A 576,716-nucleotide genomic window follows, 5' to 3' on the forward strand; every position below is an offset into this window, starting at 1 on the left:
TTGTTGCATGCGGCTAGTTGGGAACGCAGGGCGTTTGTGCAACAGTGTGTGTTGTGGGGCAGGCAAGAGATCGCGCGCATACCACGTGCCAATTGCTGAGACGCGTCGGCAGCCGAGACCTGCTGAGTGTCGATTGCAACTGTTGCTGATGGGCACACACACACACATACAAACACACTCAAATGAATTGTTGTCATGTGTATTTGTAGGGACACACACTGCTTATTTGTTATTGTTGTCTGCTAGTGCTGCAAGTGCGTGTTGTTTCTGTTATTGTTGGCTAAAACGCACCTTGCCGCAATCTGCAACTGCAAACTCAAAACAGCATCAAAAATAAAAAATGCGCTGCCTTCAAAGCCACGCATGCGCGCAGAGGCTTAGCTTGGCAAGGGTCCGTCGAGAGTTGACCACAATTTACCGCAACTTATTTTAGCTGCAGCGACATTTTTGATTTTCGTTTTGCACTTATTTTTACTAAATTTGTTTTTTTGGTACTTGACTTAGCCACGCCGCAAAGTAGTTTTTCTTCGCTCAAAGGACTTTTGATGTGCTTCTATTTAAACGCTCATATTATGTAATTAAAATAGTTAATAGCTTCATTTGGCTGCAGCGCGCTTGTGGCGTGTATATTTTTATTTAGAAATTCTGCAGCAACAATAAATTCTAGTTCAATTGATCGAATGCCTGCCGCAGCATTTGGTTGCAAAGTGCCGCAAAGGGATTGAGCTCCACGAGCTGGAAAGGTTTTGCTTTAATAAAAGTGCGAAAACAACAACAAGTGCATGTGAGACATGTGTACCTGTGTTTTGGCGAAGCTGCTGCCCAAATGCGCCGCGTCCTCGAAATCCTTGCGCGCCGCATCCACATTGTTCTGCTTCCTGTAGAGCACGCCGCGTTGGCAGAGAGCGGTGCATTTCGTGCGCGGTTGTTCGGTGCAAAGTGCAAGCGCTTTTGAGAGATCGGCAAGGGCCTCTGGTGGAAAAATATGAAATCAGTTACAGATGTTCTAAGCTCATTTTTAGAAGATGTGAAGAAAGATACAGACTTAGCAGATATATTATTTGATATATGCACCTCTACCTACCTCTTATTCTTAATAACACTATTGAGCTGTACCTTAGAGTCTATAAGAGAGAAAAGAAAGTTGATGCACCCACCTTAGGCTGATGAGCTCGCCGGCTCCGCAGCATCCACTAACATGATAGGACCCGAACCTTTCAACGCGGTGGCTCTTTATGCCATAAATGAGCTGCTTCGCAAGAAAGAACGAGTAGACAGCGAGAGGTATTTGCAACAACTCCAAGGCATGCGCCATGCTATGTTGGGGGTTACAACCACAGCAAGTTTAAATAAGTAAACAACCTCCCTACTCAATTACTCAACTCAGGCTACTTGCCGCATTCCACAATGGCCACTGCAAGCTGAAGAAGCACTTAAATAAGATAGCCCCAGCTTGTTGTTCGAATTGCCGGTTCTGCGACAGGGAGCCTGAAACTCCGGAACACCTGCTAATTGGCTGCATAGTAGTCTACAGACGCAGGATAATGACACTGAGATCTATTTTTTCAAATAGGGATCACATCGCCTCACTATCACCTTGTAGTTTATTGGAATTTATCTGACAGTCTGAATCAAGAGTTGATTGAGAACTCCCAACAGAAGACTCCTCCTCCGACCACCTTGAGCTTCGATATATCCTTGAAAAGGTCACTATGCCTCTTCTCCTCCCCACCATCATATCACTAGCAGGTATGCCGCTAGGAGTAGGTTCCGCAGGACATTTTTCTAAGATTAAGATATCGTCATGAAATTTCCATGTTCTATGGTCAAATCAGGAGGACTGTGTTGTAGATCGGTGTAATCGGACTGTTTCCACGCCCACAAAATCCCATTATGCGAAAAACCGATAAAGTACCATAACTAAACTCCAAATTAAGAAGAGGAACTTGGTACCGGGTGTCCTAGAAGTAAAGAGCCAAAGACATGGTCCCGCCCTCATAAGAGTAGCCTTCTTGTGTCTAAAAAGTGTCAAAATCGGTCCAAAACTCTTCAAGCTCCCAAATATCGGCTACGTGGACTTCTGTGCTCATTGCAAACTTTTGTTCGAAAAGTCTGAGATATACTGATGGAATTCGGAGAGTATACTTTAACGATGATGGTATGTCTGTATGTCAAAAGTGGGTTCGATCGAGACAATCTGTCTTAAAAATTATGTGGCTTAGACTTTGGCGCAAGCCTCATATCCCTAATAATATGAATTCCTTTGGTTACATCCGCACTTGGACTACCTTACTTGTTAAAGTTTCTTTGCTAACCTTAACGTCACAATTTACCCTAAATATAATGTGCTTTTCTCGCCGCTAGATGTCGCCGCGTACGGTTATTGTCTTAACTCTGCGCATAGAAAGCAAAATTTACACACTACCTCCTAAACTGTGAAACAGTTTGTGAACCAACGTTTGAAATATTGTGTTGGCAAATCAGTCCGAGTTCGCTAAAAACGTTTATCATATTTTCTGAAAACAAAAAAAATTATTTATTCCATCAAATACTCACCATCATCCCTGCCGACAAGCCGCAGCGCCTGAGCACGGTTATTGTAAACAGAGGCGCGTGTCGGCGCCACTTCGATCGCTTGCTCAAAGTACTGCAACGCTTCCACCAACTTGCCTTCCTCCGCCAACTTGATGGCGCGCACCTCCAGCGCCTTGGATTGCTGCACTGCTGTACTGTCCGGCTCGACATCCACTAGGTTGGCGTGCGCATCGGGTCCAATTGCTTGCGCCACACTCGAAGTGAGTTCCAGCGGATTGAATATGGAATCCAGCACTTGCTGATCGTGGGCACTAAGGCACCCGCGTGTTAAGTTTTGTGGCATCGCAATGGAATTTGGTTGTTATCACAGCTCGCGTTTGTGTCAAACTAAAATCGCTGCCGTGTCGGTGACAATAAATACAATAACAAGTAAATTGGTAAACAAATGAGTTAGGCGCCTCAGCTGCCAAGCCGGTAATGCTAATCAGGCGACGGAACTGGTTCGAACGGTTGCGCGGCTCTAATGAAAGCAAGTGCTTTGATTTGGAACCACACACAGCAAAGGTTTCTACACTGCAAGAAATAGTATATATATTAGGGTGGGTAAAAAAATTAGTTGAAAATTTTCATATCTCACTTCCAACGTTTGGAAAAAATATTATTCTTTTATTAAAATATTTGAAATTTTTTTTTTATTTTTTTTGTCCATAGATTTTTGACATGGAGAGTCGATTTGGCGAAGTTCGCAGCAAGTTGGATTGACGTACCTAACGAATGCCTTGGCGCATTTTACGTCGAGCTCTTAAATTGAAAGCGTTCCAAATACAGCTTGGGCAAGAACTGAAGTCGATCGAACTTCCGAAGAGACATCGCTTCGCTCCATGAGTTCTTGATAAGTTCCAAGAATAGCCGATGTTTTTGAGCCAAATTTTGTTCAGTGATGATACTAAATTTTGGCTCAAGGGGTAAGTAAACAAGCAAAATTGCCATATTTGGGACAAAGAGCTGCACGAAGAGATTCAAGAGCTGCAATTGCCATTCAGAAAAAACAATGTGTGGTGTGGTGTGTTTGTCAGTTCATATTTCTACCGTCATGGCACGATAGATAACCGGCTATTAGATTCCTGAAATTGAAGCTCGTTATCTCGGCCACATTTGGTTTCAACAAAACGGCGCTCCTTCCCACATACCGCATCAATCAATCGATTTATTGAGAGAACACTCTGGTGAGCACGTTTTCACGTTTTTGGCCGGTCGATTGGTCACCAAGATCATGTGGTATCACACCGTTAGACTTTTTTCTGTGGGAATATGTAAAGTCTTAAGTCCATGCGATCAATCCCGCTTTGATTCAGGCCTTGGAGCAAAACGTCACGAGTGTCATTCGCCAGTTACCAGTCGAAATGCTGGAAGGAGTCATCGAAAATTGGACTCAAAGGATGGACCATCTGAAACGTCGTCGCGGCCAAAATTAAAAGCCAAAGAATGTTCCTTCGAATCACATTAAACATTCCCCATTAAAATTGATGTTCCTGTGCTTTTTCTTTAAAAAGTAGGGAACCTCGAAATGGATCACCTCATATACATATATCGCATTCATTGCTTATCTGCTTCCAAGCCGCCCGCTATGTGCGTTCAAGAAATTGTTGAAAAAATGTTAATTTTTATTTTTTAAAAACAATTTATTAATTTTTCCTTTTTTAATTTGTTAAGAATAATATCTTTGCTTTCTTTTTTCTTACGCTTTCTGGTTTTTCTTCTTTATATTTAGCGGTGTTTGCTTTTATATTTTTGTTCTTCTGTTTTTTTCTTCTTGCTGTTGGGTTATGTTTGTAAATACCAAGGACAATGTTGTTGTTAATAATAATTTTGTTGTTGCTTGCTTGCATTATACAGGATTTTTGCGTTTTTCTTCTATCCTTTTTTGATGAAATATTAAATCAAATAAATGTAATATCAATTATGTTTAGTAATTATCATTATAATATAATTCGGTAATAGTAAATCAGCGCTTTATATTTATATATTTATATATGTATATATATATTTATACTATTTTTTAATAAGTTTTAATTTATATATATTTGTATATATATATTTAATTTTTTATATTTACTTCATTGCTATGTGAATGCTTTACTTTTTGCTAATTTATTTATATTTTTTTCTTACGAATATAATTTTTTCTTTATTTTATTATTTATTATATATTTAGTAAATATAATCAGCAATAATTTAATTTAATTTCAATATTAACTTTAAAATACAGTTTTAATGAAATTAATTAGCTTTATTTAATGTTTAACTTTTTGAATTCTAAATATTTAGCCATTTCTAGTATTACTGCTCATTTCATAGCTTACATATGATGCACTTATATAGCGATTTTAGATATATTTATTTATATATATATGTTTATGTGTGTATATTTATATTAAGCTATATATACGTGTAATTAAATTCTTGTAATTTACAGAACTGCCAAATATTTTTACAGATTTTTATATTTTTAATTTTTTTAAATACATTTTCATTGATTTAATTATTAATTTTTAATATTCATGCAAATATTGGGGTTAAATAAAATGTTTAGTGTGTAAAATTTAATAAAAGGGAAGCAAGAAAATTAGAAAAAATGATAAAAAAAGACACAAAAGCAAAAGTTAACACAAAAACAAAAATATAAATAAAAAATAAAACAAAATTTTAATTGAAATAAAAAATAACGAAAGAAAACTCAAAAGAAAAAGCAGAACTAAAATAAAAAAATTAAATTAAATTTTAAATAAAATACAAAAAAAACTCATAATTAAAAAACAAAAAAATTAATTAAATTTTAATTGAAATGAAAGTAAAAATAACTGAAACAATTTTTTTTAATAAAAATCAACACAAAAGCAAAACCAAGTATAAAAAACAGAAAAAAATATTACTAAATTTTATTTGAAATAAAAATAACAAAAATAAGAACAAACAAACAACCAAAAAAAATTAAATAAAATAAAAACAAAAACAAACATGGAAAGCAGAAAAAATTTTAAATAATTTTTTATTGATATAATATAAAAACAAAGGCAAAAAATAAAAAAGTATAAATTAAAAACAAACAAAATATTAAAACGAAAACAAGCATAGAAAAAACATGAAATGAAATTAAAAATAACAAAAATAAATTTTAATTGAAATAAAAAAAAACAAAAACAAACAGAAAAAGTTAAAATAAATTTTAATTAAAATAAAAATTAAAAAGCGAACAACTAAAATAAAAAAACTAAATTAAATTTTAATTGAAATGAAAATAAAAATAAAATCAAAAGCAAAAAACAAAAAAAAAAATAAAATAAAAGCAGAACAAAAATAATAAAAAAAATTTTGTTTAATTTTAATTGAAAAAAAAATAAAAAAGCAGAAAAAGAAACAAACAATAAGGCACAAAAAAAAAGTTTGATTGTAATAAAAATAACAAAAAAAAATTAAAAAAAAAAAATAAGAAAATTTAAAACGGAATTTTATTTTGAAGATTGTGTTTTACTAGCAGTTGTAAACTAAATTGCTTTTGTTATAAATTTTTTTTGTTTAAATATCGGTCTTTTTGTTGCTATTTTGTACACATACATATCTAGCGCATCAAAAGGGCTAATCATAAATATTATTTGCTAAATTAAATGTAGCTTTGCCTTACAACTGCTATTTATATTACATTATATATACATATATATATATATAATATAGAGTTTTATATGATACATACATATATTAAATTAATGTAATATATTAAATTTGCTATTGCTCTCAGGCTTGCTCATTTGCTGTTACTATGACCGCTGCAAGCATTGTTGCTGCATCATAGCAACTATGTACATTCATATGTATGTATGTAAGTGATGCTATGCGCTTAGTTTTCAGTCGCTATATGCTACATAAGCTTATATACTTATGATTATAGGCTTGCATTTACGCGTCTATTTAACTAAATGTGTTAATATTAGAGCGTGTCGATTTTCAGGGAGTCAAAAAAAAACAAATAAAAAATAAACGGAAAAGTCGAGTATGCGGAAAATATTCTACGGAGCATTCTGAATAATAGTGCATAAGAGACTAAACGTGTGAAATCGGTTTTGAACAAGTTATTTTAACATTTATATTTTAAGGCGAAGCTTTTTAGGGATCATAAAAATTTGTTCGTCAGTTTTTGAGATATGCGAATGAACTGTTATTTCTATTCTTATTATTTTGTATTTTGATGTTCTATTGAACATTTGACGGAATTGATACGATTTGGCCAATTACTATAGCATATACATATGCATCTCCAATTAGGGGCAGATCCAAAGTAGAGTTTTGGGGAGAACTATATAATTTTGTACTTGATTTGAGAATGTGTAACTGTGAACATTTTTTATAGCATAAAGTCAATATGGTCCCGCAGTTACCAACCACCAACCACCATCTACCCGCGGTTCCGCCCCTTTCTCCAATACAATCGATTATTCAGATTTTTTAAACTTCGCCTTAAAATCGCTTACACGAAACCGGTTTTAGACCCATAGTCGCATAGGTTTTTTGTTTAGTTTGAGCCGTAGAACATTTTCCGCATAGGAAAATTTTTAGAAAAAAAATCGACCCGCTTTAATGTATATGTATGTACATATATGCAAGATTATATTGTTGGTGCATGATTTTTTATTGTTTGTTTTTTTTTCTCTTCTGGTTTTTATTTTTATTTTTGTTGTTTTTGTTTTTATTATGTTTGTTGCTGTTTTTATTTTTGTTTTAACTTTTCTTATTTTTGTTGTTTTTTTGTTTTTATTTTTATTTTTGCTTTTGTTATTTTTGTTGTTGTTTTTTGGTTTTGCTTTCATTTATGTTTTTTGTTTTTATTTTTATTTGTTTGCTTTTGCTATGTCAATAAATGCATTTGCCCATTTAAATATGTATGCGTTTTTTTATTATTAATTGTTGCAATGTGTTTTTTTGTTGCTTTTTATTTGCATTGAGAATTGTTGGGAAATTGCTTATCTTTCTTTTATTAATTTATAATGTATGTCATAAATTGTCTAAATGTAGCGATTGCATGTCATTTTACATATGTAATTATGTGACTATATGATAGTAAGTATATGCATATATATATATGTATAGACATAGTATTTATATATTTAGCACAGAATTAGAGTATTTTACATATTCATACAGTTCAGTTTAATATTTAGTTGTATTACTAGGTTGCCACGTGATATTACTTATACAAGTTGTGTTTTTTTGTTATTGTTGCTTAATTTAGTTTAGCTTTTCTTAGTGCTTGATTCTAACGGTTGGCCATACGTGCATTTCCGGCTGCCACTTTGCACACCTTACACACTATATGTCTTATATCGGTAAATATATTAAAAGTTATATAACTAAGTATGTATATTACAAATGCATAGTGCATACTACATATATGTATATATAAGTATATATAAGTATTTATATACAACACCTGTTTTGTTTGTATGCTAAAATTAACCTCTCATGCATGCGAAAATTCAAGCAGTGCTCCGCTCACGTGCTAATATAAGCGTCTTCATAATTTTTCAATAAATTGCTTGTACGAGATTTTATTTAGAATTCTCTTCTTTTTGCTGCTCTAAGCGCTCTTCAGAATTTTGCTACATTTCCTTGCATTTTTTCTTTTCGACTTATTTTCTGCTTTTCTCCTTTCAGCTCTTTTTTCTTTACATTTCCTTTCCTTTTTTGGATTTTTTCTTACATTCGCCTTCAAGCTCTCATCTTCATTCTTCCATATTTTTTTGTACGCGATTTTTGTTAAATTTTTTTGCTTTTCTTTTCGCTAAGCACACTCCATAACTCTTTTACATTGTCTTTTACGATATTTTTAAGACTTCTTTCCTTCTTGAAGCTCTCTTCATATTTCCTCTACATATTATTGAATGTTTTTTAGACTTCTTTTATCTTTTAAGCTCTCTTCATAATTCTGCTACATTTTCTTGCACTTTTGATTTTAGACTTCTTTTCTTTTTTTCCTTTAAGCTTTTTTTATATTTCTTCTACACTTTCTTGAACTCTTTTAGACTTGTTTGCTTTTTTTCTCCTTCCAAGTCTCATTTTCATTCTTCCACATTTTCTACTTTACGATTGTTTTAGAACTCTCATCAGTTTTCTGTGCTAAGCTCTCTTCACACCTCATCTACATTTTCTTGCAATTTTTTTAGACTTATTTTCTTCCTGAAGCTCTCTCCATATTTAATTAATTTTCTTGATTTTTTTTAGACTTATTTTCTTCTTTTCTCCTTTAAGCTCGCATTTTAATTCTTCTAAATTTTCTTGTTCGAGCTTTTTTTCATAATTTTCCTCTCTTTTCCGCGCTAAGCTCTCTTCGCAACTCATTTGCATTTTCCTCTAATTTCTATTTTTTAGACTTCTTTGCTTTTTTTCTATTTTAAGCTAACCTAACTTCTGTTGTTTGCAACAATTTTTCAATTTCAATTCTTTTCAAATATTTCTCCCAAAACCACTACAAGCACAATTTACTCACATTCACATGCAATGCTCATTTGTTGGCAAACGTTTCTACATACACACACATTTGCTGCTTTTAATTATAATTAATTTTTAACGTTATGCCAATAGTAAATGATTATAATTTAACTTGCCGTATCAATAGTTAACAAAATTTTATATTTAATTTTAATTCAATTTTTTAATTTTAAATTTAATTTTAATTTAAATTTCGTAACATTTTCTTCTAATTACATATATTTAATTAATGCTTTCTTTGGTAAAACAATCTTTAAGTTATTAAGTTTAGAATTTTTTCCTTGTAAAATTGCAACTATCAAATGATGTTTCATGATTTTTCAAAATTTTGAAAAGTCCTAAATATATTTGAATAAGACTGCTATTTGGAGCACTAAAATTTTATTTAAAATTTATTTGGTTTTTTTTAATTGCTTTACAAAAAAAATTAGAAAAAATCAGTTTTTAAAGAAATATTACTGAAGCTGGAGTTAACATTTCATTGACAAAAACAACGAGACGAGAGGTTGAGTGCATGCAGGACTTTATGCGTATAAGAGAGCGTGACAATAACAATAGGAAAGAGAAATAATAACTGAGAAAGACAGGCAACTAATAATAGAGACCCATGAGACAAAGTAATGGTTAAGAGAGAGAGACGAAAACCTGAATGGGTTTCTGTAATTGGTTAATACTGCGTAAGAGGGAGAAGGAGCGACAGTAACTGAAACAAAGACGGGCTACTGAGAGATTGCTAACCGCCTCCAAAGAATAATACAGAGCGAGCAATGAGACAAAGTAATGATTAAGATATATGCAGAAACTACGATGGATTTCTGTGAGAGTGAAGGTTGTTAATACTGCATAAGGGGGAGAGATAGTGACAATAACTGAAATATCGATTGGTTCCCAGGCGCTTTCCATCCGTGAATTTGACTTTTATCGGTCGTATTGTATAGCGGTTATATGCTATATTAGACCGATCTGAACAATTTGCCTTTGATAAAAGTCTGTGCCAAATTATGTTAAAATATCTCGATAACTGAAAAAGTTTTCCCTATAAGAACTTTATTGTGAACGGTCCGAGCAATTTCTTGCCAAACTTTGTGAAGATTTAAGGTCAAATAATAATTTTCCATAGAAATACTTAACTCCGGACATATATACATATTTATATTAATCAAAATAATTAATAATCATAATTGTTTCATGAAGAGAAGCATGATTTCCTGCACGCAGTGTGCCTCGGTCTGCTGAAGATTATTTCTAATATATTATAAAAGCCGAAAGTATTTACAGCAGAAAATAAACGTACAGCAAAAGTTTCAAGATTAGTTAGTTAGTTGTAGTTAATGTAAGAGAAGTGTTGGCAGGGTGGTTTCTTTAAACTTTTTTTTGATATAAACGCGTGCTTTGCTGTCTGCGAATGATTACGCGGCATAGCATTGTAGTTTTCGCACGCTACATATGCGCAGAAGGTTGCGTGCATTGCTTTGAGAAGCGCATAAAATTTAAAAAAATTTCAATATTTTGTTGCTGTTGCAGTTTCAATATTTTTTTTGAAAAAAAAGAAAATTAAAAAATATTGAAAATCCGAATTTGAAATTTTTTTTTAAATTTTTTTAATTTTTTAAATTTTTTTTTGAAAAAAATTTTAAGTTTTTTAATTTCTTGTTTTGTTTTTTTGAAAAAATTTTAATTTTTTGGTTTTTGTACATTTGGCAAAAAGTTGCCAATTTTTTACTACCTTACTTCTGCGCCTAATTCCTTATTCAAATATATTTTCTTTGCACTAGTTTCACCTAATAATGTTTTTTTGTTTCAAGTCCGAATTTACTCGTTTGCTGTTTTTTGCATTTATTTCGCCACTAATTTGTCTAGTTTAGCAAAGCGTTGCTATTGTACAGTTGCGGTGTTGCAACTGATCGTGCTGTTCCAACTAAGCTTGGCGTTGCAACTAATCTACACGTTGCAATTAATCTATCATTCTTGATGTTGCAACTAATCTTGCTGTTCCAACTAAGCTTGGCGTTGCAACTAATCTACACGTTGCAATTAAATGTACTGTTGCAACTAATCTAGGCGTTCTAAATGTTGCAATCAGTCTTGCTGTTGCAAAAAACCTTGCTATTGCAATTAATCTTGCTTTTGCACTAAATGCAGTTGCAGCAAGTCTTGATGTTGCAACTAATCTTGCTGTTGACAGTAATTTGGTGTTGTAATTAATCTTGCAATTATTCTCGCTGTTGCAACTAGTTTTGCCATAGCAATTAAACTCGATGTTGCAACTAGTTTTGCCGTAGCAATTAATTTCGACATTACAATTAATCTTTCCCTTGCAATTAATCGGGCTGTTGCTAATAGTCTTTCTGCTGTTATCAATTTGGTGTTGTTGGTGCAGCTAATCTTGTTGTTGCAATCAATATCGCAGTTGCAACTAAACTTGCCATGGCAATAAATCTTGCTTTTGTTATTAATGTGCCTGCTGCACTTGATCACGCTTTTGCTCCTAAACTAGCTGTGACAATAAAGCTTGCTCTTGCAATTAATCTTGCTGTTGTTTTTAGTATTGTTGCTGCTGCTGCGCCTGCTTTTCGCGCCCTGTCGGCTATTTATTTTGCATTACTCTAATTTAACGATTGTTGTTGTTTTAACTTTGTTTTACCTTTATCTCTAATGCCAATCAACCTCATTTGTTGCATGTTGCATGTGTTTGCTACATTTGTTCATTTGATTTGCGATTACGTTAAGCTTCGCGTTGCTCCTCTGCTGTCTGCCTCTTCTACTGCTTTGATGCGTTGCATGCGTTTTTGTTTAAGATGTATGTACGTACGATAGTTTTTTTGTTTTTTTTTCTTGTTGATAAATGTATTTTAGCGGTTTTTTGGTTAATGTTTATAACTCGTTTACCATGTGAGAGAGATACCTTGCAATTACATATTAATTATATAATATTTGCTTATAGCTTTTGGCTAAATTGCGTTTATCTTTGGTTACTTTGGCGATTTGCTTAAAAGATTTGCGTTTTGCGAAATTTGCTTGTTGTTGCTTTTTGGTTTTTACTTTTGGTTGTTGTTTTTTTTTTGTTTTTGAAAGTGCAGTGCGTAGTTGTACTAAAATTTGTATGTGACTTTAATTTAAGGTATTTACGTTATGTTCTAATAGCGGTTTCTAATTGTAACACCATTGACTACGGTCTACGGTTATTCACATGAAATTCTGCTTTTGCTAAACCTTGCCTATAGTTCGTTCGTTCGCTCATTGCTAATTGTTTACGTTTATTATTAACTATTTTGTAGACTATGTGCTATTATTTGCCTCACATACTAATCGGGGGTACAAGTTGTTGGTGCTTTCTAAGGAATATTCAATTAATATTTTTTTGTGATTTTTCTTATGCTGCTGCTCCTCCTTTTGTGTGTGTGGGTGTGTGTGCCTGTGTTTGTCTGCTCCTAAACGTTTAATTATTTATTTACTTAATTTTGAGGTTAGGTTGTGTTGGTGTGTTTGCTTTTGGTTGCTATAGTACATACATATTATCGATATTGTTTTCTTCTGCTACTGCCATCTCAGTGTTGCACTTAATTATTGGCTTTAGGTGGGCTTCTTTCTATAAATATATTTTTTTTAAATTTTTTCTGTTGCATATTTTGCGTTTGGTGTTGCAACTCAGTTGCAGCATTTTCTAATAGGTATAACTGTTCATTTGCGTTTCTTCAACCTTTTACATTGTTGCTGCAATTTTTTAGTTACATACAAACACACAAAAATCGCGCAAAGCATGCTAAACACATGCATATGTACTATACATATAAAGCTGCCTGCATTTACAACGTATATGTATGTATGTGTGTGTCAAGTGTGGTGTCGTTGTGTGTTTGGGTGTGGGTGTAACTGTTTATAACTGTAAAAGTTTGTAGTTTTACAAATTAGTTGCTTACACACAAATAAACTGAGCACAGCATTCATTTCCTGGCGCCTGTTGGTATCCTACACTTAGTGAGCGCGCTTTCTAACGCTGTTCGAGGCGCACAAAAGTATGCTGCGTTACACTTATTAGAAAGTAGTAAGTCAAAAAAATATATTTACACACATACATAGTATACATGTTTATGTATGTGTGTCGCAAAAAGTACAGAATTTTGGCCTTGAGTGTGCAATTTGTGGCACACAAAATTACAATTTAACATACAAACTACAGTTAACTGATATATACATGACATACGTACAAATACAATTAATTACACAATACAATGCAGTTTTACAAATACATAAGTAAGAGTGAATTTAATATAGACTACATACATACATAAATAGAGATAGTAGAGACTAGTGTTGCAACTATGTATATGCGTGCCTTTGTATATTACTGCTTAAAACATACATATATATTTTAAATTAAATTATGGTTAATTAATAGGCTATGTGTTGTATTAGTATAGGTGTTACAGTTTTGTGGATTGGTTTGAACTGCAGTGTTGTTGTTGTGTTGGTTTGGTACTTGCTATGGGTTGTTTTGGTATTTCGGTGTATTTTTATTTTTATTTTTATTTTTTTAAATATTTTTTAAAATATTTTTAAATATTTTTTTTGAATATTATTAAATATTTTTTGAAAATATTTCATTTTTATTTTTTATATTTTTTTTTTAATTTTTTTATTTTAGTTTTTGTTTGAAATATTTTTTTTTAATGTTTTTATATATATTTTTTTTAATTTTTATTTTTTTTTCTTTTTTTTTTACATTTTTTTATAAAAAGTGTTGGGGTTTTACCATTTTTTGTTGTTTGGATTTTAGTTTATTGTTGTTTTTGTTCAGTTTTCTGGTTTGTTTGTGTTGCTTTCGAGATACTCATTCGTGTAAAAGTGTTTACAGTGTTTGTTGTTGTGGCAGTGTTTTATTGATACGAATAAATTTGGAAGTTTAAATATGCAATAAAGCAAAGTGCTCAACAGCGCAGGTGTAAAGCAAGAGTTTCCAATGCTGCATGAGGTTTCGGTGAAAGCTTTAGTTAGCCCATTTCATCGAGTTTATGCGTCATACTGGTGTTTAGCCTCAACATGGAGTTTAGCGTACAAATGATGATCATTAAGTACACTTACACGGCACTTTTAGGTGCTTTTTATAGAGTTCATGTTGGGGCGCTAACTCGAGTTTATGCCTTATATTGGTGTTTAACATAAACACGGAGTTTAAAGTATAAAATTTATCACCTAAATCGTATTGAACAGCACTTTTAGGTGTCTTCTTAGAGATTCAACTTGTTTTTAAACTTGAGTTTAACTTTCAGACTGATGTTTAGCATAAACACTGGGTTTATTGTATAAATCGTAATACCTAAATCGCATTTAACAACACTTTTTGAGATCTTCATAGAAATTAAACTTTTTTTAACAAAAAGCGAAACACTTTTAAACAAGTTGGCAACGCTGTCGCCTATTTCCACAATTGACAAACCTTCCTTACAACATTTAACCCTAAAGAACTCAGTCTAAACTAAAATTTTCTTAAATTTCCTGTTGAAAATACAAAACAAGTGCTGTTAGCACTCAACCTAACATAAGCTCGGCAACCTTAACATGGCGCGTTGGACGCCTCCTCATACTTGCTGCTGCTGCGAACGTGATTTTAAGCGTTTGAAGCATTTAAAGCTGACCATAAAACACTAAGCACAAACATCTAAAAAACATAGACGAGGCGGAAGCAAAAATAAGCTGTTAAATGTCTCTACAACTTGGCTGAGTATCTCGTGTGTGTGTGTGGTGAAAATTGCAAATAATACAATTTAGCGTGTTGGTGTACAAAAGCTAAAAATTATAACCGTTTAAGCACACAAAACATTTTTTTTTTTAATTTTTTTAATATTTTTTTCTATGATCGGAGAGAGAGAGATAGAGAGGAGAAAAATTTTAAGCGATACTATGAGAGCGCGGGGTACTAAGATGGAACGCGTAGGCGGGGGTATTGTAGTGAAACGAACGGCGGCGCTATGCAGATAGTTAATTGTAAGTTGTTGCTAGAATTGGACTATTGCGTACAGGAATTGCTAAGTGTTTCTTTTAACGCGTGGAAGTTACACAGTTTGCACAATTCAAAATTATAGACTTTATTGTTGTTCCATGCATGGTTACTATTGTTGTTGTTGTGTAGAGTTGTTGTTTCAATTTTGTTGTTCATGTTGTTTGTACCATGTTGCTATTGCTGTTATTGTTGTTGTTACTGCGTTAAGTAATTAATTTTACAAGCATACGTTTCTTTGTTGTTGGTGGTTAATTTCGTTAGCAATTTCTCAAATTCGTTTGGTTTTGTTTGTTTGTTTGTTGGTTTTCCTTTTGTTCTTTTTTTACTGGTAAACGGAATTATAATTCGTTTTATTGTAATGTGTTTGTTGTTGGTGATGATGGGCTTGTTGTTGTGTTGTGTGTGCTGATGACGGTGGTGGGGCGTGTTCACGTTCGGAGTCGCGCTCTCGCTCATACTCACGTTCGCGCGCGTAATCACGCTCACGATCACGCTCATACTCGCTATGGCGTGCATCACGTGGCAGCTCGCGCTCATACTCAGCGTGACGCGCATCACGTGACAACTCACGCTCATATTCACGCTCACGTGCGGCATACTCACGTTCACGCGCATACTCCCGATCGTGTTGGTAATCACGTGCACGTTCGTGCGCATAATCACGCTGCCGTTCACGCTCGTGCTCCAACTCACGGCCACGTGCGCGTCCGTGCTCGCGTTCGTGCTCGCGCTCATGCTCACGCTCGCGCGCATCAGCATGTGCACGCTGGCGCTCATGTTCACGCTCTTTCGCGCGATCGCGTTCGCGCTGTGAGTCTTTGCGTTCGAGGTCGCGCCTCTGTTCGTGTTGATGTTGTTGTTGTGATTTTTGTTGATTCACCGATGTTTGGCGCTGTAAGGATGACTGATTGTGTTGCTGATGTTGTTGTTGTTGTGAATGTGATTGTGTGGTGCGCGTGGGTGTGTGCTCACGTGACGTTGGCGCTGATGCTGTTGGTGTTGCTGTTGTTCTTGTAGTGGCCGCGGCGCGCGTGCGCTCGCCTGGGGTCAGTCTTTGATGTTGCTGCTGTTGTTGTTGTGTACTTTTTGTCGGTGTTGTTGTAGCTGTAGTGGGTGTTGTACGTTGTTGGTAGTGTTGTTGTTGCTGTTGTTGTGTTGGACTTCTCGTGTATTTGGCGCTCGTCGTCTGCGCTGACATCCCCGTGCTCGCTTGTGTAGTTTGTGGCGTATGCGTTCGCGTCGTTATGTTGGTTGTTGTTGGTGTCGTTGTTGCGTTGGCAACATGTTGCTGCGTCGTTGGCTGCTGATGATGATGCGGCGCCAGCGTTGTGTGTGTGTGTGCGTGTGTCGCCGTTGTTGGCTGATGTGATGGATGGTTGATGGATTTAATGTTGAGTGGCAGTGGCGGTGGATTTTTAGCTTTTGTTAATGGTATTGGTGTTGGCATTGGTTTTGGCGTTGTCGTTAAATCGATACCCCATTCGAATAGGAACTCGAGCTTTTGTCGTTCCAGTGGGTCCTCATTAGCCGGCAGGGCAAGCAAATGTTAGGCTTCTAAAAATATAAGCGCTGTTGGTTTTGGTTCCAGATTCGATTTTTTCGCTTCGACAACTAAGAAGGTTATGTCGGCCTTTTCGCGATTCGAAAAGCATTCGGCTATCAGGCGGGCAACCTCCTGAAGAAAACATGAGTTTATATATGAAATTCATTATATTTGCACCCAGAATTTACCTGGTGATGTAGACCCTCGACTTTGTTGCCGTCCACCTCCAGTATAAGTTGCCCGACTTCGAGGCCGCCCGCTTCGTATGCTGCACCGTTTTCCTAAACCACGAAACGCATTGCAAATAACAGTAAGTTTTTACAGTTCAGAGAGTTGAGATACAATGGTTACTCACATGGATATTGATTATCCTTGGAAGCGGATGTTTTGTGTTAGCACCACCTTCGATAGCAATACCTAAAATTGGTTTAGTTTTCTTAACAGTAATGTGTAAGTTGCCTCTATGATCAGGTACGACGTTTGGATTGTGTTCATGTGTTTGTTCAGTCGTTGAACCATTTTGCTCGGCCGAAAGGCGTTGCATGGACTGTAAAGGTTAGCAGAAAAAGCAAACAACCAATTTTGATAAATATATTTTAGACTTCTTAAGGTAGGCATATATATATATATATGTATATATACATACAGTAAACATATATATATATATATATACAGTAAATTATACACATTTAAAGGTTGCCGCAATCAACAGTTAGTTACTTGGTCGTTGGCGTTTAAAACGTCAAAAAGTAGAGTTAAATTTAAAGCACATGGACTTATATATTCTAAACCACGAGGAAGACAGACAAAGGATTTTCACATTGAAAAGTTAAACCATATTTACAAATTGTACAATTTCAAATATATTTTCTAGTATATTGAAGGGTAGGTAAGGTTAGATTGGCAGTTTATACATGAAAGGTTTGTATTTGATTGTAAATCCGGTGATTGAACTCTAAAACAGCTAAGCAGCTCATCTAGTGCTGGGGGAGTGGCTCAAAAATGTTACAGTTATCTGAACTATAGATAAACGAGGATTGCACCGCGGCCTTGGGTCTATTGTGCCCTGAAATATAAGCTAAGCCAATCTATATTTTCTTGAAAAAGGTGCTCTTGAGCGGCTGTAAAATTGTATGAAACTTGGAAGTTAAATAGTTTAGGTTAGATTAGGTTAAGTTAAATGGTCGAACCTAAAAAGGGGTCCTCATTTGGTTAGCTTATAACGCCGGTCCTTTATGGAACTAACTAAAACTAGAACTCCTCTATACATTTTTATAAGTAATGCCTTACCAAAACTATTATTTTGAGTCTTCGGAATTTTTTTCTTGAGTATTTCATATATAATGAGATTTGTTTAAGCAATTTTTTTTAATTTTAAAGCAGTTTGGATTCGACGCTTACTAAAATATCACATCTATACTTCTCAAATGGGTCCAACTGCATTCTCACGATGTTGCTTTTGTCACTCATAATTAATTTTCATACTGATTCAGCGTTTTCTAAAATATTTCTATTACTTTCCTTTACTTCTTTAGCACTATAATGTTAAAAAAATTTATGCGCTTAACTATATCCATGTCGCCGCAGAGCTCATACAATTCGTGGTTCCAGTCTCTTTGATATTCTTCGCTCTCCCAAGCGGGTCTAAAGATCTTGCAGAGAATAGTTGTCTCGAAAAATTAGGTGATTTCTTATCTCAGTTCGTCAGCGTCATCTTCTATACGAAAGACATGACCTAGCCAGCGCATTGTTAGATGTAGTTAACTAAATTCATTTCTCTACGCCGACTCTCATGCAGTTCGTGGTTCCATCTTCTTCGACATTCCTTGCTAACGCGAACGGCTCCAAAGATAAAGTATAATTCTTCTTACATTGACGAAGGGGCACGGGAGGAAATCACCCTGTCCTAAATCGGGTCTGGTATCAAACGGCTCGTGGAGATATTTCTCGATTTTAAAGGAGCTGATTATTGTGCTCAGCCTAATATTGCATCACTGCATGAGTTTCGTTGGGATACCAAATTAAGACATGGCGTTGAATAGACAACTTCTCTCAGTGCTTGAATCAAGCGTCTTCTATAAGATTTGTTGTATTGTGAAAATCTGGTTTATGGTGCAGTTGGCAGGACCAAAGCTACAAAGATAAAGTTCAACCAGTTTTTTGTAATGTCCCTCAGCTCCTCCACACAATGCGATCAAAAGAACATTATATGCTGTGTTAAGAAAGCTGGGCAAGCAATAATTGGCGCTGACTGGGGATCTCTCTTCATATGTATGTATATATTCATACTTATCACCTGCAAGATGCGCCTTTCCAGCTCTGCTGTTGTCTCGTTAGATTGTGGGTGCGGGTTCTGCTTCTTTCGACGCAGCACCGAGCATAAGCGACACGGTCCCTTCGTATTTCCTCCAAATTCCCACAACTAAATCAAAGACAAATGTGTCCTCGTGTGGACACAGCCTCCAAAGGCTTCTAAACTCATAATATTTTGAGATATTGAAGTAATTTTAAGAAAAGAGCAAATCTGCCTTTTGATTCGTCTCCAACTCGCTACAGTCTCTAACGGCTTCTAAACTGTAATATTGTAAGAATTTGAAGTAATTTCAAGCAAAGAGCAGATCTGCCTTTTGATTGGTTACAGTCTGACTTTTACGCTCACTATATGAAAACATGCTCTCTATACGAATACCCGCTCCCTAAAGAGCACTCATTTGTGAGCAAAAACACCGTGTGAGTATCGCATAAGCAGTTTTCTTTAGAGGAAAAAGTTCAGTGACTATTGTGCTGTTATGTTGCGAGAGATTGAGATCGCTTACTAACTTTCATTTTCTCTTCTCCTGTTAATTCCTAACTCAGGGTTATGCAACAAATAGAAAAAATGCATTACAAGTATTTGGTAGCTTATAGTTAATAATTTCGTATGTGTTTCGGGTGTGGTATTCATTGTATGTAAATAAGTAAAATAAGTATATTGACAAAATAATGGAACTAGTTAGTAAAACTGAGTTACTAGTTAACTAATATAGGTGAGAATTTGGCTAAGTTAGTTAGTTAGCAGGCAGCAAAATCAGTAAACAAGGAGCATAAGTATTTATATTACGTTTCGATAGAGTAAATAAGTTATAGCAATTGGGTGTACTGCAAGGCTAACGTATAAAAATCCAAAAAATTAAAAAAAAAAATTAAAAAAATAAATAAATAATTAAATTAAGGTTGCAGTGAAATTTTTGGAATTTCAGTTGAAAATATAGGGATGCAAACTGAGTGAGCTGTGTAGAAAAGAGAGAGAGAGGGCGTTGAGAGCGAGAGCGCACGAGAATTGTAGACTGCAAATGAGTTTTGGCTGAGAATGAGAGTGAACAAATGAGACGCGTTGTTGAGAAACTTATTGAGAATCGTATAAATATATTATTGAGTTATGCTTGTTTTCGTTTGTGCGCTGAGTTGTGAGTGTGTTGAGCGTTTGTATGTATTTTGCAAATGTTACTATGGCTTTGCATTTTTTTTATTTCAAATTTACTATAGCGTCAATTTGTTTAAAAAAAATATGTTTTCTAATTGAAATTGCACGCGCTAAATTGCCTTGTTTTCGAGCGAGTAGCTTTGCATATTTTTTATATATATATATTTTAATTTGCTATAAATGCAACAAATGAATATTCGAAATGAGCATAGAAAAAATAATCAACACTTAACGTTCTTACCACCATTTTGGCTTGCGCGCACTCACCTGATGTCTGCGTACACCTTTGTCGCCCAACAGTGTGCCTCCCTCCTCCTTCATATCGAAACTTCTCGAGAGTTTTGTGGCCAACTCCTAGTTTTTATTATTGGTTGTCAATTTCGGAAAATTATTTGTGTACGAGTTGCGTATTCAAAGCCAATCGGTTATTTAGTTCAATTTTGCATTTGTGTGAAAAATTGTTTGTTTTGATTTTGTTTGTTTTTTTGGTTTTTGATTTTTGTTTTAAGGCAAATTGCAGAGTGGGCAAACATTTGAAGATAAAAAGGTAATAAAGAAATAGTTTTGCATAAGAATCGGTGTCTTGAACAAAAATAGTTTTTTTTCAATAATAATGCATTGCTTGAGTAAAAGTTTGTAAATTGAATGCGTTTTACTCGTCTTCTTTGATTGAACTTTTTGTAAAAATTTGCAGTGGTTTCGAGACTGAAAACTTGTTCTTCGGTGTTTGTTGCAACATATAGGTATGTAAGTATGTATGCTTGCATGGCTAAGTGTAAGAAGAGGTTTGCGCAAATGTTTTACGAAATGCGTCGGACCAAAAGCGCGAAGACTGAGGAAAAATATACATATAAGCTACATATAAAGAAATATATTTTTTCGAGTAGAAAAAACAGTTCGAATAAACAAAAAAATATTTTTTTTCAAATAATAAAAATAAAAAATATTTTTTTCGATTAAATTTATTTCAAATAAAAATAAATATATTTTATTTAAAAATATTTTTTTTTTTCAAATAATAAAAATAAAAAAATTTTTTTTCGATGAAATTTATTTCAAATAAAAATAAATATATTTTATTTAAAAATATTAAAATTTTTTCAATATTAATTTTCCAAATTTTCCAAATTTCTTAATTATGTAATAATTATTAAGTATCTATGTATATTGCTAAAATCTTTCCTAAATTAAATTAATTTGAAAAATTGAGCTAAAGCTTTAAAATTGAATGAACTAAATAAATTTAAATTTCCGAAATTACATTCAAATTGAAAATTTAATAATGAAAATTGGAAATATTAATAAAAAATATTATTTCAAGTAAAAAAATTAAATTAAAATTATTAACTTTTAATTAAGAAAATTATCTAAATCGATTACTATATCTGAAATTAGAAATTCCAAAAAATTTAATTTTTGTTCTATAAATTATTTAATAATTAATAATTATTTTAATCACCATAATTTTCCGAACATGTTTTTTTGAAGTTTTTTACAAATCTGCCCTATTAAGTTAAATTAATTAAATTTGGGAAATTAAATTCAAGTTAAAAATTGTACAATGAAATTTAAAAAAATTAAAAATATAAAATATAAAAATTAAAATATAACAATATAAAACTAATATTTATTTTGCCTAGAAATTTAATTTGGAAAATTATGTAATTATTAAAAATTTCGAAGATTAAATTTAAAAATAATTTTAAGTTTTAAAAATTAAAGTCATGCTTGGAAAATGAGTAAAAGAAGTTAAAAGTAAAGCAAAATAAAAATTTTATGAAAAAATTAAAAAATAATAATTAAAAATATTTTTTTTTTATTGTCAATCAATTATTAATTTACAATGTGTTTTTTTTATATTAAATTTTACAGTAAAATAATTTTGTGCAAAAAATTAAAAGTATATAAAAAAATTAAATTAATATTAATTTAAAATATTTATTTTAAAAATATTATTTTTTAAGGAAAAAATTATGTACTAAAAATTAAAAATTAATTTATGAAATTAAAAAAATTTCAACTTTTAAAGTAAAATAAGTCTTACTAAAAATTAAAAAAATAGTTTAAGATTTCAAATTAAAAAATATATAAAAAAAATTTTTTTAAAAAATCTTAATTTTTTAGCAACAAAAATTATGTATTAAATGTTAAAAATTAATTTAAAAAAGAAATTAATATTAATTCAAAATATTTATTTCGAAAACATCAATTGTTAAAGTAAAAAAAAAAATTATGAGCTAAATGTCAAAAATTAACTAAAAAATAATAAAATTTTAAGTAAAAAATTAATTTAAAAAAATTAATAATAATATATATTACTTCAAAATATTTTTTTCAAAAATATACATTTTAAAGTAAAAAAATTATATGCTAAATATAAAAAAAAATAATTAAAAAAATATATTTATATTTATTTTAAAAATATGATTTTTTTAAATTAAACAAATTATATACTACATTTTTTAGAAATAATTACGGCTTCCATTTTTCGTAAGCTCAAACATATGTATATCTGTGTATATAGTATGTACATTTACACAAAATATGCGCCTGTACGTATGCCTCAAATATATATTTTTCCTCTTAATCGTCGGCGATGAGTTTTGTACGAGTAAATGAAGACAGGAAGTGGCATAGTAGGTATGCATGTATGTAGGTATGTAACTATGTATGCAGTGGTGCTGAATGGTATTGTTTTTAACTATTTGTGATTCTAAGACATTTACTAAACTAAAAGCACTAACTAAAATATCAGCTACTACGTTTTGTTATTGTAATAAAACACTACAACTACAGCTAACAAATTAGGTATTCACAACTCAAACTATATATTGTATATATATGTATATATTTATATAATGTGTGGCATGTGTCGGATGCTAAAAAGGGCGCGTCTAACGAAAAGGGCACATAACCATTGGTGATTAATTGGAATGTAGAGCAACTAAATCTATGCTAAATTTAAATAGACAGTTCATTATGTTCACTTTAAATAAATTATTACTAAAATTACACAGAAAAAAAATTATAAGAAAAATGTAATAATAGTAATAATATAAAAATGCAATGATATAATGGTGATACTTTTATTATATAGTAGATTTGTATATACTCGAATTTTGTGTCATTTTTGTTTTTACGTTTTTGGGAGCATAATTAATTTCTGCAGAATCTTGATGACTTAAAATAACTTGATTTTGATGGGACAGTTTGTATGGGATCTATATGCTATAGTGATGCGATCAGAAAAGTTTCGCATCTTCAATTCAATCTTCGTGAAGATAATTTTTTAAATGAAACATTTTCCCATATAAGGACTTAATTTCAATCCTTCAGTTTTATGGCAGCTATATGGGGTTTGTACAAATGAGCGGATTGTTGACGCGAAAAGGACGTGAACAAAAGTTCAGATTGAAAGCTCAAAAACTGAGGGACTGGATCGTGTATATACAGGCAGGCGGACAGATAGACGGACTCAGCTCAGCTGTAATTAAGGATATTCGCAAATTCCAATCGCTACACACTAATATGAATTTTCGAAATCATTTAGAATTGAACTTAAATTCAATACTCAGTATTATCTTCCCCTCCTGAGCAGTATAGCAAATGAGTGAGGTGAACAGGGATACAGGAGTGATTATCTATACTATTGCAACCAAACTAGATAATCGATTGGAAATTGGTGTCTTTCCAACAAAAGTATATACCAGAATCGCCTTTTGACTACCAAACCACTGCAGTGCCTTCCAATGACTCCTCCGAGGCTTTTTGTTTCTTTTCGTAGGGGGCCTTTTTTACGTGGCGGGTTCCAAACCTACTTCACAACTCTGTGGAGGGAATATTTTGCCTTTTCACTTTAGCTCGCCTTCAAACGGATGTTTTTTGGCTACCCAGCGGACACTTGGTTACCGGAAGTCGTGAGCATCTTGAGCCATATGTAAAAGAAACGCTTTTGGCCACTCCCAAGTGAATCGCAATCAGAGAACGTTCCTCACTTGCGTGAACTTCTACACATGACTCCATCCTCTTGAATTCTTGTAGATATTTAATCGACAATCATGTTCCCGAATGACTGAGTATCAGTGTAGTTAGTGCCTCACTTTTTCCAGGTAAAACTGTGTCCTACAACAGTGTAGTCAGTACCTAATTTGCTCAACAAGCAGGCAACCGTGGCATGAGTAGAATCTTACTGCAACAATAATGGTATCGAAAAGTTGGAGTCGCTGTTTTCAATGTATCACCTTTGAAGGGAACTGTAATGAATAATACGAACGAATTTTGCCTAAAAAAGATGTCATGCCATAGACAGCCACCCAGTATATCTAAACTAACCTAACATAACTTCATCAAAAGCACAGGGTGGTTGAGGGGGAGCATAATATAGTGAGGACCTTTTAATCCCGATGGTTTCAATTCGTGAAAATACTAGAGTTAAGCAGTGCTACTGACGAAATTTATAGCTTTAGGGAGAACTTTCACAAACATTAAAATAAAGGATTAACGAAACTAAGAGCCGAACAGCATCACCTGCCTACAGAAACACTTGTGTGCGTCTCAGGTGCCCACCGTTGTTTCATAGTGCATTTCTTTAAAAGAAACTCAGTGTTTTTTTATAGAAAATACAGTGTTTGTCCACATATCAGAAACACTGCTGCATAACTAACCGCTAATTTAAGAATTTGTTTACCAATTTCTTAAATTTATTGGCGCAGTGTAGCACCATGATTCAGGCAGAAACTAATTATGTTTCCAAATATGAAGCGTGAATGCGTTTGCTTCACTTGCTTCACTCGCTGACTTCTTCAAAACTAATGTCGCTTTAGGAATTCTGGTAATTTTTTTTTGGGTGACTCATGCTGAATTGTGCAATTATATTTTTCAAGCTGTTAAGTGTTTAACATATTCATTACAACATGATTACGTATGCAACGTGTTTTGCTTAATTTACTGTTATTACGTACGAAAATTGTTTAAATTTCGTCGCAGTTTTGCATAAGATTACAACTTTTCCATACTTACATTCGCTTTTATGCATATTTTGGGTTGTTTGTTTTTAGTTGTTGTTGTTGTTTGAACTTTAAAGAGTTGAACAAATGGGAAATGGAATGGCATGGAATGGAATGGAGTGGATTGGAACACCACAAAAAAGTTAAAAAAAAAACCAAAAACAAAATAAATTAAAGTTGAAACGTAAATAAGGCATTAAACACGTGACAGTTACAGCAGTGTAAGTTGACTCAGAGTAAGCGGATTGTTGGATTGTGCGTGTGTGTGTGTGTGGGTGATTGCATGTATATAAGGTAGATATGTAGGCATGCAGTGCTTTTAGTGTTTGCCAGTAGTTATTTGTGTAGATGTTTATTTTCTTGGTATGCGTGAAGGCAACTGTAACAAGCAGCGAACGTATGCGAACAAAAGACTTAAGAAACAAACTTGCGGTGGGCGGCGTGTTATATGCATGAGGACATTGAGGATGGTTGTTGTTGTAGGCAGCACGCAGTTAACAAACTCAATTACAAATAAGCCTACGATAGTCTTTTCATGACAACAGTGCAAAGTTGGTTAATTAACAATTGTTTTTGTTTTTTTTTTTGGTTTATTGTAAACTATTTTTTAGGAAAATGCAGTGCAACACTTGAATGCAACAATAAAGTTAAGTTAGTTTTTATCACTGTAATGCAATTTATTAGTTTAAATTGAGGTTAGATTTAATTGAACATTCAGGTTAGTTAATTAGTTAAGTTAAGTTGTGTTAAGTTAAGTTATGTGGAAGTACGCTGTTGTGTGTTAAGCTAAGTAAAGTAAGTTCAGTAAAGTTAAGTTAAATTAAATTAATTTAAGTTACGTTAAGTGTGAGTTAAGTTACGTTACGTTAAGTTGACTAAGTAAAGTTAAGTTGTGTTAAGTTTAGTTAAGTTAAATAAAGTTAAGTTAAATTAAATTCGCATGAGTTAAGTTAAGCAATGTTAAGTTAAATTAAATTCAGTATGAGTTAAGTAAAGTTACGTTAAGCTGCGTTAAGTTAAATTTATTTAAGTTTGAGTTAAGTTAAAGTACGTTAAGTTTAGTTGGGTTAAGTTAAATTACGTTAATTTGCGTGGTGATAAGTTATGATTGAATTAAGTTAAGTTTGAGTTAAGTATCTGTTAATTGTAGTTATTGCAGGCGTAAAAGTACTGTAAGGTTCTGTTTTAAAAGTAAAGTTAAGTTAAGTTATGTTAAGATAAATAAAGTTAAGTTAAGTAAAATTGAGTAAAGTTGTGTTAAGTTAAATTAAATTAAGTTTGAGTTACGTTAAGTTAAAAGTAAAATTAACTTGTGTTAAGTTAAGTTAAGCTATGTAAGCTTAAGTTGCGTTGTGTTAAGTTAAATAAAGTCAAGTTTTCATTAAGTTAAGTTAAGTTTAAGTTAAGTATGTGTTAATTGTAGTTATTGCAGGCGTAAAAGTGCTGTAAGTTTCTGTTTTTAAATTTCTTTTGTATTTTATTATTGTTTATTTGTGGCTGTTGTTGCTGGTTGCAAAAAGAAGAAATGGGAAAATGAAAAATACAATTGCACTTACAAGAGGCCGTCCCCAATACCATGATTTGACACGTTGTGTTAAACCACCCAAATGTGAACGTAGTCCATCTAAGTAGCCACCCTGAAAATGCACAATGAACAAACGAGAAAAAAAAGAAAAAAACAAACACACATAGTTTTTTTTTTTTGGTTGGTTGATTGAATTGATTTCAATTGATTTCGTTTGGTTTTTTGATTGTTTTAAGCGTTTTCAATTTTTTTACAGTTGATTTCAGTTCAAATTAGAGTTGCGAATTTTTTTAAATTTTCAATTTTTTTCGAATTTTTTTGTTACGAAAAATTTCATTTCGTGCGAATTGGTAGTGGGAAAACAAAAGTTAAGTTATGAAAGAGGAAAGAAAGAAAATGCATAAGAATTAAAAAAACGAAATACAACAAATTGAGAGATTAAGGAATTCTAGAAGATTTTCTCTATTTTTTTTTCTAATTTTAATTTTGATAATTTAATTTTTTTTATATTAAATTAAATTTAATTGTTTTAAAATTTTTTTTTTTAATTTTAGTTTTTTTAATTAATTTTTTTTATTTTTTTTTAATTTTCCGTATTAAATTTTTTTAAATAATTTTTTTTTTAATTCTCTTAAATTAAAATAATTTTTCTAATTTTTTTTTTAATTTTTCAAAATTTCTTTACTAAACTTTTTTCTTAATTTTTATTTTCTAATTTCATATCTAATTTTTATTTTGAAATATGGTTTCTATTCATAAACTAACATAAGTTTTTGCCATTACTTCATACCAATAATAACATACTACAGACTACAGACTAAGTAGTTTATAGTGTCTAAACAAGTAGGTTAATAGTAGTATAGACAATAGTTAGAGCAGTAGTAAGAGTCATAGTTTTATTTATGATTCATAGTTATTTATAAGTTCATATATATGTATAGTGAATATATAGTAAATAGCGGGTACAGAGTTATAGAGTAGTCATAGACACGAAACTACTTGGAAAGTTTGTGAACGAGTTGATGTAGGCTTACAGTGAGCTGAGTAACAACATCTATCAAAAGAAACGACCTAAATTGGTAACTGGTAAATCGGTAACAACAACCTGATTAACACTAGTCATTTTCATTATACTTTTAACGACTATATGTATGTATGTATGTAAGTACTGTACATTGGCAACTAGCCTTGTATATATATGGTTGGGGTTATATATATGCGTGATTGTGTATATATATACGATTGTGTGTATATATGTACGATTGTACTACATGTGTGTGTGTATAGATTTATAAACTAGCACACTTATAAGTTATAGATCGTCAGCTAAAATGCAAAATATTGTATCACCAAAAAAGTCAAAAAACGCTGTCAGATATAATAACCAATATATACTCGTAATCGTTTTATAACAAAAACTGAAATTTCGCTTCAATATGAGTGTCTGATAAGCAATATATGTATAACCAAAACTCAAATTTGGTTTCAATTTGAGTGTTTTCTATTATATCGTTTTTCCTTCGCCTGTAAACTTATGAAAAATGATGTTACGTTATTTTGTATTTTAGCTGACGAAATACTCATTTAAAACAACAACAGCTGCTAACTAAATATATTTTTATCAACTTTTATGCATATGTATGTACATTTCTAACTATTAGTGATAAGTCGCTGAACTAGTTATGCGCGCTAACCGTTATAATACGGTTAAGTCTATTTTCACTATGCCCAATAACCGTTATAATATTGGTAAGACTACATTTAATATGCCCACTAACTATTATAATACGATTAAAACTACTTCGTAAATTCATAAAAGTAAAAAATAAATCGGAAAATATTAATCGAAATACAACACTGAGTGTCTAAAGCCCAGTTACCGCGTTCTAACTGTACTGCACTACCACTGTTAATGCTTAATTTTTGTACCTCTAAACTAAAACTTTCGTAGCTCGACACGCTTTACTAAAACATATGACTTGATAGTGTGTTCTTTGTTTGATAAATGGTTCAGGTGCGTTCTTGTGTGTTCTTTGTTTCAGTTATGGCACTTTTTCACTCACTGAGCAAACATTTGACTATAATATAATGCATTTGCATTGATCCCTCTTTTGCCTGTGAAAACACCAATTTTTTCAAAAAGTCCAGCAGCCTATGCATACATGTTTTTGTTGTTTATTTTATGTGTTTCAAAGCCTTTTCGTTAGTATTATTTGGTTGTTTTAGTTGAGTTAAAATAGGCATAGAACTTATAGCGTGGGAAACGGGATGGACTAAGCTATGTGGACAAACTTACCTGTTCCTGTGTGAGGCAACGTATTGGTGAGCGTGTACAGCCGCAATTAGCAGTTTATTTGAAAAAAGAGAAAAGAGCAAAATTAAGTTATTGATTACCTACTTTTCAGTTATATTTTAGGTTGCACTTGTGGTATAAAGTAAAATGCTGATATATTAGGTTTTATGAATAACTTTTATTCAATATATAAATACATATGTATATATATATGTTAAAACATCTAATATAAAAATATAGGTATATTTCATAATGAATTAACCTAAAAATTATGCTCCAGTACAGACATGCAACTTTATGTATACGTTGCTCTATTAAGTTTTCACGACACATAAAAAAGGAAAATAAAATATATATGTACATACATATAAAAAAATTTAAGGCTTAAAAAAAGTTAACTTCGGCAGCACCGAAGCTAAAATACCCTTCACCGGTATTTTTTTATGCCATAAAACAGTATAATAAAATTTGTATCTTAATTTTGAGCGTCCAGTTTGTATGACAGCTATGTGATATAGTAGACCGATTGTACAATTTCTTCGCATATTGCAGCGAAATCTTACGTAATAATCCAAGATACATGTGCAAGCGATGGCAACTCTGTTGCCCATCAAGTGTCAAATAAAATAAAGCAAGTGGCAGCAACCAAAGACACAGTCAACGAGCAACCGTCAGCGAGTGAGCAACATAAACGAAATATTTGAGAACACCCAGTAAAGTTGAATAAGTGTAACATTTTTTCTTATATTCACAATAAAGTTTTGTATTATTATATATAAGTGTTTGACTGTGCACACGAGTTCGGTGTTTCTCTACACATGTCAAATGAAAAAACATTTCATACAAACACATAATTTTGTTTAATCAGTTTTGAACTCAGAATAAGTAGAGAGATACTCGGAAATCCTCCTACACTTCATTTCAACACCCTCACTTGGGAGAAAGAATGATCTTGACAATTTTCTCTTCAAAAACCGGCGATTTGGAACACATTTTTATTTTTCTAAATTTCTGTGTGAATCCAAATTTATTTTTTCTTTAATAAAAATATGCGCCATGCGATTCTGCAAATTTCTACATTTTTATTTTTTCTCTACGACTAGTAGTTTAGAAGTTATAAGCATTTTTGTATTCGGTGAATTCGGCGGCTGCTTGCTGCATGCTCCTGGTCGCCTAGTAGAAATCTGAGATTTTGGCACCAAATTGAATGCAATTTTTCTGCAGCGGCGGCGGCTGCACTGCAAATTTGCGTGGTGTGTTGCATACGCAAAGGAGCGAAATTGCGAACACGGATGCGGGTATATGCAATGCATACGCAAAGGCGCGAAATTGGGAAAACGGATGCGGGCATATGCAATGGCCGGAAGCGGGACCTTGACCGGACGTAGAGTACCGTTATTTCACTTCCGGTCTGGACCCCAACCGGAAGTGACCAACCGGAAACGGAACTGGGCGACCGGAAGTAGAGTACCGTTATTCCACTTCCGGTCTGGACCCCAACCGGAAGTGGTGTACCGGAAGCGGAAGTGTGCGACCCACTTCCGGTTCCGGTTTGTCACTTCCGGTTGGGTCCAGACCGGAAGTGAAATAACGGTACTTCACTTCCGGCCCGCTACTTCCGGTTTGGGTCCAGACCGGAAGTGGTGTACCGTTACTCCACTTCCGGCCATCCAGTTCCGTTTCCGGTTGGTCACTTCCGGTTGGGGTCCGGACCGGAAGTGGGGTACCGTTACTCCACTTCCGCTCAAGGTCCCGCTTCCGGCCATTGCATATGCCCGCATCCGTTTTCCCAATTTCGCGCCTTTGCGTATGCAACACACCACGCAAATTTGCAGTGCAGCCGCCGCCGCTGCAGAAAAATTGCATTCAATTTGGTGCCAAAATCTCAGATTTCTACTAGGCGACCAGGAGCATGCAGCAAGCAGCCGCCGAATTCACCGAATACAAAAATGCTTATAACTTCTAAACTACTAGTCGTAGAGAAAAAATAAAAATGTAGAAATTTGCAGAATCGCATGGCGCATATTTTTATTAAAGAAAAAATAAATTTGGATTCACACAGAAATTTATAAAAATAAAAATGTGTTCCAAATCGCCACCTTTCGAGGAATAAATCGTCAAAATCATTCTTTCTCTCAAGTGAGGGTGTGGAAATGAGGTGTGGGAGGATTTCCGAGTATCCCTATATTTATTCCGGGTCCAAAACTTTTGAATTCGAACATTTGGTCTATAAACGATTAGTTTTTGATGATAATATCCAAATGTTTGTTTGATAATTCTTTTTGACAATTAGACTGTCCAGATCTGAGGTGTTTAGATGCCTTAAATATTTACATATGTCTAAACTTTCAATTTTCTCTTCAACTTGCTCTTCGGCCTCATTAATGCCCATCTGCTGCTTCTTCAAAACAAAATGGCCCTCTCTCTTTCTTTCTTATTGGTTAGTACCTTAGTTTGAGATGGATTTCCAGATCCAGAGAGATGTACACTATGCATAAACGATAAGAAAATATGACTTACAGAGTTTATTTCGAAATCGTTGATATGAATTAGGCCAATGCTATAAAAATTGATGTATCAGGAAGATTTAGCCGTGAGTATTTAGGATAGAAGTTTGTCGACAAATTCATTAAAGGGAAAGTCTTAATTAGATCATCTTCGGATTATGAAAAATTCGAGTTAAGTAATCAAGCAGGCAAAAGAGCTGAAACATTCCAAAGCGTGTTAGACTGAGCGTTGAGAGAAATGGCGGTGGCACAGCCAAAAACCCATAATTAAAACACATGAAGAAATGTACGAGGCACTAAAAAAGGAGTATGTGATCCAGAACCTGGAGAAAACAAGCGTAAAAAGTATGAGAAAAAAAATCTCGCGAAATTTTCAATGAAATTTTTTTTGTAAACATGTCTGCCAAAAATCCAATTTTTAGTTTTTCCCTTCGTCCAAGTTCCGAGTTAAGGTTTTAACTAAAACCCGTATTTTTTCTAAATTCTAAAAGAACATATTATTTTTTAGATGAGAAAAAAATTGTTGATAAAAGGCTATTTTTTTATCCGGATGAAGCTATGTAACCCCTTAACACAACTTGATTTTATTACCTCTTTAAACAGAGATTGTTAAAAAAACACTAAATAATTTTCTTCCTGTTATTATTTATAAATTGTATATTTTTTAACAGTCTCTGCCGTAAACCTGCATTAAAAACCTCACCCTGTACCAAATCTTCACACCAGTCGCCTAAAAGTAAGCTACCTTCATACAACGCGCCTAAAAGTATGCATATACAAATAGCCATGAGTTTAAGTTGTATTCGCGCTTTGAAACGGCGCGCACTTGCGCTCCAACAGCGCCATGAACTTGAACTCCGCAGCGAAGTGGGGCGCCTTCAAAATGTGCGAGTAATGTTCGTCGAAGTTGTAGAAACCTTCAAGCATGTAACAAATAAATTCTAATTATCGATTAGTACTAAGCTCTGCAAGCCATTATACTTGGCAACCAACAGACGCGCTGCCACAACTTTGAACACGCGAGACATTACTCATGTGCCGTCGAGGGTTAAGGCTGCAAGCGCAACGAAGCAGCAATCAAAACAAAAACCGCTGAATGCAAAGGCAAGCCAAGCAGTCAGACACTTAACAGAACAATAAAGTGGCAAGTTTGCTTGGTAAAGGGAAGCAGCGGCGGCGGCAATTACAAAAAAAGCGCGCAGCAACGGCGAATGGCGAAAGTAAAGCAGGCGGCAAGCAGTCGACGAGGCAGACAGCCAGACGGGCAATGAAAAGGCCAAGTAAGCAGTCAAACCGGCGGCCAAGCGCCAACTACGCAGACAGCCAGACAGGCGGACAGGCGGACAGGCAGTCAAGCAGTCAGTTAGTCTGTTAGTAAGGCAGACAGTTAACGACTAAAGGTAAAGCGAGTGTAAATGAGGTAAATCGCAATGCCGCCGGCGCAAGGCAAAGAAGGATATGGATAAGCTGTTGTTGTTATTGTTATAGCCACATATGTATATGCGGATATGTGAGTGTGCACGCACGCAATGCATATTTTCAGCAGCACACACAGCACAGGGCATACAGACATATGAGGCTCTGAAGCTGCGCAAATCTGCTGCTTGCTAAATCTCGCATACAAAGAGGCATGTGTGGCTGTGTGTCAGTGTGTGGCGTGTTTGGAGATTGCGTAAAACGATGCGTCGTGTAGTCACTTATGCTTTACGAGCACTGTTATGCTGCAGCGGTTGTTGTTTTTGTTGGTGTTATTGCCTTTTTAATGTGCTTGCTGCCGCTAAAAAAGTTCTGAATGCTTGCTGCCGATGAGAGATCGACCGAGCAGACCATATTGCGACAGCCGTTGGCACTACAAATCCACACAAGCACAAATGCACACATACATATACATATACATATGTATATATACAAGTATACGAACGCAAATATGTGGCACATAGCTGCAGCGGCGCAGCGCGCAAGAGTTGGCACGGTTGGGCTCAGCACCTGGGCGGTGGGTTTTTTTGCTGCCGCTGCCACCATCACATTGTAGCAGCTGCTGCTTTGCCGCCAATTTTTTCCCAGGCTCATCAGTTTGGACCACTTTTTATTGCCGCAACGCGCAGCGGCGTAACGTTACGGATGCTGCGGCTGCTTTATTTTGGCCAAACGGGCGTAAAGCGTAAATGAAGCTACAAATAAAATAAAAAAATTAAAAAAAAAAATTAGAAAAAAATAATAAATAAAAATAAAAAATATAAAAAAATATAAAAAACAACCAAAAGCAAAAACAAATTAAGAGAACGAAAAGAACGCTGCTTTTGTTATTATGTTGGAATTTTTTTGTTTTGGCTTGCCATTAATCCTTCGGGGCGTTTTAGAAATTTCGCGCATGCAGTTTCGCCACGCTGTTGTTTTGTTCTGTTGTTGGTATATTTTGTTTTTTTATAGCTCTACGATAGTCTTGGTGTTGTTGCAGTGCCACCGCGGCTGCAAAGCCCAGGCACATCCGGTTGTGTCCAAGCAGCTGGATTAACGACTACGGCTACGGCGTCCATTATTTATGCAACCAGTTGTTATGCAGTAGGATTAAATTACTCAGACTATACTGCATTTGTTGTTGTTGCTTTAGATAATAAGTAAACGCCACTCAATTTTTAGCTGTTACAGCTTACAGCGCGTTGTAAGTGAGCTAAGTGTGGAGAAAAGGAAAGCATAAGTGTATAGATTTGCATTCCAGTTCCTTCAGCGTAGAGTCTAGCCAAAATACTGCGCTAATTAGTCAGCTAAAGCTTGATGTTATGCCATAAAATTGTGTAGGCGGACGCTTCCGCTGGGTTTTAGGTTAGATTAAGTTATACATGCCAGCAGCCACGTCATACACTACTGATTGCTATAATTGTAGTTGTTGTTTTGCAGAAGACATCAATGTTCTAATTTGGAGGTATGCTGCCGAGTTAACAGATCTTGGTCGTATAAAAAATCTGGGTGTTTTCCGGTTACATGGACCCGACTGTCGTGGGAACGGAGACCTACTGTTCCTAAGTAACGCCAGTCTATTGATTCAGTTTAATGTGAGTTGAAGTATGCGTCATACTGAACTCTCAATGCTTTTTGCGGCGAATCATAAGAGCAATTTGATATCCAGTTTTGATACTTCGTCTCTGTTTTCGCCTTCGCCTTAGTCTTCATCTTAATCTTCGTCTAGCCTCCTGAGCTGCGAACCTTTTAAATATGTAAGACGAGCTATACATAAGACTGGACAGAAGCATATAAGGTACCTCATGTCTACCTTCCTGAGGCCAGTAAGTTATGAGCTGCCATAAGATCAACAATCCCCTGGTATCCCATCAAGATCGTGAGAGCTAAAATCATGTTGTTCTTCGGAGCTCTGGCCCTATATTCTTGGTTTATCGGTTTGCACTTTCGAACCTGTCGTTAGGTCAATGACCGTCCTTCATGTTGTTCTTCGGGTCTCCGGCTCATGATCTTGACGTTCCCACATATCCTTGGCTTATTGGATATCACTTTTGAACCTATCATTAGGTTAGTGGCCGTTCTTCATGTTATTCTTCGGGGTTCTGGCACATGATCTTGATGATCTCACCAAATCTTTGCTTATTGGATGGCACTTTTGAAGCTGTCCTGCGTTCCTTTCGAGACCGTATAAGTAAAAAGCATACTTTTTTTTCTTTTTTGAACTAGGCGATACTGCATGTGCTTAAGAACTTCCATCTCAACCTGATTATGTATCGTGTTTAGCGATTTACGTACTTCCTATACCGGTTCGGTAGCCAGATAGATGACACTTTTAACAATCTTAACATCTATTTCGTTTCCCGGAATTCCTTTCTGGCCGAAGGCCTAGTATATAAGCAGCCGGATGCCAGCTGTCTGGTCTGGAACCATGTATATATGCAGTCGCTTTCCAGCAGCCAGAACATCTACAGCCTACCTGCTTCCAACGATATTCTCTAATGTAGTACGATGTGAGATTATTGCTTGAATTATCATATTACCTGGATATCGACATATATGTATATTGATATTCTTTATGTTATCTCTAGCGTTGTGAGCTATCTCAGCCACTTTCCTGACCACAAATACCTACTCATCGAAGGTACTGCAGTATACCCACAGTTTGAAGGGTTGCCCGAGCTCCAGCTCGGATCAAAAGAACAAAGGATTTCGGCTCCCACACACTTAGCGTTTTTAGATATCTTAACCGCTTTCCTTGCCCTAAAGACTTCTGTCTAGAAGACACTGCAGTGTTGCCTGAGGTAAAGCTCCAAACAATAGATTCCGGCGCCCACTCCATTATCAATTTTTGATTCGGCTGCGTATATGCTATAACTTCCGCTGGCGAGTCGCATGCTCCTATGCCATTCACCCTCTGTTACCTTAAAACTTTCGATTCTAAATTAAGTACGAGGGTATGTGGTCCATTTTAACCACCAATCTCCTGCTTAGTGAACTGTTCTCGAAGTTCTTTGTAGAGAATTCAACTAATGCCGCAGAATATATCAGCTGGTTTTGCTGCAGAGCTTTCCGCTACAATATCGCTTACTCTAATTCAGCCGTTGGAATAGCTCTTAGTGCTCCAGTTATGCAGAGAACAATGAGCCGCTGTATCGGTTTCAACGTTTTTCTGTATGAAATTTTTCTGACAGCGGTCCACCTTATTAAGGCAATGTAAAGGCGGATTGGCTTGATTAACGTCGCGAACCATCAAAACATGAGGCTAGATGTTAGGTGCCATGAGGGCTCCACTAAGTTTGTTTCTCTCTCTACTCACATGCTCTCTACTCACCGCAGGCAAGGTCCAACTACTTTTTCGTTTTTCGAGCTTTTACGACGACTAAAATGGTCAATATTAAACTCGCGAAAGTGTAACATTTTTTCTCATAACTGCTTGAATTTTTAGCCGTCCCTTATCAGTTGTTATCAATCATTTTGCTTGTCGTGCAGTACTTAACTTATCAATTGCCGTCTTATCAGCTTTTAGCAAATTGTTATAGACACAGTGGTGATATCATTCATGCCAAATGCTATTTGCTGATAAATATTTGCAGTTGTTATTTTTAATTGCGTTTGTCTTAACAAGATAAAGTTAATATATTTGTGTATCTTGTGTTGATACTCTGAACGGGGTATATGGTATATATTAAGTTTGCCAGCCGATTTAGCCATGTTCTTCTGTGCAACGGTATATTAATTCCTCAGTTTAGGAGATATCGTTCTGAAATTTTGCACACATCTTTTTCTGACCAAGAAGCTACTCATTTGTTAGAACCATTGCTATTGGATTACTATAACATAGTGCTGTCATAGAAACTGAACGATCGGAATCAAGTGCTTGTATGGAAAGCTTCTTCATTTGACAAAGTATTTTCACGAAATTTCATGTGAGTGTAGCTACTATAGCACATAGCCAATACAAACTGAATGAGCAACATCAAGTTCTTGTATGAAGAGCTTTTGTATTTGACTAGTATTTTCACGAAATTTGGTATATAATATTGCCTGAGACAGCGCTACTATATCTGAGGAAATTTTACAGATCGGATCACTATGGTATATAGCTGCCATACAAACTGACCGTTCAAACTCAAGTCCTTGTATGAAAAACTTTTTCATTTGAAAAGATATCGTCACAAAATTTTGCGTAATTTGTTATTCAAGACAACTCTAAAATTCATGCAAAAAATTTTAAGATCAGAGCACTATAGCATATAGCTGCCATACAAACTGATCGTTCAAAATCAAGTTGTTATAAGAAAAACTTTTTCATTAGAGGAGATATCTTTACAAAATTTGGCAGAAAATATTATCCAAGGCAATTCAAAAATTTCTGAAGAAATTTTTCAGATCGGACCACTATAGCTCATAGCTGCCATACAAACTGACCGTTAAAACTCAAGGCCTTGTATGGGCAACTTTTTCATTTGACAAGATATCATCACGAAATTTCATATGAATTATTAGTCAAAGCAATTCTATAATTCCCTAAGAAATTTTTCAGATCGAACTACTACAGCATATAACTGTCATACAAACTGATCGTTCAAAACCCAGTCCTCATAAGAAAAATTTTTCATTTGAGAAGATATCCTTACAAAATTTGGTAAAAATTATTATCCAAGGTAATTGTAAAATCCCTGCAGAAATTGTTCAGATCGGACCACTATAGCATATGGCTGCTCTCGAAACTGGCACATACATCAGTATTCATATGAATGTTTGTATGTTTGCATGCTATATAATAATAGAACTCGCAATGTTATCTTTTGGCATTATTTATGTCATAACTCTCCATATTAGTATGCGCATGTATGTGTGTTTATGTTTGTATAAAAATGCCACACCTTCGATTCGCCAACGCTTGGCTTAAGGTAAACACCTCTAAAGAGCTAATATTGAGTTCTAAAACCGTTAGACGGTATTCTTTGCTTGTCACTTCGTTAATTTACACATGACACATATCTTTGTACCATATGTACACACATACATATGTATTAGTCTCTGCAATTTTGTTTACATCTGCCGCCGCTTACGGTAATTTCCATGCCATCACCAACTGCGTGCAGTCCACGACCATTTTCACTGCGCCGACTGACCAGCAGACAATCTCGTTATACCCGTTTAAGCTATTTACTCCATTTACTGGTGGCTACCTTTTTGTCGAGCGACAATGCAGTGAAGATCAAAGGTTTATTTGCTCTTTGTTGTATTATCCCGATTTGTCCATTACTCTTTGCCATTTTCCGAATTGTAGACACAAATCGACTTTCGCAAAGGCGAAATGTTCTTATGAAAGCAGCTGCTTTCTTTGCAATCAATACTTGTTGTTGTTGTTGTTGTTGCAGATGCCGCTTTGCTTAGTTGTTGTTAAAATAGCACAAAAGCTGGAGCTTTTACGTGCAATTTCCTGAGTGCCCTTTGCCTTACTCTGTGCCCTGCCGACGTTGGTTGTTGTTATTTGCTTCTGCTGTTGTTGTTGCTAACGCTTGGCTTCTGCAGTGCTTGGCATTGTTCGAGAACAAAGCAAATACTCTACAGCGACAGCAAAGTCCACGGTCAACGTTGCGGCCAACTGCAGTCAACAGCAGCTGTTGTTGAGCATCCAAGGCGGCTATGAAAAGCCGGAAATGAGCTCTACTCAATGGCTAGCTAAGCATTTATTAAACGCGTTTGTGCATTATATGCTGCAAAGTGAGTAAAATCAATTTCTGTTTACAATTTTGAATATTAGTTTCATCACGGCTGCTTCTTATAGATTTGGATATCAAGCCTTTTTTTAATTTGAGCGAAATCTTATAGATCCCTGGAGTCAGTGGAGCTCTTAACTCGTTTCCATAACTCAGCTTGAAAGATGTGTCTATTTAACGAGGTAGATATTATGAAATAGGGATTGAGACTCAACTCATTCTAAGCTATTCATAGTCTCTACTATAGTCTCGGGTATTGAAGTCAGAGCAGTTCTTAGCTAACTAGTTTTTATATCTAAACCAGAAGATGCGACGTCTTAAGGAGGTAGGTCCATATTTTATGGATTGGGACTCAATTAGTGACCTCCTATAGCCTCGAATATGAAGCCGTTTATTAAATTGTGCGGAATCTTGTCGAAACCTGGACTGAGTGGAGTTCTAACTCGTTTGAATACCGAAACTTTGAAGATGCGACGCTTACGACGTTGTAACGAGTTATATATTATTAAATAAGGATTGGGCTCTACTCAGTTAACCTCTCCTATAATATTAGATATGAAGTTTTTTTTTAATTAAGCGGAATTTAGTCGATCTTCGGAATCAGAGAAGCCTCTAACTCGTTTGTATAATCGAACATTGAGGATATGACGTTGGGGCTCAACTCAGTTAACCTCTTCATTGAATCCTATAGTCTTGGATTTGAAGTCATTTATTAAATCAAGCGGAATCTTGTCGATCCCATGATTCAGAGGAGCCCCAAACTCGTTAATATACCCGAGCAATGAGGATGGGATGTTTTAACGAGTTAGGTATGATAAAATAGTGATTAAGGTTCAACTCATCTAACCTGCTCATTGCTTCCTAAAGTCTGGATACGAAGACTCATATGGAATTGAACGAAATCTTGACGATCTCTGGAGTCAGTGGAGCCCTTGATGATGGGACGTTTTAACGAGGTAGTTCTGATAAAAAAGATTGGGCCTTTTGTTGAATGGAGTGGCATCTTGCCGATCTTTGAAGTCGGTGAAATCCTTAACTCGTTTGTATACCTAAGACTTGAGGATGTGACGTGTCAATGAGGTAGATATGATAAAATAAAATAGGGATTGGCGCTCAACTCAGCTAACCTTAATGTAATAAGTTCGTATGCCCCTTAAGACTTTCCTGAAATTTCTCATTTTCAGCTCTCTCTTTTTCTGCTTACAGCAGCGTACAAAACGCGTAACAGATACTGAATAACAGATACTGATACCAGAGAGAGCGCAGAACTGTAGCGCTGATGTCAACAAAGCCAATAAATGCACAGCCGAGCTTGCTCCATAGCGCCAATCTATGTATAACATGGATCACACGAAAGCGCACAAAAGTAGTGCAGACAGCGCAGCGCCTACTTTGGACTTCGCTCTCTCAGATCTGCCAAGTCGCTGCGCGCCATGCTTTACAGCTGTGTGACACTGCCTGACTGCCGCCTTGCCCGCTGGCGCGTCTGCACAGCTGTGCCTGCGACCTGCGCTCCGTTTATGGATGTGAAAGATACATGAAACCTATTTTTTTGTTAAAGCTTCAACTTTGGCGCTGATTTCGGTGTTTGGTTGCTTGGTTTTTGGCTAGCATTACGAACGTTGCTGCTGTTGTTGCCACCACACACACACACAATCAATCCGCGATTTGATTTTTACTTATTTATTGTCCCACTGTGACCGAAGCGAATGCGAAACCACATGTGAAAATCAAAGCAAAAACAATAACAAAAGCATAGGCAATTACAACAACAGCGTTGGAGAGCACATACGTTGGTGCCAAGCAGTGGCGGCCGCACTGGTTGTGGCGGCTCTTTGGCGCTGCTCGCCTTTGTCGCCGCAGCAGCTGTGCGCTTCGCGTCGCACTGTTGGGCTATGCTTGGCTTTGTGCTTTCAAGGCAGCCACACAGCCGACTGGCCATCAGTCGTTCGGTGTTGATTACCGTGTGCGGTACGTTGTCTACTCCAACCTACCAACCAGTTGGCGAATCGTGTTTTGGCTTTCGAAGCGCAACGAATGCTGTTGACTTGTGACTCCGAGGCAAATTAACGTATTAAAAATCGAAATAAAAGTTTAGAAAGAAGTGATTCCGTTTGGAAATTGGAAATCGCTGTTGCTGCCACAACAACGTCGTTGTGGAATTGATAACAGTGCAATAGAAATCGCAGAAACACATAAATCGCCAACCATTAACGCATACGACGTCAACGCGCGTCATTGTTTTTTGTTGTTGCTGGCGTCTACGTCGCGTTAAATCAATCAACAGGTGGGTTGCTATTGCAAAATACAGACGTACTCACATATAACGTTGCACGTATGTGCATAAGGTGGCCTGCGCGCTGTACGTGCTAGTGCTGTTTAGCTGTTGTTGTTGTTGTTTTGGCATATTGCGTGCAATTTACGTGGGAAACGAAAACTTTGGCGAAACTTCCGGCTAAGGCAATCGATGGCGTTTGCTTTGTTAGCTGGCTTATCGCTTTTATTTCGACCACTAACGTGCCATACGTGTTGATTTATGAGGCGAGCGCTTTTCAGCGCTTTTGTTGCTGGTTCGCGTATCGCTCGTTTGCACTTTGGCACTGCCTTTGTTGGCCAGACCAAACGTATGTGCAACGTCTCGGCTACCTTTTTTGGCTACGAAACTAAAACACTCAGCCATACCGCAATAGAGGAGGCGAAATGTATGTGGCAACGCTGGAGCAACAAGCGCGGCAGCGGAAGCCAACACACAACAAACAATAAACCACAAATTTTGTGCGCTGACTGCTTAAAGCCAGCCGTGTTTTGGTTTTATTTTAGTTTTGTTTTGTTTGCTGCAGCTTTTACACATGTTAGCGTTTTCAAATAATTTCGTATCATTTCTGAGAAAATAATTGCTCCAGACATCAACTACAACTTTCAAGCAGTCATTGGCTTCAAAAAGTAACCTAGCAGTTAATTATAAAGACGAGTGTTTTTATAAGTATGTTATATGTGTGTTTAGAGTGGCTACCGCACAGTGTGTAGAAATGCAAATTGAAACTACTATACAAAACCCTTCACAAGTACAAATAATTCTATACAAACATTTGATTTGGCTCGTACAGTTTGTATGACAGCTATATGCTAGAGTAGACCAAACTGAACGATTTCTTCACAGGTTATTTTATTGCTTAGAGTAAAAGCCTATGTAAAATTTTGAGAATATATTTTGACAAATAAAAAAGTTTTTCATACATGGACTTAATTTTGATCGTTCAGTTCGTATGGCAGCTATATGCTATAGTAGACCAATCTGAACAATTTCTTTCGAGATTATTTAGTTTCTTGTGACAACAATTTGTGTGAAATTGCGAGAACATTAAAAAAGTTTTCTTAAGAGAACTTGAATTTTATCGTTCGGTTTGTATGGCAGCTATATGCAATAGTAGACCGATCCCAACAATTTCTTCAGATATTATAGAGTTGCTTTTGGCAATAATCTGTGGTAAATTTCGTGAAGGTATGTCGTCAAATAAAACTCATTTCCATACAAGTACTCGATTTTATCAATCAGTTTATATGACAGTTATACTGTGGGCAAAAAGTAGTAAGACTTTTTAATTTGAATTTCACTCGAAAATCCATTTGTTGGAATATTTTTTTCTAGGGTGGTATGACTGTCAGTGATATCTGTGTCAAATGTCACATCAAAATAATCATTAGTGCTTAGTGTACGCCTGTCTTTCTGAACTACATAAAATCTAATCGGCGATTTTTACGATGAGTGATATTGTTCAACAAAGTAGTTCCATTAAATTTAGTGTGTGGAATCAAATTTCTGGTGCCGAAACGTTCATAATTTTGGAAAAAACCATCAGTGATAATTGTTTATCGCGAGCAGGTGTTTTTGATTAGTACAAATTATTCAAAGAGGGTCGAGAAAGCATTGACGATGAACTACGTACAGGCCGCCTATCAACATCAACTAATGATGAACACGTCAATAATATAAAGGAATTGGTACTTGATATACGACAATTAACAGTCAGAGAGCCCACTGGTATCGTTGGAATATCGAAGGAATCAGTGAAAACCATTTTAAAGGATCATTTGGGCCTAAGAAAAGTAAAAGCACGATTACTTCCAAAATAACTCAATTTTTTCGAAAAAGAGTGACGAGTTTAACGTCTTTGTAGTAATCTTTTCCGATTACAAGCATGTCATGAAACGTATTATTACTGACGATGAGTTTGGATCTATGCTTACGACCCGAAAACGGACGATAAATCGGCCGAATATCGTGACAAAAGTGAGCCAAAGCCTAAAACGTCACGGTAAGGCAAAAATCAAGGTTATGTAGGCAGTTTTCCTCGATTATGGTGGTGTGGTGTACTCCAATATTCCTTTCCATCAGCCAAACTGTCAACGAGGAAACCGTTTTGAGTCAATTGAAGCCATTAAACGTGAATCGCTAAGCGCGTTGGAGGCTCCTCCGGACATTGACTTCAACAACTGTTTCACGGTTAAGAAAAAAGTTGACACAAGTGTATTGGTGTCAAGGGGTACTACTTGGATGGATATTACATTAACAGCGGTTACTTTGAAGGGGATTATTTTGGGGAGGATTACTTTAAATTAAGAGTTTTAAAATTATCAACAAATTCGTACTACTTTTTGCTCATAGTAGTATGCTTTGGTGGTCCGATATCAACAGTTCCGATAAATGAGTAGCTCCTGGGTGAGAAAAGAACTTGTGCAAACTTTCAGATCGATATCTCAAAAACTGAAGAACTAGTGCACGTATATACAGACAGACGTGAGGGTGTCCGACTGTTTTGGGTCCTGGTACCATACACATTATTCAAAGGGTGTTCGGAAGTATGAAGGTGTTTGCTTAAGCCCTTAATTATAACATGAGGAAGCTTGTAGAGGCATGCATACATTTCTCATCGAGTAAACATATGAACGATAGATCTTGTTTATAAAATAACTGTCGTTTGTCTGATGTATAGCTGAATACCCTACCTACTTACTCTACTAGTATCCCTAGCTTTTGAAAAACATATTTATTTGCGGAAATTTTCGCTTTGAAGTTGAACGATTTGTTAACGTTGTGCAGGTTTCAGTCTTTCCATGATGAAATGCCAAACAACACTAAATAAAAGTAACATAACAAATTGACACAACTCACGTGGGATCTGTAAAAAGGCTATTAGGGGATTACATGGGCTTACGGGATTCAAAAATCGAACTTTTTTAAGTCTTATTAAATTCTATAACACTTCCTAAATATTGTTCTTAATTTTCAAGTTGATCCGAATAATAGTTTCGGGGATACAGAAAAGAAGAACTTGTGCGTTTGAGGCTAGCTAGGCTAAGTACGCCGTCTTTAAAGGCGTTTTTCTCGAAACTGTGTTTTTTGAAGTCAGTTGGCTAGACTTTTTGAGAACTACTCAACCGATCTTCATGAAATTTTACAGAGGTTTTTGAGATACAATTGTTAAAGGCTTGGACGAAGGATTTTTTTTCGATCACAACTATTTGAAAATAAAAATGTCAGGAAATTTTCAGTTTTTTGTAAAAATGTCTGCCAAAATCTAATTTTCAGTTTTTTTCCTTCGTCCAAGTTCTAAGTTAAGCATTTTTTTACTTTAGATGATCATGTAAGGAGTGTTTTCGAGGGGTCACCGGAAATAGCATTGCAATGGCCGAGTTTAAAATACTTTTTTTTCTAAAAAATTCACAATTTCTTTGTTAATAGTATATGTTTATAACAATCAAAAATTCTAATAAAAAATTTCATTTTTTATATGAAAAAAAAATTTGAAAAAAGGCTGGTTACCCGAGGAAACCCGTGTAACCCCTCAAAAAAGTACCTTTACTTGGATCACTCGTTAGTAAGACAAGTGCAGCATTAAGTAACCATTGCTTTATAATTTGAAACGATTTTTGTTTTAATAATTAAAAGTAATCGCAAATATTGCTACAAACTTCCGCTTCAGACCCACTGTGCTTGCGGCCGCCTGCTGATGGTTGACTGCCACCCAAGCCACTAATATTTCTCAGTTTTAGTTTTCCTTTTAAATATATTATATGTGCTGACTAATAAGTTTTCTAAGCTGGCTATGCTATGATTTTTAGCGCTGTTGTTGTGCTTGTAGTTGTTAACCGGTTGCTTACAACGCTCTGTTTCGCCGCTAGATTTGCTCAAATATTACAAGCAGTTAACATTTCTATAAAAGTTTTATTGTTGGGGTAAATGTTGTTGGTAGTTGTATTTACATTTGTTGTTGTTGTGATTATAGTTGATGTTGTTGTGGTTTTATTTGTTGTTGTTGCATTGTTATCTCCATTTGCCGCTGTTTTATACGCAACGCTGCACCAACAAAACATACCAGCTGCGCCAACGCCAACGCAACATGGGTGACTGCGCGCAACGACTGCCATACGAGGCTCGCCGAAGTGCGGAATCAATAATAAGCGACTTGGTGTGTCTTCGAGACACACTTAGTGTGGAGCGATGCGTGCCGCGGCTGCATTGCGACCGTTTAAATTGGTGATATAACGAGACAGTCGAGCGTCGGCGCTAGCAAACGGCTCCCATTTGGTAATCGAAAGCGTGTGCGCTCACGTGTTTAACGTTTTATTTTGGCGATATTTCGTTAACTGTTTGTGTGAGCTATGTATGTATGTGTGTATTACTTTCGACATGGTTGATGCGCATGCGCGCATGTCATTTCTTAAGTTTTCGCTTTTGTTTCATAATCGCTTGTGGTAACGCCGGTGTTCCGCTTAAGAAATTGACAATTAAAAATGTTTATTTTCACAAACCGCTCGTTTATTGAGACATATAACTGTGTGTGTGTGTATGTTTGTTGACATATAAGAGATATGCGCTACTTGCAGCGTCGTAAGTTAAGCCATGCAGTTGGCCAATGGCGGAGTCAACAAAAAGCTGCGCACAAATACGTACAACCAAAAAAATATACATACAGACAGTATCATACACACACAGCCTATTGAATTTGCATTTGTTGCGTTAATTAAATTTCGCAGTGTGCAGTGCGTCACAAAGCCATGGCGAGGCACCAACGGCGTATCATCATCCGGCACTTAGCTGGTTAACGAGATATTTAGACTATGAAACTGCAGCCAAACAGTTCGCTCATGATATGTATGGGTACAGGTGTGTGATATGCATGCCCGCATGTACATATGTATGTGTGCGTGCGCGTATGTGTGTGAATGCCGCTCATTCATTATCAAAAACACCATCTGCGCGAAATGATAGCCGTGGAAAAGTGCATACAACGGCGATAAAACGCCAGGCGCAATGCCAAAGCGGCCGAGAAAAAATCACAAAACAGCGCTGGTAACAGCTTCATTAGCCGTTGACTGCAGCGCGCAGTAAAAATTGCTAAAATAAAAATAACTCTCGAAATCAACCAAAGCAACTTGAAAACCTGCGAGCATATTAAGTGCGAAACATGCTGCTTGTAGGAGCAGATAACGCAGCGTTGGCAACGTGTGAGATAATAACAAGAAGAAATGTTAGCTTCGACTGCAACGATGCTATAATACCCTACACGGTGCATTTATTATAGCAAAGAAGGGTATAAAAGATTTTTTCTTGATTTTAATCGTTCAGTTTGTATGGCAGCTATATACTATAGTGAACCGATCTGAATTATTTCTTTGGAGATTATAGATTTATCTGGGAAAAAAATATGTGCCAAATTTCGTGAAGATATCTCTTGAAATAAAACAGTTTTTCTTACAACAGCTTGATTTGGATCGTTCAGTTTGTATGGCAGCTATATGCTATAGTGGTTCGATGTTGACGATTCCTTCAGCAATATAGCCTATAGTTGAGAAAATGACATTTGCAGAAAATCAGGTCGATATCTCGAAAACTGAGGAACTAGTTCGCATATGTTCAGACAGACGTAAGGAGAGACAGACAGGACATGGTTAAATCGACTCAGCTCCTTGCGCTGATCATTTATATATATATTATGGTCTCCAGTGTGTCTTTCTGGGTGTTATAAACTTGGTGGCAAACTTCATATAATATGTATAGGGCATAAAAACACGCGCAACATGAGAACAACAACAAGCCATAGACGTAGCAGCTCATCACATTGCCAAAATAAGATCAAAAGCGTCTAAAGTTTGTATATAAATATATATATGTATATATTTATAGTAGTATATCATGCCTCTAAAAATTAGTCCAGTTTGTTTTCATATCATCACCCTGCTTCCTTTGCTCGTGGTTGCCGTTGTTGCTGTTGCACTGCTGCTTGCATTCACGGCGCTTGCTTTGGCGCTTTGGCACTTTCCGGCTTTTGTTTGCATTTAATTAACCTCAAACTGCATGACACAAACGCCAGACGCGAATTCGGCACAACCGCGCCGTCGCCGAAATAAATTATGCATTTGAGTGTGGAAAAAAGACTAACGAGCAAAAGGCAACGGCACAGCGCTTAATTGAATTCAGCGCGATTTGATACAACTCAAGCAGCGGCTAACAGTCTAAGCAATCCGCAAGCTGCGCAGTCGGACACAGCGCTGACGAAAATCTCACAGTAATTGCAGATGAGAGAAGAACACGAATAAACAGCCATGCACAGTGGAAATACATAGAGACAAAGCGCGCATGCGCTAGCTTCTGAGTTAATGGCGTTCATAGCAAGGATTCAAGTGAATTACTTAACTCAGCTGCAGCGTCTCATATATTAAACTAACTAACTTTGCCAGAATTATAATTTTATGTCTTCTGCGTGTGTACGTGTGTGTGTGCCATTCAGTGCAGTGTTGGCGCAATCAATGACTTGATTAACTAACAAACGAAATTTTCATGGTCCATAAAGCGATTGAGCAAAAAAACACAACAACAAAGGCAACAAAGGCAACAATAACAACAGCAAAAATACAACAACAAATTCAACAATAACAATAAACGCTGCGAATTTCGTGACAAAAATATATAATAAGTCTGTCTGTAAGAATTGCTTAATATGAACTTGAGCTCTTTTAGCGCACAAGTTTCGCTTCAATAACTTTTGAATTAATATTTTCGTAATAGTTTTTGTTGTTCGATATTTTTGCATTCAAACTGGTGTAATTAGTGTTTTGAAGTTCATTACACTGCTGTGTTGGACCGTAGAAGGCATGCAAGCCCACAAAGCAATAAAAGAAATTGCATGTCTTGTAAGCGTTATTGGTAATGAAAGTCATTAAAATTGCTTGCGTGCATGTCATGTGGGTGTTTCGTCAGCGATGCGGCAAAAAAAAACAAGAAAAATAAAAAATAAAAAGAAATAGAAAAAATAATATAAAAAAAAATTAATAAAAGCAGTGAAATGCTGTTTGGCTCCTAATTTGCTGTTAATTGAGACATTTTGGTAACGAAAAATTGTTTTACGAAACCTGTAACCGGTACTGTAGCTTTTGGTTAATGAAAGCATTAATGGTGATTGAGCTATTTACTGTATTTGTATACTGAACAGGATATATTACTATATTTGCTATATACAAGTATGTAGTCTAACAGCCAGTAGAAAATATTGGAGCATATACGAGTATAAAATAAATATATATATATATAATGATCAGCGTAATGAGCTGTGTGATATAGCCTTTTTTGTTTGCCTGTCCTTTTGGACACTCAGTTTTTAAGTTATCGTTCCAAAATTTTGTGCATGCGCTTTTCTCATCAAGGAGTTGCTTATTTGTCCGAACTGTCGATACCGGACAACTATAGCATATAGCTGCCATACAAACTGCACAATCAAAAGAAAGTCTATATAAGTAAAACTTTTTTATTTGATGGGATATCTTCATGAAATTAAACATGAAGTATTACCCAACAGAGTGCAATAATAAGTGAAGGAATTTTTCCTATCGGACCATTATAACATGTAGCTGCCATAAAAACTAAACGCTAAAAATTAAGTACTTATAGGAAAAAAATTTACATTTTGCAAGATATTTTCATGAAATTTCGCAAGCATTATAGTGCAAAACTATACTATAAAATCTGAAGAAATTTTTCTGATCGGATTACTATAGCACATAGCTGCCATACAAACTGAACGCTCTAAATTAAGTTTTTGTATGAAAAAATTTATTTATTTTTGATTTTCCAAGAGCTATCTTCAAGGAAACGATCGGATCACTTTTAGCATACAAACTGATTATTTTCTTTTATGCTATAAGAAATGCAACTGTGAAGGGTATAAAGTCTCAGTGCAATATGTTTTGTTATTTTTGCTTTTTTTAGCAATATATTTTCTAATCTTAAATGACTAAAATATAGAAAATCATGCACACAACACACTGTAATGCTATAAGATCATGCATATATAATACATATATTTAGTATTTATATAAAATTTGTTTTAAAACGTATAGTTTTTTTTGCTATAAGTAAAAATGCAACTGTTGAATATAAAAAAAGGGTATAAAGTCTCAGTGATTTATTCATTCATAACAAAATATGAAATACAAAACAAAAACCATATATAAAAGAGAACAAAATAGAAAATTATTTTTGCGTTGAATTGTTTTAGCAATATATTTTCTAATCTTAAATGACTAAAATATAGAAAATCATGCACACAACACACTTTTGTTGTATGCTCGTATATGCATTTGTGGAGAAAAACACGATCATTTTTAATTATGTATATATTAAACTTACAAATATGCATATATAATACATATATTTAGGGTGTGTATTTATATAACATATTCAATCGCGTTAAAGTGAAAAATTCGCGTAAAAAAAGGAATTTGCGCTGCAAAAATAACCGCGTTAAAGTGAAATAGCGTAAAAAGAGATCGCGTAAAAAAAGAACTGAGTGTAAACTTATTATACCATATTTAATTGCATTTAGTATCAACACAGGAACCGCTTGAAATTGCGTTTAATGAAAACTTCCGTTTCCAAAGTAAATGCAGTGGAAAGTTTACTTGCGCATTAATTGCAAATATAAATATTAAAATAAAGGAAGTAAAAACAAAAAATAATAGCTACAATTTGCTTATTTTACTAATTGACTTTTTATTATAACAAACAATGGCTGATAAGTGCGATTATGCAGCTTGGATTTATGCGCGTTAGTTTTTGTTGTAAAAATAATGATACTGAAAAGGATGTTACAAATCAAAAAATCATAATACGTATGCAGCAAAGACAGTGGTGAATATATTTGGGGGTTTTGGAAGCCAACTTAAAAAAAATTTGTTTGAAGTAGGATCAATATTAAAAATATGTTGAAGGGAAAAATCACCCAGAGATTCCAGGTCCGCTTCCAAGTACCACAAATTGTAAATTTCGTAACCTTCTAGGTCCACTTCTGATAAAAGTTAGTGACTTTCTGTGGTCCAAGTACCCCAAATGTAACCTTCCGGATCCGCTGCTGATAAAATATTCTGACTTTTTGTGGTCCAAGTACCCCAAATTGTAAATTTCATAATCTCTATAGTGATACTAAATGATTACTGTTCCTAACTGGATTTATTTCATACTAATTAAGTGTGAAAAAAGCATAATTTTCGGCATTATTGTCTTTAGCTTTAGCTATAGCTTTTGATAAGCCTTCGACTAGTGCAGTGACTGTAAGTGACACGAATATGCGAATTTTTACACACAAAAATTTAATTTTTTTCACTTTTAAGCTAACCACTTCCTTACATGCATACATAAATACACACATAAGTTTGATTAGTAACTTCATTTCGCAAATTTATGGTTGAAATATAATTTGCAGCCGCATTCAATGGCAGTACACACACGTACACATACATACATATTTATGCATTATCACGCTTGTTCTACTTTACGCTGTTAGATTATATGACTTTTAAGGCATAATTAAAGCAGCGCTGTCGCTTGTGAAATCCTTAATTAAATAGCAACAACAAAGCTTACAAACGTGTGCGTGCAGCTACAAAAGTAGAGCTGATGACACCGTTGATATCCACGGATTACTTAAGCAATCGCACAAAGTCACATTCATACATACGCATCATGTTAATAAATGCATACATACATACGAAAGCCTAAACATAAATATACATACATACACACATACATATATTTATATTCATATATCTATTATACCAATTGTCTGAGAACTGAAATAATGACCCAGCAAAGTTTGACTGAAAGAAAAAAAGTGTACGCGTATCAACGGAGCTGCGCACAAAAAACGCCGTCAAAGTCAATTAAAGCGGACAAAAGCCCGAACATCGAGCACCGCAAAGTGAAGTAACATTCAGAAAAGGCAAAAAGTGGCAGAACACACAAGCGGGCAATGGTTTATATATGTATACAATGTACGTTAGTGTTAGTACCGGAAATCGGGTTTCATGATTTTCGGAATTTTCAAGTTCGGGATTTTAGATTTACACTTTTTTTTAATATGATTTTCATATTGAGCTAGAATTTTTCGAAGTACCGAATTTTTTATTTTCGTGATTTTAGAATTCGGAATTTTGAAATTTCGGGATTTTGGATTTCGGGTATTATACTTGGGGATCTTGGATTTTGGGATTAACATACTGGACAATGTGCGTTAGCATTTGTTAGTACCGAAGATCGGGTTTTTCCGGGCTTCTAAATTCGGGTTTTTAGATTTCGGGCTTACATTTTTTATAATATTTTTAAGTTGAGATAGAAGTATTTCAAAATATGGAAAAACGGAATTTTCGATTTTCGGGATTTCAGATTTCAAAATTAGAAAAATTTCTGGATTTAAAATATTGGGATTTGAAATCTCAGGATTTTGTGATTTCGGGAATAAATTTTATTTTACAAATTTTCAAATTGACCTAAATTTTTCAGGTTTATAGACTTTGGGATTAGAATTATGTTTCATAATACTTTCAAATTAAGCTAGAATTTTGGTTTTCGAGATTTTTAAATTCGGGATTTTGGATTTCAGGTTTAAATTTTTTTAATAATATTTTCAAACTAAGCAAGAATTTTTTTGAAATACTGAAAAACGGTTTTCTTAATTTTCGGCATTTTAAAAATTTCAAAATCTAAACTTCGGGATTTAAGTTTTCTGGAATTATATTTCAGGATTTTGGATTTCGGAATGTTAGATATCGGGATTTGTGCTTTCGGGATTGTACCGTGGTTTTAATAGAAAATACTAGCATCAACGGGATTAACCTAAACTTTCGGGGCTTACTGCACATACGCATATATACATAAGTACATATTTATGTATGTATGTACATATATGTATGTATATGTATACTTGTATATATGTATAATATGAATGTATGTATGTGGCAACATTCAATTGCTGGTTGCAACCATTAACGCTGTCAGGATTGACGCGATAGCACGCAGCTTCGCACAGCAGCAGCTAAAAGCAGACACACATATATATGTATGTATGACAGCCTACTGTTGCTGGCACATAAATCACCGGCATGAAAAATATGTAATCTGTTTTTTCCACGGCACACAATTTCAATTTCGGCATAGGAAGCGTTCGACTGACTGGCATTGCTGAGAAATCATAAGAATCGTTTGGCTCAACGCTGACAGCGAGATTTAATTACAACAAAAATGATAGCAACGCAATGAAAGAGTCTGCGCCGTCAAATGCTTGCAATAAAAACGAAAGAAATATTTGTAACTGTTTGGTGTGGCATGAAGCGCACAGCGGAGGGCAGAGGAGGAATGACAGACAAAAGCGCAGAAATTGCACAAAAGCCTTGCGAAGAGTCACGGCCACTTAGACACTTGAGTAGCTGAGTATATTTTACTAGTTGATGTATATAAACACACAAACACACAAATATATGTATATATAAGATATCTGTGTATACATATGTATATACTATATGGTATATATAACTGTGCATTTGTCAGCGTGACCGCGTGATCAACGAGCGTCGCTGCTGCTGCATCATGACACGGCGGCCGCACAACAATTGCCCAACGGTCATTGCGGCACTTGTCCGCCACTTTTTATCGGTGGGGTCAAGTGTGCGGCGCACTCGAAGCGCTTAACTGGCCGCTGACAATTTCAGCCAAAGAATTGTGCTGAAAAGAATTTCGTATGTCCCAGAAATGCAAGCGTTGCCAGGCAGTGCAAGTGCCGATTAATGTCGGCTGATATATTGGTTGTCGAAAAAGTCTTTTCGTATTTATATTTCATTTAAATTTTCAGTGGAAATTTTTGCGCTTTTCAGTAATTTTGAAACAGTTTCAGTGTGATGTTGACGCTTAAAGCCCGTTAGTGCGGCACAAGGTCACATAGGCAATGTAGGAAGTCATTTAATTGTAATTAAGACACCGGATCGCTGCCAACTTGCGTTAGAAACCAATTAAATAGAGTGTGTCTAATGGCTAAATGAAGTGTTGTCATGAATAAAATTAAATAATATGCTGCTGATTTTCTAAATTATCTATGCTTGGATTCGTCAAAGTTTAGAGAGTGGCGAAACGATCAAACATATGAGAAAATATACGCCAAATTCTATCTGTTTTAAATATATCGCTCCGAAATTTCGCGCGCATTCTTTTCACATTATGCAGCTGCTTATTTAAGAGAATCGTATCACTATAGCGTAAAGCTGTCATACAAACTGAACGATCAAAACTTAGTTCTTGTATGAAAAACTTTTTTGTTTGACGAAACATCTTCACAAAATTTAGAAAAGATTTTTTTCTAATCTAAAGCTACCATATCTTAAGAAATTTTTTAGATCGAACTACTATAGCATATAGCTGCCATATAAACTGACTGATCAAACTCAAGTCCTTGTATGGAAAGCTTCTTTATTTGACGAGATACGAAATTTCAGTCCACTTATAGGCAAAGCTATTATATGTGAAAAATTTTTTAGATCGAACCACTATAGCATATAGCTGCCATGCAAACTGCACAATCAAAATCTAGTTCGTGTATGGAAAATTTTTTTATTTGATAAGTTATTTTCATGAAATTCGTCGTGGATTATTTTCTAAGGTAAAATTAGCAATATCCATGAAATTATTCCGATTTTGATGACTATTCATACAAACTGAACTATCAAAATCAAGTACTGGTATCGAAATATCTTTATTTGTGAAGGTTATTCCAGCCTCAGCGCAACCAAAGTTAACGGTTTTTTGTTTTGAAAATATTAAAAATAATTATATTTTTTCACCACTTAAAATAGTATTATGCACCACTGTTGCGCTTCAAGTAGTCGCTAAATAAATAAAAAACTTTTTTCTATTATATTTTTTTAGCATTAAACTTGACTGGAGTTGACTGCAAATTCGTTTGTTGGCTTTTGGTTTTAAGATCTGTTTGCGCTCAACTCAAAAAGTGACATTGAAGTTAAAATGTTTTATTTTTTTTAATTTTTTTTATTTTTGTTTCATTACTAAAAAAGTCATAAAACTCCAACCAGTTAAGTGGATTTACGGCTTTGCGCTTTTTGCAAAGTGTAATCACACATTTATAGCTAAACCAGCAACTCTATTTTAATTATTTGCCTAAAATTGGTCATTTCGACTTGAAGACAGCAAATACTAATAATTTGCGAGCGTTTAAAGGTTGGCAAATATTTAAGCGCATAAATTGGGCAAAATAAATATGCGATTCGCTTTCAATTAGCGCGTGAATACAACAATAATGCGCGGAGCTTGGTGTTTATGTGAGACCAGATGTGTTTGACAGGAAAAATGCATAACTTTAGTTTGTCAAAAAATATTTTTTCTTTGATGGGAGGCTGAAATTTTGGAGCAAATTATTATAATAGCCTTCACAGGTGCGTTTCTTATAGCATAAAAGGGTATGAAAAGATCTTTAATTTGAGTTTAAATGGCCAGTTTGTATGGCAGCTATATGCTATAGTGATCCGATCTAAACAATTTTTTCGGAGATTGTATAATCAAATAAAAAAGTTTGCCATAAGGGACAGCATTTTGATGTTTCATTTTGTATGACAGCTATATGCTATAGTGATTCCATCTGAACAATTTTTTCGGATAATACAGAGATGTTTTGATCAATCTGCACAAAATTTCGTGAAGATATTTCTTCAAACAAAAAAGTTTTCTATACAAGGACTTGATTTTTATTGATCAGTTTGTATGGCAGCTATATGCTATAGTTGTCCGATTTCGGTGATTTCGACAAATAAATAGCTTCTTGATAAGAAAAGCATGCTTGCCAAATTTCAGGTTGATATCTCAAAATCTGAGGGACCTTGTTCAGGGTATAAAAAGAGATTAGGCTCGAAAAAGCTATAAGTTTCACTTTATGAAGCATTCAGTAATTTGAGTACTAAAAAGCTAAGCATAACATCGACGTTCAAGTGTAATACAATATGCGTACATATGATATATTTTCATCTCTATATGTGTGTGCAAATCGAATTCAATTTGTAATCGCACAATATTCGCGGCATTGAAATTAATCGGATTAAAGACAATTGCGAACTAACAGCGACATTTGTTTTGTGGGTTTTCGCCAAGAAAATAAATTGTAACTGAACGCTTACACGTACATTTGTTGTGGCTGTTTCAGACAGCTGACAAAAAAGCGACCGTATACAGCCTAACACGAAGCTTCATTTAAGAAAAGACAAAAAAAAAACAAAAAAAATCTAAAAAAAATAAAAAAATAAATACAAAAAAAATGAAACAAAAAGTAAAAAAGTAAAAAAATAAAAACGAAAAAAACACTACAAAAAAATTTAAAAATAAAAAAATGCAAAAAAAATAAAAACCAAAAAAAGTTGTAAAACTGAAAAAACATAGATTTCGTGTCTGACAGTTAAACGCGGTTGATGTCATACGAGCGCTGCTGCGGCAGGCGATCGCGCGTCGCTTTGTCGGGCCAAACGATAATCATTCCCAATATTGATGGCGTTCGGCGTTGGCAATCGTCAAAGGGACTTTAAATCATGTAAAAAAAAACAATTAAGCAACGCAACAGTTGTGCAGTTATAAGCTGCTTATGCGCTTATGTGACTTGTTGTTGCTGTTTTGTAGAAAACTTTATAGCCGCACAGCTTTTATGATCGGAGCTGACAGCCACATTTGAAATATAACAACTGAATCATGTTTATAAATAATCAAAATTGAGTTCTTGTATGAAAAACTTTTTCTTATGAGAAAATATCTTCACGAAATTTCGCACGGATTATTGCCATAAACCCAACTATAATATTCGAAGAAGCTGCCATACAAACTATGCGTTAAAAATTTTAGTTATTCTATGAAGAACTTTTTTATTTGATGAGATATCTTCACAAAATTAGGCACAGACTTTTAGATAAACTGGAACTAAAATACCTGAAAAAATTTTCCAGATTGCTCTACTATAGCATATAGCTGCCATATAAATAGAACGATCAAAAATAAATTATTGTAAGGAAAACTTTTTTAATTGACGAGATATCCTATTTTGACAAGAAGGATTTTCTAAGGCAACACATGCCTGAAGAAATTGCTCAAGTCAGACTACTAAATAATATAGCTGTCATACAAACTGAACATCAAAAATGTTCTCTTATGGAAGCTTTTTTATTTGTGAAGAGTATTACAGTTTCGGTGCAGCCGAAGTTAAAAAATTTTTCTTGTTTTTGTTTTATTTGTTTGATATAAAAAATATATTTCAACAGTTACTTTAAGTTTGTCCACAACAATTGTTCAATTTTGTCTAATACCAGCAAGAATAAGTAAACATAATGAATTTATTGAAACTTAGTACCAGTCAATACTAATAATTGAATAAAATAAAAAATCTTTAACATAGGATATGTTTATATAAGTAGCACCACACAACAAAAAAAATTATAAATGCCTATAAAAACGACATAAATATAATAGCTTCACAAAACCAACAAAAAAAGCAGGCAAGACCAAATTACACCCACAGCTAAAAATAGCTAAACCGAATGCTACAAATTACATGAAAAAATAAATACAAATAAACTTAATGAATAATAAAACATTGAACTGTAAAAAGATACCATTCAATAAGCCATTGACCCTAATCGCCACAGAAATGATACACAAACAAAATGTGAGCAAAGAAATCAGCACCATGTGTCAAGGGCATGGGTGAGCCAAAGAGCTTTTGTACCTTTTTATATACGCATTGAACTAATATGAGCATAACACAAGCTCAATATGTAGGTGTATGTTTGTCAGTGTTTAAGAAAAATATAAAATAAGCAAAAATTAATACCAGAAATTGTGTTAATAAAAAATTGTCTAAAATTTCTCGAGAGAAAAATTAGCAATAAACACAATAACAACAATAAAAAATAAATAAAAATAATAGAAATGATAGTCGTGTAAATTAATATAAAGAAATTTGCATTTGAAAGCGCGCAAACCGCCAAAGCAATAATGTGCGAACAGCACGCGGAAGCCATTCACAGACACACACACACACACACATTCAGATATTTTCTCATTTACATGCATTAACGTAGTTTATAGGCCAATGAATGGAAATTGAAAGGAGAAAATTTGTGTTGTGTGGCGAAAAGTGAAATCTTGATATATACAGCCATGTCACAATCACAACGCCGAGTCGCCACAATGATAATAATGGTGATTCTACCGCTAAGTTGCACATTGTCACCATAAAATGATAATAATAACATTTTATTTCTTTGTGCATATGCAAAGGTCAGCCGTTAGGTAGCCGTGTTAGTCAAGTTCATGAAGGGAAAATTCTGGGTCAATGGAGCAATAAAAGTGAAAAGATACAGTTGATGTTTACTAATGAGAAGAAAACAACAAAGAAGACAATAAAATAAAGAAAAACAAAAAAAAACTTTAACTTCGGTTGCAACGCAGCAAACATACACTTCACAAATAAAGAAGTTTCCATACAAAAACTTGCTTCTGAGCGTTTAGTTTCTATGGCAGCTATATGCTATAGTGGTCCGATCTGGAAAATTTCTTGGATATTGTTTACTTTACCTTTGCAAATAATCCATGTTAAATTTTGTGAAGATGTCTCGTTAAATAAAATTTTTTTCCTTAAATTCACTTGTATGTTTTTTTGTAATTTTTTATAGTTAATTGGCTTGCTTGGCGATGAGTGGGAGGTGCTTTAGGCGATAGAAAAAAGAAGAAGCGGGCAGCTGACGACTTCGACTTCGATTCAGCGCCTCTTCATATAATGTGTCAATGCTGAATATGCCAAAATAAGTCGACTAAATGTGAATACAAGAAAAAGCAAACAAAAAAAAAAACTAATCACTTGCTGCATACACATCATACTTCAAACGAAGTGGCCGGAATAATACTTGCAAAGTTTGTTGCTTGAGTCTTTCGTTTTGCCACTGCGTCAGCATGCAGCTGTGCGCTTTATTACAACAACAACAGCAAACATGTGTGTTTTCAGCTGTGCGGCAGTGTTAGCTGCGCATTCGCTCGAAAATTAACCCAACGTTTGCACTTTCTTTTGTACTTTTTGCGCTTCCACTGAACTGTCGCGCTCCCACACGCAATGTGATCGTTTGAGATTTGGCTGGCGTGCACGCGCACTCTGCGCTCGCTACCGGGTTGACTGAGCAGCCACTTATGGCCATTTGTGCTTACTAATGACCCAGTTTTTTCCCTGTTTTCTTGTTGTTTTTGTGGTTTCTGTATTCATGTGTCTTTCTTCCCACTGCCAAGTAAATTTACGCTGTCAAATTTGTTGGTTTTTTCTACAAAAAAACGCACACTTACAAAAGTCAGTTGCGGTGACGCAGCCTTACAACACCAGCGCCACCACACGTCTGCGCCGCGCCAGCACCGAGAGTTGACCAAACTGGTCTTGGAAACTGTGTCAATAATGGGACGCGCGTTGGGCGTGCACGGGCCGGAGAGTCGCCGCGAGCGCGTCCAGCGAAAAGACGCGAAACGGCGGGTGGCGTGAACCAAAAACGAAAGAGTAAACATACGGTTCGCTCGGCGCTCGGTGGTGGGCACAAGAAATGGGTCGCCACTGCCGCGCCGCCAGCGTAAGCGCAGCTGCTGTAGCCGCGCTCACATTAAATGCCTGCAACCCGGAACTCTTTGTGGCAAGCACTGTCAGCCGTGCTTTACATGCACATAAATAAACGCAAGTGAATGGCGCGGTATGGCGCGGCGCGTCGCTGTGGTCAACGCAATAGTTGGCTGGCCGTCGCAATAAATAATGTTACAGACGCTGTTGCGTGTGTGTGCATGTAATGGCGGCGCGCATGCAAATGGGCTTGGCCGATTTTTACCAAATTCATTAGAAAAAGTGTGTGATGTTGTGAAATGACTGCGACAGTTTGATTTGATGGATTGCGGAGATAAACGATTGACAGGCGATATTTTTCTTTTGAAATGCGCTAAATAGCGCTTAAACGAGTGTGTGTGTGTGTGTAAGCGTTTATGTGTTTACCTTTCATATTTTCACTTTAAGAATTTACTGTGCATAGCTTTTAGATTGTATATACATACGTACGTGGTAATTGACATCTGAGCTCAGCAGTTAGTTGGTCGCATGCGCTTGACTTGCACTGCCTGGAAAAGCTGCTTGTCTTTGAATATAAGTGTGGCACTCACGATATGGATTGGGTGATGATTATGACAATGTTGGCTTTAAGTACTTAGAGGTTACTCTTTGGCTCAAAACAAATTTCATAGAAATTTTATATTCAAAACATGAAAGCCTCAGAAAATATTAAAATAGCCTCTCCATAAGTTGATCAAATTTGACTCGGACTGACCTAATTATACTGTACTACGAATCGATAAAAGGCATTTTTTTCTATATTGTTCGACCTTTTTTCTGTACCTGTGAAATTCGATAATCATACGTTCAAAATATAATTTTAAATTAATTATAATTTTTTAATTTCCAGTTTGGGGTTAAGAATTGTAAATTGAATTAAATTGAGACTAAAAAAATTCTATTTGAATTTTAAATAATATGCTTAGGATTCTTTTTCAAATTTGGGATTCATGTTTTTTAGCATGATAGTTAACTAAAATCAAAATGGTAATCAATCACGAAAAAAGCTTTACAAATCAATTTGTGACAAGAGAAAGAAGCACAGCAGCAGAAGAATTAAGAAAAGTGCATTCCTCGTCTTTGTATTGTTAAGCAACATAAAAGAAAAAGAACTTCATCATCTAAAAAAAAAAGTCCGTCAGTAGTAACAACCTGTGCCGAAACGCTTGAAAATGATTAGTGATGGACAAGCGCTTGCCCACATGACCACATAATTGCATACAGTCACAAATATACACACATACACATATGTGTATTTTTCTAAAAACTTTGTATGTATGTGTCGTGAAACTTTCATTTATAGGAATTTTTTAATTCCCTTCGAATGCTGGAAGTATTTTACAGCTCAATGTGGCTACTGGCACATTCATCGCTGCTGAGCAAGAGCTGAGCTCCAGCATGCCACAACTACAGTATGGCTTCTTAATCTTGAAACTTTTAAGTGCACAGTAATTGAGGTCACCTGTCAATATGCTTGGTATTTTTTCAAATTACAATAAGAAAAAGTTAACACGGTGTTAGCATACCCTTCTCAATTATAGATACTTTTCATTCAAGAAGTTGATATTGACCGTTCAGTTTGTATGGCAGCTATGTGCTATAGTGATCCGATCTAGAAAATTCATTCAGATATTGTAACGTTACCTTAGGCCATACTCTATGTCAGATTTCTATTAAAATAAAAGAGTTTTTCATACCAGCACTTAATTTTAAACGTTCAGTTTGTATGAGAGCTATATGCTATACTGATCCGATCTAATTAAAATTTTCAAGAATTGTAACTTTGTCTTGGATAATAATCCATGCAAGATTTCGTTAAGATATCTTCTCAAATAAACAAGTTTTTCATACAAGAACTTCTTTTCGAACGTTCAGCTTGTATGGCAGCGATATGCTATAGTTACACGATCTTAAAAATTTTTACGGAGGTGATGACGTTTTTTTAAAAAATATGCTATGCCAAATTTTGTAAAGATATATTTTCAAACAAAAAAGTTTTTCGTACAAGAACTTGTTTTCGAACGTTCAGTTCGTATGACAGGTATAGTCTATAGTTTTCCGTTCTGAACAATTTCTTCAGATATTGTAGTATTGCTTTGAGAAATACTGTATGTCAAATTTTATAACGTTACCTTGTCAAATAAAAAAGTTTTTCATACAAGTAGAGAAATACTCTCGTCGTTGAGTTCTTGTGCCAACTGTCGGAACATAAATATAAATGTAATGCTTGCAACAAATAAGCCCTTCTAACATACGTGTATATGCTTTCAGCTAAGAGTTGAGTAACATGCGAGTATTAATATATATATTTACGTTACGATGACCCACAAATCGACCATATCTGCTGTCAAGTACCCCATGCTGTCCGCCAAACAGTTCGTCAAATGAAAAGTAAACAAATCAAACAAAAAAGGTTGTAATGGCCGCCAGACACATTTAATTCAATTTGTTTGTGATTTCTGCTGCATAATGATGATGATGACGATGATGAACTTTGTAGCACGAAGGCGACCGAAAAAGGCATTGCATTGAACTTGACGCGCGCGCGCGCCAGTCAATGTTAGACGCGCAAAAGCCGGACGCCCAAACATGTTGTAAGCTTATTGTGTACGTTGGCCAACAACAGTAAGAGCAACAAGCATAACAGCGGCGCGATGTAGTGACAGCTGGAAAAAAGCGCTATACAACGAAACAAAATGAAATGGAATGGCATGGACTGGAATGGTGTGGCGCAACAAGCAGCTGTGGGCAGGCGAACCGCGAAAAAAACCCAAACCGGAAAATCGCTGCAATGCATTTTCCGCAGCGCCGCCGAAAAGTGGCAGCCACCAACAAAAGGGAGCGAAGATGGCGCACACACGCACACTAAAAAAACAAAAACAGCTGGACACACACACAGACACATAGGCAGCCACATGTACGGTCGCGCATATACAAGCACGAGCTGCGTTGCCATAAATTGCCAATATATGCAAACAGCGCGCTTTGATGTTGTTATTTTTGTTAGCGCGTTGGCATGTTGCATGCAGTGTTGGCGCACCGCGTTGCTGCGTCACTGCGTGGCACGCCAACGCGGTGGCGGAAATTAATGTAATTGCACAGCCAGTGAGTCAAAAGTGCAATACGCGCGCGCGTCGCTTTGAGAATTGCCGGTAGTTGCAGTTATTATTATATTATTGCTTTTGTTGTTGTTGTACTTATGATTGCTGCTTGTTTGCTTAAACGGTTTGGCGCGCTGCTATGGCACGTTTGTGTATTGTCTGTGTGTGTGCTCACAGGCGTGCCGTTGCCTGGTGTCCCGAACTTTGCGCTGCCGCAGCGCATAACGGTCGCTTTGTTTGCTGCGGCAAGCGTGCAATCGGAAAAGCCACCCAGCCAGTTAGTTAGTCAGTCCAGTTTGGCTGCCGGCTGCTTTTGGGCTGATGTCTTGTTGACAGTTTGACTGCCCACAATTTCGGGCAACAATTTGTTGTTGTTGTGCTGGTTGTAACTATGCAATCGTTGAAAAGCGTAACTATTGTTTGCAGCAAATGTGTTGTTGTTGGTTGTTTTTGGGTATAAGTTGTCGGCAGTTGTTTTAATTGTTATTGTTGCTGTTGTTACTGTTGCTGTTGTAATGTTGTTCGTAATATTTAGGGGTTTCTACTTATCTGAAGTTTTACTTGTTGTCGAAATTATCATTATTATTGTTGTTGTTATAATTGTTGTTGATATTTTTGTTGTTGTTGTTTGCAGCAAATGATTCTACTTGGCTGTAGTTGTTATACTTCCTGTTGTGTTTGTTGTTTTATTATTATTATTATTGTTGTTGTTGTTGCCAACTGTTTTGTTTTCTGCTTGCGTACAGTTGTAGTTGTTGAAGTAATTGTTGTTGTTATTATTTTTGCCGTTTTTATTATTTTGCGGGTTTTTATTTTTGTTGTTTTGTTATTATTGCTGTTGTTTTTATTATTATTGCTGCCGTTTTTTATTATTGTTGTTGTTGTTGCGTTTCTCCAGCGCATGCTTGTCGGTTTTCCATGCATTTCTATTTTTATATTCGGTTTCTGGTTGCCTACTTTTGTTGTTGTTGTTGTGCTTGTTGCAGTGGCTGTTGTCGCTAACCGCCGTTTTACTTTCACTTTTCATTCGTTGCATTTAACACATTTTAAACAGCACATTAACAGAGGAGTTGCCACGGTTTCCAGTTGGGTGGTGCGCACAAGCACACGCTTCAGGCCACTCCGCACCCACACAACTACACACACATAAATGTTGTATTTTCGTGTGCATGTACACACGTAGTCGCTGTCAACACACGCTTTTCCATCTGCATTGCGACTTTTGTATGTGCGTCCGCGCTTTGATTTATAATTGCTTGCCTGACAGCTATTTTTGCAGCGATTTTAATGAAAGAAACGAATAACTGCATTTTTATACCCTGTACAAGATATATTGAGTTTGGCATGAACCAGTCGCTGAGTTTTTGAGATATCGTTCTGAAATTTTGCACATGTCATTTTCTCTCCAAAACCTGCTCAGATGTCAGAACCAACGATATCAGACCACTATAGCATATAACTGCCATACAAACTGAACGATCAAAATCATACCCTTGTGCTGAAAACTTTTTTATTTGACGAGGTATCTTCACGAAATTTGGCATGCTGCACTAACTAAGACTTCGCAACAATATCTTAAGAAATTTTCTAGATCCGACTACTATAGCATATAGCTGCCATACAAAGTCAATGACAAAAATCATACCTTTGTATGGAATCTTATTTATTTGTGCAGATATTAACACGAAATTTGGCACGGATTAATTTTCAAGACAACGTTTTATACTCCGAAGAAATTGTTCAGATCAGACCACTATAGCATATAGCTGCCATACAAGCCGAACGATCAAAGTACAACCTTGTATGGAAAACTTCTTCATTTTCCGAGATATCCACATGAAATTTGGCGTGAATTAGTTTGCAAGATAGTGGTATAATTTCTGACAAATATGTTTAGATCGGACCACTATAACATATAGCTGCCATAAACATCTTTCCATAACCTTCTATGCTATAAGAAATTCTCTTGTAGTATTATAACTTCGGTGTTGCCAATCAGTTGGTTTTCATATTCAAACACATATTATATTTCCTGACGATAAAGTTATATCTCCAGTGTCCAATTAGTTGGCTACAAAATCTACAGAATCCAATTATTTGCCTACCAATTCAGTGATATTGGTGAAAACAATTAACGCGCTGCATTTCTTTTCATCATAGAATGCAATTATGAATCAATCGTCTTGGTGAAAGTAGTCCAAGGAGGTTTTCGAAACTTCTGTTTCGTTATAAACACTCGCTTAAAGATAAAGAAGTTTTAGTAATAAGGCCTGTTGGATATTCAAGTGATTATTGAACCCGAAAAACTTGCAAGGCAGGTTACAAAAAAATCAGCTTTCTTAATAAAAAAAATCGAGCAGAAGAGAGCACATGTTGAGACAGATCGGCTAGTTTCCATATATTGCCAAGCTATCATAAGAGATATTTGACACATTTGCTCTTGGTTTTGAAGATCCGACGTTTTCGAGCCAAATTTTGTTTAGCGATGAGGCTCATTTCTGGCTCAATGGGTATGTAAACAAACGAAATTGCCGCATTTGGGACGAAAATCAGCCTGAAGAGATTCAAGAGCTGCAATTTCAACCAACGATTTGATCTGATTTGAGGGCTGGTGAAATCATCGGTCCATATTTCTTGAAAATGTTGCCGGTCAATGATGACCGCTATCGCTCCATGGTAACCGACTATTTGATGCCTGAAATTAAAGCTCGTGATCCCGATGACATTTGGTTTCAACAATACGGCGCCACTTTCCGCACATCGCATCAATTAATGTATTTATAGAGAGAACACTTCGTTGGGCAGTTTTCACATTTTGGGCCGGTCGATTGGCCACCAAGATCGTGTTATATCACACCGTTAGATGTTTTCCTGGAAGGATATGAAAAGTCTGAAGACTATGCGAATGATCGCGATTCGATTCAGGCCCTTTAGCAAAACATCACGAGTGTCATTCGCCAGTTACCAGTTTAAATGCTCGGACGAGTCATCGAAAATTGGACTCAACGGATGGACCATCTGAGGCATAGCGGCGGCCAACATTTGAAAGAGATAATCTTCATAAAATGAATGCCAAAAATGTTCTATCGAATGATAATATACATTCCTCAATAAATTTGAAGTTTCTGTATTTTTTCTTAAAAAAAAAAGGTAGGGAGCCTCGAAATGGTGCTCTTTGTGAGAAAAACTTGACAATTTCTTCCACTTTATTCTTCTTCTTCTTCATGATAGCTAACAGCTACTAGCACTACAGTAACAAACCTAATAAATCTTAAAAAATTGTCTGTGAAAAAGTTTTGAAAATCACAACCAATATATAATAATCACTGCTCCAGGATCCCAAAAAGCCAATATCAGCAAAAAGCAGACCGCCAACTTCAAAATCGCCAAATCATTTGATCTCAATTTAATTGAACTCTAATTAAATTTGGCATCAAATGCTATTTTTTCAAGCAATTAGTCTTATCACACTTGACTTTATTAAATCTTGCAATAAACTGACTTCTACTTCTACTTCCAATTGCAGCGCTTCACATTACTTTTAAACACACACAGAGAGTGAGACACCTGTGGAGCTACGATATGGACTCTTACTTAACAGAAATCAAACAATTGCGGATACCGCGCCCGAAATTTGAACCCAACGGCAGTCCGCCAAACAACTGGCACCGCCTGGTGCGGCCGTATACGCCGCCACGCGACTATCACTTGCCAACCAATGAGATAATCACCACCGCAAGCGCGTTGCATCCGAATCGGAGTTACCAGGGTGGCGCGGAGGAGTTCCGACCAACGTTGCACGAGAAAATGTAAGCAGCTTTGCACAGCACACCGCACCAGCGCCGCTAACCGCGACCACTACAATCATACACAACCTTAGCGCCACAATCTTGATGCTTTCCATTGGTGTAATTAATGAAATCCACTTGGTGAATGGCAAGGGTGTCAAGTGTCGGTGTAGAAAAGAAAGAAAATATTGAAGTAAACGTAGTAGGTAAGCGGCAGCAGCGCAGGTCATGTGCGGCTGAGTGCAGTGAGCGATTCAAAGTGATGAGGATAATGAGCAGAATTAATTTTACGCACGCTATTATTAAACTATATACATATATACATATCTATATACGAAATACATATGTACATATATGTTAGCTTACATATGTACATGCTTATATTCAAACGACTAGGACCATATGTCTTTAATGTAGTTTAAGAAGTTATGTGAATTTAAGGGTTTCACCAACATCTGGTGAAAATAATATTTTTTATTTGTATATTTACGGTAATTTGTGAATATTGACCCAATAAAATTATTGATTTTATTTGTAAAGAAGAATGGTGTGGTTTATTTAATAAAATTGAAAGCAAAATGAGGTAAGAATCCTAACCAAATTTCGTGAAAATATCTCGTCAAACGAAAAAGTTTTCCATACAAAGACTTTAGTTCGATCGGTCAGTTCGTATGGCAGCTATATGCTATAGTCTTGCAATCTGCACAATTTATTCGGAGATTATGGAGTTGCATTAGAAAATAATTTTTGCCAAATTTTGTTAAGATACCTTTTTAAAGTTCTCTGAGGCCCATTCACAGAGGATGGAGTAAGGAAAGTTCTCTGAGCGCCATTCACTTGTCTGTGACCGAAAACGATTATTTCACATATTGCTCAAGCAGCTCACTATTTACGGTTCAAGTATCCTCTGGGTAGCCAAAAAACCTCCGTTTCAAGGCAAGCTAAGATCAAAAGGCGAATCATCCCTTTTTTGATGTAAATTTGCTGTGGGATCCGTGGATGAAGATCTAGCTACAATGCGCATCAAAGCTAAGTTCTTCAACATGTTGATGATTTGCGCACATGCCCCGACTGAAGAGAAGGATGATATGACCAAAGATATCTACTATGAGAGTTGCCCCCGCCAAGATGTAAAAATCGTGCGTGGCGACTTTAACATCAGGGTGGACAATGAAGGTATCTTTGGCCCAACGGTCGGTACATTCAGCCTCCATGATACAACATCCGGGAATGTGTGGAGGCTGATCGACTTCGCCGGGGCTCGAAGTATGGATATCTCTAGTATTATATTGCAGAATAGAAAAATTGATCAAGCTGCCTGACTCTCTCCGGATAGAAAAGCCACCAACCAGTTGTGTTGTGATAGACGGAAGACACGTCTCCCGTGTTTTAGCGGTGCGTACGCTCCGAGGTTCTAACACTATCTTGTTGCAGCCAAGATGCGCACTCGCCTCTGTGCAGCAAAAAACGCACGTCAACAAACACAAGGACTGCAATCACACAGACAGCGCAATGATTTTCTACTCAGCTTGCACTCCTTCTCTCTTACTCAGCAACTCGATATAAGGGAACTGTGGGACGGCTGCTAAAAAGAACAGCTGGTACGATGAGGAGTGTCGTGTCGCACTGGAGAACAGATTGGCTACCTCGCAACGTTACAATCGACCACAATACGTGCGGGATGAGATAGATACCGAGAGATGAAGAGGGAAGCGACACGCAATTGTAGACAAAAAAGAGAGAGGCCGAAATGTGTGAGTACGAAGAGCTTGACAAGCTGGCCGACAGGGGTAATGCTTGAAACTTCTACGAAAAGATGTGGCGACTAACAAAAGGTGGCTACAATAGTGTGGCTTTAGACCTGGAAAAACTACAATCGACCTGAGATTTACCATGTGCTAAATCAAGTCAAAAAAGAGGATCGACACGCACCACCTCTTCGTCGACTTCATAGCTGCTTTGACAGCACGAAAAGGAGCTGCCTTTATGCCGCTATGTCTGAATTCGGTATCCACTTTAAACTATGTAATACGGCTGTGTAAACTGATGTTGAGCATTACCATAAGCTCCGTCATGATTGGTAAGAACCTCTCCGAGCCACTCGATACCAAACGAGGTTTCAGACAAGACGGCTCTCTATCATGCGACTGCTTCAATCTACTACTGAAGATCGAGCTGCAGAGCTGAATAGAGAGGGTGTAATCTTCTTCAAGAGCGTACAATTGCTGACGTATAATTATAATAATCTGACAGATTCTAATTAGAACTAAAATGTGCTTTTAAGCGATCATCAAAATATAAACAAGATATTTACGAGAAAAAACTAAAAAAAGGTTAGTTGATTGATTAAAAATATGTGTAGAATTAACATCCACCAAATGGGCACATAAAGTCATAATTATACATATATATATATACATATATGTATGTATATATTTGGTATTTCGAACCAAATTCTTCAAGAATAACCACAAATCTTCTCAGGCGTTTAGATCATAAAATTATACTGAAAAAAGTTAGTTTTCATAAGGCTGTGTTTCATCATATTTCTCATAAACTAACAATTGTCAAAGCTGTATGAAAACTCGCCAAACTTTCTAGCACGCCCATATTATATTATAACCACCCTAATGTGTATATAATATGCTTCCCTTTAATACAGTGCTAAATGCTGCTAAAAGTTGTTGCGTATATGTGTGTATAAGTATTTTTTTCATTGTGTGTTCTGTATGCACTTCGCTACTCACCGCATCTTGTTCGTATTCCGAGTGTGGTATTTGAGTTTCACTGCCTCTACGGGACCTATGGTCATCACAGCCGTATTCCTAGAGACACAAAAATAAGTAGATGATTGACAACGAAAAATATGTGTAATGCGTCTTTGAACAAAGGAGAAATCATATTATTTTTTATGATAACGAACAGTATTCGTGTTTGCAAACTAAAACAATAACAACAACACATACATACACACCACTGATTAGGCAACTGCTGGCGCTGTGAACATTTTTTGATGAATACATTTTAGGTATTCATAAGAAGTTCTCAGCACCAGACGTATTTAAGTTACAAATATACATACATACATACATTTAAAATAATAAAATTTTCGCAAAACCAAAGAATACATCCAATACAGTAAAAATATAATGGATTTATTTAGTAACTAATGTCATATTATTAATAACTTGAATCATTTTTGCTAGTTTGAAATAGTTCAAATACAGACATTCAGAAAATATGAAGAAAATAATCGACTCTAACACACACACAAGTAAAAAGTAACGAAAAATGTATTTATATACAAATGCGCTACGTTTAAGAGCAGGAACGCTTGCAGAGTTCGTGGAGTAACATGAAAAAGCAGTTGAATATAATTTATAAAAAAATGAGATTCTGCTGTTTTAAGGGCAAAATTGTTACGTTTTCTTGCAATTATAAATAACAACTAATTAACTTCGGTTACAACGGCGCTAATAATACCTAAATATTGCTGACATGAATCTGATTTTGTTCGTTCCGTTCGTATGGCAGCTACATGCTATAGTGGTTCGATCTGAGCAATTTCTTCGGAGATTACAGCGATGTCTGAGATCGTGATCTGACATCTGATCAACAATAAGGGCCTACGTGCCTCACAGGGCGTGCAACAACCGAATTATTCCAAGAAAAGTTTGGAGATTCGATTATTTCAAGAAATTGTGAGATTGAATGGCCTCCGAGAAGTTGTGATTTAACACCTTTAGACTACTGTTTGTGGGGTTATTTGAAGTCATTGGTCTTTAGCAGTAAACCAGACTGTCGTCAAGCTTTAGAAGTCAGTATTGAACTTTCTATAGCAATCATGGCACACGATTTGATTCAGTGGAAAGAGTACTCGAAAATAAGGTTCAACGAATTCGTGCCTGCAAACGAAGTCGTGGCGGCCATTTGAATTTTGTTTTATTCCGAACTTAACTGTATAGATTGTACTTCACACTAAGGTAAATATATTTGAATTTCCTTAACTTAACGAACTTTTTTTAAGATTACTTCACTTGATTTAATTTTATTAATTTTTATTAATTTTCTGCATTTTTTCTGCTCACAAACGTAGCGTCTAACTGTAAATCAAATCAAATTAAAATATAAGACGAAAGATATGAATGGTCTCCATAGTAGACATAACCTAGGCAAAGGAAACTTGTTTTCCATATGTGAGACAGTTTGGCCTGCCATCGAATGTCAATTTTATCAAGTTTGGTTTAAACGTAGCTTAATACAAATGTAAGTTAATTTATCCTAATGAAAATCTCTAAACAATTCCATTCCGATAAATTTTTGCACGGGTGTGTTTTAAAAAAGTGACAGAGACGAAAATATATTTAGAGTGACTGAGAATATACGCTTAAAACAAAAGCTGCAAACTTGTGAAAAGGTAAAAAGTCCATGAGATAGAGAGAGATAGTGAGTGTATGCACGCTAGGAAAGCGCGAATGTTAAGGCTATGCGCATAGTGACTCTTATGCACCGTGCGAAATATTTGTAAAGGCAACTAGATTTTCTTTAATAAGGAAAATATAGTGACATATTTACGTTATAAATTATTTAGTAATTTACTCTTTATATTTATTCGTTTCTTCATTGGGTTCTCTAATTGGTGTTTAACCAGAATAATGGTTTAATACTGTGTATATTTAAAAAGTTTCCCTACTTTTTACACTTTTGCCAAGTCTATTTTACGCCAAGACTTCGAAAATGTTACTTTTTCAGATGAGCAAAAATTTAATTTTGATGGTCTGGACAGAAACGACAAATACTGATCTAAAAACTTTCCCAAGGTCTCTCAAGGTTTGATTCCAATATGTTTTGTTTCTACCAAATGGACTCAGAGTATTATAAGCCGCTTTTGAATGAAGTTTTGGTGACCACAGCAGAAGATTTTGCTGATATTTAGTTAATTTTTTAGCATCATAACACAGTGATTGAACGGTCGAAGAAGACTAAAGAGTTTTTTTGGAAACCAAAGTTATTTCCAAACTAGAATGTCAGCTCTGAGCTCAGATTAACTGTCACTTGGTACTCAAATGTTCAGCTCTGAGCTCAGATCTTAATCCACTGCCACTCGATACTTGACTGGCCAACTCTGAACTCAGGTGAAAATCTAGTAGAAAACCTTTGGTCCAGCCGTAGTTGATAGTGGAGAGCCGATTCGGCGCCATTCGTGGCAATGTTCGGTCAATATTTCTTCAAAAATTATACCGGTGAGAAGGTAACCGTCAATGGCAAGACGGCGCTACTTCCCACAGCAAATAATTTCATGTTTTGGGCCGGTCGATTGGCCACCAAGACCGTGTGATATCACACCGCTATACTATTTCTGATTCCTGTGGGGATATGTAATTACTAGAGTTAAAAAAAAAGAACTATTTCGCACGGTCTATCATAAAGAAGCAGGCAGTTGAATTCAGACAGTCACTGCCTCGCTATCAGCGCCACTATGCACTTAGCCTAAGCGTGTTGTTTGATAGTTTTGAAAGCGTTTTAGTGTTGGCAATGCTTTGCGCTTTGCAGTGCGTTAAAAAGAGACAGCAGTTAGTGTTTTGCGTTTTCAAATATTTTTCTTTAACTTTTGCTTTACTACTTTGTTTTGAAAATTTCTTGTTAATTTCTTTTGCTTTGTTTTTGTTAATGGTTGATTTCAAATTTATGCTTCACCTGATGCTGATTGTCAGTTTTGTTGTTATCAACGCCCGTGGTATATATTTTACAGATTGATTGATTATTTGTTGCCAACGACGATGATGATGATGTGGTTGCATGCTGTGAATGTTGCTGTTTCTGTAGCTGGTGCTGTTGCTGTTGCGCGCCGCTCGTCTTTATATTGGCCGCAGCGGCGGCGGCCAAGCAACGTGCCTCCCGTTCTCTTTCGCGCTGCAACGCGGCAGCCGTGCCGCCCAGATGACGCAACGATGAGTGATGATGTGGTGGTGGATGCGGATGTGGATATGACGCTGGATGATGGTAATTGTGGGATGAGCGATGCAAGACGGGACCGGCAGACATGGGGCGATAGGGCAATTGTTGCGCTGGCCTATTGGTACGCACGGCCGTACATATGCATGTATGTAGGTCAACAGATGGCAGTATATGCAAGGCGCGCGGCCAGCATACATGCGGTTGGCGCAAACACAAAAAAATACAAAAGACGTGCAATTTTCAAGGTATACGCAAGCCAAAAGGATATGGTGGAGAAAGAAATAGAGAGAATGGAATAGAAGTAAAGAAAAGATTGCGTTTTTGAAAAATATTTTTTTTTGTAATTTTTTTTTTAGTTTTTTGCGTTTTTTTTTTGCTTTATTTGCTGTACCGATTCTTCATGTCCGACACTGTCATGCCCAGCCCGGAGTCTGACGATGGACTGCGTCCGGTGGCCGCGCTTACTTCCAAGTCAACATCGGTTACCTGCAGATATGTAAGGCAATTCAAGTAGTGTATGTACAAAAAGCATATACGAAGTCGACCTTATTGCCCGCATACATAGTATGTATGTATGTAAACTGTATATATAAATACGTTTGTTTGTATGTACGTAGGTTTAGAATTTGCTTTAAAATTTACAAAATTTTCTGTTAAATTTAATTTGTGGCATAGTTTGCAGCAATAAATTGCTCCAGAAAGTAGGCGTGGGTGCAGAAGAAAGAGGACAGTACAGAGAGCGTGTGAGTATGCTTGTATGTATTACGTTGGTTTTTTATGGTGATGGCACTAAATACATTTCGATTATTACAGCAAGCATTATGTGGCCGGTGCATTTGATTGGCGGGGGACGGGTACTCAAGGTTTGGTGAAGTTGTTGTAGGCATAAATTGCGTATACTGGAATTATGATTTTCAGGTGAATGGTTGGTGAATAGCTGTTGGTGCAGTTGGGTATGGATTTTTATTTGCCAATTTGCAGATATTTTCTTTGGTGACATAAATTTTCCATTGGTGTGTGCATAAACTATGAGTACTTGTGGTGGCATTATTTTACATGAGTGATGCTAAAGTTATAATATGAGTTTGTTGTTATAATTTTTAATAAACGGTTAACGTATTTTACCAAGTTTTAATTAAACATATAAACGTCTGATATTTTTTATACTCTCGCAAGTTGTTTAAATGGAGTATATTTGTTTAACTAACGGTTGTTTGCATTACCTAAAACAAATTGAGACAGATGTAGCGTTAAAGCTCTACATGATACAAGTAGACGTACTTTTTTCAATTGCCCATTTTTGACAGATCACACGTGAGTCGTGTCAAATTGCTCAATACGAACCCCGTGGAAATGCGATTCGTCGCCGTTCGCTGCAACTCGGACTGACATATGTAACGACTTGGTGCAGTTTACGTCGAGGTCTTAAATTGAAAGCATAGAAAATACCTACTGCTTTTGTAAGAACTGGAACGCTCAACTTTCCCACGCGACATCGCTTCGCTTTATGGGCTTTTGAAAAGTTTCAAGAAGATCCGACGTTTTCGAGCCAGATTTTGTTCAGCGATGAGACCGATTTCTGGCTAAATGTGTATGTAAACAAGCTCAAATGCCGCATTTGGGACCAAGAGAAACTTGAAGAGATTCAGGGGGAAACATAAGTAAAAACCAACGGCTTGGCTTTTGGTGGAACTTTCCTGTAATTTATCACTAAGGCAAGGTTAAGTTGAACAAACATCGGCCCAAATGTATGTATGTTCACAAAAGGGTTAAGCCAATGGTCTCCTGGCACCGTATACACTGTCTCATTGTGGTAAAACCCTGTCGTGCATAAACTTGTAAGTGCATTTTGCTCCAGCTTTCTTAAAAAGTGGGTGAGTCTCAAATGGTGAAAAATTTCCTGCATTAGGAGTAGTAGGGTGATATTGCGTTTGAGTTATAAATAGAAAAAATATGAAATGTTTTAAAAAGTGCTTTGAAAATACCTGCGGTTTTTACGCTTTTGAAATTTTTCTCTTAAATTTGAATTTTAGTAAATCCTTAGAAAATACCAAATTCTCTAATTTCTTATGCCATTTAAGCTAAAAATCCAAAATTGACATTCGAATATTGAAATATGCCATGATCGTGATGCAAGTAGCGCTAAACATTTTCGAAATTTTCAATAACTTTTGAATCAACTTAATATTAATGCGGAAGCTGAAATAACGCGTGCTTCTTAGACGTGTGGTTTTCGATGAAGTAACATTTTAGCAAGAAAATTTTTTTCAGCGTGAAGTATTCTCAATATTCTCATCATTCTTCTCAATAACATCCTCAAAGAGTCACTGTTTCGTGCGCTCTATGGGCAGAGAGAATCATTCTGCCAAAATTAAAGCCGCTTATGACAGGTATAGCTAAGATTAATGACCTTTTCGTGCTTGACTTAGAGTACGGTGATATGAACGTTTTGTACCAAAAGGACGGAGCTACAAGCCATACAGCCAACGAAACTTCAAGATCGTGAGATTCAACATTGACGGTTGACGCCTTGGAAGCGAATATTTGGCGAGTTATAGGTAGCAAAACTTTCGGATCGAATTTTTTTAAATCTGCGCGGCGTTCACTTGACTGAAATCATTTTGAAAACATAATAGTAGGTAAGTTGATAAGTAGAGTGGCTGTCTGAGAATGTATCTAAGCCTTTCGTAGGCCCATTGTGCAGCTACCGGACTGACGTATGGAACGACTTGGCGCATTTTGCGTCGAGATCTTAAATTGAAAACGTACAAAATACACCTTTTGCAAGCACTGAAGCCGCTGGATCTTCCCAGGCGACATCGCTATGGGCTCTTGTAAAGTTCCAAAGAAGATCCGACGTTTTCGAGCGAAATTTGGTTCAGCGATGAGACTCAGTTTTGGCTCAATGGGAATGTAAACAAGCAAAATTACGTAAAAGCAACCTGAAGAGTTTAAAGAGCTGCCATTTCATTCAGAGAAAATAACAGTTTGGTGTGGTTTGTGGACTGATGGAATCATTAGTCCATATTTCTACAAAAAGAATGCCGCTAAGAATGTAGCCGTCATAAGCGACCGTTACCGCGCCATGAAGCTCGTGATCTCGGCGACATTTGGTTTCAACAAGACGGCGCCACTTCACACATATCGCATCAATGAATGGATTTTTCGAGAGAACACTTCGGTGAGCAGATAATTTCATGTTTTGGGCTGGTCGATTGGCCACCTATTTCATATGATATCACACGTTTAAAGTTTTTCCTGTCAGGATATTTAAAGTCTAAAGTCTATGCGGACAATCCCATTTCGATACACGTGTGTCATTCGCCAGTTACCAGCCGATATGCTTGAACGAGTCTTCGAAAATCGACCTCAAGCTGAGTCGTAGCAGCGGCCAACATTTAAAAGAGATAATCTGCAGAAAATAAATGTGAAAGATTTTTCTTTTGAATTAAATTTGAAGTTTCTGCGTTTTTTCTTTAAAGAAAAGTAGGGAACCTCGAAGTGGATCACTCTTTAAAATAGTCGTTATAGGTCATTCCTTGTCCCCTGGCATGTCCGTCAGTTAGACAGTGACCTATTAGCACTCCTACTATTGTCCTTATGTCAATCTTTTTAAATTTTTAGAGTTGCTTTTATGCCAGGTTTGACTGTTTGTTGAGCAAGTAAGTTAAGGATTAACTCCAGCTGGACTCAGCGCTATTTATAATCGTTATTGTAATGGCGAACACTTATTTTAAAGCTTAGTACTCGACCATAACATTGAATTATATGCGTCTGCTTGAAAACCACATGTCTAAAAAGAAAGCACACGTATTCCACATCTCAAGTTAACATATGCTTAGCGTTTAAAAAGACGTCCGCAAAAATGTCGCTATTGTGACGTCAGCAAATGTCAGTCGCTAATGTGAAACTCATGATGAGCAAATTGACGCTACAGTAATGGATAAAATTGTTCAAGCTAGCGTACTTAAATGAGTGATAATATTTCTTATGAACGAGAGTTCAAATTTCTTAATGAGCAAGAAATTAAATTTGTTATATGAGCGGGAATTTATATAATTTTTCCATGAGCGAGAGTTTATAGTATAATTTGATATGTTAATATATATACGAGTATTCTTCAATGACTGTTCAAACTCTTTGTTGGCGTCTTTAAATTTGCATAGCTTTATTGAATATTTCTTCTTTGCTTGTAGTATTTTCGTATAGTTATAACGTTTGTTAACTGCTTGGGTATCCATAACCATAATTTTTTATAATTATTATTGCATTAATTTTTTTTTATATGCAAGCCTAATGCAGCTGGGCTTGCGGCCGCGCTTAATTAGTGCTTTGACAATGAACGCTTTGCACGCTGGCTGAGCGCTTAAGGCATATTTAGGTTAGTACATTTGCTACAGTTTAAGAGTTATTGTATTTTTTTTTTAATATTTTTTTAAGAATTATGAACAAAAGTTTGTGAAAAATTAAACACTTGGCAAGTGTGTTTGTTTTTTGTTGTAGTAATAAGTGTATAAAGTGTACATTATAATAAAAGTAAGGACATATTTTTGGTTTCTTTATGTATGTGTATGTATTATTTTTGTTTTTGTTTTTTAGTTTTGCTTGTCTGCTTTTATGATTTGTCTGCATTATTGTCTTATGTGTGTTCTTCCGCAGAGCATCCGAAAGACTTTTTAAGGCTGTGTGTTCTAGTGTTTCAATATTGAGTTTGTGAAAACTAATAGAAAAAGCTATAACAAATTTAGCGTTTGGCTGCATTTCTGCTTGTTAAACAACAACAATAAAATTTGTTTTAAATTATGCATATAAATAGTGTATTTTGGCAGATTCGTTACAGTGTCAGGAAATCATATTTAAAAATTAACAATTTCAAAGTAGAAATATTTTATATATTATAACTGTTACACATACATTTACAGCATATAGTTATTAGTTTTGGTTAATACAGCAATTACATTACAACAACAAGTATAGTTAACATGCCTTTTAGTAAATTACACAGTTAGTTAATTAGTTAGTGTTAGTTTAGCTGCCTTCGATGCGTTACTCTCCAGCGTATCTCCAGCGTATCGAACAAGCCATACCAGTTGCTCAAACAAACGGGCAGCGCTTGTGGTGCAACCTTACGCCTACATATCTGCTGACGCATGCGCAATAGTGTTATGATTCTTGCATAGTGGAGAAATTATCTTTTTTTTTTGCGTTAAAAAAGTTATTTTAAGCTTATATGTTGGTATTCAACGGGTGATCCAAGTAGAGTTACTTTTTTCAAAAGTCTTTCCTTTGACAACTTTTCTTGACAACATCTCGAAAATTGCGCATATACAATTTTTTGTATTCATCAGATTTTGTATAGGAAAAACATGGCTCCTATCGATTGAGTGTTTCTTGACGACGTCTTGAAATACAGATAAAACTTTTGGTATAGATGAACTTGAACAGAAACACGAGTGGTTCAGTGAAAATAGAATAAAGTTTAAAGGAAATTTTAGTCCTGGTAGCTTCACCATGGGCCTACTAAAAGCTTAAGTGCGTCGCAGACAGCCAATCTATCTACCTAATTCCGCAGTCTCTCTACCTACATAGCTACATCGCCATTATGTTTTAAAAATGATTTCGGGCAAGTGTTGTTTCGCATTTCATCACGTAAAGACTTACGCCCGAATAACGCTTACAAATCCTTCAACCTTATAACACAAATTCACGTTCCGTAAATAATGTATTCTACGCGTTTCTCTTAACTTATGGTCAACAGAATCGGCCCACTGAGCATACTATGCGAAACACCAACACTCACCTAGATACCCAGCATTCATTATTAGACAATATTCGAACGAATAGACCAAGACTAGCACAAAGTGAAGAAAATATAGCATCCGCAGCTGAGAGTGAGAGACCGTGGAGAGTCGATTCGGCGCTGCTTGCAGCACTTCCTACTGCCGTATGGAACGACTTGACGCATTTTACGTCGAGATCTTAAATTAAAAGCGTACAAAATACAGCTTGTGTAAGAACTGAAGCAGTTCGATCTTCCTAAGCGATATCGCTTCGCTTTATTGACGAAAGCTCCAAGAAGATCCGACGTTTTCGACTCGAATTTCGTTCAGCCAGAAAAAACAACTGTTGGGTGGAATCATCTGTTCATATTTAATCAAAAATGATGCCGGTGAGAACGTAACCGTCAACGGCGACCACTATCGCGCCATGAAAAGCGACTACTTGATGCCTGAAATTGAAACTCGTGCTCTCGACGACATTTGGTTTCTCCCTTAGACTTTTTCCTGTGGGAATATGAAAATTATGAGGTATATGCGGGCAATCCTGCTTCGATTCCGGCCTTGAAGCAAAACATAAGGCGTGTCATCCGCATGTCACCAGTCTAAATACTGGAACGAGTCATCGAAAATTGGATTCAATGGCTGGTCCATCTGATTCTGAGCCACGGCAAACATTTGAAAGAGATGAATTTCAAAAAATAAATGGCAAAGAATTTTCTTTCGAATGAAAATAAACATTCCCCATTAGATTTGAAGTTTCTGTGTTTTTTTCTTTAAAACAGCAGTGAATCTCAAAGTGGATCACTTTTATAATTAATTAGTTAAATTATCAAAATTTATTTTAAGTTTTAAGTTAATAAAAATATAAGAAAAAAACATATTTTAATTTCATTTGTCCTTTGACCCATTCACAACTGGTAGTAAAAGTGATCTAAAATATTAAAAACAAAAAAATTGGCAACACTGAAGATACCGTTTATACCACTTAAGAATGTAGGCGGATAACTCTCTTTCAAGAATTTAGCTTGATAACTTTGTTCTTGCTTGTATATGCAAGTTTTCTGATATGAGAGTCGTAACAAGCAGAGAGAGCAATGACGAATCGAAGGCAGCTTATATTATGTAATAAGTAAACAGTAAGCATTGACATACGTATAAGTATGTGTGTGTATTTGTGTTAATTTTTGTATGGATATAGAGTACTTTTGTATTAGTATACGGGCTAATAGTATATTTGCTAATAATAATAATAGTAATAATAATAATAATAATAATAACGTTCAGAGTATAAAGTTAATTTCTTTACGATTTCATAAATTTCTTCGTATATTCAGCGGAAAACAGTTATGGACCTTTAGGTATCTAATAGTAAATAGTGTCTGTATCGTAGAATAAATCTTCTAAAAAGCTTACCGGTAAATCACGTGCGGTTTCTCCTTTACGCTATAGAATTGAAGAGAGTGGTAGAGAGAGAAAAATAACAATATACTATATATTCAGTTTGGACTAGAGGGGGTTGAGGGTAGGCGGAATTAAAATAAAAAAGCGACAGTTTTTGCTTAGAGTATAATATCGTAGAAATATTCTCGGTAACTATTAAGTAAATACGATATATATGTACTATACATATATTAGGAGTGGTCAGAATTTTCAAAAATAAAAAAGTTTTTGTATTTTTTAAATTATTATCAGTATCATAGAAATATTAACCGAAGATTAGAATTAAATACGACAAAAGAGTTTGAGTTATATGATATAGATATATTAATAAAAAAAACATTTATTAAAAAAAATAAATTAAAAAAGAATTAAGTTTATTGCATTGTTTTTTTTTTTTTAATTTTATATCCTAGAAATATGCTCTGGAAACTTGAATTCAATTCGACAGATATCCTTCGAGTTATTCGATATATGTATATTAGGGGTGGTCGGAATTTACAAACAAAAAAATATATTTATTTTGCATTATTATTAAGTATTTTATACCCGTAGGAAGTCGAGTCATGTGTAGAAGTTCACGCAAGTGAGGAAAGTTCTCTGATTGCCATTAATTTGGGAGTGGCCAGAAATAATTCCTTTACATGTGGCTCGAACAGTTCACGATTTCGGGTCTAAGATCAAGTATCCTCTGGATAGACAAAGAACATCTTGGAAGCGAGCTAAAGTGAGAAGACGAACCATTTCGACGAAAAATAAACAACAGCCTCGAAAGAGGCAGAGATAAAACGCACGTTACAATCGATCACAGCACGTACGGGATGGGATAGATATCGAGAAATATCGCCGAAATACGTGAGTATTGAGAGCTTGACAAGCTGCCGACAGGGCTAAAGCTCAAAAATTCTATGAAAAGATGCGGCGACTAACAGAAGGTTTCAAGACCCAAGTATACTTCTGTATAACCCCCAGAGGTGATCTATGTAGTGACTGATGCCCAGATCATATTAAAATTATGAAGGGAACACTTCTCCAACCTACTGAATGGCAGTGAAAGCATAATACTAGGAAAAAACAAACCCGATTCTCCAATCAATAAAATCTGCCGCTAACGCGGTGTCTACGCCAATATAGAAGAAGTTTATCGTTGGAATTTGCAAAAGTATGAACTGTTTGGTTATTGGCGATCATACCTGCTTTTTTTCAAAAATCTATCGAGTCATACCGAAACCTCCTTTAATATAATGTAAACATGTAGTTTTTTCTTGTTTCTGACTACACCTAACCCCATAACATTATATCGCCTTAACAAAGTTTTTGTTACATGGTTTGACTTAAAGGTAACGAAAAGCCAATATATTAGTAGTAGAGAAATGTGAACTCACCCTGTGCCTTTCCACGCTATACGGATCACGTTCTCTACGATAAACAAGCTCATCGTATCGCGTACGATCCTCTGGATATATAAGTTCGCGTAGTTCCGTCACTAACGTATGCTAAATATTTGAAAAGAGATTGCGATTAGTGAGCTCGAAAAGTAGAGGGAGCAGACGATTTCAAAAAAAAAATTAAATACTTATAAATAAATTCCCAAAAAACACACACTTACTTTCTCATATGTGTCTAACATTTCTAATAAGACGGCAACAAAGGCATCTATGGTCATCGCTCTCGCAGCATATTCAGCAATATAATACGAGAGACTTGCGAATTGATGGCGTGGCAGGAGCGAGCGTGCTTTCTCCTCCACCATAGCGGTTATTTGACCTTTTCGACGAGCTCTGCAACCAAAATTTTAAATTTAATTTAAGTGTTATATTTATTTTTGTATTTTAACGCTAACACTCACCTCGTCCCCGTCGGACTATACGCGTCCCAAGGCTCCATCTCTATGGATGTACAGGAATGTGGCACTTTACCAACATCACGTATGACAAGCGACATACGTTTATGGTATTTCAGCTGACTGACCGCCTCGTCATGGGTCACGTCGAGAAATGACTGACCATTGACCTCGAGTATCTCGTCGCCGACCATGAGGCCAGCACGATCTGCGACACTGTCCTTATCGACGCCGGTGACGAAGATGCCGAGGCCGTACTCAACGCCGCCGCGTATCATTAGACCCAGCGACTGACCCGGTTCAATGAGCAGCTCTACGCGTCGAATTCTAAGTAAGTGTGACAGTAAAAAGTTAGTGATTAAATGACATACATATATAAAAGTATAGCATACGGTACAACGAACTCACTCACCTCTCACGACGATCCGTATGCCGTCCACCATACTCCATGGGTGGCGAAGCGGGACGACCATGTCGGTCCATCCAGGAACATGTCTGACGAAATGGTAGACCACCGCCGCCAATCATCGTCGCTCCGGGCGGTAAACCGGCCGCCGATTGTGGCAGTAGTGGCGCCATCGATGCGTACATGGGATCCCGCGACGAGGGTGGACCGAAGCCATGTAGTGGCGCGTGGGAGTTGAGCGTCGGTGGTGAGCGCACCGTCATACTGATTTGACGTGATGATTTCAATATCTGCACACATCTCTGCGTTAAGAAAAAATTTGGCAATAGAAGAGACAAAAGAGAAAAGAGAAGGAGGAGCACAGACCGAATAAACGAAGGAAATAAAAGTGAAAATAAAAGCAAAACGAAATCGAACACAATCAAATTATTAAGTGGAATTAAATATAACGGAAATGAAAATGAAATGAGGAGTCACACAAAAGCAAAATTTACGGGGAAAACTATGTCAAATCAAGCGGCTAAAAGGAAGCGGAAACTGAATGTTGGAAGTAAGTGAACAACTGAATACTGTAACTGTAAAATAGCTTAAGTGCTGTGCCTGTGGTTTGAATATGTGCGGTGCAGTCTGTCTATTCCTTCATATGTTAGTTTGTATTGGTGTTGGTGTTTGTGTGGAAATACAACGCTGTGCAGTGCGAAAGTGCGAGCGGGTAATCGGGAGGAGAACGGGGGTTTTCAACAAATGAACGGCTTCCTACGCAATAAATTATGCATTTCCTTTACCAGGTTATGTTTTATTGAATAGCGTGCATTTTTTTGGGACGACTTACGAGGGTTACCTTTTATATTTCGGGATTAGAAAACTAAAACAAATACTACTAAACGTCGAATATCGCTTATTGTTTTTCAAAATGCATTTGAACCATTTGTCGAAGCATTTTTTTCACTCAGATTGAGGTATCTCCAAAACAAGCATTCTGAACGCAACAACCACCTCTTCAGGTGTCGAAAACCGTTAATCTCTTAGTTTATTTTTTACGTAAGGGGATGAAAAGAAGTCCTTCGGCGCCTCGTCAGCGCGTTATAGGGTGGATGGCTCATCAAATCGATGTTTTGAATGCTCAAAAATGCCGTTGTTTCAGTGGATGTGTGAGAACTAGAAGCTGAAGAGCTTGAGCTAAAGAGTTCACTGATTTATTGAAAGACAACCGGTAAAAAATTAATGCGTACTACTCTGAATTTATTGTTCTGCGTTTGTTGTTGTTGTTGCAATGGCTATCTGGTCCTCGTTAGAGTGGTAAGGTTCAGATAAGTTGTCACCGAAGTCATCCAACGTGTTATTTTGACGGGGTCCGACCATACGGAGAGTGGTGTCAGTTGTGTAAGGTTAGCTGGGCATGCAAAGGGGTGGTTCGAGTCAGGCGAGACGTTGCATGCTGCACATATATTTGATATGTCGGGGTCGAATGTAGATGGTATTTAATCTGTTTTATTACCCAGAACGGGGCTGCGCAAGGGTTTACACGATACGTACCGAATTGATTTTATTCGACCAAGGGCAGTTCGGAGATCTAAAGTCGTTTGAGTCGGTAAGTTTAAGATTAAGCTCTGCGTTGGTTCAGTGGTATGGTTGTGATATCTTCAGATTTCCAAAAAAAAAAAACACAAAACAATATGCTCTGAAGTGCTTCGCTCGTGAACAACTTTCGTAACATTTCTCTCGATCAATAGATACGAGGCTTTGTTCAAGCAATATTGAAAGTACAGGATTTGTCCGAAAAGTAATATGACTGAATTTCTTCCGCCGAGCTAAGGAGCGAGTGATTGTCTCTGAGCACCTGGAGAGCCAGGACAAACATTTTCGCGCGACGTGTTTCTGTGGTGTGTATTGGTGGCACCAGGCCTTTTTGGATGGCCGGGAAGAGGCCGCTGATGAAGATCGTGCTGGGAGGCTTGCGACCTCAACAAACACCGACAATGCGACTCGTGTGCGCAAAATTTTGAACTCAGACCGTCGACTTAGTATTCGTTTAATTGCCCAGATGTTAAATTTATCAAAATCTGTGATTGAAGGGTCAATCGGGTCCGACAAAACATCGCAGCCGACTGGAAGTTGCACCACAACAATGTCCCGGCTCACACCGCCTTTCTTGAGAATAGCTACCTAACCAAGGCAGGCATCACAACGCTACCGCAGCCGCCCTATAGCCCAGATGTGGCCCCCCCGAACCTGAAAATGCCGATGAAAGGCAAGTATTTTTAGATGACAGAGGGAATCCAAGCAGAATGGCCGGAGAATTCTTTCCGTGACGCCTTTAATGCTTGGAAGGAGCCCATTTTGAAAGTTTTTAAAGAATTGTAACTCTTGGTTCAATCAATTTTTTTAAATAGACTCAGTCCTATTACTTTCCGGACAAACCGTGTATAGTTTGTTTTTTCTACTAATACCTATGCTAGTAACACTAGTCCGTTATTAAGCTTCATCGGCAAAACAAGAATTAAGTTCATGTAAAAAATAAACCTACAAAAATGTTACGGGTTTAATTATTTTTTTTTTCCGAGATGAATATTTTAAGTTACTATAAGCAACAGAAAAAACGCTCTTACATCAAAATGTGCTGTGTATGTATCACAATAAAGATGTCAAATTTCGCGACAAAGTTGTGAGTTGCCAGATTGAAACAGTAGGGTTGTCGAATTCCGAAATATAAAAGGGAACCTACTTATTTTTAGCGACGCTTTTATGATTTAAAATACAAAAAACATACAGAAAAAATTCCGTTTTCCTTTAATTTGTATAAAAATATAATATGGCAACATTTTAATGTAAATAATTTTTTAATTGAACAATTTCTGTAGAGGAAGTAGTTTTGAGGAAAGCGGCCTTCGTTTGTATATCGCCATATGGCTTGTTAGGCGCTGAAAAGGGCTCTACTACTTAATAGAACAATTCATTAAATTTATTACTGAAAAGAGTCTTAATAGAGCAATTCAGCAAATGTTGAAAAAGGTTGCCACTTGTCAATATTCTTAAAGAATATGTTTTAGTAATGCTCAAAAATAAAAGTAGCTTTTTATACATTTTTTATTTTATGTGCATTAGAAACATTGGAAATCAGTTATAAACCCTCACCTACGTACTGCCATGGGGAAAATAGTGCTTTTCTTTGTGCAAATCTTTTATAATGTAGCATCACTGACGCTGTACGTTTACTAATATGTGTGTACTGTATTGGAACCATGTGCCATAAAAATTGGTCAGTGTGTGTTGAATAACAGAAACGTACTTAAGTCTATTAAATTGAAATAAGTTGTCTTAGAAAAATTAGAAAAATAAAAATGTTAAAGAAAATCATTAAACCAAAACAAAAAGACATTACAAAAACATTGAAAACAAAAACAAAAAATAATAATAATGGTAACGAAAACTTATCTATTGCCAATTTTTTCTCATTGTGTATTAAAAGTGTCAAAGGGAATTGTGTCACATGGCCAATCGTTTTACTCAATCAAAATGCAACTCATTTCAATCAAAAAAATTGCCAATTTTGAATTTTCGCAGGGAAATTGTTTGGTTTTGTTATTTGAATATTTATTATTAATAACAGTACTTTAAGTAATACCATATATATAGAAATAATGTGAGCAATGAGATGTACGTTTACTTTTGTGCATGAATGTAATGAAGGCGATGAGCATGATGGCAAGTGTAACAACTATTTCTACACTAATTTGCTGTGCATTGGTGAGTAAAAATGTGGACACAATTTACGAAGTGCGCTCTAGAAGGTTGAGCCAGTCCATTAAATAAACTTTAGACCAATATTCCCTATTAAAAAATTCGACCTCATAGCCCGACATTTTATAATACCTTCTCATATGCTCTTCTGGCAAACAAGCTTATGCCTGCCAACTGCCACAAATTGCTCTTCAATAATCAGCACATTAATGTCGCCTATCATTGGCACTTTATTGACGAAGTAGCCGCATTTTCCAATGACCAACATTTTGCATGAAAATCGGCGCGCTGCTGTCAACTTTTTTGTTTTCAACAGTTGACCTAATTTCGGTGTGAAATCATCAGCAATTGCCTTGTGTGTGTGTGCAGTTATGTATGTGTGTGTAAATGCGCGCTAAGTTAACTCCATGTTGATAAATTTGTGTGCGAAATTTCGCAGGTTTATGCATACATATTGACGCTGCATATGTTTGATTTCAGCAACCCAGTAGTAAATACCAGTAAACGAGCTGCTGCGGAGGCTGTACCACTGCGGTATGATGTTGGTATGGGTAAGAGCACATATGTATGTAAGTGAGAGACTAGCGGTTAACATACGAATACATACATATTTGTTTTCCAAACTGCAGCCTAAATTTATGCTAAACTGAAATATCTTTCACACATAAAAAGGTTGTTCTTATAAGCACTTGATTTCGATCGATCAGCTTGTATGGCAGCTATGTGTTATAGTGGTCCGATCTGAATAATTTTTAAGTGGTACCAAGGTAATGGTATAAGGGCAATAATATGTGCTGAATTTCGTCAGGATATCTTGTTAAATATAAAAATTTTTCATACAACAACTTGATTTTGATCCATCGGCTTATATGATAGCTATATGCTAAAACGGTCCGCTCTCAATAATTTCCAAGGAGATTATACCACTTTTTTAGGCAATAATATGTGCAAAGTTTCGTCAGGATGTCTCAGTAAATAAAAAAGTTTTTCATACAAGCACTTGATTTTAATCTATCAGCCTGTACGACAGCTATATCCTATAGAGGCTCGATCTAAATGATTTCTTCGGAGATTGTACCGTTGCTTTGTGCAATAATGTATGCCAAATTTCGTCACGATATCTCGCTAAATAAAAAAGTTTTCCATACAAAAACTTGATTTTGACGGTACAGTTTGTACGATAGCTATATGCTATAGTGGTCCGATATTGGCGGTTCGGACATAAAAGCAGTCTTTTGAAGCGAAAAAGACTTATGCAAAATTTCAGCTCGATATCAGCAGCCCTTCAGTGCATCTCAACCAGCGTACCACAAATTTATCATTTGTTTACCGCCGGCCACTTGTTGTTGCACTTTTCCGTATTTAAATGCAAATTTTTGCAAAATTTCGGAAAATTTGTGAACTGTGCGAAATAGTGTAGCTGCTGCGAGCATAACTTTGCATTTCCGTTCGCTAAAGGTGGAAATTAAATTTTTGGCGTAAATGCTTTTGTGTTCATATTCAAAATAGTTTTTTTTTTCACATTTTCCAAATATTTGCGCGCATCTTTTTGAAGGCCAATTAATGTAAATGCGACGCCCTGCCACCCAATCAGAATTTGTGTGGAGAAATCTAGACACACTGTGGTACACACATACATAGACACATGCATATACTATACAAATAACATTGAAGCGACTGGTGGCTGTTAGCTGGTGGCGTGTGGAGTGTTCGTGTGATATTGTACGTGAGAATGTGGCAACTGCCACGGCTAGTACTTGTCTGTATATATACGTATTTATGCAAATATAAGTAAGTTTCTAATTTTTTTTTGGTGTATGGCTTTGAGTTGCACTACCATGACTGCAAGCGGCGCATCAAATTCACATGTTTTCGTCTTTTGGTTAGCTGCTGCAATTGAAATTTGTGTGGCTTGAATGGCGTCTGGCACCGGTGCTTTATTATTACCTCATTCTATGCAGATTTGAGTTGTACGAGTGCACTTCGCAAATAGCTGTATTTTAATAACAAACGATTTGCTTAGGTGGAGGCATTCAATCATTTACGAAACTGCTATCATGTCTATGTATGTACATATGTATGTGTATGTATGAAAGCGCTTGATGTATATTATAAGTGAAAAGGTGCTCATACTGCGGCTAGTATGGGTCGAAATGAGACGCAAAGCATTTTAAGGTTACTGAGCAGACAGTTTTTTTTACTTTTTGGTAGCTTGACATGCCACATGTTTTTTCTAAAATAGTACTATAATAGTTATAAGGCGCTTGGCGGTGGCTTCTACCTTTTTCATGCAACATAGTCCAAGGGACTGAACTTATATTGAAAACCTTCAGAGTTTCTCAGGAAACATATTTCAAGCCAAGCTGTCTGGCCCATAAAAGTAAGAATTCTCTTTTCTATGCGCCGTTATCAACTGCTCAGTACTGTAACAGCAAACCGCAGACTTACAGCTTTTACATATATTCGACAGCAGTACCGACTATTTAGGAAAACAAAATAACTAATCAGGCTTTGTGATGCAAAAAGATGACAAAACAAGACGAGTTATTATAATTAAATTAGATTAAAAAAAATTATAAAAATCGACCAAAATCTTGCTTCAATACTTTTTCAGAAGCACTGCAGTTTTGAAGATTCTTCTTAAGAATGTAAAATATGTCGTTTAATAAACTGCTGGGTCATATCCCTACGAAAAGTACACTACAAGAATGACTTATGCCTTTCAAAAGTTATGGAAAACACGAAAATATTATTTATTTTGATTGCAACGAAGCTATAAAACCCGTCACTACTTTTCAATCAATGAAATAGTTACGCATGCGCCTAAAAGTAGATTACAAAAATTACCTATAGCATTCAAAATTTATGAAAAAAAAGAAAATATTATTTATTTTGGTTGCAACGAAGCTAAAATACTCTTCACAGGCGCATATTTTTATAGAACAAAGTAATTTAGCTTGAATTTGATCGGCCAGTTTGTATGGCAGCTATGTGCTATAGTGGTCCGATATGAAAAATTTCTTGGGATATTGTAACGCTGCTTTATGCAAAAATCCATGCCAAATTTTGTGAAGATATCTCGTCGCATAAAAAAGATTTCCATACGAACACTTGATATTGATTGTTCAGTTTGCATGACAGCTATATGCTATAGTGGTCTGATCTGAACAATTTCTGCGTGGATTGTAGCGTTGTAGAGCCGATATGAACAATTTCTTGTGATATTGTAGAATTACTTTGGATAATAATCATTGCCGAATGTCGTGACGATATCTTCACAAATAAAAAAGTTTTCCGTACAGGGACTTGAGTTAGTTTGATAGCAGCTTAGTCTCTCTCTCTCTCTATGATAAATTCCACCGTTCAAACATATACGAATACCAGGTAGTATCATTGTCACCAACAATAATGCCACACATTCATACAAACAATTTGAAAACGCCAAGTAAGCCAGAGCAGCCGTAGTGGCAACTACAAGAGCAACTACTATATGGCATACCGTTGACAGTTAGATATGCAACTCATAAATCGATTCAATTAAGTTTCGCAGATGAGTTGCTTACACACATACAAACTACATGAGAGTGTGTGTGTATGTGCTAAAGGAGTGAATAGCGGATTTGAATATAAATCGTTTTGTGAGCTAAATTGGTGCACATATGAGTGTGTGTGTAGGCGTGTGTGAGGATATGTAAATGGTTGTTGGGGCATGCAAGTTGATCGACGACAATTGACATAACTGCTGATGAATACAGGGTGTCACAACTCAGGCTGCTCAACGCCGGCAACAGTAACATCTCACAGGCTTGTGCTTGTATATATTTGTGTGTGTGTGTGTGCTCTCGTTTTGGTATGCAAAGGAAATTACATTAAAAATCAATAAAGTGTACAACAACATTAAAGGCATTTACAATGCTGCTCACAACAGTTAACTTCATTGTTAGTATAATTTAATGGCATCGCTAAAGTCTGCATGGCAATGAGCTATGAATTTGTGTGACTGTGTGTTTGTGTGTCGATATGTAAAATGCGCTGAATTTATGATAAATGCCTTTATATGTGTTTGTATGTAAGAGTGCTGGCACTAGGCGCTCGTGATGTATGTACATATATTAGAGCGGGTCGATTTTTTTTATAAAAACTCGTTTTTGAGAAATATTCTACGGATCATGCTGAACAATTTTTACTAACAGAATATGACTCTAAAAAAGGTGAAGAGTCAGCGACATGTTTAGGTGAAGCTTAATTTTTCGGATTAAGAAAATTTGTTCGTCAGTTTTTGAGATAGTCGAATGAATGAATTTGGTTCATCAGTTTTTGAAATATCCGAATGAAATTTAATACTCAGGTGCATTTTACTATTCTATTGAGCATTTACCGAAATCGGCGAGATAGTGCAACTATATCACATTTCTGCGATACAATCGGTTATACTGATTTATAAGACATCGATTTAAAAATCGCTGGCTCGAAATCGGTTTAGACCCACCGTATCTTTGGTAAAGCTCCTCAAAATTATCCGCAAAAGATTTCCCGAAGCCTAAATTTTATTTTAAAAAAATCGACCAGCTCTAATGTTCACACACACATGCAACTTTAAAAAAGTTATTCAAAATGATCCGTAGAACGTTTCCCGCATCCGAACTTTCATAAAAAAAAAATCGACGCGCTCTAATGCTAAAGCACACACATGCGTTTTTGGAAAAGTTATTCAAAATGAACCGAAATTTAAAAAAAAAATCGACCCGCTCTAATACTCACATATGTATGTATTTACATATATACAAGCATATTTGAAAAAGTTAATCAGAATAACCCGCAGAGCATTTCCCGGCAATCAAAATTTTATTTAAAAAAATCGACCCTCTCTAATGCTCACTCACATACATGCATCTTTGAAAAAGCTAATCAGAATGATCTATAGAATATTTCACGCATCCGAAATTTTATTTTAAAAAAATCGACCCGCTCTAATACTCACACGTAAACTCGCATCTTTGGAAAAGTGACACAAAGAACATTTTCCACAACCGAGATTTTATAAAAAAAAGGCTTTTATACAAAAAAAATTTATTTAAAAAAATCGACCCGCTTTAATGTTCATACATGCATATATTACATCTTTATGAGCACGTGTTCTTCTGAATGAAGACTGCATTCTGACAATAATTTACAAACATATTCGTGCATGTATGTATGGATGTATAACAGGATATACATATGTGTGAGTGTATTACAGCATGTATGTGTAAGTGTTTGGCATTAAATTCACAAAGTATGGCGAAAACTATTGTCATTACGCTAACGAGCTGGCCATTTTCACACATGTAAAACGTCTATATATGTATGTGTATGTGCATGCTTGATGCTGTTAATGATCCGTTAATGGAATGAGCAAAATTTTTAATGGCAAACACACTCGTTTATGTGTATGTGTGCATGCACCTTGGCTACAAATCTACTTTAATACAGATTGTATGCTGAGAATGGGTTAAGCTCAAGGTGAGGTGTATGTATTAGTGTACGCAAGCAAGTCTTTGTCAAACTATGCTTAATGATCAATCGATTGTTCGATGGCATGATTTTACGTTTGATTGATTGCCCGTTTATACGATTATATAACGCAAAGTTTAGTTGTTGGGTGTTATGCTAGTTATATATATACTGATATATACTGAATATGCGTTTGGTGATAATGTGCGCTAGCCAATAGTATCATACTCACTTTTAACGCCTCCTCGTGATTTATTGAAGTGAACGGCGTGCCATTCACCTCTAGGATTGTATCACCGGGGCGCAGGCCGGCGCGCTCAGCCACTGAATTCTCTTCGATGCGTGAGATATAGACGCCTAATCCTGCGTTGTTGCGCCCATAGTTGCCATTATTCACATTCATTCGTATATTAATCGTGTCGTTATTAAATCGTTGAATTGCGTGTTCGTTGAGGTGATTAGTTGCACAATTGGTTTGGTGTTGTAATTGAAATTGTTGTTGTGCGGCAGCAGTAAATGAAAGATAAGAGGGGAAGATTAATACTCAGTGCAAAGTAGGTGCTTAAAAAATAGGTTATGGATTAGCTGTATATGAAAAGAAATATTTGAGGTTAGAAAAATAATTGTAAGAAAATGTGAAATATCAAAGAATATGAAGCAAATTATTGTTAGTAAAATATTAACAATAATTTGTGCTGAATTTCTTGAAGATATTTTGTCAAATAAAAAAGTTTCGCATACACGGATTTGATTTTGATCAGTCAGTTTGTATGACAGCTATATGCTATAGTGGTTCGTTAACGACGGTTCCGACAAATAAGCAGTGTCTTAGGAGAAAAAAGGCCGAGTGTAAAATTTTAGATCAATATCTCGAAAACTGAAGTATAAGTTCGGGTATAATATGGATGTGATCGTCTTAGGAGGATGAAGCCATGTGCCAAATGACGGAAGTTCTCTGAGCGGCATTCACTTGGGAGTGGTCAGAAACAAATTTTGTACATGCGGGTCAAGCAGCTCACGACTTCCGGCCATAGACCAAGTATTCTCTGGGTAACCAAAAAACATCCTACAGCGGTCATATAAAGGAGCGTGAATTCGATGTAGGATTCGTAGGTAGCATTGGCAAATTCATCAAGCTAACTGACTGTCTTCGGTTTGAAATACCACCAACCAGGTCGATCATGTTGTGATAGACGGAAGACACGTCTCCAGTATTTTAGAAGTGCGCACGCTCCGCGGTCATAGCATTGACTCGGACCACTTTCTTGTTGCTGTGAAGATACGCACCCGCCTCTGATTGTCAGCCGAGCTATTCAAATACGGCGGCGAAGAACTGATAAGGAGGATGCACCAGCTTCTTTGTAGAATATGGTTGGACGAAAGCATGCTCGGCAATTGGAATTTATGTATGTGTGCTCTCCCAATCCACAAAAAGGGATACATCACAATCTGAGCCAAAAACCATGGGATAAGCCTTCCAAACATCTCAGGTAAGGTTTTATCTAGCGTACTGTGTGAAACATTAAGGCCCACCGTCAACAAACTGATTGGACCTTATCAGTGTGGATTTAGCCAAAGAAGTAAACTCCTTTCTCGCCGAGCAAAGACCAAATTCTGCAAGTCACTCATCATCCCCGTCCGACAGCATCTGATGAGTCGGCGTTACGAATTTTCAAGAGAAAGGTTTTGCGGAAGTTTTATGGTCCTTTGCGCATTGGCAACAGCGAATACCACAGTAGATAAAACAATGAGCTGTACGAGATTTGCGACATTGAGGGTATTCGACGTAGTATCCGCTGAGAGAAGCAGAGGAAGAGAAAGACCTCCATTCAGTTGGAAAAACTAGGTGGAGCAAGACCTGGCTACACTTGGAAATCGGCGCCCAACAATGAAAAATCAGAACGCGCTGTTTTAAACTCGGCTATAACCGCGTAGGCGGTGGCTGTCTCAATAAAGGTGAATATGTTTTTTTCTAGGTATTTAGGATAAAAAAATTTAATGACGAAAGTAATATATTTGATTTGCGCAAAGTATAACTGAAGAGCCCATATTCTGAGGGATTAAATATAACATTGGAACGGTAAAATAAATTGTAGGGTTTCCGCAAGATACTCTTGGAAGTCGTTCCCACGACAGTCGGGTCTAAGTAACCGGAACGGACCCGGATTTTCAACCGGCTCGGTACCATTTCTCTAATTTACTTCAGGAATGTTTTCTGTCGTCACAAATGCACCACCTCAAATCCTCGCTTAATTAAAACCAGCTGCTGACAACAACAACATAAACTCAGTAGCAAATATACAGCGGAATAAACAAGTAAGTCCACTTTAAATCGCATCAACTCGAAAAAGAAGGATTTTTCAATTACTTTTTCATTATGCGTCCGGGCAACTCGTAAACACATTAACTAACTGCTAGCGGATCAGCGCAGCGCCACCAACAGGTTGAATTTGCGATTTTTATCAAATTGTAGTAATTAAAATTGTTGCAGGCAGTCGTGTGTACAACGTGCAACCCGCAGGCGACAGCACTTGCCACACGCTGCAAACGTAAAGTGCACGCGAAAGTGTAGCGGACGCTTGGTACCTCGCCTAGCTGGCATGCTTGGTCAGTGGCGCGGGGTGCATGCGAGTGACTGACTGGCCAGTTAAACGACATGCCGCCCTAAGCCTATTTCGCAGCTCAATGCGCACTTGTGACAGTTGCAAGCCGGCAGCGCAGCTCGGTTGAATGGTTGGCATGTGTGTGTGGCTGAGTGGGTGGCTGTGTGGGTGCGTAAGTGACTGCGTGTGGAACTGCGTCAGTGCTGCGTGCTTGCCTGCGTACGTGCGTGTTTTGCGTGGGTCATGCCAGCTAACTGTAACGATGTCAACTGTTTACGTGCCACCCATTACGGCTGATATGAGTCTTAGCAGCACTGCAATTCTCGCCATAAGTACAATACGCGCGGCGTGAACTTATCTACATAGCCACAACTGTGCATGCAAACGTGCTCAAGAAGTGTATATGTATGAATGGGGGAGCGCTTTACTCTGACAGCGACGTCGCCGCACGAGGCTATAATAGAATTTATTGATTTAAAAATTACAACAAAGCGGTTACGTTATAAATATCACTGGCATTAAGCGTTAAGTATGGCACACTGCACCGACACAGGCACAGACACAGAGATATGCACATAAATACAAGCAAGTTCACACTCACACATACAATGTATAAGTAATAGTTGACGTAACGCTGTATGTGTCGCTATTTATGTGTCTTACGTGCGCTGCGCTCGCCCAGCTGCCATGTGCCGCCTGCGCTATGCTTTGCGTTGCAATTGTGTCGCGCTGCTGCTGGCTTCTGCTTGTTCGCCATGCAGCACATAAGTATTTTCCGATATCACTGCAACTCTACAGTATTTGTCTTCTTCGTTTTTTTGTTTTGTGTGCGCGCGCGCTGGTGTGGGTGTTTCAACAATAACCGAAGGACAACGAAAGTGGGTAGCAAGCTCAGACACACACACTCATATATGTATATATATACGGACATAAAGAAATAAGTAAATAAAAGCAATAACTCGACTGCGGCATTGCCGGTTGCTGCCATTGACGTATGTAAGCGCGCTTGTTTTTGTTGCTTTTATTATTTTTGTTGCTGCTGCCACTTTTGTGGTTAATAGTTTTGTTGTTTTACCACAATTATTTTCCCCTTTCAACCCTCTCTCATACAACCATGCTAGTAATGCCGCAGTGTGCCCGTGTACGAAAATGTTCGTTTTGTCTGCTGGCTGCTTGACTGCCAAGCAAGGAGAAACGTCAAAGCGCAAAAGGAAAACAAAGAATGTCAAATTACATTCAAATGTGTCACATGCACAGGCACACGCTCTGACACATACACTCATGTACATGCGAGTTGAAGAATGCAGCATTTTTGAAGGGTTCTAGGAAGCGTGTTGTAGGGCCTGTGCTAGCCTGAGTAAGGCAGTGAAAAGCAATCTTTGTCGATCAAGGTCAGCGCGCAGCTGAAGGCGTTCGAAGCAGATAGAACGGCAAGTCTTTAATAAATTTTGTTTCTAAATTGTTAAGCAATATTTAAAGCTGGCTGAATTTTTAGAATATTTCGATTGGTTTCGAGAGTTATAGCTTTTGCAGCTGGCGTCCAGTAAGATTCCCAACCTTTCAGCTTAGACTAAGGGAAAAGAGCTTATTGTATTGCATTACCTCCCAAGTGTTGAAGGCTTAATTTTACAAAAACGGGACAATTAAGAAGGAAGTGCTGAGATGGTCCCGCCTCGTCTTCCCCCATACAGCTTCTGCAGCTGGTGTCCGGTAAGATTCTCAATCTTTCAGCTTGGACTTCGGTAGAAAAAGGCCCTGGAATCAAGCTTAAGCCCCAAGGATCTTGCGACAGCGCATGAACCGATTGTACTCATTGACACAATAAGCAAAATGACGTTAAATACTAAGGATGGAGTTACTTTAGAATACGAGACGTGTTGATGAGCGGCACCAATTGGACGCTCTTAAGCTTCATGCCAGTGTGGTCTCTACTTGAACCTTTCACCATACAAAGACACCATAGAACATAATGGCTATGACTTTGACTATGGTGGCGCAGAGCTAGAACTTTCGGTTCTTTGCTCTCACTTCGATACTAAGCTTCCATGAAAATTTTCTATATAGGACGAGCCTTAAATAATTTATGCTTCCCATCGGCAATGGTCCCTCCAGGATCTTTAATCAGCTAGTACATAAAACCGTTTCAGTTTTATTCGGTTTAACGGTGAGGCCATTTCCGGCCGCCCATTTGTTCCAAGATTAGTATACTCAAAAGTTTTCCCATAAATACTACATCGTCTGCATAGCAAATCCCCCGTTATAGTTTTAGCGGCAAAAATCGTGCCCGAAGTAATTTTCGAATAAGCTCCAGGGTCGGATAAAAATCTGGGTCTGTTCGTGTTACGTAGACGCGACTGTAGTGGGAACGAATTTACTACTTTTCATGTCTTCTTTTTTAAGTAGTCCGAAATACTTGGCAGCAACGAACTCTATTAGTTCCCTAAATTTGGACTCGAAATTCGGTCTCAGTTTCGAGATCTCACATTTTTGTTCTAAACGAGTTCAGCTATTGAGTGTTTGTTGTAGTTTTATATATGATAAGTGCAATACTTGTTACTCGAAATTACCTGAGTCTTTTCCTCCTTTAACACAAATACCAAAACCATGATCGATCTGCTGATCGCGTGACATGTTTATGGTACGTGTGGTTAATTCATGTATATTCGTTATGCTACGATCTCGATCTCGCTCACGATACATCTACAAGCAGAAGACCGAAATACAAAATCGATTCCATAAAAATCTAATGATTTCTCGGCACTCACCTGATGCGTGGTCGAGGGCGGACTACTCGCCGGGCTGCGGCGTCCAGTACGATCTCTTGTGCCGTTGCTATAGTGATAGCTGCTTGTAGGAACTGAAGAAGATTGCGTCGCACCAAACATGCGCAGCACTTGCTCCGGCGAGATGGGACGCTTTTTATTGCCATTCGCCATGCCCATACTGCTGTGTGCACGCCCACCCATCGTCGCCGTTGAGTTGGGTAGCGTACCACCACCACCTGTGGCCGCCATATGGCTGGTGGGCGATGCTGTTGACGATAGATATGACGAACCGCGTCCCGGCAATGAGCCACCCTTCGTTGGTGCACCGGCCGTATTGTAATAGTAATGCGGCGAATGTGGTCGTTCCACAATTGTGTATGACGTACCGGGCGGTGAGTAATAAAGACCCGAACGGCCGCCACGTAACGAACTCGTACTATTGCCAATACGCGAACCGATGCCGTACGTACCGCTAAGACCAACCGACGACGGACCGATCACACCCGGCGGTGGACTAATCATGCCAAAGGAAACGTCTTCCGCCTCGTAACTGCTCGGTGTGCGCAACGGATGCGCACTGAGACCGGCCGAACTGCCCGTCGGTACGCTGGATGAGGATTGCGGTTGTTGTAGGCCGGTCGCGGCACTAGGATGTAATGCGGTCGCATGTGCGGGTGGTGCATAATAATAGCCACGCGAACTCCATCGTGAGGGTCCAAGATCGCATAATTCTGCATAATCATTGCCAGCTGCGCTCATTGTCGGGGGGTCGCCGTCGTATGGTAAGCCGCCCCCAAGGCGCATTACAGGACGCACTGCATGAATATAAGGAAAATGAAAGTTATTAGTGAACTATTGGAAAACTTTTTTAAGGAAAACAAAAGATAATATTAGATGAGATTATAGGTAAGTTTTTAAGGTTGAACTTCTCGAAAACGCTAATAAATGCAGTTTTTTGTGAAATCATTCATACTAAGTTAAGAAAAATTTAAAAGAGGCTCCATAAAGGTGATGGCATCTCCCCGTTAATGTTGGACTTGTATATTTCAAAACTAACTCAATCATCAGTGAGAATTCCCACCACCTCTTACGCAGATGATTGTCGATATTAACGTAGTTCAAAAATAGCTAAACCATCGATCTTTCTCGCTTCTTATCTGCAGGGACCTTCACACTCTGCCTTACTAAAGCTAAAACTGCGCCGTGTTCCTTTACTCCTCATACAACCGCGATTACTGCCAAGAGTCTCAACAAAATCCTCAAATCCATAGGGGTCTAGGCATGAGGAAAGGGCAAATAACCTATATGGTGGTCTGGAGGTAGTGAAACGCAGACGAAGAAGCTTCAGACGTGACAAATACTGTGTTACGAACGATTACAGAATGCCTCTTGATGTTTCTGGTTGAACATTTACATAGTGAAGCACGCATGTATCCGATCAAGGAACAAAATGAACTTCTTTCCTTGCAGTATCTGCTTGGATGTTATTTGCTTGAAGCGGAGCCGCCTCCTAAGAACATAAAGAGGTCTTTTCTTGATAACTTCGATGACATCGAACAGTACGCCGACCAGACTTCGAAAGGGACAAACTTTAGATTGTTGTGGTTGTTGTCGTAGCGGTAGAACTCTACGAAGTTGACAGTGCTTGGCCGGAAAAAATCCTGGTTCGTTCCGGTTACATAGACCAGACAGTCCCCTACTTCATGCATGCCCTGAGTACCACAGTCATCTAACACCCCTCTCCATATGGTCCGACCGCGTCGAAACCGCACGTTTCCTTGGCCAACATTTAAATAATTTCGATGACAGCTAACCTGAACCTTAGAACCTAAGCCAAAAAACATATGTATTTTTATACCTTCCAGTCTCGAAACAACTTATTCCAAGTCCTTCTGAGAAAGGATGAATTAAAAGACTAATCGTATTATTGTGCTGAAAACTATATACTTCGGTTTCAGGTACTACATGTTCGCCGAACTTTATACATGATGTCTAAATGAAGCAGTTTTCCCGAAAGTTTGGTATCTGCTAAGGACAACTAGCAGCTGTTTGTCTGACAGACTACTACTGTACAATACCGAGGCAGATCCAAAAAGCCACCTTGGCGTTATGATCGATATGAGGCTCCCATTCAAGGCATACATTGGAAAAGCCTTTGGTAAGGCGGCTACAGTGGCTGCGGTCCTGTCGAGAATCATGGCAAACATTAGTGTCACAAGCCAAATTAGGAGAGCTCTTTTAATGCCAATGAACGCATCTTCGATATGGGAGACAGTCCTGCGTCAAAAACATCTGTTAATAAGGCAAAGGTTGAGTCCAGGCTATGCGCCCTTAGAGTTGCCTGTGTGTTTAGAACGGTGTCGCACGAACCGATTGCTATCATATCTGATCTTATGCCAACGGATATAATGGCCTCTGAGTTAATTTGAGTCTATTGTAAAACAAAAGCTTGAATAGGTCCTTGACGGCCGACGAGCGCAAAAAGGAGAGAAAGACAAGTCTTGACGAGTGGCAAAAGCAATGGGATGCCTCAGACAAAGGAAGATGGAAATATAGGCTAATTAAGAATGTACCACCCTGAATTGACAGACAACACGGGAGGCAGACTTATATTTAACGCAGTTATTATCAGGCCATTTCAATGAATATCTGCACAAATTTGGCCACGATTATGAAATACAATGTTCCTTCTGCGGAAATACCGCACAAAACGCAGAGCACATCTTTTTCTCCTGCTTAAGGTGTAAGTGGAGAGAACCACCGTAGAAGAACGAACAAACGAAAGGATGACGTCCGAAAACATAGTGAGTCACATGCAATGATCAGAGCTGGCGTTTGCTAAAATGAAAGGGTGGACGCAACCGCGCTCTAAGAACTAAGGCCACATGAACTACCCTGGAGGGACGTCATTTATCCCTCAACTTAGTCCTGGGAAGTAATGCTTAACGCCGGTCCCTCAAGCCCAAATACAAGCTACAGCATTCGGAGTTAAGGGTTTCGCACGTATCTCGAAAGAAGTGTACTTCAGCGGACAATATGAATCATGAGAATACCTTTCAGAAACAAAAAACAAAGAAACACTACATGCTCAGCTATATTCAAAACACCAGATAAAAGATTTTCATTCCATTTTTCTCATTTCAGCCAAGTTTTAGAAAGCCAACATGCTGTCTTATTCAATTTATTCACTTTTAACCTACTTTATGTCACTTAGGACCAACAATAGTCGAGCGCATATGCCACCATTTGTTGCATAAATAAAGCCGCACTATTTACCAACTATTAATCCCCACGCGCACATATGCACACAACCATACAATGACATTACATGTAAAGTATAGTAAATTATATGCGTGGAAGCGTACACTTCTCTAATGCTTAGAGTGTTGGCAGCCTGACATTCTAACCCAGCGTTTAGCGTTCCCCAGCGGACCAAGCAGAGCTTAATCAATCTGTTGGAACATTAAAAGCACTGAATAATTTCTTCGTTATGAGCGAGCGCGCGAACAGTCAACCGAAGTGCAAACACGCAGCTAACTGTGAAAATAACAGAAATCAAACAGAAGTCGCGACCCGCAAAGCGAAGCGTGCAAGGAGAGCTGAAGCGCACTCGAAGGATTTATTGTCTGCGCTCGACTGAACTTTTGCTGCGCCGAGATACAAGCGTTTACAAGGCATGACAAGCGCACGTGTGTAAGTGCGCGCGCAGTCTCGGTCGTGTGTCGCGCGCGGCCGTGTGTGTGAGCTTATACCAATATCAATGCAGTTAGATGGCTGCTCGGCCAAATGCGTGCGTTTTGCATTTGCACTACAAAGCGTTTGGACTTGGCATGCGGAGAGCGCTTGCAGCACGTCACATATACACTGCCGCAAACACGCACGCACACACATAAGCAAAGCGCGCACACATATATTCGTACAGCGTGGAGGCAATAACTAACCGTACGACATAAAACACCGTCAGGACATGCAACACAACCGCATAGCGTGCCACATGGCGTTGAAAGCCGCAGCCACATTAACCTGCCCTGCGCGCAGCCAACAAACAGAACAAGTACAGGCATTGGTGCGTTGGACGCTGGCTACAGAACTTGTAGTTACAGCGCATTTTTGTGATTTACGCATTGCACTCGCGCGCGCGTTTAAAGCGCTGCGAATTGCCAAAGGACAAGCGCCGCTGGCGGTGTTGGCCACGTCGGTGTGCGCCAGACGAGTTATTACTCATACGCCTCAGTGCGCAGCCATTCGAGCGACAACGTGGCAGTTGGACGCCTCGCGGTTGCCGCTGCGGCGCTGTAGCTCGGCACGCCGTCGTTGCTAAGTTGAAATAATGCAAATGTAAATACATTATGTGGTCTAATAAAATTTAAATTACCTTCGCTAGTCCAGTCCAGCCCCACAGCAGTACACAGCAGCCCTCAATCAGGCTGTTTAAATACGCAGTGCGCTGCTGGCGCTCGCTACGGTTTAGCGCGGTAAAGTGCGAACGTGGCATTTGAAATGCGATATTTCGCAGTGAGTTGGCTTAAGCGCGCGACTTTTTGGCTTGCAAACACACGGTGGTGTACTTGTTGCACACACGGACAAAGAGAAATTGTCGGTCAGGCTGCCAAGTCACGCGACAAGCAAGTGCAACTGCGAGTTAAATGCTCAATGAGCACAGCTATTTGTGCTTAACAATTAAAATCCTGTGAATTAAAATAAATAAAAATTTACTTAACCTATGCAGCCAAGTACGAAACGCCAGGAAGGCGAGTTTTTATCAGGAAACTGCGAAAGAATTAAAGCAACCATATTTATCACCCCTGCAATAATATGGTCCCGCGCATATTTAAAAAGAAAGTGACGGCGAAAAAAGAACTCTGAGCTGGCAAGCTTAAACTTATTTTGAAATTTCAAAGCATCATCAACGAGCTGGTCAGCAAATGGTCGAGTGAGATAATTTCGTATAAATTTGCATAATCTAAGCTCCCGCAACGCCTGCTGTCTAAGGGGATACAGTAATATATTTTTTTATTAGATAACACGAAACGTGTGCGTTTGCGAATGTCGAGGAATGGAAGACTTAAAAAATTAACGAAGTTTATATATTGGAAATAATACTTTGAAATATTATGCCAAATGTAGGCAGATCCTTCTCCATCTGATCTTTCCAACGGAGTGAAGGTTTTCCTCTATCTCTGCTTTCCCCGGCGGATACTGCGACGAATACTCTCAAAGCTAAAGTGTTTTCATTTATTCGAACGACATGACCTAGCCAGCTTAGCCGCTGTCTTTTAATTCGCTGACCTATGCCAATGATGCCTTATTTCTCGTACAGCTCATCGTTCCATCGACTACGTTATATGCCGTTACCACTACACAAACAAATCTTCCGCATAACTTTTCTCTCGGAAACTCGTAACGCCGACTCATCAGATATTGTTATCGTCCATGCCTCTGCATCATATAGCAGGCGCAAGAGGTGCATGGATCTTCTTCATGGAAGGATCGACGTTAAGAAGGAAAGTCGCTAGAGTCTTATGTCGGAAGGTCTCTAATAACTGTATTTTCAAGCTTCCAGACCACTGTAGCGACCTTCAAGCGGAGGTGGCTGCCATCAATGTAGCCGTAGATATACTGCCCCGAAGTACAGCTTTCTTTAGAGTGGTGTACCATTCATTCACTCCGATAGCTACGCAGCTATACTAACTTTGAGATCGCTGACAGTGAGCTCAAAACTAGTTAAGGAATGAATTAGCAATAGCGTCAAGCTACTGCCACATTAGATTTGCATGGATGCCCCATCACAGCTGTATCGCAGGAAACTGGAAAGATGATGAACTTGCTAGGAAGAATACTCTTTTCCCAATTTCATCTAATTGGAAGCGAGTCGTGTTTCCGATGTCTTCTTGTGTTCTAAAGTTGAACGTTTGGACGCCGGTCAACAACCAGAACTTGTCCGCCTGTGAGATCCCTCTGGCCTAGAGTGAACCGTAAAACGTTTTCGGAACTACTTGCACTTAGTAAAGTCAATCTCGCCGCAATTGTACTTGTTCTGACCGTCCACTGTCCAATAAGCGTTGTGGCTGAATATTTTGTTCTCAAAACACTTCGTAAATCTATGAGGATCTAGTGGTCCACTTTCAAGTACAAGTACAAGTAACACAAAGGACGAATGTCTGTCCAAGTGAGATTCATCGATTTTGGATCAACAGTGCGACCTAACCTGTACCTGCATAGTTACTTGCTTTATAGTTTAAAAGCTCCTCGTTTTCTTTGAACCCCATCGAGAACAATTTTATAGCATACAATCTGATGATATAACGATTGTTACTTCAGCAATTTAGAATAGTCGCAATCCACCCGCAGTTTTTTACACCTTATAATACGATTTGTGAAAAGCTAGCGCGTAAAAATACCTTGTCAAACAAAAGTCAAGTTTACACTTCAAAATCAAACATTTATCATGGCCTTGCAGACTCTACACGCTCTCGACTATGAAACAGCTAAAGATATGGAACTAAAAATTGCAAATTTCATTCTTCTGGGACGAATAAAAGAACCGTAATGGACAGTATATGGTAAAGAAGCAGACAAACGAGCAGATATAATCGAAGGTAAATCATTTCTTCTATTTCACTAGCAGTTACTGAAAGACTAGGTAGTAACAGTTAGTTTGAGCGGGAGACTCTTCCCAAAACTCGATTCCAAAAGACCGTACTCTAAAAATATGAGAGTTACAAACGAACAGATACAATGAGATTGAGCGAGGAGTGCTCACACTTGAACCATCCAAACCTCAACTTCGTGAAACTAAACTCTGAAAATATGACTATGAAAGTTGCAAGCTAGAATTACGGTCTCACAAATATTCAGAAACACTTTAAATTTCTTGTGGTTTTAGGACATTGTACCACATTTTTCTCGCTTTTGAAAAGCAATTCTGTAACCTACTTTAAAATTAGAAATTAATAATGAACAAAAACGCCTCAGCGGCAAAGAGCGGCATTCAACCACATTCAAGTATCAGACTAAAAGCATTGCCGCTCCACATTTTCGGTATTGAATTAAGAATTTATGAAAACAGAGCGCTGAGTGGAGCTGCACAGGCAGACGCTAGCATATTGGCCATGTGTTTCGAAGTAATAAATTTCAACGGCACGAGAAATGAGGCGGAGCACAGCTGATATGGCAGTCAACCATTTATAAAAATGATAGCAAAAGCCAAAAAAAATATATATAAATATAAAATAGAAAGAAAAACCCCAACAGCTTAAGCAAATTGCCTAGAAAAATCCAAAGGCTTCGCGGCAAGTGGACTGGAAGTGGAGAGCATAAAACTTCAAAGCGGCAAAGCACGGAGTTGCAAACGAAGGAGACGAAGCCAACCAACCACACACACACAAACGCACAGCAAATAACATACAAAATGAGCATTTGTTAGGCAACGAAAGACGTTCCAAATACTTTGTCTCATTTTATTTATTTCCTTTTTGCGTTGTGCCAACATGAAAGAACCCAGAAAAATGGCAAAAATGTGTGACTTACATGACATACATATCGATTTTTTTTTAATTAAATATTAATGAGGCACAAAGAGGCAAAAGATGTGACGGCAAGAAGAAGAAGTGCCAGCAAAATATATTACGAGCAATGTGACAAAAAGAAAGCGACAGCTCAGAGAAACAGACATTTGCGCATTTAAAAGCAAATGTATAGTGTGCTGGCACACGCAGGGATGCATTGAAGCACGAAGACGAGCATGCAAATAGCAGTGGTAGTAAAGACACAGCAAGCGTGTATGCCCATATAGCATGTGGACGTGCGGGCGTGCGGGCGTGGCAGGCAGTCAAATTACGAGTAAAATGTTTTGAACGACTGTGAACTCAAAAACGAAAAATGAACTCGCACGCTGAGGTCAAAATGTAGGCGCCAACTGTCGCCAAGCGAGCAGCAAGACGGCAGGGCATTGGCTGCGGCGCGTTTCTAGGGTGTGCCCCATGCTAGTCAGATCAAGCATGCACATATACATAAACATTACGGTGTGTATTATTTGCTAACTAGTTTCTCTGTGTGCAAAAGTGCCTTAGAATTTCAGATTTCGATATGAAGGGTTTGTATGGAGAACTTTTTAATTTATCCAGATATCTTTACAAAATTTGGCACAAATTACTAACTAAATTGTTGCTGTATTTTGCGAAGAAATTGTTTAGTTCGAGCAACTATAGCATAGAGCTGCCATACAAAATGACCAATCGAGCTCAATTCATGAGAATTCATACAAGTGCTTTATATCTTTAGTGTTCCTCATACGTAGTGGTGAACTCGATGCATAACTTTAACTGCGTAGAACTGTTAAAGGAATGTTTTTATAACAAAACTATTAAGATCTTACAAAAATTCTATTAGATCTTCACCTTTCTAAAGAAACCTCAGCCGATAACCAATTTGGTAAATAACGCACACCCTAATAATCATACAAAACTATAACAAAAGCGCCTATACAGTTGCAAAACATTGCATGTGTATGTATGTGTTTGCAATATGTTTGTATTTGCTTCACTCTAAATCCCGCATTGAGCCCTTGCGGTTGCCGAGCACTGCCGTGCGTGGCCTAGCTGAGACAGCTGGTTGGGCGTAAGGAAACAGAAGACAGTCAAGAAATTAAAAGAAATAACAACAAGAAAATCAATTCCATGCGCCGCGCCCTGAATACAAATCCCAATACAACACAACTTTTGACATGAGCGGGGGGCTTGCGGCGACCAAAGCAAACAAAATGGTTATGACAACATTTTTCTGATTATTATTTGTACGGCATCGTATTGTTGTTATTGTTTTACTACAACTTTTGTTGCAGTGCCTTACGCAAACACTGAGTATAAGTGGGTTACATTGATTTTATTTGAATGGATAATACAATTACATCAATAACGGTAATAGACTCGTATCAGCTGCAAAATTTAGTTTAAAAAATGTAGAACTAAGGAAGCAGCAGGTTTTTTTTTTAGGTAAAGTAAGTATGAGGTATGAGATATCTATGAGGTCCCCTTTAGTTTTGGAGATATCCACATGAAATTGTGCATACATCGTTTCCTACTCGAGAAGCTACTCATTTGTTAGAACTGCTATTATCTGACCACTACAGCATATAGCTGCCATACAAACTGATCGGTCAAAAGCATGTCCTTGAATGGAAAACTATTTTATTTAACAAGGTATCGTTACGAAATTCGGTGCAGATAATTACCAAAGACATCGCCACAATATCCAAAGAATTTTTTTAGATCGGCCTACTATAGCATATAGCTGCCATACAAATTGACCGATCAAACTCAAGTCCTTATATGGAAGACTTGTTTATTCGTAGAATTATCTTCACACAATTTGCTGTGGATAATTACTCAAGATAGTAGTATAATACACAAAGAAATTATTCAGATCGAACTACTATAGCATATAGTGGCCATACAAACTGAACAATCAAAAACAAGTTCTTGTATGGAAAACTTTTTGATTTGACGAGATATCGTGACAAAATTCAGTACGAATTATTGCCTAAGATCCATCGTTACAATCTCCAAAGAAATTATTCAGATCGCACTACCATAGCATATAGCTGGCATACATTATGATCCTTTAAAATCGAGATAAAGTTTTTTTTATACCCTTTTGTGCTATAAATAATTCACCAGTGTAGGGTATTAAGTTTTGGTGGAGCTGTAGTTAACGTTTCTGTTTTCTTGCCTAAAATAACTTTTGGAAAAGTTAGTACTCCGATCCATAGAAACGAAATTATACGCTCCCTTACAGGAGTTAAGAAGTTAAACACAGATCAAACTAATATTTCAAATACAATTTTATTTCATATCGTAGAAACCTATTTGAAATCTGTTAACATTAAAGTATTTTAATCCAAACATTATCTTTTCTTAGTCTTTCTTCACTTGCTAACCTACCTATTGTCTTTGAAGCTATGTGGTACTTACTCCAAAAGAAATACTCAAATATTAACAAATTGTACTATTACTAAGCTTTGTTGAACACGCTTTTGCGTAAAGTTGCTCCTGCTACGTGGTCAAATCCGCCCTATATTTATATATACAATGATTGTGTGAGTTTATAAATATTGGACCAATTTAAAGTTGAGTTTCTTTTAATATTATTCCTACAAATTTACGTGTGCGGCAATGCCAGCGACACGTCACTGGGCACAGGACGACACCGCACCGACGGAAACGGATATGTGGAGAGCGGATACGCGGATATGACGGCGGAAATGAGTACCCGTGTTTACGTAACGATGCGAAATAACTATGCCTTAACAGCTACACAAACATACAAACATGCATGTGTATGTTTATGCTTTTCATACCACAAAATTACAAGCCAAATTTTGCGTAGTAAACTAATTTATACGCCGATATTTCATTATAGCTCAACAACAGTGCGTTGTTTAAATTTGCAGTGAGCACAAGCAAATCTAATTAGTTAGAATAAACTATAAAGGAAATTCTCCAACTCAAAGAAGCATGCCACATATGTATCGTGTGTCGTTGTGTGTTCAGCTGGGGACGAGCGCCACAAAAGTGGTTGCAAAAATGTAACAAATATTTCGGCAAGAAGCAAATATTTTGGCTACAAAGGCACAGGAATGTGTGAACAAATTCAACATGCATATAACTATAGATGTGTTGTATATTTGTGTGAATGTATGTATTTGTGTATGGATCAAAAAGAAATTTTTCGACAGGAAGCAAGGGAATGTCTGCCTAGCTGCCTTTTGTTAGGCACGAAGGCACAAACTTTTCAACTTTTAAATGGTTTCTGTTTGTGTTGCTTTTTTTGATTTTGATTTTGATTTTGATTTTGGCAGAAAAGTACTTCAAAACATACAACAACAAGAAAAACCGTTAGTAATTATAATTGTGATACCATTCACGGGAACATTCCAATTAAATAAGAGGTTATAAAAAGAACTTTATCTTGTTATTGACCGATCACTTTGCATGACAGCTGATATAGTGGTCTGACATCGTCGGTTCTGAGAAAAATTTCAGATATATATCTTATACTAATATCCATAATAAGGAGTCATTAAGCTCGATTATTCAGTCAAAACAGTTGCGTTTACAGCTTTAAAAGAAACTTGAAAGAACTATTTATATTATTTTTGGTTAGCTTAACGCTGTTTTTGTCAAATTAATGGTCTTAAAAGTCTGAAGATACCTCCAAATGACGGATGGCTTTCATAAGAAAATTTTTCGTATCGAAAACCTGCGTTGACCTTTTGCTATATTTAAACCAATATTATAGGTGTTTTGGCAAAATAATCGGACATTTCCATCCAAACTCAAAACAATTTACGAAGTAACAACTTACACTTTTGGGTAGCATAACTAAAATATATCAGTTATCTTGTTATACCTACATACATAAAATTATTTTACCTTTGATAATCTTAGTCCTAACGCCGTCTTCTGCATATATATATATATCGCTCAATATCTAACAGCTCAATAACTTAATTCAAGTCAGCAAAGTTCACAACAAATTCTGCGCAAAAAGCGCTGATGTAATCGACTTTGATAGAATTGTCGCTTCGTATTTGTAGAAGCGCAAAGCAAAGCGTCCTGTCATATTTCTGTCTATGTTAGAGGCTTAGAAAATATGAAAATCAAGCAATAACGGTCTTTTGACGAAACTGGAAGAGACATTCGCGCGCTACCTTGCCTACGCGCTGTGCTGCTCAATCAATATGCCGCGCCTCGGCCGCCGCAACGTGCCTGCCAACGCCGCACAGAGTCAGCCATCAATCTACGTATTCTTCCAGGCGCGTGCACAATTCAAAACTCAAATAACGGTTGTCTCTATTGGCAGCCGAATAACAGCGCCAGCTATGCACTGTCACAAGTGGCGCGGCGCGTAGCAGCAAAAAGCGCCATGACATGCTTGATATGTATGTGATGCAAACGCCGCGTCGCTCGGTAGCGCCGCCGCAGCGCAGAAGGATGGCGCTTTGCTAGCGGCAGCGAGGCACCGCGAAAGCGCTACACGTGGCATGATACAAGTGGTGTGTAGCGTGGCGCGGCATAATTTGGAGCGGCATAGCGTGGCGGTGCGGCAGTGCGGCAACGTGGCGTGATGTTGTAGCGTGAAGGTAAATGGAGCAGCACAAAAGCGGCAAAAACTTGGCTGCCGTTATTACAGTTGTCAATTCTATGCGCACGAAATGAGTGTGTACAAGCACATCGCATATTCAGAGCGCCATGTTTCATTGCCTGCGCGCGCGTGTTTGTTAGGGTATATTTGCCCCACAATGCTAGATGTCACGAAAGTTATTACTTTTTTACGTCGCATCCGCCGCGCGCGCACACTCTGCCATGCCACCAGCAACACCTGCTCCGTCCCTATTTGCTCTATGCATTTTTTCCTCCTGTTTGCGCCCCAGTTGTTGATTTGGTTCATTTGGCGTCTGTTTGCGCGCAAAGTGAGGTTAGACGCGCCTCCACTTGACAATCTCACCGACTCAGTTGAAGCCATTCATTTCAATATTTCTATTTCATACACACAAACAACATATGTAGGTGATTTCAATTCGCGCTTTAAGTCTATTTTTACTTTTCAGCATTTGTGGGTTTCAAGACTCACCACTTATATGTATTTTTTTTTTGTTTCGCAAAGGTTACTCAGCAGCTCTGCGCGGCGGTATATGTTACCCAGGTGTGAAGTAAATTAAAAGTTATGAATCTAAAGGTTTTAAACGCGGCATGTTAGAACACAAATCGACATAACGATAATTTTTGGGACAGTTGCCAAACTTTACGGCAAAGTTTAGATTAAGTTTAGATTTTTTTCCAAAGTATTTTGAAGTTCTACAACTTTTGTTTATTATTTGTATTTAAAACTAAGTTTTTCTGCATTTATTGCTTTTATGCTATTTGTGACGCTTATTTAGATGTGGTCTTTAGGCGCAAAAAATAGGTTAGCAAATATTTTCGGCCAATTAACGGCGTGTGCGGTGGCAGGTAAGCTTTGTTCAACCAAAATGACAAAGTTTTTGAATGGTAAAAACTTTTTTTGCTATGAAAGTCCATAATGATATGTATATATCATTACAGTGTATCATAGCTGAGAGTGACAGAATGTGAGAGATGCCTGCTGTTAAAGCGTTATAGGCTGGATAACGAACAAATAACCATACGAAGCGAGCCACATGTGAACATATTCAAGACATGAGGCTTTCCTTAATAAGTTTAGAAAAAAGTTCTACAACTTTTGTTTATTATTTGTATTTAAAACACTTTTTAGTGTTTTAGCAAAAAACATATAAAAAGTATATATACATAGATTTCTGGCAGCGTTTCTGGGAACAAATAACCAACTATAATTTTAGAAAAAAAGAACACTTTGGTTCGATCTAAACAATTTCTACGCAGATTATACCGTTCCCTCAGCGAATTATATGATCCAAATTTTGAGCAGATAGCTTGTCAAATGAAAAAGTTTTCCATACAAGGGCTTGAGTTTGTTCGTTCAGTTTGTATGGCAGCTATATGATATAGTAATCCGATCTATAAAAAATGAGTAAAATATTGCAGCTATATCTTGGACAATAATCCATGTCAAACTTTATGAAGATAGCTTCGCTAATGCAATAGTTTTTCATATTAGAACTTAATTTCGAACGTTAAGTTTGTATGACAGCTAGAAGATATAGTAGTCCGATCTAAAAAATTTCTACAGATATTATTGCGTTGTTTAAGGCAATAATCTTTTTCAAATTTCCTGCAGATATCTCTTCATATAAAAAAGTTTTCCATATAAGAACTTAATTTCCAAGATTCAGTTTGTATGACAGCTATATGATTTAGTGGTCTGAGCTTGAAAATTTACAGAGAAATTATAGTGTTGTCTTGGATAATAACCCACGTCTAATTTTCCGAAGATATCTCGTCACACAAAAAACTTCATTTCGACCGTTCAGTTTATATGCCACCTATAGGCTAAAGTGGTTCGATATCGGCGGTTCCGACAAATAAGCAGCTGCTTGGGCAGAAAAGGAGGTGTGCTAAATTTCAGAGCTATATCTCAAAAACTGACGGACTAGTTCCCATATATACATATAACAGGTCAGCCAAACAGATGGGCATGGTTCAAACGACTCAGCTCGTCATGCTGATCATCTATATATTTTATAGCATCACCGACATTTTCTAATGCGTTTTACAAACTTCATGGCAAACTCATTACGAGTACCCTGTTAAAGACTCTTCAAGGTATAAAAATCGCTCATACGTCATGGTGGCCCACACGACTATTACTTAATAGGGTGGTCTTTATTGCCAAAACAGAGAAGCGTGTGTATTTAGGAAAATAAATAAAATATTACACGAATACAATACGGAACCATTTCTGCCAGCAGCACAGTGTTATGTTATTAAGACGGCGGGTCACATGCGACCCTAAATTGCTAACACGTACATATACCAATGTGTAGACGTGTGTGTGAATAGCAGCCGCGTTAACGCAAATAGCCTAATTCTACTTCAAAAATGGCTTATACGCTCATGTACAGATATATACGATATCCTGCACTGATACCCAAATGCACATACACACTCACGCATAATATTCCACAGTTCAACTGAACCATTTCACACTCCACCTGCACATCTGCTCTTACAATATTTCCTATTTTATTCCACTTTCTTTCATATTTGCTGCGTCTTAAGAGATTTTCATGACGCGGCGTCCAAACAGACGCTGGGGTAGTGCCAGTATGGGTCAAAGCGGCGCTGCTGTTGAAGTCCCTATACCTATTTCTATCGGCATATGTGTGTGTATATGCTACTGGGTTTGCCTGTATAGGGCTGCGAGCCTGCTGCCGCTTGTTAGTCATACCAATGTAAGTGTATCTGTTTGTGCATGGCGACGTCGCACACATAAATTTGCGGCAACGACTGTGGTTGTGATGGCTGCAATGTCGATGAAGGCGCAACCGCGTCCGCAGCCGGTGCTGAGCCTGTGCCAGTGCATAAATAAAAAAGGATTATTTTCAATGTGCGAGAAAGTTGATTTTGCTTACTTTCGCTAAGCTTTAATGGGGTTGTTAAGATGCTGCCTATTCGTGCAGTTACCACTTTCTTTTGGACTGTGCTGCTAACTTGGCTTTCTTGTTGTTACTCGGCTTACTTAAGGGTTGCGTTCACTGTTTTTGTTCGCATAATTTTCCTTTTTCATTTACAAATCTCGTTGTCGCAAACAGGTGCGCGCACTTGTACAAATGTATGTATATATGTGTGTATGTATGTTGATAGATATTTGGTGTATATGACCGTTAGCCGCCCCATACCGCTATGCGCGGCCGTTGATAAGGAATGCGCGGAAATAAGACATTAAAATTGCAGATTTTCTGCGCTGCTCTGTGATGATATTGGAAAATGCGATTATCTGCGGCTAAAGATTTTGTTGGTATATGTGTGTGTAGACTCAATGGTGTGCCCACAACTATGCGAAGGACTTTTAATTTTTGGTTCGACGACAAATTTTAAGGGGAAAATAAGCTCTTCAGACTTTAGCTGCTTAAAAAAAGTATAAATTGTGCAATTTTATTTCATTATACCCTCTACAATGTATAATTTATAAAATTTGCCACTGAGTCTAGTCTTTCAGCTTATTATACGAGTATGCCGCTCTAAGATTTTGCACATGTTCTTTTCTATAGAAGATGCTATTTATTTGTCAGAACCGCTGGTAGCGAACAACTATAGCATATAGCTGCCATACCAACTGTACGATCGACATTTAGACCTTATATGGAAAACTTTTTTTATTTGACGAGATATCTTCGCAGCGTTTACCAGGGACTATTTCCCTCAACATTGCTACAATATATGTACAAATTGTCTAGATCGGACTACTGTATCATATTAGCTATTATACTACAAACTGTGCTATTCCAATTAATAGAAATTTATTTAACACCACTTCAAAATTCTAATTATCGCTTTATATTCTACACCACTCTGTGCGCAACCTAAGACACGTGGCGGCACATAATCGCTTTTACGACCACAAACACTTCATCTAGTTTATGAGAGCGGTTTACGAACTTTTTAGTATATACTTGTCGCACGACAGCTAATCCAACGTTGTGCTAACCACAAATTGATTTTTATAGACAAGTAATATTCATTTTGAACCACTTTTCTAGTGGAAACCCCAAAAGTACGAAGCAGCAGTGTACGCTTGCACGCATATGCTGCCTTAATGTGCCACACTACAAATTTCTTTGCTGAAATATGCCACACACTTTGAAAAGACCGTATTATTACACACCTTAAGCAACGTCATAAAATGTGAAATATGCCACTTAAGTGGCTTACTACAACGCCGCTTTCACCTTTGCCACACAAGAAAAGAGTTTCGCACAATGCGGTTACCGCCCGGCGCGCGAACGAGCGAGCATATCCACTGCCAAACAACTGGACGCAGCATAAGTGCTTAGTATGTGCGTTGCATGCGCCAGAGCTTATTCGATGTTATTGAAAAAGTTCGCGCTCAGTGCACAAATTAATTCAGCAAAGAAAAGAAAGTTGGTAGCGGTAAGTGAGGGAAGCGGTAAGTGTAAGCGTAGCAGTGCAATTCTTGTAAAGAATCTTTGTACTCACTCAGTTGACTGCTGTTAGCTTTCACATTACTTCTTCGCTTGTTCGCTGTGACTTTTAAACAGCGACTTTTGTGCTCCCTTTCAATACTTGGCGTACATAAAATCTCAAATAAATTGCTTAAGAACAAGAAAAGTGAAATCGAAAAAATTAAATCGAAAAGAATTAGTGAAACCTAGATGCGCACATGACAGATAACACAAATATACAGGTACATATAGGTAAATATATACATTAGGGTGGATATTATTTCCAAAATCATTTATTATTTGCAAACGCCACCTGAACTTTCAGTTTTTGCCCCAAAAAATCTAGTACAAATCTCTCATATTGAAACAAAACTTGAGTTTTGGTTATAAAATGGTTATATATTGGTATGTATTGGTTATGTATTGGTTATATATTGGTTATATCTGACAGCGAGAGGTCAAAATTTTATGATACATACATATAAGTTTACAGGCAAAGAAAAAACGATATAATATAAACCACTTGTACTGAAAAAAAATTTGAGTTTTGGTTATAAAAAGGTTATACATAAATTGGTTATATATTTCTTATATATTGGTTATATCTGACTGCGGAAGCTTAAAATTTTATGCTACATATATATAATATGATTTAGTGGATAGCAATACAAAACTCAATTTCGATTTTTTTTTGGTGATACGTTGTTTTGCATTTTAGTTGACGATATATTTTATATGGAATTTTTTGACATTTTCTAATAAATTTTTTAATTCCAAAGCAAATAAATCTACAACTTTCAAAAGCATAATTTTAATAAAAAAAAAGCTTTGCACTGCAAAAAAGTTCGGAATAATTTTTTTCATAAACACATGCCTTTAAAAGTTATACGCAGTTAAAGTTATACATAAAATTTCTGTATTCATATAGTACACCACGACGTATGAGCAACATAAAATGTGTAAATCACTAGTATGAATGTTCAGAAGAAATATGATCTAGGCACCGTTTAAACTGAAAATAAAGCACTTGTTTAAGTCGTAGCCTTATTTTAAGACAATCAACCTGAAACTTCAGAGAAATAACGGCCACCCTTATATACACACACAAATCATTGTAGCGTAAGCAAGGAGGCATGGAAATGAAATTAATACTTGAAGGTTATTATTACGTGTTTGACTCGCGACTGTCGTTGTTCGTCTAACAAGAACTATTGATTGGGTAGGCAGAATACACACAATTACAGAAACAACAACAAATACAGCGCACATTGCGCTATATAGCTAATCATACAACGAGCTACACGAGAATGACAAGCAAAATTGTAGCAAATAACGGCATTAAGAGCGTTGGCAATGCTTTGCCAAGTGTGTCACACAAACACATACACAGACGTGAGAACTTTTTTTGTGTGAAAATGTGCAGCGAATAACTTGGTAGATCCAAGCACTTTGCAACAAACAACTAGTGAAGAGATGTGTAAGAAATGTCTAAAAAACAAGAAATACCGTTAACTTAAGTTGCAAGGAAGTCATAATACGCTTCACAAGTGCACTTCTTATAGCGTAAAACGGAGCAAAAGCAGCTTTCTCTTGAATTTGATCAATCAGTTTGTATGGCAGCTATATGTTATAGTGAACTGATCAGGACAATTTCTTCGGAGATTGCACCGTTATGTCTGGCAATAAGCAGTGCTGAATTTTGTGAAGATAGCTCTAGAAATAAAAAAGTTTTCCATACAAAAATTTCTTTTTGAACGTTCAGTTTGTATGGCAGCTATATGCTATAGTGGTCCGATATCGACAGTTCCAACAAATATGCAGCTTTTCGATGAGAAAAGAACGTGTACAAAATTTTAAAACGATATCTCAAAAACAGGACTAGTACGCGTATATAACCTCTTCAGTGTATAAAAATGTTGGTCGGCAGCAGTATTTTAAAATATTTCCTACGTCACGTCAAATGTAAGCATATAGTACATTATGTCACAAATATTTGCACAAACACTGCGAGGTAGTACATAGCAAGTAACTGCCACAGTGCCTAGTCATGTGCCTTTGAGTCCGTCTCCACACAAATCATAAACTCAGGCTCAAGCAGAAAGCAGCACAACTCGCCCAAATATTTACACACCTTCACTAACAAGCGCATTCATTTGTTTCCACAAATCTGCACACTGGCCAGCGCACTCACTAACACACTAACACGGACACGGGCGCTCCACACACTGCTGTGACGTGCAAGAGGAAATGCTTGACATTAAAGTTGGTGACACAATAAAAACATACAAATGACCCGCTTACACGCAGCACAACAATTGTTACGGGCATCGCTGCCGCTAACTAACACAACCAGTCCCCTGTGCAAGCCTGCTCACCAAACTACAGTCGCTTCATTTTGTTGGTCGTCTAAGTCTTCATTGTACTTTTATGTCTTCTCGCTCTCACTACTTTTGCCAAACTTTTCCCGACGTTGCTGCTAGCCACACTGCTGTTCTGTATCGTGTCTACGCAAACAAAAAGTGGATTACACTCCTTTATTGGCCACACGCAAGCGGTGCGTGCGGCGGTAGCTGGTTGTAAGAACACTTAATGCTCCATTTAAAAGCCGCACTGCCGCACTGCCGCTGCTGACCATTTGCCTACTGCATGTGTATAATAATAAAAGTTGTATATGTGTTGGTATTTTGTTGTTGTACAGTACATTTTATTTGCCTTGTTCTTGTTATGCTTCATTTTGTGGCCGTGGCAAGTTCAATGCGATTTTATGTATTAATCGCCATTAAGAAATTCAAAGCAAAGTCGTTCTGTGGCAGCCACAATACTCTTTTCTCTCTTCAGAATTTATATGCAAACTTCTGTGTGTAAACGAAAATGGGGTTAGGCACTATGGGTGTGGGGCTCATGCATGTATGTATGTATGTATATATAAATATGTGATTTGGAAATTAAACAAGACAATTTGTTTGCTCGTCGGCATGAAATTGAAATTTAGACTTTGGTATTTATTTTTAGGCAAGAGGATTGAGAATTTTATATTATATGAAGAGCAATTTGGACTTGGAGTTTGGTTTAAGTTGGAATTTTATTTTAATTTTTGATGTGTATATAGATCCTTGCTACACTTGGCGTCAAACAAGGAAAAATCGTCTAAAATAAAAAAGTTTCACATGCAAGAATTCGTTGTTAAACGTTCAATTTGTATGGCAGCTATTTGCCATTGTAATCCGATCTGAACAATTTCTTTGGAGCTTGTACCATTAGTTTGAAATAAAATAATTTCGTGAAGATACCTTGTCAAATAAAACAGTTTTCCATACAATAACTGGATTTTGACCGATTAGTTTGTATGACAGCTGTATGCTATAGTGTTCCAATCTGAAAAATTTTCTACGGATATTTTAGAGTTGCCCTAGGCAATAATCTATACCAAATTTTGTAAAGATAGTTTGTCAAATGAAAAAGTTTTCCATATAGGAACTTGACTTTGATCGGTCAGTTCGTATGGCAGCAATGTGTTATAGTAGTCCGATCTGAACAGTTTCTACGGAGATTGCATCTTAGCCATGGACAGTAACCCGTACCCAATTGAATAAAAATATATTGTCAATTGAAAAAGTTTTCCATACAGGAACTGGATTTTGACCGATTAGTTTGTATGGCAGCTCTACGCTATAGTAGTCCGATTTGAACAATTTCTTTGACAATTATGCTGCAACTTTAAACAATAGCGTGTGCTGAATTTCGTAAAGATACCTCGCCAAATACAAAAGTTTTCCTTACAAGGGCATGATTTTGATCGTTCAGTTTGTAGGGCAGCTTTACGCTATAGTGGTTCGATACCGGCGCTTCGCAGAAATGAGCAACTTCTTGAAGAAAAATGGGCACTAGACAGTGCCAATCATACATTACGCCACACTGAGATGGTCGCCTGGATGTAGAAAGACGCAGACTATTCGTATGCTTCAGACGTGTGAGAACATTAAACTCCGCACTATCTTAGGATGACTGAGGGCACAATAGACCTAAGATCACTGTGTATTTCTCGTTTTTTTAATCATAGGATGTCTTTTTCTGTCGCCAGTTGAATACAGACAGGCCCATATGCTTCCGGTTAAGGAACATAACGAGCTCCTCTGCAAGCAGTTTCTGCTGGAAATGTCAGCAGAATTTAAAGTCACTCTTGCCCAACTTCGTTCTGAATACTGGAGCAGATTAAACAACTACCAGAACCAGAATCGACCCCAACATACCATTGCGTCACCGCATGATACTAACCACCTCTTTGCATTGCCAACGAACCGCACTCATCTAACATCAGTTTTCAACAACAACAACGTCATTTTAAGAGCTCTTGGGAGCATGTTTGTCATTTCGTCAGTGTGTTGGTAAGGATTGGCAATCATCTTTTCATATGATGCCCTATTTCTGCCTTAATGTCATCGTCAACAAACAAAATTGTCACTATTAGGCTGAGTTAAGTCCACGTGTGGTTCAGGAAACGTAATTGCATTTCCAAAAATTAATTCTATTTCCCACAAGACGGTGCACCGCCATATGGTTCGCCTCTAAAAATGGACACATTGCGTGAAAAGTGTGGCGACTCATTAATTTCGAGAAATGGTCCTGTCAAACGGCAGCGAAGATTTTGAAATTTAAGGTCTCTTGGTTATTTTCTCTCGAGGTATGTCAAATCAAAGGTTTACGGTAATCAACCAGCAGCGGCATAGGAGCTCAAGGACAAGATTCAGCGCACTATCGCCGAAATTCCAGCCACAGAACCGGAAGTTAATTACAAGCATATATCGCCTAGTCATACTAGGTGCGTGGCAATCGCCCAAAAACCTCTTTGCAGTGTAAACGTGTCACTCTTTGGCGGCCATAAGTGCCCAAACAGGTAACTTGGATCACGTTGCCTATCCAATTCAAGTAGCTACAGAGCAGCAAGTTAATTACAGGTAGCGGGTCATCGTAAACGGAGCCACGGTGGCCATTTGGCGACATTTTGTTCAAATTATTAATTTTAACATTCCGTCGTTCCTTTTCGTAGACCCTTGAGACGAGTTACATAGTCGAACTTTTTTATGTGGCTTTTTTGATTATTGCCGTAATTACCTATGATTCTCATTGCTCTCGGAAAACTTGGAAGCTTTTTTATACAATTATTCAAAATGTTTGATATAACAGCCTCAACTTGCCTCAAGTTATTTGTTTACTCATGACGCTTCAAAAAATTAATGAGGGAAATTGTCTCCAAGTCAAATATGGAAAGAAACAACACAAATTCGTTGCTAAATCAGCAAAATCTTGCAGAAGAAAGTCAAGCTTGATTATCAGAGTCTACTGTTTGCTGTCTGTACTGCGCTCTCTTCCAATTTAATTGCGCTTTTACGACAGATTTAATGAGTACTTTTACGACAGAACTTTGTTAAGTGAATTGCGTGCAGATAAAGAAGGAAGCTTTACGAGCTTTTAGCTTTAAGGTTATGTTCGCTGAAGTGTGAAATTATTTTTGTAAACTTAATAATTAGCTTCAATTGTCTAAATAATACGAAAATTAAAGACTGCAACTTTGTTATATTGGACTGGTTTATAAGTAAAAGAAGTCCGCAGAGACTTGCTGTCATTTGCGAAGCTAATTGTGCACGCTTGCATTTCATTTTAACTTTCGATTTTGGTTTTCCAATGAACTTCACAGACATAGAGCGCTACAAGAAATTATGGAGCCAAAATAAATGACCTTGACTGTCGCCGCATTGTCCCAAAAGCGTGCGCGTCGACACGAATTGAAGGAAAACCGAAAACGCAGCGAACGAAATTAAGGAATTTCAGACATTTGGTAGTTTACACACACGCAAATGTATGTGCGTCTCTTTCTCTTTCACTCTCTATGTATATATGTATACAACGGGTGTTCCAAGTGGCGTTACTTTTTCATTAGTCTTTACTTGATAGTTCACGCATGAGTCGTGTCAAGCTGTGAGGTTATTTTTGTTCAGTATTGTTTGGCATTTCATCATGGAAAGACTTAAGCCTGAACAAAAGAATGTGTTACGGTCAATAGTATAGCGGACTATTCGCATTATCATCACCAATCTTAAGACCCAGTCTTCATTATTGGATAATATTCGAATACACCACTTCCATCACGCAGTGAAGAAAATATAGCAGTCGTAGCTAAGAGTATACACGAAGGCCGTGGAGAATCAATTCGGCGACGTTCGCAGCTACTCGGACTGATGTATGGAAGGACTTCGCATATATTACTTCGAGATCTTAAATTAAAAGAGTACAAAACACAGCTTGTACAAGAACTGAAGCCGCTCAAACTTCCTAGATCCGACGTTTTTGACCCAAATTTCGTTAAGCGATGAGGCCCATTTCTGGCTCAATATGTATGTAAACAAGCGAAACCACATTTGGGACGGAGAACAACGTGGCAACCATTATCGCGCCATGATAACCGATTATTTGATACCTGAAATTGAAGCACGGTGACCTCGACGACATTTGGTTTCAAACAGACGGCGCCACTTTTCACAGATCGCATCAATCAATGGATTTATTGAGAGAACACTTCGGTGAGCAGATAATTTCACGTTTTGGGTCGGTCGATTGGTCATCAAGATTTGGAATATCACATCGTTAGATTTTTTTCTGTGAATATATTTAAAGTCTATAGTCTATGCGGAGAACCCCGATTCAGTCCTTGAAGCAAAACATCACGCGTATCATTTGACAGTTACCAGTCGAAATGTTCGGACGAGTTAACGAAAATTGGACTCGATGGATGGAGCAACTGAGACATAACTACGGCCAACATTTTCAAAAAATTAATTTCAAAGAATGTTCTTTCGAATAATAACAAATATTCCCTATAAAATTTGAAATTTTTGTGTTTGCCCTTTAAAAAAGTAGGAAACCTCGAAATGGAGCACCCTTTATATAGGTATGTATACGTGTGTCTAGTAGTTATTAACAAGTAAGCAGTCAGTTGCTAGTGGCGCTTCCATGGATTTATAACGCTGAAAACACAGCAAGACTGTAACTAATATGAATTTCTTCAGTAGAAACTCGAGTTTATCAACGGAATACAAGCCCACAACGAATTGCCGAAATGAGGTCGTTTAACGTGGAAAAAGTTAAGTACAATGCAGTGTAATGTTTGGATAATTAATTTTATTGTCTAAGTTTAGGGTTTTTTTGGTAGAAGTAGGCGCGCACTGAAGGAAACGCCACTGCAACAACAATTAAACCTAAAAACAGCAACAAACACACACGCACCGAAGAAAGAATAATTAAGTCACAGCGCAACAACGAACGCGAAGGACATTCATGCCAAAATAAACAAGAATAAATAAAAACAAGTAAGGACGGGCAAAGTTCGGCTGTAATTGAACACTTTGTACTCACGCAGCTCACAAACATCTAGTAAATGTTTTAGATTCAATAAACCAGTTGTTAAATTACTGAACATCAAATTCCGCAGTTAATAAGTGTTATTCAGCACACATTCATCAACTTCTTTACATTCTTACTGCTTCATAAAATATAGGAAAAAGTAATTCAGCGCAAATTCAGCTGTTCCGTTTATCACTGAATATATCTGTAAGCCGGGGAAATACCTTCAGATGAGACAAAATTTAATATTAGAGAAGTTTGAAATCTGTTCCGCAAAATTTAATACTAGACCTGACGGATTGACCGATATGTGTCGTACATATTCAGTCACATGTACTGCGGTCCACATATTTGTTCCCCTGGGTTCTTAAAACCTTTAAATCTTAAAACTTTAAAGTCCGATTTCGAGAATTTTCGGGTGTAAGATAAATACCTCGAGGGCACTATATGTAAAGTGAAGTTAAGGGGTGTAATGGGGCATGGTGCTTCTGGGTAAGTAGTTACAGTTGTAGGGCTATAGCCAATTCCTACTCTTGCGTCCTCGCCGCGCATCCTGGAGATGTGAATAACCCTTGTGTAAGACCTACCTAAGTAAGTGCTACTTTGGACTGAATAGATAGTTGAAAAGTAAAGTCCTCAATGACTATCTGATGAATGGGCCTTAAGATCTTCGAGAGAAGGCTTTACGCAATATTTATGGTCCTTGTCGATGGAACGGTGAGCTATACGAGATTTACGGCTGCACTGACATAGTTCGACGAATCAAGAAACAGCAGCTGCGCTGCCTAGGTCTTGTTGTCCCGATGGAAGAGAACACTATAGCTTTGAAGGTTTTCAATACAGTAACAACCGGTAGAAGAAGAGGAAGAGGAAGACTTCCACTCAGCGGGAGAGATTGGCTGGCGCGCTGTTTTTAACTCGGTTATAAACGCGTAAGTGGTGTCTACGCCAGTAAAGAAGATGTGCGCTGGGTTTGGGACCCGCCACGTAAAAAAAACACTCCAGTGAAAAAGCAACAACAGCCTCGGATGATCGCATTCGATGGAACGATGAGCTGTACGAGATATACGACGACATCGATATAGTTCAGCGAATTAAAAGACAGCGGCTACGCTAGCTAGGTCATGTTGTCCGGATGGACGAAGCTCTGCTCTGAAAGTATTCGACGCAGTACCCGCCGTGGGAAGCAGAGGAAGAGGAAGACCTCCATTCCGTTGGAAGGACCAAGTGGAGAAGGACGTGGCTCCGCTTGGAATATCCAATTGGCGCCACGTAGCGACGACTGGCGCGCTGTTGTTAACTCGGCTATAATCGCGTAAGCGGTGTCTACGCCAATTAAGAAGAAGAAGGACAAGAAAAAATCGTACGGTACCAAGTTTGCTGAATATGGTGGTTGATCATTTTGAAAAGAATTCAGTTTTATTGGGTCGATTCGAGCAAGGACGCGTTTCATATCCAAAATATTCACCGAAACCATTCAAACGGAATCGCGAAAGATGTCGAGCTCTCTTATTATCCCTCTAACACTTGGCTGACGATTTTCAGGCACCATAACCTCCACTGTTTTAAAACTTTCATCAGTCGAAGAAGTCGAAAGTCGTTCAAACAAGGAATTTTTTTCAATTTCTGGATGTTTTTTTGCCATAATATAAATATGTATATCTCCATATCTATTTCGATTAGTTTTAGGTGATACAAATAACCGTAACAAAAAAATTATACTCTTTAGAAACATGTTGCGAGAGTACGACAATTGCCTCATATACATATGTGTATGTGTGCAAAGTGCTGGAGTTAGTTAGCTACACGCCGCATAAATAGCACAAGCACGTTGAAGTTCCAAACAAATGTTACTCGTTTCATTGTTTTAACGTTGCTGCCCCCCGCACCCCCTTCACCCACCTCATTTATTGTGCAACTAGAATGGACACTCTGCATGAATGCGCTATTACGCCGGCTGTCGGCAAATGCCGCAGTAGCGAAATGACACTCAGCCAAGCGAGCGTTTGCAATGAATGCGACGTGTCTGCCGACTTCACACAAACACACACTCACAAATACCTGGAAATGACTGCTGTACCGATTTGCTTGTGTGTTGGCAAACATTTGCAAATGTTAATATTTTCGCTGTAAGTGTGTGTGTGTGCTGTCTATGCATTATTCGTTTGCTTTTATGTCCATTTGTCTTTGCATTCTCATTTCATCTATTATGCCAACTAATAACAACGGTAAGTCGGTTTTGTCAACACATCTACATAAACACGTTCACATGTATGTATGTACATATGTGTGTTTGTGTGAATTGTCAGACGTATGCCACATGTCGCTTGACTAGAAATATTTAACTGTGTAAACGTGCAACACACGTACTTGGCATAGCGCTGCACTACTAACCAATACATATACAAACATGCATAGCTACACACATACATGTATACATATATGTACGTCCATATGCGCAAATAATAGAATATTCATTATGTATAGCCTTTGTTCGGCGGTCACATATTTCACCGGTCGGTGTGTGCCTTCTGTTTATTTCCTTCAGCTGTCACATAAATAAAGTAAATGTGTAAATGCTCATCTATAAACACGTTTACACGGTGGAGTCTGGAGGCTGGTGTTAAATTTATACAACTGGAAAGCAAGTTGTAGCTGGTATGTAATAAATCAATTTTCGCAAAACTTGCTTCGATAAAGTTTAAGTTTTATATGAATGTGTGAGTGAAGTGTTGAGGTTAGACGCGTACAGCGGAAGAAATCAGACGGAAAATGGACCCACCCACGTTTGTCGATGAAAGGACTATGATTATTTATGATTATGTTTGTTAAAAGACTTAACGCCTAAACCAAACTTATGTCATCAAATGTAGTTGCAGTATGGTTGGTATGGCTATAATTTCCAATCTTAATAAATTCTTCAGAGACTTTACCTTTGACTAATAATAATGCATGACAAATTTGGTAACGGTATCTCGTCAAATGAAAATATTTAGCATACAAGGATATTAATCTGATGTTTCTGTTTGTTTGGCAGCTATATGCTATAGTAGTCTGATCTGAACAATTTTGCCAGAGATTGTTCCGTCACCTCGAATAATAATTCGTACCAATTTTTGTGATGATAGCTCTTCAAATAAAAAAGTTTTATATTCGGCTCTCCATCAACTCTAGTTTAATGCTATCATACTACTTTTGCGTCCTTCAAGCGGAGGTGGCTGCCATCAAAGTAGCGGTATATATGTATGTTCTGCTACGACGTGCGGTGTTGTTCAGGGATTTGTGTCTTCAAGCGATAGCCGAGCAGCTCTACTGGCTTTGAGCGCGCTGACTATGTGTTGAAAACTAGTCAGGGAGTGTATGACCTCCATAGCAAGCCTTTTCCATATAAGATTTGTAAGAAAAACACCGGAAACTGCAAAGCCGTTGAGCTTGCTAGGGAGGGCAAACTTCGCCCCATTTCATTTTATCAGATTGGAAGCGAGTCGGTTTTTCAGTTTCCGATGACTAGCGCTGCATCTATGGACCTTCAGTGAGCTCAGCAAGAACTGTGCGACTGCGAGAGCGATAGCGAAGTCAATAAAAGCCGCAATTGTAGATATTCGAACTGAATACTGCTCCCGCTCTTTGCCAAAGCTACATAGAAGAAGACGAGGTGGTATCGTCCGGTCACTTTCTTCTCCATTGCCCCGATTTTGACAGACTGAGATTGAAATATCTCAGCTGGCACACATTCTGCGAGCGTGGTGAAGTGGCTTGGATTGATATTAACCGCCTTTGTGATAAGCGCAAAACGGTTCATTGTTATTGTTGTTGTAGCGGCAGATCGGACTGTTGCGGGAACGGCTAAAACGTTTCGTCGATCTATGCGGTGAAAAAGTTTTGGATAACGCGACATAAGAAATATCTTCTGAAATGATATCCAACGATTTTTTTGGATCAACCCGTCCTAACCTAACCGCTTTGTATTAAAGTTTAACACTTTCAGACTGGAAAGCAACCAACATAGCAAACTCGACTTTAGTGATTTTTGTCATCACCACTTCTTTGTGAATGTTGTCCTTTAGGGACGTTTTCTGATTCTCGAATACCAGGCAGGATTTTTATTCTGAGGGCCAAAAGGTAATCCGGCGTAAAGATCAAAGCGTGAAAATGAAATGAAATGAACTTTTGTCGGGACGTCTGTTTTCCAAGAGGTCCAAAAGGGTAATCCAGCGTGTAGATCAAAGAACAAAAAAAAAATCCGTATTGAAAACAATGTATATTGTTGTTGTTGTAAGGCCCAATTATGGTATATTAAATTTTTCTTGTCTTAACCATATTTCTCCACCACAAAGTGAATACCGCTAAAATCTGCTTTCGGAGATAATGCAGCGCTCTGCTTGTCAATTTCCGCCGCCATTTTCAGTTTGACGCTTTGGTTCGGATGCCGCGAGTGCACAATTCGGTGAAAATGTATAAATTCTCTTAAAATACTTGTAAAAATGTAGTCGTCTGCGCATTAAGTGTTTGTTTAGTGTCTGCATTTACAGGAAATTGCGAAATATGAGTCCGGACATAGTGTTGTAATAGAAAATCAGTGTAATGAGTGCTTGTCGAAGGGAATTCAACTGAAAGCTAAGAAATGATGATAGTTTCATGTGCAGCAGTGATTAGCGAAGCGGGTGAGTATCAAAATTTATTTTGAGCTTGAAAACATTAAGGTAAGCCCAAAATAATGAAATTTTACTAAAATGCAGATATTGTATATAAAAATGTCTTTCAATATTTCTTCATTTGCTGTCGCTTTTGCTTAACAACCACACAACTTGCTGCCTGTATTGGTGGTCAAGGCCATAGCACCTGTCGGACGAGAACGAAGTTGGGTTAATATTGATAAGTAAGCTATCATTCACAGTAGAAGTACAATATACAAAGAACGTGAAAATATATCGTAGAAACTCTTGCATAGAAAACTTTTGTATTTGACGAGATATCTTCACGAAATTTATTCCGAAAGATTTTCAAAGATAATGATATAATATCCGAAGAAATTATTCAGATCGCACAACTATAGCATATACATAGCTGCCATACAAACTGAACGCTCAAAACGAGGTAAATTATGGAAAACTTTTTTATTTGTCAACAAATCAACATCTATAAATCAACATGTATAAATCAACATCTGCAGTATACAGTATACAATTTCATGATTTAACTAAACTTAACGTCGTTAGAATACACATAATAACGCATAATCTCAATTTTTTCAAAAAAATTGGAAACTAAATTTTTTTCTTTCACTTTTCCATAAAAATAAAAATCAAAACTATTTTTTTTAAATGAAGGAAAAAAAAATTAATTTTGAAGTTATTTTATTTACTTTAACTTTGTTTTTTCTTTTTAATTAACCGTTTTCATGAAAAAAAACTTAAATTTTTTTCAAAACAATTTTACGAAATTTAAATTTGTTTTTTTTTTCAAATTTATTTTTTTAGTTTTTTTTTTCAAATTTAAATTTTTTCGTTCACTTTTCGAAAAAAACTTTCAAAATAAAGTTTTTTTTCTCAAAATTAATTTTTTTTAATTCACTTTACGAACACAAATTTCAATTTATTTCTCAAAATAAAAGTTATTACTTTTTTACTAATCTTAACGTCGTTAGAATGTAATGGCGTTTGAATTTAATAACCCGTAATCTCAATTTTCTCAAAAAAACTTCAAAATGAAAAAATTTCAATTTCTGAATTAAATTTTATTGTTTCACTTTACGAAAAAAAATTCAAAATAATTTTTTTTAAGTAATTTTTTTTTATTCAATATAATTTTTTTTACTAATCTTAACGTCGCAATAGAATATAATAACCCATAATCTCCATCTTCTTAATTTTTTTACGAACTTTACGAAAAAGTATTTCTAAATTTTTTGTGTCTGTCACTTTACGAAAAAAAAACCAAATTACTATTTTTTTTCAAAATTAAATTGTTTCCTTTAACTTTAGCAAAAGAAAAGTTTATATAATTTTTTTTTAATTAAATTATTTTGTTTTACGATCACTCACCTTATTTTTTCTATCAAAACGTGACTTGACTTCTGTGATTTGCTATTTTCCGTGTGTTCTATTTATATATTTATTACACTTTCAATTTATAATATCCCGTTTTAATTTTTTTGTATTTATTAGCAAAGCATTAGTAATTGCAAAAATAATTTTCACACAATACTTTTTTTAGTTTCATTAATTTTTATACATTTTTGTTGCTGTTGCATTGTTTTTGTAACTTTTTCATATTTACATTTTTCACAACTACCGCTATAACAGCACACTTTGCCACAAATTCAGCAGAAATCTCTGCTGTATTCATGCTTAAAGGTTGTTGTTGTTGTTATTATTATTATTACTACTTCCAACTGAAACTTCTCCAACTTGTGACGGCGACACTTGGCTGCTGAAAGTTTTCATTTGGCGTTTAACTTTCGAAAGTAGTTTCTTTTTCGCTTTTTCGCCCTTTGTGTGCGAAATTTGTTGCATGCACGCTTAGCGCGCTACACTGTCGTCATAAAACTAGCAGCGCTGGCGCTTACTTGCAGCATTTAATTATTGCAAGCGTTGTTATTGCAGTTCACACACAAGCACATTGCAATAACAACCACTGTTCAGGTTTGTCTTACTTGTTGTTGTTGCTTTTGTTGTATTTTTTATTTGCAGCAGCGCTTACCTTCGCATGACTCACAAGTGTGCAGTTGCGCTTGTTGTTTGTTTGTTTGTTTTTCTTTTTGTTGCTCAGTTTACAGTTATTTGCAGTTATTTTTGCAAACGTCGTCTTTTTGCTGCACTCTCAGTGTTTTTGTCGTTGTTGTTGTGCATGAAGTTGTCCTGCCATGTATTACCTGCCTTTGCTATGCAAAGTGTTACTTTCCTGCCTTATTTCCTTCCGACTTCACTTCCTCCTGCCACCGTGCGCTGGCATAACGGACGTGTCGTACAACGATACAGCGTCAACTGTCACCGCTCGGCGTCCAGCCAATGCAACAATGTTTAACGAACTGTCGCGCTCAACGAGCAGCTGAACAACGGTATGCACTGCCCGTTGACTGGCACGTTTCCTGATTTTGTAAATTTAATATTTACCACACAACTCGGCGACAACCAACTACAAGACGTTGGCTAACGTTTGCTAACTGCGGCCGTAGGCCGTTGCCGTGTCTAGCTGCTGTTGTTTGTACTTTCTTTGCGGCCGTACAAGCACTTGCAGGATTAGCGAAAAGTTGGCGTTGCGAAATAAGCGAAAAGCTTGTGTGGTTTATGGTTTTTGGTTCTTGATTCTTTTTGAAATTTTCTGCAAGTTCTTGTGCTAACTGCGAAATCCAATGCCAATTTTGACGGTTTTCACTCTCTTTGCTTTATTCGAGCAGTGTTTGTTGCCCATACATTTTTTCAAAAATATTTTTCAAAATTTGTTTGTTGAATTTTTAACGCTTTTCACTCTCTTTGCGCTATGTTTGAGGGCCAACAATTTTTCAAAAATATTTTTCAAAATTTTTTCAAATGCTTGCCGCAGCTTTTTGTTGAGTTTGGCGTATATTTTTGTAAATATTATTGGATATAATAGTTATTTTTGGCCGACGCTCAGTGTTTCACCTGGTTGCTGCTTGTTCTTGCTGGTTTTTCGATGTGTTCATTATAGTTTAATTTGCTTTCTTTGGTATGGACAGCGGTTTAAATAGTTAGGTTAAGAGTAGCAGTAGCAGCAGTTGCGCCAATTGCCGTGTGTTGTAAGAAAAATCGCTGTTTTTGTTCAAATTTATGCCGTGTTGTTTATTATTTTTTTATAATATACTTTAGATTTTTTTTTTTTATTTTCTTTCAAACAAGCTGTGCACTGCTCAGACTTGGCAAGCAATTATTGTGATGCCAAGTGTTGCTTAGTATTCTTGTATTTATTTTAAATTTTTATTATATTTTTTTAATATTTTTCAGCTAGTTTTCACTGCTTACACTTGGCCGTCAATTATTGTCTCACCAAGTTTTTTTGCTTATAATTTTTATATATATTTATTTTTTTGTTAACAAGTTTAATTTTTTTTATATATTTTTTATATTTATTCTCGACGTTCACTTCACTTCTTAACATAAAATTTGCAACTTGCTGCACTATATGCTTGCAATTTATATTCCATTTTAGTATTTTTGAATATATTTACTATTTATTTTCATTTATTTACTAACTTTTCACTTTTTTACCACATATTTGCATTTATTTACTAATTTTTCACATTTCACCATTTTTTTCAATTTTTCCATTTTTTTTCGCACATTCACCACACTATTGTATTTCTTGATATCTCTTTCACCTGCACAATACTGTGCTTTGGCCATAATTTTCATTTTATTTTCATTTATTTTCACGTTTTCACGTTTTACGTCAACTTTTTTGCTTTCTTTAATTTGCATATGCTTACTTTATTGCTTCTTATGTTGTTATTGTTGCTATTCAGCTTTTTGCTTTCGCCCATTCGCACTCTCTCTCATCTCTCAACACGTTTTTTCAGCTGCCTCTCATTGCACATGCACATTGCTGTTGTTTGTGTTGTTGTTGTTTTTGTTTCATATAACTGTAATTGTCACTGCTTTTATCTTTCGCCACTTTTGACACTTGCAAATTCACCACACACACTACCAGCACGACAGCTGCTCTATTCGACTGCAAAGAGCGACATCCTGCAAGCATTGCGTGCGCACACGCTGCTCTCGCACTCGCACTCGTCGCATTTGCTCCGATTAGCATGCACATAACCAACAGCGCGTTGAAGCTTTCGGAAGCAATGTGCTCACACACACGCACGCACTCGTCAAACGTAGAGACGGCAAGCAACACAAACTCATTGAGCAGCACTCGCTGCTCGCTAAAAGCCTTGCTGCCTGCTTTTGTCGTGTCGTTTCCAGCGCATACAAGTTGCTGTTGCTGTTGTGTATTGTTTCGAGGCTGTCCGCAGTCCTTGTGGAGCGTTGTTGCTGTTGTTGTTGTTACACCTTCACTTATGCCACTTGGCGCTTGCAAAATCTTCAGCTGCTTGCTGGCTACTTCAAAGTCACGTCTTCTGCTTGCGCACTCAGCATTCGCACTGCAACCGCGGCGGTCGTACGCTGTGACGCTGTGGCGCTTGGTATAGCAACTGGCAGCGTATATGCGCGCACGCAACGAGTTAACCTTCTGCAGCAGACTGTTGCTGCTGGTATGCGTCATCGGTGTGAGTTGCTTGTACGCTGGCAAATTGCTGCTTGTTGCTGTTTAGTGTGTGGCAAGCTGCTGCAACGGACGCGTAGCATGTGGCAATCGCCTTCTGAAGCTTGTTGGCCATGTGGCATGCACCATAACTTGTATTGTTTGCTGGTTTCGAAATTTTTATTTTATTACAACAATTTTAAATACGCCGTTCCACGCCCTGCTGACACGCTGACCCGCCAAAAGGCCCACGGCGTGCGCTCCCACACTGCACATTCAAGGTTACACAGCGTGTAAGCTATTACTACTAACGTCTGTGTGTGTATGCTTATTATCGTGGCAGTTACGTTTCCATGCGTTTTGTTGCTTTTGTTTTTATGTATGTCAGTAGTAATAATTTGATATTTTATTGCTGCTACAATTGGCGTTTTCGTTATTTTCGCCCCTAAAAGTATGCCTCGTTTGCACGAAAAGCTCACTGCCGCCCGATACACTCACATGTTATACGCAGGCCAACGCTTTAACTGTATTTTTAAGACTTTTTCCCGCAACTCAGGCTACGTAATTTTCATGCTGACATTTTCATGGCTTTCCGTACATACCAAATATCCCGCGCCTGCACGCTTACTCCCGTCTTTTTCTGCAAATTTGCATTTGCCTATTAATTTCCTTCATTTTTGGCTCATTACCTTGCGCTGCCCATTTTACGTTAGCATTACAAGCGTGTCTTCGCTGTAGGGTTTGCACGGTGTAGAGACGTTGTGTCGCCTCGAAGCAGGCACTGCGCCTCCGTAGCTTTGTTTCAGCTGTTGTATGCCTCCGCCAGCGCGCAGCTCCACATACTATATACTACCTCTCGCTGCCGCCGCTCGCGTGCGCGCTCGTTCACGTACTCGTTCTTGCGTTGCCTTTGCCCGCACCTCCGCCCGCCTATAGTTTTCACACTGCTTACAGCACACTTTTTACAAGCTCACTTCTGCTTCTTCTTCTTGTTCTTCTTTTCGCTTTCGTTGGACGTGTTGTCTACCTATAGCTTGCTGCTAGAACTTTGTATCTATTCCTCTTTAACTGCTGTCACAATTTTTTTTATTGCCTGCGTTGCGTCCTCGCGCTCGTGCATGTCCTTTTTCAGACGTTTGTTCGCCCGTCGTCACTCGTTTCCTCGTTTTTTAATGCTAGCCATTGCACACTTTTCGTGTGTTTTAACATTGATTTATTGCATTTTTTTATTGCTTCACTTTTTAATTTGCACTTTTCATTCTTCGGCTGGCACTTGGGCACCGATTTGCATCTTAATTTTCACTATTTTTCAAACACATATTTTTTCTGCATCAAAAATTTGTTTGTTCGCCGTGTTTCGCGTGCGTGTCTTAACGGTTAGGCTCCTCCACTCCAACTACTTTGGCCATAGCGTGTTTCGAGCTCTGGCCGAGCAAAAGCTCTACGCATTCGTCACTTCGGCTTGTGTGAGCAGCAGTCGTTGTCTCTTCGTGATTTCTTGTGTGGCGCTCAATGGAGGCCCCTCGCCGTCTGCATGCCTGTCTGCCCGTTTGTCTGCCAGTCGCTTGTACGACTTGCTACTATTTCGGATTTGTTCAAATGCTGCTTGTATGTGGAGTCCTCATTCTCTTTGAATTGTGTTGAGTCGCATGAATACACGGTCAAAAATCAAAATTGCGGATGCTATTAAGTTTATGACTTTTTACGGAGTAGTTTTTAATTTTTACCGTCGTTTCTACTTTCCGCTATTTAGCTGCAAATCGAGATACCCAGTGCAGCCAAGTCTTTCTCCACCTGATCTGCCCAAGTGGAGGTCTTTCTTTTCCTTAGCTTCTACCGGCGGGTACAGAATCGAAAACCTTCAAAATTGGAGTGCTCTCTTCCATTCGTACAGTATGACCTAGCCCTCCCGCTATCTCTTGAGTCGCAGCTCACCGTTGAATCGACCGCAAATGAACAAAAATCTTCCACAAAACTTTTCTCTCCTTATTGTTAATGCCTCCGCATAATATAGCAGAACAAGAATGATGAGGGACTTGTAGAGGACGGTCTTTGTTCCCGATCCTGACGAAGTGTTTGGTGTTGTTTGCAGGGATACCGAGTTCAGATATAATAGCATAGAGGTGGATCCTCTTCACGCTGTCGTAGACGACTTTAAAATCGACGAAGAGGTGGAATGTATTGGTCTTCCCTACACGGTCTTTTCCAAGATTTGACGCATGGTGAAACTCTGGTGGATAATATATTTTTCAAGTCTAAAACCATACTGATAAGGTCCAATCGGTTTTTTGTGGACTTCGGTCTTTCACACACTACTCTCGGTAAGACCTTAGACTTATCTCACGGTGAATGGCTCAGATTGTTGGGTTTGTGAATTGGGCTGAGCACACTTAAGTTCCAGTCATGGGGCATGCTTTCATCCGACCATATGTTGCAAAGAAGCTGATGGTTGTCATATCTTCGTCGCCGTATTTGAATAGTTTGGCCACTAATTCATCGGTTGGTAAATTAAAAAAAAAAAAAAATTGTACCTGTCTTGAAGCCCTTAGCTCATTTTGCCTAAATCGTTCTGGTTCTTATTGAACCTTGTCCAAGATACCTAAAGTATTTTACAACATATAGTCGAAGACATACAAGAGAGCCACGTTAACCTTGCCGCAAAAACAACCATATTAACCAAATAAGTGTTTAATTCAATTTAAAAATATCCAACTGTGATTTGAAGCGACAGCCTCCCACACCCACTCAATCGTCATTTCAAAACACTTGCTTTAGTTCAAAACTCTGAATTCATAGCGAGCGTCTCCACCCACTGGGAACGCACAGGTGAAAGAGAGCACCAGCGACTAATTATGAAAGGAGAGAGCATATCAATAAAACGCAGAGAGCTCCAACGAACACGCCAGGAGCAAGTGGTGAAAAGCTTTGCCGCAGCAACGAGTAGCAAAAGCAGCGAGTAAGGAAAATGGAAATGTGTAGCCCGGTATAAAATATGCAATAATTGATAATGAATATCAAATGGGCGATTGGCACGAAACAGTTGTATTGGACTAAGTGGACGCGCCTGCCAATAACGCGATATATTGACATTTTATGCTGCGTTGTATGAAAAATTCGTTAATTTTGACATTTTTTATTTAATTTTTTTAGACAAAAAAAATCAAGTTTAAGTTGACTGCAGTTAGAAGCAGACAATCCACATGTAAAGTCACAAACTTTGTGGTGGCAATGTGTTGCACATTGCTGCACGTTGCAGCTGGCAACATGTGCTTTGCGGACGACAGCTGCCAGCGGCCACAGATGCTGCTGCTTTGTTTCACTACTATAGGTTTTGTTGTGTGTTTTTGTTATTCATTTTGCAAGTCATTTGGGACACGGTAAAAAATATTGAACTCGCCTGCAGCGGAATGTCAAAACAGCAACAGCAATGTCCTCAGCAATGCAATTAAACGCAAACAAAAGCAAAGTCATCAATGACGAACGAACGTACGAAAATGGAGAGTGTGGTAGAGGGTCGTTTGCGGGGTTTGAGTGAGCGAGTGGTGTTGGTTTTAGTCAAAGGTAGAAAATTTGGCGGAAGTGGCGGAAGCAGAAAGGTCATTTAGTGACGGTGATGCAACGCGTAGCCATGTAAGCTGGTTGGTTTGTTGGTGGTGAACGTTCAAGAATTGACTTTCCTTACAGCTGCTACCGAAAACGAAAATTCTACACTCTATTAATTGTTATTTGTAGCATCTGATGTTGAAAAGAAGAAGATTTGAAACGTTTGGTGGGATCGTCTCTTGCATTTTTTAAAAAACTCGCCATATATAAATGTGTATATTTTGGATACCATCAGAAAGTACATATATATTTCAACGTATACAAAATCTACTAAAGTTCTATTTGACGTGAGAATTTTTGATTGAAAAAAATTTTTTTTTCGATTTTAGGAAATTCGTAGAAATGAGGTTTCCTCCTTAATATTTTAAATTAAAAAAATACATTACGTTTGGGAGTTTAGCAGGTAAATTTAAGTACAATTTTATTAAATTATAAAAACAAAATTTACACAAAATTAAAAAAAAAATTAAAAACGTTTAAGAAAATTATTTTTTTTATAAAAGTTAAAAATAAAAAAACTCGAAAACTTGACTAACTTAATGTTTCACATATATTTTGGGGTAATGTGAAAAAAGTATTTGTACAAAAGTTTTAGATCCTTCCATAATCTACAATTTTGCTCTACAACTTTTTCCTAGAAGACTCGTAGTTTTGCCAGAAATCGATGTAAATTATATTTATCTTAATTTTCGTTATAAAGGGAGTACCTCTACTTCCGTCAACTGTTGTTAACTATCGTTTCCAATCAAAAAGAATCTACCCATGTTTAAACTGAAAAAGTTTCAGCTTTTCAAGTGTTTCAAGAGTTCAGTTTCAATACAATATAGTGATTTTTGTCAACATACAGTTCACCTTAACTAACTGAGAAGCTCCACTCATTGTAGTGCTCTCAGATAATCGTGGTGATAACATAAATTCTTGTAAGAATTTTAATTTCTTGTAGAAAATTACTAACTGGTTGCATACTAGTCATAAACTAATTCGTTTTTTTTACTAGTTGACGTTTAAAAAATCGTGGTGATGACGTAAGTTGTTGAAAAACATATATTTTATTTAAAAAAATACTAACTGGTTACAAACTAGTTGTGAACTAGTTCGTCTTTTACCTAGTTGACGGTTAGAATTTCATGGTGTTTACAAAAATTGTTGAAAAATATAGTATATTTATTTAAAAAAATTAATAACTAGTTGCACACTAGTTTACAACTAGTTAATTTTTTACTAGATGACGCTTAGAATTTCAAAAATTGTTGAAAAATATATAGTTCTTTAAAAAAATTAATAACTAGTTACACACTAGTTGTGAACCAGTTAGTTTTTTTGTAGTTAACGCTAGAAAATCGTGGTAATAAAATATATAGTCTCAAAAAATATATATTGTTTTTTAGAAATTTACTAACCGGTTATATACTAGTTATGAATCAGTTAGTTTTGTACCAGTAGACGCTTTACAATTAATATTTTAAGCTTATAATCTCCAATTTATTATAACACGTTATAAATTTTAAATTTTCTTTGATTTTTCTTTAATTTTCTTTTCAAATTTTATATTTCTTAATTTTAAATTCAAGAAATTTAATAAAATTTAATTTTCCCATATTATCTCTTAACTTTTCTATTTATCCCCTTAGCATCTAAATTTAAGCTAATTACCAACTTTGATTTCTAATGTCACCTTTAAGTTCAAACCACACACATACACACGTGCATATGTAACGATTGGCATACCTAAAAACCAAACCATTTCGGTTTGTTGCCCGCGTTTGTTGTTGTATTGTTATTTTTACCACTATGATGCGCTTGCTTCATTATACGACTAAGTAACTATTTTTCGACAGCGTCATATTGTCTGTGGTTTTATTGATTTTTGTTTCTTTTTTTATTGCTTTTGACGATGTTTGCTGTAAGCGCTCGAAATGGTGTTGATATTGGTGCTTTGGTGCGTTTTATGTTGCGCTCGCATGCTTGACTCGCCATGTGATACGCCATGTGCACACACATAAATGTGTGTTTATGCGACCGCGTGTGTGTGTGTGGTCATTACAGTGGTGCCAGCATGTCTGCGCATAATTATGTGCGAGTTGTTGTTCAAACTGGCTTATAGAGCTACGTAAACAAGAGTACGAGTATTTACAAACGTATATGTAAATGTGTGTGTAGTTGTTGTTGTTGCATGCGACGAAATAGTTTTTGGGGCAAATTTAAATGGGACACCCCCTAGGCCAAATAAACAGAAACGTCAACACCAACACACATAGCGATACTCATACTGATACTCATATTAATACACACACCGATACCCACACCAGCAGCAACTATTTTATGTTCACTCACACTAACCTCTGTCACCCCGTGACTACTTGCTAAAGGCGCTTGAGTGGGCAAACAAGTGCATGAGCTCATAATGACGTCACTGTTAACCCTCTTTCACTTGCTCACATACACACCCATACATATTCATATACATGCATGTGCTTACAACTACAGCATACTGTTGCAATCAGCAAGAACAACACAAACAAACTTCTAAAGCAGTGAATCACAGCAACATCGCGCTGTCAGTCACTCATACGCCCCGCACACCCACATACCCACCAAGCGCCAGCCGCCTCTGCGTTCGCTAGTAGTTCACTGAAGTTGTCTTCTCTCTCTTGTCTGTCAAATATTGCACTCGCAATCGCAATCGCGGGCGTCGAGTATGTCATTGAGGGCTCACTTGCGTATTTCCAAAGTTTAATTGAAGTGCGGCCGAGTGCCACACGAGTGGGCAGGAGTGACACAGCGCCGGCATGGGTAAAATGAATGCCGCCTCATAACTCCTGGTGCCAAATGCAACGCCTATGCATGAGTGTTTATGTGACTGTGTGTGTGTTTCAGTATGTGTCAGTGTTAACACTGGCTTGAGCGCTTGCGGCGCAACGTTTGTACGTGCCGCGCGGCTTGTGCTCGCGTTATGTTGCCGTCGTATTGGAAAAGGTCAAAGAAAATTGTTTTTCCTTGTTTTACTGCATTTTTTTTATTCCTATATTCTTATTTTTTTATTGTTTTTGCAATTCATAGCAATCGGTTTTGTGTTTGTGCATGTTTGCAGCTCAGCGGTATTGGTGCGCGATTGAAATTTCTTGCAATTTGTATGCACATCTCTGAAAGGATTTGCTTGTCTACACGACACAGGATATGCTGGAACATATAGCTCATGTATATGAGCTTAGCGTACGTATAGAGAAATTGGGAGCATATGCCATTAGTTTAATAAGTAGTTGCAAGGAAGAAAACTGCGCAGCATTGGCCTATAACGACGTGCATGCAAATGATATTGAATAAATGTAAGGGAATAACTATACTCGTATATAACCATCCACATATACATATATATAAATGTATTTGTAGAATTTAAATGCGCTGGCAGCAGAAGTAAGCATCCTTGAGGCAAGCAGCAGTTGCAGCCATGCAAATGATTTCTTTTACTCAGCAAGTAAGAAAGGATTTGAGTTCAAGTGGAAAAGAATTGTATATACTCAAGCAACTCACAAGAGGGAGCATTGCGCACAGATTTTGCATATTCGGAATTCCAAAAATATAAAGTGTGATTGGGTCATGAAGTAGCATGAAAATGTAAGCAAAGAGCATGCCAGCGGATTGTCTAAAAATTCATATTTTTAAGTACAACAATGTTCCTAGCTGGTGAAGAGAATTTTTTTAAAAGGTCAGTGGCGACCAATATAAATATAAGACGATGCTAGAGTCTACATGCAGCCTATCAGCTGGCCTTGTGCAGTGGTGCTACACAGCAGTAGTCGAGGCATTTTTGCTTCACGGTGCTGTGGTGTGCTGGTTGACTGTCAACAAAAGCTCATAAAAAAGCCATTGGTTCCGAGACAGCGGCTTACTATTCTCTGAAATACGGAAACGCTAAGCATTACTACAACGGTTGCACTAAAAAATTAGGTTAGGTTAGGTAAATAGCAATCGCGAAGCTACGAATAATACCACTTAGACTGCTATAGACGATTGTCCGTTGTATTTTGACGAAATGTGAAATTTATTGAGGCGGCTAATATCAATTCCAGCCGGGTTCATAAAAAGTAAGGCGAGATGTTTCAACCCTCGTCTGACGAAAGGTGGACAGTGAAAGAGAAAATGTTTAAATGTCACCAGAATTTCAAGTTTTCTCGCCACCCTCATCATTTACATACCTAGATCTATCTCGCTTAGTTTACGGTGATACGTACAACCGTTAGATGAACAAAACTATTATACTCCGCAGCAACAGGTTGCAAGAGTATAGAAATGCATATTTTTTATTTATGTTCAGCTGAAAATAATAAATATTCAAATGTATACTATAAGTTATCTATTACCGCATACCCATTGAGTAAACATTTTAAGGTTTTTTATCTTTTTTTAATTTTTCAATTTTAATTTTTTAAATTTTAATTTTTTTAATTTTAATTTTTTTAATTTAACTTATTGTTAATTTTTTTTCTAATATCATGTTCACTACTGCTTTGTTCTGAAAGCAAGTAGTCTCATTGCCAGAACTGTTAACGGACGATGCTAAGCCAGATAACATAACATTTATACGTAACAAACATAAGAATCTTATTAACATTTTCTGTTAGATCGTTCTTAACATAACATAACATTCATACATAACAAACATAAAAGGTTATGTTCTCTGTCTAAGAACGATAGTCTAACAGAAAATGTTAATAACAGAAATAATGTGACTGCGCAGCCTTAAAAATTACAAACGCTGTTAGCAAAAGTTATGAGAGAATATACTGCGTGCTCTGCTAACGCTCTCTTCACCTACGCTTACGCTTAGCTGAAAGGAACTACTATAAACAATGGCGGCTGATATAGGAGGAGGCAACAGGTGATATTCGCTAATGAGAACAACGACATCTATTGGCAGTTAGAAGAATCTCAGTGTGATGCAGTGGCAAGTGAACTTTTTTTGTTAATTCTATACATGCATATGTGTGTATATACATACATATGTATGTATACAGAGTGGAGAGCAACAGAATAATGTGGCTGCGCAACTATTAAACTTTTGCAAGCGCATGTAGTTACACACATACATATGTAGCTATGCAATTACATACATATGTACATATATACACATTCATACACAGATCACACAACTGCGTGAGCAGGGCCTACGTCTTATTTTTATATAATTTGATCAATTGCAATTTTAGTATTTTTTAAAAGGACTTACCTCTTTTATTGCTCTAAAGCGCACTCTGCTCCCCATATAGGTGCCTCTACCTGTATCTGAAACACATTTTATATACACCATCTGTCTGTCTGCCGCTTGCTCCTACTGCCACGAATCATTATAGACACATATCATATACAACTAATAACGCCCGATCACACTTTTCACTGTTAATCGATTAAAATCCCGAACTACCCTAGCTAATACCCAATTTTACTGAAAAAATTATATAAATTAAAAGCTGTAATAACTAAAATAATTCCACTTTTCACCGAGCTGCTGCAAATTCGACCGACGCAAGCGAACAACTAGGAAATGTATGCACATTTGAAATGGCGTCGGAAGCTAAGAACGACCAATGACAATCGAGCTTTTAAAAAGGCAGCGACATCTGCAGAAACTAAAGCACTTCAGTAACTAGCACAGGGTAGCATAAGTTTTAAAAAAAATTCTAAAAACATGGATATGTTTAATAAATATAATTTGAAGTGGTTTTCGTGCGTTTGGCATGCTATTTAGATTTGAAGCTAATAGTAATTTTTGTAACAAATTATTCTCTTCTTTCTAATAGCTAGATACTCTCCTATACACAGACTGCTGTCAGCAGGTGGCAACACTTCGAATAGCACCCTCTGTTGGCAGACTGATTGAAGAAGGATCACTACAAACCAATTATCCGTTAAATTACCGGTTAGTTACGCATCAACGCTTCCAGATAATACTGTTAATGTTTTGATGTGTTCCTGAAGAAGAAATTTCCATTTCCAAGCGAAACTCTTGGGATGTGATTATTTCTTAGTTATGATTTTTCCAGCCTGTTAGCTAATATACTCTCCAATAGAAACGATGTTGTCAACAGATGACACTACACTATAGAAAATACTATCCTCTGTTGATAGTCCATTTGAAGAAGGATCACCACAAGCCAGCTATGGTTAAGTCACCTGTTAACTGACCAATAGTGCTACCAAACATTTCTTTTTATGTTAACCAAATAAAAGTTTATTAATTTAAAATTATTGTTAGATAATTAAAAATCATTTTTGTCAGTGAAAAATTAGCCAACTAAAAGCTAATCAAAGCAAAAACATACAAACCCTTAATAAACAAATATAATAAGATCTCTGCATTAGATAATTTTAAATTATAATTTGAGCGCCATCTGTTGGTCACATTTATGATCACCCTGTAGTTTTTAGTTGCATGCGATCTCCGACAGTCTCTACAAATGTCATTTCAACTTAGAAGCTCGAATGTGATTGGTCGTTCTTAATTTCCGCCGCCATTTCGAATAGTCGTTTCCTTATATCGCGTTCGCGTAAGTCGCATTTGCAGCAGCTCGCAGGAAAGTGAAATTAGTTTAGGAATTAAAGCTGCAAAAAAGAAGTTTTTAGTAGAATTAGGTTAAAGTTCGTGCATTTAAACGTTTTAAAGTAAAAAAAGTGATCGGGCGTTGTTATTTGTGTGGAAAAAGTGCAAGTGAAAATAAGTGCCAGCAGAAACTGAGCGCTGAGCGTCGGCGCAAGCAGAGCACTCTCCGTGTTGAAGCAGAGCTCTGCCAGTGGTTGTGCATAAAATGTTATGTTAATGTTAATAATGTTATTTTAATGTATTATTAAGCGTTAGCAGTAGGAAAGAGTTTAGAGTAGGGAAGTGTAACAATTTATTGCAAAAAATGCGAAACGAAGTGAAATAAAGTGCGGTAAGTGCTTATAAAATATTAAAATAATTATTTTATGGTATATTTATGTAGAAATATGCTTTTTAATGGCAAGATATTGCACATTTATTATAAATTAAAGCTGCATATATGTATGTATGTATGTACATATGTACATATGTATGTATAACTTGAATATGCATGCATGTTTACATATGTACATATGTATATGTGCATACGTAAGCTTTCCAAAGCAAGTATAAAATTTAAAAAGATTGGCTGTCACTGTACTAATCAAGATCCTTCTAGTTGCCAACAGATGTCGTAGTAATATTTAGCAGTGAATATCTTTGAATGCCTCTTCTAGTTTCCGTCTTCATTTCGTCTAGTTCCTCTGTACTTTTGTGCACAGCTGAGCGTAAATGTAATGTGTATATATGTATATATATGTATATATATATATGCCAGAGAATATAAAACGTAAGAGAACATTGTTCTACATTACTACTGTTGCTCTTTGTTGTTAACCAACATTCACTTTATTCTGTAATTAACATGGAGTTTTTACATTCGCTGTTCTAGAGAACTTGTATGCATTACATTATAAATAAACAGAAATTTATTTAATATACCGTAATTTATAAATTTTCTAGTTTCGGATAAATAAAGATAAAATAAAAAATAATTTAAAAAAATTAAAAACTTAAAAACAAAATTTCGTTTCTTGTGTAAATAAAGATAAATTAAATATTTTTATTAAATAAAAATGTTAAAATAATAAAAAAAATATTTATGAATTACCTTTATGTATATGTACATACATTGACTGGTAGCGTAATTTTTAGCAAATCTGTGCTCTGTTAAGCAATCAAAGTTTAACATACTTTATTTAGCTTTCGGTAGTTGAGTAGTACTTGTTTAGCCGAACCTTCCATTTACCATGACGTCTCTACTACCAACGGTTTTTTTATTTTTCATTTATTTATTATTTTTATTTATTTTTTGTTATTTCCTCACAATTCCTTCCTTTCAAAGGCTAATAAGTAGATGGGTGTGCTTTCGCTTATTACCGATATATGGCAGTCGAAATTAGAAGCTTCCGTTTTTTTCTGTGTGGTCCTTCGATGTTCGCCATCAGTCTGTTAAGCTCTTGTTTAGCCGAACCTTCCATTTACCATGACGTCTCTACTACCAACGGTTTTTTTTTATTTTTCATTTATTTATTATTTTTATTTATTTATTTTATTTCCTCACATTTCCTTCCTTTCCAAGGCTAATAAGTAGATGGGTGTGCTTTCGCTTATTACCGATATATGGCAGTCGATATTAGAAGCTTCCGTTTTTCCTGTGTGGGTCCTTCGATGTTCGCCATCAGTCTGTTAAGCTGGAACGTTATTTTAGACGTATTTTCCATAGCGGGTTGGATTTGTATAAATAAAACTCGTAGCTGACGTTCCAGGTTGATTCCTGTAAAATTAGGTGATTACGTTCATGCCGCCGAAGAATGTATGGGATGATCGTTCACAAGGTTAACCTAGAGTATTTCATTTTACATATAATTATTTATTATCATTTTTCCAACTATTAATCTGTAATATATCATCTTCAAAATGTTTTTCCATAAATCGAGTCTAGGCTAGTTTTCCATACCATACTGAAAATTAGGTCTTCCAATAAGTATATTACCTCACTCTTATCCCCGGTATTACACTCTAAACTTGAAAATTCTACACAATTCAATTACAACTAAATTCATTACCCAAATTCCTTTATTGAAGACATTCGCAATGTGTGCTGCTATTCTGGCAGGAATCTGCATAAATACCGAAGCCAATTTGGCTATCGAAGTGTGTTAGTGGAGTGTACGCAAACTTGCACTTGACGCCAATAGCCCTGAGTGCATCACCTTAACCTTCGTAACACCGATACAAAAGCCTTAAATGCGAGTGGTATTGGTAACGAAGTGTGTTGCTTACATATTTACATATAAGCATACATTAATACAACAACAATTTCAAATTCCTGCAGTTAGTACATAGTTGGCCAACATTATTTGGTAACTTAGATCCTTAAGAATATTTGTAAACAAATTTCACTGCTAATTTCGTAAAGTGAACCTTGAATTTACATATGAAGACTGCAGAGGGTGTTTTGTTTCCAGAGGGAGTCTTGTTATGGGGCGATAAGTATTTGAGCAATTAAATAAGTGGATTAAATTTTGAGAAGTACATTTTTGATTGGAATAACTGGGCTGTTTTGTTGTTGGCTCCCGAAGTTGTAAATATATTCAAGAAGTACTTCAGCTGTTGATCGTGGAGTTTGTGAAATTTACCCTATTTTTCAGATCGGATTGCTTGATTTATTGAATCTTAAGGCTTATAAAAATAAAATTATAAACGATAAGACAAAACTTTAATTAAACTAAAAAAGATTACATTCAAGAACTTGATTTTGACTGTTCAGTTTGTATGGCTACTATAGGCTATAGTAGTCTGATCTGAACAACTCCTTCGGAGATTATACCGTTTTCTTGGAAAAGAATCCATATGAAATTTCGTACAGATATCTTATTAAATAAAAAGCTTTTCCATATAAGGACTGGATTTTTATCGTTCACTTTGTATGGCAGCTATACGCTATAGTGGTCCGATATCGGCGATTCCGACAAATGAGCAGCTTCTTGTTGGTGAAAGAACGTGTCCAAAATTTGGGTGTAATATCTCAAAAACTGAGGACGAATTCACTTTTATTCAGACGGATATGGCTAATCATACTGGCCTTTCATATATATGTACTTGCTGGGTATTACAAACTTCGTGGCAAGCTTCATTTACTGTCAGATTTCTAATAATGAATTACCTATACTTTCGCTTTCTGGGTATTCCTTCTGAAATGAAATTGAAATAGTTGCGCCTTAAGGTAGGCAACACTTCTTAATCCACCAATGTCACTCAGTAAGTCATATGGCTATTTTTCTAAAGCATTCCATAACTTGCTTCTCATATAATTTCAAACACAACTTTGGCAAATATCGCTATAAATTATTTATTTCAACAATTTTCTAATTATATTGGAAATAGATAAAGAAATATTGAAAAAAAAAATACAAATGCACAGTATATTTGTTGTTTTTTAAAAGCTCAATATTTCATAACTGTAATACATAATCTTTATTACACAACTTATTTGATGTAATTATTATTTTAGCATTTCACTTTTTATTTCAACCTAGTTGCCACACACAAGCGGTGTGGTCAGCTCCAGCAGATTTTTTTTTTTTTAAGAAAATTGCACGCACACACACATATGTATGTATACTTTATTGCTCGCTCTCAAAACGCCCAGTTAATGATCGTAATAAATAAATAAGAATGCATGTACTTGCAATTTGTGGCCAACTGTTGTGTTGCCAGCATTGCCAGTGGCCAATCAGTGGCGCAAATAAAAATCAACTATAAAATGTGTGCGCGTGGTAACGTTTTTGGCAAAATGCCCAAATTGCTGCTCTCAATAAATGATGGAGCGCGGACGCGTTAAACGAAATTTTTTGGCTGCTCTAACTTCATGTATATTTGTGCAGGATATACATACATACATACAGTTATGTATATGTATATATCTATAGAAATACATCTTTCTAAGTTTGCGAGAGTATAAAAGATTTTTATGACAAAATGCTTAAATAGCTGGGATTAACTTGTTAAGATTCATACTTGAAGGTTGTGACGATCTCCCGGTTATAGTGTTCGCATAACTCTTCCAGCTGAATGATTTGGTATAAGAAACTAATTCTTCTAATGTAGCCAAGTTGACAGATCCTTTGAGAAACCAAATTTGCTTGTCGACTCTACTAACTAGGCACAATAAGCCTAAGGTCGCCATCCTGGTCTATCTATCTAACTCTCTTACAAATGCTTGAGTACATATAATAGCAAATTTACGAAAAATTTTACACCGACAGCTAGATCGCCAACTTATATTAATGATCAGTAGTTACCACTGAAAGTGCCTTAGTGTAAGTTTTAAAAAAATTTGCGAGAGATGCTACGTACAGAGAGAATCCCGTATGGCATGAATGTTCTGATAATATAATACCTTGATCAGGTTTGTATAAGGAACGTTTATCACCACGTTTGTAACACGTCTGTCTGTATATAGGCGAAATAGTCATTTAGTTTTTGAGTTATCGAACAGAAACCTTGAATGTTACTTCCTCAAAAAGCTAATCAGAATATTGGATAATCAGCGGCGGATTAAGGAAGAGAAATTGTGGAAATCAATCGTTCTGGCAGAGGCGTCAAATATGATATATATGTATGTACGCTGCTTATAACGTTCCTAAATCGAAGACAAAAAGCTGAGGAACATTTTCGATCCAGTTGTTCAGATACGAAAAATTGGCGGCAGAACCAAGAACCTGCGGCCGAGAAACAAAATATTTGCGTGAAAACTTGCGCAGAATACTACAGGGTCTCAGTTTACATTCCTCTGTTGGATACAATCGGCAAAGTTTTGAAGACTCGCTTTTCTAGAGAAGTATTGGATTGACTTCAACTAAGTTTGCTGCTTCCAGAAAAAGTATGTGCTTTGAAAACCAAAGAAATGGAATTTTTTTTTTTGACTGTTTGATAGATAGATTCCAAGGCGGTTTGAATAATGACAACGTCATGCGACATTTGAAACTCAAAGGTGAATTTGATCACTGGCAGTGCCATTAGGGGTAGAAGCAAAAGTCAAGAGGCAACAAGTTACCGACTACTGCTTTAGAAACGTTGAAAAACTGTGATTTAGAACTTTAACCCATAATTCATAGTTTTCTTCGCATATTCTGCACACTTCCTGTGACGAATGCGAGCTCTGAATGCTCTTTTTCGACACTTCCCGCATGAAAACGTGGCTGAGGACGATCAAAAGTCAGTCCTTGTATGGAAAACTTTTTCATTTTAAATGATATTTTCTGGAAATCTTGCAAACATTATTGCCTGAGATAACGCCATTATATCTGAAGAAATTGTTCAGATCGGGCTAGCATAGCACGTAGCTGTCATACAAACTGGACGATCAAAATCAAGTTCTTGTACGAACAACTTTTTTATTTGACGAGGTATCTTCGGAAAACTTTGCACGAATTGTTATCCAAGACATTGCTACATTCTTCGAATAAATTGTTCAGATCAGACAACTATATCATATAGCTGCCATACAAACTGATTGTTCAAAATCAAGTTTTTGTATGGACAACTCTTTTATTTGACAAGATATCTGCACGAATTTCGGCATGGATTATTTTCTAAGGTATCGGTATGGTCTTCGAAGAAATTGTTTAGATCGGACTACTATAGCATATAGCTGTCATACAAAGTTACCACTCAAAATCAACCTAAATATCTTTTTATGCCATTTTTTGCTATCAGAACCGTATTGGTGAAGGGTATTTTAGCTCCGGTGCAGTTGTAGTTAAGTATTTTCTTATTTTGCATTTACTTTGTAAAACAAAGTCTCGAAAATTCTGTTTCAAATATTGATTTTTCCAAGCGTCAGCAGTAAGTTTCTTTCATATATATATTTTTTTTTCAAATTCCCTTTCACCAATTTTTTAGCATCCTACTTTAGCTCAAAATGTCTTATTTGCCACCAACATTTGTTTTTAAATAAAATGTTAAAATTTTTGTTTATAAAAAATTTATTTTAACCCCTTTAAGCTATCTTTAAATAAAACATAGCTTCAGAGAGTTCCATAAAACCGCGTCCTTCATGCCGAACTCACTTTAAATAAACGTTTTACATTTAAGTCTTAATTAAATACACTTATTGTTTTATACGCTCATTTATCTTCACATTTTTTCCTTACACATACTTTTTAGTTGTTTGTTTTTTTCTTTTTAAAGCATTATTAAAGCAACAAAACTTATGCAATGAACATACGAAATAAATAAACATTTAAGCTCTTCACAAATGTATAAAAATATATATAAGCCAAATTTCGATTATTACAAAAAAAAAATACATATATAAAAATTAATTAAACTAATTAAATTAATTATAAACTTACACATATATACATACATAGTATAATATGTTTACAAAAAATACATACATACATATATTTAAAAATTAAGCTAAAATACAACAATTATGTACACTAATTATTTGTCCATCATTTGAGATTACATAAATTATAAAACGCTTCCAAAATGGATAATTATCTTTGTGAGTATGAAATATATGTATTTTTTTACACGTAAATGTAGTTACAAATCCTTTGTTGTAGTTGTAGTTCTGTAGCATAAGTTACCACGCGTCCACGCCGCTTGCCTAAAGCACCTAAAGCAGCACGAGCAACGAACGGAACTCCGACTGCACCGTTGAGGACCCTATGCACTAGCTACCGTTGCTGGCGCCGTCTTTCTTCTTCGGCCGCAGGATGAAATTCAAATTGTAGGTCGTATTGACCGCGTAGTAAACGTTCGCGTTCCTTGGCATCACCAACTCTTTGTCGGGCAGCACCTGCGCGAGCGTATAGTCGTCGGGATCAGCCTCTAGGCCGAGCTTCATCATCGCATTCCGTATGACGTGCGGTGTGCGCTCGTTATTGCCCAACATTATGCTCTTGTACAGCACAATGCCGTCCAACTCGACATTCTCCGTTTCGTACGTAACGCGTATAATGTAAAAATCGGGCGCATTATTGGTCTTCGTGCCCGGCGTTTGCACCAGCTGCGCATTGATGATGGGCGAGCCGACATTCAGCTGTGTGCTGTTGTGTCCACTACCAGCGCTGCCACGCACACCGTTTGTCGAGTGTGAGTGCGTCATTTTCGTATTGGATTTTTGGCCGCCCGAGTTGCTCGAGTCCATGGATAGATTAGAGACGCTGCTGGAGGCCGACAAGATCGATGCGTTAGGCGCCTGTGCGTCACGATCGAGCGAGTTATGACGCGAACTGTAGTGCGAGCTATAGCTGTTATTCAGTTCACAATAGAATTGCGAACCGGCACCGCTGCTGGAGTTCGACGCTATCGAATCGGTCTTGCGATGTCCATTGCCGCCCATGGAATTCGTGGAGATCGTCGTATTCGTTAGCGAGGTGTTCGTGGATGCAGTCGATTTGCGTGGCGCCGGCGGTGGCGACTCGAGTTGGCAGGAGAGTGCATGCGCCTCACGCTCATCCAGCACCAGCACCGACGCAAACCAACGATCGAAGTTGGCGTCTTCGCGCAGGTTGTACGTATTGGCGGCACCCTGTAGCAATTTGATTTGCGCCAGCACTTCGAACTCTTTGCGTTTCTTGTCGAAATTGATGAGCTGGTGTTCACCTAACGTGTCCGGTATGGCGGCGTGTATCATGGTCAAGTCGGTGAGGAAGGTACCCAGGTACGGTATGGTGCCATGCGACGTCTGCGTGCTCTGTGACATGGAACGAAATAAGAGTTAATTAGCGGTGTGTGCCAATGCATAGTTAAATGGGGGTGTGTCGGTTGTTTGCAGTGTGGGTCAGTTGCGCTGTTTGGGTCGTTACTGTTTTGCAATGTACACTACTCACTTGTTTCTGTATGATCTTCTGCAGATGGCGATCGTGCTCACCCACCGTATCGGCGAATTTCGCAGTGCCCTCACGCATGAGTACTTCGCGCTGCGCCCAAGCATTGTTGTCCTCCGAAAATATTCTGGCAAGTTCATTGAAAATTTCCATCTGAAAAAGACATTTAGAGTGATTCAAGAGGCGCTATGGATTTCGTAAGCTAGGCCTACCTTTTCTTTGGGTAGCACGGCCCATATTTTTGAAAGTCTATAAATGGGATTCGATTGCAGTCCGGAAATGATCGCCTTCAGCGAGGAGAAATTCTTCAGCAGACGCAACTCCTGCGCAATATCAATCCAGGTTGCTATATTTAAAGCACGCTCCTGTAATGAAAGCGAAATTCAATGAAATATGGAAAATATTATTATTATCATAGCCACCCACCTGCGGTTTGAGTCTGGGCTCAATCAGTATGCTAGAAATAACCCTAAAGAGCACAGCATTAAATTGATTTATGGTCGCCACCACCGTTTCAGAGCCACTTTTGTCGCGTCGCGCCCACGTTGCACCCAGGCACTGATGCGGTATTAGGCGTTTAAACAGCTCCGAGTCCATGCGCGTCAGCTGTTCGGCGAAATGACGCACCGGCACATGCGGGAACCGGAATGCCTGCAGAAAATGCGTGGTGCCACGTAGCGCCGGCGCCAAACACAGTCCCGCAAATTGTTCACTGAACTCAGCGCTGTACTGTTGCGGCAGCAAACCCACACTCATGCTCATATTCAGGCCAGCACCGTTGGCATTTGAACCCACGCCACTCGCCAGCCATGGCGGCACACTACTCTCGCCATACACCTGCTGACGCAGTATGCGCTCCAATCGATGCAGCACCTTCAAATGCAACTCGGAGCGCGGCAAGCGCTTGGATGCAAACGTCAATATCTGACGCAGGCTCTCCTCATGCCAGTCCTCCGGAAAGCCATCCAACCACACATGCAACGCTGAGACTAGTGTTTTTTTATGTTGTTCATGTATGGATGCTGTCGGATCGTAATTGACATCCTCCAGTTGTTGGTGCTCTTCGATCTCTTGCAGATGCTTGTCATTGAGTGTGTCGTAGCGTCGTATGAGCAATTGGAGCACCTCTTTGGGTGTGGAGAAAGTGCGGTAAGTGGAGAGGAACACATTGATGAAAGTCGACTCCAATTCACCATCGTCTGTGGCTAACGCCTCGACTAGGCGCGCCAATGTGGCCGCCTTCACGAAGCGCACACGCACCGTCTCCCATTCGAGATGACTAATTTCATCGTCCGAATCCTATGTCGTCGTACCAAAATGTGTGTTTGTGTGTGTATGTGTATGTAAATAAGGAAAATTGATTAATGCATTTTCATTTGAGTTAGTCAAGGTGAAATTGCCTTTTGGGCAAACAAACTTAATTACAAAAGCTTCGTAGCTTTCACTGGCTGTCGGGTAGGCGGCCTGCCACAACAGCCCGTCACTTGGCGTACACTCGTACTTACATTATTCGCCGATGGTGTTGGTCGATGGTAGCGCACCTTCTTAAGGTAGACTGTGAAAATGGCATTCTTTTCGTGCTCCTCGCCCCAGAGACGCCACGTGGGCTGCAATGACACATAAATCAAAATGGAAAATTAAATTTTATTAGAACATTCAATTATCGCTGGTCTGTTAGTGTTTGAAAGGAGCTAACCTTTGACGAGGCGCACACAATCGATAGTACATATATACTATATGTACGTAGTACATGCATACAAAAGTAAATGCTCATATATATATATATATATATATATGTGTGTGTGTATGTGTATGGATCTAAGAGTTGTTTGTTTTCGACATGCTCCGAATAAATCGATTTTTTGTCGGTGGAATGTTTTTCGAGTAAATGGAAAAGGTGAACGGATAGAAAAGGCGCTACGTGCCTAGTTTGAAAGCAAATATGACACAAAATATATTTTCCAATTAGCTTGCTTGTCTGGTTAATTGCCAAAAGTTGCTATGATATGTCCGCGATTAGTTCTTGCCAAAACTGTATAATTGCATACCCCTGTTATGTAAGAGGATTCAGTTGAAAAAACAAGTTGTTAAGTGCACCTTAATTTGTGGTTCTTTGCAGGGAATTGGGCACTTGAAGGGCGCTTGCGTTGCTAAACATATTTTAATGCTTAAAACACTCAAGTATATGAGATTCATTACAAAATAATTAGGCAAGGCGAGACTACTTTGAGGAAAATTTTCTTGTGACGTCACTTTAGCGATATTCTAAGAGAGCTATTCAAATAACCCATGAGCTTTCAGGAATCAAGTGCTTGTATGGAAAATTTTTTAATTTGTTAAGGTATCTTCACGAAATTTGACTCGAGTTATTATCAATAGAAATGGTATAATCGCTGAAGAAATTGTTTAGATCGGATAACTCTAACATATAGCTGTCATACAATATGAACGATGAAAATTCAGTTCTTGTATGGAAAACTTTTTTTATTTGACGAGCTATCTTCACGAAATTTGACTCGAGTTATTATCCATAGAAATAGTATAATCTCTGACGAAATTGTTCAGATCGGCTAACTATAGCATATAGCTGCCATACAAAGTGAATGAACAAAATCAGGCTTTTCTATGAAGAACTTTTTTATACATACTCGTACATACATATGTATGTGCATATTAAAACAAATATTAATTTTATGCCCATACAAAATCTTAAATTAGTTTATTAATTCAGTCAATGCGATATGGTAAACCAAGTGGCACTCACCGCCACGCATATCAGTCGATATTAATTGCAATAATTGATAGCATAAAAACTTACTTTCTCATTTAATCAAAACTTTCACACTTAATTAAAAGTTTTCAATAAATTGTTGTTAATTATCAGATTTTATTTTAATTGCAAAACGAAGCAATACGCAATTTCGCCACTTTCGTTGTTAATTAAAATAAATAAATATATATGAATTTACAAAGTACATGGCAATTGCCACCATAAACAGGCCACTGGTGGAATTCATGGGAAATGTGGAAATGTACTTCCACTGTAAACAAATGCGAGCGCAGCCGGAATTATCTGGCAGACATATGGACGCACTCATATTTTGAAAACTGTTTTTGCATATTAACAAATTGTTTATTAAAAAGTGAGTGGTGCGAAATTATGAATTGCAAACATCCGCTGAATGAATTGAAATTACAAGGAAAGACTCATAGCAGTTACACATGAAAGCTTATTTTTATATGTATATAGAGATATGTATATTAGTAGGCGTATATGTAAATTTTGAAATCACTAATGCCCACACACACCAATATTTGCACAGAGTGAACATTTGTAAAAATTTAAATGCGCTGAAACATTAATTGAAAGGCACGTACAACAATGGCAATGGACCGGAGAAATGCCTCCGTGATACATACATATATGTATGTATATACATATACATATTAGGGTGGGTCAGAAAATTATTTTTTGCACTAGCATCTTAGACATATACATATATTAGGCTGGGTCAGAAAATTATTTTTTTCACTAGGCTCTTAGAAAGCTCTTTGAAAATTGTCCAAAATATAAGCTCTCAATTGTAAAGGAAAGCTGCTTCACCATAAATTTTTTTTTCTTATTGTCAGTTTGAAAAATTCAGATTTCGCTTTCAACTGCGTAAAAAAATATCTCGTTTCGCAGATTTTGTGTGAAAATATATGCTCTACAAAACGGTGTTTAAAACTTTCTGAATAAGTTGAGCCTTTACGTGATATCCAACGCCAAAATCAATGCAAACAAAATTTGAACAATTAAAAAAAAATATTTGAAATATGAAAAAAAAAATATTTTAAAAGATTAGAAAAAAATTAAAAAAATTAAAAAAAAAATATATTAAAAAAACATTTTCGTAGAGTTATCTAAGAGCCTATTTTTTCGAGTACCAAAAAAAAAGATTCCTTTGTTTTTTACCCACCCTAATATATACATATGCATATAAATGTGTGTCTAACCGCCTATCTGCGCTGCCAATATGTGCAAACGCTCGACATGGCAAATTGAATTTAAAAACACAGCATTTTCCACATAATTACATGCATTACATATGCAACACAGGCGTTTTATGCCCCTCACAAACACATACACTCACACTCACACAACCGTACACACACTCACTTAAGCGTACATACACACACTCATGACTTCACATGTATGCATATATGGCTCTTTTACGTAGAGCCGCAGCAGCCGCCCACCCCTGTGGGTCATTAGCTGGTAGCGCCGTACGCCTGGTACGCGACTCGCGCTTTAATTGAAACTAAATTGGACGCTTTCACTGACTGCCGTTGCAGTGTTGGTCATGAATTCAATTATGTAGCAGCGCAACAACAATAAAGCGACCGTCTAAAATAGTTTATAATGCGCGTAACAAAGCAAGTTCATTCAATTACGGCTTGCATAATAGTGCGGCGCGCGTGTGCGTATCAATGATGGCCCGAGGGCGGCTCATATTCGCAACCCTGTATGCCAGTACCGTGGTTGCGGGTTGACCAGGGCATGAAGTTTTATAAACAGTGTTATATTACCTTCTATGTTCGTTAGTTGTTTTTGTAGATGTATATGTATATATTGATCCGAACATGTTCGCCTGTCCAGGCAGACGGACCTGTCTGTATATACGCCAACGATTCTCTCGGTTTTTGAGATACCGATCTGACATTCTGCATGCGTTCTTTACTCTTCAAAGAGCTGGCGATTTGTTGGAAATGCCCAAATCAAACCACCATAACACATACATTCATACATACATAGCTCCCATACAAACTGCACGGTCAAAAACAAGTTCTTATAGGGAAAACTTTGTTATTTGATGAGATGTCTTCACAAAATCAGTTGTAGATTATTATTCAAGTCCATCCAACAATTTCGAAAGAACTTTTTCAGATCGGATCAGTATAGCATATGGCTGCCATACAAACTGTACGATCAAAATTAAGTTCTTGTACGGAAAACTTTAATAATTTACAAGATATATTCACCAGACTTTACGTGAGGCATTGAAAAACCAAACGCTACAATCTCCGAAAAAAATTTTCAGATCGGACCACTATAGCATATGGCTGTCATACAAACCGGACGGTCAAAAACAAGTTCTTGTATGGGAAACTTTTTTATTTGACGAAATATCTTCACAAAATCTGCCATATATTATTTTCTAAGACATCGCTACAATATCTGGAGAAAATGTTCAAATCGGACCGCTATAGCATATGGCTGCCATACAAATTGAACGATCGAAATCAAGTCCTTGTATCGAAAACTTTTTTACTTGACAAGATATCTTCACCAAATTTAGCTCGAATTATGGTTTATGATAATGGTATAATATGTGAAGAAATTGTTCAGATCGGACCACTATAGAATATAGGTGCCATACAAACTGCACGATCAAAATCCAGATCTTGCATGAAAATATGATTATATTGAAAGTCGAGCAGTTCTACATATCAAAATAGTACCCCCAGCATATTATACATAACTACAGTGGCTTTAAAATCACACGCGGCATTTCCGCTTTTCACGACAGCGGGCGCATATTTGGCACACGCTTTGTTTCCATTGCAGCCACCGCCCAACAAGCAGTTTCCCATTCTTTTGCTAATTCTACTTCTACGGCTTTGGTTTTTGTAAATAGACTTTTATTTTTGTAAATAGGCTTTTGCCCACATATGTTACTTATTATGATAATGAACGCTCGAGCAGCTATTAATTTTTGCCGCTGCCACAAGCAACCGCTGATCGCTGCGGCACATACGCTGGCAGTTTGTTTACGAATTTGCCGGTTTTCCACATGCAATTTTCGCAATTCCACAAAAATCTGCTGGTTTGCTCAACTGCCGATGGCTTGCGAGAGCGCACACGGCAATCAGCAAAGAATTGAGTATTTTCTTATTTCCCTAAAGACGTGTTGTCGGCTGTTGCTATTTTGTTTTTACGAAATTTTTTAGTAATAATATATTTTACGGCTTGTTTGCACTCAAATACTTATTTATTACACGTGTGCGCAGGTATGTGTGTGTATCTGTACATATGTACATACATATGTCTGTAATTGCCAAATGTTTGGCACGCTCTTTGAAAGATCTGCCACTAATTGAGCACTTAAAAATTCGTATTCAAGATTAAGTGCCGTTAAATGTGTTGCAATATCCACAAACATCCTTGTAAAACGCATTAAAAAACGATAACAACAAAAACATAAGATATCTTGCTTTGTATTCGAAGGCATATTTTCGTTTTTTATTTATTTATTTTGGTTATCTGGCTAAAAAAAAACACAGAAAATATTTTTTTTTTGCCTTTTCTTAATTTTTTAAGGCAAAAGCTTTGAAATGCTTCAATTCAAGCAGTGTTTCGGGCACGTTTACCCTGAACTTTTTTATACATTTATTTGTGTTTTTGAGTATTTGTGCTATTAGCACAATTATTCGGTAATTTATTGGTAGCTTAGCTAAATTATATCAAGAAAATTCCTCTAACATTGGAGTGTTGTACGTCAAAAATATGTATAATTCTGGTGGAAGTATTTCTTTGAACTTTCCCAAAACTCATATGTATATCAAGTCTATGCACAGTAAATGTTAATTAATGCTTCCTGCGGTTAAAAATCATGCGGTTGCAGCTACTTACTTACTGAGTCATATACGCATTAGGGTGTGTTTGATTACCGATTTTATACCCTGAACTCCGATTGCCTGTATGTAAGCGAAATAGTTCGTCAGTTGAATTGGAGTTTTGCACGCACCCTTTTTTCGCCAAGAAGCTGTTCATTTGTCGGAACCGGCGATATCGAAAGACTGTAGCATATACATAGCTACCATACAAATTGATCGATTAAATACCTTGTATAGAAGAATTTTGTACTTTAGGAGATATCTTCACGAAATTTGGCCCGGACTATTAACCAAAGCAGCTTTATAATACCCGAAGAAATTTTTCATATCTGAACACTATAGCATATAGCTGCCATACAAATTGATTGATCAAAAATATTTTCTTGTATGGAAAACTTTTGCATTTTACGAGATATCTTCCGGAAATTTGGCAAAAATTATTTCCCAAAGCAGCGGCACAATCTCCTTGGAAATGGTTTAGATCGGACACCTATGGCATATAGCTGCCATATAAAGTGACCGATAAAATTCAAGTTCTTGTATGAAGAACTTCTTTATTTGTCAAGATATCTTCATGAAATTTTGAGCGCTTTATTATTTAAGACAACGGTACAATCTCAGTGGAAATTATTCAAATCGGACTACGATAGCATATAGCTGTCATACAAACTGAACGATCAAAATCAAGATAAAGGTATTTTTATACCATTCCAAGCTATAAGAAATGCACGATGAAGGGTATTATAGCTTTGGTGAAATACAAATAATTTTTTTTTAATTTTTTAGTGTTTTGCCAGACTTTGCTTCGTATGCTCAAATGTTTCTAAACCTTCGAAATCCGACTTAACCCATTGCATACGCAATAAAATTATTGTTTGATTTGTCTTAAAAATGTACCTACCCTATTGTAATCTCATTTGTTTAATTGTTACTTTCAGCACCATTATTTAATTTTACATTTCTGAATGAAAGCTCAAACTCACCAAATGCATAGCAACACATTTTGCTGGCTTATCGCGCGCGTTATCAATCATGATGATTACCCGCGTATACATATGTACATATGTACATACCAACAAACAAATAGAACTGCTTAAAATACTATCACATTATAAGATAAGCAACTTTGCAAATAAAACATAAACAAACGCCGCGCTTGCGGCACATCCCCGCTCTCACACCCACGCTTGACTACTTCTGCCACTACTATATAGCTTTGACAATATGACATTTCGCTTGTGCGCCGCAGCGGATGTTTATAAAAATAGCGAGAGCAAGCAGCGTCTATAAAAAATTAGCAGAAAAACACCAAAATCATTTTCAATGTTACCCTAAAAATAAGGATGAACAATAGGAATCGATATAAATAAATAACAAGTAAAAGAAAATATGCAAATCATATAAAGTCTGCGCGTCGATTTGTCTAATGTCCTAAACGTTGCTAAAATATATGTACATATGTACATGTATAAATATATGTATTTATATGTATATGTTATTAGGATGGATCTTAAAAAAATATTTTTCCCTTTGTTGCTCCTAATAATAAGTTCTTAGACACCTATAAGCAAGTCTCACCAAGGATGGATGGTCCTCCGGCCTGACGGGCCGCTCGGCCAAATAGTTCTATCTCCTACACGTTTATTGCGATTGCCTTGACACTTAGGGAAATATTCTAGACATATCATAGCATTTATAAAACTGCGATTTTTTGAAATGTCAAAACTCACATAACACCTTCAAGCTAATTTTTTGTTGTTGTAGAATTAAGGTTTATATACCATATTCTGTGAATTGTACGCTATTTAAGTTTATAATGTGATATTTTTTTTTCTACTTAATAAAGAATTTGAATTTGAATAATTTTTTGTACTAGACAACTGTAAGACGGCGGAAAACTAATTCGGGTGTGTAAACTCACATTGAGCAATACCAAAAGCTCCGTCAGGATCGGGAAGAACCGCTCCAAGCCGTTCGATATCAAAAGAGGTTTCAGACAAGGCGGCTGCCTATCGTGCCACTTCTTCAATTTACTGCTGCAGATAATAATTCGAGCTGCAGAGCTTAATTGAGCGGGTACAATTTTCTATAAGAGTGTAAAACTACTGGCGTCCTCTTACAATTCATATCGAAAGACTTTCATCGATGTGTCTAAGAACCAATTTTTCAGAGTACCAAGCGAAAAACAAAATTCGTTTTTTACCCACCCTAGTGTACACATATGTATGTGTGTTCACATGTATTTTGGTCATTTGACATTTACAAAAAATGCCTTCTTAGCAGAATTTTACGACTTCAATAGTGTGTACATAAATGTTGTAAAATATTTTATTGCAAAATAGTTTTTGTTTTTTTGTCAGCAAGTTTTCACGGTCAGAAGCAGGAAGGTGAAGGAAAAGTCTATTCTCAAATTTTTATCGCTTTGACTTCGCTGCAAAGCGATTAATGACAGCTGACGAACATATTCTAGCTTTTCATAGATAATTCTGAGTTTGTTGAGCACTCACTCTCGTCTGTACCCAGCTTCGTTTGAATCAGCTCGTTTATAAATATACTTATGTATGTATGTAAATTTCAAGTTTATAACAAAGAGCGGAATTTCCTCAACGACTTAATGGCACTCGCTTGGAACAAAGGGCAGTATGTTACTACGATAAACCGGTTTAGAACGGCACATTGCGTACAAATTGCCGCTTTGCATATTGTGGAACCGAGAGCAACCGACAAATCTTGGCTTTTGCGAATGTTGTAAATAAAACTGTCGATAATTTGAACAAAAGTAAACAATTTGCAAATTAATGCCGCAAATTTATCTGAGGAATGCTAAAATACGAGAGTACGAACGCATTAAAGCTCATTTGCCGGATTATTTTATGGAAATAAAATACACTTAATGAATTCCTCATTATAAATTATGCCCAAACATACAACATATTTATTTGATGGGGCTTCAGCTATTTTTGAAGGTTTTCTGATTCATTATACCCTGAATGGGATTTGTAACACACCGAAAGAAACGTCAGAGACTCCAGAAGGTTCATATATAAATGATCAGCATGAACTGAGTCGATTTAGCGATATCATACATAAATTTGGCACATATAGTACATATACATACATATGTATATGTATGTATACTTTTCTGCCAAAGAAGCTGCCAATTTGGAATCGCCGATACTGAACCATTATAGATATACTTACATAGCTGCCATACAAACTGAATGATCAGCATCATATCCTTGTATGGGAATCTTTTTTATTTGTCGAAATGTCCTCGAATCATAAGGCAATGCTACAAACCTCGAACGTTTCTTTTAGAGCGTACCACTATAGCCGAAGGCCAGCAAGAGATCAAATGTGTCGACCAAGGATTTCAGATCCATCAATTTCCACTCCTCCTTATTGAAAACATTAGAAGATTGATTGATCTGCACTTAAGGGGTAATAAGAAATCGACTTTCCAGGGCACAAAGGTAGGTCAGTGGACACTGCCTTATATACTCGCGAGGGCCAAAAGAAGTTTGCAGTGGGGACCTCCCTTGAGACCGAGGGGCATAAAACAACTAGATGCCGAAGGCGGTCATTAGAACTTTAAATACATTCAGGCTTTACTGGAGCCTTAAGCAACTCATCTTCAAATTTCTCTGTGATAGAACAATGGTAGCGGAATAGAGTAAGTGAATCTTGGTTGCCAATTATCAAAGCTTGAAGAATTCGGCTGCCGGGTGATTGCCTACGCGGACGATGCAGCTCTAAATATTGAGAGAAATTTTTTGAATACTACGCTTGAGCCAAATCCGGGGTATATTAGTATTGTACGCAAACCTGAACTAAGTAAGGCATAGCTGCCATACAAACTGACCGATCAAAATCCAGTTTTTGTATGGAAAATTTTGTATATGTGGGTATTCTAACTTTGCCGCAAAAGGTTGAGGTTTTTTGGAAAGCTCTCAGTAATATTAAGAAAGAAAGTGACGTATCAAAGGAACTACAAATTTACGGAAATTAAAATAAAAGCTGCAAAAAAGAAAGGTTTTCAGCAAGCACAGCTTCGCAATTGCTTCTTCATTATTAATACAAATATGCTTCGTTAATTTACCTTCGTGTAACAGTAATTTTTCGCATGCAAATCTTTTGTTTTCTTCGAGAGATTGCGCAAGGTGGCGCCCGTGCAGGCGCACAAATATTTCAAACTGGACACCACTTTCTTTTCGGCGCTTGTGGCGTCGAGATCATCGTACGAATGATATGAGCTATTGCGGCGTGACTTCGAGAGTGGCGTGGTACATGTTGAATTCGTGGGCGATTTGAAGAAGAGATCAAATGTGGGCGCCGACTTGTGATGATGAAAATGATGGAATTGTAATGTGTGGGTTTTCACAGTATTTGACTTGACGCCGGGAGATTCGTGCGGGACGGGGGATGGTTGTGGCGATTTCGGGGTACGTGGGGATGCTGGTGGTTTGGGCGATTTTGCCGGTTGATATTTTGTGTCATTGGAATGTAATGCTTGTTGTTGTTGTATTTGTTGCTGTTGCTGCTGATCTAACGCAGTTAGCGGCGGTTGTTTTAACACATGTTTGAGCTGTTGTTGCAGCTGCTTTTGCAATTGTTGCTGCAATAGTTGTCGTTTTTGCAAAAATTGTTGTTTTTCCAACAGCTGTTGCTGCTGCTGTTGTTTTTGTTGCTGCTGCTGTTGTGGTTTGCTGTGTAATAAAGTTTTCGGTTTTGGCGGCAGCGGTGGCGGCACACCGTAATCCAGCGAAGGCATTAAACTACCGCTATCAATTTGTACGACTTGCTGTTGTTGTTGTTGCAGCAGCTGCTGTTGTGTAGTAAGTTCAGTCTGGGTTTGTGTTTGTTGCGGCAGATGTTGCTGCTGGTGGTGGCTATAATGACTATGCTTATGAAGATGTTGATGATGATGATGCTGATGCTTGATTTGTTGATTCTGTTGTTGTTGCTGCTGTTGTAGCAGCGCGTGATTTATTTCGCTGACTTCGTGCTGCTTGCAAGTCGCTGGCTTGTGTAGCAAATGTTGCAACTGATGCTCGCTGCTATGGCACCTTGTCAGCTTTAGCGGCTTGGGTGGTTTGGGGGGTGGCGGTGAGGTACGTGTGGGTCGTGGTAGACGCGCTTGCTGACGCCGCAATGACTCTTGACTGCCGTTGCTCCTGCCAAAGTCAATTTGGCTGTCGTCAGTGTCGTCGTCGTTGTTGCTGTTTGCTCGCTCTATTGTTGTTGCTGGTGTTTTGGTATTCACTGCTGACTGGCTGCCACTTTCAATTATGAAACTCTATATGAAAAGAATGTGCAATGAAATTGAATGCGTTCAACGAACATGACGCGGCGAATTTGGAAAACGATAGAAGCACAAAACGAATTGAAACTGAACAACGAAATGGCGGCAAATGGCACTGATTGCAATTGATTGTGGAAAAATGTGGAAAGCGTAGCTTTCTTTAAACGAAATGCGAAATTATAAAATTTCACTACAAAACATATTGATTTATTTCTTCTAAATCATTTCAATTTATACCCTAAACAGAGTCCGCCTGTCCGTATATACGCAAACAAGTCCCTCAGTTTTTGCGCTATTGTTCTAAAAGTTTGCACACTTCTTTTTTTCTCCAAGAAGCTGCTTATATGTGGAAATCGTCGATATCGGAAAACTATATCATATAGCTGCCATGCAAACTGAACGATATAAATCAGTATCTTACATGAAAAACTATTTTATTTGAAGAGATATCTTCCCAAAATTTGACATGATTTATTTTCCAAGGCAACAGTATAATCTCAGAAGAAATTGTGGGGATCGGGCCATTATAGCATATAGCTGTCATACAAACAGACCGATAAAAATCATGTTCTTGTATGAAAAACTTTTTATTTGACAATATTTCTTCACAAGCTTTGGCAAGAAATATTGTCTAAAAAAATGCTATAATATACGAAAAAATTTTTTGGATCCGTTTACTAAAGCATATATAAATCCAGTCCTTGTATGGAAAACTTTCTTAATTAACGAGATATCTTCACGAAATTTGGTCGAGATTATTACTATAAACAAAGATACAAACTGCGAAGAAATTTTTCGTATTGGATCACTATAACATAGTATAGCTGCCATACAAACGGAACCATAAAAATTAGGTTCTTGTATGATGAACTCTTTTATTTGACGAGATATTTTCACGAAATTTGACACAGATCATTGCCTAAAGCAACGATATAATATCCGAAGAAATTTTTTAGATCGGATCACTATAGGATATAGCTGCCATACAAACGGAACGATTAAAAACGATATTTTATATGAAAAACTTTTTTATTTGAAGAAATATCTTCTCGAAATATGGCATGTATTATTTTCTAAACGAATTCTACAATATGCATAGAAATGGTTTAGATCGAGAAGGTATAGCATATAGCTGCCATACAAACTGATCCATCAAAATTATATCCTCTCAAGGAAAATTTTTTTATTAGACAAATTATCTTATGAAACTTAGTAATTTATCAAAATAACAGTGATTTGATTAAATGAGAGCTTATTTAACCGCTCTCACTCTCTCTAAATCCAAACCAGTCTACTAACAATAACCGTCATTAAACATTGCAAATCAACCACAATATACGCTAATCAAATAAAATCAGCAACCAAAGTCATTTCAATGCATGTTTTTCTTAATTTTTATTGCACAAATTGCGCGCACAGCTTGCGGCATATTGCGTGTGAGTTCAATATCCATAGCGCCATAGTAGATGTCTTTCAAATTGTAAATACAATTAACAATTATCGCCGCAGGCAATTAACAATTGAGGCAGCATGCAGCTGCCAAGCAAGCGCACACATACACATATATACTAGCACATACATATGTACATACGCATATAAACCAGCACACAAGTCACACACAAAGTTGCAAAGCCAGCGCCCACAATTGGCAAACGCGCCGCGTGTTGCGTATACGCCCGTGACCTTGACTACGCAGTTTGGGGTTACTGGCGACAATTGAGTAGCCAAATGAAGCGCAAGTTGACCGCGGCACTTGCTCACATTTGCACTTGTCACTGCGCGTAGACGTCTCGGCATGGCTTGCGGGTCTGCACGTTCGACGAACCCTGGCGCTGCTTAAGTGGCGGCACTATTATTTGTGGATGCTTCGTCAGCAGCGACGCCGTCATCAATCGCCGCGCAATGTCACAAGATTTAAAGTGCTATTCATTGTTTACCAATACATATGTATGCGTGTGTGTGTTTGTGGTTTATATTTGGCATTTCTCGCGATATTTAGACAATTAGACATTCGAACAATTAGACGTTTGCCAAAATCGCGACGAGTGGGGCTGGCGATTCAGCCGACAAGCTCGAGCACACTTCAAAGTTTTGCTTGCTCGCGTTGAGCTGAGATTACTACATTCGCGCATTTGCGTGTATTTCTCATTACTCATTACTGTGCTTATAAAACTTGCTTGTTTTGTTGTTGCAAAATTATGATAATTATTATTAGTGCCGCTGCAGCCATTAACAATGTTGCTTTCGCATTCATAAATTCACTTAGCAATACGCTGAACTGCGATTGTGTGGCGGCAGCCGACTTCATGTCTCAAGTGACCCAATGTCAATCTGAGAAGACTTTCAGTTGTCTACGCAGCAAGTTTCATTGAGTTTATATATGTATGTATCGCCGTAAATGTACATGTAATAGAAGATTTATCAGTAGTTTGTCTAGATTTGGCATGCTAAGCCGACTGATTTTACTTTGTTTGGGTACATCATGGGAACTCCAATTTTACATAGAACCTTCAAGTCAGAGTTCAAGCAGTCTGTAGACAAATCAACTGCAACTGAACTGAAGTCAACGTTCGATTGGCACTTTTAACTGGACATTGAACATCTTACCAGATGACTGGAAGAAGATGAGATAGAATCTTTTTCATAATCAAGGTAAAAAGATCTCAGATCTCATATTTTTTGCAACCCCAGTAATATAGAGAAAAAGAAATAAAAGCCCTAAGCAGATTTATGACAAGTTCAGGACGTTTTGCGGATAGCTGGCATCTCTGTTAATAAAATTCTAAGTGTAATACCCCCGCCCTGCTGATGAATCAGCCAACTAACCTAACCCAAGTCAACGCTGTCTTCTATGACTTTCAAATAAATTCTAGCCTTATGTTATGTTAGGTCAGGTTAGATGGCTGATCAAAAATCGCAAGTGGACTATATATCAAGTCCTTTGTGAAGCCATAGAAGAGATAAACTCCTGTGTTCGAACTTATAAATTAATTAATTATGTAATTAATAGCCAAAACAAAATTGCAAAGGCTTTTAATTTCCATTCACGCCAGCTTGGTGCGATGCCTAGAGGTATGCGCTCTCAAGTGTTCAAGTATTGTCCTACCAAACGCAGTACAGTCTAGAAGGAAGTGTGGAGTTGTTTCCAACACATCTCATTTCATCTCATGATAGTACTCCCAGCCTTACTACGTGATCGTCAATAGCGCAATGGCCTGTTAAAAGCTCCACAACTAGGGAGAGGCTATCCTCACCCTCGTGCAAAGAGATCACTACATCTTGAGACAAAAGGCTTTTGCGACTGCGCATGTACCTATGGTGGCACAGCACTGGCCAAGCTTCAGCGAAGCCCTGCTATTTAGTAGTAGAACACAAGAGGATACGGAAGCAGCGACCCGATCCCATTCTATCATGTTCTAGGGTGCCTTTTCTTGCTAGCTCATCGCTTTACAGTTTCCTGCGATCCCGCTGTGGCTTGGCACTCATACCAGTCATATCACAAAGACACTCGATGCTATTGATATCAAGGTTAGGCACTCTTTGACCAGCCCTGAACGCACTATTAATGAGTTCAAGGCTAGTATCGCCGCTCTGCTATCTGAGTGGAAGTTCACTCTCTGAAGGAGGCTGCACTCTGGGGGAGTGAGTTTACTGCTACCTTAATGGCTGCAATCTCGACCTGGAAGTCACTGCAATAGTCAGAAAGTCTGAAGTTGGAGTCGATTGAGAGCTCCTGATAATAAACCCCTCCACCAATTTTCACCCTACCACACCGACTGCGCGCGCGATGAAATTGCTGCTCTGGAAAGCTTTAATTAAATCATTATCTTTATTTAGTAATTATTATATATTTTTATAGCATATAATTGCTATTTTGTTAAATAGACTAGCCCTTGAACTATGCATGTTTGTATGTATCATAAATATTGCAAAGCTGTTTTAGAAAAAACTCACAACATTTACATACAATTAAGCTGGCAACCTTGTGTTACTACTTTTTCGTATTGAAAACATTTATCGCCGCTGGAATGCAGCTGCTTTATCGTTTTCACATAATCGCTTAGACATACATACATACATGCTTATATATGTATGTACTTATGTATGTATATTTCATACTTCAAATGCCGCTTAGCTGGCTATAGACTTTGCATTTTGCAATTATTAATCACCTCACCACCACTGCGCTTAATCGAAGCAGTAAGTACATAAGTAGTATATACGCCAACGAGTCATTTAGTTTTTTAGGTATCGCTCTAAAATTTCGCGTATGTTCTTTTCTCCCCAAGAACATGCTTATTTATCGTAACTGCCGATATCGGACAACTATAGCATATAGCTGCCATAATTTGGCATATATTGTTTTCTAAAATGCAGACCTTCTATGAAAAAGTTTTTATTTGAAAAGGTATCTTCCCAAAATTTAGCCAGAACTTTTATTTAATGTAACGGTATAATCTGTGAAGAAATTGTTCAGATCGGATAACTATAGCATATAGCTGCCATACAAACTGATCAATCAAAATCATGTCCTTGTATGAAAAACTTTTTTATTTGACAAGATATCTTCCTGAAATTCAACATGGCTTATTGCCCAAGACTATGCTACGTTAATTGCAAAAATTTTTCAGATCGGACCACCATAGCATATAGCTGCGATACAAACTGATCAATCAAAATCATGTCCTTGTATGAAAAACTTTTTTGTTTGCAAAGATATCTTCACGAAATTTAGCGTGGATTATTGTCCAATACAAGGCTACAATATTCAAAGAAATTGTTCAGATCGGATCACTATAGCATATAGCTGTCATATAAACTAATCGATAAAAATCATATCCTTGTATGAAAAACTTTTCCATTTGACCGGATATCATCATGAAATTTGGCACTGCTTATTGTCTATATATTATATATGTATTTTTTCCCAGGAAGTCATTGAAAATGTGGCAGAGCACTTGCAATTATTTACAAGCGTGGAGGTCAACAGTCAACATTAAATGCCATAAATGATGCGTTGAATGTATGTACATTTGTATTTATGTATGGTTTGCTATGCATTTGATACAAAACTTTGTTTATTTTCAAACTAATTTTGGAAAATATTTTCATTCACAAAGTTTTGTTTATTTTACTTGAACCGCAAGCTGTGTGATCAAAGTGCTAGGCATAAACACTCAAGCATACAGATGTACATATGTATGTATATGCGCACGTTCGGGGCATTGCCTTCGAATTGTCAATACAACGCTAACGGTGTATTAGCAGCGCGTATGCGTCGTGCCATATTTGTTATTTGTGCGCGCAGTCGCCACCTTTCGGCGCCGCATAAACACTTCCTAATGACCTGGCTGTCAAATGAGGTGAGCTGCAGCCCACATCCTCGCCACACTCGGCGCACACGCGAACTCACTCATATTTGGTGTGTAGTGAGCAGAAAGTAAATATGCACAACAGCAGGAACAAACTTTAGTCGGGAATGCGCGCATTAGAGGAGTGAAGGAACGCAGTTTCTTGATTTTTGAACATTTAACCTTAACACACACACGAACACTTAGATATACAGTACTGCCTTGCGGAAGTGTGAAAAATTGTAGTTGTAAACATATTAGGCCTGAGCAAGTGCCAGACACATTCTTCGCAGCTTGGAAACGCACAGATGTTGTATATATAAGTAAGTATGTGTCTGTCTGTGTAGTGTATATATTTATATATGTACATACATATATACAGAGATGCACAAGTTTCGATTTTAATAGCGTTGAAATACTCAATTAAGCGGCCTGCTATTAATTGTTGAGAGTTCCTGGTAGTAACTTCAAAAAATGCTGCAAACGCTGTGTTTTGTTTACACTTATTAAGCGAGACCTTCGTTTCCAGTGAAATTACTTTTGTTTAAAAATTTAATTTTTATGAAAAAAATATTCTTCATCCATTTCCATATTTCTATTAATTTTATTTCTATGAATGACTAGAGCTTGATTGGTTAGTTTGTATGATAGCTACATGTGTATATGCTATAGTGGTTCGATCCAAACAATTTCTACGGAGTGTGTATCGTTAGTTTTAGCAATAAATCGGGCTAAATTTGGTGAATATATCTTATCAACTAAAAAAGTTTTTCATACAAAGACTTGAGTTTATTCGTTCAGTTTGTATGGCAGCTATACGCTATAGTGGTCCGATCTGAACCATTTCTTCAGATATTAAAGGGTTTTCTTTAGTGGTAGTATTGCCCAAATTTCTTGTAGATACTTCCACAAATGAAAAAGTTTTCCGTACAAGCATTTGATTCCGATCGTTCAGTTTGTATGGCAGTTATATGCTACAGTACTCTAATATAAGCGATTCCGACAACTAAGTAGCTTCTTGGAGAGGAAAGTACGTATCTAAAATTTCAGATCGATATGTCAAAAATTGAGACACTAGTTCGCGAAAATACAGTCGGACAGACAGATGAACGTGACTACTTCGACGGCTTCGGCTCGTCACAGTGATTTCTTATATACAGAAATAGTGTATCCTACGGTTCCTTCTGGATGTTCGAGACTTCATGCCAAATTCAATATATCCTGTTCAGGGTATAAAAATAACTTATTTTGATTTATTTAAAATTTTTTCCCTGTTTTACTTTTGTATTATTTAAAAACTTCATTTTCTTATGTTATTTAATATTTTTTTTTTCAAAAAATATTATTTTATTTCTTAAATTTTTTTTTAAAGTTGCCTTGTTTTTCTTTTGTTTTATTTTTTTTTTAACATATATTTTTTTGTAAATTTCACTTTCTTCCATTATTTAATTTTTTTGCCAGAAAAATTTATTTTATTTGTTTAAATTTTTTTGTAAAAATAAATTTTTTTATTGTTAATTTTTTTTTTGTAATATTTAAAAATTTCATTTTCTTATATTATTTAATACTTTTTTCTTTCAGAAAATTTTATTTTATCTATTTAAATTTTTTTGTAGAAATAATTTTTTTCCCTGTTGTCCTTTTGTTTTTTTTCCAATATTTAAAAATTAAATTTTCTTTTATTATTTAATATTTTTTCAGCAAATATTATTTTATTTATTTAATTTTTTTTTTAAAAATAAATTTTTCACTCTTTTTTTGTTGGTTTCTTTTTTGTAATATTTAAAAACTTCATTTTCTGATATTATTTCATATTTTTTTATTTTCAGAAAAAACATCGAAATACGGCCTTTTTATGGGTAAGTGACAAATCTCATTCCACCAATATTTAATAAAACCTTAAAAATGTTATGATTCTTTAAACAAATTTTAATTTCTGCAATCTTTTCACAAATTCATAAATATGTATGTACATATGTATGTACATATATACATACATATTTATGCATGTCAATAGTTACATAGCACGCACACTTCCCGCTGAAATCAATTACTCAATTTAATGCGAAATCAGCTACGCTCCAAAAAGCTCGAAAACCAGCAGATAATTGCAATTAAAAGTGCGTTCACAGCGCAAAATGCTCTAATTTTCGTCTTAATTCGCCAGCAAGCACGAGATAAATACACATGCACATATGTACATACATATACATATATACATACATATGTATATATTCGACTACCGATAACCTTTCCTTCCTGCGCGGCTTAAGCTTAGATGCCGTCTACGTGTTCGGCGCTTATCTCACGCCATGTCACTCCAGACCAAAGCCACTAAAATTCACGAACACTTTCGAAATTCGAAATTTATTCGAAAAACAAAAAAACAGTTAGCTAATTTTTATGCGCAATGCCAAGTTAAAAGCATTTCCTAAGCAAAAACTGTGAATTTGTAGCAGACACGCTCATAAACAAGCGCTGAGTGGTGAGAGGCGAGAGCATACCGAATTTGTCAACAATTTCTTTGCACCACAGGAAGTGTTAATGATGTAATCAACAGCAACTATTTCATGTATTTCATAACTTTTTATGTAAAGCACTTACAATTTGCTTTCAAAAACATATACATATGTATGTAGGTATATGTGCTAAGTGTGTTTGTATGTATGAGTGTCTATACATTTTTGTCGTTGTACAAAACAAAGCGTGAACAGCTGTTGCTCCATCGGGACAAAATTCCTAAGCAGCATATATAAAAATACTACATATACATATGTATATATACATATGTATACATGTATGTGTGTGTGTGCACAAGTGCGCCTCGTATGCGCTTAGTTTCTTATGCTTATAGTAATAAAAGCAAGTGTTATGCGGGTGTATCGTCCATTAAGCACGAAGCTAATTGCCTTTAACACTACGGAAGCAACAACAACAAAAAACCAACAACAGCGGCAATTTCAAGCGAAAAGGGAGCAAAAACTGAAACAAAGGAGTTGCTTCTGTTTTCAAGTGCAGCGCCATGACTCAAGCTTAGTACAGACACACAAATATTATACATACATACATACATATCTACATAGTATTGTTTTCGGTGATTAGCTTAATTTGAGAGAAATGGCGAAATGAATACTAAGTTGGGATTTCAAATGAGTTGTGCTTGTAGCTATCGCTACATACATACATACATATGTACATATGTTGCGAAAAATGTTAAATATAACTTAAGTGTGACTTCATCTTACTCAGATTATATTATAGAACGCTATACTAAGCAAAATAGTAGAAGTAATCAAGCATCAAGTAATCAAGAAAGAAGAATCAAGTATCGCATAGTGATAAAAGCCACTGTGATGAGCAAGTTTGTTTGTGACTTGTTTGTTCGTTTCACCACTTTTTAAGTTAGCGATTTTGAGACAAGAACTAGGTAGGTAGATAGGTAGGTAGGATGTCTGTCTGACGATGCACAAAAGCTTTTAGGAGGCCCATTATGATGAGACAATTACTAAAACCAATAAAGTTATCAACGCTCAATGATAACCGAATACTTTTGCCCCGAATTGGATGATATGAACTTATACTGAAGACGAGTTCTTTTTCTCAGAAAAAAGGATCTGGAATAGTCCGAAAAACGATAATTGACGACAACCTCATCCAACGGTCTTGTCCGCAAGAACGCTTTAAATCCTCCTCAGATGCTATATTAAAAAGGACTTGGTAATAAAGACAGGATTGACAGTGCATGCAACAACTATTCATCGGAGGCTCAGAGAGGCAAGACACAAATACCGATCACCTACAAAAAAAAAGCTTTTTTGAGCCAACGAGTGCAGAATCAGCGAAATAGCATGGAAATCGGTCGGTGGATCAGTGGCAGACGGTTATTTTACCGGATGAATCCAAGTTTAATATCTGTGGATGGTATCCATCATGTATGCAGAAGGTCAGGCGTACAGTTTGGTGTAGAATGCATACAAACAACAGTGCGAGTGGACAGGATGATCAAGCGTGTCTACTTAGCCGCGTACGTCTGTCAAACCGTCCAGCTGTCTGCACATACACGAATTAGTATGAGAATTAGTATTAGAGATATGGCCAGAAAATTTTGGACGCGTCCTCCCCCTAAAACCCTGTTCATTTGTTAGAACCGCTGATATCGAAGCAACATAGCTAATAGCTGTCATACAAACGGGACGATCGAAATTAAGTCCTTGTATGGAAAACTTTTTTAATTGACGTGATATCGGTCACGGTTATTATTATAAGCAAAGATATAATATCTGAAGAAATTGTTCAGATTGGATCACTATAGCATAAAGCTGCCATATAAACTGCACAATCAAAATAGAGTCCTTGTATGGAAAACTTTTTTAACTGAGGAGATATCTTCATGAAATGGGGTTGAGATTATTACTACCGAGAAGAATACAATCTCCGAAGAAATTGTTCAGATCAGCCTACTATAGCATATAGGCGCCATACAAGCTGAACGATCAAAACCAGTATAAATGCCTTTTTATACCCTTTTATGCTATAAAGTGTGCACCTGTGAAGGGAATTATAGCTTCCGCGTAGCCGAAGTTTACGTTTTTTTTTTTTTTTTTGGTTTTTGCTGACAGACTTGGCAACCCTATCAATTATTGCTAACTCACACATTTATCAGGCCGAAAGCTCAACTTCACAGTAGCGATGAATATTAATAATTACCTCCCAGCATACTTATATTGCTGGGAAATATGTTTTTGTACAACAAAATAATAGACACGTCATGAGCAAACATAGTGCTGTGATTTGACAATTACGGAAAAGCAAAACGCTTATAAGATTAGCACAACAAATGGGATTGCAACAAAAAAGCAAGTTTATTTTGCAAATAACGCTAGCCAAGACTTTGAAAATGCTCAAATATGCTAGACTTATACACATATGTATGACTGTAAGTCTGTATGTATGTTTGTATGTATGTGTGCTTTATTGAGCCATAAAAATTTATGTTAGGGTGTATAGGTGTATATTACAACTGCCTGCTCATTTATCATTTCTTCTCCCGTCCGTTTCGCAGATGATTTTTTAAAAACTTTTGAAGTCATTTTGCACTTTTCGTTGCCTACAATTTGTTGTTGGCTGGCTAGTTTGTAGTTTTCCAACTCCAGTCGTTGATTTTACTCACATGGTAGGGTTATTTGAAGACCTGTGCCGTTAATGGTGTTTTCGAAGCTGTCAGTGCTATGCCAAACCGCTGCCTGGTTCCCTATCTGGTTCCCTGCCTGGTTGTCTGCCTGATTGCCTGCCACTGCACATTCAGCCACATCGCCAACATCCGTTTTATGTTGCTACTGCCACTGCACGCGCACAGCCATATACTTTTATGACAGCAGCTTGTTGGCGACGATTAGCTGCGCTAAGTGTTGTTCACACACACACACATGCATACGCACATTCTTTCACAGAGACGGTGATAAAAGCGCTGTCTGCCGCTAGCAACACATTTGTTTGTATGTCAGTGCGTGCAAGACTCGCTCGCAGTGGGAGCGCGTGTTTACATTCATGTGTGGCATATCAGCGCTAGGGCCCCCCAACACACATGTGCAATAATTCTAGATTCTAGAGGTGTGTTTTGTGTACCTAAATTGTTGTGTGTACATGTGTGTGTACAATACTGATATGTAAATACGCTTTTGAATATTATTCACTTTTGTTTTCATGTATACACTTACTATATCATTAAGCTTATGCCTGCTATTGTAGTCATTTGACGCTGTCAGCTGCTCAGCGTGCTTCCCCGCTTGTTAGAGCGTCGCGTTTAATGTCTCAGTTACGCCTTTTGCATGAATCACAAAGCCTCAAAAGTACTATATACATATAACTATCTGTACATAAATTTCCATATATACTGATATATACATATATATTTGTATATAGATATGTATACACTATGCGAAAAGAAATACAAGTGCACGTTTGTACTACATAAATAGCGCTGAGCTGACTGTGCGCAAACTATATTTGTAAAATTCATTTAATGAGGGTTCGCTTTTAAAGCGGGGGTGGTGACTGACAACCGCCCATATTACATTTATTACATTTTATGTCAGAGTCCATTTTGGTTCTGTCACATTTGATGCGCATATCTGGTTGTATGTAGGTCGTGAGTGACATGCCTGTCGGAAAAAAGAGCTTTAAGCATGTCTTTCCTTAAGGAAATCTTAAAGTTTGTTAGACGGAGGGTTGTAAAGCTGAGAAAGCAAAATGTTGGATTATTGAAACCACTTTGTCCAACTATGATAGATGAGGTTACTGATTGTAAAAGTGGAATAACAGTTTGAGTACAGCTTAAAGCTTAATATAAGAATACTGACGAATGTGGCTGGTGCTTTGGGAATACAATTTCGCAGCTCACAGTTTAAACATTTTATTTAAAGTTTTTCTAAGGATTTTTCAAGTAGTTATAAAATCTGCACACAGCTTAAAGCTCGCTTAAGCTTTATGTGAAAATACTTAGGGAGAAAATCTGGCGCTTTAGTGATATAATTTCGAGGCTCACAGTTTCAAAATTTAGTTTTAAGTTTTTCTAACAGTTCATTATAAAGTTTAAACACAGCTTAAAGCTCCCTAAAGCTTTCTACGCAATTATTTAGTGAGAAAATCTGGCGCTTTAGTAATATAATTTCGCAGCTCAGAGTTTCAAAATGTAGTTAAAAACTTTACATGCCATTCCAAAGTTTGAACACAGCTTTAAGTATGCTAAAGCTTTATATGATAAATCTGAGGAAGAAAATCTGGCTCTTTGAAAATATAATTTAGCAGCTCACAGTTTCAAAATGCAGTTAAAAACTTTACAAGTTATTCAAAAGTTTGAACGCGGCTTAAAGCTTGCTAAAGCTTTATGTAAGAATACTGAGGGAGAAAATCTGGCGATTTAGGAATATAATTCGCAGAGGTTGAAAAACGTATTTGAATTAATTTTAATTGAATAAGGCTTTATAGCTTTATGTAAGAATTGACGAAGAGTGTCTGGCCCTTTAAAAATATTATTTTGGCGCTCAGTTTCAAAATGTAGTTAAAAACTTTACAAGTCATTCCAAAGTTTGAACAAAGCTTTAAGCTTGCTTAAGCTTTATGTGAGAATACTGAGGGAGAAAATGTAGCGCTTTATAAATATACATAATTTCGCAGCTCACAGCTGTAAAATGCTTTCAAAACCATGAGAAGTCATTCCATAGCTTTAAGCTTGCTAAAACTTCATATGAGAATACTGAAAGGAAAAGTCTCGCACTTTAGGAATATAATTTCGGCGTTCACAATTTCAAAATGTATTTCAAAGCTTTTAATTTTAAATTTTTTATGTTACTTCGTGTTGCAATCTCATTTCTTCTTGCAGTCTCGATATCTCTCATACTGAAAATCCATAATTTATCAAACTGAACTATCGAAATCCAATACTTCTATGAAAAACTTTTTTATTTAACGAGAAATCCTCACGAAATTTAATATGGCTTATTGTATAAGGTAATGCTACAATATCTGCCTATATGGTTGAAATCGGGCGATTATAGCATACAGCTGCCATACAAACTGATCGACCAAACTCAAGTTCTTATAAGGAAACTTTTTTATATGGCGATGTTTCTTAACGAAATTCTATAGGGATTATTTTTTAAGGCAGCGCTGTATGCTCCGAAGAAATTGTTCAGATCGGATCACTATAGCATACAGTTGCCATACAATTTGAACGACCATAACCAAGTTCTTGTACAGAAGACATTTTTATTTTACGAAAAAGTTTCACAAAATTTTACACGGATTATTTTCAATACCATTTATTATTATTATATTATTAAAAGATTATTTTTTATATTTTTCCCTGCTGAATGCACCTCAGTTGCCAATTTCCTGCAGGTACACCTGCCGTCGTACATTTCTTTCTTGCAGTCAACTAATTTCCACTTTTTCCACACAAACAATTGCAATCAATGACACAATGCATCGACAATAACAAAATACCCTAGCTGAACAAACAAGAAGAAAATGAAAAGAAATTTTTCTTACAAACTTAATTAAAGAAAATCTAATCAACGCTACAAGACTACAGACGTAACACTCCCATAGCCATACCATTTGTCGTTTGATGAGTGCAGTACGATTTATAAGCTATTTGTTGTTGCTTTGCTGCACTATTACCGCGCCGTTGAGTACTCAATTAAATTGCTGAGCTAAATTTATACACAACTTGGGGGTTGAGCTGGGGTGACCACTACCCCGTCTCAGCCGTTAATGCGCGCACAAAAGGTCAACGCGTTAAACGGCGCATTCACCTTTTTCGATTATATTTTTGTAGATTTTTTTATATATATTTTATTGGAAATTGCTTTCGTTACACTTAGTTCGAGTATTTTGCTGTGGCAAAAACTTTTCTGTATTTGTGGGCTGCGTTGATTGTAGGCGCGTTGTTGCGCTTTTTTGTTGTTGTGTGGAAAATCGATTTTCATTTGCCGATGCAAGCAAAAAACAATGTAGCCAATTCAAAACTCTACGCTGATCATTAATTTTGGTATTATTGTCATTGGCTTGTAAATATATATGTGAGTGCGTATGTGTGTGTGTATTTAAGGCTTTTCACCAACACTGAGTATTTTTACAGTTTTTTTTTTGTTACTTGTGCTAGTATATTTGTATATTTGTTTGTGTGAAGGCACAGTATGCGTGGGTAGGTTCGGGTTTCGGTTTACGACGTCTGCAACTATTTTAACGCTTCCACCAGCAGCAAAACTTCCGCTTCCGTTTTATGTTGTCTACTGTGCTGATGTGCTGAAGGATCTAAGCTTTTATTAACACATACAGCTACACACACGCGCGCAGACATTTGCATTGAAGCGGGGTCGTTGCACTATTTTATAGCTGCACGCAGACGATTTTTGCTATGGCGGCACTATAAATACAAGTGAGTCGTAGTTAAGGCTCAGCGCGTCCTTCGCACTGCAGTGGCGTTTAACTGGGTGTTTATGCAGTCTGTTTTTATGCCAACAGCGCTGTACTAAACTTAACACGCCCTAAGCGCTGCCGTGCCGTGTTTACTTCGAAGTCTCGTCTTGATTTGCCTGCGTCTGAGCGCACGGCCAAGCAATGTCTTTCAAAATTATTCACTTCGATTCACTTAAGTCAACTTAAATTAGAATCAAATTGTGACGACGTTGTGTAAATGTGTTTTTTATTGCGCTCGTTGTTTATAAACGCGTCGTGATTTTGAGTTTGTATGTATGTAGCTATGCTTGTGTTAATATAAAGCGCGCCGCCTGTGACGCTACCGAAAAGTTGCTTGTTGTGTTTGGCTGTGCGCTCAAGTTGATAAACAACCATGCGACTTAGCATACTCCTGCGCGCAACAACAATGCCGAAATATGTATATGTTTGTGTATATGTATGTATACCCAAAACACTGTAGCTATTGAATAACTTGTAAAACTTCGTTATTATTTGCACGTTTTTCTCAAGCGTGTACTTTTTCGCGTCACGCGTGTGTAACGCGTCCGTTCGCCCGTACTCGCGCACTCGCTTTAAAATACAATTAAATATATATATAAATATATATACATATATATGTATATATCAACAATATATTTTATTTTTGCATAAAAAAACGCTCAACACTTTTGCGGCGCACGAACAACACGCACGAAAGTTACAGCGCGTAACCGTCTCCAACAAACGCCGAAACCGCACTCAGCGTTCTAAGTGGTGCGCATTCATGACAAACCCGCCGATTCTGTTTCCCATTGAGCGACGTTGAACGTGTATGACCATATGCTCTCGCCTGTGCCGAGGGATGACGAAGGCGTTTATGGCGACGTCATCAACTGGTCACACAACAGGCAGGCGGCGGGCGGCGCGCAGCAACCTCGCGCAACCACCACCCCTGCTGCCCTCACCGGCGCGCGTTTGGCAGGCATACTCACGCGCCACCCCTGTTGCCACCACCCAAGCGAGTGAGAAGCGGCGCGCACAGTGGTTTGTATAAGTTTTTTGTTAAATTTTGCAATGCGCGGTTGAGTGCATTTCACTGCGTTATAAAAAAAATATGCGCTACTCGTTGAACAGTGGCCTGAATGCGTCGAGCGCTACTCTCCAATGAATCGAACAAACTCGCATAGAGTTGTTGAAACAACCAGACAGCACTCCTCCGACAGTCAGCTTGTCCTTTGACGTAGGCGACGATTATTTTTTAGTTTAAAATTATTTTTTCCGTCTTATTTTATCGTCTTATTTTATGCTATAACATCTCTAGAGTATTATCTTAAATACTCATGTTGAACCGAGTTATAATTTTAGACCTGGTAAAGCCTTGTAAAAACTGTAAACGCGTTTTTGTCGAAACTGTGTTTTCAAAGTCGGTTGTCGAGATTTCTCTTGACCGATCTTAATGAAATTTTACACAGGTCTTCGAGATATAATTTACATGGTCTTGAACGAAATGATGTTTTTTGTAATTACGATTATTTAAATTTTCACTATTCTTCCTTCGTCCATAACTTAGTTTAAGGTCTTACTTAAAACATGTAATTTCCGTTCACTTCAGATGCTCATGTAAGAAGTTCTGCTGTCAACGCGGGGGCATCTTTTTCAAAGAGGCTGTCGGCAATGACGTCGTCATTTTAAAATTTCACAAAATTTTCCTAAAACTTGAATCTTTGGAATAATTAAAAGTTTGAATAAAAAAATATTTGATGTGTTTTTTGTCACATGGGCAGCAGTACCAGCAATAAAATGCGGAGTGGTGAAAAAGTAATCTATAAATTTTGTCTATACAAAATCCATAGTCAATAAAGAAAATTGTTTATTATTTGCCCCATCTTACTGCACTGTGCCGCACAGCCCCTGCTTTTGTGCTGTTACCTGCTCCATTAAACATATGCTTTGGCCGCTCTCTAGTGTTCTCTCTATTTTTTATTGTTTTCTATGTGTTCTTCCCGCGCGTTTATGTTCTCTGTTTATTTATTCTTTCGCTCATTTCAGTTCTTTTTATCTTGCTAGTTTATTATTGTTCGCTATAATTCTTATTGGCTGTCATTAGAGCGCAAAAACGTATGAACTCTGCTGTCAAGTTAGCTGTCAGATCTACTACATTACTTAGTTGATGGCAACTCGCAAACTAGTTGGTATTTAAGCGAAACGCAAAGTTGTTATAATTTGAGCTGTTACATTTCGTTTGTTTACTTTTAGGTTTATTTTGGTGTCGGTTTTATTATTTTTTAATTTTAGTTTTAATATTTTTTAGTTTTATTATTTATTTTTCAAGTTTATGATTTATTTTTATGCATGAATGAAAGTTATGGCTACCGCGCCAGCAAAAAAGTCGTAAAATAAATAAGCAAATATTTTAAAGCATTTAAAAGTGTGCGTAAAGGCTTTCTTTGTTTAGCCAACGCTGCTTTCACTATTAACTTCGATTTACCGCACTTTATTAAAAGTTATGTAAGATCTCATCACGAGGTATCGTAATGTCTAGAGATGGACGGAAATGCATTAAAGTGTTGTTGCTTACAAAATATTGCAAAGTTAATGAGTCCACACTCACGCATGATGAATTTTTATGCATGATTTTTGCAAAAGGCCGCAAACATCAATTAAAATCCACAAACAAGGCACGTGCCGTTTGCCTTTTAACTAAAACTTACCTACTACTTTACCTGTTTGTTTGCGTAAAATATTAAATATTTGCGATTTGCTTTGGCCAACCAATTCGTAACTTAATAAAACTTGTTCGAATGTATGGCATGCCTAGCAGTTAAGCAGGGAAGTAAATATTACAAGAGAAAATTGCTAACTAAATTGCTATTGAAATGAAAGCGCTTATATTTTTATACATGCGCTTACGGGCTGAGTTCATATTAATAGCGGCGCTAGGTTGCTGAGTGAGTTATTGGAAAGTGAGGTTATTTTTTGAGTAAACTTAAGCAAGTAGAGCAATCGATGTTAAAGGGTTTTTTACTAGAGATTAAGATCGCGACTTACTCTAGAGTGAATATGGTCGAAGTTTCGACTTTCGAATTTTGTCGAAAATTTTAGTATTTTGAGAAAATTTTATTGTCAAAATATGTATCTTTGGAATAAATTTTAGTCTTATTAAAGATGGATCAGTTCTTCGGCCTCTGCTTCCTCCTTCTTTTGTTAGATAAGTATATTGAAGCGCGTAAAAAAACGTAGGAGAAATTTGGGGGCATTGAATAGTCATAATATTGTACACTCTATCAGAGGTTTCTATGACATTTAGTCTTATTAAAAATGGATGAGTTCTTCGGCTCCTCTGTCCTCCTGCTTTTTTCGATAAATGCATTGAAAAGCGTGAAGAAAGCGTTGCCTACATTTAGGCGCATTGAATAATTATAATGTTCGATATTTCGAATTTCGTCGAAAATTTTAATGTTTTTAAGCTATTTTACTGTCGAAAATTTAAATAGGAATTAAAAAAATAGTTAAAATATTTTTTTTTGTTCTAAATTTCAGTAATCTTAAGCAAGTAGAAGAGCAATTGTTACTAATCTTGAGGAGTTTTTAGTAGTGACTAAGCTCATATCTTGCTCCAGAGCGAATATGGTCGAAGTTTCGATTTTCGAATTTTGTAAAAAAAAGATTTGTATTTTCAAGCAATTTTAATGTCATAAATTCAAAAAATACTTAAAAACCATTAAAATAGTGTTTGTTGTTAATCATTTGAGCAACTCGTAGGCAGTTTTGTGTCCGAGGTCTCTAATTTACATTTGAAAGCACTGAATATTTGTACACTTCGAGTTATTTGGAACACAATCTTGGCAAAAACGTGCCTTTTTAAACAAAATAAAGATTTTTAACACATAAATAATAGATTCAGAGGCGCATTGAGACTTTGAACAAAGCCTAATGATTTGAAATATAAAAGAAAAAAATAAGAAAACTGATTCTAAAAGAAAGAAAAAAAGAATGGTGATTTGTAAGAAGAAAAAAAAGTAAGATAAAATGTGAGGCGTTTATGCAAATAATGGAGAAGTTCACTAAAGTCATTGATAAAAGTAAAACATAAATATTTTTATTGTTTTCACCATTTTATTATTATTATGGTTATTTGTATATTTAATTGTTTATTTAAACTATTTTTAGTTAATAGAGCAAATAAATACATTAGAGTGGGTCAGAAACGATTCTTTTAGCAAGTACTGTGAAATTTCCTACAAAACTAAGTTTTTTTCGGTTTATAATAATTTTTTTTCATAGAGCTTTAAAATTCATAAGAAAAAAAATTCCTTAAAATAATGAAATTTTAATTTTAATATATTTTAGACAGTAAGGTTTAAGAAAAAACCTTTAGAACCTTTCTTTACAGCATTAAATTTCCAACAAAATATATGAAACTTGATATATTCAAAGTAATTAGTTTTAATTTTTTCTTTCATAATAAAAAAAATAGAAAACTCTAATGCGGGCAAGGTGGCTATGAACTTATTTTTCAGAGTACTGCAAAATATGTGTATGAGTATGAAAAATATACATATATGTATATATATTATTATTTTTGACCCACCCTAATATAAATATTTAAATGTAAATATAAAAAAATATAAAATATGCTTTTATTTTTTATTATGATTATACATTGCTTGTTTTATTTTGAATTATTAAAAATTTTATTAACTTCTATTGAATTAACTCAATAATTATAGCCTGAGCAGGGCTCATGCGTACATGTCCTTGTATGGAAAACCTTTTTATTTGACAAGATATCGTCACGAAATTTGTCCGAATTAAATCTCGAAGCAACACTACAATCTCAGTAGAAATGGTTCAGATCGAACAGCTATAGCGTATAGCTGTGATACAAATTGAACGATCAAGGTTCATTTCTTGTGTGCAAAACTCTTTTATTTGACGATATATATGCACAAAAATCGGTACAGATAGTTTTCTAAGACAACTCCAGAATATATGAAAAAATTATTCAGATCGAACTACTATAGCATATAGCTGCCATACAAACTCAATCGATCCAAATCAACCGAAATTGATTTTTTTCTTATTTTTCTTATTTTTTTTGCTTTCTAAACTCTTTATTATATAAATTATAAGCTTTATGCAACTTAATAAATAAATTAATCTTATTAAAGTAATAAACTCCCAATTGCTAACCAATTTCTTTAATTACAAATCTCTTTGCACTCTCTATTAATGCAATTAATAGATATTTAATATGAGTTGTTGCAGCTAATGCAATCGATAGCAACAAGCGATCGTCATGCATTTGTGCGACTAATTCACTAATAATTGCACTACAACAAGAAAAATGGAAATAAATTGATTATGACATCGTCTATGAGAAAGTGTCGGAGCGAAAGTGTCGTCGAGATAGCACTCTCGTAAGCTAGTAAAATAATTAAACTATTAGCAATAAAAATAGGCACTTTGCTGTTGCTACAGCTTGATTGGCGCTAAGAGGAAACAATTTATTTATAATAAAAATTGAAAGTATAAAATGAGAAAAATTGCAGCGCGACAATTTTAGCTATTTAAAAATATGAAAGAAAATTTTTAGTTGATTTTAATAATTTATATGAATTTTTCTTGCATTAAAATTTTAATATATCCAACGAATTTCTATTTTTGGCGCTTTTCATGCTTTGAAATCGGTCTCGCGTCATTTAATAAACACACTCATTTGTAATGCCACATTTTTTAACACATTTATTGTATGCGTGTGGTTGTGTGTGTGCCTAATCAATTTGGATGCCCGCCCTACAATGAGAAACTCATCAGCGTTTCGTGTTTAGAGAAAAGAGAAATCTACCTAATTTTCGTCTAATCCCAAAGCGTTTGAATACCAAATGCCTAGAAGGCGTTTGATTTGGGCAGCAAGAGCTAGGCTTTAGCCAAACGCTTGAATAAAATTGCCATAAATGTGCTAAACAACGGCGAATTAGATAAGTGATGCTAAAAATGTTTGCAGAAGCATTTAGAAAAAGGTAAGAACTGAAGAGACCCACAAAGATATAATAAAACCCAAATCAAGCGCGAATCAATAAATAAATAGAAAATGAGAACAATTGGTTGGGGGGAGGGGCGCAGTTTTTATAATTATGCATGTGTTTATATGGAAAACTTTTTTATTTGACGAGATATCTTTACGAAATTTGGCATACATAATTTTCCAAGGCAACGCTAAAATCTCTAAATAAATTTTTTAAATCGGACTAATATAGCATATAGCTGCCATACAATTACTACTAATTATGTCCTTGTATGGAAAATTTTTTTATTTGATGAGATATCTGCACGAAATTTGGCACGCAGTATTATCCAAGACATTGGTACAATCTCCGTGGAAATTGTTTAGATCGGACTACTATAGCATATAGCTGTCATACAAACTGAACGATCAAAAACAGGTTTTTGTAGGAAAAACTTTTTTACTTCACGAGATATCTGCACGAAATTTGGCACGAAGTATCATCCAAGACAACGGTACAATCCCCGTGAAAATAGTTCAGATCAAGCTATTATAGCATATAGCTGTCATACAAAGTGAACGATCAAATACATGTTCTTGTAGGAAAAACTTTTTTACTTCACGAGATATCTGCACGAAATTTCGCACAAATAATTATCCAAGTCAACGTACAATCTCCATAGAAATTGTTCAAATCGAATCACTATAGCATATAGCTTCCATACAAAGTCATCTAACAAAGTGAAATTTAGGATTATTTTACACCCTTTAATTCCATTTCTCATATAAGAAATGTACCTGTAAAGGGTATTATAGTTTCAGTAAAGCCGTAGCTAACAGTTTTTTCTTATTTTATAATATTTTTTTCCATTTTCTTTTCAGTATGTGTGTGTTTATATGTTTGTGTTAGTGTTATTTGTCAAATACTAATTTTAAATATTTTTGTTTTTTTTTTACTCACCAAACTATCGGCAACATTTTGACTCATTATTTCTGTGCCAGTTGTGGCCAAGTACACGCAGTATATTTATTTTGCTTGCTGTTGTTGTGTTTGTGCGCAAACGCAGCAGCTGAGATTTTCGTTTCCGGAACAACTTGCAACAAACCGAGGAGCTGCTGCCGTCGTCGCGGCCACATTTTGAAAAGCTGCCGCTACCGTTGACCACAAGAAACACGAATGCAATTAAAAACTGTGTATTTGCAATTATATATGTATGTCTGTGGCTATGTATTGGTGTATTTAGTACGCGTAGCGTGCGCTGGGTTGAGGTTTTTGTTGTTGTTGCTGCTGCTGGCTACTATGTAATGGACTTTCTACGCGCTTGTGGCTTCAGCTACAGATTTGGAACACTGCTTTTTGCTTTGCTGTTGTTGTTGTTGCATAAAATAACATAATCACGTGCGAAAAGCTCGTTTATCGAAATATTTGCACTTATTTCCTTTTTAGATATTTTTTTATATTTTTTTTGTATTTTTTTATTTTATTTTTTCTTGTATTTGCTTCTGTTTTTATTATTTTCATTCACACACTTTCCACGAAATTTCGCATTCGTTTAGCTATTTTTGTTCGTTTCATTTTCTTCAACACTTTTACAAAACAATCACCATTAGCCGCCACGCTTGTCTATTGCTGTGCACGTTGTTGAAATGTTAAAATGGCTGGCTGCCGCATTGCCTGCTGTTGCCTGGCGAAAATATAATCGTAAATTAGTATGGAATGTTCGCACAATCAGCTAATCGGCAAACTTTTTGATTACAACGTTGATGGCCAATTTGTATGCGCGCATGCGCCACTCACAGTCGCTGTAAATACAACACGATTCAAGCGGTTTTTTCCGTTAGCTATTTCAAGAGCTCACACTCACACATTTACGCATATGGTACACACAATTTTTGTCAAACACTACTTTCTTACCTTTCTATGATTTTGGATCAAGATCTGCATTTAAAAGATTTTTTATCATTTTGGATTAAGATCCGCAGCTAAAAGTGCGATTTTAGTCACATAATTAACGCCTTTAAAAATATTTTCCCATATTCCAATTTTTCAAAAATTATTTTACTCATATTAAATTAAGCACGATTGCGAATATTTGCAGCCGTCAACTTCCATGTGCCGCTAACGCAGACTCGCTGCTATTTACCAGCGCAATGTGGCCAACAGCCGAAATGGTCAAAGCTGAAATTCAACAGTGAACGCTTTCCGCATTCTTCGCTTCGCATTGATCGCTTGACGTATTGCGGCAGTCGGCAAACATTGCTATATAAACATCCACATACATATATATATCGTTATACATTTTATATTGCTCTAGCTAACCGACCATCGCACCGCCATTCACTGCATAAACGACTTGTCTGCTTTTTCTTCATGGCAATCTCTTTTTTCTTGCAAATTGGCTAACATTTCTCTCATTTTCTTGTCCAAACACTCAAGTAATGACTAAAATTAAAAATTATAGAAAAAGTGCTTAACGACTAACGGTAGTTGCAAAACCAATATTCATGTTTGTTATGATTTTACCATAATTGTTACGCTCGAAACTCGAATGCGTACATTAGGATGGTACGTCTTTTACGGAAAAGTGAAAAATATAGCATAACTGAAATTTACACAGCAACTTGTATTTTGTGATTTTATAGGAAAAATTATATTTATGCTATATAAAATTAACGGAAATAGCAAGAAGAAACGTTAACTACGGTTGCACCGAAGCTAGTATACTCTTAAATAAAGCAGTTTTCTTACAAAACTTGATTTTTATGGGTCTGTTTGTGTGGTGATATATGATATAGTGGTCCGATCTGTGCAATAACTTCGGAGATTATATCATGGTGTCAAATTTCGTCAGATATATGTCAAATAAAAAAGTTTTCCGTACAAGCATTTGACTTTGATCGTTCAGTTTGCATGACAGCTATATCCTAAAATGGTACGATATCGGCGTTTCCGACAAATAAGAAGCTTGACAATATCTCTTGAACTGAGCGACTATTTAGCGTATATTCAGATGGACGATAATCAGCTGATTATTTATACATCTGTATATATGATAATATATTTTACAGCGTTAAGCGTTATATAGTTAAGTTTTGATCTTAAAATACTTATTTTGAGCAATGACGGTTAATTATTCTAAAACTTTTCGTTCAAAGAGCGTATATTGAAATAACCGAAATCGGACCAGCTTTATAAGTGTCGGGTCAAGTGTTGTTGTAAAGATAATCGCAAATAGTTGTATTTCTAAAGATAATGTGAATCGTCGTAATATATGTTTTAAATAATATTTCGCGAATTAAACGAAAATCTGTCATTTAGTTGAAAATCTCATTTCGAACCACCCTAATAAACTACGGTATGTGCAAGTAAATTGTGAACCACCTTAATACACAGTTTAAATAACTAATATACAACTCTTACTTAAACTGGTGAGACTTTTTTTCGAACCACCCTAATAATTTATAAATATATTGTGAACCGTCTTAATATACAGTTTAAATAATATTTAGCGAATTAAACGAAAGTATGTCACTTAGTTGCAAAACTCATTCTGAACCACCCTAATAAACTACGTTATGTTCATGCATGATACATTGAGAACCACCTTAATACATAGTTTTAATAACTAATTTACAATAAAACGCGTGTCAATATTACTGGTGTATTTTTTTTTCTTTTCGTACCACCCTAGTAAATTACTTTATGCGCATGTACCAACTTATCTGTCTGTCCAGCTGTAGCAGCATGCACAATATTTGTTAACGAAATTGTAAAAGCATGAAAATCAGATTTTGGGCCACAAATCGAACACTTTCAATTATTTTTTTTTTAATAAAAATTAGTTGTAATTACACTAACTTAAGAGAAAGTTTGATTTCGTGGAAAATTTATAATTTACAAGCTTGTAGCAGAGTTTTGAAAGACTGTCAGATATTTATATTTTTTTTTTGGTCTACTTGGATGTGCAAACACATTTTTAATTATACCGTTATACGCATTTATGCTATAAAACACATATACATATCGTCACCTGAAATGCAAAACTAATCATCAAAAAAATCGAAATTTAGTTTTTTATTCCTTAACATAAAATTCTAACCTCCCATTGTCAGATATAACCAATTTATAACCGTTTCCTAACCGACACTCAAATTTTGGTTCAATATCGTTTTTCCTTCGCTTGTAGACTTTAGGCTACGATATAGTTTTTTTTGCCTTGAAACACAACTACTTTCGGAGCACAACTTTTCCAATTGGCAACAACACTCACATACACAACTTAAAACAATGAAATCCGTAAGCTCGGCTTGGGCATAAAAAATCGCAAATGGCACGACAATCAATGGAATTCGTCAACAGTTAATCGGCGCACAGTTGTGGCGGCTACCAACGTTGGTGACAATGCCAAAAGACACTGAAAGCTATGCGGCTTTGCAGCAGTCATTGAGAAACGTTGAACTGCTGGCTGATGAGCAGCTGACTAGCAGCAGCGCCGGCCAAAGACGCGCGTAGGAAAAGTCGTTCATAACCATTTTCGGTATATTTCGTGTGAGAATAGATAAAAATAGCTACAAGCTGTCATAGGCTGGCGCAAAATCTTGAAACAAAATCAAATATTTGTGCGGAAGCAGCAGGTGGAGCCGCAGAAGAGCTGAAAGACAGGGCAGCGCAAACACTACACACGCATTCGTCACGCTGATATGTCTTATATGTACATATATGCCATATATTTGTATGTATGTACATACAATGTGTATGTGTGTGTGTGTCGCGTCAACTACCTGTTGAGTTTGTTTATTTTCCTATGCCAGCGGACAACGCTCGAAGAAGTAAACGAAAATGGCTATGAAATGATTTGGCGAGCGCGTTGTGACTTATGGTGCTTGTGAAAAAGCGCAGCTCTGGCTCTACACAGAGCGCAGACGAAAGGCATGTCAAACATACAGAAAATGTCTGGGAAAATTAAATATGAAAGTGAAGTAAATTAAAGAGCCGGACTAGCCGATTGAACAAAAAAGTGCGCCAGCAAACTATTTGGCGTGCACTGAGCAAATTGGAGCCCTATACTAACAATATACATACATACATATCAGCATAGTACTTGTATACCTAAATATCAACTGACAGTGTGTACGCGTTGGTATGTTACATGCATAGTCATTGTGTAGATTGCTTAGAGCGCCGTAAACATAACGTTATGCCATTACTTTTACGATATTACGTTTCACCAGCGCCAACACGAGTGCAACGGAGAGTTCCGGCAGCACGGTTCATTGACGAGCCGCCTGCAAACACACAGCCATACAGACGCTTGCTCTTTTAGTTAAAGCGGAGCGCGTTCAGCAGCGGTTAGGAGAGCGGCAGCGTGAGTAAGAGTTCGCAGAGATGTTGTGCTCCATTGGCAGCGGTGTGTTTGCGCTAAGATCTTTTTTACGTTAGAGCAACTATTAAGCCAATAACTTGAAACAACACAGAACAGCTGAGGCTGCTTTTTTGATCTTTTTAAGGCTGCGGCTGAATGCCCTTCACATGTTTTTTTTTACTGAAAAAATGGTATAAAATGTATTTTCACTTAATTTTGATCGTTCAGTTTGTATGGCAGCTACATATATGCTATAGAGGTCCGATAGCGGTAAATCCGCCAAATAAATAGCTTCCTGGCGAGGAAAGAACGTATGCAAAATTTCAGATTCATATCTCTAAAACTGAGGGACTAGTTCGCGTAGTTACAGACAGACGGAGTCGAGCTCATCATGCTGGACATTTATGGTGTACATTCTAATAAAAGTGTACCCGAAATTTGTAATTAAAATTCCGCGCGTAAATGATATTTCAAAAATGTATACTTTGGTAAGTTGGTAGGACTGTCCTTAATTACTATGAAAAACATGAGAGCGATCGTTCACCCAGTTTGTTTACAGCAGCTGCTAAAGTCGGTACACCTCAGCAGTACGCTGCGATTTCACATTCTGGACGATCTTCGATCTCTTCGACTGAAGAAAATATTAAAAAGTAAAGAAAGGGTGCCTGAAATCGTCAGGATTCTGCTAGAGAGATGGCAAGTGAGCACAACAACTCTCGCGAGTCCGTTCGAATGATTTTGGTGAATATTTTGAGTATGAAGCGCGTTCTTGCTCGTACTGATCTCGATAAAGATATATTTTTTTTTCAAAAAGACATGCTTTCGTGCGAATTTCGATCCCACATTCATGGAGAGCATTATAAATGCCGACGAAACGTGGATTTATGACTTTGACATGCAAATAAGTCAACAATCATCGGAATAGTTGGGAAAAAACGAGCTGAAACCAAAAAAAAACTACGCCACAGCTGCTCAAAAATCAGTGTGATGCTCAATGTTTTTTCGATATTCGTGGTGTGTTGTTTCATGAATTTGTTCCGAAGGAACAGATGGTTAAGAAGGAGTTCTATTTGGGCGTATTGAAGCGTGAGAACATGCATGTAAAACAGCCGGAATTGTGGAAGAACAATTCATGGATTTAGTACGTCCGTGCTTTTTTTTTTTCTTGTTTTCCCAAACTGAAATTGCCGCTCTGTCGATCGAAGAGTTAAAACAATGTTCGCTGAAGATGTTTCGAGAACTGAAAACTGAGTGATCAAGGTCAAGTTCTTTGACATGATATCTTCACGAAATTCGAGATGGATTAATATCTAATTCAACGCCATAATATTTGAAGAAATTTTTTAGATCGGACTACTATAGCATATACATGTAGTTGTCATACAAACTGTTCGTCCAAAAACTAGTTCTTGTACAGAAAATTTTTTTATTTGATAAGATATCTTTATCGAAATTTGGTATGAGTTATTAACTAAAGCAAAGCCATAATATTTGAAGAAATTTTCTAGAACGGACTACTATAGCATATAGCGGCCATACAAACTGTTCGTTCAAAAACCAGTTTTTGTATAGAAAAATTTTTATTTGACAAGATATCTTCACGAAATTTGGCTCGAGCTATTGTTCACGCAAACTCTATATCCTCTGCAGAAATGGTTCAGATCGGACCACTATAGCATATAGCCGCCATACAAACTGTCTCACAAAAATCTTGTATGACATATTTTGTGTTTGATAAAGGTATTATAGTTACGCTGCAATCGAAGTTAACGTTTTTTCTTGTTAGTACTCTGTACGCTAAAAAGAGTAAGTGGCTTGCTAGCAGAAGCAAAAGCATGATCTCACTAGAACTCTAGCGCTACGAAGTATTAAACTTAAATAAACTTTTTGTGTTGTTGTTGTTGTTGCTGAGTCTTCTTATTATTACTATTTTGTGTTGTTGTTGCTGCTGCTGAGTATTCTTATTATTACTATTTTGTGTTGTTGTTGCTGCTGCTGTGTATTCTTACTCTTTTTGTGTTTTTGTTGCTCCTGCCGAGTATTCTTACTATTCTAACTCTTTTTGTTTGTGTTGTTGTTGTTGTTGTTGTTAGCGTGTTAAGTGAAGCATTATTGTTATTATATGTATGTATTAAGTAGGTGTCTATTTTTTATTATTTTATTATTTATTATACTAGCGACTTTCTTGAGCCAGCTCATTGGGGCTCTTCTTGCCGCTTATCGCTGGCGATCGCCTTTTTTATTGCCATTTATGCTTCTGATTTATTTATGCTGTCTTTTTAAAACACACTAGATATACAGGTACTAACACATTATTCTTACACTTTTATTGTTTTAAACTTGACAGTAACTCAGTAGTTTCACACACACGCGCGCTTTTGCATTTAAATAAGTTTTTTTTCCGACTTGGCTTCGTCATGAAAGTTCTCGCGTCGACTGGAGTTCGTTTACAAATTTTATGCACCACTAATTTGCTGTCGATTTTATTATTGGTATTTGTTGTTTTTGGCATTTCATTACGCTAATATTGTTGTAATTTCACTTCCCTTTGCGTTTTTGATCATACGAGAATCTCGCGGGATTGTGGCGGCCTGCTCTTGGCTCTCTTGCGGGGGCGTGCAGCCCCTTGTATCTCAACGACCAGCCAGCAGCTGTTCGACAACTGCAAGCACTGGCTGCCAACAACAAAAAATAACTATAAAACAACAATAATTTTGAATTCTTTGCACTTCATATTCGCACCGCCAAGTTGGCAAAACGACATCACTCGTCACTGCTGCTGGCAGTTGCCGCATATGGCGTGCCTAGCGAGCGTTTTTAACAAACTACAGTGCTTCACACCGCTCGCCACACACCATTCGCACTTTTCCACCGACCAACTGGCAGTTGGCAAATTTTAGACTTCAATTTTAGACTGGAATTTTTGACTAAAAATGTAGACTTAAAATTTTGACTTCAATTTTAGATTCAATTTTTAGACTTTAATTTTTGACTTTTATAATTTGAATTTCGTGCTAAACGTAAGCTCTTGAGCTCGTCTTCGGCGTTGCAACTTCAAAAAAAAATGGTTATATGAAAATACTATTATTTTGCTGCCTAACAGTAAAACACATATTTTGTATTCCAAAAAAAAAAAAAAAAAAAAAAAAAAATTTCCTAAAATCGTAAACTACAACAAAGCAATAATGAGTGCGCGACCTGTTACTGGCGTTGCGGCGCTCCGTTTGCCTTTGCGCTCGCGTCCGCTGCGTCGCCGTCAACTGGCAACTGGTTTTATCGCACGATCGCACGATTTTCTCCATTTGCCTACACGCTCAGCACGGTTTATGCACTTTTTTATTGTTTTTGTTGTACTATTTTTGTTTTTTGCTTTTCAACTGTGCACTGTATACATTTTCACTTTTAACGTAAGCATTTTTGCAACAAGCCACCAGCCACCTTGCATTCATAGAAAAATCAGAAAAATTTAATTAGCTAATCGCTAGCTGGCCGACACCTGGCTCCACACACACTTTACCTTTACACAGAAAGCGATATTCTTTGGTGATTTTGTGATATTACTTTTTCTGCAGCGCAAATTCAAAGCTTGGTTGAGCCAACCAATTCTTTGACTCCAAATGGTATGCTGCGCCCTGTGTCACACCACTCTTTCACACAAAAAAAAAAATATTATTACTATTTCGTTTTGTTTCTCTACACTTTGCACACAAATCGGAGTGCCACGGTACACTGCGCGTCGCGTCGTCTTCGCCACCTTTTCACCGTCGCGTCACCCGTCGTTTCGCTGCCGTCCAACATGCGCCAGTTCGTCTGTGAAACCGAACCGCTCGTGGATACCCGTAAAATACAACTGAATTCGGCGCTCAAGCTGGCCTACCAACTAAGCTGTCTAGTTAACTGGGTCCAATTGGTCTGCAAAGGTGGTTGCTTGCAAGAGAGCGAATCGCAGAGAGTTGGCTGACTGAAGAGCTGGGCAAACTAAGCCGTGATCAAGTGAAGTGATCGTATACAAGCTACTGTGTTCGTTTTTTGGTAATGTCCGTATGTAGGCATGTGTGTATATATGGGTATAAGTATGAAGTTAGTAGCCACGGCGACAAACTGCGCTTAGTGTTTGCAAGTTACTGAGGCACTGAGACTGAGTTATATGAGACTTGGTTAACTTTTGTGCAATTTGCTCTACCGATGATCGGAATACTAACTGGTCACTGTGTTCTGGCGACACAGGCCCGCAGAATGGAGTTGACAGATCGAGAAGACTTGAAAAAATGTATAGAGCAAGACACCAGGGAAATAGTGAAACATCTCTTGCGCACTTGTCACGCATTGGCAAGACTCCGTTGTAAGCATCTGGGATCCCCACGGTAATGATACACTGGAGGAGGTATCGATAGTGAGGCCGCAGAGTCTGTTAAAATTCGAGTCAAGCGCAGGCATCCTAAAGGATGACTGCTCCTCAAAGACATACTAACAGACTCCATTGAGAATCGCAGAGGACCAAAACTGGTCAAAGCGTGGCTCATTGGCCTAACAGATCACCCTAACCTAATCTAACCTTTGTACAATTTGTTGGTCCTTTGTGTGTTTATGGTAGGGATAGGTAGGTAGGGTTTTGATGGAGATTTTTTTTAGCGGTGCTTTGTGCTCTGCAATCAAAATTCAGAAATGATGACACCGTCTGCTCGTCGGTTGCTGTCGAATTTTAGTTGGACACGAAACACGGAACCGTCCCATATAGATAGATAGACAGATAGAAATAGGTAGAATATCAAATATGGTCACAAAGGTCCAGCAATCTGAACCATTCTAGGAGCTTACGGGGCGCGATGGAGGTGATGTGATCCCTGTCCACGAAGATGGAGGTGATGTAATCTCTGTCCACGTATATGCATCCAAAGGCCTTGAGCCTGCTTTTACAAATTGCTGGGGAATCTAAATTGGGGTATTAATGTTCCATATCCTCAGTATGTCGTTCAGCGACCAAGACGCGGCGTGTCACATTACCTACCAAACTATATATTTTTTTACATAAAATTTCTTTCACATAGAACAGAAGGCGCAGCTTGTACAAATAGAATGTTGGTCGGGATAGCCAAAGTTTGGTTTACTTTAACGGTTTTGACTCCGTCTTATATAGAACTGCATGCACCTACCACTCATTGCTTTATTCCAAGAAGAACAAACGTCCTTACCTCCCTAATAAGCTACTCATTTGGCGGAACCGCAGATATCCGACCACCATGTTGTTGTTGTTGTAACGAGTATCTAATCCCCGTTAGGATGGCAAGGATTAGGTAATTGTTGTCGACATCATCCGACGTAAGGACCAAGAAACGTGCTGTTCGTCCGGGTTGGACCAAAGGGAGAGGGTGTCAGATGAGTGGGGTTGGTGGGGCATGCAAAGATGTGGCCAGTGTCATGCGGAGACTCATTGCACGCAGAACATATATTGGATATATCGGGTTCTATTCTGTATAAGTAGGAGTTTAACTTGTTACAGTATCCAGAACGAAGCTGCGCAAGAGTCACAACTCGAGCTCTTCGTCTGCAAAGGGTGGTGGTTTGACTCCAAGTACGCCATTCACTGGAAAGGAGTCGGTGAAGGTATTGATGGGTCCACTGTGTGTGGCGGTCAGTGCTCGCCGGGAGTTAGTTGCGTCCGAAGTCTGGTCGGCGTATTGTCTGATGTCGTCGATGTAGTTGTGGAATGACCTCTTGATGTTTCTGGGGGGCGGTTCCGGTCCAATCAGGTGAATGTAATGATGATTTCTGCGAAAGCTTCTTAACTAGGAGCATACGGGCCTCACTATGCAGGTGCTCGATAGGAGACAACAAGAGGGATTCTTTCGTAGTCCGGAGTGCAGTATTCTGACAAGTCTGGAGCTTCCTCGTCTGCGTTTCACTGCATCATACTGTTATACAGCTGTCATACAAACTGAACGATCAAGGTCAAGTTCTTGTATGTGAAACTTAACCTCTGTATTCCAAGACTTTAATACTTTATAATCTTAATAATCTCTTCCTGTACTAATTTCAATAGTTTAGTTTATTTTAAATAGATAATTTAACGCATTGGAAATTTTTTTTATATGTAAATACATATATATGTATACAACTAGCAATAGATATCAATTATAAACATACTACTTATCCTTCTTTTTCTTAGACTTCTTCGGTCGTTTCTCTTTAGATTTTTTCTTCGATTTCTTATGACTTTTACTCTTTTTGCTTTTCTTTTTACGCGCATTGCGTTCGCTTTTATAGCTTGCATCATCCTCATCGCTGCTGCTGCTGCTGCTTGAACTGCGTGTTGTGGTTTTCAAAATCTTGCGCACCTTCTTCTCCACCCAGCCTTCGTTATCAAGTTGTCTGCTATTCTTGGCGCGCTGTACCAGGAACCGGATCATCTTTTCCTCAACCACTTTGTTCATTTGGTCCACAGCGTTGTCAGACGCTTGAGGACGTACGTGTTGTGGCAATTGTGGGCCATAGGCATCTGTCACCACACCCGATGAAGTGCTCGGTAGTTCGAAAGTTACAGCTGTAGCTCCTAAAGCATTGCCCGAACCTTGCAGACGCACGCTTTTCGACTTGCCTTCAGGTGACATTAATGTTGTGCTATTATTTTCTCCTTTTGAAGACTGGATCGTTGTTGATTCCTCGTTTGATGATAATTTTGTTGACACCGTTGAGGCAGAATTCACTGACGTCTTCGAAGATATGCTTGTAGGTCGTTTAAATTCAATTCTGTTGTTATTAACCGGTTTCGCAGCGGCAGGTATCAGACCCATACCAGAAACCATAACGGTGGGTGACGATTTCTCTTCCATGTCAATGGATTCCATAGAGTTGCAATCTGTCTTTTCCGGTGTTTTCTCGCGTCCTTTCTTAGAAAGCAACGCACTAAAGATTCCACGTGGCGGCGATGTGTTACGCAGTAAGTTTACTTGTTCGGCTTTCTTTACCGCGCAAGCGTCTGTATTGTCACCTTCTCTGCTGATCACAGTCACTTCGTATTGTTCAACGCCTTCTTCGTCGCTGCTATCATCAAAAATTGCTTTGTAGAGCTCCAACTTCTCATAGGATGGTTTCGAAATTGATTCTGCCGAAAGTTTTTCCAAATCGGTCTTGGCTGTATGGCGACCCACCTTCGGACCGTCATCTTTAGAGCGTTTTGAGCCCGCATGCGCACTTTTTAATTGATCTACAACAACTATAGACGTGTCGGAAAGCGAAGAGCTTGGACTGCACGAGGTCATAGTCGAAACAGTGCAAGTCGTAACCGAAGTTGCAGATTTTGTGTTATTTGTTTCTTCCTTATCCGTTCCGCACTTTGTGTGCTTTAGGATTGGTTTTATCTCGGGTATTTTCATAGGCACGATGACTGGCGTTTTGAAATCCGACTTTTTATGCAAGCAATCTTCTAGATAATCGAAAACGGACATCTTTGAAGAACTGGTAGGACGCTTCTCTTCCTCCATGTGTCCACCGAAGGGTTCAGCAATATTATACCGTTTGCATAGTAAAGAGTGTGGTTTCCACATTGATCGTGAACGCTCAACGGTAATTTTCTTCGGACTGCTAAGAATGATTTCAGAAGTTGCGGATGACTTTTGCTCTACTTGAAGACTAGATTCCGAGACAAAACTGCAATACAAAAAAATTAATAAATGAAAGGAAATTCGCTCATATTTCTATAGTGAGAGTTATAATATTATTAAAATGTACTAACCGTTGTGACATCAGCCCATCTAGCGGTCTAAAGATTTTGCTAGCCTGCATAAACTCCTTCTTTTCCATTTCTCGATCCCAGTCGTTCAAATGCACCGGCTGTATTTTGTTCAAGAAACACGTAATCTCCTCCTCTGTTTTCACTTCGGCCAAAAGAAACTCCTCATAACGCCGCTGTTTTTGTTCATCATGCACAAAGGGCTTGAACATGCTTGTCAAGGAATCATCTTTTGATTTGCTGTACGCTTCCTTAACCATGCCTGCGAATTCACTGCTATTCACGGAAGAGATCTCTCTATCGATGTCACTAGCGCGTGTGAAGCGATCATTTTGTTCCAAAGACCCCCAAATGGACTTTGCTTTGTCAGTCATTTTGTCGTAGCCACCTGCCACACGGGTAGATTTTGTATCTTGCAGAGCAGGTTGTAAGTCAGGATTAGCCTTGCTTTGTCTTTGGTTGTTTGCTTGCTCTGCTCGCGAGTGTGTGCTAGTAGTTGGCTGTTCCTCTATTTGACGCTCCTCACCCAGTAGTTCAGCGCGTTCATCGGGATTTAATCTATTTTTAGCATGTTCCACTTTTTTGAAATATGATTCCAGCTCTTCAGCCCTTTTTGCGTCTATGGGCTGGAAACGACTTTTTCGTTCGGCCCAATTGCGTGGCGTAAAGTTAGCTGGAACCACTATATTTTCGGGATTTTTTGAACGTAACGGATTCTTACATGCCGAAAATCCATCAACAACAAGTTGATCCTGTTCTATTATGACTTTCTTTTTTTGCGGCTTTCGGTCCTCTAAGGAGAAATCGTAACGAGACATATCATCCCTCGCATATATGTCCTCATCTTCGTCCTCTAATGCACCGACGCCAAATGCTTGTCCTTTAAATGATATTTTCTTATTGTTTTTACCTACTGCTTCCAAAGCAGGTTCAAACAAATTTATGTGTCTATCGCTTGCTACTACGCCTTGAGCGTTAGAAAGTACGGGATCTCGACTCAAGCTACCGCGGTAGCCCAAACCAAAGCGATCTTTTTTTGCTAAACACACATAGGGTTCGTAATCGTCAGGTGCAAATGTAATTTTATCAGTTTCTTCATCTGAACTTTCAGTCTCGCCACCAGCATCATCGGAATGCTCTGGAGACTTTGTTGCGCTTGCATTCGGTTGGTATCCATACTGCTGCATTACGTACATTTCACGTTGGTTTCTACTACGTGCTGATTTCTTTTCTTTACGTGTTTGCCGTGGTCCAATACCTTGGCCTGGACGCCAACCCATGCTTTTTAAAATGCGCTCACTAATTTTGACATTATTTGGCACAATCAGTTGTTCTAGTACGGGCTTTCCTGGTATCGGTCCACTATGTGTTGTCATCAATTTACGCTTACGATTTAACTCTGGTTCAAATGACGTATATTCCGCTCGTGTTTGCAGACGTTGTGGCGCAATACCGAATTCCCCACGATCTTCATCGTCCATAAAATCATCAGGGCGTTGCTGTTGACGTTGTGCAGCTTTTTCGCTGCGTGAGCTTTTAAATGTTGCCGGCGTCCAACCTTCCTGTGAGCCCACAGTATTCCAGTAGCCAGCGCTAAACCCGCCGGTAAAAGCACCATGGAAACGGCGTTTGCCATTCTCGTCAGTCACAATTTGATCTTCCACACGAATTGGTTTCTTCGAGGGTACGGAATCTTAAATGAAGTAAAAACGTTTAAAAACATAAAGTACTATGCGCTGACTGCGGGATTACCTTCATCAAGTGCTGGCAAAGTCGTGCCAAAGCGGTGAAGACCAGCCTCGTCATACATTTTCCTTTTTTGGCCGATATAAGTTTACAGCGAATTCAATGAAAGTCATCCGATTTCACATCACTTTGAATACACTGATCCTAAAATTATTTTATTCAATTCATCGGATATCATAAAAACCACTAACAAATCGTTCGCTAATAAATACGATCAAATGTGGACAGCTGTTAACACTGCTTCTTACTAATGCAAGTTCACGTTCACAGTGGTGTAGTGGCGATTGTTTATTATAATTAATTTTTTTTTTATATTGTACGGTCAATTTTAAATTTGGATAATTGAAATTTTTACGCTTTTCTTGAAATTTTTTATTTATTTTGTAAATTATGCCTGACATGTGGAAGGGGGGGTAATTAGCCAAACCAGAAACAGCCGTTATATATTTTTTATTGAAATACCAAAATAGTTGGAATTAATGATACACAATTTCTAAATGTTCAATTGTCAGTAAGTCTATTTATTTATTTACTGACAGGCACACTATTGTGAACTAGTGCATTTAAATAACGAATACTTTATCCGGATTCAGTGCAATTCCCATTCAAATTTTTCAAAACCAAAAATTGTATGAAGGAAAAGGATTTTTAAAAAAAATATTACTATATTGCTTTAATTTTATTTTTCATACAAATGTTTAAAGTGTGTTATGCATACATATCTATCTAGTATGTAAGTATATTTAAAAGTTTATAAAATGTCAAAAGTACAACCAATACTAATTTTTGTTTGGTTCTATATCAATTTCATTTCCTTTTCCTTCAATTTCTGTATCACCGTTATTTTCGTTGCTTGTTGTCTCTTTGCTTTCCCCTTCATCAACTGATTGGGACGCGCGTTCAAATAACATTACTAGTTCGGTGTGTGTAGTATGTGGGAACATATCTACTGCAATGGCGGTTTTGGGAAAGAAGGGATCCCCCTTATATTGTTTTGACTCAGGTCGGCCCAGTTCAATCCAATTACGCTGTGCATGCGCTGGATTACAAGATATGTACACCAAACGTTTTATTGCCGTAGCGGCACGTATTGCAGCAATGGATCTATTATCTAGAAAATATGTAATGTTATTTGTTAGTTTGTAAATTGTTATACAAACACTTACGTAGTCCAGCTCTCGGTGGATCCACCACAGCAATCAGATCCAGCGGCGCTCCAGGTGCATTACCGTAAACAACTTCTCGCACCATCGATTGTATGTAATCATCAGCGTTACCAGCAAAAAACTTACAATTTTCAATTGAGTTAGCCGCAGCATTGAATTCGGCATCCTTAATTGCATCTGGTACAATTTCTACACCAAGTACGTGTTTGCAATGTTTGGCGAAGGCTAACGCTATCGTGCCAGTACCACAACAAATGTCTAACACCGTGGAATGTGGTTGAGGTGCGGCCAATTCGATAGCTTTATCATAGAGTACTTCGGCACCCTGCGTATTTATTTGAAAGAAAGCCAGCGGGCTTATTTTAAAAGATAGATTGTGTATTGTATCAGTGTTGTGAGTGCTACCAGAAATATGTTCTATAGGTGAGACCACTTGACCGGCTTCACGATGCTTCACATCTTGATAATACAACGATGTACATTTGAAACCTTTTACTGCATCGGTACATATTTCATAATATTCCCTTAAATTCTGTTTCAAATCTTCTAATTCAGTATCCTTCAAATTGGAAGAATAAACACCGACAACCAGCATTATCTCTCCCGTATGAGCAGATGTACGTACCATCAACTGTCGGATATGACCCGAATTATCCTCTGGATTAAAAGGCAAAAAGTTTGAATCTCTTATAAACTGTTGAAAACTTTCTGCTGCCCATTTAGCCGAGTCGGGTATATGTGGTAAGTCTTGAATTTCTGAAACCTCTACGGACCCGTCAGCATAACTGCCCAAACGGAAGCCGACTACAACTTCACCCAAGGCATTTTTGCCAACAGTAAACTCATTTTTGTTGCGGTATCCATCGATTTGTGGAGACGCCTTAACACCAGCGAATTTGAACTCGTTCAGTTGTTTCTTGGCAGCATGGTTCGTGTTGCGTAATTTGTTTGTGAATTTTTTCAAAAGCTCCTCCATTTCACTACTCTTTTTTTGTAGCTGTTCGTCATACGGAAAGGCAGCGTAGGGGCATATCGCATCAGCAGCAGTACGTTGTCGTTTTGGTTTGCTCTCTTTCTCCTCCCGCTGTGCGTCTTCGTTTCGGCGCTTCTGTAATGGATCTGCAGACGCTTTTGCAGCCTATTAAAAAATTGCATACGTATTTAAAAATGCATCAGTTTATCATAATTTCAAACTTACAGCAGCTTGCAATACTTTTCCTTTCCATTTATAACCATTAAGCGTTTCAATCGCTCGTTGTTGGTCCTCTTCACTACGAAAACACACAAATGCGAACTCTTTACGAAGCGGCGATTTAATTTTAGTCATATTGAGATTTAGTTTGGACTTTAAAAGCTTCTTAAACTCCTAAGTACGACAGAAATTATGTTACTTTTACTTAAAAAAATATTACCAGACGCTCTTACCCCAATGCCGAAATAACCCAAATTCCGTACTTCAATCTTGTAAATCTCGGATGTAAATTCATTTCGTTTTAAGTAATTAAACTCGTCATTTGTAACATTAGCTGACTTCTCATCATTCGGAGTTTCATCAACAATTGCTTCATCCACAATTTTTTCACCCGTACCCTCTTTCTCATTCTCATCTTTTGCGTCGGGAATTTGTTCGCAATTTTCGTTAGTCACTTCGCTCATGGTATTTATATTGAATTTCGAGCTCAAGCGTTTAAATTTATTAGAATTTATTTATTATCAATTACCGGCTGATGTTTATTCTTTGAACATGTGGTAAATGTTACACCTTCTTTTCAAAAGTAGCCAGTCACAATAATGTTTCCAACAAAATAATATCTTATGCGACTGCAATGGAATTTAATTCTAATAAAAAAATTATAAATAATATAGTTTGTTTAAACGAGTACCTCTTAGGTACATACAAAGGCAATTTAAAAAGCAGATCTATTGAATTATTATGCTCTTCGACTTCTTGACAAGAATTGGTTGGGTTCATGATAATTAAACAATTTGCTGGATATGGCAAGCTGTTTTAAAACTGAGCAAGCAAAATTATTGTCAAAACCGGCTGTGTGGAAGCGATTTGCGAAATTCAGGCAGTAAAGGAGTTAAATATCTTAGATTTCCACTGTTTATAGAGGCGTAAATAAGTTATTAACTGATTTATACCAAAAAAATATGTCGCTGATGCCGGGACCATTAGGACAGGGACCTTTGCTACAGGTGAGTTGCGTTGAATACATCAAGCGAATAGTCGATTAACTGGACGTCAATGTTTCTTTGTCGTACACCACCCTTTGTCCGTTGTTTTCGCTCACCCACAAAAGAATGCTATCGAGCCGATGCAAGTAGACGCGCCCATAGAGGACAATGATAATAACGAGGAGCACCAGCTTATTGTTGAGAACCCATCTCTTGATCTCGAAGTATATGCTAATTCTTTCACGGGCTTGGCAACTTTATATCGCTTAAAATTTGTTGCTGATGTGTGCCCAACATTGCGTTTGGAAGCCCTGAAAATGGCTATAAAACATGTAATGACAACTTATAACGTTAACATGTATCAATCACTGCACAAAAAGCTCTTAGAGTTAAATGCCGGTGCAGCTAGTAGTGGTTCGGGACAGGCTGGTGCTGCCGGCCTACCCGATGTAGCCGCCCAATCTGGTACGTCTGCCGGTGGCGGAGCTGGCGCAGATGCACTGGACTTGCCAGCTTACGACAGCAATTGGGTCGAAACGAAGGGTAAACAAGCTGCATTCAATTTGGAGAAATTAGACTCGGATTTAAAGAATTATAAATCAAATTCTATCAAAGAAAGTATACGACGTGGTCATGATGATTTGGGCGATCACTACTTAAGCTGTGGCGATCTGACCAACGCTTTGAAATGTTATTCACGCGCACGCGACTATTGCACTAGCGGCAAACATGTTATCAATATGTGTCTGAATGTTATCAAGGTGTCGTTGTACTTACAAAACTGGGCACATGTGCTTAGTTATGTAAATAAAGCAGAGAGCACTCCTGATTTTATGGAAGGTTCTAAAGAAGCCAATTTGGTATGTAAATAATGTGTTTTATATCTAAGTATATACAATATTCAATAATCGTGATTCACAGTCGGTTGCCACACGTCTCAAATGCGCAGCGGGACTCGCTGAACTACAAACTAAAAAATATAAATCAGCGGCTAAAAAATTTTTGCAAGCCAGCTTCGATCACTGCGAATTCCCTGAGATGCTGTCACAAAACAATGTTGCTATGTATGGTGGACTTTGTGCACTAGCCACCTTCGATCGTCAAGAATTGCAGAAAAATGTAATATCGTCAAGCTCGTTTAAGCTGTTTTTGGAATTGGAACCACAGCTACGCGACATAATATTCAAATTCTACGAATCCAAATACGCATCCTGCCTAAAGTTACTTGATGAGATTCGCGACAATTTGTTGCTAGACATGTACATAGCTCCGCATGTGAACACGCTCTACACAAAGATACGGAATCGTGCGCTAATACAATATTTTAGTCCTTATCTATCGGCTGATATGCGGAAAATGGCAACTGCCTTCAATCGCAGTGTACCAGCTTTGGAGAACGAAGTTATGCAATTGATACTGGATGGTCAAATTCAAGCGCGTATCGATTCACAAAACAAAATACTATGCGCCAAGGAGGCAGATCAGCGTAACAACACATTTGAGCGTGCTATAAGTATGGGTAGAGAATATCAAAGACGTCTGCGTATGTCCATTTTGCGTGCCGCAATGCTCAAAAGTCACATTCAAGTCAAGGTAACTACTACACAACGTTTACGGTTTTTGTAAATATTTCATATATTCTTGTTTAGAATGTACCACGTGACTCTGGAAATCACGGCACCGACTTTTGTGTCTCCGCTGGTTCGAGCACTACCGCCGCCGTCAGGAACTGAATTTATTACTAGGATTCAGATAATTATATTTGGACACAACTGACATATTAATAAATTTAGCATTTCATTCATTAAAACATGTACAAAATATTTGCAAAAAATTGTCACACTATTTTTCGGCATACATATTTCGGTCCATAAATGCATAAACATAATTCCCTAAAACAAACGCAACTTTAAATTTAGTAGTTACTGGTTTTTGAAAGTTTTATTATTACTCTTCACATATGTATATTTATGTCCACAAAAGTTGATATTACACATTTTGAAATGCATACGTATTATTATTATCCTGGTTATTAACTGTGTTAACGTCTCCTATCCCTCGATCTGCTACGGTTCCGTCGGTCATTCTTTGAACGTTGACTATCTCTGTCTTTAGAACGACTACGATATCGGTGATCTCTGGATTGACGTCGTTCTCTGTGACTCTTTTTAGGCTCTCTGGAGCGACTCTGCTCCCTACGTATATGTACGTTACGGCTAGACTGAATGTCTTCATTGTACGGATATGCCTTTTCTCTGTCTTTTTCCAAAGATGATTTGAAGTCTTTCCTTCGTTCATCGCGTGATTGACTGCGTCGTCCTTTCCGTAAGTCTTTCGAGCCTTCATCAGTTTCCGAATCAGAACTGGATGAACTACTGGAAGACTGCGAATCATCAGTTGACTGACTATGCCTGCTTTTTTTCTTATCCATTTTTGGCTTCTTCTTTTCTTTTTCTTTTTTAACTTCGTCCTCACTTTCATCTGTATAATTCCCACTGCTGCTGCTCGACTTCTTTGAATGCTTTTTCTTTGTTTTCTTTTCCTTTTTACTTTTATGAGACTTTTCTTTTTTTAACTTTCGCTTTTCACTTTTCTTCTTTAATTTTTCAATCTTTTCCAGCTTTTTTAATAACACCAGTTTCTGTTCCTTGCTCAACGACTTTAGAAACGCTAATTCAGTGTTCCCTTTGTCCATACCCGTTTTCATTTCACTCTCCTCGTCATCACTTGGCACCAATCTGTGTTGTTGATGAACTTGTTTGATATTCTGCAGTTCCAATGCGGATTTTTTCATTACCAAACCATCTTCTTTCATCTGCTCTTCCAGCACATTTTTGGCCATCATCTCACTGGCTTCCGCTTCAGAATGAAGTTTACGCGCTTCGCTCATAGAAATGCTATACATACTACACTCTTTATCGGTATTGATGTGACCCCATTTGTGACACTTTATGCAACGTACATTGCGCACTTGTATGCCAAATGGCTGATCGCGAATTTCCGTGTCACCTTTGCAATATGATTCGCGTGGCGCATTAAACTTGCGCTGCCACTCAAACTTGTACTCCGGTTCAGTGGCGTCCTTTTCGCGTTCTTTGCGCACACCAGGCGGCGGCTCGTACATGAAATTCACGCTTAGCTTATCTTTGCTGTCCTTGCTTAGCATAGCTTTGTTTTCATGTAAATTTTGCTCCTTCTCATACTGTGTACGGAGTTCCTCCTGTTTCTTCTTGTAAGCCTCCGCTTGCTGTTCGGCCATCCATACCTATAAAACAATATTATATATATTATAGTTTACAAATTAATATAAAATTAAAAATTAGTTAATATAAAAAATATAAAAATGCAAAGCAGTATTGTTTAGAAATTGGCGTATGTCTTACCCGTTTTAGATTGTCTCTAGAAGCTGGGTGAAAGAACTTCTTGCACATGTAATTGTTAAAACCTTTTCCCATTTTACTGCTACCGAATGCTTTTCACCACTTTTAACGCAAATAAAAATATATTTAGTTATGTTTTGTGCTGAAAATTAATTGATATCTGCTAAAGTTAATGCGTTTATATAGTACACAAAAGCCATGACACCAGCTGTTTACAGCTGTCAGAACAGCAATGCTGCCAAAGCAGTGTAGAGAATGGCAACACCAAAATAAAGCCAAACTGTGTTGGGCAATGTGCTGTTTTATAACGGATGTTAATTAAAATTACAAAAAAAGCGTTTACCTTTTCTAATATTTCACAATTTATCTTATGAAATCTTATCAAAATCAAGTTCGGTTTAAATGCAAGTAAAAATATTTACATATGCGTACATATATACATACATACCTACATTGTATTTCCACATATAAATTTACAATTTTTAAATTACATTTTATAAAAATATATATAACATAAACAACAACAAATTAATTTTATTGCACAACGAATTTAAACTGTTGAGGCACAGAGCGGCATCTGACGGCAACGACGACAATGTCTTTCTTCGCTTGATTCAAAGCTCTAACACAGTTCTGACTGTGGCACAAATCTTATTGTTAACATATAATCCATTAACCGATTTTTTAATAGAAATAAAAAATGCCGCTGCGACTTATATTTTTCATTATTCCATATTATTTGAATTTGTCAAAATGCATCCTGTAAAAATTGAGATGTGAGAATACTTAAAAGCACCAACACAATAGACAAATTAACAGATTTTTATAGTAAATTTGTATCGGTAAAGTCAGCGTTGTTTGCGGTATGTGCATAGGTGTGTGTGCTGTTGTGTGAGTTTTGTTTAAATGTTTGGTAGCGCTGCCTGTTGGTACTATGGCGTGTGTGATGCGTCGTGGTTGGCGCTTGCCCCTTAGCTGATCGGTACCTTGCATCGTTTGTAGCTCTTCGGTGGATACAACAATAGGCACAGCATTTGCCACTTGCGTTGCACTATGAGGCGCGGTCGGCTTTTGTAGCGCATATTTTTGCATTTCCAAATATTTCTGCCAGATCTGCGTGATGTGGTCACCTTCTTGGTTAAAGTCTTGAAATTGCAATTTTACATTGCCCTCATTCACATATACCTGACGTGTCCGCTGAAAGTGATTATCTTGAATGATTACATTCCGAAAGCAGAAAAGACCACCAGCTGCAGCAAAGCCGTCGGGCACATTGTTGGCCATTTCCCCGTCCATATCAGTATTAACAGCTTCCGTATGATTGCAAGTAACAGCTACGCCACCTACGGCATTACCAACTGCGTTGCTGTTCAAAGTATGCAGCACGCCATTCGTGGCTGTTTTGTGGCACTCCTGCGGCATTTGGTTGTTGTCAACGTTGGCCAGCAGGCGCATGGCACTAGTTGGTGCGGTATTGCTTCTGTACTTATGCGCGCCCAATATAAAGTTCGTCTGTTCCAGTTGCTTCACTTGTTGTGCCAATTTGGCGTTCTCCTTCTCCAAGAAGTCGATTTGCAGTGTGAGTTGCATATGCTGTGTATGCAGTTCCTCCATGTTAGTTGGCTCCAGAGGTCTACTGCTCGGCAGCTTCATTAGTTTGAAGCGCGCATTCACCTGTTGGGCGACGTAATTTTCGGCGTATGTTGTCACTTTGGCCAGCGCGTAAATGCATGCGAAAATGGCCAGAAAATTCAAATAAATATCATAATTCTCAAAACAGGCTTTCCCACGCAGCGTGTCTTCGTAGGCGTTATCTGAAAGCGTATTAGACAAAAGTAAAATCTGGCTATAAACTGGCTGGGTGCTTACTCATGTGGACCTCAATGGTCATTGGGTCCTCGCGTTGCTGTTCGATTTGTTTGAAATAGCAGAGTATGATCCACGTGGTGACCGCCAGCGATATCAGAAATAGAAAATTAATTGAGGAAAACATTTTGACGTCTTTGGAATTTTGATCAGAAATAAAAAGTTTTCAGCAATACAAATATAAATTTGTTTGAGTTTAAACGTTTTTACACAAATTTTTCCAGCGTTTAATTTGTAACTGACAGCATGTGTCAAAACCTGACGTCAAAACTTTTGACAACAAAAACGAAGAAAACCGCTAGAAGCCGACAAGTGCCGACTAGCGGCAAGTGGACGCATCATTCTTTTAAAATTTTAAAATAGGTATTTTATTTATTTAAGAAGTCAACAATTATTTACTAATAATTTGCTATGTGACTGTCTAACAGAAGAGCCCGAAGCGACTCGAGCGATATTTGTAACGGATTAAAATAGAGTTTCCGCTTCTCCGGCGCGTAAATAATTGAATATTTGTCACTTGTCATCCGTCACTCGTCTTGCCGAAAGTGCGCGATGTCATCATAACCGCGATAACCCAGTTTGTAACCAGCCACTGCGTGTCCAAAGCGCACCGCCGCTTGCAAACTTTTTTGGAGCACTTGCAATGCATATATAACAGCAGCGCAGAAGGTATCACCAGCGCCAAGCGAGTCCACAATTTCGCCGACCGGCTTCGATGGTATGAATGCATAATTGCCCAGCGCATCTACGCAACCGGCGCCCTCTGCACCCCACGGACATATAATAGCCGGCTTCGTGTCACCCAACTCTTGTTGTGGCTCGAGCCTGTCATATAAACCCATTACAGCGGCCGCCGGTTCCCGCCAACCCAAGTGTAGTGCCAAATCTTTGCCCAGAAACACAAAATCAGCCGCCTCGCCCAGCTCAAGTATATCATCTTTCATTTTCTCCAAATCGACGGATATGCGTATGCGTTCTTTTGGCTTGCGCAACTCTCTATTATGGTTACGTATGTCACGTATAAACTGCAGCACCGACGCATTATTGCGACCTTCGAAATGTACCCAGCCATAGCTGTTTAAGTCAAGCCGCGTGCCATGTTCATACTCCAGCGTTGGAAATCCGGGGTTTGAGTGTATGATTGTGCGCGAACCGGTCGCTTTGTTGAGTATGACCGAAGAGAATGGCGGATCCAAATCGGTGCTTGGACAATTCTCGATAATAATGTTACGCTTGCGGCAGTCTTCGTACAGGAAAGCAAAGGCAGGCGAAGCGCTCAACATGCCAAGAAACTCAACCTGTGGCGCGCCTAGTTGCCGCAGCACAGTGCAATTATTGGAAGCATTGCCGCCGCGTTGCCAATAGCCGGCTAGACAGCGCTTGTCGGTGTCCTCTACGGGATATTGCTCCACCAAATGTATGACGTCCAGTACACACATGCCCACACAGAGTATGCGCCGCTGTTGCGATGACGTTGCTGTTGTGTTGCTCATGATCTCAGCTACTGCTTCAAGCGCCACTTGACTTTTGACTGCAAGCTTTTCTTTTTACAAACTTCACGTCTCACTGCGTCTTGTTCACTAGCGCCGGGCTCGGCTTTTGTCTTTTCTCACTGTAATATTTGCAAACTTCAAATTTCTATGCACGCAATCGTAATCTTATTTTTGTTTTCTATTGAATTGAAATCTTATCAAAAATTTGTTTGCGTTGTGGTCTCTCGAACAGCTGTTTTCTACTGGCTTCTCAAATTTCAACTAATCGCTCACCTAATGCTTGCTGTTCTTTATTACGTGCACGACAATCGTAACGCTCTCTTTGTTAGACTCCAGCGGATCGTCCATAGTCAGAGCTTCTTGGAGATGAATGTGCGCTCAATCAGCGCATGGAGAACGTACGTCGAGAGAGCACTTTAACAAAATCTATTGATTAATTAATTAGTTTGCTGTTTGTAGTTGCCATAAGTAACGGAATTGACTACTCTCATTTGCAACAAATTTCAATTGCTTGTGGTCGATCAGTTTGTACGGTAGTACGGTACATATATGCTATAGTAGTGCGATCTGAACAGTTTTTTCGAAGATTGTGCTATTGCTTTGGATAATAGTCGGTGCTGAGTTTCGGGAAGATATCTCTTCAAATAAAAAAGTTTTCCATACAAGGACTTGCTTCCTATCGTTCAATTTGTATGACAGCTATATGCTATGGTGGTCCGATCTGAACAGTTTCTTTTCATATTATACTGTTGGTTTGGATAATAGTTCATACTAAATTTCGGGAAGATATCTTGTCAAATAAAAAAGTTTTCCATACAACGACTTAACTCCTATCGTTCAGTTTGTATGACAGCTATATGCTATAGTGGTGCGATAACGGCGTTTCCAACAAACAAGCAGTAGCTCGATGAGGAACGGCCGTTTGCAAAATTTCAGAGCGATAACTCAAAAACTGAGCGACTAATTCACGTATATACAGACGGATATGCTTAATTTAATTTCTTTGGGTCTCTGCCGCATACTGCTGTGTATTATAAACTTCGCGGCAAATTTTCTATATCCTGTTCAGGGTATAAAAAAATGCTACTGCCTCACATTTCCGTTTCCTTTTCAAATTTGTTTCACGGTCTGCTGGTCACCCTCTGCGGCAGCCACTTTTCACCACACTTGGTAGGTGTCACAATGCTACATGCTAACCGGTTACTCGCACGTCGTGGTGGCGCGTTCTCGTGTGTGCGTCCGCCCACTCCCAACAGGGTGTGCCAATACGTACATTTGATGCATGCGCCGGTTCTCCAACAGCTATTTGCGCACAACCCGAGTTGACTAGTCGGCTGGCAAGCTAGGTGTCAGCTCGTTTATTTACTACGTTTGTTGTGCTGTTGTTTTTGTGGTTGCAGCCACGACGGTTAGTGATGAACGCTTGCTTTCGCTCAAGCAGTCAGTTGCTGTCAACGATGCCATGCTGAAGTGACAATTACCGTAACGTGCGGACGCCAAGTGGCCCCTTCTTAAATAAACGTAGTGTCAACAACACGAAAAATAAAAGTACGAAACACACAGCAAGCGCGTGAGCAAAGACAAGTATGCTGCTGCTGCTGTTGCTGCTTGCTGGTGGAAGAGTCTGTGCTCACAGCCAGCGCAGTGGACAGTTGTAAAGAGACTCGCGCGACGATGTGACGTGTATTTTCCGTTTGTCGTGCTTGTTGCGTTCCGTATGTGATCCGTGATAAATTAATTTTCATTTCCGTACGTGTGTTGCACTTGCAACTTTTTATACAATTAACGATTTCTTTTTTTTATGTTTTGCATTTTTCGCATTTTTACTTGTTTGTAAACACTTTGCGCGCCTACAGAAATTTCAAATTGTAGTAGCTATTGTGACTTGGCGTGTTTAAAAAAATAAATAAATATGCCAATCTGTCAACTCTTTGCAATAACTGACATTTCGACCATTCTTTTTAAATTTGCTTTGTTTGTTTTTTATTTATGCTTTGGCTTTAAAAATTTTAGTGTTTCTTTTTTAAATTCTGCTAACAAAGCAAAGTGAGCAGCGTTGTAGAAATTGTGGTGAGTGCGATATTTGGTGTATAGTGGAATTGATATTTACATAAACACATATAAATTGATATGTATGTATGTATGTTTGTAAAAACGCCCAAAGCGGCAAGAGCAGCTAATGCTGTTTCTAAATAATTTACGCTTAGCGTGAAATCAAAAATCGTACTAAAAACTGACAAATCAGTTATAGTTAGTGAGTAGTTAGCATACTTTTTAAGTTTTTAACATTTTAGGGACTTAGTGCATGGTGAGTACGCCCGTCTTAGTGGAAGAGCGCTTGCTTGTGCCTACAAATGCGCTCTTCGTGCGGCAGATCTTACAAAAGGTTTCCGCCGCGGCGCTCATTCCGCGTATTGTGGTGAAAGAGAGTGGTCGCCTGCCGTTGCCGTTGTCGTTGTCGTCGTGGTGGCACCGTGCCATTTTCATACACAAATACATACGAGTATTTACATGTGTTCGTGCTTGCAAGTGGTCGCGATCTGCTTTGCTACAAGATTTCGTCGTTGATAAAAGCAAAGTTGAAAATATTTACGTATAGTATTTGTGTTTTGGTTTTGATTTGTGAATTTGTTAATTTGTTTTATTTATATTTTATTAATTTACACGCCGTGTTGTTGTGCGTCGCTTTGCTGCTTTTTACAGAATCAATACAAATCAACAAGTGCAGTTTACATGCCAACAACAGTGTGTAACAAAATATGACAACCATGCAGTGCATGTTTGAGCATGTGTGTGCATGTTGTAAAGTTGTTGAAAAGTGAAAAATAATAAGTGAGAATAAATACAACACACACGAGTGCAAACATAGTTATATATTTGGATGTGAGTATGTGCATATACAGTCAGCATATAGTCGTGCATATTATTTACCATAATGCAATAAATAAACAAGTGAAAGAAAGTGGAAAACACATGCATAGCTACATACATATATGTATATGCATACAAGTATTTGTGTACGGAATTTGACTGCGGCAAATATGCACGTGTTTCGTTTTCGAGCGGCTGCTGAAAGTAAAAAATTCGTTAACATCCTCGGAGTAGTGTGAGTACATGTTTCGTAAATTTAAATACATACATATGTATGATTTTTTTTGTAATATTTTCCTATGTATGTACCTGTACATATTTATGTGCAAACACACGATCATTTTCATTCATTTACAAAACTGCCTATATACTTTCCTTTATATGCACACATTTAAACATTATAAATAAATATATACATATGTAGGCACACATTTAACTTAGTATATTTATTGCTAGGTAGAGCGTAATCCGTGATAATAATCTTTTTCTAGTTGCTGTGTGCATCTCTCGCCTTCTTCTTGTATAGGCGTACTCTGTGGAATTTCGTGCTTTGTTTGCAACTCCGCTCATTTGAGTGCGTACGACAATCAGCGTTCGTTGATAAGCTGTGCCTTTATCTTGGCCAGAGTTGCCCTCCCCTGTGGTTTTTAAGCTGTTCTAGGCATTATTTTTTAATTATAGCAAAACTATCTCGACCAATAAAAATTAGATTACAGGCAAAATGTTTAGTCATTTTTGGAAAAAAAAATTAAAACCTTGTATTTGGCGTTCGAAAATTCGAGCACTTCGCCTTTTGTGTTGTTAAAGGTATTTGACTTTGAAATTTGTTGACGCTGAGGTTGATTTTCTTTTATCTCGGACTAAGGTGACAGTCATAACTTCGAAGTCGTATATAATTTCATCTGTCTTGGAACCAGCATTAATACCAACAACAATATCAGCCTCGAAATCCAACGCAAAATAATTCTTGCCAACAGGTACTACTACGGTCTGAGTAGGGAATTGTAAAGAAAGGTCCTCTCGAGGCGAACAAAGACCAAACACTATAAATCACTCATTATCCCCGTCTTGCTATAAGGTGCAGAGGCATGGACGATGACAACATCTGATGAGTCCTCTCATTGACAACGGCGAATAACACATTCGATGGAACGATGAGCTGTAAGAGTTATACGACGACATTGACATAGTTCAGTTACATTAAGAAACAGCTGATACGCTGGCTAGGTCATGTCGTCGGAATGGATGAAAACGCTTCAGCTCTAAAAGTATTCGACGCATTACCTGCCGGCGGAAGCAGAGGAAGACCTCCACTCCGTTGGAAAGAGAAAGATCTGGCTGCACTAGGAACCTCCAATTGGTTTAAGATGTGTTTACAACGAAGTGAGAGAAAATCGGTACCCGTAGATGTTTGTAAGGAATTGTTGGAGAAAAATTCTGCAAACTATTGCGGCAGAGCACCTTATAGTAGGGCACTCCGGGCTCGGGTGTAATTGTACCCGAACTTCTCCCTCTTTTTTTTCATGGAGTGTTCCTTCATAGAGTGTTTTATTAGTAAAGTTTGATTAAAATTTCGGATGTTATGGTCGGATTTAAGTTCCTTTGACTTTCATACCGTTCTTTTAAAAACTTAAACTAAACTTTTCTCTTCTTCAACCCTGGCGGCAGTGGTATTGTTATTCCCACTATACTATATGTACGTATGTAATCTAATTTGACTACCTATAACAAGTCAATACATATGTATATTTGAAATGTATAGATAATAATATGCATCCATACATACATATGCACATGTTACATACAGTGCATTTTATTCTGATTTCTGCTGTTATTCCACTTGTTTACTACATTTCTCGTTTTGCTTTTGTAACATCTCTAGCATACGATCGTACATCATTCGTGCTCTCAGCGAGCGTCGTTGTTTAGCGTCAACGGAGGAAACTCGCGCTCTTCAGCGTCTCCATCTGCTCTCTGGACTTGTCGTTGACTGGTCCACAGAAAAATATGCGCTCTTCTTTTGCCTTTGTACAAGGGGCGTGCTCTCCTACACACATACGCGCACACACGAGTGTACATTTTTGTAATACGCCAGCGACGACTGATAAAGGTTGTTATTTATAAATCTTTGCCATTTTTTCGTGCCTGTTTTTACATATTCCTATATACATATGTATGTATGTATGTATTTGCTCCAGCGCGCAGTCTTTTTGCTCGTTTATCGCTGGTGAATGCGGCGGCGGTGGTGTCTTTTCCCAACCTTTTGTGTAACACAATGCGCGTCAATTCTTCTACTATACTCTACTTTAATCTACGCTAGTACTTCCAACACCCTTTTGCGTTGTTATAAAAAATTATACATCTGTAGGTACTTATGTTTGTATGTATGCCTTGCAGATTTGTATGAAAATCTGCTTTACAACTGGAAGTCTTTCTTATCTTCTGCCGGCAAAAGATTTTTGCAAATTGAAATGTCTTCTACAAATTGCTGATACCTCTGCAGTCCTGCTTAATACGGTTATAATTTGAACACGATGTTGTTACTTGCCGTTTCGGCCCTCGATCTTTGCTCTACACTTGCCGATGATGATTCAACAAGTTGCTGTTATTTCCTGCTCGCTGGGCCTCTTATGATTTTGTAATGTGTTTTTGGGCGTCTCTCAGTTTATCAGATATTCAACTGAAATTTGCATACGTCCGTTTCAGTTCAACAAGCTCGGAGTTGTTGATATCAGGGCACTAAAGCATAGAGCTGCCATACAAACTGAATGACCTAGGGAAACTTTCTTATTATGCCTAGCTCTATGTTAGCTGCAAACTGATCGATGAAAATCCAGTCATTCTATGGAAAACTTTATTGTTGCCCGAAATATCTATACGAAAATTCGAATGCGCCAAATAGTCTCTTCCAAGACGTCAATGGTATCGGGCTTATCTGCGAGACCAAGCCACTTCACAAAAACCCACTAAAAGTAATCTACCTGGAACGCATCCATTCTTAGGGGGATACGACACAAGCCCTCGACGCAAGATAATGCGCTCACCAAAAGTTTCCTTCAATAAACTGATTGTTTCGTTGGCTCTATGTCATGTGGCGTCGAATTGTTGGAACTAAAGCTCGTCTAAGACAACACGAATAATGGCTCTATGGCGTATATCATTGGCTGGAACATTATGCCCAAATGTGATGCGCATTATCCGCTAGAGTAAATGTGGTACGAAACCGATACACGCTTGCTCGAGTTATCGACACCGCGGGGCGATTACGTCAACCGACTTAGCGCGCGATGCGTCGCATGCATTAACACAACTTTGCAATACGAAACTGGGTATAAATCTAATAACAGCTGTCAAAAAGACCAACTCCGAGAAAAGTATTGCCTCATTGAAAACCACAGTCAAAGAAAATACCCATTACAAAGACTATGTAATGATATTTCAAAACCGCTCAGATTTATTATTTCAAGAATGGAAATGTTAACAGGGAGCTTGAGTTTCTAAGTTGGTACTGCTGTATATTCGATTCGATTCTTTTACGTGGACCCGACTGCCTACAGGTAGTGCCTATCGCCTGCATTTAACGTACTTGGGGTTCTTTGTTAAAGTATTAATTTAGATTATATGTAGGGATGGACTAAAATATGACTGAATTTAATTTGGGTGCAAAATGGGTTATGTTGCCGGGGTTACGTATGTAGTTGATCTCAAGTCCAAGGGTATCTATTACATCAGTTCGTGGATGTTAAGAATTTAATTTGAGTTGAGTTAATCTCAAAGTCAAAGGTATCCATTCCAGCGTTTTATTACTAATTTTGTACAATGTTGCAGTTCAACATGGATTTTGGGTTGTTAAGGCTTGTGAGACTTGCAATACCTTGGTGTTTGGTTAGTTCGTAAGAGTCTCAATATTTTTGTTTTTCAAGAACTGCTGGATATTTATCGCATTCTTTATTTAAGTTTGGATGGTTTTGTTCAAGTTGTTCAAAACTCTTTGAGATCTAACTCAACTCTAAAACTCTTTGAGGTCGCTTCCACTCTTAGTTGTCCAAAATCTTTGTGGTCTACTGCAAAGCCGCGCTTGTGGTCAACACTAGTAATCATCGCTATCTTTCTGAGTAGTCCCAAAATTCTTTGAGTTTTACTGCAAAGGCGGACTTGTGGTCAACATTGGTAATCAATGCTTCCTCTCTGAGTATTTTACATCCATACTCCTAATGTTGACCGCAAAATTTCATCTCAAAATTTTTAGTCTTAAGCTCGTGCTTTTATACTAACGAACTTTACGAAGAAAATCCAATAAAGTTCAAATTCCTCGCATATTTAATTAAATAACGCACTAAGCGGCGATATGTGCGCCATTTATGTACCCCCACCACACACACTCGCATACAAAAATGTTCGCATATCGTCCGGGGTTTGCAATAAAAGCAAAACATGATTTCTGTGCGCAACTAACATATTTATCATTTCCCTTCGATCCAATGCCGGAATAACAAGTAGTGCAAATGAAATCGCAAAACAAATACTAACGCGCACATAGAAATACGCGCATATACATACTTAGTCTATCAAGAATATAAGGCCGTCTAATAGAGGAGCGACCCACTCATATCTGACTTGTGAATGCCGGCGGCTGCAGGCTGTATTCGCGCGGTATCGCCAGCCGCTGGACGAGTAATATTTCACGATTTGAACTAATATAGCGAACGGTGTATGTATGTATGTAAGCATGTGGCGAATACGCGTTAAATGAGCGAGGGAGCGCGTAATAAAGATTAGACCGCACTGCGACATCTTATCAGTAGCTGAAGCGATTTCATGTTTATTTTCATGTCGAGCACAAAGTAAACTTTTGCTTTTTGTGTCAACACTCGGCCAGCCGTAATCCGCACCGGCAGCGCTAAACGCCACTGTGCATTGTCGCGGAAGCGCTTGGGGAGTTGGCATTCTGCGCGGCACGACGCGACGCTTGTTCGTTTTGCTTTTCTTATAAAGTAGGCGTAAGGCAAACGCTTCACAAGTAGCGACTAACCAATTTGCATTCGCGGTAAACGAAAATCATTAAGAGCAGTGTCAAACGCCGCTCGTCGAGTGCTGAGCGGCGATTATTTTCAAGCAACTGAGAAGAAGTGATGCTGAGACGAGACTGCAGATTTGTAAGTATTGTTAGGAAAGGGGGTGGGCGAAATCAGCAGCAAACAATGAAAGCATGAAGACTCGAAAATATGTAGCCGCATAGGTAAATATACGTGTGTGTTGGTATAGATGAGTAAAGCAAATATGCTTGTGTAAAGTTATTTGTAGTATGCGACGAGCGCAAATCTCAAGATCGCCGCGATCCAACACGTTGGCGTGTAATGCGCGAGGGAGCAGAGAGCGCGAGTGTGTTTGTAGGAAGTGAAGTGAACGACAGTAAACAAAGTAGGCAACACAATTCTTGGTACGTTCTGTACGGAGTGATTTGAGGAAATGAAAAATGACTGTGGAGTTCGCGCGAAAAGGCCCATAAAACGATGTAGGAAATGTATAGTAATACTTTAGGGAAAGACTATAAATTTAATGAAATGAATGCTAGCTGGAAACAAAACTTGCGCAAAAAATCATGCAAAGCCAGCGCTGTTTCGCCGTTTTCGGGGGTTGCTCCCGCCAAGTCGAGATCACCTGCTCTCTAATCTTGGTGGGCTGGGCCTCACTAAGCCAGTGCGCTAAAACGAAACGGCAATCTAACACGGCTGCAGTAAACAGTATGAGTGCCCGCTCTAGAGAGCGTATTACATAAAGCGCGACAGCATAGCGTGGAGAGCGCAATCGTGCGAATTAATGTATGGCTAGCTTTGTAAATTCTCTGTGATTTTAATGAATGAAAAATTTTGCACTTAACTTGCTGTAATTGAAGCTATTAAGGATTTATCATTCATTAATTATAGTTTACACTTTTGAAAGCAAGTGTTGATAGACGCGACACTTGAGTACGGTAGGAATTATTGGCGCAAGCACATAATCTTATCTGTCAATTATTTATTAGAGCAGTTCTATTATTTTCATATTAGTAGCCTTTTAACCAGTGATTGACGTCACAAATTTATGATAATAGTATTGGCATGTTTGCGCTAAGTGTCAATCCATAACGCATGGCATGGAGCTCGGCGTTCGACAATAATTAGATTATCGAAATAAATTTTCTTAGATTGCTTGGGGGTTTTAGCTATACAAGTATGGAGCTATGTATATTTGTATAGTTATTTACGAAGATGTGATAATGGAGAAGTAAAGTCCTCTCTCGAAGAGCAAAGACCAAACTCTACAAGTCACTCATCATACCCGCCCGGCTATGTGGTTCAGAGGCATAGACGATGACTACAGCTGATGAGTCGGCGTTACGAGTTTTCGAGAGAAAGGTTTTGTAGAAGATTTATTGTCCATTGGCAACGGCGAATACCGCAGTCGATTGTGATATACGACGACATTGACATAGTTCAGCGAATTAAGAGGCAGCGGCTATGCTGGCAAAAGTCATTGTTAGGTGTCCTTTATTGGCAAGGGGACCCGTTGGTCCATATTTCTTCAAAAATGAGGCCGGTCATAATGTTGCACCCAATGGGGAATATAGTCATGTGTAATGCCTTTTTCGTAGCGGAATTGGCGGATGTTGGTATGGACGACCTTTGGTTCTAATAAGATGGCGTTACATGCCACAGAGCCCCAACGAAAAAATTAATTTATTCAAGAAAACTGTTGTTGAGCGCCTTATCTCGCATCGTGGACCTGTGCCGTGCCGATTTAACGCCACTGGATTATTATTTGTGGGAATATTCGAAGTTGCTTGTATAAACAGATAAGCCCAAAAGGTTTGACGCTGTGGAAAAGAATGTTCGAGGCGTTATTTTCTGACATACGGTCCCAATTGCTGTAAAAAGTGGTCGCAAATTGAGCCTCTGTATTATATTAAAGCTAAATTCGTCTTCTTCTTGGTCGCTTAAACCATGGGTTGGTTTGGGGTGAGAACAAAAAGCTCCACCAGTGGCCTCTATCTATTGCGAGGTCAAGCCAAGCGTCTACAACCCGAGGTAGAAGGTTCACTATGCTCTTGGTCATCCAGTGGATGTGTGTGCACCCTTGCTTCCGTTGTCCACCCAAGGGCCTTGAGTCGAAGAAGCTATTCGCTGGAGCTTCATCTTCCATGCCGACGACATGACCTAACCAGCGTATTCGTTGGATTTTTATGCGCTAAAATATATCCATGTCGTCGTAGAGCTCATACACTTCGTGTTTTCATAATTTTCGATATTAATTTCTCAGGTGTACGGCTACAAAGACCTTGCGGAGAACAGTTCTCTCGAGTGCTTTTATCTCCGTTCTTCATCGTCGTATTTCAGCGCAGTATAAAAGGTTAGGAATAATGATAAACTCATAGAGCGTAGTTTTTGTTCGTCGCGAGAGGGATCTGCTTCTCAATTGCCTACTGATACCCAAGTAGTAGCTGTTGTTGAGAATTATTATGCACTTGATCTCCAGACTTAGATTATTACAAAACAAATATTTTTCACTACAGACTTTCTATTTTTACATCTTAAAGGGGCATCCCAAACATAAACCCTGATAGTACCAAATTATCTGCGGGGTTCTGAATCCATTATTATCCATAAATTTCTACAAGTTCAAAGGTTTATCTGCCTTGTCGGCATGTTGATCGAAGTTTTACCCATCTATGGTATATGTAGATATATTGTATACTTGTAGTACTAAATGTATGTGCTGCCCACTGTTCGCCCGCGTTCTTGGTAGTGCTGTCCGTCTGTCCTTACATTCGTTAAGATTTCGTCTGTCCGTCCAGCCATTCCTCCTGTTGTTGTTTGTTTGCTATAGACACTCGTCTTTACACACGGGCATGGCGTGTAGATAATATTAATTCGATATGTTGTTGCTATTATTGTTGTGTTGTTGCCATTGCCGTTGTCGTTGGCGTTGAATCGTACTTATTATTATTATTACTTTTTTTTGTTAGCACACCACGCTGATAAAATAAAGAACAATATTAATATGAGTTTAAAAATAGATTTGCTCTTGTTGTTGTATGTTTTTGCTGCAATTTACGTTGTTGTGTGATATACGTATTGTGTGTTTTACTAGTGACTTGTTTGTAGAACGCGCTCGCGACGTTAAACTGCGAGAAACGCACACAGTATTGGACACAAAGAGCGTTCGAGGAGTGTGTGTGTGAGAGAGTAGAAAGAGAGTGAGAGAATGTGTGATCTTGACGTTGTCGCTTTGTATCGCAACAAAAAAAGAAAAATAGCAAGAGAAAAGAACAGAGATGAGTTGCCGAAGAGTGAAATCCTTAATTTCGTGGTGAATTTGACACATTCTCAATCAAACACAAACTGCGGAATCTTTACTTGCTTACCGCTGACAGGATATGCGAGAAATGCGTTTTTGATGAGCGCAAAGTTTATAAGATTATTTTAGGAGAAACTAAGTCAGTAGCTGCAGTATTATTATTCACTAACAGCTAATATTTCTTGACTACTATCTCTGAAAAAGGGCCTTCAAAAATCGCTTCATAGGTATATATTGCATTACTCAATGCGACGACACACACTTACCCAAACTTGTGTCTCAACCCTTTACGCTCAACTATGTCGCTCGCCTGCGCCAATTGCTAGCCACACTCACTGCTCTCTGCCTCTCACTCTCTTTGAACACATTGGTTGGGGAGTTAAAGCTGGGCGCTTGGCGACTAGCGTTTACGGTTTCGGGAGTTGTGGAGCTGCGCATTTTGCAATTGAGCAACAGCTGAGTGCTAGCCGTTGGCTCGGCGCACTCACACGAATGTTTAGCACATTATCGGCGACTATGTGCTCAGCTCGTAGCGTTGCGTTGTGAACTGGCTGAGCGCTGTGTGCATTCAGTATTATTCTATTCGTCTGCGATAAAAGTTGCGAGTAAATGTTGGGTCTACGTCTCTAGTTAGATAGATTCTTTTTTTTTGTTTTTGTTTCAATACCGTGGTCTCCTAGTGCAAGCTGGAAGTTTTTCAGCTCGTTTACTGCGGTCGCTGTGTGGTTTATATGTCGGTACGTCAGTTAAACGTCGGTGGTCGTTGCAGTCAGCTTTAACGTACTGGAAAGGCGTGGAAAAACTCTGTTATGATACCGGAATCGCTGCAGAAAAAGGCAGAGTAGCGTAAAAGATATAAAAACAAAAACCAAATAATAATTTCATCAACACTAAAAAATAAATAAATATGATATGCATTTGAGTGAAAATTTCTGCTGCGGAATGATACAAAAATGCGGTAAAATATAATATATAAAAAGTAACTGTGTCAAGAAATATTTTAAATTTATATTTTTTTAAATCCGCAAATTAAACAAAAATATGTAAAATTAAATTTTGCCACTTTTTTGTCGCTGTTCAACATTTAGCATTTATTTTATTTTTATATTTTGTTATTTATCTATTGCTTCTAAGTGGGGGGCAAACACCGCAAAAAATGACGCAGTTGTAAATGCGGAAGAAGTGCCAGCGTGCAATGCTGCCAAAGCACAAAAGCACACAAACTGTTCTTTGTGCATATAAATGCGTTTATTTTCGTGTAAGTCGAACTGTCAGCAAAATAAATATAACTTACGAATAATTAAAAAAAAAAATTAAATAAAAAAAACATTTAATGTCTCTTGCGGCTAGAAAATTCATAATTTCAATTTGAAAGCATAAACAAAAAATTAAATGAAAATTTGTTTAAGTTCAAGTGATAATTGCTTGGTTAATGCGCATTTCGTTCCTATTCAGCAGAAATGTTTATTAAATATATACACAATTATATATTTTTATATAAAAGTAAAAACTGCAAGTATTGTGGAAAGATTTGCAAGCGCTAAGTAAGCAATTAAAAAAAAAAATAAAAACAGTAAAAATAAAAAAATATGATGAAAAAATATTGGAAAATACTTAAAATTAAATATAAAAAAAATTAAAATTAATATAATTTAAATTAAAATGTAAATTAAATTAAATTTAAAGTAAAAAATTTATTTAAAATAAATAAATAAAAATTAAAATTGAAAATAAATTAAAATAAAATAAAAAAATAAATAATAAAAAATAAAAGTTTATATAAAAAAAATTAAAAAATTAATAAAAAAACAAATATTAAAAATTAAAAAAATTAAAATTAAAAATGAAATAAAAACAAAAATGCAAAAAAAAAAATTAAATTAAAAAAAATTATAAAAATTTAAATAACAAAAATTCAACAAAAAAATTTAAATAAAAAAAATTAAACAAAAATTATAAGTTAAATAAAATAATTTATAATTAAAAGAAATTAAAAATTGCATACGTCGTAAAGCCTAAAACCGAAAGGAAATCTAAACGAAGCGATGTTGGCGATATCCGCCGGCTCAGCTTTTATCAGCTGATCGAGTGTGGAAGCCAGTGTAAAATTACAAACTTAAATAATTAAAATATTAAAAATAAAATATAAAATTAATAGAAAAATAAAAATTAAAGTAATTATAAATAATAAATCAATAGTTAATTAAAAATAAATAAACATTAATCTAAAATAAATTTATAAATTTCTAAAAAATATATAAAAAAATTAAATTAGAAACAAAAAATAAATTAAAAATTAAAAGATTTATTAAAAATAAATAAAATTAAAACTAAAATAAAATTTCAAATTAAAAAAAAATATATAAAATAAAAATTAAAATAAATAAATTTATTAAATAAATATAAAAATTAATTAAAGTTAAAATTAAAAATAATTAAAACAAAAAATTAAAAATAAAATTAAGTTAAAATTAAAAAAAAAATATGTAAATATCAAAAAATTGCATAAGCCGCAAAGCCTAAAAACGAAAGAAAATCCAAACGAAGCGCAATCAGCATTGGCGATAACCGTCGGCTCAGCTTTTATCAGCTGACCGAGTGTAGAAGCAAGTGCGCTTTTGTTTGCTAGGCATTTCGCACACTTTGCACACAGATTAAATGTGAGAAAAACAAGTAAAAATGGCGGCGAAGTGGCAACGAGACATATGATTTATGAAAAACATTTATAATTTAATAACACTTTGGGAGAAGTTTGAAGTATATGGAATAATTCGATGTGTAAAAGAAATTGCAAAATGAGAATAATTATAGAATAAGTTTATAAAAAAAATGATATTGAAGAAAAATAATAGAAAATAATATATACATATACAGAAAAAAATATAATATATACGTACATACAGATATAGTTATATATTTAAAAAAATACATAAACTATAAATGCACCATATTATTTTGAAATTATTCGAATATAAAAAATATATTGAAATTATTAAAAAAAAAATTGATTTGAAAGTTAAAAAAATCTCAATTATTCAGTAACTTACTGAAAATGCACTAAAATTATTTTTAAATTAAAAAAAATTTTGAAATTATTTAAAACAAAATTTTTTGAAATTATTTAAAAAAATTTCAATTAATTAGTAACTTTTTAATATTAAAAAATATATATATTATAAATAAACTAAAATTTTTTTTCTGTGTTCAGTACCGTTCATCTTGGGCATTAACCCCCCACAGGGTTCAACTAAAGTTTAACGTAGCTGTTGTGTGTGTTTTAAAAATTATTCAAACAAAATAACTGCGTTGGCTGCAAATTTTCGAAATTTTTTACTAAAGTGTTACTAAATTGGTGATTATAAATAATAAATATGCGCATATTTATGTATGTGTGACGTTTTCCTACGCTCAAAGCCATATTAGCAAGTTTTCAACAAAAATTCTGCCAACAACAGAAGTGCATACATTTTCGCTGCAGCTGTGCGCACATAATGTAAGTAAATGCAACATATTTTTCTAATAGTTTAGCGCCGATAAAGTTATTAATTGTTTTCTGAATTCGCTTTAAAGCTTTAATACGCTTTCCAATAAAGAAGTTTCCATACAAAAGCTTAATTTTGTTCGTTCAATTTGTATGGCAGCTATATGCTAAAGTGATGCGATCTGAATAATTTCTTGTGAGATTATAGCGATAATATGGGCAGTAAGCCATGATAAATTTCGTGAATATATCTTCTCAAATAAAAATATATTTCATACAAGCACTTGATGCCGATCGTTCAGTTTGTATGGCAGCTGTTAGTAATAATAGTCCGATATCGGTAATTTCGACAAATGAAGCGCTCTTTGAAGAAAAAAGAATGTGGGTATACTTCGCAAGTCTAAATTGACTCAGCTCGTCACACTGATCATCTATTTGTTGTATATTTTATATAGAATCTCCGGCGTTTCCTCCTACCAACTTCGTGGCATACTTTATTCAGGCAAAAAAAAATTCTCAATCGCTTGTTTTTCGTATTTTCTTTTGTTTTTATGCTCGAACATAGAATTTTAATTTTTTCACCTCCAATTCTATATGAGTTCGGCATGCGCTTTCACTCTTCGTAAGTTAGATACTCGTTGTGAAAACGTAAAATATCTTGTGGAGTGCTGTGTTATCCACGCTGTTCTGTTCATTTTATCTTATCTTATCATATCCACACTAATAATGTGTGTAACATAACTTTCAGATCAGCCATCTTACGCGCTCGCTGGTATTTCGAGAGTTATCAGCGCACACGCGGTTGATTAGTTAGCAAATTATTTCTACAAATGAGCACAGTAATTGTGGGGAGTTAGAAAATAGTTTATGTGGTTGATGTTGCTCAGAACTGAGTAGCAAAAGTAAAGGCTGCCAATCAGTTTAGGAATTCGTCAGTCGAATTTCGGTATTGTATAGCAGTGTTATTTATTTATCTTTGTTTTTGTAACATTTCTAGCTCAGTATAACATACATATTTATATGGCAGCCGATTTTCGTTATTGTTCAGCAGTATGTTTTTTGAGGGGTTACATGGGTTTCCTCGGGTAAAAAACAGCCTTTTCAACAATTTTTTTCTCACATAAAAAAAATTGAATTTTTATTGTTACAAACATATAATATTAACAAAGAAATTCTGAAATTTTTGGAAATTGCTGTTTTTCTCAACATTAATAAACATTTAAGGATAATGAATTTCACTGCAACTCCGCACCAGCGCCATCTCTCGGGTACTTGATTTTGGAAAATTAAACGGAATTAAAAAAAAAAAAAACATAGATTCGTTAGTTTCTCGCGTAAGCTCTTAAATTGCCGATCATTTGCCAAATTGAAATATGTAATCTCCAGCGCCATTTAGCGGATTTTTAATTTTTGACAAAAAAAAAAGTATAAGCCCCTCAGAGCCCAAAACAAAGGGACATTAGCAAAAAAATTCTACCGCGACTAATGTGATTTTCCTAGAAATTCTATTTGTGGGGCGCAGTCTGTGTAGAACTGCCAAGTTCTGGGAAACGACTCTCTGCTCCACTAGTGCCTTTCAACTTTTGCATTTGTGCCGTTTTACATTTACAGTTAGCGCTCTTTTGTTTTAACATTCAATTTTAATTTTATTAAAACCAAAAACAAGAAAACTTTAGGCGTTTTCGCACTACTAATTGAAGTGGAAATACCCAGCATGCCAGTGCTGCTGCGCCGGAGCCGAGCTATTGATTTAAGTGCGCTCCGCTATTATTTGCTCTCGCTGACAGCATAATAAGGTATCGCTTGGCAGTTGATAAAACCGTTAAAGAGGAAGGACAAATAGCATTTATAAGCGCAAATGTGTTTCAATATTTTGTGTGTTCAGTTGGTGGCAAGTTGTGTCCATACAGCAGTACACTTGTAGAGCGTTTTTTTGTGTATTTTGTTCCTCTCGATTTGTTGGCTGCGGTTGAACAGCTGTAGTCCACAATAAAATTACGTATTGTCATTCCAACGGCATCTTAGTGCGCTAACACGTTTTCTAATCATTCATTTAAGCTAATCTAATTTAATGTCTGTAACTCGTTCGGTTTTCTTATACCCTGAACAAGGTATATTTGGTTTGTCATGCTACGAAGTATGGGAACTAGTCGCTCAGTTTTTGAGTTATCAAGCTGAAATTTCGCATACGTCATTTTCTTCAGAAGAAGCTGCTCACTGGTCGGAACTACCGATATCGGATCACTATAGCATATAGCTGCCATACAACTGACTGATCAAACTCAAGTTCTTGTATGAAAAAGTTTTTTATTTGACGAGATATCTTCACGAAATTTCGCACAGTTTATTGTTAAAGACAACGCTACCACACTTAAAGAAATTTAAAGATCGGACCTCTGTTACATATACATAGCTGCCATACAAACTATACGATGAAACTCGGGTACTTGTATGAAAAGCTTTTTTATTTGACGAGATATATTCAAGAAATTGGTGTGGTTTACTACTCAAGACAACGCTATAATCTTAGAGAAAATTATTCAGATCGGAACAATATAGCATATAGCTGCCATACAAAACGAACGATCAAAATCAAGTTCTTGTATCGAAACATGTTTTTGTGTAGGGCATACTAGTTTATTTAACATGTTTTCTTGTTTCCATCCTGCTTTTCTTCTTCTGCTTTCCTTAAATCACCTAAAATTGCAAAATTTTTACTCGCACGCCAACGCCAACACCACCAGCAATGCCAAAGCCATAGGCGCCATTTCGTATGCACGTCGCGCGAAAATTGGCATTTGCTAAATACATTTCACACACACAAACATATTTGTGTACAAAACAAAATATTCTTATTAGTTGCACGAAGTAAATTTAGTACACCAATACCCACATAAACACCTAGCCGCATACGTGTGCCTTGAATTAGCTTAAGTTAAGCAAGAATGTAAGTGATATAAACAAAAATAAACAAAAACAATAATAACTCAAAAACAATCGACGTTGCGAATTGTCATTCTCTGCATGTGTACGCTGGGTGCAAATTAGAATTTCATTTCGGGCAGTCGCGTCGCTGGCTTGGCGCATGTAAGCCATCGCCTCAAAATGTGTAACAATATGCGCATTTTTACGTAGATTTTCGTTTGTTGTTGTTGGTATTTTTCAGAAAGTGAAGCGGCATATTTTCCAATTAATGAGTGTAATGCATACAATGCCGACGCCTACTAAAAGCACATACCTAAATGTGTTTGATTTGCTAACATTCGGCTGGCAGCGTCGCTCCACTGCTGCTTCACAACAAGCCAACAAGCTGGGTGAAAATTTATTACGAAAATTAAAAATAAGCGCATATACAATAAATTTCAGTTAAAATGGCAGCGGGCGAAAAAAAAATTGCATTTAAATAAGATGACTAAGAAAAAGTTGGCAACTGGGTTGAAAATCGGCATTTGCAAAAAATAAATGCAAAATACGCTGGGTTGATGAGCTAGTAAACAAGACAACAAGTGGTTTGATTGGCAATTATAAAACGGATATTATAGCGTGGCATTGATAAAAAGTTATGCAAAATTTCGTAAAGAACTAAAAAACTAAAATGTTTTCTAAACAAGAGTTTGATTTTGGGTGGACGGTTTGTATGGCAGCTATATGCTATAGTGCTCAGATCTGGAAAATATCTTCAGATATTGTAGCGGTGCCTTCAATAATGATACATGCCAAATTTTGTGCAAATATATTTTCAATTAAAAAATGTTTTCTATACAAGAACTTGATTTTGGGAGGTCAGTTGATATGGTAGCTATATGCTATAGTGCTGCGATCTAGACAATTTCTGCAAATATTGTAACACTCTTTTAGACTATCATTCGTGCTTAATTGTGTGAATATAGCTTCTCAAATAAAAAGTTTCCCATACAAGAACTTGATTTTGTTTGTGCACTTTGTATGACAGCTATATGCTATAATGTTCCGATGTGAACTATTTCTTCATACATTATAGCATTACACCAAGTCATAATTCATGCCAAATTTCCTGACGATATCTTTTAAAATAAAAAAGTTGTCTATACAGACCTTTAATTTGTTTGTGCAGTTTGTATGGCAGCTGTATGCTTTCGTGGTTCGATTTGAACATTTTGTTCGGAGATTGTTGCGTTATCTTGAAAAATAATCTATGCAAAATTTAGACAAGACATCTTCTCAAATGAAAAATTTTTCCATACAAGCACTCGATTTTTATTGTTCAGTTTATATGACAGCTATATGTTATATTAGTGCGATATCAGCAGTTTCGACGGAGGAGTAGGTATTTGGAGAGAAAAGTATGTGTGCCAAATTTTAGAACGATATTTCAGAAACTGAGGCACTAGTGCGCGTATATACGCAGACTCAGAGCCAAAAACCTGTTGGTGATCATAAAAAGCGTGGTCTTTGATAAATTCATAAAAAGCAGTGCGTAAATTAGATTAAATAAAATAATATTAAAAAAAATAGTTTTGCTTTTTTCACAAAGTCATTATATACACACCTCAATGGTTGCTCCTAAAAAATTTTCATCGAAAACTTTTGACAATTAAATCAGGCGTTGCATTGCAGTTTTTTGCAGTTATCGCAAAGCTTCCGACAAAAACTTGCGTCAAAAGCATGAGCCTAATTGTGTATTGCAGTTGCTGCTTTCATGCCGCTTTATGAAATTGTTTTTGTTTATACCTGCCAATGCGCACATAAGCATGTATGTATGTGTTAGTGCTGCAAAAATATCGAATTGGCTCATCCGTTGTATACCATTTGTAAAAATTAAATATTTCACATTTATAAACAAAAGGCGGAAAACTACACAAAGGTGCCACTAAGCGATTTGCCGCCCGCTACCACCCCGCCGCTTGAAATTTTGCTAAAAATAACCGCTGCAATTTGTTTCAAGTCAAATAAAATATTTATTTATTTTCTTTTGCACCTAATGATCTTTTATTTCTAACATTTTTAATATGTTTACAAAGCTCCTTGTATGTGTGTGTGTGTTCTTCCTTTTTCCGCTTGCGTTTTGGTCGGTTGCCAAATTGTGTCAGTTTGTTTTTATTATTCATTTAGTTTATTTGGTTTGTTTTTGCTTGAGTTTTGCACTAGCTGTAACAACAAATAGTCACTTTGTTGTTATACAATATTTTATAAATATTTGTTTATATTATTTTTGTAAAGTGTGAATTATTATTATTATATTATTTGTGTTTAAAGTGGCGAAAACAACTTTTGACGGCACAACACCCAGGAAGAAACGCCGCAGACTATAAAAATGTATATAAATGAACAGCGTGATGAGCTCAGTCAATTTGGCCATGTCCGCCTGTCAGTCTGTATATATGCGCGCTAGTCTCTTCGTTTTTGAGATATCGCTATGAAATTTTCCACACATGCTTCTCTGTAAAAATAGCTGAATAAAAATATTATAATACCTGAAAAAAAATGTTTAGATCGGACGATTATTGCATATTACTCTCATATTAAGTGACCGAGCAAATGTATGAAAACCCTTTTTCTTGGAGAAGATATTTTCAAAAAATTTCGCACAGATTAATATCTGCAAGCAGTACTATAATGTCTGAATAAATCTGACCACTATGGCATATAGCTGCCATAAAAACCGACCGCTTTTCTTGTATGGGAACTTTTTTATTTGTGAAGGATATTTTAGCTCGGTTCGGCGTTAATTCTCGATAAGAGGGCTTTTAAAAGCTTCATTTCTACTATTTTCCACCATGACATTTGTCCCAGCGGGTTACTGCGGTCTATGAGCGCGACGGTCAAATGCCGTTTAGCAATCTCATTAGCTGCCGCCGCTGCCTTGAACGTTGTCGGTTTGTCCGCGTGCTTAACGTCTAGCTTCTCGTCTACGTCTTTGCACCTCCTCTTTTTCGAGGACGCTATTTCTTTCCATAGATATGCCCCTCAATGCGATTAACATTGCTGGATCCGAGGCATCACACCAATTTTGAGTGACGAAATGTGCCCGGTCGTTCTTCACCTTCTCTCTAGCCCAAACCAGCTGTTTGACCTATTCTTCCAACAGGCTAGACTTGCCCTCGAGACGATCGCATATTCTTACCGTCACCTTGTACCTAGCTTTTGCCGCTCCTTGCTTTGTTTCTTACTTGAGTTCTTCCAACCAAAGTATAAATAAAATATAAAGGATTCCTAAAGTATTTTTCATTAACTAGTTGAGAATTAAAAACAAAAAGTGGTGAGTGAAAGAAATGTGTGGCTAAAAATTATTTTATTGGCATTTTTCTTAGCAAATATTTTTGGAACTATAATAAAATATAATTCAAAAATAATAAAAAAATAAAAGTAAAAAACAAAACAAAAAAAAAATTAAATAAAAATAAAATTAAATAAATAAAAAATAAGAAAATAATAAAAAAATGTGTATCAAAAAATATATGAAAATGATTTTTTTATTAACTTGTTGAGAATTACAGACAAAAAGTGGTGCATTTTCCTTAGCAAATATATTTTAAATTTTAATAAAAATAATTTTACAAATTTGTGTACCGAAAAATATATGCAAGTCATGCCAGTTAAAGCAAAAATAGCTACGTAAACAGCCCACAAACATATGATCGCAAACGCTGCTCACACGCTGCAGAGGAAAATCACCGCAAACACGACTAACTGTATAATTAACAGAGTCACACAGCAGCGTCTAATGCAAATTATGAATTTTAATATAATATTTTTAACAATACTTTTTTTTATTATTTTGACACCAGTGTGTCAGACTTTGCGCACAAGCACATCCCGCCAGCGGCGTCTGGCAGTGGACGTGCTATGCATAATAATCTCAGCACATGAGGCACACGTTGTTTAGAGAAGTCTATTGCTGATGGCTGTAAAATTTCCAAAATTTATTTTCACAGTTATGCAGATTTCTACTACTATAACAAGTGCTGCCGCTTTATGTAAATTTTGCTCTGCGCTAGTGGCCATTGCTAAACAAACAAATCAAATAAATGTTGAAAATTTGTTGAAATTCAAATAAACACGCTTAGTTAGCTATTTTATCATTGTACGGCAATATGGTTGAGTTGGAGTTCGCGCAGAGTTGCATGTGTTTATGGAAGTGTAGCATATATTCAGGCGAATGCTAAGGTTGGTTGAGCTAGTTGTGTCGTAATATTTTGAGGCTAGACTTGACTCTGATCAGGTTTTGGCTGAGTTTATAAGAGAAAAAGGTTGAAGACGGTTACAGGAGATAGGAGTATTGTGAGGATAAGTTCGAAGAGGTAATATTTTGAGGTTAGATTTGACTCTGATCAGATTCTGTATCAGTTTGTATGTAAAAAAGGATGATGACTGTTAGCGTAGATGGCAATATTGTGAGGATAAGCTCGAAGAGGCTGTCGTAAAAGAAACGTACAGGCTGTAATCTCGGTGTAACAGAGCTGACAATGCAGTTATCAGCCTTTATCAGCCAGATGGAGACCATACTACTTCACAATCACCTTGACACGTGGTTCGCTTAAATGGTAGTAAGTCTAACGTGCTTCACACCTACTGTTTTTTAGTATCACTGAATATCATTTTGCGTGTTTATAGTCATCAGTGTCTCTTTTAATAAATATATATTTTCCTTTTATCCTAAATGACCTTTGACTTCAAGTAATTTCAATCAACTTCCATCGATTGAATGTTTTGACTTATTCACACACATACATACACATCTACCAAGCGCTTTTGAAAAATATTTCACTCTTTCGCTGAATTTCATTTCATTAAAGTCAGTTCGCTATGAATTCCAATTATTTTATATTTTGTTTTGGTGTGAATCACTGCTGCCAATTAAAGCATTGAATTATGCACGCTTAACTAGCTTTGATGCCGTCAGACATTTTTTTGGCTGGTTTTTCAGATTTTTTTGTTAGCACATTTTGCTGTTTACCATAATTTCACTAGAATTGCGTTGACACTTTCAATAAATAAGCAGCGGAAAACGCAGGCGCAAACATAACGGTAATTATAAGCGTTGGCAATGTGAGACAATGAAAAGCGAATGCTTCTAAATTGAATTTATATAAAATATCTTTGAATGATAGTTGTGAATTTTTGTTTTTTTCGAGTATTTTATGCCTCTAAGCCAACTTAGCCCGACAGTCTATCGTTATGTATGTGTGTGTTTACGCACTTAGTTCCTCAGATATCGCTCTGAAATTTTGCACACACGCTTTTTTCCGCAAGAGGCTGCTTATTTGTCGGAATCGCTGTTATCGGGCCACTATAGCATATAGCTGCCATACAAACTGAACGATCAAGGTTAAACTCTTGTATGGAAAACTTTTCTATTTGAGGAAATATTTTTAAAAAAATTTGCAAAAATTATTATCCAAAGCAACCTTACTTAGTTTGAAGGAATATTTTAGATCGGACCACTAAAGCATATAGCTATCATACAGCTGTTCGTTCAAAAGCCAGTTTTTGTATAGAAAACTTTTTTATTTGAGGTCCCAGCTAACTCAAGACATCTTCGTGTGAGATATGTGAAACCAACGTTGAATTTTCCAAAAATAGTATATAAATGGGTAGTTGAAAAAGTCTTTTCGTATTTCTAAATTCAACTTATGTATATATGGCTCATTTAAAATTTCCGCACGGCCATTATGTACTCACACGAGTGCGCAGTGAACTGTTACCAAAAAGTTCAACCGAAAAACTCTTATCTTCTAACTGGCAATTTCGTCGTAAACAAATAAATATGTTTCTCAAATTTATGTATGCACTTAAAGTTCTTTTGACGCTATCACACTAATCCCAACCGTTATTCACTCACTAGAGACGCAAATTAGTACCGCTGGGACTGTGAGTTATTTGTTGTGTGTGTGTTTGCAAAGGCGATTATGAATAAGCCGTAACGTATACGCACCGTTGCACCACTTAAATCACAACAGCCACAATGGCGACAAACGCATACGGGCGTGTTGGTATGCGCTGGCGTATACGTAACTAAAATTAACTATACCCGATTATGAGCTAAATTTTTATGAATTTCATGCGCGTGTGCGAGTGGCTTAATGCTGACACTCGAGCGACACGCTTAATCATTGCACAAACTACCATAATGCGGTGCTAAACAAAAGCCATTTTGCTAAATAATTAAGTGCCAATGCATGAAAATGTGTGTATGCATGTGTTAGTGAGCACATTGTTTGGCAACTAATCGGTTAGCTGGGCAGTTGTGCGTCTAATAATAGGCTTTGTTGTATACACATTACTAAAACTTCAACAAAAGCGTTACTCAGCTGCTTTAATACGCACACGTACACATATGCATTGACATATCGATATACTTATAAGAGTTTTAGTTAGCATATGTCCATGCATTAACTTCCATATAAAATAGTTATAATATTTAATGCCGTTGTTCCTCCAACTATTGGTTACAGGTGACAAACACTCTTGGCAGGCTCCAGTCTGCATTCTCAATCCTCAGGCCGAAACTTAGGTCACGTGTTAAACACAGTCATAAATGTAAATGTCAATCACATGTATTGGATTGCACATACAAACATATGTACATATACAAAATTGCAGACACACTTCGTTTGATAGCACACAAACACACGACGAGATTGCCGTTAATACGCTCTTAATACAAATTCACCAGCAGAATTCAATTTGCAACATCGTTGTGCTGTCTGTAATCAAGCACACTTTGGCTGCCGCACTTGCACAACAACAACAACTTCAAGCCGTTGCTCTCGGCCACATTCAAGCTGAAGGCTAAGCTATTGTTTTGCATACGCTTATTGAATTACACTGCTCTGTTAACTTCGGGGCAGCTAAAGTGTCGATTATTTGCCATGACAGCACATTCGTAAGGATGATAATGTCACTCCATTGTTTATTTGTATTATTAGCCATGACATTCTGCTGATGAAAGGACATTTTCCAACGCCATCTACATGTGCGTGAGTGTAGACTCTGGTCTATTGCCAGACGTATTGCCGCTTGAGCGCCTAAGTGGAGCAAGTGAACTTGCACAAATTTTGCAAATGACATATTCGTATATGTGCAGTTATATTACAGAGTACGTGTAAGGAGTACTTTGAGGCGGACGTGTGAGTAGCTGGTAGTCGAAAGTTATTCACTGGAAGTGATTGATTAACGCAAAATGCGAGCTGACACTTCATATTAAACCAATTAAATTGAATATGCTCGCTATAACTGCGCGTTCGCATGCGTTTGCATATTCACTGAATATGGTAATTTGGAAAGTAAGGCCGTTAATGCAAGCTTAAAGCCATGTGTGTGTGTGAAACACTAACTTAGTTGGTTGGTGAATTTATACTTCCTTTTGCATTTAAAGACAAGAAGCTTGTGCAAAAGTAAACGGCTGTTTGTTGATTTGACAAGCTAAGCCGAGTTTTTGGTGCGTAAATGACAAATGTGGGTTCATTGCTCTAGATGCAGAAGTTTTCACTTCTTGTAAGAAAATGCCGTATCTTGCAAATGCTGAGGGAGAGTTGCCATATTTAAAAAAAATCAAATTTTTTCCAAAAACTGTTAAGGCTTTTTAAAATTGATGCTAGTTGTTTCCTTGATTAAAAAAAATACAAAAGGTGACGGAGAATTGCCATATTTTAAAAAATGTTTTAAATTTTTCCACAAAATATTTAGGCTTTATAAAATTGATATTAGTTGCTTCCTCCAAATTAAAAAAAATGTGACGGAGAGTTGCCATTTTTTTTTTAATTTTTAACATTTTTCCTAAAAAGTTTTTTCCAAAAATTGAAAAACTTTTTAAATTCGATACTAGCTGTTTCCTTGAAATTAAAAAAAAAAAAACAAAATGTGACGGAGAGTTGCCATATTTAAAAAAAAGTTTTTTTTTCAAAAACTGCTTGGGATTTTTAAAATTGAACCAAGAGAATACTTGCCATATATTAAAACAAGTTTAAAATTTTTTAAAATTGTTACTTTTACTACTAATTACTAGTTGTTTCCTTGAAATTAAAAAAAAAATAAAAGATGACGGAGAGTTGCCATATTTTGAAAAAAGTTTCTCATTTTTCCAAAAATTGCTTAGGCTTTTTAAAATTTATACCTTGAATTCAAAAAAACGTAGATAAATAGCAAATTAATTGAGAAGTCTCCGGCTTGCCATAGTACCCGGCTTGTCACCTTTTTTGGCAACAAACTAGTTGCCTTCAAGAGCGATAAACTGGTTATAGCAATACTCCAACTTTGTAGTACGATTTGTAGTTTGCTTCAAAATAGACCCCAGTTTCAGTGATCACCTCTTCATGCACCAAAAATTTCTACACAGCGAGCATTTTTTGAGCACTGAGAACAGCAAATAGTCGCTGGGACCGAGAGTTGGAAAATATGGTAGACGCGGAAGCAAGTTGAAATCCAATTAATGGATTTTTTCTATCCTTCTCACTAAAGATTTGTTAGGATCTTATGATCTATTATATAGGAGCCTTAGCTACCGAAACGGACCAGCGTTCTAAGCTGTCGAAGTGAGATCCCTGTTAGGATCGACCTCTTAACCAAATCTAACCTCGACTGTATGGCATGTAGAGCCATTTTGTTAGAACCAAAGGTCGTCAACATCAATATCCTCCAACTCAGGCACGAAAAGGTCATTAACCCGGCTCTGTTGCGTTTTCCTTTGACTGGCATCTCAACAATGGCATGTGGATTATCATCATTTTACGTACCTTTTCAACCAAAAGTGAGCTTCATCGCTGAACACCATTTTCTTTTGCATATCTAGATCGATTCCCATTTCGTTTTTGACCAAATCCTTCATAAATCCAATACTGAATGTATGCTGGTCACAATAATGTCACATGACTGTCTTGCAATATCAGTTTGCCCACTGCATCAATTGTTTCCGTAGCAAGAACAGAATTGGGGCGACCTTCACGAAATTCGACCTTGATTGAATTCACTTCATCTTCGATAAACACTAGTCCTTGATGAAGCTTCATTGCCAAAAATTGGATCATCGATGCACCGTATCTGAGTTAATTCACGTCGAAAGTTCTAAAAATAAATAGCGCCAAATTGTTTATGATTTAAGTCCATTTTTTGGCCGAAATGGATATTTGAAGTTACTGTAAACAACAGAAGAAGTGGCTGACTTAATTCACGTCAAAAGTTGTAAAAATAAATAGCGTGAAAACGTTCGCGATTTAATTGAATTTTTGGCGGAGTTGAATATTTTAAGTTACTGTAAACAACACAAGTAGCGGTTGACTTAATCCACGTCGAAAGTTCTTAAAATATATATGCGAAAATTTACGCCATTTAAATAAGTTTTTGCCCGAGTTGAATATTTTAAGTTACTGTAAACAACAAAAATAATATAAACAAATTTATATAATTTACTAATTTATATAATATATACATATGTATATACAAAGTTCAAGCATGTACATATGCCTATGTAATCAAGCATACTTTAACACACAGCCGCGCTCTCGTTTTTATCAGCACTCGATAGTCGATAATTCAAATTATTGTGCTTGTTGTTGTCCAGCTTCATTCGGCATGTTCGAACCTCGGCAATGCTCGGCGACAGCACCGCTCTTCCCAACGCCGTCACACGGTTTTATTTTTAAATTGATTTCCATAATTTAACGCCCGTCATGTCGCCCACCGCCCGCCGCTGCTGCCTGCGGCGGCATCTGTTAATTTAATAACCAAGGCAAGTAAGTAAATTTAATTAGCGTAGCGCTAAGTGATCACACGGTTTTAACTAGTTAGCATAATTGTACTAAACATTTTCTTACACATTTTCGAGTTCGCGTTCGAATTCGAATTCGTTGATACGCTTAATGCCAGCGGACACGGTTTGTCTTGACTTCGCGATTTTTGCAAAACCCTTACCCACCGCTCACCGGCGCTTAACGCCCACATTTTGTCAGCTGTGTGTGTGTGTGCGGGCGTAAAAAATCGGCAGCCAAATCTAGAGTCTTGTTCTGTGCTTGAAACGCTTATTGTAGCATAAATTGCGTGGGTATGCGGTAACAACAAAAGCAAATCGCAAATTTTATAGCAATTTATGGCAAAAGCAAATTCTTGCAATATCTGTGCTTCGCTGCTTTTATTTACATTTTTATAGCAACTATTTTCGTTTTTCTTTTTTGCTTAGACAAATTCATAATAATTTTCTGGTCACGTTTCGAATTTACGTTGCTAAAGTCTCGAATTTCAGCAATAAAAATTAGCGTGAAATATTCAAAGACCGGAGCTCGTTGAAAGTAAACAAAGAAACCGTACAGACTTATTTTGAATTATATAATATGGCTATACCGTTTGCAGTTGCACGGGGTATTCTGAGGCAGTCGCTGGAATTTGAAAATGTCTGTATTCAGTTTTTGCAAAAATATTTATAAAATTTGCTCTAATTCCAGCCAATATATGCACTATTTTTGATTTATATAAAAAATCATATCAAGCCATAAGGTAGAGCACTATTTATGAATGTTTCCGAAGACTTAAAGCAGCCTATTTTTCTACTTTGGAGTTAAAAAAATATATTATTACACGACTTTCTAGGTTATTTGCAACTTAGTTCTTAGGTTGATGTGAATCTTTGGCTAAACTTTTGACTTAGTACTATATTCTTTCATAGAAGCTTAGCGAACGTGGTCCATAAAAGATATATTAAAGAAGCCGGCTTAAGTCCTTGTTTACCATCGCCGATCAAAGCAAGAAATCATGTCCTTTTACAGATAACGTTATAGAATACCGCGACAGAGATCACAAATATCACAATGAGAGAGCTGAAACACTCCTTCTTTTATGTAGGGGAAGCATCAAAAGCCGGAGTGCGGAACTTTAATCCGCCAAAACTAACCTACTCTCAGCTCCAGACTATCCTAAGGAACCACCTGATTAAGTATTACTTCGTGGGAGCGATAAGACATTTAAGTCTTCTCTATGGTACGGACTGACGGACGCCTACTCCGCTATATATGTCTCAGTTTTGTCATGATTGAGGCTGCCGTTCACCGATGGACAATTCGGACTAATGTCATGCTCATCACCTATGTCCACTTAGGATTTGGGTTAGGTGGAAATCCAAGTCGATCGACGAATAGAAGTCCGGTATTAGTCTGTAGGTCCAACGTCTGGTACTCGCTGGTATTCGGCACCCTGGATGTCAATGGGCATCATACTGGTTATTATTGGTGTCACTTGATATTGTTCGGAAAGCACTGACAACTCTTAGTGCCGACAGCCTGTGCACTGTGCTTATTTGTCTGACATATGCTTTGACGCCTAGCGCCTGGATCCATATTGGAGCCGCATATAACACAACCGATCTCAATACCTTTGCGAGTAAAAAACGACGGCTGGAACGCACGCAGCCATCATTCTTGATAAGGCGTTCAGAATTTGATTCGCTTTACCTACAGTGTATCCTAGGTCACCCTTAAATTTGAGTCTTGAGGCTATTATCACTCCCAGATATTTAGTTGTGACTGTGAATGATCACGCACTTCCCTATGGTGAGAGATATACTTTCCCCCACTTTTCTTGTACTTATGAGCATGACTTCTGTCTTTTGCTCAACTACTTCTAAACTCATTGAGGAGAAAGATTGACGTAGACCATTTATGCACTCATTGCGTTTGCTCTGGAGGTAGTCTAGGTGTTTAGCCTTACTACCACTATATGGACGTTTGCGTAAGCAATTAATTTAACGCTTTTCCGTTGGTGTCTCCATAGCACCCCATCATACATTAGGTTCCATAGAAGGGGGCCTAGTACAAAGCCTTGCCGAGCTCCACTCGAAATAGATTCCTTCATCAGTATCGAAAAATAGTCGCCTGTTTTCAAAATAATTCTGAATAATTTTCATATTATATTGAGGAGCGCGTATGTCATACAGAGCCTTAATTATGTTTGTTCACTTTGTTGAGACACTTTTCACATCCAGGGTTAATCAGCGTGATATATTTTTTTTGTTCCGCCCTTCCATCGCTTGCCACTTACTGCGCATTTTGCAGTGTCAACAACGTACGTCAATGATAGACCTATTTTTTTATAAAGCCGTATTGTCTTTCTGATAATCCGCCAGCTTGGATTGCTTACTCCAAGCGGTTTTTTACTATTCTGCCGTACACTTTGCCAATTGTGTCAAGCAATCACAGAGGTTCATGAGGGATTTTTTGTTTTAGGCAGTAGAACCAATCGCTTGAGTTTCCATGGGTCGATAAATATTCCTTCTTTAGCTGAAACACCGCTGCCTTGCTATGTATGTACTAAAAGGCTCTCCTGTATCGTCGAAACACTTTGATTCTATCGCATACTCGTGGATTCTAGCCCCTTTATGGCTCTTCTGGTTTATTCTGAGTTTTATTTTGATGTTGTAGCAGCCTTGGACAATAATATTTGCTAAATCTATCTGGATATTTCGTCAAATAAAAATGTTTTGAAACAAAATCTTGATTTTGATCGTTCAGTTTATACGATACTTATATGATACAGTGGTTGTATCTGGATTTTTTTTTTCATATATTATAGCATTACCTTTGATATTAATCTCCTTCGAATTTGGCCAAGATTCTTGTCAAATAAAGAAGTTTTTAATACAAGAACGTGATTTTGGTCGTTCAGTTTGTATGACCGTTATTTGATAAGGTAGTCTGATCTGGAAAATTTCTTCAGATATTGCAGATATCTCGTAAACCAAAAGAGATTTTCATACAAGGACTTAATTTTGATCGCTCAGTATGTATGACAGCTATATGCTGTGGTCATATGAATAATTTCTTCGGATATTGTAGCGATCCTTTGACTAATAAATCATGCCGAATATTATGAAGATACCTTGCCAAATAAAAAAAGTTGTTCATATAGTGACTTGAGTTTGATCGGTCAGTTTGTATGTTAGCTATTAGCACTAAAGAACCAATATCGACGATTTCAACAAATAAGCAGATTCGTTAGGAGAAAACAGCATGTGCAAAATTTCGGATTGAGATCGTCAAAACTGAAGGACTAGTTGGTATATATACGAGTAGACGGACAGAAATACGTACATGGCTTTAGTCGACTCAGCCCGTCAACCTAATCATTTATATGCTTATATATTTTATATGATTTTCGTTTTAATATACCTTTATTAGTGTTTAAAAACAAGAGTTCTTGCGCTAACTGGTGTTAATTGCTTTTAGCTAGTTCTAAGCGGACACTTTTGGTAAAATGCAAAAACAGAAATTAGTTTTTTGCATTGTTCCAACATCTGCTGTTTGTTTTTGTTGCTTTCAATTAACATGTTGTAAAAAATAATTGAGTTAATTAGTTCATGTATTAATTTTTTGGAAGCTTCTACACAAGAGCGACTCTTCCGCCATGCGTCACGGAAGCGACGACAATAAACCTTGCAGACTTACGTATATATATATCCACACGTTTTTATATAAATAGAGCAAAGCCTACAACAGATTTGTCTATTTAAAAATATTTATTTATGTAAATTTTATGCCACTGTGTGAATAATGCGCACAAGTTGACGGAAAGAGGGCAGCGAACGGCCTAGAGGCCTAAAAACAAATAGCCGCCGGCGTGCGATTTCGCCGAAAAACTGGCGCGTTTAGATTGAAGACAGAGCGGCGCAATACGAATATAAGAATTACACACTCAAAAAAAAAAAATGTTCGAAAAGTCACGAAACTGGCGCACTTCAGACAAGGAAATTTGCAAAAAAATGAATAAAGTAATGAAAACGAAGCAGACTCGCTTCGCAAATACAAAGAAAACAACGCCAAGACAAATAAATATGCATAAAGCAACAATAAAACAATTATTATAGGCTTCAGTGAATACTAAATTTTTATGCGTGAAATGTACAAAATCTTACACGAAAGACATAATAAAGGGGGAATTACTTAAAAGCAGTAACAACATTGTATAAAAAGGTCGTGTTATTATAAAGAAACGACGAGAGAAAGAAACCAAATATTATTATTATAAAAAACCGACGAGAGAAAAAAATCAATAACAAAACCAAAAAAAAAGAAACAAAAAAAAACGTTAACTAGTTGGCATACCCCTCACAAATAAAGAAGTTTCCATACAAGAATCTGATTTTGAACGTTTAATTTGCATGACAACTATAAGATATAGTGTTCCGATTTGGAAAATTTCTCGAGATCTTGTACGAATGTAAGTTTAGAGCATTATTTGTGGTAAATTTCGTGAGGATATATCGTCAAATAAAAAAGTTTTCATATAAAAACTTAATTTTGATCGATCAGTTTGTATAACAGCTATATGCTATAGTGCTCCAATATAAACAATTCCTTCGAATATTATAGTCTTACCATGAGTAATAGTCCATGCTGAATTTCGTGAAGATATCTCGTCAAATCCTTACAAGAACTCATTTCAAGGGTTCGATTTGAAACATTTTTTAAGATCTTGTAAGATTAGTTTAGAAATTAGCCAAATTTCGTGAAGATATCTCGTTAAATAAAAAAGTTTTCCTTACAAGTGGTTCGATTTGAACAATTTCTGAGTAGATTGTACCGTTGCTTTGGGTAATACGTTTTGCTGAATTTCGTCATGATATCTCGTCAAACAAAAAACTTTTCCATACAAGGACAGATATTTGACCGATCTGTTTGTATGGCAGCTATATGCTATAGCGATCCGATATCGGCGGTTTCGACAAATGAGCAGCCTCTTGAGCAAAAAACGAAGTGGCTAAAATTCCAGAACGATATCTCAGAAACTGAGCGACTAGTGTACGTATATACAGACAGCCCGACTTCGCTAAATAAACTCAACTCATCACGCGGATCATTACGATATATGTACATGTTATAGAATCTCCGGCTTTTCCTTATCTGGAAAGGCACTTCGTGACTGACTTAAATAATCAGTTTGGTTTATATAAAACAAACTTTTGTGGAAGTATTTACGGAAACACGTGTGTGCGACCTCGCAGGAAAATTTGAAGACAACAAATTTGGAAGCTACTTTATATAAATATTACTTTATAAGTGGCTGTAAAATTCTTTTTGTCTTTTCATCGTATCCCCTTGTAAAGCTTGCATTATGGACAGTTTCTTGACTGACTTGACCGAAAGACGAACAGAAAATTCTATCAAAGCGCATTTGAGCAGCGGCTTTCTTACAAGGCATGTCAAATCTACTAGCTTCGTGTGCTAGTTATTAAACCGTTTTCTGTCTGGCAGAATCAACTCAGCTGGAGGTCGATGACTGTTTCAAAGGTCTTTTGGTATTTTCGATGTGTCTGAAGTTCAAGCGCTTGTAAAGCGCTGAGTCACGTTGAGTGAAACAGAGAGTGATAAAGTCTGCTGTGAAACGCTCTCATGAACTCGCGATTTTATGCTGGAAATGTGCTTAATAATGTGCCATTAAAATACTTCGAAGAAGTAAGTTAAGAATGGTTATCGAGTGGTAAAGATAGCGTTTCAAATGTTTCGCTTGATTTCTCTTGGTTATCAAGAAGCAATATTAATTTATAAGTCTAAAAAAAGTAAGGAGAAGTCTTTAGCGGTTATGGATGGCTAGAAGCGCTGTTGAAAATAATCGACAGCAATCACCTTCAGTTTTCATAGCTAGAGCTCAAGATCAAGATTCATGAGATAAAGATTTGAGATCTCTTATAAGATTGCTTAATTTAATATATGGCGAAGTTCTTAGCGGGAATAGATGGCTCTAGAAGCGCTGTTGAAGAGAATCAACAGCAACCGTCTTCATTTCTCATATCTAGAGTTCATGATCAAGATCGCTATCAAGATTCATGGGATCTCTTAGAAGCTTGCCTGATAATTATAAATGGCTTCGAGTCCCCTATAAAGATATTGAACATTTCTGATCTGAGTTGAGGCCCAGCGTCCATTTATGGATGCTACAGTCAGAGCTAGTCGTGAGAAGAGGCCAGCGGATGTTTTTGAAGAAAAATAAGTTTATAATACCGACTTTTTCCTTAAGTTAATTTAGGTTAGATGAGGTTAGGTTAGGTTAAAAATTCGATTCTAACAGGGATGTCACTTTTACTGCTTAGAACGCTGGCTCATTGTAATACCTAAAACTCCTGATGGACAATGGGTTATAGGTTCGCAAGAGTCTAAAGGCCATGTAGATTTTTGAAGTAAAATAAGTTTACAATACCGATTTCTCTGTTAAGTTAGATTATGTTAGGTCCGCTTAAGTTGGGTTAGAATAAGTTAAGAAGCCGATTGTAACAGCGATCTCAATTGGACAACTTAGATCGCTGGTACATTGTGGTATCTGATCAAACTCCTGATGAGCAATTTGTTAAAATTTCCGTAGGACTATAAAAATCCTGAAGGCCTCAGGCTATTTAGCGGTACCCAGTATGTATGTAGGCGAATCTGCTCTACATCCCAATCCGTTAGTTAACCCAAAGTCTAAGCCGTTAGGCTGAAACGGTTTCTCTTTAATCAAACCTCACTGTTCGTTTTATCCTCCTCTTTTTGGCAGTTTCGCCAATGTTACACAGCATCCATTTGGCCTCTAAATGCAGCCAAGCCGCTCTGGGGCCCTACAGCACCCCTATAAAAGCATTTCAGCCGGCAGCGGTCAGGCAAGTACATCTCGTTAGCTTCGAAAATTGCAGAAAAGCAAGCTTCTGTGCAGCCACAACACATTCGGCTTTGGCAATGTAACCCACACGAATCACTTAACGGAACGAATGGAGTTGAACGCGCGTTCAACAAGCGCAGAACAAACACAAATCCATGCGTGATCATTGTTTTGTGGGTGTTGGCGCGAAACCACAGCGAAGCGCCAACGAACGTTTGCGTTCCGTGTTGTCCATGTGTGTGTGGACAAGGGTAAATAGCGCATGTGTGTGTGTGTGCGGCAACTTGCAACTAGTTGGAAACTAACTCATTACGGTGGTTGCGGTTGGCAGCAGCGCGCTCCGAGCGCTACAGTTTGCTTGTGCTTGCAACTGCGCCAAATTGTGCAGCGTCGAGGGCGAAAACAAAGATTTACTTTTAAACGAATTAATAAAAGTCTGAACTTTAGACTCTAAAGCATGAACTTGCACAGCTTTGGCGCAAAATTGTTTCATAGACTGTGAAGTGCAGTAATTTTGGCATAGAAATACAATTTGAAGCGACTTTCAAGCGTTCAGCTGCCAGGCGGCGCATTTTTTGTGGCGAAGTTTGCGAACGTCTAATTTAATTAGCTAATGCTTGCTAAGTATGTCGCAGCAGAATTTAACAAAAGTGTGCAAAATAGATTTTAGCTACGATAATTTCAGCGCTATGATATTTTTTGTAAAATTTTTTTTTTTTAAAGAATTTCAGTTATCATAATTATAATTATACCGCAACGCAACGCGATTGCACTCGCAAGCCGTCGCTTTTAACTACAGGGATGAGTAGATGTGTTCGGAGTAAATGGCGAAGTGGCGAATGAGCGAAGGTGACAGCTCGGTATAGAAGGAAACGGCGGAGACTCACAAATATTTGAAAAAAATAAAAATTTAATATATATAGATGATCAGCATGATTTAGCCATGTGCGTCTGTCTGTCGAACTATTCGCCTGATTCTCCATCTATCGGTATATATGCGTACTAGTCTCTCTCAGTCAGAGATAACGAACTGAAAATTTGCACAAGTGCTTTTATACGTAAAAGGCTGCTTATTTGTCGGAACTACTGATATTGGACCACTATGGCATATAGCTGTCATATAAACTGATCGCTCAAAATTGAGTTTTTGTACGGAAAACTTTTTATTTGACGAGATATCTTCATGAAATTCCGTATGGATTATTAACCAAAGCAACGGTAAAATCTTTGAAGAAATTGTTCACATCGGACCACTTTAGCATATAGCTGCTATACAAACTGATTGATCAAAATCCAGTTCTTATATCGAAAACTTTTGTAATTAACGAAATATCATCATGAAATTTGATGTGGATTATTGTTCAAAGTCATTCTAAAATATGTGAAGAAATTTTCCAGATCGGTTCACTATAGCTGCCATACAAAGTGAAGGACCAAAAGTCAGTTCTAGTATAGAAAACTTGTTTAATTAACGAGATATCATCATGAAATTTGATGTGGATTATTGCTCAAAGTCGTTCTAAAATATGTGAAGAAATTTTACAGATCGGTTCACTATAGCCTATAGCTGCCATACAAACTGATTGATCAAAATCCAGTTCTTGTATGGAAAACTTTTTTATTTCTTTATGAAATTCGGCACGGATTATTCTCTAAAGTAACGGAATAATCTTCGAAAAAATTGTTCAGATTAGACTGATATAGCATATAGCTGCCATACAAGCTGATTGTTCAAAATAAACACAAAGATCTTTATATACCCTTTAATGCTATAAGAAATGCACATATGAAGGATATTATAGCTTCTTATATAGTTAGCGCTTACTTTTTTTTTTGGGAAATTATAAAAACTTTAGAGTTTGAGGGTTCTAAAAAATCAGAATTATGAAATGGGTGTGACATTGCTGGCTCAAATGCAAAAAACTCGCTTAAAAGTTATTGCTTTGACTTAAAAGTACTTAAGTGACAAGTAAATAACGGTATCGAATTGTCAAAACCGCTCTCAGCAAACTCAACGACAGCCACAACGCCGGCCTTATAGGCAAGTTAAAACTGTCAAAGAAGTTAATAAAACGACAAAAATTGCGAATTCCACGGAAAGTAAGTGGGGTGGCCCAGAGTTGGTGTTACCGCGCGGAGAATGAGCTGAGCAAATGACACTTACATACAAACGAACGCACACACGCGCACGAAACACTTGTCGCTTCAAGGCATATTTTTAGCCTTACATTTGGGCTTGCACGCCATTTGTTGGTCTAAAATATTGCTATGACATTGTAAATGAAATGCAAACAAATTGACTTGAAAGCGAAACATGCACGAAAAATGAAGGAAAATAATTAAACGAGTGCATAGAAACAGAAAATTAATACAAAACGTGGTTGACAGCCGTAAAATGGCAACCAAACACAAAGCAAGGCAAGGCAAGGCAAAGCAAGTGGGAGTGGTGACTTGCGCAGCAAAAAAATTTCACAAAAAAAGGTCGATAAACTGATTTAAAGTGTCAAATTTTAATATACACACCCCTTTCTACTTTTTTTATTATTAAATATTGCAAAGCAAGAAATGCTTGCAGTGAATCAAACGTCAGCGCAATGGTCGCCCCCTCGCAACAAGTGCTCTGCGTAGAAACGAAAATGTGGGAGGAGAGCAACGTTAAATTCGACACGTAATTGTTTTCACAAAAACTTCGCTGTGGAAAATTACCAGTTATTATTTGCGTTATAAATTAATAAATGAGATGTAGTGAAATACTGAAGCAACAAGCATTGAAGACACTTATGTATGTAGCCAAGTGAAAAGACATGACATTCGTGTGGTAGGAGTTTGCTTTGGCATACATTTTTTATTTGCTTTTAAACAAAATATATACCGTTAACTGAAACAAACAGTTATTAAATTATGTTTTGAAGTGCTAGGCAAGGCAGCGAGCAGCGGGTGGCTGCTTGTGCTACCCTAAAACCCTTTCAATAACGACTTTCATTTTCAGTTTATTAAAGAACTCGCAAAAGAAAGTTTGGAAGAGGGCTGCTAATTAGCAAAAATGATCTTTTTGGTATTTGAAGTTGTTGGGATTTATGACAGAAATAAAGGATTGTAAAAGAAATCAAATTCTGTTTTTTTAGAAAGCTACAAAGCCACAACGCTAATTGGAGGGTTTATGAAAGTTTAACTCTCTGTTTTTAGAAGCAATTAACAAACTTTTGTTGCAAAAAAAGAGTTACAACTGCATGAACAAACATTGATTGGTACTGTAAGCTCAACGTTTATAGTTAGTGTTTAATGGTAAACACCAAATGGCTCAATAAACTCGAGTTTATGTTATAAGATGAGTTGAAAAAAAATTTTTGGTAGTGCACTCAGTGTTTATGGGTAGTGTTTAATGATAAACACCAAATGGCGCAACGAACTTTAGTTAGTCTGAGTTGAAAAGTTGTTTTGTACAGTCAATTTAGTGCTCAAAGCTAAGTCCAAATGGCTAAACAAACTCGAGTTTATGACATATGTGGCATAATATGAATTGAACAATTGTTTGGTACAATAAACTAATTGTTTATGGGTAGTATTTAATGATAAACACCAAACAGCACAATAAACTCGAGTTTATGGCATAAGTTGAGTTGAAAAATTGTGTGACACAATAAACTCTGTTTTCAAAGGTAACATCATATTTCTCAATAAATTCGAGTATATGACATAAGATGAGTTGCCAAATTTTTTGGTACAGTAAACTCAGTGTTTATGGACAGTGTTTAACGATAAACACCAAATGGCTTAATAAACTCGAGTTTATGACATGAAATTAGTTGAAAAATTGTGTGTTATAGTAAACTCAGAGTTTAATGATAAACACCAAATGGTCATTAAACTCGAGTTTGTAACATAAGATGAGTTGAAAAATTGTTTGGTACAGTAAACTCAGTGTTTATAGGTTATGATTAATGACAAAAACCAAATGACTCAATTAACTCGAACTTGTGATGTAATATGAATTGAGAATCTAGTTTTGTACAGTAAACTCAATGTTCAAAGCTTAAATCAAATGGTCGATAAACTCGAGTTAATGAGTGTTTAATGTTACACACCAAATGACTGTATAAACATGAGTTTATGGCACAATATCAGTTGAAAAGATTGTTTGGAACAGTAAACTCAGTGTTCAAAGCTAACACCAATCGGCCAATAAACTCGAATTTATAACATAAGACTCTATAAGCACGAGTTTATGATACAAAATCAGTTGAAAAAATTATTGGTACAATAAACTCAGTGTGCAATGATAAACTCCAAATGCTCGATAAACTCGAGTTTATGCCGTATCCTAATCCTACCATTACCCGTACTATGTCCACTATTTTTGCGCATATTAAAATGTTATACGCGACATTTCATTTGTAAACCGAATTAGTAACTCATTTGCTGCCATTCACTATAAATGCTGTTCTTAACGCTGCGTGGTTGTAACAGTTTTGTACTCCGTCAAAAAGCATGATGAAAAACGTCCGCGTTAGCGTGAGTAATGACTGTGAATAGCAGAGAGCATTTGTCATTTTCCCTTTCACTGCACCGCACACAATTTCATTGCAAATTTCTTCTTTTAATTTTTTCCACATCGTTAAGTTGAATTCTCCCGTACTTTCCGCATTGCCACTTCCGTGTGCACTTGCGTGGCAGCAACTTTTGCATAAATACAGCATGCTCACAAATTTAAATAGCTTTTGTCCGTGTGCACTTGCTAAACGATTTTAATATCAGCTTTAAATTCTGCTAAGCAAGTGAAAGAATTTTTTTGTGTGTGATACATGTAGAAAAGAAAAACCTTGACTTTTTAGAATCGCATTATTGCTGAGGCAACATTATTAGTTATTTATGCATGCTCCATTTCGCTCCTCTATGAGCTTGGCTGGAATAAAATTATTCATCTCGCGAGTTTGAATTTCATAATCTTCGTTTATTATTTCATATTTCTTTATAGAAACATTTATAATTGCTTTGAATTTCGTGGAAAAAAGATACCACAATATTAGTCATTCAGCATGAGTAGAGCATATTTGAAATGATACACATTTATATTTTTTATAGATGATTGTTCAGTTCAACATAAAGTCTTAGGCGATTGGTTGCAAGCAGTTTGAACCTTATAAGTAAATAATGCGAATATTAAATATTCTAGTCAAATTATTAAATATACTAGTATAAATAATATACTACTATAAATACAAATTATTGATGAATTTGGTCTCAAATATTTTATATAAAACCTTTGCCTATATTTTTCGCCCGCGTTCAAATCAAATGAGCAGCTTTGCGCGGCAACCTTGGCCAATGCACCATAAAACTTAATTATTTTGTCTAAAAATTTTTATTTACAACAAGTTGGCTCCATTCAAGTTTTAATAAGTTTCACAGCTGCATTTCTTATAGCATATAAGTGTATACAGATACATATATTTAACTTGATTTTTCCAGTTTGTATGACAGCTATAGGTTAAAGAGGTCCGATCAAAACCATTTCTGCAGAGATTGTACCGTTGCTTTAAATAGTAATCCACGCTAAATTTCGTGAAGATATCTCTCGAAATAAAAAAATTTTCTATATGAGAACTGAATTTTTAACCATCAGTTCCTATGACAGCTATTCTCTATAGTGACCCGATTTGAACCATTTCTTCCAAAGTTGTACCATTGCTATAAATAGTAATCCATAATTAATTTCGTAAAGTTATCTCATCAATCAAAAAAGTTTTCTATACGAGAACTGGATTTTTAACGATCAGCTTGTATGGTAGCTATATGCTATAGTTACCCGATCTGTACCATTTTTTCAGAGATTGTGCCGTTGCTTAAAATAAAGATTCATGCCAAATTTCTTGTAGATATCTCGTAAAATAAGAAAGTTTTCCATACAAGGTCCTCGCTTTAACCGGTCGGTTTATATGGAAGCTATAAGCTATGATGGTCCGATTTGAACAATTTCTTCGGAGGTTAATCCATTGCCTTGGGTAATAATTCACGCAAAATTTCGGGAGATATCTCATCTCAAAATATCCACTGGCCTTTTCAGATTATAATGATCCTCTGAATTTTATAAGTGTAAATATGAACAATTTTTAGGAAATTTTCAATTTATTTATAATTTAAAAATTTTCAATTTCAGGCATAAGTTTAAAATTTTTTAAAAATAAATATACCGAAAATAACCCGTTGTCGCCATATGACTTTATAGCAGTTGGATAGCTGCAATATTTTCATTGCTTACACATGCGCGGCAACGAAAGTTCTTAGCCATATAACCTTAGATCCCTACACTGTAAAGTGAACCACATTTTGCGCTGCACTTAGCAGAAGTGACGTCGAAGCTGAGTTAATTAAATACAAAAATAGCAGAGCATAAGCCACAGCTTGTCTGGCATTTGGTTAGATGGTACATAAGGTAGACGCACTTGGCAAACAGGGCAACAGGAAGGGGAAAAACCGAATACGTTGTGCCATTAGTAACACATGTAAGCAAATTGCTTTATATCGGGAGCAACATAATAACTGCAACGAATTTACGCATAAATAGAATTTTATACAATTATTCGCCATAATAAAGGGAATTCTTTTCAACATTAGGTCAAGCGCATAGTAAATTTTCAAGTACAGTTGAAGACGAAACAATTGAAGTCTAATATATTTTATATTCAGAAATCACTTCCAAGTCCTTTACTTTTTAGGATAACGATCTGTAATTTCGCAAAAATTCTTCTCACATCAAGAAACCGGCGATATTGGACCACTATAGCATGTGCCTGCCATGCAAACTGAACAATCAAAATCATGCCATTGCATGGCAATAATTTTTATTTGATGAGATATCTTTATGAAATTTGGCACAGATGTTTCTTCTAATACAGCGACACAACCATAGCGTATAGCTGGCATACAAACTGAACGATCAAAAACCAGTACTTGTATAGAGAACCTTTTTATTTGAAGAGCTATGTTCACAAAACTTTGGTCAAATTATTAAATATGGCAACGGTGTAATCTCTGAAGAAATGGTTCAGATCGGATAACTATAGCATACAGCTGCCATATAAACTGATCGTTAAGAAACAAGCTTTTGTATAGAAATATGTTTTATTTGATGAGATATATTCACGAAATTTGACACGGATTACTATTTTGACTAGCTGTATAATCTCTGAAGGAATGGTCTAGATCGGGCCAATATATATAAAGCTGTCATACAAACTGAACGATCAAAGTCAATTACTTGTATGGAAAACTTTTTTATTTGAAGAGTTATGGTCACACAATTTTGGTCAAATTATTATGTGTGGCAACGCTACAACCTCCGTAGAATTTGTTTAAATCGGACCACTATAGCTTATAGCTGTCATACAAGTTTATAGTTAAAAATCCAGTTCTCGTACAGAAAACTTTTTTATTTGGAGAGATATCTTCACGAAATTTCACGCAGATTGTTATTTCTAGCAGCGGTACAAGCTCTGAAGAAATGGTTGAGATCGGCTCTCTATAGCATATAGCTGCCATAGAAAAATTATTGTATGAAATCTTTTGTATATTTAAAGTTTACTATAGCGTCGTTGCAATTGACGTTTCTCCTATAATTTCGAAAAATATTTGTAATAATTTCCTCCCCTTCGAGATCCTCCGAGGATTCTCTTTAGATAAACATTTAAACTAAAACACATTTTCTTACTAATTTTAGCAGCTACTGTCTTATCAAAGTAGCATAATGTCTCAGCGTCATGAGTCAACAGTTTTATGCTGACAACAGCATTTTGGCTTCTGTGCAACAAAAAAGCCATTTGTCATCGCTACACGCTTGGGTGCATAGATAAAGACTTCCAAAGTGATATTATTTCTATGAAAATATTTTGTTATGCAAATGCACGAGAGCGCTTAAACTTATTACTCACAAAAATTACTTTTCCGCCAACTTCATATAATCATGCACACAAACAACAACACCTAACATGAATTCTACAAATGAGCAACAAGTGAGAAACTTGAAAACAAATTCGAATGCAATGAAATCGTAACCAGTGAAACGGACGACATTAGACACGAGAATGGGTGCGTATTACCGTTGAAATGCTCATCAGCGCCACAGCGGGAGCATTTGAAGGAAACTTTGATTAAATTTGTTTGCACCTTTTTTCACTCGTCACTGCGTTTGGCGCACTCGCCTGTGGCGGCAGACAACAGGCAACCGGCAACAGGCGAGCTGTTGAGCATATCACATTCCACTCACTTTCCGCTCCTTCACAAAGGCGGGTTGCAAGGGCAAAGCGCACGCTTTTATCACACACGCAGACGGCAAACGAACGAAGTGTGGGCACGTGGGCAGGTGGTGTGGAAATCATGGACGGGCGCATGTTTGTGTGTGCGTGTGGATTAACAAATTTGCTACAACATGCCGCTTGTCTGCTTGGCGCACCGACCCACTTGCGTGTGGGTGTATGTCTGCCTGCTTTCCTGTCAGCAAAAAGACTGCAGTGGTATGCCGACCATGAAAGCGTAATAAATTCATAGCCTCATCATCGTGTCAAATTGGCGAAATGTGTGTGTGTGTGTGAGCTGGGACAGCGGCAACGTTTAGAAATTCGCCAGCTGACGGGATTACGCAGCTGCAGCGCACAGGCTGTCATTGCACGCGCCCTGCTGTGTGTATATGTGCGCTGTATGCCTGTGTGTTTGCGTGTATTTAATGGAATTACATAAATATGGTAAGATTCCAAATGGAACAAACATTTAAAGTTAAGAATATACATATGTATGTTCGTTTGCACTGCGGCAGCTTCAAAGGGTTCATTAACTATGGAAAACGATGCTTGAAGGCGAGAAAATTGGAAAAAAGGTCTGAAAACTTTATTGATTTGCATAAATACTCCTTTGGCGTATATGGTATGGAAAATTGTGAATATTTTTGAAAAATATTAAAATTGTTGAAAAAGAGATGAAAAACCAAAAAATTGCAGGAGTCTGTCCTTGTATGAAAAAGTTTCTTATTTGACGAGATAACTCTACAAAATTTAGCACAGATTATTATTGGAAGCTAAGCTAAAATATATGTAGAAATTCTTCAGATCTGACTACTACAATATATAGCTACAATACAAACTGAACAATCAAAATCTAGTGCTTGTATGGAAAACTTTTTAATTTGACGATATATCTTTTCACACTTTGCATATATTATTATTGATAGCAAAGCTAAAATATGTGTAGAAAGTTTTTAAATCCGACTACTATAGCATATAGCTCCCATACAAACTGAACCATCAAATTCAAGTCCTTGTATGGAAAACTTTTTCATTTGAGCAAATATCTTGACGAAATTTTGCATGGAATATTGCTCAATGTAACGTTAAGATAGCTGAAAAAATATTTTAAATCGGAACGATATAGCATATAGCTGCCATACAAACTGAAACATCAAACTCAAGTCCTTATATGGAAAACTTTTTTATTTGAGATCGTATTTTTACGAAATTTGGCACACATTATTGTTGAAGGTAGGGATAAAATATATAACGAAATTTTCTAAATCGGATCACTATAACTAATAGCTACCATACAAATTGTACTTTCAAAAACTAGTTCTTGTATGGAAAACTTTTTCATTAGTCGAGATATCGCCACGATATTTGGTATAGCTTATTATATGAGGTGGTTATCTATTATCCCTAATAAGTTTTCAAATCGGCTTACTATAGCATATAGCTGTCATACAAACTGTCCACCATGCGCTTAGAGTTAGCTGCACAACATTATTTCAATCACTTTGTTGCCAACTAACTATAATTTATGATAAGATTACTATTTCTTTAATTAGCGAGCTTTCTCTGTATAGTTAAAATTTTACAAAAACAAAAAAAAAAAACATTTTAAATATATTTTTTGCTTCTTTCAATAAGTAAATATAATATACTTGTATTGTAAAAAAATTCTCTGGATATGCATGCGCTATCTACAGCTATCTACATGCTCACATACTACATATATATATGTACATCCCAAACATTTAGCTACCAAAAACGTTATATGTATATACTCCGCTCATATCCACTTTTCTATGTTTGCCTTAACGCATAACGCTGCTGCTGAAACGTGTTTGTAATTGTAGCAGATACGCAATCTAGTACGAGTTAGTAAACTCGCTTTTTTCCAGCATTTTTGCCAACAGCAGGCGCATTCATATGTACCACATACTTGTGTACATAGCATATATGCTGATTATATTTAAATTGCTACAATTTTATATGTGTGTAAATTTTGCTGTGTAAATTTGCTAATTTCTCCTCTATTAACTATGTATTTTATTCATGTCTGCTTTGTGTGCTGATGTTCCCACATATTTGCTTACCAGCCGCCATTCTTATCACATTCATATTTTGCTCCTCAGCCAGCGAGTAATGGCTGGTGTTGGTTGCTTATCAGAAAATATAAAATTAATTCACATACATATGTACTATGTATATACATATGTGCGAGTACAAGCGATAAGAATCGTGCTTATCTTCCCTTCGACTGTGTATTTTTAGCAAATTTGCTCTGTATACGCTGTCCGTTTTGTACTCTATTAAAAGCGCACACACACACACACATGCAAATATTTGTTTATATAACTTCTATTTTTATGTTGTATATTGGCTGATTGGCATGCATTTTATTGTAAAATAAATTTCATGAAATCTTGCGGTTTTGTTTTTACTTATTTTTGAGGCTGCAATCAAATAATTTTTTTTTACATATTTACTTTTGAAATTTCTTATAAAATTATGCAGACACTAAATGTGAGTATTTCATATTTAATGTTTGTGCTTGTGAGTACCATAAAAGCACTAATTCACTAATTGAATATCATTACTCTCCCTCCTTTATGCGCATAAGGCCACCTGTGCGTATACGTAACGTCCACTCCACCGCAAATGCACATACCGTGTTAAGTGTGTGTGTGTCGCATTTTTAATTTTAATTTTATTTTTTCATGCGTCTAATTAAGCGCAAAAGCAGGCTTAATTAGTGATTTAATTTTTTCTTCGCTCCAGCCACACTTGGCTTCATTAAGCAGCAGACGTGTCACATCTAATGGCACGCGCTTTGAATTTTCCATTTTTCTGCATACACTTTTTATTTATTTGTATGTGGCATATGTGCATAATATATTCAAATTTCATTTGCTAATTGAGTGCTGATAGAGTGAATTCTTTGTCTAATTGAATGCGCTCAGCGAAAAGTTGAAAGAAAGCGCGCAATTCCACTATTGTGGTGTTGCTTGAGTTGCAGTGGTGGGCTGCACATACATGAGTAGATGTATATATATTTATATATGTATGGACTTGTGCGCTTGTACTTGCACATACTTCTGCCAAGTGCAAGTGTTCAAGTGATTTATTTGATTGCACTCGTTTGCTATTTAATGAATTGTCTTCATTGCCTGTAGTCGCAGTTGACAATGGCTGCTCACCTCAAGCAGCATACAGAAAAGGTGCGCTAAGGACACACAAATACATACAAGTATGCTGAAATACACGGGTGTATTTAATAAAGTGGAAATGAGTGGAGTTTCAAATTGAAATTCTGCCGCGATCTGCTTCTAGTTGGTTCGGAAGCCTTTGCTACTTAATTAGTTGTGTTACCGGAGAAATTTTAATATAATATTAAAATTTAATTAATTCTTAAATTGAATTAAGCGCTCGAATCGAAGTAGTACCAAAACCATATTTCCATTAAGTTTCAAATTCTTTTCTGCTTAAATGGAGCGCTTAAACTCAAGTCCTTGTATGGAAAAGTTTTTCATATGACAAGATATCTTCATGAAGTTCGGCATCGATTGTTATCTCGGACATCGCTAAAAGCTCCGAAGAAATTACTCAAATCGGTTTACTATAAAATATAGTTGGCATACAAATGACCGATGCAACTCAAGTCCTTGTATGGAAAACTTTTTTATTTGTCGAGATATCTTTACAAAATTTAGCATGGATTATTGCTCAATATAACGTTAAAATATCTGAAGAAATGTTGTAAATCGGACCGCTATAGCATATAGCTGCCATACAAACTGAACTATGAAACTCAAGTGCTAGTATGGAAAACTTTTTCATTTGCGAAGATATTTTCATGAAATTTGGTACAGATTATAATCTCTGATATCGTTACAATCTTCAAAGAAATTGTCCAGATCGGACAACCATAGCATATAGGTGCCATACAAACCGACTGATCAAAATCAAGTGCTTTTTAAACCATTTTGTGATAAGAAAAATTGCACTTTTGAGGGATATCAAAGCTTCGGTGGTGCCAAAGTTAACATTACTTCTTTTTTTCTTTACATAAAACTTTAAAATATTTGTTTATACTCACAGGTTCAAAATTGACACGGACTGTTCCATATAAACTGCGTGATACAAGCTTTTGTATATTAGTGTGAAGTTTGAAGATTTCAAATAAAATTATAGAAAATTAATATTTCGTCACCTACAATGCAAAATAACGTAACATCATTTTTCATAAGTTTACAGGCGAAGGGAAAACGATATAATAGAAACCACTCATATTGAACCAAAATTTGAGTTTAGGTTATAAAATGATTATACATTGGTTATATCTGACAGCGGCAGCTGAAAATTTTACATATGCTACATACATGTTTGTACGTAATAATAAAACACTCAATTTCGATCTTTTTGATGATACGTTGTTTTGCATTTTTGGTGACGATACATATATAAATCTCCTTTCATTTTATTTTTTTGATTCTAAAATCCTGAAAATTATCCAATTGCAATAATTGCTCTTCTCAACCATAAATGGTTTGTCTGCATTTCCTAACTACAAGTATATTCGTTGGAATGGAATATTCATTAAAATAGACAAAAAGCCGGCTTAAATATTCTTATTCAATCAATGCCACTTGTTTGTAAATACATGGCAAACTATTGGCTTCAGAGATTTCAGTATCTGTGCACTTTCTCTTGTTTTCTACTGCAACCTCGACCTCCATATCCGCCTTTACCTCCTCTTCTACTTATACCTCTATCTTTACTTCTATTTCTACCTTTACCTCTACCTCTGCCACTACCACTACCACTACCACTACCTCTACCTCTACCTCCTCCTCTCTATCTCTGCTTCGCTCTATATCTGATTTTAACTATTGTAAACTACCTTACTTATGTTATACATATACATAGGTATACGCAAGCACCAGTTGCATAAGTATTGGTTTTCACTCATTCATTGCCAAGTTAACTTTCTTTCGGCTCATTTTCTACTCGTAAATTTTCCAGGCCCATTCAAGTGCACTTATGCCAAGTTTTCATTCAATCGTACAGTATGCCATATGCCAGCAGTGGTGGCGGTCCAACCACTGCACCACTGCCGAGTGCTGAGGACAGCTCTTTACACAGTACTGCTGGCATTTGTGTGCAAACAAATACAACTATTTTAGCGAAATGCGATCAAAGCGTAATGCGAGTAAGCGTGGGGGAGGAGTAGTAGAAAAATATTTTATTCAATGCCGATTAAATTACATGTCAACTAATATGGCTGTCAGCATCAGTTGGCTGTCATTTAACACACACGCACATATATACAAGGGCCTGCCTGTTGGCCATATGAGCTGACGTTACGTTGGCTATACTCACTTATATATATATATACTTGTGTGTGTTTACATCGTCAATTCTGGCATTATTTACAAATATACATTTGGTTTTTTATACTCTGAACAGTGTATATTAAGTTTGACACGAAGATGCAGTTTGATTTACTCATGTCCTTCTGACTGTATATACGCAAACTAGTTCCTCCTACGATCGGAATTTAGTCATTGTATGGAAAACTTTTTTATTTGGTGAGATATATTCACGAAACTTGACATGGTTTATTTTCTAAGACACGGCTACAATATCTGGAAAAATTTTCTAGATCGAACGAATATAGCATATAGCTGTCATACAAACTGAATAATAAAAATTAAGTTCTTGTGAAATGAAAAAGTTTTCCATTTGAGAAGATATCTTCATGAAATTTAGTATGCGTTATTGCCAAAGACAACGTTAAATTATCTGAAGAAATTTTCCAGATCGGACCAATATATCATATAGCTACCACACAAACTGTGAGATCAAATTCAAGAAAAATATCATTTTGTACCCTTTTAGGCAATAAAAAGTGCAACTGTTCATTGTATTCTAACTTCCGTCAACGTGTTTAATTTTTTCTTGTTACAAATAAAATGTTGCTTCAGTTAAAAGACTGGAAGCACTCATATGTAAGTTTATCTGCTCATATCCTTAGTAACATCACTATATGCAACTCGCCATTGTGTTGTGTTGAGCAAATTTATTGAAGGTATTTGCGAACATTATTGCTGTTAATACCGTTATATAATTTGATGTTACTTAAAATCTTGCATTTCAGCCAAGTGGTTAGCATTATATTGAACGATTATGCTAAAATTACGTGAATCTTCATGAGAAAAGCTCCACTAAAGTGTCACTCTAACTGAGTGCTGCGCCCTAAGGACAGCACGAAGTATAAAATAATACAAAAAAGTCGTTTCGTATTTCTAATCAAACTCCAACTTATCTTTTTTATTACTCAGAAATTTCATTGGTGGCTTGTGTGGCATTCTTTCCTTTTTTATACAAAAACTTCAAACTATAGCGAATTTCTTCATTATTTTCAGTCATTTTTGAACAGCTGTAACTGTCCCGTATTTAACTTTTTTTTGATTAAATTAAGTTTAAAATCTCACCTTTCCAACACTGTATGATATGACAAAATACGAAAATACTTTTATACTACCCAATATATTGGTTAGCATATTTTCATATTGAAACAAATTTAGAGATTTCGTTATATATTGGTTATTATATCTGACAACGATTTTGAATTTTTTTATGATACGTTGTTGTTGTGTCGATATGGTGCTAACAACTTTTTAGTGTTTAGATGTACATATGTGGGCTGTATGTCAAGTAAGAGAGATTTTCTTCTTCATACAAGTGCTTTTCTAGTTCAACGAGCACAGCCTCTACGCTTCTCTTTTCTACCTAAACCGAAAATAGCACCAATGTGGAAACACACTATCATAAATCGGCTGAGAATTACAGACTGTTTTTATTGTTTTAAGTAAAAATAATAATTTTTCCGCACTACCTAGTAGAAAAGTATAGCGTGGCAGTTAATTTTTTTTATGTAAACGTAGCACACTTTGTGCTAATTTTGTAATATCTTCCCGTTTGAATTTCACTAGCGAACTTCCGTAACCACCAATTTCCGCGACGTATTGAAGACATTTTAGGTATTAAAGGCATTTGGTACTTACGTTGGCTTATTTAGCGGTGTCATGGGTTGAAGCACATGAGAAATGGCAGCATGTATATATTGCAGCTGCCACTTGGGTGAACGCTGTCATGCAGCAAAGTGCGGATTGTGCTCTTTGGCAGTGATTAGTCAATTGTATGGCGCTTAAATGACACTACAAACACCACAAGCTCATCCACATACACATACACACAAATGCGCTGAAAACGTTATTGACAAGCAGCCTTCATGCAAGTTCACGTGCGCATGTGTGAATGTGTGGCTGTTTGTTACTGTGTATTTGAACTTACGTGCGCCAGCGACAATGATGCTCTAACTCTTTTATGCTTTTGTGGCGAATGTTATTTGATAGCGTGCAGCGTAGCAGCGTTGTGGCGCAGCAGCTTTGTGGCACAATATTTTATAGCATTTGACACAGTTATGACAGGATATCAGTGAATGGCATAATCAATATGATATTTTAGCACCATTGATGGTGTGCTTGTGTGTGTGCAGCGTTAAGAGCACTCTATAATTTCACGCAATGTAATTTACTAGTTCAATATATTGCACAATTTCATCACATCATCACATCCTGCCGCAGCGCCACGGCGATTTTGTTTGAAATAAGCCGTCGGCGCCGTTTGGTATAATGTGCAGCTCATTTCCGCTCAAATAAGCGCTTTATATTTTTCACTTCGTTTGTGTATATGTTTGTGAAAATTGAAGTTTTGTATTTTCTCCCTGATTTCACACAAAAATTGGCGTCGAAATCGAAAATCAAATAATCGAAGCAATTTAGAATTTTTCGCTTACGAATTAGTTTCCTTAAAGCTTCCGCTCTGACTTTTAGGATTTCTTCTGTGAAATGAAAATTTAATTACAGCGAGTGATGAAAAGCTAAAGCAATAAATGAAGAAATCAAAGGAAAATTGATTTTATAGCCAATGAAACTCCATAAGTGCGACAATAAGACTTAGTACGTCTCACACAGAAATTTCGACGTAATATGCAAATTTTATTTCACATTATTTATTTCTTATTTCTGCCACTTCCTAAATTTCCTAAAAATTAGGTTGTTGAGTTAATAACACTACTAAACATATCTGAAGGAAATATTTGCGATCGATGTGCTAAGAGCCCTGTGGGGTACTTGAGGTGTGTTTAATACGAATTTTAGTTTAAAAATGCTCCATTATGTACAGCTATTTTTGTCAATGGTGGTGGTTTGAACTCGGCACCCCTTCACTACAACAAAAAAAATCCTACGTCTGTTTTACCAACCCGAAATAAGCAATAAGGTTAGAGGGTGTAACCTGACAGACGCATAATGACTATAAACTAGTTAATGTATGTACAATGGAACGTCATCTAAATCTTTTTGTGCGTGGCTTTGAAATAAATGATTTATTAAAATGTTTAAGGAGCTGGCAAACCCCATTTAAAAAAACAAAATTTTAACTTCAGATTTGAAAAATAAGTACTCCGAAAATTAGGAGTTGACTCCGAAAATTTATAGTTTACTCAGAAAACACATATGTATTTCGTTTAGCGCTTACTTTGCAAACCATAATAAAAAAAAAATTCAAAATTCAATCCTCAGATGCATGCATAATGTCTGTAAACTAGTACAACTGAATGCCGGCTAAATCTTTTTGTGCGTGGCTTTGAACTCAATTATTTAAATAGCTGGCAACCCTAATTGAAAAAAACTTCAGGTTTAAAGAAATATTTACTCCTAAAATTAGGAGTTTTCTCCGAAAATTAGGAGTTGTCACCGAAAATTAGGAGTTTTCTCCGGAAATTGGGAGTTTTCTCTGAAAATTGGGAGTTCATTAAAAAATGTTTTCTCCGAAAACACTGGTTTTTCTACCGATATTTTTCAAACCAAAATCAAACAAAACCATTTAAAATGCATAATGCGTTGTTGAAAACACCATCGTTTTCCAAAACCTATTTTTATATATACGTCCTGTAGGTTAGTTTAGGTTAGTTCGGTAGGCTCATGAGCCACGCTTATTATGGAGACCAGTCTCTTTGGATCTGCCCTTTGCATTTGCGTGTTGTGCTTTGGACAGGCTGCCAGAAGGCTTTGCGAACCTGATATGCATGACCAAGATTTTCTCCAATGTTTTCAACAGCAAGAAACTTTTTGGAGTAGGTTGGGTTTTTTTCTACCGCATTTGGGTCACACAACATCCCACTAGCCTACGGCACTTACAAACTCTCATGATGCCAAAAAATTCGAAATTAAGCTCGCTTGTTCATTTCCACACACCCCTTGTGCTCGCATTAATTTCAATTTGTTATTTTTTCGAACAAATTTTTATGGAAATATTTTAACGTGCTTCGTATTAGAAATAAAGTGTGTGAGTGTGTGCATTTTCATGTAAAAATATGCTTTCACTTGCAGGTCTAGTAATACAAGGACATATGGAACACAGTCAACCAAAACGATAAACAACTTTTTCATTATAGCAAAATTGCCGTGTTGATTAGGGGAGAATGCCTTGCTTGGTAGCTGCTTTGATTTGCTATTTAAGTGCTGTATATGCAAACTTTGGGCTATGTACCCCTCTTTCTCGCTACCTTCCACCGCTTTTATTAATTGTTTTTCTTTCGCTGGGGGCTATGTAGAGCATATTGTCAACCAAAGAGTTAATTAGCATTAATATTGTCTCAGCCACAGCCGCCTGCGAAAGGAAATTAAATTCGAGCGTTATTTCTCTCGGGGAAACACGGCGCTCAGGCACTCATTTGTGGTTGAAGCACGCGGAAATTATTTTTTTGTTAATAAGAGCTTGCGGTGCTCAAAACTGAATGAAGTGTGGTTTAAGAGTTTATTTTCATATACATTAAAAAATTGTGTTTTTTAGAGCGGTAGAATGTTAATTTTAAACAAAAGAGTGAGAAATAAATGAAATTTTCAATATCTGTTCTCATTTGTTCGCATCTTTTATGGGATTTCGGACATTTGGAAACTAGGAGGTCTAACGTTATGGTTCAAGTTTAAATCACCTATTTTATTATAGCTGAATTTGGGTTTAAAAAGGTGGGTCTTTCAACCGCGGCTGTTTTTATTGTTAGTGTTTTTTACGTGGCTGGTTCTAAACTCTGGGGAGGGTTGTTTCGCCTTCTCCCTTTAGCTCGCCTTCAAACGGAAGTTTTTTGGCTACCGAGAGGATACTTGGTCTAAGACCGGAAGTCGCGCGCTGCTTGAACTATAGGTAAAAGAAACGTTTCTGACCACTCTCAAGTGAATGGCACTAAGAGAACTTGCATGAACTTTTACACATTAACAATTAAAGTGTTTTAGTAAAGCTCCTAGGTGAATGACTGTAATGTGTTCTCTAATCGGATTTAATTGCCCCATTACCTGACTCCTTCTTCTTGTTATTGCGCGGAAGTCCAAGAAGTCGTGCTCTGGAGTCTATGCTAAGCTCGTAAAAGCGAAACTGATCTTTGGAACTGTGCACTAATCTGTGCAGATAACACCGCAGCCTGCAGTGACTAGTATAAAATCACACACACTGTCTCAAATTGTTTCTTGTAAGATCATTTAGTTTCTTGAACAGTTTTGTATCTTACTATTCCAGAAACATGCTCGACTGTCGATGTCAAGTCGCGTTTTATACTGAACCTTTCTCTTTTTTCTTTCTGTAGCGCCGCTCGTAAAGTGTGGGGGCTGCGTACAACGGTTACGGTCCTATCGCACTAGTTACTGCAAGCTTCTTTCGTCAGGATATCGGTTAGCTCGTTTCTTTCGACTCCTCTATGTCCAGATATTTTGTATGAAAGCTTTTTTATTTGGCGCGATATCTTCATGAAATTTTTCATATATTATTGACCAATATAACGGTAAAATCTCCGAAGGTATTGTTCTAACCGGACGACTATAGCATATAGCTGCCATACAAACTGAACAATGACTTGTATGGCAAGGTTTTCCATTTGTTGAGATGTCTTAAAAAAATTTGGTGTGGATTATTTTCCAAGTCAACGGTGCAATCTTTGAAGAAATTGTTGAGATCGGAAAACTATATGCTATAGCCGCCATACAAACTGAACGATCCAAATCAAGTTATAAAAAGGAAATGCGCAGTTGTGAAGGGTATTTTGGCTTCGTTGCAACTTGTTAGTACTACTGAAGTCAAAATTATCCGTGTCTCATCAATTTCCCTGCCAGCATCGCAACAATTATTTAATATCTTTAGCGAAATTTCTTGCACATAACTTCCTCTAAACGCATCCTCAATGAAAGTATTAAAATGATTTAACATATTTGTCTACAACAACAACAACAACACAAGCAACTAAAATGATGATTACAGCAATGCTGGTTGTCGCCAGCGAGCAGCGATATCGAAGCGGCAGCTGCTGCCGCTGCGTTATAATACCGTTTGTTGGCGACAACAAAGCAGGAAAAACAGTAGATGAGTCAAGCAATAAAGCGCAACAATTTCCGCTTAGCAATAGAGCGCGCAGCGTAGAGAAGTAAAATAAAACTAAGCGGCAATATATATCTACTTATGGGTAAATGTAATGTACATGTGTTTGTTGTTGTATAAGTGCCGCAATTGTCGACGCAGACAAAGCGCGAATCTGTTGCAAAGTACAGAATTGAATGAAAACACTGAAGTCCGCAAGGAACTATTAACAGAGCGGTGGCAAAAATAGCTACAAAAACAAGAATAATAAAAAAGCACGGGAAACTAAGTTTGGAGACGACTAAAGTATTCAACAGTTTATACCGACGTACGTTGCTGCAAAGGGTAGACTTGTGTTTTTTATTGGAAGTTGGCAATAAATGTTGCGGGGAATGTATTTAAAGCTGTTATTTCCTAAGTATTCTAGTATTAGCTGTGATGTCCGACTGATAACATGGCGGGTGTGTACTTAAATGATCTTGGTAACTCTCTCTTTATCCGTCTACTAAACTCAGCCACTATCTACCAAGAGGAGGTACTAGGTATAGAGTAGACCTGTGGAGTTATATTGAATAACTCCAACTTGGGAGGATACAGCGATTAATTCCAGCATAGTTAAAAATTGCTTGAAAGCTTTAAGCTCTCTGGCATGTCAACTCCACTGGTCCATAACTTAGGTTCTCGGTCACAGTAACATTTATGGTAAGAAAAAAGCAAATGATTTGATCAAGCGAAGATCCTCTTTTGACTAATCCGAAGCGGAGTTAATGGCATACCCACTGGGAACGATTAAGAAAGAGCTTTATACCCATTTTGAACAAATATAAAGCTCAGAACAGTTGGAAATTAATAACCAACTGCAAGATAACGAAGCAGATATGGCCGTAGTATGACAATACTGAAACTAAGGACTTATTAAATAGATCTTGGACAAGTTTATAGCTGCTACAACGGAGCACTGGTTTTTTGGAGAACATGTGCTAAAAATGGGTGTACCGCAGCTGCCAACAGTGGCTTAAAAGGGCGCATGCAGCGCTGGTTGAGACTGTGTGGCTGTAGTCTTACCTACCAGCTGTTCTTTTAAATAGACAGTCTAGCTTTGGGATATCATCTGTATTATAAATCTCTTTGTTAAACTGCCTATATATACTTATATAAGTGCCATTTAAAAGGTAGTCAGGTCTCAGGTACCGGAGCGGACGCCAAACTCCATGCGACCAAGCATTTCGTTTCCCATTTGGAATTCCGTATACTTATAAGTTCCATTCGCACAATAGTCAAGTTTAAGGAACCGGAACGGACTAGAATTTCTATGGAGACAAGGACTGCCCACAGTGTCGACGTCGTTTCCTATTGAACATTCCGTATATAAGTTCCATTCGCACAACAGTCAAGTTTAAGGAACCGGTACGGACTAGAATTTCTATGAGGTCAAGGACTGTTCACTGACCGGAATTTGTGAAAATTATTTGTGAAATATAACAATCACTAAAGCACCATATGCATCTCGTTTCCCATTTGGAATTCCGCACATAAGTTCCGTTCGCACGACAGGTAGTTCTAAGGCACCGGCACGGAATCGAATGCTCTGCTGCAATCTGCTGCACTTGGTATAAAAGAAGGTGCCAAGCAAAAATATATGTACAAAAGAACGTCTTTATCGCTATGCGTCAGCTAGACGGCCAGAGTCCAATGCGTTGGCTTTTGCAACGAAACGGATGGAGACTGGCTGCCCACTGCCACTGGCGCTGTCGCAGCTTGCTTTCAACACAACGACACACCGCTACTATGCTTCTAAGTATTTGCGTACAACGGCTGGCGGACTTGTGGACGTGCGCAACCTACTACCTTCCTGCCACAATTCCACTGCGCTTTTCCTGCTTCTATGCAAATTGCCAACTGCCACATGGACGACGAGTGTGTGTGTGTGTAAGAATGCCAACTGCTGCATACATGACTCGATATCACGAGCTTCGTCTAACACTGCACACGCTGCGCACAGTTGTGTTATCTTCCTGTGGGCTTCGGGCTGTTGTGCAAGCGTGCTAGAACCATAATACTTCCGGTCTTTATGTATGCAAATACTTTATTGACAAAAAGCGGAGATTGCGCTTGGCAAGCACAATAAAATATAAACGAGTTTTCAGCATTTTCAACAAAACGTCGTTTACTTGCAACATTAGCCACACACATATCGTTTGTCAATGTCATGTGTGGTGCCATGTGTTGCAACATAGTTGCCGGCCGCTTGCCCTTTATCACTTTTTCCAATACCTAAATTAACACAAATACAACAAAACATACAACAACAACAGTAGCTGCCGCCACGCTGTGTGCAATTGAGCTTGCATGGTTTTTGTGCAATCACTTGCACTTTGGCATTCTTCGAGAGACTCACATTCGCATTGCAGTGACCACAAAAAAGCGCTGCGGCATTCAGCTGATGAACATTTTCATTACCTAAATGGGTTAAGTACTTGCATGAAGTATTTTCTGCTGCAATTTTCATTTTCTTCAGCGCAATGAAGTGCACAAAAACAGCCAGAGTTTGTCTTGCACTTTTACTCCGCAATTGTTCGCAGTTTTTGCCATGTTGCAACATTAACGTGCAACAGGAAATGATGTGGTTGGCAATGATTCATTGAACTTTTATATCGATTAGGCTTGATTTGCCGAATGCCATGAGAAATGTTTGGTGCTGGCCAACTTTCGCAACCGCCTCTTGAGCGTCTTTGAAATGAGCAATGTTGCTGTGATTGATGATTGGTAATTTGGCATGCATTTACTTTCTTTTGGCGGACCTTGAAACGAATACAGTGTCTGCTGCTGCAGAACCTAATTACCGTATATGTTGGACGAAATTTTCTTGAAAACAGCGACTTTTTCTATATTGACGTAGACACCGCTTATGCGGTTATAAACCGAGGCTGTTGTTTCCTTTTAATTTTTTACGTGGCGGGTCCAAAACCCTGCGTACAGCCATGGGAAGGGTTGGTTCGCCTTCTCACTTTAGCTCGCGGCCTTCTTACGGCCTTCTTACGATCTAAGGCCGGAAGTCGTGATTTGCTTGAGTCAAATGTAAAAGAATCGTTTCTGGCCACTCCCAAGTGAATGACGCTCAGAGAATTTTCCTCAATTGCGTGAACTTCTATGTACATATGACTCCATACTCCAAAACGGCGGTTCAGGTAATTGAAGATATAAACTTCAGCGTGTGCGAGCAGATATCTTTACTATTCACTTTTACTAATTCACTAAAATTACTATATATGCTATGTCACGCTTTGTAATGCTATACTATACTCTGCTAAATTTATTAACTTCTCCCTTATTCCGAGGCTCACGCCCTTAGTCTGCAGATAAGGTGATGCAGCTAGAGCTCTTGCTTGATAGAAAACTTTCATGATGGTCAAACTTGGAGGAGAGAGTAATATTGCTGTAGAGGTTTTACAGGGAAAAGGTGGGGACTGTCCTCAATGGTGGTGTTTTGGTTATACCGTAGTGCAGCAGTCTATTACGCACTAGCGTTGAGTTCGTAACTGTGCGCTAAAAGCTAGTCAAGCAGTGTCTTTCTCACTAGAAATAGCATCAAGCTACTTTCTTTTTAAGAGTGGCTTGGGTGCCCGGTCATAGTGGGAAGTGCTGGAACCGCCAAGTCAACAAACTAGACGGTGGGACCACCCTTCCTCCGCTGACATTGGATTGGGTAGAAGTTGGCTCATAATTGGTATCTTGCCTTCTAGCACTGTACGAATGGATCTCGCGTGCGCTTTGCAGGAAACCCCGTCCTGTGCGACTGCGAGATTCCTTTGTCCTAGAGTAAAACGAAGTACCCAACGGGGAAGCAGAGCAAGAGGAAAACCTCCGCTCCGTTGAAAAGATTAGGGGGAGAAGGACCTGGCTATAGTTGGAATCTCCAATTGGCGCCATTCAGCGAAAAGGAAGAATGACTAGCGCGGTTGTAAGACGAAGAAAACGCAGGAGACCTTCTGAATACAAATTGAATCCTCAAAAGTAAGGTCATGTGTGAAAAACTTTTTTTTGTGGAGATATCTTTACGAAACTCGGCATGGGTTATTGCCCAAAATAACACTATAATATTTGAAGAAATTGTGCAGATAGGACAACTATAGCATATAGCTGCCATACAAAGTTATTGATCAAAATCAAGATTAAGATCCTTTTATACTCTTTTATGCTATAAGAAATGCTCGTGTAAAGGGTATTATAGCTTCTTCTTGTCTTTAATAAGTTATTCCAAAAATTATATTTAAATATATTTTAATTTCATGAATGTTGCATATTTGTGTAAAATATCTCCTCTGCATTATCTCTGCTCGTCACTATTTGGCCGCAAAAGTTTGCTTATCTTGTTACAGAACTTCTTGCATTTGAGTGAAAGCATGCACTTTGATAAAATATTCAAAACAATTTCCGCAGTTAATTAAGATTCATTACTGTTGCTGCAACTATTTGTTTCCACGAAATGAACAAAATGTGCGCCAACTGCAAGAAGTGAGCTGAGCTGAGCAACTAGCTAGGGCAGTAAATAATACGTTTAATACACGCCGGTGCCATATTTTGTGGCAAGCTCAATGACAAGTTGCCGTTGCTATTGCAATCTGTCTAATCTACAAGCTGGCGTACAAAAAGGATACTTTCGATTGCTTTTTTGCTAACGCTGATAACTCGGTGTCGCCAGCGGCTGCTGCAGCTATGGTGGCATAAAGTTAAACGTTACGCGTCGTCAAGCAAAACACTTAAGGGCCATTAAGTAGGTCGCGTTGGCAATCCGTTAGGGCAGTTATATGCTGTGCATAAAAAGCGTTGTGCTTATGCAAGCTACAGCCCGACTTAGTATATTATATTCTGACAAAAAAGTACCCGGAAATTGTAAATTAAATTCACCGGGTAAAATATATTTCGAACATCTGTACGTTGGTAGAACTGTCCTTAAGTACTACATATGCCAAATATGAGCAAGATCTGTCCACCAGTTTGCTTACCACAGCTGCATAAGCCGGTACACCTCAGTAGTGCGTTGCGATTTTTTCCATGGATGAAAATCTCGAATACACAATTTGTCTAAAATTTTGGATTTCCGGCGGAATCGTTGCGAATGTTGAAAAAGGCCTTCGTTCTAGACGACCTTCCAACTCTTCAACTTATAAAAAAATATGGTGCTTGAAAATCGGCAGGCAAGTGTTAGAGAGTTTGCATGAAAACTCGACATCTCTCACGAGTCCGTTCGAATGATTTTGGTGGATATTTTGGGTATGAAACGCATTCTTGCTCGACTCGTCTAGATGAAGATGAATTTTTTTCAAAAAGGCTCAGTTGTTGTTGTAGAGGCAGAAGTCTACCGAGTTGACATTCCTTAGCTAGATAAAAATCGGGGTCGGTTCCGCTTACGTAGAACGGATTGCCGTAGGAACCCGTAAAGAGGTCTCTTTGGACATGGTTGATCGTGCGAAGTCTGATCCTACATTCACGGAGAACTCTATAACTGCCGATGAGACATGGGTTTAGTAGTTAGATATGCAAACAAGTCAACAATCATCAGAATGACGGGAAAAAACGAACCGAAGCCAAGAAAACTACGTCAAAGCAGTTCAAAAATCAAGGGTATGCTCATTGATTTTTCGATATTCGTGGTTTGATGCATCATGACTTCGGTCCGGAGAGGCAGACCGTCAATAAAGAGTTCCTTTTGGCCGTATTGAGGCGTTTGCTTCTGAACATCGGTCGAAAACGGCCGGAGATGTGGAAGAACTACTATTTTCAAGAGGATAATGCACCATCGTATCGAGCTACGATTGTGACTGAATTTAAAAGCCAAAAACGCAATGAATACCATCGGTGAACAACCGTACTTACCAGATTTGGCTCTGTGTGATTTTTTCTTGATCCCCAAACTGAAATTTCCGCTCGGTGGAACCTGTTTTCAGTCGATCGAAGATATAAAGCAAAATTCGCTGAAGGACAGCCCAAAAAGTGCTTATGAAAGTGTTTCGAGGACTGGCAAAATCGTTGGCATAAGTGTATTACAGTTGGTGAGGATTACTTAGAAGGCGACAAAATAAATATTCCTGAATAATGAAATATTATACTTAAAATTTTTATTTAAATTTCTTCTTCTGTCTTCAAGTGTAACCAGTTCCTTTTCCACCTGGCTTTTCCAAAGGAAGGGAGTTCTTATTCTTCCTCTGCTTTCCCCAGCGGGTGCTGCTCAAATATTTTCAGAGCTGGTTACTTTTTTGCCACAAAGTGGGGAAATGAGTGTGCAAGTTGGCGTGTGGGAGTGGAGCATTAAAGCGCGTTATAAATTTCACACGATTTGTAGTTAAGCATTTAACTACTGCTTTGTGTGCATGCGTGTGTTGCACGCAGCATTGTTGCGGCAAAACTGTGTGGAATGTAAACTTTTTGCAAGGAAATTGCTGTGTAAATACCCACTACGGCGGGGCAGGTGGCGGAAAATGCTGTGCGGTCGAGCGTTGTAAAGCGGAATGCGTAATTTATGGCCTACAATAAGCAGCCGCCGCCAGCAAGCCAAGCAAACAAGCGGCAAATACACGACGATTAAGCGGAAAATGTCGTGTGGCTTACTTGTGTAGCATCATAGCGCGTTGCTTGCTTGCCCGCCGCGCGCTTGTCTCTCCGGTATTGTCCTTTAAGGACCCAAGCAGCCGGTATGCATGTGGGTAGGTGCTGAGAAATGAAAGGTTAAAGCGTGATTGCTGGCTTGTTTTCGACGATTAGGGCGAATAAACATTTACTTGCGCGTTAGCAGTTATCCTTTGGCTGCGCAAATACGCACACAAACACGCCCACAAAACGCGCTAAGTGTTTTTAAGCGTTTGAGGGCGTTTCAGTGACAGCCAATACTAAAAGTGCATACCCTTGACTATCTGACGTGGCTACTGTTTGCCCGCGCTCAAACAAAAGCTTGTTAAGGTTATGTAGCTGTGTGTGTGTCGTAATTTTACATGTGTACGTGTGTGTGTGTTGTAGACATTGCAACGCTATTATTTTATTTAGTATTGACACTGTGTTGTTTGCTTTGCCAGCCAGACGATTTGGTGCGCCTTATGGCATCGTTTAGTTATAGCCAATGACAGTATTTACCTCAATTAAACACACTCGATTGAGTAGACTAGCCCCGAAGTCAAATAATTGAACTTTGGGGCACGCTTTAAGTAGCCATAAATTTCAGACAGTTAATAGCGTACGTTAAATATTAAAGAAAATATTTAAATTATGGTTTAATAACCGAGAATAACTTAAGGATAAACGAATAAAATATTAAATTTTGAACTTATTAGGTTAACAATTGCCGAAAATCGCATTCAGCAGGTATTCAGTACAAATTCAGCAGCTTATTTATATTCTTGCTGCTTCACAGAGTGTAAGAAAATGTGATTCAGCGCAAATTCAGCGTTTTCATTTATCAAGTAAGCTATCTCTAAGCGGGGGAATTAACATCAGTTGTTGCAAAACTTAATATTAAACAAGTAAAGTGTATAACCGAACATTTTATACTCACAAGGATATAATAAATGTTTTAGATTCTATAAAGAAGAAGCCAAATTACTGAAAATCAAATTCACCAGTTAATAAGTGTTTTTCAGCACACATTTAGCAGCTTATTTACATGCTTACTGCTTCACAGAGTATAGGAAAAGTAAATCAGCGCAAATTCAGTGCTTCCGTTTATCACTGAATCTATCTGTAAGCAAGGGAAATGCATTTGGCTGTTGTAAAACTGAGTATTAAGCAAGTAAGAGAGCGCTAAGTTCTGGTATAACCGAACATTTCATACCCTTGCAACTCACAAGCATTTAATAAATGTTTAAGATTCAATAAATCAGTTAAAAAATTACTGAATATCAAATTCAGCAGTTTAAAAGTGTTATTCAGCTCACATTCAGCAGCTTCTTTACATGCTTACTATCTTAAAAAGATTGGAAAAAGCGATTCAGCTCAAACTCAGCTCTTCCATTTATCACTGAATCTATCTGTAAGCCGAAGCGTGCATGAATTTGTAAGGTTTTAAAACGGTTTATCTCGATTTAGTCATATAGAAACAAGAAAAAACGTTAACTTCGGCTGCACCGAAGCTAATATACCCTTCACAGGTGTATTTCTTTTAGTAACTATGTGTCCAGGTGTATGGAAGCTATATGCTATAGTAATCCGATCTCAACAGTTTTTGTGGAGATTATATTGTTACCTTAAGCAGTAATCCATGCCAAATTTCGTGAAGATGCCATGTCAAATGCAAAAGTTTTCCATATAAGAACTTGATTCCGATCGATCAGTTTGTATGGCAGCTATATGTTATTGTGGTCCGATATCGGCCGTTCCGACAAATGAGCAGCTTCTTGAAGAGAAAATAACGTTTACAAAATTTCAAAACGCTATCTTAAAAACTGAGGGACTAGTTCGTATATATACAGACAGACGGACGGACGAATGGACGGACGGACAGACAGACAGACGGACATGGCTAAATCGACTCAGCTCAACATACTGATCATTTATATATACATACTTAATAGGGTCTCCGACGCTTCCTTCTGGGGGTTACAAACTTCGTGACAAACTTAATATACCCTGTTCAGGGTATAAAAATAGTATAGAAATGTAGAAGTTTATTGAAAGTTCTATAACTTTTGCATATGCACCTTTTTCACATAAACTCAAAATTCATGTGAAAAATTCAAATAAGCAAGTTTTTGGGTTTTTTATTTTTATCTCGCTCAAAAATTCGTTTTCTTACACGAAATTTGGTTTCAACTTGCCTTCTCATTTTCCAAAAACACTATATTTTTTGGCTTATTATGTATCATAAGCGTGACTGCCATTATTTTTTGCGATATTAGTTGAATAATGCAATCGCCAAAGCAAAATAGCAACTCATACTTGATTGATACTGATAATAAACACATACATATGTTTGTACATACAAAACTACGAAATACATATGTATGTACATACAAAAATATAAATACACGTGCAGCAGCATTTCGCAGTGTTGCACAATTCATCGAAAATACAAAGAAAAATTTCGCAGTATCACTCATACGCCATGGTGCATCACTAAAGTGCGCTGCGTTATGCGATGCTTGCCAATGCAAACGGATTAGCCAGGTCTGATGTGAATTTTCGTCCATACAATCATTTTGGCATTGCACGAATATTAAACGGTATTTCCATGAAATCGCTCATTCACACACAGACGCACAAGCATTTAAAAACGCTGGCGAATAAAGTCAGCTACACAAATACATGCGGCGATCAATGGAATTACCTTTGGAATAAAACGCGTATATAAGCGCTTGCAACCAACCGAGTGCAAAACCACTAAGCTCTGCACATGGCAGGATATGGCAGGAGGAAGAGCGGCGTATCTGTGATATCGACAGTTGTTAGGTTACGGTATAGCAGCACGTATTGGTATTTTTGCTTTGCTATATCTGTCAATAGGCTAACATCACTGAAAATGCTATTAAAAGATAGGGTTTTTTTCTATTTTTAAATGAAAGTATTGGAATTTTTAAGCTTAGAGCCAAACTTTCAAAAAATATGTTATTTACTTTACGGTAGTGCTACTATAAAGTACTGCAAAATGAAGCTAAAATGCATCATTGCACAGGTTCCCGTAGCTTTATCGATCTGAAATCAAACCGACGTTCTTTAGTCTACAAGAAGACGCTCCTTTGTCGGAACTGTTGTTATCGGATCACTAAAGCATATAGCTATCCTACAAACTGATCCATCAAAATTCAATCTTTGTATGGAAAACTTTTTTATTTGGCGAGATATTTGTACCAAATTTGGTATGGATTATTTCCTAAAATAGTGCTATAATTCCCGAAGAAATTGTTAGGCCACAACACTTTAGCATATAGCTGTCATAGAAACTGATCGTTCAAAATACTGTTTTGGTATGGGAAACTTTTTTAGTTGACAAGATATCTTCACAATATTTGGCTTATAATATTTTAAAAGACAGCGCTACAACCTCAGAAGAAATTGTTCTGATCGGGCCATTATAGCGTATAGCTACCATACAAACCGATCCATAAAAAACCAGTCCTTGTATAGCAAACTTTTACATTTGATGAGATATCTTTACGAAACTTGGTATAGTTTACTTTCCAAAACAATGCTAAAATCTCCGAGTAAATTGTTTAAATTGGTTCACTATAGCATATACATAGCTGCCATGCAAACTGATCAATCGAAATCCAATCTTAGTATGGGAAACTTTTTTAGTTGATGAGATAGTATGTTCATGAAATTTCGTATGCAGTAATTTAAAAGAAAACGCTACAATCTCCGAAGAAATTGTGCAGATCGGACAACTATAGCATATAGCTGCCATGCACACTGACCAACCAAAATCAAGTCCTTGAATGGAAAACTTTTTTATTTGTTAAAGTTATGCTGATTTGTTTTTAAATAAAGCCGTTATATATACCCACAAACGTCTCCTTCCCCCACACCTTGTTTTTGCAAACTTATTTTTGCAGTTTTCTGGCAACGCTGTCAAAATTTTGTTATTTCTATTTATATATATTTATTTTGGGACAACGTTCCAAACGACATACCTCTGTTGATTTGCTGGCAAAGTCTACGCGTCGTTTCTACGAATTTTAGTCAGAAGTGGGTTCCTGCGTGCTTCCCTGCCGTAAAGTCCAGATTCGACGAAATACCGGGCAATTGTTCTCTTGGATATATGGACATTGTATTCACCTTGAATTCTATGTAGAATGTCAGTGGAACTCTTTTGGTATAAATTCTGCGGCATATTTCCGTTGCAGTTTTTCGGGTTTTTTCTTTGCGTGCAATAATGCAAATAGTTTTAAAACTCTGTATATGCTTAAGAAAATTCAAAAGAAATTTTTTGAGCATTTGACCTTATTCGAAATTTTTTTGCACATCTTTCCAGACCGACAAAGGTCAAAAATGTAGCTGCGAGTGGTAGGTGTACAGCTGTAGCTTTTCCTCATTAAAAAACTTGATTAATACATTTTAAACCACAACTTTGAAACACATCCTTACCAGAAATCAAAAATATTAATAATAAAAATTAACACCTTGAGGAATTTTAATTCTTTACAAAACTGTTTCCATTTAGCTGTCGCACTTAATTCACCTTCTATATCGTAACGCAATTACTATTTGGGAAAAAATTAATAGAACTTTAACTTCACAACTACAAAAAGAGTGAATTTAGTAGTAAATAGAGTAACGCAAACAATACAAGACTTTTAAGAATATAAATAACGGTATATCAAACATTTTTATAATTATACTTATCAGCCACCTACAAGAAAAGGAACGTTTCTAATTAGCTGTCAACAGCTAACAGTTGGTGGAACGACCCATATTATTAATGTATTAAATAATATTAAGTAATGTTCCATACCGCCTCTTTTCAGCTTTTAAGAAAGCAAAAATTCTGATACTTATCATAATTTCTTTACCGCTATGAAGCAACTGACGGCTTGCTCAATACGCTCAAAGAAGCAATCAGAAAAGCCAAATATGAAAAGGCTTGGTGCGCAACAGTACTCAAATTATCTTCAACAATTTCCTTTTTGACAGCTGTCAAAAAAAGTTGTATTTTGTTTATGAAATCTCCGATGCCAAAAACTCAAAGCAGAAATATTGAACTCTTCGAGTTAAAACTATCGAATTTTGACAGCAATTTCGACAGCATTTGTGCTAAGAATGCGAAAAAAGCAAGACTAATTTATTAACTATACAAACAAAAAAAAACATGAAGTCAGCAGCTTTTACAGCTTCCAACACAACAAAAATCAAAGGTCCTTGTATGAAGTATGAGTAGGCAACATTTTTATTGTTAGGGGTCTTTGAAAATAAGAAAAAACGAAAAAAATTCATAGTAGGTTGAAACCCAGTGACAAAGGAAGATAATATAACAAAAATATAAAAGGAAAAATATTTTAGTTGAGAATTGAGGCCAGTAAGCGGAAGCGTGTGATTGAATATTTAAGGGTTAAAAGCGGTTTAACTCGTTTGCTGGCAAAACTAAGAATCCTGTAGGAAAAACTTATTTGGCAAAGTTGTTTTTTTTTTTAATTTGTATCTATATTATAAAAATTATTAAAATTTTTTTTTATTTTTTTTTTTTTATTTTGTTTTCTATTATATACAAAAATTATTTCTAATTGCTTTAAAGGAATGTTTTCTCAATTATATAAATACTATTTAAAAATTTTTTTTTTTATTTTTTTGAATTTTTCTCTAATATATATAAATTATTTTTTATAGAGATTATTTCTGATTTCTATTGATTCTCTAATATCATCTCGTATTTTCCTTAAACAGCGTTTTTCAACTGAACAAATTTACAGGGTTGCATGAAAAATTATACATTAATTTATTGCTAATTACATATTAATTAGGTAATTAGCTAATTGCTCCATTGTTACCATTCAATTGAGAATGTTAGAAGTAATCTATTTGTACTTCATAAAAATCTATAAGAAAGCTGTGAGACTACAGACATTTAATATCTTACACTATTGTTCAAAATAAAATAATTTTGTTTGCCGATTTCACAATTTTATTATTCAATTTGTATTGACCTTTTTATTACTGGTGCCGTCGCCGATTTTAGTACTTTGCAGCATTATCACAGCTTAGTATGATGCAACATTTATCAGTATTGGCGCATTCGTGAAACAATATACATACATACATATATTGTATGTATTTATATAAGTATTTGGAAATATGTAAAAAATCAATTTGTAGTGCCAAAATCGATAGTACAATTGGAAATTTAATTGTTTATACCAAAATCATAATTAAAAATAAACAAAATATTTTTTAGTGTGAAAATTGGTGTCGGTAATAATATTAACATTTTTTCAAAGTAAAGGCTTTATTTTTACAATGACAATCAATTTAATGTTTTAAGACATTTCGTATCAAATTTAATCAATTACTTGCATTAAATTTGCTTTAACTAGTATTTTTGGCATTCTTAAGTTGTAACATTAGTTTTCACTCTGGTATTAAGAATGAAAATTTTAATTTTTTACCGATTTTTTTTTGCATCAAATTTTTTTTAACTTTTCTGTATTGGAGATTACAAGTTCGCAAATTCTTCTTCCCACTCCAGTTTTTAATTTGGAATAGTTTTTTTTGCTCTTCCGAAAATTATTTTTAATTTACAAAATAATAAAAAAAGAAGTTTTTTCTTTGGTATTTTAGTTTAAAATTTTAATTATTAATCCGTTTCTTATTAATTTTTTTTCAACTGGTACCTCGTATTAGAATTTCTAAAGTAATTTTTTAATTAAATTTTCGCGTTTGCTAAATTAAGTAAAATTGCTTCATTATAGAATTTTGGTTTAAAATTTTAATTTTTCTGTCCGGTATTTTGGATTAGCAATTCAAAAATCACTTTTCGAGATTACAAGATTGAAAAGTATTTTTAAATAAAATTTTTGAGATTTCACTCCAATTTTTAATTTTAAATATGAATCTTTGGTTGTTTTTGAAAAATTTTGAAACTTTGGTTCAGAAATTCGAAAATTGTTTTTAAATTTTTTTTCCGAGATTTCAAATTAAAAAAGAACGCTCTTTTCACTGCAATATTTAGCATAAAAACTTTAATTTTAATTTTGAAAACTATTTTTTTGGATAAAATTTTGATATCTCTACCTGATATTATTTTTAAATTTGATTTTCGGGATGGCAAAAAAAAAAAAAATTATTTGTTTCACTTCAGAATTGAGGATACAAATTTTAATTTTCTATTTTTAATAACTACGATTTTTTTTTAATTTTTCCAACCGCTATCTTGGATTCGAATTTCGAAAATTATTTTTAAATTCGATTTTCAGTATTGCAAAATTAAAAATTGTATTTTTGTACCCCAGTTTTAAGGTTTAAAAAATTCATTTTTTAATTTATGATCCGATTTTTTGGATTAATTTTTTTTTTTATTTTTTAACCGCTATTTTGAATTAATTAATTTTTTTAATTTTTTAACTGCTATTTTTTAGATTAGAACTTCGAAAATTATTTTCTCTATTTTTTATTTTTAATATGAATTTTTCTATTACACTTTTTTAAATTTTTGTTTCGAACTTTTAATATTGTTTTAAATTCGATTTTTGTCATTGCATAATTAAAAAGTGCAATATTTACTCCAGTATTGAAGAATAAATTTTATTTTTAAATTTTTAATACGATTTTCTGGATTAATTTTTTCAAACGCTTTCTTAGATTTCAGTTTCGAAATTTTTCGAAAAACTTTTTATTATTATTTATTTTTAAAGTTTTAATTTTTAATACTATTTTCTGTATTAAATTTACTTAATTACGCCAACTGCTATTTTGAATTAGATTTTCGAAAATCATTTTTAAATAAAATTTTCGGGATTTCAAAAATAAAAAAAATCAAATTAAAATTTTTAATTTTTAACACGATGTTTTGGATGTAAATTTAATTTAAGTTTTTCAATCCGATATTTTGGATTAGAAACTCGAAAGTTAATTTTAAATAATATTTTTCAATATAAAAAATAATACAAAGTAAAACATATTAAACTTATTTTCTTATTATTTAGTTTTAAAATTTTAATTTGTAATAATTTTTTGAACAGCTTTTTTTAATTTTTCCAGCCGCTATTTTCGATTAGAAATTATTAAAACTTCGAAAAATATTTTTAAGCTGGATTTATTGTTTATTTGTTGTTTCAACTTGTTTACAAGACAAAAATTTATAATTAAATTATGAAATAAATTAAATTATATTTCAACATTTGTACACCTTTAAATAATGCTCATCTTTCTTCTCATTGCAGTTATGGATAACAGTATAAAACAGCTCGCCAAAGTGAGTTTGTTGCATTTATATAACATAGTGATCGGTTGTCGGTTGTGCACAACGAAAGCGTAAAATAGCAGCACACAATTCCACAGAAGAGCGAAAATAAAATAATACGGTATAGCGATTGTTGCTTACAACAATAGTGTTAATCAAAAATTGCCAGAGCAAAGTTGTAGCAACAAACGGTGTGTTCTAAATAAAAAAACATCGCCAAAACAAGCACGTGCACTGCAACAATAACAACAATATCGCGTAAGTAATTTCATAACCGTTATATTATATAAATGTGTATGTGTGTGTGTGTATATGTGCCTTTGAATTGGCGAGCAAAAATGTTTATAGTGTCAATATTTTTTGTGAATAGTATTTTTATTGTTGTTTTTTTGCTCCTGGAATTCCAAAGCTTCATTGCCAATTAACTGCGTGAAATTTTTCCGCTTGCTGTTTGTTTGTTCAGCAAGATTTTGGTATAATACTCAACACACACAGAGAATAACGCTGGACCGTGTGGGTTTTGGTCAAATAGAGGCATTGGCAGGTCAAACGCGGTACTGTTGGCCCTATATTTGTATGCTTATGTTGTTTGCTGTAGCAGTGCGGAAAATCAAAAACAAAGTAAAAATATTTCAGTTTGCTTTCTGTTAACAATGATACCAAATACGTGGTGGAACGTTGCTATTTTCGTGGGATTTTTGTATTACTAGCCAAATTGAAAGATTACTAGCGTATTGCGTGTCTCTCTGTCTTCAGGGGAAGGAATAGTCGACCAATTTGGTGTTAATGAAAATGAAAAAAAAATTTCATTATTTTTTCATTCAAATAAATTTGATGTTTTTTTTCATTTTTATTATTTTTTCGTTTTTTCCTTTTCATAAACACCAAATTTAGTTGACTACTCCTTCCCCTGAAGCCAAAGTATGCAGATTAATTTCATGTTCAACCTTTGAGGTCGCGTTTAATATCTCCAACCAATTGTTTCTAATTTAATATATTGCCGTACATAATATACTGTACACCTGCGATATTGTGTTACTCCTTCGCAGCGTCTGTCAGTATTTTATGTCGCAGATTAATTTCATAAGCTTTTTTGCTTAAACTGATATATGACAAGCACAACGCTCAGCTAATTGAGCGGCTTCACTGCGTTGCTTGGGGGAACCACCATGAACTCCCCGCACACTGTAGCCCAGCTCACCACCATCACCAGCAACGCCACCACACTGCCACTGCTTACCCGTATGTCAATTAAACTGTCAAATACACGTGTTCACTTTATGCCATTGTATTCCGCGTAATCTTAACGAAAAGCGCGAGAAGAAATTCTTTACGGTTATTTGTGTATTTTCAAATGCTATAACAGTCAAGCATTAATGGCGGTTAGTGCATATGTATGCATCTATATACATATGTATGTGTGTATGTGTTTGTGATGGCACGCCGCTGTTTACATTCTCTGCTATTAACTGATAAATTAGTTAAGCTTAAAGGCCTAATCAAGGCACAATAATTAATAAAGCAATTTGTTGCATTACAACAACAACAATAACACATATTACATTTTCACTATTTACTTAAGTTCCCGTTACTGTTTTTATGCCAGCATTTGTAAATAAAATGGAAAGTTAGTGCAATAATATGGTTGTTGTAATAACTATAATGTTTGCGCTCGCATGGGCCCGAGGTAAGCTTATCAATGAGTAAATATTAAATAGCCCTAATTATTAATGTGGCAAACACAAAATTTCGTGATATTTTAGTTACTATTTTTGCGCTCTCTGAATCTGATAGCAATTTTCGCAGCCATCCATTCACCTTCCGCCGATGTCTACGGGGACTATGTGCAAGATGGCGTTAAGTGCAATAGTTGGAGTGGACCTTAGTGCACCACACATACTGATAAGCGCCGTCCGTTGAACGTTCTCGAGTTTCTTTGCAAGTGTGGTCTTTTGTAGGGCCAATTTTGGTGAGAGACCCCACCTTTTGCCAATGGCTCCTCCATAACAGTAGAGGCAATCGATGCCTTTTTTGCTCCATCTTCGATATTCGGCTTCCATGAAAGCTTGTGAAAACAGAAATATGGGGTTTGAGAAGAAGGACAAAAATTATACAATTCGATATCCCTGTAGAACTGGTACGCTCTGGAGCTCTGTCAAAAAACTTGGAGTGGTCCTACATTAAAAACTAAGCTGAAGAAAATTGAGAGCAGATCCTCCAAAACTCTTTGTAACTGGAACTCCTCCAAGAAAGCTTTGTGACCTCGCATGCTCTATAGTATTATCGAAAAGTTTGAAACAGGTGCAACGGGCCTGCATGCAGGGAATTACGTTCGCATTGAAAACTACACAAACTAAGGCTCTGGAGGTTATCCTTGACCTCCGGCCAATACATATACAAATGAAGTATGAGGGAATGCTTACGGCCAGCCAGCTCATGATTTTAGGCCATTGGAGTCGGACGAAGCGTCACCACTCGAATGATATCATACTCGTGGTAGTTAATAAACTCGGACTAATCTGGCAACGCGACCGAGCAAAGAAGACACATGAGGTGTTAAACATATAATTTTCATTTCCCAAAAGAGAAAAATGTACCAATGGTGCTGTGATCGATAGTTCTAACAGTAAAATATATTCACCGACAGATCAAAGAGTGAAATAGGAAAAAGAGCGGGCTTCTTCTATAGTAATCCATGCAAAGAAGGCAGCTTCATACAGACCGAAATTGTTGGTATAACAGCAGGTGGTCTTTCATGGCTTTGACATTGGTCAGCAGGGATGAAAAAAATTGAGTATTTTACCAAATATACTAAGTTGCTGAATAAGGCTTAATTTTGTTACGACCCGGGAGCACAATGGGCCTAATCTTGCCTTTCGACCAACCAACCATGGTAAATGTTCTAGAATGCTATCTAGGGTTACTATATTCTTGACATAAATTGCTCTCCATTCACTATTATTGTCTAATACGAGCCGAAACAAACACACACAGCCAGCAAAAATGTTTTATGTGGCGAATAATAACACAATGAATTACGTGGCAACACCCACGTTGTTGTCGGCTGGCGCATTGATTTCAAAAACCGCGTTCATATAGAATATACACATATCAAAATATATATATGTATATATGGGTTGTACGTTTGCCATGAGCTTTAAATAATTATACACTTTACAACAACAACTACAATAAGCCATTGAATTTCCAATATTATTATTTTATTTTAATGTTCCTGTGTTTGTTGTGTGTGTGATTGTTGTTGTTTGTTTACTTTGTAATGCGTTTCATAGTAGCTTTGTTTGTTGTTGTTGTTGTTATTTGAAATTAAATGTAAATAAATAAGTGCTCATTTTGTAATTAAGTCAATAGCAGCACGAGCTAAACAACACAGGCAACAACAATGTTTGAAAAAATTCAAACAAAAAATGCAAAGCAAATAAAAAACTATTACAAAAACAATGGGGGAAAAAAGTGAACAATAACAACAACAATTGAGCGTGAAGTAATTACGCATAAGTCCGAAATGAGTTGGCCGCATGAAGTGGCTTAAACGTGTGAAGCTTAAGCTATGCAAGCGGATACATACATATATTTAATTGTATGTATGTACATATGCATAAATATGAATATGTGTGTGTGCGTTTGTGCGCATATGTGCCAATTGTGCATGTGTATCGTGTTTGAAACATATAAAAACAACAGCAAAACAAACAGCGGCACCTGTCAACGAGCGTGTGAAAAAAGTTATTAATAATTTTTTGTGTTCAAATTATTGCCATTTGTTCGACTTTTTGCCGTGGCGTGTATATTTTCGAATGTGTTTAAATAATTGATTAATTGCTGCGTGTATAAGCAATAATAATTTGTAGTTATTTAAGCATTAGCGCCTAATTTATTAATGACCATACTTAATGCTATATTTCGTTAGCAAATATGAGGATGGTTTTGAGCTATAGTACTCTGCTTATTTTTGGTATTTGCTTTTGATATACGCCTTTTTGTTCGTCTATCGGACCAGTATAGGTATAGTTGCCCTACAAAGGGGCGTCTCAAATCCAATTTTGTATGGAAAACTTTTTTATTTGACAAGATATCGGCATGAAAATTTGCATGAATTATTATTTCAAGCAAGGCTACAATCTCTGAACATATGATTCAGATCGGATTACTATAGCATGTAGCTGCCATATAAATTGCACGATCAAAATCAAGTCGTTGTATGAAAAACTTTTATATTTGAAGAGATATATACATGAAAATTAGTACACATTATAACTGAAGATAGCGCTACGATCCTCGAACAAATTTATCAGATCGGACTACTATAACATATAGTTGCCCTACAAACGGGCGTCTCAAATCCAATTTTGTATGGAAAACTTTTTTATTTGACAAGATATCGGCATGAAAATTTGCATGAATTATTATTTCAAGCAAGGCTACAATCTCTGAACATATGATTCAGATCGGATTACTATAGCATGTAGCTGCCATATAAATTGCACGATCAAAATCAAGTCGTTGTATGAAAAACTTTTATATTTGAAGAGATATATACATGAAAATTAGTACACATTATAACTGAAGATAGCGCTACGATCCTCGAACAAATTTATCAGATCGGACTACTATAACATATAGTTGCCCTACAAACGGGCGTCTCAAATCCAATTTTGTATGGAAAACTTTTTTATTTGACAAGATATCAGCATGAAAGTTTGCAGGAATTATTATTTGAAGCAAGGCTACAATCCCCAGCTAAATCGTTCAGGTCGGACCACTATAGTATGTAGCTGCCATACAAAGTGCACAATAAAAATCAATTTTAAGAACTTATTATACCCTTTTATACTACAAGAAATAAACCTGTGCAGGGTATTATAGCTGTCATGCAAACAAAGTTAAAGTTGTTCTTTTTTTTGCTCTCTTAATATCAACTAGTACCGCATTAGTCCGTTTGGACCTGGTCTTGAGGCAACAGTGTAGTTCTTAGCTTATAAAATTGCCTTCATAACGGTAATTCAAGTAAAGATAAGCGTGTATGCAGCACAAATGCTCAAACATTATCAATTAAATATTTGGATTACTTTAATTCCACCAACAACTTAAGCTAAACGCCAGCTGGCAGTAACACCTCATGCACTGCAGCCCAAAAGATAGCGCTGTAATCGTAGTTAGGCAGCTAAAAATAGCGCTTGTTTGTTAGTTTTTTATCTTTGACGAAATAATAACAAAATTCGAGTAATAACTGCGGCGCCATAGCTGCGCAACAACAACACGCCGGGCGGCCGTAAGCCTAATTAACGCGTAGTGCGCCGGAAGTGGCTGTCAAAAATACACACATACAAACATACATACATATATGTACATTTGTAATTTGCCTTTTAATAAGCATCGCAATAAAATTAGTGCAATAAATAGAAGAGTACAATAATAGAAAAATACAATACAAATAAATAAAGACGCAGCAGCGACGATCAGCTCTCGTGCGATGCGTATGTGCCATGGTCAAGGTTGCTGTTAGCATTGTGGTTGTCAACGCTATTGCCACCGACAGCAACAGCCGCCACCAGCAGACACGCACCCACATACATTATATATGTATGTACCGATTTAAGTGAGCATGCATGTGTCCGTGTGTGTCTGCGCCAAATACCAAGAGTCCGTGTCACTTGACGCGGCAAGCCGCCGACTCGTCGATGCGGCCAAGATTTAATGAAATGAACACAACGAAAGTGTCCCATAAATAAACGAATTGTATAGCGAAGTGCGCGCTGATACAGCTACACTAGTATGTGTGTGTGTGTGTGTGAGTGTACGCTGAGAGTCAAATGAAATTGATTAACATTAATTAAAGGTTTACAAGTAACTCTTGCTATGCGCTTCACATTTTTCAGCTTGTTGTTGTTACATATGTCTACATGTATGCAAGTTTTGTTGTGTTGGATATGCGAAATGCGCCAGAAATTCTCAAAGAGGACTTGCGCATGTGTATGTGTGTGTACGCCAGCTTACTGACAGCTAACAGGCGCCTAACGTACTACTGGTCACACATACACATATACATACATATGTATGTTTGCATGAATGTGTAATACTTGTACGCGCCTTACTAAAAATGTATGTATTAAGGTGGGTTAAGAAAAAATAATATATATTTGTTCGATTGATACTCTGGAAAATAAGTTCTGAGACACCACCAAGTTAATCTCTCGTAAGTGTGCGCTCTTAAATGTAACGACAAGTTCTCAATCTTACAGTTTTCTATGTTTCTACTTATTATCAGTTAAAAAATTTCATAACTCGCTTCGCACTACTTGTAGAAATATATGGTTTCATAAGTTTTGTAAGAAATTGCATAATATACAAAATATTATTGTACGACCTAACCGTTTAAAAGTTATTAACGAAAAAAAAAATTTTTGATTTTTTTTGACCTACCCTAATATGTATGTAAATTAAAAACTCCTACTTGCATAAATTTTCGTAGAAGTGTCTAAGCACATATTTTTCAGAGTGGTAAACGAAAAAAAAATATTGAACTTTTTTACCCACCCTAATATGTAAATTAAAACCTCTTACTTGCATACATTTTCGCAGAAGTGTCTAAGCACTTATTTGTCAGAGTAGAAATGAAAAAAAAGATTCAATTTTTTTGACCCACCCTAATATGTAAATTAAAAGCTCATAATTGGTTAGATTTTCGTAGAAGTGTCTAAAAACTTTTTTTGTAGGGTTGGTCAACGAAAAAGAAATATTCGTTTCTTTGATTTTGAAAAAAAAAATAATTTTTGACCCACCCTAACATTTGAATTGGAAGCTCTTAATTGCATAGATTTTGATAGAAGTGTCTAAGCACCTATTTTTCAGAAGAGTAGTAAACGAAAAAAAATATTCGTTTTTTTTACCCACCCTAATATGTATGCACTATATATTCATATAGACACATGTTTTTGTGTGTACGTTACCGGCTATTGGGTTATTTATAGGCCCCACAATTAGCCAAAGTCTCTGTGACAAGTCAATTAAAGAGAGATCGTGCCGCGTGTCGCTTTGTCGCCGTTGATTGAATAATGCGGCGAATATGAAATTAAATAATTGACAGCGGCTAAGTAATTGGCGACTGGGTTAACAATGTGCGATTCGCCGAAGCATTGATTGGTTCGCCATATACGCATATACGCACAGACGCAAAGATTATTAACTTTATATATTTATAGATATACATATGTATATATATTATATAGCAATACGCATCGGCTCGTAAAATTTTGTGTGGCACATTCTACTAATCAGCACTTGTGTAAATTTTGTTGTGTGGCATTGGCTAGTTATCAATGGCAATATTACTAACTCGCCACTCGGCGGGGCACACTTCACTCGGTTGAGTAATTTTCTTACTAATTAAGTCAGCTTTTGCCTTGGTTAAAATGTTGGCTTAGGCATGTCCGGGTCTTCATAAAAAAAGTTCATCATGCAGGTTCAGTTCCACAGCTTTCCACTGTTCCTGCGTAATCTGCTCTAGGAGGTCGCTGCGGTCAATGAGCGTCACGATTAAATGCCTCTTGGCTATCTCTCTAGCTGTTGTTGTCACACTGGAGGTGAAGGGTTTTTCTTGGTCGACTCTGACATTTAGCTTTGGAGCTAAGTTTTTTCACTTCATTCTTTCACAGTCCTCGCTGTTTCGAATTCAACGGACAGCTGCCTTTTAGCCGCAATCCCAACTGTGGGCCCTACGGCGTGAATTGTGGTCGCGATCCGCAGTACGCTCGGCCTTCCTGCATCCTTTCCTTCTCTTCCTTCATGAACTTGGACTTGCAGCTAAGTCTTTCATGAACTTTGGTTACCATTTTATTAGTAGCTTTCGTTTTCAACACATTCATGCTGGTTTTAGCCCTGGACTTAGTCTTTATTACCGTACCAGCATCTTTGGGTTCCCCCGTAGATTGTTCTTAAGCTTCCTCTTGGATTGTGTTTAAGTTTTCAACACTTACGCGGTCTGATTCTTCAAAGACCGTGACACCTCTGCGTTATAAAACGTTATGAACTGAAATCGTCAGGAAGTCTGAAACTGAAGTTGATAGACAGTTTCTGGCAATATATAAAAATCCGATCTAACCACTATATCGTTTAGCTGCCAGTCAAACTGACTGATCAAAATCAAGATTTTGTATACCCATTTATGCTGAAGTTTCGACATGAAAACAATATCTAATCGGCTATCAGCTGCCTTAAAACCAAAATTATCTGATATCATAACGGCGGATCGCCCGTGTAGAAGGAGAAACCTGGTCAACTATAAGAAAAGTTGAAAGAGCTGATTATGTGCATACATTCATAACCTTAAATATCATTCAGTTCTTCCAGACGAAATTAGTATTCAGATACCAATAATTTCTACAAAACATTAAATTTTTCCTGCTGTCCGCCAAAACTGCTCTAAGTAATGATTAATTAATATGAAATATTTATATATTGTTAACATACTAAAATTACTTCAAGCACACGCTGGGCTTTCACGGTTGCTTTAATCAACAGACCGTTTTAATAAAATTAGATGAAACCACACATAACCAAGTATAATCAATTATATGCGTTAGACCGCCTAATGGGTTAATGATGAAGACAATATGCCGAGGCAATAGCTGTCGCTACGGCAAAAACAAAACTGGGATTAAGACAGCAGAGGTGCTGTTTTGAACCAGTAGACACAAGTAAAAGCAACGCTTGTTTATATACGTAATGATCTAACCTTTTCTCAATTGTTTTAAGCGTGCTACCAAATGTTTTGATATGCCGCGCGTCAAACACTTGTTTATTAACGTCAGATGATGACAAGCAAAATGCTCCAAATAATGCGAAAAACAAAGTATTTTTTGTCTTTTTCAAAGTATTTTTTTTTAATTTTCGGTCTTTGTGTATCCATGATGAAAAACCCCAAATATGTCCTCCCACTGCACCCTGCTCACCACCGTTCAGTCTAACACCAAAAATGATCTTCTCTACGTTCAACATATCACGCACTCAATTGTGCTTGAACAAATACACATTTCTTATCGTCATTGTGTGCTTCGTACATAACAGTACAGTATTATGACACAAATCTTTAGACGAATAAATAAGCGCTTAATAATTTCAATTTGTTGCCAATTTATAGTGACTTCTCGGCAGTTAATGGCTCGTAGTTGGCTTACGCGCTTGTCTACTACTACTTATTTTTCTTGTGGATTGTTGTTGTTGACTACTTCTTTTTCTTTTGCATTGTTGTTGCTGACCTGTTGCTGCCTTAATGAAGTGGTAACCACTTAAGCCTGATAAACCCAGCAGGTAATCAAGCAATGATTCAACAGCAATTATAGTCTGAAACATAGAGTGCACACTTGAGTTTATTTAGCAAGAACAACAGTCAACTTAAACAGGTGTTGCGAGCCACTTTATAGTGGAAAATTTTAGGCTAACAGTCAACAATTAGTTAGACGGGTATATCAACGGTAATCCATTTCAAGATTCCCTTTTTTTTAAGAAAAAACGCAGAAACTTCAAATTTAGTGGAGAATGTTCATTATAATTCGAAAGAATATTTTTTTGGCATTTATTTTTTGAAGATTATTTCTTCTAATGTTGGCCGCGGTCTAAGTTGGTCCATCCATTGAGTCCAATTTTAATATGACTCGTTCGAGCATTTCGACAGGTAACTTATGAATGACCCTCGTGATTACTTTAGACTTTTCATATCCCCACAGGAAAAAATCTCACCGTGTGATATCACATGATCTTGGTGGCCAATCGACGCTTCCAAAACGTGAAATTATCTGGTCACCGAAATGTTCTCTTAATAAATTCATTGATTTATGCGATGTGTGGGAAGTGGCGCCATCTTGTTGAAACCAAATGCCGCCGAGATCGCGAGCTTCAATTTCGGGCATCAAATAGTCGGTTATCATGACAAGATAGCAGTTGCCGTGGACGGTTATGTTCTTACCGGCATCATTTTTGAAGAAATATGGACCGATAATTCCACCGGCCCACAAAACACATCAAACCGTTGTTTTTCCCTGAATAAAATGGCGGGTTTTGCATCTATTCGGGCTTCTTTTCGTCCCAAACGCGGAAAACTCTAGTACGGCTGTTTCCACGACACCCTCTTCCATACAAATTTGACTTTGCAGTTTCCAGCAATTCCAGCTTTTTTTTACTGAGAACAACCACTTCTGCCTGAAAAATACTACAGGAGAAAGATAGCCAAGAGCTAAGCTCGATGAAAAGCTTCTTTCCGCTGACTCACCTCTCCAATCTTCCCTCCTATCTTCGACCCATCCATGAAAAAGCTCTTTTGGCCTCTTATCCATATGCTTCTCCCCGGTTCACATATCCCTCATCGTTGCCTATATAACTACGCCCGACTTACAATGGCGCTGACCTATAAATAACTTAGTCACAGCGAGTTGCGGCAAACGAGTTCCACGAATTCAATTTATCTCACTGTCTTTTCAATTTTAACCATAACAACAACAAGCGCGCACCTCGACAGTAATAGAAATGAAACTAACCGCAACTGCAACCGCACTCGTCGTCGCTATCACACTCCGACTCAGCAACATTCATTCACCGCGCACACTAGCCGCTCGCCACTCTCGCATACATATCATGGTAAATATTGTAGGATTTTTAATAATTCTATTTTTAGTTTGCAAATGAAAACTTTACCGGGTGTGTCACCGTCGTCGCGTCTGTCTAGCCAGTAGGCAGTGCGGTTGTTGCCAATCATTTATGATATACTCGCTGCTGTTGCGCCGGCGCTTTTGCGCTGTCACTGCAATGTCGCCGCGCCCGTCCATTGGCTGCGATGGCGGGAGTGCCGGCGTAAAAAGTGAATAAAATTGAATTCCGAAAAATATAGACTAACTATTTTAAGCGCCAGACGATAACAAACCAGATTTTTAAAGCGAAAATAACCAGCGTTTGTGGCAAAGCGTTGTTTTTGAAAAAAATTTTAGAAAATAAATAAATATTTTTGAAATTGTTTTGAGCCAAATTACTAGCCGAAAAAGTTGTAATTAACAAAAGCAGCGAGCACAAAGCGGCTTATAACTGTAACTCCATAGAATGCTCGGTTCGCTTTGTCAGCCGTGTAATCACTTCGCTTACAAATAGTATATAGTATAGCTCAAGTGGGCCATGTAAACATTTATGAGGCATTTTATGTGCATTTACTGTTTGATAACTGCACTCAGCTATTAAAGTGACAAAAATGTAAGCCAATGTGATCATAAAAGTTACCTAAAAGCAATAAAATTTAGTAGGCGTTGTGAAGAAGACGGTGAAAAGAACATATAGTACAAACATACATATTTAGTCACTTTGTGGTGGAGTGCGTTGGCGCGACTTTTTTATAATGTAAGTAATAAACGCTTAAATCTATTTACCAAATAAAGCACGATACACGCGTGTACCCTATCAATTTGTGAAGTTAGTTTTCTACAGGCTTTTAAGCTTTGGTATCGATCACTAGACTGGGAGCATGGAAGAAAGAGATGTGTGCTAAATGTCAGAGCGTTTTTTCTCGGAAGTTAGTTGGCCTATTGGGCTTTCTCCTATATCACATATGGTCACAAAGGTGCAGCATTCTGAACAATTCCAGGAGCGACTGAGATTATGACCCTGTCCGCGTAGATGGAACCTACGGTCTTGAACCTGCTTCTACAATCTAGAATGGGGTGTTGTGGAGTTTCCTGTTCCTTGTCGCCATACCACCAGTTTGCGGAAAAGACTATATGTCCATGTTGGACATGTGTTTCCTGAGCCTGCAGTACCTTGTATAGAGCGCGACAAGGAGGTTAAATATGTTTTGGGGGATGTTGATCATTTCTTTAAACCTTTACAAGGTTGTAGCCTCCCAATAGTAGCTTGGCGCGGCGCAGTCCTTCCAGTGCTGTTCTCTCCCTACTCTCTTTACCGTGCAGGGCAACTTCTTTATAGTAAGGGACGTCACCGCAATGCATGGTTCTGGCCCCACACTGGAGGAAGGACCAGTGGTGTGTCTTCCCATAGGGCCACTTCCAACTCCCTGTCACCGAGTGTTAGAGGCCTCAAGCCCGGAAGAGATCTTCGCTTTGTAAAGAGACAACGGTTCATATTTAACCCTACCGTATTTCATTTTCCCCTTACTTGACTCAAGCCCCTTTAAACTATGTCGCAGAGAGTGTTCTTAAATTTACCTCGCGCTATTATGACAATATCATCGGAAGAATCACATTGTTAGTGAGCAACTCAAGGAGCTCATCTACTAAAAGGCTCCATAGCCTCCCTGTGGGCAGCTCCTCGTGGTACCAAGCCGTATCTTAGTCTCCCCCACAATGGTTTCAGCTAAAGGCGCATATCGGTTTTGAGATTTCAAAAATTGTTTTTTTTTTATTTATGTAATACACATACATCAATTTTTGATTGTGTTTGTTTCGAAACAACGTTTTCCAAGTCGGTGTTCACGTCTGGTCTAAAACTATTGAAGCGATTTTACTGAAATTTTTCACAGTTTTTCTACATAAGATGACCTCGTGATTGATCGAGGGATTATTTTTCCATTTGAACTAGTTTTTTCAAGGCGATTTGTGATCAAAATTAGACCGAAAATTATTTTGTTTTGTTTTCAACTTTGTCAAAAAATATTTTGTTTCTCAAAACCTTCGATAAATTACCATCTGTACTCATCCACTAAGCGATGAAATTTGATTGTAGAATAATCCTACGCCTGTCACATATACTGACCACCCGAGGAGATCTGAGAAAACCAGCCGCCAATGGCAGAATTTTCAAAACAAAAAAAAAATTATGAAAAAATTAAAAAAAAATATTATTCAAATGCTGCTATTTGGTATGCTCTAAAGTTGTAATAAATTAATTCAGTTATTACATAAAGAAAAAAATTGGTGAAATTAGACATTTATTCGGCTGTTTAAACCCATTTAACCTTTTAATATACCCTGTTTTTATACCCTGATTAAAATATAATATAATTATGCTTATAATAGCAGTTCAGTTAACAGGTTTTGGCGTGTTGTCAGCTGCATTAAGTTCATCATTTATTTTCTGCGAAAACCAACGAAAAATTCACAAAGCTAAGATCTCTAATATTTTCTCTCACTGTCATGCCCTCAAAAAAAAATTACTGTTTATCTTATCATTGCGATATTTTTATGCGAATTTCTGGCAAATTTTGATGTTCTATACACATATGAGACAGACCTGATATATGTATATGTATATATATATACATATGTTTATTTTGATAATTTGACATTTGATTTGTGTTATCTTTGGCAAACATTTCACATGCTTACTAATTTATGCGCCATTTATAGATATTTATAGTTTTTTCTAGTCGCGAACGAAAGTTTCCAAGTTGAATATTTAATTTTGTTGTTGCTGCAAGGCAGACGCTTTTGACGGCTCGAGAAAACTAGCCGGCCATAAGCATATATTAAGCATAAATATAGAAGTGCTAAATCTTTAAGTACTATATATGGCACATACATATATACAATTTCTATATATGTATATACATAAGTACATTTATATCTCATATAAGCGAACGAATTTCTGCTTTCCAAGAAAAAACTAATTTTGAGTGTACAACAAACATGTTGTGTTTAGAACCTGTCATAATTATGTAAATGATCATATTTGTAATATCATGCTATTTTTAGACTATGCTAAATGGCGTGAAAACGAGCAAAGCTACGCGAGCTGCTAATTAGACTCTATATGTTTACAGACTTATACAAAGTTTAGTTTGAGCCGCTGCGTTATTGTTTGTTTGCGGTATGGCTACAAGTCTAGTGATATGTTTAGGCTAAGCACATAGTGTCGCAGTCAGCAAGGCGTTGACGCAGTTAGTAACAGCGAGATTAACTTTCGTTCCATAATTTTAACAATAAGTTCCTTGATAGATCACTTTCATGGAGGCCAAATATTGTGAAGAGAGTAAGCAAGAGTAGCTTTAGACTAAAGGTGGGGACTGTTACAAAAGAAGAGTGCTTTGGTTTTACAAAAGTCAAGCCAAATTGCTCTATGTTTTCGTCTAATGAAGGCCGCTCGAAAAGGCTACATTTGCTAAAACGCTTGAAAGTGTCCACAAAGCGGCTTCCATAGGCATCATAGGTGCACTGCGTATTATACCGACAAAAGCACTAAACATCATTTTACTCACATCACTCACGCAGATTGAAGGCTGTGTGTTGCAGCGAAGTACGCTCTAAGACTCAGTGATGCTGCCGTTTCCACAGCAGACGGGTCTGTCTAACCTGAATGGACCCAGACTTTTAATCCGTCCGACAACTTGGGAGAATTCTGGCGCTACAACAACAAACTCAATGAAACTGGGTATATAAGAGAGTCCGTACAAGAACACGCCGAAACTCACTCCTCCCTTAACTGCATGCCTGAAAACTTGGATCAAAAGGAGTTTTCTACATGAGGCTCTAACCAAGTTTAGCTTTAGGCTACCGGATTAGAGTAGCACTGGATGTAGTGCGCCGAACTGCAGCTTTTTTCACCAAAGTGAGCATTCACTTCCGACAGCATGGCGAAAGACTTACGCTGAGCTAAAAGTTAGTTAAAGAGTGTCTATGCGAACTAGAAATACCATCAAGCTACTCTATTATCAGAATGGTTTGGGTGCCCAAACAGAGCGGAATCGCTGGAAACTGCTAAGCCAATGAGTTTATAAGAGGGTGCACTCTTACACCGTTTGCAACTGAGTGCGAACGAGTTGGATCTCCGTTGTCATTTTGCGTTCTAGCACTGGACCTATGAATCTCGCATATGCTTAGCAATCGTTGATCGACTATAACGCTTAGAGATTTTCTGGCCTAGAGTAGAACGTAGTAGATCTAGTAAACTTGCCTTGCCCTTAACAAAGTTCAACTTGCCGTAATCGTGGGAGTTATTACTGGACATTGTCCAAAAGGCTTAGTAAAACTAAAAATCCAGTCGGACGCAAATTTTCAAAATTGCGTAGGCCTATAGGCACTCATGGCTATAATTTAAACATCATGTCGGACGTAAGATGTCAAAGTGGAAAGGCGGAGGGTAAGGTATGTAGAAGCAGCCAGACACTTTTTTCACCATTGTCCAGCTTTTATAAGACTGCGGGCTGCGGACAATCCAACAGTCTTACCTTCGGCGAACCAGGAGACAAAGTCGGTGCTCCCATTAGTCATCTCAACAAATTTGTGATCGGCTCAGAGCGCTATATCGATTTGTAAGGGTTTTATGATATATTATATAGGAGTTTAGGTACCACATTAGAACGGCGTTCTAGCTGTCCAAGTGTCTCTTTTAGATTCAACCTTCCAATATATACGGAGTGTTTCTTATTCACCATCGCGCGATTGGATCATTTGCTTGATCGCTGAACAAATTGTTTGAAAATTATACGCGCGCTCGTCTACATACGCACTTTTTTATGCGCATTTCCATTTTTGTGGTCGCTTTTGGTTTAAGTCTATACCAGACAATTTGGGTTTCCAAACTTTTTTGCATATCTCAATTTTTTTATTGCTTAAACTCGTATTTACATGCCCATAAAAAGTATTAGCGCGGCATGGCTGGCATTAAAATAATAACACCGCGACGCAGCATAAATGAAAACATTTGCGGTGTAAAACCAAATACAAAATAAAACGCGCGCAGCACATTGACTTGCTAACTATGGCGGCGTACGCACAACTGTATGGTTGTGGTTTGCGCTTGTGCTGCTGCCTAGTTGAGCGCGCCTCGCTTGTGGCCACACGCCTGCTTGAACACGCAGCCAGAGCCCCGCCGCCGTCGACGCTTTGTTTGCATTTCGCTTGTCAGTCGGCACGCCAGCGTTGCGTTAAGCGCCCTCCACCCCACGGAGCGCCTCGGCATGCAAATTTTGCGGCAAACACAAGCACGCACATGCATACACACTCCCAAGCATTTACATTCATAATGGTGTTTTCTCAGTGCCGCGACTATTTGCGCGCGCCGCTGTTGTGCGCTTTAGTAGCGCTGTGTTTATTTTTAGTAGCGCGTATTTTTAAATGGCCTTGAGGCTTGTACAAGACAATAAGCGGGTAAGCGCGCCAACCAGCGAGTGAGTGAGTAAGTAAGTAAGCGAGCGGCGTATTGCGCGCGAAGACATTCACAAGCAGGCGCATACATGTATGTGCGGTCTTTGTGCAGGCAGCCATTGTGTGTTGCTCATATTGTAGGAAGCCGCGCTGTGCGCCGCTGATCATAACGCAGCACACACACCTGCGCTTATGTTTTCACAATTATACACCTAGCTGGACGCTTACACTTACAGTGAGTGTTTTATCTTTCGGAAGCGTTTGTGAAGCATTTTTGGCATAACTAGAGCTGCATCTGAGTTTTTATATATTTATGCCCTTAATAAGGTAAATAAAGTTTGCCACGAAGTTTGGAGTATCCAGAAGGAAACGTCAGAGATCATATAACCCTGTCTGTTTATACATATATACGCGAATTAGTGCATCAGTTTGTGAGATATCGACCTGCAATTTTGCATTTTTGCAAATTTTTATACCCTTTAATGCTATATAAAATGCACCTGCGAAGGGGATTATATTATATTATAGCTTTGGTGCAGCCGTAGTTAACGTGTTGCTTGTTTTCTCTTAAAGATAATTATGCTTGCCTACTTTAAGGCGCATTCGCATGAATTGATGCTTTCAAGAGCAGTTGGTAAGCGCTTCAAGCCTAATTAACTCACTACATTTTTGTGGTTAATTAACTCCAATTGCGGTTGCCAGTGAATGGTTGCACGCATCTGTGAGGCATCGCTGCTGAATGCAGCACAAGCATACGCGCTGCTCAGTTGGTCGCTTAGTTATATGAAATTAGGAAGAATGTGCGTGTGTTTCGCACTAATGCATAAGGTAAATAAATAATGATCGAATTGTGCGCCACAATATATTTGTGCTCAGCTGAAAACCAACAAAAAGAATATTATAATTCGGTCATTTTTAACGTTATCTACTTAAAATTAACATATTTTACACAGATTAAAATGTCCAATGGCTGCACGCAGAATTTTCATTGGATTACACACAGCTTGTTGCATTTGCTGTGTGGACTTATGCAAATCGGCGTGAAAAATAACAAGCGGCTTTTGGCGCATTACAAAATAACAAAATCCTAGCACAGCTTTAGGCGTTGCGGCACGTATTTGCGGTCAATTATGCAAATATTGCAACAAAACAAGTGCGCGATTAAAATATTTCGCTGGACATTATTTCATTTGAAGCAACAAAGTTACATATGTCTGAGTTACATGCAGCAGTTCGGTTTGCTAGCGGCAGTTTTGGATTGGTGAATACGTTGTTGAGTGAAAGTGTATTTGAGAAATTGTTGAATTTTCCTTGTATATTATTTTTATACATTATAATATGATATCAGTAATATCATGTATAAACGAAGTTTTGAAAATTTTTGCATTATGTAAATAACTGTATTATGTGGAACTTAATCAAAATGTTTCCATGTGTAGGATTTTAGTTTTAATACAATATCTGTGATATGCATTATTCAAAATCATGAAGGGTTTTGCATTATGTTAGTAACTGTATGATGTGGAACTTATTCAAGACAGTACCACATGTTTTTTTCATTTTAGTACGATATAAGTGACATGCATTGAACGCAGTTTTTAAAATTATTGTATTGTTAATGACCGTGTAATGTGGAACTTAATCAAAACCGATGCCACCATTATTATTTTTTATATTTTAATACGATATTAGTGCACTTAGTTTTTTACATTGTGTTGGCAACTGTATCAAGTGGAACTTAATCAAAATATTTCTAAGTGATATTTTTCACTTTAATCGTATCAGTGCTATCCATTGTACGCAATCATGAAAAATCCGTATTATGTTAATAACTGCGTAATGTGTCGGAATCGTTCCACATGTTTTTGTTTCATTTTAGTACGATTAGAAGTGGAACTTAATCAGAATCGTTCCACATGTGTTTTTTTTATTTCAATATAATATCAGTGACATCCATTATATGAAATCATGAGGAATTTTTCATGATGTTAGTAACTGTTTATTGTGGAACTTAATCAAAATAGTTCCAAATTTTTTTTTTCTACTTTAATACGATATCAGTTATAGTCAATGTACGACGTTTTGAAAAAGTTTGCATTGCGTAAATAACTGTATAATGCGGAACTTAATCGGAATCGTTCCACATGTGTGTTTTTTAATTCAATACGATATCAGTCCCATCCGTTGTATGAAATCATAAAGAATTTTACATAATATTATTAACTGTATAATGTGGAACTTAATCAAATCCGATCCACATATTATTTTTTTGTTTTAGTACAATATCAGTGATAAGCATTGTACAAAATTTTGATAAATTTTACAATATGTTTATAACTGTATCAAGTGGAACTTATTCACAAGATTTCCACATGTGTTTTTTCCAAATGTTTTTAACAAAATTCTATTAAAAGTACAAAAATTTGAAATTTGTCGTATCAACATCATCATTTTGTGGCTAAAAATCTACTAATATTGCCAGCTGCCATAGCAATTTGCAACTTGCAGCAACCAGCTCTGCGCATAACTCGTTATGTTTTGTATAATACAAATACTTAGTTGTATTTGAAGGCAATTCGCAAGTTTGCATGCTTGTGTGTGTTTCTTCATATCTGAGACTTTTCGCCGCTATCACCAGCAGCAATCTCGCGCTCAATCGATCCATTCAAGCAACGAGCGTACGACTCGATGATCCATCTTCCAAAATGCCAGCAACGTCTCTATGTAACAATTTACCTGTATGTATGTGTGTATGCGTGTGTGTGTGTCACTTCCAGTTTGCCTATTAATTGCCTTTATCAGTGTGGCCAATATAGAGTGCCGAGCGTCTCGTTGTTTGTGTAATATTTTCAGCTATCGCTTGCTATTCGTGCAGTTTTGACAGTTTCCTTTGCTTTTGTTGTTGTCATTCATTTTGTTGTTGTTTAATCGGCGCATCTATTGATGTGGATGTTGTTTAATTTGCACACGGGTGACAGCATGGCTGACTAGTTAAATAGGCTGGCGGTAGCAAAATGAAAAAAAAATACCAAAAAACAACAAAAACAAAAACAATAATAACAAAAAAACAGCACTTGACCAGCAGGTAATGGCCAGCGGTTAACAGCTGCCTCACCAACTTGTTATGCTTGTCACTATTGTTGTTGTAATTGTTGTTGCTGTTGTAATTATTATTGTTGTTGTGATTTGACTGTTGGCTGCCTGACTTGCTTGGCGGGCTGGGTAGCTGCTTTGATAGCAACTGCAGCTTGTTGTATGCCAATTTTCTATGCAATTTCTGCCTCTTGCTGTTGTTATGGTCCGTGTTGTTGTTGCTGTTATTATTGCCGCTTTAATTTGCCCATTTAACAGGTTGCATTTAGCGCTAGTTAAAGTTGCTGCTGCTGCCGCATAGTCTGTTGCCATCGTTTCATCATAAACCTGCGCGCTCAACAACAACAATAACACACATAGCACTGTATCACACAAGCATACACTTACATATGCACGTTATTGTATACAGTGGTGTTGCGTTTTAAACTGGTTGCTGGCTATTTTACCGATTTTAGCTGGCTCTGGCGTTAAATGTAAGTTTATTTATAATCTGCGGCATGCTTCCAATACTTTTTGTCGCAAATGCCGCTTTTGCTTTTGTTTTGGTACATACATATTTCATTGTTTTTTATTAGTGTATGTGTGTGTGTGTTCGCATGCCTTTTGCTTTAGCGCGAGTTTATTGTTTACAGTTGCTTTATTGATATTTTTTTATGTATTTGTGGTTATTGTTGTTGTTGCTGCGTTTACTGTCATGCCAATTTATTTATTAGTTGGCGCTGTTATCAATGCGCCACTACTGCCGCGCGTTTTATTCGATTTCGTTGGATTTTTACACCCTGAACAGGGTATATTAAGTTTGCCATCAAGTTTGTAATACACAGAAGAAAGCCTATAATATTTATGTATCTGATCAATATCGGATCACTATAGCTTATAATTGTCTTACAAACTGCACGATCAGAATCAAGTTCTTCTAAGAAAAACTTTTTCGTTTGACAATATATCATCACCAAATTTGAGAGGGACTATTGTTTGAGGCAAAACTATAATCGCTATAGAAATTGTTCAGATAGGAGCACTATAGCATATAGCTGCCATACAAATTGCACGTTCAAAATCGAGTTCTTGTAAGCAAAACTTTTTCATCTGGTAATATAACTTTACGAAAGTTGGCACCGATAATTTCCTTAAAAAGCTCTACAATCTCCCGTGAAATTGTTCAGATCGGAGCACTATAGCTTATAGCTGCCATACAAAATTCACTACAAAAATAAAGTTCTTCTATGGAAAACTTTTTCAATTGAAAAGATATCTATACAAAAATTAGCAGAGATACTTGCCTCAGAGAAGTCCACAACCTTCGCAGAATTTGTTCAGATCGGCCGACTATAGCATATAGCTGCCATACAAACTGCACGTCCAAAATCAAGTTGTTGTATGAAAAATGCTTTCTATTTGTAAAGGGTATTATAACCATAACGTTTTAGTGTTGTGGTTGTAAATTAATTACTTGTGCCATAAAAAAATTGCAGCTTGAAAGTGCAGTTTACGCCGTTTTGATATTCAAATTAATGTGTGTTGAAAAAATATGCAAACTAAATTAAATAAAATATTTTCTTCCTTTGACGTTTAATTGCATTATTTACGAAAAAAATTTAATTGGTATCGAAAAGGCAATTTAAAAGTAAATCAAGACAGCGCCTTTGGCATAAACGATTGCCGTGAACTAACGGTAAATTGGTTTACTTTGAAATATGAGATTATGAAAATTTTAAATTATAAAAAAGTGTTACTTTGAAAGTGCTCATTTCTGACTTCTGCCATTATGCCATTATGTTGGCAAATTTATTGAAAGTTTTTCCCCCCATAGCTGACTTTCAATTTGGTTTTTGGTTTGACAGAAAGATTTAAGATTAAGCTATAGGTAGGTTGCATTTTACATTTCGGGATAGGAAAACATAAACAAACATTAATCAGCGAAAACCGTTTTTTTTAAATATCCTCCATTAAGACCTATACTCTTTTACATGCGTTTGAACCAATTGTTGAAGCACTTTTTCCACACTGAGTGAGGTTTTTTATTTTGTTTTTAAATGGGACGAAGCCTCGATAGCCTGATAGGATTCCTTATTGACCTAACCTGATTTAACGTTTGACCACCTTTCCAAGAGAAATATGTGAAAATTACGCTTCCTCTGATTGATTTCGGACTCACTTTGTGTTATTCGAAATAAGTTTCCTCCTTATGGTTAATTAAAGAATGAACTCCTTTGTATAGAGTTGAAATTCTTGTCAGATGATATACAGCTATTGTACGGACTGACTGACGCCTAATCAGTTGTAAATGTCTTAATCTTATCATAATTAAAGCTGCCGCTTCGCTGACAGCTTTCCATTTTATAGACGATGGATAGTCAATACTAGTATGAGGGGGATAAGTCATGAAATCGATGTTTTGAGATCTCAAAAATGCAATTGCTCAAACGATGTTTGTGAGCTAGCATTGGCGTGGTGAAGAGTGATCCGTCTTCGGCGATTGCTTTTTTTGATTACCTGAACGACAACTGGCAAACAAATGATATTGTACCACTCAGAAGTTGGTGTTCTGCATTGTTCTAGTGGTAGACATATCATAATGTCCAGTTTTTCAAAAAAACAACAGGCAACCATGACGTTCTGGCAATATTGGCTTACGCACAGCATCGATAAATTCAAAGTTCATCGATTCACTGTTCTTGAGTTAACCCACGTCGAAAGTTGTAAAAAATAATCGCTTGAAAATGTTCGCGATTTAATTATGTCTTTTGGTCCAGAAGAATATTTTAAGTTACTCTAAACAACAAAACTAGCGCTCGTATATCAAAACGTTCTGTGCTAAATGTCACAACAAAATAATCTTTAGAGCTCAGTATACGCTTGTCTTTCTGAAATACATAAAGTGCATTCGGCCATTTTTAGGTTGAGTGAAATCGAGATTCCAAGCTTAGCCAGGTCCTTCTCCGCCTGGTCTTTCCAACTGAGTGGAGGTCTTTCTCTTTCTCTGCTTCTCCCGGCGGGTACTGCCACGAATATTCTCATAGCTGAAGTGTTTTCATCCATTCGGACGACATGACCTAGCCAGTGTAGCCGCTGTCTCTTAATTCGCTGAATTACGTCAATCTCGTCGTATATTTCATACAGCTCATCGTTCCATTGACTGCAATATTCGCCGTTGCCAATGCGCAAAGAACCAAAAATCTTCCGCAGAAACGATTATTTTCCATATGGTTCAAGCAGCTCATGACTTCCGGTCATGGGTCTGTGTAGCTCTGTGGGCTCTGTGTAGCCAAGAAACATCCGCTTGAAAGCAAGCTAAATAGAGAAGGCGAAACATCCCTCCCGAGGGCTGTGCGCTGGGTTTCGGACCCGCCTCCTAAAAAACGCCCCCAATGAAAAGAAGAGAACAGTTTTGGATGAAAAAATGCAGCCTACCTACGAAAATATAACAGCAAATAAGCTCTTACCGATTGACTTAGGATTTATTATAGATATAGTTTTCTAAATAAGTTTGCTCGAAGCGAGCTTAAAGTCGTCATTGGAGCGGATTATATAGGGTTAAGTTAAGCAAATGAAAAATTCCGCTAGCTGGGAAAATTACAACGGCTATACTATTTGCAGAATAATACATGTTAATGCAACTGATATGATGAATAAAGAGCGAGTGACTATAAATAGAAAGAGGTGAAGGCGGAGTGAAGGAGTTCAAATGCAGATAAGCAAGAAATAAGTAGCATAACAAAGATCTACAGAGGTGGTAATAAAAAAAGAAAGGAAGAGAGGAAAAAGAGCGAAAAGAGGGGATACAAATTATAAAAAGTTAGTGAGTGAGTGGGAGTGGAAGAAACACTAGAACTCTATTTTAGCAAATATAAACTTTCTTTCTGCGCTGTAAGCGAGAGAGATCTTCAAACGATATCCTTACATGAACAACAACAAAAACATAATTGATTACACTGCTTATATGTGCTCATTGGCATGCGTGCAACTAACCTTTGCTTTCTAGACATTGTTGCACCGCGCTCTCACGTTTGAAGACACTTTTACCTTTATTTTGTTGCGCTCAATTTATAATTCTGCTGAGTCTCCTGCTTGAGTCTCTTGGTGTCGCCTGATTGAAGAGCACTGTAGATCCCAGTAAGAGCGTGGTCCACCAAACATTGACAACAACCACAATAGCAATTTTGTTTGTGCCACAACGTTTAGCCATTAGAGCCACGCGCGCCTGTGTGTGCGGTTGCGCTGTGTCAATTGGACTAGAATATGGACCAGATGCTCGAGCGAATGTACAAGGCCAAACGCGAGAAGTAATGCAAACTTAAAAGTCAAGTCGTTGCGGTTAACACATATGTACATATATTTGCGTATGCGTGCGTGTAAACTTGAAGCTCGCAAGAGATATGAAGGCAGACGGATGGTCAAGAGAGCACATTGACAGATCGTATAAAGGACAGATAAGCAGTTGGAGAGACATAGAGGCAGCTGAGAAGAGCAAGAGCAGCAACAACAACAATAATAACAACAATGACAACAACAACAATAATGACAACCACCACAAAGCCAACAACAACAGCAATACTAATAACAACATCAATAATTACAACAACAACAACAGTAAACACAAAAACAACAACAAGATTACAATAAGAAGAACAACAACAACAGCAAAGCGCAACAAATTCCGTCAGAAGCGTTCGCATGGCCAACGCTAAGCTGACAACTACGCCTTTTCATTTGCGCTCGCTTTGCTTTTTTGTGCTTTTGCTTGGCGCTGTGTGTGTGTATGTGGCTTTGTATGTAAAATTACACATATACACACACGCGTAGCATGCAAGTTGCACACGAGTGCTAAAGGATGTGTGCCTTGAACTGGCGAGCTGGTTGTCGCCTGCTCCGCTTGTCGGTCGCTCGCCTCGCTGATAAGTTGCCGCCTGCTGCTGGCTGGTAGGCTTGCTGGTTGGTGGCACATTCAAGTATTTCCCCACGGTCTATTTTTAGAAAATCCAGTTTTGGCAGCAACTGCACACACCAATAACAAGGAAGAAAAAGAGAAAATACTGCAATTGGAAAAAAAGCGAAAGAGCAAAACAAAAGCCGAACAAAAATAAAAGCAAACCCAAGCACACAACAAAACAAAAACAACAATAGCAATAACAACGACAATAGCAACAAAAATCAACAACAACTCGCTGGTGTTCACACACTGAAATGCGCTACAAATTTGTTGTTGTTGCTGCTCTGTGTGACGTTTTGTTGTTTTGCTTTATAACTTACTCTTTTTGTTTTTGACTACTTGTTATTGCGCTCATATCTGGACGTTCAGCCGGTTGTTGTTACTATAGTATTTATGTTTATAGCTCGTTTGCGCCAACGACTCAAAAAAAATAAAACAAAACAATAACAACAACAATAAACATGCGCCATGCCACCTTCGCGAACAGCTGCACTTGGCAACAACAACAAGAGTGGCTTGCACGCGAATTGCAGTTACAAATTTGTGTACTATTTCGTTGCTGTTGCTATTGTTGTTGTTATCACCGCGCTGGGTGGCGCTGGCTGGCCTAGCTTTGCTAGCTTTTAGAAGTGTGCAGCCATGCGCTTTCTTTCTCGTGCGCTGAAATTTATTGTTTATCTCTTGTTTTATACTGATTACCATTTAATATTCATTTTTATTGATTTGCGCTCTTCACCAATGACCTTTGCGATATCTTCGCACATCTTTTCTACTCAGAGCTATACAAACTGGCCGATCAAACTCAAGTTCTTGTATGGAAAACTTTTTTACTTGGTTAGGTGTCTTTACAAAATTTAAAATATAATATCACCGGTGGCATAGCTATAATCTCAAAAAAAAAAATTTTCTGATCAGACCAAACTGACCGATCAAATTCAAGTTCTTGTATGGAAAGTTTTTTCATTTGTCAAGATATCTTTACAAAATTAAACAAGAATTATTATTCGTAGCAACGCTACAATCTCCGAAGAAAATGTTCAGATCTGACCACTATAGCATATAGCTGTCATACAAACTGATCGATCAAACTGAAGTTCTTGTATGGAAAACTCCCTTATTTGTCAATGGATCTTTATAAAATTTGGGTTGGATTATCATATCAAGCAAGGCTCCAATCTCTGAACAAATTGTTCAGTTCGGACCACTTTTGCTTATAGTTGCCATACCAACTGGTCTTTTAAACTCAAGTCCTTATATAGAAAACTCTTTTATTTGTGAAAGTATCTTTGCAAAATTAGGCCAAACTTTGTTATTATAAACCTCACCATAATATCCGAAAAAAATGTGCAGATCGGATTACTATAACATATAGCTGCCATACAAAATGACGGTTCGAAATCAAGAAAAGTTTTTTTATACCCTTTTATGCTGTAAAAATACACCTGTGAATGGTATTATAGCTGCGGTGTAGTTGTGTGCTTGATAAGATTTTCGTTTTCTTCGTATTTTTATTTTTTGTTGTAGCTATTAACTGCATATATTAAAGCTAGCCAACTTTATTGAAGTTGACCTTCGGGACTACTCAGGCTACCGCACACATATGTACATATGTAGATACAAGCACACTTGTATGTATTTGTATGAATGACAATTAGTCCACTGCTGCAGTGTTTATGCCTCATCAGCCTTTATACTGGCTTGAATCATCATGAAAGTAATGGAAGTTTCTTTTCAAAATTTTCGGCATTCATAAAATTTTTTTCGAAATTGCCCGGAAATCGATGCTCGTTAAAGGATGTTCATATAGATATAGCTGCCGAGCAACCAGATAAATAGATAAGCTCGCCTTGCAAATTGCCGAGCTTCTATAGACCTGACGAGTCCTTCCAACTTAATAACTGACACCTGCACAGCAAGTGCGTACTGTAACCTCAGTGCCACGCAATCGATGTCACACATTCCGAAACTGTTGTTATTAATTTAATTTACTGGCTTTTCACACACAACAAGTTCAATTGTTGTTATTGTTGTCCTCGCATTGTATTTCGGAATGTCGCTGCTTGCCCTTCACTTTCACGCATCACGTGTTTACAGCAGCGCTACATAAACTACTTGTTTGCACTTGCTGTAGTTGTTGTTGTCGTTGCCTTATAAAAGTTACCTGCAGCAGCTGTTGCAAGACTTTTACTCCACTTTTGTGACCATTCAACTGGCATTGTGTTGCAGGCGCGCCGCTTCCACAGCTCTTGAGTGTCTGCTGTTGTTATTGTTATAGCTGGCGTTTACTAAAAATGGCAAAACTCCCCAGTGCAAGCTGTAAACGCCATTTTCGGAAAGGCTGTGACTCGCTGGCGTGGCGCTTTTGGCGCTTGCCTGCTGGCTTCTTGCCGCATTTATTTTTGCCACCGTTCGCATTGTTGTTGCAATGCTCGCCAAATGTCTGGTTGAAAGTGAAATTGCATTGCAGGAGATGGCCAGGCAGGCGTCTGCTGCCCGCTGTTGTGGCATAGTTTACTGTCAATGATTTGCCGTACACCAAGAATATGTTTGTGTGTGTGTGTATGCATGCCGTAACTCGTTGACAGCCAATGCAGCAGTTCGTCAAGCTGTCAGGTATATGGTATGTACATGTGTGTGTTTCTCGATAGGCTGATAGTTAAGAGCTCACTCAAAATGGCGGCAAATTAAATCAAATGCCTTTTATTAAATTTAATTGCTTATTAATGTCATTTTAGTTAATAAGACGGCAACTTTACTAAAGTCCTTGTATGGAAAATTTGACAATATAGCAGCACGGATCATTTGACAATATAACAGCATGAAAATTAGCATAAGCTACTATGTCAGCCATCGCTGCGATCTCCAAACTTATTATTCAGATGAGACCCCTATAGCATATACATAACTATCATACGAATTGACCGATTAAACTGAAATCAGTGAATGAAAAACTTTGTAATTTTCCAAGCTTTCTTCACCAAAATTTTGAACAGGTTATTATCCGAGACAAGCTTACATTATCCGAACATATTGTTGGGATCGGACCACTATATAATATAGCATACAAGCTGACCGAACAACATCAAGAATAAGATCTTTTTATAATTGTGTAAAAACTCATATTTTTCGGTATTTAGAGTACGGGAACTTTATACTATAACTAAAAACCTGTTACCAAAACCTAGTAAAATAAAAATTAGAATTAAAATTATAAATAAAATAAAAATTAAAATTACAAATAATTTAAAATTGAAAATGAATTTAAAATTAATTATAAAATTAAAGTTTAAATTTTAATTTTAATTAAAATTAAATTTGTAATTAACAATAAAATTAAAACTAAAACTAAAATAATAATTCATAACAAAATAACAAAAATAAAAATAAAATTAAAATGAAATTAAGTATCAAATTAACATCTAAAATTATAATTACAATTAAAATCAATTGTATTCAAAAAATTCAGATACTTAGCAATATTACAGAAAAACCCTTTTGTTATAAAAATGTAATATTTCTTTTGCAAAAGTGTTTTAATTAGAATTAAAACTTAAATTAAAATTAAAACTAAGGTTAGAATTAAGATTAAAATTGAAATTAAAGTCATAATTAATATAATATTACAACTAAAATTAAAATTAAATTTGGAAATAAAATAAATTTATTCAAAAATCAAAATCTCATTCAAAATTAATTAAAGAATTAACAGTGAAATTGAAATAAATATTATTTAAGAAATTTCAGATACGCAGCAATGCTTCGGAAAACACTTTGTGTTTTTTTACAAAAAGTAATCATAATTATAATGATAAATAAATTTAAAATTACAAAAAACTAAAATTAAAATTAATATTATAATGAAATTAAATTAAACTAAATTAAAATAAATTAAATTGAATTAAAATCAAAATAAAATTAACATTACAATTTTACAAGAATAAAACTAAAACTAAAATGAAATTTAAAATAAAATTAAAATGAAAAGTAAAATCAAATTTATATTTAAATTAAAAATTAAAATTGAAATCGAATTAAAAATTAAATTAGAAAAACCTTTGTGTTATAAAGATTTAAACTTTCTTTTGCAAAAAATATGTTAATTAAAATTGAAATTCAAACTGAAAATATAAGTAAATGTAAGACTTAAAAGCAAATTAAAAAGTAAAATTAAAATTATAATAAATTTTATAAAAGAATTTTACAAAACTAAATTTATAATTGATATTTAAATTAAAACTAAAGTTTAAATTTACTTGGAAATTAAAATAAAATCAAAATTTACTTGGAAATTGAAATAAAGTTAAAATTTACTTGGAAATTAAAATATTAAAATCGAATTAAAAATTAGTTTTAAAATTAATTTTAAGTTAGAAACTAAAGTAATTAAAAAATTAAATTAAAATCGAGTATTTTTAAAATTAATTTTCATTTAGATTAAATTAATTATTACTAGAAACTAAATTAATTTTATTTAACAAATTTCAGATATACATATAGCAATTTAAGAAAAAAATCTCTTTATGTTATAAAAATTTAAAGGTTCATATATAAAAAAAATGAATTTAAATAAAAAAATTAAAATTTAATTAAAAAAAATTTAATTAAAAATTGAAAATAAAATTTAAATTAAAATAATATTAAAAATTAGAATTGAGACTGAAGTTCAAATTAAAATTAAGTTTAAAATAAACGAAAATAAAAATTAAATTAATTTTTATGTAAAAAATACTTAGCAAAATTACAAAAATATGCCTTAATTTAATAGACTTTGTGTTATAAGAAGTACAGTTGCTTTTCCAACAAAATAATTTTGTGGCCTTGAACTTGTTGTTGCTTTTCTTGCCTCAGCATCTATGCGATAAATTAATCTTTTGCGCATATTTAATGCCAAAAGTAATTAAAATTACGGCAGTTACGCTTAAATACTAGCATAGACACCAATGCAAGTGCGTGTATGTAAGTGTGTGTAATAGCTAAAGTGAATTACAAATGAAAGCATTTCAGAGTGTGTTAAAATCTGCCCATTGAATGGCGTAAAAGCAGACTTCGAAGAAAATATTTTGACTTGCCTTTCAATGCACTTAGGTACGTGCTTACATATATGCTAAATATCACTACACATACATTTACAGTCTACATATGTATATACTACATTTACTTATAAACCCACAAGTATGCGCCTGCCAACCGGCTTCCTATTGCTGAAGTTTTTTTTGGCGCCTTATAACTGCATGCTAGCGCTCCCACCTGCAGTAGCGCCTGCACATATTCATGCACACACACACATTTGCCATTTCGCTTAGGCACCCACCTAAAGCACACACACATGCTGTTGCGCTGCTATGCTTGTGCGAGCATGCGTTTTCCACAAAGAGAATATAAATTTTGCAAACTTTGAAATTTAAGTGAATTGTCGGCAAAACTTTGCATACAGTTAGGCGCACAAACTGAAATTTAAATTTGCATGCAAACATTTTGCTGCGCAGTTAACAAGTTGACTTGCAAGCAAACTAAACTCGTTTGGGCTAAACGCTTTAAAAAGTGCTTAGCAATATTTTCGATTGCACAATTTTCACAAATTGTGCTTTCCTATTAAAATACTTTGCATACTTCAGTTGATATGAATATTACCATATTTTTCAAGCGTGATTATTATTTTATATTTCATAAGCTATGAATGAATATGTGTTAAATTTATATTATACGTGCTTGTTATTGTATTTGTGTATGGTCTATTTCATATGCATTAGAAACCGTATTTATCTCAGCTCTTTGCCGCAGAGTCAAGTATTACAGAAGCATTTCGCATGAACTTTTGATTTCTATTTAAATACAAGTTTATTAATGGCTTCACTGCCAACATCAACGTGTGTCCGCATTGCGGTTTCAAATGTAAAGTAGATTGCTTCCTTACCCACACGACGGCACCTTATAGCTTGTTAGCATTTAGTGAGCTTCAACATATTGTTATATTGCCACTTCTTCCACACAATTATTTCGTATGGCATTTGTGGTTTCATTGTGTTGGAAAACGCTTCCTTCTGCTTTATTTACATTCGCATTGTTGTTGCTGCCTGTAAGCTGGAAAGCAGCAGTTTCCATAGAAATGTTTATATGCGTTGCAAGTAAAGATGAGCTATTGCTTTTCTCTTGCTTGAAATTACGTTCAAATAGCTTGAATGCGTGAAATATTTCAAAGAATCACTCAGGTGATCGAATAACAAGAAAAAAATTAATTTCGTTTTCGTTCGAAGCTATAATCATAACCCACACACAGATTTATGCAAACACTTTATTGGAATTGTTCAGTTTGTATGGCAGCTATATGCTATAGTGATTCGATCTGAGCTAATTCTTCAAGGATTATACCGTTGTCTTGTGCAAGAATATACACCAAAGTGAAGATATCTTGTCACATAAAAAAGTTTTTCATACAGTACATGATTTTAAACGTTCAGTTTGTATGACAGCTATATGTTGTTGTAGTTCGATTTGAACAATTTCTTCGGAGATTGTAGCAATGCTTTGATTAATATAATCTGCAGATAATTTTGTGATGATACTTTTTCAAACAAAAAAGTTTTCCCTACAAGGACTTGAGTTTGATCGGTCAGTTTGTATGACAGGTATATGAATCCGATATGAGAAATTTCTTCAGATAATAAACCGCTGCCTTGAACAATAAATTTTGCTAAAATTGTGTGAAGATATCTTGTCAAATAAAAGAGTTGTTCATATAAGACAGGATTTTAGTCGCTCAGTTTGTATGGCAGCTATATGCTATAGTTGTATGATATCATCGGTTCGGCCAAATATACAGTTTCTGGGTGGGAAAAGGGCGTGTGCCAAATTTTAAATCGATATCTCTTAAACTGAGGTATTATTATTTCGCGTATATACGGACAGATGGACAGATGAACATGGCTGAATCAACTTAGCTTATCACACTGATTATACCATATCTAAAAAGTATATATAGTATATATGTATATATGTATTGTATATACATATATTATACGCTCTCCGACGTTTCCTTCTGGGTGTTATAAACTTCGTGGCAAACTTAATATACCAAGTTAAGTTATCAAAATTACGAATTTTTGTATCGAAGCGCTTTGGGCTTTCATTTTTCAAATGCTCCTCCAGATGTTGAAATTAAGCTTGAGTAACTTATTTGGTGAAAGCGTTGCAGCCTGATGATTGAATGCTTTTATGTTCTAAGATCTTTGGAGCTTGCATCTGTACTTCAAAAACTCTTACGGATGTTGAGTAATTAACCCAACGAAACCATTGTCAGTCTAAAGATTACTTGGTTATTTTATACAGACAGAGGGAAATGCCTACATCAACTCAGCTCATCATGCTGATCATTTACATACTATACTATATATGGTACTTTGAAGGATCTTCAACGTTTTCTTCTGGGTGTTATAGCGGTCGTGGCAAACTTAATATACTAGTTTAAGTTATAAAAACTACTTTTGCATTGATGTTTGTTAGAGAGCTTTCGAGCCTTCATTTAAATTTCGAAATCTCCCACAGAGACTGAAATGAAGCTTGAGTAATTATTCCAGTGAAAAGATTGTAAGTGTGATGATCGATTGCATGTATGTTCTTAGAGCTTTTGAGCTTTCATTTGTAGCTCAAAAGCTCTTACAGGTATTAGAATGAAGTTTGAGTAATTATTCCAGCGAAATCATTGTTAGTCTGATGATTGATTGCTTGCATGTTCTGAGAGCTTTTGAGTTTTCATTTGTGGTTCAAAAGCTCCTACAGGGATTAGAATGAAGTTTGAGTAATTATTCCAGTGAAATTATTGTTCGTCTGATGATTGATTGCTTGTATGTTCTGAGAGCTTTTAAACTTTCATTTGTAGTTCAACAGCTCCTACAGGGATTAGAATGAAATTTGAGTAATTATTCCAGTGAAATCATTGTCAGTTTGATAATTATTATGTTATTTTATACAGATAGAGGTGCATGCCTAAATCAACTTTTGAGCTTTCATTTGTAGTTCGAAAGCTCCAACAGATATTGAAATGAAGCTTGAGTAACTAATTCAGTGAAACAATTGTCAGTCTGGTGGTTAATAGATTGTATGTTTTGAGAGCTTTTTAGCTTTCGTTTGGGTTTCAAAAGCTCTAAGAGATATTGAAGTGAAGCTTGAGTAGTTTGTCCAGCAAAACCGTTGTCAGATATACATATGTCAGATTTGATGATTGATTGCTCGTATGTGTTGAGAGCTTTTGAACTTTCATTTGTTGTTCAAAAGCTTCTACTGAAGTTGAAATGAAGCCTCAGTATTAATCCAATAAAATCATTGTCAGTTTGATGATTACTGGACTGTTTTATCTGCAGATTATTTTCGTTTTGCGAGTCTAGAAAATTGCCTTCCGGTCTGCAACGGTTCAGCAGAGCTGGAAGTGCTTATATATACGTACATATATGTACATTAGGGTGATTCAAAAAAATTTTTTTTTTTTTTTTCAATTGGTACTCGCAAAAATAGGTTCCTAATTTTTTTTCATTGAGTTATAAAATTAATAAGAAATAAAGAATTTTTCCAAAAATAGTCAAATTTCAACCCTTAATATCTTTTAAACGGTTGGGTTTACGAAAAAATCATAAGAGACCATATTTTAGAGCATTCAATTTCCTACAAAACCTAATTAACAAGATACTTTTTCAAGTAGTTGGAAGCGAGATATAAATTTTTCTATCTGATAATAAGAAAAAATAGAAAACCGTTAGGCGGAGGACCTTCCCGTTACAATTAAAAACTCATATTTGGAGAGGCTTTCTTAGAGGTGTCTAGGAACCTATTTTTGCGAGTACCAATTAAAAAAAAAAAAAAAAAAAAAAAAATTTTTGAATCACCCTAATGTACATACATATATATCAGCGTCATTGTATGGTTTGTCTTAGGCGGCTAGAGTCTGGATATCTTCAGCACATCCTTAGTAAATGAGACTATCCTTTTTTTATTCCCTGAAATGCGAATTTTGAATTCTAGCAGTGATACTAATACGTCCATTAGATTTAATATCCGCCTTATCTCAACGAAGCCTAATATAAGGCATGTATGTGCGAACGAACAACTCTCCTTTCTCTTCTGGCGGGCCGCCACCTCACTCAATTCCAATGGAGCCCCTGCCTTTGCAAGTAATAAATAGCCAAAAAAGCCTAAACATATGACAAAAATAGCTGCCATTCCGCACCTGCGTTCATTGCTTAGGTTAAAACCAGCCTAAAAAGCTCCCACAACTAATGATATCACGCTATAAGCGTACAATTCAAGCCTACGACCGCCATATGATAGACATGTGAATGTCAGCGGCACCAGCAACGGCCTGAGCATCGGACGAGGCGCAACCAAACAGTTATCACTTGCGGGGCGGCGAAAATTATCAGATTCATGCTATGTATATATTTTTTTCATATGTAGTATATTTGCGTGTATGTGTGTAGCAAACGATGAACACGCGCTACCCATTAGAATACGAGTGCGGCCGCTGGCGTTGTCAGACGTTGGTGCGTCACAAGCGCCAGCGCCCAGTTGTATGTGACACATGTATGCGTGCGCTTTCCATACACCCACACACATACAGCCATATAGTCATCACTCACAAAAAATCATTACTCATACATACGCACAGAGCTACAGACACTTATACAAGAGCAAAAATCGTGTGATCCACACACCCGCTAAGTGAGGAGGTATCGCGGCGCTGCTAAAAATATTATGCAAATCAGCTTAAGGGTAGTGGTGTTAACGATGTACATACAATATGTATAGCTGCTGGCGGAAAAACGAAAAATGACAAATATCAATGCGAAACAGTCGCATAAATCACACAGCCCAACGCAAATATAATTCAATTGAAACAAAGCGAAATATTGTAACTGTTGGGCGATCGGTGAACGGCTGTTGGGCGCAGAGGCGCGAACTGACTTTGATTTGAAGTATGCCTATGATAATGATTGGTTTACCAAAAAATCATGTCTTTGACGACGAAAACTGCGCAAAGCTGCGAAAAACAGCAAAAATATTCATTAATAATAAAAAAAAATCGAAAAAATAACAAACACCAACACTATAAAAAGAAATCAGCTCGCTAAGTGTCAAAGCACGATCAGCTATAATTTACATTTATATATATATATTGATCACACAGTCTGCGACATATTTGCTGTCGTCTGGCCGCAACAACACCTTAACGGCATGCGCTGCGGCGCGACGCGCGGGTGGCGATAATATGCCGATAACCATTACTATGACAGCGCAAATATTTACTCAATACACCAGTAGCGTTTGTCGAGTAGTAAATAAATAATTAAGAAAATAAAAAGCAGTACTCATGAGAACAAATGAAATGCTTTGAAAATGTTTTACATACCCCTACATAGCTATTAATATTTGTATATAAGCGTAAATACATGTGTGTGTGTTAATAGCAATAACAATGACAATAAAAAAAACAAGAAAAGTTAGCTTCGTTTGCAACTAAGCTATAATACCCTACACTAAATAAAAGAACTTGATGGGTCAGTTTGTATGGCAGCTATATGCTATAGTAGTCCGATCTGTAAACTTGGTTCAAATATTATAGCGTGGTCTTGGATATTAATACATGTCAAGTTTCATTAAAATATCTCTTAAAATAAACGAGTTTTTCATACAAGGACTGGATTTTGTTCGATCAATTTGTATGGCAGCTATAAGCTATAGTGTTCCGATCTGAACGATTTCTTCGGATATTATATTGTTCTTCTGCGCAATAATTTGTGCCAAATTTCATGGAGATATCTTATAAAATAAAAGAGATTTTCTTGCAAGCACTGGATTTGGATTGATCCGTTTGTATGGCAGCTATATGCTAAAGTGATCCGATCTAAGCGATTTCTTAGTAGGTTGTAACATTGCCTTAGGCAATAATTTTTGAAAAATTTCGTGAAGATATCTCATGAAATAGAAAAGTTTTCTATACAAGGACTAGGCTTTGGTCGATCAGTTTGCATGAAAGCTATGTGCTTAAGCAATCCAATCTGAACAATTTATTCGGAGGTTGTGGCGTTGCCTTAAATATTAATTCGTGCCAAATTTCATGAAGATATCTCGTCAAATAAAATCTTTTTCCATACAAGAAATTGATACCGATCGTTCAATTTGTATGTTAGCTATACGCTATAGTGGTCCAATCTGAACAATTTATGCGGAGATTATATAGTTTCTTCAAACAATGACGCGTGCCAGATTTCGTGAATATATCTCGTAAAAAAAATTTTTTTCCATATAAACACTTGATTTCGATCGTTCAGTTTGTATGACAGCTATACGCTATAGTGCGTCAATATCGGCAGCTGCGACATATTAGCAGCTTCTGCGAGAGAAAAGCTCGCCTACAAAATTTCATGTCGATATCTCATAAACAGTAATCCTTTAGTTCGCGTATATGCAGACAGACAGGCGGGCAGGCAGACTCATATGTCTAAATCGACTCAGCTCATCACACTGATCATTTGCATACATATATACTTTATAAGATCTCCAAAGTTATAAACTTCGCGGCAAACTGAAAATACCATGTTCAGGGTATATATAACAAGCGAGTCGGGTAGTGGAAATATAATATGACATTAATAGTTGGTAGCGGGGTGGCCAGTTAGAGTGCTGGTAATAAAAGTAAATATCGCGTTTAATGTTTGGGGCTAAAAATAGCACAACAATGCACTCAAGTCGCTCAGTAAACGAGTGTAGACATACAGCTAGTTGTATATACAAACATACATACATGGGTACATACATATATTTGTATATGTGTCCGTTGCTGCTTTTCAATTTGCTTGCTCAGGCAATCGCTTTCAAGTGTAAACAGAGTCGTAAAGATATGACTTAGCATTTGTATATTCAACTAGCGATGTGCGATAATCATTATCGATAATCTGTTTGTACTTTTATTACACTTATTTATGCGCACATACATACATATGTAAATATATTGTAAAGTAAGTGATCGAAATTAGTAGAAAAGAGTTTACTGGCAGCTTGTTTGTCAAAATAAATTATTAAAAAATGTGTCAGCTTGATTTCTTAGCCAAACAGAGTTGCAAAAAGTTGTATGAAATTGTTTGTCGTTTCATTTTATAATCCGATTTCCACTATTCTGTCCTCGAGTTTTTGAGATATCAGTCTGAAATTCTGTACACCTGCTTTTCTTCTCAAGGAGCTACTCATTTGTTGGACTCGTCGTTATCGGACTACTACAATATATAGCTGCCATACAAATTTAACGATAGGAATCAATTCCTTGTATGGAAAACTTTTTTATTTGACAAGTTATCTTACTGAAATTTCGCACGGATTAGTATTTAAGACCACGCTATAATCTCCAAAGAAATCGTTCAGAACGAACCACTATAGCATATAGCTATCATACCTTACAACGCGCGGAGCCCATCACAATTCAGCAATGATTATATGCTTAGATTATATTCAAATCGAAGTAGTTATTTCAAATACTATTCACAACTTCAGTCATGTGTGGGTGGGCGTAAGCTAGAGCGATTTGTTATTTGCATAAAAAAATATTAATTTTGTTTCGTAAAGCATTCTTGAAAGCCTTAAGTGCTTAGAAACTTTGCAGCTGCATTTGGTAATTATCGCTATGCTAAAAATAAGCACGATCGTGCGCAGTTGTTGTTGCGCCAAGCAATAAATAAATACTAAAAATAAACTAAATATGTGTGTGTATGTAAATATATAATATATATAAAAATATGTGTATGTAAATATATAATATATATAAGGAATATAAGTATATGTACTTGCTTGCCTAGTGATTGTAAATTACGTCGAATCGCGTGCTAAATATAGCATTTAACATGAATAAATCGAGCGCGAGTGCTAATAGCGATAACTGGTTTGCAATTTTAAACATTCTTCTACTCAAAATTAATAAAACTAACAAAGAACCCGAAATGGGTAATGCATGTGTAAGCATTATTTAAATTTTATTTAATTTTCGTGATGGATCATGCGCCTGCAAAGCGTTTTTTGTTGTAACAACACCAGCAACAACTCACGAAGGGTTGTAATGGAAATATGAAAAGAAACAAAATTGTTAGCTACAGTTGAAAATAAGTATTTTCTACATGTTGGTCTCTCCAGTTGTAATAAAATATTTTCATTACCGACTTTATCGGTGTACATTTTATATAAATTACGTATTCAGCGCATATTCAACAGCAAAAGTTCTAAATTTTACTGTATAAAATATTTTAGATTCAATCAGTAAGTTGGTGAAATTACTGAATATCAAATTCAGCTGTTAATAAGTCGAATTCAGCTCACATTCTGCGGTGGCTTTTCTTTTTACTGCCTTACAAAATCATATTCAGCTTTTTCCTAACTGTATTCAGCGCAAAATCAGCTTAAATTCAGAGCCAAAGCTTCCGTTTATATAGTTAACTGAAAAGCTAAAATTCCAAATTCAACTGGATATTTTAGATGCAATCAGTTAGTGAAATTACTAAATATCAAATTCAGCTGTTAATAAGTGGTATTTAGCACACATTCAGCAGCTTCTTTGAGCTCTTACTGCTTCCTGAAGCATATCAAGACGTTATGCAGGTTTTTAACTACTTATAAATATTTTAGATTCAATAAACGTGATGAGAAATTACGAAAAATCAAATTCAGCTGTTAATAAGTGTTACTCAACGCACATTCAACAGCCTCTTTGAGCTCTTACTGATCCACAAAGCAACCAAATACCTTATTTAGCCCTTTAAATGATGAATTCAGCCCAAGTCTTCGTCTTATACAGCTGATATGCAGCTAATATTACAAATTTAACTGTATTTGAATATCTACAATTCAATCAACGAGTTTTAAAATTGCTGAACATTAAATTTAGCTGTTAATTAGTGGTATTCAGCTCGCATTCAGCAGTCACTTTGAGCTTTTATGGCTCCATTAAGCAATCAAACACATTTTTTGGCTTTCCAGAAGCTGAATTTAGCACGAATTCAGCGTTTCCTTTTTTACAACGGATATTCAGCTAACTATAATGAATAAATTTTAAATTTAATTGAATATAAATAGTAAAGAGTCAATCAACGAGTGGTGAAATTACTGATAATCAAATTCAGCCATTAATAACTAGTATTCAGTGCACATTCAGCAGCTGTTTTGGCGTTTGGCGTTGCTTGGCGTTTTTGCTGAATTCAGCGCATATTTAACGCTTTCTACTATCACCGTCTGTAACTGTAATAAATATTAATAAATTCAGCGTTGAAATGTGTGACTAAGGCCAGCGGTTATTGGGTTGTTCACAAATTACAAAAACAACCTTGTCTTCCGGAAAATGTCAGTTTAACTGTTCACATTTCGCATGTTCCAACGAAAATCTGCTATTTAGCTTGACTATGGTCTGTTTCCAAAATTTGCATACCTGCACGGATCAAAATATGCAAAAATTTTAATATCAGCTTCTGAATTTTTAGATTTCATGTACGGAGAATTAATATTGCCTGCTTTTAGGCGCATACCACACTTTCAAAATGGAACAAATTCCAAGCCTGCATGTATGTGTATTTGCAGAAACGCTCAGGGACAACATAGCATGTGTTGTATGTGTGGATATTTTGTGTGTTTTGTTTATTGCCTCGGATCTTTTCGCCACAATCGTTCAATCGTTCTGCAGGCACCCACCTTGTTACCTTGTTGTTTGTGCGGTCTACGCTTTTTCACTCATTTTTTCCAAAATGTGAACTTTCAAAAGCAAATGTAAATTTTCAATCAAATTCAACTGACAAATATTTTCTTTCTCATTCATTAAAATTTTCTCTTTATGTGACATGAAATTTCGGTAAAAAAATACACACAAATTCGCTAATTTCCAAATTCAAAAAAAAAATTGCGGGTAGGGTGTACAAAAGTAACGGCGAGCGGCAAGCAGAATCTCTACTTGTGCCAGTGTAATATGTAAAAGTTGTTTACTTGTTTCCGCACGGCAAGAAATTCACGCCCACACTACCGAGTCCTGTTGGTTAGCTGTCATGGCGGTCCTCGAGCGCAATGGCAACTTGAATATCTGGTGGTTCCCCAAGGAGTTCAGTCAGTCGCGCTACGGTGAATACCATCACAGCGGCACCAATTCGTGTACTCTAATCACGCTCATCCTGGCCGATATGGTCGCGAAAGAGGGGCGTGGATTCTATTGCCAACGTATGCAGGATTTACCGCCGCGTGCTGTAGAAATCTTTGCCGAAGGTATCAACAAGGGCAACAGCGCCTACGCACATCTGATCACCGCCAATGCGGGGGTGCCGGAGAGCGGCGGCGTTGCCCAACAAATGACGGCCAATCAAAATCTCAACATACCGGATGCGCTGAATGTGCTCAAGCGCCAGCCGCACTTTCGCTTGAAGGAGTGGTTCTTCACACACATGCAAGCCGATCCGGAACGTGAGTCGTGCCGCACCATTGCGCTGCGTCTGCTGCAGGCGGTCAATACCGGTTTGCAGCAGTTTCGGCAGGCGGGCAAGGCCAATGAGCATTTCCTCTTCGCTGCAATGATTTCCGACAATCGCACCGTTCTATTTGTTATCGAATTTCCGGCGAACCTGATCACCTTCTTCGATTCGCATCAGCATGGACGTGACGCGGGTGCTGTGGTGGCGCAGTGCAACATCCGCGACATGTACGACATGATGAATTGGTTCGTGAATATGAATCACGATGTCTACTCCAGTCAACCGCACATTTATGAGGTCTCTTTTCTATTACCCGATCCAACGGGTTTGCCAACGCCTTCAAAGGTCGAGAAATGCGAGGTAACACAATTAAAGAATAATATGTCGCTGGCGAAGAAAATGCAGAAGAAATGAAACGTGCGCAATGTAGCCGTATGCTGTGCGGTGCGGACCTCTGGAGCTAAATATTCACTGTGCATATTGTGTTGGCCGTACGTTACACCAGCCTGCTGCAAAAATTGTCAAGTGCAAATGTTTATTGAAAGTCGAAAATGAAAATCGCAAAAATGCAAATGTCTTGTAAACTCGGTCTTTATTATACTAATTTCTCGAACTCACAGCTATTTCGATACAAATAAACAAACTATCCATCACCGCAGTGCGTTAGTGTTTTCGTTTTTGTATGTGGATGGGGTGTTAAGTCGAAAGGATTTTTTATTTGCATATAATTTGTATTAGCTTTCACTTTATGCTTTTCAGCAGCTTCTTTAGACGCTTACTGCTTCACAAAGTGTATGAAAACAGTATACAAATTTTTGCTGACATTCAACGAGGACTGAAATTATAGAAGATCAAATTCAGCTGTTTATAAATGGTATTCAGCACACATTCAGCAGCTCTTTGCATTCTTATTACTGCAGAAAGCATATGAAAACTTTGCTCAGCTTTTTACTAACTGAATTCAGCGCTTCCTTTTAGACAGCAGATATATATATTTGATTTTTAACTGCATATAAATATTCTAGGTCCAATCAGTGTATTGCGAAATTACTAAAAATCAAATTCAGCTATTAACAAGTAGTATTCAGCGCACATCCGCAGTTGCTTTGCACTCTTACTGCATCTGAAAGCATACTAAAATCTTATTCAGCTTTGTAAAAACCCAATTCAGCGCAAATTCAGAGTTTCTTTTTATATAGTAGAGCCTAAATTTCAAACTTAATTGCATTTGAATATCTTTGATTCTATCAACAAATATGTAAAATTACTGAAAAAAAATTCAGCTGTTAACAAGTGGTATTCAGCACACATTCTGCAGTTGTTTTGAAGTCTTTCTACGTCATAAAGCATAAGAAAATTGTGTGAAATTAATATTCAGCCGTTAATAAGTGATATTCAGAACTCATTCACCAGCTTGAGCACATGAGTTTAGCGCAAATTTAATACAATTTTTTCACCTTAGTTTCAAGTTTGTCATAAAGCTATGAAAGTGAAGTTGAGAGCTCTTGCAAGCTTTGTCCGATGAAATATGTATTAGCGGCACACGATCGGGGCATTATTAGTGCTTGAAGAAGTGTGATAATGCCGAAAGTGGTTGCTTTAAGGTTGTAAATGTGCTTCTAGTGCTATTAAGAGCTTAGCTAGCCGTATGTATGTATGTATTAACCTCACACACGTGCCTGCCATACTTCAAGAATAATATTACATTACGACATTTACACTTTTGCTCTTAGAAGCCTTTGCAAATTAATTTTGATGATTATAGGATTAAATACATATCAGTTCAGAGGGCGTTTACACACATATGAAACGTGTAATTATGTAACTGCGCCAAAAACGATACATAATGAATATTAATTACTAATGTTTCCCATCACATGTATCAAAAGCATTTAATTAATATGCGCAAGTATTTTGCAGATTACATAAATCCATTATTTTGTACACACACATATGTATAAACACATTTTAGACAGTACTTGGCGCTAAAAGAAACACATATACACACATACTTCTATGTTTACATTGATACACATGTAATTTTAGTTGTGTGAAAACCTAAATTTACATTCCGCTTAATTAAATTACATAATAAAAGTATCCGTAGGCATTACACATACATAACTACACCTAACTAGTATGTGTATATGAATTTAATTGACGAAAATTGAAGAAGCCGTTACAAGTTAATAGAAGCACCACTTTCGACAATCAAATCAAATCAATTACAATTATTTAGATTACGACAAATTTAATTAAAAGTCATTCGAATTGATTTGTTATTATTAGTGGTTTCTTATATTTTCTTCTCACCAACTAATTTAGTTATATAACAAGTATGGAAGGGTTGGAATGGTTACTTTACATTGAAATTTGACTCTGCGACCTGTGGTCGTATTGGTATTGTGCCGTCTCCTGTTATCACAATACGTTTAACCCAGTCAAATCAAAGAGGCTTAGTAAAGTCCCTGGGTTATTGGTTGTAATGTGTGTTCTATCATCGTATTTATTTCTCCGCTAGCCTGACTCCTTCTTTTTGCGATTGCCGGGCAATATTAGAATATTATTATATGCTCTTATGTTTTTGCAATTTGATCACAAAGGGAACACAGATCCTTGGAGCAGTACCCTAATCTGTGCGGATGACACCACAGCCTTCAGTGACCTGTATCAAAACCTACAAGCTGCCTTGATTTGTTTCTGAGAAGAGTGATTAGTTTCTTGAATCATTTTGTATCAAACTATCCCTGAAAAAGCTTGCCTGTTCAATCCCAGGCACTAGTTGTCAGTAGCCTTTGCTACTGGCCCTTTCCTTTTTCCGCATCTTTTTTTTTTAGAGTGTGGGATCCCACAGCTTCTTCCTCTATGGGCAGAGATCCACTTTAGGGATCCGTGTAAGTAAGATATCGTTTTTAGTGGCAACCCTGCTAAGTATTTTTATGCACTTCAGTAACATTTTTGATTTGATTTTAACGTACCAGATTGGCTGAAGTGTCGATTGGTTACCACTGAGCATGACAATTTTCTCCTCGTGACAGTTTTTTTCCAAATTATTCTTCACATATCTCTTAATAGAGCTCAGCTTGACAAATAATTGGAAACCTGTCCATGTCCACTGATAATTTGGTACGTAGAATGCCTGATTTGCAGCTCTATGTTCTACCAGCTAGGCGTTGTCACAACATTAATGCTTTGGTGGCTTTCGAAATCATGGAGTTCACGTGCTTCTTCCACTTCCACCTCATTGAGCGTCTGAGTTCTCAGGGATGGAAGAGTTATCCATCTTGAGAAAATAATTATGACCGTTTTTGATGGGTTTTTGTTAATCCCAACTTTCACGCACCCGTTTTTAGCTAGATGTCACGCAAAGTTCTCTCAAAATCATGTAATGACAATATTATTCACGGCAGCGGATGCCCTTTGAAGTTAGCAAATTCAGTAGCTCATTTACAACTAAAGCAACAGTCTAAAGCAAAGGTGACAGCACTTTTCCCTGGGGGCATCCCTTTGTCGTTCCAAGTTAGATGCTGATTGATTTAGTGATTCTCGTTCTGCGAACCGCTTGCGTCCACCAAGCTTCAAAATTAGTACCATTTCTCCGTTCACAAAAGCATCCTCAAAGATGGTTCAAAGCAGTGTCCGTACCTACCCGCTCAGTATGGGTTCTGGTCGGATGGAGGGCAGTTGTTCTGATGTGTTTATCAACTAGCTCTTCCTACTCTGTAGGAAGGCTAATCGGCCTGTATGACCTCAATTGTCCAGCTGTTTACAATACACCTTAGAACTAACCATGGTATTGTCGGGCATCAGCTCAAAATAAACGATTCCTTTGAAATGCCACCAAACGGAAAGCATAACCTTTTTTAGTGACTATCGGGCTTTGAAGTTGTTTGAGCTGCTTCATCCTTTTTAGACAATATTCTCTAGCGCTTTACATTCCTGTAAAAATCACACTATTCCTAGCCGGTAACAAAAATGCATCACTTCTTTGACGTTTGATAAGCAAATAAAAGTCTGTAATGCGACGAAGCTAATTTCGTTCCGTAAGAAAATGAGGGATTCATAGGTGAAGTGAAGCTTCGAAATTAATCCTAGACGTCTAATGTGCTTCTGAACTGTCGCATTAAAGAAATTTAATCTTTCAGCAATCTCTCGTGTTAGTATTCGACCATTTGCATTGATCACCAACTTTATTTTATTCACATCGGCTTCAAGAGGTCTTCCAAGACGGGATGCATCCTCAAGTTCGAAATTGGCGGAACGAAATTTTGCAAACCAGTTTCGGCATTGGTGTTCGGTTATTGTACGAAGAAGATGTCATACATATCACATAGTTTTCGCCATGCTTGAACCGAAGTTCGTTGAATGAGTCAAGTCTGTAATTTACCTCGAAAAAATATCAACATAAAGTCAACTGTTTTCATCAAACAAAATCACTTAGTGAGCGACCCAATATAATACTAGAGCTACCTGTTGCGTGAGTATAAAAATAGCAATTTAGTTCACAAAATCGGGAAGATGTATACGCTTAATGTTTGTAAACGAAATGCGCCTCAAAAGTTAACTATGAATCATGAAAGTGCACGAAATTAGTTTTTTTGTCACCGTTTTTTTGTTTCGCATTTGAAATTAATTACTGATTGTTGAATCAAACACTAATTACCGTAAACACACGTCCTCTAAGTACCGCAAGTATATTATGTGCAACGTCACTAATTACTGCAGACTCGCTTTGACTTCGTATGGCTGGAGCCACACGCACATGGCTTCCGGTTTATTGGATGCGGAGCGGTGCTGTGCTTTTTTGTTGCTAATTATGCATACGAACCCGGCTTGGCAACAGGCGCTTAGCTGACTCATAGCTTCTGACAGGTCATGTGATTTGAAAAAAATATATTTGTTTATGTTTGTGTGCGTACATAGGCAACAAAAGAACTAGTTCCATTAAAATTTTCTTTGGAGCTGTGCTTTGACGTTAGTTCATCATACAGGTATCCACAGGGAAGTTGACTGCTCCTGTGACACTTATGAAAAGGAGCACCCTTAAGACTTTCTTTTTGAACATTTTTCAATATTTTTTATTTTTAGTCTTCAATTATCTAACCATTTGTATATTTATATCATCAAATAATTTTCTTATAATTTTTCTTTTAATTTCAGAGCAAAAAATTCTTCCTCATAGGTGTCGCGCTGATCGGCCCCGGCCTAAGGGGCCATGACGCGTTGGCCCTTTCATTATTTATTATTGCTCTCGGTGGCAGTATTCTGTGTACCGGGTGTCATAGCGTTGCGCGACGAACAAAATAGGACCATACTCAATGTTGGCTATCTAACAGCCATTACCGGTGAGCTAATGGACAAGCAGGGTCTGGCCATTTCAGGTGCACTGACAATGGCTTTAGATGAGGTATTAGCCAATACATTACAACCCATTGCCTCAAAATACATACAATTAATAACTACTTAAACGTTTTGCAGATCAACGACGATGCCAACTTGCTGCCGAATGTCAAGTTGCAGCTGCGCTGGAATGACACCAAAGGTGACACAGTGACTGCTACCAAAGCCATAACCGAGATGATATGCGATGGCATTGTGACGATATTCGGTCCGGAGGGTCATTGCTATGTGGAGGCTATTGTATCGCAAAGTCGTAACATTCCAATGATATCATACGTAAGTCTATCTAACATTTTTATTCTCTGAACTGCATATATGCAGCTACCATAAAAACTGAGATCAAAATCAATAAAAAGATCTTTTTTATACCATTTTAAGCATAAAAAATACAGCATGTGTAGGGAATTTTAGTTTCTGTGCAGCCAAAGTTAACGTTTGCTTACTCTTTTTTCATTTGATTTCTGTTATCTTCAGCCTTATATAGGGTATTTATTGATATTTTACAAAAGAAATAATATGTAATTCATAAAAAGTTGCGCTGAATTGCATTAAACGTTTGTATAAATTTCTTCACTTCTGTTATTATAACGGTGCTGTATTAATTTGGCAGAGAATATTATCTCCAAGGAAATTGTTATGATCAGAAATCTAAATTCCTTGTTTGGGTACAATCTACAAAAAAAACTCTCAATCTGCTAATGTTTTAAATACGTTAGCTTTGCGTCTGTGCTTGCTGCATGTGATTTCTTGCTCAGCGCCAGCTAACAAGTATCCATGTTTTAGCATGTGACATGTCCTTGCCTTTGCGCTAGGTGCCTGATTCACGCACGATATATGACTATCTGCATATACATATGTAAGGGTATGTGCAAGTATGTATGTATATATGCGCTTGTGGTGGTATCTTTTTCAATTATGCAAATGTCACCGGCTCTGCGTAGACGTTGTACGCTGAAGGCACACCGGAAGGCACATAAATGTAAAGTTTCCTTGTTTCCGCCCAACACAGTGTCGAGACTCGTCGTGGGCGTGCGACGTGTGTGTGTGTTGGTTGGCGCTGTGACATACTTGATAGCAGGTGTGCCTGACAGTATGTAGACAAATTTACATTAAATTATCCCTGAAAATGCATGTAAATGTGGAAAAGAGTTTACAAAATGAAGACAAGTGCGGTCTAATAGAAATTGTGAGAGGCAAAAAGTGTGGAAAGTGTGGAAAGTGTGTAACGAGCGCAACATGTTGGAGACTTGAGTATGAATTATTTTTAGATTATGTGCAGTTAGCAATTGAATTTGCAAAATTTACATGCTTGCTAGTGTAGTCTTTGCTTTTGTAATGAGGTAAATGGGTTTAAAATTTGTATTTGCCGGTCGTTTATTATTGGATGCTATTTTTCAGTAACCTTGACGTTTTGTGACTGTGTCTACGGCAATAAAGAAGAAGCTTTTTGTATTAACATGTGTGATTGAGTAAAAATATGTAATATTCAATGCAGCGGTCCGCCCGTTATTTAACAGTCAATTTAGCATAAAAATCGTGGACACCAAACCGTCTAAATGGTTCGTATCATTTGCGGATTCCTTTGTAGTTGACTTGTATGTAAATAGTGTTGAGATAATGTGCTAGAAAAATAGAAAAAAATAGCTCATCATATTTCATAGCAGGACGACACGAGGATATATGTATACATGCATATATACAACTTTACATATACATATATGTAAATTGGACAAGTGTAATAGAAAGTCACTTGAACTGATTTCAGTTTTCTGATGTTTTTTCCTTTTTGACTTTCCTTTCAGCTTCTTTTAAGTTAGAGTTTTTGGCCTTTTAATCAAATTAAAAGCAAAACCAAATTATCGCCCTTATTACATTAAGATGGTTTGCTTTTGTACTTTAGCCAAACCGGAATGGATGATTTTGGTATTCACTTCTCTCAAGTACATATATGATAAAAAGAACACTGAAAAGTGTTTGTATGCAAAAAAAATGTAATCAAAGTACAATTTTCGGTCAAAGAGAAAGAGTTCACACTTACACTCAAGCACAGCTATGACCTCAAATAGCAGAAAGTACAGGGTAGCGCATAAATCCTGCTACAAACACAGACAGTAATAGCTTTTTTTAATCAAGACAAGCCATTTTTTTATCATATACTCTTCTTTTTTATTGGCGTAGACACCGCTTATACGGTTTTGGCCGAGTTTACAACCGCATGCCAGTCGGTCTTCCTTTTCGCTGTTTGGCGCCAATTGGAGAGTGGAAGTGTAGCCAAGTCCTTATCCACCTGGTATTTCCAATGGAATAGAGGTCTTCCTCTTCCTCTGCTTTCCTCGGCGGGTACTGCGTCGAATACTCTCACAGCTGGAGTGTTTTCATCCATCCGAACAACATGACCTTGACAGCCGCTGCCTCTTAATTCGCTTAACTATGTCAATGACTGCGATACTCGCCGTTGTCAATGCGCAATGGACCATAAATCTCCCTCAAAACTTTTCTCTCGAACACTCTTAGGGCCGAATCATCAGTTGACGTCTTTGTCCATACCTCTGCACCATATAGCAGAACGGAGATGATGAGTGACTTGTAGAATTTTGTTTTTGTTTTTCGAGAATGGACTTTACTTCTCAATTGCCTACTCAGCCCAAAGTAGCACATGTTGGCAAGAGTTATTCTGCTGGTTCCAGAATAGACGAAATTATCTACTTCTTCGAAGTAATGACCGTCAACAGTGACTTGGGTGCCAAGTCACGAGTGCGATGACTAGTTGTTTGTTTGACAGGAGATACTTCGTCTTGTCTACCTTATTCAGTCTGGAGAAAGCGGAACTAACGATGCGATAGTTAAGGCCAATGATATCAATATCATCGGCGTATGATGCGGATTGTGGCTACACATTCATTCATCGGGGCATCTCACACCGCATTTACGCTCCTTTATATGCAGTAATTACCACAAGGACCTAATCATCTCATTCTTTTTCCGCCCATTGCACTTCTTGCACGGCTGTGATGTCAGCCTTTACTCTTAAGAAGACATCAACCAGCTGGGCATCGGCATCTTCCCAATTAAGGGACCGGACATTCCAAGTGTAGGCCCTTAAATCGTAATCCTTTATGCGTTTGCAGTGGTCATCATCGAAAGGGATGTATCTCACCCGAGGCTGCTTTCTTCTTTTCATTGGGGATGTTTTTTGTGTGGCGGATACCAAACCCAGTACACAAATTTGGGGAGTGATTTTTCGCCTTCTCAGTTCAACTCGCTTTCAAACGGATGTTCCTTGACTACCCAGAGGATACTTGGTCTAAGACCAGGGAATCGTGAACTGGTTTACCTGTAGGTAAAAGAATCGTTTCTGGTCACTCCAAAGTAAATGGCGATCAAAGAACTTTCCTTGCGTGAACTTTTCACATAGCTCCATCTTCTACGTATGGGATATAAGAAGATTAATTTATACCAAATTTTGTGAAAGAAACTTTTTTGTTCGAGATAAATATAAAAAGAACCAAAAACTTGGATATTTGTATTTTTCACATAAATTTTGAGGTTATGTGAAAATGTGTACACACAAAAGTTGTAGATATTTTCATATAACTTTTTTCTATAGGACTGGTAGTTTTGCCGGAAATCGAGCTAAGCCTTTTTAACCCTAAACTTTTCACGATTTCCCTATCCTCTTCCCGCTCTAAGTCGCCCGTAAATTATTTTTTCTTTCTGTTTAGTTATTTTTACTTTCATTTCCAGTGGATTTCAGCCTACTGTGGATTTTTTTTAGCTTGTACAATTTTCAAAAGCTGCTGCTGCATTGGTCTAGATATGTAAATGCGTTATAAAAAATTCTAAGCTCGCACTTATCCTGATTTGTTTTCCCGCTTTAGCAAATTTGTTTTCTTTTTTCGTTATTATTCGCTACAAATATATTTAATGTTATTTTATTCGCATTAAGCACTAATAATTATGCATAGCTCATTTGAATAAATATGTTCTCTTTTTCCTTGCAGAAATGTGCTGAATACAGAGCATCCGCCATACCGACATTCGCGCGCACAGAGCCGCCAGACACGCAGGTAAGCCGTTCTAACAGCCATCAGGGCGCAAAATAGGAAAGCTTCCATCTAACCCGCCGCAGACTGCGCGTCAACGCTAATCGAGATTAGCGCGTGAACGCAGCCAACAACGAAAACTAGTTAACTGCCATCGCACGTGTCGCTCAAACATGCGGCTTTTAGGCGCAAGAGCCAGTTTAAAAAAAATAATACGCTTAAAAATACATAACTTTGCGTTATTGCGCCAGTCATTCGCTATTTTCCGCTGCTGGTCGTCAGGCGTCCAGCTGTTGAACGCAGTTGCTTAGCAAGCAGCCGTGCAAGCACTTGTGGCATGCTACGTGTCCTACACAATATTCCGCCAAGCTTATCGGCACAAAATAGAGGTAGGTGTTGGCTCAGCCTTCGAGTGCATAGCCGTACATTTATAGCTGTGAGGCTGTGCACTTTCTGCGACTGTCTTGATGAGAAATTCATAATTGCTGCTCAAGCAATGCAAAGCGCGTCTGGCAATTCGTCACCTGCCTGTCAACGCAACGTGAAGCTTTTAGCTGTTGTTTTTTTGTTGACGACAAACATTCGCACTTATATATAGTTTTTCTAATCTGTTTATTTTAAAATTGCTTAAATTTAGTGACATTAAGCCAGATTCCAGCAGCTCAATTAGTAAAACAGCCTTCAGAAATGAAGTGGTTTCCATTCAAGAAATTAATGTTGATTGCTCTTGTATAACAGCTATATGCTATGGTGGTCCGATTTGAAAAATTTCTTCAGATATAGCAGCACTGTTTTAGACAGTAAACCATACAAAGACAAAATTTCGGGAAGATATCTCGTCAACCAAAAAAGTTTTCTTTACAAAGTCTTGATTTCGAACGGTCATATTGTATGGTAGCTATGTGTTATAGGACTCCGATCTGGAAAATTGCTACATATATTGCTGCGCTGCCTTAGGCAGTAAGCAATGTCAAATTTCAGGTAGATATCTCGTCAACAAAAGAATGTTTCCATACAAAGACTTGAGTTTGATCAGTCAGTTTGTATGGTTCAGCTATATGCTATAGTAGTCTGATCTGAAAAATTCTTCAGATATGGCAGAGCTGCCTTAAGCAGTAAACCATGCCAAAATTTCTGGAAGACATCTCGTCAATGAAAAATATTTTCCATCCAAACGCTTGATTTTGATCGTTCAGTTTTTATGGCAGCTATATGCTGAAGTTGTCCAAAATCAACAGCTCCAACAAATGAGCACCTTCTTTAGGTTAAATGGACATGTGGAAAATTTCAGAGCGTTAACTCAAAAACTGAGGTACCAGTTTGCGTAGAAATATAATACTTAATACATCCTGTTCAAGGCATTAAAATCGCGAACAGACTGCTTTAAATACCAAAGTTACATACATATAATATAAATAATTTGTTGTATAAGTAAAATATCTTATATATCCATGCATCCAACTCCATCACTTAATTTATAGTTGTAAAATTTCTGCTCTTTATTAATGCTCGTTTTCTTTGCGCATTCCGCTATCTTTGTAACGCAGGTAATTAAGTCAGTGATTTCGCTATTGCGTTACTATGGCTGGAAGAAATTCTCCATTCTGCATGACGAACTGTGGACGACCGTCGCCGATTTGCTCAAAGAACAGGCCACCAAGAGGAATATGACAATAAACCATAAGGAGTCGTTTCTTACGAATATGCCAAAATGTTGTGCATTAGGGTTGCCCTGCTGTCGTACGAGTTTTTGGTATCAGGTGAGTGTTGAATAGTATTTGCGCAAATAAAAATAGTGAAGTATATATACTAAGTGGGGTTATCTTATATATTAAAAAAAATGAAGCATACTTTTAGGCGCATTGGCTTTATATGCTAATTTTATGCAAATTTAAAATTTTAAAGTAAAAAGTGGACCGAAAATATGTGTTTTATAGGAGGGGTTATTTTATATATTAAGAAATTAATCAATTAAGCATACTTTTAGGCGCATTTGCTTTAAATGCAGTTTTCTGCACTTGTGCACATATTAAACGAGCAAAATTAAAGTTTCTAAGTAAAAAGTGACAATATAATATATGAAAATATGTTTCTTATAATTGGTTATCTTATATATTTAAAAACTGAAGCATTCTTTTAGGCGCATTTGCTTAATATGTTTAATTTATGCAGTGCGCCTCACTTTTAAACCTTTAAAATGAACAAATATAAACTTTTTATGTAAGAAATTCGAGGTAAGCCTCACGAATTTTTTACATTCTTTTCGCTTGTTATAAAAAGGAACGAGAAATAGTACGGTAATATAAAAATATAGTAATATTTGGTGCGCTTTGAAGCACTTGCGCATTATGGCAACTTCTTTCATGAAAAATAATTACTTGCCAAGATTTCTCTTTCAAGTTCGAGTTCATTGAAAGCAGTAGTAAATGGTCAAAACCCTCCACCATTTGCTTGTGAGCACCGGCTTTAATTAATTAACTTGATTGCGTACATTTAAACTTTTGCCATTAAAACTAAGTCGTACTAATGCACAGTTTGTTATTGTATTTGTAAAATTGTATTATCGTTACCGTGCTTATGATTTCATTTGATTTGTTGTAGACTGTGCAAAATACAATGAATCGCACCCGCATCTATGTATTCCTCGGTTCGGCGAGCTCACTGGTCGACTTTATGCTCTCCATGGAAACGGCCAATTTATTCCTCAAAGGTGAATACATGGTCATCTTTGTCGATATGATGCCCTACACACCAAAGTAAGTAGCAACACACAAACAAACACACAGCAAATATCTCTAGCTAATACACCAACAAGTAAGTCTGCTTTGCCATACAACTCCCACACACACTCACATAGAAACTGTAATAAAAACCATTTCCTTCCTTTGTTTTACCTTCTCCTCCCCGCAAATGGGTGTAAAATTACTTTTTATTGTGTAATTCTCGGTGCTTGCGCCTTTATTTGTTTATTGGTTAGTTTTTCTCTTAGTATTTTGTTTTTAATTTTTTCTTAGTTTTTTGCTCCGTTTTTATATTACAATTTTTCTTAGTTTTTATTATTACTTTTTTCTTAAAAGACTCCACTTTAAATTGCAAAAATAATCGAAATTGCACTAATTCTTTTTAGAGAAGCCGAAAAGTATTTACGCAAACCGGACCATGTTGAGGCGATGAAGGTCTGCCACGAAACAGAGAGCTTCAAGCAGTTGGCGCGCAGTTTGCTAGTCGTGGCCTCCACGCCACCCACGGACAGTTATGAAGATTTCACGGCCAAAGTGCGTGGGTACAACGCGAAGAAGCCGTTTGATTTTCTTGTGCCATCGTTATTTTACCATAATAAATATCTTAAGGTGAGTGCAAACACACACACAAACATATTTAAGTTATAAACATACATAAAGGGTAGTTTTCAAGTAGGTAAAAAACGCATATAATTTAATGTTAAGACGAAGAATTCAGCTTAATTATAAAGGCAAGGGTTTGTCATTATACCTCAAAAATGTTTTCCGGGGGAGTGACAGCCGCGGCTGGCTTGAATAAAGAGTAGGCAACCGACTAAAACGAAAAACCAAAGATCACCCATGTTAACATCCGCCAATTCAGGCACTAAAAGTCATAAATCCATGGCTCATGATAGTAACATAATGGCCGGCTTTATTTTTGAAGAAATATGTATCAATGGGTTCCTCTGTCAAAAGAGGACACTTAGCAGTAACATTTTGCGGATCTTCCGCCGTCTAAGCGACGAGCGCCGACACATTTTGAGAGCCGATTCGGCAACTAAAATCAGATAAACATAAGCAAATCAGACTATATTCACCCGAGGTTAAATTTCAATAGTCACCTTAGAGAAGAGATTTGGTAGGGAATGAGGATACGTGAACACCTAGCAGAGACTTTTTGAGGATCTAACGGCGTCTCAACAATGACGGAAGCTGACTCGTTTTGGTAGCCGGAAAGATTATGGACATATCGCAATAGAGAAGGCCTGTAAAGTTCTATTGAAAAATTGCGGGAGAACGCAGAAACAACCATATACATAGACGGCCAGGCGACATTGCTGGTCTTGCCAACACCACATATTAATTTCAACGGAGCCAAAAGCTGAAAGAAGACTTTATGCGCACTGGCAGGATAACTCTAGTTGGCAAAGCTAGGGGCGGTTTTAGACGAATCCGAAGCAGAGTCGATACAATGACGGCTAGGGGCGATTGAAATAGAGCTTTATTTGAATTATGAAAAAATAGTTCAGATGTGACGGAACTCAATATCAAGCGATATGACCCCACTATTTAGGTTTAGCAGACAGTAATAGATATAAGTAGTTCATAAAGAGAGGTGCGGAGGCGTGGACGATAAAAGTTCTGTGGAAGATTTATTGCGCATGAGTAATGGTGAATACCGCAGTCGATGGAACGATGAGCTGTACAAAATATACGACGACTTTGACATAGTTTAGCTACGCTGAATAGGTCATGTCGTCCTAATGTATTAAACTCCATTTCCACTCCGTTGGAGAAGAGACCTGGCCGCACTTGGAATATCTACTTGGCGCCAATCAGCGAAAAGGAAAAGAGACTGGCACGCTGTTGTAAACTCGGCTATAACCCCGTAAGCGGCGTCTACGTCAATAAACAAGAAATAGTTCATCGAGAACCCCAAATAGTTTGAGCGCAGTGATGAAACGGAATAGTAAGATTATAAGGTCCTACGATAGTGTATCAAAATGGCGCATCCAACACTAATTGAGCCCATGTTGACAGCTTTCTTACATACCTACCTACCGGGACCAGAAAAAAACCACACGTCTGAGAAAACACCCGCTACAAACGTATACATATACAAAAGCCTGAATTGATACTCAAATACAGTTTGAAGCATAAAACGCCAAAGTAACATGTGGAAAATTAGTTGCGAATGAAAGTAGAGTTCACCTAGCTGACCCATAGCGGGTAACGGAAGTAACGGTAAATTGAAATGCATGAACGATTCACGCTTTCAAGTTATTAGAATACCTTTGCTTTTGAAGTAGCCAGTCAATTAACTCAGCAATGAATATGGTATTTGAAAAACCCGAGCTTGGGGAAAAAATATGTCCGCTATGCTAATTTGCCAATTTTGCGAATTTCCCGCTAAAGTGCTGGGCATACGCCTTCATCAAACAGATAAATTGTGAATGCCAAAAGTCAAGACAAATTATTTAAGGTGCGCCATTGGCCAAGCGGCCTGGCTCGTTGGTTGATATTTCGACGATGAGTTGGAGTTTGTTGATTTTGCCGGCGCCTACAAGTATGCTAACAAGTCGTAAAATGCTTCGCTTTGTCGACGCAAGTGCGTGAGTGTGAGATAGGGTGATATATAGTGATTTAGAATGAGAGAGCGTGTATTTAATTCAATACAAAATCTTACCGTTACCTCTGCCACACTTTGATGTGGCTCACGCGCCGCGATAGCTTTTGCGTATTTATGCACTTCAAAATTGTTATTGTCATGCTTGTTTACAGTTATTATTTTCTTTTTTTCACTTCAAAATTGTTATTGTCAATTTTGCTTACAGTTATTTTCTTCTTTGTTTCACAGTTTGTTTCTATATATGCCGCTTACCTCTATGATTCCGTTAAGCTCTATGCCTGGGCGTTGGATAAATTGCTGCGCCAGGAGGAGCGCATACTAACGGATGATGTGATATACGATGTAGCTAGTAATGGAACTAGAATAATTGAGACTATTATCAAAAATCGTACTTATAGAAGTGAGTAATCAATGCAAATTAAATATTTGTTATATATTTTGGTTCTTTATTACAATAGTTTATATTGTAAGTTTTTATACCCAGAACAATGTATAATAAGTCTCCCATGATGTTTGTAACACCAGACAAAAAACGTCAGCGACACTATGAAGTATACATATAAATGATCAGGGGGACGAGCTGAGTCTCTTTAGACTGATGATCTGATGTCTGTCTGTCTGTCGGTATATACGCCAAATAGCCCCTCAATTTTTGAGATATCGATCTGAAATATTGCAAGCGTCTTTTTCTTACAAAAAACCTATTTTTATGTCAGAACCGCTGATATCGGTAAACTATATCATATAGCTGCAATGCAAACTGACCGATCAAACTCAAGTCCTTGTATGGAAAACTTTTTTATTTGGAACGAAATTTAACATGGATTATTATCAAGAGCATTGCTATAATCTCTGAAGAAATTATTAAGATAGTGCAACTATAGCATATAGTTGCCTTACAAACTGACCTATCAAACTCAAATCCTTGTAAGGACAACTTTATTAAATGACAAGGTATCGACACGAAATTTGGCAGAAATTATTAAAAAAAAAACAGATCTACAATCTCCAAAAAAATTGTTCAGTTTGGACGACTATAGCACACAGCTGCCATACAAACTGACCTTTCAAACTCAAGTCCTTGTATGGACAACTTTTTTATTTGGCAAAATATTCGCACGAAATTTGGTACAAATTGTTATCCAAAGCATCGCTATAATCTCTGAAGAAATTATTAAGATCGTGCAACTACAGCATATAGTTGCCTTACGAACTGACCTATCAAACTCAAATCCTTGTAAGGACAACTTTATTAGTTGACAAGGTATCGACACTAAATTTTGTACAGACTGTTATCTTAGGCATCGCCGTAGTCCCAGAATATATTGTCCAGATCAGGCCACTATAGCATATAGCTGTCATGCAAACTGACCGATCTAAATCAAGAAAAAGATCTTTTCATATAGGTACCTTTAACTTCAACTGTGAGTGGTATCATCCTTTATTTTTATAACTTTTTTTTAATAAAAACTTTATTTCGAATATATTTTATATTTATTTTATAATTTTAAAAATAATAATAATTATAATATAATGTCTTCTCTGCAGGTATCACTGGTGCAACCATAAAAATAGACCAGAATGGTGATTCTGAGGGAAATTTCTCCGTGCTGGCCTACAAACCACACAAACACTATTTCAGCGACAATGTGTCCTGCAATTCGCATATGGTGCCCGTGGCCTATTTCCAACAAGGAGAAGATATTCCAGTGAGTGAGTCGTCATTTTTTTTTAGTTCCTTTGCTTATGACTTTAGTTGCACCATATTTTCAATTTATATTACTACATACATACATATAATTGCATCTTATTTATTTATTTACTACTTGAAAACGTTCACCTGTCGCTTAAAATCGTTTTTGTTTTCTACTTCCCATTTCGTTTTCGTTTTATCTGCGCACTCTTTAGGAATACAAACTCATCAATGGCTCAATGCGCGTTGATTGGCCCTCGGGCGGCGATCGTCCCTTCGACGAGCCGATGTGTGGTTTCGCCAATGAGCTGTGCAAAAAGGATGATCGACATATAACGTCTGTGGTGGCGGCGGGGGTACTTGGTTTGCTGCTATTCTGTGCGGGTGTCATCACAATGAGCATTTATCGAAAGTGGAAAATCGAGTTGGAAATCGAGGGTCTCTTATGGAAAATTGACATATCGGAAATAAAGGGTTACTCGGGCAATGATATTGTCGCATCGCCAAGTAAGGTGAGTTTATGTTATAGAAGTGTAAAAATGTGGCATATTGTATGCTTTGCAACAAATATGCATTGTGGATACCACGGCGTATGAGTAACCACATTTTGCAATGAGCAATTCAATAAGATTTTGCTTTTATGGTATAAAAGTCAACGCGTTGCGGTTAAATATGTCAAATATTCTGATTATCTACGAGAACCGTGTGTGATAACCAATATGGTTTGAACTAGGGATATTTTCAGCCCACTGCGGTCTTCAAATATACTATATGTATGTGAAATATTTGGATTATCTGCAAGCATCGATTTATTCTAAGCAATATAGATTGCACTAGGTGTAGTGAATCGAAAATTAAACAGTAAATTTAATGTGAAACATAAAAACCCGTAACTTCGGCTGAGCCAAGGCTATAATATCCTTCACAAATAGAAAAGATGCCTCACAAAATCTCCAATCGTTCAGTTTGTATGGCAGCTATATGCTATAGTGATCCGATCTGAATAATTTCTTCGCAGATTTTATTATTGCCTCAGGTATCTATACCAAATTTGGTGAAGATATCTCTTCAAATGAAAAAGTTCTCCATACAAGCACTTGGATGCGATCGTTCAGTTTGTCCTGCAGCTATATGTTATAGTGCTGCGATCTAAAAAAGTTATTCGTATATTCTATTATTGCCTCAGATAATAATCCACACCAAATCTGGTTAAGATATCTGGTCAAATGAAGAAGGTTTCCATACAAGCATTAGCATCCAAGCGTTCAGTTTGTATGGCAGCTGTATGCTAAACTTGTCCGATATCGACGGTACCGACAAATAAGCAGATGCTTTAAGAGAAAATAACGTGTTTTCAGACCGATATCTCAACAGTTGAGGGACTATTTCGGGTATATACAGACAGCCGCTGTTCAGGGTATAAAAAGAATGTGACATATACCTACACAAACACATACTTCCAACCATTCATGCTGGGGCTTTACTTCATGTAATTTTTAATTAATCCGTTACGACAACAGTTCTTCGATTGTCTTTGCGTTCTTTCCCACCTTACAGCTTACGGCTTACAGCTATTACTTTAACCAATACAAACGCAGCAGCGTGAATATCAATGACAACAATGAGCCTACATTTTCATATCTTCTACGTGGCATGCTCCTCATGTTGCATCGTTTACTTTGCACACGTCCTGTGGCAATTTGCTGCGTAACGGTCATTCCAGGAACGTGACAATTCCGTCACACCAGCGCCACAGCCACTCAAGCAACTTCCGATGCGCATATTTGTTTACCCATCAATGCACACACACGTGCGTATTTACTTTAATCGAAGACTCGACTGCAGCATAAAAGATTCGTGCATATTGCCTTTGCAAAGCCGACTGTTTACTTGTTTACCGTTTGGAAGCACAAATGCCAAAAGAAAACACTCGCGAGGCATTGGTACTTGGAAAATATCACGGTGCATTCGACAAAGTCGTTAGCATTACGTTTCGCCGCTCATCTTTAATGTATGCGTATGCTAAAGCTCGTTATGGCCTCAAGGCATATGGCGGTCTCGCGTGGCATACTGATGCGTGTCACTCTATTAAATAAACATGTGCTCGAATCTGCATTTCGTTTTCTCGCCCGAATTTAAAGGCTCTTGCTGGCTTTGAGTTTTTTGTGATTTTAAATTATTAATGTCAGGATGGATTTTAAACCCTGGAGAAATTGAACAATGTCTATTAAGTTTGCCGCGAAGATTGTTATACTCAGAAGGAAACATGGGAGACTTTATATAGTCTGTATATATGCGAACTAGTCTCTCAGTTTTTGATATACACTCATGCACACATCCTTTTCTCCTAAATTGATAATTGATTGCCTGTCATGTAGTTTTTGCCAGTACCTTTCTCTGCCTTCTCCTTCTCCTTTGCGGAGCAACTCCTTTATGGTATGGGGACCCACCCTAGTGAAGGGTTCAGGTCCAGCCATGTTGGCGGATGCTGCGGAACGGGTGAACTCATCAGTTAGATCGCTCCCGGCTATACCTTTGTGATCGGGCATTCAGATGAGGTGCACTTGGTTACGTTCCGCTAGGCTATTCAGCCGTTCTCTACACTCCTGCACCAGTAGCAATTTGATCTCTTAGACAGAGATTGCTTTAAGTTCCGCATAGCTATCGCTAAGTATGGTTCATTGCGATAAATGCGTTGGAATTTTATCTCTATGCACCGACTTATGGCAAAGACTTCTGCTTGAAAAATGCTCGGAAAACTTCCCTTAGGTATGGAGAGTTTGTTGCGTGGTCCTGCGACTCGTGTACAGATTCCCTCCGACGATTTCAAGCCACCGCCTCATACGTGGTTATCAGGCGCACGATCGGACCACTATAGCATATAGTTGCCATACAAATTGATCGGTCAACATGAAGTCCTTGTGTAGACAATAAATTGTCGTTAACAAATCCACGCCTACGTTCACATACGACTGTCAGGTGTACGTTACCAGTTAAGTCATATGGTTGATTTCAAAAAGTCGATCGATCTCACTTGGCCAGATATTTGTTCTTTGTGTTACCCAAAAACTGCTTAAAGTAAACCAACTCATAGATTGTGATGTCCAAAGGTGTGTCTACAAACATACATATTTCAATCTCAGTCTGACGAAAACCTGAGAATAGAGGAGAAAATGACAAGATGATTCCTTTTGGCCCTCCTTCATACAGATTTGGTAAAGCCGTCCGTCAAGATATTTAGTCGCATCGCGTGTGTACCTATTAGACTGTGTCCAGTCAGAACACCTACAATAGCAGCGAGGTTAACTTTGCTAAATGTAAGAACCTGTCATAATACACTTTAGGTCAAAAGGACCAGCGTTTCTCTGGAGTTCCATAGGTCTGGCACTAGAACGCAAGAAGACAACGGAAACCCGATTCGTTTCCACTCGAACGAAATGGAAGTAGCGGTGCCTAGCAAACTCAACGGCTCTCCAGTTTTCTGGGATTCCGCAGTGACCGGGCACCCGTACAAGTCTAATCAGGAAAAATCTTTAAGTAACCCAGCAAGTCCATCAGCTTTGCAGTTTCCGGGGATTCCGCTGTGACCGGGCACATATACAAGTCTGATATGGAAAAATTTTAAAGCTATTTCTAATGAGGTCGTGTTTAATACAGACCTCTCTGAAGGAGGCTGTACTGCGGAGCAGTATATCTACTACTACTGTGAAAAAGTTTACTGTACCTCTTCTTCGACGGCTTCGACCCGACACAAATGAACGGAATGAACACCGATTTTTGTCATGCCAAGGACTGTGAAGTCGGCGGCATTCTTTGACGCTTTTACTTTCCTCTACAAATTTTCAATACCATAGAAACAAGGTCATCCACGCTAATTTGCTACCATTTCTCTCACAGCCTTCTGTTCAAATATAAAGACTTTCTATTTCGGTGATTCCAGTTTTCCAACTCAACCAACGAATGGATTCTGCATGTCATCAAGCCAAGTATTTTCTAAAACTTGACAGTCCTCCTTGCTTTTCGTTTCTAATTGAAGTCACGCCATTAGCAACCACTTCGTGTAGAACTCACTAACGCCTCACTAATTTCTTTCTATTTTTCTTTATGCTTTCGTTCACATCTTGTCGCTGCCGTTGCTGCTGTGAACCAATCAACTAACCAACGCGTCGTATGGCAATCCATACCGAATTTCCAACGAATCAACACATTCACACCAACAACCACGTGATATTGTCGCCGCAAATGTCTATGCTAACGGTAACCGCAATGCTGTCAACCGCTCCATCAACAATGTTGGCTCATTTCCCTAACGACATATGCTCCGTTAACTTTGTCACGACGTCCTTCCGTCGTTTACATCTATCTACAAATGGCATGTATTGTTCGTTCTCAATGGCGCTGACTACAACAACATGTCCAACAGTTGAGTTTAGTGAGTGCCCAATCGTTTGGTTCGCGTTGCTCAAATCAAGTATTCACCTCGACGGCACGCTTACGTGGCGCGGTCGTGCGCATCAAGGAGCTGAAGTTCCCCCGCAAGCGGGACATTTCGCGCGAGATAATGAAGGAGATGCGTTTGTTGCGCGAACTACGTCATGATAATATAAATAGCTTTATTGGGGCTTGTGTCGAGCCGACCCGTATACTACTAGTCACCGATTACTGTGCCAAGGGCAGTCTCTATGATATAATCGAGAATGAGGACATCAAGTTGGACGACCTATTTATCGCTTCGCTCATACACGATCTGATTAAGGTACGCCCGTCCATATTGGTTGCTTCGCAATGCTTAACGGTACTAATGAAATGCTTTTATTTCAGGGCATGATTTACATACACAATTCGCAGCTGATGTACCACGGCAATCTGAAATCGTCCAACTGTGTGGTGACCTCGCGTTGGATGCTGCAAGTGGCCGACTTTGGTTTACACGAACTGAGAAACTGTGCGGAAAGTGAGTCCATTGGAGAGCACCAGCACTACAGAAGTAAGTGAAACCTGCTTAGATTTATATGAATTTTTTCCCAACATAAGCAGGCTCTTGTCACCTTGGGATTCTGGCTTGCCTCTGCATTCTAGTTTCTAGAGTGAGTTTCAGCACCTAGATTTTACTAAGACCAATCATCGATATTTATTTCAAGAATGACTTACTGTATAGCAAAATTTAGATGAACCCCCTCTTTCCCCGATTCGGTTAAGAAAGGGTTTGAGTGTGTCTTTGTTGCGGAATGATTGGATTTTGTATGACGATGTGCAAGGGGAGGGATATTTAGGAAGCAACAGGCTTCTAGATGATAGGATTAGGGGTAGGTAACAAGACCGTTAGTACAATAGCCATAACGGTCGGGTAACTTACGAGTATATCCGAAGCGTTTCATTTGTTGGGTGTAATCCAGACTTCAGATTCTGTCTGAGGCTAGTCGCAATGGCGAATATTTAGTGCCGTTTGGTATGTTTCCGCATGAGTTGCTTAAGCGGCGAAGGCGTTGAACTGAGATTTAAGGGTTTTTTTTGTGTGAATGAGTTCAACCCCTGGCCACCAGGCGGTATGGAAACCCAACTGATATCAGCTTCGGATATGAGGTCTGACCGGAGACTTAATTTTTGTATTACGGGGACTAGGAAGGAGTAACGTGGTGGCCTTTTTACCAACGGAATGCGGGAAGAACTGATCTTTGATCAGTTCGATGTGGAGTTGCATTCATCCCGGAATCGGCCTCAAAGTACGGAAAAGGTTTTAGATGGGACTCGAATCCTACCGAGCTGGTTAGTGCTTTTGAGCGGCGTGGGGTACGGCTGTCGTAAGCAAGTACCTATGTAAAACACACCGGACCTTATATCGAACAAGTTCTGGAGTTCTAATATTTGCTCATCTATAGACAAGGGCAGAATTCATCGTTGAGCAAGATAAAGCACTGTTATTGATCGATATCATACAGAGCATAACCATCCTTGAAAGGCCACACCTCCTCCTAACACACTACTCTCTCTATTTTTAGACCAATTTTGGAAAGCACCTGAGCTGCTGCGCAATCCACACTTGTATGGCACCCAAAAAGGCGATGTTTATGCTTTTGCCATAATAATGTACGAAATAGTCAGCCGGAAGGGTCCATTCGGGCAGGTAGCCTACGAACCAAAGGAGATCGTAGATCGGGTGAAGGAGCTGCCACTGGCAGGTAGCATACCGTTTCGACCCGAACTGGAATGCATAAGGGAACACGAGTTGTGTCCCGACTATGTGCTTGATTGTATTAAGGATTGCTGGAGCGAAGATCCTGAGATAAGACCTGATTTTCCAACTATACGGTAAATATGCAACAGAAACCTCATTAAGAATTCCTAATAAGGTTAAAATTCCTAAACCTTTTTTGACTGCGACTTGTTTAGGAATCGCTTAAAGAAAATGCGTGGTGGCAAGACGAAGAATATCATGGATCAGATGATGGAAATGATGGAAAAGTATGCCAACAACTTGGAGGAAATTGTTACCGACCGCACGCGTATGTTGTGCGAGGAGAAGCGTAAAACCGAAGACTTGCTCCACCGCATGCTGCCGCGAACTGTAGCGGAGAAGCTAACAATGGGTCAAGGGGTCGAACCGGTGTCATACGATCTGGTAAGATAGTGCATCAGTTGATAGGTACATTGAATTCATACTTATTGTTTTTTTTTCTTTTGTTTTAGGTCACTATTTACTTTAGCGACATTGTGGGCTTTACCGCTATGTCAGCGGAGAGTACACCATTGCAAGTGGTGAATTTCTTAAACGATCTCTACACGGTATTCGATCGCATCATACGTGGCTACGACGTGTACAAAGTAGAAACGATAGGCGACGCCTATATGGTGGTCTCTGGCTTGCCAATCAAGAATGGCGATCGGCACGCAGGCGAAATTGCTTCGATGGCGCTGGATCTGCTGCATGCGGTCAAGCAGCATCGCATAGCACATCGACCCAACGAAACACTCAAATTGCGCATCGGCATACACACTGGTCCCGTGGTGGCCGGTGTAGTGGGTCTGACAATGCCACGCTATTGTCTGTTCGGCGATACCGTGAACACTGCGTCGCGTATGGAGTCCAATGGCGAGGCATTAAAAATACACATATCAGGTAAATGTAAGGCGGCGCTTGACAAGCTTGGTGGCTACGTGACTGAGAAGCGCGGTCTGGTGTCGATGAAGGGTAAGGGTGACGTAGTCACGTACTGGCTGACAGACGCCACAGAAAAGGCTATACAAAGGAAAGAGGTCGATATGACCGATATGCCACCGCCGCTGTTCTGTCGACCGCGCAAAAGTCCTAAGTTGAACAGCGATTCGCGCCAGCCGAGCATCGTGGGAATGCATTTCTATGGTGGTGGCTCGCGGCGCACTTCAATGGTGCCACGCACCGATATCGAGTCTAATTATAGCCTACAAGGTTCCACATATCACGTGGCACGCGATTCGCCACACTTGTCATCGCGTCGTCACGATCGGCCGTCCCTGAATGGCATTGGCGGCAACAGCATACCGGAGCGCATGAGTTACTATGGCGGCTATGGTGGCGCGGGGACTGGTGGCGACAGAAGTGGGAGTGTCGGTGAGACTTGTACGCTGCTGGAGTCAGCGCATGCATCGCACAACACGCTGGAGCATTCCGAAAACGAAACGAACTGTGATAAAGAGTGCGTGAATGGTTACGGTAATGGTGATAGTAGTGCAATCGAGAGTAGCGTAGTTGCTGGCGTTGGCGGTATTGGCATAACAAGCGTTGTGGGTAGTGCGCTGCTGGTAGGTGCATATCGCTCACCACATTCCGTTGCAAGCTCACCCAGCCACAAGCCGCTTGCCTTGGTGCGTCCACATCGTCGCATCATTAGCGAAAAGCTGCCCTCCTCCGTCTCGATACAGGAGTTTGGTGATATCAGCAGACATCCCACCGTCGCTCAAACAATTTTACTGCGCGAGACGCGCTCACTTGATCCCATGCCTATGCAGCTCCGTAAACGTCATGAACCCGTCAAACTACCACCGTCCAAATTGTCGAAAAACAACTCACGGTCCTTGGACGCTGTTGCAGCGCTCGGTTTAAGAGAAAGCAAACCTACCAAATACGAAAACGCCAATATGAATGGCATCGCAGGCGATGAACTGGTCCATATGAGTCACACGGAGCTCGATCATGTCAACGTGGATACAGCACCAAATAATTTGGATGAGGAAGACTACGACGACGATGTTGGCTTGCTAATGCGCGATAATGGCGACTACCGCTACGCTCATAGTGGTGGTCCACAGCCAAGCATCGTGCCCGTGGCATCCACTTTGCTGAACCGCAGACGCAGTGGCAGCCATGTAAACACCGCGAACGTTGGCAGTAGTACCATAAACGCCGGCACTGGCGCCACTGTCTTGTTACCGTATAAGCATCTCAACAACAATTGCAACGGTGGCATGACCATCGAAGAGGATGCGCCGCTACTACAACGTCAGACGTCGCTCACTAGTCCACCCGACGAAATATTGGCGCTCACAAAACGTTGGCGTTCACTCGAAGCACTCGAGCACACCAACATCGAAGCGCTCACCACACCAGCGTGCGCCAACAGTGGTCGTAGCGCTGGTGGCATGACACATACTGGTCATAATAGCGTTAGCTACGCGCCGGATATCGACGGCAGTGGCGCCTCGGGCTCCGCGGTAGCGGGTAGCGCACCTGCGACCCGCAACGGCAGCACATTCACAACATGGCTGTGGCGCATCATACAGGGCAACAGCAAGCGTACCAGCGAGTCGTCGCTGCGGCGCGTAGTGCCGAGCGGCGTGCATGCGCCGCATGTCTTCAGCGACCTGCCGACGTCAGCGGCGTTAACGCGTGATCGTGAGAGTATCGTGTAGTGCGCGACGTATGCGGAAAGTGTGCAACAAGCTAACGATTTTGGGTATTGTGTAATATTGCAACTGTTTGTGTGCATAAAGCCGACGAGCTGACGCGCCGCCACGCCGCGTTGCTTTCCTCTTTTTGAAAATTACTTACTTATTAATTTATTCATTTGCTACATAAATTTTCGCAACATTTTCAAGCAAAATTGTTGGCAAAATCGGTTGTAAAAATTCTAACGGTTTAAGTGTCGTCCATAGCGGGACGCGCTTGTGGACTTCGACGCGAAAACAAGCACGACGCGTACGGCGTGAGGCGCGCGGCCCGCCTGGCAATGAAGGTGTGTACCACTATGAAGTTGCAAAAAAAAATGTACAGTTACTCTCAGGAAAATACCGTTTTTCAAACCAATAACTTTTTTTTGAAACTGTGTGTTATTTGTCTTGTAGATTTATGCAAAGTTACGCTGTCATTCAACAACAAAAAACTCTTTTATTTTGCTTGTTAAGAGTAGCTATGGAACTCAATATTAAATTACCGTTATTTTTACTTGTGGAATTGTTGCATGGCAAATTGCACTTTCTCAAAATTGCAACAAAAAAAATGTGCAAATCAAGCGCTTATGTAAAAAATGTTGTGAAGTTGCGTTTATTTTGATTCTTTTTTTTACGCAAAACGTTGCCGCAGATGCATTAGGGTGTATCAAACAATTTTTTTGTTTCGCTTTGTACCTTATATTTGGAGAGATTTTTGTGGCGGTGTCTAAGCAAGTATTTTGCAAAGTATCAAGTAAAAAAATAAATATTCAATTTTTTTCGAACCACCCTGATGGCCTAATACTTGCAGAAAATTTCATAGCGTTGTCTAAGCACCTATTTTTTAAAGTACCAAGTGAAAAACATATTCGATTTTTTTTGAGCAACCCTAATTTATGTACATATTTCTATTTAATGTTGTCGGCACTACCGACGTTAAACGATGTGGAAAATATTTTCGTTTTGCATTGTCACTTCCATAACCATTATGTAATTACCAAATAAATGCACAGCAAGCAATTTGGAGAATTTCAAAAAATGCTTAAATGTAGTGTTTGATCTCAAACAGCATGCGTAGCACACTACACGCACACACGCGCACATCATCATCAAAGCACATGTGTGTGTGTTTGTATACAATATATATATTAACAAATGAAAAATTAAATGCAAACATAAATATTAAATATTCAAAACTACAGCTTTACCAACTGTATTTCACAAAAGCACACACACGTTTATATATATGTATGTACGTATGTGTAAGTGAGAATATATAAAACATGTCTATTTGCTTCATTATTTGCGCTTAAGCTCGCTTATTAGCTTCTACAACAGAGTTTACGTTTTACCGATGTCACATAACGGTGCTTTTAAGCAAAACGGTTGGCAAAGCGTAATTTTATTAGAGATAATTTCAATGTACATATCTAGTCAGCCGACACCAGACTAGTTTTGGTAAAAATTATTGGGAAACTAAAGTGAAACTTAAATTAAAATATATTAATTTTGGAAAAAAGAAAAAAAAACAACAACAAAAATGCATTGCAGCGCCATATATGCAACAAAACATAAAATAATTGCATTAAAATAGGTAATAATTAAATAAAAATATATTTAAAAAAATTATGCAGAAAAAAATATTATTCGTGAAAAAATAAAAATTTTATAAAAGAAAATTGTTTATCAAAAAAAAATTATTAGTAAAAATAATTATTCAGAAAAAAACTTAATTTTATAAAAAAAATTGTTCATCACAAAAATTAAAAAAATATTGTTCAAAAAAAGATTATTCGTGAAAAAAAAATTAATACTAAAGATTTTTTTGCGAAAGAAAATAATTTATAAAAAAAAGTTGTTCATTAAAAACCAAGAAAACACAATTACAATAAAAATAATTTCTTCATAAAATTAATTTTATAAAAACAATTGTTTAAAAAACTTATTCGTGAAAAAAATATTTATAAAAAAATTATTCTAGAAAAAAAATAATTTTATAAAAAATACTTCATCAAAAAAACAACAAAAACAAATATGTTTTTATAAAATTATTTTTTTGTTCTGAATATTTTTAAAACAAATTTTCATTTAAAAATTTGTGCACAAACTCTGCTTTGTATGTATTTGTGCACACGCATATATTTAGTATACATATGTACATTTTTTGTGTCTGTAAAGCAACTTGCTTATTGAAAATGTGTGTGTGTTAAAAAATTGTCGACGGCATGCTAGCACTTTGTGTCAGCAAGCAATGAGTTGCCTATTTGTTGTAAGCTGCAAAATTTATAAGACTTCTGCACCAAACAAAATACACTTTAATTAAAAAAAAATTACATTTTAAGTGAAGTGCTGTTAAATTACATATAAAATTATTTTAAAAAATATTGAAAATGCAAAATATAAGATTTATTTATAAATGAAAATGTGTACTAAATTAAGTTTGCATGTGTATGTGTGTGTGTTTGGCTTTAATGTTTATAGTTATATATATATATATAATGTAAAAACAACAAGTGAGGAGATGTTCAGGCTGAGTTTTGCGCGAGTGAGTGTGTTTGTAGGCATAACTATATATTGTTAAACTTAATTTACTTGTGTAAATATATATAAAAAAATATTTAGTTAATAATATATGTATATATATATAAATGCAACTGCTAATTTAATAGCTGAACAAATTTATTGCAATATAATAAAAAAAGATAATATTAAAAAATTTTTATAATATTAATTTTTAATAATATTAATATTTTTTTTTTATAATATGCAAAAAATAATAATACAAAAACAATAATATAAAAGAAAGTAATATAGAAATTAATATTAAATTATAATATAAAAAATAACATTAAAGGAATATAAAATTATTAGATAAAAGAAATTAAATAATATTACTTTTTAATAATATAACAAAATATAATATGAAAAAAGTAGTATAAAAAAATAATAAAAATATTTAATGTAAAAATTAATATAAAAAAACAATATTAAAGTATAAAATAACAAAATTTAAAGATTATTAATTTATAAATATTTTTTTAAATAATTTTAAATTGAATAATTAACCAAAAAAAATTAAAAAAAAATTTAATATAAAAAATTATAAAAGAATGTTAATATTAATAAAAAATAATATTATTAAATTTTTTTAAGTGAAGATAATTACAAAAATATTGTAATAAAAACCTGTTGTATTTAATTATTAATATGTATATGTATGTGTAAATAGTAAATAGTAACTGTTATATTTTAATTAAGTTGCAAAGCAACCCATATAAAAAAGCATGTAAAAAAGTAGTTAAGTTTTTTTGTAACAATTTGAAAATTACAATTTTCGTGCGTACTGCAAGCAAGCGACATAACTGTTTGCGGAAATGCGCAGCGCAGCGTAGCGTAAGACCCTGCCACGAAACGCTGCGCGGCGCAATTCACGCAGTACCACCGCTTTGCGTCGCTATAAAGCGCATGCGCAAGTGACGCTGTGCATGTTAGGGGACAAATTTTGCAGCGAATGTTATTAGCAAATCACAGCAAAGTGTTTAATATGCGCTTAAGCACAAAGGAAAATGCTTTCAAACGCTACTTTTTTTAATTGAGCTGCACTCTGAGTTGCGCATGCGCAGTTAATTTGTTGGCATGTGGCGAAATATTTAAGGGGTTATAAAAAATAATATTAAAAAATGCAATATAAAAATAAAAATTAAAATAATATGAAAAATGTTTTTAAGTTTTTAAATATTTTTATGTCAATAATAATAATTTTATCATTAAATAATTTTTTTTTATAATAAATACGAAAATAACAACTGTTTATAAAAAATCCAAATTAAAGAAATAAATTCAGAAGTTTTTTTTACAGGTTTTCGCTAAAAACAAACAGTTAATTGTGTATAAAAATACTTAATTGAAGAAAAATTAAATTAAAAAGGAAAATAAATAATAAATATACATTAAAAATACCAGCAGTTTATTGTTTATAAAAAAAGTCATATTAAACAAATTAATAAAAATTTTTTGCAGACTTTCGGGCAAAAAAATTAACATTTAATTGTGTATAAAAATATTGAATTAAAAATTAAATAAATTAAGTAATTGAATAATTAACCAAACAAATTAAAAATTTTTGGAAAAAAATATAGTTAATTGATTTGAACCAAATTTTTCTAAGTTTTCCAAAAAACAAACAATTAATTGCCTTGAAAAAATCGAAATTGAAAAATTAAATTAACAAAAAAAATTCATATTTTCGGGGAAGGACAACAAAAGGGTTAAGTGTGTGTAAAATTGAAAAATTTTATAAACAAAACGAAAAATTGAAAAATAAATAATTAATTAATTAACCAAAAAATTCAGATTTTCGGAAAAATACGAACAGTTAATTGTTTTTCAAAGAGCGGAAATGAAAACTTAAATTAACAGTATCAAAATTTTCTAGGCTTTCGAGAAAAAAATTAATTACTTAAAATAAATCAAATTAAAAAAATTAAATTAGCACAAAAATTATCACATTTTCTGGAAAGAAACGCACAGTTAACTGTTTATGGAAAATTGAAATTAAAAAAATTAAGATTTTCAGAGAAACACCAAGAGTAAAATTTTTATAAAAAATATAAATTAACAAAAAAATTCCAGATTTTAGGGAAAAAAGCAACAGTAAATTTTTTGTAAAAAATCTAAATAAAAAAAATTCTTTCCTTCAGGTACTAGTAAGTTTTCTACGAATAATACTCACTATTTCAAGGTCCGTTGGCGGTTACTGCTAAAATATTACATTTGAAACAATTTTTTTAATAAAATCATAATTAAATAAAACTGAATATTATAAAAACAATATTTTTTTTTAAATTTAAATAAAACTAAATATTATCAAAAAATATCTTTTTAATGAAACAAAAGTAAAATAAAACCGAATATTTTTACAAAAAATAATAAAACAAATATTAAATAAAACTGAATATATTATAACTTTTTTTGAAAGAAAACTGAATATTATAATTTTTTTTTTTTATAAAACTAAAGTTAAATAAAAGTAAATATTATAAAAAAATAAAAATTTAATTAAACTAAAAACTGAAATAAAACTGAATAATATAAAAAAATATTTTTTAATAAAAGAAAAGTCAAATTAAAGTGAATATTGTAAAAAAAATAATCAAACGAAAATTTAAAGAAAACTAAATATATTAAAAATTAAAACTGAAAATTATACAAATTATTATTATTGTTATTTTTTTTTTGAAAATTTAACCAAAGTTATATAAAACTGAATATTATAAAAAATGTTTCTCTTTCGTTGAAAATTCTGGCTACCTCTAACCCCTTAACTAGCCCACAGGCCTTCGATATCACAATTTCCGCGTAGTCACCAACACTCTTTCATCGCCTTTATAGCTTAGTAGCTAATTTGCTCTTTAAGTGTCCACGCATTAGTCACTTTGCGCACAATGTAAATGTTGTAAATTTAATTTTTGTATTTCTAAAATATGTATGTTAGAGAAAATAAAGATGATATAGTGACAAATATAAATATTTAGCATATTTTGTATGTATGAAAATGTATATTATTGTTTTCTAGTTTTAGTAAATGCTACAAAGAAAATTGCTTAAACCAAACAAGCGAAACACGAAACAAACGCAAAAAAAAATACAAATAAATAAAAAAATTAAAAATAAAAAAATAAATGATGAAAAAAATAAATTAATAAATAATTAAATAAAAAAAATAAAGAAATAAAAATAGAAGCGCCAATTATGGCAAGAAATCTGCAGAAACATTTTCTCAAGCGTGCGTTAACTTTAAGCAACCATTAACCGTTAATGTTTCATTAACATTCTAGCAAATGCAAAGCAAATCTATACATGTATTGTAGTTGTTGTTGTAGTTATTAAGTGTTTATGTACACAACTGTGTTTAATTTAATGAATTGCCAAACTTCAGCTTCCTAAAACACATAATCAAAATCAAGCGATGTAATAGCTATACAAAAACAAAAGCAAAAGCAAAAATTTGTTTAGCAAAACATACAAACGAAACTACCTTAAAAATATTTAAATATTTAGTAATGTAAATTAACAATAGCGCAAGGAAAACTCTATTATATAACGCATATGTATATGTGTATGTGAAGCGCACAGCAGCAAACGAAGTGAGTTACTAGTAAATAATTTAAAAATTATATATACCATATATGTATATAAATTCATGTTGAAGCAGCAAAAAATATAAAAATAAAACATTGATTGCCATATTAAAAATAATTAATTTAAACTTCAATAAAGAAAAAAAACAAAAAAATAAATAAATATAAAAATGATATGAATAGAAGTGTAGTAATTTCGCTGAGGCTGTTTTGATCCTTTTATTTTAATGGCGCCCAGAGAGCTTTCCTTACTTGAGTAAACTTCCACACATGGCTCCATCCTCCATGAATTTTGCTGAGAGCTTGCATTGAGTATTGTTGGGTTTATTTTGTCAAATAACAAAATTTTAGTTACAAAGCTTTAACATCATGCTTTAACTAAATAATGTTATCAAAATGCTATGGATTATGCCAAATTTCTTAAAAAATCGGCAATTTGAGACACAATTTTATTTTTCTAAATTTCTGGGTGAATGCAAATTTATTTTTTCCTCAATAGAAATATGCCCCAGGCGATTCTGCAAATTTCTGCATTTTTATATTTTCTCTACGACCAGTAGTTTAGAAGTTATAAGCATTTTTGTATTCGCTTGAATTCGGCGGCTGCTTGCTGCATGCTCCTGGTCGCCTAGTAGAAATCCGAGATTTTGGCACCAAATTGAATGCAATTTTTCTGCAGCGGCGGCGGCTGCACTGCAAATTTGCGTGGTGTGTTGCATACGCAAAGGGGCGAAATTGGGAAAACGGATGCGGGCATGCCCGGAAGCGGGACCTCGACCGGAAGTGAAGTAACGGTACCACACTTCCGGTCCGAACTCCAACCAAACCGGAATGAAACCGGAAAGTAGAAACCGTTATTTCACTTCCGGTCGGAACCCTAACCGGAAGTGACAAACCGGAACCGGAAACGGAAACGGTACCCCAACCGGAAGTGATAAACCGGAAAAAGTGACCGGGGTGGATAACCGGAAACGGAAGCCGGGCCACGAGACACATGTTTCCGGTTCCCCACTTCCGGGCGGCGTTCCGAACCGGAAATGTAAAGCCGTTACAACATATCCGGACCACAACTTCCGCTTCCGGCCGCCTATTTCCGGTTTGGTGTTCCACTTCCGGTTGGGCGTTTCCGGTTTGTCACTTCCGGTTGGAGTTCGGACCGGAAGTGTGGTACCGTTACTCCACTTCCGGTCGAGGTCCCGCTTCCGGGCATGCCGCATCCGTTTTCCAATTTCGCCCCTTTGCGTTTTGCAACACACCACGCAAATTTGCAGTGCAGCCGCCGCCGCTGCAGAAAAATTGCATTCAATTTGGTGCCAAAATCTCAGATTTCTACTAGGCGACCAGGAGCATGCAGCAAGCAGCCGCCGAATTCAAGCGAATACAAAAATGCTTATAACTTCTAAACTACTGGTCGTAGAGAAAATATAAAAATGCAGAAATTTGCAGAATCGCATGGGGCATATTTCTATTGAGGAAAAAATAAATTTGCATTCACCCAGAAATTTAGAAAATTAAAATTGTGTCTCAAATCGCCGGTTTTTGAGGAGGAAATCGTCAAAATGATGCTTTTTCTCATGTGAAGGTGTTGAAATGAGGTGTGGGAAGATTTCCGATTATCTCTCTACTTATTCTGAGTCCAAAACTTTCAAATTCGAACATTTTGTCCAGAAACGATCAGTTTTTGATGACAATATCCAACTTTTTCTTTGATAATGCTTTTAGACAATTAGGCAGTCCAGATCTGAGTCGTTTAGATGCCTTAAATATTTATATCTAAATTTTCAAGAGATGCTCTCCTCAGCTCGCTCTGTAGCTGACATACAAAATCAATCAACACTAAAAAATTTGTATTTTAATGTACAACGTATCTTTATTAGCTATGTACAAATATGTATGTATGTATGTTTGTATAAAGTTCGCTCTGCATAACATGTGAATACTTAAAACTAGTGCTTTACACACGTTTACGACTCGTGGACAGATTTTCGTTTATTTCATAACCAAAAAACATTCGTCATCAGACGCGCGTCTCATAAACACAACTGTAAATTGGAAAGAAAGAAAAACGAAAAAGAGAGGAAAATAAAGAAAATGTGAGAGAAAATATATATAATTTAATTATTACTTTTTATAATTTAATTTGTTTTGTAATTATCAATATTTTTTAAATTTAAATTTTTTTTTAATTATTAATATATTTTTTTAATTATCTATTATTTTCCTTTATTATTAAAACTTAATTTTTTTATTGAAATTTTTTTTTTTAATTATTAAAATGTTTTTTCTTAATTATTAACATATTTTTATATTAATTATTTTTTTTAATAATTGTTTTTTTTTCTTAATTTTTAATATTTTTTTATTGTTATTTTTTTTTAATTATTAATAATTCTTTTTTTTTTAAATTATTAAAGTGTTTTTTTTAATTATTAACATACTTTTATATTATTAATTTTTTGAATTATTTTTATTTTTTAATTATTGATAATTTTTTTATATTATTAAAAATTGTTTAAATTATACATTTTTTTTTAATTACTATTCTTTTTTATTATTTATTTATTTATTATTAAATATGTTTATTAATTAAATTTTTATTAATAATTAAAAAAAGTTCAGCATTGCATTTAACTACAACATTTTATTTGTGTAACGGTGTTTTTACAATAAATACATAGTTTATGCAGTTGCAGAAGCTTTATGCTCGAGCAACCAAACGAACAAAGTACTAGAATATGCGCTTATATGTATGTATGTATGTATGTATGTATAGTACATATGTAATAATTTAGTTAACTTTCGTAGCTAAATGTACGAACTAGCATTTAGCATGAATTTCTAGATGACATAACTTTGCAAAACTTTGTGATGGCGCTCAGATATTGCGCCGGTGAATGCAGGTAAATATGTATGTATGTATGTATTATTGTTTTTTTTATTAGTTTAGAGAAATTTAGAGGAATTTGAGTTTAGTTAAGTGCCGCTGCAGTTGGCGAAAAAATGTTAACGGTACATACAGTAAAAAAGAGCAAATGCTTCAGCAATGGAATGGGTAGCAATGAAATGGTAAAGTTAAATGTTCATTCTAGGTATGAGAAATGCGCCAAACCTTAAGGAGAGGTTTGCTGTTTTTGGAAAATATCACGTAATACCAAATAAATTTGCAAATTTCTGTACCTAACGGAAACAAATTTAATATTTTTTTAATTAATTAAAAAAATAATATTTTTATTAATTTTTATCAGCATATGATTTTTATGTTTGCTAAAAGCCTGCTGCAGCCTGCCATATCAGCTGCTAATAGTCAAAATTTCTGCTTTATCAAAAATATTGTGTCTATATCAACCCTTCAACCATGTGCTTTATTAACAAATTTAGGTTAGGTTACCTTGCAACCTTTCGCTTTAATATCAAATTTACACGCGTGCAGCTTAGTCTGTGTTACAATTATTGTCAGCGTTTTTCATACCGTCAGTTTTACTCGCACGAAATATAGGTTTATGCATACTTTTAGGAATTTTTATTTTGAATTGGGAATTTAATTTAATTATATTATTATTTTATTTATTTATAATTTATTAATATTATTACATTTATTTTTATTATTATTTTAATTATTATTATTATTTTTATTTTTTATTTTTTTTGTTGCCAACTTTTTCAGTAAAAAGACTGTAAAATTATTTTGTTTTTAAATTTTGTGTTTAATTTATGTTACGATTATTATAATATCTTTTATAAAAATTATTATTATTATTTTTTATTATTATTATTTTATTATTTTTATTATTTATTTTTTATTATTTTTATTATTTATTTTTTATTATAATTATTATTATTTTTATTATAATTATTTCTTTTTTTTTAATATTTTTATTTTAATTAATTTTTTTTGTTGCCAACACGTGTACATAAATAATATTTTCTTTGGTTTTAAAAATTTACATGTAACTTTTTCAGTAAAAAGAGACTTTTATTTTCAAGCACTAAAACTTTTTTGTTTTTTTTTTTTTGTTTTAATATACAAGACAGCAAAAAATACTGCCTCCGAGCTTTAAGACGCCGGCAATTGCTTGAAGAAAGTTAAATGTTGTTTATTGTATTATTATGCTTACTATTCCTACAATTAAGACGCTTAACATGTGCCTAAGTTGGCATTACTTTAGTCCCTGATGCTATACTTATATAAATCTATATGCTAAAATAACCACAAACCACTTTCTAACCTCAAAATATTCTGCAAAATTTTTTTCTACTTCTTACTGTGTCACTTAAGAAAGTGCTGCTGGTTTAAATGACATGCCACAGTTGTTAGAAATGCTAATTTGCGAAATCTATGCAAATGTAATGAGTATGAGTCGCATACTTATATGGCAACACGGCTGTAAATGCAGCAACGATTAACGGTGTAACTTTCGTTTAAGCAAAATTGGACTTTCAACTAAACGTTATTAACAAAATAAGAAAATAACAAACAAGAAAAAACATTAAATTCGGTGGCACCGAATGCAACAAAATTTGCATTACAAGGATTTGACTTTGTTCGAACAGTTTATATGGCAGCTATATGCTATAGTGGTCCGATATGGAAAATTTCTGTATATATTTTGACGTTGATTTAGAAAATAATATATGCCGATTTTCGTGAAGATATCTCGTGAAACGCAAAAGTTTTCCATACAAGCACTTTATTTCGATCGTGCAGTTTGTATGGCAGCTATATGCTATAGTGGTACGATATCGGCCATTCTGACAAATGAGGACCTACTTGGTGAGAAAAGAACGGGTGTGAAACTTCAGATCGATATCTCAAAAACTGAAGGACTAATTCGCGTGCATATATACAGACAGACGTACAGAAAAACGAACAGACAGACGAACGAACGGACAGACATACGAATGAACGGATAGACAGACAGACATGGCTAAATCGTTTCAGCACGTCATACCGAACATTTAAATATATACTTTATAGGGTCTCTCACATTGCCTTTTGGTTGTAACAATCGTCGTGTACCCTGTGCAGGGTATAAAATTAAACTACATAACTAAAATATCAATATAAAAATAATAATAATACACAATTAGAACAATGCATGCGTTCAAAAATGCCTGCTTCTACAGCAGCACAGCTTAGCAGCGTTGGCGTTAGCAGCACATGCCAAGCGTCAGCGTTCGTTTACAGTTCGTTTGGTCGCATTCGTCCGTACAGTATCAATACAGTGTACAATCAGCAATAACGTTAATGCAATCACTTGATAATACTCGTTAGACTGGTGTACCCAGAGGGGCCGTTGCTGCCACCAGCACTACCGCTACCCACACGACAACGACCGCAACAACAAACTTGGCGCAGCACATCCAGCACACCGTTACCATCAAAGTCATCCATGTTGCTCATGAATACACCTGATGTTAGGTCCTCGTCGGTGCGCGTGCCCACAAATGCCTTCAGATCCGAAATCGGAAAACCATCACGATAATAACACTTGATCGTATCGTAGGCGTCCATGATGACCGAGATGAATAGCGACAGCACAACGTATATGTACAAAGAGATGAAGGAGTACAGATAGATTTGACAGAACCACCACAGCCAATCGGCTTTGGATGAGAGCGTTGCGAAGGTGGCAAACATATCGTCACCGTTAATTAATGAGAACAGACACTCCGACGTTGTGGCGAGCGAACGGAACTTCATGTGATACGGACCGAGTATAAGCCAGCCACAAAAGGTGAAGCCGGCATATATGAGCAGCGCGGCGAGCAGAAAACGTAGTATTTTGGGTGCGGCACGTTTTAATGTCAGTATGACGACGTTGTATGTCTTGAAAAAGCCCAGATAGCGCAAAACGCCGAACCACACAAGCAGATTGCCAACGCCCAGAAAGAGTGAACAGGTGTCCCATTGATCCACGACAAGGAATTTGCGTTCGATTTGCTCTTTCAGTGACGAACCGATTATGAGCAGCAGATCATTGATGATGATCATCACATACCTAGCAGATAAACAAATACAAATTATTATATAAGCTTGCTTATTTTTCACGGCTTGGACTCACCAAAAGTTCACAAACTCCATGCGTCCCTCGAAGCTCAGCTCTTTGTGGAATTGCATGCGGAAGAAGTTCACCGTCTGGCAGCGCAGCAAATAGGCACGATAGAGGGCGCGCGAGCACAGCGCGAAGGACAGCAGGCACACCAACAACACCAGTATATTCAGCATGCTACGCAAAGCCTCATCAAACTCCGCATTCGAAATGAATTCGATATCACCACGGCAACGCAAGCGTTGAGCGTCCGCGTCGAGCGACAGCAGCATTTGGCCGTCGTGATCGCGATTATCGAAGAAAATCGTCACATCGAACTTGTAGCAATCGGGCGCGGATAGCGGACCACCATATGACTTGAAATTCACCGTTTTAATGGCGAACACCAATGTTGCTTTCACCAGCGACGAGAAACTCACCTCGACACCATTCTGCTTGAGGTACGCCTGCACGCCGAGCGTTGTCACATTTGGCGGCAAGTACAAACAGAACTCGGTGATGTCGGGATTGAAGATGTACGACTCATTGAAGCCGAATATCGTGCCCTCGCGATAGTTGTAGAGACAGAGATGCAGCGGCGCCATTTCATTGTTTTCGGTGGGATAATCGTAGGGTCCAATGGAGCGACTTACATTGGCGTAACCGCGCACCGCATAGTCAATGGTGTCATAGAAATCGGATTTTTCATACAAGGCGAAAGGACCCACGGACGGTGGATAGGATTCCACTTCGCGTGACGAGTCCCAACCGCGCAGAAACAGATGCGAAAACGCGATGCGATTATCCCAGGTGTAGTTGATGTGATTGTAGCGTGAATGCGCGAAGAGGCACAGTTGCATGGTCACCAAGATGATCTTCACCACCTGCAAGGAGTGAAAAGAATTTGTTTTTGTGAATTATATTGCATATTTAAAAGACAGTGATGTATCGAGGTGGACTGACGTCACTCAAATTTATTTTCTAACAAATCTTTTTCTCATCATTCATAATAAAAGCATTCATGATTTTTATATAGATATACATATGTATGTGTATAATATGGGAGCGAACGGATTTCCAGCTCATTTAATAGATTTCTGAAAGCTTTTCATGCAATTAAATAGTTTAATTACCCCATTTCTCAAAAAAAGTATATATATACAAATGTGAATGTATTGGTGCATCACTATGCATATAATACATATAGTACTACATAAATGTATGTGACGCCTACGACTTTCTGAATGAATAATTCTCTAATACACGATTGCATGATATTTTGATGGATCTATCATCACACATGCTAGATAATGAATACATATTTACACATAACCTAAACAGACTAAATTATAAAATGAATGAAAGTCGGAAAAAATATAAAATATATTTATGAATGGTCAGTGGTACGAACTGCGTCGATTGTAAATGCGAACTAGGCCCCCAGTTTTCGAGATTTTGCGCTGAAATTTCGCACATGTTATTTTCTGTACAAGAAGTTTTTTTTTTGGCAAAACCGTCGATAACGGACCACTGCTGCAAATAGCTGTCATACAAACTGAACGATCAAAATCAAATTCTTGTTTGGAAAGCTTTTTTATTTGACGAAATATCTTCACGAAATTTGGCATAGATTGTCAACCAAAGCATCGCTAATATCTCCGAAGAATTTGTTGAGATCGGATCACTATAGCATATAGCTACCATTCAAATTGAACGATCAAAATCAAGTTTTTGTACAAAAACTTATTTATTTGCGCAGAGCGGCCATATCGGGGCAGTCAAAATTTACCGTTTTTCTTGTTCCATTACAAAATTTAAATACAATTAAGTATTCGGAATAAAAACATAATATTAAAATTTGTAAATTTAATCGAGTCAACTCATGAAGAGTTTTTATATATACATATAATTCAATAAATAAATAAAATTATTTCAATTTCGGAGAAATTTATCATAATTACAATGATTTACACGTCACTCGCCATTAGTTATATCAATTACGACAACTTTTTCTATCAATCTGGCTATTCATTAAGAGAGCTTTAGACAAACTGACAGCGATGACGAATATATAATACATCCATATAAATTATGTATATTGGTCACATCGAGGAAAAAAATATATAAATACATCAATGAGTTATAAATAAACAAAAATTGATGTATTTACAAACAAATATACCTATTAATATTTATATTTAAAGATGTGCTGTGGTGAATATGGTCAGATTGAAGAAAGATTTATTTCAGCGTTAAGAGAAACAGCTAGTTGATTTATTATTGGCATAAATTTTAATTATATATATTATAGTAATAAAAGGGAGAGGAGATGCAGAGATAGACTGCACCCTCTACCACCAACAGGTCGTCCGGATGGTCATGATGACCCTCGTAGGAGAGGAATGAGTGGTGCCAGTCTAAAATGGTACCTAAGACACATCCAGGAGGAAAGAACTCCTGAGGAAGCCGAGAGAACAGTGCTTCCCCTGCCTCGAAGGTGCGTAAGGGCGTAAATACTGCACCCGTAGCAAACGGAGTAGCGGAGCTCGGAGTCGCGGGCCAGTCAAAGCAAATCCAACCAGTAGGACCGGTTTTGCAGTTACTTAGTTTACTAACCTATAAGCTTTTTTACTAAAAATCTTATTTTGCTATCAAAAGGGCTAGGAAATGTATATTTTAACTTTGTATTTCTTGTTTATATGTATGTATTTCTATATTTATATACAGAACAGGTACAAATGACATAATTTAGATTAAAATAAATTATTATCGTGTCGAAGTGCTGAACATACTACATTATCTATTTTAATTTAAGATATTTAAAACATTGGAAAATTACTTGCAAACAATTGAAACTAGCGCTAACACGTTTTTGAGGAAAATTACTTTAAGTATAGTGAAGATAACAGTAAATAACTGATTATTAGAAGCAAATTAATTACAATATTTTTATATATACACTTTTTTAAAAAAAAACGCATAAAATTTGCAAAATCTCATCGGTTCTTTATTTGAAACGTTATGTACATATATTTTTTTGTTGAAAATCGTGATTCATAAGCGAGCACAAACATACAAGTCTTCCGAGCATATTAGTAAGTTAGTGAAGCCCCACAAAAAATAGTCTAAAGGCGTTAAATCGCTAAAAATAATGAATTGTTCTCATCGATGAAATAAGTTCTTTCCCTCAAAATGGCCATAGAATCGCGAGCTGTGTGGCATGTAGCGCCATCTTGTTGAAACCACATGAGTCAACATTTAAATGAAATTTTACCCGATATATACATATACATATTATATATTTTTTCTGAAAATCGTGATTCATAAGCGTACAAGTTTATATTTAACCAATTATTTAACTTATTATTTACCCAAAACCCAAGGGCTTTTATCTAACCGTAAATGAGCGCTGTCGAACAAAGCTAAATGGTGTACTTGTTAGTTGGCAATAGATAAATAACACAGAGAGATAACGAAAATGCGCATGTAGCTGTAAAATTATGTACTTAAACCGAGCCTTGAGCATTTTTGAAAATTATTTTTTTAATACCAGGCATTATTTTTGTAGAAAATTAGCACTGACCAGCGAAAGCAGGAAAATTTTTACACAAACTCATACATTCACCAAATATAAGGGCAAAATATGACATACATACAATATATAGTATATACATACATACATATATATACATATGTATGTACATGCGTCCCGGTTGTGTCTGTTCGCCTTGCAGTGGCATATAGCGCCTAGTCGCATTTGACTCAGCAAGATAATGAGGCACAAACTGTACATTTAGTTCACGTTTGCGAACGTCTTTACTTGCGCCGCCAACAAAGAAGTATTTTAGATTAGAAATGATATAAATATTTGCACATATTCAGAGATTACATATTTACAGTTTGATAAGACTTAATACATAGTTAAATGTGGTCTGCATATATGCATCACATCGCATTAAGCTATGAAAACTTGTATATGTAGATGGTTGAAAGTGTTTTGAGATAACATGGAGTTTGATTTACTGGAAAACTTGGTACAAAATATGGGTTTTTCCAATAAGATTGATACGATTTCTTTAAAAAACACACACACACACACTACTTAATAGAGTTAAGTGCTGAATTTAACATTCTTCAAATGGCCTCCACGACTTCTTTCGACTTCGATGAACTCAATTTTCGAGTAGTTTTTCCACTAAATCTCGTCGTATGTGATGAACAGCATGTTCAATATTGACTTCTAAAGCTGGACGAGAGTTGTTGGTGTTGTAGCGGCAGAAAAAATTCCTGGTTCTGGGTTGACATTTCTTGGCCGAAAAAAAATCCGGGTGCGTTTCGGTTACTTAGACCCGACTGACCTGGGAACATGAGTTGAAGAGAGTCTTAGTCTATTACTAAAGACCAATGACTTCAAATAGTCTCACAAGTAGTAATCTAATGGTGTTAAATCACAACTTCTTGGAGACCATTCAATGTCACGGTTTCCTCAAACAATCGAATCTTCAAACTTGTCTCGCAATAAGCCGGTTGTTGCACGTGCTGTGGTGGTACAATGGCTTCAGTTCTTGAGTCAGAACAATTTTATACAGATGCAAGCCCAAATCCTTCTTCAAAATCCGCCAGGTTGTGGTTTGAGACAGTCCCAATTCCAGAAAAGGTCTTGGGACCGAAAAATTGCGGTGTTGTTGTAGTCGTTGTAACGGGTATTTAATCCCCGTTAGGATGGTAAGAGTTAGAAAGTTGTGGTCGACGTCATCCAACGGTAGGCCAAAGAAACGTGCTGTTTTGAAGGGGTCGGAGCAAAGCGAGAGGGGTGTCAGATAAGAATGGCTAGTGGAGCATGCAAAGAGATGACTAGTGCAATGCGGGGACTCAGGCTCTATTCTGGATAACTAGGAGTTTAACCTGCTATAGTATACAGAACGAAGCTGCGCAAGGGACACCCTCGGTTCTCGCGGCAACTCGAGCTCTTCGTCTGCAGTGGGTGGTGGTTGACTCTAAGTGAAGATGTTGATGGCTCCACAGGGAATAACTGTCAGTGCTTGTCGGAAGTTAGTTGCGTCCGAAGTCCGGTCGGCGTAGTTCAGGTGACTGCAGGGATGATTTCTGCGAAAGTATTATGCTCCTTAACTGAGAGCCGGTGTTCGATAGGAGCACCAAGAGGCAGCCTGTCGTAGTGCGGAGAGCAATGTTCTGACAAGTTTGCAGCTTCTTCGTCTGCGTTTCACTGCATCCAGTCGACCAGTTAAGGACCGGCCGGCCGATTGCCTTGTATGTTTCTTTGCCCTTTCTTTATCTGCTGCCGACTAGCGACTTGAGGATTTTGTTGTGGCTCTGTACTTTGGCGACAATCGTGGTCGTTAAAATTTTTGGGACTGCCTGTACTCCTTCATCCAGTTTGTGAATATGATCACTAGGAATTTAGTGGGGGATAGTTTTAAGTTCCATGCAGCGAGGAAGCGAGAAAAGTTAGAGATATAACCGTTTATATTTGTTACGTTGCGTTTCCCTCAGGTGGTTGCGGTAGTTTCGAAATGTAGAAGTTACAAAATAACGGGGAGAGGACACCACCCTGCGAAACCCATAGTTTACGGATGATTGACGACCGCACAGGTAGTCCATAGTCCACCTCTTCAGTCCTGGAGGGGGCGTAGATTTTTCGATATATTCAAGTAGCGTGTTGTGTGATTGACTTTGTCAAAGGCTTTTGACTACCCTACGGGAATCGTCCTCTCACAGAGTGGTTTTCGTTAAAGGCCAGGAATTATTTAGGCATTTATGACGCTACGTTCTGTAGTGGTACTGTACACTTTTCGGTAGGTATACAGGTGGTTTTCTGGGCTCAGGTGGTGTGTGAAAGTCGGTAGTACCTTCAGTGCAACCGTAGTTAACTATTTTCTTGTTTATTCAATATACTATACTATATGTATGTATATATTATACCGCTGACTGAGTCACAGGTGCGAATTATTTAGTTCAAGTTTACAGAGACATGGATTATTTGTTAGCATTATTTAGTATTTACTCAAATGATTAGCGTATTTGAATATGTTGGACATACAACAGCTGACAAATTTATTTAGCACATAGCCGCACGGTGCTACGATAGACAAAATAGCGAGCGAAATGTTTGAAAGTTCAAAAAATTATACAGAAATTACATATAATATTTAGATTTTTGCATGAAGTTATATGAAGTATTGCAAAAATTGTAGGCGTATCTTGCAAACTGATAATTTTAATACGTTTAAAATATACTGCTGCTACTGCTCCTTATCAATTACCTTCACGCAGCAAACAGCAAGCGTTTTACAAACTAATTTGCAATCCAAAGCGCAGAGGTTGGTTCCAGTTGCATTGAACTATTTGTTTTTACAATGAATATACAATACGCTTGTACATATTTGTGTGTAAATTTGTACACCTTGCGTTCGTAAATAATTTTTTATGTCATCATTTACATTCAGCGCACATATTGACGTGCTTATATGAAATTGCGGACAATTGTACGTATATATGTACATATGTATATAGGTGTGCAGGTTTATGTAATCATTTGTAAATTTGTTTTTGATATACAGCTTGAGACAAAAGTGATGCTTTAAACACCAGTTGTATTATCGTACTTGCTGCTACATACATACATAATATATATTTGCATGCCTACAAACACCAGTGCATGACGACAATTGAACAATGTGTTTGCATTTAAGGAAAAGTTCCACTTGGTAAGGTGGGCGGAATGTATGAAGTCACACTCAAGCCAGACTTATTTATACAAAGCCAATTAATGAGCGCACTGTAAATATACAAATATACATAAATGTATATGCACTCACATGCCGTGTCAATAAACCGCAAGCGCAAAATATTTTCGTATGCACATTTAAATATTAAAATGGAGCTGTAAGCATTTTGTTAAAAATATCCACTTATATATATGTATATACATATACATATGTATGTGTGTCGGAGTGTTAATACATACATATATAATCGCGATATAAAAAATTGAAATTTGGTTGTAAATGTCACCTGGGCAGTGCTATACGATATGAGGAAAAACCGCTAAACAATAGATTGCAAGTGAATGTGAATTTTTTTTTATATAGCAGTTTTTGTTTTTATACAAATACATATGTATATGCATAGTTTGTATGTATTCCATATTTAAATGGAACACTAATTTGGAGTTTAATAGGCTTTATGGCATACACTGCTGTCTTTTAAAGTTCCAGCAATGAAATGCTTAACATTTACTTATATTTATTTGAACGTGAATTAACACACAGCACAAATATTCGATAAGCACTTCCTGCATGCAAGCATGTTTTGGGATAATTGCATACACCAAATTAAAAGCGAACACAAGCGTCATAAACTTCATTAAGAGACTCTGCGGTTTCATTGAATACATCTTTTAATTAAGTATTAATTTACTACATAAATATAATATAAAAGTATTAGGGGATATTTGTTTAAAACATTGTCAGCTATCATTTATGGTGGTGCCTTTTATAATTCCTTTGTAAATAACAATTTCCGTGATTATGCTACAGAATTTCGTTTCCGTTGTCAGTGTCAAAATACACAAATGTCTTAAACAGTTTCACATTCATGACTGTTACTCATTACGCGACAGTTACATATTTTTAATTTAATTAACACCTAGAGCTTATTTACAATTAAATTGCATAAAGCAAAATTACTTACCTGCACCACGAATTTGTATGGGAACTTGCGACGCGCATGCCACTTCTCGATCGGATTCATGAAGAAGAATTGCAATTTTCGTCGCATCCGCTCTTCATTGTAAGAGGACATAGGCGAAGCACCTTCCATGTTAGTGGAGCCTGAAGGCTGTTCATTGCCACTCTGCTCTGCACCATATTGTGTCGCGGAAGGCGCGAAAACATTTGGTTGTTCGTTTTCGATATTTATGCTGCCACCAACTGTCGCACTTGACCTTGGCTGATTTCTGTGGTATTCATCATCGCTTTCGCAACGCGAATTTTCACCACTGCTTTCATGCCTGCTACTTTCACCCCTATTCACTCCGCCAACAGCACCTGTGCCAAGGTTTACCTGCTGATCTACGTTGCTGTTACGCAGCGTTGCGTCATAGAGATTTGTTTGGGGCTGTTCTTGTACTGGTAGTTGTTGGGGAGCAGCTGACGCTGTTGCTCCACCATAACTCTGCATCTCAATGCACTGCAAGAGTGTTTACTTTGAGGTGGGGTTTGGGGATTTTTTCTTTTGCACTCACTCGTAGCAAAAGAAAAATCACCAAAGTGTTTTGTGCTTATGTTTACAATCGTCACTTTGTTCGCAGTGTAATTGCTTTTTCACTTCCGTACGCGTTCGTATAACTTTATCAACTAAATTGCGAAATCAATGAAAATTTAGAGGCAGCACTTCGTTTAATTTTTTTTTTTTTGTATTTTGTTTTTGGAGAAGCAGCAGTAATCAGCCTTTTACGTATCTTATATTTTTCTGCCTTTGTGTTTTGATATGAAAGATAGAATAATTAACAGATCTGTGGGGAAGAGGAATATACGCGAAAATATGACATTTGTTGACAGACTTCGAAAAAAGTGACATTTCGTACGAAAATATCGAAGAAGCAAAAATGCATTGCTTCCATGCAGGGTGTTTCACGGTATTTATTTCGGAATTTATTCGTAAAAATTTATTTATATGGCTCTGTTAAGCTTTGTTAACTTTTTAATTATATAAACGTGTTAATTTTTATACCATGTTCAGACCGAAAATTTAAAAGATTAGATTATATTTAAGCATTTCATAACCCAACAGTGTTCCCACTGCCGTTAGAAAGATCAAAAAACAGCTGTTATTGTCATTCAAGAGTTCACATCGCTTAATATTAATCAAAAGAAAAGACTGTCATATAGTATTTTGAAATACAAAGACGGTTTTTTTTAATATTTTCCATATAATAGAAATAATGGATGCATTTTTTCATTTGTTAAGTCGGTTTTCAGATGAAATTAGATTCATTGCTTTAAAAAAAATTTGTTTGTTTACATTTTTTTCCCTTTGTAGTGTCCAAATCTGCTGTGATAATGTAACAGATTTCCAGTGCTGACAAGTAGATTGCGCAAAATCAGAGTCGCACAGAGAGATTTAGCGTGGATCAGTTTGAAATCATTTCAATGAAGTGATTTGGAACTGTAATTTTTGTATGGCGAAATCTTGATAAATTTTTAAGATTAGTGGGATAATCCATTCAACATCCGAAATCGTGTGATTAAGTGTCGGTCTGAACATGTTATTAGAATTTAAGACAATTATGTGTACTTTGCCAATCTTTAAGTTGTTTTTCTTGCTAATGCACAATAGATGTCGCTGTTTACAGTAGTTATTTTAGTTTTAATCAACGGCAACACGGAAGCGTCTTGAGATTTTTGCAAATCATTCTTCCGCCAAGTATTTCTTTTATTAAGTGCGGGTAATTTGGTAATTTTTAAGAAATTTTTGCTAGTGTCCATCAATACTTATTAGTGATACATTCAAATTAGTGTTATTCAAAGTGTAAAGTGTAAAGTGTAAACGAATTAATGCTGTGCTGTCATTAGCATGGCCCCGGCTTTCCGGGTCAATTGACCGCAGAAAAGTGCAGACGAATTCTCAAAATATAAATAGTGTTCAATCAGAACATCCGGACCAGAATGTAAGTGTAAACTTTGCTAACCTCGTTTGTTATTTTATCAAATATCGCTGCTAAAAATCTCTTTTCTAGTGATTCCACCTCGTTTTGAAGGAGTTACTCCGCCAAGCATTTGGCCGGAGGTCACTCCTCACTTTTAAATATGCAACTTAAGTCATGTAAACATTAGCGGTAAGTGCCATTTTGAAATATCTTATTAACAACAACATTAAGCGGCGTTAAAGCTGCTTTTACAATATTAAATATTTTGTATTAAGTCCACTTAAGGTTATGTACAAATGCTTATACATACTTACACTTCATGTCAAACGATATCTAAACTTCACAAGTATTTAAGGAACATATTAACGGGTGATAAATAGCACTCCAAATTCTTTTCACCTCTCATTCGTTGGTGGTGGTGACGCAAAACTTGCTTATTTAGCCAGAGGCTGAAATCGCATATGTTATTTGTGTAGGGCAACAGTAAATTCCTGTCAAATTAAAACCTGTAGACAAACAATCATTAATCGTTTCAATATATTAAGGTAGTAAGCCAACAATTTGCATATTTTTGCAACACTTTCCTCTTCACGCACTTTTGCTATACACACAGACACTTATCTCAGTGGGATGTGTGCAAATACATGAAAAATTATATTAACACATATGTATGCAGGAATATATTCTGTTGTAAAGTAATGTAATTTGGCTCATGACAACTGTTTTGCCTTACAATCATTCAAAATGTACATATGTTGCTGGAGCGATGAATGGCAAATTTGCCTGACTCCGTATGTGTGAATTTTATCAAATTTTATTATAATTTATAGTAAATACTTTAATCGAGAATTTTTTTTGTAAATTTTTTTTTTAATTTATGTTTAACAGAGATTCTTCTCGCTAATGTAATCTTTTTCTAAATCTTTTGTAATTTTTCATATTCGTTTCACTTTAGGAAAACAATAAAACACGCTTGACATTCAAATTTTTTGTTTTTGCATTGTTAAGCGATTGGCTAAAAAAGATTAAAGCTTTGATAGCACTTGTCATTCTTTGCCTGTTCTGGCAAGTTTTTTTTAATAGTTTCAAGCCACGGTCTTTTTCTGTTTGTGGCTTTGCTGTGCCCAGCTCTCTTTGTGTTGAGCTTGCTCGGTAATCATGTTTTCAGTAGAACTATTCGCTGAAGCTGTTAATGGTTATAAATTAGAATGAGGTGGTATATTTTTTGTTGTTATTTATTTGTGTTAAATGCTTTCTTTTCATTTTTGATAATAAAAAAAATATTTTATCTAATAGTAAAATGAAGCAGGCATCACTGGAGGTGGTAGAAAGGGGATTAATGTGATTAAAGCCAGATTTATTTAAAGAATATATTTGAAAAAAAATTTAAGTAAGAAAACCTAATAAAAAGATAATAATTTGTTTTAAGAAATAAAACATATTTTGTAGAAATCCTAGTTGCTGGGAGGAAGACGAGGTGGAAATATCTGGCTTTTGCCAGACTAAAGTTGAAGCAACTCGGTAGCCATACTTTTCACGAACACCGCAAATTGTCCGGAATTGATATTAGTCAGTTCAATAAATTTGTCGCCGTCGAAATAACTCGCTTCTTAGGCCTACCGTTAAGAGATTGTAATGACAGTTAATTTATTGCAGTCTTTAGATAACAACAGAAACATCATTATCTTGATTTTGACTGTTTAGTTTTCATGGCAACTACATACATATGTAAATGCTATAATGGTCTCATCTTCTTCCGTACAACTTCTGCAGATGGCGTCTGGTAGGATTCCCAGTAGAAATAGAGCAATGGATCATTAAAAGCCCAAAACTAGGGAGAGCTTAGCTTTTCAGAGTGCAAAGACATCACTAGATCTGTTGTGAGTGATCTTGGGCTAAAAGGCTTTTGCGACAGCTCATGTACCGATGGTGGCCCAGCTCTGACCAAGCTTCCGCGAAGTACAGCTAACTCCCTCGCCAGTATATGGGTAGAGAAGAAGCCGCCAGAGTTCGGTTTGGTGACTTCATGATACAAGTGATCCGGTATGAAGTCTAACTGAGCGAGTGCGAAGTGTGCAGACCCGTGTTGTTTTGGGAACCTAGACTCTCTGAGTCTGATGGTAACTTTTGTAGCTATACAATATGTGTAGATGGCGATTAGTGCCGTGGTCGGAAGATCCCAACAGCGAATTCCATAAGCCTAATGACCTGATAGTATGCAGGGCAGTGTCTACTGACTTGCCTTTACAATAAGCATGTTTCGCTTATTAAGACAACAACATATAATTTTTCACACCTCTTTAAATTATCTTTACATGTCATTCTTTAATATCCAATCCCTTTGTATTCACGGACATCCTGCGGATATACCTATAAGCACACACCCTTGGCTTTTTATTGAATTTGAAAAATTATTTTCCAATGCTTTTCCACAAACCCACAAATCTACAGCACTCGAAATGTGGACAAAACAATGAGCTGATAATTGAAAGTGCGCACGGTTCAACGGCTCCTTCGAAACCCTCAATGATTCGTCACATTCCATGAATGCATTCACAATTATTTAGAACACCTCACCGCACACACACTTGCAGTTTCCATGTTTGCGCACAATGAATAGGTGCTTAAGCAAAAGCCTCGCACAAAAAAAGGTTGTTGTTGTTGTTGTGACAGGCGTGTAATTTCATTTATTGCATTTTTTCAATAAACACGTTTCCCAACGTTTGAGAATTCATACAATACATAAACTCAACTAATGCTGGGTTCCATCCCAACACCGCTAACCGCAGGAAAATCACGCACGGCACAACGAAAAAAGAGCAAAAAACAAAAAAAAACAACAACAACACAAGAGGCTGGCATAGAAAAGATGAATTTATTGAGGATTGCTGCGCAGCCGAGGAAGACAGCTTGCGGCAGAGGCGACTATAAAACGATAAAAGAACAGTTGGTTGGCGATGACGTTGACGACCTTTCTACCTTCAGCGACACCGCACCAACGTCAGGCACTAGCTGTAGCCGCACAATGCGCGAACAGCGACCTTAGACAGTTGCTGTTGTTGTTCTTTTTGGCCGGTACTGAGTTACCAAAACCGCATTTTACAAAAAAGAAAAGAATAGAAAATAACAAATGACTCCAAATCAATCAAGTCGTGCGCATTGTTCGCTGCCTGCCTTTGCCAACGCATAGTTGAAATGTTTCGGGTCGGTTGGTGAGGGCAGCGAGGATTTCCATAATAAAGGCAATAGAAAAAAGAAGCGAAAAAGAAATATAATAAAAACAAAACAAAAAACAAATCACCACAACAGTAAATTTGGAGTGCATGTTGTGTTAGGGTTGAGGAAGCAATCAGATAACCATCAATTTGGTTTGCTCAGCCACAACCTCAATGCAGTCACCACTCCATCAAATGCAACTTCAGTCGGTGTGTCTGTCTTATGGCCATGCATTGCGGCTTTATTAGGCACAATAATGTGATTATTGTTGTTTTTGTTATTTTCTTATAATATTTTGTTATCTAATTTTCTGCCGAAATTCCAAACTGTCACACGCTTGACAACTGCCAGCACATCGAGAACTCAACAATTTGTGACAAATGAAGCCTACATTTTTGGAATTCTCCAACGATGAGTCGTTCCATACGCGCGTTAAACGCTGACCCATCGATATAAACTCTGACTCGCGCTGCATTGTCTGGTTACCGCGAAAGGTACTTGATACTGGGCGCGTCCAACAAGTGTCTAGCCGCCCATTACGTGTTGGTGGTTTCATTAATGGCGATTTAATTTAATTGCTTCCTGAAAATGCTGTTAAAGATCGAGTGTCTTTTGTGGCACACAATGACGTGATGAGCGCTTATGTGGGCAGTTAGAAGACACAGTCGTAGTTTAAGTGCTCGTAAAAATGAGTAATTCCGACTAAGCTGTAAACTATTAGCATTAATACATAATAAAGATGTGTTTGATGAGCATATGTGTATGTATGTATGTGTTTAGTATTAAAAGTAATATTGATATTTCTGATTACTGTATTTGGCCCTTGTCGTTGCTACTGATTTGTCATGCAAATATAGTACTCTCCTTGTCCCATCCATCGCATTTCTTGGAACCGGACATTCCAGGTGCATGTCTCTCATTCTGAGTTGGCGATCAGAGAACTTTACTCACTTGCGTGAACTTCTACACACAGATCCATTGTGATTCACGTTTAATTTCTTCATTTGACTCAAAACGCTTTCCCCTGAACGATCGTTTGAGTTTGCTGAATAGACAGAAGTCACACGGAGTTGCGGTACGATTTTGATTAAAAATTTGGTGAAAGACTCACAAAGAATCTGTGCAGTATGCGACGATACCTTATCGTGGTCTAAAAAGTCTATAAAACCAAGAGCAAACGACGCTTAACACTCACCTACTATTCCTTGTTGACAGTTTGGTCGGTCAGAAGGAATTCGAAGTACACCAAACTTCGATAATCGAAAAAAACTGTCCCCATAGCCTAGATTTTTGACCGATTTGATTTGAAGTAGTTTTTTGGGCTTTGGCACAACTTTCACGATATTCGGCCGATTCATCGTCTATTTCCGGGTTATAAGCTTAGATCCAGCGCCATATGTTTCATGTTCACTGGCGGAGCGGGTTTTCGAAAAAAATTTAGTGATTTTGGAACCGATCATGCTTCATCATTCTTAGGCTCAAATTATCTTTCAAAATAGCTTTCACTGATCCTTCCGATATTCCACCGATGCCAGTAGGATCTCTGACTGTTAGTCATCGATTCGATGTTAGTCATCGAAGCACCAATTCCTTTATTTATTGACAAGTTGGTTATCAGTTAATGTTGATGGCCGTCTTGGACGTGGTTCGACGTAATGCTTTCTAGGTAGGAAGTAATCTCATTCAAAGTCTATAATATCAGTTCAAGCTGAGTATTATAGTTCTATTTCTAACAAGACTATATGAAATCTCGAGGTAAGCCAAATAAACGAAACAGCGCTTATTGGATTTTAGCCGCTTCTTACGACAGGCATATCTTACTGCGGGCAAATTATATCCCTACCCGCTGGGAGAGCCCGAAATTTAATGAAAGTCTTACTATTTTTTGCCCACATACCAACTTGGTCGATAAAATTAAGTTAATTACCTTCTTATACCCTTTTATGTTCTTAGAAATGTACCTGTGCAGGGTATTTAACTTCAATGCAGTAGACGTTTACTTTTTTTCTCGTTATTGTTGTAATAAATATGCAGCACTTTGCTTCGCCTTATGATACTCCCTGCAAGAACCTCGAGGCAGTTTAGAATATTTTCATACTACAGCACTGTCCGAGCTCATACCGATTCCGTAATGTTGTGCTATTTTCAACATAAGCACCCATGTGTTTATAACGTGTACATTCCATGTATTTATGTCTTCGGTCATAGGCATCGGCAAAGCTCAAGTACGTGAAAAAGGTCGGTGCCACCGCCGCAACGGCATTGATTGCGAATATCTGACGCACGAAATGAAGAGCAAAACAGCAGAAATCACAAAACAACAAACTATGTACAAAGTAGAAAGAAGGCAGGCTGCTGTAATGGCACAGCATTTGCGCATGCGCACGCGCACATTCCAGTCCAACACTTGCAAAAATTCCTGCCAGTACTAAAATTAAAAACAAAAACTCAAAAATGCGCAAAAACAATGCAGAAAAAACGCAACAACGCTGTTGTTGTTGTTGTAGTTGTTGCTGTTGATACTGCCGCCGTCGCTGCTGCTGTATACTTATCAATTTTTTTAATAACAATTGCCAGCGACAGCACAGCTACAACAAGGAAAACAGTGAAAAGGCAACAACAAAAACAAAAACAGAAAATAGAGAGAGCTGCGAAGTTAAGGAAATAAACAAGCGAAGAACGGTGGCAGCCAAGATTCGAAAGCAAAAGCAATGTAATTTTACAGCCGCACAACAACAACAACACCAGCACAGCAACAAATGCCTGCAAGTGCATACATACAAACATTTTTGTTTTTGCTGCTGCAGCAACGCCGTCAAGTTAAGCGAATCAACATAGTTGTATGTTTTATTGTAGTTGTTGGTTTTTATTGTAGTTGTTTTTGTTGTAGTCAACTTAGTCACATAGCGCGCTTTGAAAGCTGAGACGACAGTTCAATGGCCAAAATGCCAACAACAACAACAGCAACATCACACAGCATCTCAGCAACAAGGTGCAACAGCGCTCACACTCGCAGCCTTTGCGAGCTGGCTGACTGCACTATTGCTCGCCGCGTGTGCGCTCGTATTTTGCCCGCAACAAAGTGTAGCCTTCGCCTTCCTGGCGATTCATTCGTGTTGCTTTCATTCGATGCCTCGATTTCGCTGCTCCTGCGCACAAAAGGCCAAAATGCAGTTGCAACGCAGCAGTCACCAAGCCGACTCACAACAACTATCAACCACCAGCAGCAGCAACAACAACAGCTAGCGATAGGTGCAGCTGTACCTAGCAACAAAAACTGGCCTGCAATTCATTTCAGCGCATTTTATGCCACTCAACGCAGCAATGCAGCATTTCACCCTGGAGCCATGAGATGTGCGCGCCAGGCGCTCGCAATCTTGTGCGCTCTGCAATGGAGGTGCTGCAGATATTTTGCTGACGATGTGTAAGCGTTGTCGTAATTGTTTTTGTTGTAGCGGTTAATTAGTCCATGCTTGGATGGTAAGGTTCGGGTTGGTTGTCAACGAAATCATCTAACGGTAGGTCCAGGAAACGTGCTGTTTCGATGATGTTAGGCCATAGGAAGCGAGGTGTTGGATGTGTGGGGTTCGCTGGGCACACAAAAATGTGGTTAGGGTCATACGTAGTCTTATCGCATGCTGGACAAATATTTGGCCGGGGTCGAGGCCATGGTCGATGCTGAATAAATAGGAGTTTAGATAAATGGATGAGGATTGCACCGCGACCTAAGGTGTATTGTGGGCTGACAAATAGGAGTTTAGCTTGCTACAGTATCCAGTACGAAGGGCAAGGGTCCTTCCTCATTCTCTTGGCAACTCGAGCTCCAAGTACGCCATTCACTGGAAGGGAGTCGGTGAAGGTGGTGATGCTTCAATTGTAAATGACCGGCAGTACGTAACAGAAACTGCACTCTTTTGTGGCATTTACTGTTACTTCTGGTATTCCAATTTGCTTTGGTTGGCTCACGTCTGGAAAGCTACTTCAGAATATTCGCTTACGCGTGCCGACCTTGCAGTTTGCCAACGAATTTCTTAGCTTAGTTCTTTCGGCAAAGCCCTTCTATTATGAAGATCCAACAGCCCGGCTTCATCCTAACCTAATGTTATGTATATTTTAGATACTTATACCCGGAGCAAGGTATATTTAAGGTTGCTACGATGTTTGTAAGACCCAAAAAGAAACGTCGGAGGCTCTTTAATATATATGTATATATACTATATATATATATACATATATTATCTGCATGATCAGCTCAGTCGGTTTAGACATGGCTGTGTGTCCGCCCGTCCATCTGTATGTACGTTAACTACGCTCTCAGTTTTTCTTTCCTCTTTTATAAGCTATTCATTTGTTGGAACCGCTGATGTCCGACCAATACAGCATATAGCTATCATACAAACTGAACGATCCAGGTCAAATTCTTGCATGGAAAACTCTTTTATTTGACGAGATATCTTCAGGAAATTTGGCAAGCAGTATAACTTAATGAAACGGTACCATCTCCGAAGAGATGGTTTAGATCGGACGATCTTTGCTTACAGCTGCCATACAAACTGAACAATCGGAATCAATTCCTTATATGGAAAACCTTTTTATTTGACAAAATATCTTCACGAAATTTGGCACTCATTATTACTCAAAGCAACGCCTAATATTCGAAAAATTTTACTGGATCAGACCACTATATCATATAGCTGTTATACAAACTGAACGTTCAAAATCAAGTTCTTGTATGGAAACTTCTTTATTCATGAAGCAAATTCTAGCTTCAACTGCCACTAAACTAAACATTTTGTCTTGTTTCATAAAAGTTTGTGCCACCGCTGCAACCACTGCTGCTACATCGCCTCCAGCCGCCATAAAGACATTACATTCTTCTGCTGCTTACTCTAACATGCGCCCAACCACGTTGACTGCTGCCTCTTCGGGCGTACATTTTCAGTGTCTACGCTGCATTTTATATCCAAAACAAGTCGAGAATTTGCGCGCCTGCCAAGGAATCTCCAGGGACAGCAGGAGAGGCGGCACGCCGTTTGTCGTTCGCCGTCTGGCGGCTGCCAGCAACTGCTGCTCGCTCCAGCGCCACCAACGGAGGAGCCCGCGACATCATACATACACATACACATTCAAACACGCTGCGACCATTTCAGTTTGCTTGCACATTTTTTAATGCCAATAATTACATGCAATTATTGTTATTATTACAATATTATTTTTATATGTCCATCAGCTTATTGTTATTTTTTAATTTTGCTCGTTTGAATTTTATGTTTTTGCATAGTTTGAAGGAATTTCGTTGCCACAAATGGCCCACACCTAAGCCGCCGGTGCCTTACGTGCATTTGCAGACATTCTCAATAGAACTTTCATTGCCACTGTTTCCCCTGTTTGTATGCGTGTGTGCGTATGTGTGTATATTCGGAACATTAAACCACTTTCGTGTGGGCGAGGCGTGCTTTGGTGGGGTGTTTAGGACCTCTTAGACAACAAACAGCGTGAAAATATTTTCTCGAATTTCAAGCGAAGCATGCTATTGGCTTTTCTATTAGGCCACAAATAGCTTGTGTTGGTAAGCTGTGGCAAATAGCCGTATGCAGCATTCAAATAAAGTCGATCTAAATGATTTCATTGAAGGGCTTTTGTGGAACACCCAAAACAACTTAAAGAATTGGAAGCAGCAGCTTGAAGCTTAATGCCCGCCATTTGTAAATTTAATTAATCCTTGTGTATGAGAATTAAAGTATAATGATTTATAAATTTAATACAAAATAAAGCACTTGTGCAGTGATAGTAATGTTTATACCCTCCATAGTGTATAATAAGTTTGCTATAGAGCTCGTTAGACCTAAAAGGAAACATCGGAGACCATATAAAGTATACTTACACATATAAATAGTCAGCGTCACGAGCAAAAACAGCAATGTCATGCATTTTATCCTTTAGTTTGTATGGCAGCTATATGCTATAGAAGTCCGATCTGACAATTTTGTTTCGGATATTATATCGTTACTTCGTAGTTTAATTCCTAGCAAATTTGGTTAAGATATTTTGTCAAATAAAAAAGTTTTCCATACAAGGACCTGCATTTGAACTTTTATTTTGTATGACGGCTATATGCTATAGTACTCCGATCTGAATAATTTCTTCGGAGATTGAAGCAATGCATTAAATAATAATTCATACCAAATTTAGGGCAGATATCTTTTGAAACAAAATAGTTTTACTTACAAGGACTTCAGTGTGATCGTTCTGTTTGTATGGCAGCAATATCCTATAGTGGTCCAATCTGAACAATTTCTTGAGGTGTTATAGCGTTATCTTAGGCAATAATTCATAGCAAATTTAATGAAGATATCTTGTAAAATCAAAAAGCTTTTCATACAACGACTTCAAATTGATCGTTCAGTTTGTATGACAACTATATAATAAAGTAGTTCGATCTGACAAAATTTCTCGAAGATTATAGCTTTACTTTGGAAAATAGTACATGCCAAATTTCGAGAAGATATCTTGACAAATAAAAAAGTTTTCCATACAAGGACTTCAGTTTGATCGTTTTTATGGCAGCTATATAATATAGTAGTTCGTTTTAAAATATTTTTTGCCGAGATTATGCCTTTGCTTTGGAAAATTATCCGTGTCAAATTTTGTAAAGATATCTTGGAAAAAAAAAGTTTTCCATACCAAGACTTGATTCCATTCGTTCACTTTGTATGGCAGCTATATGTTATAGTTGTCCGATACCAACAGTTCGACCAAAAAAGCAGCTTCTTATTCAGAAAATTATGTTTTCAAAATTTCCGTTCGATATCTCAAAAACTGAGCGGCAAAAACACAAACACAATTCTGGCGTTGCTTAAACCAAGTTTCTAACAGTTCTATTCATATTAATCACCTTCTGCATACCAAGTTGTATATGAAAACAATCCATGTGCATCTGGCAACACCAACAAAACACCAACCAATCACCAAAGTATAATAAAGGGCTCACAAATTTACACTTATCTGTTCGAGCGCTTGCTGCCAATGCTCATTAGCGTTGTCATAAATATCAAGCAAATAAATGTATATGCAAAAACAAAAAAATAATAATTTTTTAACTTTTATTTTCGCTGCACTCTCACCATTTCATAACTTCAGCGCGTTGGCGGCGCAATTAAAGGTCACAATCGTGGCGTTGTCCATCAATTTGTCTCGTTAAAAGTTGAAAACGCACGTTAAATGGCAGTGATACACTAATAAACACATACACACACACACAAATAACGATTTACATTTATTGTTTATTAAACGCCTGTAATTTGAGGAGCTTAAATGCGCGTCATAAATCGCAACGCAGCAGCGGTAAGCCACGCAGCGTCGACACCAAGCAGCAAAACGCGCGTGGATGTGTTGGAAAATATGTAAATGAATAATAAAAGAGGGAAAGGCGACTGTGAAGCTTGGCATAAATATAAAATCCAATGAATACGCGCTTATTTAGTGATAAAAATATATTTGAGGCAACGCTTAAGTTCATAATATTTAGAAAGGGATTGCTGATGAAAGATATTGCGATAGCTACAACAACAAAAAACAATAACAATAATAGCAAAAAAACGAATACCGGTAAGGATGTAAAGGAATGCCAATAAAAAATCAAAGCAGCGGCTGCAGTGCGCTGAGTGAGAGAGCAAAGCGTAAAAATTCTTGTGATAAAGCGCCGTTGTAGTTGTTGCTGGGAAAATAATGCAAAGCAAAGCAGCGGCTGAGCGCGAAAATTTACAGGAGCATAAAATTGCATGTGTCGAAGCAATGGTGGGCCATAAAAACTAGGCAATGCAACAGAAAGCACAAAGGCGTTGAATAAAGGTGGATAGCAGAGCATGCAAAACACAAGAGAGGCGTGGATAGAAGACTGCAGATCAAGGTGACTGAATTGTTTGAAGATTTGCTAAAAGAGCGCATTAAATACGAAACGCTTTTCCAATAACATTCTAATTGCAGTTTAAAGCATTACAGTATTAAATCACTGCAACAACAACAGGCAACTACAACCACTATGTAGATGACATATTGTAGCGACGTGACGCGTGCGCCCAACCCGCAACATTTCAACAACGCTTTGCTGCTTTTTCGACTTTAGCGTGTTGGCTTAAGCCGGAGCAGCTAAGCCACCGTGCAGCGCTGGGGTTTTGTAGAGAAAAAAGTTTCCAACGATATCTTTAAAAAATTCGCTGCAAAAATGTGAAAAATGCCGAAATGGTCCATTATGTGGCAGCAACATTTCAAAGCAAAAATAGCGCTGAGCAGAGAGTGCTGCTAAAGAGAGAAAGAGAGAATGAGATTATATCCACTTGTAGACACACCAATTTGTGCCATGAGTAGAAGAGAGGCAGAAAGAGCTAGAGATAGTGAGCAACTTGAGCGTATTAACAATGAAATTGAGTGCTTAATTTTAGCTCAGTACTATAAAAGTAGACAATTAAATGTTGTATTATAGATTGGTTTATGCTCGCAAGCTTTAGCTTTATGAATACTATTTTTAATTTATGACTACGAGTAGTTTTCTTAAATAAAGCATTTAAATAATAATATCGACTTCTTCTTCAATTGGAACGTCTGCTCCATTGTTACCAATTGGGGAATCGGGTTCACCATCTCGTGGTATTATGTTTTCACTTCCATTCAGCAGGCTAGAGAAGTGTTCCCTCTATAATTCGAGTATGCTCTAGGCATCAATCACTAGATCACTTCTTGGGGTCATCCAGTGGCGGTGGCTATTATCAGTTCCAGCCACTTCGCCGGGTTCGTAAAAAGTATGCCAACTGAGATGCTTCAACCTCGTTCTTCTTCTCTACTGGCCTAGACACCACTTACGCGGTTATAGCCGAGTATACAACAGCACTCCAGTCGTTCTTCCTTTTCGCTGTTTGGCACCAATTGGAGATTCTTCACCTGGTCTTTCCAAAGGAGTGGAGGTCTTCTTCTTCCTCTGCTTCCCCCGGCGGATATTGAATCGAATACTTGCAGAGACATGACCTAGCCAGCGTAGACATGACCTGTCTCTTAATTCGCCGAACTATGTTAATTTTGCCGTATATCTTGTGCAGATTATCGATCCATAGACTCTACACCATAAAGCAGGCCGGGAATGATGAGACACTTGTAAAGTTTGGCCTTTGTTCGTCGATAGAGGACTTTACATCACAATTGCCTACTCAGTCCGTAGTAGCACCTGTTGTTGGTGTTGACGCTGGTTGCAAAATAAACGAAGTTATGTACGACTTCGAAGTTGTGACTGTCAACGTGCGAGCCAAACCGCGCATGCAATGAATGTTTGTTTGATGACAAGAGATATTTCGTCTTGACTTCGTTCACAATCACCACAACTCCTAGACTAACCGGTTCGGATTGATTCAGCGAAAAATTTCCTTTAATAAACTGATTGTTTCGTTAGCAATAAGGCATGTAGTTCTGTCTTGCCGAAACTGCAAAATTATGGTCCTTCTCTCTAAATCAGTCTGCCTATAGAGAACACCAACCAGTGAATTTTTGAGGATGTGACAGCTCAACGTTCCAAATGCGACAATTTTTTTTATTAACTTATCTAATCAACCAAAACTGAGCTCCATCGCTGAATCTTCTTTTTTATTTCTTTGGTAATAAATTTGCTTGATTTCCACACTTTGGTTTAGAGTAAAGAAAGGTGTAAATAGAACGCAAAATACACTTATGTCAACGATTTTTTCAGTCCTCGAAACACTTTTCGGCAGCACTTTTTGGGATGGTCTTCAACGAATTTTGTTTTATTTCATCGATCGATTGAAAACGGGTTCCGTGCCGATGATTGTTTACTTGTTTGCATGTCAAACTCAAAAAATCACACGTTATTGTGCAGCCTTCCTCATTTCCGCTAAGAAAATCACTCACTCAATCTGGCAGCGCATTTCCAGCCAAGCAATGGAAAAGTCTATAAGTAACAACAATAACAACTACTGCTTGTTTCAACTTGAGCTTTTGTTTAGTATTTGCCGCTCATTCACTGCTGCTTCAGCTGATATTTACAACAAACTTGTAAGCCACTTGCTCTCTATGCGCTGTTATTGTTGCTGCAGCAAAGGTTTTGAGCACGAGTAACAAACGAGTACATTGCTGAGTCTGCGACAGGTCAAGCAACAGTTGCGTGTCGGCTTTCGTGAGCAACAGAACAGAATTCGGCGGATTGTAGCGCTTAACGCGTTCTTCTTTAACGGGTCTAGTGAACCGGTGTGGAAAGTAAAACAAAAGTGACATGAATGAGGAAATTGTAAAAAATCGCACATAGAAACATACACCGAATTTCTAGTTTGTTTTTATGGCTTTTGGCTTGGTGTTTAACTTGAAGAAGAAGACGCGCAGCGCTCACTGAGAGCAAAGAGTGCGCCGCCACCGAAAAAGCGCACAGAAACTATGCGAAAAATTTGCAAATTAAGGAAGAAGAAGTTTTGCGTATAAGCAGTCAATAGAAATATGCAAACTAAGCCACAGAACGAGTAGTCTGTAAGCTACAACAACAACAAATACAAATACAACTGTTTGTGTGAAGATTTCTTTGGCTTGTGCTGGCGCTGTGGCATAACTGTGTTGTATTTGTCAAAAAGTGTGTTCCACAAATGTAAAAAAAAAATAATTTATTAAAAAAAAAACAATAACAAAATACTTTTGTGTTATAAATAAGTAGTATAATGCTTACAGTTTGCTACAGCAACGCCGCTTTGACACTTTGTTGCCGCTAAAAGAGAAAGTATCGGAAAATTGCCGCATATGTACTTCAGTGCTTACATATTTACATTATTTTTTGTGTTGTTAACTGTGTCCCAAGCAATTTAAGCGCCTTTGAAAGTGTGCAAAATCAACTTACATTAAATAGGCATTAAAGTCTTTCAGCTAAAAATTTATTGATAAAATAAAAGTGGCGCAAAGCAAAATGAGAAATAGTGTTGCCATATAAAGCAAAATTTACTGTGCGCCAGTTTACCGCGCTTATGCCATTACATCACCCAACTAAAGCATACATTCACCAGCGCATTGCATTGCATTGCTTTGCTTAAAGTGCATAAATCAAAAGTTATTAATACCTGCCTGTGTCGATCCATATAAGCGTTTTGAAATTGCAAAACTTTTGATTTCTATTTCTATAAAAAGTGTTTCGAATTATCGTCCATTAAATTGTATTTACTATAGTGAGTGGAGTAAAGCGCAAAGTGATTGCAGCTGTGGGGAGCAGTTAACGGAGTTTTTTACATGGATTATTGCATTTGAAGGTAGTTGAGTTATGAATATGAAATATACCTACATATATGCTTTTACACCCAAGAGACCGCGTTCACTCTGATACCAGGAGGAGGTTTTATTATAAGTGTATGTAGACGTAATGAAATGAATGATAAAATACTTAAATCATAAACTTTTTGAGAATAGAAAATTTAAGACACGAATCGAAAGACTTAAGATCCGAACACTTTTGTGAATAAAAGACTTAAAACACAAACTTTTTTGCAATAAAAAGACTTAAGTCACGAACTTTTTTGGAAATAAAAGTCTTAAGACACGAGCTTTTTGGGAATTAAAAGTTTTAAAGCACGCACTTGGTTTTAAATAGCAGGCTTGAGTCACAGAATTCTTTGATTCTGAAAGATTTAAGGTCGAAATTCTATAGCAAAGCAGAAGTCCTGAGTTTGAAATTGCTTTCATCATCAAAACTATGATCTTTTGATTAGAGCTTTTTTGCATGGATTATTGATTTCAAAGGTAGTTAAATCATAAATATTGAATTATATATATATATTTAGACCAATTTATAACGTTATACTGACGTGAATATGCAATCAAGAGACTTAATTTGAAATAATAGAATTAAGGCACGAACTTTTTTGGGAATAAAAGACTTAAGTCGCGAACTTTTTTGGTAGTAAACCACATAAGGCGCGCTCCTTCTTAAATTAAAAGACTTAAGGCAATCACGAGACTTCGTTTGAAATAATAGACTTAAGACACAACTTTTTTGGAATCAAAAGACAAAAAACATGAACTTTTTTTGCAAATAGAAGACTTAAGGCACGTACTATGGTTGATATAGAAGACTTAAGACACAAACTACTTTGGATTTGGAAGCAGAAATAAAATATAAAAATACAATAAAAAATAAAAATATATTCTTTTAGTTTGAGTTTAACGGTGTTTTTTACATCAATTATTGTATTCGAAAGTAGTTGAGTCAATAATATTGAATTATTTAAAATTCTACGCCTATATACAATGGTAAATAGGCGTAAATGTACAATCACGAAATTTCATTTATATTAAAAGACCAAAAAATAAACTTTTATGGACCCCAAAGACTTAAAACATAAACATTTTTAGTATCAAAAGACGTCGTGTTAACTTTGGTAAGAATATCTCGTTAAATAAAAAAGTTGTCCGTACAACGACAGGGTTTTAATCACTTAGTTTATATGAGAGTTATATGCTATAGTTGTCCGACGTATTTAAACCATTTCTTCGGAGTTTACGCCATTGTTTCGCATAATCATCCCTGTTAAATTTTGTGAAGATATCTCCTAAAATACAGGAGTTTTCCATACAACGGCTGGAGTTTGATCGATCAGTTTATATGAGAGCTATATGCTATAGTAGTCCGATCTGAACCGTTTCTTCGAAATTTGTATCGCTAATTTGGAAAATAGTTTGTGCTGAATTTCGCATCAAATAAAAAAGTTTTCCATACAAGCACTTGCTTTCAATAGTTCAGTTTGTATGATAGCTATATGCTATAGTTGTCCGATATCAGCAATTCCAACAAATGATCAGCTTATAGAAAAGAAAAGCACATGTGCAAAATTTCAGATCAATAACTCAAAAATTGAGCTACTTTTTCACGTATAAGTATACAGAAAGTCTTCCCTCTGTCTTTCTAATATTTTTCAAAGACCAAGAACCTGTTGTCGTAAATATCCTTAAGAATTTTAGAACCCACAACTGCTAAATTTATTTTGACAACGCATTCCAGCCTGTATAAGTTAGCAAAAATCGCCACACTTTCCGTTTTGACTAACAATAGGAATTGTTCATGGCATAGCCCAGCCTCGCTGATTCTGGTTTTCTTACATTTCTAAAATTATACGCACAATGTGAATGTAATTAAGCGTCTTATAAATATTTTACCACTTCAAAGGAAACAAAAGACTTCGTTTTCTTTTTGTAGCGCAAACATACATACCTACAGGCAATTGTCACACTTATCGAAATACCAACACACTTGCGGCGCTATTAAGACGATCACTGCTCACCTTACACATACACATACGGTACTTATCCGTGCATGTGTATGAGGCAGATAAATCAAATCTAAAAAGTTGAATATATTTTCAAATTATTCTTTGCTATAAAAATTTGTTTTCACTACGCTGACACTATTCTAATACAAATTAAAGCGCTTGGCCAGCCAGCGGACAGACAACGGCAGTCTGATTCGGAAATTTGTTCACTTTCGAATGTGACTTTCTTCAATGCGTGAAATAAAAGAGATTAAACAAAAACAAAAAGCAGCAAAAGCAATGCAAAACAGAGAATAAGCAGAAACAAGTGGCCGCCTGGAATTCTATTGCCGCCAAAGATAACAAAAAGCAATTTACAAAGAGTAGCTTTATTTCCAAGAGATTTCGGATTCGCTTAGCCGCTTATTGTTCGCGGCTGCAGCGGGGTTTTGTTTTGACTAACTGGCTGTGGCTTTGTGAAAAGCACGCTTTCGAATGGCACAATTCACTGATTGCAAGAATTTAGGTTAGCCCAGCCCACAGCAGCCAAAGCAATCAAACATAATTGAATATTCAATTCATTTCAATGTGGAGCAAAAAACAAAAACAAAAACGAAAAAAATATTACGGTAAAGTGGCTTAGGGAGACTGCAATGGCGCCGTTTGCCGTTATCAACCGGTATTGTGGAGTTATAGGCTTTAAGGGAATTTAAGGTCTTATTGCTGTTAATTGCACAAATCAATAATGCTTGTGTGTATGTGTGTGTGTGTAGGAAGTTACTTCGCTTCACATATTTCTTAGCTTTTCTGCCAATTAAAATTCCATTTCTTTTGTTATTATTGCCATTTGTTTTGCGTGCGCGCTGTCAGTCCACATAATTGATCTGCCAGCTGATTATTCTGCCGATAACTTCATTTGATTGATAATTAGTCACGTGCACAGTAGCAGTTTTGTTGTATTTGACCGCAGTCAATTAGTAAAAAATGTAACAATATAAAATGTTTTGTCTGTGCAAGCTCCGAAACGTCGTTAAGAAGCCTTTGAGCAATAGTTGCGATTCTTTTCCTTTAAAGAGCCGAGATGTCGCATAGAAGATGTTTTATAGTCTCAAATTGCTCTACCTTTCAATCCGCTTGGAAGATTTTTTTTAGTCTGCCCTTCTTCTGCCTTCTGACAGCTTCCACAATAGTCATTATATGGTGTTTCCAGCCTGCTGGCATGTCTGTCAATATCACTTCTACTATAGTTCTTTTTAATTTTCATAGTTAGCAGGTGTGGTCGATAACCATTCATGCTACATTTAAGTCTACAAGTAGTCGGAGGCATATAAATTTCCTCTACATTGGAGTTTAACAGTGAGCTGGTGGCTGCTCTGGCTAGTTTGTCTGCTTCACAATTACTAGGTATATCAATATGTCCTGGTATCCATTGTAGGTTTATCATGAAAGAGCGTGTTAGATCCACTAAAAGATCAAGGCATTATTTCACTTTCACCTTAAGGTACTTTAGTGGTTTCAAAGCTGCTTCGCTATCTGTATATATGTATAAATATATTTATATAAAAAGGTTCTTAGAACTCACCTTATTATAGACAACTAATAAGCCATGACCGCGTAAACAATAAAGAAGTAGAAGTGAGAGTCCCAATTATCTCTTATTATTAGAGCTTCTTTATTGACGTAGACATCGCTTATGAGGTTATAACCCAGTTTACAACAGCGATTGATAGACTGGTGCCATTTAATAATCGAAGCATAAGTTTTAATGAGTGTTAAGCAATTAAAATTTACAACATTCTCCATATTTCTAAGTCAACTTTTACTCCAATGTTTAACTCAATTACCTGAATTACTTGTGGAAGCCTGCCGAATGTTTCACTGAGTTAAGTTAAGTTGATTAGTGAGAATGAGTGAAAAATGCCTGTAGGTTTCCACTTCGCCATCTTTGATATAACTTCGACAATTTCTGTTCGACTAGATTTTGAGCCTTATAGCATGAATAATTATTGAACAATATCTAATAAGAACTCCTACGGTTGCGGCAAGATGGACTTTGCTAGGACAAGTAGTTCAGAAAATCTCCCTTATTCTACTCCAGGCGAGAAGAATGTCACCGTCGCGCAGAAATGGAGCGTCTACCAACGCCAATGGCCATCCAACTAGTTCCTCTTTCAACATTAGCAGGGGTCCGGGAGTTCGAGGTAAAATGAACATTTCATCTTAGTGAGCAATATATTCTCGCACTATATACCCCTAAATTAAGTCAAGTAAGGTCTTTCTTCATATCTTGCACGAGACAATTATGGAAATCTAACGCTTAGCTACTTTATTGATTTCCAGCCTCAATAATTGACATAGAATGCAATATAATATCACTATAACTTAGTTTAACCTACCAGTCGCTCGAAAGTTACAAATTATATTTGCCAAGCAGCCAATAATTGCAGCATGTGTGAACCTCTCCATCATATCGGCTTAAGATGCACACACTTTAATTAAATAAATGGCAGTAAACTTCGCACACGCAACAGACTTTGCTTTATAAACACACACATACATATGTATATGTATGTATATATTTTCTTGTGACTTTATATATGTAGCGGCAACGAACACTTCCTCTGCAATGCATTGAGAGACCCTTAATAACTGCTCTGTATGACGCGCACTTTGCACATTAATTGCTGCACAAAAGCGCCATTTCCGTTTGCAATTTGTTGCTGTTGTTGCTATGCAAAAAAGCGTGCTAAAACGTTTATATAATGCTGCTGCAGCTTTTTATAAACTAAAATTGCTGGGTATAGCGCGCATCCTTGTATTTGTCTGTATGTCTGGTTGGCAATTTCATAGCGAGTTCGTGTCTAAAGTCTTTTGTTGGTGAACTCGCAAGTTTTTATGACGAGTAATCAACTTCCGTTGCATTGGTTTCGCTTTTGTTTTAACACTGTTGGTTTATACAATTTGAAAATGCGGTAAGAAGGATATATATATTAATTTTTTTTGGCTTGGAATTAAACACCAAGTGAATGCAGCGATGACGTGGCACTGCGTGTGGAGGGTTTAAGGGATTTGTTTTTATTTTATTTCTCACAAATTCCCTGCAATATCAGGAATTGTTTTCTGTAACTCAAATCGTTTATTAGCAGTCAACCTATACATAAATATATTTATATACAAACCCACTGCTCCAGTTTCACTTATAAAGCAGAAAGCATGCAGACCTGTCTACAAAATATTGCATCACAGCTGAAAAATGTAATCAATTTTAATTTTATTTGAATGGAAAAAGCACTTGACATCTCACAAGCCAAATATTTATACAACAATTTAACTGCGGTTACAACAAAGCTTTAATACCCTTCACAGATACAAAAGTTTCCTTACAAGCATTTGATTTTGATTGCCCAGTTTGTATGACAGCTATATGCTATAGTGGTCCAATCTTAATAATTTCTTCAGAAATTATACGGTTGTTTCGAACAATAATTTGTGCCAAATTTCGTGCAGATATCTCGTTAAATAGAAAAAATTTCGTTCAGTTTGTATGGCAGCTACATATATGCTATAGTGGTCCGATCTCAACATTTTTCTAGAGCAATAATTCGTGCCAAATTTCGTGTGGTTATTTCGCTAAATAAAAAAGGTTTCCATACAAAAACTAGAATTTGATCGTTCGGTTCAACGTTTCCTGCTGGCTCGTGGCAAACTACATGTACTCTGTTTAGGGTATAAAGTGTAATGAAATGTAAATGCCGCACTTTTGCTTTACCTGTGCCCGTTGTTTTTTTTTTTGGTATGCATATGTGTGAGTGTGTGTGAACGCTCCAACATGTGTAACCACTTGACATACGAGACTGAAAGCGCCCAAACAGAATGGCTTGAACACGAAAATTACTTGCAAATTACGACCATTCAACGCTCATAACTTTTAATACAACACACAACAACAAAAACACGAAAAAATATTGTTGAAACCACAGCAGGCAGGCAAGCAGCTGAACAAAAGTAATTGCAAGTAATTGTGAGGGGGTTTAGCCGACAATGACGTTGGTGAGACGCTGAGCCGCCAAGTGCCAAGTCATTTCAGCGCGCGTCGCCACCGCGCACCCGAACAGCGCTGCAAATATTTAGCGAATTGTAAGAAAATCAGCGCGCTAACGAGAAATTCCGCCACTTCAACGTAACGCGGAAAATTGGGCACACGTGTTGCTGGCAAAGCGCAAACGATTACAATTGCAAAGTACTTCAACCACAAAAAAAAACAAAAACAACAAATAATAATAATTTTCAATCAAAACAAAGGACACTTAAAATTTTACACATATTGAAATGCCAATTGCACGGCGTGCATGTGCCAAGTGCTGCCTGCTGCCGCTCTAACTTTATTTTATTGTGGCGTTTATGACAGTTGGTTGTAGGTAATTTCGTTATGAAATGGCTATTGCGCCACGACATGCCACACCGAGACACGCCATACCACGCGGCGCGCTCGACAGTTGCGCTGGGCTTCATGTGTCCACTCGTGGCCACACACATACACTCATGTGCACATGTGTAGGAAATATAAAATAGTTCATTCAAATAAATATTGAACTGTAGGCATGCGCCTGGCAGTCGCATTAGCGCTGATGGAGGACTGTTTTTGTGTTCAATAAGCGCACTTCAGCGGCGCAAAAGCGAAGCAATTCATATATTGACACAGCTTGCTATTGTCTAGCTGCTTGCGCTTAAGCTGCAGCCGCTTTGTTTTGGCTTCGCAGCCAATTGTGCACGTATACCACGTTTATTGCATTCCTAAGTAACAGAAATCAAATTTATCGAACTCAGTGACACTTGTTTGGAACGAACTGTCTGAAGAGTCAGCGCTTTATAGATCACTTGAATGAAAATAGCTGCTTATATGCAGACTGTGATTAGTAATTGTCTACAATAGAGATCTCTTTGTCAAGGATTAGGTTCGTACTCGCTAATTTTCGTGCGAATGAGTATGCTCTAGGGGTTGGGGAACAAAAAATGTTGGCTGGAGTCAGTTCCGCAGCTGGAGCAATTCGAAGTTCGATTAATTAATAAAATGAAAATTGTTTACATGAACTGTCGAATTCTTCTTCTTCAAATAAACCCGTTTTCTAGCGTGCTCGTCTTTCAGAGGTTTGAATTAATAACTCAATACTAGCTCTGATATTCACGATTTTATATTCTGAGCAATCAAAATTATGTTCTTCTATGGAAAACTTTCTTATTTGAAAAGATATCTTTACAAAATTTTTGAAAAATTATTTTCCTAGGCAATTCTTAAATCTCCACAGAAATTGTTAAGATCGGAGCCTTATAGCATATAGCTGCCATACATACAAACTGAACTATCAATTAGATTGAAGGGCTACAACATATAACTGCAATACAAACTGACAGAACCAAATCAAGTTCTTATATGGAAAACTCGTTTATATGAGGAGACATCTTCACGAAATTTTACTGAAATTATTACCCAGGTCAACTATATAATCCTTAAAGAAAGTGTTCAGATCGGAGCACTATAGCATATAGCTGCCATACAAACCGAACAATCAAAATCAAGCCTTTGTATGGCAAACTTGTTTATATGTGAAGATATCTTCATGAAATTTTACATGATTTATTATCCAGAGCATCTATACAATCTTTGAAGAAATTGTTCAAATCAGAGCAGTATAGCATATAGCTGTCATACAAAGTGATCCATCAAAATCAGTCTCATCTTTGCTCACATTTCCAGCTGGCTGGCTTATATATTATACCTGCTTAGATATTTCCTATATAATCAATATTTATGAAATTAATATCCTCAACTTTTTGTGTGTATATAAACGACAGCACATTCGCCGCCAGCCGAAAGACCTTGATAGCAGATCACTTGCCAATCAATGCAGCGTTTTTTTAAGTGCTCGGCATAACATCATGAATTAAGTGTTAAGTGAGAAGTGTAAATAAATCATCAAACTGTTTATATATCTAATAAACGCTTATGTTGTTTGTTTATACGCCAGCTATGGCAAGCGGGCAATTGAGCGTAACGAAAGACTTAAGCAAGAAACGCGCAGCGAGTGTACTTAGCGCACACCCAGTTTTCGAGACACACGCGCAAGCGTATATACATATATATATTTTTATTATTTTATAGAGTGTCTATGTGCATGTGGCGCTATAGTAGTGCACTATAAGCTATGACATTTAAGCGTCTGTTGCAGCTTAAGCTGCGCCACAGCGCTCCAACTGTTAACCTTCATGTCTTATGCAATCTGGAGAAACACAAAGCGAGCGCAGATAATGAAAATCGACTGCAAGCAAAACAAAAGCAACGCTTCAAGTGTCAAGTGTCAATAAGTAACTCAATAATAATAAGTAACAAAAACAAAGCGCTACATATTTGTGGCAAGGGGATGCTTTTATTGGGGGCGGTAGTTGACAGCTTACAGCTGAACAAAAGATTAATGCTTTGCTAGCTTGAATATGGCTGCCTGCGCGTTTCGAAATCGCATTATCGCTTGATTTTTGCAATAATCGATGAAGAATGCAATAAGCTGCAAAGGGAAATCGACAGCTGACAGCTGCAGAAGAAATGTGAAAAGAAATTCCGAGACCCCAAAATTCATAACGCCTGAGTTGGCTTGAAGCGCGTGTTGTGTTTAAGGCAACAAATATGCATGGATCGGTATTTTCGAGTCGCATATCTCACAAATGTCAGCTGCCGCCTGCGCGCTTACAAATTAAGGTCTTAAACTGTGGCATAACGGTCAATATAAACAACAAGAACTGCGCGCGCCCAACGCGCCGCTCCCCACTGGTGTTGGCTGTTGTGCGCGTTTTGTACAACTGTCTGACTTTTGAACTATTGTGTTGGCGAACCGTTATCTTGGGCTATCAGTGAATAATTATTCAAATGTCACACTGTGGCTGGTCAAACAATCAAAGCAGTTTATGATTATAAGTAAGAAAAAAGTAAATTAATTAAAGTAGAAATGCTTGCTGTAGCATAGCAAACCTAAAAATTTATGCGTGTGTGTGAGCGCATGGCAAGAGGCCACAAAGGCATTCCCCAAATGACAGCGCTGACCCAATTTTTGGCGCCGCGATTCTACGCGCTTTTAACATGCAAACTGAAATGAAGCAAACACACACATATACTTATGTACATATATACAAAAAAATATATATATATACATATGTATGGCATATTTATGCTCGCGTGCTAGTTTGCGCTTGTATGTGTCTCACACACTGACATTGGAATGCTGTGCGGCAAAGCGACCAAAAGCAGACCCTCAAAAGGCATAAATAAGCAACGAAAATGTGAAAAGAAGCGCTTCTAAAGTCGAAACCACAGTTGAAATGCGTTTTTGTAGCTGTTGTTGTTGTACAATGTGGCAGCAGCATATGTTTGAGGCAATTTTTGTATTGCAACGCTGCGCAGAACAGTCCAAGTGACGACGAAACAAATTGGCGCACAACAAAAAAACATAAAAAGCGTGCACGCATACGCACAGTGCAGAGTCGTGCACGCATGCGCAGTCGTGTGTGTTTATGTCTCGTGCATGTCTGTTTGTCTGCTGGCATTAAACACTTTCTCCGGCCCTCAAAGTTTGTAAAGCAATTAAGCATCGCATGAGCTGTGCACATTAAAAGCTTAATACTGTACTCGGGCAAGATAAGTTCGGTAGCAGGATGTGAGCATGCCTCGACGCACCGTTAAAATATGACATCAGTAAAGCAAAAACAAACAAAAATTAAAAAACCAAAAAGGCACATTAAGAAGGGGTTGTGCGCATGAAGGTTAAGAAAAACTGCACAGATGAGCAAAACTGCAAATATTTGGCAGCAATTATAGGGAGTGGAAAAAGCGCTGAGTTGCCATATTTTGTGAATTTTATACACTAAAGAGGGTATTTTCAGCTTGTAGCCATGTTTGTAAGCTCCAAAAAGAGGAATATATATATATTTTTCGATACATATATAATTATACTTTATAGGTTTATCGACGCCTATATGTAAAATGATCAGTATGACGAGCTGAGTCGATTTAGTCTTGTTCGCCTGTATGTATATACGAGAACTCGTTTTTCAGTTTTTGAGATACCGGTTTAAAATTTTGCACACGTTCCTTTTTTATCCATAAGCCGCTGATTTGCTGGAATTGTCGACTTTGGAACACTATAGCATATAGATGCCATACAAACTGACCGATCAAAATCAGGTTTTGTATGGAAAACTTTTTTATTTCAAGAGATATCTTCACGAAATTTAACGAGGAATATTACCATAGGAAAGGCTATAATATTCAAAGAAATTATTTAAATCGAATCACTATAGCTTATAGCTGCCATACAAACTGAACGATCAAATACGTGACCTTGTAAGAAAAACTATTTTATTTGATAAGCTATCTTCACAAAATTTGGATGGAATTATTTTCTAAGATAAGGGTACAATATATAAAAAAAAATTTCAGATCGGATCACTATAGCATGTAGCTGCCATACAAATTGAACGCTCGAACTCAAGTTTTTATATGGAAAAGTTTTTTATTTAAGCAGCTAACTTAAAAAAATTTAGCAAAAATTAATTTCTAAGATAACGGTACAATCTTCCGAAAACAATATGTAGATCAGATTACTATAGTAAACAGCTGTCATACAAACTGAACGACCAAAATAAATTTAAAGATATTTTATAGCCATTTATGGTATAAAAAATGGACTTGTGAAGGGTATTATAGCTTGAATGCAACCAAAGTTAACGTGTTTTCTTATTTTTGTTTCATTTTTGGCAATTTGTCTGAAAGCAGTGCCCGCATATCCAACTTATTAAAAGAATAGTGCTCGAGCTGATGCAATTAAAGATGAGCTAACTGCTGAAATTTTTTACATAAAATTAAAAATTAATTTAATTTTTTTTAATTTTTTTGTGTTTCGGGATTTTACTTCTAACCTTACATTTTGTTTTATATTTTACAAAAACGCCACTCAAAACTTGACAGCTGATGAAAAGATTTTACTGATGAACATATTTAACTGATGATTATATTTTTTGATGAGTTCACTATAATGTCCGATCTACTGACAACAACCTCGCTTTGTAACGGTAAACACAGCTTCTGTGCTCTACAACTACAACAACATAGTATAAAACGAGAACTCAAGTAGGTGGGTCATACGTCGTTTCCTTTCTTTTTTGAAATTTCCACACTTTGTTGTTGTTGCAATTGTTGTTGTTTACGTTTCAACTTTATCGTATTTGTTTTTGGCAGCTTATTTTGACTTGTCAATTTCATCACTTTTGCATGCAAACCAGCAAACCTTGCAATGTTATTATATATGGAAGTAGTAGCAACCGTGCAACCGATTAACCGGTGGATCAAGCAGTCTAACAGTCAACCGGTGAGACATGCAGCCACTCACTCGCTCATGCGCTCACTTCGCTAGACGCTTCGTTAGCAGCGTCCGTTTGCGCGTCAACCGTTTGGCATTGATGTTGCAGCGTGCGCCTGTGCGCGCGCTTGCCACAATATGTGGCATCAACAAGCAAATTAAAATGCAAAATGAAAAGCGCGAAACTGCAAGCTAAGCGCAGGCAAATGCAAAATAAAATAGGCACGTTTGTGCTTTTGTTATTGTTTTTGTTTATAAAAACAAGCATAACAACAATAATAAGTACAACAGCATAAAAACAAAAACGTGACCGCATTTTGTAAGCAATGAGCTGAGCTCTTAAAGGCACTGCTGCTGGTTGCTGCTGGAAACATGCAGCTAGCCTTGCCACATTGTTTGCTTTTTCATTATTTTTTTCCATTTTTTTGTTTTGTTTTTTTTTTGCTGAAAACAACATCTCACTTGGTGCATGCTGCAGTTTATTTGCGCTTGTTGCATAAATTTGCTTATTTTGCTGCTGCGCCCGCATACATGCCTCACGCTTGTTCTGCGCAGTCGCAACAGCGCGCCTTAAAAAACGGTTTGTTGCTGTTTCAATTTTGTTTTTATTTCTGTTTACTTGCCTCTACTTTTTCATTTTGTTGCGCCAAAATGCCAACGAATTTGCAATGGAAATCTAATAAAATATAAATTGCAGCAACGGGAGCGGGTATACGCTTGCTGCACAACTGCAATAACAGCAACAAAAGCACATAGCAATAATGTAGCATAAAAATCGTTGGAAAATTTTGTGTAAGCACGAGCGCTCTGACAAGCCAACAAACAGTTGCCACGTTTTTTGGTTTTTTGCCCGACTCATTCAACTAATCAGGCAATAAGCAGCCTAGTGCCGGCAGTCAAATGGACAAGGTGCCATTCAATGACACGAATGCATCGCCTGCCAATTGCCGACTGCTAACTAGTAACCTGCTCGCTGCTCGTTACTCGCTTAGTGTTGCCAATTGTTGCTGTTGACCGCAGCGTTGATTTATTTCGTGTTTATTTAATTTTTGGCATTTCACACCAAATTCGCGCGTTTGGCGTCCGTCTCAGTGTGGCGAATAATTTTTAATTTTGGTTAATACGAAGTTGCTTATTATACCCTGAACAGGGTCTGTATATACCACCGAACTTCTTCCTCAACAATATCCGAAGAAATTATTCAGATCGAATGAACAAAGCAGATAACAAAGCTTTCGTTGAACTGACAGGCCAAATTCAAGTCCTTGTATAGAAAACTTTTTTATTTGAAAAGGCATCTTCATAAAATTTTGCATGGATTATTTATTCGAGGTAGCGCCTCAACCTATAGAGAAATTGTACAAATTGGGATACTTTAGCATATAGCTTCCATACGAACTGAACGATCAAATCCCAGTCTTCGTATGGAAAACTTTTTTATTTGACAAGATATCGTAATGAAATTTTGCATGAGATATTATGCCAGACAGCGCAATAATCTCCGAGAAAATTGTGCTGATAGGAACACTATAGCATATAGCTGCCATACAAAATGTTCACTCAAAATCTAAATAAAGAAATTTTTTAAGTCTTATACTGTAAGAAATGCACCTGTGTGGGGTATTATAGTTTCGATGCAGTCGAAGTTAATGTTTTCTGTTGTTTTTGTTTCGATTTTCGCGATAACTGCCAGTAGCCAATTAGGTTAAGTTAATCTGGTAATCCAAGAGTAACCAATTAACTCACTGGTTGTGATTATTCTTTGGACTGCCGTGCGGTCTGTAAATACATATGCAATGAGAAAGAAAATTTGTTTATTTTTTTTAAGTGAAGAATTTTCTGACATAATCGTGATTAATTGCTTAATTTTACTTAAAATTAACTAAAAGAAATCGCTCTATAATAAGCAGAATGGAAGCAAAATAGTTAGCTATTAAGCTCATCAAAGATTATTGTAAATGTTCAAGATTACTATTTAGGCTGTTATAAACTATAAGTTTCAGGGATAATATAAGTTTTTTATTTTATGGTGCTCGATGCGATGGTGCATTATCATCGTGTTAAAAATCCCGGAATTTTTCTCTCACCGCCCGTTTTCTACGGATGTTCTCACGGAAGCGAACTCAATATGACCGTCTGTCCCTCCGTAACCAATTGATGATGCACCAAACCTCGAATTACGAAAAATCATTGGGCATCGCTCTGATTTTTGAGCCGCTTTGATTTCGGCTCACTTTGTCCCCGCCTTCCGATGATGGTTGACTTGTTTGCGTGTCAAACTCGTAAACCCATGTCTCATTGGCAGTCATAATGCTCTCCATGAATGTGGGATTAGAATTCGCTTTATCAAGTATGTCAAAAGAGACCTTTATCGGAACGATTTAAGCAAGAACGCGTTGCATACCCAAAATTTCCACCAAAATCATTCGAACAGACTCGCGAGAGATGTTGAGCTCTCTTACCATCTTTTTAATACTTGCCTGACTATTTAAAAGCATATACTTTACTTTTTAATGTTTTCATGAGTTGCCAGAAACATTTTGAATTTTGAAAAATCCTTTCGGCGAAACAGTTTTGAATATCAGTGAGCTCTAGATGGATTGGTCAAAGCTTGGGTGAATGGTTGGTGTAGGGTTTACTGTCAGGAGCTCTCTATCAGCTCCAGTTTCAGACTTCCTGACTCTTGCTGTGTCTTCCAAAACGAGGTTGTAGCTTTTAAGGTAGTAGTAGATTAACTGATCCGGACTGCTGCCTTCTTGAGAGAAGTGACCATCCACTCAGATAGCAGAGCGGCGACACTAGTCTTGAACTCTATAACAGTGCGTTCAGGGTTGGTCTAGAAGTGCTTAACCTCACTATCAATAACACAGAGTGTCTTTGTGATAAGACTGGTATGGATGTCAGGCCACAGCGGAATCGCAAGAAATTATAAAGCTGATTAGCTAGTAGCCGGTGTTCCCGTATATTTTTGTATTGTACTACTAGATAGCTGGGCTTCGCGGAAGTTTGCCAGCGCTGGACCATTTCCTAGACTACATTAGCTCCAAAAATGCTGGAAACAAAACTATGAAAGGAATATTAAGCTTGTCGGGTAGTGAATTGGCATCCTTGAAGCTTCAAATTATAACCTTTTTTAATATTTTTAATTTCGTTGAAAAATAATGCTCTGAAGTCTCTAGCTGCTAGAAAGTGTAAGTTGACTCAACACAAATTCCTGTAAATGCAGCGAAGCTTAATGACAAAACATGCATTCTCAGTGCCAAGCAGCAAATAAATGACAGCGGCGGTAGGAAGCGATAAGATAATAATAAGAAATATAAAAAAATATAAAAGAATAAATATGTAAAACCCAGAAATGGCATGCTGTTACGACAATGTTGCATGCAGCTCAGCTGTACGTGTGTAAAAATGTTTCACGCGGTCTGGCGTGCAAAATCATTTGTGGTAAGATTAAACAATTTGGTCGGAGGCGACAGTGGAGCCGGACACTTAATGGGTTAATCGCTGCAAAATGACTTTGCAGTTTATTAAAATTAAATACCCAACCGACAGACACACCAGCACAATTGGCAGCATCTATAGTATGTGTGAATGTGGTGTTGCACACGTGCTGTTGCTTTGCATGCGCAACATTTGCTATTTTCGAGGAGAAAGTTCTTGCATTCGGAAATGCCAATGCGTTGAGCGAGTCGCCACAGCTGCAAGCAAAAAGTGCCAATTTATACACAACAACAATAACAACAAACACGCAACATAAGCGCTTATTTTTGTGTACGTGTTGGTGTATGCGTGTTAATGTATACATAAATACATGCGGTGGCAGCGCAACAATGTTTAGCGTGTGCATTCCCTTTAATGTTGCATAAACTGTTTGGCTGGCAACTGCGCTGTGGGCAAAAGACTTGCCATAAAAGTAATAAAGATGAAGCCGCAGATAAGTTTCAACAAGCTGTCAGGGAAACATTTTAAGTAGATGTTACTAGCTGCTAGCGGCTTTCGCGCTGGTGGCAAGCATATTAATGTGTGTCTTTAATGGCATGCCTGTGCGGGTTTGCATGCGCGTTGCTGGCCTTTTGGATTAGTGAATCGCTGCCATTATAAGTTGATAAGTGTGTATTGAAATCTTGCAGGAATTGTGATTCACTCATTAGAAAAGCGATTAAAAAATAAAACCAAGCAAAAATGTTAACTTCTGTAGCGCTGAAGTTTTAATAATCTCCATAAATATCAAAGTTTCAATACAAGAATTTGTTTGAAATGATAGTTTGTATGGTAGCTATATGCCATAGTAATCTGATCAGAACGATTTCTTCGGAGTTTGTACCGCTGCTTTAGGTAATAATTCGGGACAAATTTCGTGAGGATATCTGATCAAATGAAAAGTTTTCCATATAAACACTTGTTTTGGATAGTTCAGTTTGTATGGCAGCTATAGGCTATAGTGATCCGATCGGATTGATTTCTTTGAAGGTTATACCGTTGATTCAGATAACAATCCACGCCAAATTTGGTGAAGATTTCTCATCCAATAAAAAGGTTTTCCCTACAAGCACTTGCTTCTGACCGTTTAATTTGTATGGCAGCTAAGTATATGCTATATTAGTCCGATCGGAACAATTTCTTCGGAGATTGTAATGTTGTCTTAAACAATAATCTATGCCGAATCTTGTGCAGATATCTCATCAAATAAAAAAGTTTTCCCCACAAGGACTTGCTTTTGATCGTTCAGTTTGTATGGCAGCTATAGGCTATAGTGGTCCGATATCGGGGTCTCCAACAAATGAGCAGCTTCCTGGTGCGGAAATAATTTATGTAAAGTTTAGATCGATATCTCCAAAACTGAGGTACTAGTTGGCGTATATACCGACAGAGGGAGAAGCAGCCAGACATAACTAAATGGACTCAGCTCTTTCCACTGATCATAAACATATGTATGTATTTTTTATAGGGTCTTCAACTCTTTTTGAGTGTTACAAAGTTCGTGGTAAACCCTGTTAAGGGTATACTAACCTGAAAGGCCATGCGTCGCTCTTCCTTGTGGCCTGTGTGGCTTAGCTTCGACGCCAGCGCTGGCGTGCGCCTTTAATTACCATAAATGCGCTTTAATTTAATTTAATTGCGTAAACATTTCGTCTGCATTAAAGTGCCGTTTTGCTAAGCGCATGCGTGTGCGTAATCAGTTGGTGAACTAGAATTTTGACACTGTCATTGCGTTTGTTTATTTTTCCTATTTTCACCATTATTTATGAAGTGTTTTCGCTTGTTCGCTGTTCGTCGAAACACAGAAATTATGTATTTACGCGCGTCATGTGGGCTGCAACGGCAGCCTTCGTGTATAATGAACACACACTTACAAAGAAGCGCCTCTGACCGCACAGCAAGTTCGTTTCTTGAGTCTTTTGAGTCTTTCACGCTCGACTCGCTGCTCAACCGTTTTTGCATATAAATGAAATGTTAATTTCTTTTACAAATTTATTTATCTATGATTTTGATAATTTTTTCCATTTCTATTATACTTCTTCTTTAGCATTTCTTTGGTTTAATTTTTGTATTTTTGGTTCACAGTGAGGTGTCTCATTAAAATTTTTCGCTCGGTGTCAGTTAACGCTGTTCGAGACTGTCAGTATCACGCCGCCTATCTAAGAAATTATAAAATTATACACACGCTCGTCTATTTTCGTGTGCTGATGCCATGCATAGAAATGTATATATTATTGTATGTCTGTATGGAATTGTAGATTTTGTAAATATTGCTGAGATTTTAACACATTCTGCTGTTAGCAAAGATGCTTGTAGATATGCGTGAGCATTTACATATACAAGTATGATTGCGGAATGACTTTAAAAGAAAATATTTATTTTATTAGCAGAATTTTCTTTAAGTAGAAAATTATGTTTTTTGCAAATAAATATTATCTGGGAATATCTATAATATATTTAAACTTATATAAAATAAATGGAAGTCAAATTAGTTGTTTATATTATTGCTTGCCTGTTCAGCCATTGCTACTTAGAATTAGATATGTATATTTCGAAATTTTATTCATAAGTTCAACCAACTGATCTTGATCTTGAGTACAGTTATAAGAATAGTTGTTGCGCATTTAGGGCAATACAAGTAAAACCTTCGCTTGCGCCGTAGTAGTTGCATTTCTTATAGCATAACAGGGATAAAGAGATCTTTATGCTGGTTTTGATCGTGCAGTTTGTATGACAGCTATATGCCAAAGTTATCCGAACTCAATAATTTGTGTGGATATTGTAGCAATATCTTGAGTAATTTTCTGTGCCAAATTTCGGGCAGATAGCTCGTCAAATAAAAAAGTTTTTCGTACAAGGACATGTATTTGATTGTTCAGTTTGTATGGCAGCTATATACTAAAGCAGTCCGATCTGAATAAATTTTTGAAAGATTGTAGCAGTGCCTTCGGAAATAATATGTGCTAAATTTCAGGAAGATATCTCGTCAACTAAAAAAATTATCCATACAAGGACTGAATTTTGTTCGACCAGTTTATACCACAGCTATATGTTATAATAGTCCAATTTAAACAATTTCTTCACAGATTATGTAGTTGGGCTTGGCAATAATCCACGACAAATTTCGGGAAGATATCTCGGCAACTTAAAAAGTTTTCGTTACAAGAACTGAATTTTGTTCGATCAGTTTATATGACAGCTATATGTTATAGGGGTTTAATCGGAACACTTTCTTTAGAGATTGTATTGTTACCTTTGGCATAAATATAATCCATGACAAATTGCGGCAAGATATCTCGTCAACTAAAAGAGTTTTCCATATAAAGAATGAATTTTGTTTGGTCAGTTGAGTAAAGTATTATAAAGTACTATTTCACTTTATTTTTGATAAAAGGTGGGGTCTAAAGCTCTACCAGCTGCCACTTGCAATATTTATTGCGGCAATGTTTTTCATGAAACACAAAAAGTTCAATAATTTGCTTATAAATTACTCAAACTCAGTGATCCCAGTGTCCAGTGATTTTTTGAAAAAGTTATGTAACGCGTCTTCCACCATTTATAAAGCAGCTAAGTGGCTCATGCCTTTAACTCACTTATAGCAAAATATATTTAGCTTGCTAGTGGAAGCACTGAACCATAATAATATGTCTAAAGCACTGCCACAGAACCAAAATTTGATTATCTGCGTATAACTAATTAAAATTTACGGTCATTACAATTCAACAAAGCATTGTGCGTTATATTATTGCTGTTGTTGCTGCAGACAACTATTCATTTTTTGAGAGGGTGTGAAATTTTATATGCCGCATTGATGAAGAAATAAAAAACACATAAATATTTATGGCTACTCACCAATTGGAGACGCATAAATATTCATGCATACATATATGTGTATGAGTGTGTGTGTTTTTGTGTTTGTGTATATGTTATGTGTATAAAATAGGTCTACGTTAGTCACCTCACAAACTGGTTTAGTTTAGTTAATGGAAATTCAGCCAAAAATAAATAAAATTATAATAATTTTAAGAGGCCGCGATCCAAATGATTGGCTTGATTGATGTCCAATTTAAAATATTTCTAGTAATTTTAGCCTAAACTTAAAAAACTATGTGAAAAAACAATGATTTGTGTAGTATGAGCACTTGTCTTAATAAACATTTCGCTTAGCCTTAAGGCGCTGAAACGCCGTGCACATGCCGCTTCGTACATTGGCTATTTCCTGAAACGCTATCATTTCGATTACTATAATGCAGAGTCTAAACTGTGTCCATCTTAATTTATTTTCAATTTTCTCACTTCGTTGTTGTTTTGGCTCGAAATCCCATCAAGCTTTGCCATTTCACCTTGACGGCACAATTTGCACCGCATGAGTGCTGGCAACTGGTCTTCCTTCAGCGCACGGCAAATTACGTTGGAATGCGTGGTATGCCTGTGCCGCTGACCGAAATCAACGAAATCAACGCTATACATCGACAATGTCAGCGACAGCACGCCTACCGCGCTACGTCGTCGTCGTTGCAGTGCCGGTTGAGTAATGGAACCCGACAGGCGCACTGCTGGCTTTGGAATTTTCATGCGATATGGGGCGCTGACGCGCTGCTTGTCTCGAGCTTGGCGGGGGGACACATACCTGCGCGTTCATAATTTTTGTAGTTTACTACCCATATACGAAAATATGTGTATATATGTATGTATGTGTGCGTTTGCAATTTATTTGCGTCGCCAATGTGTGCGTTATTGCTTCCAGCTGGCGTTGTTGCAGCTACTGTGTCAGCCAACTGTCGCGCACCGTTAAAAGTTGCGTTAATCTGCGAAATTGCTTATTTTGATTTACGATTTTCAGGTTTCGTGTTTATTTGTCGAGCGCAACAGCGGAATTTCGTGATAATTATTATGTGTAAGCGAGTGTTGTTGCTGTTGGCGAGGTATTGCGGTCTTAGATTTCGGAAAGTATGCGACAAGTATTATTTTCTTTGCTGTTAAAGAATTTATTTAAAACAAATTTCATTTGCTGCTTTTTGAGATGCTTGATTGCTTAAAATTCCAAGCCTAAGTCAGGCTGAGCATATTCAAGTCTTGTTTTCCGCTCTGTCTTTAAATACGCAAACTAGTCAATCAGTTTTTAATATATAATCCCCAAATTTTGCGCACATGCTATTCTCCTCAAAAAGTTGCTTATTTGTCTGTATTGCCGATTTTGGCATCCTTAAGCATATAGCTGCCATACAAACTGAACGATCAAAATCAAGTGCTTGTATGGAAAACTTTTTTATTTGACGTTATATCTTCACGAATTCATGCACACAATATAACCTTAAATAATGCCACAACCTCCTAAGAAATTTTCCAGATCGCATCACTATAACATATAGCTGCCATACAAACTGAACGATCAAAATGTAGCTCTTGCATGGACACTTTATTTGTGAATAGTATTAGAGCTACGTTGCAACCGCAGTTAACTTTTTCCGTTACTATCTGTGGTAGAATTTATTCTTATTTCTATAATCTCTAATTTTATGGCACTAGGCCTAACAGAACAGGTCTTACAGCATGCCGCAGAGCTATGAACTCTAAAATTTTTTCTAAGTTAAAAGTTTACCAAAGCGTAGAAATTGAAATTTATAGCACACACGCGCCTGCATGAATGCACAACACTCAATTTCGAGCATTACATGCATGATATTAAGTGCCAGTGAGCTTAAGAAGCTACAAATTTTTATTATAAAATCATGTTGAGTTAATTATTGTGCCTTCCGCTTTAATTTAAATAACAAACAGCACATTAAATGCAGCTTAACACAAATAACAAGCGATCTGAACTACTTTTTATTACTTGAAGCTCAGTGGTTTCGTGATTTCGTGGTTTCGAAAATAATTCGTTCTATTTTATAGACGACAAAACGACGTTTACCTTTTCAGCCACCAAATCGGTCATCTTCAGCTTCTTTTACGTAGGTTGCTACATTTGAAAATATTTGTTTACAGTTTTACTGGCGCATGTGAAGCGTGCAAAGGCTGCTACTAATAAATTATGTTAAGCTTGCATATATAATTGGCATTAAATACAACAAAAGCGTAGTTGTTGTTAAGCGCTATTTTTTTCTATTGTCTAAAAAAGCGCTATAGTGCTATCAAAAGTCACTATACGTCTAATTAACTGGCACAGATGCTGCCTACGTGGGCGTTGTACTGCTTAACGCTGTCACTCTTGAACGCGCTGGCGTGTGCCTTTTGTGATATCTGGTAACACTGGCTTATTAACCACATTTACAAGTGTGTTAATTAAGCCAATAAAGCAAGTAAAAAATACAAAAATAACAAGAATGTCATTTTAATATAATAAAAAATTATATTTAATACTGTTTAGGCCCTACAGACAGCTTGCCTGAGCCGCAGTAGCAGTTTCGGCTCAAATTACGCGCGATTTATTACAGCGTTACAAGCAATAAAAGTCAAAAAGTCAAAGCAGAAATCAAAAGATTTACAGCAGAATTTAATATTTTTTCACCGCAGCAAAATATAAATTTGAGGAACTCGTTATTGATTTGACATGGCAAGATTGGCGCGCCGCGCCGCGAGCAATTAGCCACACAGACCAACGCACAGGCGGGACTGATTAGCCAATGGTCAGCGAAAAGCTAAGCGCTTATGCTGTAACAGCACAAAACCAACAGCAACAGCACAAAAAACCAAGAGCAACAACTCAAAAACCAAACAACAACAACACAAAAAACAAAAAACAAACAACAGCAACAACAAGTTAACAAAAAGTCAGCAACAATAACATGCGTTTACGCAGCGTGCCTCAAGCGCGCACATTAGCGCTGCTGACAGCTTGGCAACGACTGCCCTTACATGCCTACAACAAAATATCGATTTCGTTTACTTTGGATTATGCTTTTCAAAGCGTTACAGTAAAGCTGTGTATATGCGTGTGTGTATGTGTACATTCTTGACTACCACAACACAAAAGGTTATTGAAAAATCTTTAAGCGCAGATTAATGTATCGCTCGCTATGAACTCAACGCAACCGTAATGGTGATTAATCTTCATTAAAATAGCCAAATATTGTAAACTTTTATGGCAGAAGTGTCGTGGCTCATTTATGGCCTAACGATGGTCGAAGTATCGAAAAGGCAACACAACACACCGCTGAACATTCCTGTGGAATCAAAACTGCTAAAATCAGTAAATCAGCGTTTAGTTGTGTACTGGTTTACCTTGAACATAATGCTTAAATGCCTTAAATCGTTGTTTGTGTTGTTGTTGCTTGCTCTTATCCTTTTCAAAAATCAAGCAAGAAAAAAATAAGAGAACACCCTACACATATAAAGAAGTTTTCATACAAGTGCTTGCTTATGAGCGTTCATTTTGTATGGTAGCTATATGCTATAGTCGTACGATCTGGAAAATTTCTTAAGATGTTGTAGCGTTGCTTTGAATAATAGTTCATGCCAAATTTCGTGAGAATATCTTGTCAAATAAAAAAGTTTTCAATACAATGACTTGATTTTGAACGTTCAGTTTTTATGGCAGCTATATGCTATAATTGTTCGATCTGAACTATTTCTTCGCAGATTATAGTAGTGCCTATAGAATTATTCTGTGTAAAATTTCTTTAAGATATCTTCTCAAATAAAAAAGTTTTCCGTACAAATAATTGATTTTGATAGTTCAGTTTGTATGGCAGCTATATGCTATAATGGTTTGATATCGGCGATTCCGACAAATGAGCAGCTTCTTAAGGAGAAACATTCTTATGCAAAATTTCAACGTAGCTGATCATTTATATACGTACAAGTATAGTATTTTATAGTAGCCCCGATGTTTCCTGTTGTGTGGTACAAACTTCTTGACAAACTTAATATCATTGCCTTGTTCAGGGTATAAAAAGCGCTTAAGAAATTATTTCTAAACTAAATTAATTAATTGGCTTCATGTTAGCAACTGTTCAAGCTGTGATGGTTAAACAGCGCTTAGACATGTAATTAAGCCTTCAAGAGCAATTATTTATAATTATTAGCGCCAAAGAGATGTAGGAATTTAAAAAATAATTTACATTTTAGTGCGCTACTATAGCAGAATTTCATTCATGTTGCAGTAAGCTGCTGAATGAAATTCTAACTGTTGAATCAATGTGATGGAAACTCCAAAAAGTAGTGTGATTTCATATTATGAAAAAAATATCGATTAATAACGAGCCTCATGTATAAATATCGAGTAATGGGGAGTCCTATATGAGCTCATCTGGCTACCTACAGCTAATTTGGTTTATAAGATTAGTTAACTTCATACTTTAATCCATCTTTTTAATTCCACTTAATCACAAGTCAGAGTAAGGTCTGAGTTATCTTCATAATCAACATGTCCAAAAACAATAAATTTGAATCATTAATTTTCTCGATAAAATTATCTAATCAAGAAGCCTCAGCTCTTCCCAAAAGCTAACAAAGATGCTGGGAGGTATCTGTTTAGTTCATAACTTATTGCTACCATTCAAAAATTTAGTGGATGGTTAAGTAACAGAACGCTTCAGCAGTCCTGTCGCAGTTAACTCGTTGGCTAAGATAGAAAACATATTGTTTTTTTGTTGTTAAAATTTGATTTTATTGTTCAATATAGTCACTTACCTTTGAGAGCAATACATTGATTTAGTGGTAATGCAATTTCTATAAAACAATTTGTCTTTAGCCTCAAAGTTCTCACAGCTGTCTGTCGATTGGACTCTGATGTTGAAACTATGTTCATTTAATAGTCATACATTGACGCAAAACCGTTTTTTTACGATTGAATATCTCCAAACACTCCTCCGAAGCATCAACTCCTCGTTGGTTTTGATCAAAAATTAGCTTACACAGAACCCACTGTTCACAGAGCTCTCTCATACCCAAATATACATTCGCAATATATCCAACACGAGCCTTTGATGTCTTTAGAGCCTTAGCTATCTCAAACAACTTCACTCTACGATCATCGAAAATTGTTTTGTGGACTTTTTTGATGCTTTCGTCGGTAACAATCTGTTTTGGGCGTCTTCGGTGCTCATTTCACCACCTCTAAACTTAGCGCATCAATCCTTGATAGTTGATTTTCCTGGATCAGTCTCCCAAAACTCATCATCAAGTCACGTTTTTGCTTCAACTCTATTTTTTCTCCTTCAAAATATTTTTCACGCGAAATACCTTTTTATTAATTTTTTTCACAATAACATAAGTTGCTGCACTCAAAATGATATAATTCACAAACTAAAGATGCGTCAGTTGTCAAATTTATACACGCGACTTTTAAATAGGGCTAAATCATATGGATTTATTACTAGACGGGTCATCTACGTGTCAACGTGGCGACTTTTCAATAGACCTGTGAGCAGTATTTCTTTCACTCAAAATGCTATATCTTATGAAATATTAGTTTGACAGCTGTCAAGCTTATAGATTATGGATTTAATACCAGCAGTGCCATCTTGTGTCAACACACGAAATTTTTAGCCCACCTGTTAGATGCTACATGCAGTCTGTGAACAAAAAATAGTAAAACTTTTTAATTTAAATTTCGCGCAAAAATCCATTCGTCGAAATATTTTTTTCCAGGTTAATATTACAGTGACATCGGTGCCAAATGTCTGATCAAAACTTCGGTGATAATCATTTGTCGCGAAAAATTGCTACAAATTATTCAAAGAAGGTCGAGAACGCCTTGACGAAGAACCAGGTTCAGGACTGCCATCAACATGAACTGATAATCAACACGGCAATGTAGATGGGTTGGGATTTTCTTAATTATATTCAAAGCCTTAGCGCCTCAAAGTGAACTTTGCTGCTCTATCGTCTGAAATATTGTCATTGCTTATATTACGAAATATTAGAAAAATGAAGTAAATTAATAATCGGCGGAAAGCCATAACAAACACACAAAAAACACCTGCGGCTGCCAGCGCGCAGCAAAGGTGCAGACACCCAGCGGCGCGCCATCAACGAAAACACATAATATAATTTCAAATACAACAACAGTAAAGGCAAAGACAAAACGGTCAAAAATTGCTGAAAACAAAGAACTCGACAACAAAACAAACAGCGCCACGTCGGCACCACAGCAAAATCAAAAACAAAAAAAACAGCAATAAAAATGGTTAATGCGGAAGTCGATGAAAAAATATTTGAAAAAATTCTAAATAAATTTCACACTGCGAAATGCCTTTTGTTGAGCAGCAGTTGACAGACAAAAGTCATAGCCGCGCGGCAGCACTGAAGAAATGCGCTTACAAGCGCGCTAACAAATATTCAGCAAACCAACAACAAAAACAACAGACAACAGCAACAAGTTGTGGCAAGAATAACTGCACAAACCAAACGTATTGAATGAAAGAAGCGGGCGCAGCAAAGCGCAACAACACTGCAGAGGCATGTGGAATGACAAAGTTGGCGGCCGAAAAAACTGCGAGCAGAGCCGAAAAATGCGCGACGATTTTCACGACTCCAGCCAGTTGGCGTTGCGCTGACGCCGCAAAGACGGGCGTGCGTGTGCAGCTGAGGCCAGCTGAGGCGCGGCGTGTGACGTTGGTGGTGAAGTTGTGAATCGGTGTGGCGCAGAGTTGGCGCGTTGCAAGTTGCGTGGCACATACTACAGAAGATGTGCGCTGACTCGTTTGTGTGTTTTGCACGTTTTTCGTTGAAGTGCCGGACATTGTTGTTTTTGTTGCTGTTGCTTTTGCTTTCAGCGTTCTTGTTATTGTCGCTTGTTATTCTTGTTGTTGTTGGCAGGCGAACTTTCAAGTTCAAGAACCAGTTGTGTGCGTTGCCGCGTCCTCAACCGCCAGTCGGTGCAGCCTGCAATGACCGGCTGTGGCAAGCAGCCGTGCTTCTTTGACTCACACACATACACACACACATGCGCACAAGGAGCCACACTGTTATGCAGTCGGCCAATAAACAACAAATGTTTGCCTCCTAAAACGGCTCTTGTGCTGCATACGCGCGCATTGCTTGCATGCAACTCGCTGGGCTGCATATTTGTACTTTCAACATTTTGTGGCAACAGCCATAGCTTTGTGCACGCCACTTTTCCTGCCTCCTTTTTTGCAGGCTGCGTTCGATGCTCTTCTTGCCGGCTGCTGTGTTGTTGTTTAACATGGTTTGTTGTTGTTGTTTTGCTCTTTGTAGCCTGTGGCGTTGGCTTTATTTCGCCACATTCTTTGGCACAAGTTTTCGTTGGCTTTGTTACTGCTGCCAACGTTGCGCGCAAGATTTTTCCAACTCGCCGGTTTTTTATTTCTTGTTTTCGTTGTTGTTTTTACCTTTACGCTGGTCTTCGTGTGTATCGCAACGTTTACTGCTGCGTGTGTTTGTTGCACATATATTTTTTTGCAATTCTATTTTATTTTGTTTGCATTATTGGCATTGTTGTTGTCTTGCCACATATACATTACCGAATTGCGCAGCATTTAAGTACATGCAACATAAGCGCTCAGTCTGCTACAATATTTTTGCTTCTTTCTGAAATATATGTGTATGTGTAATATTTGAGTATGTGTGTATGTGTATAGTTAGCCGCAGATGTTTCTGTGTTATGTGCAGATACTTAATTAGTTGCTTACATATATACTTGTGTTTGCGTATGTGTTTTCAGTTGTGCAACTTCTTGCGGTTTTTGCCAATAAAGTTTTCATTTTCGTATTTCACTTTGTTGTTTTGCTTATCAAGTCATCATGCCGCTTGAGCAGATGTGCTGTGCACTTTTGAAACATCTTTCAACTATTAGACCAGTGCAGCAGCCTGCTAAAATGGTGAAAAGGGATGTTAGGCTCATAAGTAGGCAAGTTTATAACAAATTTGTTGAAAAAAACTATTTTTGTGTATAAAAAAATTAAATTAAATACATTATATACATATATACATTCAATGAATGTGTATTCAGCGTCGTTTTCTGTCGCGTCGTTGTATATTTATGACGGCTCTTCGACATTTCCCATTCTATGGATGTACTTTTTGAAGTATCTGTAACCGTATAACAGCTGAGATGTGTAAAAATCTACTTCTCCGAATTTACGGCTTGTCCATGAGTTTAGATCTTTTATTAGCCTGGCCGTCCATCTGCTACGACTTTCAGTCTTCCATCTTTGTTGCGAGGTTGAGAGGTGATCTTCGCTGCCTTTCCTGCGACGTACCGGATTTGTATCCAGAAGGTTAGTCTGGGGTCCAGTCTTATGCCTAGGTAGTTTACTGCTTTTTGTGTCCTAAGAATATCCGTAGTCGTGTGCATGCTTATCTCGAGGCATTTGTGCTTCATCTGATGGCGAGTGTGGGTCTCTTTTTCCCTTACTGGTTAGCACCAACGGTTGCTTTTTCCATGGTCTACCAGATTAACCTAACCTAACCAATTATAATAATTCCGAGTTAAAATCCTCAACCGTCAGGTAGGCAGCAAAATTGTCACAACTTATTTCCAAATAACATCCAGAACAGAGACAATAGACTTAAGCAACGAACTTGTTACGCCGAAACCATTACCAACGAATCAATTACATAGCTAAATAGAAACAAAAGCAAATAAGTGACAAAATTGTAGAGATGATGTACTGCAATGTTGGTATATTTACTCAATACTCAATGAAATAATGAAAAAATGTTTCAGATCAGATCACCATAATATATAGCTGTCATACAAACTGAACGATAAAAATCATGTCCTTGTATGAAAAACATTTTTGTTTGACAAAATATCTTCTCGAAAATTGGTGAAGATTCTTGCCTAAGACAATATTATAATCTCTGAAGAAATTATTCAGATCGTATCACTATAACATATAGTTACCATACAAACCGAACGATTAAAAGCAAGTCTTTATACGAAAACTTATTTATTTGTGAACAGTATTCTAGGTGCAGTGCCACCGAAGCTAACGTTTTTTCTTGTTTTTGTTGTTTCTGTTTATAGCCACTAAGCTATTTTGTTAAGGAAGTATTTTTGACAACAGTCGCTCTGCGTTCAGCTGGAGCCAATGATGGATGACCGGTAAAATGATGCATCTAACAGACAAGTCTGCTGCAGCAAGTACGAACAAATGTAGCCCGATATAGATACATACATACATAAATATACATATAATATAAATTTATATATATATATATATATATATATATATTGACATATTAGCTTTGTTGTTATTTTACTGCCCAATTTGCGTCCAGCGTCCGTATATTTGTTGTACCTGTTATTTACGCTACAAAGAGTAATGTTGATGTCGTCAGGGGCGTGTGTCGACGCTGTTATGCAGTACCGAAATGCCAGCAAGGTCTGCATGAACACTGAAAAATCTGTTTTAGCCCTCGTTTCCTGTATGCGCTCCACGCACTGTCGCCGCATTTTACAGCCATATGCTGCTCTGGTTGAGTTTACACATAAACACGCACTCACTGGCTTGCAGTTGCTTTTGTGTGCGTGCGCATAATTGCCCCATTGTATTAAGGGCATTTTACTTGTTCGCTTTCCGAATTACTTCTTGTTTAACACTTTGCTTTATTTTCCTGAAATTTGTTGTTGTTGTTCTGCTGTCATTATAAACATTTTGTTATCGTTAATGGTCGCTTGCAGAGTGTTTAACAAAAATTTTAATTCAAGCAAATTATCGTGTCTCTCCTACTGAAAAACGAGCAAGGAGCAGTTTAAGTGTTCACTTTGAAATTTGTTTCGTCATCTGAGATTATATTACGGTACATCGCTAAAGAGGGCATTTAATAATTTGTATGTACTTTATTTTTCTAATTATTTTTCTTTCTGAAATGAGTATATGTATGAAAATTCGACCATTGAGTTGTATGGGAAAGCTATATTGCGAGAGAGAACAAAGACAGAAATACATTTATAACTTGGAATCTTCTTCTTCTGAGAATGTTTTCTTCTTTTCATTGGGAACGTTTTCTACTTGGCGGGTCCAAAACTCATCGTTCGTCCTGGGAAGGGATGTTTCACTTTCTCTCTTTAGCTTGCCTTTAAATGGATATTTTTTGGCTATCCAGAGGATACTTGATCTAAGACCGGAAGTCGTGAACTGCATGAGCCAGAATCGTTTCTGGCCACTCCCAAGTAAATATACACATCCTCCATCCTACTCGAAATCGAACTTTCAAATATTTTATGACTGCTCTACTACGACGATTGTCTTCATATTCCGCGAACTTTGGCATTGGTCAGAATATGCACCCTAAACGTGATCTATCTCGTTTCCTTAAATATTAATCATCGAGCTTCGCTTACTGATTTTAAAGGTATACGCCATTAAGATTTATCCCCTTTGGATGCGTTGAAACCAATTATCGAAGCACTTTTGCCACTTTGATTAAGTTATCTCTAAAACATGCGTTCTGAACACATCAACCGTCTATGCAATTGTAGAAAAACTCTGACCCTTAGTGTATTTTTTACCAAGGAGAACAAAGAGAGGTCATTCGGTGCCAAGTCAGGACGATGCGGTGAATTACTCGTGAAATCGATGTATTGAGGAATCAAAAAAGCAGTTATGTGTGAGAGCTCGCATTGCCGTGGTTAAGAGTGATACGTCTACAGCTGTTGGTTTTCCTGATTTCTTGAAAGACAACTGACCAATAAATGGTTGCACGCCACTCAAAATTTACTATTCTGCAATGTTCCAGTGGTATGGTTGCGATATGTTCAGTTGTTCCTAAAAAACAGGCAACCCTTTACTTAAAAGTGCTTCGTGCACGAATAGCTTTTATTATATGCGGCTTATTTTGAAACACCCATACAAACGACCGCTTTCTACTTTTGGTCTTATATGCATAATTCCAGGATTCATCACCAGCGCTTTCGTATATTTTTAACTTTTCTGTCAACCAATCGACACGAGCGAATTGAATATTTAAAGTTACTGTAAAAAACACAAATAGCACTCATATGCTAAAATGTTCTGAATAAAAAACCACCGAAAGTTGTATGTAGGAAATAATTGAATATTTTAAGTTACTGTAAATAACATAAATACCGCCCGTATGTCAAAACATTCTGAGTGAGTGTAACCGCAAAAATGTCAAACTTTACCATAAAGTTATGTGTGAGTTGAAAAATTGGAACACTAGGGTTGCCATATCCCGAAATATAAAAAGAAATCTACGTATCTGCGGCTCTGAATGATTTTTTTCTCTAACTTCTGTAAGCATTAAGAACCTTAACTCTTTGTGATTTACTTGTACCTTGCATTTCCCAAATAAAAAAACTTAAAAACCACCACATAAAGCTTCAAAACTTCATAATTAAATTAAATTTCACTTTACTTTAGTGCGAATTTGTATCCTAAGATTAGTCCAAAAGTAATATATACGGTTACATTAGTACTTTCTAAACTGCAAAAAAGTCTCAGCAGACCTCCGCAGATCCCTTTCAATGCATCAATGAAACTATATATATATTTTTTTTCTTTTAGTGTGCCAACCTTAAGTTAGTAATAATTAAAATTGCTTTAATGCTACTTTTACGAAACTCAACTTCGTAAGCGTTTTTTCTCGTGTCGCCGCGACAGCAGTTGTTTCAGTTGTAATTTAGTGCATTTATGGCACTTTTTGCGCATTCACTTGCGGTTGCAACACCAGCACCTCATAATCATCCTCATCATCATTAAATGCAAACCGCTTGAATGCTGACTTTTTGCTGCTCGAAAGCCTTCGTAGTTGTTGCTATCGTCGTTTGCTATTGCGAAAAAATTACTGTTATTTTATGACACCACTTTTATCGGTGTTGCATGCGCTTGTTGTTGTTGTTTAAGTTGTTGTTGTTTATGTTGTTGTTTTATATCTGCCTACCACTCGCCTATTTTTAAGTTCCTATTGCAATAGCAGCAGCAATAACAACATCAAAAACCACTGGTATTTTACTCGCTTATATCTAAATTGTTCTAGCAGCAACCACAACAACTGGTTATCTAAAATAACTGTTAACAGCGATCTACCCTACAATCGCGCGAGCAGCGCTCCTACGCTGCGGAGGCGGACTTACGATTTGGCAACAAGTTTCGCGGCCATTCAAATTAGCATTACGCCCGCACGAGTTGAGTAGTTGGCGAAATATTTTTATTACATTAAGCAATTCAACACAATTTTCAAGATTTTTTAGTATTGTTTTTAATATTTTTTCTTTTTTTTTAATTTTTTTTGTTATTTTTTATTTTTTTTTTAATTTTTTGTATATTTTTTTAAAATTTTCTTAATTTTTCTTTGCGTTCAATATATATTTCTCTCCTATAGTTGTTGTTGCCTATTTACTGCTAGTGTCTTTATCAGCATCGCCATAGCCAGCGCCTGTGCCCACAATTATTCTAAGCCAACTTGTTGCTTGATAATGACCCCACGGTTCTCTGTCGAAAGTATGCCTGCTGCTCCTCCTCTTCCGACTCACTTAACCTCACTGCCAGGCTGTGTGTTGCGCCTCCGCATTGGCTTCACGCCTGCATTTCGTCTTTTCAGTTTCTTTTGTTGTTGTCTCGCGCGATTTTATCGCTTCGTACGCCTGGCAGTTATTGTATTTTGACTTTGGCTTTAACTGTGCATTTCGTTTTGACTCTGAATATGACTCTGACTCCAGGTCTAACACCGGCTGTGACTGTGTGTCTGTGGCGTTGTGGCTGTTGTGGCATATCAAAACGTTTATTAATTTATTTAAATTCAAGTCCTGCGGCCATTCCACACTGTTTGGCACCGCGTTCGCTCCTCGTTCAGCCCACTTTTTATTGATTGCACACAAATTTATGAGGTGCAATGCGAGCGCTCGCTCCACTCGTTTGTGGGTGTTTACTATTTGTGGCATGCAACAGCAATTCTTCATTATGACAGCATTGCATATATCACAGTGCGCAAATAGAAATTATTCCTGCCGAATTCAGTTTGAGGTCAAACGGTGGGTTAAGTGCACACTGGCATGGCCCAGAAGATGAGAGAAAGATAAGAGAGTGTGATATGATTTTACTACAGAATGAGTTATGGGTTTTTCTTACTTGAGAACAGATTATTGTTTCATTTATTTAAGATTTCAGAAACAATTTAAACCTATTTATATCTGTATTGCATAATTATAAAATAAAATGCCAATAATTACTTCTTCTCTTTTGGTTTCAGATCAAAAATACTTCAATATTGAAGGTAAGTACCCCTCACTGGATTATGAGTTCCCTCTAAACTTTTAAGACAGAGTAGATAACCGAACCGATTAAGTTCAAACGTCATTTTCTCTTCAAGAAGCTACTCAGTTGTCGGTACCGTCGATATCGGAGCACTATAGCTTATAGCTGTCATACAACCTGAACAATCAAAATGAAGTCTTTGTATGGAAAAATTTTTCATTTGACAAGATATCTTAAAGAAATTTAACACAGTATATTGCTACAGATATTGCTTTAATCTGCAAAGGAATAGTTCAGATCAGATCACTATAGCATATAGCTGTCATACAAACTGAACAATCAAAATGAAGTCTTTGTAGGGAAAACTTTTTTATTGAGCAAGATATCTTCACGAAATTTACCTTGGATTCTTTTCCAAGAAAACTCTACAATATTTGTAGAAATTGTTCAGATCGAGCCACTATAGCATATAGCTGCCATACAAACTGAATGATCAAAATTAAGTCTTTGTATGAAAAACTTTTTCATTTGAGAAGATATCTACACAAAATTTGGCTCGTATTATTTTCTAAGACAACTCTACAATATCTGTAAAAATTATTCAAATCGGAAAACTATAGCATATAGCTGCCATACAAACTAAACGTTCAAAATCAAGTTATTGTGAGGATTTTTTTTTATTTCTGATTTCTTATGCTATTTCTTTACCCACATTTGTATACCTATTAGAAAATTCCCATGAATAACAGTCATAACTTTCCAATATGTTATTATATCTTTATGATTTGTGGGATCGCGTTTACTGTTGTTGTTATTGCAACATCCGCAGCTTCCTGTATGAATAAAGTAATTGCTGGCTGGCCTGTTCTCAAGCAAAAGCTAATATAATTAATTACCAACAGTAATAATTTGCCCATAACATAACAACAACAACAAAATATTACCGTAACAGCACAAAAACAAACATTATTGAAAAAATAATTGCGTTGAAGCAAAGGAAGCTTGAAGAAAACAAAGCAGACGAGTGATTAGAAGGTTGCCACATTAACGAAAAAACGAAATATGCTACACAGCAGCAACAACTTGAGCATTACAAGCACATTTAAGTACTTCGTGCGCAAATTATTATAAATTACAAAATGAGGTGCGAGTCTGCACTCGCCTTTAAAGTGGTTTGGCTGCTGAGTTATTGGGCAACCAAGAAAGCCTTTTGCAGAAAAATTATGTGAGGCACTTATGCGTGCATATTTGTGTGCCAAAACAGGTGTGCGTGTGTTGACTAAATTGTGCGCAACAAATGCTGATTGCAAATTATTCATTAACCGGTTGAGGAAGTGCCCTGCTGCCTGTGCCTCACGGACCCTTATTAAACACAATGGGTGATAAATTTGGCCAAGTTCGGTAGCCGAAATCGAAGTTATTTGACAAACACTAATAAAGAAGCACGAGCAGGACGTTCAGCACACATATACATTCATATATGTATATAAATACCTGAGCAGGCGCATTAAAAGCCGCCTCCAGGGCCTCAGAGGAGGGCACAAAAGTAATTGGCAGTGCTTCTGGTGTTAAGCACAGCGAAGGTTTTGGCCAGCTCATTGCGCAAGTGTAGCACGTTTGCTCTTTTAATTAAAACTCAGCAGCAAATTCGGTTAGCGGTCATAAAAAGACATAGATGAAGAGCCAAAAGACGTTGAGAGCAGCATGGATTCGCTGAAATTATTGGGCAGCATACCGATAAACAAAAAAGAAAAAAAAAACTGTTAACCGAAGCTAGCATACCCTACATAAATGCTTTTTTATAGCATAAAAGGTGTTTTAAGGCATTTATTTTGATTTTTTTGGGTCAGTTTGTATGGCAGCTATATGATATAGTAAACCGATCTAGATGATTTCATTAGACACTGTAGAGTTTTTTCCGAAAATAATTCCAGCCGAATTTCAAAAATATATTGTTCCAAATAAAAAGGTTTTCCTTACAAGATCTTGACCTTGATCGGTCGGTTTGTATGGCAGCCAGATGCTATAGTGATCCGATACCGGTCGATCTGACAAATTATCAACTTTTTGAGAGAGGAAAGAAGGTGTGCAAAATTTCAGGTCGATATCTCCAAAAGTAGCCTGTATTTCAAAGCTCCTTTTGTTAGAGTTCCCTGACTACCTACGCTCCACGCCATCTTTCCGATCCGTTCCTATGGTATATCCTCGGCAGAATTGTTTATTTTGAGGATGTAGTTTTAGCTACCATCCTCTAAACGGAGTTGGTGACCGCAACTACGATCCACTATTTCCAAAATGGTCCCCGCCCACAGATCTTGCTTCCTTTATCCATAACAGTTAGGGTTCGTCCACACATTTTATGATCTTGACTCCATTGACATAATCCGCACTAACGAAAGTTGGTGTTGAAGTGGCCGCGTCTCCATCTAGTCTTGCGAAGAGCGCATCCACTTTCCATTTCCCCAATGAAATTTTCGCCACGCGGTTTCTTTGCTCAATAAGTGCCACGTTTAAATGTCTCTTGGTTATATGGCTGGCCGTCGCTGCCTCCCTGGACGTTGAGGGTTTCTCCTGCACGAGCCTAATATTTGGCCTTACATCGTCGTGCTCTTTCATCGGTCGTGCTGTTGTTGTAACGGTTACCTAATCCCCGTTAGATTAGAAAGGATTAGATACGTTGTCATCGAGGTCAGCCGGTAGGCCCAGGAAACGTGTTATTACAACTGGGTCAGACCATAGGAAGAGGGGTGTCAGATGTGTGGGGTTAGCAGCGCAAGCAAAGAGGTGGTTAGTATCATGCGGAGACTCGTTGCACTCGGCGGTATCGCTCTCAGCGGATCGCTGCCGCTTGGCTGCAATTCCTTTCTCGATCTGGTTTGGAATCTCGGATCAGAGTATATAAGCTGCGGATGCGATGGTTAGCACATTATGCACGGCCTTATTCCATTTTTGTGGTAGACGAAGCCTCTCCTTCCTTCGTCAGGTTGGACTTTCAGCTACACTTTTCGTGGACTTTTACCACTGTGCTCTTACTTTGAAAAAATATATTTTTATGCATTTACGACACTTTTTAAAAAACTTTTTAAAAATATTTAAAAGTAGCTCTAGCTATTGTAAAACGGCAATTTGCGACTCTCATTCCTCAACCAGCTCCCCGCCGGTAATCTTCCATTTTCTGTGTCAAATTTTCAATCTCCAACAAGTTTTCGCCATTTCCAGTACACAGTGCTCCCGGCTGCGGTGTAATGCACGTAAAACTGGTAGCCGCCGCATTTCGTGCCTCCGTGGACATCAACTCACACGCACACACACACACACATGCTTAATTTCTTTATGAATTTCGAATGCCACAAATCATATGCACAGCATGATATGCTGATTGGAAGCAGGCAAACATGGGCAATAAATGGTGCCTGCAAATGAGCCAAAGCAGAGAGCCAACAACAAGGGACTCAGACGTATGTGCTACGCACACATGCAGCTATATATGTATATATGTATGTAAGCTGCAAAGAAATTTCTTTAAATAGTAGTAGTTTGCCTTTGGGCTATGTAATTAAGGAGCACATGCTTAATTGTAGCTTTGTACAAATTATAGAAACAACAACAAAAAGAATAACAGACCGCAAACAGGTAAGCAGGCAGTCTCAAATTTGGTAGCAACATAAATTATGCGCCGCCAATCAATGAGTGGACTCATTAAAGTTACATATTTACAAAGCAACAGAATTAATAATGATTGCCGCTAAATACCAAAATGGAGAAAAATATGATTAATTCGTATTAGAACGACCGAAAAGGGCAGCAGCTGTAGCAAGCTTACAAATCATGGGGCGTAACTAAAACTTCAACGCGACTAGAGAGCAAAAAAGGGTTTTTCTCATTTACTTTTTGTACCCTGAGCAAAATTTTGTGGTAATATTGAAAAGAAATTTGGCTTTCATTTGGTTTTGATTGGTCAGTTTTTATGGCAGCTATATGCTATGGTGCGCCGATCTAAACAATTTAATGGAAGATTGCAGCACTGCTTTCAATAAAAATCCTCGCCAAATTTCGAGAAGATATACCATCAAATAAAAAAGTTTTCCATACTAGGACTTGAGTTTGATGCCTCGGTTTGAATGGCAGCTAAATGCTATGGTTGTCCGATCTGAACGATTTCTTCGGAAATTTTAGCGATGATTTGAAAAATAATCTGTGCCAAATTTCGTGAAGATATCTCGTCAAAGAAAAAAGTTTTTCATGCAAAAACTTGAATTTGATCGCTCGGTTTGGCAGCAATAATACATAGTGATCCGATCTGAGCAATTTCTTCGATTATTATAGTAATGGTTTGATTAATAATATCTGCGAAATTTCATGAAGTTATTTAGTCAAATAAAAATGTTTTCCATACAAGGTCTTGAGTTTTATCGGTCAGTTTGTATGGCAGCTATACGCTATAGTAGTTCGATTTTAATAATTTCTGCGAAGATTGTAGCGATGCCCTAAATAAGGATATGTGTCAAATTTTATGAAGATATCTCGTCAAATTAGCATGTTTTTCATACCAGATTTTGAGTTTTATTGCTCAGTTTGTATGCCAGCTATATGCTATAGTTGTCCGATCTGAACAATTTCTTCGGAGATCGTAACGATGCTTTAGATTATAATATGTGTTAATTTTCATAAATGTTCCTTGCTAAATTAAAAAGTTTTCCATATGAGGACTTGGGTTTGATCGCTCAGTTTGTGTGTCAGATATATGCTTTAGTAGCTCGATCTGAACAATTTTTTCAAAGATTATAGCGATGCCTTAGATAATGATATATGTCAAATTCCATAAAGATACCTCGTCAAATAAAAAAGTTTTCCATTCAAAGACTTAGGTTTGATCGCTCCGTTTGTATGGGAGGTATTTTATGAAATGAACAGTACTATATTTCTCTCTGCTTCCGCGCTTTTTACACACAACTTGTTGCTTCGAAACTTTCAATGTCGCGCCCACTGTTTCTAATGACTTATCGACTTGCGCCTCCGCACAGTTCCATCTTTTCAGGCACAGTCTCTGCCCTTCAGACACATTCCCTTCCCTTCAGGCTTTTACACGGTTCTTAGTTCTTCTATTTCCTTTTGTGTTTTTTTACACCGCCTCACCCTGCCATTTAGTGCGCTGCTTATTATAATAATTTGAAATTCTTCTTGGCTGCGCATGCGCGGACGTAAAGCGCTTTTGATGCGCGCCACAAAACAAAAAAAAAAAGAAATTCCAATTGCCTTGCGTTCGTACGCTTGATGGCTGCATGACATTTAACTAACATTTCCCTATGTTTACTGTAGATTATTATTATTGTTGTTGTTTTTGTTGTTATGTAAGTTGTTTGCAGCACGGCAGGTATCATTTGGGGATTAAATTATGAGGCGTAAAAAGGTATTTGCCATTAATTGTCTGCAACTACGTGCTCCTGTGTATGTGATATGTATGTATGTGTGCGCGCATGCGCCTCAAAATGAATGAATAAATATTTATTAGTAAACGAGGCACTTTGGCATGTGTTAGTACATGTGTAAGCAAGCATTATGCTGTCTCTGTGCAGACATGAATATGTAATAAATCCCAACTTCGTGCATGAGGAGCCACAAGTGGGCAATAGTTTAGTATAAACCGCCAGGGCGAACACTTGGCATGCATGCGTGCAATGTTAGTAAGCTAGCCACTTATGCCGCCCGCTCGTGGACATGTCCACAGCGCAGCTAACTGCCGAGCGAGCGCTTTGCTGCTATTTACTGCTAACTACAAAGTTACGAAAATCCCACAATAATTCATTGTCTTCTATTTATATTTATTATTCGTAAATACGGAGTTTTCAATATTTATGGTGGGAATTGGAAAATCTACGAAAATTGCATACTAAAACGTTGCATTTACACTTTGTAGTCTTCCTGCCGGGTGCCATTTCAACACATAACATATGAGCTAAGGCACCGAAAATATTTAAATTTTTTACGTTTTATTTTTATTCTCGCGTTTTTTTGTCGCGTCACTGTGTCTCCAATCTAAGCCGTTCTTGTAGTTTGTCGCTTACTTTGTACTTTTATTTGCTATGTCTTCATTTCTTAAACACTTAGCGCTCAAAGCAGACTCATAATTGAATATAATATAACTTTATGAGCAACTTAATCACATGCGAGGCATTTAAATGTGCTTAAATATAATTTATTGAATTCCTTGGCTAATTAAATGGTTTATTTAACTCAGAGACCAAACAGTCTTAACAGCGGTATCAACTAAAGGATGATCTATTTCGAGGTTCCCTACTTTTTGAAAGAAAAAACACAGAAACTTTAAATTTAATGGGGAGTGCTTACTATCAAAAGAATATTATCTCTTTCAAATGTTGGCCACAGCTACGTCTCAGATGGTTTATCCGTTGAGTCTAACTTTCGACCATTTTGACTGGTAACTGGCGAACGACACGCGTGCTGTTTGGCTCCAAGGCCTAAATGGAAACGCGATTGTCCGCATAGATTTTAGACTTTACATATCCTCATACAGGAAAAAGTCTAACGATGTGAATTTACACGATCTTGGTGGCCAATCGACTGACCAAAAACGTGAAATTGTCTGCTCACCGAAGTGTTCTCTCCAGAAATACATTGATTGATGCGTTATGTGGGAAGTGGCGTCGTCTTATTGACTGCACATTATTGAAACAATGACGTGACAAAGTCTGTGATTAAAAATACCATATTTCGAAAGTCTTTCACAGCTGTCAAACTATATCTTTATATCCACTCCCAGTCAATCAGTTTTAAAGCGAAACAGCATTCTGAACTAAATATTTTAAGTGTATGCTATTAACCCCCGAAAATTCTCTAGATGCTAGACAACAAGTCTAATATCAGAAAGCTATTTTTATAGCGTCTGAGACATGAATCTGAATACGTTACAAAATCGATATAACATATATCCAATGCCCGCAATTTCCAGCTCAAAATGCCACAAAGCGTTGCCTGCGCCATTATCTGTCCATCAGGCGAACTGTCTGATCCATCAGCCGCAATGCAATGTGCCATTAACCTAAATTTCTTACAAGCAGCAATCAGCGCATTTCTCAGCCTCTTCATGTCAGCTGCACTACAACTTTTTCAATTTATTTTTATAGACATTTTTCTTTCTTATTTTTTTTTTTTTGTTATTTAAACGCTCCATGCTTTAGCAACGCGCGGCGCACTGACAGCTTGCTCAGTCCAGTATTTGTTTATTAGCCCACTTCCTGTGCCACACTGCGCGTGCGGCGGCGCATTTCTATTATTAGCCGCGTAATTATGCGCAAGCTAAGCGGCGGCGTCGCTCTAACGCAACGAAACGCGCGTCCAGCGAGCGCCTGGCGGATGGCTGCATGAGCTGGCCACTTGTGTTGCACAGCGCTGAGAACTAGAGCTTTCATGTTATGAAAAGTGTGTGCAACAAAAGCAAAAAATACGTGAAAATACTTAAGCGATGCTTGTAAATTGAATTTGAACAGGTTGGGTAGCAAATTTTTCACTTATGTAATAACTATTGGCGTGCTTTGGAACAGTCGTTTAGTCTAGACTCTGCGCGCTGCAGCAGCAATTTGGCGGAAATGGGCTGAGCAAATTGAATTCTAATCGGTATGTGTTTAACGCTCATCAGATGAGGGTTTGGCTCGTTAAATGAGTGTAATGTAAAATGTAAATTTTGTTTAAAGGAAAAACTTTCTGCTTGCTTAGCGCTTAAATCTCTTGAAATCTGCTTTTATTAAATGCTTAATGATGAAGCTAAATGAACTTAAGTGAATCGGCTTTTAATAGTAAATGGTTGATTGAAATAACTACAGGAAGATTTTTATTAGATTATAGCGTTTCCGAAATGCTTTGGTTGCTGAGCGCTTTCCACTCTCCATTTTCTACTCTCAAATGGTTCATGTCTTTTTCTTTCTTACTTTTCTTACTTCATAAAAATGTGCTGATGAGTTGATGATTACTTGAAGCATGTGGCTTTCCCCCGCAATGGAATGGTTTCAACTATAGAAATGATCGAAGTAAAAAAAATTGTTATGAAGAACTTTTTGAAGGAACAAACGAAGTCCCTTGGAAAACAGCATACAAAATCTGTATGTCTAAATTCCATATTAAGGCACAAAAACCCCAATGTGTATCTATTATGAGGAATGTCGTGGAAAGCCAAGCGTTTGGTACTACTTCCTATACCAAAAAAGGCTCCGGGAAAACCTTCATCAAATCGACCTCTGTGCCTGATTGACACAATTAGCAAGGTGTACGAAAGCATAGTGGAAATTATTATGAGTTATTTTGAAAACGGGCGACTATTGTACGAAACTGATGAAGGCACTAGGAGCTACAATTCAACACTGCACTCAAAAGCAGCACTGCAAGGCACTGGCTTAGGGCCCCATCTATGGAACATAATGTATGATGGGTTGTTAAGGAGACACCAAAAAAAACACAAACGATCTTATGTGGTAGCAGTGATTAAAAACATAGATGACCTACGGAGCAAATGCAATGAGTTTATAAATGGTCTGCGCCAATGGTTCTCATCAATGAGTTTAGAACTGGCTGAGCAAAAGATAAGTATTTCTCACAAGTACAAGAAAAGTGGCGACGAAGACGAGCGTGTATACAAGTTATCAGAACCGCCAAAAGAGAAGAAAAAGCCAAAAGCTTAAGCAAACTGGTGGAAATAAGTCAAACGCTTGCTTTGTTAGCGCGCACGCCGATAAACTGGCAGCGAATAAATATAAATACAAAGAAGGAAGTATATTGTCAAAGCTATGATACCTTTTACAGGTGCAATTTATAGCATAAAAAGGTATAAAAACATATTTTTATTGATTTTTATCCGTTAGTTGATATTGCAGCTATGGGTTATAGTGGTTCAATTTGAACAATTCGCTTGAACAGTCTTTTGATGACTTGGATAATAATCTATGTAAAATTTCGTGGAGATATATTGTCAAATAAAAGAGTTTTTCATACAAGGACTTTAGTTTGATATCGGTTTTGACAATTGCAGGTCCATATCTCTAAAACTGAGGCCCTGTTGCGCATATATGCAGACGAACAGACAATCGGGCATTGCTAAATCGAGTCAGCTCGTCACGCTAATACAGGGTCTACAAGGCTTCCGTATGGGTTTATAAACTTCGTAGCGAATTTAATATACCCAGTTATTGGTATACAAAGGAATTACATACATATACTGTCAAACTAACTCCATACAAAAACCAATTCAACTGACAGCAAGGCAGCCAGCAATAAAAACAACAAAGACTGCAAATTTTAAGAAATAAAAATGCAAAAGCAGAAAAATACTTGAAAGGTGTGAAGTATGCGCAGAATGAACCCACGTTTGTGTTTTTGCTGCAATTGTTGCTGTAGCTGTTTTTGTAGCGTCTAAGAATTTCGAGACAGGCAGGCGGCAGTCAAGCTGTCAAAGTTGTAGCAAACCGCATATTGTATGTGTATTTATATATATATGTATATGAGTATATATATGTAGCTGAGTACGCTGCCGTTAAGGCAAGTAGCTCTCTGACATATAAGTTGTTGCAAATTGCATTTTTTCTTGTTGTTGCTTATAAAGCGCGCATTTTTGTGGGCTTATATTTCTAATTTCATACTTTCTTATTTAAATACTCATTCACCTCACTTGAATTTGACTGCAAGCACTGTTACGCCTCCACATCTAACGTGCAACATGCAACACAATGCAATCAGCCCGCAATTGTGTGTCTGTCTGCCAACGCCTGATCTGCATACATTTTTTTGAGATATATTTTTTGGTCAAAGCATGTTTTTTGTGTGTGCGTTTTCATTCATGCCACATGCGTAGGTGGGCATCAAAAGCCAACGTTGAAGCAATAGGCACATTCCTGAGATAACTGTGATTCAACGCGATGCCATATAAGTAACATATATAAGGTGTTGTAGCGAAGTGTCTTCAACAGAGGTTGCATAAATAGTTTTTATGAATAATTTCCAAAAATATTTTAAAAATAATAATTTTTTTTTATTTTTGCGCTCATTTAAGCAGATTAATTTTTTTGAAGCGACTAAGGAACCTTGCCCTACTTAGCCACTTTTCACATTCGATTTTATGCCAAAGTGTTGCTTCCAAGAAGCTGCCACATGCCGCTGCCGCATTTAAATATGTATATTAGAGCGGGTTGGCGTTTATATATGCACATTAGAGTGGCTCGTTTTACAAGGAGCTAGCAATAAAAAGAAGAAAACATTGCGTATAGGCGAAGTATTCTACGATCATTCTGACTAACTTTGCCTAAGAGCATATAGGTCTAAAACCGATTTCGAGCCAGCGAGTTTTTAGTTGAGGTTTAAATTTTCGGGATTATAACAATCTCTTTGTCAGTTTTGAAGATATCGGCATGAAATTTAATACATACGTGCATTTTGAGGTTCTATTGTTCATTTGTGCATACAATCGATTATTCAGTTGTTTTATTTTCCGCATGCCTCTCTCCAATTAAAAAGCCAAGACTACTAATTTTGCAGAACTGAACTCCTGTACATATGTACATTGTAAAAATAACAGTTAAAATAAAGAAAATCGCTAAACTATATTGTCACCTAAAATAAAAAACAACGAATCATCAAAAAAATCGAAATTCAGTTTTTTATTGCTTACGATTCAGCATATCATACTACATATAAGTATGTAGCATAAAATTGTCAGCTTCTGTTGTCAGATATAACCAATACATAACCAGTACATAACCAAATACATACAGTTTATAACCAAAACTCAAATTTTGTTTCAATATGAGTGTATGATAACCAATGTATAACCAATTTATAATCAAAACTCAAATTTTTTTCACTGTGTCTGTATTATAACCAATAAATAACCATTTTATAACATGTGTGATAACCAATATAAAACCATTTTATATATATTTCTATTATATCGTTTTTCCCTCGCCTGTAAACCTATGAAAAGTGATTTTAAGTTATTTTGCATTTAAGGTGACGATATATAACATATATATTTTCATGCAAAAAAAAATCGACCCACTCTAATACTATTTGCAAAGCATTCACATTCACTTGCTCTTGGCAACGACACTGTGCAGCATTATGGCATGTGTGGCACGTTAGCTTATGGCAGTTGCTCAACAACAACAAAAACATGCAAAAAACCCAACAACAAAAACATACAAAATAAAACAACAACTCTAATTTCATGTCATCATGACAACTGCCTGTTATTGTTGTTATTGTCTATGGCCTCGAGTGTTATGGTCTATCGTGCAGCGAAATGTTGTCGCCATGCATATGTGCTTGTGTGTGTGTGTTACTTTGCAAATTTTTTGTTGTGCGCACACTTGAGTAGCCGCTGGCGAGTCGAACTGTTTATGTCGTGCTGTGATGTTTGATATTTTGTCAATTATGTGCTTTTATTGTTGTAATTCTTTAGCGCAAATATGTGTCGCACGTTGCACACGCGCTATGCCAACAATGCGCACAACTCTCTGCTTTTGCTTTTTTACGAAAAACTAATTAAGCTTGCGTGCGCCGCAAGCAACGAGAGCGGGTGTTTTTTCTGTATTTTTTAGTAAACAAAACAAGCTAATTGTGTGCAGAATTGTACAAAGAGCAAGTGAAAGGATGGTTGAAGTTATTCAAATTTGTTCAAGAGCAATAAAAATTAGATTAAATATTTTTTTATGCAAAGTAATAACAATAATAATAATAGTAATAATAACAATAATAATAATAATAATAATAATGATAATAAAAATAGTAATTTAACTCTAAATCAATTATATTACTGGTTTTTAAGCCAATTTCATATAATTTGTTAAGTTCAATATATTTTTAAATATTTGTTTTTGTATATAATCTAACCCTCAAACTTGTTAGACTTAACACATAAAAAGCAAAACTCAATCAAAACGCCATTTTGTCAGCTATAAACGCACTAATTACTTCGCAATTCAAAAGACTTAAGCAACAAACCCGAGTCGTTTGAGTGGCGAGCCCATAAAACCAACGCCTATGCACTCGATTTTAATTAAGCAAATAAATTTAAACTAGGAAAAACGTTAGCTACAGTTGCATCGAAGGTTTATACCCTACACAGCTGCAATTATATGTATAAAAGGGTATGAAAAAATCTTAAAAAAAAGTTTTTCATACAAAATCTTGTAGTTTGCCTTCAGTTTGTATGGCAGCTATATGCTATAGTGGTCCGATCTGGAATTTTTTTTCGGAGGTTATAGCCTTGCCTCCCATAACAATTTGTGTCGAATTTCATGAAGAAATCTTGTCATTTATAAAAGTTTTTCATACAAGAGCTTGCTTTTGATCGTTCTGTTTGTATGACAGCTATATGCTATAGTGGTCCGATCCGAACAATTGCTGCAGATGTTGGAATAATGTCTTCGGTAAAAATCTATGCTAAGTTCCATTAAGATAATTCGGCAAATAAAAAAGTTCCCCATATAAGGACTTGAGTTTAATCGCTTAGTTTGTATGACAGCTATACGCTATACCGGTCCGATTTGAACAATTTCTTCGGAGATTTTACCGTTGTCGTGAATAAAAATGCTCCAACGTTTCCTTCTGGATGTGAGAAACTTCGCAACAGTCATTATAAGTATTCTCTGTTCAGGCTATAAAAATATCAATTCGAAGCATACCACACTCCTTTACAAGTCAAAAAGTGACCAAAAATTGATTTAAATACATTTAGTAGACACATATTTTTATTTAGTGCCAATTGCCGTCTAATGGCCAACGCAGATCATTAAAATGTAATTCGAGACTCGAACGCAATGACTTTTATGCGCCAATTTCAGCGCTTTATTTTGCATTAAATTGCATTGAGTGAAACATGTTTTTGCATTTTACGACAAATGAAAACGCCAATACAGCAATATATTATAAACTGGCTCTAATATGACATACAAAAAAAGAAAGAAATGAATTATGGCAAATATTTTCAAAAATGTGTATTGCCCCCCACACCCTGCACATTATTAGAATGCAATAAATCTCTATGAAATATGTCATAAACAGCGACAAGCGGGCTGCTGGTGGCAAACCAAATAAGCATTCGACAATAGACACTCACACATACGAGTACAAATATAGCTGTGAATATGAGCAAAAGTAGCTATAACAATGTGCATGTGGTTTTTTGTTGCTATTTTCTAATGCTGCGCAACTCTGCCGACGACGTCAATAATTCAAACGCTGATGACAGAAACTACCCTAACAACAACTACCAGCTCATGCCAACAGTAACGTGTGTGCGCATGCGCAGACTGACGACTGACAGACGACAAAATAAACAGACTCGCTGTTGTGTCAAGTTGGCCAGGTGCTGACAAACAGACAATAGCAATTAGCGCAGCACTTAATTGCAATTAAAATGACAAATCAAATCACGTCAAACTAAAGCGACAGCAGCGAGCAAAGGAAACAAAACATAAAAAGATGCAGAATTATAAAAATATAACAAATGAAATGAGCAAAAATACAAAGAAACAAGAAGAAACGTTAAATCGTCTATATATACCCTTAACAGGTGTATTATATATACATATATAGCAAAAAAGTGTATAAAAGTATTTTTAATTTGAATTTAATTACTCAGTTTGTATGACAGCTATATGCTATATTGATGCGATCTGAACAATTTCTTTGGAGATTACAGCCGTGTCTTAAACAATAATTTCTGCCAAATTTCGTGGAGATATATACACAAATAAAAGAGTTTTCCATATAAGGACTTGATTTTGAGCGTTCATTTTTATGACAGCTATATGCTATAGTGGTTCGATGTGAAATTTTTTTTCAGTTATAGTAGCATTGCCTTATAAAATAATTCTTGCCAAATTTCGTCAAATAAGTATATCTCGTCAAATTGAAAAGTTTTTCATATAAAGACATGTTTCCGATTTGTCACTTTGCATGGCAGCTATATGCTACAACCAACCGATCCAGCTAATTTCTTCAGATATAGTATAGTTGTCTTGGTTAATAATTCATACAAAATCTCATGAGGATATCTCGTCAAATAAAAAAATTTCCCATACAAGCACTTGTTTCCGCTCATTCAGTTTGTATGGCAGCTATATGCTATAATGGTCCGATATCGACAGTTCCGACAAATGAGCAGCTACTTGGAGAGCAAAGAACGCGTGCAAAATGTTATATCGTATAAAAGTATTCATTTAAAAATTGCGAAATCTCGATTATTTCACGCTTCGAGTGACAGGCAGGCCGGAAATAGCTGATATTTGGCACGCAAAGCGCTTGATTGCCTTCTTTGATTTTATGCGCACACACACTTTAACAAACATATTAAAACACTTGCTCAATCCATATTTGCGCCTTCATAGTACATTTCAACGTCGCTGCTTCACTTCTAACGGCGAAAAAGGTGAAAATATCAAATGCGCTGCAGAGAAATGTGAAATTAGTAAACCTCTGCCATCTGCTGCCTGCTGCACCGTAGTTAATGCTGTTAGTTGCTGCATGCCACAGCCGCATACGTTGCCGTTTAGCAAGTTAGTTAGCCAACTGGCTGCTTACTCTTATTCTACGTTTGCTGCAAATTACTGGCTAATTAAAGTTTATTGGCTTTCCTGCTGCTCACTGCTGCCCGGCCTTGCGACTTGTTGTTTTTGCCATTGCTTTTTCTCTATTCCTAATATGTACTTGAAATTAGTAGCTAATAAAAAAAGAAATGTGTGGCATGTGTTGATAGCATTTTTATGTTTAGTATTTAGTTGTTGTTATTTAAGTTGGCCAATTAAATGCGAGAGGTATGTCTAAGTAGCTCATGGTAATAGCAGCAGCCGCTGCAATGATTTGCAGATGAGCAGTTATGGTTTTCTCAAATGATAATTTATGGGTGATCTTAAGTTTACCGCTATAAATAAATAAATTATATAAGGTTTTGATTGGAAAATGAAGAAATGCTACAATAAAAAATACAGTCGATCGAGGCTGCAGCCTGCAAGAGTCTTCTTTTCCGCATACTCTATTCATGGCTCATGAGGATGGAGTCAAGTGTATCCATGTCTCCACACTACAGCCAGTAGTAATCGCTGCAAAACTATCTAGACTAGATGAAAATGTCTGAAAATCTTTAAAATGTATAAATAAATAATCAGTATCAGAAGTTACGGCGTTTGACCAATTATCCACCTCTCTGTCTCTCTGTATACACATAAAATGGCCCCTTAGGTTTTGAGTTATCGACCTGAAATTTTGCACACATACTTTCCACCCAAAGAAGTTGCTCAGTTTCTGGAGCGGCCGTTATGTGACCACTATCGCATATAGCTGCCATTTAAACTGAACGATTAGAATTTAGGCCGTATATGGAAAACTTTTTTATTTGACGAGATATATTCACGAAATTTCGCACATATTATTGGCTCTGGCAATGCTAAGATATTTTAAGAAATTTTTTAGTTCGAGCTACTATAGCATATAGCTGTCATACAAACTGAACGATCAGAATCAAGGCCCTGTAAGGAAAACATTTTTTATTTGACGAGATATCTTCATGAAATTTTTCCAAGATTAATTCATAAATTCCTAAAATATGTAGAGAATTTTTTTTAAATCAGATCACTATAACATATAGCTATCATACAAACTGAACGTTCAAAATCTTGACCTTGTATGAAAAACTTTTTTGTTTACCGAGATATCTTCACGAAATTTGGTGCGTAATGTTGTCCATGGCAACGCTAAAATATGTTAAGAAATTTTCTAAATCGGAATACTGCAACATATAGCTGCCATATAAACTGACTGATCCAAATCAAGCTCTTGTATGAAAAACTTTTTTATTTGATGAGATATCTTCACGAAATTTGGCAGGGATTAATTTTTTAAACAAAGCTAAAATATCTGCAGAAATTTCTTAAATCGGACTGCTATAACATATAGCTATCATACAAACTGAACGCTCAAAATCTACTGCTTATATGGAAAGTTCCTTATTTATGAAGAATATTCATAAATTACAATAACGGTATTCATAATATGAAGGCTATTCAGGCTTTGGCGCAACCGAAATTAATGTTTTGGCCTGTTTTCGTTTGGTTTTTGTGTTTTTCTTAAATAAAATCGGGAAAAAACATACACATACAGCACTTAAAACTTTGTTGCATAACTACTCTCTTCCAGCCACTGTAAGCTTAGCAGCGAAATATTTTCATCTAAAAAATTGATCTGATATAAAATGCAGAACTTTACAACAGCCGATTGCTTCCGAATAAGTGTAAAATATGTACGCATTTATTCCACACGCGTGCGCATAATTTCTTCGCGAGCAATCGGCGAAGGCGCTGATGGGCCGTAAATATGTTTGGACACATAAATGTATGCTGCTACACGGCAAGGGGCACCATAAAGCGCTGCAACAGACATGTGGCATGCACATTGTGACATAAAAATGCCGATATTGTTGTTGCTGTTGTTGTTTTGTGCGGTTACCAACTAGTAATTCTCACCATAATTTACGCTTTACCACAAAATCAGCCATATAGAAGGCAGACACTACCTGCTCGCACCCTAACACACATTCCGCCACTGCCAGCAACCACGCAGTAATATTTATATAGTATGTACGTAAGTATATATATACATACATATAGCGTTATTGTAATGCGCTTGGCCGGCGCATAAGTTGATATTGGCTTTGTCATGCCAACACGCCACCACAGCGTCAACGCCAACGGCAAAATACCGAGCTGCCACATCATTACTTGCCGCTACTCCTCTGCTTGACGGTCACCAACAACAACAGCAGTAACAAAAAACACGTGAGCCACACATCACTGACGTCCCTCATGGCCGACTGTCGTAGTCGCATTTAAGCTGTGGCTGTGACTGTCGGCTTCTTATTGACCACAACACATAACAACAGCCGACCGGTGGCGCGTTGCTTGCCGCGGTGAATGGTGTCTCGTAAATTTCTTATAAAATATGAAACATGAAATTAGTTGACTATTGACGACGCGGCCGATTATCGCTGTTGCCCACAAAGCGGCTCAATAAGTCGCCGCGTGCAGCACATACCAGCAGGGCTGCCTCATCCACAGCTCACAGCTTGTGCGCGGTGACATTTGCTGCAACGCAAGGACTTTAAGCACTTAGGAGCCACATTGGTATGCAATTAATGTAGCAGTTCGTTTACATTTGAACGCTGCAAAGCACAGCCACAGCCGCAGTCACAGCCACAGCCACTTAAGCGTCTATGATGGGGTGTCTTAGATGCTAGGCGCACCACTACATATAGGCGCACATGCAGCGCTTTTGGTCAGCAACCGGTTGCGTAGCCGGTTTCGTGGCACTTTTTTCTGTCGCCCATCAGCAAGCTGTAACTTGTTGTCGCCGTTGTGTGTTGCCGGTACTCACACACATGTTGCAGTTGCACGTTCGCAGCAATGTTGCAACATTGTATTAGCAGTCGGCCGCCTCGTTGTTCGCTATTGCCATAAATATGTGTGGCACGTAGACGCACGCTCAAAATGCGACAATCTATTTGCTACGAAATTGTCGCGGCGTATTGTGCGCCGACGCTCGTACAGCCTGCGCGATTTCGTTAATAAATACGGCTATGCGCGGCCTGTTTGTATGTAATTATTTTGGCATGTCTGCGCGCAAAATAGCAAATCACCTATTGAGTTTTCCTATACAAAACTTGCTGGCCACATTTCAACGTGTAATCGTTAATTAATGAATGTCACGTGAGGGAATTCGTTGAATTTCGTATTTATAATGAGTTTATGTAATTGAAAATGGCAATTATAAGCTCGAAAGTATGGCAAATATTGAAAATATTGGAAGTATTGCAAGTATTCGAAGCATTATAATCCCACATTGGTTGGCTGAATTCAGCTTTTGTCACAAAGTAATTAACTACCTTGGTATTCATTACACATAGGAAATTTTGTATTTGAAAGAAATTTTTTAACTTTAATTTTCGAGATATCGTCTTTCCTCGTTGTATACGTGTTTTTCTGCCCAAGCAGCTGCTTATTTGTCGAAAACGCTGATATCGTGTCACTATAAGATATAACTGCCATACAAATTGGCCGCTCAAAATTCAGACCTTGTATAAAATCTTTGTTATTTCAAAAGGTGTCTTCTCGAAATTTGGCACGATTGTTATGAGAAAGCTTCTTAATCGCCTCTTAGTGCAATATTATTGCTGCATATATGCTATAGCATATAGCTGCCATACAAACTGAATAATCGAAATTGAGTTCTTATATGGAAAACTTTTTTATTTGATGACCATGTCTCCACGATATTTGGTCTAGATTTTTCTCCAAGCCCACAATATTATTTCCAAAAAAATAGTACAGATCGGACTACTATAACATTTAGATGCCGCACAAACTATAAGACCAAAAACATGTTTTTGTATAAGAAACTGTTTTATTTGGCAAGGTTTCTTCACGAAAATTGGCATATATTAGTCTACAAGACATAACTGTAAAAAATATTAGTTTCTTATTAGCTTTAATTTATGTTAGTTATGTAATAATATTTGTTAAACTCATATATCTATTTTTTACTATTAAAACTCAATCTTTTTTCTCTTGTTAATTTTCTTCCAGCGGCAGCCACTTATAAGCAGCAATAAGAAACTCAACGCAGTAAATATTTCTCGCCAAATCACAACGTTCTAACACGCTCAATTGCGTGGGTGTCAAAAGCAAGCAGTGAACGACAACAACAACTTACGGCAGAAAGAAAATAACAAAGCGAAGTGAACAGTAGCAATTGGCCTAACCGCAAGTGCGAACAAAAAGATTAACACTCCAGCTACACACACACTCTCACATCAACTACATATATATGTACGTGCAACCGATGCAGCAAACAGCGCACGAATGCCTGCAACAGCCGCCAACACCGCCAACATCAACACGATTATTGCCAGCAATCAGCAAGTGCCATTGCCGGCAGCAAGAACGACAATCAGCAGCAAGCAATGCAGCGCTGGTGGTGGCAATAACAGCAACATAGTCGGTAGCAGCAATAATTACAATTTACGTCCAACGATTGCCGTCAAACCAAAATCAACCGCAGCGACAGCGACCGCAGCAGTAGCAACCACTGTTGTCTCACATTGCAAACCGCAATACAGCAACAACAGCAATACGAACAACAGCGAACACAACAAACAGCACAACAAGAGCAAGCAGTACGACGCATACAGTAACAGCAACAGCAACAACGACTGCGGTGTCGTTACTGGTAGCAGCGGCAGTGGCAGTGGCAGCAACAACGCCAACAATAGCAACAACAACGATATGCCCGGACGTCACAGCTGGGACCCGGGTCGCATCGGTGTCGAACACTTGGCCGGCGCATTAAGTCCGCTCTGCATCACCGATTCGAGTCATGAAATCGTGCGACCGAAGCCGCGTAGGTGAGTGTCGCTGCCGCCGCCAAGGCGATTTCTGATTGATTTTTAGCGCATACTATATCTATCTATATATGTATGTATGTATATGTATATAATATATATTATAGTACATAAGTGCATATGGCTGAATTTTGTTGTATGTGTATTGAGTGTGGAATTTGTGCTTGTGGATTGTGTTTGAGTTGTGCGCCTAAAGGTAGGCAATTACAAACAAAATTTGTTTTGAACTTCTTTAGCTGCATTGCTTAGAAAGAAAATCGTAGCATGGCTTTAGGCTGAATATAGCCTTATTATATATTTTATACTTAGCTAAGGCCCCTGTCGGAAAATTTTGGTTGGTTTTAATAGCAAAAATGCTAAATGATTTATTTTGGTGAGATATATAGAGAGCAGTGCTGAAGCTTTTGGTTATGATAAAAATACAAGTAAATGGAATAAAGAAATTAGAAGCCCATCGGAAACCAGAGATATAATAACAAATATTAAACGAAAAATAATTTACAGGCGATTTGTGCTCGGAAGAAGGAAGAGAAGAGGCGTGATTGATTTTTTAAGGATTAAAAAGGATTTATCTGGATTTCCGGCAAACCTACGCGTCCTATAGAAAAAAGTTATATGACAATGTTGTAGGTAATCAAAAGATCTATAAGTTTTGTATTTCGACTTTCTTCAGATAACCTCAATATCTATTTGAAAACTTCATATAACCAAGTTTTTGGCCTTTTTATTTATATCTTTTTTCACATAACCTCAAAATTTATGAGAAAAATTCATAAAACCATGTTTCTGATATTTTTTATTTTTTCTTGTACAAAAATTTTTATCTACCAAACAAACTGTTTTTTTTTTTATTTAAAATATTCAAATCGAAAAATTATAAATATACAAAAGCTATATCTTCACTACCTTCAACATTTCCATATAACTTTTTTCTATAGGATCCATAATTTTGTCAGAAATCGGGTTAAACCCTCTACCAGTCTCTCTTAACGTAGAGCCACCAAATGCTTGCCGCGCAAAACTTGAAATTTCTGCGCCTTGCGGCTTTATTAAGCGCAACCGCAGTTGCTAAAATAGCAAAACGACACTGCAACAACATCAACAACAACCGCCAGCAACCGCAAACGCTTAACAGCTGTGTTAGCGCTGTATCATCTGAGCGCTGGCAAACACTTGTCGGATATTAGTTTTCACCATTAACCTTGACCAGCATTCTGCCCTTCTGGCGCGGCGTGCTGCGCAGCTGCGGCTTCGTTTGGCGGTTTATTGCCGCTTGAACACTTCTACACGTCCAGCGCACATTTAAAGACTGTGTGAATTTGCGTGCGCGTGCGCCTTTTTCGTGTGGTTAACACACAACGGCATTGCCGATGATGAGTTGCTAAAACTTAACTGTTTACTGACTGTTGCATATATGAATGTGTATGTGTGTGTGTGCGTTGATTTGAATCTGAATTCAATTCTCTTCATTTGTTTTCGTAGCATTTGTTGTTTAAACTCTGCTTGTTGTTGCTTCAGCCAGCGCTTGCAATTTTGATGCTTCAATTTGAAACCGATTCTCATTCGTTTTATGTATGTATATATGTATGTATGTTTGTAGTACTGCCAACTGATTATGATAGCAAAGATGACTACAAATGTTGTTTGTAATAAAAATATTGGACTTTTTTAAAATAAAACTTGATTTTTTTCGATCAGTTTGTACGGCACCTATATGATATAGTCGTCCGATCTGAACAATTTCTTTGGAGATTCTATCGTTACGTTGAACAATGATTCATTCCAAGCTTCGTACAGATACCACGTCAAACAAGAAAATTTTTCCTTACAACAACTTGATGTTGTTCGGTCACTTTGTATGGTAGCTATATGTTATAGCGGTCCGATCTGAGCAATTTCTACGGATATTGTAGGATTGCGTAAGTCAATTATTCGTGTCGAATTTTGTGCAGATATCTTCACAAATAAAAAAGTTTTCAATACAAAAACTTGATTTTGTTCGATCAGTTAGTATGGTAGCTCTATGCTATAGTGGTCCGATCTAAACCATTTCTTTGTAGATTATGCCATTGTCTTCGCAAATAATTCTTGCCAAATTTCGTCAAGATATCTTCACAAATAAAAAAGTTTTTCATACACGGACATGATTTTGTTGGTTCAGTTTGTATGGCAGCTATATACTATAGTGATTCAATCTGAAAAAAATTTTCGGAGGTTATGCCTTTCTTGTTAGTAATAAGCCGTGTGAAATTTTGTGAAGATAGCTCCTCAAATAAAAAAGTTTTCCATACACGAATTTCATGCCGAACATTCAGTTTGTAATTTACACTGTGCAGGGTAAGCGGTGTCTACGCCAATAAAGAAGAAGAAGAAATGTATAAATTTATTTAATTCGTGCGCATAATTAAGTGTTAACTTTATGGCTCATATTTTCGTTTAACTATTTCGATGTTTAATGTTTTGCTCTAGAACGTCCAACAACACGTAGTCAAATTTAATGCTCTAGTGACGCTGACCTTGGTCGGTATTCACACCGAAGCTGGTTGTGTCAACACTTTATAATCGCTACTAAAGCGTAATTAAATACTCCTTCGCCTCTGAGTTAATTACTCTTAAGTGAGTTAGTTAGAAGTCGCGCTTGAACAATAAAACACAGAAGAAGATTTTTTAAATGCATTTAAGGAGTAAGTGATATTTTTGGCGGAAATTTTAACTCAGCTCTACGCTGGTTTAGTGTAATGGACAGTTTTACGAAAATCTACCTACCGGAATTCAATGAAAAGGGTTGAGCGATTCGCTGCGCTACCATCTAATGCAACAGCTGGCAATATCTACGTGAACAACCAAGCAGTAATACCGCTCAAAACCTCACATATCGACCAGAAGTGTCTTGAGAACCAAGGCACAGGTGAAAACTGTTGGCGCATAGTATGAGACACTTCTCCAGCATAACAGCTGAACAGCTGATGAACCCGATTCCCGAATCGATGTGGATGGAGCAGATGTTCCATTGCCCACCTTGAAGTACTTCGAATAGCCATAATCCGTCTGAAAAACAACAAAGCGCCGGGGTTGAAGGATTGCCGGTCGAGCTATTCAAATACGGCGGCGAAGAACTGATAAGGAGCTTGCAGTAGATTCTTTCTAGAATAATACAATCAATATTTTGTCTATCTTGGAACCAGCATTAGTACCAAATGTAACCTCAGCCTCGAAATCCAACGCATAATAACTCTTGCCAACAGGCGCTACTTCGGACTGAGTAGGCAATTGAAAAGTAAAGTCCTCTCTTAACGAACGAAGACCAAATTCTACAAGTCACTCATCATTCCCATCTTGTCGTTCGAATGGACGAAAAAGCTCCAGCTTTGAAGATTTTCGACGCAGTACACGCCAGTGGAAGCAGAGAAAGGGAAAGACCGGGTGGAGAAGGACCTGGCTGCACTTGGAGTCTGTAATTAGCACCAAACAGCGAAAAGGAAGAACGACTGACGCGTTCTTGTATACACGGCTATAAGTTCGTAAGCTGTGTTTACGCCAATAAAAACAAAGTAAGCAAATCATTTACCATCTCACACCCAAAACAAACCTGCTGCCAGCGACCTTGCTCACGCTTGTGGCAGTGATTTGGGACTTGGATAGCAAACTGAGTTTCGCAAATATTTTCAACTGACCAAAACTGAATTATCTGCAAGAATTGCATATTTGCGATAAAAATAGTTTACATACTCCGTACGAAAAGGCGGCAGCGCTTATTTCGTAATCCACACACGCTTACATTGACTTACTTACACACCAACTTAAAGTCCAAAAGCCAGCGCTGCGAGTGATGAATTGTTGGCTGCGACTAAAGTGCGTCCAAAGAATTCGCCAAAAGCCAACGCAAAAAAGCGGAGTTACATAAATACGCTGGCTAGTACCAAAAGCGCGCCACAACAACAAAGTTTAGCGCGAGTGCGCGCTTTATTAAGCAAAATCAACAAAAACTGCAAAGCGCAGAAAAAGAAGAAGAGAAGTCAAGAAGCCGAAATAGAAAATTTGCGCTGACAGCAACAAGCGCAGACGGAGATAAACGAGCTGAGCAGCAGCAACCTTTGTAAGCAGTTGGTAATTAGTTGATGTTGTCTGGGGCTGCCTTAAAGTGGACCGCGTACGCTTAGAAGGTCCACCGATGACAGTTGAAAAAAAAAAAATTAACAAAAAAAACTAAAAACAAAAAAATCGTTGGAAATAGCAACAAAAAGTTTGGTAAAAATCGTAAACAAAAAGTCGAAAACAAACAAACAAATAAACAGCTCGGACACAGCGACAGCCAAAAGCGCCAGAAACTATCAGATTTGCCAAGCAGTAGTCAGCAACTTTGACCGTTTGGTTGTTTTTCACGACAGCCAACCAATTATTTACCATTTGCCTCGTTATGGTGCTAAAACCGAGTTAAAGACATAATTACATGGCCGCTGGACACGGCAGCGCGCAAAAAGCCATAAGAACCCAGTGGAGGTAAAGGTGGCTTCAGCGGTGGAGAGGTGAGCATACACTGCTTGGACGCTTGAAAGTGAGCTGGCGTGGAAAAGCGACGCAGAGCAAGCAAAGTATTAGCATAGAAAATTAAAAAAAAAAAAAAACAACAAATAAAAGAAAAGTGGGAAGGAAAACTTATCAACTAAAATTAAATAAAATCGAGACATTGTTTGGAGAAAACTTGCGCAAAACTCGGATGGAAAAAAAATACAAAAAAAAATAAAAAAAATAATAAAATTAAATACAAAAAATAAAAAAGCGCGCATACTAAAATTAAAATAACAAAAGTGAGCACTGAGCACTTTTTACTGGTGGCAAGTCAAGCTTTCAAGCTTTGTTTGTTGAGGCGTACAGCTGTAGGCCACTGGACGTCAGTCTAAGCTCAGGGGAGAAAGTTAAATGCTTAAGTGGACATCGAAAGTTGGTTCTTGAGCTAAAAATAGTTTGAAAACAAGAAAAGCGATTAAATGCGGCTGCACGATGCTATGATACCCTGCACAAGTTCAAGTTTTTTACAAGAACATGAGTTTGGTTGGTGAATTTGTATCGCAGCTATGTGCTATGATGGTTCGATCTGAACAATTTCTACTAATATTATATAAATGTCTTCAAAATAAATCCACGTAAAATTTTGTGAAGATATCTCCACAAATAAAAAAGTTTTCCATACAAGAGCTTAATTTCGATAAGTCAGTTCGTATGACAGCTATATGCTATAGTAACCGGATTTGAAATATTTCTTGAGGGTTTATATTGCTGCTTTAGAGAATACTTCATATTCAATTTCGTGGATATATCATGCCAAATGAAAAACTTTTCCTTAGAAGAACTTATTTTAATTGGTCAGTTTGTATGGCAGCTATATGCTATAGTAGTTCGATCTGAACAATTTCTTCGGAGATTGCATAAATATCTTTAAAATAAATCCACATAAAAATTTGTGAAGGTATCTCCACAAATATAAAAGTTTTCCTTAGAAGAACTTGATTTTGATTGGTCAGTTTGTATGGCAGCTATATGCTCTGGTGGTCCGATTTGAAAAACTTCTGGAGAGTTTATATTGCTATCTTGAATAATTCTCCATATGTAATTTTATATATAATTGATGGATATATATTCACAAACAAAAAAGTTTTCCATACAAAAACTTGTTTCCGATTGTTCAGTTTGTATGGCAGCTATATGCCATAGCGTTGCGATAACGCCAGTTCCGACAAATCAGCAGCTTTTTGGTGAGAAACCCATATTTGCAAAGCTTCAGATTCTTCAAAATTCAGCACGCCACGCTAATTATAATTTAAATTATTATAATTTATACAAATGTCTTGACTGTCATAATATACCCTGTTTAGGGTATAAAATTGAAGTTGTTTACATAAAGCTTCTAAACGTCGCATTTCTCTGCTCATTGTTATTTGTTTCTGCTTGTTTTTAATCAAGTGTGCATCTTTTTGTAGCTTTTCATTTCCACTTGTACTTGTGTTATCTTCATGGCGCACTGCTCTTGGCGTTATGTTTGTAGTACACTTGAGCTAGTAAACGCCGAGAATGAGAACTAGGAAACCACTGTGAACATGAGGCACTCATAGTTTCTTTATTTGCTTAAGTCGTCTTGCGTGCTCACATATTTGTTTGATTTATTTTTTTACTTTTATTTGACGTTGTCATGTTTTCAACAAGTTTGTGTCCTAAGTCTTTTGTTTATCCACTCATAATCTCGCAAATCGTGTGGGTGTCTATATAATCGTGTGATTATGTTGAAGTGGCGGATTAATACGCGGCAGCGTGTTAAAAAGTGGCATGCGGATTTCGGGGCTTGAAACACTTACAAAATTATGTAGAAGAGAATTAGTGCAGCCCGTTTCGAGTATAGAGGAAAGTAAGGTAGAATCAAGTGTAGTACGCGAAAACCATATCAAGGGCGTAAATTATAATTGTAGAAAGTTGAAATAATTGAAATTTTTAATTTTTTTTTTTGCTCATTGGCCCACTAGATTAACCTAACCTAGCCTATATTTTTATTAAAAATTTTTTTTATATAATTTTTCGTAATAATCTCAAGCTCTTTGAGCATATTGATCTATTGGGTAGTCGAAAAAGTATTTCTAATTAAATTTATTATTAAATTTTTCATAGACAACTGATGTAGTACCCAACGTAGAGCTTCTTTTTGTAGCCAGCCTTTTTTAAATGGTTCAAAACCGTTTGATGATGAATATTAAGTTCCTTAGCGATGTCTGGTCAATCTTTTTCATAATTTCAGCGACTTTTTCAACGATAGGTCGACCAGAGCGAAGTCCATCTTTCACAACGAAATTTCCAGAACGAATGCGAGCGAACCATTGTTGTGCTACACGAACTGTTATAGCATCGTCTTCGTAAACTTCACAAATTTCATTGGTGGCTTGTGTGTCATTCTTCTCTTTTTTAAACAAAAATTTCAAAATAAAGCGAATTTCTTAATGATTTTCACTCATTTTGGAACAGCTGTAACTTTTTTTCACCTTCCCCGAAATTAATTTTTTTGTTGGTAAAATGAGGCTTGAAATCTCACCTTTCCAACACTATATGGTGTGACACAATGTTATTGGTAGCACTGGAGTTTTTAAACTGCAACGACGTCTATTCACTAAATACGAAAAGACTTTTTCGACTACGCAATATTTCACCAGCTCACAAAAAATTGAGCTTCGAAAAGGTGCTTGATACTTTTGCAAATAAATGAATGACATAAAAACAATTTTAATGATTCTTGGATAGGTCCAACAGTGTCTTCCAGTATGCGATTCTGCTCTAATATTCATTACTTTTAAATTAGCAGCGCTCAAAGTATCACAAAATTATAAAATTGGTGCAATAATAACCGTTTGTGTACAGTAATCGGTTTCACTACCTTTAATTCTCCACGCATTTATAGAATTTGTATGACTTTAACCCCTTAACACCTTAACCGCATTACCGTTGCGTAACACATACGACGCGTAGGCATTATTTGCCAATACAGCACGATTCTCTCGTTTCCAACGCCGCCAATTTGTGCCTTATCATTGTGGCTTTTTGTTGCGACTTCAAACTTAATGACCGTTTTTGCTATTTTTGTACTTCAATTCTACAATTACTTTATTATAACGTGCTAGTCCGCCTGTCAGATGAAGTTGTTTGCTTGTGCTCACGTTGTTAATCAATTTTTTTGCTGCGCGCCCGCTGTGATTGACACTTGCACTTTTAAGGTTTTGTCTGTGCGCATGCGTGTGTGTATTGCGTGTATGTGTTTGTTGTGTAAACAAATAAAACTACTTTTTGATTTGTTGTGATTAGTTTTTGTTCAATTTTGTAACGGTTTAGCATTCACTTCGACCTGTAGACATACAAACATACTTACATTTACATATCTTCGCATAGAAACATAACTCAGCAGAATATTTATGATCTTGGCGTGTTGTGTTTTAAAAGGGAGTGTACTCGTTGCATTTGTATTACAATTAATTACAAGTTTGTACACATTGATTTGCTTCACTACGATTCATTAAATCAATTAATTCGAGGCGTTCAGCTCAATCGAAGGCATCTTGTAGCGCCAATCTGTTGTTGATTGATTTTTTGTATGTTTTTGTGTATGATTTTTTATTTCCTTTTATGAAAAAGGTGTGAAGTAATCTGCATTTATGTATAGACCATCATACAAAAAAAATCATGTTGTATATCAGCTGGCTGTGTAAATTTTATGTGGATGCCCTTGGTTTGAGACGGTTTGCCTTTCCCTTGCCGCTAATTAAGGAGAGACTTTACGGTTTTTGTGCTTTTCCTATGGGCTGTTTATATCATACCGATTTAACAACAGCTATTGTTATTGTTGTTGTAACAGTCCTCACTTAGGTTGGTAAACGAAGTTTTGGATGATTGCCATCAAAGTCATCTAACCGTCTTTGACGGAGTCAGACAATAGGAAGAGAGGTGTTAGATGAGTAGTGTTCGCTGGGTATGCAAAAAAGTGGTTAGAGTCATGTGGGGACTCATTGCCCCCTGGGCATATAATTCGTATGACGGTGTCGATTCTACATAAAAAGAAATTTAACCTGCTACAATAGCCAGAACGAAGTTGCGCAACGGTCATTGTTGATTCTCGGGACAACTCGAGTCCGCCGTTTGCAATCTCAGGTGGTTTGATTCCAAGTACACCATTCACTGGGAGAGAGTCGGTGAAGGTATTGACGGTTCCACTTTGAAAGACGGGCAGCGTGTTTTTAAAGTTAGTTCCGTCCGAAGTCTGGTCGGCGTACTGTACGATGTCATTGGCGGAATCATCGAAAGACCTCTTGACGTTCCTTGGAGGCGGCTCCGCTTCAAGAAGACGACTGCAAGGATTGGAAAGATGTTCATTATGTCCCTTGACTAGAAGCATGCTGTGCTCGCTGTGTAAATATTCATACGGAGCATTCAAGAGTTATCGTGTAATCGTTCGCTATGCAGTATTGTGATACGTCTGAAGCTTCCTCCGTCTGCGCTTTACTACATTCAGGCGACCATCGGGTGCGGCGTAGTTAAGGAACGGCCGGCCAATTGTCTTGCATATTGCCAACAACGTTTCTTTGTCTTTTCCCCACGAGTTGCCGGCTGGCGACTTGAGGACTTTGTTGCGGCTCTGTATTTTTTCAGTTATCGCTGTCATGTTAGCAGTGAAGGCGCAAATCTTAACGTCGTTATTGACTGTGATATTAAGATCAAATCTGTACTTCCTTGTCCAGTTCCTAAATATGAGCAAAAACCTCATTCCAGAAAGCGCGAAAGTCATGCAGATGGTGTCGGCCAGAATATTGGAATCTGTCAGACCATCTAATTCCTAAGCATGAGGGCCTAGTGAACAGTGCTCGCTAAAGTTTAAGTGGCTATTCAAGAGCAGAATTTCTATCGATTTTACATCTAAGATGGTTTCAACAGTAAAAGTTTGACTATCAAGCATGTGATGTCGTGATGTTTCTGCCTTGCTTTCCGACAGCATGGACATTTGTCACAGCATTTAACCTCACAACGTGAATGCCTAGTGAACAGTATTCGGTTGAGCTTATGGAGTTAATCAAGATAAGAACTTGTATACCTTGTATGTTTTCAATTTTATAATTAAATTAAATTCCATAATTAGCTTTAAGTGCACTTTAACGCTTATAAGGCACATGTGGTACAATAAGGTTTGAAGAAGTAATAAAAACAGGTATTTATTTATACCTCCTCCGCTGTTGTTTACATAACTTTTCTTACACTCTAATAATTACGGCCAGCTGAGTGCGGCAGCAATTGTAACAAGTGTCGGCGACAACGCCTCACAGCAACGCACCGTACGTACGACTTACGATAAATTTACATAAAATCTATAAAGATATCCATACCACCAACAACAACAACAAAACAACTAAACTCATCTACTTGTATAGAGGGCTGTAATGAGCTTTGCTGAGGCGGGTGTTATGGCAGATGTAATGCACACCCATTCGCTTACGTGTGTGCGTGTGCGCTCATATGTAACTGTAGTGTAATCATTGCTTATGGATCTGTAAGTACGCGCAAAATGCGTGGCAAATGCGCGTTGTCACGACTGCTTGTTATACGATTTCGCAAAAAATAATCAACAACAAAAAAAAAACAATAATAAAAAGAGTAACGCCAAGTGCTGTCAAGTTGACAATTAAAACGCGCTCGAATGCCTCAGCGCAGCGTAACAACGCTCGAAGCTCTCCTGTGGCAGCTGTTGAATCGCTGATTCTCTTCTTGCGCCCAGTGGCTTTTGCTATGCTTCATTTTATTCTTGCTTTTGATGCACGCTTCTTGCTGTATGGCGGACGCGTGAGTTTATTGCCCCCTCAGCTGATACTGCCGTCGCTGTCGTGTTGGCAATACAATCAGATTGCTGAGCTTTCTTGTTTCTAGTCTACGCTAAGTGATCTTCAGTCAATTTCCCATTGTTGTTGTGGTTTTTTGTATGTTCAGTTGTTTTTTTAATTGTTTTTGTTGCTTTTTGTGTGTTCATTTGTCGTTGTTGTTGCTGTTGTTGTACAGTATGCTAGTGTTAAGTGCGCGTATTTGATTTTTATCATTAATAGCGCTTTGTTAGCGATTTTTTTCGTGGGTTCCAGTTTATTGCCGCCGTTGCTGGTTTGTGTGCCACATTAGCTCTGCGGCGTGGCTTGCTTTTGCCATAATAAAGATTTCTTAGCTTTTTGTCTTGTCACCAATTATTCTCCATTTAGTAAGCTTATTAACGTTAGTGATAATTTCACTTTCATTGTATTTGAACTGTAGAGTCTGTAACCAAATGGGTTGAGTTGAAATAACCGGAACTGAGGTGATGTGATTGAGATTGAGATTGAGGGCGTGTATTTCGTAATAAAATTTTGCGAATGAAAAACTTTTTTTGACAAAGTCATTTACATGCGAAATACATTTTTATTTATCTGAATTTACTATTAAGCCGATCTGAAAGGCTCTTCTAAGACATCCGCTACGTTCAAATAATTGTAATATTAAAAAGCTCATCAAAGGGAGTGTTTGTTTAAACCCAAACGGAAGTGTTGGAGACAGTCAGACAGAAGTACTATATATGGTATAAATAATCAGGGTGACGAGCTGAGTCAATTTAGCTATGCTCGTCTGTATTCATTTGTCCGTAGGCTAGTCCCTTAAATATCAAATATATCGATCTGATCTTTCATTTTAGGTTTTTAAGATATCGATTTTTAGTGTAGTCATTCAACCAAAAGTGAGCTTCATCCCTGAGCAAAATTCTCTTCTGAAAATAGTGGCCCGTGTTCTTCTGGTTTTGACCACATTCATCGAATATACGGCGTGCTTGATGGTCGTTCGGGTTAAATTCTTGCACGTGTTGGATTTTTAAACCCTCAAGATTATTTAGAATAGATAAGTAAATGAGAATTGCACCGCAACCTACTCGCTCTTGTGTCCACTTCTAAGTCACAACGTCTCACCTGGCCCCAGCAAATTAAACAAACTACTCATAGGTATGGAGAAGAGCCAGTGGTATTTCGTCACTTAGATCCTTCTTGCGTTGCAAAGACAGACAACAAGTGCCGCCGTCGGACATCTACCACTAAGCCGATTGCACACCATAAGTGCCTTCGTAGCTTTGATCAGATCAACGTGCTGCTTCCATCGCAGAGTGCCTCCCTATGGGCAACCCCTTGTAGATGGATGCAGCTCCAAATAGTGCGCGGATTGGAGGATGCACTTATTCCTAACATGAAAAATACAACCCTGTTTTCTATCTTCAAGACTTTGCGCACAGATAGCCGAAACCAAAAAAAAAAAAAAAAACCCGTACTAAAAGCTAACTAATATAATTTTAAAAATTGTTTACACATGCAACAAAGTCTATTTTAAAAATTACGCAGTTTTATCTGCAAGTAAATCGCTTCCTCCTCTTAACACCGGGGCCTTAATGTGATTCTTATCTTCTTATAAATAAAACTAAAACAAAAGTGCCGAACTCTGCACCACTCAGTAGAGCATCTCCCCTACAATTGTGATATTTACAAACATACTAAGCTGACAGCAATAACAACAACAGCGCCAACTGCAAATGACAGTAATTCGACGCGTGAAAGTGTGGGAGTCGCTGTGGCATCCACTGTGTGAGCGCCGCGCTGACAATTGTTCAAAGATGCTTTTTATGCAGTGTTTTTGTTAGTTTGTTGTTTTTTTTTTAGTTTTTGTAATGGGCAATTTTTGCTGCCTGCCAAGCGTACAATTATTTAACTAATCACTGCAGCGTGTGCCTGAACGGCTGAGTGAATGGGCGAGTGCTACAACGCGGTTTTGACGCCTTGCAACTGCGGCAAGTAAAAAAGGTGCCGCTAAGCAACGCTCAGGCGACACTTGTTGCACGCGGTTTTTTGTTTAGAAATTTTTTCAACGTGCACCTCACATTCATGCCAACATGCCACACGGCAATGCTTTGTAGTTGTTGTTTGTATGCGGTTTTTCATGCCACTTTGATGGCATCTCTTCTTTGAAGGCATTTCTCACTGTTGTAGCTTTAGTAGATTCTGATTTTTTCTCCAACTCTGCCGCATTCCCGCATTGCCGCGAGATGTTGCGGAAACGGAAGGTGGCATTTATTTATTTACTATGCGAGTGAAATGCTTATTTAGCTGGCAACTACACTTTTTCAACTTTTCGGGAAGCTAATGAGCAGCTCTACTCTTTTGCTAATGAGCAGCTCTACTCTTTGTTTACTCTGTGAAGCGGGCGAAAGGCAGAAGCTGGCGCTTGAGACCTATTTAACTAATAAGATTGCGGAAATGAAGACGATGCGGCGTTTCAAATGCCGGCATAATGAAAAGATGTGACATGAAACAAATTCGAGCGGCTTGAGGAAACTAGCGACCAGGTAGTGATGGGCAAAACTAAAGCTGAAAAAATATTAAAGCGTTTAAAAACTCTTGAAAGTAAACCAAAAGTTCACTAAAAGGTAGTTTCGAGTTAGTTACTAGCCATTCTAGTAACTTCTGATTGAGATTTTATTTTTATGAAATATCTTTATTAAATTCAGCATTCATTATTATCCAAGTAATGCTACAATATCCGAAGAAATAATTCAGATCCGATCCCTATAGCATATATCTGCCATATAAACTGACCGATCTAAATAAAGTTTTTGTATGAAAAACTTTTTTATTTGACAAGATATCTGCACGAAATTTAGCACAGACTATTTTCTAAAGCGGCTTCTGTAATCTCCGAAGAAATTATTAAGATCGTACTACTATAGCATATAGCTGCCATACAAACTGAACAATCCAAAAGAAGTCCTTGTATGGAAAACTTGTTTATTTGATGTGATATCATTACGAAATTTGACAAGAATCATTGACCAAAGCAACGCTATAAGCTCCGTTGAAAATTTCCAGATCGGACCACTATAGCATATAGCTGTCATACAAATTTAACTATATTTAAAAAATTCCAATTAAATAGTAAAAAAAATTGTTTGCCCGCAAAGACTTGCTTATTACGAGTACAACTTTCACACCGTTATAATTAGTGAAATTATCAAAATAATATGAAATTTACAAACGTAAAAATGCAAATTTCTTTCCTTCACCATGAATTCACCAAAAATATTCAAATTTCTACGTCAACAACACCGAACAATGGCAACTGCGCGCTTAGAGAGTCGAAAATAATGCAAATGCCACGAATTAGCAAAATTCTCACTATTCAAGCATTAATGGGATGTTGCACTGAATTCGAAATGCCACAACAGATAGCATGTAAATGTTTGCCATGTGTATATGTATGTATGGCTATGTGTATATGCTTGCATGACTAACGGCGATTTCCACATGTAACATAGTTGCTGTTGTTTCTGTTGTCGTGCTAACAACCTTGTGGCAGAAGTTCAGTTCACATTGCTCTTTAATCACTAGCGGAGGCGTGAAGTGTGTGTTTGTATGTGTGTGTGTGCTATAATTTCAAAAAACCCCTTAATTTATCAAAGCTCATATTAAAAAACTTTTAATTGTTTAAAAGTAAAAGTGCACAAATGCAACATGCAACATGCAACCTCATCAGGCAGTCACAAGTGTAGCGGCCATGCACTTGAGTTGCCTTTGAGCGTAGTGAAGCCGCTATTGTTTTGAGTTGCACTGGCAAATTTGTCAAATAGCTGGCAGCATTTTCCCTTATCACCATTGCATTGAAATCGCAGATATTTTATATATTTCATTGTGATTAGCGACACTCGCTTGCAGCAAATTAAGTTTTAAAGGCGAAAGCGTAAAGTAACCTGCATTGTCGCAGATGCGGTGAGAGAGAAAAGTTGCTTTAGATAGCTATGTATCTTCCAAATGCTTAGAAGGTTTTCCCTACATTAAATTTGCCACGGCTTTAGTGATTCCTGAACTGTATGCCACAAAATTCTCATACCCATTTAAACGAAAAAGGGCGAAATGAGCTTCCAAAGATCCTTAGTCATGCTCTTAAAAGACCAATAAATTAAAAGCAATTTATACACGTACCACTGACCAAAGCTACCCCTTAATTTGATTGCGGAAAGTCTACACAGTTATGTCCAATAAACCCTTAAGTACTAAACTTTGGTCTTCCGTTAACCCGACAGTCGTGTCTAAGTAACCGGAACGAACCCGGACTTTCATACGGTCGAAATTGCTTCGGCAATGTGCAGCGTCCTTCAGAAAAGTAACTATACATTCTGTCAGTCACTGATAGATAATGATGTGAGTACCCACTCTGATATAAGGATGGTGATAAAAGCCTTGAGCTCAATAACCGTGTTCAGGGCTGCTTAAGCCATATCGAACTTCGGTATCAATGAATTCGATTCGCTCTGTGATAATACTAGTATGGCTGCCGTCCACAGTGTAATTGCAGGTAACTGTACAAATGACGAGTTGGCAAGGAAAGGCATCCTGGCACTGATATCAGTAGAATGGGATCGGATTGGTGTTTCCATCTCCTTGTGTGCTCTACTAATGAAAAGCTGCGCTTCGCAGGAGCTCGCCCCGTGCTGGGCTAAAATCCGTTCATGCGCTGTCACAAAATCCTTTTGGTCCAAGTTTGATTGTAAGATATCCTGTGAGCTCTTTACACTCATTAAGGCTAGCCGCTCACTAGTTGTGGCGGCTCTAACTGGCCATTGTCCTATCGGCCTACAAGCTGTCATCTTAAGGATCTTACCAATAGTCAGCTGCAGAAGCTGTATTAAGAAAACCAGCAGGAAATATCTCTACATCAGCTTCTTGATCGCCAAGATTAAGCTCTCAGATAGCCCACCGAGCTGGTGGGAATAAAAATAAAGCACCTGAGCAAATTTGTATGGTCCACAAGGCGTTTTGCTGACATATTGGATCGAATTGAGGTGATATGTTTTTATGGCTTCACAAAGGGCTGCCTCTAGTAGCCCAAGTATGGTCACTAGAACAGCCATCGAACCGAACCTAATATAACACTTAAATAAAATTAATATGTGTACAAGCTAGATATGAACTATCCACCAATGTCTTAACTGTATATTTAAATCCTTTTCCATACTTTCTTCCTCTCCTCTGACTGATCAAAATAAAGATGTTTTATACCCTTTTACGCTATAAAAATGCAACTGTGAAGGGCATTATGGCTCAGTGCAGCAGCAGTAAACTTTTTTTCTTGTTTTCCACCATCTGGTTACCTTATAATTTTTATTGTCATAATGTAAGTTGCCAGTTGAGAAATTTCAAAATCACATCAACACATCAATATCATCTTCAACACATTTCCTCATCGGAAATTTGGGGCATTAATGTGAAAAAATTATGTTTTTTAGCAAAACCAACAACAATGGCCAGCGCAATAACTACAATAACTGTCGATTACAATCATTTACAAGCGAGTGCGACTAAAAATTGTGTAATCCCTTGCTGGAACTGCGAGTGAAGTGCAATCATTTCCTGTACATTTTCGCCAACAACAACAACCGAAGACAGTTTTTCCTACTTCATTCACAATTTTTTGTACGATTTTTATATAATGCGCGCATATGCAACTCACGCCGGGCAGACGCGTCAAGTGGTATGTAGCAAGTAGCAAGTGGTGAGTAAGGGGCAGCGCTGAGCAGGCGCACGACTCCTTTTCGCATTTTCATTTCAATTGAGTTTTCATATTTTCTCATGCCGCTGCAAACATTGTTTCGAATTTTTGCATTTTAATTTCTGGCACTTTCTTTTCGGCCAATTACCAGACCGGCAACGCAATAATAATGAAAATTAATTTATTACACAACAATTTTCGCATTAAAACAACGCCAACAAGCAATAAATGAAACAAAAACAACGCCAAGGGTGGTTTGGCAGACAGGCGTGCGGAGAACGTTTAAGGCAAATGCGCTTCGCGAATGAAAGCTACAAAAGCAAAAGGCTGAAATACTAAATTATTAACATTACAATTGAAATTTGTTCGAAATGCGACTCTGCGCGTCGTACTGAAAACAAAAAAATAAACCGTTAACTGATTAGTGGCATTTAAGCTATAATGCCCTTCACAGATGCATTTTTATGGCATAAAAGGTTATAAAAGTGTATTTATTCTGATTTTGGACCGTCAGTTTGTTTTCCATGCAAGAGCTTGAGTTTGATCGGTCTGTTTATATGGCAGCTATATGCTATAGTGGTCCGATCTGAACCTTATATTGGGAGATTATAGCGATGCTTTGGTTATTAATCCATGCAAAATTTTGTGAAGATATCTCGCCAAATAAAAGAGTTTTCTATACAAAGACTTCAGTTTAATCGGTCTGTTTGTATGACAGCTATATGCTATAGTTTTCCAATCTGAACGATTTCTTTGAGGATTGTAGCTATGCCATGGAAAACAATATGTGCCAAATTTTGTGAAGATAACTTTACAAGTAAAATAGTTTTCCATACAAGGACTATTACCTATTCAGGGTATATAAAGCATGAAGAAATGCTTAAAAAACTACAAACCGAAATTTCCACCAAAAACTTTTAAGTCCACCCGCCGTCATCTACGTTTAATGTCCATTTTGCGTGGGTAAACGAAAAGAAAGAAAACGCAAAGCCAAGAAATGGAATGTTGCAAGCGCATGCCGAAAACAATGGCAAATGCCATATCCATTAGTAAGTGTACATTAAGCTCATTGTACCTCACTTAGTAAACGAAATGTAAACAAGTCAGTAAAAGCATGGAAACAGCACATAAGTATTTCTAGATCAAGCGCATGCGCATGCGCCTTCGCAACTTTGCTGCTTTTGCCGGGCGCGGGTGTGCATCGGGCGTCGTGGTCATTCAGCGTAACTACCAGCGCTCATCGTTAAGTTGTTGTGGTGCGATTAACATTGCTGTTGTTGCGACGTGTATGTCCATAAAATGTTCATTCGTCATGAAACAATTCCAGTTTGCTTTGCAGAGTCATCGCAGGCCTTAAGTGGTGGGTGTGTCTGTGTCGCTTTCGTTTACTTGAAGCTTTTCACTTTTCTATAGTTTAGAATATTTCATTTGTTTGACTTTCGAATTGAAATTTTGAAACTCAGAACACAAAAATTTTGATTGAAATATATACTATTGGATGAAAGTGGATCTCTTAAGATCGATCTTGACGTAAAGAGGGCCAAAATGATATTGCGACAGCGCATGAACCAATAGTAGCTCAGCGTAAACCAAGCTCCCACGAAGCATAGCTATCCCGTGGTTGAACACACGAGGAGAGTGGAGCACCGACCACTTCCAATTCTACAGATAGCGAGCCTTTAATCGGCAGCTCGTCAGCTTTCCAGTTATCTGTAACTGTGCTGTCGCCTGGCACCCTGATATAGAATTTAGGTATTCCTTAACCAGCCCGAGCGTACGGTTAGTCAGCTTCAGCAGGGGGTTTAATTCTCTAGCAGTAAATCTTCTTCTTTATTGTCGTAGATGGAGTTTACAACAGCGCGCCAGTCGTTTTTCCTTTTCGCTGCTTGTTGCCATTTGTAGCCAGGTCCTTCTCCTTTTCTTCTTCCTCCTCTTTCAGTAAATCTACAGCTCCCTTTATACTGCAATAGTCAGGAAGTCTGGAGATAAAGTTGACCCATTCGTAAAGAAGCTCAAAGTCAATTCCCCCATAACGGCTTCTACTTACCCAAAACTCTATCGAAGGTATGCGGTTAGAGAAAAAGCCGTCAGAGTTTGGTTTGGTTCCATTCAACTATGTGATCTAAAAGATCGGGTATAAATTCAAAACATGTGAAGATTACCAAATGTTCAGACATGTGCTCATTTGGAAACTCAGATTCTCTCTCATCCAAAACTCTACCGTATGAAGGAAGGTAGAGAAAAAGATACCAGAGTTTGGTTGAGTGACTCTATTATCCAAAATATCCGGTATATAGTCAAAGCCTGTGAGGATATCCGAATGATCAGACACGTATTCATCCAGAAACCCAGATTCTCTGAGTCTGATAATAACTTTCGCGGCCATACACCTTCGCAGAATAGCATTAGTTGCTATGGTTGGAGTGAATCTTAGTGCAGCACTCAAGCAAGTATGATTTTTTCAACGGCCCTGCAACACTCAATGACTCTGTAGTTTGTAGCCAGATCACTACTTCTGGTGAGAAACCCACCTTCTGTCAGTAGCTTCTCTGCAACAGTATAAGGCAAACAATTTCCGTACTCTCTCCTCGATATTAGGTTTCATGGGAGCTTGCTATCTAGGACGAGCCCTAAACTCTTCACCGTATCTGCAGGTTGAAATCGGATGCTTCCTATCCGCGACAGTGGTGCCTCCGACATCTTCTAACTCCCAGTAAATAAAGACATATCAGTTTTACTTGGGTTAAAGGCGAGGACACTTCCAGCCGCCCAAAAGGTACACGCTGAGATACGCGTTCATCAACACGTACACGGTACTCTAGAACTTTCTTTTGATTATGAGTGCTACATCGTCTGCATAAGCGATCACTTAGCAGCCTCGATTCTCAAGTTTTTTCAGCAGGCCGTTGACGGCTCTCACTCTGTATGTTTGTATGTGGCAGCACCTGCACACCATGACAAATATTAGTTGCATTAATAAACTCTGCGTCACATATTTCCACCTTTTTCTCAAGTCAAATTTCTTCTGGCTTCCCTTCGGACTGTCAACTTGACGTTTGCTCAGCCAATTCGCTTCGCGTTCCATTCAACCGCAGCGCCGTAACGAATTTAATAATTGCAGGCACAAGCGTAATTAGCCCAATGCCGGTAATCTATTCTTAAAATCGACAACAACAACGTCCAAACTTAACAAAAACAAATGCATTTAAGAAAAATTTAAACAAAGCAGTTTTGTTGCTGAAAAGAAAATTTAGAAATTTCCAAAATTAAGCAAACACATAGCAACAGAATGGAGGGCGGAGGGTGTGCCGTGAAAAAAGTGCTCTAATCGGAGCGCATCCATCACGAAATATTGACCCACTTCTCGGCGGTCGGTCTTTTGTTTCAGACGTCAATTAGCCAGACATTGTATTTGTACGGTTCGGTGGAAGAGCGCGTGAACTTCGGCAGCATAGCTTTAGGTCGCTGCCAGCGCCGCCAATGCGGGTTCTCTATGTGAGAGTATGGGTGTCATTAGTGTACGAAAGCGCTGGAGAAAAAAAGGAAAGAAGCTGAAAGCGCTGGAATAAAATGAAACTGTAGCAGGCACACACACACACCTCTCTATATATGCGAATGTGTGTATTTTGTGCTGGACTTCTATTGTTTCTGCGCTTTGAAGCCATCTCGTGCGCTTAGTTATTAATCTTTCGTTGCTGCTAAGTTTTTGATCGACTCCGGCGTAGCTTCGAGTGAGGATTAATTACAGTTGGTTTTTATTGTAATTACAAGCAATTTCGTACGAAGTCGCTCAGGAAAGAATAAGTGATTTAGATTGACCAATTTTATTTGGAAATATTTTAGAAAGTACATTTTTTTACTTTTTGTGAAATTGAAGTTATGAAAATGTTACCCAAATACTGTATAAACAGAATGTTATTCCAAGTACCTTAGAACCTCTGTTAACAGACAAGACAATATTGGTCTACGGCCAACTGACTTAACCTATAGCTATGTCCATTTGGTTTCTGTATTCGATAAATGTTTTCATTAAGCAAAAAGCTTTCACGGCTATGAAAGCTTTATTGCGCTATCTTAGCTTAGTTTTTAACAGCTGGTTATGATTCAATAAATCTTTGGGTGAAGCAATAAGTTTTTACATGTGTGAAAGTTCTATTAGTTTTACCGAAAGTTCTATAAGCTTTACCGAAAGATTTATAACTATTACCGAAAGCTCTATTTTTGACAGTTGATTACTGTATTCAATAAAAATATTTTCCTTGAGAAAAAAGCTTTCACACATATGAAAGCTTTATAGGTTTAACCGAAAGCTCAGGTTTGGACACTCAAATTCGTTTTCTCAGTAATAGGCACTGCTAAGCGAAACTTTACTACACCTTGAATTTCTATCGACTAAAAAATATCTGAAGAAAGCTTTAAAGCACCTAAAAAGTAATGGCATAATTCGATAATAAACTTCACATATGTTTCAAAGCTTCATGCTTGTCTGATGATTATCACGCAGCTAAAGATCAAATATCATCCAAAGCAATTAAATAAAAATGGATTAGTAAGTTGAATTACAAAAACAAATATGTACAAAATAACCGAGTTGTGTTGCATGCATTTGAAATGAGGAGAAAGCCAGCGAGTGGTGCAGCCACAAGCAGAATCATGTAGAACGCAAGCATAATTAGATCTACTGGCTGCATAAGTGCATTGTTCTACTGAAGCGTAATTAAAAACAAAAAATGGGCTGCCACGCCCACTGACCGGCATCACATGGCCAAAGAAAGTGAAACGAATTGGTGCAGTAATAAAGAAACGCAGTTTAAAATATTAGAACAATAACAAGTCACTTTTAAAACCAAAAGTTTGGAATACAAGTCTAAGAGGGGCCTTTCTCAGAAAGGTATCTTGAAACGCATATACACGTAGGGTCTGGAGCGTTATTGATAAATTAGAAAATTTAATGGAATTGAAAACTTAGTGCTAAAACAAAGTCCCAAGTACTCATAGTACTCAAACGAAAGCATTCCACTACGCTAATGAGAATAGCATCACTCTTTCATATAGCTGCCATACAAGCTGAATGATCACACTTAAGTTCTTGTATGGAAAACTTTTTTATTTGACGAGATATCTTTACCAAATTTGGTATGAATCTAGTTTTTAAGGTTATAGTGAAATCACTGAAGAAATTGTTCAGATCGGACTACTATAGCATATAGCTGCCATACAAACTAAATAATCGTAATTAAGTTCTTGTATGGAAAACTTTTTTATTTGAGAAGATATCTTCAGGAAATTTGACTAATACAACGCTAAATTATCAGAAGAAATTGGTCAGATCGCAGTACTATAACATTAAGTTGCCATATAAACTGTACCATCAAAATTATATAGGCCTACTATATCGTATAGCTGTCATACAAACTGAACGATCAAAATCGAGTTCTTGTATGGAAATTTCTGTATTTGTGAAGAATATATAGTCGTGCTGATATTCTAGCGCTGATCGACAAAGAGTTACACGCGAGCCTTCCTATATAGACATAAATATATGTATAGTATATATAAACACACATGCATACATACATAAAGATACATATATGTATGTGTGAGTCCACCAATTGCATGCAAATGTTGCATGTCAATCCAAGCGAGCCAGCGAGCAAAGACATATATGCACTACCCAATAGCCAACATTGCTTTATTTTAGCTACAACAAGTCCACCGCGTTCCAACGCTCCCCTCTCTGAGTTACATGAGTTACATGTGAGCATTTGCGCGCCGCTGGCAACTTTGTATGTAATAACTTCATTGATATTTTTTGTGCGCGCATATATGTAATAAGAGTTGTTGTTGTTGTTGCTTGCATTATTTGTAACTCTATTTTGCGTCATTTTCGTTATGATTTTTTCAAACACATATTGCATTGACTACGAAAGATTTCCTTAAGTTGTCTTGCCTCTTGTTATTGTCTTCTCTCTTGTTGTTGTCGCCATTTTTTCTGTGATCCGTCTGCTTAGAGCTCAATGCTCGCATGATGATGCGGAAAAGTGCAACGCACAAGCGACGCTTGCATGCAAGTTACTTATACAAACGCACATAGCGACGCATGCGCGTTGCTGCGCTTGCCCTTCTGCTCGTGCAGCGCCTTCGTACAACTGGCGCGTCATTGGTAAAGTGGCACTTGGCGTCTTTATTGCTGCGGGCTGTTACTAATTCGTCATCATTGAACTGCTAATGAACTCAAAAGGTTCATATGATACACGGTAAACAAGCAGTTGGAGAAATATAGATTGAAGTGCACGACAGAAAAGCTGCTGCTGCATGTTGGTTGGGCGAAAAGGGATAGAAAATGTTCCGCTGTTACATTGTCAAGTTCAAAAGTCAAGCATAATTTGGAATGATGTAGCGTTTTGATCTGTGAATACTTAAAAAATCTTTTCATTTCCTATAAGTCAGTAGTTGACTTTGTCACTGTAGCCTAAACTAGCATCTATCACATAATAAATAGGCGTGAGAGCATGAATCTTATTAATAACCGCTTTTGAGCTTATGTCATTTGGAGAGTTGGAAATGAGTAGCACATTGTTTTATCCTCGTCAAATGACATTTTCAATCACGAGTTCTCAGCTCTTTAAGAGCACTCTTCAGCTAAGAACTTCTTCTTCTTTATTGACGTAGTTACCGTTTACACCGTTATAGCCGAGTTTACAATAGCGCGCCAATCGTTTTTCCATTTCGCTTTTTGGTAGCAATTTAAAATTCCAATTGCAGCCAGGTACTTCTCCACCTGATCTCTTCAACGAAGTAGAGGTCTTCCTCCTTCTATTTCAGAGTTGGATTGTTTTCATCCATTCGGTAATATTTTAATTCCATAGACATTATTAAGAGCGTGGAATCAAGGTTAGGTTAGGTTAGTGAGCTGATCTCTCCTGCGGAATTTGTCTCTCTTTATACTTAGTGAGGTTGTAATCATCCATTAGCAACAACTATTTGTTGGCATACCTGTGAGTTGTTGTCAATACTTATCCCGGCCCACTCTCACCTCTTTGCGCGGCAACTCTTTTATGGTATCCGTATGAGGACGAACCGCAGTGCAGAGTTCCGGTCCTACCATAGTAGCAGCTACAGAGCTGGCAAGCTCGGCAGGCAGTTCATCCCCGGTCACAGGGGTTTTGACCTGCCATCCATATGAGATGCACTTGGTAACGATCTGAGACCGCTTTAAGCACCGCTTAACTATTGCTGAGTATGGCGATACTTTCATTGCGATAGTTGCGTTGGAGATTTATCTCTACAGACCAACAAATAGCAAATATAGCAAAGATTTCTGCTTGGAAAATGCTTCAAAAAAGTCCTATGGGTATAAAAAGTTTGATACGCGGCTCTTTGAAATCGGCTGTATTGCCTTGCCTACCAAGTGGAGAAGGAGCTCCACCTGGTCTGTCCAACGAACTTGAGGCCTTCCTTTGATTCCACCGACGGGTACTGAATTGAAAGCCTTCTAAGCTGGAATGATCCACAGATAAACATCCACATACTTCTAATCAAAAGTGGAATCCAAAGTGAATCCCATATATTTGACCTCAACTTAGGATAAGTTCCTAAGACCCGGCCGGAAACAGCTTATGCTCAAAGTCGTGAGTAAGAGATGGATCAAAAATAAACAAAGTTCCCACTACCACTCGATAGAAGGGACTGTAGGAAGATCATAAGAGTTCTCACAGGACACAATCTGGTAGCGTCACATTCCTGCGGAATGAGTCTGATAGCTCAAGAAGATTGCAGAAAATGTTAAGACTAAGATACCAGGGAAAGAATGGAGCATCTCTTGTGCACTTGTCCCTCATTAGCAAGGCAAGGCTTCAAGCTTTGACTGCGCCACGATATCAGGAGTTGGATCAGGCAATGCATCTTGAGTCAGGCCTCCAATCCTATCGATATACGCATCAAGCGCAGGCATCCTCATCAACTATGTAAGGGCACTCCATCTAGCAAAACTAAGGACCACAACTGGTCTAAGCGTGGCTCATTAGCCTATCAGACTAACCTAAGCTCTGTACCAAACGCAGTACCATATAAGAAGAAGAAAGCTAATACATACACGCATCGGTATTTCTGCAATTCTTACCATTTTTATGACATCCACTTCCTAGTATTATTTTCACTGTCCGCGCGTGGTCAAATGAAACTGAGTAGACGGTAAATTTGTATGAAACTGCTCTATTATCGAATGCAGAGATCATGCCGTAATATTGTTTCTCACTTGCAACAACAACTAATTGAGCACTTAAAACCCTGCTGTATGAGTGTTATTAGCAGTAATTTATAGAGACGCGCGCGAAGAGCGGGGAATTTATGACACTTGGGGTCGTTGCAACGTTGCAAGTGCGTATAAGTAATAATTTTCGCGACTTAAGCATAGTTATTGCAGGCAGTGCAACGCAGCGACACGTAGGCGCTTATACTTGTGTATTGGTATATGTATGTGTTTGTGTGTGAATGTGTGTTTGTAGCTGTTAATACAATTTACTGACTAATTAAATGTGAATGCGCTGCGTTTATAACACTTTAGAGTCGAGAACAGCACAAAACTAACAGTGAATACAACAAAGCAGCGCATAATTTACTACCACACACACACAAATGCGATGTTGCGCGCATGCGCTGGTCACCCTTTCGTTCTACAAGCACTTCCTCGACAATACAAGGCTTGTAAGCACAAGAAAATTATGTCTGGGCAGCAAGACACAAAGATCACACACACATACACCGAGAAGCTAAGCCACTGCTGCACGATAAAGAAGCAAATCGAGACAACAAAAGCAACCGTTGAAACACCGTTGCTATTTAATTTGTCTTTCGCGTTGTCGTGTATGTTTGTTGGCCTGTGTGTATGCCTGCGTCTTTGCTACAATTTTCCTGCTACCGTTGTTGCTGTGTATGGCTTGATTGCTGGTTGCACGTTGCACGGGTTCATTCATTACAAATTTCAAATTGAGTCGCTACTTGCCACGCCAACAACAGCAAACAACAAATAGCTGCATGCTAATGCCTGCGTTATTGTTGTTATTGCTGTTGTTACAGCGACTGCCATGGCATAGCCAATTTCCAGTTACGGTGTTGCCATTGTTTGCACGCCGCTCATAGCGCAACAGTGGTGTTTAGGCGTAGACAATGGACGGCCGCTACCACACGCCCCGCCGCAGCCGCTGCCCCGACCAAACTCTACTAAGACTCCACAAGTCCGAAGCGTCGTACAGCAAAATGAAGCAAAGCAAAACAAAAGTATCAGTGCTGTTGGGAAAAAGACGAATAAAATTAGCCAAGTGGCAGCGCGCAGTCAGTCGCACAAGCGTCCCATAGCCGGCTAAGCTAGGCGGAGAGAAACTCAAACCGAAGCAAAGCAAAGCAACAACCACAGCGCCGCTCATCGTAGCGGTCATACTCAGCTGTCGGGCTGTGTGGCTTGTTGAGCTGTCGGCTGGTTGTCTATTTGTCTGGCGCAAGGCACACAGCGTTTGCATTATACAAGCGCGCAGCCAGCATGTGGCACGCAATCGCCGACGACGCTGTGCCGCTGGAGTCGCGCTTGGCAAATGTAACCAAGCGAACCGTCGCGGCGGCAAAGTTTCAGTTTCGTTTCGTCAAGCGACGCGTTCGGACGTAAAGTATTTTTCGAGTTGCCTTAGGTTGGATAATGTGTGTGTGTGTGTTTTCAAAGTGTGCGTTGTAGATTTTAAATGAGAGATTGAAAAAATTTTTATTAAAAATTTTAATGAATTAATTTAAAAAATTAAAAAAATAATAATTATACAAAATTAATCTTAACTGAATAACAAAAAATAAAATTTAAGAATTAACTTTAAATAATTAAGAAAATTTATTTTCACAAATTACAACATAAATAACTAAAAAATTAGAAAATTATATATAAAAATTAAAAAGGATTAATATTATAACTTAAAAATTAAAAAAAAAATTAACTTAAAATAATTAAAAAAAATAATAACTTTAAAAATTAAAACAAAGTAACTTTAAAATTTAAAAAAATTTACTTTAAAAAATTCAAAATATATAACTTAAATAATTAAAACAAATTAATTTAATTAATAAATTATTTAAAATTTTAAAAAATCAACTTTAAAAATTACAAAATAATAATAAAAAAAGTTTAAAGAAAAATTAAGTAAAAAAATAATTGTTACAAATTTACTTTACGTCATTAAAACAAAACTTAAAAAAATTAAATATCTTATTTAAAAAAATACTTTGAAAAATTAAAAAAAAAAATTAACTTCACTGTGCAACTCAGCGCCTACAATAATAAATACTAGCATGCTAGCGTGCTATATCGAAGCCAACATCACAGCAGAAACCATCAATCATGTCAACAGTCAGCAAATGTGCGCCTATCGCAGTGCAAATGCAACGCTTGAATGACTTGCGACTTGCAAATCTGAACTTATTTGGATTTCTGAACTTATTTGCATTTCATTACAAAAAAAATCAAAACAAAACGCAAAACAAGCACAGCATGAACTCACTGCTTGGCAAATGTAAACGAAATCAAAAGTCTTAAGCGGCCTTACACCCACAACAACAAACATATGCACCAACACCGACTCGCCGTGGCACTAAAATCCCTATTCACTGCCAGCGCACTTCTTAGCAAAACACTAGACGCCAAATAAGCGCTTGTTGGCGGCAGTTTCAGCCTCACGAGGGCTCGCAAGCTGGTTTAGTTTTACTTTTGCCGCTAACGAAGCGCAGCGTTGACCACCCAACCGGAAACGGCAAAATAATGACATACTTACGCATGTGTGCGAACACAGCAAACACGCATATACATATATCACACACATGCAGGTTTTCGGTGTATGAGTACCACACATATTCAGTTTTTGAGTGTATATGAGTGTGCGCAATTTTTATGAAAATTTTCGAAACGCCGAAATGATTTATAATTGCGGAAAAAACACAAACCAAGTGAAGTAGCACAAGCGTTTAAAAACAACTGCCTGTGTGTGTGTGTGTGTGGTGCAAAGAACAAATAAAAATTAATATGTAGAAAAATTAAATTAAATAAATACTCATTAAGGTGAGGGAAACAACAGCGCCAGTCAGTCAGCAGAAGTGGAATTAAAAGTGCTTAAAACTTCTACGATTAACGTGGAGGCGAATGGAGGAAAACTTGGCGTACACATTAAACGATAAATCTAACAAATCGCAAAAACATAACATAATATTAAAAGAAAACATTGGAGTATGCTCGTATTAAGCTTAAATGACACACCTGTTGAATGTTATCGAAGTTATAATGCTAGACTTTGAATGGACTTTACGAATATCATTAATCCGCCTTAAGTGGATTTTCCAAAATATGTTAGATGCAACGAAGTTTTGGAACAATATTCACGTTATGCGTTGACCGGAAGTTAAACAAAATTAGAAACAAGAAAAAGCGTTAGATTCAGCACCGCTTTAATACACTTTACAAATAAAGAAGTTTCCATACAAGAATTTATTTTGAGCGCTCAGTTCGTATGGCAGCTATATGATATAGTGACTCGGTCTGAACAATTTCTTCAGATATTGTAGCGTTGCTTTGGAAAATAATCCATGCTAAATTTAGTGAAGATATATAGTCATATACAAAAGTCTCCCTACAAGAAATCGTTTTTGAACGTTCAGTTTGTATGACAGCTATATGCTAGAGTGGGCCGATCTGAGCAATTTCTTCGCATATTATAACACTGTCATAAATCATAATCTGTGGAAAATTTTGTGACGAAATCTCATTATAGACAAAAGTTTTCCCTACAAGAACTCGTTTTTGAACGTTTAGTTTGTATGGCAGCTATATCTTAGAGTAAGCGGATATAGAAAATTTCTTCGCATATTGTAACATTATCTTAGACAATAATTCATGCAAATTTTTGTGTAGAAATATTTACTTATACAAAAGTTTTCCCTACAAAAACTCGTTTTTGAACGTTCAGTTTATATGGCAGTTATATGCTAGAGTGAGCCGATCTCCAAAATTTATTCGAATATTGTAACATTACTATAGACATTAAAGCATGCCAAATTTTGTGGAGATATCTCGTCATATATAAAAGTTTTCCCTACAAGAAGTCGTTTTTTAACGTTTAGTTTGTATGGCAGCCATATGCTGGAGTGAGCCGATCTGGAAAATTTCTACGTGTATTATAACGTTGCTTTGGGAAACAGTCCCTGCTACAAATTTATTGCTCCTTTGCTTTCACAGTCCAAAGTTAGCAAGCGAAATTCCTTATTTCAAAGCTGACTTTGTTTTTGTGGATTTAGCTTAGTTAAGAGCCAAACGAAATTGTTTAAGAAATCTAATTTATTAATAAAATCAATCACATGTGAGCTGAGTTGGGAGAAACCCATTTGGGAACTGCTAAGTGCAGATTTTCTTGCCAGATAACATCATACCTATAAAGCCTCAGCCACCTCCTATTGGTGTATGGATTTCATATGAAGGATTTTCATCGCACAGGGGTCCTCGTGTCGAGTGACAACTGTCATTAAACAAAAATAATATATTTATGTTGGCTTGAAACTAAAAGCGCCTCTGAATCGCAACTTCTGATTGTCATTTAATGTCTTCATATTGCATCTCTAACCACCCGGAGTTAATCCTCTTATTAAATGACCATCTTCTAACTTGAGCAATGACCTATTTATGCGTCTCTGTGAGCCCATTTTCAATTCCATTACGTAAAAAATGTACCTAAATTGATCATAAATCACCTTACAGTAACAAAAACAACACAAGTAACGCTCCTTGTGTAAGCCCCCTTTTATTGTTGCTCTAATTGCTTCACATCGCCAGTTACACCCATAAGTAACGATTAATTGCCTGTCTTATTGGCGTATAATGGCAAGCAATTTAATTGAATATTTATTTGCAAATTAACTTTAATTGTATATGAATTAATTGTGCGTGATTTTGCACGAATTGCGCGCACACGCACACACTTAAAAGCTTTCACAAACAACTATATGTGATATAATCCTCTGCAGCAAATCTTCAAAGCGGCTGATGAACTGCAAAAACGCCCACAAAAAAGTTGCACCATTGCTTTTGCATGATATCTCTAACAAAAAATTAATACAAAAACGCAAAAATTTGCTGAAAAAGTGTTAAAACGCGAATAACGGTCGCCAGCTAATGAAGTGGTGAAGCTATGAAAGAGCACGCTGATTGATTACAAGAGGGTTACGCCTCTTGAAATTCGGCATAAGCTCAAATGGTGTTTTCGCACTCTTTGCACAATGCAAGCGCTGAGTCAGACAGCTTATAATGTGAATTTGTTTTTTTTTTGTTGTTGGTTGCTTTATGCCCTGAATGCGGTATAGTAAGTTTGCTACCATGATGTGTACTAGTTTTTGAGATATCGATATGAAAATTTGCACATGTCCTTTTCTCAACAAGAAGCTACTTATTTATCGGAACCACCGTTAAACGAAAATTATAGCATATAGCTGTCATACAAACTGATCGATAAAACTCAAGTCCTTGTATAGAAAACTTACTTAAAAATCAGTTTAAAAATCTTTTTATACCCTTTTATGCTATAAAAAATGCACCTGTGCAGGGTATTATATCTTCGTTGCAGCCGTAGCAAACACTTTTTCTTATTTAATTTTGTAAATACTATTTTGGGAATTTAATTGCAGGCCAACTAGGCCAATACTGGTCCAAGCAGTGACTGAGTTAATTTTGATTTTTCTGTTATTTGGTGTAAATAAAACGCTGTGAACTTCAATAAATCTAAACTAAGTTAGCCAAATGTCTAAATAGTCGTACTGGCTGGCAAGCAGACAAGTAGCCAAAAAGGCAAATTGCCGAAAAGCCAATTATGGCAATTGATGAAAGAGAAATCGTGAAATAATTGCGGAACAATATGAAAAATGCGCAGCCGAAAATTGCAAGCAAGCAAACAAATACCAATACAATAACAAGCAAAAAACAACAACAACTAACAAATATAACAAGTATAGCAACAAACAAATTGCCGATAAATATGTGTGAAAATAGTGTAAACATGTGAAGTGAAAACCATACAACTGCAAACGCAATTAAAGTGAATTGCCGAATTGCGGAGTGACGCTATCGCGCTAATAAATAACGCTGCCTTGAACTGAAACAACAACAACGCTAAACTAGAAACAAATTGACGCGAAAATGTATTGCGGTAAGGACTGCAGCTGCAGCTTGTGTCGCGAGCTACGCAATTACAAGCCCGCCAAGCCAGCCAAGCGGCCCGCGCCACGCCCGCCCACTTCACTATTCGGACGTTTTAACGAGAATTTCATACTACGCCGACGCAGCACCAGCAACTCCTTCAAGACATTCCAGCCGCAGTCGTTGAAATGCAGCGAAATGTTTCAGCAGCGCGCCGCTGAGGCTACGCCGAATGTCTACACCGCGCAGCCGGCACCGCAAGCCGCAACGCAACAACAGCAACAGCCAACAAACGCTGCTGTGTCAACAGATGCGACACGCGCCAACAAACCGGCGGCGCCAACCAAACCCAATCACAAGGTTGTCATCTACTTCGGCGACTCGATTGCCAATCGCGGCAAGCACAATGTGGGTGAGACGGCCAATGATGTGGTGCAAGCCGCGCAGCTTTTAGATGATACTGCGACGCAACTCAATGTGGCGACGTCTCAATACAGCACAAAGAGCGCGTCATGCTTAGCGCCCAAGGCGGCGAGCGAAGATGATTTGCCCTCCTACATCGAGAGCGTGCAGAACGGTGTGATCAACATCAAGATCGAAGGCAACTATCAGCGCGCCAGCGCTTTGGTGGAAACGGTGGCTAAGCCAACGCTCGCCACCGTGCATGTGCTGGCCGAGGCGGAACAGTTGGTTGGCGGCATCGAGGACAATGCGAGCCAGCGGTCATGCGACTCGTGCGATTGGAGCTTTGTGCAGGAGTGGCGCGCACGGTATGCTGTTCAAAAATATATTTTTGTAAAAATTTCTTTGCAATTTTTCAAATATTTGCCAAATAAGCTTTGAAGTAATTTTAGTGATTTTACGGTTTGACTTCGCACCTCTCAGTATCGCATTACTCAAGCAAATGCGGACTGACCTCAGCGCTTAGCGCGCAATAAATTTGTGTGCGCCCAATGCCGTCGCGCGCTCCTATCTGTATGTGTGTGTTTGTTGTACAATGCAACAATTGCGGTGGCAAATGGGCGCATTTGTGGTTACGTATACGCCGCGTTTACTTGTGGCTATTATTTACGAGCAATTCGGTGGCCCAAATTTATTTGCTCTACACCCCACAATTGTGTGCGCTTTATTGCAACGCGTTGCCTTTGTTGTTGTTATTGTTGTGCATGCGCTTTGCAAATTTATGCATTTGTATATCGCAATTTATCAAATTTTGCGGTAATTGTTGTTAGTGTTTTTGCGTGATTGCGTTTATAAGGCAGCTCAGCTGCTGCGAGTTAATTAAGCTGTTCAAAGTATGGCTGGATGGAGCAGAAAGCCGCCTTTGTTTCCCATATAAAATTTTACAGTTGCGCGCAGTAAATTCAAATGTTGGGCTAGCTGGCTCGACTCCACATATTTATATATATTTCTAGTTTATATTTTTATTTTTAATTTTTTTTATTTTCATTTTTATTTTTATTTTTTTTATTATTTAAAATTTTTTTATTTTTATATTTTTTTTGCATTTGCATTCGCTTAACCTTGTGGCTGTTTGCGCTTGCGTTGCCTTTAACGGCTTGCGGATTTCTTTAATTCCATTTTATTGTCTCAACTTTGTGCTCCCTTCTTGTTTGTAATAATTTTTTTCCTCATTTTCTACTTTTTTCTTGCAATTTATGTCCGCTCTATTAACGGTTTCTATATCCACCGTGTCGGCCTCCTGTCAACCGATAAAAATGCGCCACATTTGTTCAATTGCAACGGTATAACGGTAGATTTACGGCGTATTAATTACAACTTTTTGCCCAGCATTTTGCTATTTGCCATTTTTGGATTGGCAATAACAAATAACCGTGGCATAGCGTATTTATGAAACGAACACTCCACTCCTATCCCATTTGCGGTTTTTTCCGTTTTGGCAAATAAATTTTCTTCAACAAATTAAGACATTTGTAATTTTTTGATATTAAAAAAATATTTAAAAAATGGGCGCACAACGGCTAACACCAACATTTTTACTAATGGTATTATGATTTTTTAAATTTTGTTCGTATGCTATGGACAAAAAATAGTAAGACTTTTTAATTAAAATTTCGCGCGAAAATCCATTCGTCGATATATGTTTTTTTTGTAAGTTGTTGAGCTTTTTATTGCTTTATTGTATGGTGAATGTTCTCCGCCTTACAGTTTTCCAACTACTTGAAAAATATCTCGCTTCTTAAATTTTGTGGGAAAGTGAATGCTTTATTTAATGGTCTCTTACGGTTCTCTCGTAAACCTTACCGTTTAAAAGATATTACGGGTGAAGTTTGAAAACTTTAAGGTAATTTTTATATGTTTTTAATTTTTGACCAACAGCCGTCATGAAAAATTTTCGGAACATTTGCACATGATTTTAGTGATCCTTAAGGTATTCCATATCATCCTGATCCGTCTATCAGCCCCTTCCGGAACTTCATTATATATCTGAGGTCCACACGGTATGATACACTGGAAGAGGCATCGATAGCGAGGCAACAGAGTCTGTTGCAATTTACAGCACAGGACCAAAACTGCTTAACTTAACTAAAGTCAACTAAGCCATTTCGACATTTTGTCAAGGCCCTGCATGCTAACGTCTCTTTACTAAAATTTTTCTCATAGAACCCGCTTAAAATTAGAATTGAGAACTATTTCTAATGAAAAATGTTTTCAGTTTTTTTTTTCAAAATGTTCAGTTTTTATAATTAGTTTATTGTTAGTCTGCCTGCTCGAAAAAAATAATTTGTAAAACTATAAGTAATTAGCAGAAGCTATAATTATAAACTAATTAAAATTTCAACACTTTCAGTAGCTGACTAAAAGTTTTTTTCAACAATGGGAAAATCGAAAATAAATATAAAGTAACAAAATAAAATTGGCAATGAATACATACCATTGAGACCGCCAGCATACAGTGCTCCAGCTCAAATATTATATATACTATACATATATATATTTATGTATGCGTGTGTGTGTATTGGTCTATCACGTTCGTGACGTCCGCTATTGCAAACCGCTCTCAGCCAATTTGCGCTTTTTCAACTGCACACGAACGAACTCCCTCCCTTTGTTACACATAATAATCAGACTGATGAAGATATTCACGCGATCGGCCGCAAAGGCCTTCGTGCATGTGATCGTTGGTTGATTAGCAAACACTTTTACTACTACTTCATTTGACAGCCAGCTTCCGTTTAATGGAAAAACTCAATGGCTGTTGCAAAATCTTGCTCAATGTTCGCCTTCAAGGTGAACTCAATTATGATTTATGTTATTCATGGATCTTACCGATTCGACGCACATAAACACTCGCTTAACGATAATATTCGCATTAATTTTATGATGTAAATGCAGAGTGTACGTCTTTATCAGAGCTGTAAATGCGTGAATGGTCAAAAACCCTGTCGCTTAGAGCTGTAACCGCATCATGATATTTGGATGGAAAAGTACGCTGGTCAAATTAGTGTTGGGTTACGGCAATCCTTGCTTTCGAATTCTATAAAACACAAGGCTAAACATTGATAAGGGGATTGGTTGTTGCAAACGTATCCCTCGATTTTTAAGTTGGAGCATTGGGAGTTGTGGTATACAAGTAAATCCCATATACAGCTTCAGTAGCTGGAAAGATTCCAATAAGATCTCAGCCTTACAACATGGACGCCGATAAGACAATGTTAGGTTAGAACCCTACAACTAGAGATAGGTTGGCCTTACAGATCACGAAGAGCTCACGAATCACTGTACCCATATCGTTCCCACGATAGACCGGGCTACGTAATCGGAACGGACCCGGGCTTTTATTTTATTTAAACGGCTTAGATAGTGATAGACCAATGGTCTGGTAAAAGCACAACAAAGACCGCTGAGGGCGAAGGTCGAGTCGCGTAATACACGGCAGAACGGACTTATTGTCCGGACAGGGAGTATTTTTAACAAATATTCATAGGCGAGGGCCTAAGAAAGAAGATCTCACTACAGCGACTGTCCAAACTAACCGGAACGGCGGAGTTTTCTGTCAACTCGGCAGTTTTTTCAAGTTTATTTCAGCAATGTTTTCTACCGCTACAATAACAGCTCACTAGATAATTTACGATCGAAATTACGTATGGACCGATGATAGCCAAGCGCTGAACAAGCCTCCGATCGACGAAAGTACGAAAAATCGTTTATAAATAATATAATAGTATGCTAGCATTCTTGACCCATTTTCGCCTAAAACAAAAGCTTATTTTTGGACATACTTTGTGTCAAACAATAAAAGTGTGCCAGCGAATTCTGTTACAGGAAGATGCTTAGGCAACGACTGCTAAAAAAGAAGAATTCAGTTTTATTGTGTTCTACGTCTTCTTCCAAGTTCATTACTATTTAAGCGGCAAAATGTGCGTGATTTACAACAATGCAAGGCAAAGGCCAACAAACACACAACAATTACAACAATTACAACAATTTATTGCTTTTAAATGTCTGTTTGGCTAGGCGCATGCGCAGCAGAGCTTTGTATTCACACTTTAGCTGCTATTGTCGGTTTCCGTTTGACGCTTTGTTGGCGCGGCTACTACATCTCTTCAAATGCAAATAAGGCGCTGATGATGGCTACAACAATAACAAGCACAATAAATGACATAATTTTGTTTTCATTGTCAACGGCATTGAGCGCGTCCGGCCGCGGTGCTTAACAGTTATGACATTTATCCACATACAGCGCTGTTATTAAATTTTCGTCGTTGAACTTTGTTGCTTTCATTGATTCTTACAACAATTCTACCGCTATTTATATTCTTATGCAAATTTTTATGTTCTTTTGGTTCTTGCGCGCGCTCGCGCTCATAATGTTCGTTAAGGCGATTTGTTGTTGAATAAAAAATAAAGGGAGCGATTGTCTTCAACACATTTATAATTAAAAGCTGAAAGCGCGTTCCAATTCTGAGAGGCTAAGAATTTGCGCTGCGGCTTAGCGGTAATTGAGTGACGGCTTTAACCCGGTGCCCGGTGGGGACACCGCTGACGTCTAAGAAGCAGCAGCTTATAGAACTGACGGCCGCGCTGAGCGCAGAGCTGAAAGGCGTAGATAAAATGTGAAGAGAGTGTAGGAAAAAGAAAGCGCCTCAAGTTGCCAGCTTGTTATTGCAGAACATAAACTTGGTTTGAGTGTTGTTTTAATGGATTTATTTGTTGTTGTTGTGCTTTTTGACATTTGACTTAGTGACTTAGCAGTTGTTGTAAGCCATAAAAAAATAAGCAGCTTAATTATGTGTAACTGTTTTGACGCGTTGAAACAAGCTGACAAACGGACAAGCAGGCAGTTCGCAGCGCATAGAAATGCAAGGCTACGTCTGTCAGTTGTCAGTAGTCAGCTGTCACTTGAGCGCGTTTTCGCACATTCGACTTAAGCATATCTGCCACTGTCTAATTAGTTCACGTTCTTTCTCTTTACAGACCAACCGGCAATATGCGCGGCGACATGCCCGTCGTATTCAGCCCGCAACCAACGAACTCGCAACTACATTGTCCCGTCGGCTCGCCAACAACAACAAACGCATTGCCACAACAAAACCAAATGAGCGCCATGCCTGCAACGCCATCCACCGGCACCACAATGACCGCCAACTCCACGCCGCTCAACACACCAAATGGTTTGAGTTCCTCCACTGGCCGCATACAAAGCCCCGCTGTGGCGACACCGGCGCCACGCATCTCCAAAGAGTTGGCGCAGCGCTTTAATAGCGGCGTTGACGTCGCGCCCAATATGATGGTCAGCACACAGACCGGACACAGTGTCGTACCGAATACTACAATCAATATAAGAAATATAAGCAGTCCGCCGCATGCGCCTAGCAAACCGCTGCCGCAGCGCACCTTGGCGGCACCAGCGCGTCAAACGGTGCAAAGTACGCCAGTCAAATCGCAACCGCCCATGTTGAGCGGCAATCTGTCGCCGCAGCAACCGAAGCCGCAACAGCCGGCGGCAGCGCAACAAAAGTTCAGCGCCAATGACAAGCGTCCGCTGCCATTATCATTGGATTTGAGTAATTGCAGCATCGGCATACCAACAGCTGATACAAACTCTGCGAATGTGACGCCCAGTGGTGGCGGCGGCTATCAGCACAATACGCATGCGAAGACAGGCGCGACGAGCACGCGCACGCATCATCATGAATTTCGCGCCCTTCAGCGTGTGCAGGAGTGTCATAGCTCATCGGATGAGAATCGCTCATCGGGCCATGCGAGTATGTCGGATACCGGCGGCCATGGTAGTTCCTCACCTGGTGGTGGCGTAGCGCTGGGCCCATTACCAGAAGATCGTCTTGCCGCCGCCGTCACCAATCGCAGCACACGTTCACGCACAAGCACAAATCATTCGCGCGCGCGCCATCGTGCCACACCGGCAACAAAAGCGCCATGGAGCGGCAGCGGTTTGGAGGATATAAAATTAGCCATACAACAACTGACAATGCGTTCGCAAACGAGCACCAGCACTTATAGCAGCCTCAGTGCCGGTTCGGAGAGCTCGGAACCCGCGCGACGCTTAGCACGCTACTCATCGCTGGAAACGGTTAATACAAATGTGACGAACGCCGATGAATTTGTGTGGGTGGACTCACATAATCGCCTGGTGGAGTTGCAGCATCCACCATGGAGCCAACACTGTATAATGCGCGTCATCCGTAATGGTCGTTGCAAGGAGCAGGCAGAACGTGTTTCAGTCGACACCATACCACGCTTGGGCTACCTGCTGCAACGTGCATTGGTGCGTATTGCGCGCGAAGTGCAGCGCCTCTCCGCCTGCTTGGGATTGTGTTCAAAGCAAGAAGTCGCAACCGCATACAAGATTGTGCTGTGTCCGGCACTGGCGGACTCTTGCATTAAAGCGTGTCTACGCGCTGCAGCAATGTTCGCTGTAACAGGCGACAGCGCGCTCAAACAAAGCAAGTCAGCGCGCGCTGGACTACAACTACCCGTAGGACGCTTTCATCGTTGGATGGCCGACGCACGTCTGGGCAAATTTATACACGAATACGCGGCAGTGTACTTATGTGCTGGTATGGAAAATCTGCTCGAGGAGTTGTTGTTGCAAAGCTTTCCTGCAGATTCAGCCAGCCAATTTACCACAACGACGCTGGATCAGTCTATAGCGCACTCCGGTGACCTGTGGGGTCTTTTGCAGCCTTTCGCACACTTGAATGCAGGACGGGTAGCATCCGGTGCGCTCACCATGCCAAGATGGGCAAGTCTGTCATCACTTGGCTCCGGCACACAAAAGAGCGGTAGTTCGGGCGGCAATAGCAATGTTTCACTGGAGCCTTGTCTGCTGACGACGTGCGTTGGCAGCATAACTGAACTAAAAGACTTGACTTTGCGTGCACAACAAAAGTTTCAGCACACAGCACTTTCTAATGCGGCGCTATCCACACTCTTCTACTTTATGCGCTGCTCACAGTTGGAGCACAGCGACTTGAGTGGCGCGCCTTCAAGCGCCAGCGGTAGCGCAGGCGGCAGCAGTCAAAATGTACAAGAACTCTGCTATGAACGTGCATATGTGGTGCTGCCGCCATTGGTGGAATGGTTGCGCGTTGCTTCGGCGCACGCGGAATACCGACACGCTGTCATGATAGATAAGGACGATATCATGCAAGCAGCGCGCCTACTTTTACCAGGTGTAGACTGTCCAATGCGTCCAATTGGCCACGAAGAGGAGCTACCTACAAAGAAGACACATTTCTCACACCCTGGTGCGACTACGCCCATAGCATCGAGCATCAGCGAAGATACCACGGAGTTGGGCAAACGCGCCACCATTACGCTTGCTTTCAAACTCATGCTGACTGGACGCGCTGAGTTAATGGCGCAGGCGGCCAACCTGTTGCCACCCACCACGCGTTATGACACCCTTAATCACGCCGGTTTGACGGCGCTTATGATCGCCGCAATACGCAATGACGAAGTGGCCATACAGGCGTTACTCGATGCCGGTTGCGATCCAAACGTAGAAGTGCCACCAGTCGGTCAACCGAATTTTCCGGGCGTACATCCAGATACGCAGCACTGGACGGCGGTGACATTCGCCGCCAGTCGCGCCAATTACCTGGCCTTGCGTTTGCTGCTGGAAAGAGGTGGCAAGGTTGAAGGTGGCGCGCGTCTAAGCGAAGAGAAACCAACGCTGACGCCACTGCAAGTGGCATGCGGCTCTGGCAACGTCGAGGTTATTTCGCTGCTGCTAGCGCATGGCGCCAACGCGTTTCTCTCCACGCAGCAGAAAGACACAATGTGTTTTGCGGGTGGCTCAGCGCAGCGTGGCTCCTATTGCGCCATCTCTGTGACAGCGGCGCACGGCCAGCGCGCTTGTCTGCGCAAACTGCTCTCGCATCCAATGTCGCCGGGCAGCAAAGACGTGCTTTCACTCGAGGAAATGCTAGCCGAAGGTGAGCCTGTGGGTAATGCGACGCGTGGTGGTGCATGCGCGGGGAATGCAAGCGGTGAGCGCATAAGCGCCGAGCTGCCGCTCACATTAAACAAGGCACAAATTAAAAGTCTGCAGGAGGCAATGTATCACAGCGCCGAAAACAATCATCTCGGTGAGTTATGCTTAAACAAGTAGCTTTTATTAAAACAGTTGTTAATAACTCTCTTCAAACAGATATTACGATAGAGCTGCGCACCTTGGGCGTGCCCTGGACACTACACTGCTGGATGCACGCATTGGCGGCGGCGCATGAGCTGCGCTTGGATGCTGTTATCGACCAACTTCTGCAGGATTTCTTGCAGGTCTGTCCGGACGACTACAGTGCGCAGTTCGTGAGCGAGTGTCTGCCGCTGCTCTTCAATATATTTCGCTATAGCAAAAATGAAGGCACAACACTGCTGCTGGCCGACATTTTCGCCACTTGCTTCGGCTGGGAGACCATCAAGCCCATAAAAGAGGCGGCCATGCAATCGGTGAATAGCTCGCGCATAGATCCCAAATTTGTCAACAATCCAGAACTGAGCGATGTGACTTTCAGGTATTTCAAACGTGAAATGCTAAGCTAATCTTACCTACTTGCTAACCTAATGTTGCCTGCTTACTAACCTAATGATACCTGCTTGCTAACCTAATGTTGCCTGCTCACTAGCCTAATATTAACTGCTTGCTAACCTAATATTACATGTTTGCTAACCTAATGTTACCTGCTTACTAACCTAATGTTAACTACTTTATACTTACAGAGTGGAGGGCAAAATATTCTATGGCCACAAAATAGTGCTCGTCACCGCCTCGCCGCGTTTCCAGAGCATGCTCAGCTCTAAACTGAGCGATGGAAACACGCCCACAGTGCAGATCAACGACATACGCTATCACATTTTCCAGCTGGTCATGCACTATCTGTACAGCGGTGGCTGTGCCACATTGGAGGTCAGTAACGCTGATGTGTTGGAGCTGATGGCGGCGGCGAGCTTCTTCCAGCTGGAAGGTTTACTGCGCTACACGGAGTCACGCTGCTCGGAGATGATCGACATCGACAATGTGGTGGCCATGTACATACACGCGAAGGTAAGTGTCTTAACAAGCATGAAATGTCATTTAATGTATAAGTAATAACGCATTTTGTCGCTATGCAGGTCTACAACGCCAACAAGCTGCTCGAGTACTGCCAAGGTTTCTTGCTGCAGAACATGGTCGCTCTGCTGACCTATGACGACTCCGTCAAGCGCTTGCTCTTCGCCAAAAAGATACCCAATCACGATGTGCTCTCCGGCCTGCTTCACACGCTACAACAACGCATCAAGCAGCGCAAGCCTATGGGCGTGGGCAACTTTCGCCAGCAGCTCAGCTCGCCGCCACCAGGTAGCGCTGGCGCTCATGTATTGAGCACAAGTCTGTGCAATAACGTTGGCGGTAGTCTGGGTGCGTCCAAGAAATAAATTTGCACTGTAATATACTTCAATTTAAAGTACTTCAAACTTTTGCGCGGGGTTTGTGCGACGCTGCCAGCCTTGTCTGCTGAAGAAGTGGTGTTTTGAGGTTAAAAAACACAAAACAATTACAATATTGGTTTAAAAATATAGTAAAAGTTATATATTTAATTAATTAAACATATTTATATGTTAGTAGCTGTAATTACTCCCTCAAATGTTCGTCAATTTATCTTCCTCGAAGCACAATGCAACCAGTAATGTAAGTCGGCGCTTAAGCGCATCTTCTTTTTTCATTTTTTTCATTTGTTTTTTTTTTTCCATTATATATGTTTGTGTGTATAACCTTGTTTGTAGCTTACAAGACAAATATACTTTAGTTAGTAGCCTTTTGTAGTATCCTTAAGCTTACGAAGTTTCTCTAGGCTGCCTTTATTGCTTGTACTTAGACTTGCTTGTAGTTTCTAGCGAAATTTAGATACAATGTTGTATGTATGTATGTATATTTAGTTTATCCGATATTTTTATTAGATTTAATAAATTAAAATAATCAAGAAAAACGTTTATTGGTGTACTAGTAGTGAAAAAGTTCTTGTAATTTTGAACTAAAATCTCCGATACTTGGGAGAGTTTGACACCAAAAACCCTTTCTGGTTCCGCCACTGTAATTATTAGTCGATTATTATTATTTGAGTTTCTATAGTGATTCAGTAGCGGATCCAGAATTTTTTTCGGGGGGTTTTTTCCTTCTAACAAATTTTTAATACTGTCGTTACTTCGTAAATGCTTATAAATTTTAATTAAAATCTTCGAATTTAGGGGGTTTTTGACGCACACTACCCTCCAGATCCAGATTTTTTTTTATATTGATTTTATTTGTAAATTCTTCGCTACTGTGACGACTTGTCGAAAGTGAGTTTCTATAGTGATTTTTTCCTTCGAACATGTTTCTAATATTGATGTGACTTCGTAAATTAAGATTTACTATTTTTGGGGGTTTCTGACACTCAAAATCCCCACGTAGGTCTGCCACTGTAGTGATTAGTCGATTTGGTTTGCCACTATTTCAAATAAACCCTTAAATAATCGTAACCACATAACGTCTTTTATGTTCTGTACAAAACCAAGTTTTTACCGATCACGGCGCCTAAAGGTATGCAACAGATATTGAACAACGCAAGCGATCGTGGTGAAAAGTCTTTTTATTCTCATTTGCAGCAAATCAAGAAGATGCTAAACTCAACTTAAAAAGAAACATAAAAAATTATAAAAAAAAAAAAACTTGTAAATAATAAACAAGTAAAATTAAATCAAAAACCAAAAAGGTCCACACCTAAAGCGTGCATTTCATAATTTATCGCTTAACCGAATTGGCATTTACAAATGTAAACAACTACTCAGCGTTTACACCTGCATAATTTGACCATTCCAAACGCTGCCCATAACTGGTACCTGCGAAACATGTGGAACTTGTGAAACATGCGGAACTTGTGAAACATGCGGAACTTGCGAAACATGTGGGACATTCGGTACATTCTCGACTTGCTGCTCTTGTGGTCTTGGCTTCTCCACCACACGCGGCAGTTGGCTGTTCATCTTCGCCGCCGACGAAATCTGCGGCATTATGTTATTGCCCTCGGGCACAAAGCCGCGATCGTCGGCACTATAATGCACCACCACCTCCTTGCCGTTGGCGTCGAAGTACGAATAGCTGCCACTGATCTTTAGATACTGATATTCGGTGCCTTTGTTGATAACTACAGCGCTCTCCTGTCGGAACGAGCCATCCTCGCCGCGATAATGGAAATTATAGGCGCCGTCGGTGGATTGCTGCAGTGCCGCATCCATGATGCCGATAACGGGTACACGTGGCTCCATTGCCATCTCTGGCACAACAACCGCTCCCATATTGTCCATTGCGCGCTGCTCCATAATGGGCTCGGTAACCATCATCTGCTCGTCGACGGGTGCGGCACACGCAACGGCGAGCAGTGCTGCAAAAGAGATCTGTGGAAAATATTATTTTTTGGATTTAAAGTTAATTTAAGATAATGCTGTATATTTTTTGAAGCAATCTTTACTAACGTATCGGAACATTTTCGAATTTCACGCCTTGGTTGTTGCTCACTTGCCTCTGGCTTAACAAATATGCTGAAGAACGCAGCTCACACAATTTTTATACCCAGTTTGCTGTGTGAAGGAAGTACAAAAGAACGCGCATACATAATTTCTTCGGCATATAATGCAATAAGTTTTATTTTTAGCATCCATTTTGGCATTTTAGCAGCTCTTAATTGCGTTTAAATGCAGTTCTTTAAGTTTTTAAACTGACTTTGACTTTTGTTTGGCCAAATTATGCGCTGAGAGAAATTTTTGACACTTTGTTGAGCAACATTTTGTTGTTAAAATATCTGACGACTGAAAATCATTGTATTGTGGGATGGAGGTATAAAATTATATTTTTACCAGGCACTTGAATTTCTAGATCACTATGATCCTCTTTATCGTTTTCGAACGAACCCAACGTTAGTTGACTTCTTTGACAATAATTACTACGAAGTGGGATTTAGATAACCAATATAACAACATTAAGGAACAAGAAATGAGAACTCGCCTCACAGTTGTGTTTCAACTTAGCTAGTTAGCAGTTTCTGGTAGTTTTTGCTTTCCTCCTCGGCATATTAACCGATATATTGGGTAGTCGAAAAAGTATTTTCGTATTTTTTCAATAGATGTAGAAATAAGTTAAAATTTGATTAGAAATACGACTACCCAATATTACGTCATTAGAAATCTCATTTATATAATATTAATGAAATCAGAGCGCATTCTGTTTCTTACACATGTTTCCAATCGCTCCAACTGACAAAGCTTCAAAAGATCGCAAACAATTTGAGAAATGACTCTTCAGTGTGCCGTAATTGACGCATCTGCACGTCTTCTCGCAACACTGCCGAACAGTCATACGCAATCAGCGTCAGCAACCGAACAAGTAGCAAGAAAAACAATATAAAGACAAAAACAACAACAAGGAAAAAAGGAAAGCGAACCACAAGCACAGGACGGCGTTGCGTACAAGAATCATATGAGTGCCTTTGCATGTGTGTTTGTGTTACAGATCGCTGAGTTATGGCAATTTTTTGCGCAATTTCTTCTGGTAAACCGCAGCTGGTGGAATGTAAAGTCGCTGAACTGGTGACGATGTGACTAAAGAAGGTAAGTGGCAGTCAAGTGTTGGCAGGCGGATTGTGTAATGATTAAGAATTAATTTGCAACAATTTTCGTGGAATACAAAATTTGTGATTTTATATTTTTTATGCAAATGTGACAGAATGCAATTAAACAATAATGTGATTGCTTAAGATACATAAACGATCAGCGGAACTCCCGTAGAGTTCTTTACTCTTAAATGTGTACCTAACAGAACCCTATAACTTTCCACCAAGAATCAGTGCAATGCTTTTGGGATGGCTCCGAAAGCACACGAAGTTGTCACTATTTCAACGAAGAAAACTTGCTCTGAATATTATAGACACCTGCTACTATAGAACACACAAAATCCATAGACGCTTTTGATAATGTTATTTAGGAAAGAAAGCTTCCCTCTTAAGAAAAGAAATACCCACATCTCCAGTGAAAAAAAAATTCCGCTGTTGGTGGAAATCTGAGTTTGAGTTAAAATTATGTTCTATTTAGACTTAAAAACTCTTAGGAAATCGCTATGACTCAGTACTTGCAGAAGCAAGGATTGAAAGAACTAGGCTAAGTGCAGAGAGAAGAGGTTTCAGTACTTTTCGTTCCCCTCAAGGGTGATACACTGATTATAGCGACCCTCCAATTTTTCGATACAAGTTTTGTTGTAACGATTTGTTCTTTGCTTCAAAATAGGGCTCTGTTTCGGCGATCACCTATTCATTCGACGAAAAGTTCTTTCCAGCGATCAATATTTTGATCTGATCTGAGGACAGAAAATAGCCTCTGATGGTCAGAGATTTGCCCAATTCATGGATTTTTACCATCGTTTTCACTTGTCTTGTTTTTTGTTGTTAATTAATAATGTTGAGTTTTTATATGTATGCACCCATGGGTCAATAAGTTCGTCATCTTGCGATGCATTGTAACATGCGCCAGAAGAAAACGTCGACTGCAGACCTTAGAAAACATATTATATACATATATTGTCGCAATATAATATAAATGATCTAGTATATAGGAGTTTCAGGTATTACAACAGACCGGCGATCTAAGCTATTCAAGTGAGATCCCTCTTAGGATTGACCGCTTAACCACCATAACCGAACCTGTATGAGTGTTGTGAATTAATAAGTAGTTTTTATACCCTGTACAGGGTATAAGTTCGCCACGATGCTTGTAACATACAGAAGAAAACGTCAGAGACCTTATAAAACATATAAGATATACATATATAGTATATAATATAAATGATCAGCGTGACGAGCTCAGTCAGATTAGCCACGTTCGTTCGTCTATCTCTCCGTCTCCTCTTATCGGTTATTTGTTGATATATCGTTCTGAAATATTTCACACGTCCCTTTCTCACCTTTCTCACCAAGAAGATTCTCATTTGTCGGAACCAGCGATATCGGACAACTATAGCATATAGCTGCCATACAAACTTACCGATCGGAAATAAGTGCTTGTATGGAAAACTTCCTCATTTGAGGAGATATCTTTGCGAAATTTGGCACGAACTATTTCCTAAGGCAATGGTACCATCTCTGAAGAAAGTGTTCAGATCGGATGACTATAGCATATAGCTGCCATACAAACTGGACGTTCAAAATCAAGGGAAAGCGCTTATGCCATAAAAAATGCACCTGTGAATGGTTTTATGGCTTCGGTGCAGTCGAAATTAACGCCTTTTTCTTGTTGTGTATTCAAATAATACGTTCTGGTTTATTCCATTACCCTTCCCACCTTCCTAAAACTATGCGCCTTAGCTTATTTACTCTTTCGTTCGAAATAATTAAATCATCGATTTCCTTTCCACGCCTTTTTGAGCGAATACATTGAATTGCTTAGATGAAATTCTTAATAGGCAACAACAACGGTGTACAATAAATGCTGTAATTCAACATATACATACATACGTTGGTGTATATGGTCATTTATACGTGTGTTTGTGTGCGCGGCATACTTACGCCAGCCATTCGAACATCTGAATATTTTCGCTGTGCTGCTGTTGTTGTTGCACTTCTGTGTTTTTTCCTTTTCGGCATTGTTTATATAAAATAAAATTACTTGTGTTCACCGCCCGCGCGCCACTACCATATTTATTTTCATCATTGCTGCCTTCGATTTCCGTCTTTCTGCTGCCTTAAGATTTGGTTGGTCTATTTTTAGCCATCGAATCAAATGCGCGGCGCGCAGTCAACAGTCAGCAGTCAAGCAGGCAACAAATGCCCCATCGATTCAACATTACTTGCTGCCGCCGCCCCTGCTGCTGCTGCTGCAGCTATTTTTGGCCTTTCGCTGCGAAGGCTGCACAATAAAACAATCATCGCTCCAGCAGCCGCTCGCTTGCCAAATGTCGAGTGGTGAGTGTGGTGGATGGGCTGCAGGGCGCAGTGTGTAGAGCGCAGCGTGCGTCAAGTGCATGTGTTGCAATTGTGTTGTAGAACGAGTGTTCAATACCGATCATAATATTTGAGTGTAATAAATATTTTACAATTGTTGTTGTTTCTGGTTGGCGGCGTGTTATTAGCGCGCACCGCACAGCTCGCGGCGGGCGTTTCCATTTCTAGGCGTTTATTGCGCGTATTGAATAACAGCACCGGAAAGCGTTTGTGGCTTGTGGCAGGTGGAGGGATCGCATATGATTTGAGTGAAATTTCTTAATTTCAATACTTTTGTGCATTAGGGTGCATAGCCCATATTTGGGATATGTATGTATATATATAGCATATATTTTATTAGTGGAGAATTGAGATATGCGCGGCTATAGGCGAGTTTACAACAGCACGAGTCGTTCTTCCTTTTCTTTGTTTGACTCCAAATGGAGATTCCAAGTCTACCCCAGGACCTTCACCTGGTCTTTCTAACGGAGAGGAGGTTTACCTATTCCTCTGCTTCCCTCCGGCGGGTACTATGTCGAATTCTCTCAGAACTGGAGTGTGTTATCCTTTCGATGACATGAGCTAGCCAGCGTAGCCTCTGTCACTTAATTCGCTGAACTATGTCAATTTCGTCGTATGTCTCGTACAGCTTACCATTCCATCGATAGAGGTATTTGCCGTTTCCACTGTACAGAGGATCATACATCTTCTCGAAAACTCGTAACATCGACTCATCAGATATTGTCATGGTCATTGCCTCTGCACCATCGTGTGATCGTCGAGAGAGGACTTTACTTCCAAATTGCCTTCTCAGTCCGAAGTAGCGCTTGATGGCAAGACGTGATCAACATTGGAAAAGCCATGCATTGTCTATACGATGATCTTAACAGAGGCATAGTAAAGAAAATCAAAACCCGATGGAACGAGCTACTTATAGTAGATCGGAAGTACACAAAATTTTTATTGGCACTTGATAGAAGGAACTGCAGGAACATGATGGAAATATTAACTGGTCACTACGCGCCCGCAGAATGAGGCTGACAGATCGAGAAGACTGAAGGAAATGTCTGGAGCAAGGCACCAGGGTAACAACGGAGCATCTCTTGTGCACTTGTCCCGCATTGGCAAGACTACGCTGTAAGCATATGGTAAACTGGAGGAGGTAGCGATAGTGAGACCGCAAAGTCTGTTAAAATTCGCGTCAAGCGCAGCCCTCCTCATGGACCTAGCAACTGAATTCCATCTGATATCGCAAAGGACCAAAACTGGTCTATGCGTGGCTTATTGGTCTACCAGATCAACCTAACCTAACCTTAGGCCCGGCAGGCACCTTCTTTTGGTCAAAGTCATGATCCACCGCTTTACTTATGGTGGGACTGTAGGGACATTATTGGAATACTCTCTGATCACAGTCTGGTGGCGACGGACTTCTGTAGATTACAGCTGATAGATCAGAAGATATCAAAATTGTTCAAAGCATACAAACTGACTATCGAGAGGCCCTTGGGTGACTTCATTACATCCACATTAATAATTGGGTGTATTGATTATATATCTTTTCTTTGTGCAAAATACATACATTCATACATACAAATATTGTACAATTTTACTATTGAAGACGAAACAAAGCGTTTGTTTACATTTCCTTCGCCGCGCGCAGCCTCTACCAAGAGGCTTTCCAAATTTTCTAGCGCTGCTGTGGGCAACACTAGGCTAGCCGGCCGACTGTTGCCAACGCTTTCATTACTACAGCAAAAACAAATGGCATGAACCACTATAATATACACACATACATTCATACCCCCTCCGAAGAAAAAAGTATAGAAGAAAGCCATATGAAAAGCCGTAATGTGCGCGCTTGTATTTATGTGTGTGCACAGTGTAATCGCAGCGTTTTATTATTTGGCGCGCGGCCAAAACGATATCGAACGATTGCGTGGCTTGCGCGCGCGAAATCAGCGAACGCGGCCAACAGCCGCGCTAAGTGATCGCCAGCAAGCGGCGGCAACGCTGCCAATATGCTGCAAGCTCTATGGCTATAATAATTTTGATTTTCGATTCTTGATTTTCAATTTTTTTTCAAATTTTTTGCGCTGCTTTCTGCTGAAAAATTATGAAATTTTGTACGTGTGTGTGTGCAACTTTTGTTGCTGGTCATCAGAAGATTTTGCTAACGGGCAATCAGCGGGCGGTGCGCGGTGTAGAACTCCTGCGAAATTGTGGCAATCATAAAAAATGAAAAATTAATTTCAATTTGGCAAAATTTGTAGGCGAAAATGTTAAGTGAATATTTTTTAAAATTTTCAGCACACAAACACTCAAACACATGTATGTGTACTATAACAACAAATTTGTATTTTCTTTAAAGCAATACGAAAAGTGAGTTTTAACAGCATTTTGATGGATTTGGTGCAAGCAAATGTTTATATGTTTAGCAATGAATTTATTACCGTTATTTTAGGCAGCTGTTTAATGAACTTCGTCGGTTCATTAATTTGCCTTTTAGATCATCAAGTAAACTTGAGAATATTACTTTTCCGTTTTTTTTTTAATTTTTTTTCTTACCGCCACTTGTTGTTGTTGCTTATATAATGTTAATACATATACTTATAATAGTGAATACATGTTTATTAATTTGCAGCAGCGCATTTAATTTAATTCGTCCATAACGCGCACAATCTGCCAATACAATCCAATTGCTCTGCCTCGACGCTTGCACCGCTGCCCCTCGTGTGGCGTTCAAAATTGCATGCAACGTTATGCAAGCGCGAAATAAAATCGATTCTTCTGGAAATTCTAATAAAATTGTTCTGTTTCATTTCAATTGCGAAATGTTTGTGTTATTCTTGGCGAATTGTTTATTTTAGTTGCGCTTACTCATTACACATTTAGCCACATTGCGTTATAATAATTCAGCTAAATGTATGTACTTATGTAAGTATGTGTGTGCTATTTGCATAAATATTCGCAATTTTAGTTGCTTTACGTTGAAATAAATTTAATATTTTGCAAGCGCTTAACTAAAGCTGTTTTGTGGCATCCTTCTTGGTTCAACATTTTCTAATCTTAACATTTTTTTTTTTAATTACTTTCTAACCTCACACATTTTTCATTCACTATTTTCTAACCTCACAAATTTTTCATAAAGTATTTTCTAACCTCACAAATTTTTCATAAGGTGTTCTCTAACCTCAAAAACTTTTCATAAAATGTTTTCTAACCTCACATTTTTTATTAAATGTTTTCTAACCTCACATTTTTCAATAAATATTTTCTAAACTCAAAAATTATTCATCAAATATTTTTTAACCTCAAAAATTGTTCATAAAGTGTTTTCTAAACTCAAACATTTTTCATTAAGTACTCTTCTAAACTCAAAAATTTTTCATCAAATATTCTCTAACCTCACAAATTTTTCATTAAGTATTTTCTAATCTCAAAAATTTTACATTAGGAATTTGCTAACCTCAAAGATGTTTTTTAAGAACTTTCTGTTTAAACATTCAATATTTTAAAAACTAAAAATGAGTTTTCGAAATTTGTAAAACCCAATTTATACTTTTTTATTACACAATTAATAACAGTACATAGTTCTCATTTTACTTTCTCATCTTACTCACCTCTTGTATATTATTATTTTTGTCACATACCGTTATATTGTATTAATTTTTCACTAAAAACCGTTGTTCAAATTCTAAGTGAATACGTCTCTTTCCCTTTCCTGTCGTCCCAAACAAAGCGACAGTAAGCGGAAAAAGACAAATCTACCAGAATTGCATGGTTCATTGTTAGTAAGTTGATTTCGTTATGGAAAATTATATAATTTTTTTATTCATTTATTAATTTTATTATAATTTTTAGTAATTTAAGAAAACTTACTTTCCCGGCCAATATGCTAGAGAATGTTGCTTATATCTACTATATTTTATATTTTGCAGACAGCTTTGCCTTTTTTGTACATATCTTTTTTAGCTTTTTTCGCTAACCATTGGCTTAGAACTAATATAAGAAAATAAAAAATAAACAACAAGAAAAAATAATAAAGTCAAGAAAGTTCTCTGAGCGCTATTCACTTGATTGTGGTCAGAAACGATTCTTTTACACATGGCTCTTTGGCACAACGCTCGGTAAATTAAGCCTCCATGATGAAACAACACCAACTAAGTTGAGGCTGATCGACTTCGCCGGGCCTCGAAAGCATGGGAAAATTCATTAAGCCACCTGGCTGGCTCCGGATCAAAAAGCCACAACCAGATCGATCATGTTGTGATAGACGGAAAACACGTGTCTCCAGTGGTTTAGACGTACGTACGCTCGGAGGTCCTACCACTGACACGGACCACTATCTTGTTGCAGCGAAGATACGCACCTGCCTCTGTGCAGCAAAAAACGCTCGTAAACCAACACAAGGAAGGTACGACGTCGAGAAGCTGCAATCACCACAGACAGCCAAACGATTTTCTGCTTGACATGCACTCCTGCTCTCTAGAAACACTCATGAGCAACTCGGTATAAGGGAACTGTGGGAAGGCATTTCAAGCTCAGAAAAGGCAAAAGAACAGCTGGTACGATGAGGAGTGCCGTATCGCAGTGGAGAGGAAATAGACTACCTACCTCGCAACGTTACAATCGACCGCAGCACTTGCGGAATGGGATCGATACGAAGAGTTCAAGAGGGAAGCAGACGCATATGCAAAAAATCAAGAAAAAGATCAAAATGCGTGAGTATGAAGAGCTTGAGAAACTGGCCGCTAGGAGTAATGCTCAGAAATTCTACGAAAAGTGCGGCGACTAACACAAGGTTTCAAAACCGGAGCATACTCTTGTAGAACCTCCAAAAGAGACTGATGCCCAGAGCATACTGAAGTTATGAAGGGAACACTACTCCAGCCTGTTGAATGGCAGTGAAATCATAACACCTGGAGATTTGATTATTTCAGGAAATTTAATAGTCTCCAAAAAGTTGTGATTAGACTACTTCTTGTGGGGTTACTTGAAGTCATTGGTCTTTAGCAATAAACCAGACTGTATTCAAGCTTTAGAAGTCAATATTGAATAAGTCAAAATTTGGTTCAACGAGTTCGTTCTTGCAAAAGAAATTGTGGAGGCCATTTAAATGATGTAATTTATACGAAAACAATTATTGAGAAATGTTACGTAATCAAAAAATTCGAAAAAAAATCCTTTTCCTCTATTGGGTCCAACAAATATAAAGAAATCTTTATGTGTAGTCAAATACTAAAATTAACTTTTAAATTAACGTTTTGCATAACTAAAATAGTTTGATATAGTGTTAAACTACTACATGGAGACTAGATGACAGTAGATTCAAGAAGACTGTTGAAAAAACAAGAAAGGTATATATGGATACAATAAGTCTATTTGAAGAATTACCTATACTAATGCTGCTGATGAATAAATTTTATAGAAATCTAAGCAAAGTAGCATTAAAATATTGTCAAATTTCTACAAAAAAAGCTGGTGGCATATAAATCAATCCAAAACAGCGTAGAGTTCAAAGAGTTCTGAAAAACACGATTTGTTAATTAACCAACAACAAAAAGTACAAACGAGTCAAGTCTATTAAAATAGAAATAGGCATGAAATTAGAAAATCTTTGAGAATTTTGAGCACAGCTGTTGGAGAGGGTGGCAAAAGCTATATGAAAGCAAGAAGAAAAAAACTATAAAACAAAATATCGTCGAATTCCTAAGCGAAGTAGCAGCTGTCAGTCGTGGAACATATTTAGATATATTTAATGATACATATAATATAAACAACAAGAACAATAACGACATGGAAACAAGCAAACTCTTATTACTATTATATTTATAAATAAGGCTGAGAAGTGCCTAAAGACATGTGTTTTGAACCGCAAAGTGCACGAGTTTAAAAAGCTTGATTTATTACAGAAAATTCTTCGACTTTGTTTAGTCAAAATTGTAGTAGATGCCTTTTCAAGGCAGTAAGTGAAGTTAAGAACTTGGTTTTGTATAATATTACTGTTAATTAACTGTGTATATATGTAATCCCAAATTTATGTTGAGGAACTGTTTTAAGAACGATGAACGAATTCTATTTTAGAAACAAAATTATGAAATTCATAAATTCTATTTCATTTCTTATTTCTTTAGAAAAAACCACTTAACTTTAGATATATAAATATAAAATAAATTAGAATTTTTCATAAGTGGCTTTTTATGTAAATTCACTTGAGCATATGTATGTATGTACTTGTTTGTATGCTGTGTATGGACCAAAAGTACTTGAACGAAATTGCATGGCCTTGACGTGGGAAATTCCCATACACTAGCCCTGACAACAAAGCGCGCTGCCAATACTCATTTCTTTACGAATTTGAACTCAATTTTTTTTTTTCAAATTTGAGGTTATGAAAGCAATACAAGCGATCTTTGAATTTCATATTTCCTATACATCTCTTCAATTTCGTTTAATGTGCTTTCAGATTTCAATAACGCTTTTTTATGCTTTCCCCATATATCATATATATATATGTATGTATATATTTTTGTATTACTATTTTATTTTCTCCGAACATGTCTGTCAGCTATACTAGCTTCAGCACAGCGCTCTGTCGCCGTGTTGGCTTTTTATGCAACCTGTCATAATTAATCTTGGCGCGTCGTGACACAGTTTTCACAGCAGCCAAAAAGGCGGAACCACGGCGACGACAAAAGACAAAACAACAACAACAAAAACGCAAAAAATATGGAAAAGCGAAAGAAATCAAATGGTAGATGCTAGTAAATGTGTCCACACACGCACACACATACACGCATACAACTCACTGTAGCCATTTATATCCGCGCTTATTTATTTGGAGCATTTATTGAAGGTGTGTGGACACACACATGCTTTTACGATAAATTGGAAGACGAGCAATCTAATATTTGACTTTTATGATAAAAGAAAGAAATAAATTAATGAAAAAAACTAGCAAAAAATACCATTCACAAGTACAAAAGTTTTCACTACAAGGGCTGCACCTTGTATGGTAGCTGTATGCTAAAGTGGTCCGTTATTGCCAGTTCCAGCAAATGAGCAGCTTCCTGAAGAAAAAAGCACGTGTGCAAAATTGCTGATCGATTTCTTCAACACCCAGCAAACTGCATGCAAACTTAATATACCCTGTACAGGGTATAGTGGCAAGATCAACTTGTATGAATAGATGGACGCCTTCTACAAAAAAATCATCTTCAATGCTTTTAAAACAAAATTTCAACGTTATTGACACACGCATATATATGTACATAGCATAGAGCGCACTTATGCCCGCCTGCTTTTGAATGCAATTGCTTAAATTTAGCTATTTAACTCACAATTTCGGCAGTGTTGCCTAACTCATAAAATCACACATACATAAACGCAGCATTTAATTTCCGTTATAAGCACACACATATGCATTTTATTTCATTTATTGCTTCAATTCTATAAAAATTCATTCAAACGTCATCCATCTGTTGGACCATGCGAACTTGTTGGACCGACCGCATTGCGGCTTGTCAAGCAGCGCGGTCAACGATGAGGCGTTGGCCATACTTTTGCTGACTGACAAGTAGCACTGTGTTGCCGTATACCGCCAATGGTATGGGCAACGTGCCACGCCTGCCGCTTGGCGTTCAACGCATTGCCTGAAGAGCAGCGTGTGGATGCGCTTAAAAGCGACAAATGGCGGCAAATTTCATTCATTCACTAGCTGCTGTTAAAGTAGGTATGTGTATGTGGGTATACATACGAACCACTGTGCACTTGTGTTATAAAAATTTAGACACATTTGAGCATGCATTGATGGAATGCACCATAGAGAAGTCCAAAAATCTTATTAACTGAGCAAGGATATAAAAATAATTATCGTGCAGAGTTGAGACCATGATTTAGCCATGTCCGCCCGTCTGTCTGTCCCTTAGTTTTTGAGATATCGATCTGAAATTATGTACACGTCCTCTTCTCCCCAAGAAGCAGCTTATTTGAAGAAATCGCTGATATTGGACAACTACAGCATATAGCTGTCATGCAAACTGATCGATCAAAATTCAGTCTTTGTATGAGCAACTTTTGTATTTGACGAGATATCTTCACAAAATTTGGCATGGATATATTTTCAAGACAGTAATATAATCTCCGAGAAAATAATTAAGATCGAACTTCTATAGCATATAGCTGTCATACAAACTGATCGATCAAAATCAAGTTCTTGTATGAAGAACTCTTTTATTTGGAGAGATATCATCACAAAATTCTGCGTGAATTATAATCCAAGACAACAGTGCAATCTCCGAAAAAATGGTGAAAATCGAGCAGCTGTAGCATATAGCTGCCATACAAACTGATCGATAAAAATCACGTCTTTGTTTGAAAAACTTTTGCATTTAACGAGATATCTTAATGAAATTTGGTATGGGCTTTTCTCTAAGACAAAGATAGAAACTCCGAAGAAATTGTTGGAATCGGATCATTATAGCGTATAACCGCCATATAAACTGATCGATCAAAATCCTGTTCTTAAATGGAGAAATCTTTTATTTAAGGAAATATTGGCATAATTGTAGAAAGCAATGTGCCCAGAATGGTTGTCACTCACTCAAGCTTATGCAAAGAAGATGAAATTTTGGTTTCTGTACACAACGGAACCCCCTCTTCTACGACTATGCGTGCGGGTATCCGCTGACTTTCGTTTAAAGAAACAAAAAACATTTCAAACAGTAGCAAAGTGCTAGGAAATGACTTGCAGGCAGAAGCCAAAGCTACAACAAACATCACACGCCCCACATAAACATACATACGAGCAACAACAAACAAACGCACCAGTGTGTTGAACACACAACAAGCCACAAACAGGAAAAGCAATAAATGCCATTAGAAGCCGGGAAGCGATAAAACAAATTCAAAAACACTAGGCGGCACAAGAAACCCTGCAGCAACGGCAAACAGTGATCTGCCCTTACTGCCAACGCTGCGGCTATTTTCGGAAATAATGTGTGCAAAGGGAGGGATATGAAGAAAATTGATGAGCGTTTAGAAATCTCAGCGAGCGCTGCGAGGCGTGCGCGAGTCATAAACAAAGATCGCTTTCAGGAATTTGTTGCTTCACGTAGCACGTATGGCGCAAGGGGAGCAGCTCGTGTGCATATGTAGACGACGCGTGCCACGCGCCAAGCAACACAACGCTTGCAACATACAAATGCATTTTTGATTCTCCGCACACGTGCATACATACATACCTACAACTGTATGCGTAAATATGTTTTTTTTTATGTATAATTGAGAAAAAACACGCCTGCATGTGGCAAGTGCCGCGTCCACCACACAATGGCTCACATGGCCTCAACCTTTTTGGCCGCTTTGTGGCAAGCAATGCATGCAACATTTTCCGCCTTTTTATGGCATTCTACGCCTTTAACGGCAGCAAATCAGAATTTATCGCCTCCTTTCACTTTCATTGTAAACAATATGTTGTTATGGCAAGTGATCACGCTGCTGACTGTTGCCTTTGACGTAAGTAGCGCACCCTACTCCACCTTTCCTGTGGCGACTACGAAACATCCGCCAAAAGCATACAGTTTTACTGTCGTTGCCGAGGTTTTGTATATTTTTCCAGTATTTTTAACACTTGCCACATGTTTGTTCGTGTGTATGTGTGTACGGCTGTTTATTATGCTCGATATTGTTGTTGCACATTTTCATTTCCATTTTTATGTGTGCGTGTGTGTGCGTGTGTGATTTCGTAAATCTTACGAAATGGAAATGTTTATTTTCGGCAAGTGTGCTTGATTTATTTGGAAATTTAACGGTTCGTTAAAAACTAGCCGAAGTCAAAAGTTCAAGTTGTCTGTTTCCGTGCTGGACAGTTGCTATGATGAGCTCTTCAAAGAATTCTTTGTGCTGCCTTAAATTTAATTAAGAGTCCAGCGCAGTATCCAGCATTTTTTCCGGGAGGGGAGGGGATTGGGAAAAGGGGGTTTTCCTTCCAACATATTTTTGATATGTATGTTACTTCGTAAATTCTTCTGCATTTAAATTAAAATCTCCGATTTGTGGGGTTTTTGACATCCAAACCCCTCCGTGGATCCGCCACTGAGTTTTTTTCTATTTAGATTAAAAGAGCTTTGAAATTCTTCTACATTTAAATTTAAATCTGCGGTTTTGGGGTGGTCAAACCCCCCGTGTATCCGCCACTGAGCCATTTTTTTAATTTGAAAAAAAAAAATAGAACCTCAATTGAATAACAAACTGACAAGCTTATTTCTAAACTTGATATTACTTCGTTGAAAAAAAGTCACCATTTTAGAGCTGTTTTGACACCCAAACCCCTCCGTATAATCGTCACTGACTAAATTTTTTTTTATTTAGAACAGCAGCTGAAAAACTAGCAGACAGCTTTAAACTAAATGGTTCTCCGATTTGGGGAGTTTTGACACCCAAACTTCTCCACGGTTACGGCACTGACTCAATTTTTTATTTTTGAAAAAATAGAACCCCAACTGAACAACAAACTGATAAGCTTTATACTAAAAGAGTTTTGAGTTTTCAGTGCCAGTCAGTTAAGTTCTCTGATTTGGGGGTTTTGAGCACCAAACCCCTCCGTGAATCCACCATTGCGTCATATATTTTATTTTTTGACAAAATAGAAGCACAGCCGACCAACAAATACACCGCTTTTGATTAAGAGATATCAGAACTATTCAGTTAAGTTGTCCGAATCGGGTGGGTTTTAAAACCCAAACAGCTCCAAGCATATTTTTGACAAAATAGAAGAGCGCCTGACCAATAAATAGACGGCTTGAGGCTAGAGCTTTGAGATGTAAGGGACAGTCTCCTGTCGATTGGTCTTAAGATCTGAACATGAATCGGTTAACAGCAAAACAGCCAAATGCTTGAAACGGATATAAATTCTAAAAAATTTCATATACATTTATTTCCAAGCAAGAGGAAAACAGAACACCGCATTTTAGCTGTACCCTGCTTTTAAACAAAGCAGTCAACGTTGACTTTGCGTCTGTCTTCCAAAATAAAATTAAAGTTTGTGAGTTTTCAGCTAACGAGGCCTTGAGGCAGCAACTCGTCGAAATAATGCTTATGCTAACTGCAACACCTCCGCGCTCATAAAATGGCTTCTAAATCATGCTCATAGACTAACTTCTATAAAAATAGCCTAATAAATCAGAAATATATCGTCCTGTGGCATAAATTAAAACAGAATGTTGCAATTATAGTTGGCTATAAAATTATCAATGAACGCGACAGTAAATCACCTACAAAACCACAGATAAATACATTTTCGTGATTCTTCATTGCGCGTTAAGAATAATGGAACCGATTTGGCAGCGGCAAATTGCATTTAGAAATGAATTCATTCACAGCGCATTAAAAGCGCGCGAACCAAACAAATCTATTCAAAAAACGCACAATAACAGGTTGATTCAAGGGAGTTTCCGACGCAAAGCGCGTTGCGGCGTCAACCTCAGGCAGACAAGACGTGCGCCCATCAACGTAAAATGGTAGAAAATGTGGCTGAGAACGCGCGCAAAAATCACAAACGCCGCAATGCGATGGCGACAATTAATTGTTGCCTCAAATTGCTTGACATTACGACATGAATTAAGAGGAAATCGAGCGAAACCGCAACGCGACAACGATAGGCGCAGCGCACAACACAAATGCTGACAGCAACGACAAATTGTTGTGTCGAATGCAATGCATCACTCTGGCGCGCATGTCGTAGATGCGGTTGTGGAGGCGCGGCGCGGCAGACGCAAGATAAAAATTGCCATGTGTCCTATGTGTTGTTGTTGCGCGCACGATTTTCTTCTCAATTAACGAAAATCCAGCGGGTGAATGGCATAAATTCTGCAGTAATTGCGAGTGCCTTTAATGCACAGTAGGGGAAGCGCGCGCTGAAGGCAAAAATTTCATGAGTGACATTTATGACGAGCGAGTCATTGCGCCAAGGAATGGGTGCATATATAGCAACAGCTGTAAGCGCGCAAGTGTTTTTTATGTTTTGCACGTATATACATACATATTATACTTTTTCTTAAACGCCTTTGTTGTGCGCTGGCATTTCGGGCATAAACCTATTTTCGGTTTTCGGTCATTTCCGTCGCTCAACTTCACTTTTAAACGGAAAATTATTGCATTTTTCACAAGAATTTACTTTGTCCAACATCGCACACACACACACACACACACAAGCATACCGTCCGTTGTACAATTGTAGCGTTGTGTACGCGCTTGTGTGCGACGTGGCGTATACGTAATGTCAGTGAAGCGCGCGCATAAAGTAGCTTAAGTAGCCAATAAAAACCGAAATACTTGTGTGGTTTTGCAATTGCCGCCAAACTCACAATGAAATTTCTGTTTATTTTTCATGCTCACCACCCTACACACACCCCCAGCCGGCAAGCCACCCTCCAAAAATTCACTTTGCTGGCGTAGCCAAATATCCGCTGTCGCCTGCCAGTTTTCATATTTTTGCTTGCTTTTGTTGTTGCTCTTCGACTTGTGTGTGTTTGAGTGATCGTTGGCTGTCATCCAGGCGAGTGTCAGTTGCTGCGCCTACACTAGCGCGGCATGCAATGGTCAGGCGCCCTCATTGCGCCCCGCAGCCGTAGAAATGCGCGTTGCCTTTCAATTGCCATTCAACGCAGGTGAATCCCTTTCACGCTCGGCGCTGCCTCCTGCTGTGTTTTGCTTATGGTCCGGAGCAATTATGTGCCGCTATAAAGTTCGTAAATCTCTGAGATCGCGATTTAACGCGCACTTTTTTATTTACGGTTAAAAATAATAAACTAAAATAAAAAAATTAAATTTCAAATTAAATAAATTAAATTAAATTCATATAAATTTAAATTAAATAAATTTAAAAAATTAAAAAAATAATTAAATTAAGTTAAATTAAAATAAATTGAATTAAATTAAAATAAATTAAATTAAATTAATTAAATTTTTTTAAATTAAATAAATTAAAATATATTAAAATAAAATATAAAATAAATTAAAATAAAATAAAAATTAAAAAATGACATTCAAGTGAAATAAAGCATTCAACATTTGATGGTTAATGTGACAGTTCCCGACAAGTGCGGCGTTTGTCGGGCGCACTACGTCTACATTCGCGTCTAACGTTTTCAAGCTCGTCGGTGTCACCGAGCGTGTCTAGCGCCCGTTTAGCCACAAGCTGACGTCGTTTGTTAGCTGTCACGGTGACTTGTTTAAAAATTGACACTTTTGACTTTTGCAGCTTTTCAGCATTTTGATTGAAAAAATATACGATGAAATGCCACGAAAACTAAAGCAGAAAGTATGTGGGGTATTTACAATTTTTGCGTTGTGTTTACTTGGCGCAGATATGCAAAAATATTTAAAAAATATATTTTTTTTAATTATATATTTATGTTATTTTTTTATTTTTTAAATTAAATTTTTATAAAAATTTAGACTTCCATTATATTGCAGACATACGTCTAAATACAAATTTTAAAATCTTAAAAGCGGTCGAAAAAATAAGAGTTTATTAATTTTGAATTTAATAAGGGCTGAAATAAAATAAAAATAGTTTTAAGAAGATCTTACAGCGATTTCTAACTAAATTTTCTCGTATTATCCTACTAACATAACCACAAAGTTCGCAATATACCCTACGAAATCTGCTAAAATTTGCTTTAAAAAAGATAAAATGTTAATCTCGCTTGCACCGAAGCAATAATACCCCTCACAGGTTTATTTTATGTCATAAAAGGGTACAAAAAAATATTTGCCTTCATTTTGATTATACAGTTTGTATGACAGCTATATGTTATAGTGATCCGATCTGTACAATTTCTTGGGAAATTATACCGCTACTTTTGACAGTAATCCACGCCAAATTTCGAAAATGTCTTGTCAAATAAAAAAGTTTTCCATACAAGGACTTGAGTGTGATGGGCCAATTTGTAAGATAGCTATATGCTCTAGTTGTCCGATCTAAATAATATCCTCGCAGATAGTAGGGATGCTTTGAATAATAATCTGTGACACATTTCTTAACGATACCTTTGTCGAAAAAAAGTTTTCCATACAACGACTTGAGTTTGATGGGCCAATTTATATGACAGCTATGTGCTAGAGTTGTCCGTTTTAGACGTTTCCGACAAATGAGCAGCTTTTTCGTGAATAAAGCATGTCTCCAAATATCAGTTGGATATCTCAAAAACTGGCTAAATCAACTCAACATTAAAGTGGTTCATGCATTCTTTTTTTCCTCTAAAATTCGCCTTGTACGAAAAAGGTACCAGAAAGGTATTAAATTATTTGCTTGTAGTAGTGTGAAAGTGTTCACCAAACAAATATAAATTATTAAAAAATTTAAATTGAAAAATTTGTTAAAATAGACAGCATTATATTTTTGGATAAAATTTATTCTAAAAAATGTATTTTTTCATCTTTTTCTGAAGAAGAATTTCATCACTTATAAAATTATAGGACTTTAAGATATTTTTTATATTTTTTTAAATATTTTTAGTATCACTTACGAAATCAAAGGACTTTAAAATATTTTTTTCAATATTTTTAGTACTTAAATATTATTTGGAAATGTTAAAAAATAATCAATAATGTATTCTTAGGTAAATTTTACTCAAAAAGCGCATTTTTTCATTTTTTTGTGTAGAAAAATTTTTTCCCTAAGGAAGTTATTGGGCTTAAAAATATTTTTAATCTTTTTTTTTAATATTTATACATTTTTTTTAAATTATAAAAAAAACAAACAAGTTTATATTTTTATTCAAAATTTTTAGGTAAAATTAATGTAGTATTTTTTCACCTTTTTCCGAAGAAAAAATGCATCACTTACTATTTTTGGTTAAAATTTACTCCAGAAAGTGAATTTTTCTCAGGAAAATTTCGGCATTTTTAAAAAGCGCTGTTTTTAAAAATATTTTTAATATTTTTATATTATAAGAAATTCTTAAAAACAAATATAAATTTATATTTTAAGTAAAATTTCTTCTACAAATTATGTATTTTAACTTTTTCCCAATAAACTTATTTTTAATATTTATATGTTACAAGAAAATTTAAAAAAAATATAAGTTTATATTTTAAATAAAATTTTCTCTAAAGAGTGTACTTTTTCATATTTTCATATTTTTTTAAATTTTCTATATTATTTATTATTATTAAAAAGTGAATTTTTTCAACTTTTTATCAAGAAATTTATTTTTAAAAATATTTTTAATATTTATTTATTATATGAAATTATTAAAAAAATATAAGAAAATGTTAAAAAAATATGAGTTTATATTTAAGTAAAATTTTGTCTAAAAAGTATATTTTTTCAACTTTTAGTGAAGAAATTTATTTTTAAAATTATTTTTATTATTTATATTTTATAACAAAATTAATAAAAAAAAATATGTGTATATATTTAGTAAAATGTTCTCTTAAAAGTGTATTTTTTACCATTTTCTCTAGAAAAACTATTTTTTATATTATTGATTATTTTTATTAAAAAGTGTATTTTTCACCTTTTTTCTTATTTTAAAATTTATTTTTCAATTTCTTTCCATATTAATGCCTATGAGTTTGTATTTTTATTGCTCCGTATGATGAAATTCTTAGCGCTTTTACACTATAAAAAAAAATTATTTTAATTCACAAACCTCTCCCCACCAAATAGAAAATCGTATTTCCACAAAATATTACTCCAAAGTCTAGACATGCTTACTATATACATAGTTTTTAATGGTATGCCATAAATATGTCTGCGCGCACTCACCTTTTTTGATCTCAAATATATGCTCCAACATAAAAAAAAACACAAAAACAACTAACAACAAAACTTACGCGACACTTGAACGAGCGCGAGGATCGAACAAAAAAAACCAAAAAAACAGCGCGGCAACAAAATATTAAAAGCAAAGCATAGAAAAGGAAAGTTGAAAAGCCGCAAACGGAACCTAGGGATAGAAATATAAATAATAATTTAAAAAAGCGTATTTTTAGAAACATTGACGTGAATTTCTGAAAGCTGAATGCTGAATTTCTGCAGAGTGGTCGCTTTGTCGCCGCTTGTCTTTTGGACGACGGAGGACAATTTTAAATAGACGTGCTTTGGCATGAACAGCGCACAGCTGTGTGCGTGTGTGTGTGTATGCGTGCACAATTTTCAACTCTGCTGCTTTTCCGGCTGATCGTGCCGCCGCCACGGCCGCTGTTGGTCGCCGCTTAACGCCTGAGGCTGAGCCAATTTTTCAGTTTTTCGTTTAACGCGTTCGTTGCGCGACGACTTCCGTTTGAAAAAATAAAAAAATAACTATTTTTCAGCACTGCATATTCAATATTAGACTTTGAAGGAAACACAACTTGAAAAAAACTAAAACATACTATTTGCTAGCCAGTCTAGTTAGCCGAGTGGAGCATGTGTTGTGCACACTTAAACGCGCCGCGACGCACTGCACCCACATTCCAAAAAATTTCGAAATTTCCACCGCAAACATTTTCGGTTTTTCAAAATACGCACCGATTTCAGTGTTGAAACTTTTACGTTGCCGCGAAACAAAACACATTTCTCGGCAATTGGCCAATAGAAAGTGCGCAGAGCGAGTGAGATGGCGTTATGCGCGCACATAGTTTGGGGTGTGGGCGCTAAAAAAAGATATATAAACAAGCGGAGCGCAGCGCCGAGCAAGTGCGCTCGAGAGCGGAAGCGACAGCGTGGCAGCGCATGTGTGTATGTTTGTGTATGTAAAAAGAAAAAAGACAAAAACAAAATTAAAAGATCATTGAGAGGAGTTAATGCAGGATCGTGCCACGCAACCTGGAGTATTGAAATAGCTGGAATTATGCCGTGCATTTATGTAGTTATGTGCAAGCCCTGTAAGAAATTGCAAGATATCTAAGTTTTTTCAGTTGCATATACATATCTATTTTACAACAAATTGCTCCACAAATATAAAGACTTCCATGCAAGAACCTTATTTTGAGCGTTCAGTTTGTATGGCAGCTATATGCTATAGTAGTTCGATCTGAACAATTTCTTTGGAGATTATACTGTTACTTTCGATAATAATTCGTGCAAAATTTCGTAAAGATATCTCGTCAAATAAAAAGTTTTTCATACAAAAAGTTTATTTGGATCGGTCAGTTTGTATGGTAGCTATGTGCTATAGTGGCCCGATCTGAACGATTTCTTTCTCGTCAAACAAAAAGTTTTTTATAGAAGATATCGATCACTTTGTGATTCGATCGGAAATATTTTTTCGAAGGTTGCATAATTACTTTGGATAATAATTCAAGCTAAATCTCATGAAGATATCTTGACAAATAAAAAATTTTTCCATACACAGCCATAAGTTTGATCGTTCAGTTTGTATGACAGCTATATGCTATAGTGATCCGATCTGAACAATTTCTGCAGATATTGTAGAGTTTCTATTCACAATAATCTTTGCTAAATTTCGTGAAGATATCTCGTCAAACAAAAAGTTTTTTATAGAAGAATCACCAACTATAAATGAGTAGCTTCTTAAGAAAAAAAGGACAAGTGCAGAATTTCAAATCGATACCTCAAAAACTGAGGGACTAATTCGCGTATATACCAAAAAAGCGGGCATAGCTTAATCGTCTCAGCTCGTCGTGTTGCAAACTTAATATACCCAGTTCAGGGTAAAAAAATTTAAATATTTTTGGTGAGAAGCAATAGAAGCCTCGAAAATAAATGGGAGAAGACTGAAAGTTTGTTATGATACTAAGAAGTTTTTGAGTCAAAAGTGCACATAAGGAAAAATAAGGCTTTCCTAAGTAGAGGTCGAGCATAATGGGTCTAATGCTAACCTCAGTGCGGCCACTTGCGCTCCCTTTTCAATCAACGAAGTTGAAGTTCGAAACCGACGGATCCACCATTTAATTATTGCGGTCCGACGTACATGTACCTCTCTTTTCAACCGACGAAGGGACACTTGCGGTTCCTTTTCACCCAGCGAAGTTGAAGGTCGAAACCAACGGTTATATCGATTATCTTCTACTACGTTACTCTCATTAGATATTATCGTCTGTAATCCAATATATGTCAATTGCTTATTGTAATTATTTATTCTGTACCATCTGGGAAGGCTAGAAGCCGTTGCAATATCATAAATAAACTCGACTATTTCCTACAAGGAACTAGGCTTTCAACGTCTCCCATATTTTCTTCTCCAAAACTAATGGAAGTCTATGCTTATTAAATATGGTAAAAGGGGAGCCTTCGCCTATACAAATGATATATATATATGTATGTATATATAAATAGGGCTAATAAAGCTGACGAGCGTGCCAAAGTGGCAAGCAGCGCAGTAAATGAAGCAAATGGGGGCCACTTTGGTAGCAAGTGAAGAAGCTTTTTTGTTAAATTATGGATATTACTGAATTCTATTAAAATATGTAGTCCCGAAAGTGTCAGCGAAAGGTGTGTAGGCGAAGTCTTTAGTGCTGTAGTTAACTTCAGATCAGTGATCAGAGATTATAGTCCGAATCTGCATCTTCTTCTTAGGAAACACTATAACAGTCGGTTGCCAGTTGCCTTCATCCTTTGCGAGCTCACGCCAGTTGTACATCTATAACAGTCGGTTTCCAATTGACTCTATCCTTTGCGAGGTGACGCCAGTTGTACATCCCAATTGAAGATATGTCGGTCCTTCCATTAGATGCGTAGGCGCTCTAGTTTCCGTTGTTTACCCAGGGATGAAAGAGCTCCTTTGCTTCCATTGTCTACCCATGGATCTCTAATCGCTATCTTCCATGCGAACAACATGGCTTAACTAGCGCATCCGTTCTTAGTTCTCTCGTGTGCTCCAAGTGATTTCTCATTTTGGTTCATCATCGTCCATGTTTCTGCGCCTTATAAAGGACAGAAAGGTCTCTCAGTTGTTTACTGATTCCAAACTGCAGCTGTTGGCAAGAGTTATTCCGCGCTTGATCTTCAAATTTACACTGTTGGTGGAGTTTATGATTCCAGATCTACTGTCTGTCCATTATCCATTAGAATGCTCAAGCACATAAAGCAAAGTGAGAGAGGACACAGACGAATCAAAAACTGTTAAAGGAGTATTAGCCAGGAAATCTCAGGCAAATCCTTCAAGATACTGCAGTATCTTCCAGACGGAAGTCTTTTCAGTCAGAAAAGCGGCTGAGAGTTAACATCGCAGGTAGTAACATGGAAAGGATAGCCAAGCGACAATTAAGCCAATAATCATGCGACACATTATGTCCGAGAATGCACTTAGAAGCAGGAAGGCAGTAGATGTGGTGGCTGTCGATAAGCGACTGCATATATACTGCATTCCAGGCCACAAAGGAGTTCCGAGAGTCGAAGTAGTCGATGAGATTGCTAACAGTTCCATACATCTAGCAACCGAACTACAACCCGAAAAACGGAAATTACTAAAAACTGACTGATGGAACCAGGCGAGATGAAATGACTTAAGGACATGCAGGATCGCCAAGATCATGTGCAAGAACCCCAGGGGAAACTACGCAAGCTTTTTACTCACACGATCTCGAAAAGATTGCATGACGGTCGTTGGTCTAATGACAGGCCACAACCTACAGGCATCCCATGTGAGCCGGATGGGCATAAGTAACGACGATACATGCGGAAGTTGCAGAAAAGTAGGAGTGATAGAGACGCTGGAACACCTTTTAAGCTGCTGTCCAGCTTTACCAAGAACTTGGCTTAATTATCTAGGAGCTTCGCAGTTCAAGGGACTAGATCAAATATCAAAATTAGATAACAAGCCGCTCCTAAGGTTCGCAAAAAGCGTTGAGTTCTTGTAGGACGAATACTTTAGCTCAAATCTGGTGTGACTACCGGAAACCTAAACTAACTTCTGCAGAAGCACGGCATGGTTCAGAGAGAACATCGTAGAGTGCATGGGAATAAGTAACGAAGATAGATGCAGAAGGTGCAGGAAAGAAGACATGAGAGAGACCCTGGAACACCTGCTATGCTTCTGTCCAGTCTTACTGTCCTCGAGGGACATCCTCGCTCTTAACTAACGCGTTGATCTTGTCAACGAATAGCTCAAATTTAACAGAAGCACGGCACAGTGGAAAAGTTGTGCTGCAGAAAATTAGAGAAAAATCTGTATATTTGCTAAATCGACTTTGAGGTTATGTCACAAATTGAAAGCATACAATTTCGTTGTTGGCAACTAAATTGGTTTATTTATCGAAAAAAATGTATTCCGCCAATTTATGCAGAGTGCTCGCGCTGAAACCCCATCAGAATACAGATGGCTCACTTGTCTTGACTTTTTTTCGAACAAAAATTTGACTTTCTCTTTGTAGCAGCCACGAATGCTAACGGCAACGTGAATGTTTAGAAAAGGAAACTATTTTTAGTAGCGAAAATGTAAACAAAAATCCATTCTACAAACAATCGAATGGCCATTGCGGCGCTGTGCGCGCTGCCGAAATAGACGAAAAATTAAAGAGTTCAACGCCTGTGGCTTCAGCACTACAGCGCTTTTAGCTGCGTGTGCGTGTGTGTGTGCTGGAAAGGGGTAGTCGTACCAAATGAGGCCATTAAATGAGCAACGATTTCGAATGCTATTTGGAAATAAAACAGAAGCACTGACTGACTGTGGCTTATTTCAATGCAGGTAGTCGTTAACGGCGTGTGTATATATGTATATGTGTATGTGTGAATGTGTAATAACTGCTTGCATTGCCGCCACAAACCCCAAACTTCTGCTAAGAAGTACAGATACGCCTCGAATTAGCTAGATCTTGATGCTGCTAGCTTTCTAACGAACATACCTACATATTCACATACACACACACCTGCCTATAACTAGCTGCTTGCCGTTAGTGATGACTATATGTTTGATTCTTTTTGTATTATTCGGTTTGTATAAACAATCAATTGGTTTTCCTGCCTTCCGCGCAGGAGACAGGAGCGCTGCAGCGCTTTGTTATTTCTGCCATAATTTTCTAGTGGATTTTTGGATTGGCGCACAATGAAAAATTTACAAGGTGAGAAAAATCATGCGGGAACATTAAAATGGCGCATTGTATACAAATATTAAGTTAGATAATTACAAAAACAAAAGAAAAATAAAAAAAACTAAAAGAAAGCAAATACAGAAATCGAAGAAATACAATATTTTCTTCCAAGAATTCAATTGTTTGCATGAAAACGCAAATTTATCGAATCACAGCACTTTTCCGCTTTGCGTGTGTGTGTGCGTCTGTGTTTGAATTTTAAGCATGCATGTTAAAGTGATATACAATAATCAATCTCGTAAAACGCATAAATCGTAGATCAAAGCAAGCAAAATTGATTAGATGCCACAGTACATGAGTTTGTATGCCCAACGAGGGGGTAGCGGCCGAGCTAGCATGGAAACTTTCAGCCACAGTTCAAAGGATCGCATGAGCACATTTAAATTATAAATTACAATTAACTTTAGTTTTTCAAATTAAAATTTTTGTAGAAATTAATATTATAACACAGGCGGCATGGATACACAGGAAACTTTTGAAATGCTCACTCAAGCCGCAAGTCAGAGTGCGAATTCGGATCAAATTTGATACAAATGTCTTATACATATATATGTATGTATGTATACCTAGTAAAATATAAATATTTGATAAGTTATATAATATTTTCCAAAAATACATATGTATGTATACATATACTGTATTTCGACGAATGTTATTAAACTGCTGTACAACAGCACATGAAAGAAGCAATGAAATGAAGCGATGTTAACACAATAATATTAACATTGTCTCACATCATTTACAGCAATGTAAGTGGTTAACTTAAATAGCAAGGAAGGCAAAAGACACAAACAGCACTTGCGTGCTTGTTTCTCTCAACAATGCAAGCAGCACATACATATGTATGTATGTATGTATGTACATTCCTTTGATGCTTAAAAGGCAATGTAATGTATAAAATAGTTTTTATTGTATAGCTGTAATTGTTTTTATTCCATAGCTGTAAAATGGTACGCATAAATATGTTATAGGAATATGTAAAATGTTTTATTACACTCATTATCATTAAGGTGCTTTTCTTTGCCTGTATTGTCTGCTCCTGCTATCTTCCTCTAAAACAACAATGCTTGGAGAGAAAAATGTAATGCATGTTATTGCATTTGCGGTGCTCAGTGAACTCATGAATTAAATTGCTGTTGAGTACAAAACACTGCAGTGTTATATAGCATAACATAACTGTTATTGTATTTGTTGTTCTCAGTGCACTCATGAATTGAATTGCTGTGGAGCACCAAACATAGCTTACATATATTAAACGCGAATGACTTGCAGACGACTTATGCTGCTGTCAAAACATACATATATATGTATATACATATACAAATTAACATAATACCACACATTGTTCAAAACGCTGCCAACTCAAAAATTTCTCCTTTACCATATTTTTTATATTAATCTGGCAAGGTGCAAATGTGCACAGCTCATGTCAATTTTGACAGTGTGCCGGCAGCAAGAAAAACAACAACAATATTTTACAACTTTCAAAAGCGTGCTTTATGAAAACAAATAAGATTTCCTAAAAGAATTACTACTATATTTTAAATAATTCGCGAGTAAAGTCGTAGTATAATCCTTCATCAATAGTTTAATTAACCCAAACCAGAAGCAAGTATGGCCGGCGTTTTATTTGAGGATATTTTCAATGTGAAAGACATGGATCCGGAGGGAAAGAAATTCGATCGTGTGTCGCGACTGCATTGTGAATCTGAATCCTTCAAAATGGATTTAATTCTAGATATTAACTCTTGGCTGTACCCTATGGAATTGGGAGACAAATTCCGCTTGGTGCTAGCTACGACATTGCGCGAGGACGGCTGCCCTGACAGTGGCGAATTTAACCCGCTGGAACAGGAAGGTACACGTGCCGATAGTTTTGAGTATGTTATGTTCGGAAAGGTGTATCGTATTGAAGGTGATGAGGCGCATAATGAGGCATCGTCCCGTCTATCAGCGTACGTATCCTTCGGTGGATTGCTAATGCGTTTACAAGGTGATGCCAACAATTTGCACGGCTTTGAAGTTGACCAGCAGATGTACTTGCTGATGAAAAAGTTGGCATTCTGATTTCTAGCAGCTAGTGTGGTTTGGATGATATTTTATACTTTTGTGTATTTATAAAGTAGTTTTTAAATAATAAATCGTAATACTGTACAAAGGAAATAAAATTGGTTGTATTAATTTAAAAGTAAGACAATATTAAAAATAGTGAAATTGTTATCAACAAGTTTGACTATTGTGAATGGTACTTACATGACAATTGTCAAATAAATTGTTTGACAGCAGGCTCTTGAAATAACCAAGCGCAAAAAATTTAGTTTTTTGGCTTTGTTATATAGATTATGGAATAAAGAAACAACGCATTGAGGAATAAGAATTAAGGTAAATAAACAAATAATCAGATAACAAGCCCGTATTAAAATGATATTGCTCGCAGGGATCTAAAGTCGATAGAGGTTATCGGTGCGTTGCTGTAATTTGAGAACCCATGTGCTGCTGTAATGGATTCTACTAATGTGCAAGTGGTTTCATTTGACGACGAACAAATAATTGCTGTTGGACTGGCTCTTAGAGCTGTAGCGGACCAAGTTTTCGAAGAACCCAAGCAGGAACTCGTTTCGTACGAACCGGAGGAAGTAGTCGAACTTCTAAGTGAATCTGAAAATGCCGGCGATGAAGACGATGGATCAGATTGTGAAATATTTGGAAAGATATGTACTAATACAGAAAATGTTTCGGAAAATACCCCAACCGATTTTGTTATACCATTTGTTATCAAAACTGATGACATTCAACCGACGCATGAAGTATTAGAGGAATTCGCTAATCAAGCAGTATCACAGAACAATGATGTTCAGTTAAATAACGTAAGTCGCAAAGAAGCCGGGATACAAATTGCATCGCGTTTAGATTCATACAACGAAATCATCGAATTGGATGATAGTGACAATGATTTAGTTTGTGATGATAATGGTTCACATAACAAAAATTGTGACAATAATTCTGAACTTTCAGAAGAAGATGTAAAGGAAAAAAAGTTTGTCGTACTCTTAGATGAGAATTCAAATGATTCTAATCAACCTTCGACATCAACGGATGCAGCTCAACAAACGAATTTAAACACACATAATTTAGAAGCGTTTTTAAACTACATATGCCCACAATGTGGTGTTTCTTGCGGCAATATAAAAAAATGGAATGCCCACACGGATATCGTACACAATTTTCGTTCCATTTCAATACTCAATTTGAAAACGGTGATAAGTCGACTAGGTCAATTATCTTATCAGTGCAACTCGTGTGAAAAGAAATTTATTTCCGATGCTCCATACGGAGTGTTGTTAAATCATCGTATACAACACATGACGATTCCAAATTTTTTGCGTTGTCGTCTGTGTGAGGAAAGATTTTCCTCACGTCGCATGTTTATACTTCACTTTAGGAAAAAGCATAAAAAGATTGCGTTAAAAAAGTTGCGCCGCTCAGATTCAATAAGATGCCACATACGATACCTGTGTCCTATTTGTAAGAAAAAGGCAGCAAACTTAAAGGAATGGAAGAGCCATTTAGAAATAGAACACGATTGGTGTAATAAATTGGATGAAAAAGTAAACGCAATAAGGGACAATTTAGTTGAATGCAAAAAATGTCTCACCACATTTCGCGAAAAGCAAAGTCTTTGGCATTTAGTGCGTCACGAGGAGCACAAACCTTTCCATTGCAAAATGTGCAAAAAAATGAAATCATATGATATACATACAATTGCTAGACACATACGTATAGAACACTTGAAACAACAATGCAAAACGGAATACCGTTGTAATTATTGTGATAAGGTATTTTCATCTTGTCCACGAAGGAATATCCATATGAACGAGATGCATACAATTGAAAAATTATATTGTGAGGTATGTGACAAGGAGTTTAATTCAAGTTCGCGCCTTTTGACACACATGGCTAAACTGAATCACCAAAAAATTAAATAATAATTCGAAGCCAAAATTAAATAACTGAGTTTTTAGTTATCAAATTATTTACAAATTAACATTAATTAACTGGTTACTAAGCTTTATTATGCTATTAAATGTAGTATGTATGTACAGTATGGTTATGAATTATTATACAGATATAATGTTTATACCGCTATAATTTGATTTAAAATTTACTTAAAAAAATAACTTTTTATAAAACAATTAATTTTTATAAAACTAGAGGACCCGTCCACGCTTCACTGTGGCTGATACATAGATAATACTACTACTATCATCTATATGATTTCTATTAGTTGGATTATAACCATAAGTTAATGAGATATAGCATTTTTGTGAAGCTACTTGTGCTAGTTTACAAAAAAATATATCATAAAGCATTGTTTTTTGGGGGAAAATACTGCTGAATTAGGGCTCAGAGAAATCCACCGTTGAACAGATATTTGCTAAGCTGGGAACAGGCGAAATGAGCACCGAGGACAATGATGCTGTAAAGAGGCGAAAGCTTTGTGCAAAGTGGGTGTCTCGCAAGTTCATAATCCAACAAAAATAACGAATAACTGATTTTGAGAAGTTAATAGTAATAAAACCGAATTTTTGCGTCGGTGTGTGACAATAGAAACATAACTGGAGTCCAACCGATAGTCATTCTAGTGGACTGCACATGATGAGCCGGTTCTCAGGCGTGGTGAGACGAAAAAGTCGGCTGGAAAGGTTTTTACATCAGTCTTTTGGGATGCACGTGGTATAAGACATACTCAACGACTGATAACTAATAACTTTTTATAAAACAGTAAATTTTATTATAAAACAAAAAATTAAATGTTATTGTTTAAAGCAAAGAAAAATATGGCTTAAATTCTACTTATGGCTTGAAGTTTGTTTCTGCATCGAAATCTTTTGTTTATTCAACCCTCTGGCATCACTACATTTCGCCATTTGACATTTGACTTGTTTGTGTTTTTCATGAATTCTGAGAGAGAGAGCACACTTCATTTTTAATTTCTCATAAACCACAATACAGCAACAATGCAATTGGAATAAATGGCGAACAAAACAACAAAAAAATTGCAGAAAGAGAAGCAAGCACACATACCCATTTACAAATAACAAGAGCTGTCAAATGAAGCAGGCGATGTCAAATAAGTGAGCGCCGTCAGCCAGAAGTTCTTTTAATTAGTTCTAATTGAAATAAAATGTAAAGAGTGATTTGTGAAAATTAAAATTGAATACAAATATCAGAAATATTGCGAAAAACTGTAGTATAAGGTGAAGGAGCTATAGAGTAAAAGCATGATGTGACGGTCTAGCATTATATGAAGTCAGTTGCAGCGTGAAAAATTCATACGTCAAAGTGGGGTTTTGTCACCCAAATGGTAAATAGCAAATACAAATTGGATTACTTTCTTGACTTTGTGTATTCTCACTGAATATGGAGCACAACGTCTGCTATTTTTTATAAAAAAGTTTATCAAAAGACTTTGGAGTCGGTAAATGCTATGTAATTTTTGTGTGTCGCGGGGAGGCGCCCATTTTTGGCATAGTCTCATAAGTTGCTAATTTGTCTGTTTCCATTGGTAAGTTACTTCTGATATATAACCATTTGGGTACTGGGACTTGGTTTTATATGGCAACATACTTACATATCTAGTTTCAATTTTTATTACTTTTTGTGTATATTGTATGTACATATGTACATACATGTGTAAACTTATATGGTGCAGGGTAAACTTTACAACGGTGATGGTTTATAATTTGTTTGCTATAAATTTGTTTTGATAACGCCATTTATTGCTTATACTAGCTCGAGAGGTGCTGTGCTGTAGACAATTTATGAGAAATACCATAAAATCCAGTATTTCACATTTTCGAACATAGATATTTGTAAAATCAATATTAAGGCATGAGTGCAGTTTCAATTTCAGTTCTAATTAATTTTTTTTCTTCCAATTTGTGAAATTTTCTGCTTTATATACTTCAGTTCTAATTTTTCCTTCGAATTTTTGAAAATTTCATTTCTACTAACAGCAATCGAAAGACTTCAACGGGGTAACAAACTCTGCCCTTAATCCTTGCTGTAGACAACGCCGAACCAACCCTCAAATAAGGGTGCGTTAAGATCATATTACACAGATACACAAATGCTTGGTATTAGCTTTATGTGTTTTCTGCAGCTGTATTGTCATACGCTAAAGCGAATAGATATACAGAAGTACAAAAATTGTCTGTCTCAGTGTTGAAATATTTTATATTGCTGACGAAATTGCTCATTTTGCTTGCTATTGTTATTAATTGTGTTTCTTATCAGCAAAAATCGGTTCAATCGCATATTTACACAAACGTGAAAACCTAAAGCTTCATGCGAATAAAAAAATAAAATAAAGATAAAGAAAGCTTTGGAACTCAATATAAAATAAATCAGAGTACGATAAGAAGGGGTCGGTCGGGTCGATAAAAGTAACAATTGTCTTATGCTTAAGTAAGTGTACGCAAATATATTTGTATTTACATTTTTAACTCAGTATCATTCCGATTTTAAAATACTGCAATCTTCATTTGCGCATACTTAACCTCGCGTTTGAAACTCACTTATGTATGCGCATATATTTTGGAAAATAAAAGGTTTATGCATATAGCACGTATTCGAAAATATATGTACAAATATACATATGCAACCCCTTTAGCGAACGAACTAAAGACTTCAATCGCCATTGTGTCACAAACTCAATTTGCATTTATTTTATTTTTCGCTTTATAGCCTCCGTTGCTTATGTACATATTTTAAGTATGTATTTGTAGTCCAATTTTTCGAATATTTAGCAATACGTGTATTTTTAAAAAATCTTTCATATATTGGGTGAATTGACATTATTTTTCTTTAGAAATAAAGAATAATGGTTTTTCAAATTTCAATTTTTAAATTTTTGCGAAAAATTCGTTATTAGTTACTGTAAATTAAAAACCCTACTCTCCTCTTAACCAGAACATTTTTCGCCACCACCTTTTTCATAGTTTATAATAATTTCGCAAAGTTCCGAATTTATGTTAAAATAATATCATCATATGAATTTTCCAATGAATTTCAAACGCTAGCGCTTTCAAGCTAGAATTCAAGCTCGATTTGCAAACAACTTTTTTGTTGCATTTTCGATTTATAAACATTTTTTGTTGATTTGTTAAACATTTATGTTTTGAAAAGAGATTTGCATTTTGCAGTAATTCGTTTCGTCAGTAGCGTTATGCTTTAAATGAAAAACCAGCAGTTGACGTTCGAGGTTATGCATTAAGGTTCTGTAATGAAGTTCTAAGTTGTAGTTCCTCAGTTTTTAGATATCCTGAAATATTGCAGTCGAAGAATCTGCTCGGTCGGATGCGTAATATCGGACTTTAAAGCTGCATATAAACCAGCAGTTTGATTTAGGAAACTTTTTTGTTTGACAAGATATCATCCCGAAATTCGGCACGAATTATTGTTAACCACAACTCTAAAATCTCCGCAAAAATTGTTCAGATCGAATCACTAAAACATATACAAAGCTGCCATACAAACTGACCCATTAAAATCAAGTTCTTGTATGGAAAACTTTTTTATTCGACAATATATCTCCACGAAATTTGGCATAGGTTATTGTCCGTGGCAACTCTACAATTTCCGCAGAAATTGTTCAGATTGGACCACTATAGCATATAGCTGTCATACAAACACCCTTCAAAATGAATTTCTTGTATGAAATCTTTTGCTTTAGGTTAAGGTTTTTTCTTCTTTTATTTGTTTTTGGCTCAAACGCGTCTACTTCGAACCGAATTAGCATGTTATCCCTTAAGTTGAGGCACTAATTTCACCTTCTAGCACTTAAAATCCTCGAATTAAAGGTTATCTGTATTAATAACGCAGAGAATTGCTTCCACAAAACTGAAGGTGAAGTCAAATGCAGTCCAAAGCAGCTACAAAACAGTAGCCGACCACAATTCAAAGTTCAGCGACACAAGTCGTCGTAAAGACGCGAGTGCTTCATATTTCACCGCTTGCATTTCACGCCATCAGCGTATTTTCCAATCGCAACCATTTATACATATTGCCGCCCATGCAAGAGGGGGCCACACCGCTTCAATGAAGCATTTCGCTTTGGCGAATGTGTACCCATAAATTTCTGATTCTGTTTCGGTTTGAGGAACGGCCGCCGGGAGCAGACGTAAACAGTTCCCGTCGAGCAACGAAGTAAGGCCAGCTGTTTATTGTCGACGAACGGCCGAGCGAAATGTTAATGCTCACATTCGCGCGTTTCCCGTAAATTACCGCAACGAAGTGGCAGTTAAACTGGGTGAGGAGTCAATGAAGCGCGCAAATGCATCAATATGAAGTCACTTACCTACATACATGCATACACACATATATAAATGTGGATGTGTGTGCAGTCTAATTGTACTTAGGCAATCGCAGTCGCTTCTAAGAACACATTTCGTCTCGTGGAGTGCGCTGCTATGTGAAATGTTTGACGCTTCGTTGATTAGTTGCATATTATTGGGCAGACCGACCGACAGAGGTCAATTTACATACTACATGCATACATTAATGTAAAAATTAAATTTTTGTTTGCCGTTAACCGTCGTTTCTTCCTCCTGTTTCCAACAGCCTGCTTTCCGCGCTAAGCCGATGATGCGTTGCAGCAACGCGTCGCATAATTGCTGCATGCTCTTGTTGAGTGGCTATTATTATAATGTTCTTGTTGTTGTTTATAATTATTGCTTAATTTCAACACCCCCACCAGCACTTTTGACGGCATTAAAGAATTTACAGTGTGTTGTTTTTTAAAGAAACGTGGTCTAAATAAGGTTTAGTGAATTATTGCGCTCTATCTGGTTATGAGATCATATGTATAAGGTCACGGAACGGACAGAACGGAATTTTTGAGATCGGACCACTATATCATATAGCTGCCATACAAACTAATCCGTCATAATCAAGTTCTTGTATGGAAAACTTTTTTATTTGGCGAGATATCCTCCCAAAATTTAATGTGTTTAATTTTCAAAAGTAACAGTGCAATCTTTGTAGAAATGGTTCAGATCAGACAAATATTGCATATATCTGCCATACAAACTGAACATTTAAAACCAAAATCTTGTATGAAAAACTTTTTTATTTGGCGAGATATCTTTACGAAATTTGGAATAGATTATTTTAAAAAGCAAGTCAACAAACTCCGCGAAAATGGTTCAGATCGGACCACTATAGCATATATGTACATAGCTGCCATACTAACTGAGCGATTAAAATCAAGTTTTCGTATGGAAAACTTTCGCTGCAATCGAAGTTTTCAAATAATTTTTCCGAATTTTATTTGATTTCTTTTATTTTTATTTCATTAATTTGTTCATTCGCACCTCTTATTTGCCCAATCGCTGTCTACTGTAAGCACGCAGAGTTCCGACTCCCGTGCACGTTGCCACACGGCGCTGCCATGCCCGAGCAGAAGTCGACACAACATCTGCCGACCATATGCATAAACGAATGTGCTTTATTGCGCTCGCTGCCACAGCGACATGCAGTACTATTTACATAAACACTGCGAGTCAACATGAAGGGCAATGCTTGTATACGCGTGTGTGTGTGTGTGAATTACATTTCTCCGCTAACCATATTTTTCCATTTTAATTTTTACTTCAATGTGTGGATTCTTTGTTGTTTTTCGCGTTGAATTTGGTTTTTATCAGCAAAATGGTACGCCGCCCCGCAATGCCGCGCTGCCAACGATTTCCTAGCGTAGTTAGAGCATTTGCACACACACATCCTCACATATGCATACTCGCGTTGACTTTGTAATGTTTTCCGATTCCCACTCGGCAAGCAACTGCAATTGCTATGGCGTGGAGCTTGTTAATACTCTTGCTTTTGTTGGTGTTGCTGGCGTTGTGCACGTATAGGTGCTCTCCTTTTTTCTTGTCATACGTTCTATGACATTTGTTATATTTATACTTTTATGTTTTTTTTTTGTTTTTGTGTTTTTTGCTGTTAAATTTTCCTCAACGGCTCGAGCCCCGACGAGTTGTCGGCATAGCGCTCGGTGTTCTTGAAAAATCTGTTTTCCACTCAGTCCATTTCAGTTGGTTTTCGCGCACCGTTCGTTTGATCGTTCGCTGATTTGTAATTTAACTTTATTTTTGTTTTTGTGCGCTGTGTTAAATATTTTAAAACGTAAGTCGCCTGCGATTCTCTGAGTGTATGTGTCTGCTTTCGCGTGTGTAATTCAGATTTCGTGTGGTTTTTGTTGGCGCGCTTTGAAATTCAAATTTAACGCCCTGCCACCCGCAAGAATTTTTTTTGGCTTTCGTCGTCACATTTTTTTACCCTGACCAGAGTCTACTAAAGTCTGCCTCGAAGTTTGTAACACACAGAAGGCGAACTAGTCCCTTAGTTTTTTAGATATCGTTCTGAAATTTTGCAAACGTTCTTTTCTTCCCAAGAAGCTTTGCATATGTTGGAATCGCCGATATTAGACCACCATAGCAGATAGCTGCCATACAAACTGAACGATCGGAATCAAGTGCTTGTATGAAAAAGTTTTTTATTTCGAGAGATATCCTCACGAAATTTGGCGTGGGTTATTTCCTCAAACAATGTTACAATATGTGAAGAAATGGTTCCGATCGAGACACTATAGCATATAGCTGCCATACAAACTGAACGATCGAAAACAAGAAACAGGAAAACTTTTTCATTTGTGGAGATATCTTCACGAAATTCGACATGGGTTATTTTCTAACACAATGGTACAATCTGTGCAGAAATTGTACCGATCGAGTCACTATAACATATAGCTGCGGTACAAAGTGACCAATCAAGTTTCTCTCAGGAATCTTTTGATTTGTGAAGATTTTCGTTTTTCCTTCCATTGCTGCTATTTTTGTTGTTGTTGTAGCGATATCATCGAAAAAACTTAAAACGGCCAGCGTTTGCTGCTGTTACTCGGCGACTGCCCCCACTGCAACCCACTTTACTTACACATACACTGCGTTCGCTTCGCAGCTGGCACTCGCCTTAGTCTGTGTTGTTCGCTTAATTCTGACAGCAGTTGACAAATGCTGCGTCTGATTGCAGCACGTTTAAGTTTATTTCGGAAGCTTGGGCCGCGCTCAGCTTTTGATCATCTCGCTCGCCAAAACGCGTGTGCAAACAATTAAACGCTCGTTCCGGTTTCGATTTCAGCTGCTGTTTTCGGCTGACTAATTGCTCGTGTGTGCGCAAACAGGTAATTAAGCATCGAAATGCAATTGGCAAGAAGAGAAGCTGGAAGTGCATTCGGCTACCGTTACAATGCGCATATTTTTTTGTTTTGTTTTTTTTTTTTCATAGGCACAATGACACAACTGCCAAACAATAACATCAAATTGAATTTTTATTGATCGGCCGCAATTGTTTCAATTGTTTTTGTAGCAAGAAAGTTGTTGCATTGTTTGTTTTAAAGCTGTTTTCGACTCTAAAACTACTTTCAGTCATTAAATTGTAATGAAAATGAAAATAATTAAAATGTATGTATGTGCGTATGTGTGTGTGTACTAAAGATTAAAGCAAGGAACCAGTAATTATTTTGTTTTAGGGGATTTTAACACAAATACAACAGACAAAAGCCTGCTTTTAAGGTGTTAGGTGCAGTCAGCGACATGAAAAAATTAAAATTTCAAGCATTTTTTTATGGAATTAATTTTTTTAAGTAAATAATTTTTGATTTTTTTTTAAGTAAATTATTTTTTTATGAAAACGAAAATTATTATTTTTTTATACAAAAGAAAATTATTATTATTATTTTTTTATGAAATTAAATTATTATTCTTTTTTTTTTAAAGTACATTATTATGGTTTTTTGTTTTAAAGTAAATTTTTAATAATTTTTTATGAAAGTAAAAACATAACATCTTGACAGAAATGTAAAAAAATATATGTAAATATAGTAATGTTTTTGTTGTTGAAGTTCCACCCGTAATTCTTTACGGTGACCATGACCAATCCAATGGAGATTCATGTTTCCTGTTTTTGAATTAACAAAATGCCGGCCTCAGAAATATTTTTTAAAAATTTCGGGAAAAACAACTAACTGTAAAATTAAAAAAACCAAAACACACTTGAAGTTTTATACAAACATTCTTGAGCGCCCGAGGACCCTTTGCTAGTTATCGTATAAATCGAAAAGTATTTGTCGGATTTACCTAAAATTTTTCAACGAATGTTTCTAAAATACTATACATATTTTGAGAAAATGCACACAAATATTCTTTTTTAATTTATAACGCTTTAAGGGATTACATCGATTTCCCCGCGCAAAAAAACGAAAAGTGTAATTTTTTTTATTTTTAAGCCGAAAATTTTATCAAAAATTAAAAATTGAAAAAAATAAATTAAATTTCTTAATTTCCAAGGGATTACGTGGGTCTTGTCGCGCTAAGCACGAAAATTGTAAAAAAGAATTTTTTTTTTAGAAAATTCTAAGCCTTAAAAAATTATTTTTTGATTTCTAAGGCTTTAGCGAAAAGTGTAAAATTGGCGCGTAAGACCCAGTTTGACGACTGCTTTATTGGATCCCCTATTTTATAGCCTGTAATCGCTTAATGGGTTACCATTTTCAAAAAATTATTATTTTTTTAAATTTCCGTTTTTTTCGCGAGAAGTCTATGTAGAAATTTCAAAAAATTCTTTTTGAAGGGTTAAGTTTTTAAATAAATAATTTTTTTTACAAAATTTTCAAAGAGATTTCAAAAAAATATCTATCGATTTAGTTTATTTGCAGTTGTTGTGCTTTATAAGTATCTCGCAAAAAGAAATTCCTCTGTAGAATGCTAAAACATTTAATTGCAATTTCCGGTTACTTTTTTGTCGCAATATAATGCTAGTAGTCCAAAAAAAGTAAGGTTAAGGGCGTTTGGAATTCTCAAAATGCAGAAAATATACCAAATCTAAAGCATAGTATGTAGTTTAATGGAAGTTTACAACATATGTATGCTGCAGTTAAAAATCTTCTACAGGCAAGCAAATTATCGACCTTTGAGGTTATGTCGAATGATTGAAATTGTATGGAAATTTAAAATGTGTGGAACAGTGCACGACTTCTGTGTTGTAGTAATTTGTTATTTAATTTTTTCTTTAGTTTTTGTGCCACAGCTTGGTATTTTTTAATTTAAACGTCGGTCTCTCTCTCTCTTTCTCTCATACCGTCTGTGTATATAGGCACTAGTCCTATAGTTTTTGAGATATCGATCTGAATTTTTGCATATGTTCTTTTCTCACAAAGAAGTTGATCATTTGTCGGAACCGCCGATATCGGCCAACTATAGCATATAGCTGGCATACAAACTGACCGATGAAACCAAAATACCTGTATGGAAAACTCTTTTATTTGACAATATATATTTACGAAATTCGGTAAGGATTAAAGTTTAAAGCAATGCTACAACCTCCAAAGAAATTTTTCAGATCGGATAACTATAGCATATAGCTGCCACACAAACTTACCGATCAAAATCAAATTCTGGTATGAAAAATTGTTTAATTTGACAAGTTATCCTCACAAAACTTGGCACAGATTTTTATCGAAAGCATCCTCACAAGTTCCGAACATATGGTTGCGATCGTACAACTATAGCATATAGCTACCATACAAACAGACCGATTAAATCCAAGTGCTTGTATGGAAAACTTTTTTAAATGAAAAGTTATCTTCACGAAATTTGTCACATATTATTAGCCAAGGCAGCGATACCATATCTGAAGAAATTGTTCAGACCGGATAACTATGGCATATAGCTGTCATACAAACTGACCGCTCAAAACCAAGATAAAGAAATTTGTATACACTTTTGGCTAAAAAAAAGGGTATTATAGCTTCGATGCAGCCAAAGTTAACGTTTTTGTTTTTGTTTTCTATGAAATTGTCCCATAAAATCACAATGATAATGCTTGTGTAGTGTCTGTGCACCTTATCTTATCGCATACATTCATACATACATACATACATACATGGACGTTTTTATAGTATCTGTCTCAAAACAGAATGTCTTTATTGCGTTTTTCCCCTTCTATATACTTATGTATAACCATTTTCAATTGTATGCTTTGAAGTACATACATACATATGTGTATGTGCGTTTGCTGTTTACGCTCTCATTTTGATATCGTCTGCATTGTCTAGTTCTACGTTTTCGTTTTAAGTGTGTTCTAGCGCTCGCTTGCTATCAGTCAGTCGACGTTTGCTTAACCTTTCGCTTATCAGTTGTGTCGCATACCTTAGCTTTTCACAACACAGCGCACACACACACTCACAATTATTTGTTTAGTTTAGAAGTAGTGTTATCCTAAGTGCCAATATTTGCTTAATTGTTTTGTAAATTGTCTGGAAATGCACACACGCTTGTTTAGTCATACGCTTCAACGCGTCGGTTTGTCAGCGTGTCGCCTTCGCTCGCGCGTTTGCCAAGTGCAAACAAAAGACTTCGAAAACGAACTTCAAATGCATGCGCTCGCTCGCTACGTTTATCAACGGCATCTGTGCTGCTGCAGTTTGCTTGTGTGGCTGTGTTTGTGCGTGTGTGTGAATTTTCTTATTTTTATTTTTAATAGCTGGCAATGAGTTGCCACATGTGGTTTGATTTGCTCAATTTTTGTTATAATTTTTTTTTATATAATTTCGCTTTTTAGCTGAGTTTCAGTTAAGTTTTTCGTAGAACAGAAGTTTTAAAGTTCAACGTCAGCACAACGAAATGTCTCAACAGTTGACACAGCTGCTTTGTGCTTTAATTTTATAAATGCGTTGTTTGTCTGCTACGTTGTTGTTATTGTATTATATTTTTGTAAGTTTTTTTTTATTTTTCGTCTTTTGTGGACTCTAAATAATTTTTTAATTATTTTCGTATTTTTTTATTTTATTTTTGTATTTTTTAATTTTATTTTCGTATTTTTATATATTTTTTTATATTTTTTGTATTTTGTTTTGTTTTATTTATGTATTTTTTTATATTTTTTGTATTTTTTTTTTATTTTTGTATAGTTTCCTTTAATTTTTTTGTATTTATTTATTTTTTCTTGTATTTTTTTAAATTTTTTTTTTGTATTTTGTCATTTTTTTTAAATTTCTTTATATTTTTGTATACTATTTGTATTCTACTTTGCATTATTGTTGTTATTTTGATGAATCCCACTGCTCCTTGTCGCGCCACGCTCTCGTTTTCCAATTCATATCAATCCAATTGTCGTCGCTGCCTGTCGCTGTCGCCTCACCTAATAGCGCAGCAAAACATATGCACACACACATATATGTATGTATGTGTGTACATATAAATATGTATCGTTATATATGTATGTACATATGTACATACATACATACATACATACATATGTATGTATGTATATACAGCTGTACGCTCATAAGTGTATTGTTTAATTCAGCAATTCAGTTGTTTTCAGTTCAGTTGAGTTCAGTTCATCATTCCGCTGAGTGTTCACTCATCATTATCGGGCGCATGGTTTGGTGTGGTCAGGCTCTGTGCTGTTTTCCAACTTTTATTGTCGCTTATTGGCGGCGTTGTTATTTTGTTGTTTTTGTTATTGTTGTTGTCGATCTTGCTGTTGTGGCTGCTGATTTCATTGTTGTTCTTTTATTTTTGTTGTTGTTGCTGTTTTTATTATTACTGTCGTTTTCGCTGTTGTTGTTGTAAATGTTGTTGTTGTATATTTCTGTTAATCTTGCTGTTGCAGTTGTTGTTGCTGTCGCTGACTTCGTTGTTTTTTTTTTTTTTCTATTGTGATTTTGTTGTTGTTGCTGCTTTTACTATTACTGCTGTATTGTTGTTGTTGTTACTCTTGTTGTTATTATGGCTACTAATGCTGAAGTTTTTGCTGCTTTCGCCTCTGTTGTTGTTGTTTTTGTTGTTGTTGTTGTCGCTACTCTTGTTGTTGTTGCTGCTGCCTCGCTGTGCTCCACCACAAATTTTAATATGCACAAATTAATTCAGCGTCACAAGGCGTCCAACAAACATTCATCGCACAGCGACAAACCAGCAAAAAAATTTGCGGTTTTGTTCTGATTTCAATATCAATTCGAAGCGCTAGTTAGTCGCCTGCTAACTGTGCGCCACCCCGCCATTTGACATGCACAAGCACTTATTCATAAAAACGTATGTATGTATGTACATATGTATGTATGTATGTACAATATTTGAAAAAAAGCTTAAATTACAATGTTTTTCTTTCTTTCTCTCACACACACATTCTCTCTCTCTCTTGCGCTCTTGCACTCTCTTTACAGCAGTTTCGTGCCGAAAAAATAGTAATTATATTGAAAAAAGTACGCTAATCAACAAAACACCCTCTATATATGGAGTAAAGAAAAAAAATTGCCCGCAAAAAGTTTGAAAAGTTTCCAAAGAACAATAGTCGCAGGCAACTAAGGAACTACGTGTATAAACTTATATAAATATATATTTAAAGGCATGCAAGCATAAACATTATACAATATTTGGTGAATATTTGGTGTTGGTTAAAGTTAAAGACTGGACTGAAGTGTATAATAAATAAAAATCGCAAGAAATATTTAAAATAATTAACTAACAAATTAACTGCAGTGACGGCGCTTGACAAGGTTTAACCCAATGCATAATTATAGTAAACCCTAAATGCCATAATGCTTGAGTTGTAATTATAAAGGCTTTAAACAATCCTTAAATGACATACATATGTACATATAAAGGAGTGAAGAGAAGATAGAGTATAGCTTATGCTTACGGTGACGGTGCTTTAAAGAGCTAAAAAAGTTATTTTACAAAAAAATTTAAATTAATGAAAAATTTAATTTAAAAAAAAATTAACTAAAAGAAATTTAAATTAATAAAAAAATTTTAATTAAAATAAAAAAAAAATTACAAAAATTAAAAAAAAATTACAAAAATTAAAAAAAAAATTACAAAAATTATCAAAAAAGAATTTTAATTTAAAAAAATTTAAATGCTCTCAAAAATCAATTTTTGAACGAAAAATTTGTTAAAATTCTAAATTCTCTCAAAAATCAATCAAAAAAATGGTGCGCAGACGCCGCTTGCTCTCCAAGGAAGATGGTGCCAGCGTACACACCGACAGCGGCGTTTCGCTTTCATCGCCACCCGATGCGCGCACAGTGCACGACGGCGCTGACGAGGAGGACACCCAGGTGGCGCCGATGAAAAAACAAGCACGCCGACGCATTACTACCGCAAAAGTAACGAAGCGAGGGCGCAGAAAAAGCAAAGATGTGTTGAACGCAGCCACGCCAGTGGCAAAGAAACAGAAAACTAGTGAAGCTGCAGATTTCAAAACTTGCGAAAGTAACTCAGATAAAGGAGCGCCGGCAATAAAACACTTACAGGACGCGGTAGAGCAAACGGTGCATGCTAAGAAGGCAGACACAATTGTAGCGCTTGAAATCGGCGATGCAGCGGAGACTGCAAGTACAACCGCAGAAAAAACTACCGCCAAGGAATTAGCAACAGCAGCCGATTTAACCGCAGCCGACTTAGCCGCAGCGTCTGTCAACGCAGCCTTTATTGTCATACCTGCAGCTGATGCCACCAACGACACGATTAATGCCGAGGACACAACAGAAAAATCCGTAATTATCCTAACGACAGTTTCAGAAAACTCGATTTCAGTGACGGATTCAGCATTCTCTGAGACAGACGTTACACAGTCAGCCGGCGATTTGTCGGAACTAACGCATACAACAAATGACTGCAATGATACGGTGAATTCGCTTGGCGATTCCGCCTCGACTGCTGAGGCGACGCTGACGCCGGCAGCGAATAAGCGTTCGGGCAAAGTGTTCATGCGTAAGGTGCACGTTTGCCACATTTGTTCGAAGCAATTTCGTGGCAATAACGATCTGCGTCGTCACATGCTCATACATTCGGATGAGCGCCCATATAAGTGTGAGCAATGCGGCAACTGCTATCGGCAGGCGGTCAATCTCAGGAATCACATTAATTGCGCCCACACAAATCAGCGACAGTTCGCTTGCGCGCAATGCCCGAAAATGTTTGCGGTGAAGGAGCGTTTGCGGCTGCACATGCGTCTGCATTCGGGCGAAAAGCCGTACGCTTGCCCGGTGTGTGAGAAACGTTTTGCGCGCGGTGGTCATGTAAGTGCCAATGTTTGGCTCGTGCAATTTTTAGTCGTAATTATTAATTATTATCTTTTTTTGCTTTCCTTATTATCTCCATTTAGTTAAAGCAGCACGTGATTAGCCATCACAAGGACAGCACCAAGCAGTATATATGTGAGAAATGCTCCACCGCCTTCTCCACACCCTCTAATTTGCGCGCACACATGGATCGTCATGAAAATGGTCCCGAGCACTATTGTGAGATCTGCAAGGAGCACTTTCCAAATGAACCAGTGCTCAAGGCACACATCAACAAGCTACACTACAAGCTGGGCCAGTTTGATTGTGAGATCTGCAAGGAGACCATCGAGGATGATGCACTGGCCAAGCATATGAAGACCCACACGAATGTGAAGACACATGTTTGCGAGGTGTGCAAGTCGTATTTCATGCAGAAGTCACAGTACAATGTGCACATGCGTATGCATACTGGTGAGCGCCCGTATCAGTGTAGGGTGAGTACAATGTCGACTAAAAACTTATTTAAAATTAAGAAAAAACGGTAACACACTTCACAACTATAAATTATTCCATACCAAAACTTACCGATCTAAACGGGGTTAGATCTCCGAAAATAACAGCCATTGGCCGGATAAAATCCGGCTCAACTCGGGTAACGTAGTACCGACTGTTGTGGGAATTGCACTTCAATCCTCACATGACCGCGATTACTGTTAAAGTGCAGAGCCGCAACAAAATCTTAAGTCGCTAGCCGACAGCACATGAGAAAAAGACAAAGAAACGTTCTTGGTAACATACAAGGCAATCGGTCGGCCAGTCCTTAACTGCGCTGCACCAATATGCTCGCCTGGATGCAGTGAAATGCAGACGAGCATGCCTCTTGATGTCTCCCATCGGATACCTGCATAGTGAGGCCCGTATGCTCCCAGTTAAGGAGTATAATGAATTCTTTTCCAAGCAGTTTCTGCTGTGTGCTGTGTGTGTGATTTCGAGGAAATCATCCCTACAGTCACCTGCTTGGAGCGGAACCGCCTCCTAGGAGCATTAAAAGGTCGCGGAGTTTGCCAAATATTGTTAAGACATATTATATATAGGGCCTGCGATGTTTACTTCTGGGTGCTACAAACTTCGTGGGAAACTTAAAATATTCCGTTCAGTATATAATCAACATTTATTTACTTATATATCTTTGTTTTTACAGATTTGCTGGCAAACTTACGCCTACTCCAGTGTTCTTAAGCTACACATACGTAAGCACACAGGCGAGAAGCCATTCCAATGCTTGATTTGTACGGACGTGGTTGCTTTCTCGCAATTAGCTCACCTCAAGACACATATGAAGAAGATCCACAAACAAACCAATCCCTACATGTGCGAAGGCTGTCACCAGTTCTTCAAAATCAAAGCGGAACTGCAATCACATATGCAACAATGTGACAGTTGCAATGTCGACGTGGAGGAGGAGAATGCCAAAAATAATGACTCGCAAACGCTGTCACACCTACGCTTCCTTATGGCATTGCTGCTGAAAAAAATCTCATCACAGCAAAAGTTACAGAAATTGGGCTACGAAAAGCGGCTGATCGACAACGTTGTCGTCGCATCACTAAAGCTAGCCAATCGCAAAGCGTGCGAAGATCAGTCACTGTCGGCTATCGAACGTATGCGCAGAAATGTTGAAGAATTCCTCAATTGGATTGTGCCGGCAAAGGCGATGGAGACATTTCGTCAAGAACAACAGTCCGTGGAGAATATATTGGACAAAATAGTCACTATGTATATGAAGCACAAGTGATGGTGCAGCGTAGAACGTATGAAATGGCTGCTTTTTTTTTATTATTTATCGCTTTAGAATGTGCCATAACATTTAGCATTATCTAGAAGTGCTGCAGTGCACACTTAAGCAATGAATTGACTGTAGTTTAAGTTTCCCATATGAATTTGTAGTTTTTAGCAATGTTTCCTATACTTTCTTTGCACTTTTATTTACCATTCACACCAAAAAAGCAATCCAAAGATATTTTTGCCAAAAGCTTGCTTAAATAAGCAATAATTTAAGTTCAGTATTTTAAGTTAGCTTATCACCAAAGCATTTATTATCACTTTTAACTGTGTATGAACTTTTTTCTTTGTTTATATTTTTTTTTTTGACGTCTATCAAATATCGTCTAGCTCCTGTGCTTGTTTTCCCACAGAAAATCAGCTAGTCATCCGCATAGTTGTCAAAATATTTCATTTTCCTTTATGCTAACAACTCTTGCCATATGTAGTTTTAGTCTTCTGCATTATAAATTTGTAATCAAATTATATTTTGCATAAACCATGAATTAATAAAAGATGAAGCCAAAGTTCACATTAAGTGGAAAATTAGCCCTTAACTTAGTTTAAGCAGTTCGGAATTAGATATTTTAGCAGATAATATATGTATAAGGTACGTAGAAGGTGGAATTGAAAATAGTATGAGCATAACATTGAAATTCATGCCGACTACGTTTCTTAGAAGGCAATGGTTTTTTATAATTGGTGGCCATTAGGATATCGGGTTTTTCTTTTATTTATCAACGCCTCCAAAGATTCGTTGGCAGTTTCTAGCTATTCTTCTTCAGCTCCTTTGTACCTACATATTTACCAGCTTAAATTTAAAATTTACTTAAAATAAATTAAAGTTATCAAAACACTTCAAAACCAAATTTAAATTTACTTCATAAATTGTAATGTCAACTCACAGCTGTTCACAACATTGACGAAAGTTTGACAACACTCAGCCTTGCCAGATACTTTGCTAAGGTTTTTGAAAATTTATTTTAATTTTTTTCTGCGTTATTAAAATTAAATTAAAATTACACAACAAACATGAAAAAGACATAAAAAAGAAAAATATGTAATATATGCTAAATATATGCTTCTGTTATAGCCACACACTTGTCACAGGGTGGTGCACAAACTAAGAAAGAACACGCAAAAGAAATGCAACACTGTGTTGTCAAGCTTCCGCCGCCATATGTAGCATTTGACAGTTGCCGCGAATATAAAAATGAATAAGAAACTGCAAATTTGAGCAAAGAGTTAAAAGTTTAAAAAAATATAATTAAATAATGCCAAATTAAGTGTGTGCTGTAGTGAAGTTAAGTGTAGTGATTATTTTACAAAGCGTTTAAACAATGAAGAAGTGCTAGCGCTGTTGTTCAATTCCCATAATAGTGGGTTGTACTTTGCGGTACTTGATCCGGATTTTATCAGGCAAAGGGCTCTTTCCGAGATATAACCCTGTTTAGACCGGTAAGTCTTAAGCCTTGCTATCGTTGTTATTTAAATGCTTATTTGTAAGGGAAGAAATACATGTTCGCAGAACTGAGCAAAGCTGTGTATGTGTAGCGCTAAAAGTGGTCAAAATATAATTAGTTGTGTGTTATTGTGGGGGCGCATATAAAGCTTAAACGAAGTTTATATAGAAGTTGCAAAACTGGTTTGAAATCCTTTTCGCATAATATATGTATGGAACACTTAGACGACAAGTGACAGTCATCTAAATAGCTGATTTATAATTTGTAATAATAATTGACAATTTAAAACAAATCAATCGTCCTATAGTACTTAACTATATTTTGCATAAAAAAATTAATTTTGAACGAAATATTTAAATGTCTTCAATTGAATAGTTTTAGTATGGCACCAACATCAACTGGCTTTTTAGACAATATTTATATCTCTGATATTTGTTTTATTAAAATCAAACTGCATTAAATTGCTTGCTTGTTTTTATTTGGTTCGATTTTTCCGTTTCATTGTTAAATTCGGTTTTGTTAACAAATGAAATGTTCATGCTAAACAATGGATTTAGCTAAAGTGTTCATTGAAGTTAGGTTTATCTCACCATCATTACAAAAAAAAAAAAAAAAAGATGGTTGAAAAGAAACTGATGCATCCAACCAGTTGTAAGGTAAGGTAAATTCTATATAAAATAAAACCAATTCTAATATTTAATTCTTTAATAGAATTGGAGTTCGAAAAAGAAATAAGAGCCAACGTGACTCCATATGAGGTGTAAGGTCAACCACAAAAGCAGGACTCCATCGCATTTAATTTTTCAAGCTTAGCGGCGAAGGTAGTAGAAGCTAAACATTGTAATCGAATTATAGGCCAGAGTATCGGCTTTAGTGTTAAGCGAAATGGATAAATGTTGGAGTTACTTACTTTTAAGTAGTTAATAATCATTGTAAATCTGAAGTACCTTCTTTACTTTTACACTTTTACATGTATGAATTTTACTTGAAGTAACTTTTTGAATTAAACAACTTTTTTGTAAAAGCTTCGTGCTTTAATGACAAATATAATATTATATGAAAATTATCAATATTACACAGCATTACTTGAAATAAATTCTTTTAGTTTTTCACGCAACTGAAATGAGTGTGTCGATGAGCGATTACAAATTCCTAGTTGAAACGTTTTAAGGAAATTTGCATCCTCTCGCCAACGGCCGTTTATTTCTTGATTGCCTACTGTGTGGTCTACAAGTTCAAGTGTGAAGTAGTCCGTGTCATTTTGTAACATTAAAAAGTTATGAAGTAATATTGTCGCTAAAACAATTTTCTCTGTATTATTTGGGCTAGCATGTATTGTTGTCTGGAGCACTCTCCAGCGATTTGCCAAAATTCCGTAAGCGTTTTCTATGTGCTCTCGCGCCTTAGAAAATGCTCTGTTATATTTTTCTTTATCTGCTGGTAAATTGCGGCCGGGAAATGGTCGCATTAAATTTGGTTTCAGTGGATACGAACTGTCCCCGACGTAATAATACGGAAAGCTAGTTGATGTACCCGGTAAGTTTGTGTCACGTGGAACTTCTAGAGTGCCATCCAGCAGTTTTCTGCCAAAGGCACTGCGCGCAAGTATTCCATCACTTCGGCTTCCTTCCGCCCCGACGTCTACATGTCTGAACACGTAATCAGCATCACACACTGCCATTATGGCAACGCTAAAACTTTTTCTGAAATTGTAGTACAAAGATCCACCGTCTTTTGGCCTTGATATATGAATGTGCTTTGCATTTATAGCTCCCATGCAATTTGGCATGCCAGTCTTTGCATAAAACTTTTCTGCAATGTCTTTAAGTTCGCTTACGTTTGGAGGTGACAAATAGTCAAAATGTAATTCTTCCCAAATAGCGTCACATGTTTCATATATGATTTTTCGTATTGTTGTATGTCCAAGATTGTATGCCTGTGAAATAACACGAAAATTACATCCTTCTGCCAAAAACCTGAAATTGTTAAACGCTTTTGTAAACCAGTATAATAATTATTTTACTTTCACTTACATTAATGTTATAGCCAAACGCCTTTCGGGCGCAACTGCCTTCCCTTTGGACCATCGCATCATTCCTTTTCTTAATCGTGATAATAATAAACTGAAGCTAGCAGCATTCATAGTAGTAGCTTTGAAAAAATTTTCATCGTATTCTTTTAGCTGCTTAGCATCGATTTCAAAGAAAACTTCTGCTTGGTGTGTAAAGTTAACCGGACGCTTATTCTTCCTACTGTTGCTTCCATGTAGTTTCTTGTTCAACCGTCTGTTGCTTCCATGTAGTTTCTTGTTCAACCGTCTGTTGCTTTCATGTAGTTCCTTGTTCAACCGTCTGTTGCTTTCAGGTAGCTTCTTGTACAACTCATTAGCCGTATTTACTATATGCGCAATTTTAGCAATCGTCGTCACAAAATTAACTATATTTTCTGGGTTGCTCATTTTCAATGTAAACAACTTATCTTTATCAATTACATATGCCGAATGCCAAACTATTGTTTATACGTATACATATGAAATCAGCTGTTTGTTTGTGGCTGCCGTCTTCGAAATATTCGTGAAGTTGGCTGCAAGTCGTTTGTGTACACCGTGCCCATTTGTATGTTTGTATAATATGTAAAATCATACTACATTCCACATATGCGCATAAAATATGGCAACGCTCCTATTTTCACATGTGCACAGAAGACATATCTCTAGTTCCATAACAGCTGTTAATTTCAAAATATACAATATAAAATCTGTTATAATTCTGAAATGCATACAAACTGCAAAAAAAAGGAAGTGAATATTAATAAAAATAATATGCGTAGCAATACCCACAAATGCTTGCAGCGTTTCTGCGATTCTAATTATTATGTGTGCAGAATTTATGATACCTTTGCGCTGATATCATAATTCACTTCCAGTTCGGCAGTGGTCATAAATCAGCGCAAAATAAATTACAACAAAAAAGTCATTAACTTCGGTTGCGCCAAAGCCGTAATACCCTGCACAAATGCAAAAGTCTTCCATAGAAGAACTTCATTTTGGTCGCTTACTTTGTATGGCAGCTACATGCTATAGTGGACCGATCTGATTAATTCTTCGAGTGATTGTATCTTTGCCTTGGATAATATGTACATATTTCATGTCAAATTTTGTGAAGATACATATCTCGTCAAATGAAAAAGTTTTGCATATAAGAATTTGGGTTTGATTGTTCAGTTTGTATGGCAACTATATGCTATAGTTGTCTGATAACGGCGGTTCCGACAAATAAGCAGCTACTTGGCGAAAGGAGGATATGTGCAAAATTTCATATCGATATCTGAAAGGGACAAATTCGATTATGTAGAGATAAATGGACAAACAGACGGACCTGGTCAAATCGACTTAGCTCGTCACGCTCAGCTTTTATATGTATATGTACATATGTATGTAGTCTCCAACATTTCCCTCTGTGTGTTACAAATTTCGTGGCATACCTATTACCCCCTGTTCAGGGTATAAAAAGTATTGCCTCCGCAGCTACCCTTTGCCATTTTCTCTGAAGTGATTATTACCGCATGCTGGCAGAAACATGAAAACAAAAGCAACTATCAAAAGAACGTATTAAAACAAACAGTGAACTTCTTATTTCATGTTACCTTTTGTGCTGTTAAGTGACGCTTTGGCTTAAGCCGAAGGTCGTTCCTCGTGGCATTTTATGTGTTATGTTTTTTCAAATATTTTTGCTCTTTCTCGTATTTGAATGTGGCTCTGCGTAAATTTTAAATCTTTAATATGTATGTATGTATATATGTATGTACATATGTATCTTTAGTGTGTGTGCGCGGATAATTTATTGGATATCAATTTGTTGGTTATTGGCAAATACTTAAGGCGGTTAAGTCATAACTTCTTCTGTTCGCTTTAATTCCATTTTAAGTTTGATCGGATTCGATGAAAATTACGGCTTTTTAAAGTTATTCGCTTTTGTCGTGAAATATACATTGTGTGCAAAAAGCACCCGGAAATTGTAAATAAAACGTAAACTATTTATGTAACTATTTATCGATAACTTGAAAACGGTCGCTCAAGAACGCGTTTCATACCCAGAATATCCACCGAAATCATTCGAACGGACTCGCGAGAGATGTAGAGCTGTCTTGTCATCTCTCTTACACTTGCCTAGAGATTTTCAAGCACCTGACGGATTTTGAAAAACGATTTCGGCTTGCATCCATATAAAATTGTTCTCACTCAAGCACTGAATTGTAAATTTAGCCTCGAGCTAAAATTCTACACCTTAACAAGGACTCTTGTCTAAAAGAATTGAAAGTTTTTTGCATTTTTACTTTGTTGTCTCTTTCGGTCGTAAATATATATTTCAAAAATAATAATAATTTTAAATTGTATGTTTCTATAAAACTGTGTGTGATATAGTGAGCGCTCTACAACTTTGCTAGTATTAAGTTGCCTAGTAAAAGTTATTATTTTCCTGTCGCTTGCAACTGTGTTGTAATGTAATTTGCACTTCATAATTTTGCACCCTTTTTATACACTTCTCTCATTGTTGAAGTGCTTGAATAGCAATCAAGATATGTCCTTACAACAATTTCCGGCTATTGAAGATCATTAGTAGACGCCACATAAGTACGCAATTAGTGGTGTACAGCAAGTCTTGTACGGATAAGTAACCCAGTAATGAAATTTTATATTGAAAGATAGGTTGCACTTTCTTAAGGGCTCACAGGTGGATTTCTTCTAACATAAAATGGTATAAAAACATCTTTTTATTGCTTTCGAGCGGGCAGTTTGCGTGGTAGCTACATGCTACCTGTACTCCAAAATGATTTTTTTTTGGAGATTGTATCATAGCCGTGGATAATAATTCATGCCAAAAATCGTGAAGATAGTTCGTCAACTAAATAGTTTTCCTACGATCTGAACAGATCAAAATTAACAAATCATCCGGCCCGGATGGGGTCCCAGCGAAAATGCTGAAAATAATCGCTGCAGAGCGACCATCAGTGCTATTGAATGAGCATGTACAATGCCTGCTCCGAGGCGGAATAATCCCTGAAGCCTGGAATAAGCAACGGCTGGTGCTAATCAGTAAGGGAAAAGGAGATCCCAATTGCAATCAGCATACCGTCCACTATGTAAGTTTGAACCAGCGGGAAAGTTCTGTGAGAGGCTACTTAAACTCAGACTCGAAGCGGCTATTAATGAAGCTGGAGCACTCTCCTCTAGACAACACGGCTTTAGACCCGGCATGCGTCATTGAAAGTGTAGAAGCCGCACAGCGTAGATGGCATAAATACAAAAGAATAGTGTTGTGGCGACTTTAGATGTACGGAAAACTTTCAACATCGCTAGAGGGGTGGATATGATCGACGCTTCGAAAAAAGCTTTAAAATCCCCGACTACCACAGACCACTGTGATACGGAGCTAACTCAGTAACGGAAAACTTCTGTAGTTGCACAAGGATCCATTCTAGACCCAGGCTTGTGGAACATCAGCTACGACGCTATACTAAAACTGGAAACAGCAGACTCGTACTCGCACTTAATTGGCTACGCGGACGACATTGCAGCAGTAATTACAGCACGAGACACAGAAGAAGCGCGTAGAAAGCTTAATGAGGTCATGATTCGGACGCATGTATGGCTCGACTTACGCAGCCGCCAGTTCGATACGGAAAACCCGAATTACTACTACTAAGAAATAAGCACATATCCCTCGAAATGAGGATGCAGACGACACAAAAAGCAGTAAACTACTTTTGCGTACGACCGGACCCCAGACTAACTTTCTGAGTACAAACCTTGCACGCCGTAGGAAAGGCAGCGAAAGCCATCTTCCAACTTAGCAGACTAATAGCCAACATAAAGGGTCCAGTCAAGGAAAGAGAAAGCTCCTAATATCGCCCACAATCAGCACCTTATTATACGGAGCTGAGATTTGAGCTGTGATGAAATGTGCTTAAAAAGGAAAATCGACGTAACGTAGTGGCCAAAATGTACTGTACCTGTCCTCAGAGTCGCATCAGCCTACCGAACAGCGTCAGGCGCTGCAATATTATTTATAAGCGGTAATGCTCCAATTGACCTTTCAACATGAGTGCAATTTAACGAATAAAGAAAGACATGATAGTCGCATGGCAACGAAGATGGGAGAATGAGAGTAGCGTCAGATGGACGGACAGACTAATAAAAGAGCTAAACTAATGGACAAGCCGTAAACTTGAAGAAGTCGACTTTTACACAACTCAGCTGTTATCCAGTCGCGGATACTTCAATAAGAACCTCCACAGAATGGAAAAGGTCGAAGAGTCGTCATGCCTATACAACGACGCGACAGAAGACGTCGCTGAAACCACTTTCTTTGAATGTGTGCGATGGCAACAAGAACGCACCGCCGTAGAAGACCTGGTTGGCCCAATAAATGCGGACAATTTAATAAGCGATTTTCCTACGCATCAAAAAGCGTTCGATATTTACTCGTTAGTACTTGGTTCGCTGGGTAGGCAAGACGCGATTAGGCACAGGCGAGCAAGTACTCCTGGGGATACTCATACATATGCATGTATGTGTGCATGCATAAGTTTAACATTCTGCTCAGTAATTTTCCACGGCCGAAGGATGGTCATGAGTTTGATGTAATTGAGTGTGCTAAAGGCATCTAATGTACTTGACTAAATATGCGCGTGTGTTGTTGTTGTTGCTGTTGTGAAAGCGTAACTACTTAGACGGCTGCCGGTTGTCGGTGGCCATTAGAAGCGACAACAACAGGTGGTGGTGGCAGCAGAAAAGCGAAGAAATCAAAGCAATGACCAAACGAGTAACGACATTGCCGGCGGCCAAGTGCGAAACAGTAGCAGTGGTAATAGCTAACAAGCGCAACAATAATAAAAACAACAGCATCATTTACAAGAACAAAGTTGCAGCAACAAAGCGGCAATTATGCGCTGCCATGCGACGCAACTTGTCGACGACGCTTAAGCAGCTACTAAATGCTGGCCGTTGGCTGCAGACAGCAGCGCTGACGGCGTTGATTGTAAGTGATTTTATTTGCAGCAGCAATAACATGCAATTGCGGCGATAGCACTTTCCTTTATGCGCGCAGAGTTTGCGTTGCAGGCGCGCTGCTGAGCCAGCGTGCAGGCCATTACCAGCAACAAATTAAATGGCGCATAAAAACAATGTTAGAACTTAGCCACTCAGCAAGTGTTGTTTCGGTGGCGATTTGTATGGCTGTGTGTATGTGTTTTAGTTGTGCGCGACTGCTGCAATTATTATTATTATTATTGCTATTATTGCCATCAGCGCGGACAGCGGACAGCGCTTAGTAGCGAAAACGAGACTACGGCAAAGCGCGGGCAGGCAGTTTGCGCGCGGCCAGCAGTTAATTTGCCAATTTGTCAGAATTTGTTATTAGTTGAAGTGAGTGCGGCGTCTAATGCCAACGCGTTCGCTGTTGCTATAGTTGTTGCAGTTGCTGTTGCTGTTTCTGTAGCGGCAGTTGCCACTTCACTGCGCTTACTTATAAAGTCATCAGCGACTCTATCGCGACAGCGTCGTTTGTGGCAGACAAAAGTACAAGTGGCAACCACATCATCAGCATTAACGTGCGCGCCGTTGTTATTAGACACATATTCGCCGTGGCATTTGTAATAGAAACTGCAGCAGCAAGTATCATAATAAAGCTAAGTAGTTATGTCAGTGCCGCGGGGCGAAGCAAAGTTGCGATTTTGTTGCTGCCACGACGCGTGTATGTCAAGTGCAGAGTTCGGGTAGCACTTAACGCGTAGTGAGCGGTAGCGAAAGTGCTGTGCGACAGCGTGTGTAACATTACTCGCGTAATTATATGCTTGCTGCTGAGTTATATTAGGCTCAGTTTGAGTGACTGCTTTGCTGAGAGCTTGATTTTAAAGCAAGACGCCTTAACATATTATTATCTCCTTAGCGCGCTTTCCTGAAGGTATACTTTTAGGCGCCAGACAGCTTATAGCCACTATTTTATTGGCACAACGACGCGGGCATGAACTTCTCACACGGTTAAAGAAATGCATACGTTAGGTTAGCTTAGGTTAGACGACTGATCAAAGATCACTGCTATATGCAATACAAATTTGCGTTTAATTTTCACTTCCGTCAGTTCAGTTGAATTGTTTCCCCCTCATCTCGATCGCGGGCGTACTTTTTTATAGCGCCTTCCACCACACAAAAATTTCGTAGAACGTTATAGGCTTAATTATGTTTCATAAAGCCTAAGAACTACTTTTGGTGAGACTCTCTACCTTTTTCCTATGGCTGCCTTGAAGCAGGGCAACCGTTGTCTTTCCTGGCCTTTTGCCGTCGTTGGCTTTCCATGAAAGCTTTCTGAATGGGATGAGCGTTAGTTAATTACTTCAGTCTGCAGTTCGAAGATGTGTTCCTCCCTTCGTTGGTATATAGTATGTTGGGTTTCAAGAGAGCTTCTTGTTTAGGATGAGCTCTAGATACTTAGCTCTGTAAGGAGGTCGAAGGCGCGTTCCTCCCATCGATGGTAGATGTTGGATTTCCACGACAGCCTCCTGTGTGGGATGAGGTCCAGATGCTCTGTCAGCAGGTCGAATTCGCGTTCCACCCATTGCTGGTAGATGTTGGATTCTCACGCGAGCTTTCTGTCTAGGATAAGTTTGAGATACTTAGCTCTGTCAGATGTCACGAGAGCTTCCTGACTAGGATCAGCAGCCCAATTGCGTACGATATTAAGGCACCTCTGAGATAGCTCATTCAGAAATTTTCTCTAAACCTTTAAAGCTCCATCGTCCGCATAGGCAATCAATCACCCTGTAGCTGACTTCCTCCAGCGTTTTCAAAAGGTCGTTGCCAAACATGGTCTAGAGAAGTGTCGAGAGAAGTCCTCCTTTTAGGGCGCCCTACTCACATTCCATTGCATTCGCTATTCCATCAATATCGTCCTATCGCAGTTAAGTTTAATTCTCTCTTTTAGCCCTAACCTTTAATGAATATCTTAATTACGTATTCCAAATATATTTTTTCTTTAAATGATTCATTAGCGCAGTACCTGTTATTGTATTCAATGGTTATTAGTCATATAATGAAATAATCCGTCTTATATTTATTGTATTTTGAGTACCAAGCTCAATATCCATGCCAAATTCTAACATATTTTAGACACTCGGTTTAGCCACGAGTTGCTGTTGTTATTGCCAACGCCCTTCTGCATCCCGCAGCTTAGAAGATATGTATTCTAAAGCTTGTATTTGCAAATTCGCCAGCACTTTGCCGCAATAAATCAGTAAAATTTACGGTAGCCATAAATAATAACGGTAAATTTATCACTTTTAATACCAAGCGGCGAGAAAAAGTACACCACCAGCGTAGGCAGGCAGGCAGGCACATGTTGTGACTTATAGAAAAGTCTAAGGTCCCATAACAGCATGCTGCCGCAGTGGCTAGCAGCTGAGACGAAGTATTAGTCGTGCTTAAAAGCCACAGAAGTTCAGCTCAGCCACTTTTTTACACACACGTGGAAACAACTGTTGTCGTTAGTAAAGTGTGCACCACAGGGGTGTGAGTTCAGCTATGGCAAACGGACTTTATTATTGTTATTGACAGTTGAAGTCATTGGCAGCCACAAAGGAAATTCATATGCCAATAGGCAATGCTGTGTGGCAGCAATGGAGACAGTTGGCAAGCCTTTAGCGGAGCTAATGAGAAAGTAAGGAGTATGTGAGGCACATCCCTAGCGGTAGCATAGTCAAGTTTCGTATTTGAGATGAATTTATAGGTAATTTGGATCTCGTTTTTCCAAAAAATTGTTCAGATCAGACAACTAAGGCATTTTTGCCATACAAACTGACCGATCAAACTCAAGTCCTTGTATGCATAGATTTTAAATTTGACGAGATATCTTCATGACATTTAGCATGGATGATTTCCCAAAGTAGCGCTAAAATCGTTGAAGAAAATGTTCAGATCGGATCGCTATAGCATATAGCTGCCATACAAACTGAACAATCAATTTCAAGTCCTTGTATGAAAAACTATTTTATTTATCGTGATTTCTTCATGATATTCGGCAGGGATTATTCTTCAAAGTATCGCTATAATATGTGAAGAAATTTTTCAGATCGGACCACTATAGCATATAGCTGCCATACAAATTGACCGATCAAACTCAAGTCCTTGTATGTAAAGCTTTTCTATTTGTCGAGATATCTTAATGAAATTTGACATGGATAATTTTCTAAAGTATCGCTATGATCTCCGAAAAAATTGTTCAGATCGGATCGCTATAGCATATAGCTGCCATACAAACTGAACAATCAAACTCAAGTCCTTGTATGAACCACTTTTTTGATTGTCGAGATATCTTCACGAAATTTGACACTGAATTATTCTCCAACATAACGCTATAATCGTTAAGGAAATTTTTCAGATCGGACCACTATAGCATATAGCTGCCATACAAATTGACCGATCAAAATCAAGAAAAAGATCTTTCTATATACCCTTTTATGCTGTGCCTATGCAGGATATTAAAGCTTCGATGCAGCCGAAGTTACCGTTTTTCTTGTTTTTTTTTTATTTTATTTTCTAATTTATTAATTTTTTTTTTGGTTTTTCTTGTTTTTTTTCTGACGTGTGGAATATGTGCATTATGTCTCCAGGTCAATGCCGTGTTAAGTGCTCTTCAAATATGCCGTTATTATTGCATCGCTGTTACTATTATTGTTTTGTTATTGTTATTGCTATTTGGTGAGCGCCTGGTATGGTAATCGCTTTTCGGCTTGCGACCGCGCTGACAGCTTCCAAATTTTATATGCCATTAACACCACGAACAGTCAATAAAAATCTCACTTTGGACACCAGCAAAAAAATGAAACAAAAACGCTGAGGCACAAAAACAAAGCGACAGTTACGTAAAAAGCAGCGATAAACTTGGCACACAATCCAAAATACCGAAAATAACAAAACGCGGGAGACACACATAAAGCTTGCCAACAGAACAGTGCATTGTTAACTTCGCAAGGTGCGCAGCAAGCGGGGCGGCACGCAAGCAGATTATTCTTGGCGCTGCAGTGTTTCAGCGCATTTGCGGTGTACTTATAAAATTTACGAGTATTTATTTGCCTAAATGCGGCGTGTGCAACGCCACACTCACTCACGTCTGCTGATTGCCATCTTGTCACGTCGCGGGTACTGCCAGCCGCTGAGCCACTGAAGTGGCAACCGAACACGCTGACGGCGTCGGTTGAAGGTGCTGGCTGGCCGCTTTGGTTGAGGCCATGGCCGCGGCCGTGGCATCACTGATACCACCCCATATCGCAAGCGGTTACCGTTGCGGAAGCCAAGCAGCCAAGGCAAACATTTCACTTGAATTTGCACATGAAAGTGGTCAAAGTAACGCCAGCAATACCAACAACAACAATAACAGTAACAACAACAACAACAAATAAGAACACTCACGGCGTCCGCAGCGCCAACAGCACCTACACGGCGACGCGTTGCTGTGGATTTGGAAAAGTCGGCCGCGCGTTTTAACCCAACGTCGTCGCAAAGGCCGCGCACAAAGCGCTTTTCAATCCATTGTAGCGTGATTGTAGCGTATGTCCAGCAAAGTCTTCTTTATTACAGCTACCTTCAATATGCTTTTAGTCTTGACAACGACATCCATCGCGCCAGCAATGCTGCCTGGCTGTCTGTAGTTCAAGGGGCGCGCGCGCTGCAGCTAGCGCACGACCGTTTGACCTGCGTGCCGCGCGCCATTTTCGGCATATCAGCAACGTCGCCTAACGTTATTCGCGCTGCCTCTACGCCAGTTGCCGTTGCCTGTGCGCTTAATTTGGCATTTTATTTGCTTTACTTTCAATCCGCGCCAAAGCAGGGCAAACAGCTGCAAAATCGCGCTCAGGTACGGCGCGTTCGGCTATTTTTGATTTGCGATTTTTAATGGCATTTTACTTGAATTCCAAGGATTTTCGCCAATTTTCATTGCCTCGCGGCCAATTGCGGCCATTGCTATGTTCAAGGTTTTCGGCTGTTATTAGAGCGCGCGCCGCTTCTGCCAATAGACGGCGCTTTAAGCCGCTGCATACACAAACATGCGCCTTGGCTGCAGAGCATCTTTCGTCTCTGTTTGCGCTGTTTTGGGCTGCAATTAGCGGCGTTAATCAAACAAAGCGCCGCTTGCCGCACGAATCAATTTATTGTTGCGCTGCCTTGTTGTGGGCAAGCGCAATTCAAAAGACTTAAGCAACGAACTCGTTTCGTTGCAGCGCCATAAGAATGCGCCGTTAGCACGTCATGTTATTTATTTATTGTTTTTATTGGTGTTGTGTGTTTGCGTGGCGCCAGCGTTGGTTCATTCACTCAGTTAATCAGTGCTGCAATAATTGCCTTGGATTGAATTGTAATTGCTGGCGTTCAATGCAACAACTTTGACCCTAAAATGACGAAGCGTGCCGAATTCGCTTGCTGTTTGCATTACATAATATCGTTGAGAGCTCTTCTATGCATTCTCTGACCCAATTTGGCTTATATAATGTTGTCCAGTGATCAAAGATATTATTCTTGGTTGAATTCATTGCTTTTGTTGCATAAGAGTTTATAATTGAATCATACTTAAGTCCACTTAAGTCTAGCTGGCGTTGCCATATTTTCCATGTAATCGAAATAGAACAGTTTAGTGCACATTTTACGCTTGAGTACTTTTGAAGAAAGGAAAATTACAAGTCTGGGGAGCTATAAAGTTACCGCTGCGCGAAGGCAAAGGAGAAGGAAGCATCAGGCTTGTCGCTCTAAGGAATATAATTTCAAAATTGGGCATAAAAATCTCGCAAGAAAATCGGATTTTTTCCAGTGTACTATGACTGCTGATTTCAGCTGTGGATTCACGAGTAAGAATCGGACATATGCTATAAAGAATAAAATGACAAAATTTAGAACCAAAATCATAGAAGAAAAGAGGAATTTCTCAAGTGGACTATGACGGTTGATTTCAGCTGCGGGTTCCTGAGTAAGAATCGGACTTGTCGGCATAAGTAATAAAATGTCAAAATTTGGAACAAAAATCTTACAAGAAAAGAGGAATTTTTCCTGCGGGTTCCTGAGTAAAAATCGGACTTATCGCTTTAAGAAATAAAGTGTCAAAATTTGGAACAAAAATCACAGAAGAAAAAAGGAATTCTTCAAGTGGACTACCTGAGTAAGAATCGGACTTGCCAATCTGAGGAATATAAATCAAAATTTCAAACAAAATTCTCACAACAAAATAGGCGCTTTTCATTTCAACTATTAGCTCTGAATTCAGCTGTGTCTTCCAAACAGATTTCTACTGAACTTTTTCAAGAGTTACATATACTAAGGCTTTTAGGTTTACTCCTTGTAGTACCACCATGGTATAACCTTACCTGTTAACCCCTTAACGATGAGTACCACCTCATAATTTTTTCCAACACTTCTATCGCCTTAAAAACAAGTCTATAGTGCACTGTCGTCTCTGCCAACTCAACTTGCGCTATTCTTGTTTCTCATTGATTTATTTTGAGCAGCTGAGTGTACATCATCATTCTAAGCTCTAACAAACATACACGTCAATGTCATGGTCGAACATGACAAACTGTTTAATACAAATTCACTGACTACGGCGGCTAAATGCCTGACAAATATGGAATCGCATTAATTCAAACGGCTGGTTAGTGCAAAAAGACTTGGAGCGACCGTGACGTAGCTACCGGCCTATCAATGACAGATTATATTGCCAGAGCTAAGTTGTAGACTGACGGGATATAAAGTGAGTTTTTCAAGCAAAAAACAAGAGAAACTTTAACTAAGTTATTATACCCTTAACAGCTGCATTTTTTATAGTATGGAAGGGTATAAAAATACCCTTTCTTTGATTTTGAGCATTCAGTTTGTATGACAGCTATAAGCTATAGTTGTTCGATCTAGAAAATTTCTTCAGATAATATAGTAATTTCTGAGGTAGTAATTTATGCCAAATTTTGTGACGATATCTTGTCAAATAAAACAGTATTCCATACAAGATCTTGTTTTTGAACATGCAGTTTGTATGGCAGCTATATGCTACAGTTGTCCGATATCGACGGTTCAGTCATATAAGTAGCCCTTCAGTGAGGAATAAGTGTCTGCAAAATATCATTCCGATAACGCAAAAACTGAGGTACTATTTCGTATATGGTATAAAAATGCGGCATATTAGGCATTTTAGAGCATTTTATTGCCACTTTTGTACGCCTGCTGGGAAAGTGCGTTCGGAATCACTGCGTCGCGTTTACTACATTGTACTTGCACTTGCCAGTAGCGGAAGTGCCACCAACTAAGCACTCAAGTGCCCAAGTGCCTTATCGGCCATATTAAGAAATGCCTGAGCGCATAGCAAGCGAAATTGCCTACCGCACGCATAAGCGCGCGCGCGTTCAAACTATTTCTGGCATTAGAAGTAAGTAAAGCTTGTATTATTGTGTGCATATAAAGCCATTTATGCCTGTCGATTTGTTGTCGCGCCATTGGTGGCCAGCCAACTCAATTCAGACAGCTGACAAAGCAACAAATCGGCCAACTTAGCCGCCACTCAATGTGATTCACGCGGCGGCGGCGCGTTCAATTTAGCAGCGATTTGTACATTTTAAGCTTCAAGTAAAATGCAACAACAATCAGCATGCTAGTAATAGCAAGAACAAGGCTGCGGCATGCCAACAGCGCTGGAGCGTTTAGCGCCAGTTTCTTTTTGTTTGCGTGCGGTTGTGTGTGCGCGCGAGGCCGCGGCGACCACGTCGTTGACAAGTTGCGCGCTGTTTTCGCTATATATGGCGCGCTGCGCTTGCAGCTACACGAAAAACTGGCTGTTGCGCAGATATATATATGTATATATATATACATGTATACATATATATTTATATATATATATTTCTGTGGCGTGTTATATGTTTGTGGCGGCGCACGCTTAAATACCGCCACTTTGCCATAACTGATCGCACTTCTAAGTTGCAGGTGTTGTTTTTGTTGTTAGATTTGATGTTTTGTTTGCTGTACGCGCTTGTTAAGCCTTGCTCTTGTTGTCGTTGTTGGCGGCGTCGCCGTTATTACTGCTTGACACTGGCATTGGCATTGCGAAGAGCGTGTCGTACACGCCGTCAAAGCATTTTTTGACGCTCTAAGTGCAGCCAATGTCGCTGGCGCACCGTAGCGCACAGTGCGTCAATCGCTAGCTTGAAGAAATTTCACAAAATATTGGTAAAAACATAATTAGGCTCTAAAGTAACTTACAAGTTTGTTGAGGAAAGCTCTTCTGAAGACGCGCTTTCTTAGGTAACTTAAAATATCAACCAAGAAAGCTCTTCTGAAGATGCGCTTCCACAGCAAACTGACTTAGGTAGCGTAAACGTTCATAATGCTCAGCAGTTTCGAAGTTTTTCGTTTGTTTAGAGTGCAGCGCCATTGAATTGTGAGCGTCCAAGTTTACAAAATGCGCCACCGTTTGCGCCACGCTCTGTCACTTGCTGGCGCATAGAATTTGAAGCATGAACTAGTCACAGTTAATAGCGTCAAATGAAACTCAAGCGCTTGTGTTAGAATAACTTTTTTTGTGTTTTTCATTTGTGTGTGTGTGTGCGCTAAGCTGCACGAATGGCAAATAAAAGACTGCGCAGCTTAAGTACTAACAGCAGGTACGTTTTTATGGCGAATACACGCCAATGACATTATGCGCGGAAATAAATGTCAATATTACTAGATTTATTGCATTTCGCGTAGCCGCGTTGTCGCTGTTTGTTATGCTTTATTTGCTTTTGTTGTTGTGTTGCCGCTTAGTTCGTTTACTGCGGCAATATCAACGCATTCGTTTCATAACCAAAACGAAAACTGGGTATTGTGGCAAAGCGCGGACGTTAAAACCCGTACGAGGACCGAGTGCACTTGTGCAGTGCAGGGTATGTGGGGTGAAGGGTTTAACGGAAGGTTTAGCTGTTAGTGTTATAAGTTTGGTGTTTAAATTCAAACTGCTATTGACATTGCCCGGACTGTCGAGAATATTGCTACCGCTAGCACAACAATTTAGAAAGACCCAAATCAGTCTCTCACACGTCGTTGTGGGAAGTTTTGCGAAAAGATCTTGAATTGACGCAAGAACTAAAGCGGCTTGAACACCAGAATCGTCGTATGTTCGTGAATTGGGCTGAGCAACAACTTGAAAATGATACGGATTTTCATCGAAAAATCGTTTTCAGCGATGAAGCTCATTCTGGCTGAATGGCTTCGTCAATAAGCCTTGCTTTCAAAAAAAAGGGGTTTCCTGCCTGCGGTTCATGAGAAATTGCAGCAGTATCGGCCAATTTATGCTTGAAAACCGTCGAAAATTGTGTTCAGCGTCTGGACTTCTGCAAGTGTGCCCTTGGTGGCCATGCAAAAGAAGTAGATTTCCTTACATAATAGCACAATGTACTTTCACAGGAATAAAGAATTTCACTGAATTACTTTTGGAGCGGTCTTATAGTTTTTCGCATTATGTCCCTTCTCTAACTATAATAGTAGCGTCCTGGCTTTGTTTTGTGGATCCCTTTATTCTTAACATCTGTTTCCTTGAGATATACCTTGATTTACCTTGCTTCCAATATTCTTAAGGACCTCTGCGTAGCTATTCCTTTCTGCTGCCTTAATGATCACGGCTTCTGTTTATGGTTTGAGCCTATTATATTGTTGTCTTTTCTTCTGTGTTTTTAAGTTCTTCCACCACATTTCCTCCTTCTGCGTGGGTTGTTTTCGTTTTTTTTAGGCAAACATTTTTGCCACTAACCGTCCTTTTCGTTACGTGGTAGCAGTGTTTCTCGAGGTTCCACAGGGCTTGTCGCGCGCCGCTTCGATATAATTTTTCGCCAGTAACTCTCGATTCGCTCCATTCTTAACATCCAAGCAGTTCGCCTCTTCGCCGTAGGTTCATTGGGTGCATGAGGTATTTCGAACCAAGTCCTCCTCTCCTGCAGCTCTTTGTCGGAGACCGAATATTACTATTCGTATACTTAGCATAGACCGTCCACTATCCCTCACTGTGACCATGGTTTTAGCCTGAGCTCAGCCTTAGCTATATATAGCTGACATACAAACTGACCAATCAAAATGAATAAAATATAGTTTTATGGTATACCCTTTAATGCCAAAAAAATGCATTTGTGAAGGGTATTAACGTTTTTTCATGTTATGTGTAAGCGTAGGCACTTACCCGAATGTGGCATGTGCGCACTTCAGCTCGCGTAAATGTGACTGCCAACATATGTGGCCCTACAACGTGCTATGCAGCCACAAACAGGACCACCCGGTTCGGCCGTCACTTTAACTGATTGGTGGGCCCATAAATTTTTGCTCATAAATTCGCAATAAGAGGCGACGTGTAAGCGGCAATTAGCGCACGCATGCGCTCAGCAAAACAAACGCGCTGTGAAATCCAATGATGTATCGAAAAAGACAACGAAATAGAATATAATAAAAGCGCTGCAGGCTATTAGCGTGGTTAAGTAAGGCTAGGCGTATGGAGACTGAGGAGTTTAAGCAACTGTAATGTTGGAGATAAAGGAAAGATGAATTCGTAGCCTTTAATAATTCGAAGAGTAAAGAATTCTCTTGGAGAGGTTTGGAGGTAATATGTCTACGAAGAACTTTAGTTTTGATATGACTCTCCTTGGTTTGTTGGTTGGTTCAAAAAAGAGGCGTAGGACCGCTAGACCGCAGTCAGCCGCACGTAGGCCATCACGAGACCCATTGTGCTTCCGGTTGTTAACCAAATTAAGTCTTATACAACAACTCAATGGACGGTAAAATACCTTCCCAGTTGTCCAATGTCTCCTGAGTTGGCGCATTGGGAACCGCCGCATTCCGCCGAATCCACTTTCCCAATTTTTTTAAGATCTGAACTTGATGTAAGCGCCCTGCGTGTACCCTACAATATACCAATTTCCCTTTTGCCTAAAAGTAGAAGTTGTTTGATCTGTCCACCATCAATGATACTCCAAAGTAACTTTGTGAAATGTCCTAAGCTGCTAGTCTTTGAAGAACTCTATTAGATCTCTAACCAATTCTAATAGTTTGCAATTTGCTAAACAGTTTGCTAGAAACCGTAGGACGACTATATAGGATCTATTTCGTCTTAGCTCGGACGAAGCCCTTGAAGATGATATGCACTGAACTTTTTCACGGAGGTGAGCATTCACACTTCAAGTTTTTTCCATATTACATTTGCTTGAGTGCCGGTCACAGCGGAATCGCCGGGAACTGCAAAGTCGATTAGATTACTAGGGAGGACACCCTTTTCCCAATTTTTTGGAATGGATTGGGAGCGAGTCGCTTGGTCGATGTCATCTTACGCTTTAGCGCTGCACCCATGGAGCTCCAGTGAGGTTGTAAGGGTCTGGTCAATAACCAGAACTTGTGCGACTGCGAGATCCTCTTGGCTTAAAATGAACCGCAAGTGGTCCTCCGAACTATTTGCACTTAGCAAAGTTAATCTCGTAGCTGTAGTAAGTACTCTGACTGGACATTGTCCAATAGGTGCACTCGTGGCGATACGACTACATATTTTGTCGGACGCCCTTTGCCAAAGCTGTATGAAGTTAAGCGAGGTGGAATCATCTTGCCGCTTTCTCCTCTATCGTCTGGCTTTTGCCTGACTGAAGTTGAAATATCTCAGTAAACACACCTTTGGAGAACCTAAAGAAGTGGCTGGGATTGCTATTAGCCGCCTTAAAAAAATTGTGGTAAACCCAAAACGCTTCGTCGATCGATGAGGTGATGTACTAAGAAGTTTTAGGGTAACACAGAGGAAAAATATTTATTCAAGTGAGATGCAACGGATCAGTCCCACGACCATACCTAACCTAACTTAGTTGGATGTATTACACTGTATGGAAGAAAGGGGCTACTGTAATTGGGTTCCTTTAGTCTAGAGTTTGATCGAATCGAATGGATTAGACTTTTAATCCAACCCTCGCCAGGTCCCAATTGGTTCTCTATCAGCTTCGAAATTCTAGTAAATTCTCTTAGAATTAACATGAACCCAAATGTTAGTCGCTAAAGCACCAATCAATGCGATTTCCTCTAAGTATACCACTTGACAAAAACAAATGCAACTCAAACTACAACAACGCAAAAACCAGGCAACAATGTAACCGAGTTCGTGGCAACGCTGCAACACCCGGTTTCGTAGAATATCCAGCAGCGAACATGCGTATTTGCATGTCCGAACAAATAATAACATGAAAATCTTATCACGAATTCAATGCCTTTAACAAATTTGCAACACGAATCGCGCGGCCTGCGAGTAAAAACGGTGGAAACAGCAAAACAACAACACATTAAATCAACTTAGAGGGATTGCACGCACGCAAGCCATGTTGCAGCAATGCCGAAAATGGTAGTGGCAGCCGAACGAGCATGCCACTTAGAAGGGCTTAGAAGCTGGCCTATGCGCTGTGCATACCATAACAAAACCAACAACAACAACAGCGGCAATAGCTACAAATGCCAAATAAGATAAACGCAATAAATGCTGTTGCACAGCGAAAAGTCGCATTCAAGTGCAAAGTGGCACGCAACCAGCAGCCAGCGAGCGAGATGTGTGTACGACGCGACAGCAGCAATAACAACAGCAACACTAACAGCAATAGCAAACGCTAGCGGGCAACAGCGTGGTCAAACACAAATGTAGACATTAGATTGGTATGCGGCCGCCGGTGGCAAGTTGACGAAGTGCGGCGGTAGAACGCGCAGCGCGGTCGACAACAGGCGGCTGGGGGGTCGGGTAGGTGTAAGCTTGTGCGGCATGCTGCTTGCTGTGCTACTTGGCGCGGCTTTTCGGCGTTGCAACACGCAATTTCTAAATTTTCCAGCTAAGACAACAACAACAACAAAAGACGCCAAAGTAAACAATAGCATGCAACAGTTAAAACACAACCACAACAAAAAATAAAAATTCTGCATATGCCCCACTGCATTTGTGGCACGGTGGCGGTGTAGCAGCGTTGCAGCGAAAACGACAGCGACGTATTGGGCAGCGCATGAGTACTTAAATACCAGGCGGCACTCAACGCAGCAACAACAATAACTATGAAAAGAGGCAGCAGCGAGTTAAAAAAATTCAAAAGTAAAAAGCAGCTGAGGTGGGCGAAATCAGGCAGCAAAGGCGAAGCGTTGCAAACCGCGCGCAGACACGCACCACATAACGCCAACAGCAGACGCTGCCTGAGCAGCCAAGCAACAGCAAGGCGCAGCGCCGCAGTTCCACAAAGGCAGTGCGCACGACAAATGCGAAGCGAAATTTCAAATATGCAATTGGCGATTTGTCGCCACCGTTTGACATTGCCAATGCTGCCACACAGCGGCGCGCGCGTCGTAAAGCCGGCTCTGTGCCTTTATGATACACTCTGCAGTCGTTCATACAATGTATGCGCAACATATGCATGCAACATACACTGATTGCTGCAACATATGTTTAGCGAGCAGCGGCTGTTGTTGTTGTTGCTGTTGCTGTTGTGATTCTTCGGCTGCGATATGTAAATGTTGCTAATTGGTTGTGTGCGACAAATATGCTGTTGCAATAGTTGCCAGATAGGCGCGCATGTCAAACAGCAAAAGGAATAAATAAATAATTGTTTTGTAGATTTATTTATTTGCATGCTAGATGGATCTAGTTTCATGTGATGCTGGCTTAGCTCGTTGCGCAGAACGAAAATTTAATTGGACTTGAGTGCGGCTTTGAAGCAACGCTTATGTAAACAGTTTAGAAGGGCTTAGGTTAGATGGTTAGGATGGCTAATCCCTCAACATTGCGTGGGGATCAGGGTTAGACTGTTATATATAGTCCTTTCTGTTGCCAAACGAAAAACTACTGTAGGGGGATCTCAGCTATCGGCAAAACCGACCTGAACCTACCACAAATCATCTTAGATGTTTTATTTCTATTTTGAACAGTTCCCTGGATCTCTTACGATTTACTCTGTGTCCTAACTGCCGAACCTTGTATTGCACAATTGTTGGTAGTTAGCGCTTGCTGATTTGGTCTGAGACCTAACAGTCCAATAGTGAACCACAAGCTGCCAAAGTATTAACTTCCTTTCTAGCCCTTCCCATTCCGCAGTTGTGGCGACTAAAGTACCTGTCTTAGCAAGCTTAGCAGTCTTACAGTTTCCTGAAATACCGCTGTGGCCAGGTTTCCAAACCCGTCAAATTATAAAATAACTCGATGCTGGAGATTATGAGTCTAGAAGTCCTTTTACTAGTTTTGCGAACTGATATATAGCTGTTCGACTTAGGAAGCCTAAGACTGGAGCTGATAGAATGTTCCCGATAGTGTACTCTTCCACCATAGGGCATACAAGAACGAGTCTTAAGTGTAGTTCTGCCTTAAATTTGAAGTTAAGAAAAGCTAGAAAATAAAATCTTTTTTTGAGCTCATAAGGATTATATCCAGTTCTCGAGCTTCATCGAATTTCATTTCATTCAACAATGAACTGGTCCTGTACACCATCCTAGACTTCTAAATATGAAAAATTACTGGACTTCATTTTATTTAACGACGACCGTGCACTATGCTAAACTAAGTGGGAAATGGACTTTCCGACCAATTTTCATGCTTCGTAAAGAAATATGGTCAACGGACAAGGACTATATCAAACACGCGAGCTTGATGGAGTTTCTGCTCATTCTATGACGAAACCGTCCGACGTTCGCTGTGCTAAAGTCTTAAGTATGGAAACTTATTGGATTTCGAGACTAGTCTCATGTTTCTGTGCAAGTGAATGCGGAATCCATAACTTCGAATTGATCCAGACAAAATTTTCTTTGAGCACAGCTCCTACAGACTATGCCAACCACTCGTACAGCGGTATTGTTAAAAAACCATATTAAAGACGGCAAAGTTGCATCTCTTTCACCAATGAAATGGTCTCGTTCACCGTGTTAAAGTTCTATATATGAAATCTTACTGGACTTCCGACGGTTTCTCATGCATCTCCGTAAGGGAATGGAGAAGTTGGAAGTGACAAATATTTCGTTAAATCTTTGAATTGATCAATGATTGGACTTAACTCCATATAAGCCGGGTTCACAAGACCATCCTTCTTAAGGACGTTTGTTTCACTTTAAAAGCCTTTATTCTTTTCCAAATATATTTGCAGCATGGGCATGTATTAGTGCATGGACTCGTCTGCCCTCATGTAAAATATCTTTTTTTGGTTCACACAATCCACGCCGCTGGATAAAAATGCATAAGATATTCTCAATGTACGCACCTAGTGAATGCTGTGGCGGCGAAAGGAAGTATGAAAACCAGCAGAATTTCATAGCCACGCAACGAAATCATGGTCAAGGCGAGTGCGTGAAATACCCAGCAGCAAAAGCGACCAACGTTCAATGGTCCGGCGCGCGTATCTCACTCTCGCAGTGGAAGTGTTAAATTTTACTGCCAGCAATATCACAATCGCGTCAGTCTTGTTATTAATGTCAAGTGCATTTTAAAGTGTTTGCAACATTTTCCAATCAAAAACACATAAAACTTAAGACACACACTAAACAAGCGCTCGCACCGCAAATGTGCTTCGCCGATATTAAGCTGTATGCGTTGTGCGCACTTTTCTCATGTGTTTGGCCACTTGTGAGTTTGCTTAGCTCGCAAGTGCTTACTATTAACGCCATTTGCTAATAAATGGCGGACAAAGCAATGCTGTCTAGCGGGCTGAGTGGCAGGCTCTATATGTTCCAAAGGCACGCTGAAGTTGCCGGCGAACCAGGCTCTACGGATGAACTGATAGCGCAGTTATGAAAAATGCCCATCAGCTGGAGTGAAGTGCGCCATTGCATGAACTTGCTTATGGTGATGACAATGGATCGCATAACACTTGCCAATTACTTGGCATAAAACTCATTTTACCGCGTTCTTGTAATGAAAGAAGGAATGCTCGAATATCAGTTGCATAACTACGAAAATATTTGGTATGATACCGGTCGCCTCTACTGGAAATTTTTAGGCACACAGTTGACGATTTATTGTTAGAGTTCAAGAATTAACTTCTCAAGCGGCCAATAGGTATTTTTTGGTTCTGGTTTTTGGTTGTTTCTTTGGGATTCCTTAATGGTTAACTACGCAACCTTTAGTGAAGGGAAGTATGAGCCACGACTTGATGTTCAGCCTCCTTTTTGTACCCTGAACAAGATCTTTATAATATCTATAAGCAAACGTCGGAGACCCAATAAAGTATATACTATATATAAATGATCAGTGTGACGAGCTGAGTCGATCTAGCCCTGGCCATCAGTATATAGGCGAACAAGTCTCTCAGTTTTTGAGATATCGTACTAAAATTTTTCGCACATCCTTTTCTCCCAAAAGAGCTGCTCATTAGCTGAAAACGCCGATATTGGACAATCGGACGGAAATAAGGAGTGATTTAAATTTTTGTCTTTGTTCGTCGAGAGAGGACTTTACTTCTCAATCCGAAGCAGCTCCTGTTGGCAAGAGTTATTCTGCGATATCGAACGGTTGTACCTTCTTTATTCAGTTCTGCAGCTCGATGAGTCGCCTTGTCGGAAATCTCGTTTGGCATCGAACGGCTCGGAGAGGTTCTTACCGATTCCGACGGAGCTTTTGGTGTTACTCAACGTCAGTTTACACAGCCGTGCGCGATACCAAGTTCAGTTATAGCGGCATAAATGCAGTTCCTTTTCGTCCTGTCGAAGGCGGCTTTCAAATCGATGAAGAGATGGCATACGTCGATCCTCTTTTCATGGGTCTTTTCCAAGATGGCGCATGGTGAAAATCTGATTAATAGTAGAATTCCAGGCCTAAGCCACACTCATAAAGTCCAATTAGTTTTTCAACGGTGCGCTACAGTCTTTCACACACTACGCTCTATAAGACCTTATATGCTATATTAAGGCGGCTTATCCCACGTTATTCGGCCCAGATTGTGGGTCTCTTAGTCGCCGCATCTTTTGGAGAATTCTCGGGCATTACCTGTGCTGTTCTTTCGACCTTTATGAAAACCAATGGTTTCGCTTGCAGCTGTACGGATGGAACTTGAAATGCCGTTCCACAATTCTCTTACAAGTATATCGTGTTGCTGATAAGTGCCCTGAGTGAGTTGTGATAGTAGCTTCTCGACGTCGTGCCTTCGCTGTGTTTATTGACGGGCGTGCTTTGCTGTATAGCGGTGGTTTCGTATCTTCGCTACAACAAGGTAATGGTTAGGGACTTTGGATGCATGTCGTCCATCTACTCAAGCCGTCAGGTCAAGTAACACTACAATATCGGACACACAACTTAGTCAGAATTTCAAAATGGAAAGCTGTTAGAGAAGCGTCTTTTTTCAATAGATTGGCGTCCGTCAGTCCGCACAATAGCGGAGACTTAAATGTCTGGTCCCTCCCACGAAGTAATACTTAATCTGTGGTTCAGTGAGAGAGTCTTAAGTTGGGAGTAGCGAATTACTCCGGCTCTCCGGCACTTCGGTTTTCGATGATTAGTCAGAATTTCTAAATACAAAACTTTAGTGTTGACCACTGCACGCCTGCATTTTCGAGGTCCCAGTTGTTGGCTGCGTGCATTTATGGCCAGCAGTGACATTAAGCATTATTGTCAGTATCACCAACACTATCGACGCCATCAACGCGGTCATCAGCAGTAAAATGCAAAGTTGTTAATTTTTAAAAATAGCTGCAAGCGGCGCGCCGATCCTTTCACGCTCTTCTCACATTTGTTGTGGCGACGCTATCAAAACTGCGCTCGTGTGTGTGTGTTTGTTGTAAATTTATACGCCCATAAGCTGCGCTGCGCTGTAAAATTCTGCAATTGAAAAAATTGTTTCTTGTTTTTTTTTTCTGTTGCATAGTCTTTCCATTATTTGATTATTTGTTTGCTGTTGTCGTCATTGTTGCTGTTGTATTTTCGATAAGTGCACATTTCAATTTGCAATCTTTTGATTGCTTTTCTCTCAGTTTTCGTGTTGTTCGTATGCTGTTGCGACCCCATCTTGCTGTATGTACTTGCAACATGTTGCACGTGTAGCAGTGCCATTTTCCTATTGTGTGTACCGTCGAGAGTGGGTCCATAAAAATGCCATAACTTTCAATTAAAACGCTTTGAGTGTTTAATTACTTTGTTTGCAATCATTTGTCCGTCTGTTTGTCGGCGTTTTGCTGACTTTTGTTCTTGAACAAGCGAAACTTTTCCAGCTGCAACGAGACACAATAGTGTTTGTTTGCCTGTTGCGCTGAAATTGTATTTTTATGAAAGCTGCAAGCGAAGATGGGCAATAAATTTGTTTAGTGCAAATTTGATGGGTTCAAGGTGTAGAGACACTTATTCCCTAGAGGAGAACGCGGCCAAGCAAGCTTTCTTATATAAGGCCATACTTAGTACTAAAAGGTGATCCATTACGCGGTTCCCTACTTTTTTAAAGAAAAAAACACAGAGTTTAAGTTTATTGGAGAATGTTTATTATCATTCTAAAGAACATTCTTTGGAATTTATTTTTTGATTATTGAGATTGAGATTATCTCTTTCCAATGATGGCCGCGGTTACATCTCAGATGGTCTATCCGTTAATCCGATTTTCGATAACTCGTTTGCGCATTTCGACTGGTAACTGGCGAATGATACGCGTGATGTTTTACTCCAAGGCCTGAATCGAAGCGGTATGGTCCGCATAGACTTAATACTTTACATATCCCCACTGGAATAAGTCTGGCGGTGTGATATCACATGATCTTGGTGACCAATCGACCGGCCCAAAACGTGAAAGTCCGATGATTCCACCGGCCCACAAAAAACTCTAAACCGTTGTTTTTTCTGGATGAAATGGCAGCTCTTGAATCTCTTTAGAGTGCTCTTCGTCCCAAATGCGGAAATTTTGCTTGTTTACATAATCGCTGAACAAAATTTGGCTCGATTTCGGATCCTCTAATATGACATCTAACTCTGCTTGAATCACCCGTTACGTGTAAATCGAACATGTGCTCCATGTTGCATAAGTTGCATAGCCTACAGTGATTACAAAGTAAGGAAGTTACGGCATCTTCCTTTTTGCATTCGCTAAGTACTTTCGGAAAATCGATTTAATGCCAAGTTTAATTTCTTATTGCGAGTTTTTATTGGCTTTAAGTAAAACGCATATGCCCTTTGAGTTACAAAGTTTGTAATTTATTTACAACAAGAATATTCAGCTTACAATCTAATTTCTTATACGCTGGGGCCGGCAAAAATCTCGCGTTCAGAGGGTCCCGACTTGAAATTTATACAACAGTATCACGGCGATGACAGAGATGGGCTGGTAACAGTTCGCGCCTGTTGCAATTGGTCTGACTCCTTAGTTGGGTAAGATCTGGGTTGCATATACAAAAGAGAGACGAATCAAGGTGTGAGCAACCCGTGCCGAGGATCTGCAGGGCTGGGGTCCTCGAATAGCCCAGTCTCGAACTGAGCTTACGGATATCTGGCGCGCTCCGTAAAATGATAGCTTTAAAGTCAAGATCTGAGCCTGGTCTAGGTGCAAATGCTGGCACCAAACTTAGAGCTGAAACTAAGCTTAGCCAGGAACGCAACAACACCAGCGGCAGCCAGAATAATACCGGTAGAGTATGGCTACAAGGAAGGAAGCGAAAGGAGATGCCAAAAGTGGAGCTACCAGTAATGTATCTGCCAAAGAATGGTCTATTTTAAAGTCTATGGCCCTGCGTAAGCCAGGTGCTCAGAAAAGCGTCATCTGCAGCTGTAACTGCCAGCCGATGAGGAGCTCACAAAAGAACTCCAGGACTCCACCGATCCGCAAAAGCGTTTCTACCCCACTTTAAGCTTGAGTCACCAGCAGTTGTAGACAAGAGACAGGAATATTTGCTAATGTGGTCCAGAACCGCGTTATCATTCTTGTTTTGTGTGAGGAGGAACCAGTAAGAAAAACTACCAGATCTCAATTGAAGTGGGTGAAGGTTATGCTGACAAATATGGCACTGACTGGTATTATTAAGTAATCGGGGTCCGCCACCGTCATGCACAGATTCCGGCTGGTACCAAGGCAAATATCAAAATGATTGCTTGCGACGATGAGACATGGATCGAAGTTCACAAAGCCGACATCCAACAAAACTTTCGTTGATGTGCCCCGGAACCAAATTATCATTGCTGTTCTGCTTTAGGGAGAGCCCGATGGAAATATTTCCAGAATCCAATAAAAGTGGTTGCAGGTTGCGCTGATAAATGTGGCGCTGGGGTGCTACTAAGCTATCCGAGCTATCATGCAGGGACCAAGGACAAATAAAAATGCGACGACGAGCGATAGGTCGAATTTCACAAAGCCGCTATAGACAGGTAGGAGAGGTCAAAGCAAGACTGTTAGCGATGGACAAAAAAGACATCCCGTCTAGGCTAAGAGCAAAGGTCTGGATTCCGGCTACACCTTCGCAGCCCATAAAAGATAATGCAGCTCATTAGCGCCTGCAAACCGAATCTGCTTACGGAGGGATGGAAATTCGTTAATGCCTTCGGGGACATCGTAGTGTGGAGACCAAAAAACCAACAATGGAGATCTTGCTGCTACTAACAAAGTGATGTTCTTGCTGTTGTATTAGCGGCATAGATCTGCCGATTTGCAAAAGCATACATCGAAGCGCTGTGAGAAGGGCGGGGAGATCAATTATAATTATAACTTACAAGTCTGACGCCGTTGCTGCAGACTACTCAACTTCGGAAAACAAGATGTGTCGAGGAGGAGCCTATGGTATTGAAGGTATTGAAGAAGGTCTAAACTTGAAGATGGACTTGCAAAAATTTACACTGTTTTCTCTAGCCTTCAACTCGGCTTGCTGGTTCCATAATAATGTAAGATTTTGTTGACGTCACACTAGCGCATGCGCATTACAGATAACTGTTTGCGAGTTATACAAGCGTTATACTAAAATTAAGAAAGTCAAGAGGCTTACTCGCACACATTGCAACATTGTAAACCATTGTTCGCGCTGCGCCACCGAACTCCCCAATGGCCACTTAGCAATTGAATTAATTTCAATAATAAATACGCTTATGGCATTTTTATGATGAAGCGATGACTTCTTCAGCGCACAAGCGTACACGCGCACACACACGCCACTTGCAAACATAAATATAGGCATTTGCAAATGCGCCGCAGCGCAGGCAATCGATTGAATGGCGCATTTGTTCGCTGCTGCCACAGCGCCAGTACAACCACGCTGCAACGCCCTGTCAGCGGCCACAGCCCGCGCGCGCGCGTTCACCTCCCTGCATTGGCAAATAACATAAAATTTGGTTTGTGGCATAAATATGCGCCATTGTGAGCGCTTCCACTACGCCTCCGAGTGCTGCCGCGCGGATATTTATATTATGTTTTCGGCTCGTACGCTTGCCATGTTCGGCATGTTCCCGCCGTGTTGTTTGTGTTGTAAGCAAATGTTTGCTTTTAGCTTCCATTTCTAATTTCTGCAGCATGTCGGGGCCATGTTTGGGGCCAGCAAAGGCCGTTCGCAACAGCGCTACTGTCCAACCCTGCCAACGCGTACACATACACCACACCATATGTATGTATGTGTATACATACTTCAACACAAATCTTTGGCTGCGCGTATGCAGCGCTGTGCGGCAGCCACATTTGTACAAATCCATTTCACTTAAGCGATCGCTTTTTGGTTCTTGTGCTTTTTGCCGGCCGATGACTTTGGCCGGAGCCTTGGCGGGGCCAACGCGTGCATATCAACAAGGAAATGGAAATTTTTTCTTTATGGCTTCATTGGCAAAAGTTTACAACTTTATAGAGGCATATCTCATTTCTCTGCCAACTTGCCGAATTGTCGCTGGCGTCCCTCTGCCTCGCGGCGCTCGTCTTGGCAGCTTGGCCGCGTGGCTCAAACGGCCCACAAGTTCGACATTTGGCTTCACTGGCTATTCCCATGCGCTTGTTTAATATATATTTGTGTGTGTGTGTGTGTATGCGCCTGCGTTCACAACTATTTGTCTATGCAAAAGCCTGAACTCTGTCTCCTCGCCGCCCCACGCCATTCGCATAATCGGTCCGGGCACTCAAGTGATATGCATTTGCAATTGTTTTAGTTATTGTTATGATTGCTGTTGATGTTGCTGTTGCTATTGCGGTTTCTGTTGCTGTTGCTGTTGCTGTGGCTGTCATGCCCGCTGCTGTTATTGCTGTTGTTGGCGTTCATTGCTTGTTCACTGATTATGCGGCTTATTTTAGTTCCTGCTGTCTTTATTGTTGTTGTTGATGTTGTTGTTGTTGTTGTATGTCTGCATAGTTTTTGTTGGCGCTAGGTATATTAATGTCTTTTTCTATTTAAGTGCGCGCTGATTCCCTCATTGCTTCATAACTGCCCGGCGCATGGCCGTTGGTCGCTACGTGGCTTATTGCTGCTTTTGTTGTTGCTGGCCATCAATGGTGCTGTGCGGTTCGTGTGCTGTGCGTCTGTTATGCCAATATCTGCATATATGTGCCTGCTTAACATTTTTGACATATTGGTTTAGGCATACCCACTCATATTATGCCGAGTGCTTTCACCGCGCTGTCCCCACCATACGTGGCTGGCTCTACAGTCGTACGACGTCTTTGCGCGCCGTGCTTAGACGCAGACATCTTTCACAAATGTTTTGTCGTTTTTTTATTTTTTTCTATTTTTTTTTTTACTTTTTTTTGCAACAACAACGCGCTAAAAGCCTCAAATGCATTTCCATGATTTCTGCTTGTCTTCTTTTCGTCTGTCATTTTGCCTTTTATGCAATTCTGCTTGCAATCTGCTATGTTTTTATTGATGTTTTAGTGAGTTTGAGTGATATTTGAATTGCAAATTATGCCTTTTGACTGCGCAAAATTAGAGTCCTTCATTCGTCTCTTAAGACGCTCATAAATGACAGTTGGAAGTAAGTCTGTGTAAGTCTTCTATGAAAATGGCAAACTTCATTGTCTTTTTCTATGAATATCTTCATGGTTACATAAGTAAGTTAGAGGGCATAATTATATGGACACTTTGCGAATTATTTAAAATAATCAGATCGGATCAATCTAGGATATGGCTGACATACAAAATGAGCCAACAAACTCAAGTCTTTGTATGGAAAACTTTTTTATTTCACGAGATATCTTCATAAAATTTGGTAGAGATAAATGTTTAAAACAATGCTAAATTCTGAAGAGAACTTAGTCAGATCGGATCACTATAGCTTCTAGATGCCATACAAATGAGCTATAAAACTCAGGTCCTTGTATGGATAACTTTTTTATTTGACAAGGTATCTTAACGAAATTTGGCATGTGTTATTTTTCAATGAATTACTCTAATATTTTAAGAAATTGTTCTGATCGGGTCACTATAGCATATAGCTGTCATATAAACTGAACGTTCAAAACTATGCTCTTGTATGAAAAACTGCTTTATTTGAAAAGGTATCGCCGCGAAACGTAGTATGGATTATTTTCCAAAACATTATTACAAATTTCCAAAAATTCGTTCAGATCGGACGACTATAGCATATAGCTGCCATACAAGCCGAACGTTGAAATTCAAGTCCTTGTATAGAAAACTTTTTTATATGAAACAATATTTTCACGATATTTTGTACAGCTTATTACCACTGACGTTGCTATAATTTCCGTTGAAATTGTTCCGATCAGATCACCTTAACATATAGCTGCCATACAAACGAATCAATCAAAATCATATTCTTGTATAGAATCTACTGTATTATAGCAGCGATACAGCCGAAGTTAACATTTTTTCTTGTTTTACATAACACTCAATAATATTTAAATATATGTTGCACACATACGCGTACAAATATACAGCTTGAATACGCTGTGTGATCTAAAGGAAAATTAAAATTAAAATAAAAGAAAAACAATAAATTCTTTTAATGTTAGAAATTTTCGAGTCACTTCCTTTCTCACCTGCCAGCAGCGACTTTGACTGCTATTTAATTTGTTATTCTTAATGCAGAGGCAAGCGCATAAATCCAATAATAATAACACATTGAATAGGCCACAGCAGGCACTGCAGACCCTCCAGACCAAGCTCGCATGAGCCATGCCTGTCACGTACATAACACAGCCGAGCACATGCAACAGGAGAATAGCACACAATTGGTCATGCGCATTAAATGCACTCAACAAAACCGAGTATGATGGACGGACAAATGTCACATACAAAGCTAATTTTCTGTTTAAAGACCAGCCTTTTGAGTTTTTGTTTTGACAATTTTGTTTTCCTCTGCATTTTTGGCTTTGTGTTGCACATTCATTATGACTTTTGTATAACGGACGGAGATTGTGTCTGTATGTGTGTGTGTGGGGACGTCAGCGCTCATCTATAGATTATATCACTTGGCGATTGCATTGAATATTATCAACAGCGGCTTAAGCCGATTGCCTTAATAGTTATTGTTGTGCTTTTGTTGTTGCTCAGCATTTGTGGCATGGCACGGCTGCCCTTCGTGGCAATCATTTTTACGATGCTTATGCAATACACGAGTCAATGACTCTTTGTTTATGTCGTTTTTATATTATTTTTACTGTTGTTGTTGTTGGTGTTGCTGTTGTTGGCGTTGTTAAAAAATAGTTTAGTAATAATCGGCATACCGAAATCATATGCAACGCAACACGTTTTATGGCGAAATTTCAAGAATTCTTCACTGCCTTCATTTCCCGCTGCGATTCACCACGGCACTCGGCATCATTATGAGCATACCGTTGCGCCTGAGCACGTAAAGGCAGTAAAAAGTATAAAAACAAAAGCAATAATGGGGCAAAGCGGCGTTTTGAGGCGATAGGCAGCGGGAAATGCCGAAGAAAGATGTGATAGTTGAGTTGTGGTGGAGAGGAAGGGGGAGGGTGAGCAGGTAAAAAGTCACACTGTTGCGCCGAAGTAGCGGTAGCAGTAGTAGCTTGGCCCCTAACAGCGGTGGCCCCGAGGCCACTGGCCACCATCATGGCATATCAATGACGACTCATCAGCAACACACGCCTCTTTGAGTAGCTCACTCATTGCTGTTGTTGTTGCCATAATGATGTTGATAAACAAAGTAATCGTTTGGTTTTGTTTTTCTTGTTGTTTTTGCTTACTACACGGGCACATGTTTTGCATTTTTGTATTGCGGCTGCGACTTTTTCCCTTTGGTTCTTGGTCAGCGACGCACTTTATTGTTTATTAATATTGGCAGGCCCCCATTTCTCATCGGCGTTTTGCCGATAAGCAGTTCACATGCTTGTGCAATGCAAAATGTGTATGTATGTGTGTGTATGCCACTTTTCGATTAAAGCCCATTTTATTAAATTTCTTACGCCTCTCAAACACTTTATGCCTGCGCGCCGCTGAAGTAGTCTGCAGTGCTGCCATAAGCGCTGGATTCCCTTTCCCTATCGTTCTGCTCATGCTGCTCTTGACTGTTCAAAAAATGTATGCAATCATTATAAATCGTTTCAAAATTCGGCGGAGGTATATTTATAAGCTTTTGAGTTTCGGAGGAATGAACTTAGCCTAAAACTGTACATTGTTTTGTTCCCCTTTGGCAAACTTTTAGTTTCTGGTTTCTTGACATCATGTATTCTTCCATAATAGTTCAACTTCGCCGCCTCTTTAAAAGGGTGTTACATTTCGAGGTTCCCTACTTTTTTAAAGAAAAAAAGAAAAAACTTCTAATTTAATGGGGAATGTTTATTATTTTTTGATGATGATCTCTCTCAAATCTTGGCCGCGGCTACATATTAGATGGTCCATCCGTTGCGTTCAATTTTCGATGACTCCTGCGCCCGTTTCAACTGGTAACTGGTGCATGACAGGCCTGATATTTTACTCCAAGGCCTGAATCGAAGCGGTATGGTCCGCATAGACTTTACACTTTACATATTTCCACAGGGAAAAGCCTAACGGTGTAATATCAAATAATCTTGTTCGCCAATCGGCCGGTCTAAAACGTGAAATTATCTGCTCACCGAAGTGATCTCTCAATAAGTCCATTGATTGACGCAATGTGTGGAAAGTGGCGCCGTCTTGTTGAAACCAAATGTCGCCGAGATCACGAGCTTCAGTTTTAGACATCAACGATGCTGTTATTATGCCGTTATATCATTTTTGAAGAAATATAGACCGATGATTCCACCTGCCCACAAATCACACCAAAGCGTTGCTTTTTCTGGACGAAATTATAGCTTTTGAATCTCTTCAGGTTGTTCTTTGTCTCAAATTCGGCAATTTTGCTTGTTTACATACTCTTGGAGCGAAGCGATGCCGCTTGGGAAGGTCGAGGTCTTCCTGTACACTCTCAGCTAAGGCTTCCATATTTTCTTCCCTTCAACAACACATTCCACAATTTGCAAATGACCTCTTCTGGGTGACCGGACATAAAAGGGGTAATAAGAAATGAACCGACTGACGAATTTTCCCGCTCTGTAGCTGTAACCCGACGTCACGTTGAAAACCCACACCCGAGCAGAAAGCAGAGTGGGCAGGGAAAGATATTGGCGCCAATCCATAGGCTGGTGTCAGGCAAAGTTGCTAATTGCAGAGATAAATTCCAGTTACTAGCGACATTTTACACTGCGCATTGCAGGCTCAAGTAGCACCAATTCGACATTTATATAGCCAGCTGGTTTTGTAAAATGAAGTCAGAAACCCTAGAGCACCTGATTTTAGACTTCAAAACAATCTTTAGATGCAGAATCCTATACATGTTCTTAGGTACATACATCTAAAAAGGCACCACATCGCCGAAAAAGCAACGACCAGAATACTGAGATTTATTAAAGTGCTGGGGCTTTCTGAGTCCGTGTGGAAACGGGGAAAGCACTATTGACTTTAAGTCGTACTGTTCTGGCCTCAATTTCTTTATATTCTTTTTTAGCACTATCAAGAGAAAAATTCACCTTTTCACCAAAAATACTAATATTAGGCATACTCATGATGTAGCACCTGTCGGCAAGAGCGATTCTGCGTTGCATATAAAGGCTGATGTTGTTAGTTTTGATGTTGGATCTTTCTGCATTGGCAACTACGAGTACCGCAGTCGATGGAACGATAAACTGGACGAGATATACGACGACATTGATTTAGTTCAGCGAATCAGAGACAGCAGCTGCGCTGGTTAGATCATGTTGTCTGGATCGAAGAGAACACTCCAGCTTTGAAGGTTTTCGACTCGGAAACCGCCGGTGGAAGTAGCGGAAGAGGAAGATATCCACGCCGACTGGCGCGCTGTTGTTAATCCGTTGTTAATATGCCATTAAAGAAGAAGAATAACTTCTTGAAATATTACTTTTATAATCTGTGGTCGAAAATTGCATTTATTTTCCTATCGAGGATTTAAAATAGATCGTAAAGGAAGAGCCTCCCGGTATAACGAGCAGTTTTTCATGCCGACCCAACCATGTCTAGCTCAGCGTAGCACGTGATACTCGAAAAATTAGAGTTGATAATTAATTTTTGTTGCTTGTGTTTAAATAGTTTTTGTGACAGTCAAAAAAACCGCTTGCCCCATTGCATATTTCGCGAATTGTGGTCAATTTGCAAGCTACATCCCTTAACTTGAATTTTGTGTGGCTCCTTGTGGTTGCAAACCGTTAACTTTTAAATGGAAACCAAACGCGAACCTTCGTAGTTTACAGCTTTGCCGTGAATTCATACGAAGTTTAGTATTGTTTGTCATTAGCGCTCAAGAAATCGAGGAACTAATGCGCTGTCATACATATGAAGTTGGAAATGTATGAGCTGCAAATTGGCAATTTTCCACACTCCAAGAACAATGACGCCCGCACACCGTCACCACCATGGTCAGCGTGCTACTTCGCGTTGACTTCGCTTATTTTCGCCATTAACTTGGCCATTAGCAGGTGCTTATTACACTCATATGCGCTTGCTGGCTCAATCTCCTTAATCACCGTGCCACATCATTTCTGACACACATTTTCAGCTTTGCACCGCCGGCCATGGCACTTCGCGTTGCTGCTTGCCACTCCTCCACCATCACTTGTGGCATTCATTTTCTGTTTGGTTTTAAATTTCTTTACCATATTTTTCTTTAACCAATAAATTAGCTTCTAATTCCCAACTGTGCCTTATTAACTCGTAATTTATGCAGAGATTATCAGTTGTTAGCGGTGAGCGGTGAGTGGTAAGCTCTTCGGTGCTGCAGCAAACAGTGCTGTCATCAGCCTGATTACTTTGTGGCCACCAACTGCCGTTGAGCAGCGCCACGTTCGCGTTAATTCGCTTGTTGTTGCTATGTTGCTTAGTTGGCTTCGCAATTATGAAAATTATAAATTAAATTGCAAATTGCGGTTTCATCGAATGAGTTGTAATTTAGTCAACGAGTCAACAATTGTCACGCGCCAATGTCAACCAACACCAACGCGATTTCATGGTCAACCTGTGTGCGCCGAATGATGGTTGCGTATGACGCTTGTAAAGTCTTCTAAAAAAGTGTGATTGTGAGGTCAATATATAGCAGATAGTCGATCCAGGGAGCCATTTATTACATGGTCTATACAAATTTTCAAGCAGGATTCCAAATTTTGTTTCTTGAGGTGAGATTTTATAGGTAAATTCAACATATTGATCCCTACCTTGAGGGTGTAGAGCAGATTCGTCTGCACGCGGTGCATCCTGGGTAAGGATAAATGACCTGAATGGATCCGGATGACCCAGATGGCGAACGGTCGGCATTCCCCTATAAGTAGGTGGTAGCCATCGTGAAGGAAGTGTAAAAAGGAGCAAGACAAAAGGTAGTGGCAGTGATTCCTCGTGCTCGTATATTGCTTCCAGCCCAACCGTCCAACCGGTTGAAATTGAAGAGATGTTGCGATATTGCAATCTTTCTCTCCCCTTTCAAGACTGTAGAGGGACTAGGCTGGAGAGGACCGAGGAGCCATATCGGCAAGTGCTAATACTTCTAAGCAAGTAGTCACTTGTTCCTTTCAGTGTTCCTTTCAGTGTCACAAAGAGGGCCAAAAGTATCCTGAGGACCACCCCCTCGAAGCCAGGCGGATTACCCGCTGCCTTCAGTGAGGATTCAGTGAGGAAAAAGGGGAGGGGACAAACTCGAAGATAAGAAGATCGGAGGCGGTGAGAACGGGAGGCGGATTGTAGTTGATGGATTCATTTTCAGTCTCTAGAGTATGTTCGAGGAGTCTAGGGTCGGTAACGTTGATGGTACGGAACACGCACCGCTGAAAAAAAATTTAGAGAATGAGTATTCTTCAAATTAACCTCCAGATCTTGCTTCGTCTTGGACGGAAAAAATTAGACCATCATTCCTTCTCTGCTTACAACATTAGTTTTGGCTGCTTTGCGCCCGGCTCATCTGGAAACACCCATACAGTCGACTGCTGTTTACTTCCGGGATCTTACGTGAAAATCCACAATTCATCACCTGTCACGATGGCACAGACGTGTTTCGAAGCATCGCTATCGTATTTTTTAACATTTCTCACGACTAATCGATACGAGTAATTTCTTCTTTTTATAATTTGGCGCCAATTTGAGATACCAATTGCAGCCAGGTTCTTCTCCACCTGATTTCTCCAAAGCAGCGGAGGTCTTCCTCTTTCTCTCTACCCCTCACGCATACTGCGTCGAATACTTTCAGAGCCGGAGTGTTTTCATCCATACAGACGACATGACCTAGCCAGCGCAGCCGCTGTCTCTTAATGCGCTGAATTATGTCAATTTCGTCTTATAACTCGTACAGCTTATCGTTCCATTGAATGCGATATTCGGCGTTGGCAATGCGCAAATAACCATAAATCTTCCGCAGAAACTTTCTCTGGAAAACTTGTAACGTCCATTCATCAGATGTCCATGCCTCTGAACCCTATAGCAGGACAGGGATGTTGAGTGAGTTGAAGAGTGTGGTCTTTGTTCGTCGAGAGAGGCTTTACTTCTTAATTTCCTACTTCCAGTCCGAGTACCGGTAGCAGCTGTACACTCTTATAGAAGATGGTAACTTCTCTATTTCGTTCTGCAGCTCGATGTATTTTCTCCAGAAGTAGATTGAAGAAGTCACAAGATAGGGAATCACCTTGTCTGAAAGCCTATTTGGTACTGAACCACTCGAGGTGGTCCTTCTCGATGCTGACTGAGCTTTCGGTATTTTTCAACGTGAGTCTACACAGCCGTATTAATTTTTCGGGCTTTGTCCATTTCAGCTGCTAAAGTTAAGACAAGCTTAAGCTATATTCCTGTAATAGTAGTTCTGTTCGCTGTTAGCACAAATCCCTCCTACTTTTCTATCGTGAATTTAAATTAGATTGCCATGGAAAAGTCTCCCGTTATTACCTAGCAATTTTTTAATAATTTTTAACCTTCACCATTTACCTTCTGCGCCCAACGGCTGCGAAACAAAATGACACTGGTGGCGTGGTGGCGCCACTGTCATTTGCATAAATCAAAACTGTAACAACAACAACAAACAAAATAAGTAGTACAAATATTATGGAAGAAAGCTCGCGCATAACTTGCCTTGAGCGATGTGCGGCCTCCTTCACCGCCACCCCAAACTAACCGCTGCCGCCCGAGTGCGCCCACTTGCTCCCTATATTTAAGCGCACATGTATGAGTGTGTCTTTCTAAGCCTTCTTTGTGCGCCTTTGGGAAAATGAGTAAAGTTTGCAACACAGCAAAAATGATTAATTTCACAGTTGGTAATTTATGTAGACACATAATTCACAGCAGGAGGATGTGGCCACTTGCAACACGCATGTATGTGCCACATATGCATGTCAGAGCGCGTACTACGGGGATTACACTCATGCCGAATACCGATGTTCAGCGTTGTTGCAACAAATTTTTAAATGGCAAAGGATTATAAGGCAAAGCACATGCTCGTCAAGCGGTTGGGTCTGTTGTGGCGTGCTATAGCGGTTCCAAATAGGGGGGTTGTTGCATGCGCCAGACAGCGATATATTGAAGTGTTGCTAAAAATAGATTTTCCTGACGTGTATGTACATATAGCAGCACTTGTAGTTGTTGTAGTTGTGTAAAACATCACATGACCTTAGCTGCGCGCCAAAAATGGCAAAAGAAAAGCGAATGGCTGCGCCTGCGTTGTGGGCATTCTAATCGAATCAGCGAAAATGTGTGTAGCTGGGTCAGGCGGCCGCCGAAAGCTCAAGGGCACACATACTACCCGGCTAATGACTTGAGAAAGTGCCACCACGCTAATGGCGCGTCTTGAAGTGCTAGCAATAATTATGCGAATGCTGCACATCGTGCCAATAGAACACGCTTCAACTATTATACTAGCTGCGCATGCGCTTGATAAATGTGCGACATGCAGACAGTAATGCGACATGCGTCCATTAAATTGGCATACAAGCAGCACCAGCAGTCTTCAGTTAAATGTTTCGTTATTAATTGTATGAAAAGCCAGCAGAATATTGAAATGACAAATGAAATTCTTCTGTCAACTACGTTCTTTACCTTCGACTCAGGCATCTCTCAGTTATCAGCACGTCGATCAGCTATCATTCTTTGCTCAGTGCCAGTATAATTATATATATGTATATCGTATATGTATGTAGCTTAAGCAGTAGCAATAAGAGTTGATTAATTGTTGGCGGATTGGCTGATAGCATCAGCAGTCCCCAAGGGCGCGAAGCCGTATTGGTGCAGCTCAGAATGCTTACACCACAATATTAAAGTAACTAATCGAAAGGCCATAGAAGTTTAGTTGATAAAGTACAAAGCCTTGTTTCCAAAATTCTTATTGTTATGCACAGAGTGTAGAAATACTCTTGGTTATCCCAAAAATTTGCGACTTTAGTCTATTGGCTGCTGCGGTGGCGGCTAAAATGAAACGGAAATGTCGAAAGAACAACTGCATGGAGACTGTCGTGTTGCAGTGGAGAGAAAGCGCACTACCCACCTTGCAATGTTGCAGTCGACCAACACACGAGCAGGGTGAGATGGATACCGATGTATTGCTGACCAAACTGTTTAAATACGGCGGCAGGGAACTGACAAGGTCCATAAGTTTTTTCGCAGAATATGGTCCGATGAAAGCATGTTCGCCGCTTGGAATCTAAGTATGCTTTGTCCAAACCACAAAAACGGAGACTGCATAATCAGCGTCAATTACCGCCATCCTAATATCGCAACTTTAAATAAGTGATTGGACCTTATCAGCGAGACCTCTCTCTGATAGTAGGTGAGATTTCAGACATGAAACTTCTTTATTGTGCGACTTCAGAATATTGCTGGGGATCGGGAAGCACCCGTCGCGCCGTTCGATACCAAGTGAGGTTTCAGACAGGGAGACTATATTTTGTGCGACTTCCGGATATAGCTGAGGGAAAATAATACGAGCTGCAGAGCTAAATAGAGAAGGTATAATCTCCTGTAAGAGAACACAACTGCTGGCATGGTCCGATGATATTGATATCATTCGCCTCAACAACGCGTTAGTTCTGCTTTCCCCAGACTTGATGAGGAAGCGAAACGTATGAGCCTGGTTGTGAAGGAGGACAAGACAAAGTATCACCTGTCATCAAACAAACAGTCATTTTATTCATGACTTGACTCACACGTCAGTGCTGACAGGCATAACTTTGAAGGCGTCTCTAATTTCGTCTGTCTTTGAATCAGTATCAAAACCAACAGCAATATCGGTTTTGAAATCCGAAACAGAATCAGTCTTGCCAAGAGATGCTTCTTTGGACTGTGTGGGCTACTGAAAAGTAAAGTCCGCTCTCGGCGAAAAAATACCAAACTCTACAAGTTTCTCATTATTCCCGTCCTGCTAAATGGTGCGGAAACATAGACAAAAACAAAATGTGATGAGTCGATGTTAGCAGTGTTAGAAACAAAGGTTTTGAGCAAGATTTATGGTTCCTTTGGTCCGGTATTCACGTAATACGAATCAGGTGAGAGCGGCTATGCTGGCTAGGTGGTAGAGAAGAAATGACTGTTGTGGTGTTATTCACTTGACTATAACCGCATTAGCGGTGTCTACTTCATTATTGGTAAATGAAAAAGCTAAAGCTAGCGTTTGCAGGCCATGTTTTAAACGGTCGATTACTTGGAGCGCACGCTAGACTACTTCGAAACTCAGGATAACTTCGGTCACTTACTGCTTAATGAGAGCGTTGGTAACCCCAACGCATTATAGCTCAATTAACTCAATAATCACTTGGTAATCATTTATATGGAAATATAATGCTAGAGTACAAAAAAATGCTCGTACAAGTCAATCCCAACTCAGCAACAACAGCGTGTGAACTTTTCCACAAGTTGAGTTCGGTTTCAAAGTAGAATACTGCTTAAATCAGCGCATACGTAGTGATGCTTTCGCATGGCAACAATAAGTGCAGACAACATGAAAAATTGCCACATTAATCATGCGCTTGTTGAACGCTCCCAATGTCTAGTCGTCCGACACCAAAACAAATAACTACAACACGCCCCAAAGTATGGACTCATTACTCTTGCATTTATCGGCTGTGAGGAGGCAAAAAGAGGAGAATATCGTAAGTTGTGGCATTCTTTTCTTCTTTCTTTCAAGTTGTTGGTGATAGAAAACAATTGCAATTAAATTAAAAATTCTCACACAACAACACCAACACAGACAAAACACGAATGAAGACGGTGAGCGTACGAACGTCTCAAGCACAACACAGCCGTTGCGGCCTCGAGAGCCTCAAGCGGCGGTAGGAATGCCGAGCGGCAGGCAACCACGCACTTAGCACCGCGCTTAGCGGGCTTGTACGGCCGCGTGGTGGCTGACGTTGACGTTCAATTCAAAAGTTGGGAGTTGCAGCGGCTGCCGCAATTGTTGCGTCGACAAAATCTGCCCGCTGGTTATTTGCTGATCGTATAAATACAAAATGTGGGCGTGGCGCTGCTGAAAAACATATTCATTGTAATAAAAACAATCCTGCAAACAAAAAAAAAAAAAACAATAACAAAATTTAACTGCGGTTGCAACGAAGTTAAAATACCCTACACAAGTAAAAGGATTTCTTACAAGAACTTGATTCCCATCGTTCAGTTTGTATGGCAGCTATATGCTATGGTGATGCAATCTGAGCATCTGACATAATCGTCACGACTATCTATCATCTTGATTTGGCCCTTAGCAACCTTCAGCGAAGTTTGCACCCATTTCCTTAGGGTTCTGCGGACTTTTCCTTCGGCATCTCTCCCACTCAGCACTCCAATGATAATGTAGTTCTGGGACACATCAGAAAATGATCTTGCGAGCGTCACGCTCATTGTCTTTGGTATCTAGGCTGACGATTTAGCCATTTCAACTGACTTAAAATATGCCGTTCCCTGGCAGACACACTGCTAGTAGCAACACTTTTGTCATCTCCCTCTGCTCTTGCTTAGAAGCCAATATTTAGCAGCCGGGCTTAACTACTGGCTACCGCTGATGTTTTGGCTTTCCTTGGGCCAGCCTTGGCTTCAATATCCTGGCTAGTGGTAGTCTTTGCACCTAGACCAAGCTTTATAGAAAAATAGGAGATTTTTGCGTAGGCTGTTTTCGAGCTCAGTACAAATGCTGCCTTCTTCTGAGAATAACAAGCTCCTTCCGGATTTTTACAGGAGTTTTGGCTTATATTTTGGGTCCACGAGTTTAGGGGAAAGTATGTCCGTTTGCGCATAGTCCCCGCGAGTAACGCCATCATACTACCGATGGCGTCAGGTATCCATAAGCTCAGTTCCAGCGGGATTGATCATCGGTACAGGTCGCATGACACCTTGATTCACACTGTTCAGGGTATAAGAATGAAGCAAGCGCTGAGCGGCTCAACAGAATAATTCTAGCATAAACCAATTCTTTGCCGCCAGAGCAACATGTGTATATGTGTGCGCATTTGTGTAAGTGTAGCTGATCTGAGGTGGGAGCTGTGCCGTGGTTGAATGACGCTGGCACACAAAGGAGTTGCTGCTCTTGTAGAGAATTGAAAACATGTCCACCCTCTTATTTCGCGGCAAAAGCAAAGGAGCGCTGCCGTCGCTGCCACATCCGCGCCTGCCTGCCAGCTGTTGGTTGGGTCTGCGCAGCGCTGGCTGCCTGGACATGTTTGAAATTGTTGCTCGCGCCTATAAAGTATTTTATAATTTAATTTATGTAAAGCGAATGCAAAATCGCAAAGCGCACACCAACTTACAGCAGCGCGCGATGCGCAGAGAGAATGTGGCTGGTAAAAAGCGCTTGCGCTGCGGCTGTTGAGACCAAGGTAAGCTGCGTAGCGCTTGCTTGGCATATTTTCTATGCCTGCTTTAGTTGGCATTTATTTCGCTTTTTATCAACTTTCAAGAGTCGTGTTGCTAGCTAGGGTTGGTAGGGCTGTTACAGCGTTGCATGCCACAGATTGCTTGTTGTTAACCATAACGCTTTTTGAATTCTTCATTCACGCAATTCGGCATACCACCACGCGTGCGTATGCTTATACGCTAGCGTCCGTCCGGCGTTTATTGGCAGCAATCTGCTTGAGTTATGACTTAACTGCCTCGCGGCGATTTTCCGCGGTTCATTTATCATCTGTTCTAAATTGTAAATGTCATTGCCAATATCTCCATCGCTTTAATAACAATGTAGGGATGCGTACCTAAGGATAAAGTGCTTACTAATTTAATTATAAACAAAAGAGCTTCACGGCATATCGAGCTTAGTTTGGTTTGACGAAGTCGTGTAACATATATTTAGCAAAGAACAGAATTAGATTGTGAAATGCAAATTGCTAGTTGGAAGGATTCCTGGAATCTGCTCTAACTCGCTTAGTATATGAAAATTGGCGGTAGTAATTCAGACTTTCGTTGAGTAAAGCGCAGCTGGCCATCGGAATATGCATGTAGGATGGATACAGAATTATACTAATAACCGCAGATATCTTCCTCGATTAGCCTTACTCGATGTCGCGAGCTATGAAGTATTAAAAATCTTAGACACACGCATGGTAAATGATCTCTCGCTCTTGTATGATTAAAACTGTTTCACAAGCAGACGACAAACCCGTGGTGCTTCGTAAGACTTGTGCGGTCCATACTAACCGATCACAGGTACACATATCTTACATTACTTATAAAGATTATGCTTCAGGATAACTGCGCATGACGTGAATTTTAATAGATTCTGCGGCTTCCATATACTATATACGATGGGGTCACCAAATGAACCTTAACAAAGCAGGACAAGTGCACACGAGATGGGCTGTTTACGTAGATGTTAACTCTAGAATTGCTTCCGGATGCACAAAAGCCAAGGATCTCTGCTTGAAATATACTGTAGTAATCCGGCTGCTTAAAAGTGTGTTTAACATTGGTACCTGCCGACGACAGCCTTACCCCGAATGCAAGGCATTTTCAGTACCAATTGGCAGTGTCTCCCAGTTAAACGCCTTCACCTTCCCAAACAACTCACGTGCAAACGACCCTGATTGTTCGGCATTCCGACTAGTAGTACATCTGGCATTCTGCCAATACATGAATACAGTCCTCGAGCCGCACCCCATAAAAACACCCGGACCTGTAGATACCGGAATAGGTGCCTGTAATGCAAAAATGCTATCAGTGGCCCATGCTCCTTACTCAGATAGAATCTGATTTCCGGATTTACTCGTAAGTCACTCGTCTGTCATTTCGGACAATATATTCCTACACCGCCTCCGCGCTCCATTTTTGCGTCACCCGTATAAAAGTTTGTTGGCACGCAGGTGCCATACCTTTTTGCCAACCATCTCTTTTTAAGTACACTCTCAATCTGAAGCGCTTTATCGATTTGTAAGGGTCTTGTGATCTGATATAGTTACAAGTATATAGTATTTTTAGGTAACACCACGGTCCAGCATTGTAAATTGTCCAAGTGGGATCCATGCTAGAATCGACCTCTTAACCTAATAAACTTTACTCAGAATCTTCTTTCCCAATTGAAAAGCGGAATCTAGTAAACGGTGCCTGCCAAACCGCCATTAGCACTGAGCTACGTCCGAAGATAGTTGTCTCGCTTATTTTGCTGCACAGTTTTTAGAGAAAGTCTTCAGGTTGTTTCGAGCATACTTGTATATAAGGTATTGCTGGTCTTCCACATTGTGCATCCACCGCAGTTTGCTGTCTAAAACTACTCCAATGCATTTGAAGCGGTTTTTAAGATAGACTTACTATATGTCAAATTTATCAAAGGGAGCCTCCTTGGAAAAATTTTGTATTTCCTTATGAAAATACGCAGATCCGCTTTGCCCGGATTCACCACAGACCCCCTTGCGATGTGCGGTTCTGTATAAAATATGTGTAATAGTAAGATACCCACAGCTTGAGAGACCTGCGGGATATTGAAGTCGAATATTTCTTGCCTCGCGGCGGAATTCGCCTTAAGTTGATAGTCGGAATTGTTCCAAGAAATTTCCGTGATATCTATTTGTGCTCTAACTAAAAGTCAGATCAGTCCTCGCAATCTTCTGCATCAAGACCTACAACATAAGACCTCGCGAAAATGCTGTGGGTTATTGATTTCGAATGTCCGTTGTCTCGCAACAGAATTTCTCTTAATCTGATTGACGGAATTGAACCAAAGAAATTCATTGACATCTATGTATTTGTGCTCTAATCAAAAGTCGGACCAGTTTAGTTTTCTTCTGTGTTAAGAACTACAACATAAGACTTCCTGAGATAACCTTTATTAAAGTGATCCACAAAACACCGTATGTCCCTTGCCTCGCAGTGGAATTCGCCTTAATCTGACATACGGAATTGGTCCAAGAAATTTATATGACATCTATTTGTGCTTTAACTAAAAGTCGCACCAGTCCTTGCATTCTTCTGCATTAAGACCTACAACATAAGATTTCTTGAGAGTAGATACTGTAATCAAAGTGATCCACAACACCTTTAAACTGATAGAAGGAATTGGTTAAAGGAATTTCCATGACGTCTATTTGTGGTCTACCTAAAAGTCGAACCAGTCTTCGCATCCTCCTGCGATAAAGCCTACAACACAAGACTTTCTGCAGGTCCTGTAAGATATTGACCTCGGATGTTGCTTACTTTGCAGTGGAATTCGCCTTAAGCTGATAGAAGCAGTAATGGCGACGTCTAAGCCTCCGTCGTCGGTACTTTTTATAGCACTAGTGTAAACTTAGGTGAATGTTTGTTGCACGATATTATCTTACTTTCAAAGCTAATGTTTATTTGTCTATAAATAAGCATAATAATAAAGATATTCCGGCAGAACTGGCCGGAGGCGGAAAGTGAAACTCGCGATAATAAAATATATTTAAGTGCAACTTGAGACGGCGACTTGCATGTACCGTATGTGGCGTTTAAGTACATGCCACCATATATTCTGAAAGCATCCGGCGATGTGTAGAAAGGGTAAAACCCATGTAAAAATGCAGTCAAACATTAAAAGTCATTGTCAACTGTCATGTTTATTATTGCCAACGGCTACTCGGTCGGCTGCTGCCGTCAACGTAGCAGTCACATACAGATATGCATGTGTGTGTGTGTGTGCGCGAAGTGCTACCGTTGCCACTGTCATTGCCACTGCAACAATATAATTGTCAGTGATATTTTGGAAGGCGAGCCGACGGCGTGGATGAGCATACATGAATAGGCAAACAGCACAGCAACAACAACAACAACAGCACGTGAGAAGCAGCAAAACCTCTAAGTTAATATCAGCGACAAGCAATGATCCAAGCGGACAACGTGCTAAGTGATACTCGTATTTGCATTGCCGCCGCCGCCACAACAAATACAAGAACCATACCAACGTAGCGGCAGCGCGGACTGGTAATATATGCGCGCGTAAAAAAATTTGTAGCAAGCAGATGCAACAGGTGATAATTAATGTGTAAACTGAGATGCAACGCGACGATTGTGTGCGGCAGCCATTCAAACGAATAACAAATGTGCCAGCAGCAACAGCAGCGGCAGCAAGCAACAAAAACAATGTACAACAACAAGACAAACAGCAGCAGGGACATGCAGCAGTTGGCAGCCAGCGGCAAGTAGTGAGTCTGAGTCAGTGACCGCGCTGCAACTACACGGGCAAGTGCCGCAGGAGTAAGCAACAACAGCAGCAACAACAACAATAAGGGCATATGACAAAATTTGTTGTCAACAATCAGCATTTGAATGCCACCGTTTGCGGCATACAAGGATCAGCGCATACTGTGTGTGTGTTTACAGCGTTGCATCCCAGTTGTTCTTAGTCTCAGCGTGGCAGAGAATGCAGCGCTGTTCCATACTTACTGGCCAACAGGCGCTGGTCAAACGCAACGGAAGCGCTTATTTATTTTTACAAATTGCCTTACACACATTTTTGCATGTATTTTTTGCAGCGTTGAATAGGCAAACCGTTGTGGCATGTGTGTGCGCACAGGCTGTTTGTGCAACAAATAAACATGTTGCTAAGTGCTGCAGAAAAAATGTGGTTTTTCGTATAGGGATCATGCGCAAAAATGTATAATAAGTGGTTTCCATGGAAACTGCGTACGCAAAGATACTTTTTATTGTTATTTTACACATTTTATTGTACATAAATGATGTTAAAAGAAATGTCTCAGATGGTCCATTGGTTGAGTCCATTTTTCGATGACTCGTTCGAGCATTTAATTGGCGACTGGTACTGCACGCTAAAGGTACAGCTCCTTCGGGACCACAATGGATTATCTTACCATGTTGAGCCTGCGTAACAGTACACCTACATACTATACCCTAGCATTTCTTCGCAGGACAAAGCTGAACTACTCTTCTCTACTTCTTCTGTTTTCGCTTCTACCTTGCCTTTCGTTTTTTCTCAGTTCCTGTAGAGCAACTGCAGACCAATTCTTCACTTTATTCCAAACGAGTTTGCTTCGTATCATGAGGTGCACAATATTTTCTGGAGTCACAAGTTCGTTGATTATAATATCTATGTCATCTCTTTCCACATCGAATTTCGAACAATAAAAGAAAATATGCTGCGTATTTTCGCTGCCATTACCACAGAATGAACATTCTGTTTCATTATCGTGACCGCATTAAAGAGATACTGTCGGAAACATCCGTGTCTAGTCAGGAATTGCGTCACCCATGTTTTCACCTTTCCGATTGGTTAGTACATCCACATTCCTTTTTTTGCCATGTGCCAGTGCCTTTTCTACTCATATACAATTTTCTGCCTTTCTTCGTTTCGCTCTATTGTTGTAAGACGTCTGTAAATGGCTCTGGATTATGTCTGGCGGTATAATACCCGTTATGACTCCAGCTTCAGCTCCAGCAGATTCAGAGTTTGTGGAGGCCAAACTCACAATACTATTGTTCTGGAGCCATTTGCTAGTTGGCCTTGCTGTGTATTTCGAATCATTGTTCTGTTGGAAGACAATGTCCGACCTATTTTCACTTAAGTCGTCTGCACTGCCAAGCGAATGACTGAAAAGAATGTCAATGTCAATGTCTGCCGTCATACGTCCTTCTATTTTCGCCAACCTATCAACACCGCCGATCGTCATGCAGACCCTCACCATAATGGAGCCTACTCTAAACTTCAGCCTAGTTTTAATGTTGTGTGCCCCTTGATGCTCATTCCATTCGTGCCCATCTTATCCCAAACGGCTTACTTTGGTCTCGTCCGACCACATGACCTTCTCAGAGTCATTTTTATTCTAGGTCTTGTATTTTGTGGCGAAGTTTAGCCGCTAATTCTTGTGTCTCTAAGTAAGTAGAAGTCTTTTGACTTTCGCGGCCTTTTAGACCAACTTTTTTTGCGAATTCCACTAACATCACCAACGGTGATTCTCAGATTTCATGAAATTTGAAAATGGAATGAGTCACACCATTCTTCAATAATTTTTTGATCTCTTCTCTAACTCCATTAGACCGACTCCGCTTATTTCTTAATTTAATCCTTTATCTACTGCTCATTTTATTTATCCATAACTACTTTCATTCAATCTAAAAATAAACTTTCGAATCTGCAAATTGAAAATGCTGAAATGCAGCGAGAACGCGCCTACGCAGCGCACCCACACCTACGAGGTAGGGAGAGTAAGAGTTTGCCATCATCAGCAGCTCATTGCCTGTCACATGTCATGAGTGGCAGCGCCGCACCGCTTCCGCTTACCGTTGCAATTAAAGATTGCAAACTGGAGATAAAAATTGTGACGCTTTGCGAAATTGCAATAACAATAATAACATAAAAGCAGGCCTTGGTGACAGCGGAAACGTCTGCCTACAATAATACTGTTTAACAAAGTTTTAACTATTTTTTGTTACATAAAAACTTTTATCAAATTTTGTATGTACTAAGGCCATCCTCTGGGTAGTCAAAAAACAACCACGTGAAGTCGAGCTAAAGTGAGAAGGCGATATTTCCTTTCCCAGGGTTGTGCGCTGGGCTTGGGACCCGCCACGTAAAAAACACCCCCAATGAAAGGAAGAGCTTCTCTCGACGAACAAAGATCAAATCTCTCATCATCCCCGTCCTGCTATATGTTGCAGAGTCATGGACGATGACGTCTGATGAGTCGGCGTTACGAGTTTTCGAGAGAAAGGTTCTACGAAAGATTTATGTCCTTTGCGATGCAGTACTCGCCGATTACCAAAATAAACAAAAATCATCACAAGGTTCTTGTGACAAAAACAGTGTTTACCAGTGTAATAGACTACTTTGGATTACTTCGTTAACGATTACCTTCTTCACTGATTTGCCATGTTTCTGGTGTGATTTTTAGTTTGACTTTTTTAAGCTGGAATTTTTTATTATCGTTGAAAAAAAAGTGCGGATCGATGACTCACTTTCTGAATGATGATATGTGAAGATATGTGGCAGCTAATTGGAAGCAATATTTTTATATTAAACACGAACCAAATGAAGTGCGTCTATAGTAACTACTTCTTAGAAATACATCCTGATTAGTCACACTTTTAGTCGGCTACATTTTATATTCTCGGAGCATGTTGCAACAGAGATTACAATAGTTTTGTTCACTTCACTTTGTATTACCTACTTGTAAAATAAATTGAGATAGAGATAGATTTGTATATAGTATATGTAAATTATCAGAATGATGAGTCTATTAGAATTCCGAGTGTCTTTCATCCGAGACTGTTGTTTCCTTTTCATTGGGGGCACAACCCTCGGGACAACCTCGGGAGGAATGGTTCACCTTCTCACTTTACCTCGCCTTCAAACGGATGTTCTTTGGCTACCTAGAGGATACTTGGTCTAAGATCGGAAGTTGAGAGTGTATCCTTCTTCATTTTTACTATATTTGCTTTTAAGTCTTAAGTTTGGAAAACTCTAAAGATATGAACTGAACGTGTGCACCTATTGTTAAAGAATATTTGGATATGACAAAGCTCTGTGTAAAGTGGGTGACGCGCGAGCTCACTTTCGACCAAAAACAACGACGAGTTGATGATTCGGAGCAGTGTTTCTAGATCTTCAAGCGGAATAAACTCGAGTTTTTTGCGTCGATATGTGACAATGGATGAAACGTAGTTCCGACATTTCATTCCAAAGCGCAATCAATAGTCATCCGAGTGAATACACACACATAAAACCGCACCAAAGCGTGGAGAAACGTAACAGTCGGTATCAAGGTTATGGCATCTGTATTTAGGATGTGCATGGCATAGCCTTTATTGGCTACCTTGACAAAAGAAGGACCATCCATAACGATTATAGCACAATCGTTCTCACGACAGTCGGCTCTAAGTAACCGGAACGGATTTGTATTTTTATCCAGCCAAGGACTGTCATCTCGAGACAATTCAGCAAAATTACTTCAAGAATGTTGAAGAAATCGCCAGAAAACGGCATTTGAAGAATAAGAAAGTGCTGCTTCACGGACACAAATCAGTGAAAACGATGTCAAAAATCTATGACTTGGGCTTCGAATTATTTTCGTATCCACCGTGTTCTTCAAATCTGACTTCTAGCGACTTTTTTCTATTCTCAGATCTCAAAGAATGCTCGCTGAAAAGAAAATTTCGTCGAATGAAGAGGTGATCGCCGAAACTGAGACCTAGATATTTTGAAGTAAGCGGTTTGTTCCTTCCAAAAATGGTATCGAAAAGTTGGAGAGTCGCTGTAATCAGTGTCTCATCTCTGAAGGGAACTAAGTTGAACAAAAAAAAACGAGTTTTTGCCAAAAATCTGTTTAATTGTGTAAGGTCGAGGACTTTTCAATTGACCGATATTAGAAAAGAAGCGGAACAGCTGAGTTCAGCTCTATTGGATACTCGCAGACTAATATGTAGCGGCGTGCTCTTACAAACTGCTATCGTTGTTGCGACATTATTCCTTTACCTTAGGGATAAGCAAATGTATGCTTCACTCTCGCCTAACTACATGCATATGCCTTGTCATCAAACTGCAATACTCTGGCTGCCCTGCCACATCGCTTATGCTAAATTGCTCAACAATTTCGTTCGATTTCCACTGCAAATGCAATGTAAACACACAATGTTTTCTTACGCACGTGTTGATTATTTTAAATATGCATAAGTGTTCCGGGCAGTCAGTCTGCGAAAAGTCGCTTTTATGCCACATGTGTAAGCGACAAATGGTTTGTGAGTGTTTACCGGCAGGCATGTCAGAGATTAATTACCCGTTTGCGATCGTAAAAAAACCTGTCAATGACAAAATGGGTGCAGTCCAACATTGTCTGCGACGCTGGGCCAGCCCCTGTCTGCACTGTATCGTCGTTGCACTGCATCTGGCGACACTCATAAAGAACGACAACGGTAAAAGTCTACATGCGCAGCTCACATTTTATCGTCACAATTACATTTCATATGGAAATAGCCTTAGATTTGAGAAGAAAATGCGAACAAAGCCAGCGCTGAGCCGTACTTATATAAGCGCTTTTGAAAATTATACGCTTTTGTTGCCCGTGAATGGCGAAAGATGTCTCTGCATTAATGAGTTCTTTAAGTAGAATACGTTGTCGGGGGCGTAGACTTCAAAAGAAATTCTTATTTCAGTATGTATCTGCTAAAACGCTGTCTTTTCAACGGAAACTATTAAAAGCCCTAGGTATATATGCTCTATGTGCTCATAAATGTACTACCGGCGCTTCAGTTTTTGAGGCAAAGCAAACTTTGAGCTACTTCGGGTAAACAAGTTCATATATTGAGAGCCAAGATGCCCTCGAGCTACCCCATGCCCTATATAAAGATATAAATGGACTACCAACACTCCAATCTTTGAGGTACTTAAAGCAAGCTCGGTGTTACTTCGGGAAAGCAAGTTCGTATATAGAGAACAAAAGAAGCTCTGGAGCTGCCCTGTGACCTATGCAAAGATATAAATGGACTACTGGCACTTCAGTCTTTGATACACTTAAATCAAGGTCTGATACACTTCGGGAATGCAAGATCTTATATAGTGTGCAAAGATGTCCTGGAACCACCCTACGCAAAGATGTAAATGGACTGCCGGCACTTCCGTCTTTCAGGCACTTAAAGCAAGCTCTGGCTGCTACTTCCGGGAAAGCAAGTTCAGATATAGAGAGCCAAGCTGCACTGGAAAGTGAAACACTCACAATTCTATCCAAAGATAACTGTACATTTTCTTACGACTCGAAGACTTAAAGTATAGGATTGTTGTCCGATTTCACCCTCGATTTTATCGAGTTATTTATTGTTAAATCTATATAGGTTGCTAACCACAGCGAGATCACTGAAAACTGTAAGACTGACGAACCAGCATTTCCTTATTATCGGTCTCAGAATGGTAGGAACTTCGCTCAGTTGTCTGCGGGCCTACTCTTAGACGACTGGTTGGTTGAAACGAGAGCCGCAAGGGATGCCAGACCGTAGACGGCCGTACTGAGGCCATCAATAGGCCCGTTGTGCTCACTTATCATTCGGCTGAGGCTGGTCATTTGGAAAGATAATGTTCCAGTGTCTCATCAGCATTTCAGTGGATTTGGTAAAATATCTAATTTTTCCATCCCAGCTGCCTAATGTCTCTTAAGTTGAAGCTTCTCATTGGGAGCCGTGGAATATATCCCATCACATGCGGCTGCGGCTAAGCATTCGGAAAGATAATGTTGTAGTGTCTCATCATCCGTCACGCACCCACTGCAATCCGCCGCATACACTTTTCCAACTTGTGTAGGTGGGATCTTAAGTCTACAGGACCCATTCTATGACTGAGTCCCATATACATATTAGTACATGCGTTATCACAAGCTCTTTTTAATGCGAGCTGCCCTACGAAGTCGCTTTTTTGGCTTCAGCCCACGCCCGGTAACGTTATTTAGCTGTTAATGCTATGATGACCGCTATTTATCTTAATTGCTGTTATTATGGTGTACACTTTTTGCAGCACTGAGCATAGCAAGCTTTATTTACCACGTCCTAGAGCACAATAAAGGCACCCGTTAATTATTGCATTTGTATGCTTGCCTTAGACTTGAAATGCAAGCTGTGTGTAGCATGTTTTGACGTGCTGCAGAACTGGCGTGACGACGGCGCTTTGCTAAATATGCGCTGTACTTTTCATTATTTCTATTTCGAAATGCCATCAGCTTTCGCCACGCTTCAATTCGCAGGTTTTCAACGCCTCCATAGCGGCTGGGCCGCACTAATTTTCACTTTCCCTTTCCACGCGGCGCATTTTCCAGCAGCTGTACACTTCGTTGAACGAATTGAACGAAAGTGAAACGTCAATTTTGTGCGAAAACCAAGTTGACCGTGAAGCGTGTTCTAAAACTGTAAGCAAAGTGAAACTTTTCATTAAAAATTGCTTGCGAGTAGCCGAGCTCAGACACAATTTCGCTAGCCCTGCACATTTTAATTACACTAACACTGCGATTTCTGATTTAAATATTTGCGCTTAATTGAATTTGCAACCCATGTGAACGCCTAGTCGAAGGACCCATTTCGTTTGAGCGAAAATAAATTGTAAGTGACTTTTCTGCTACACACAATCTCCGATAAGCATCGCATTCAATAAACAAACTAAGCTACAAAATAAAGAAAGAAACGAAGACACACTGTTGCTTGGTCTACGTTATTGGTTGAGGCTAAAAGGGTTAGCTGGGCTGATGCATATCAACGCAGGCAGATGAAGTTCACCAATTTATTCTGGGCTTTCACCACCCCCCTGCGGCTAGTACAGGCAGCACTTCAATGCGATAGACGGCGGCTACTAAGCTACGAGCTAGTCTATGAACAGGGTTACCAGCCCCATTAGGTTAAATTTGGCAAATAAACTGATTTTTCATAAGATCGCGAATAACCCCACCTAGACTGCTAGAGACGCCTGTACGTTGTGATACGTAGAATTTCAATGTGTGGAACGAGAAGACCATAGCAAATTGACAAAGCGCCTAGAGCCTGCCAAAAATTTATTGTAACGGCTATTATAAATTCTAGCCCATTCGTCGGATTCGTTGAAAGTATGGCAACCGTGATGCTTCAACTTGGCCATCTAACCAAACCTAACCGTCGAGTTGACTGAGAAGTAATGCCTTCAATGACTGCTACTTATCCGATCTACTCCACATTCAATCCGAAGTTTAAGTTAGGTTAGGTTCGATGGCTGACCTAGCCGACGCATTTCAAGAATTGAACTTGAAGTATGCAGTACTTTTTGAAGCGAAAAAAATACGACTCCGGATGCGATCTTACAAGTCAGTAAAACGCCAAAATTTGCTCAGACGTTTATCTTCTGTTCCCATCAGTTCGATGGAATATCTGAAAGTGTGAGCTCCAAAGTGTTAAAGCCTAGATGTCGCAAAAGCGGCACAATCTAGAAGCAAGCATTGCGATGTTTAAACCTTGTCTTCTTCCATGCAGCTTTTGCAGCTAGCTACCGATAAGATTCTGGTTTTAAAGCGTGGACGCTGTTAGAACATTGGCCTGTTAGAAACCCCACCACCAGCGAGAGGCTAGCCTTACTGAGAACAAAGCGCTAAGACGATCTCTTATTCTCGAGCCAAATTATACGATTCAGCCTAATTCTACTGATAGCAGGGTTAGGGTGTCTTTCTTTGCCAGGTCGTCAATTTTACAATTACTTGCGATTCCGCTGTAGCCTGGCATCCATATTAATATTCAGACAGGTGAGCAACAGGAGAGTCTGATAGCAAGTTTCGTGACCTTACACCTTACGTCCCTATATAGTATATCCGAATATTCAGAAAGGTGCCGACAGGGGAGTCATTGATATCGGCACTTTATCGAGAATGGCATTAAGTAGTATAGTTGGAGTGGACTTTAGTGCACCACAAATGCTGATGAGCGGCATTCGTTGAACGCGCTAGAGCTTCCTTGCTAATGTGCTCTTTTCAAGGGCCTTACACCACAAAAATAATCTAGTGAATCTGAAATCTATTGGTCAGGTTCAGGTGACATGAAATCTTTGTATACCATGGCAACTCTAACCTTCCTGCAACGTACGTGGTACCAGCCAACATCAAGCCCTCAGATTGCGCTGATTTCGGTTTAACGCTTAACCCTTTGAGTACTAATCTCCTAACCGCTGCAAAGAAACCCATTGCGCTTGGACGCGATATCTAGCAACGTTTTATGTGCTGCAAACACAAAGGAGGGTAATCTTGCCTAGCCGATCAGCGCGGAACGCTGGAGTGAGCTTAACGAGACGCCGAGATTGAATGGATATTTTTTCTCATTACAAAAACAAGTCGCAAGGCACAAAAACAAAAAAATAAAAATAAAAAAAACTGGCTTCTAATAACAACACAAATGTGGCACATGTGCTTACAACATTCTTCAAGGATTAGCAGCATAAGTTACTACATTTTAAATAGAACAAAGTCGCCTCACTTGCAACACGGCAAGGCAACTAAATTGCAGCTCAGACGCCGCGTATGCAGCACCAGCGTCTGCCACGGCGGAAAGACAGTAAGCACCACAGAAGCTGACAAGAGGCTAGACTAGGCTGCAGACGAGCGCATACGAGCGACAAATGGACGCACGAGCGTCTGGCCAGACTACCAGGCAGACACTGGTGCAACCGTCTTGGCGTTTAAATCTGAATCTAAATCTGCGGCTTCAATTGGAGTTGATGTTGCGAAGCGCGACAGCAAAGCGGCTGCTGAGTAAGCGCAGAAGCGGTTTACGTTGTGGTCGCCGCTGCTATTATGACGGTGCTCTGGCAGTGGCAGTGGAAGTGAGTAAGTGGTTGCAACATTTCGCGGTTATCTGCACAATAAATCTTGCCAACAGTTGTGGTTGTTTTGTTATTGTTGTTGCTATTATTGCAGTGACTCTTGTGCGATTATGGATTTTCCGCTGATTGCTGCCGAACGCGCTGGCAATTCTCGTTGGCGCTTTTGCACGCTGAGATTGTTGTAGTTATTGTTGTTGCTATATAGTAGTTGTTGTTGTTATTGTTGCGATGGCTGCTCGCATCGTTGCATCTGATAGTAAAACTTCGCGCACGTCAATAGCTTTTCTTTTCGTTACTTTCCGGCTATATTGCGGCTTTAATGGCTTTCGCTGCAATAACAACAACAACAACAGCAATGATAACGACAGCAAAGCATAGAAAAGAAGCGCAGCGTACTTAGATTGTGTTGCAATCATGGCAAAAGCATGAGTAAAAACTTTATAATCTTGGCTAGGAATGTGTAATGATTACAGCAACAAAAAAATGCACATAACAACAACAGAAACCACAAGCATAATTGTAGCGAAAACATTGTCTAATATGCTGCTGCAGCGTGTAGTTGTGACAGTCGCTTTGAAGAGAAAGAGAAAGGAAATCAAATCTTTGATGGACTAGGTCATGCTGACTCAGACTGTACAAGGAGCAAGGACGTAGATCCAATAGGTGTTTGTGCTGTCTTATAAGAAGTTTTTGCGACAAAGTCTTGCAAAATCTAATTTACATCATCCTCCTGGACTAGGTCATTATGAGCCATATTATACAAGGTAGAATAATCAAGCAGAAAATGCTGCGATGTTTCATCCTCGTCCTTCTGCAACTGGATACCGGTAAGATTCTGGCCTTAACGCTTGCACACCGATACGCCGTTTTCCAACCCTACAACCACTACGCAATGTGACTAAATATACTACCAAAGTTGGATTTCAATAGTTAGTTCAACGTGAGAATGTCCTCTAGACGTAAATGGAGAAGAGGTTAGTGGGAGGAGGAACCTACATCAATATATACCAATGAGTTCAAAATGGACTGCGGTGTAATGATGGTCGTATATACTAGGTTTAGAGAAGGCCTGTGGAGTTTACTGAACAATTACGGGAGGATACAGAAAGCGACCATTTACACAGACACCCAGGCAGTATTACTGGGCTTGTAGTCGCCAAAGATCAACACCAGCATAGTTGACAATTGCAGGAAAGCTATTGTTGTTGTTTTAGCATCAGAAATCTGCCGAGTCGACAGTTCTTGACCGAATAGAAAATCCGGGTTCGTTCCGGTTACGTAGACCCGACTGTCATGGGTCCATAATTTGGGTTCCCGGTCACAGTAATATTTTCGGCATTTAAAAAGCAGACGAGCTAGTTAAGACAGTATCATTTCTAGACGAATCCGAGGCAGAGACTATACCGTGCACAATACGAACGATCACGAGAGAGTTAAATAACAAATCAATTTAAAAGTTCCCGGCCTACCATAGTACAACAAGTTTTTTTGGTGACATTTGTCTTTTATTATTGAACATAGTTCCCTTCAGGGATGATATAATGATTATAGTGACCCTTGAGCTTTACGATAGAATTTTTGTAGTACGATTTGTCCCGCAAAATTGGTCTCAGTTTCGTCGATCATTTCTTTATTCGACGAAGATTTCTTCCCAGCGAGCGTTCTTTTGATATCTGAGAACTGAAAATAGTCGCTGGGGGCCATGAAATATATATAAGCTGGGATAAAGTAGGTGCCAATCGTTACCCTGTCGATTTTATGGGTCCCAAAGCTTCAATGCTTCGTTGGTACCGTCTCATAAGAAATTTCTCGCAAAAGCTGATTCGATTATCCATCTGGTAAAAGCACTGAAGCAACTGGTTTCGAAATTGCAGTTTTGTATGGCAGTTTTTTTCTGTAAGTCCATAGATAAATCTGTGATCGTCATAAAAAAATCGCGAAAACTGTAAGAGCTAGAAGAAAGTAGGCGTCAGTCGTCTCCCTAGCGCACCACCGCGTCTACTTAGATTGAAGTGCGTACCTTTCATTTCTAGCAACGTCGCTTCTAACAATCGTGCTTATCAAGTACGAGTATATACCCCAACAGGCAATAACTGACAGCGCTTATGGAAATCGCAATAGCAATTCCATTTATTCACCACCGCAAGAATCATTCGCGTAGTGAACTGCTTGCCAGCATTCATTTCTATTGCCAACGCATGCGGGTTACGAAACGTGCAAACGTCTGTCCAAGTGACCGCCCAGTCGAGTACGGGCCCTGTTGATTGCTTGGCAGTTGCAGATGCAAATCAGTCAATTTGAAAGTCACGAGTGAGTTTAAATTCAAATTAAATAAATTGAAATTGGCAAATGGAAATTGAAAATTGAATTGTGTGCGGGAGGGCGGCCGCTTGCGGAGAATGGCACGAGAAGCAGCTAAAACCACAAAATATGCGCACACACTGCAGATATTCAAATAAGCCACGAAATATGAGCGCGCGCGCGCGGCACAAGCCGATGATGCCACCAGCAGGCATGCAAAGAGTCTTCAACCGCCACAATGGAAATATTTCCAACATCATTTGGCAAAGTAAGGGAATTGCTGCCGCTTGCTGCAACCGCAAAGGCGCTGCGGCTGTGCGGGAGCAAAGCGAAAATTGAAAAACACTTGCGTTTGGCAGCCAATAGTTGGAGGTAGGCAGAACCACGGCAAGGCGCATAGCCAGCAACCGCAGTCGCAACCGACGAGCGCTATGAATCGTTTGAGCGCCCCCAGTTGCTGCTTTTTAAATTTTCCTGACGCGCTTATCGCGTCGATGCAGTGAAGCGGACTTGAACTTCAACTTACCAATGCGCTGTGGTGGCAGTGTGGCAAGCTTGTTTCTACCATGAATTACAATAAATTTTCTCACCTGTCAATTATGCGACCATTCTAAATCATTCACCAAAAAGGGATAACCATCACCGACACGGCTGCGGCAGTAGTCGGCCGCTTGCCGTACGCCTGTCCAGCGACGTCAGGTAGTTAAGCAGCCAGTCGGTCTGTGAGTCAGTGCGCCAGCAACGGGGTTGAATAAGTGGCGTTGCAATCACACCTATTGGGCTGTGAAAATCTCCATAAAACCGCCATACTCAAATTCAGCCGAAGTGACCGCAGGCGCACGTTGAACGTTGGCGGGCGACGGGTAGCGGCACGTGCTGAATTGATGAGCTGGAATTGAAGCGCTGACAGCGCGTCGCATCGCACACCAGCAACCGCAAATGTGCTGCCAATAGCCGCAAGCTAATATGTTGCGCGTTGCAACAGTTGGTGGTAGCAGCCTATTGATGGCCATTATAATCAGCTGCGATATGTCTATTCGGCGCGTTGCGTCGTCTGCCGCCGGGCACATGTGTGTATATGCGTTCGTTGCGGTGATTTGCGGTGTGATTTGATGAGGCGTGAAAATTTCAATGTATTCCTGCTGTAACATAAATTAAACTGCGGAAATACTTAGACAACAGCGCGCTCTATTGATCGGCACGTTGGCATTAGCGCTGATTAGGGTGTGATTAGAGCGCGCTGACGGCTGAGGAGTTTACTGATATGCGCGCAATTACCGCAAAAGGAAGAATAGCGTTGGCAATCAAGCGAATGGCTCATCTTAATGGCTTGGAAATTTATGCAAGCCAAGATGTTATCTTGCTTAGATTAGGAATTGATGGTGCCATTTCGATATACCACAACAGTTTTTTAAGTTTAGGAAACATTTACGTACGTTGGCTCTTAAACACTTTCAGGTGAAAATTTGCTAACGATTAAGACGCAACTTCCTCTTATATTATGCTTAAGCAACTTGAGTTCAGCAAACGAAACCCCTAGCACTCTTTAAGGGTGCTCTTATTTGCTGTGTGAGCTTTGACAGGAAAGTATTTGAGGTTATTGGTCTGCTAACGGAGTGAAGTTGACTTTATTGCAGATGATTTTTATATTTGGAACAAAGTATACAAGTTGCACACGTCCTTTTATCTTTAAGAAGCTGCTCATTTGGCGCAGCTGAGGTTATGTTATCTTGTCCTGACCTAGATCCTTGAGTCTGCAGTGTCCTGTATAGAGCGCGACAAGGGGACGGAATTTATCTCGGCGGAGGTTGATCATATCTTTAAATCTTGCAAGGTTGTACCCTTCCAGTAATAGCTTGGCCCAATATTAGCAGAATGCACTATCTGCTGCCTACTGCCAGTGCCGTTCTCTCTACGTCACTCTCTCTTCCGTTTCAATGACTTCCGGTGTTTTTGAGCCGTTAGTGTACCAGTGGATAGTCTTTGCCCTTCAGTAGTAGGTCGAGCGTGGAATCACTCCACTCCGCTTTACTGACGAGAGTAACTCTAAACTTCTTTGTAAAGTTTACCCTCTTCGTAACGTTGTCCCTTTAAAGAAGTGCCAGTAGTGTGTCTTATCTTAAGACCTTCATATGTTGAGACGGCATTATCTTCCTTTTCCAAAACCCTCTGCTGACATGAGCAGCATGGTATGTTTCACTACCTTTTTGATCACTAGATGCAGTGATGTGAACTCCAGCATGACCTCAAGAGCTGTAGTTTGGCTGTGGCAGGCGATTCTTAGTAGCTTCGATAGTTGAAGGCCTACCGAAGATTGCGTAAAACTGAGTCTAATGTGAGGCCTAGGAACTTGACCGCTTTATACACCTCCAACTCCCTGCCACCAAGTTCCAGGGGCCTAAAGCGCCAGAAAAGATCTTCGCATTGTAAAAGGGATGACGGTTGTTTTTGACCGGTTGATATTTAACCCTACCTTATTGCATCATCCATTTGCTTCACTTAAGTCCCTTTGAACTAAATCGCAGAGTGTGTTCTCAAATTTAACTTGTGCCATTATGACAATGTCATCGGTTTGTGGGCAACTCACGATGCTCTTCTATTACTAGGTTCTATAGTAGGGGGGATAGGACTCCACCCTGTGATCAGCCCCTCGTAGTACCAAAACAAATGTTACTCTCCCTCTCAGTAGTTTCAGCTTTCTAGTACGCAATACAGCCTTTATCCATCTGTATACTAGAACCGCCACTTTCCTTCTCTCCAATGCCTTGACGACGCTTACGTGAAGCAACCTTCGATGTCAATAAAAGCACAAATCGCAACCTCGCCATTTTCCAGCGAAGCTGAAGTTCAGGCGTGAGAAACCGAAACGTTGGTGGTTCCCGCCACGGAGGCTTATAACTGCCATACCAACTAAACGATCGAAATCAAATTCTTCCTTAACTTGTAAAGATCAATGCTTTCTAAAGTTAGCATCACAAAGCTCTTGAGATATCCACCCGCAACTCTATTATTTTCCATTCAGCTCTGATCGGAATCGTATGGACCGATTAGGTCATCTTGCAAGTGGGGTTTCCACTGGGATCTCTTACTCTCAGTGCCCTATCAACACGAATTCTGCCCCCAACTTTATTATTTTCCCTTCAGCTGTGATGGGAACCATATAGATCCGTTATGTCATCTTTCAAGCGGGGCTCTTGTCCCTTTCTCGGTCGCACGAGTCAGAGTTGCATCACAAATAAAATGCGTACGCACCTCAGTCGCTGTGAAACTCAGTACACTAGTACTTCACAGTTATTTATAGCGAGGCGCAACAAATTTTTATTGCCCATTTTTATTTCTTTTTTTTCTTTTTCTTGAAAACGCACTTGTGTGCGCCAACCTGCGGGTACGTGCGTGAGATATTCGTGGAATTGATTTTCACCAACTTCTAATTCCCGTTGCCTACTGCCATATACAGCTGAGTGGGGTGAACGCATGCGCAACCGCTGCCTTTTATATTGTCAATTTGATTGCCATTCGCTGTGGCTGCTTTCGCGCAACATTCGCTATAGCTCAATGTTTACTATTGTTGCTTTTGTTATGGTATATTTGATATTTGATCGTTTTATGGCCAGCTGCGGTTACATGTCGGATCAAAGGTTATTGACGTGATCATAAATCTCAGCGTGGCTATTCGTCCATCATCCAAGCAACCAAAATCCGTTTGGCTGCGACCAAGCAGTCGTCGACGTCTTCGTTTGCATCTTTGACTTTGAATTCGTCTCAGTTCTTCAACTCCAGCAATAATGTCCGCACTGCGGCCTTCAAACCGACCAGCTGCCAGCGCGCCTACGCTTTGTGCCGTCGCGGTTGCTATGTATGCCTGCGCTAGCAATTCAATGCCGTGAACGTCATTTCGTTGCGCTAACGAGAACGCAAATTTGTTTGCGCGCGCTCTGCACTGACCTTCGTTGGTCCTCAGCGCGCTGAACTAAATTGAATTGCTGTGGAGTTTATGCGCTGCACGCGGCTGATGGAATGCTCGCGGTCAATGTGTGGACAGCTGGCGCGTCCAGTTTGTGAACGAATTCACATTTGCGAGACTATTCGCTATGTCGTTTGTTTCTCTTTTATGTTTCTTTCACCTTTTTTTTTTTAATATTTCGCAAGTGCTTTCTGTGAGAAATACCGAATTGCAATAGCGCCCGCTGTTTTACCGCTTTTTATTGTTTCACTGCCTTTTCGCCAGCAGCGCTCATAAAATTTGGTTTGCGCGCTCAAAAAAGAGAAATACAAAACAACAACCGTAACAAAACAAGATAGTTATATAATGAAAAGAACTTGCAACGTACTGTTTGCGGTGTAGCAACAGCAGTTCCGTTGATGAAGCCACGTCGCATTTCATGCATTTGATGCGAAACGCGGACAAAGTGCCAAACAGTGTGATTCGTCGATATAACCAAACGCCGTCGGTGTTCGGCCGACTCCAATCCTCGAAGTTGACGTGCGAATCGCGCACTTGGAGAAATGACTTCAGAGATATCAGAGGAACCATGCTACCATGTTGGCGCGTAATACGTACAAGGCTGTACAACAACTCGTATTTGGGTTATCATGGCCCACTACTACACCGGTTGGTAAAAGGTTATTTTGATAGTAAAAGGCTTAAGCCTTTTGTAAACAAACTGATCAGACTTTAACAGTGTGGGTTTAGAAACCAAAAAATCCACTATAGGGCGGATGTTCACAATATATCAAATACTGGAGAAGACCCTAGACATACAGATCGACAGCCATCTCCATTTGGTCAATTCCAAAGCCGCTTTGTTGTTGTAGCGCCAGAAATCTGCTGAGTTGACAGTACTTGGCCGGATAAAATTCTGGCTCCGTTCCGGTTACGTATACCCGACAGTCGTGTTAACTAAGCAAAGCTGGTTAGCCGGTCGACCGCACTGACAGGTGCTACTTACATATACGACGGCATGTCTAAATTTGATATTCCTAAGAAACTCAGACGATTAAGCAGAATAGCGTTGAGTACAACCCTCTGCTCCCTAAAATTCGGGAAGGACCTCTCCGTTAGCCGTTTGATACCAGTCAAATTTTAGACAGGGTGCTTCCCTCTTATGCGTCTTTTTCAATAAATTCTGGCAGCCGCTTGGGTGCCTGGTCACAGCGGAATCGCTGCAAAGTCGATGAGCTACGAAGGGTGGCATCTTTTCGCCGCTCATATTGAAATGGGACTGATTCGACTAACCATTGGTGTCTTGTATTCTAACACTGAAGTAATGAGCCTCGTGTCTGCTTAGCAAGCGCTTTTCGACCACCAGTTCGTAAGACTACGTGGTCATTCTGGTCTACAGTAGACCGTAAGAAGTCTGAAGATTT

At 37.7% G+C, this 576,716-nt stretch overlaps 20 protein-coding genes across 34 annotated transcripts; 6 read left to right on the plus strand and 14 right to left on the minus strand.

Annotated features, from left to right (window-relative positions):
* Positions 1-595: 595 nt before the first annotated feature.
* On the minus strand, positions 596-4,108 carry LOC126762119 (tetratricopeptide repeat protein 36 homolog). The gene is made up of 3 exons (XM_050478642.1): positions 2,557-4,108; positions 800-972; positions 596-735 (listed from the first exon to the last, which is right to left on the minus strand). The coding sequence occupies exons 1-3, from the start codon at positions 2,876-2,878 to the stop codon at positions 664-666; spliced, it is 567 nt and encodes a 188-aa protein (XP_050334599.1). The 5' UTR covers positions 2,879-4,108; the 3' UTR covers positions 596-663.
* Positions 4,109-12,103: 7,995 nt separating this feature from the next.
* Positions 12,104-16,533, minus strand: LOC126762115 (zinc finger CCCH domain-containing protein 13-like). Its single transcript, XM_050478639.1, has one exon. The coding sequence runs from the start codon at positions 16,521-16,523 to the stop codon at positions 15,399-15,401; it is 1,125 nt and encodes a 374-aa protein (XP_050334596.1). The 5' UTR covers positions 16,524-16,533; the 3' UTR covers positions 12,104-15,398.
* LOC126762842 (whirlin-like) lies at positions 16,527-40,542 on the minus strand. Its single transcript, XM_050479884.1, has 6 exons — positions 40,393-40,542; positions 26,645-26,818; positions 20,350-20,436; positions 16,975-17,166; positions 16,808-16,900; positions 16,527-16,751 (listed from the first exon to the last, which is right to left on the minus strand). The coding sequence occupies exons 1-6, from the start codon at positions 40,540-40,542 to the stop codon at positions 16,623-16,625; spliced, it is 825 nt and encodes a 274-aa protein (XP_050335841.1). The 3' UTR covers positions 16,527-16,622.
* Positions 40,543-68,116: 27,574 nt separating this feature from the next.
* Positions 68,117-71,682, minus strand: LOC126762843 (uncharacterized). The gene is made up of 2 exons (XM_050479885.1): positions 71,187-71,682; positions 68,117-68,314 (listed from the first exon to the last, which is right to left on the minus strand). Exons 1-2 carry the CDS (start codon positions 71,532-71,534, stop codon positions 68,117-68,119), a joined length of 546 nt encoding a protein of 181 aa, XP_050335842.1. The 5' UTR covers positions 71,535-71,682.
* A 40-nt stretch (positions 71,683-71,722) lies between these two features.
* LOC126762110 (whirlin-like) lies at positions 71,723-128,766 on the minus strand. Of its 2 annotated transcripts, XM_050478632.1 has the most exons (10): positions 125,579-128,766; positions 95,516-96,330; positions 95,318-95,450; positions 90,380-90,510; positions 80,920-81,215; positions 80,514-80,834; positions 80,274-80,445; positions 80,050-80,160; positions 78,641-78,670; positions 71,723-71,933 (listed from the first exon to the last, which is right to left on the minus strand). In XM_050478632.1, the coding sequence occupies exons 2-10, from the start codon at positions 96,317-96,319 to the stop codon at positions 71,826-71,828; spliced, it is 2,106 nt and encodes a 701-aa protein (XP_050334589.1). In that variant the 5' UTR covers positions 96,320-96,330; positions 125,579-128,766; the 3' UTR covers positions 71,723-71,825. The 2 variants fall into 2 exon arrangements, with proteins under 2 accessions (XP_050334589.1, XP_050334590.1); XM_050478633.1 differs by lacking the exon at positions 71,723-71,933 and having other exon boundaries at positions 75,587-78,670.
* Positions 128,767-144,899: 16,133 nt separating this feature from the next.
* On the minus strand, positions 144,900-188,257 carry LOC126762108 (ral guanine nucleotide dissociation stimulator-like 1). Of its 6 annotated transcripts, none has more exons than XM_050478629.1 (7): positions 187,977-188,257; positions 180,014-180,737; positions 148,280-148,381; positions 147,201-148,073; positions 146,987-147,139; positions 146,778-146,927; positions 144,900-146,641 (listed from the first exon to the last, which is right to left on the minus strand). In XM_050478629.1, the coding sequence occupies exons 2-7, from the start codon at positions 180,038-180,040 to the stop codon at positions 145,616-145,618; spliced, it is 2,331 nt and encodes a 776-aa protein (XP_050334586.1). In that variant the 5' UTR covers positions 180,041-180,737; positions 187,977-188,257; the 3' UTR covers positions 144,900-145,615. The 6 variants fall into 6 exon arrangements, with proteins under 6 accessions (XP_050334586.1, XP_050334583.1, XP_050334584.1 ...); XM_050478626.1 differs by having other exon boundaries at positions 187,933-188,257; XM_050478627.1 differs by lacking the exon at positions 187,977-188,257 and adding an exon at positions 186,425-187,010.
* A 2,183-nt stretch (positions 188,258-190,440) lies between these two features.
* Positions 190,441-194,145, minus strand: LOC126762109 (G patch domain-containing protein 1 homolog). Its single transcript, XM_050478631.1, has 3 exons — positions 193,897-194,145; positions 192,148-193,837; positions 190,441-192,062 (listed from the first exon to the last, which is right to left on the minus strand). Exons 1-3 carry the CDS (start codon positions 193,952-193,954, stop codon positions 190,559-190,561), a joined length of 3,252 nt encoding a protein of 1,083 aa, XP_050334588.1. The 5' UTR covers positions 193,955-194,145; the 3' UTR covers positions 190,441-190,558.
* Positions 194,146-194,587: 442 nt separating this feature from the next.
* Positions 194,588-196,818, minus strand: LOC126762111 (tRNA (uracil-5-)-methyltransferase homolog A). The gene is made up of 4 exons (XM_050478634.1): positions 196,482-196,818; positions 196,255-196,422; positions 195,057-196,194; positions 194,588-195,001 (listed from the first exon to the last, which is right to left on the minus strand). The coding sequence occupies exons 1-4, from the start codon at positions 196,710-196,712 to the stop codon at positions 194,670-194,672; spliced, it is 1,869 nt and encodes a 622-aa protein (XP_050334591.1). The 5' UTR covers positions 196,713-196,818; the 3' UTR covers positions 194,588-194,669.
* Positions 196,819-197,103: 285 nt separating this feature from the next.
* LOC126762112 (COP9 signalosome complex subunit 1b) lies at positions 197,104-199,152 on the plus strand. The gene is made up of 4 exons (XM_050478635.1): positions 197,104-197,255; positions 197,360-198,094; positions 198,156-198,827; positions 198,884-199,152. The coding sequence occupies exons 1-4, from the start codon at positions 197,211-197,213 to the stop codon at positions 198,965-198,967; spliced, it is 1,536 nt and encodes a 511-aa protein (XP_050334592.1). The 5' UTR covers positions 197,104-197,210; the 3' UTR covers positions 198,968-199,152.
* On the minus strand, positions 199,143-200,837 carry LOC126762113 (corepressor interacting with RBPJ 1). The gene is made up of 2 exons (XM_050478636.1): positions 200,618-200,837; positions 199,143-200,499 (listed from the first exon to the last, which is right to left on the minus strand). The coding sequence occupies exons 1-2, from the start codon at positions 200,687-200,689 to the stop codon at positions 199,276-199,278; spliced, it is 1,296 nt and encodes a 431-aa protein (XP_050334593.1). The 5' UTR covers positions 200,690-200,837; the 3' UTR covers positions 199,143-199,275.
* A 359-nt stretch (positions 200,838-201,196) lies between these two features.
* LOC126762114 (uncharacterized) lies at positions 201,197-202,713 on the minus strand. 2 transcript variants are annotated; one of them, XM_050478638.1, is made up of 3 exons: positions 202,484-202,713; positions 201,601-202,428; positions 201,197-201,374 (listed from the first exon to the last, which is right to left on the minus strand). In XM_050478638.1, the coding sequence occupies exons 1-3, from the start codon at positions 202,605-202,607 to the stop codon at positions 201,340-201,342; spliced, it is 987 nt and encodes a 328-aa protein (XP_050334595.1). In that variant the 5' UTR covers positions 202,608-202,713; the 3' UTR covers positions 201,197-201,339. The 2 variants fall into 2 exon arrangements, with proteins under 2 accessions (XP_050334595.1, XP_050334594.1); XM_050478637.1 differs by lacking the exon at positions 201,197-201,374 and having other exon boundaries at positions 201,384-202,428; positions 202,484-202,712.
* Positions 202,714-202,871: 158 nt separating this feature from the next.
* On the minus strand, positions 202,872-204,228 carry LOC126762116 (ketohexokinase-like). The gene has a single exon (XM_050478640.1). It carries the CDS (start codon positions 203,971-203,973, stop codon positions 203,008-203,010), a length of 966 nt encoding a protein of 321 aa, XP_050334597.1. The 5' UTR covers positions 203,974-204,228; the 3' UTR covers positions 202,872-203,007.
* An 11,551-nt stretch (positions 204,229-215,779) lies between these two features.
* On the plus strand, positions 215,780-338,428 carry LOC126762107 (receptor-type guanylate cyclase Gyc76C-like). Its single transcript, XM_050478623.1, has 17 exons — positions 215,780-216,139; positions 218,390-218,674; positions 272,865-273,142; positions 317,644-317,890; positions 317,962-318,159; positions 321,885-321,950; positions 323,474-323,686; positions 324,528-324,682; positions 325,054-325,276; positions 327,507-327,678; positions 328,827-328,987; positions 329,187-329,483; positions 333,395-333,727; positions 333,793-333,958; positions 334,971-335,280; positions 335,362-335,590; positions 335,659-338,428. The coding sequence occupies exons 4-17, from the start codon at positions 317,699-317,701 to the stop codon at positions 337,855-337,857; spliced, it is 4,914 nt and encodes a 1,637-aa protein (XP_050334580.1). The 5' UTR covers positions 215,780-216,139; positions 218,390-218,674; positions 272,865-273,142; positions 317,644-317,698; the 3' UTR covers positions 337,858-338,428.
* Positions 311,783-313,135, plus strand: LOC126762117 (uncharacterized). Its single transcript, XM_050478641.1, has one exon. The coding sequence runs from the start codon at positions 312,067-312,069 to the stop codon at positions 312,895-312,897; it is 831 nt and encodes a 276-aa protein (XP_050334598.1). The 5' UTR covers positions 311,783-312,066; the 3' UTR covers positions 312,898-313,135.
* Positions 338,429-345,859: 7,431 nt separating the features above from the next.
* Positions 345,860-358,579, minus strand: LOC126761043 (mucolipin-3-like). Of its 2 annotated transcripts, none has more exons than XM_050476935.1 (4): positions 357,758-358,579; positions 350,078-350,928; positions 349,281-350,014; positions 345,860-346,057 (listed from the first exon to the last, which is right to left on the minus strand). In XM_050476935.1, the coding sequence occupies exons 1-4, from the start codon at positions 358,244-358,246 to the stop codon at positions 346,005-346,007; spliced, it is 2,127 nt and encodes a 708-aa protein (XP_050332892.1). In that variant the 5' UTR covers positions 358,247-358,579; the 3' UTR covers positions 345,860-346,004. The 2 variants fall into 2 exon arrangements, with proteins under 2 accessions (XP_050332892.1, XP_050332893.1); XM_050476936.1 differs by having other exon boundaries at positions 349,271-350,014.
* A 1,041-nt stretch (positions 358,580-359,620) lies between these two features.
* On the plus strand, positions 359,621-466,446 carry LOC126761591 (ankyrin repeat and BTB/POZ domain-containing protein 2). Of its 3 annotated transcripts, XM_050477904.1 has the most exons (8): positions 359,621-359,735; positions 359,805-359,903; positions 406,216-406,239; positions 424,859-425,676; positions 461,438-464,574; positions 464,637-465,000; positions 465,206-465,530; positions 465,599-466,446. In XM_050477904.1, the coding sequence occupies exons 4-8, from the start codon at positions 425,135-425,137 to the stop codon at positions 465,899-465,901; spliced, it is 4,671 nt and encodes a 1,556-aa protein (XP_050333861.1). In that variant the 5' UTR covers positions 359,621-359,735; positions 359,805-359,903; positions 406,216-406,239; positions 424,859-425,134; the 3' UTR covers positions 465,902-466,446. The 3 variants fall into 3 exon arrangements, with proteins under 3 accessions (XP_050333861.1, XP_050333862.1, XP_050333860.1); XM_050477905.1 differs by lacking the exons at positions 359,621-359,735; positions 359,805-359,903 and adding an exon at positions 374,141-374,215; XM_050477903.1 differs by lacking the exons at positions 359,621-359,735; positions 359,805-359,903; positions 406,216-406,239; positions 424,859-425,676 and adding an exon at positions 455,180-456,768.
* Positions 466,447-467,224: 778 nt separating this feature from the next.
* On the minus strand, positions 467,225-468,577 carry LOC126761427 (endocuticle structural glycoprotein SgAbd-4). The gene is made up of 2 exons (XM_050477566.1): positions 467,978-468,577; positions 467,225-467,899 (listed from the first exon to the last, which is right to left on the minus strand). Exons 1-2 carry the CDS (start codon positions 467,987-467,989, stop codon positions 467,297-467,299), a joined length of 615 nt encoding a protein of 204 aa, XP_050333523.1. The 5' UTR covers positions 467,990-468,577; the 3' UTR covers positions 467,225-467,296.
* Positions 468,578-493,939: 25,362 nt separating this feature from the next.
* LOC126761432 (DNA-directed RNA polymerases I, II, and III subunit RPABC3) lies at positions 493,940-494,678 on the plus strand. Its single transcript, XM_050477571.1, has one exon. It carries the CDS (start codon positions 494,125-494,127, stop codon positions 494,575-494,577), a length of 453 nt encoding a protein of 150 aa, XP_050333528.1. The 5' UTR covers positions 493,940-494,124; the 3' UTR covers positions 494,578-494,678.
* Positions 494,679-497,619: 2,941 nt separating this feature from the next.
* Positions 497,620-512,996, plus strand: LOC126761407 (zinc finger protein 492). 5 transcript variants are annotated; one of them, XM_050477538.1, is made up of 4 exons: positions 497,620-498,076; positions 508,793-510,652; positions 510,739-511,131; positions 511,839-512,996. In XM_050477538.1, exons 2-4 carry the CDS (start codon positions 509,561-509,563, stop codon positions 512,430-512,432), a joined length of 2,079 nt encoding a protein of 692 aa, XP_050333495.1. In that variant the 5' UTR covers positions 497,620-498,076; positions 508,793-509,560; the 3' UTR covers positions 512,433-512,996. The 5 variants fall into 5 exon arrangements, with proteins under 5 accessions (XP_050333495.1, XP_050333497.1, XP_050333494.1 ...); XM_050477540.1 differs by having other exon boundaries at positions 508,796-510,652; XM_050477537.1 differs by having other exon boundaries at positions 497,620-497,875.
* A 1,386-nt stretch (positions 512,997-514,382) lies between these two features.
* Positions 514,383-516,489, minus strand: LOC126761412 (uncharacterized). Its single transcript, XM_050477548.1, has 2 exons — positions 515,955-516,489; positions 514,383-515,897 (listed from the first exon to the last, which is right to left on the minus strand). Exons 1-2 carry the CDS (start codon positions 516,377-516,379, stop codon positions 514,994-514,996), a joined length of 1,329 nt encoding a protein of 442 aa, XP_050333505.1. The 5' UTR covers positions 516,380-516,489; the 3' UTR covers positions 514,383-514,993.
* Positions 516,490-576,716: the final 60,227 nt, after the last annotated feature.

The sequence above is a fragment of the Bactrocera neohumeralis genome, chromosome 6 (assembly GCF_024586455.1).
Source record: "Bactrocera neohumeralis isolate Rockhampton chromosome 6, APGP_CSIRO_Bneo_wtdbg2-racon-allhic-juicebox.fasta_v2, whole genome shotgun sequence".
NCBI lineage: Eukaryota > Metazoa > Arthropoda > Insecta > Diptera > Tephritidae > Bactrocera > Bactrocera neohumeralis.

What these genes read in the sequence shown, in the direction of transcription:
- LOC126762119 (XM_050478642.1), bottom strand. Translation starts at nt 2,878, where the DNA reads ATGCCACAAAACTTAACACGCGGGTGCCTTAGTGCCCACGATCAGCAA. An exon ending in GCTTGTCGGCAGGGATGATG is followed by an intron (nt 973 to 2,556) that starts GTGAGTATTTGA and finishes TTTTTCCACCAG; the next exon opens with AGGCCCTTGCCGATCTCTCA. An exon ending in GCAGCTTCGCCAAAACACAG is followed by an intron (nt 736 to 799) that starts GTACACATGTCT and finishes AAACCTTTCCAG; the next exon opens with CTCGTGGAGCTCAATCCCTT.
- LOC126762115 (XM_050478639.1), bottom strand. Translation starts at nt 16,523, where the DNA reads ATGCCAACACCAATACCATTAACAAAAGCTAAAAATCCACCGCCACTG.
- LOC126762842 (XM_050479884.1), bottom strand. Translation starts at nt 40,542, where the DNA reads ATGGCCAGTCGGCTGTGTGGCTGCCTTGAAAGCACAAAGCCAAGCATA. An exon ending in CGCCACTGCTTGGCACCAAC is followed by an intron (nt 26,819 to 40,392) that starts GTATGTGCTCTC and finishes CAAACGAAATCA; the next exon opens with ATTGAAATCAATTCAATCAA. An exon ending in TCGAGGGTCTACATCACCAG is followed by an intron (nt 16,752 to 16,807) that starts GTAAATTCTGGG and finishes TGTTTTCTTCAG; the next exon opens with GAGGTTGCCCGCCTGATAGC.
- LOC126762843 (XM_050479885.1), bottom strand. Translation starts at nt 71,534, where the DNA reads ATGTCTGCCGGTCCCGTCTTGCATCGCTCATCCCACAATTACCATCAT. An exon ending in AAACTGACAATCAGCATCAG is followed by an intron (nt 68,315 to 71,186) that starts GTGAAGCATAAA and finishes TTGTGTCTCTAG; the next exon opens with GAATACGGCTGTGATGACCA.
- LOC126762110 (XM_050478632.1), bottom strand. Translation starts at nt 96,319, where the DNA reads ATGCGCCTTGGGGGCGGCTTACCATACGACGGCGACCCCCCGACAATG. An exon ending in ATCACGAGGAGGCGTTAAAA is followed by an intron (nt 81,216 to 90,379) that starts GTGAGTATGATA and finishes TTCTTAACGCAG; the next exon opens with AGATGTGTGCAGATATTGAA. An exon ending in ATAGCGTGGAAAGGCACAGG is followed by an intron (nt 78,671 to 80,049) that starts GTGAGTTCACAT and finishes TCAATTCTATAG; the next exon opens with CGTAAAGGAGAAACCGCACG.
- LOC126762108 (XM_050478624.1), bottom strand. An exon ending in CAACACCATCGGCGAATAAT is followed by an intron (nt 148,074 to 148,279) that starts GTAAGTACGAGT and finishes ACGACGACATAG; the next exon opens with GATTCGGACGATGAAATTAG. An exon ending in AGAAGATCATACAGAAACAA is followed by an intron (nt 146,642 to 146,777) that starts GTGAGTAGTGTA and finishes TCCATGTCACAG; the next exon opens with AGCACGCAGACGTCGCATGG.
- LOC126762109 (XM_050478631.1), bottom strand. Translation starts at nt 193,954, where the DNA reads ATGTATGACGAGGCTGGTCTTCACCGCTTTGGCACGACTTTGCCAGCA. An exon ending in TTTGCCAGCACTTGATGAAG is followed by an intron (nt 193,838 to 193,896) that starts GTAATCCCGCAG and finishes ACTTCATTTAAG; the next exon opens with ATTCCGTACCCTCGAAGAAA. An exon ending in GATGGGCTGATGTCACAACG is followed by an intron (nt 192,063 to 192,147) that starts GTTAGTACATTT and finishes TTTGTATTGCAG; the next exon opens with TTTTGTCTCGGAATCTAGTC.
- LOC126762111 (XM_050478634.1), bottom strand. Translation starts at nt 196,712, where the DNA reads ATGAGCGAAGTGACTAACGAAAATTGCGAACAAATTCCCGACGCAAAA. An exon ending in TGGGTTATTTCGGCATTGGG is followed by an intron (nt 196,423 to 196,481) that starts GTAAGAGCGTCT and finishes TGTCGTACTTAG; the next exon opens with GAGTTTAAGAAGCTTTTAAA. An exon ending in TCCACCGAGAGCTGGACTAC is followed by an intron (nt 195,002 to 195,056) that starts GTAAGTGTTTGT and finishes CATATTTTCTAG; the next exon opens with ATAATAGATCCATTGCTGCA.
- LOC126762112 (XM_050478635.1), top strand. Translation starts at nt 197,211, where the DNA reads ATGTCGCTGATGCCGGGACCATTAGGACAGGGACCTTTGCTACAG. An exon ending in GACAGGGACCTTTGCTACAG is followed by an intron (nt 197,256 to 197,359) that starts GTGAGTTGCGTT and finishes CACCCACAAAAG; the next exon opens with AATGCTATCGAGCCGATGCA. An exon ending in AAAGTCACATTCAAGTCAAG is followed by an intron (nt 198,828 to 198,883) that starts GTAACTACTACA and finishes ATTCTTGTTTAG; the next exon opens with AATGTACCACGTGACTCTGG.
- LOC126762113 (XM_050478636.1), bottom strand. Translation starts at nt 200,689, where the DNA reads ATGGGAAAAGGTTTTAACAATTACATGTGCAAGAAGTTCTTTCACCCA. An exon ending in CTAGAGACAATCTAAAACGG is followed by an intron (nt 200,500 to 200,617) that starts GTAAGACATACG and finishes ATTGTTTTATAG; the next exon opens with GTATGGATGGCCGAACAGCA.
- LOC126762114 (XM_050478637.1), bottom strand. Translation starts at nt 202,607, where the DNA reads ATGTTTTCCTCAATTAATTTTCTATTTCTGATATCGCTGGCGGTCACC. An exon ending in GACCATTGAGGTCCACATGA is followed by an intron (nt 202,429 to 202,483) that starts GTAAGCACCCAG and finishes ATACGCTTTCAG; the next exon opens with ATAACGCCTACGAAGACACG.
- LOC126762116 (XM_050478640.1), bottom strand. Translation starts at nt 203,973, where the DNA reads ATGAGCAACACAACAGCAACGTCATCGCAACAGCGGCGCATACTCTGT.
- LOC126762117 (XM_050478641.1), top strand. Translation starts at nt 312,067, where the DNA reads ATGGCGGTCCTCGAGCGCAATGGCAACTTGAATATCTGGTGGTTCCCC.
- LOC126762107 (XM_050478623.1), top strand. Translation starts at nt 317,699, where the DNA reads ATGACGCGTTGGCCCTTTCATTATTTATTATTGCTCTCGGTGGCAGTA. An exon ending in CAGAGCCGCCAGACACGCAG is followed by an intron (nt 321,951 to 323,473) that starts GTAAGCCGTTCT and finishes TTTGTAACGCAG; the next exon opens with GTAATTAAGTCAGTGATTTC. An exon ending in GTACGAGTTTTTGGTATCAG is followed by an intron (nt 323,687 to 324,527) that starts GTGAGTGTTGAA and finishes GATTTGTTGTAG; the next exon opens with ACTGTGCAAAATACAATGAA.
- LOC126761043 (XM_050476935.1), bottom strand. Translation starts at nt 358,246, where the DNA reads ATGCAGAGTTATGGTGGAGCAACAGCGTCAGCTGCTCCCCAACAACTA. An exon ending in ATGGAGTTTGTGAACTTTTG is followed by an intron (nt 350,015 to 350,077) that starts GTGAGTCCAAGC and finishes TTTATCTGCTAG; the next exon opens with GTATGTGATGATCATCATCA. An exon ending in TGGGTACACCAGTCTAACGA is followed by an intron (nt 346,058 to 349,280) that starts GTATTATCAAGT and finishes TCCAATTTACAG; the next exon opens with TTGTGTTTATGAGACGCGCG.
- LOC126761591 (XM_050477903.1), top strand. Translation starts at nt 455,999, where the DNA reads ATGTATTGCGGTAAGGACTGCAGCTGCAGCTTGTGTCGCGAGCTACGC. An exon ending in GTGCAGGAGTGGCGCGCACG is followed by an intron (nt 456,769 to 461,437) that starts GTATGCTGTTCA and finishes TTCTCTTTACAG; the next exon opens with ACCAACCGGCAATATGCGCG. An exon ending in CGCCGAAAACAATCATCTCG is followed by an intron (nt 464,575 to 464,636) that starts GTGAGTTATGCT and finishes CTCTTCAAACAG; the next exon opens with ATATTACGATAGAGCTGCGC.
- LOC126761432 (XM_050477571.1), top strand. Translation starts at nt 494,125, where the DNA reads ATGGCCGGCGTTTTATTTGAGGATATTTTCAATGTGAAAGACATGGAT.
- LOC126761407 (XM_050477538.1), top strand. Translation starts at nt 509,561, where the DNA reads ATGGTGCGCAGACGCCGCTTGCTCTCCAAGGAAGATGGTGCCAGCGTA. An exon ending in GTTTTGCGCGCGGTGGTCAT is followed by an intron (nt 510,653 to 510,738) that starts GTAAGTGCCAAT and finishes ATCTCCATTTAG; the next exon opens with TTAAAGCAGCACGTGATTAG. An exon ending in AGCGCCCGTATCAGTGTAGG is followed by an intron (nt 511,132 to 511,838) that starts GTGAGTACAATG and finishes TTGTTTTTACAG; the next exon opens with ATTTGCTGGCAAACTTACGC.
- LOC126761412 (XM_050477548.1), bottom strand. Translation starts at nt 516,379, where the DNA reads ATGAGCAACCCAGAAAATATAGTTAATTTTGTGACGACGATTGCTAAA. An exon ending in CGTTTGGCTATAACATTAAT is followed by an intron (nt 515,898 to 515,954) that starts GTAAGTGAAAGT and finishes TAACAATTTCAG; the next exon opens with GTTTTTGGCAGAAGGATGTA.